Below are 480,700 nucleotides of genomic sequence, written 5' to 3' on the forward strand. Positions count from 1 at the left end.
AAATAAAAATAGTGTTTAGTGAGATAGATACCAAACTTTGCCAAGCAGCTTATTCCTTCACAATATTTTTGATGGAATATTGGAATATTCCATATATTGGAATATATTCTAAAAACAAAAGCATAGAGATCTTCCCCAAGGTAATCAAAAGCCTAATTGCTGCAAATGACCCTCATCCATAATCCCCCTCCCCCACTATCCTTCTAATGCAATCAGGTCCACATCTCTCATTTGGCCATCATTCATCTGAACCTCCTTCCACCCATTTGTCTGAAAAAGTTCCCTCCTCCTAGTCCTGGTGGGAGGCAGAGCTCTCTCCCACTCCCCAGGCTAAGCCTGTCAGTTTCTCACTTTCCCAGGCCAACCTTACAACTAGGGTGCCAGCACCTGCCCAAATCAGATACACCTGCTCCAGCAAGCAACCTATAGCAGCAAGGATGGTGGGAGGAAGGCTTGGTAGCTGTGGCAGCAAGAGCAGGTTCCCTGGCCGCAGCAGTATCAGCAGGGCTCTCTGCCAGCAGGGTCCAGGCTGGCAACCTGAGTGTAGCACCTAATGCTGCAGCAGTGGTGACAGGGGTCTCATGGACATGGAGCCTGAGCCAGGTCCTCCAGACTTCAGGTAATTCTCTCCATGACTCACCATTCTTTTAATAAATCTTCTTTCTGCTCAAGTCAGCTCTAAGACTCTTACTGATATATGCAGGTTTCATATTCTGATTATTGAAATAACTGTGAGAAGTAAAGGTGCAAATCTTGATCTATGCAATGACAACAAACACTATAGACAGGTATTATCTATACTAACACCATGGATAGGTAGATACTCCTTTTGTGCCTATAAATTTGTATTAGTTTTCATAGTATAAGCCTGTGTTTTTAGAATCCTATCTGCCCCCCCCCCCAAAAAAAAAACCCTGCTAATATTCTTGCAGATTTCAGGGACCAAACTCAAGGTTCTTGTTGGTTCCATTACAAGTTGGGACATATGAGCAAGCCAGCTAGCCTTCCCCATCATCGTAACTGCCTAGACCCATTCTTCAGAGACACCAGTGTGCTTAAGGACTTCCTCTGGCTCTATACACCTGCCTTCAAAATGCACAGTCAGGTAAGAGAGAGAGAGAGAGCTGGTAGGGGAGGAAGGGTGGAAGAGGGAGGGAGGGAGGGAGGGAGGGAGGGAGAGAGAACTCACGGAGATGGTTAACAGCTATAGAAATCATATTTGAGCATTCTTTTAATTAGGCAAAGCTAATGAATGCTGGTGCCTTTTTTTAAAAAGCAGTATCCAGGTGGTGCTTTTAGTATCATCACTATAAATAAAGGCAGTATAAGCCTCAGGGAATCAGAGGTAAGCTCCTAAGGGAATTTTATTTTCTACTCATGATTTAAATAAGTAACTCAAAAAGATGACACTGACAAGGGAAACTTCTTTTCAGTAATAAACATACAGCTATTTTATAGGAGAAAATCTTAACAAAATAGTGGGAATTAATACAATGCAAGAAATACTTCTGAGGATGATACCACATTTGGGTACCGGAGGCATCTAGAGACGAATAGGGCTCTGGTCCCACCCTTACCTCAAGCTGACAGTCTAAGAGTTAGTAAAAAAGTGGAAGAGGTATGTGAAAACAAGAAGATATGCAATGTGATAAGAGGCAGAATGTGCTAAGCCAAAGAGGTGTAGCAAAAGTCATAGTTTTCATTTGTTTTTCTAATATCTCTATTTTTAATTCCCAAACATTCCACCTTAAAGTTCCCCCACATACTGAGAATGAAGTGCTCACCATTTTCAGGGGGAGGGTGGGTCTGCCTAGAATAAAGAAGTCACAGCCACACTATGATTTTCTTTTCTTCCTTTTTTTAATTTAGAGAGTTCATTATAGACATGAAAACCCCTAGCTTTCAAATATAAGAGCTAGACACATGAAAGGCAAAGCATTTTCTTAGAAATATCAAAGATGGGCTTTAAAATACCAACTTGCCAAGCATAGAAGACTGGGCTGTCATTTGAACTGTAAACATGGAGTAGGGAAATGGTAGGGAAAGGGGCAGGGATCTGAGGAAAGCCCATCCTAAGGTTGGAGGAGAAAACTTAGGGAGGGAAGAGTCAAAGAGTTGAGATGCTTCTGTCTTGGGTACCTCTGGGGCTCAAAGCTTCGGTGGGAAGGGAGGATGCAGAAATAGGAGGATGATAATCCCAGGGTGCAGGTGGCTTGAGCATCACTCTCTGCAGGGACTCTTGGAGACCTCTTCACCCAGTGAATTGGGCCACCCTGGGCCCATAGAGTAGAATTAATAGCAAGTTGTATTTAGCCTGAGAGAGTCTGAGATAAACCTCCATCCTCTGCTCTAGCACAAAGTGAAAAACAACCCAGAAAATGGAGTCCTTTTAGAGGGGCATGGAAGGTATCTAAGAATGAAGAACCTTGGTGTGTGAAGAAAGGTCCTTGAGCCTACTTGAGAATGCTGTATCAGGGAGAGGGGGGGACCCTAAGCAGAGGCTGAAAGGCCAGGAGACTATGAATACAGCCACAACATAGGAGTTGAGAGAGAAGACAGTAGGAAGAGACTGACCATACCGAGAGCACAAATGACAAGCAACACACAACCAAAGAGACATCCAGAACAGACACAGTGAGACGTCACAGGAGACCAACCAGGTACACCTACCTCCCTCATGCTACGAGGCCCCTGAGCTTCCTTTCTGGAAGCTGGAAAGGAAAAGGGAGGTACTTATAAGAAAACACCAACTCTGGTAGGAAGCATGAAATTAAATTGACTGTATAAATCCTGATTGATTAGAGATTGAGTAAACTTGAAGTGGTAAAATCAAGTCTTCTCTACAACTGACTGGGGTGGATGATAAAGTTAGATTCATTTATAAGAAACCACTTATATTTTTACATAAGACAGTGTGGACATAGGGCCCACAACACAAAGGTACACACCAAGTACTGTGTGGAAACTGAAGGAAGGAGACATTGTATTACACTGAGGGACAGAGGAATATTGGGCCAGTATTTTTAACAGGATTTTTTTTAACTGTGCCTTACTGAATTTATGGGATTTTGAGAAGTATAAATGAGGTGGAGGCATTCCATATGGCAGAAAGAGGTTGATCAAAGCCTAGGAAATGGGAGGAGGTGGGAAATGTTCAGGAAAAAAATGATGGTCCAATTTGGCTGGAATCTAAGTTCCTCTTTGAAAATTCCACACATGCTCTGCCAGAGCCCTGTGCTTTGTACCTCAATGACAGGAAGAGTTTTGCAAATATCTACTGTATAAAATATATTGAGCTGAGTGATGCCTGGAAACACACCCATTCCTTAGAAGTGCTATTATCTCTGTATGCTTCCTGTCCCTTCCTGCAAATGTAGTAAACACACTTGCCACCAAATGATGCCTCTAGTGTGGAATACTCCTCTCGCTCTATGTGAAGCCTTAGCCTACAGAGAAAGGATCTTCCATCAATATTTTGTCCTTTTAGCAGATGTTAGGAAAATTTTTACCATTCTGCCTGCCCTTATTCCTTGGGAGGAGGCAGGACTAATACAAGAAAGGTTTTGGTTCACTAGGTGTGAGGTAAAGTCCAGGCATTTTTATTTTGACAAGTCTCCAAAGGTGATCTAGATATGGAACCTTGGCCTTCTTTGTTCCTATTACTTTCCTTGCCTCCCATTTCTTCATAGCAATTTAGAATATGATCTGGTACATATTTGGTGGCAATAGTTATTTTGAATGAATGAGTGAATATATACGCTGATCTATTTTTCAAACTTCGATATGCAGTGGAATCACCAGGAGGGCTTGTTAAAATACAGATTGCTGGGTTCCTGAAAAACCTCAAGAGCTTCCAACTCAGCAGGTCTGGGGCAGGAGCTGAGAATTTGTATTTGTAATAATCCTTAGCCCGCAGGTGATGCCAATGCTGTTGGTAGGGGTAGAGGAGTACACTTTGACAACAAAGGGGCCAGATCAATATGGAAATCCACTGAATAATTCAACCATAACCCAGAACTGATTGGTATCTTTGAATGTTTTACCTACCATTTTCTTAGAAGCTTTTAGAAAAAGATGTTTCCCTATGTTTACTTAACATAAGTTAGAAGAGCAACTTAATAGCATAAATTATAGATATTGAAACTTGTTTCTGGAAGCTATGGAATTTTTATGAAGAATTCCAGGAATCGGACTTCTGAATAAAACGTGAATTATCATTTTCTATTCAAGGGTTGACGTTTTAATGATGCAATAAGATTTTTTTGAAGCCATAAGACTTCTAATTTACCCTAAACTGGCCTCCTTTAATATAACAACAAATCAAAAAACAGGCCACCCATTCTGGAGTGATTGAGAATTGGATAAAGAAGAATATGTTTCTGTCTCTTATCTAGACAATAATCCATTTTAGAATCTGGGACTGTCCTATTCGCTTTTCACCCCTATAGAGAAAACAAAACAAAATAACACTGTTTTCACATTATGTTCAGTTCTCACAGAAGCCAGGTCTTTGCCTTGTTTTCCAAACTCTATAAAAAGTTCAGAATTGGTTCATTAAGAAAATCTGCAAAAATTTGAGGTTTTTACTTTTAAACACTAATGTTTAATATTCACAATGGGCCATAGCTTTCCTTGGAAAGATTATTCTTGAAATTCCCTCACCTGTATTTCCAATTCTATTAGTTATCTGTAGAGACAAAGACACTCAGATTTTGCTGGATCACTGTAAATAAAAAGGGTTTATTTTATAATGGTGCATATTCTGTTTACCATGTGGACTCTGACTACTCAAAATTTAAATCATCAAATGCCCTTATTCTGGCAAGCTCCACGAGAACCATTAATTCCAATTTTACCTAACTGAATATATATTATGGAATTCAGAAAAATAATATTTGAGTTACAAAAATATGCCTTTTTCTTTCTCAGAGCCAGAATGAACATGCAATTCCCAATAAAATGTCAGACATAGTCTGAACTACACAGATCCTCAAATTTACCAACTAGCCTGATTTGTATATAGTCCTCCAGTAGGCATAAAATGCTCATAAGGGCAGAAAATATCATTTAGTCTGCAGAAGTGTCCATCGATCTGGCCTTTATTTATTTATTTTTCACCAACCAAAGACTGATTCTTATTAAAGTTAACCTAGCCCCTTCCAGACACAAGACTGCACCTTCAGATTTATTTTCCTTGTTCTATTTTATAAGACATGAAAAATTAAATATATCTATATGCAATTATTATTATTTGTAATTGCAGGTTGTATTTTGCATGCTAATTGCTCCATGCCGTCCCAGTGTTCTAGGAGCTAATGTAATTTTATAATATACACTAATTACACATGAGAGAGTTTTCCATTTATCTTACAAGGGGCTCTTTTACCAAAATTCAGGCAAGCACCAATATTAAAGGTCTTTCACAGCAATAGCAAAAATAGAGTTTGATTAAAATATCTTTTAGGAAAGGAAAACTAACCCTTTTTTCACATGATGTGGTGGAAATTCATGACTTGGTCTCCTGAATGAATGGAGGCTAGCAGAGGTGGGTAGAGGTCAAGAAAAGAATAGATACAGAACTCAGACTTCAGAGTAGAGAGCACCAAAACAGATGAGTGTCAAGGCAGATAAGGAAGATGTTGGTAAACGAACAACAGGAGCAAATGGCAGAATAGGGATGCAAGTTTGGGAAGCAAGAGTATAGGACAAGTGGGAGGACCCGGGAAGTACAGGCACCAGGTGAGCATGCCAAAAAGGCATGTCAGACTTCTGGAGGGGTGAATTGGCGGATCTATACAGAGGGCATGTAAACAAAAGTTAGAGTCGTGGCTAAGGCTGTGACTGTAAAACTAATGGAGATGCTAGGGAGTGAAGATGGAAGCAAGACAGACGATCCATTTGGACTATCCTAATGAGCCTTAATTAACAGCTTTGGCTGGAAACCTCCCATGACACAACATGGCAGTCTCCAGAGCAGCTTGAAGAAACTGCCAGGATGCAGATTAGCTGTCAACCAAATACATAGCTTGAGTTTTCTTTAGTCAGTTGTTTTCCACTGTATGGGTGAGTGGTCAAAGATGTGAATCTGAATTCCCCAACAAGTGAACAGGATGGGGGGGGGCAGAAAAAAGAACTATTAAACCTATTTCTGTTACTAGTAGCAACCTTCCTTAGGGTTAAAATTAATATTTCAGGAGATCACATTGATAAATTTTTAGAACCATCTCAGGCATAAAATTTTAAATTCCTCAGGCAAGCAACCAGGCTAGATGTCGAAAAACCCACCAGACGGCCCTGTAAGTCACATCCACCTGCTGTCTTCAGAACTGAATGAATGTTGAATTCAACCTTCAAGTGAGAAGCCCTCACCCAAGCAGCATATTAGAATTATACAGGAAAATTCTGATTTAAATTCTGATTTGTACAGGAGCATGAGCATTAGTATTTCTTAAAAGCTCCTCATGTGACTGTAAGGGCTAAGAACTACTGCTACTCAAAAGAAAACTCGATGGAGGAAAATACAACCCTAAGTGATACAACATTAAAGAGTGTTCTAAGATGTAGCCAGGATTTCCCAGGACCTTGTGCAACTTTGCTCTTCTTCATACAATAGAAGGCATATGGTGACTTTGGCTAATATTAATAACATGGTTTACCTCCTGAGATCACTAGGACTCTTTTTCTTTCAAGAAAAAGAAACATGAGAACTTGTTGCTTAATTATACTTCAGAACGTACCTGATAAGTTTAAATTGCTTTGTGGCCTACTATTGATGGATGCTGTTCCTCCCCTATTCATTATGAGTTGTATAGCCTAATTTAGCCTTTCAGTTTATGTATCCAATGCTTTGTTGTGACAAAAAGGAGAGTAATGTCTATATTTCTAAGAGGTCTACAGCAGTGAGATGATTTAACCAAGACAATTGTTTAAAAGCAAAGGAATGGTTTCACACCCAAGAGAAATAGACATTATACCAAAATAATACTTTCCAAAAAGTAATATTGTGAAATGGAGATAAACACAAATTTTTACAGACTCAAGAAACACATTTTGATAGAGCAACAGTGTCTAATAAAAATTTAGAAATCGTTAATCATAAAACAAGATTATAAATAAATGTGACTAGAAACTCAACTGACTTTGAGGTCATGTGTGTACATTGATTGATGAACATTAGACATGACCTTAAATGTATTTAATTTTTTTAAATCTTTTTCATGTTTGTTTATTTTGAGACAGAGAGGGAGAGAAAGAATCCCAAACAGGCTCCGTGCTATCAGCACAGAGCCCAATCTAGAGTTCAATCTTATGAACCACAAGATCATGACCTGAGCAAGATGCTTAACCGACTGCACCACCCAGGCACCTCAACCTATAAATTTAAATGAAAATAAGAACCCTGCCAAGTGTTAGGTTTAAAAAAAAATCTTAAGTCCTGGGAAATATTATGGGTATATGAGGAAATTAGTAGCATAATATTAGCATGAATATTATTCATTTTGACTTCTGAGTTAAATTTTCCCAAGTCCCAACATCATACCACAGGAAAATAGTATACAAACTTTTCTAAGGTGTAAAACCCTCTTAATAATTAGTAATAATAATAATAATAATAATAATAATAATAATAATAATAAACCTTCCAAGGGAACATGATGAGTAAGAGTCTTGTCTGATTGAAATCAAGCTCTGGTCCCAGAGCTCCACATTCAGCTTGCTGTTGTCCCCTTCAAGCTGTAGCCCACCGACCTAAAACCAGACTTTTACCTCCATTTTTCCCTCTCATAGATTGAGTTATTTCCTATGAGTTTCATTGGTTTGATAAAGTAAAAATCCACCAAATCCTCCTAGAATCCTAGGGAAGAAATAATTTAATCTGGAGCCCCTGCTACCTGAGATATTAAAAGAATATATTAATTATAATTTGGCAACCAGATTGGGATACTACTTAAAAGGAAAAGTGCTGAACAGCAGGCAGCAAAAATCTAATTTCAAGTATCTCAGTAAGTAACTCTGTACTGAAATTTGAATGAACTCACTGTAAAAGGACTTCTACAGAAAATGAAAGAGGTAGTAAAAAAAAAAGAAGACCTATAACTCAGTGCCAGACACACTTAATCCTCATTGCAAGAGCAGTTATTAACTCCTTAATTAGGAAGAGAAAACTGATACACAGAGAAATTAAACCACTTGTCCAAGTTCCCACAACTGGTAGGTAGCAGAGCTGGAATTTGAATAGAGGAATATCTGATGCCCAATGTCTATGCCTTTCTCCATCACCACACTGGCAGACAGGATGCCTACTAGAATCCTATCATGAAATCTGTTTTGAATTTAATAGCTTACAGAATTCAATATGGTCTATCTACAAGGAAGAAAAAATATCAAATTATTAAACAAAACTCCTCTCCAGTCATCCTGCTTCCTGGAATTCATATGTTTAAAATATTTCATTCAATATTAAAGTAAATAAATGAGACAGAATATTAGAGTGGGGATCCAAATCTGCATATTTGGTGAAATTATCACATCTCTATTATCCATCCCAATTGTAACAATGAGGGGTGCTTAGGTGGCTCAGTTGTTTAAGCATCTGACCTTGGCTTAGGTCATGCTCACACGGTTCATGAGTTTGAGCCCCATGTCAGGGTCTGTGCTAAGAACTCAGCTCTGATCCTGTGTCTCCCTCTCTCACTGTCAGTCCCCTGCTTGTGCACACACGTTCTCTCTCTCTCTCAAAATACATAAATAAATAAATAAATAAATAAATAAATAAATAAATAAATAAATAAACATTTAAAAAAATTTAAATTTCACCAATAAAATGAGAATAGTGAAGGTATTATTATAGTATGTCATAAAACATTTTAGTTCTGGGACCAACGTGGTGGAGAAGTAGGGGGAATCCATACTTCCCATGTCTCTCAAACAAAAAAGTGTAGAAACCAAAGGACTTTGAACACCAGAGCCTGAGAGGAAAAGAGACTGAATCTACTAGGAAGAAAATGGGAAAGCTGGAAGAAAGATAGAGCTACTCCAAGGAACAAATCAAAGCACATCTGGTGGAGGGTCCAAAATATTACTATGAGTAGGGTAATAAAATAACCAAAGTCACAACAACAGAGAGCAAGTAACAATCACCGAAAAAACACCTCCTGAAGGGCCAGGCCCTGGACAGTATTTGACCCTCCTTTAATATAGCAGTGCTCACAGGTGAAGAGCATGCCACAAGCTTTTAAAACACATAAGGGACAGAAAACTAACCAAAATGATGGAACAGAGGAATTCTCCTCATAGAAATTCCAGGAAGTAGCAACAGCTAACAAATTGATCAAAACCAATTTAAGCAATATAACAGAACAAGAATTTAGAATAATAGTCATAAAATTAATCACTGGGCTTGAAAAATGTATACAGGACAGCAGAGAATCTACTGCTACAGAGATCAAGGGACTAAAAAATAGTCATGATGAATTTAAAAATGCTATAAATGAGGTGCAAAATAAAAAGGAGGTGGCTACAGCACAGATTGAAGAGGCAGGAGAGAGAAGAGGTAAATTAGAAGAGAAAATTATAGAAAAAGAGGAAGCTGAGAAAAAGAGAGATAAAAAAATCCAGGAGTACAAGGGGAGAATTAGAGAACTAAGTGATGCAATCAAATGGAATAATATCCGTATCATAGGAATTCCAGAAGAAGGAGAGAGAGAAAGGGGATGAAGGCGTACTTGAACAAATCAGAGCTGAGAACTTCCCTGATCTGGGGAGGGAAACAGACATTGAAATCTAAAAGGCACAGAGAACTCCAGACGTAACTTGAATAGATCTTCTGCAAGACATATCATAGTGAAACTGGAAAAATACAAGGATAAAGAGAAAATTCTGAAAGCAGCTAGGGATAAATGGGCCTTAACATACAAAGGTAGACAGATAAGGGTAGTAGGAGACCTATCTATTGAAACTTGGCAGGCCAGAAAGGAATGGCAGGAAATCTTCAATGTGATGAACAGGAAAAAATATGCAGCCAAGAATCCTTTATCCAGCAAGTCTGTCATTCAGAATAGGAGAAAGGTTTTCCCAAACAAAAACTGAAGGAATTCATCACCACTAAACCAGCCCTACAAGAGATCCTAAGGGGGACTCTGTGAGTGAAATATTGCAAGGACCACAAAGTACCAGAGACATCACTACAAGCATGAAACCTACAGACACAACAATGACTCTAAACCCATATCTTTCTATAATAACACTGAATGTAAATGGACTAAATGCTCCAACCAAAAGACATAGGGTATCAGAATGGATAAAAAACAAGACCCATCTATTTGCTGTCTACAAGAGACTCATTTTAGACCTGAGGACACCTGCAGATTGAAAGTGAGGGGATGGAGAACTATCTATCATGCTACTGGAAGTCAAAAGAAAGCTGGAGTAGCCATACTTATATCAGACAAACTAGACTTTAAATTCAAGACTGTAACAAGATATGAAGAAGGACATTACATAATAATTACAGGGTCTATCTATCAGGAAGAGCTAACAATTATAAATATCTATGCAACAAATTCAGAAGCACCCAAATATATAAAACAATTAATCATAAACATAAGCAACCTTATTGATAAGAATCTGGTAATTGCAGGGGACTTTAATACTCCACTTACAACAAGGCAAAGAACATCTAGACAGAGAATAAATAAATAAACAAGGGCTCTGAATGATATATTGGATCAGATGAACTTGACAGGTATATTTAGAACTCTGCATCCCAAAGCGACAGAATATACTTTCTTCTCGAGTGCACATGGAACATTCTCCAAGATAGATTACATACTGAGTCACAAAACAGCCCTTAATAAGTATAAAAGAATTGAGATCATACCATGCACACTTTCAGACCACAATGCTATGAAACTTCAAATCAACCACAGGAAAAAGTCTGGAAAACCTCCAAAAGCATGGAGGTCAAAGAACATCCTACTGAGGAATGAATGGGCCAACCAGGAAGTTAGAGAAGAAATTTAAAAATATATGGAAACAAATGAAAATGAAAATACAACAATCCAAACACTCTGGGATGCACTCTGGGATGCACTTCCAAAACTCAAGCAGGAAGAAATAGAAAATTTGAACAGACCCATAACTAGTGAAAAAATTAAATCAGTTATCAAAAATCTCCCAACAAATAAGAGTACAGGACCAGATGGGTTCCCTGGGGAGTTCTACCAGACGTTTAAAGCAGAGATAATACCTATCCTTCTCAAGCTGCTCCAAAAAATAGAAAGGGAAGGAAAACTTCCAGTATCATTCTATGAAGCCAGCATTACTTTGATTCCCAAACCAGAGACCCAGAAAAAAAAGAGAATTACAGGCCAATATCCCTGATGAATATGGATGCAAAACTTCTCAACAAGATACTCTCAAATCGAATTCAACATCATATAAAAAGAATTATTCACCATGATCAAGTGGGATTCATTCCTGGGCTGCAGAACTGGTTCAGTATTCACAAATCAATCAATGTGATACATCACATTAATATAAGAAAAGATAAGAACCATATGATCCTGTCAATCGATGCAGAAAAAGCATTTGACAAACTTCAGCATCCTTTCTTAATAAAAACCCTCAAGAAAGTCGGGATAGAAGGAACATACATAAAGATCATAAAAGCCATTTATTAAAAGCCCATAGCTAACATCATCCTCAATGGGAAAACTGAGAGCTTTCCCCCTGAGATCAGGAATGTGACAGGGATGTCCACTTTCACTGCTGTTGTTTAACATAGTGTTGAAAGTTCTAGCATCAGCAATCATACAACAAAAGGAAATCAAAGGCATCAAAATTGGCAAAGATGAAGTCAAACTTTTTCTTTTTGCAGATGACATGATACTATACATAGAAAACCCGATAGACTCCACCAAAAGTCTGCTAGAACTGATACGTGAATTCAGAAAAGTCTCAGGATACAAAATTAATGTACAAAAATCGGTTTCATTCTTATACACTAATAATGAGACAACAGAAAGACAAATAAAGAAACTGATCCCATTCACAATTGCACCAAGAATCATAAAATACCTAGGAATAAACCTAACCAAAGATATAAAAGATCTATATGCTGAAAACTATAGAAAACTTATGAAGAAAATTGAAGAAGATACAAAGAAATGGAAAAACATTCCATGCTCATGGATTGGAAGAATAAATATTGTTAAAATGTCAATAGTACCCAAAGCAATCTACACATTCAATGCAATCCCAATCAAAATTGCACCAGCATTCTTCTGAAAACTAGAACAAGCAATCCTAAAATTTGTATGGAACCACAAAAGACCTTGAATAGCCAAAGTAATATTGAAGAAGAAAACCAATGTGGGAGGCATCACAATCCCAGACTTTAGCCTCTACTGCAAAGCTGTAATCAGCATGGTATTGGCACAGAAACAGACACATAGATCAATGGAATAGAGACTCCAGAACTGGACCCACAAATGTATGGCCAACTAATCTTTGACAAAGCAGGAAAGAATATCCAATGGGAAAAAGTCTCTTTAACAAATGGTGCTGGGAGAACTGGACAGCAACATCAGAAGAATGAAACTAGACCACTTTCTTACACCATTCACAAAGATAAACTCAAAATGGATGAAGGACCTGAATGTGAGACAGGAAACCATCAAAACCCTAGAGGAGAAAGCAGGAAAAAACCTCTCTGACCTCAGCTGCAGCAATTTCTTACTTGACACATCTCCAAAGGCAAGGGAATTAAACACAAATATGAAGTATTGGGACCTCATGAAGATAAGAAGCTTCTGCACAGCAAAGGAAACCATCAACAAAACTAAAAGGCAACTGACAGAATGGGAAAAGATATTTGCAAATGACATATTGGATAAAGGGCTAGTATCCAAAATCTATAAAGAACCCACCAAACTCCACACCCGAAAAACAAATAATCCAGTGAAAAAATGGGCAGAAAACATGAATAGACACTTTTCTAAAGAAGACATCCAGATGGCCAACAGGCACATGAAAAGATGCGCAACCTCGCTCCTCATCAGGGAAATACAAATCAAAACCACACTGAGATACCACCTCACACTGGTCAGAGTGGCCAAAATGAACAAATCAGGAGACTATAGATGCTGGAGAGGATGTGGAGAAACGGGAACGTTCTTGCACTGTTGGTGGGAATGCAAATTGGTGCAGCCACTCTGGAAAACAGTGTGGAAGTTCCTCAAAAAATTAAAAATAGATCTACCCTATGACCCAGCAATAGCACTGCTAGGAATTTACTCAAGGGATATAGGAGTGCTGATGCATAGGGGCACTTGTACCCCAATGTTTATAGCGGCACTTTCAACAATAGCCAAATTATGGAAAGAACCTAAATGTCCATCAACTGACAAATGGATAAAGAAGATGTGGTTTATATATACAATGGAATACTACTTGGCAATGAGAAAGAATGAAATCTGGCCATTTGTAGCAATGTGGATGGAACTGGAGAGGGTTGTGCTAAGTGAAATAAGTCAGGGAGAAAAAGATACCATATGTTTTCACTCATGTGGATTCTGAAAAACTCAACAGAAAACTAGGGGGGAGGAAAGGGGGAAAAAAGTTACGGAGAGGGAAGGAGGCAAACTGTAAGAGACTCTTAAATACTGAGAACTGAGGGTTGATGGGGGGTGGGGGGGAGGGAAAGTGGGTGATGGGTATTGAGGAGGGCACCTGTTGGGATGAACACTGGGTGTTGTATGGAAACCAATTTGAGAACAAATTTCATAAAAATAAATAAATAGATAAAGTCTATTTTGTCCAAAAAAAAAATTAGCTCTGCATAAGCACACTTTCAGAAGACTAGTTATAGGATAGCTTTGAAGAAATCGCCAATAAATCTCTCCAATCTGACATATAATGGCCAAGGAAAAGCCCTAGCCAGTGAGTTCATATCACTAAACGTCTAAGAAATTTAGAATATCTCCCAGTATAATCTAAGGACATAGTTTGAAAAAGACAAAAAGGCCCACTATAGATTATCTGAAGTTCTGAGAAATATCATCTTTGTACAAAAAGTGAAGTCAAGACTCTGAGATGCCTATTAGATACCCAAGTAGACACGCTGAGGCAGTTATTTATATGATTCTGGAGTTAGAGGGAGATGTGTGGCCTAGAGACACGAATTTACAAATCACACATAGATAGTATTTAAATCCTTGGATGAAGGATCACCTAAGCAGAAAAAAAAAAATGAGGGCTAACCTTACATTACTACAATCTTTGTGGATTGGGGATAAGAGGTGGATTTAGACAAGAAACAGAACGAGTGGTGGGTATGGCAGAAAAAAAGCTAAGAGATGTTTCCCAAAGCCAAATGAAAATGTTTCAGTAAAAGAGTAAACATGTATGTCAATAGCTCAACTAATATGATTCATTCCCACTTTCCCTAAACTGGTTCCTTTGCTGAATAAATGGCATGAGCATTTATTCCAATAGATCAAAACCACCTGGAATTACTCTTGACTTCTCTTTCTTTCACCCTCCACATCCAATCCACAGCAAGTACTATTGACTTTAACTTCACAATACATGCCAAATTTGATTGCTTTTTATAACCTTCATTTCTGCCATCCTAGTTCAAGCCACACCTGTCTCTCCCCAGGACCACTGCAATAGCATCTAAAATGGTTATGCTACTTTGTCTCCCACTCCCTTATGGCTTACATTTATCACAAAGAAGCCAGAATGATAATTTTAAGATACCAAATAGGGTCACAACCTATAGACCAGATGAGCTGTTGCTAGAAGAAACAAAGGAATCAAACATCTCCTGCTCCTTACAGCTCCTGATGGTAATAAGGGCAAGAAATGAGCCTAGTATGTTGGTAATAGACTCTAAGGTAAAACACTGGCCAGAATGCCTCTTAATTGTAATAACAAACTGTTAAAGAGAAAATAGGAAGTTGTATTCTAAAAAGAGTGATAAACTTAAAGCAGGAAAACAATGTAAAAAATGATCTACTGATTGAGGGGCAAGAGATTAAAATGTAGAACAGGATATGAAGAGGAACAGTGGGAGCAGTGGGAGCAGGACATGTGAATTGGTGAATCAGATATGTCCTGATCCACCAAAACACCTCCTGTAGGAGTTATTCCCAGCCTTGGCCCCTGATAAAGGGACAGACCTGGGTGGCCATGCTTATTCCATGTGATTTCCCCAAGCAAGATGGTTGTTCCAGGGTTCATCATGGTGGGAGTGGGTGGGAGGTACTCATATTCTTCTTACAGAAATTTGCACTGGGATGCTGAGAACCTCAAACTGTTGCAAGACAAAAAGAAAGAAAAGCTACTGAGTGATGAAGTACTAGAAAGTCCATGAACTGATTGCTGAGCTCTCCAATGCTATCCCAGTGCCTGCTCATCCTAAGAATTTTCAGCATTTCCAAGACTTTCATGAGACTTCTCTATAGCCTAATCATCACAATTTTTTAAAGTGAGTTAATTTGATGGAGTGTCTTAATCTATCAAGGATGCTATAACAAAATGCCACAGGGTAGATGGTTTACAAACAACAGAAATTTACTTCTCACAGTTCTGGACCTGGAAGTCCCAGGTCAGGGTGCAGCATGATTGGGTGAGGGTCCTCTTCCCACTGTGTTTTCACTAACAGAAGAGAGAAGAGGCTACTAACCTCCATGGGGTCTCTTTCATAAGAGCACTAATCCCATTCATGAGGGCTCCACCCTCCTCACCTAATCACCCGTCAGAGGCCCCACTTCCTAAGACAATCATATTGGGCATTAAGATTTCAACATATCAATTTTGTGGGGAAACAAACATTCAGACTAAATAAAAATAGCTGTGACTGAAGTGGGCAAACTGGGTTTATTACAGAGATAGAACTGTAAGGCCTTTGGATTTTTTCCATGCTGTAAGCATTCAACTGATATGGGTTGGGATAAACATTTTCCTTTTTTCCTATTTTTTATTATTTTTTAAGTTTATTTTTGAGAGAGAGCATGGGGAGTGGTAGAGAGCGAGGAAGAGAAAGAGAGCATGTGAACAAGAGAGAGAGAGAAAATCCCAAGCAGACTCTACACTGTCAGCGCACAGAGCCCAATGCAGAGCTCAGTCCCACGAGCCATGAGATCATGACCTGAGGCAAAACCAAGAGTCAGATGCTTAACCAACTGAGCCACCAAGGCACCCCTTTTTTTCCTCTTTTATACCAAGAGAGGCAACATGGGTTTGCATGAATCCACTGCTTTGGAACTTCTTTCACCTTTGGTCAAGCAGGGCAAAGGTGAAGCCTTTGGTTGACTGTACTTTAAGCTGCTTAGGTTGGCTCTAATCCTGCTTTTGAATGAAAAAGACTAAAGGGAAAGTCTTTAGATATATGTCATCTAGTCTCCCTGAAGTGGGAGACCCAAAAGAAATCTGTAGAAAATATTTGCCTGGAGGCCTTTATACCTGGGAAATCCTACAATGATAAGTTATTTGCTTATCAAATGATACAAAATGTGTTCAAATGAGAAAGGTAGATCTTATCTCAATATTCAAGGCCAAGAGTATCTGAACATTAGGAGAAAGGACAAAGACTCGGCAAACTGAGTTCATTCAAAACATATTCAAATAATAATAAGCATAAGTTATAGCAGGAATTCTCAAGGAAAGGATTAGAATATTGTACTCTTCACAAAAATCCTGAAACACTTAACAAAAATAATTCAAATGGCAAGGTACAAATTGAAAGGCTTTAAGGCAAGTTAGTGACGAAAGGCAAAGAGACACCATCCCCTGGTGTACATGAAAAAATGAGGAAGAACAATACAAGATCAGCCTGCACAAGCGAAGGAAAGTCAAAGGTCAGAGAAATTAAAGAAGCACCCAAGTTTTATTTTGTTCTGGTTTCAGCATTGCAAGACAAACACTTCCTTGTTGGAGCATTTTTGAGGATGAAATCTTGATGTTTTTGTAAAGTCATTTGACATTCAAATGTCAGAGCTTTTATTTACATGGATATGCATGTGAGTATTTTATTTTTCTATTGTTGCTATAACAAATTACTACAAATTTAGTTGCTTAAAGCAACATAAATTTATTATCTTTCAGTTCTATTGGCGAGAAGTCTCGTCACATCTCATCAACTGAAATCAAGGTGTCAGCAGAGCTGTATTTCTTTCTGGAGGTTCTCAGGAACAATGTTTTGTTGACTCTTCTACCTTCTAGAGGCTGCAAGCATTCCTTAGCTCACAGTCTGTTCCTCTATTTTCAAAGCCAGTGACACCCCATCTCTCTGATCTATTTTTACTGACCACATCTCTAGGAAAGTTTCTCTGATCTAAAGGACTAATATAATTAGACTGGGCTCATCTCCCCAACCTTAATCACAGCAGCAAAAGCCCCTTTTGCTATGTAGCATAACATATTGACAGGTTCCAACAGTCAGGTATGGACGTCTTTGGGGGGCACTATTCCACCTACCCCGATAAAGAAAACTGGATCCTCCTCAGAATAACTTAAGCTCACATTTTCAAGTCTTCCAGATATCATTAGATACTAAAGCCTTCTTCTCCCCAAATTTATGAGGCATCTCTCATTCCCTTTGTGGGTTCATAAATTCTGATGTCCTTTAACCTGCGCTCTTTAATTTACTATAGGAGATGATGTCGTCTTCTTTCCACTGAATAAAAATTCACTCAGTTTATCACTTGAGATATTTGCTGTTCCTTGTACTCAATTAAAATATTGTAACTTCACTTGTTTTTGTATCTTTTATCTATACACACCACTACTCTGTCACATGCTTTCTCAGAGCAGAGTACTGTATACTTAACTCTCTTCAGATGATTTCTATACAGCACCATGGAGACTGTGCATTTTATTGATGCTTTTACCATTTAACAAGCATATGGCAAAACAAACTTATATTTTGTAGACAGAAAACAACAGATAACTGGTTATTTTAAGTCAAGCTATCAAAACATATCAAATTAGGTGAAACTGGAGAAAAGAACTTTCCAAAGCAGGTCACTAAAAATTTCCTTCAAAAACCTTTCTTTTGGCATGTTAAAAATTCAATTTTCTACACATTTTTTGGAACTCTTTTGCTACTTAAAATGAAGTTCCCCACTGATGATCTACTTTAATCCTCTTCTCAGGGTAGTCAGATCCTAGACAACACAGGAGATCAGAGCTGGAAAGAAACTTTGAAATCTACATTCTCCATTTAATAGACAAGGAAACTGAGGCTCAGTAAGATAAAAAGAAAGAAAGCATGAGAATCACATTGGTTTTATGGGTGAAAATAAAGGCTTGAGTTGCTAGTGAACAATTATTCAGAATTAGGACTAAAAGGGAAAGATTATCACACTCTCAGGCTTCCAACTAACAACATCCTTGTTCATAGCTTAACCTTGAGAGTGGTAATGGCCACGAGCCAGTGGAGCGGAAGGCCAGAGGAGAGAAGGATGTCACTCACGCTGATGGAGTGAGTGCCCTGCCAATAATAGGAACCTGCACAAGGTCCCTTAAGCGATGATAGTTCAGCATGGTTTCCCCCAAAGAGTCTGTTTTCATTAAACATTTTTCAGACACAGCTTGCTTGATTTTTAATAAATAGGCAAGTTGATAATCTTTCTTCTGAGAATTTTATATCTGGTGCTAAAACCAATTTAAATAGGCATGCCATGTAATTTTACATTTTCACCAGAGTATAAAAACATAGTAGCAAATAGCTAACCTCCCACAGTCTTTACCCAACACTTACCTCTTCCTTGCCCCTCTTCTCACACATGTAGGACACCTGGGAAGCCGGTAGGCAGTGTTTTGTCATAATTCATTTATGCCGTGTACCTTCAGTCTCTGAGGGAAATTTCTGTGCTCACACATTCTCCTGCGTCAGATACCCCACAGCTGAAGACAATGGAAAAATGAGAGAAAATATGTTAGAGGAACGTGATATCCCATCACATGCTGCGATGAAAATCTAATTCAGTTTTAATTCCAGGGACTTCCAAGCAAAAGTTTCACACAGAATGCACTCCCATCTTCTCTCTCTCCCACTGTCATCATCACAGGAAAGGGCTCCAGAAAATTTTTGTTTCTTTTTTTACAGCTTTATTGAGGTACAATTGAGAAATCAAATTGTGAGATATTTAAAGTATACAGTGTGATGACCTGATATACATACACATTGTGAAAAGATTCCTCTCATCCAGTTAATTAACATATCCATCACCTCATATAGTCACCCTCTTTTTTGTGAGTGAGAACATTTAAGTATTACTCTCTTACCAAATTTCAATTATTCAATACAGTGTTATCAATTACAGTCACCATGTTATACATTAGATCCTCAGACCTCATTCATCTTACACCTCATAGTTTGTACCCTTTAACCAACCTTTCCCTATTTCAGCCATCCCCAGCCCATGGTCACCACCTTTCAATTCTATGTTTCCATGAGTTTGACTTTTTTTTAATTTCACATATAAGTGATACCATGCAGTATTTTTCTTTCTCTGGCTTATTTCACTTAGAATAATGTGCTCCATGTGTTCACCATGTTTTTGCAAATTACAGGTTTTTCTTCATTTTAGAGGCTGAATGATATTCCTCTGTATGTATGTGACAGAGACAGAGATCTATTCATCCACTGATGGAAAATTAGGTTGTTTCCTTCCACATCTTGGCTGTTGTGAATAATGATACAATAAAAAATGGGAGTATAGATATCACTTCAAGATAACTGTTTTGTTTCCTTTGGATGTATCCAGAGAAGGGATTAGTGAATATATGGTAGATCTGTTTTTAATTTCTTAAGGAACCTCTGTACTGTTTTCCACAGTGGAAAAAAAAATTCCACCAATACTGTACAAGGGATCTCTTTCCTCTTTATCCTTGCCAGCACTATCTTTTCTTCCTTCATCCATTATTTTTATTTTTCCTAATTTTATATATTTTATTCAAGTATAATTAAGTGTTACATAAGCTTCAGGTGTACAATATAATGATTCAAAAATTCTATACATTTCTGTATTCATCAAGATATGTGAACTCTTAATTCCCTCTATTTCACCCAACCCTCCCACCCACCTCACCTCTAGCAACCACCAGTTTGTTCTCTGTATTTAAAAGTATGTTTTTTGTCTCTTTTTTTTTCTTTGTTGGTTTTGTTTCTTAAATTCCATATGTGAGTGAAATAAGTCAGAGAAAGACAAATACCCTATGATTTCACTCATATGAGTATTTCACTCATATGATAATAGCTATTCTAATAGGTGTGAGATGATATCTCCTTGTGGGTTTAATTTGCATTTCCTTGATGATAAGTGATGAACATCTTTTCATGTACCTGTTGGTCATTTGCATGTCGTCTTTGGAAAAATGTCTTTTCAGTTCCTTTGAGCATTTATAATTAGGTTTTTGTTTTCTGTTTTTGTATTGAGTTGTACACATTCTTATATATTTTGGATATCAACACCTTATCAGATATGTGGTTTGCAAATATTTTCTCCCATTTCATGGGTTTCTCCCATTCCATTTTGTTGACAATTTGTTTCCTTTGCTGGGAAGAAGCTCTTTAGCTTGATGTAGGCTCACTTGTTTCATTTTGCTTTTGTTGCCTGTGCTTTTGATGTTAAATGTAAAAACTCATTGCCAAAACCAGTGTTGAAGAGCTTACCCATTACGTTTTCTCCTAAGAGTTTTATGGTTTCAGATCTTACATTCAATTTTTAAATCCATTTTGGGGTGATTTTGTGTATGGAAATGTAGTATGCATTCAATAAATTCTTGATGCATGAAAAAACTAAGAAATAGCTTGTGTTCTAGGATTTTTTTTTAATTTCATCTAGGAAGGTCCAGGAGCCCAACAAAGGCAAAATAAAGATGTGTCAAAGAAAAAATGCTGGGAAGGGTATCTAAAAGTTCTGATCACTAGAAACAGAACTAGAAATAGAATGGATCATGTGATAGGCCCAGGTGAGAAATAGAAGGTCTGTGGCCCATACTCTGCTGTCTGACTGCTTATTAAGGCCACTCTGTATAACTTTCTCTTTTCTAGGCCCTTGGAATTAATTTATTATTCACTGATTTCATCCAGTCCAAAATCCCTCTTTCAACTCCACCGAGTTCTTCCCTCAGGCCCGTCAGAACCCTCCATGAACCTGCCTCCACATTGAAAGTACACTGAAATCATGAAAAGCAATAGGAGAGAGAAAGGAGCCGGGGGAAAGAAAAAGACAGCAAAGGAATAGTCCTAAAGAGAAGTGAGACAACGTACAATCATGCAAGAGATGTGTTGTAAGACGGTGAAGGGCAGACTTCTAAGAGGTGCAAGTGGTGAATAGCAAATACTTTGGAGTGTTAGATTTGAATCCAGCTCTGCTGTTTAACAACTGGGTTAACTTGGACAAATTACTTTCTCTCTCTGGGTTGTAGCTTCAGCAAATGAATAATACCACTTACCCTCATAGCAGCTTGTGGAGACTAAATACATTAATACATTTTAATACTATACACATAGTTTGTGCTCAGCTAAAGTTAGTTAATATCATGATAATATCACTCAGGTCCTTGACCTTTTATAAGTGTCTTAAATATATGTACAAGGTCCTAATATGTGCATCTATAAGTGCCATTATTTTCTCCAAGTAACAAAAGGAGTATTGTGTCTGGAGGAGAATATAAGAAAGGGGACTGTGTCAGCCCTTTCACTCAGAGTAACACATATTTCTCCCTGGAGGGAGTTTGACCAATTATGACATATAGTTGTTGTCAGCAGTGAAAAACAACCTTGTAGTAAATCAGTTTTTAATTTGTGTTTTTGAAAACTTGGGACTATGCTTCAAAATTCTTTGAAATTAGTCACTGATGAGAATAGGACTACAAGGACAGTGTGCATTCCCTTTTCTCAGTAGCAGCATCTCCCTGAAACAGAGCAAGCAGACCCATTCTCCATGTTGCAGATGTAGCCCCATTCTCCAATCCACAAGCTGGGAAAGCTTTCTCCCCTCAGTAGAGTCACTCTTGTCACAATCAAAGAGTCATAACTGTGGCTCCTCCCAACAGCAGCCTGTGCATTTTATCCTCTACTCAGTCCATGCCCCTGGATGATGACAATGAGAATAATTTGGTTTTGACAAGAATCTGGTGTAATGGATGGAGATGAATCAAACATAGTTTGGTTTTAGATTTTTCAAAGTAGATGCCAAAGTCTGTAACGAGAAAAGACCAGATGATGAGCACCTGGGAAAGGTGGTTCACAGAGCAGAGCACAGGAATCTCAAATGAGACCTGGAAGCCTCAGATGGGGAGAAGGTCAAGGAAAGGATTAATTCATGAAAGAAAATACAAAATCCTGTCAGAAAAGCCAGCCCACCAAAAGCACAAAGAAAGAATTGGTGATGGGGAACCTGGGTGGCTCAGTCAGTTAAGCACCCAACTCTTGATTTTGGTCAGGTCATGATCTCACAATTCATGAGTCCTGCATTGGGCTCTCTGCTGACAGTGCAGCATGGGCTCTGCTTGAGATTCTCTGCCTCCCCCTGCCCCTTTCCCCCCAACTCTCTCTCTGAAAGAAAGAAAGAAAGAAAGAAAGAAAGAAAGAAAGAAAGAAAGAAAGAAAGAAAGAAAGAAAGAAAGAAGAAAAGGAAAGACAAAGACAAAGAGGGCAAAGTCTCCAACACTCTAGTACAGCCTATGTGCCCAGAAAGTCTACTTCAGGGAAATGCCATTGGTAGATGAAAGAGACCTCTGGGGCCAGGTGGCTCAACAGTCTTAACCTGGAACCAAATAGGGAAGGGAGATTTTTTTGTCACAAAAGCAGAAGAGCTAAGAGAACAGTGCATGAGCTCTGGATAGACTGGATTGTTCTTGTCTACCCTTTATCCATCCCCACCTTCTTCCTTCCTAACAGAGTCTCAATTTCTTTCCATGAATTTTCTCTTCCTCTATACAGCCTCAGAGAAAGCTGACTCCATCCCCAGTTCTTAGGGTGCGTCTTAGCTGTCTAAAAGAAATCTTGTCCTCCTTTCCAGAGGTTGGTACATTGTCATGTGACCCAATGGGAGAACTTCCTGGGGCTTCTGCAAAAGCTCATCCTCTCCTTCTGGAAGACATTCTGGACATTCCTCAAAAATTGTTCTTTGTGATGTAGGGCCCTGAACTGCTGCCAACCTGGGCACGAATTCAGTACATTAGTAAAAGAAGAGCTAAAAAATACAAATACCAAAAGCAAGGGCCATGAGATTAAGTTACTTGGGAGCTGTCCTACCTAGGACTTCCAGTTTCACAAGCCAGTAAAAATCCTTATCATGATTGAAACCAGTTTGACTCTGATACTTTTGTCATATGTAGCTATAACACCATGTTAAAAAAAAAAAAAAAAGGAGGAGGAGGAGGAGGAGGAAAAGGTGGAAGAAGAGGAAGAGGATAACAAGGATGAGGATGAGGAGAAATCAAAATCTTCAATTACATGTAAGACTCAGAAAAATTATTACAAATTTCAGTAAATCAATACTCTAACTAATGTCTAGCTGACTTTGAAAGCCTATATTTTCCCACTATCATTTCATGTTGCTTCTCTTCAGTAAATAGTAGAAAAGAGCACACTCTTAATTTCCTGCCTGAGTGGGGTGTGCCCTGGATCTCCACACCAGCTGGTAAAATCATTTTTGCTTGAGAAACAAAGATCTGTATATAAGAGGAAAGGAAAGAATATTGCTCCTGGAACCCAGACTTGAAAGGAGAAACCCAAATCCTATGGAGGTGGTAGGGGCAGAAACTGTGGGCTTTGCTTTTGTTCTGTGGCTTCCCTGGGTTATGTTTCATCACAGTGCAAATTCCAGCAGTAATGGGAAGGAAACTGCTAGTAACACCTATTCTCAAGGGCTTAGCAGAAATAGTTGATGGAGAAAATAAAATGCTAGCAGTGGAGTTAAATACATACAGAAATTTTTAGAACACTTTTCTAAAAAGAGCAAGGAAAGTTATACCCCTTATTTTCACTTGCTTTTATTTTCCTACCCTGTAAAGCAAGTGAAATAAGGCATGTATTTTCCCCTTTAAGTCACAGAAATTCAAAATGAGCATGACGTTTTATATACAAAGTGCTTTTTCTTGGAAAATGTTTTATTAAATGCATAGATACTTTGATTATCAAAGAACACTTTGATAATCCAACAGAACACTCTCTTGTCAGAAATGTAGTTACCTAAGATGGAACTGGCCTAAGTATTATATTTCCCTAAGCAATAGTTAGAAAGAGGCATGAGTATCTTGAGTACTGATTCTCTCCCTGCACCATCTCAGAAACGCATCTCCTCCCCACAAGGTAAAAGCAGAGGAAGATTCTGAGCCCTCTGGCTCCTGACAGGGAAGAGAGGAGTGGGGAAGTAGAAGGAAGGGAGGATACTCCTGCCTCTGCCATGACAGATATCCTACCACTTCTCGGTAACAGAAGGTCTGCACGTCATCTCATGGCTCATGATTCTCCAAACAAAAGCTATAAGAAGGGGTAAGTGCAGTCACATGAGAAATATTATATTATCAGATACCGCAATTTCTGTGCCTCTCCTTCCTTGATACTCATCTGAAAACACCTACACCTTATTACACTGAACTATCCTTCTACTCTGCATTTGTACTTAAACAGTTGTCTGGTCTCGTTTTGAATTTGTGATCACAAATCTCCAGTGGACCTCAGCACTGCCTGGCAATCCTTCTCTATTTCTCCTATGCAATTCATTTTCTAATTCTCCCAATTAGAGCACCTTGAGCACCCCCGTGACTTTTCTTCCTTAAGTCTTCAACATTCCTTACCCTCCTTATTTCAACCAACGGCTTTGTTGCTTCTTATTTTAAGATATGGAAGAGAATTCCATATCTTTTCATTATCAAACTTACCAATTTTTATATACATTATCATTCTTGTTCTTATCTAGTCAATCCCTCCCTATCTACACTGGATCTCCCCCCTCATCTGCTCTTAATTATGAAGGAGCCTCAAGGGTTTGGTGAGACTCTTGGAAATACATGCAAAATGTCCTGTACATAAGTATTTTTTTCTGAAGAAACATCTATAGTTGTCACAAAAATCTCAGAGGGAACCAAAACATTTAGCCCCACTATTCTATGAGCTAATACTAACAGCTAACACGTATTAAGTCTTTAATAAGCCTGGTACTAACATGAAAGAGCTAAATTCTCAATGCAATCTTACAATAAAAGTACTATTGAGATGCTTGTACTTCAGATGGGCAAACTGATGCCCACATGCTTAGTGAATTTAGATAACAAACTCAAGTTTCTACAGCCAGAATTGAAGGGCTCCAATTTGATCCCAGACAGATGCTCAAGATGATCACACTAATATTACCTCTATGTTGTCTGGGAGGACGGGCCACCAGGGGATAAAAAATTTATAACTATTTTTTCCTTTTCCTCATCTTATATCTGGAAAACTAACACAAAAAATATACAAATTCTCTAAAGGAAATGCTATTTTACAATCAAAATTATTCTAATAAACCATGAGGCACGGGAGGTAAATGCCTTTACTTTGTAAGTAATTTAAATGATATATTGCTTTCTACATTGTGCGTCATTTTTTAATAAACTATTATGAGATATTATGCAAATTTAAAGTTATCAGCCTTCTGTAAATAACAAAAATAACTTTAAATATTTAATCAGTGATTTATAACTGCTTAAGTGATCGAAGAAGGTAATTTAGCCTGTTCCTTGCACTCTATATATTTGGACACTTAAAAAATTGCTTGGCTTATGTTCCAAAATGCCAAAATATGTCACTGTGTAACAGTCTCAATTGTTATACCTTGACTGCTATGTCACCCTCACTTCTTTATGTCTGCAGATCAAGAAACAGGTGCTCAAACACTCAAATGCCCCACCTTGAACCTCAAAAGAAAACCAAACATTCTTCTGAAAATAAAACTGCCAAGATGTAGCCACCTATCCATCATTTCATACTGCCTGGTATTCATTTCTTTATTTGCAAAAATCACGAGGAACATGTCTAACTACTTGGAATAGATAGAAGCATTCACTAGAGTTTCTACAGTCTGTCAGAATACATATACAAACTCTACAAGAATTCCCATCTTGTCGTGTAGTATGTTCCTGGCTATAAAATGATGAAAGAGGGATTTTCCCAGGAAAAGCATCCAACAAAAAATGTCATCTCTCACCCTGTGCCTCTTCTGCAGACAAGTTTATATATCCAGGAAATATATGACAGGAATCCTTAGGACAGACACTCTTCAGACTCTAGCCACCACTTATATTAACTCTTAGAAAGTGCCAAGTCTACCCCAAATTTCTTAAACCTTCCAATAAGTTCCCTTACTCCTTGTAGTCCATGATCCAGCTATACTGAGTTTTGCCATTTGCAAAATCATTTTCTGTTGACACTAGCCTTGTTGTCTCTGACTAGAACACCCATCCCTTCTTCCCTGTCCCCTTTATTTGCCCAATTCTTCATCTTTCAAATTTCACCATGACATGCTTTCCTTGAGCACCCCCATCCCAACTCTGGAACAGGTAGCATTCGTGGCTCTGTTAGTACCCTGTTTACTCTTAGCAACAAATTCTGTTGTTATGGACTACTGTCTGTCCCCCTTGCTAGACTCTACCATTCTTGAGATAAAAACTGTATCTGCTTTGTTAAAACTTCCATCTTTTATCATATCCCAGTGCCACAATTAGAACAGACGATAAGTAAAACTTATTTATCAAAGGAATAAATGACTTTCCCCATTTATCATGTCCCCTATTTAGAGCTACATGCTTGTATAGAAGTGAGTAATACAAAGACACAGAAAAAAAGAGAACAGACTTACCCTTCTCTACATGAAAAAACATACTCATTATAATAAAAACTGCCCCCAAGGATCATCATTTCCCTCTTCATCTTTATTTCCATTCCTCCTCCTATGCTACTACCTCACTGGTTTTTATGATATGCCCTCCTCTTTTCTTAGCATGTTATTTTTGCCGTAACCTCTATTGCCAACTCCTGATCATTCTCACAACTTGCCTTTTTCTCTACTGTCTTCTAATAACCACTTTCATCTGATTTGAACAGTTGTCTATTTGTATTTGGATGTCAAACAAAACGACATGGAAATAAATGTATAAATAAATGTGGTACACAATACATGCCATTCATTGAATTATGCCTTACAATACGTAATTGTTAACAAGGTAATGTTTTCTAGGTATGAGCAGTGTATCTCAACACACCACTACGTGTCAAAAGATCAGTGAAAGACTTCTTATGGCTAAGATGGAGGAAAGAGATTTATGATTGAACCTGAACCACAAAAAGCTACAGAAAATATATGAAATCACAGTTTTCAAGACAGTGGACATAGGCAATGAAGGCCAGTAATTCCTGAAAGATAGGGAACAAATGAGGTAATCCCTGTGAATGCCCAGTTTACAGCCTTGAGAAAATTTCCGGGCTATGGCACAGGGAAAAGGAACCTGGGTGGAGACCAGTAGACTCCTTGAATTTAAGAGACAGAGCTGGGAATCCAAGCAAACAAAGAAGGCTAGAGTTTGCATAATAAGAATACCAGAGAGGAGAGAGCTTCACAGAGAAGTCCAAAAAACCTCAAAGCCTAAGCATGGATCAGTTCATGCACTTGTGAAAGCTATCAGGAAAAAAAAAAAATCACTAGAAAAACAGTAAGAAATAGCATCTCAGTACTTACACAGTGCCAGGAATAGTGTCTATTCCCATCAGTTAAACCGGAAAACCTTGTAACTCACAAGGAATTGGTACTTAGAAGCATCTTGCCTCTGAGTACAAAATTAATAGTACTAAACTAAATACGACTCTGGTGCTGCCTAACAAGTATTAAAGGCAAGACCTGAAAGGATCACACTGTTACCAAGTAAATTAACTGCACATCCAGAACAAAGCTCAAAAATATCTGTAGGCTGGGGCACTTGGGTGGCTCAGTCGGTTGAGCATCTGACTTCGGCTCAGGTCATAATCTTGCAGTACATGGGTTCGAGCCCCGTGTCAGGCTCTGTGCTGACATCTCTGAGCCTGGAGCCCATTTCAGATTCTGTGTCTCCCTCTCTCTCTGTCCCTCCCCTGCTTGTGCTCTGTTTCTCTCTCTCTCAAAAATAAATAAATATTTAAATATATATTTACTAAAACAAAAATATTTAGCACCTAACAAAGGAAAATTCATCATGTATGGCATCAAATCAAAAATTACAAGGCATGAAAAGCAAAAGAAAAATATAATCCACAATGAGTACTGGATAAATCAAGCAAATGAAACTGACACAGAACTGACACAGATATTAGAACTAGCAGACAAGAATATTAAAACAATGCTTATAATAGCATTCCTTGTGTTTAAAGAGTTAAGTAGAGACATGGAAGATATAAAAGACCCTAATTAAACTTCTAGAGATAAAAAAAACAAAACATGACATATTGGTCTTCTGTTGCTAAGGAACAAATTATCCCAATTTTGGTAGCTTAAAACAACTAAATACAACACCTATTTATTAGTACACAGTTCTATAAGTCAGAAGTCCAGGACAGACAGGCTAGGGTAGATGATTATGGTCTCATATAGCTGAAATTATGCTATTGGCTGGTCTGGACTCTCATCTGGAGACTCTAAGGAAGAATTCAAACCCAAGACCACTCAGGTTGTTGGAAAAATCCAGTTTCTTGTGTATATGAGGCTGAGGTCCCCATTTTCTTGCTGTCAACCAGAGGTCACGGGAAGCATGGAAGCCACTCTCAGATCTTTTTTATATGGATCCCACTATCTTCAAGCCAGCAACAGAACATTCAATCCTTCATATCTCTCTGGCTTCTTCTGATACCACCCTGAAAACCTCACTCATTTTAAAGACTTATATAATTACATAGGCCCACCCAGATAGTCTCCCTTTTGACTAAAAGTCAACTGACTGGTAGCTTTGATGGCATTTGAAAAATTCCTTTTGTTATGTAGCATCACATAATTTGGAACATGATATCTCAGAATATTCACAGTTCTGGTGATTAGACAAAAACTCTCAGGGGGCCATTTTAGAATTCTGCCTATCACACATGAGATGAAAAATATGCTAGATAAAACTAAAGAAATATTAGACATTTTAGAAGAAAAGATTAGTGAATATGAAGACATAGTAATAGAAAGCATCCAAAATGAAACAAAGAGAAAAAGATATAATAATAATAAACCAAAATGAAGCATCAGTAAGCTCTGGCAACAACTTCAAAGGAGGTAGAAAATGTTTGAAGAAGTAATGGCTCAAAATTTTCCAAAATTAATGAAAACTATAAACCCACAGTCACAAGAAGATCAATGAATCCCAAGCACAAGAAACTTGAAAAAACTGCACCAAGCACATAACAATCAAATTGCCCACAATCAGTGATAAAGACAAAATCTTAAAAGCAGGCAAAGGAAAAATATACATTATTTACAGATAAAAAAGACAACAAAATTCTCTTTGGAAACGATGCAAATGTCAAGACAATATAGCAACATCTTTAAAACAGGGTGGAGAGTGGTATACAGTCAACCTAGAATGCTATACCCAAGAAAAATTATTATAAAAACTATGGCAATGGCACCCATATGAAGTAGTGAATAAGTTTAGGGCACAGAGTATGCTAGGCACAGTGATATTGGGATTGAAAAGTGGCTGTAGGAGCTGCTGAATTCAGAGCCGTGTGGTATCTACTCAGTCCACACCAGCAGCATAGATAGTCAGATACCGCTGCTTCTTTCCACACTTAAATCAATTCTGAATTATGGTCTCCTACATATGCATCTAATTGGCAGAATTTAAATTGCATCCAAAAGCTTAGCCTCAAGAGTTTAGAAAATCCTATTAGTCTTCCAGCATCTATAATCAAGAAAGGTACAAAGAAGTTGCAAAAAGATGTTGAAAAAACCCATCTACTGTATGTTCCATATGAATAAAAGTATATATTAGGAACTTCCTGAAGATATATCAGTGTGAATATCCCTATGTTGCCACTAGCACATTATTTACAACACTTGCAGGAGACTGGATTCTATTTTCATCCATTGGCATGGGAGCCTCCCCTGCCTAGAGGGAGAACCATTTCTTGTTCTTTGCACAGCTTGAAGAACCTCCTACAATGCCTATGATATAATAGCTATAAATATATATTAATATGAATATATACGTATATATAAAAATTAAACTACATTTGTTAATTAACTCATTTATTAAATAAATATTTATTGATCTCTGGTTCAAGATAGCAACTTAAAAGGATCCTGAACTCACCTTTTCCCACAGATACCTCATCTACGCAGGACAATTTCCTCTGAAAGAAACCTAAAAACTAGATGAATGACTCTCACACATCAAGCAGATGAGAAAAAAACCCACATTGAAATGAATAGGCGAGCCTGAGACACAATTTTGCCATAAGCTCCACTGCCAGCATGGCAATCCACAATCAGGAGGAGGGCCACAACAGCAAGGTTCTCTCTGAGAAATAGAAGATTTGAACCCCACATCTGGCATCCCAATTTTAAATAGACTTTTTTAAAATTTTTTTTTAATATTTTATTTTTATTTCTGAGAGAGAAAGAGAGAGAGACAGAGTGCAAGTGGAGGAGGAACAGAGAGAGAAGGAGACACAGAATCCAAAGCAGGCCCCAGGCTCCAAGTTGTCACCAAAAGCCTGACACAGGGCTCGAACTCACGAACTGCAAGATCATGACCTGAGCTGAAGTTGGACGCTTCACCAACTGAGCCACCCAGGTGGCCCTGGCATCCCAATTTTAAATGTACCTAAGAGACAAGCCCCCAAAACACCTAGTTTTGAAAGCCAATACAGCTTGTATCCTTGAGGTCCACTGAACTGAAATATAGTTCTTAAGGATTTGTGTGTACTTACAGCACCTAGCACAAAGGCAGTGGATTGAAACGCCCTGTCTTTCTGGGAAGAAGATCTATCTGCTTATCTTAAAGCATCAGCCTAAGGAGCAGGCATCTAATTTAACACACATCCAAGGGCCTAGTGAAATACTCTGCAGGGGTGTCTGAGTGGCCCAACTGGTTAAGCATTCAACTTTTGATTGCAGCTCAGGTCACAATCCCATGGTTCATGGGAACCTGCGCTGACAGTGCAGAGCTGCTTGGGATTCACTCTCTCCCTCACTCTCTGCCCCTCCCTCCCCTGTGCTCTATCAAAATAAATAAATAAACATTAAAAAAGAAAAAAAATTACTCTGCAAAGACTATAGAGGCTGGTAAACACCATCTTTGTACTCTCCTTCTGCCTCATTCCAGGTCACCAATATCTCCAGGAAAGTCACCGTGCACATGTAAAGAGCCCTGTTTTTTGTGGCTGCTGCCCAGGAGACATCACTTGATTGCCTAGCTCTGGTGGCCAATGGGGCTTACATTTGTGGGTTCCACAGGACTGTAATAAACAGAGAAAGAGCTTTTAACTAGCTATCCACCCTCCCCACCCCCACCTCCACCACAGTGCACAGCAGAGAGACAGTGGACTGAAACTCCCTGTTTTTCTGTGGAAAAGGCCCATTAGTTTACCTTCACAGCTGTAGTATGAAGGGCAGACTTCTAATTAAACACATATTTAGGGACATACTGCAATAATCTCCAGAGACCAGGGAGGCTGGCAGACACCACACTTATGCTCTACCCTGCACCAGGTCACCAGTATCTCCAAGAAAGGAACTTGTGCACATATCTGGTACCCCATCTTTTGTGGCTGCTGCCCAGAAGACAGATTCTTTGATAGCCTGGCTCTGGTGGCCAGTAGGACCTATGTTCATGGGTTGAATGGGACAGTAGCAAACAAAGAGATGTTTCTTAATTGACTATGACTCCAGGTCTCTGCATAAAGAGAACAGGCAGAAGTGTTCACCTCCCAGTTTTCCTCTAAAAGTAAATATTTCTATACTTTAAAAGCTGCTGCCTGAGGGTTCACCTTCCAATCAGCCAGAGTCTAGGTGCTGACTGAAGACCCAAAGGTCTTCCCCTTTGGGACATGGACAGGTTTTGGCACACTCTCAATGACTGGGACCTATTAAAAATAAAATAGGCTGCTTGGACAATCACAAAGATTTGAGAGGCAACAAAGAGCTAGGACAGGGTTGAACAACAAGATTCATCTCCTATATGAGAAAAATGCTTCAAGATGAGGAGAGGTGGTTTTTTCTAATGCATGGAAACCAACATAGAGAATTAAAAAATGAAGAAACAGAGAGAGAAGAAATGTGTTACAAAAGAAAGAACAAGATAAAATCTCAGAAAAAGACTTTAAATAAAATGCAAATAAGTGATTTACCTGATAAAGAGTTTAAACTAACAGCCATAAAGATGATTACTGAAGTCAGAGAAGCAATGCATGAATAAAGTGAGAATTTCAACAAAGAGAAAATATTTAAAAAGTACCAAACAGAAAGACAGAGCTGGATATTGCAATAGCTGAACTAAAAACTTTAACAGAAGAGTTCAATAGCAGACTAGATGAAAAAGAAAGGATGATCAAACTCAAACACAGGACAGTGGAGTTTATTCAGTTAGAGGGGGGAGGAAGGGGAGGAGGAGGGAAGACAAAAGAAGAAGAAGAATGAAGATAGCTTTAAGGGACTGATGAGACAACATCATGTGGACCAATATTTGCACTATAAGGATCTCAGAAGAAGAGAGAACAAAAGGGGAAGAATGACTTTTGAAATATTTTGAAAGAACGATTTTTGAAACAGCCAAAAATTTCCCTAATCTGAGGAAGAAGACAGATATCCAAATCTAGGAAGCCCATAATGTTCCAAGAAAGATAAACCTAAGGAGTCCACACCAACACATAGTATAATTAAACTGTCAAAGTTAAAGGAAAGACTCTTAAAAGCAGCAAGAGAAAAACAACTTGTCATGTATAAGAGCATCCCACTATCAGCAGATTTTTCAGTAGAAACTGCAAGCCAGAAGAGAGTGGCACAATATACTCAAAATATAAAGGAGTGGGGGATATGCCAAACAAGAAGATTCTACCCAAGCAAAACTATCCTTCAGAATTGAAGGAGACCTAAAGAGTCTTTCAGACAAGCAAAAGCTAAAGGAGTTCATAATTACTAGACAGGCCTTACAAGAAATGTTAAAGGGTCTTCTTTAAGCAGAAACAAAAGGGTACTAATTAGTAACAGGAAAACATATGAAAGTGTAAGTATTACTGGTAAAGGCAAATATATAGTAAGATTCAGAAAAATGTTATAAAGATGGTTGGTTAATCATTTATAAAGCTAGTATAAAGGTTAAAAGACCAAAATAATAACAATAAATATAACTTTGATAATTTGTTAATTGATAAACAAGTTAAAAAGATGAAAGTGTGACATCAAAAACACAAAACATGGTGAGAGTAAAAATACAGAGCTTTAGAATGTATTCAAACTTAAACTGTCATCAACTTAAAATAGACTGTTAAAAACATAAGTTTTTATATGTAAGCTTATAGTAACCACAAAGCAACACCTACAATAGGTACACAAAAGATAAAAAGAATCTAAGCACACTACTGCATAAAATCACCAAATCACAAATAATGAGAGCCAGAGAAGAAAGTAACAGAGGGGAGCTACAAAACAACCAGAAAAGAATTAACAAAATGGCAATAAATAATACCTATCTACGATTACTTTAAATGTAAACAGGCTAAATTCTCCAATCAAAAGACAGAGTGGCTGAATGGATAAAAATACAAAACCCATCCATATGTTGCCTACAAGAGACTCACTTCAGATATAAGGACATACACAGACTGAAAGTGAAGAAATGGAAAAAGATATTCCATGCAAATGGAAAACAAAAGAAAGCTTGGGTAGCTATGTTTATTTCAGATAAATAGATTTTAAGACACAGACAACAATAAGAAACAAAGATGATCATTACATAATTATAAAAGTTTCAAGCTAAAGAGAAGATTTAACACTTATAAATATTTATGCACTCAACATAGAAGCAGTTAAATATATAAAACAAATATTAACAAAATTAAGAAAAAAGTAGCAGTACAATAGTAGGGGACACTAATAACCCACTTTCCTCAATGGGTAGATTACCCAGACAGAAGAACAATAAGGAAACATTGGCCTTAAACAACATATTAGAGCAAATGGACTTAACAGACATTTACTGAACATTCCATAGAAAAGCAACCAAATACACATTATTCTCAAGGTCACATAGACATTCAAGGATATATCATACATTAGGCCATAAAACAAGTCTTAATAAATTTAGAAGATTGAAATCATATCAAGCATATTTTCTGGCCACAAATATATGAAACAAAAATTCAATTACAAGAAGAAAACTGGATAATCCATAAATACGTGGACATTAAACAACATTTGACTGAACAATCATTGAGTCAAAAAAGACTTTTGGGGTGCCTGGGTGACTCAGTTAAGGGTCCAACTTCAACTCAGGTTATGATCTCGCAGTTCGTGGGTTCGAGCCCCGCATCAGGCTCTGTGCTGATGGTTCAGAGCCTGGAGCCTGCTTCAGATTCTGTGTCTCCCTCTCTCTCTCTGCCCCTCCCCTCCTCACACTCTGTATCTCTCTCTTTCAAAAATAAATAAACATTAAAAAAATTTTTTGAAGAAATTTAAAAATATATATATATATCTTGAGACAAATGAAAATGAAATGCAATATACCAAAATTTATGAGATGCATCAAAAGCAGTACTAAGAGGGAAGCTAATAGTGATGAATGCCTACATTAAGAAACAAGAAATTTCTCAAACACACTAACTTTATACTTCAAACAACTAGGAAAAAAAATCCTAAAGTTAGTAGAAGGAAGGAAATAACAAAGATGAGAGTGAAAATAAATGAAATAGAGATTTAAAAGATAATAGAAAAGGTCAATAAAACTAAAAACTGTGTCATTTTGTTTTTTGAAGTTTATTTATTCTGAGAGAGAGAGAGCACATATGAGGAAGGGGCAGAGAGAGAGTGAGAGATAGAATCCCAGGCAGGCTTTGCACTGTCAGCACAGAGCTCAACATGGAGCTTGATCCCACAAATCATGAGATCATGACTTGAACCGAAAGCAAGAGTTAGACACTTAACCAACTGAGCCACCCAGGTGCCCTAAGAGTTTGGTTTTTGAAAAGATAAATAAAACAGACATAACTTTAGTTACACTCACTAAAAAAAGAGAGGACTCAAGTAACTAAAAAGAGAAATAAGAGATATTACAATTGATACCACAGAAATACAAAGAATCATATGAAACTATGTTCTGAACAATCATTGGCCCAAAAATTGGACAACTGAGAAAAATAGATAAATGCCTAGAAATATACAACCTACCAAGACTGATTCATGAAGAAACAGAAAATCTGAAACAATCATTTACTAGCAGGAAGATTGGATCAGTAATCAAAAGTCTCCCAACAAACAAAAGTCAAGGACCAGATGGCATCACTGGTGAATTCTACCAAACATTTAAACAATGAATGCCAATACTCAAAATCTTCCCAAAAATAGAAGAGAAGGGAACACTTCCAAATTCATTTTACAAAGCCAGCATACCCTGATACCAAAACAAGACAAGAACAGTTCAAAAGAAGAAAACTACAGGTCAATGTGCCTCATAAACATGGATGCAAAAATCCTCAACAAAGCATTAACAAACCAAATTAAAGACTACATTAAAAAAACATACAGCATGATCAAATCAGATTCATTCCAGGGATGCAAGGATGGCTCAACATCTACAAATGAATCAATGTAATACACCACATTAAAAGAGGAAGCATAAAATCATATGATCATCTCAATAGATGCAGAAAAAGCATTTGACAAAATTCAACACCCATATGTGATAAAAACTCTCAACAAAGTGGGTATAGAGGAAACATACTTCATCTTAATAAGGCCATACGTGTCAAGCCTACAGTTAACATCATATTCAGCAGTGAAGAGCTGAAAACTCTAAGATTTCCTCAAGATCAAGAATAAGACAAAAATGCTCACTCTTACCACATTCATTTAATATATTATTGGAAGTCCTAAGCAGAGCAATTAGGCATGAGAAAGAGATAAAATTCATCCAAAACAGAAAAAAAGAAGTAAAACTATCCATTTGCAGATGATATATATAAAAAATCTAAAGACTTGTATTAGTATAAACAAACTCAGCAAAGTTAAAGGATACAAAATCAACTGCACTTCTTTACACTAATATACTATCAGAAAAAAATTACTTTATATCCCATTTACAACTGCATAAAAAAAACCTAGGAATAAATTTAACCATGGAGGTGAAAGACTGCACTGAAAACCACACGACAATGATGAAAGAAATTGAAAAAGACACAGTTAAATGGAAGTATATTCCATGCTCATGGATTGGAAGAATATTGTTAAAATGCCCATACTATTGAAAACAATGTACAAGATTCAATGCAATCCCTATGAAAATACCAAAGGCATTTTTCAAAACAAAAAAAATACAACAGTTCTAAAATTCACATAAAACCACAAAAGACTCCAAATAGCTAAAGCAATCTTTAGAAAGAAGAACTAAGCTGAAGGCATCACATTTCCTGATTTAAAACTATATTAAAAAGCTGTAGTAATCAAAACAGAATGGTCTTGGCATAAAAACAGAGACATATATTAATAGAACAGAAAGCCCAGAAATAAGCCCATGCATATATGGACAATTAACTTATGACAAAGGACCCAAGAATATACAATGAGAAAAGGACCATCTCTTCAATAAAGGGTGCTGGGAAAACTGAACAGCCATAAGCAAAAGAATAAAATTGGACCACTGTCTTAAACCATACACAAAAATCAACTCTAAATGAATTAAAAACTTGAACAATACATTTGGAACCACAAAAATCCTAGAAGAAAACATAGGCATTAAGCTCCTTGACATCTGTCTTGGTGACGATTTTTTTTGGATAGGACACCAAGAGCAAAAGTAAAAGAAGCAAAATAAACAAGTGGGACTACATCAAACTAAAAAGCTTCTGCACAGAAAAGAAAATCACTAAATAAATGAAAAGACAATCTACCAAACGGGAGAAAATATTTCCAAATCATATATCAGATAAAAGGCTAATGTCCAAAATATATAAAGAATTCATATAACTGAATAGCAAAAACAAACAGTCTGATTAAAAAATGGGCAGTGGATCTGAATAAATATTTTTCTAAGACATACAGATAACCAACAGGTCCATGAAAAGATGCTTCACATCACTAATCATCAGGAGAATGCAAATCAAAATCATGAGATACCTTCTCACACCTGTTAGAAGGGCTATTATCAAAAAAAAAAAAAAAAAAAAAACAAGGAATAACAAGTTTTGGAAAGGATGTGGAGAATAGGGAACACTGTGCATTGTTGGTGGGAATGTAAACTGGTGCTGCCACTATGGAAAACAATAAGAAAGTTTCTCAAAAAATTAAAGATAGAACTATCATATGATCCAGCAATTCTACTTCTGCATATTAATCCAAAGGAAACAAAAACACTGAAAAAAGATATATGCACCCCTCTGTTCACTACAGCATTATTTATAACAGCCAAGACATGGAAACAAACTGTATCCATCCACATATGAATGAACAAGGAAATTATGGAAAATATATGCATTGGAATATTATTCAGCCATAAAAAGGAATAAAATCCTGCTATTTGCAATAACATAGACAGACCTTGAGGGCATCATAAGTTAGATTAGCCATACAACACTGTATGATCTTACATGTGGAATCCAAAACCCAAGCAAAACAAAAACAGAACTCATAGATACAGAGAAGGGGGGCAAAAATGGGTGAAGGTGACCAACAGGTACAAACTTGCAGTTACAAAATAAGTCCTGGAAATGTAATGAATAGTATGGTGACCATAGTTAACAATATTACACCGTAGGGGTGCCTGGGTGGCTCAGTCGGTTAAGAATCCGACACTTGATTTTGTCTTAGGTCGTGATCTCACAGTTCATGAGTTTGAGCTGTGTGTGGGGCTCTGCACTATATCAGCACAGAGCCAGCTTAGAATTCTCTCCCCCTCTCTGCCCCTACCCCTACCCCACCCATGCTCTCGCTTTCGCTTTCTCATTCTCCCTTTCTCGCTCTCCCTCTAAATAAAGAAATAAACTAAAAAAAAAAAAAAAAAAAAAAACCAAAAAACAATATTCTACTGTATATTTGAGAATTGCTAAGTTAAATCTTAAGTTTTCAACACAAGAAAAAAATTGTTACTCTGTGGGCTGATGGATATTAACTACACTTATTAGAGTGATCTTTTGCAGTATAACATATATCAAATCATTATGTTGTAAACCGAAACGAATATAGCGTGTCAATTATATTGCTGTATAAACAAACACAACTAATTTCCATTTTACCTCCTCTGCATTTTTAACAGAGTCTTGAAATAATTGGGCAACCACTGGATTTAAAACTCCAGGTTTTTTTCTGCTGGATCCTTCCTGCAGCCTAGTTCTCGCCCATGACTCTGGCAAGATCCGGGGACACAATGGCGGCTGCAGCCTCCCAGCCCACCCCGAGCCTGCCCAGCTGTACCTGATTCAAGCGGAGCTAGAGCTGCGCCCAGCCCCGTAGGCCCGAGATTCAGCAGAGACCATTCATTGGCAAGCCCCAGGGTACACTGTAGTCAAGTGCCCCAGCCAGGCTTCACAGACAAGGACCATGGGGAAATTCCAAAAAAAGTCAAAATGAAACAAACAAAACGCCAGAAAGAGGCAAAGTTTAACTTTCAAGCCACAAATCCCAGGCAGTGGTATCCTTTCTACTACCACCCAAACTAAAAAAAAACTTAAAAATAAATATAAAATGCTAATAAGTAAATATGTATTAAGCTTCTACAATATCTATGTGCTAGGAACTGTTCTACATGCTTGAAGTATAGCAGTGAACAAATTAGGCAAATTTTCTTGGCCTCCTCAATTTTACATTCTTAGTGGTGAGAAAGAAGGGAAAAAAACCCCACAAACCAGTAGTTGTACTATAATATTAATGCTTTCTTTAAGAAAACTGAAGAGGGAAATGGGCTAGAGCAAGATGATGAGGACTGATGGCCTATTTTAGATAGGATGGCCAGAAAAAGTCTCTTAGAGGTGACATTAAGCAAAGCACTACATCTGAATGTAGTGAGGGGATGTTATGTAGCTACTGCAATGAAGAGTAGTAAGTGCAGAAGCCTTGAGTCATGAATATCCATGACAAGCTTGAGGAGCAACAAGGAAGTCAACATGGTAAATCAGAGGGAGCAAAGGGGAGAGGAGTGGGCAATAGGTTGGAGGCGTAGCCAGAAAGGACTCTCAATCATTTCTGTGCCTTTGAAACATCTGGAGAGTGTTTAAAATTCACAAGCCCTGGGGCGCCTGGGTGGCTCAGTCGGTTGAGTGTCTGACTTTGGCTCAGGTCACAATCTCATGGTCTGGGAGTTCCAGCCCCTCATCCGGCTCACTGCTGTCAGTGCAGAGCCCGCTTGGGATCCTCTGTCCCTCTCTCTCTGCCCCTCCCCCACTGGTGCTATCTCAAAAATAAATGAACATTTGAAAAAAATTCACAGGCCCTAACCCCAGAGAGAACTGATCTCAGTTGTTTGGAGATGATACCCAGGCAAAGGTAATTTACAAAATTCCGCAGGTGATTCTAATGTGCAGACATGTTAAGAACTGATATGGGGCCTTGCACCAAATGTGATGGGAAGGTGTGGTAAGTTTGAGCAGGGGAGTGAACCGATCTGATTTACATGTTTAAAGGATCACTTTAGCTGCTAGGTGTCACAAGAAAGCCAGTAAGGGGGCAAGAGGAGAAATAGGGAATATCAATTAGGAGGCTATTGCAATAGTCTTGGTGAAAAAGAAAATGGTGACTAGGGTGAGGGAGACAGAAGTGGTGAGAAATGGCCAAATTTGTGATATATAGTGAATGCAATGCCAACAGGATTTGCTGGATGTAGGATGTGAAAGATAGAAAATTCAATAAGACTCAAAAAAGTTTTGGGTCTGAGGAACCAAATTTATGGTATGAGTAAGACAAGAGTCCTTTGGTGGGGGAATGGGAACAGAGGAATAACTTGCGGTGGAGGGGGTGAATCAGGAGTTGATGTAAAAAGAGTGTTAACACTTTTCTACATATTTGCCTTCTTCCTTTTTTACTTAACTTTCATTTGGCCATAGCCTGACTCCCACCCTGTCGAAACCACAAACTGAATCTCATCTCTCTTGCAAATCCAAAGCTCAAAACATTTCCCTGCAGTGATATTATATCACTGTAAAATAATGTACCTTTACAGATATTCTAAAGACCTGAGGAAAGACACACTTAGCTACGCCTACAATTCCTGGAAAAGACATCACAAGCATACCCACAAGGAAAGTTTTAGCTCTCATTAATGTACTCCTGCATGCAAATTGGCAGTTAAAATTTGGTTCAGCCAAATTCCTGAGAAGGAGTGGGCCCTGAAGCTTTTAAGAGTCAGACCAACTGAATTTCAAGAAGTACCCAATCTTCTCCATTAACATTCTTGCATATAAATGATTGCATGACTTAGATTCTGCAAAAATCAGATACATTTCTTTATTTATATATTATAAGCAAGGCTCATCAAATGTTCCTTTCATTTAAAAAAATTTTTTAATATCTCCATTTTTTAAGAGAACCATTGAACTCCTGACCTCTCTTCTCAATTTAACTCAAGGTTTTATCAGATTTCTAAAAAGCAGTATTGAGTGTTTAAATTTTTCTAGTGGCTGATTTCCATCCTGGAATCAGTCTGGCCTATTTGCAAATACTCTTCTCTCTGCAAAACATGCTAGAATAGTTTTCTTTTTTTAACTCCAAGATGGCACTGGATTACAACTGCTTTAGCAATAATCATTTCTGTAAAAAAGAATTCTGTTACTTAAATGAAGATAAAATATTTATATCTTTCTCAAATTTTCTTTATCAAAGACACAACATAATTTAAAGCTGTCAAATGAAGACTTTAAAAGACATCTTTAAAATAATAAAATATAAAAACTACATGAATATTAAAATCATTTGACAGACATTTACCGGGACAGTTAGCTATAAATATGTTTTTATGTTCTAAAGATGGTACCAACCAAGCCTTCTTAAACAAAAGTTAAAGATATCACAACCAACGTATTAGACTAAATCATTTCAGAATAAAGGTAGAGACCAGCCACCTGGGTTTTTAACTTAATGGGAGAATCTGGAGGAGGAAGTAAACAAAATGTCATAACAATGCTATCGGTAAGAGTTTGCTTACACGCACTAAAATGTTGATGAAATGCAGGAAGCTCTTCATGTATCCAAAAAAGATTACACGTGTGTAAAAATGAAAAAAAAAAAGTGTGCCTCAGAGAAAAATGATTCAGATGTGAGGAAACTGGGGCTACAAACAAAGCTTCAAGAGAAGAGAATGCCAGAGAAGAACATACAAGCTTCTCTTGAATGAGGGAAGAAAACGATCAGAAATCTATTTTTCCTTTTAGGATAGTGAGTTTCTGAACAGTGTTTTGTTTGCCAGAAAATGTAAAAGCAAAGGAAAAGGCATTGCAAAGTGACAAAACTTTTCCAGCCATGTTATAGAGCAGACTGATCCCATGGAGAACAATATATTTTTGGAGACAAGGATTCATCTCATGCTCATAAATTTACTACTTTACTTGTCTGCTAATTTCTTTTGCCTTTGGCTGTTTCAATGCTGTTGAAGCATCATTCAATTACATAAGTTCTAAAATCAATTGTTAATGTGAAAAATTAATGATGTTTCTGAAACTACGTTGATGTACACTGAGATAAGATTTGTTTTTATAAAAATGTAATAGCTTACTAAACATTTCTTATCAATACGTTTATTCCAAACATGTAAAGGTCTAATTTATCTTAATGGTGTCAAGGCAACATTAACCTGATTGTGTACACAATGTTAACTTGAACAGAATTTTTTTCTATTTCAATCTTTTAATTTTTAGATTATTTTTCCAGTTTTATTGTGATATAATTGGCATATAACACTGCATTAGGTTAGGTGTATGACATAATGTTTCTATATCTGTATATATTGTGAAATGATCACAATAAATTAACATCTATTACCTTGTAGTTACGAGATTTTTTTCTTGTGATGAGAACTTTGAATGTGTGCCCCCCCAAATTCATATGTTGAAATCATAATTCTTGATGTAATTGCATTAGGAGGTGGAGCCTTGGGGAATTGATTAGTTCACAAGTATGAATTCCTCATGAATGGGGTTAGTGGCCATAGAAAAGAGACACCAGAGGAGGTAATATATAACATAGTGAATATAGTTACCAATACTGTGTTATATATTTAAAAGTTGCTAAGATAGAAAATCTTAAAAGTTCTCAGAACTTTTAGACAGAAGTGAGAGATTTCTAGAATAGAGAAGTCCAGGGAAGAATCCAGAATGACAACCTAGTTTCTGAGAAATTGGTTCTGGACACTTAATTAGGGTAAAATAGTTTCTGGTGAGAAGCTGAAGTGTATAGTTTTGGAATTTTCTAATTTACCTATTGTACATCTGACTGGCAGCCTGAAACACGGGTCTCAAGTTTAGCAGAGAACTAAACTGGCAGAGAATTGGATACATATCAGAGAAGTCTTCACCAAACAGTAATATTTAAAAATAGCAAGTATAGTAAAAATTACCCAGAAAAAAATATGGAGAAAAGGCTAAAGACACAGCCCTTGAAGATCACACACAGAAGGGCAATTAGATGAGGGAACTATAAAAAGGTATTGGAATCATCAAGAAGCAGGAGGCCCAAAAACAGTGATTTGAAACCCTGGAACCCAATGAAAGAACAATTTCAACCTAGAGGGGAAGGATGGTGTGACGGTTAGTTTTATGTGTCAACTTGAACAGGCTGAGGGATGCCCAGATAATTGGTAAAACATCATTGCTGGATATGTCTGTGAGGATGTTTCTGGAAGAGATTAGCATTTGAGTTAGTAGACCCAGTAAAGAAGATTGTGCTCTCCAACTTGGGTGTGCATCAGGAAACCATTGAGGCCTGAATAGAGCAAAACAGAGGAAGAAGGGGGAGTTTGCTCTCTTTGCCTGAGCTGGGACATCCATCTCCTTGACCATCAGACGGGGGGGAGGGGGGGGGGGGTTGCTGGCCGAATTACACTGTGGAATTTTCTAGTCCTCCAACTTGCAGTCAGCAGATCATGAGATGCCTCCGCTTCTGTGATGCCTGAACCTCCTCCTGTAATAAATCTCCATATATATATATATATATATATATATATATATATATATATATCGCTGGTTTTGTTTCCCTGCAGAACCCTGACCAGTACAGGGGACCTTCTGAGAGGTGCAAACTGGGGGTTTGCTGGAACAGTTTGTGAATCTCTCCAGATCCTTTCATAAAACAGCATAATATAACAGAAAGGGGTGGAGAGAGGCAGAGAGAGAAAGAACATCTATGAAAAGGAATCCTCAAAAAATGAGTGGGGGTGAGGGGCAGGTCTCTCTCATCTCCCATGTAGCCCCTCACCCACCCGGGCCCCCCTGCAGCCTGAACCTGCAGGATAAATAGTGTTAGGAAAGCAGCAGAGGACATCTGACTGAGCTGGGAAAGAGGAAACAGCCCACCAAGGGATCACACCCAGAGGGAGGAAATGTACTCCCTGTGGGATCCTGGGACACCACACTAGCCTGCAGGGACTGCGCACACTCTCACCAGGAGTGTGTGCAGAGAGCCTCCAGAGACCCAGAGGGGTTGTGGGAAGACAGAAGATGGGGCAGGAAAGGAGTGATCTGAGCAATCACAATCAAGGCTCTCAGAACCTTCAACAAATGAACAAAACCACACTCAGAGATAAACCGCTGAGAATACAATCCAAGAGCAGAACGGGCATCCTAGGGATGGAGACAGAGACAGACAATTATTCATGAAGGAGGGAATCAGAGGTAGCTCCAGAAGAATGCCATATTATTTAAATGTCTGGCAACATTCACGAGGCTGGGAAAGCTCTCCTGTGTACCTCCTACAAAGAACTCCTAAACATGCAGGAAAAGTCATCACATTGGCCATGGGTAACTGAAGAGGACTGAGATGGAGCCCCATGCAAATAAAAGGGGAAATCTTCCAAGTCATGTACAAGTGACCCTTGAACAACAGAGGGGATATGGGCACCAACCCCCCCACACACATTCGAAAATCCCCATATAACTTTTGCCACCCCCCACTCCAAATGTTACTAATAGCTTACTGTTGACTGAAAGCCTTACCAATAACAGAAATAGTTGGTCAACACAAAGTTTGTACGTTATATATATTATATACTATATTATTACAGTAAAGTAAGCTAGAGAAAAGAAAATTATTTAAAAAATCATAAGGAAAATACATTTCCAGTACTGTACTGGATCGAAAAAAATCCACATACAAGTGGACCTGTGCAGTTGAAACCCATGTCATTCAAGAGTCAACTATACTGGGACAATTACTTCATACTGGGAGAAAACAATAGATGACCACAAAGCAACGGACGACTGTAATGGAGGATTTCAAAATGAGATAAAATAAATTTTCACAATAAGAGAAGCTATGAAAGAATAGCAGAGCACTCACAAATGGTACATCTAGAACATAGGAAACCATAAAGACAGAGCTGACAGAGCACACAGGCTGCCAAGCAGAAGGAAAAGGGGCATAGAAATGGCAGATAGGGACACTGCAGACAAATGCCACAGACAGCACCGTTTACAACCTGGTTCTCACGTGGAGAACAAATAAGAGCTAAGTTCTCTAGCGAATTAAGCCTCTGGAGGTCTGTCTTTGGATTTGCCCCTACTTACCTTTGTTTGTCCCCACTACAGCATTTTGTACCCTCTTCTGCATCATCCCTCAGGTTTTCCCTCTTAGTCTCATGTACTTTTCCTAACACTCTCTGGCCCATTCTCCAGGAATGTGTCTAATGTTACTTCTTGTACCTGCAGGGCCCGTGGCATTCACACTCCACAAGGAATGAAAAGTCGGAACCCTGACATCCTTGTTGTTCCCTCAAAACCCTCCCTCTCACCCCAAGCAATACAGAAGTCACACTTCGACTACAGAAGTGACACTTGGCAACTGGTGACAGTTTCTCTTGGCACACAGTCATCCGATAAAGAGTAAATGAGATCTGGATTGTGTCAGTTTCCTAGCAGATGATGTGGTTTTTCAAATGGGGATGGAAAAAACCCCTCTCGTATATGTTGAACTGATCTTAAGTAAACAATAATTAGAATAATTGAAGTCCAAATAGTGTATGTAACATATTTAGCTGTGTGTGCTGTTATGTTAATGTCACTCAGAGAGTGGTAGCATTATGAAGCTCCAAGCACACCAGTGATACCAGAAGGAAGCCCTTTTCCCTGAGATTTCTTCTTTCTGTTTTGCTGTACGGCCTCCCAACAGCCTGGCTTTCAAAAGGCAGAATACTCCATGGTCAAAACTGTAGTACTACACTAAAAGGGCCAAGAGAAGTCACTGGGGGGAAAAAAAAAACATATTTCAACAAGCAAGGAATAATGCCATTATCCTTTTAAAGTAAGAAACATCTTTGGTTTTGTAAATAAGATTGTAGAAATCTTAATTCCCCTGCCCCTTTCTGCTCGATCCTTTAAAGTTTCATTCTGAATTTTTCTCCTAGTTAGGAATATTAAAACCACCTTGACACTTGGAAAGCTATAGTGATTTAGTAAGCACATAAATCTGAGCTTTATATCTAAACCAAGAGTTTCTAAAGACTTACGGATTTTATTCCAAAGATGACAGCATGTCCTCACAAAAGCCTCCCTGCCGCCATGCAGATGAGAGCCTGACCTCCGAGAATAAAAGTTGGTGATGACGAGCTTCCAACTTTGCTCATAAAAATCTAAGTAAAGTTCGGGTAATATGATCCAACACTGAGAAAATCAGATGGCATTTCTAATCACATCGCTGTAGCTGAACACGATGCTCAAGGTATTCTGTACGCAGGTTGTAATAGAACATGCTGCGGATGTAATGTAGAAGCAAGGAGAAACCTACTGATTTTAATTTAGTGGAATAAATAATTGTGAGAATGGCATCAAAATCCAAACCCAGACCATGGCTCAGTTAGTTGAGGAGGGGACCAGTGCCATCAGGATGGTTTATATAGCTCATTTTCCATATAAACAAATTTTGATGTGTGAGAATGTCAGTGCTGGCAGACTGTTTCTATAGTAATAGCCTAATAGCTTGGAGACCTCCTGGGGAAATTATTTCTCTCTATGCTCTATCTGGTGGTATGTGAAACCAATCACACCCAAAATAAAACACTGAGAACAGCACAAAATGTAAGCGTGGAGAGAAGAAATGTGTTATATGGCTACCTCCTGATCCTAAGGAAGAACTAGAAAATTGAGCCTGTTTTTTGCAGCCACTTTTGTCCACTGATTCAATCAGAAGATGGGGTAGAGATACTCCTTCCTTATTTCTATTGTTATTGAATTGGAGAAAAGGACAAATACTCCCAATAACAGAAAACAGAGGATGGTGATAGGTGAATGATTACCAAGGCACTTCTCCTCTCTTTGCCTCCCCTTCTAGGTTATAGACAGAGGTGTTTTTATTTGTTCAGAAGCTCTTTTTATAAAGTTCAATAATTATTTTAAGGAGAATAGCTTCTAAATCTAATATAAATTAACACAAACATTATTAATATATATAACATTCCCCATTGTCACTTAAATTAACTGAATTCTACTTTAGGTCATCCCATTTAATTAAATCAGAGCACTGCTAGCAACAAAGCTTTTCCCAAATAAGTATGGGTGAGGGCAATTACTCTGTTTACTGTAATTGTTGCAGGTGAAAAGCAAGGGGAAGGCCCCGCTACCAAAAGACTGTTTATTTTGTGTTTAAATTTAATTAAAGCCAATTTCTGTTTCTGACTGCCCTGAGATACCCAGGATTTCCAGAATAATCTTACTATTTTGTGCTAAACTCAAAAGAGAGCCTAGAGATAGTGCAGGGTTGGGGGTAGAGGTGATGCATTGTTTTCTTTTAAATAAAAATTAGGTGAGGTTTCCTGCCTTTCCAATAACCTAGTGAATGCGAAGATACCTAGTTCAGACTGTCTCATGCTAAGGTTACAGCAGGAACACTTGAGTCTTTGATATAAACGATTTAGTCAATAGTAGTTAGAATGCAAGCCCTGCATCCAATGGTATGACTGTAAGCTAAAAGCAATATAGAAAACAATGCAAAAGAAGCCATTGCAAATTATGTTGAAAATGCAAACATGGTCTTTATCAAAGGCAGGAAAGACTTAGCTCTGCCTGGGAGAGACAAGAGGAGAAAGAAATGAAGGGGCCACTTCACCAACACTGCACATTTTTTTGTCCTACACATGAACACATGAACAGCATGGGAGTAAGCTAGCAATGTCATTATCCACAGGAGTGTAGAAAGTGTGTGAAAACTATTCAAGTCACTCAGGAGATTCAGGTTAGTACAAGATTACAAACAGCTCTTCCTTCCCCCAATATGCAGAGCGTGAGCATCTTTGCACTAATTATCAAGGCATAGAAACACAATCCTGGTATCAAGTACAGCCAATAAATATGGAGTCAAAATACGATTCAAAGGAACAAGTTTAGCCTGTCAGCATATAGAAAACCTGGCTAGTACCAACTTGCACTTAAGCTATGAAACGAGAAAATCAAACCAAATAGATTTCATAAAATCCCTAAATTAAAACCTAGATCCCTTTCTTTGGGAAAGGCAAAGAAATTGACTTTTTTTTTTTAAATCCCTAACTTAACCAGCATCCAGAATGCAGTACAATGCAGGATATTTATCCTCTACCCTTTGCATAAAATCAATTAATCTCAGGGTTAGAAGGGGACTTGGAGGTCATGAAGCCCAATCTTCTACCAAATTACTCCCACAGTCAGAAGATTAACCAGCCTGTGTTCAAAAATCTCCAATTGGGGAGCTTACCACTGTTTAAGGCAGCATCCCCTCTACTGAGGAAGAGCAGTAGTTTTTAGAATGTTCTAATATTGAGCTGAAATCTGCCTTCTGGTATTTCTACCCACTGGTCCTAGTTTTATCCTCTGAAGCATATCAGGGTCTAACCCATCATCACCATGACAACTCTTCAAATACTTGAAGGCGATGAGAGCTTACTTCAGCCATGTTGTACTTTCCAGTTTCCACACCTCTTCATTTAGAGATAGACCCTTCATTCCCCCAAGATGCTATCCTTGAAACTATATGCTACTTGGTCAATGTCTATGTTAAAATACACTGATTAGAATCTGATACAGTAACACATTTGGGTCTGGGTGCAAAGACATCTGCCTCTTTCCAGGAAAACACATTTTTCTACATAAAAATAAGTTTTCTGGGGCTCCTGAGTGGCTCAGTTGAGCATCCCACTCTTGATTTCGGCTCAGGTCATGATCTCATGATCATGAGATCTAGCCCCTACTTCAGCTCCATGCAGGGAGTGCAGCATGCTTGAGATTCTCTCTCTCCCTTTCTCTCTGTCCCTCTCCCATGCACATGCATGCATGCACTTGCTCTCCCTCTCTCTCTCAAAAAAAAATTAAAAATTTTAAAAATAGAATAAAAGTTTTGTTCAATCACCCTCCCTAGTTATGCCTGCTGCCAGAAACATAGGTGGTAGTATTCAACCTTGACATTCCCAAAATAGAAGTTTTTCATAGAAAACATTATAAGATTCACTTCAGTTCAATAAAAGGTTTTAAGCACTATGACAAAGAAGGCTTTATGTAGGTGATATAGAAGATACAAGCTGTTTAAATCTAGTAGGAAAAATTAGACAAATACACAAATAAAGTATAAAAAATATAGGAAAAGATAAATATTCTAAAAAATACACAAAAGAATATTAGATATGGAGGAAGGGGAAATCATTTCTTTGGAGAAGTCTGGGAAGGCTGCATGGAGAACATAGGAAGAGACAGGAGTTGAAGGGTCTTGAAAGGTAGGTTAGATTTTTAATAAGCAGAGAAACATGTTGGGAGAGTGGTTTTCAAGATAGAATAGACAACTGAAAAGAAAGGACTAAAGAAAAGGGTATGGGTCTACCAGGAAAATAACAGCACAGAGAGTAGTCTGTAAGGCCAGAAAGGAAGGAATGGGATATAAAGCTTCAAACTCTATTTGAAGAAGCTGGATTTTGTTTAAATGCTTACTAATTACGCTAAATATTTAAATTTGGCAAATCACCTAGGCATGGCTGACAACTTGTTTACCCAGTATAGGAATCCCTGAGATATTCATTTCTATACTCTTACTATATTCAAATGGAATTTGGCCACACAAAAACAAGAGATACATGCCCATTAGAATGACCACCATCAGGGACATCGGGGTGGCTCAGTTGGTTGAGTCCAACTTCAGCTCAGGTTATGATCTCGTGGTTCATGAGTTCAATCCCCACATCAGGCTCTGTGCTGATAGCTCAGAGCTTGGAGCCTGCTTCAGATTCTGTGCCTCCCTCTCACTCTGCCCCTCCCACTCATGCTCTTGCTCTCTCTCTCTCTCAAAAATAAATAAACATTAAAAATTTTTTTAAAAAAGAGAATGACCACCATCAAAAAGATGAGATAACAAATGCTGATGAGGATGCAGAAAAAAGGTAACTCTGGGGCACTGTTGATGGGAATGTTAATTAGTACAGACACTATGGAAAACAGTATGGAGGTTCCTCAAAATATTAAAAATAGAACTGCCATATGATCCAGTAATTCCATTTCTGGGAATATATCCAAAAGAAATGAATGGTTTATATCTATCTATTTATCTTCCAGTATTCTTATCCTATTCTGGATACTGATTAAGGGGCTCATTTAGCCTGCTGAATCTCAGGAACTCTGAGTCTAACTCAAAAAGATATCTGCACCTCCATGTTCATAGAGCATTATTTACAACAGCCAAGACACAAGAGAAATCTAAGTGCCCATCAATGGATGAATGGATCAATGGACACACACACACACATTGGAATACTGGTTAGGCATTAAAAAAAAAAAAGGAAATCCTGCCATTTGCAACAACAGGGATGGAACTTGAGGGTATTATGCGAAGTAAAATAAGTGAGAGAAAGATATTTGATTTCAAAGTATGATTTCATTTAAGTGTGGAATCTAAAAACAAAAACAAAAGCAAAAAATATTTAAACAATAAAACTCAGGAAAAGAGCTGAGATTTCTGGTTATGTGAGGCAGAGGGCTGAAGGGAGGGGGAATTGGAAAAAGGTAGCCAAAAGGTACAAACTTCCAGTGATAAAATAAATACGGTGACTACAGCTAACACTGCTGTAGGATACACAGGAAAGTTGTTGAGAGAGGAAATCCTAAGAGTTCTCATCGTAAGGAGAAATTTTTTTCTTTTTTTTTTCTGTCTGCTTTTATTGTATCTGTGTGTGAGGATAGATGCTAACTCAACTTATTGAAGTAATCATTTTACAATTTATGTAAGTCAAACTACTATGCTGTATACCTTAAACCTAAACAGTGATATATGTCAATTATATCTCAAGAAAACTGGGAAAAAACAGAACTGTATTACATGCAAATATTACACACAATAACACCCAACATATTTATGTTGTACTATTTGCATGCCAGGCATTGTATACTAAATCCTTTACACAAATGAACTTATTGAACACTTAGAATGTCCATATGAAGTAGGAACTATTATTTCCTCCTTCTCTATAAGAAGAAATTGAGGCACAGAGAGGTTAAGAGACTAGTCCAAGATCAAACAGCTAGCGAGTGGGAGAGTTAAGATTTGAACCAAGAAAGTCTGGCTCCAGGGCTAATTTGTGACCATGGTGCCTCTCACATTAAGTATGTGGTTACTTATTCTAACGACCTGCTTGTAACCTTCTGATTCAGGCTTTTTAAAAAGCTGCTTTTAGTCCGTAGAGTGAGTTAAAGCAACTTTTTGGTTTATATCTATCTGTTCATCTTCCAGTACTCTTATCCTATTCTGGATACTGAATAAGGGGCTCATTTAGCCTGCTGAATCCCAGGAACTCTGAATCATCATAGAAAACAAGTTATTCCTGCATGGCTAACTGAAGGGAAACTTGCCTGTGGTAAAAATACATCTACAGATCATACACAGTTCCTCTCATATCTCCCGCTTTAGAGCAGATTCCATAATTAAGGGTAAGCTAATCCCTCCTGGCTGCCACTCCCTCTTCACTTCCAGGAGGGTTCACAGCTGAACAACTCTGACAGATAAAAATGTAACCTGCTGTTAAAATCCCCAGGAAAGAAAATTCCACAGCCACCCCCAAGGTAACAAATCCCCCTGCCTGACCACTTGGAGCCATGCCTATTCATCAAATGAGAAAGTTTATTTACATACTTCCAATGACACTGCTTTCTCTTGATTTCCTCGGGGGCCATCAGGTCCCTGAAAACTTGCTTTGTTCTGTGGCAGCTGGCGCTGTTTCAGATTCTAGGATCACTTAATTGGGTCATGACTTGTTTTCTAGTCCTGACTCCTCTGCCACCAAGGAAACTTGCTGAAGTTAGCAGACTGAGCAGAAGAGACGCAAGGGAAATCTCGACTAGAGGGAGGTGTTCTTCTCATTGACCAACGAGCTGGGTAGATATGCAGATCCAACATGCACCAACCCAGGGAGGTTTGCCCTCTCTCAGTAAATCCTATCCCTCCTCTCCACATCAGCTGAGCTTTCTGTTCTGATTGAGCCCCCATCATCTGGGGCAGGGTGGGGGGGTCACTTACTTTTCAAATCCTCAGAAACTTTCAGGGGTAGGCCACATTGGGTAGGAGAGTTCCAAAATCTAAATTTTTAAGAAGCTTTAATACTCTTGAATAACTAGGAATAAATTCAGCCAGTGAGGTGAAAGATCTATACTCTGAAAAGGTAAGACACTGATGAAAGAAAGTGATGACAATACAAATAAATGAAAAGATATTCTGTGCTCATGGATTGGAAGAACTAATATTGTTAAAATGTCCATACTACCCAAAGTGATCTATAGATTCATGCAATCTCTACTCAAATACTAGTGGCATTTTTCACAGAACTAGAACAAATATTCCCCAAATTTGTATGGAACCACAAAAGAGCCCTGAATAGCCAAAGCAATCTTGACAAACAATAACAAAGCTGGAGGTATCACACTCCCTGATTTCAAACTACACTGTAAAGCTATAGTAATCAAAACAGCATAGTACTGGCACAAAAACAGACACATAGCTCAGTAGAAGAGAGAGCCCAGAAATAAACCCACACTCATATGGTCAATCAGTCTATGACAAAGGAGACAAGAATCTGCAATGAGAAAGACAGTCTCTTCAACAAATGGTGCTGGGAAAACTGGATAGCTACATGTAAAAGAATGAAACGGGACCACTTTCTTACACTGTACACAAAATAAACTCAAAATAGATTAAAGACTTAAGTGTGAGACCCAAAACTTTAAAAACCCTAGAAGAAAAAATAGGCAGGAAGCTCTTTGACTATAGTCATAAATACTATTTTGGATAGATCTCCTCAGGCAAGGGCAACAACAGCAAAAATAAACAAATGGAACTATGCCAAATTAAAAAGCTTTTGCCTAGCAAAGGAAACATTAAGAAAATGAAAAGGCAACATACTAAATGAGAGAAGATATTTGCAGATGATATATCCAATATGGGGTTGATATCCAAAATATGATAAGAACCCATACAACTCAATAACAACAACAAAAACAACCCAATTAAAAAACGAACAGAGAGGCTGAATAATTTTCTTTTTAATTTTTAAAAAGACCTACAGATGGCCAACAGGCACATAAAAAGATGGTCAATATCACTAATCAGGGAGCTGCAAACCAAAACCACATGAGAGAGAATGGGGGAAGATGGCAGCGTAGGAGGATGCTGGGCTCACTGCGTCCTGCTGATCACTTAGATTCCACCTACACCTGCCTAAATAACCCAGAAAACTGCCAGAAGACTAGCAGAACGGAGTCTCCGGAGCCAAGCACAGACGAGAGGCCCACGGAAGAGGGTAGAAAGGGCAGAGAGGTGGTGTGTGATACACGGACTGGCGGGAGGGAGCCGGGGCGGAGGGGTGGCCCGACGGCCAAGCAGAGACCCCAAGTCTGGCTGGCAGAAGCGGAGGGGCCGGACGGAGTATGTTCTGACAGCAAGCGAGACTTAACATCTGGAAGGTTATAAGCTAACAGCTCTGCTCAGAGAACGGGAGGGCTGGAGGACAACAGGAGGGAGAGTTATTGAGCCCCGGATGACAGAGTGTAGATTGGTGGGGGACAAAGGCGCTCGACAGTGCCATCTCCCTCCTCCATCCCACAGCCAAAATCCCAAAGGGAACCAGTTCCTGCCAGGGAACTTGCTTGCACCACGCAAACACCCAACGATGTGCTTCTGTGGATCCATCCCTCCGGTGGGTCTGACTCCCTCCCGGTGCCACAGGACCCCTCCCGAAGCGGATCTCCGAAGGAAAAGCAAGCTGAGCCTGCCCCTCCCACCCTTGGGCACCTTGCCAATCCACCCCAGCTAATATGGCAGATCCCCAGCACCACAAGCCTGGCAGTGTGCAAGTAGCCCAGACGGGCCGCCACTCCACAGTGAATCCCGCCCCTAGGAGAGGAAAGAGAAGGCACACACCAGTCTGACTGTGGCCCCAGTGGTAGGCTGGGGGCAGATATCAGGTCTGACTGCGGCTCCACCCACCAACACAAGTTATTCAAGACAACACAGGCGAACCGCCCTGCAGTTCGCACCACTCCCGGGACTATCCAAAATGACGCAACAAAAGAATTCCCCTTAAAAAAAGGTCCAGGAAATAACAACAGCTAACGAACTGATCAAAAACGATTTAGACAATATAATAGAAAGTGAATTTAGAACAATAGTCATAAAATTAATCGCTGGGCTTGAAAACAGTATAAAGGACAGCAGAGAATCTATTGCTACAGAGATCAAGGGACTAAGGAACAGCCAGGAGGAACTAAAAAATGCTATTAATGAGCTGCAAAATAAAATGGAGACAACCATGGCTCGGATTGAAGAGGCAGAGGAGAGAATAGGTGAACTAGAAGATAAAATTATGGAAAAAGAAGAAGCTGAGAAAAAGAGAAATAAAAAAATCCAGGAGTATGAGGGGAAAATTTGAGAACTAAGTGATGCACTAAAGAGAAATAATATACGCATAATTGGTATTCCAGAGGAGGAAGAGAGAGGGAAAGGTGCTGAAGGTGTACTTGAAGAAATAATAGCTGAGAACTTCCCAGATCTGGGGTAGGAAAAAAGCATTGAAATCCAAGAGGCACAGAGAACTCCCTTCAGACATAACTTGAATCGATCTTCTGCACAACATATCATAGTGAAACTGGCAAAACACAAAGATAAAGAGAAAATTCTGAAAGCAGCAAGGGATAAACGTGCCCTCACATATAAAGGGAGACCTATAAGTCTCATGACCGATCTCTCTACTGAAACTTGGAAGTCCAGAAAGGAATGGCAGGAGATCTTCAATGTGATGAACAGAAAAAATATGCAGCCGAGAGTCCTTTATCCAGCAAGTCTATCATTTAGAATAGAAGGAGAGATAAAGGTCTTCCCAAACAAACAAAAACTGAAGGAATTTGTCACCACTAAACCAGCCCTACAAGAGATCCTAAGGGGGATCCTGTGAGACAAAGTACCAGAGACATCGCTACAAGCATGAAACCTATGGACATCACAATGACTCTAAACCCATATCTTTCTATAGTAACACTGAATGTAAATGGACTAAATGCGCCAACCAAAAGACATAGGGTATCAGGATGGATAAAAAAACAAGACCCATCTATTTGCTGTCTAAAAGAGACTCATTTTAGACCTGAGGACAACTTCAGATTGAGAGTGAGGGGATGGAGAACTATTTATCATGCCACTGGAAGTCAAAAGAAAGCTGGAGTAGCCATACTTATATCAGACAAACTAGACTTTAAATTAAAGGCTGTAACAAGAGATGAAGAAGGGCATTATATAATAATCACAGGGTCTATCCATCAGGAAGAGCTAACAATTATAAATGTCTATGCGCCGAATACAGGAGCCCCCAAATATATAAAACAATTACTCACAAACATAAGCAATCTTATTGATAAGAATGTGGTAATTGCAGGGGACTTTAACACTCCACTTACAACAATGGATAGATCACCTAGACACAGGATCAATAAAGAAACAAGGGCCCTGAATGATACATTGGATCAGATGGACTTGACAGATATATTTAGAACTCTGCATCCCAAAGCAACAGGATATACTTTCTTCTCGAGCGCACATGGAACTTTCTCCAAGATAGATCACATACTGGGTCACAAAACAGCCCTTCTTAAGTATACAAGAATTGAAATCATACCATGCATACTTTCAGACCACAATGCTATGAAGCTTGAAATCAACCACAGGAAAAAGTCTGGAAAACCTCCAAAAGTATGGAGGTTAAAGAACACCCTACTAAAGAATGAATGGGTCAACCAGACAATTAGAGAAGAAATTAAAAAATATATGGAAACAAATGAAAATGAAAATACAACAATCCAAACGCTTTGGGATGCAGCAAAGGCAGTCCTGAGAGGAAAATACATTGCAATCCAGGCCTATCTCAAGAAACAAGAAAAATCCCAAATACAAAATCTAACAGCACACCTAAAGGAAATAGAAGCAGAACAGCAAAGACACCCTAAACCAAGCAGAAGAAGAGAAATAATAAAGATCAGAGCAGAACTAAACAATATAGAATCTAAAAAAAACTGTAGAGCAGATCAATGAAACCAAGAGTTGGTTTTTGGAAACAATAAACAAAATTGATAAACCTCTAGCCAGGCTTCTCAAAAAGAAAAGGGAGATGACCCAAATAGATAAAATCATGAATGAAAAAGGAATTATTACAACCAATCCTCAGAGATACAAACAATTATCAGGGAATACTATGAAAAATTATATGCCAACAAATTGGACAACCTGGAAGAAATGGACAAATTCCTAAACACCCACACTCTTCCAAAACTCAATCAGGAGGAAATAGAAAGCTTGAACAGACCCATAACCAGTGAAGAAATTGAATCAGTCATCAAAAATCTCCCAACAAATAAGAGTCCAGGACCAGATGGCTTCCCAGCGGAGTTCTACCAGACATTTAAAGCAGAGATAATACCTATCCTTCTCAAGCTATTCCAAAAAATAGAAAGGGAAGGAAAACTTCCAGACTCATTCTATGAAGCCAGTATTACTTTGATTCCTAAACCAGACAGAGACCCAGTAAAAAAAAGAGAACTACAGGCCAATATCCCTGATGAATATGAATGCAAAAATTCTCAATAAGATACTAGCAAATCGAATTCAACAGCATATAAAAAGAATTATTCACCATGATCAAGTGGGATTCATTCCTGGGATGCAGGGCTGGTTCAACATTCGCAAATCAATCAACATGATACATCACAGTAATAAAAGAAAAGAACCATATGATCCTGTCAATCAATGCAGAAAAGGCATTTGACAAAATTCAGCAACGTTTCTTAATAAAAACCCTCAAGAAAGTCGGGATAGAAGGAACATACTTAAAGATCATAAAAGCCATTTATGAAAAGCCCACAGCTAACATCATCCTCAGTGGGGAAAAACTGAGAGCTTTTCCCCTGAGATCAGGAACACAACAGGGATGTCCACTCTCACCGCTGTTGTTTAACATAGTGTTGGAAGTTCTAGCATCAGCAATCAGACAACAAAAGGAAATCAAAGGCATCAAAATTGGCAAAGATGAAGTTAAGCTTTCACTTTTTGCAGATGACATATTATACATAGAAAACCCCATAGACTCCACCAAAAGTCTGCTAGAACTGATACGTGAATTTAGCAAAGTTGCAGGATACAAAATCAATGTACAGAAATCAGTTGCATTCTTATACACTAATAATGAAGCAACAGAAAGACAAATAAAGAAACTGATCCCATTCACAATTGCACCAAGAAGCATAAAATACCTAGGAATAAATCTAACTAAAGATGTAAAAGATCTGTATGCCGAAAACTATAGAAAGCTTATGAAGGAAATTGAAGAAGATACAAAGAAATGGAAAAACATTCCATGCTCATGGATTGGAAGAATAAATATTGTCAAAATGTCAATACTACCCAAAGCAATCTACACATTCAATGCAGTCCCAATCAAAATTGCACCAGCATTCTTCTGAAAACTAGAACAAGCAATCCTAAAATTCATATGGAACCACAAAAGGCCCTGAATAGCCAAAGTAATTTTGAAGAAGAAGACCAAAGCAGGAGGCATCACAATCCCAGACTTTAGCCTCTACTACAAAGCTGTCATCATCAAGACAGCATGGTATTGGCACAAAAACAGACACATAGACCAATGGAATAGAATAGAAACCCCAGAACTAGACCCACAAACGTATGGCCAACTAATCTTTGACAAAGCAGGAAAGAACATCCAATGGAAAAAAGACAGTCTCTTTAACAAATGGCGCTGAGAGAACTGGCAGCAACATGCAGAAGATTGAAACTAGACCACTTTCTCACACCATTCACAAAAATAAACTCAAAATGGATGAAGGACCTGAATGTGAGACAGGAAACCATCAAAACCCTAGAGGAGAATCAGGAAAAGACCTCTCTGACCTCAGCCGTAGCAATTTCTTACTTGACACATCCCCAAAGGCAAGGGAATTAAAAGCAAAAATGAACTACTTGGACCTTATGAAGACAAAAAGCTTCTTCACAGCAAAGGAAACAACCAACAAAGCTAAAAGGCAACCAACGGAATGGGAAAAGATATTTGCAAATGACATCGGACAAAGGGCTAGTATCCAAAATCTATAAAGAGCTCACCAAACTTCACACCCGAAAAACAAATAATCCAGTGAAGAAGTGGGCAGAAAACATGAATAGACACTTCTCTAAAGAAGACATCCGGATGGCCAACAGGCACATGAAAAGATGCTCAAGGTCACTCCTCGTCAGGGAAATACAAATCAAAACCACACTCAGATATTACCTCACGCCAGTCAGAGTGGCCAAAATGAACAAATCAGGAGACTATAGATGCTGGAGAGGATGTGGAGAAACGGGAACCCTCTTGCACTGTTGGTGGGAAAGCAAATTGGTGCAGCCACTCTGGAAAACAGTGTGGAGGTTCCTCAAAAAATTAAAAATAGACCTACCCTATGACCCAGCAGTAGCACTGCTAGGAATTTACCCAAGGGATACAGGAGTCCTGATGCATAGGGGCACTTGTACCTCAATGTTTATAGCAGCACTCTCAACAACAGCCAAATTATGGAAAGAACCTAAATGTCCATCAACTGATGAATGGATAAAGAAATTGTGGTTTATATACACAATGGAGTACTATGTGGCAATGAGAAAGAATGAAATATGGCCCTTTGTAGCAACATGGATGGAACTGGAGAGTGTGATGCTAAGTGAAATAAGCCATACAGAGAAAGACAGATACCATATGGTTTCACTCTTATGTGGATCCTGAGAAACTTAACAGAAACCCATGGGGGAGGGGAAGGAAAAAAAGAGGTTAGAGTGAGAGAGAGCCAAAGCATAAGAGACTGTTAAAAACTGAGAACAAACTGAGGGTTGGGGGGGGCGGGAGGATGGGGAGGGTGGGTGATGGGTATTGAGGAGGGCACCTTTTGGGATGAGCACTGGGTGTTGTATGGAAACCAATTTGACAATAAATTTCATATATTGAAAAAAACAAAACGAAACAAAACAAAAAAAAAACAAAACCACATGAGATTCCACCTTATACCTGAAAAATGACTATTATCAAAAATATGAGAAATAATAAATGTTAGTGAAAAAAAGGAACTTTTGTTCACTCATTGTGGGAATGTAAAGTTGTATAGCCACTGTGGAAAGCAGTATGGAAGTTCCTCAAAAACTTAAAAGTAGAACTACCATGTGATTCAGAATGGCCACTTCTGGGTATGTATCCAAAGAAAATGAAAACACTAATTCAAAAAGATATATTGATTGCAGACTATTTACAACAGCCAATATATGGAAGCAACCCAAGGAACCATTGATAGATGAATGGATAAAGAAGAAGTGATATACCATTATAGTGGAATGTTACTTGGCCATAAAAAAAAAGAATGAAATCTTGCCATTTGCAACCACATGGATAAGACCCAGTGTGCTAAGTGAAATAAGACAGAGAAAGACAAATACTGTATGATTTCCCTTATATGTGGTGTCTAAAAACAAAACAAATGAACAAACAAAACAGAAATAGACTCGTAGATACAAAGAACAAATTGGTGGTTGTGAAACAGGTGAAGCAGATTAAGAGGTACAAACTTCCAAGTATAAAATAAATAAGTCACAGGAATGTGATGTGTCACGTAAGAAATACAGTTAATAGTATTGTAATAACTTTGTGTAGTGATAGATGGTAAATAGATTTATCAAGGTGATCATTTCATGATATATACAAATATTGAATCAACATGTTATACACCTGAAACTAACATATTATATGTCAATTATAACTCAATAATGAAATAAAAAGAAAACATCTCTGGCTATGAAGAAAATACTCTTATAATGAACACTCTTGCACAGATCCTCAGGGCAATTACTAAGCCTTCCCCCTCCTCCTCCTCTGCATAAGACACAGTCACCCTCTGTTCATACCATACTTTTATACACATATCTCCTGGGATTGCTAAGTCTGGGATGCAATTATCCCAACATTAATGGGATAACTCTCACTTAGAACATGAGAGTCTCAAACCATCAGCCTCTCCTGACTCCAAGCGGCCCCTGGATGCTTGTCAATTCATGAAGTAGAAGGCTGCTTTCACTTCCCTGCTCTTCATTTACTTATTCAACCAACATGTTTTGAACATCTTCCAAGTTGCCCCAAATACTGCACTAAGTGCTTGAGAGAACAAAAGCAAGCAAGTCACTGCCCGTACCTTCCAGGTGCTTATAGTCTGGTGGGATAGACTGATTATAAACCCAATTAATGAGTTAGAGGGTTTTAAGTCCTCTATGTGTGGTACTGTGTTTATATGCTATGGTAACATACAGGAAGAAGTAATTAAGTGCATGGAGAAGTTGGAAGGTGCAAAATTTGAGCTGAACCTTAAGAATAAATATGAATGTGCCTGGAAGAAAAAAGGAATAGAATGTTCTTGTCAAAGAAAGTGCCTTGAACAAGACACTAATATATAAAAAAATGTATATATCATATTCAAAGTCAAGAAGGTGGGTCTACGGTGGTAAGTTGGCCAAGGGCAGGAGGAGAGGGCCAGCAAGAGTAACCTGAAAGATAGGTTGTCATCAAATTGTGAAAGCCTTACCAAGGAATTTGGTTTCATTCAGTGGGCCACAGGTTTCCAGAAGGGCCAGGAGTTTTCTTTTTGTTTTAGAAAACTTAGAAATGGACAAAGGTACAAAAGACATGAGTACTGGAGATAGAATAGTTAGGGGATCATCATAACAATCCAAATGCCTTTCCTGTGTTCTCCTTATTACAAATGGGGAGGAGACTGTGGGAGAACATGACAGCTGCTGTCATAGATTGGAAGGCATATCCTCGGGAAGAGGGCTCAGTGTACTTCTCCAAAGTCCCTGAGGGTAGCATGAAACTCCATGGAAGAGTTATATTTCACTCTGATAGAAGGGACCACAGGTAAGGTTTGGTACTGAAGACGGAAAGTGCTTACAAATGGTGCCATGGTATACAGAATGATAAGGGGTGGGTGCTCGATTTCGTGTTCCTCTTACCTCCATGTAGAACCACATATTATGATGGGGACATACAAAAAGATTCCCAAAGGACTGTCCACTATTATTCTACCGCTATGTATGAGAAATATATTTTTAATTTTTTTGCCCAAGGAATAACATGGAGATTTGTGGCTAATATAAAATATTGCTGAATGTTACTCAAGAAGGAGCCAGCAAAGCAAATATTTACTAAACCCCTTTTGTATGCTGGGACCAAAGCCACAGCTTTTCTTTTGAAGGCTCTATTTCTAGCATGCCAGAATAGCTACCTTTATTGATCACCTGCTCAGCACCAGACTTTATACTAGCTGCCTTCTTATATAACCTGAATCCACACAAACACCATATGAAGTAGATATCACGGTTCCTATTTTGCAAGTACTGAAATGGAAGCACGTCGGGGAGAAACTTACCTAAAGTAGCCATGCTGAGGGTGACAAGATGGGATTGGATCTCAAAGCCATTCATCTCCCAAATCCTACTTGTTGCCCTGAGTTGCCTTGGGGAGGGTGGGCCAGCTCTGTGAAGGCCTCTCACCTGGAACACAGAGGCTGGTGATGGAGCTAGGAACGACATCAGATGTGGATCATCCCTTGGGGCAGTAGTATTTGTTTTATACAATTCTCCTACCTGAAGCCACTTTCAGCACTTTTCCAACTATTTTTTAGGATAGAAAGAAGAATGGGTCACAGACCCTACGAGACCAAAATGACTCAGCCTCTAGCTCTTCCTCTAGAGGTCTTTCTTTGAGGAAATAACCTAGGTCAGCATCCCCCAACATGTGTTTGGATAAACTTGAGGCTCCTGAAAAGCAGTGTTTTAAAGTAACAAACCTGGTTAGTTTTGTGTAACAAAACAGTTCAAAACCACACTTTACCACAGATCCTTTTTTTCCATACAACATCCAGCACCTTGCAGAATCAATGGTTCAGAGAACACACGGTGCCACAGGCTAAGGACTCCTCTCACCCACCCCTCATCCCCTCCCAATATTGGGGTGTGGATTAGCCTTACAGGTAATGAATCAACCAGAGCCTTCTGCAGGCAGTGTGGGTGTGAGGAAATAGAAAGGTACCAAGTACTGCTGACTGATTGGGTGAGTCATTAACTCCTTTGAGCCTCAGTTTCCTCATCTATGAAATGGAGGAAGCATAACGTTTTCTTGGGGACTGATGAAATAATGTACCGAACACATTTAATATAACTGCCTGACACATGAGACGACACAGGGAATGTTAGCTATTACTTCTTAAAATCATATTACATGCTGGAGGTGAAGTTACATAAAACTTGTGAAAATACTTTATAAATTCAATAATACTATATAAATGTCAACTCTTAGTTGTTATTACGAGACACTTCCTAGTTTCTGTAAAGTGCTGCAGTTAAGTCCTCTCTGTGCACAGAAACACTCAGTTGCTGAAGATTGATTACTCAGCTTGTTAAGGCTTCATTACTCATGTGGCCCTGACCTGCAATGGAAAAGAACAAAAATCCTTCCCCCACCCCATAAATGGAAATTGCTTTTCTTTTTTTTTTTTTTTTTTTTTTTTAATTTTTTTTTTCAACGTTTTTTATTTATTTTTGGGACAGAGAGACATAGCATGAACGGGGGAGGGGCGGAGAGAGAGGGAGACACAGAATCGGAAACAGGCTCCAGGCTCCGAGCCATCAGCCCAGAGCCTGACGCGGGGCTCGAACTCACGGACCGCGAGATCGTGACCTGGCTGAAGTCGGATGCTTAACCGACTGCGCCATCCAGGCGCCCCGGAAATTGCTTTTCAAGAGGCCGCTTCCTTTTGGCATGAGAAGTGAATCAGAGAAAGCACTTGGGGAAGGGGGTCTTTGTAATCAATAAAGTGTAAAGAAAGCAAAGAACATTTAAGCAGATAAGTTTCAATACAGCAATCTGCAAGGATCTTTAGAGTTTTCTGTTCGAGTGGTCAATTTCTAGCCAACTGACCACACTGGAATTTCAAATAGCGTGGAGAAACTACAGGCACTGGAAAATAATCCATTGAGAGAATATTCCAAAGTGTGCCAGGCAAGGAGCTTCTAGGTGCAGCTGGTGAGCCCTTGCCTGCTTCTACATTGGCCTCTGATGAACAGGTTTCTTATGCAAGCAGCTTTGTGAATGTTTCCTTTTCCACATGTCTTGTTTATTCATCTGGACTCTCAAAGGAAGTAGGTGACACTCTTAGCTTAAATCGGGCAGTTGGGGCCCAGCAGGATGGAATCCAGACACCTGGAGGAGTTCAGTATCCTTCCCCAAAAGGCTAATTGCCCACAAAGGTGCCTAGAATATGCTGGAAGAAATTGTCCTAACATACTGTAGATGTGTCTACACACCTGAGTGTGGGCACCTGATATGTGAGCATCACCCAGCTCACAGACACTCTATCCCCTCGTCCTCCCTCAGCTGTGTGGGAGTGTATGAACACAGAGACTAGAGCTCTAGTCCTGCAGCTCCTAGAGCCCTCCCTTCTCATCTTCTGTCCTCTCTACCCCCTCCACTTTCCTCACTCTCTGCCTTTTCTCCCTTTCCCCAAAAGAAATGCCTTACCTATGACAACGGTTTCCAGTTTACAAGGTAACTTTACAATTGCCCCTGACGTGTGGGCTTGAGAGTCCAGAGAAATGAGTCTGCGTTTGAATCCATCTCAGGCACTCAATGACTAAGTGGCCTTGAGCAAACCTGGCTAACTTCTTCAAGAACAGTTAGATAAGAATACCTAACCTCAAAGAATTGTTGGGAAGATAAAATGATCTAATATAGTAGAGCATTTTCCACTGCAACTAGCATGGAGAAAGTACTCGTTGAGTAGCAGCTATTTGTATTAGGTCCCTCTGAATTAGGGACTAAAGGCACCACCTTACAGAAAAGGAAACTAAGGCATAGAGGGGGGATGGCATTGCCAAGGTCATCCAAGAAATAAGAAACAGAATTAGTCTTTGAATCCAGGCACTCAACTCCATGGGCAATTTTCACCAACCCAAGAAATGTATTTCTTAGTAACACACAGAATGATTCTATGAAATTTGCTCTATTTTCTGGCTCCGGCGGCCAAGAACTTATATCATAGGATTCCCACCATGCTGCAGTGGCCAGGAAGCTATGGTTTGACTTGGACAATTCATAGCTTTACACATGAATATATGTACATATGTATATATACATACATGTATGTGTATATACATATAGTAAAATATAAATGTTCTGTCTAAAAATACTGTAGATAGGTTAGGTATGGAAAATATGCAGTGACATTCAGGGGACATTCAAGAACAAAGCAGAGGCCATTCAATGATGCGAGAGGAGAAAACACATTCAGCTTCCAACTTTGCTGCAGCATTGCTGATTCAGTGTTTTCATTTCTTCAAAGAAATATTTGCAGTAGCTCTTATATTTAACAAGCTGGCTTGTGCTTAGTGTTTTATAAATACAAAAACAAGAATACAATTTTTTAAAGAGAAGAACACACAATAATACTGAATAGTGCTGAGAAAGCATCATAATTTGGTACAATATATTTGATGTATATTTCCGGGTATAGTTTGGATCGCTATTATCTTAGAACTTGAGAAAATACACATTAACTACTAAGACATTATTGAATATAATCATGTTGAGAAGTTAGAAAACTTTACTAGATCATAAGTAAACACTTATAAACAAAATCTACTTTTTATTACAAATTAGATGGGCAATTTCTTTCAGGTTAAAATCAGTAGCTCTTTAAAATGCATTTTATTAGTATTGGACCCATTGGAAAACCCTCAAAATGGAGAATCTTGGGTGATGGGTTGCAAGTAATTTCCTTGATCCTCTGGAATAACTCCATGAGTTCTTGAATCTGGGTGTCGTTATACTCTGACTTCCTAAAGTTGTCCTGGTCTCAGTGGCTTATTATTGTAAGGATAGGATAACCCAGGAAATGCAAAGGCATCTTCATGGAATCACTATAAAAATGAGTTGTTTCACCCAAAGTAGAATTTTATTGCCTGTAATAAATATACTTGCAGTATTTAGTATTAAATATACTTCTCTTTAAAAAAATTAAGACTTTATTCCTTTAGAGCTGTTTTAGGTTTGCAGCAATATTAAAGGGAAGATATAGAGATTTTCCCATATACCCTCTACTCCCATGCATGCATAGCTTCCCCATTATCAACAGCCCCCAACCCAGAATGGTATATTTGTTACAATCGATGAAACTGCGCTGACACATCATAATCACCTAAAGTCCACAGCTTACATTAAAATTCACTCTGGGTTTGGACAAATGTATAATGATACATACCCACCATTAAAAGTATCATATACAGGATTTTCACTGCCCTAAAAGTCCCCTGTGCTGTACCTATTGATGCTGCCCCCACCCCCTCCCCAACCCTTAGCAACCACTGATAGTTTTATGGTCTTCATAATCTACCCTTTTCCAGAATGTCATATAGTTGGAATCATAACAGTATGTACCCTTTTCAGAATTATTTTTTACTAATTAATATGCATTTAAGATTCTTCCATATATTTTCATGAGTTGCTAGTCTATTTCTTTTTAGTGCCAAACAGTATTCCATTGTCTAGATAGACCACATTTATCCACTACTTACTGAATGCTAACAATATTTTAATCACAAACAGTGCAAATAATATGGAAGTAGGATACAATGTATAAACTCTCAGAGTTTTAGGGTCTAAGACCCAAATCATGTTGTAGAAGAAAGCTACGAGGAGATGGGCTTAAAGCTTGGCTCTACCACTTATGGAGTCATGTGCTTTTGCACAAAACATTTAACCTTCATGAACATTTGTTTCCTCAAAAATAATATAGGGATAATAACACCTCAAATGGGCTTTGGGGAATGGGCAAGATAACATGCATAAAAACTCCCAGCATGGGGCTAGACATACAAAAGGAGTTCTGCAAATGTTGGTTGGGGATGAATATGAATTGAACTTGAAGCTAGACATCCCCAGTCCTTGAAGGCAAATATATGTGGCTTCCAATTCTCTTGTGGTCCCCACCCCAGCCCAAATCCCTGAAGAAGAACTCAGAGAATAGTGAGTTTTCAATCCATCTGTCTGATCTTTCCTTCAGAAAATCTCAAAATTCTTAAACATCACTTGGTCCTCAGAAAGTAAAAAACCATACATTTCTTTGAAAGTGCCAGTTTCCAAACATGAGGAGGTTTTATTTGTTTGTTTATTTTACTTTGTTTTAAGGAGGACAATCTTTATTAAACTGAAATGTTATGTTGAAGCACACAATCTCTATAAAATCAGTAGAATTTGTGAATATGCGATGGTGAGCCTATGTAAGTTTGGAACAGGGTAGAATCTGGCCTTTAGCCAGCTGACCTCTCCAACAACGAACCTCCTCCACATCCCCCCGGGACCCCCAGATAATTCCCATAAATCCCTGGGACGGTCTGAAAATTTCTGTTCCACAGAGGCAAATAAGCCTTCTCATTCTAAGGTAGGAAATCTGCCAGGAATATTCTGCCATAGCACTCATGACTGTGATCCTGTTCTTCCATCAGCCAAGTGAAAATGTATGTAATCCTGGGAAAATCACAATGTTAACTACCAATAGGGGCACCATCTATTAATAAGTCACAAGTAAACAGAGATCTACCTCCTTATTTCATTTCAAATTCTTATGATCTTTAAAACTACCTTGGGTCAGTTAATCATTAAAAGCTCAAGGTGGGATTCATTTTAACCTAATTTATTAATCCATCCTTAGTATTAGTCTGGTAATAAGTGAAATAAATGGAAGTCACACAGGGTATTTCTGATTTGGGCACAAGAGAGCAAAACTGCAAGATGCAATATTCTGCAGGTTTAATATCATCTAATGTTAGCACCAGTTGCAGACATCCTCCAAAAAAATAAAAAATAGATAAAGATAAGGAGAATCCATCTGGGTCTAAATTGAGCAAAGAAGGCATAGTGATATGAGAGTATTATAGACAAGGCCTTGCCCTGGTGTAGAGTTTACTTTCATCTCCCAAGCAGAAGGAATAAAGAAAGTACTGTGCTTTAATTTGGGGGCTATTTATACACCTTAGTAATTACAGATGTGAAAACAATGTCTTTGTAAGAAAGTTCTGGCTAAAACCATAGTTTTAAAGATCTGGATAATAGCTTTCCAGTAGCTATTTGTATTTCTCTCCAGATTGACAATCATTGGTATCTTTACTTACAGAAATGTGTTCCACACAGTTAAATCTAAGATTATTATATTTCAAAAAAGAGAATGACTCTCTTTATTTGGTTGGAAACGGACAGAAGTGTATCTGTATTAATTCCCTGAAGCCCCAAACATTTTCCCCAGCACCACACATAAGAGTTAAACCATTTTAACTATTGAATGGAAGTGACTCCATGGCATTTTGCAAGGTAAGGTCTTCTCTTAAATAATACATATTACGATTATCACTCATAAATTCATTTCATGCAAACCCTATTTATAAAAGGCAAGTGTTATTTCCCTACAGAGAGCGGTATCTGTTAATATAGCTTGCTCCAATCTCTTGGAGGAAAATGGGCCTTTTCAAACCAGTGAGTGAGTGGCTTCTGATCTAGTAAATTCAATCTGAATTTATTGCAGTCTGATCTTTTTTGGCCCTTTTGTATCTTAAAGTTTCAAAAAAAATATTTAATGTTTATTTTTGAGAGAGAGATTGAGAGCGTGAGCACAGGAGAGGCAAAAAGAGAGGGGGACACAATTCAAAGCAGGCTCCAGGCTATGAGCTATCAGCACAGAGCCCGATGTAGGGCTCAAACTCACAAACTTGAGATCATGACTTGAGCTGAAGTCAGACGCTTAACCAACAGAGCCACCCAGGTGCCCCTCTACCTTAAAAGTTTAAACTAAAGAGGTTTACTTAGTCCTAGACTTTGTGTTTGCTCTTGGAGCGATGCAAGAAAATTTTTCTGAAAGAATCATGTTTTCCTAGTTGTGAACCATAGGAAAACAGAATGTGTGGGGCTGTGACACACTGAGGAGGCTAGCTTGGAAAGAGAACCTGCTGCTCAGCCTTATGGCTGAAGATCGGTAAGTGCCAATATTCTAGTCTGAACGGGTGGCTGAGTTTCATCCATGCTGTTGTGTGAGTCGCCACAAAAGGGAGAAACTGTGAGTCATTGAAACTCAAGCAAATTAAAACAAACAAACAAAAACCCAGAAAAAACAAAACTGTGATTCAGTGCAATATTTAGGGATAAAATGCTGTGTCATTGCCAATGGTCATGGATCTCACCCCAATGCTAGCTGGGAAGTTTAGTATTTCCTAAGGCAGGATGCAGATTCAAGATGGAACACCAAGCACATGGATCATGTATCCTTCCTCCTCTTGTGTCCTATTGAAATGGTAGAAAAGTGATCAGTTTTTTTTTCAGTGAACCTATCACAAAGCCGGCAAGAAAGGAATCAAGTGGAAGAACAGAAAGTCCAAAGGAACCAGGAAGAGAGAAAGCAAATACGATGAACAAAGGAAACAGGGTGGGAAAACAGCATTTCAAAACTATAGTGCTCAATGAAACCTCAAGATGTAAGTCAACTGATACAAAAAGCAGGAATGGAACCTGGGGCACTCATTAAAGTGATTAGTAAAGAGCTAAATGCCAGTTGAGCCAAATAGCCCCTTCCAATTTCTGGGGTTATAAGGACTAACATTTGTTGAGGACTTACAAAAGCCAGGTACACAGTGAATCTTCATAACAATTCTCTGAAGTAGGTTTTATTATTATCCTTATTTGTTAAATGAAGAAACTGAGGTACAGAGAAGTTAAGCATCTCAATTACAGTCACTTGGCTAGTAAGTGATAGCATCCAAACCCAGGAACAGTTTGGCTCCAGAAAAGATGTTTCTAATAGCCATCTATATTATACTGCCATAGAAGGGCAGCTAAAAACTGCTCCTTTATGAAATTGGAGACCTTCAAATTCAGGATGGCAGACTGAGCACCAGCTGTAGCCTTACCTTCCTGGACCATCCCCAGAAATAATAGCAACAAAAAAATTTTAGCATTCATTTCTACAGTGAAAAGCAAAAAACATTTTCATAGGACCAGAAATTTTGAGGACTCATGAAAAACAGAAGTCAAAAGGGATCAAAGAAAAAAATGGCAAACCAAAACACTTACAAAAAAGGACTAATGAGAAAAGAGGATGGAGGCCTAGGGTGCTTGAAGCCCAGACTTGGCAGTTACTGTGGAGAGAAGTAGGCCTTGGGGCAGCTGAGACCAGTGCCCACCTGCCCTTGGCCTGTGCTGTTGAGTAACAGAAATGCTGGCCCCTGAGAACTATGACCTGAGGCACTTGGGTCCTGGACATGGAACAAAACCCTGGGTAAAAGGAGGAGAAAATGGTACCCACTCTCCTCTGGAGACATAAGCATGTCTGCCTCTCCTTCACTCCCTGGCCCTCTCCCAAAGACAGGTTTCACGGACAGGCTAACAGGGAAGCTCCATTCTGAAGAAGAATGCAAAACCATGAGGCACTAATATTTGATGTAGAACATCACCAAACATAACAAGTGGAAGCAATTTGCACCCTGAGGAATTAGAACAAATAGAATAAACCTCTAGCATAGGAAAAAATAATGTCCTCAAATACATGAAAGTGAATATGACATCTATAAAGTAATTCAAGTGTAGGTCTTAAAAACTAGAAATTTGATCATTTAAATCAAAAAATAAACTCAGTACATAAGCTAAGTAGCAAAATGGACAATTAAAAGCAAATTATTGAGCTAGATGATCAGAATGAGGAATTCTTCTATGACATAACTCAAGAGATTGAATGTATAACAAAACAAGAGGCTCAGAGGTTAGACCCAGATGTTTCAACACTTATCTAATTATCATCCCAGAAAGGAGAATATATAGTATGGAAGGGAAGAAATATTCAAGGCGATATCCAGAAAGGAGAATATATAGTATGGAAGGGAAGAAATATTCAAGGCGATAATGGAAGACAATTTTCAACAAGACGGTAGGACCCACTAAGTGCCAAACAGGATGAATAAAAAAGACACATTATAGTGTATACTCAGAACTCCAAAGACAGAAGCAAAAATCTCAATTGCTTCATAGAGGGAAAATATCCTGATTCCAAATAAAGAAACAAGTATCAGACTGACATAGGCCTTCCCATCATCCATAGTACATGCAAAAATGTCTTCTTGGGGCCATTTCTTAAAATCTCATATGGAAAAATTAATCTAGAATTCTATGTCCAGCCAATTGTCATTCAAGAGTGAATCAAAATAAAGACATTTTTGAACATACAAGGAATCAGAACTTTTTGAACCAATAAATTCTCTCTCAATGAATGGCTCAGTTTTATTTCAGCAAAAAAAAAATAAAAGACAAAGAAAAGCAAACAAAAAATGAGTCTAAGAGTTCGATCCAGAAAAGCAATGATAAGCAAAGATAATAATATAAATAATAATAGTATATATACTGTATCATATGTATCATAGCATATGTAATAAATATAATTATAATATATAAATATATAATATCTATTATATAAATAGTATATAACATATAGTATACTATATAACATATTCAAACATAATGATATAAATAAAATAATATATGTCAAGTATACAAATATTTCTAATAATTGGGAACTAAAATCTCAGATAATCTCAACATGAGAAATAGACGGGGAGTAGTGAGGAGGAAATATAAGCATTCTAATGTTCTTATCTTTTTTTGCGAAATTATATAGATATTGACAAATATATTCATAGAAAAATGTTCAGTGCTATTCAATTTTTAAGACCAATCACCAGATTAGAAATATAATGTAAAGATTGTAAAATTCCAAACCTTAGGATGGAGGTAGAAATGGAACAGAAAAATGATCTTTTTAAGAAAGAGCAAACAGAGGGAAAAAAGTTTTTAAATGAATGGAAACTAGAAAACAAAATAAGATAGCACATAGATTCAAGCATATCACTAATCATAATAAATACGAATGAGTTTTAAAATCTTTAAAATCAAAGACATTAATGAAGATAAAAAGAACAGGCAGAAAGATTATTTCAACAAAATTTGGGGATCTGGAAACAGAAAGGTAAATGGTTACTGACTTAGGGTACCTGAACTAAACACAATCTCTTGACTGGAGGAAATGAGATACAGCAGAGGGAAGGGTTACCATATGAAAAACAGAGGAGTAAGTGAAAGTCTAGGTATATACAGAATCTTGAGACCCAGTGCCTATTCTCACCTATCTCAAAATGCTTTCAGTGGTGCATTTATCCTTCAGACAGAACACCAGGAGATTCTTCTTTGAGAAATCAGAACAACCTAAAAGAACAGACCAAAGGATCAGAAATTCCCCAATTACCTGGTCAATATCCCTGCTGGGTCAATAGCCCCAGCTATGATCACAAAGTTTCCCATCAGTTTTCTAGTGTCCATTCTTAAATGAACATAGAACCAAGGACCAATATATATCTGAAGAAAGCACCATAAGAAAGATCAAAGCTATACTAGAATAAAGAAAGTTGGAGGAAATTGTTTTAAAGAAAACTTTGAAAAATACTATCTTTAATATTCTCGGAGAAATAAAAGAAAATATTATATCCATAAAATAAGATTAGAATGCTTTTAATAAGAAGCATGCAGTGCAAAAACATCTCTGAAAATTAGATATATGATGGATAAATATTAGAACACTGGGAACAAAGAGAAAATCCTAAAACTTTCAGAGGCTAAAATTAGGTGGTGTGCACATTAAAAAAAAAAAAAGAATTGAAATTATATCATACTTCTTAATGTCAACACTGGAAACTTGAAGAAAATAGAACAATGCCTCCAAAAATTCTGAGGGAAATGGATTCCAACACAGAATTTATTTTAAATCCAGTTAATCATCAGTCAAATAGAAGGGTAGAATAAAGATGTTTTCAGAAATGTAAGATGTCAAAACTTACATCCCACACACTGTTTCCCAGAAAGCTGTTGGGAGAGGCATTCCTCCAAAATGAGCAAGTCAAACAAGAAATAACATGTGAGATCCTGGAGCAGGGAATTCAACCCAAATGCAATGAGGAAATTCCCCCAAATAATGGTGAAAGTGGTCCCCAGGTGATAGCTATGCAAACAGCTGGGGAAAAAAACAGTCCGAACTAGAGAAATTCAGACATTTCCAGAGAGAATTCTCCAAAAAGACAAAATTGATGGCATACCCCATGTGCTCAAACATATAGCAAAAGAATATTTAAGAATTAGCAGAAATTTTGGGTATAAATCAATGACAAATATATTTTTTTAATAAAAATAAAAAACTGAATCATTCCAGTGAGAGCAAAAAGATGTGCAAGATGTCTTTGAATAAGTTTACATGGTCATAATCACAAAAATGTAATGTTGATTTAATCAAAATTATATATACACTCATCAGAAAGATGGGTGGAATGGAAGACTGCTTGGGGGAATTGATAAAGGAATCATAAATCTTCAATTTCTACTATAGAAGATCAATAGATAACGCCCAAACTTAAAAAAAAAAACCCAGAAGTAACAGAAATACATGTTTTTAATAAGCTTTTTAGAGCTATTTGACTCAATCTGAAAATAGCAACAACAACTTAGAGAGAATCATGAACTACTTTGCTAAAAAAAAAAAAAAAAAAGACTCCCTCCAGCCTACAAAGAAATGAGAACTTAAACTGTCAACAGGCTTCTCATAACCAACACTGCATACCAGATACCAGATTGCAACACCTTCAAAGGTCCGAAGAAAAATAATTTTCAAGCTGGAATTCTGATACCTATCTGAATTATCAAATATTATAAGAATAAAAGAATATAATTTCAGCCCTGTATGGATTTGAAAACTTTTCATTTATGCATCCTATATTTCTCTAGAAAAACCTTAAGTAACACAAAAAAGGAATGCAAGAAACAATGAAATGAGATACAAGGTGCCATGGCAACTGAGTATTACCTAAAAGACAAGAAAACCAAAGAGGCAAATCCATGTTCTTTGGCAATTGGGATATTTTTTCCAATAGGTAGAGTTCAGAGACACAGTGTCTTAGTTCTTTATTTTTTTAGAGCAAAACCAAAACCTGACTTGGCAATGAAGAACATTTTAATACTGTGTTGTTTTTATTTGGGTTTAAATTTTTAGAAACGATCTATGGATAAATCAGGGAATGCTGATCACAGGGAATTCAAGATCATACAATAAATGTTATAGACACTGGCCATAAAAAATAAGAACAAAAGTTGTTTAAAAGCAGGAAATTGAAGGGACTGTGGTTAAGGAACTATATATACAAAGTTTCTCATCTTCCACAGTTAAGAATTAAAAGGTGTCATCCAAATTGTGAATTATGAATCATAAATATTTTAAATTATAAACGAAAGCCCCAAAAGAAATACAACAGAAGCAGTTAAAAGTACTAGTACTCCCTTTGAGAAATGGAATTAGGGGTAGGGAGAGATGACAACCATTATTTTTCATCTTATGTATTTTTTTTCCTTTTTGTCTGAATACTTTTACTATGCTGCTATGGTCTGAATATTTGTGTCCCCCCAAATTTCTATGTTGAAATTCTAACCTCTAAAGGTGATGGTAATAGGTGGGACCTTTGGGAGGTGAATAGTCATCAGGGTAGAACCCTCATGGGTGGGATCAGTGCTTTTATAAAAGAGACCCCCCCCCAGAGCTCCTGAATCCCTTCTACAATGTGAGGATGCAGTGAGAAGCCTCCAGCCTGAAGAGGGCCCTCACCTGATCATACAAGCACCCTGACCACGGACTTCCAACCCTCCGAACTCTGACGAATAATGTCTGTTTTTGTAGGTTACCCAGTCTGTGGTATTTTGCCATCGCAGCCTGACATATGGTTAGATACAACTTTAATTTTTTAAAAAGACTAGCTTAAAATGAGAAAAATAAAATTCAGGTGTGCCTTCATCACTAGGAAATTGGTGGTACATCCTCCAATAGATGGTGAGGTATCCATGCAGGGAATCCTGGTGGATACAGAATGGAAGGATGGATGCTGGAAAAACAGAAGGGAAGCTTGAGGCCCTCACAGAAGGATGTCCACAGGTGTTAGTAAAAATGTTTTTCATCCACTTATTTGGTTAATATTAATCAAAGGACTATTATGGGCCTAGAACTGTGTTAAGCACTAGGCATACATTAGAGAACTCACAATCTGGCAGGGAAGATAAACAATAAATAAATAAACATAGAAATAAGTGTATAGCTACATTAGGACTTCCATACAGAGACCGAGTCCCAAGAAAAGGCCTTTATGTTGCAGCAAACAAATATGTAACATGGCCAGTTTTGTGTTAAAAGGGTATATAAAAACAAAAGTATGCATTATGGATGTTGGTTTAAACATACATAGAAAGGGGACTGAAAAGTTGTACAACAAAAGGTCGGCCTTAGGAGCAGTAAGTGGAGGAAATGAAAGATTTCCATTTTTTACTTCCTACATTTGCTTCAGACTAGTATTTATTTTGCAATTTTATAATTTAAAAATTAAAAATAACACAAATTTATAGTAAAAGTAATGAAAACTAGTCAAGAGAGTGGACAACTGGACAATACGCTATTCATCATTTCTGGAAGAAAAAAATTAAGACAGTTTCCCCATGGATAGTTGTTAACATTATATTACTAGAAAAAGGAAGAATGCTATTATTATAATTTATTAATTATATTTATTATTAACAAATGTATTAGCAAGCACTTAGCCAATGGTAATTTCTAGAGTGTTAATTTATGGTCCTTTAAAAAATATTGAATTACCCAGGCATTAATTCCTACTTCTGTATCATAAGCCTCTTATGCCTTAATTAAGATAATTTTTGTGGGGAGAGCTCAGTATTTTGCAAGTTGTTAAAATGTAATAATTCAATTCACTTACATTCAACAAACTTTTTGACAAGAGTCTGTGTGAGAGGACCTTTGCCAGGACCTGAAGGACACGAATGTGAGTAAGACAGAAAAGCAGCTCACAGGAAATTCACAGGGGAGTCTCAGTGTCCATACAAGGATCTCGCCATTCCTCGAAAGCCACGGGAATCTTTCATAGCCAGCCTGTGGGGCTCATCTTCTCATTTCTGTATCAAGTTATTAGGTTATTTTTCAAGGTAACCAGGAGTCATGTGGCCCTTTTGGTTAAAATAGGTTTGAATCGTGACCCTGAGGCATTAAACATAGGTTCGATATTTGATACTGTGCTCTTTTCTTGGAGTGTTTTCAACAACCAAAATTAGGGTTGTGCTGTGCCCAGAAGTGGAATGTAACCACATTTGTGTGCACCAATGATATAGCTTTAGTGTCACATTTCCAGCTGGGTTTGTAGATGCACCAACTCTGTGTGGGTGGAATATTGGCTCTACCTCCTCAAGGCTTCATTTGGCATTGATTTGAATTCAGCTGCAGGTCTGTATCTGGTGACTATGAGCAGGTTTAATTGCTCTTTCATGATTTACTATTGCCAGAGACCAAAAATATCCAGCACCCCAGTGTTTGTACCTTTTTAATGACACTTTTTACCATTTGTTCATTTATATGTTTACAAGTGTTATCTTCCCCCTTGAGAATGCGAGTTCTATGAGGACAAGGGAACTGTCTTATTGTTTGGTGCCTCCCAGTTGGGTGCAAAATGTCTAGAAACAAAATTTTGATTAGCGTTTAGTGAATTTTTTAAAATATTACTTAGCTGGGCACCTGGGTGGCTCAGTCGGTTGAGCGTCTGACTCTTGATTTTGGCTCATGTCATGATCTCACGATCGGGAGATTGAGCCCCACATTGGGGTCTGTTCTAGGCATGGAGCCTGCTTAAGTTTCTCTCTCTCTCTCTCTCTCTCTCTCTCTCTCTCTCTGTCTCTCTCTCTCTCTCCCCCTCTCCTTCTGCCCCTCCCCAACTCGTGTGTGAACTCACGTGCTCTCTCTCTCAAATAAATGAATAAATAAACAAACAAACAAACATTTAAAATATTACTTACTGGACAGTCTACCCTGCAGTTATATATTTATTGCTTCCATTCACATTCATCCCCGTTTCCCTAAAGATACTGAATCTTTGACTCAGTATTTGAAGAGCATTTATGAGAACTGGGCTCTAATCACAGTAACAACATGTACTGATTCTTTTTTATGTTCTGGACTATGTACTAAGCATGTGTGTGTGTATTTATTTACATGTTGTATTATTTTATCTTTACAACAATCTTTTAGTCAGGAACTATTTTATCACTACTGCACACACGGAGAATCAAGGCATAGAAGTAATGTGCCCCACAAGACACAGCTAATAAAGGGTAGATACAGGATTTGAGCCTACACCCTTCTGTCTTTTGAGCTTAAATAGTTAACCACTGCATTATACTAAAGGTGACATTCCCAAGACTATGAGAGAAAATGGTAAAGACATATATTAATCTCATGAGTGGTAGAGGCAGGAAGGGCAGTTTAGAAAGGCATGGCTATGACTGGAATGTTAATCTTTGGGTTAGGGAGAAGTTAATTCCAGTAACATGGAATTCCTTTGCTTTAATAAGAATAATGTACTTGACAAGTCATTTCCTTATGTTTTTCAGGAAGCATGTAGTCACTTGTCATTTATTTACAACATGAGATTAATTACAACTCATTTTGTAATTTGTACAAATATGCATAATGAACTATTTACAATATTTAGACCCATGATTAGGGCATATAATTATAGCACAATGGCTTGTGGTTTTTTTCACAAGGGTTAATAAAATTAATCTCTTTTTTTCCCAAAATTCCTTTTTAAAAATCCCAATGCTTAACTAGTATCCTTTCTTTCTAACCTTTTTAGTAAACCGTTCTCCCCTTCACATAGGAGTGTTTCTAAAGCTTTGAAATCAGAAAGGCCTGGGTGTACATCTTGGTCTGCCACTCTCTAGTTGTGTGACATAGCACATGTCACTTCATCTCCCTAAGCTTCAGATATCCACATGTGTAGTAGGAAAATGGAATCCTAACTTGCCAAGTTCTTTGAGAAGAAAGTAGATGAAGCTCATAACACAGGATTTGGACCCTAGTAACCATAATGATGATGATGATGACAACGACAACGATGACAACAGCAACCTTTACTGAGTGCCCATTATTTGCCAGGCACTTTTCTGAGTGCATTATATGGACAAACTTATTTACTCCATGAAAAGGAACAAGCAGTAGTCACTGGAATAGCAGTGCTCAGTTTGAGGACTGTATGCCCATGCCACTATTTCTCTACTGGAATCACAGTGATGGAAAGTTTTAAAACTCACTGTAGCTCCTTGGTATTTACCCAGGTGAGTTAAAAACTTAGGTTGATGCAAAAACCTGCACACGAATGTTTAAAATAGTCTTGTTCATAATTGCCAAAACTTACAAGCAACCAAGAAGTTCAATTAAGTGGTTAGATAAACAGATTGTGGTACCTCCATACAATGAGTATTTTTCATTAATAAAAAGAAACGAATGATCAAGCCACAAAAAGATTGAGGAACCAGAAAAGCACCCTCCTAAGGTGATATGAATATGAAAAGTCATATAGTTGGAATATGACTCCAACTATAAGACATTCTGGAAAATGTAAAACTATAGAGATAGTGAAAACTATGGAGATGAGTGGTTGCCAAAGGTTCAGGAGGGAAGGAGGGAGGAACTGTTGAAGCACAAGGGATTTTTAAATCAGTGAAACTATTCTATGTGATACTGTAATGGTAGGTACATGTCATTATATATTTATCAAAACCCATAGAATGTGCAAAGAGTGAACCCTAAAGAAAACTTTTGGAGTTAATAATAAGGTACCAATATTAAGATTGAATCATCAATTGTAAAAAAAATGTACCACACTAATGCAAGATGTTAATAGGAGAAACTATGTGTTTGGGTGTGGAGAGAGTAGCATATGGGAACTCTGTACTTACTGCTCAATTTTTCTTTAAACCTCAAATTGCTCTAAAAAATAAAGTCTGTTAATTTGTAAAAACATACCAGATTGTACACTTAAAAATAGAGAATTCTTTCAGAGAGTTAATAAAAATATTTTTCAGGGCACCCGAGTAGCTGTCGGTTAAGCATTCAACTCCTGATTTCGGCACAGGTCATGATCTCATGGTCATGAGATCAAGCCTCCCATCAGGCTCCTTGCTGGGTGTGGAGCCTACTTAAGATTCTCATTCTCCCAAATGCGGAGGGGCCAACATGGTAGAGAAGCAGCCAAAGGACTTTGAACCCCAAGAGTCTGGGAGGAAAAGAAACTGAGTCTACCAGGGAGAAACCTGGACAACCTGCATAGGCAAGGAGGGGAGGGATCCCTTTCTGTGGAGAGACAAAGGGAAGAGAAAGAGTGGATGGGGAAGCGTAAGACTGTATCTGACCAAGAGAAAAAAAACCTCAGACCAGGACGGAGAGGGATCCCATCTCTAACTGCAGGGCTTTCTTTGGACAGGGATTGGCTGTCCTATTCATGCACCTGGGGGGGAGGGGAGTCACCTCCGGGTTTGATGGTAGGTCAGGGGTGCAGTCTGCAGTAGGAGAAACCCATCCCCTCCCCTGAAGGGCTGAGGCACAGGACAAAATCAGCCAGGACCACATATCGGTCAGCATTGACAGGTGCTTCCCCAGTACCAGGGCACATGGAGTGGGAATTTAAATCCGAGCCAACCGCCAGGGCACAGGAGTCTCGTCTGCACCTGCGGCACAGTGAGTTTGGCTCCAAAGGAGTGTTTTGGGACACTAAGTCATGGAGAAGAGACTGGGGGGTCTCCATCTTTCTCCCCACCACCACCAAACTGGGGCCTCAGGGATCCCACCTCTAGGCCACAGGGGAGGTGGGACCAGCCTTCACCAAACCATGCCCCTCCATGCCTGGTAATGGGTAACTGCATATCTACTGGAGTGGGAGAGAAGCTATGGAACCAGACGGACCCCTCCTCCACCCCAGAGCTACTACCCTGCCTGGATTAATTCTAGGTCAATTCTGGATAGATATATTCTCCCTTCCATTTCTCCTTCTTATCTCTTCCCTCCACTAGGCTGGTTATTGGTTTGTTTAAACAGACATATTTAATCCATTCTCTTGATACATGTTCTACACCTCCTTCTCTTCTTTCTCTCTCTCTGGAATAATCAAGCCATATAGTTTCTCTGTTTGGGTAACTTTATCTTCGTTTCTTTTCCCCAACCTCCTTCTTTATTTTCCTTTCTCTCTCTCTGGGTTAAGCCTTTTAGTCTCTGCCTGGTCAATGTTTATTTTTTTTTCCCCCGCCCCCGTCATTTCTCTCTTTGTATGTGCTCTTCCATCAGCACTGCCTCCACCCTGTTCTTTACTTGTAGCTGGTGTTTCTGGTGTTTTGCTTTTAGATTGTTTTCAGCTTTTGTTTTGTTTATTTGTTTGTTTGTTTTATTTGTTTGTGTGTTTGCCTGTTTTTGTTTCCTATTTGTCTGTTTGTTTTCCTTTCCAGGGCTACTTCAAGGAACAAATCAAACCACATCTGGTGGTGGAGGGTCCAAAACATCACTACAAGTAGGGAAATAAAATAACCAAAGTCCCAACAAAGAGAGCAAGTAACTGTCTCCAAAAAAACACTTCCTGAAGGGCCAGGCCCTGGACAGTGTATGACCCCCCTTTAATATAGCAGTGATCACAGGTGCAGAGCACATAACAAGCTTTTAAAACTCATAAGGGAAAGAAAACTAGGCAAAATGATGAAACGGAAGAATTCTCCTCAAAAGAAATTCCAGGAAGAAGTGACAGCTAAAGAAATTGATCAAAACAGATATAAGCAACATAACTGAACAAGAATTTAGACTAATAGTCATAAAATTAATCACTGGGCTTGAAAAAAGCATAGAATACAGCAGAGAATCTATTGCTGCAGAGATCAAGGGACTAAAAAATAGTCATGATGAATTAAAAAATGAGCTGCAAAATAAAATGGAGGCGGCCACAGTGTGGACTGAAGAGGCAGAAGAGAAAATAGGTGAATTAGAAGATAAAATTATGGGAAAAGAGGAAGCTGAGAAAAAGAGAGATAAAAAAAATCCAGGATCATGAGGGGAGAATTAGAGAACTAAGTGATTCAATCAAATGGAACAATATCCATATCATAGGAATTCCAGAAGAAGAAGAAGAAGAAGAAGAAGAAGAAGAAGAAGAAGAGAGAAAAAGGCTGAAGGTGTACTTGAACAAATCATAGCTGAGAACTTCCCTGATCTGGGGAGGGAAACAGACATTGAAATCCAAGAGGCATAGAGAACTCCCTTCAGACGTAACTTGAATCGATCTTCTGCAAGACATATCATAGTGAAACTGGCAAAATACAAGGATAAAGAGAGAATTCTGAAAGCAGCTAGGGATAAATGGGCCTTAACATACAAAGGTAGACACATAAGGGTAGTAGGAGACCTATCTATTGAAACTTGGCAGACCAGAAAGGAATGGCAGGAAATCTTCAATGTGATGATCGGGACAAATATGCAGCCAAGAATCCTTTATCCAGCAAGGCTTTCATTCAGAATAGGAGAAATAAAGGTTTTCCCAAACAAACAAAAACTGAAAGAATTCATTGTCATTAAACCAGCCCTACAAGAGATCCTAAGGGGGACTCTGTGAGTGAAATGTTGCAAGGACCACAAAGTACCAGAGAAACCACTACAAGCATAAAACCTACAGATAACACAATGACTCTAAACCCATATCTTTCAGTAGTAACACTGAATGTAAATGGACTAAATGCTCCAATCAAAAGACATAGGGTATCAGAATGGATAAAAAAAAAAAAAAAAAAGACCCATCTATTTGCTGTCTACAAGAGACTCATTTTAGACCGGGGAACACCTTCAGATTGAAAGTGAGGGGATGGAGAACTATTTAGCATGCTAGTAAGCTGGAGTTGGAGTTGGAGTAGCCATATTTATATCAGACAAACTAGACTTTAAATTAAAGGCTGTAACAAGAGATGAAGAAGCGCATTATATAATAATTACAGGGTCTATCCATCAGGAAGAGCTAACAATTATAAATGTCTATGCTCCGAATTCAGAAGAACACAAATATATAAAACAATTAATCACAAACATAAGCAATATTATTGATAAGAATGTGGTAATTTCAGGGGACTTTAATAGTTGACTTACAACAATGGACAGATTATCTAGACACAGAATGAGTAATGAAACAATGGCCCTGAATGATACATTGGACCCGATGGACTTGACAGATATATTTAGAACACTACATCCCTAAGTAGCAGAATATACTTTCTTCTCACATGCACATGGAACATTCTCCAAGATAGATCACATACTGGGCCACAAAACAGCCTTCAATAAATATAAAGAATTGAGATCATACCATGCACTTTCATATCACGATGCTAGGAAACTTGAAATCAACCACAGGAAAAAGTCTGGAAAATGTCCAAAAGCATGGAGGTTAAAGAACATCCTACTAAAGAATGAATGGGTCAACCAGGCAATTAGGGAAGAAATTTAAAAATATGTGGAAACAAGTGAAAAGGAATATACAACAATCCAAACCCTTTGGATTGCAGTGAAGGCAGTCCCGAGAGGAAAATACATTGCAATCCAGGCGTATCTCAAGAAACAAGAAAAATCCCAAATACAAAATCTAACAGCACGCCTATAGGAACTATAAGCAGAACAGCAAAGATACCCTAAACCCAGCAGAAGATGAGAAATAATAAAGATCAGAGCAGAAATAAACTATATAGGGGCGCCTGGGTGGCTCAGTCGGTTAAGCGGCTGACTTCGGCTCAGGTCATGATCTTGTGGTCCGTGAGTTCGAGCCCCACGTCGGGCTCTGTGCTGACAGCTCAGAGCCTGAAGCCTGTTTCAGATTCTGTGTCTCCCTCTCTCTGACCCTCCCCCATTCATGCTCTGTCTCTCTCTGTCTCAAAAATAAATAAACGTTAAGAAATAAACTATATAGAATCAAAAAAAAAGTAGAACAGATCAATAAAACCAAGAGTTGTTTTTTTGAAAAAATAAACAAAATTGATAAACCTCTAGCCAGGCTTCCCAAAAAGAGAGAGGACCCAAATAAATAAAATCATGAATGAAAATGGAATTATTACAACCAATCCCTCAGAAATACAAGCAATTATCAGGGAATACTATGAAAAATTATATGCCAACAAACTGGACAACCTGGAAGAAATGGACAAATTCCTAAACACCCATGTACTACCAAAACTCAAACGGGAAGAAAAGAAAATTTGAACAGACCCATAACCAGTGAAGAAATTGAATCAGTTATCAAAAATCTCCCAACAAATAAGAATCTAGAACAGATGGCTTCCTTGGGGAATTCTACCAGACATTTAAAGCAGAGATAATACCTATCCTTCTCAAGCTGTTCCAAAAAATAGAAAGGAAGGAAAACTTCCAGACTCATTCTATGAAGCCAGCATTACTTTGAATCCCAAACCAGACAGACCCAGCAAAAAAAGAGAACTACAGCCAATATCCCTAATGAATATGGATGCAAAACTTCTCAACAAGATACTCACAAATCGAATTCAACAGCATGTAAAAAGAATTATTCACCATGATCAAGTGGGATTCATTCCTGGGCTGCAGAGCTGGTTCAGTATTCACAAATCAATGTGATACATCACATTAAGAAAAGAAAAGATAAGAACCATATGATCCTGTCAATTGATGCAGAAAAAGCATTTGACAAAATACGGCATCCTTTCTTAATAAAAACCCTCAAGAAAGTCGGGATAGAAGGAACATACTTAAACATCATAAAAGCCATTTATGAAAAGCCCGCAGCTAATATCATCAATGGGGAAAAACTGAGAGATTTCCCCCTGGTATCAGGAACACAACAGGGATGTCCACTGTCACCACTGTTGTTCAATATAGTGTTGGAAGTCCTAGCCTCAGCAATCAGACAACAAAATGAAATCAAAGGCATCCAAATTGGCAAAGAAGTCAAACTCACTTTTCACAGATGACATAATACTCTACATGGAAAACCTGACAGACTCCACCAAAAGTCTGCTAGAACTGATACATGAATTCAGCAAAGTCACAGGGTACAAAATCAATGTACAGAAATAGGTTGCATTTTTATACACCAATAATGAAGCAACAGAAAGACAAAGAAACTGATCCCATTCACAATTGCACCAAGAATACCTTGGAATACCTAGGAATAAATGTAATCAAAGAGGTAAAAATTCTGTATGCTGAAAACTATAGAAAGTTTATGAAGGAAATTGAAGAAGACACAAAGAAATGGAAAAACATTCTGTGTTCATGGATTGAAAGAATAAATGTTGTTAAAATATCAATATTACCCAAAGCAATCTACACATTCAATGCAATCCCAATCAAAATTGCACCAGCTCCTTCTCAAAGTTAGAACAAACAATCCTAAAATTGTTATGGAACCACAAAAGACCCCGAATAGCCAAAGTAATATTGAAGAAGAAAACCAAAGCGGGAGGCACCACAATTCCAGACTTTAGCCTCTACTGTAAGGCTGTAATCATCAAGACAGTATGGTATTGGCACAAAAACAGACACATAGACCAATGGAATAGAATAGATAACCCAGAACTAGACCCACAAATGTATGGCCAACTAATCTCTGACAAAGCAGGAAAGAATATCCAATGGAAAAAAGTCTCTTTAACAAATGGTGCTGGGAGAACTGGACAGCAACATCAGAAGAATGAAACTAGACTACTTTCTTACACCATACACAAAAATAAACTCAAAATGGATGAAGGACCTGAATGTGAGACAGGAAACCATCAAAACCCTGGAGGAGAAAACAGGAAAAAACCTCTTTGACCTCAGCTGCAGCAATTTCTTCCTCAACACGTCGCCAAAGGCAAGGGAATTAAAAGCAAATATGAGCTGTTGGGACACCATCAAGATAAAAAGCTTCTGCACTGCAAAGGAAACAATCAACAAAACTAAAAGGCAACTGACAGAATGGAAAAAGATATTTGCAAATGACATATTGGATAAAGGGCTAGTATCCAAAATTTATAAAGAACTCACCAAACTTCACACCTGAAAAACAAATAATCCAGTGAAGAAATGGGCAGAAGACATGAATAGACACTTTTCCAAAGAAGACATCCAGATGGCCAACAGACACGTGAAAAGATGCTCAACGTCACTCCTCATCAGGGAAATACAAATCAAAACCACACTGGATACAACCTCACACTGGTCAGAGTGGCCAAAATGAACAAATCAGGAGACTATAGATGCTGGAGAGGATGTGGAGAAACGGGAACTCTCTTGCACTGTTGGTGGGAATGCAAACTGGTGCAGCCACTCTGGAAAACAGTGTGGAGGTTCCTCAGAAAATTAAAAACAGATCTACCCTATGACCCAGCAATAGCACTGCTAGGAATTTACCCAAGGGGTACAGGAGTACTGATGCATAGGGGCACATGCACCCCAATGTTTATAGCAGCACTTTCAACAATAGCCAAATTATGGAAACAGTCTACATGTCCATCAACTGACAAATGGGTAAAGAAGATGTGGTTTATATATACAATGGAATACTGCTTGGCAATGAGAAAGAATGAAATATGGCCATTTGCAGCAACATTCATGGAGCTGGAGGGTATTATGTTAAGTGAAATAAGTCAGAGAAAGACAGATACCATATGTTTTCACTCTTATGTGGATCTTGAGAAACTTAACAGAAGACCATGGGGGTGAGGAAGGGGGGAAAATGTTACAGAGAGGGAAGGAGGCAAACCATAAGAGACTCTTAAATACTGAGAACAAACTGTGGATTGATGGGGAGTAGGGGAGAGGGGAAAGTGGGTGATGGGCATTGAGGAGGGCACTTATTGGGATGAGCACTGGGTGTTATATGGAAACCAATTTGACAATAAATTATATTTTAAAAAAAAGATTCTCTCTCTCCCTCTCCCTCTGCCCCTCCCCCATGAGTGAGCACAGGTGCATGCATGCATATGCGCACGCACTCTCTCTCTCTTAAAAAGAAAATATCCCTGGGTGCCTGGGTGGCTCAGTCGGTTAACCGTCCAGCCTCAACTCAAATCATGATCTCGCGATTCCTGAGTTAGATCCCCGCATTGGGTTCTGTGCTGACACTCAGAGCCTGGAGCCTGCTTCAGATTCTGTGTCTCCCTCTCTTTCTGCCCCTGCCCCACTTGCACTCTGTCTCAAAAATAAACATTTAAAAAAATTAAAAAAGAAAATATCTCTGCCCATAAAAATGTTTTTTTTTCCCTAAAAAAGAAGTCACTATAAAAAACTAAAAGGTGAGAATGGTCTTACTTAAATAAGATTGGATGTATCTGAGTTCATTCCTATGTATTACTGCTTTTTCATACATACACAGAAAGAAAGGAAAGAAAGAGAAGTTTTCAGAGACTAAAGGGAACCCAGCTCCAGTGCCCACCTTTTCTATGCTGAACCATTTCAGACACAAAGGAATTACCAATTCAGTGATTCCTAAAGCATAGTCTGCACAGCAACATAAGCTTCATATGCAACATGCTAGAAAGACAGATTTTCAGTCTGCCCAGACGTGCTGAATTAAGGAGTCATGGGGGTGGCCAGCTATCTGTGTTTTATCCACCCCTCCAGGTGAGTCAGATGTTTGTTGAAGTTTCATAGCTACTGCTCTGCTCAAAGTCAGCAGATGTCTACTTTCCATTTTATTATTTTTATTTTTATTTAAGATTTTTTAAAATTTATTTATTTTGAGAGAGAGAGAGAGAGAGAGGGGCAGAGGCAGAGAGAGAGAGAGAATCCCTAGCAGGCTCTGCACTGTCAGCACAGAGGCTGACACGGGGCTCAATCTCACAAAATGTGCATGACCTGAGCCAAAATCAAGAGTCAGTACGTTGGGGCGCCTGGGTGGCGCAGTCGGTTGAGCGTCCGACTTTAGCCAGGTCACGATCTCGCGGTCCGTGAGTTCGAGCCCCGCGTCAGGCTCTGGGCTGATGGCTCGGAGCCTGGAGCCTGTTTCCGATTCTGTGTCTCCCTCTCTCTCTGCCCCTCCCCCGTTCATGCTCTGTCTCTCTCTGTCCCAAAAATAAATAAAAAAACGTTGAAAAAAAAAAAAAATTAAAAAAAAAAAAAAAAGAGTCAGTACGTTAACCAACTGAGCTACCCAGGCACCCCAAGATTTTATTTTTAAGTAATATCCACACCCAACATGGGAACTAGAACTCACAACCACAAGATTAAGAGTCACGCACGCTACCCACTGAGCCAGCCAGGCTCCCCTCCACTTTCCATTTGTTAGCAGACACATAAATTCACAAGCAATAGATTCCCATGTTTGAAGACAGAGCCCCAGCATGAGATAGGCACTAAGGCAAAGCCAGTGGGGTGCCAAAACATGCAGAAATCAAGAGAATAGTATTTCAATAAAGTGCTTTAAAAATCAGAATTAATGCAAGAAAAATCCATGATGAACAAAATACCGTAATTTTCAACACAGAATCAGTGTGACTGATATTCCATTTTACCCCAGGCTGCAACACAGATCCACAGGGCACTGCTTCACCATGGGGTTCAGGGCAAGGGGCAAAGGGCTGAGATCACTGAGGCCAGCTTCATTCCTTTCTCCTGACTGAAGTACTCGCCCTGTGTCACACCATCCTCCTTCAGTCACTGCCTCCTCACTGCCCGTTTTGGCCTCCCTTCACTACCCCCTTAAACAATGATACTAATTGAGCTGGAAATAAAAGAATTTTCTAAAGAGATTTCTAAAAGAAATAAAAGAATTATTGTTCTCAAGACTTACCCCTTTCGTGGGAAGACTGAGTTCACACACAGAAATAGACAGAGGAAAACATGGGAAATATCGCTACATGCAAGCCATAATAGTGCTAAGTGTTTAAGTTCTGAGGAATCACCAAGTAGAAGAGAGCTGAGTGACATGAGGTTCTTTTGGTAACTTCATACAAATGCTTTGTGGCTTGCACATCACTACAGGAATGGTAGTCATGTTAGAGGTAGCCTCCTGGGAGACAGTGGCTTAAGGCCATGTTTGGAAGGTCTGTAGAGTTGGCAGAGGGGAGTACAGAAGAAGCAAAATCTGCCACAGCCAGAAGAAGAAACAAAAAAAACCTGGGGAGTGTGGGAAATGCAACAGAGTTTTGCTTAGCTCCTATAGGAATAAGGAAAACTGAGGGAAAGAGGCACGTAGGTGTGAGAGGGAAAGGGCAACATGGGAGAAAGAGTGTGGGGGAGGGGGGTCTAGCTTGTGACAGCCAGAACCTTATCTGGATTCTGGAAGCTTGAGAAACTGGAGGTCCTGAATCAAGTTAGAAGCAGCAAACAATTGGGGTGCCTGGGTGGCGCAGTCGGTTAAGCTTCCGACTTCAGCCAGGTCACGATCTCGCAGTCCGTGAGTTCGAGCCCCGCGTCAGGCTCTGGGCTGATGGCTCGGAGCCTGGAGCCTGTTTCCGATTCTGTGTCTCCCTCTCTCTCTGACCCTCCCCCGTTCATGCTCTGTCTCTCTCTGTCCCAAAAATAAAATTAAAAAATTAAAAAAAAAAAAAAAAGAAGCAGCAAACAATTAAGAGGAGCAAATGACACTAAAACTGAATTAAATGGTCGTCTTTAAAATTTCAAGTGAAGGAACCTGTGACAGACTTCCCATGTTTCAAGTCTCACCCTCTGAAGTGGGGAGTGGAGGAGTTCACATCAATTACCTTTTTAAAAAAAAAAAAAAAAAAGAGTGCTCAGTCTGGGAGCACTGACCAATTTCTGGACACCTGAGTCATTCTGAATGGAGACACTAAACAACGCTGTGGGAATCTGCCACCCCGGTGATTTTGGCAGGGCTGGACATTGCAAACTGTTTTCTTTTGGAGAAACATATTTGTCTTTCTCGGTAATTGTTACTGAGGACCTGCAGCTGAGACCTGGCTGTGGCTGCAGGAGCCAGAGCAGGACAAGGCTCAGCAGGTTATAGAAATAAGGGCTCCAGCTGAAGCTGAGAAAGCAGATAAAGAGAAAACTGCACTAGGTAAAGCTCATCCTTAACCTGTGGCTGAGAAGTAAATTGCCAGCAGACAGTACGGTCAAGTAAAAATGGAATGGCACTGTCATTGCTTTTTGGAACAGAAGGAAAGGAGCTCCTCGGGGTTATCGGTATAACCAGTAAGAACTAGAATTATTTAAGATCTATTTCACAGGGACTGCCGTTAGGCCATCCATGGAGAGGTGGATCGCATTTGAAAAGAACCTAGAAGACTGTATTTATCAGGATCAAGGCCTATCACCTCTGTTTCACAAATTATCAAACTAGAGCCATCACTCAGACCAGAAGTAGGAAAGTATGAGGAAGCTCCTAGAAAGCACAGACTTTGCACAACAGGCAAGTGCGATGGACTTGTTCTCACAACTGGTGCTCACTGTCCCACTCCGCCTCATGCTAGTGAGATGTAGGCTGTCCTTGTCAGAATATTCTCCATACAGGAGGTCAACACAAGCCGACTGGGTCCAGGAGAGGAATCCACTGGCCAGAGCTAAAGTGTAGCCCGGCTCTGGATCTAAGGAGATGTTGACCCTAGGACTATGACCAGGGAGAAAAAATAAAAGCAAGTTCTGAGAGGGATAGAGAATTCTACCAGCCTAGAGTCTATGCCAATTTCAGAGCTGAAATGAAAAAAAAAGAAGAAATTCAAGGCTCAGATTGTGCAAAGTGTATCAATAGATTACATAATTTTCCTAAAATTAAAAAAAAATTGTTTACATATATATTTGTTTTTTTCTCTTTTAGAGTTGGGTACTCATCTCCTTTGAAAATACTAACTTGTCTTTGATAAATTGGAACTAAATGATTTTTGTCATTACTTGAAAATAAAGACAAGGCCAAGAAGATCTTTGTATTATAGAGCAGAGTTTTTGAAGCTTCTTGAGTTACCTGGTGACGTGATGAAATCAGTCTTCAAGGAGAAAGATATGAGCAACAGTGTATGGGATGAATTAGAAGAGAAGATTGAAGACAGAAAGTCTAGTATTTTATGCTGTTGAAATGATTTAAAACCTAAAATAACAATTGCTAGGACTTGAGGGTAATAGTAGAAAGGGACAAATCTAAGAAAGAATTGTTCAGAGTTGCATGGTGGGAGAAAAATGAAGGAGATCTGGCTCCATGTCTTTTGAAGGGTGGGCACTAGAAGAATGTGGGAGCTCTTGATGGCAATGAGAAAAGTAAGCTGAGGTGACTAAGGGGGGCAGATAATCTCATGTCAATGTGAGATTTTAGGATAAGTAGAACATCCATGTTTTGTGGGCAACTAGAGATATGGTAATGGAGAGAGAGTAAGAGGTCAAATAAAATTTAGGAAAGAAAACACCCAGGTTGAAACTCTGCACAATAGTAGAGAAAAGAACCAAAGTTACAATAAGAACAATAACAACAGTAATCACAACTGCTACTTCTTGAATGGCTACTGTGTTCTAGCCATTGGACCAGCAGTATCACCTGTCTCAGCCCTAGACACCATGAGATAGATTTGATTGTTCCCATTACAGAGAGGAAATTGATTCTTCTCAAGGTTAAGGGACTTGCCTCAGTCCAACTAGTGAAGGACCAGGACACTAGATTTCTAGTCTGTTGACTCCCAATTCAGTCTCTTTCTATAGGCAATTCCTTTCATGTATGTAACTGGCCAGTCTCCTATCACATAACACTGGAGGTGGAATTATGAAAATATGGCTATCATGGAGATGTCATTGGAGTAACTTTAAATGAAAGAGAGTAAGAGAAATCAGGGTGTAAACACTGGTTGGACCCAAGAGAGGCACGGGTCTGGCATAGAAAGAAGCCAAGAAGTTTGTAATGTCCTCCTACAAATCAGTAAAGAAAGCATTTCCCCCCTTATCCTAAACCTGACACAACACAAAGATAGTACTTCAAAACTTAATTTGATTTTATAATTAAAATTACAAAATTTATAAAATTTATAAAATATATAAAATTTATAATTTATAAAATTATAAAATCCCACGATACAGAGGGAAAGACAAGATCCAGACAACAGCTTTCAAGAGAAGCAGAAGTTTCAGTAGGGAGCTGAGCAGAGAGAACTGAGATGCTTTATAGCTTCATTGAATTCCCAGAACACTATACATATCCACATTCAGCTGTTAAGTTCCCCACGTCCTTCTCTCCTCCCTCTGGCTCCCTACATTCCAAAAGTGAATGTAAGCAACTTATATTCTATTTTCCTAGGATTGACTAAAATAATTATATGTATGTAACTTTTGAGGTCAAATGATAAGATCCTAAAAATCAGTGCCATTTAACAAGCATTTACTAATGAGTGAATGTGTTCTAATCTTGGTAGATGCCAGAATATGTAAGACATTTCCTGCCTTCCAGAAACTCACCATCTTTACATAGGCAACCATAAATCATAGTATATAATGAAGTCTATAAGTATGAAATGATGATTCTGGGCATTAAAAAAAAAAAGTGAAAATCCCGGCCTAGAATGTCCAGAGAGAATCTCATCAGGAGATAATATTTGTTCTGGGCCTTAAAAGGTGAGTAAAATTTTCCCAAGGGGCTTAAAGACAAGAAAGATAGAGTATTTTAATTGGGACAGAAATGGAGGCTGGAGTAATTGACCAGACTACAAATGGCCCCAGGGAAATAGCCCACAACCTAATGGACAATGTGTTAAGGAGCCTAAAGGATGTGTACCCTCTTCCAGTCCTGACATTGACCAAAATCCTATCAATTTGGGGATCAGCAACAGGAGCCCAGGCAGCAGGCAGTATCTGATGTCTGCGGGTCAGCAGAACCATGGTTCCAGGTCTCTCTCTCTGGCTCTGAGAACCAGAGCCTGGGAGAGACTTTGGCAAAGGATCAGCCATGGGCTCAAGACAGAGTACAATCCCTCTTAGTGTTTGAGTACTTAAAGAAATTGAGGTCCATAAAGAATGGTCCTGGCCATTCCCCTGATGAGCAGACTGTCAATGCCTAGACTTCAGTCTAGAAACATCACACACCAGGTCTGGGATAATAAGATTAATCTGAGACCCCACCCAGCCAGCATGAGCTAGTTTAAAATATTTTTAATACTTCCCCAAATTACTACTACCGTGATTTACAGCAGAGAAGTATTCAATATATATTTTCTGAACAACTACCTGAATATGTTTTTATGCTACATTAAACTTGTTTTGCTTCCATTTCCTGCAGGACTACAATCTACATTATCATTGTCATCAATCATCATTACAATCATCTTACTAGCTTCCAATTATGGTGGGTTTACATGTGCCAGATGCAATGCTGGGTGCTGAGGATCACTAATCCTCATAACACTTCTACAAGGCAGATACTATTAGCCACACTTTACAGATAGAGAAAATCAACTTCAGAGAAATTGCAGGTCTTGCCCAAACTCACATGTAGCTAACAAGTGGCAAAAAAGTGGGACATCCACAGCATATTCTATCCAGTATGAAAACAACTCACCTCAATTGTAAAATTGTAAAAAATTGTAAATTTTTTTAATTTGGTCAATTAAAATGGTGCAAAAGTTACTCTGTTCAGTTGGTTTTGTGAGAATGTAACAGTTAAGTGATTTTTTCAAAGGTTTTATTAACCTTATACATACAGAAAAGTATATAATTTGATGAATTTTCACCAGCGACAAAACTGATTTTTCACATTTTGTTCAGGTCTATTAGAGTTCCATGCATATAGCACAAAATCACATTGTCTTCATCCATTATAGCCATCTTACAAATAAGAGGGGAGATACCAATTTCCAATTTACAGACATGTACGGCTATTCTAAAATTTACAAACAGCATTCTGGCACCATATCTCAAACATCGTGTCTACCAGTCTACTCTTCACCTGTTAACAATTCTGATTAGTCAATGTATGCAATCAACTCTGTCACCAAGAATTTCTAGACTGACTTGAAGATATTTTTACTGTAGTATTTTTACTGCAGGTTATCCTTCCCAAAGAAATATCTCAATTCTCCCCACTATCTCCTAAAGAAACTCAACTCCTCTGAACTCAGTTCTGAGTGCTTCAGAAGTTAGAGATCTGGCGGGACCTGAGCAGCCCCATTTATGCTCATCACACAAGCCTGCAAAACATAGCAAGGAAATTACATCAGACTAGCAAAGAACCTTGCAACATTCCTTTTCAAAAGTGTTCCTGTCTGTCAGGGCATATGAATTATTATGCTACACCCCCGATTGCTAAATCTGCCCCCTCTCATGGAGGTGCCAGCTGCTGTCTGTTCACCAGCAACAGTTCTGTCACTTTTACTTTGCGTCCTAATTAAGAAGACACCAAGAGACACGTGGAAGTACAAGAACCAGAAGGATTGTGCTATCTGTCATACTGTCCTCCAGATGTTCTAATGATGCCTTTGAATTTGGATGGAGGAGACACACAGAAAGAACTCTGGTGCCATGAAACCTTCCCGTGACTACTTGTTGAAGAAAGACAATTAACGAACCAACAGCTGCTAATGGGAACCTTTAGCTGGAAAATTTGTTAGGAAGAGCATTTACCAGCTCTCCGAGGAATTCATACTGATAAACACCTTAGTTATGCTCATATTTTTGTTCTAAAATGCACAATTCATCCTTTCTAAATCAGTTTCCTTAAATTACTAAGAGAGCTCATTAAGATAAGAAAGATTTATCACCAGTTTAAAAAAAAAAACATTTTGTGAGCTCATTAAAGCCTATAACAGGAATCATTTTCCTGAAATGTTTTTAAAACGTCCCAAGTATTTGGCTGGTAGCTTCTGGTATTGTACTACAGGGGAATGGCAAAGATACAGTTTTGAATATTGAAGTCAGATATTAGGTACTTCTCTGTTAGACATATCACTAAATTACTTTTTAAAAGATATTGTGCTTAGAATACTGTGACATACCTCCACACCACTATCCAGAGGCAATAAATACAAGTTCTTGCTTTGGATACATGTGACTTGTGGGGGTGGCGGGGAAGAGAAGAAGAGAAATTCTTAAATTATCATTTTGGCAGTGGGCCTTGACTTTGAGGTGACCAGACTTTATTATAACTATAGTGCATAATTGTTCTTGGTTGCTCCAAAGTGTGGGGTGAAATCGACAGGTAAGCTTCTCTGAAGGAAAGTGATCTTGAGCAAATTTCAGTCAGTGTTGATCTCATTCCCTGAAAGGAGAGAAAGACTAATTAATAACATGGTCTTTTAAATAGAAACTCTGACAACTGTCCAATTTCATTATTCTAACAACCTCTTTCTCCACCTCCAAAGAACAATGAACAACTCTTATTAATTTTCATAAATACTGTACTATGCAATCAGGAAATAATTAATTTGGAGCTCTTCATCAGTAATGGGGGTGAAGTTCCTTAATGAACAGCCTCCCTTGAACTCAATGATGAGACCACTATTCCTGAAATATTTATTGGTATAAAACTACATCAGGGACAGAAAAAAGAAGCAATTTTTTAAAAACCAGGTCAAATCTTGAATAAGGTATGCCTGGTTGCTTGTCCTTTTTGGCACTGAAGGAATAAAATTCTAAAGAGTACTAGAACTTTAAAAAATACACCTAAATATTATTTTTGTTAAAAATCGTAGTTGCATTTTTATGCATCTTCTCTGTTATAGCATATTAAATTACACAGTTATACACGTATATAAAAAGACTTCCCTCAAGAAAACCAGCATCTAAGTCCTATTTACTCAACAGCAGCTCTATCAACATTTTGAGCTGTATAATTTTTTGTTGTGAAGGCTGTCCTATGCTTTGTGGAATGTTTAATGGCATCCCTGGCTCTCTACTCAACCTAAAAGCACCACCTCTTGCCCCAGTTATAACAGCCAAAAAAGTTTCAGACATTCAGGACGTACAGACAAATGTCTCCTGGAAATAAAATCACCTCTCGTTGAGAACTAATTGGATCTAAAACTCAAAAACCTTTAAGTACATAGTTTTCATAAGAAGGATACAATGATAGATTGAATAATAGCTAAGCATCAAGAGAGGTATCTAAATAGCTAGACAACTGGATGATCTAGTGGTTATGAGTCAGTTGGTTTAGGTTTATATCCTGGCTCTACCTTTTACTAACATGGGCAAGCTACCTGTCTCTTCTAAGTCTCAGTCTCTCCTCTACAAAATAGGGATAATAATAGAATTTACACATAGGGTTGTCTTGAAGATTGGACAAAATAAAGCACAGAAAGATCTGGAATGATGTGGATCAACTACCATTACCACAGGTGGCCCTCAAACTTTTGTTGGATAGACTAGACCTATAAACATGTACCTACCATTCATATAGATAGACATTAACAAGTGCAAAAATTTTTTTTTTTTTAATTTTTTTTTTCAACGTTTTTTATTTATTTTTGGGACAGAGAGAGACAGAGCATGAACGGGGGAGGGTCAGAGAGAGAGGGAGACACAGAATCGGAAACAGGCTCCAGGCTCCGAGCCATCAGCCCAGAGCCTGACGCGGGGCTCGAACTCACAGACCGCGAGATCGTGACCTGGCTGAAGTCGGACGCTTAACCGACTGCGCCACCCAGGCGCCCCAGTGCAAAATTTTTTAACGTTTTATTATTGAGAGACAGAGAGAGACAGAGCATGATCATGGGAGGGGCAGAGAGAGGGGGAGACACAGAATCTGAAGCAGTCTCCAGGCCTTGAGCTGCCAGCACAGAGCCCAACGCAGGGTTTAACTCACAAACCTCGAGATCATGACCTGAGCCAAAGTCAGATGTCCAACCTACTTAGCTAGCCAGGTGCCCCAATTTGACTGAGTATTTTAGTGCTAATGGAAATGTAGGCTTTGATTATGCATTGGTAGAATGCTGTTTACATTTTAAATAATATGTTTTATAACAAATACAACATGCTTAATCTCATGAGTTTTTCCTTTAGAGGAAAAGGACATACACTGACCCAGGAAAAATTCATCCAGAATGATCAAAATGGAGACATATCCTAGAAAAGTCATTGAATTTCCAAAATAAGTACAAAATTTTGGAAACAGACAGGCAAAAATATCAAGCAATAGATATGATGGGAGAAAAAAAAATAAGACTGATCTAGATTTATCCATAGAATCCAATGCCAAAACCCAGCAAATCAATACCTATAACATTACCAAGAAAGAATTGTGAGCTGTGGAATTTATATGCAGTCAATCTATCTTTCATATTCTATAAAAGCTTCAGTCAAACCACTTAAAATATGTAAAAATTCAGGTAATATTGCCATGATTCTTCCTTAAGAAAACCATTAGATGACAAGTTTCATCCAACCAAAATACAGCTTGGGAAAGTAAGCGAGAGAATGATGATGAACAATTAATATATTTCATTATAAATCAAAGAAAGAATATTTTAACATGATACAACTATTTAAAATTGTGACAGGATTGTGAAAAAAAGGGGTAAGTTTTTTGATGGCCTCATCTTTAATACCTGGAAATCAAAGGATCTCAAAGGTAACAGAGTCAAATAATACAAACTTAAACATACTTAGCTACTCAAAGGGAGACACTAAAAAAGCTAGCAGTATTGATTGGAATAAGTTAATAAAGTAAAAGAAGAGAAGGGGAAGAGGGAACACACAAATTTCAGTATTGTATATAGTAGAAAACTACTAAGTACAGTCTAAAAACATGGAGGAACTAAAGATACTATATAAAACTATAATTAAAAGGTAACTAGAACAAATATGCAAACTTCTTAGTATCAAAAAAACTACACAGAGGCAAATTGAATGAAAACAGGCTACAAAGTAAAAGTCTCTTCAAAGTAGAAAAGATAGCATGAACTAAATTGACAGAACCCAGACCAAATATACAGGTCATATCGATAAAACTAAATGGCCTGCACTAATTGATGAAAGACAAAACCTGAGTCACAAATCAAAACCCAATTCTATATAGATGAAAACTTAAAGTGATTCAGAAAGTAAAAATGAAGAGATAGCATTAAAAATTTTTTTTAATGTTTTTATTTCATTTTTGAGAGAGAAAGAAACAGAGCATGAGCAGGGGAGGGACAGAAAGAGAGGGAGACACAGAATCCAAAGCAGGCTCCAGGCTCTAAGCTGTCAGCACAGAGCCTGACGTGGGGCTTGAACTCACATATGGATATCATGACCTGAGCCAAAGTGGGATGCTTAACCGACTGAGCCACCCAGGCGCCCCAAGATAGACCACATTTAACAAGCAAAAGCAAATAAAAAGAGAGCAGGGCTTAGAATTTTAACTGTCAGAATGGAATCCAGAGCAAAAAGCATTAAACAAGACAAATAAATCTACTTGTAATGACACTATGTAAAGGAAATACAACTGCTACAAATATTTCTGTACCAAATAACAGCAGCATCAGAAATAGAGAAGAAATTATAGGAGATTCAAAGAAAAATACCAAGAAACACATTAGTAGTGAGAGATTTGAAGTTCTCTCTCTTTGTTGACAAGTTGTGTAGAGGAAAAATAAGTAGAGTTATAGAAGAATAAAATAAAGATTAACAACAGAGATCTAACTGATAAAGTTCTGCACCCTGGAAAACTGAGACTATATCTTCATTTTACATAAACATAAACATTCACAAAAATTTAACAACATATTAGACCCCAAAGATAACATTGTAAGTTGGGAAATGTAGAAATCACAATTCCATCTAGAAATAGTAAAACTCTCCCTTAAACCATTCTTGAGTAAAATAGTAACTAAAGGGGATCCTGGGTGGCTCAGTCAGTTGATTGTCCAACTCTTGATTTTGACTCAGGTCATGATCCCAGGGCCGTGGGATCAAGCCCCACATCGGGCTCTGTGTGGAGACTGCTTAAGATTCTCTCTCTCCCCCTCTGCCTCCCTCCTGTCCGTGCTCTCTCTCTCTCTCTCTCTTAAAAAAAAAAAAGAAAGAAAAAAAAAGTAACTAAAAAGCACAATTACAAATTTCTGGAAAACAATGTTTTAGGATGCTGCAACATATCAGAATGAGCGGTGCTGAGAGAAAAACTGATAGCCTTAAATGCCTATTTGAATAATAATAAAGGCAAAAGGCACAAGCATCCAACATTAAAAGTTATATAGAGATCAGCAAAATTGACAGAAGAAAAACATATAAAAGGAATTAATGAAGACTATATAATAGTAATTAATAAGTTAGAAACATACAGTAGAACTTATAAATAGATACAAAAACTCTTTTTATGAAGGAAGAGGAAGGGTGAATAATTAAGTAACATCAAGAAACAAAACAAAGAAGAAAAATTGTATAAACAAAAAAGATGATAAAATGGAAATGCAAACAGAAGAATTTAAAGAATCACGAGATTCATTTTATTTTATTTTATTTTTTTATTTGTTTGAATTTACATCCAAATTAGTTAACATATTGTGCAATAATGATTTCAGTAGAATCCAGTGGTTCATCCCCTACATATAACACCCAGGGCTCATCCCTACAAGTGTCTCCTTAATGCCCTTTACCCATTTAATCCATTTCCCCTCCAGCAACCCTCAGTTTGTTCTCTATCCTTAGGAGTCTCTTAAGGTTTGTCCCCCTCCCTCTTATTATATTATTTTTGCTTCCTTTCCTTTATGTCCATCTGTTTTGTATCTTAAATTCCACCAATGAGTGAAGTTCTATGACATTTGTCTTTCTCTGACTGACTGATTTCACTTAGCATAATATACTCTAGTTCCATCCATGTTGTTGCAAATGGCAAGATTCCATTCTTTTTGATTGCTGAGTAATACTCCATTGTGTGTGTGTGTGTGTGTGTGTGTGTGTGTGTGTGTGTACCACATCTTTATCCGTTCACCTGTCAATGGACATTTGGGCTCTTTCCATACTTTGGCTAACTTTGACTATTGTCAATAGTGCTGCTATAAACACTGGGTGCATGTGCTCCTTCAAAACAGCATACCTGCATCCTTTGGATAAATACCTAGTAGTGCAATTGCTGGGTCATAGGGTAGTTCTATTTTTAATTTTTTGAGGAACCTCCATACTGTTTTCCAGAGTGACTGCACCAGTTTGCATTCCTACCAGCAGTGCAGAGGGTTCCTCTTTCTCTGCATCCTTGCCAACATCTGTCCTTGCCTGAGTTAATTTTAGACATTCTGAATGGGGTGAGGTGGTAACAAGATTCATCTTCATAGAATGTGGTGAATTCTATGGAAATCAATTTAAAAGCCTGTATGAAATAGATAACTTTCTAGAAAAGGCCGTTTACCAAAACTGACAAAGGAAATGGAAAATCTAAAGTAAACTAATTTCATTTAAAAAAAGAGAGAAATTGGGGCACCTGGGTGGCTCAGTCAGTTAAGTGTCCAACTGCAGCTCAGGTCATGATTGCCTGGTTTGCAAGTTCGAGTCCCATGTGGGCTCTCTGCTGACCACTCAGAGCCTGGAACCTGCTTCAGATTGTCTCCCTCTCTCTCTGCCCTTCCCCCTGCTCATGCTCTGTCTTGCTCGCTCTTAAAAATAAATAACATAAAAAATAAAATAAAAATTAAGAAATAAAATAAAATATGCAAAACACAAATTTCCACATGGCAAAGGCAAAACACAAGGGGGAAAAAGGTAAAAAAGAAAAACACACAACATATTTACACACATATCCCAATCGCTAATATTGCTAAATTAAAAGGAGCCTCTACAACTTGACATGTGAAAGACCAACAACTGAGGTTTAAAAGGCTATGAACAGTTCGCAGAGGAGAGAGTCAAAATGGCTCCTGGACATATGAAAAGAAGTTACTAAACCTCAATGCTAGGGCTCCTGGGTGGCTTAGTCAGTTAAGTGTCCAACTTCAGCTCAGGTCATGATCTCACAGTTGGTGAGTTGGAGCCACACATCGGGCTCTCAGCTTAGAGCTGAAGCCTGCTTTAGATTCTGTGTCTCCCTCCCTCTCTGCCCCTCCCCCACCCACGCTCTGTCTCTGTCTCTCTCTCTCTCTCTAAAATAAACGTTAAAAAAATTCATTAAAAAAATGCTAAATAAAACAACGAGATGATATTTTTCACTTGTACTGGCAAAGATCAAAAAGTGAGATAGCTCACTGGGCTGAGAGGGGGAGGGAAAAGGCATTCTCATGCATTGCTGCTGGGAGGCCACATTCATTCAACCACCATGGAGGACTATTTAACAATAGCATAATTACAACAGTCCTTATCCTCCAACTCAGCAACTTCACTTCCAGAAATATATCCTACAGATAGATATATTACTGGCATCTCTGATGTGGTACTTACACAAAGGTACTTATAGTCACACAAAACTTAGCAAACATTTGCAAACAACCAAAATGGACATTAACAGGGAAATTATTAAACAAATTTTGGTAAATGCATACAATAAAATCAGAAAGAACAATAATATACTAAAATGGAATGAGCTCCAAGATATAATGGTAAGAAAGGAAAGGAAGGTAAGAAGGGAGAGAGGGAGGGAGGAAGGAAGAAAGAAAAAAGTGGCATAGAACAGTGGTATAAAGTCAGGGTTCAATATTTGGGAATGGATGCACATATTTGTTTATATACACAGGCACACAAACTGTCTCTGGTGGATACATAAGAAACTGATTAGTTTCTCAGTTGGGGACAATGGTGGAAAAGAGATTTGCCTTTCCCTATACAACCAAAAAATGCCTTTTGAACTTTTTATAAATCTATTTTTGAGTCTATAGGTTGGATTTGGTCTGTAGATTGCTAGTTTGAAATATCTTCATAATTGTTAAACTGAAAGTGATCATTTTTTTGTCATAAAATTACTTTGTCTAAATTTATCTAAATGCATTATAATAGTGGGATCAAGCAATTGGACTTTATCCCAATATGACAATTATTGCAATATAAGTACCATAACTCCTATGCCCCAAATTCCAAGTTTATTATAAAAATAAAGTATTTCACTATGTCTGAGATGGGATTACTCTATTACAGACTATATCATACAGGGCTTTGCTTGACAACCTTTCTATCTCTGACATGATAACTCTATAGTAAAGGTTGATTCATTTTGACTGAAAAAAAAATTAATCTGTCTTGTTAGAAGTTCAAGGAAGAAAAAAAGGAGAAAGAATAGGAGTCTGTTTTGCTCTGTTCATTTCTCAAGAGAAACATAAGCTACATTTGCTCATATTTGGGGATAAGTTTAAAAACATAAAGGCTAATAAACAGAAAGTAATCATATAAAAAGAGAAATAAACTCACCATATCTGACAGTACAATCTCAGAAGAAAATTTTTCTTTTTTTATCAGAAGGGTTAAGAAACAAAATCACCCTGAGTTAACTCCAAAGTACTCTATAGATTCAAATCTCTTTTGTCAGTCCCTGAATGGTCCGAATTTCTCAGATTTGAAGACTTTTGGAAATTTTTGTAATGTTTATAGTCAGCCCATAATTTCTTGCACACATCTGACTCCCAATTAAATCTGTAATGGATTCTGACCAAACTGATACTTCCTATTTTGAGTAATATTTAGTGCCGGGTCTAAAGAACCTACTGCAAATGATATCTACACATTGGTCGCATTTTCAAGTTTTTCTTCCCAAAAGACTACTTCAGCCTCTCACCATATAAACTGAAATTACCCACAGTCTTTATTGGACTGTTTATCCATGCACTCAGGGCTATTATTTCATATAAAAGGTTTTTGGTGAAACAAGAAGTATGTTCTCTTGAACCTTGCCCTTTAATTAGTGTAAGCTCCTTGGGGACTGATGCTCTGGCTTCATAGCAGGTAATAGAATGGGTCTAGAAAACAGTGCTAAAATTAAACATTCCTGCCAAATGTTTCAGGCAATCCTAAACCGTGAAATGCCTGCCAGCCCCCTGAGAAGATCAATAGAGCAACCACTGGACATATAAAGCAGAACCGCCCACTGCAAAGTCCACTTAATGAAAATCCACAATGGGCGATAGGTCTGCAATATAAGCACATTCTTACAGAATAGATTCCCTTTGTCTGTGCTTCTTCTGACTCCAGTGGATGGTCCAATGAGCAATTAGGCCTACAAAAACTAACACCTACCAGACCCAAACTGATTAGATGGCCTCACATAAATAAGATTAGATTATTTTTAACTTCTTACCTTTAGGAATCACTAGAGTACTGATATTAAACACAAGTATTCTGGGGTCATCTTGAGCAATAAGGCTTTTTCATTAAGAAATTCAACTCCAATCAGCAAACATTTAGATTGGCTACTGTAGAAAAAGCACTTTGTCTTTTATCAACCAGCAAATTGATCCATGTCTTTTGGTTTGCTTCATTAAATTTAACGCACACGTATCGTACATTATTTTTAAGAGGGAAGACATGCTCAAGTGTCACCGGCTCTTCCTAATAAATCCATCAATACAGTGGGGTATGCTGTATCTACTTTGCAATTCTATACTACATTAGAATCTCTCTTTCAATAGCAAGTTATTTATCTTCCTAACAATCTATCAAAATAAATATCTCCTAAGGTACAGTATTATTAAATATTTTTCACAGCTGAAATTCCCCAACCCCCTTAGGCAGAATTAATAGCTTTTGTTCATACATATATCATGATGCTTCTCACATTTTTAACGGGTGCTGTTGTTGATGGATCTTTTATTACTACCAGATTGGGACCCCCCCTGCAGGTGGACAACAGGTCTTATTCATCTCTGAATAAGTCCCAATAACTTGCACAGAGCCTCCCACAGTATGATGAATAAACAATGAAATCTTATAGCCAGAGTTTTTCAGTCCTGCTGGCTAATCCCCATAGCAATGCCGGGGTGGGGGTGGCAGGGCAGAGAGGGTGCAGGGTGTTGAAGCACTCTAAGACTATTTCCCCTGAGTTCTTCTCAACTCCATAGCCCTCATTCTCCTTCTCTCTTCAATTCCATTGCTATTGTGACTACTAGATTCACAATATAAGTCTCTTCTGAGTGTGTCAGTTGCTGCACAGAATGGCAATTTAGACCCATAACAGTTCAATGTAGGGACAGACAGCCTATGGCACTGAAATGACAACACAGCGCCTAAAGTCCCTGGTGGTGACACATTGTCACACTGCCCATTGCATAGCCCTCTTTCATGTCTCTCCCTCAAAGTCTCTCTCTCTCTCAGTTTCTTCTCTGCTGCTCTCTTCTCTTCCCCGCTCCATTATTCCCATTTCCCTGCTTGTGCCCAGGATAGCCTATGGGCTAAAAATATCGCTGGGTACAGATGGAAAATGGCCAGCAGAGTGTTACCATTCATCTTTCATATGCCCAGGACAAAACTCATTAGTTGATTCTTAAGACTCTTCCCTGCAATCTCAAAATTCTGATACAGGGCTAGAGACAGCCATCAGCAATTAATATGAGTCTATTAATCTCTAGGGAATTTTCACCTTTATGACAGTAGAAAGTATTAATTTATATAAACCTTAGTACTGACCTGACAAAAATATATATATTCCTTTTCTTTAACCCCCACACCCAACCCCATTCTGATTGACTGGTAGTGGTTCTTCCAGAGCACTGGGTTTAAAATGATCAAGAAGTAGGCCCAAGAAGAAAAGGTATTATAAAGCATTAGCCACATCTTGCTAAGTGATCAAGAATCAAGAGCAGTGAGATACATACTAGTTATTTCCCCCATTTGCCTAACTCTCTCATCTGGTAAATTACTATTCCAATATTCTTGATGTAATCACCAGGGCTTGCAAAGTTTGTTTGATTCATTCAACAATTAACTGAATTTGAGTGGGACGTAATTAGAATTGAGTATGAGCCGGCACTATGCTAGACACTGGACACATAAAGATAACTAAACACAGTCCTTAATCTCAGGCAACAGAGTCTAGCTTCTCACAAACTGGGTTTGGTTTCAGCAAAACCAGCCAGTAGACAGGGTTGTCCATGTTCTTGCAGTTTAGGAAATGGCTTGCATCAAACCAGCCTTTTAATTGAACAAAGAAATCCTAACCTTGGATTCCCAAAAACCTCAACCACCAGAGGGGAGAGAAGGTGGAAATAGGTGAAATTGGTAAAGGGGATTAAGAGGTACAAACTTCCAGTTATTGAATAAATAAATCTTGAGGATGAAAGTGCAGCTTAGGGAATATAGTCAATAATACTTTAATAACTTTGTATGGTAGCATGGTAATTACAGTTATAGTGAGCATCTAGTAATGTGTATACTTGTCGAATCACTATGTTGTACACCCAGAACTATTATAATATTGTATGTCCACTAATCTTCAATTAAAAATAAAATAAACAAACTGTAACTGGAAGAAAAACCCCATTTACAATAAACTTCCACAATGTAAAGCAGGTGAAAAGAAGTCCAGTATATAGACCTATATAAAAAATAAAATACCAAAAAGAAAATGAAATTTTTTAAAAGCCCAAGCCAGTCAAAAGTATTCCAGTGGGTCTCCCCAGATTTTCTAGTTACATTTGAAAGGGGCTGTGGGTACTTGTGTGGCTCAGTTGGTTGAGCGTCCAACTTCAGCTCGGGTCATGATCTCACAGTTTATGGGTTTGAGCCCCTCATCGGGCTCTGTGCTGACAGCACGGAGCCTGGAGACTGCTTTGGATTCTGTGTCTTCCTCTCTCTCTACCTCTCCTTCACTCGTGGTATGTCTGTCTCTCTCTCTCAAAAATAAATAAACATTAAAAAAATTTTTTCATGTTTATTTATTTTTGAGACAGAGACAGACCATGAGCAGGGGAGGGGCAGAAACAGAGAGGAGACACAGAACTGAAACAGGCTCCAGGCTCTGAGCTGTCAGCACAGAGCCCGACGCGGGGCTCAAAGCCACTAACTGTGAGAACATGACCTGAGCTGAAGTCAGATGCTTAACCGACTGAGCCACCCAGGCGCCCCAACATTAAAAAAAATTTTTAAAGAAAGGTGCTTAGGGCCCATGATGAACGTTCAAAAACAAAATATTGAGTGTTGTCACTCCAAAGAATTTGAGAATCTGTAGATTCTTACTTAGACAGTACACGATACTGGTAACAACAGCTGAAATGAGGACAAACCTAGAGAAGTAACAGACTGAAGCAATATGGTTCTGTACGGACATGAGTATAGGCCATGCAAGCAACTGACTGATTTTCCATAATAACCAGTTCAGGGTTAGGTATGAAAAACGTAGAAACTGTAACACTGACCCATCCATGCTGGGAGTCCCAACTAGTTGTCTGTGCTACAAAGGGCTGTTTCCTTGCAAGACAAGGACAGGACAGCAGCAGGGCAAAGAGGACAGGACAGAATGGAATATGGACAGTCTGGGCCCTCTGAGTTGAATACATACAGACCCTGTCCTCAGGGTCTCCTCTCCTCTCTAGCAAGCCTCACGGTACCTTCAAATTCAGAATCCTTCCCAGCATTAGGATGCTGCTGTTTTCTAGATCTCAAAACCTTGTTTGTGATAAGACAGCCTTAGACATCTATTATATCAGCAATTTGGGGTTTTCTTTCTTTACTTGCTTGGGTTAGATTTGTACATAGGCTTAAGAAAAGTCTCCTAGCTTTTTTTTAACCGGATATATGCAATATGTGAAATAAATAATTTTTACCTAGATACATTCCAACAAGAATTGGGGGGTGGTGTGTTTTCCCCCACATCAGCGAAAAGACATCCAAGAATTAGTTTACTTGTAGCTGTGGGTCTGTACTCAAAGGCGAGACAGGCATCCTCCCTCCCCTTCTCCTTTGTTAAAATGAACCAGATCCACCTGACAAAGCTATTTCTCAAGGTGCAGTCCTAGACCACCCACCACAAAATCTACCTAGGAAATGCAGATTTCTGGGCTCCACATGGGAACTGTTAAGGGCGCAAAAATCTGCATTTTAACAAATTCACCAGATGATTCATAAAAGGACTGAAGTATAAGGATCCCTACGATTTTGGGGGTAACTGCTCAGTGGAAAAGGACCTTTCCCCTCTAGTCCTTCAAGGCACTTAAAATACATTAGCGAACATAGTCACATCGGTGCAGTAGCATTAGGATAATTCAAAGTTCAGATCACTGGAAAGTTCCCCAAAGTTGGCACGAGGCCACCACCTTCAGGCGGATGGGCTTAGAATTATCCTGTTCCCTCAGTGCGCAAGGCGAAGGAAGGAAGGCCGCGATGTCTGTGATGCAGAGACGCTAGGGCTATTTACAGACTTGGGGACAGATCTTCAGCCCTCAGAGGGCCCCTGGCAGCCGGATCCCCACCCTTCGTGGGATGGGCCGAAGCTGATGTGGCTCCTCGGAGGCGTCTCTGACCCCCCGCCTTGCTATTTATTGACGGATATTCCTGGCTCCGGAAGGGCAGCTCCCACAGTGAGTCACGGAGGGATTTTTGCCTGCATCTCTGGCCGGTGCTGCTCCCAGCCGAGCACCCATAAATCTTCCTGCCCCCATTGATCAATAGCAGACACAACAAAACACAAGTTTAAAGTTCAACGTGGCCGCTGAGGGAAAGCACACTGTTCGCTGATTCCCCCGGTTCTTTTCAAGAAGGAAGAGCTGAGATAAATATCGAAAATCATTCCCCTGCTATTTTCAAATATCTAACCTTTCACTCTGTTTAACTTCAATAATTGCCTGAGTTGTGACTACTTTTAAAACCAGGTCCAAGTTAAATACTAAGTTACCTACTTGACTTTTTTCAGTATAGATTTCCTTCTCCACCTCAAAAGAGCAGTATTTTGATTCAGACACACTATGTCACATCATACGTATTGGCATGCGCAGAAAACCCCCAGCTAATGCTAACATAGAACAGAAATATTTGAATTTGTTCATTTCCAAAATATTTGTAAGCCTCTTGGTACTTGTATCACGTGTCTAGCAAATATCCTTCTACCCATCGAAATCAGTACATGATTTTGTACAGGATCACACATACATGAAAGATCTATAGCCAATGAAATAATTTAAGAGTTAGAGACAAAATGACTAGAATCTAGTCTACCACCCTCATCTTGCAATTAAAGAAACTGGATCCTGTAGGGTAAGCTCAAAATTTCCTTCCAGCACTGAAACTGTGACTTCGTAATATGGCAGAGGCAATTAGTGTCCTCCCTTACCCCTTCATCAGTCAAGGTTCCCACACTTGCCCACTGCTTCCCACAGCAAGCACCTGTGCCTCTCCACCTGCCAGAGGGAGAGCTCAGCCTATGCACCGGGTGGAGGAAGGTGCTGGGAGATAACGCCTCCAGACCAGCTCTGTCAATAACACGAAGAGGTTAGATTATCAGCCAGCTTTGTGTCCCCAAGTGGGACAGCTCTAAGGCGTGCAGTACACCATGTCCCAAATGTGGGAACCTGCCTGCCAACACACCCTGTGTTGGCTTCCCTGTCCTGCTTGGCACTCCAGTCTTGTCTCAGCATGTGCTTCTGGGGCTTACACCCAAGTCCTACAACTATGGCAGTTTGGTTTTGATCGTAAAAGGACAAATATATTGGATTATGTCATGGGAACCTAGAGGAAGAAGTAAACAGTTCTGTCTCAAACAGCGTGAGAGGTGTTCATCTGGCTGTTACAAGGGCCAAGTGTTCAGAATCTTTGTCTCAATTTACACTAGGGAGTTAATAAGAATTGAATAAGAATACATATCGGGGCACCTGGGTGGCTCAGTCGGTTAAGCGTCCGACTTCGGCTCAGGTCATGATCTCGCGGTCCGTGAGTTCGAGCCCCGCGTCGGGCTCTGTGCTGACCGCTCAGAGCCTGGAGCCTGTTTAAGATTCTGTGTCTCTCTCTCTCTCTGACCCTCCCCCGTTCACGCTCTGTCTCTCTCTGTCTCAAAACTAAATAAACGTTAAAAAATTAAAAAAAAAAAAAAGAATACATATCAGGTTCAAAACTGATCTAACAAGCAATTTTGAGGTAAAACTAAAAAAGTAACCATATTTCCTCAAAAAACTAAAAGTAGCATTTGGGATATTTGATGTATGAGAGCAAAGCATAAGAATTCTGCAGGTCTCTTATTCGGTCCAAATAAACCTGGTCTAAATAAGCTCTTATTCAGTCTAATAAGCTACACTGGGTCACCGTATTTCGGCTTTACTTTAACCAAGACCCTTTTATGCCTACATTTCATTTAATTTATATTGAAGTAACCCTAGAAATACTTGCTGTAAAACTTTGTTTTTTACTTTTTGTTCTTACTAAACTGCTATCTGATAACACTTTAGTTTCTATAACAATGCACAGTTTTTGATAAATAGGTTTTGCTGAGAATTTACAGGTTTTCAAAACAAAGGCTTTTCTCTCTCCCTTTCTTATATTGATGGATATGTAAAGACATGAAACGATGACTTAAAATTTGAGCCTTCACTCCACTGAGTCTGAGGTCACTAAAAAGATGAATTTAGGATGAAAAATGTGGTAATATGGTGTACTGGTACAGCTTTCTGCCAAGGGAAGATAGTACATATCTTAAAAATAGTTATTCCTACAGCCACACTGACAGAAAAAAAAAAATCACTGTTTTCCAGGACAAACCAAGACAATAAGATTGCATGTGAGCAAGTGAATCACCTGAGATCACTCAGTAAGCCAAAGGTATGAGCGGGAATGGGCTGCAGGACCCTAATTCTAGATCATGCTGTCCAAATAATCTTACTGCCAGGCTGAGGTAGATTTACCCTAAATCCCATGAAGCCTTAATACATATGCATACAATATTTCCAGAGCCCTGGGTGGCCCTCTCACATGATCTCACATGGTCTTATGGTTTTGTGAAATTTGCAAAAACACAATTATTTTAACTGTAATTAATTAAAATCTATCCCCGAAAGAGGACCTCTCCAAATGTTATAAGCTTCAGATTCTACAAAATCTGAAGCCTTTCTTTTGCAGGGTCTGCATGAACATTCCCTGTGTTTCTCAACCAAACGCTTACCCTTACAACTCAAAAACCCACCAAGTGTTCTCTTCCCAGGGAGACTTTGTATTCAACATTAGCTCGGGCCTCACAGCACCTCTCTAAGTAACAACTTCATTAACCCATGGACTTCCAGAAAATATTTCACAAGGACTCTGAACCTTTGTGAGAAACCTAGGAAGCTTTAGTGCATCAGTGAGCAGTTAACATCTGCAGGTTCCTACTGAGATCTAACGTGTCAATTAGTGGTAACAAGGATTCTTTTTTTTTTTTTTTCTAACCAGGATCCTTTGCAGTGGGCTTTCATAGAAAACAAGCATATGCTGATGTTTTGAATTAAAAATATAGACATGAAGAATGTCCACACAGCATTCTCTTTCTTTGGTCCAAATAATTCCTACAACATTTTGCCTCCAAAAGTGATTATGGGACTCATGGCAACACTGAATCCCTAAAGATAATATTTCTTTATAAGAAACCACAACTTCTTGAATGCCATTATATTCTGGACTCCTAGTCATGTTACTCTTTTTATTTGGGGTTTTTGTGAGCTCCTGAAGCTCATTCTTCATTCTTTACCACCAAACCCCAGCCAAAATACTAGCTAAAAAGAGATGAACCTTAACATAATGGCAGGACACCCTAGTGTTACCATCCTTCTAGGCTGTAGAATAGACCTAGAGAGGAGCTGGCAATTCTCCCTTCTCTCCCACTCTTATTATTGTAACTGATGTTACTAAGTGTGCCTGAACTGGTTTCATTAACAATAATAATAGGTAACATTATTGAGGTCAGACTATATGCCAGACACTCCACTGAGCACTTTACATGCATTATCTCATTTAAGCAACCCAATCACTATAAAAGGTAGATATTCTTTAATGTCCACATTTTACAGATAAGGAAACTGAAACACAGCGAGGTTAAGTAATTCTCTGCTCAGAGTTCACAAGGCTAAAATCAAGGTGTTGGCCAGGCTGAGGTCTCCTCTTGAGGGTCTGGGAAATAAATCCACTTCTAGAATCATTCTTGTAGTTGGCAGAATTCAACTCCTTGCCATTATAGGTCCAAGGTCCCTGTTCCTTGCTGGCTGTTAGCTTTGGGCCTCTCTTAGATTCTAGAGGCTAAGAACATTCCTTGCCACATGGCCTTCTTCATCTTCAAGTTGGCAATGGTGTGTTTAATACCTCTTATACTTCAGATCTCTGACATCACCATCTCTGAGCCCAAGACCCAGATTTAAAGGGTGTGTGTGAATAGATCAGGCCCACCTAGATGGTCTCCCTTATCTTAACATCAACTGATTTGGGGACCTGAGTTATATCTGTAAAAGCAACATCTAAACAAGTGCTTTCACACACATCTAAACAAGTGCTTTACAGAATAACTGTAAAAGGATATTTCATACAATAAGGGCTAGAAATTTTCAGAACCATCTTAAAATTCTACCTACCACAGGCATACAGCTAAGGTTAGGCCAGTCAGAGTTCTCTAAACAAGGAAGCATCTCTTTTCTCAGGCCTCACTAACTGTATATACAACATATGCCTAGAGCTGCAAAATGGAGAGAGTGTACCTACAAATGAAGCCAAAGTAGAGGAAAGAAAAAGCTGAAAGGGAGAGGTCGCTGATAACATTATTTGAATATCTGGAAACAGATATCTGCTAACTTGTATTACCATCTGTTACTTGCAACCAAAGACTTCTGACCAACACAACTAAGTCTTTCTTACTCCAAAGCCCAAGCTCTTAACTATGAAATTTTATATTTTTTATGTTAATAGAGGCACAATATAAAAAGATGTAAACTGTGACATCAATAACAAAGTGTGTGTCAGGGGGAGAAGTAAAAGTGTAGAGTTTTTGTATGTGGTTGAGATTAGGTTTTCATTAGTTTAAAACAGACTATTAAAACTATAAGATGTTTTATGGAAGCCTCATGGTAATCACAAAGAAAATACCTATAGAAGTCACACAAAAGATAAAGGAATCAAATAACATCACTACAAAAATTAACAAAACACAAAGGAAGACAGAAAGAGAGGAAAAGAGAAACAAAAGAACTGTAAGACAGAAAGAAAGTGGCAATTTTAATTCCTTCCCTATCAATATTTACTTTAAACATAAACTGATTAAACTCCCCACGGAAAAGATATAGAATAGCTGAATGGATAAAATATAAGACCCAACTATATGCTAAATAAAAGACTCATTTTAGGGGTACCTGGTTGGCTCAGTCCATTAAGCTTCCTACTCTTGATTTTGGCTCAGGTCATGATCTCATGGTTTGTGGGATCAAGCCCCCCACCAGGCTCTGCACTGAGAGTGTGGTGCCTGCTTGGGATTCTCTTATACTCTCTCTCTCCGCCCACCCCCATCCCACGGAGTATGCATTCTCTCTCTCCCTTTTTTGAGAGAGAGAGAGAGAGAGAGAGAGAGAGAGAGAGAGACTCACTTTAGATTTAAAGACACATAGGCTGAAGATAAAGGGATAGAAAAAGCTCTTCCATACAAATGGTAAACAAAAGAGAGCAGACATGGCTATATTTATAGCAGACAAAATATACTTTAAGTCAAAAATGGTCACAAGAGATAAAGAAGGACATTATATAATGACAAAAGGATCAATTTACCAGGAAGATATAATAATTACATACATACCCAACATCAGAGCATTCAAATATATAAAGCAAACAATAATAGAACTGAAGAGAGAAACAGTGATACCATAATAGTAGGAGACTATAATACCCCACTTTCAGCAGGGTATAAAACATTCAGAAAGGAAATCAGTAGGGAAATAGTCTTGAGCAACACTATACACCTAATGGACCTAATAGACATATACAGACTATTCTACCCAATGGCAGAAGAATACACATTTTTCTCAAGCACACACAGAACACTCTTCAGGATAGATCCCAGATTAGGCTACAAAACAAGACTAAACAAATTCAAGGTTGAAATCATACCATATATCTTTTCTGGCCATGACGGTATGAAGCTAAAGTCGGGAGGATAATTGGCAAATTCAGAAATATTGGAAATTACACATATCCTGGAAAAAGAGGGATGGATACAAGAAGAAATCAAAGGGAAAATCAGAAAGTATCTTGAAACAAATAAAAATGAAAACCCCACACACAGAAGGTATTCCAACTTTCTACCCAGTTTCAACTAAGCCTCCTCCCCACTGCTTCATTAATAACCAACAAACCTCATTCTTCTGATGCCCCCTTCCACAAGCAACCCTCAGGTCTTGTTCAAGGCAAAGTGCCATGTTTATTGTCATATTTATGTATTTCTTACCCATTCAACATGTATAGAATTGTGCTACCATCTTTGTTGAATGTCTATCCTTTTAAAAAAAAATGTCACTGATGGGAGGGGAAAAAAATGAAAACCCAGCATATCAAAATTTATAGGATACAGCAAAAGCAGTACCAAAAGGAAAGTTTATAGCAATAAATGTTTATACTTAAAAAAGAGAAAAATTTCAAATAAACAACCTAACTTTATACCTCAAGGAGCTAGAAAAAGGAAAACAAACTAATCCCAAAGTTAGCAGGAGGAAGTAAATAATAGAGATTAGAGTAGACATTAAATAGAGACTAGAAAAATAATAGAAAAAAATCAGTAAAATTAAGAGCTGGTGTCCTCAAAAGGTGAACAAGATTAACAAACCTTTAGCTAAACTAAAGAAAAAAAAAGACTCAAATAAATAAAATCAGAAACGAATAAGGAGTCATTATTACTAATGCCAGAGACATACAAAGGATCAAAAAAAAAACTGGTAAGAATAATTACATGCCAACAAAATGGGTAATCTAGAAGAAGGGGATAAATTTCTAGAAACATCTGACTTACCAAGACTGAATCATGAAGAAATAGAAAATCTGAACAGGCAATCACTAGTAAAGAGATGGAATCAATAATCAAATATTTCCAACAAGAAAAGCCCAAGACGACATAGCTACACAGGTAAATCTACCAAACATTTAAAGAATAATTAACACCAACCATTTTCAAACCCTTCCAAAATATTAAAGAATAAGGAATATTCTAAACTCTCTTTACAAGGCCAGCATTATCCAGATACCAAAGCCATACCAGGATGTCGCAGGCAAAGAAAATTACAGTGCAATATCCCTGATGAACATATATGCAAAAATCCCCAATAAAATGCTAGTAAAACAAATTCAATAACATATTAAATGGGCCATTCACAACAACCAAGTGAGATTTATGCTTGGGGTGCAAGGATAGTTCAAATATGCAGAGAAATAAATGTGATATACCACAGTAACAAAATGAAGGATAAAAAGTATATTATTATCTCAAAAGGTACAGAAAGAGCATCCAACTAAATTCAGTATCTATTCATGATCAAAACTCAACAAATTAAGTATAGAGGGAATGTACTTCAACATAATAAAGACCATATATGACCAAGCTCACAGCCAACATTGTACTTACCAGTAAAAATCTGAAAACTATTCATCTAAGATCAGGAACAATATAAGGATGCCCTCTCTTTCCAATTATAGTATTGGAAGTCCTAGCCAGAGAAATTATTTAAGAAAAACAGGTAAAAGTTATCCAAAATGGAAAGGAAAAAGTAAAATTATCTTTGTTTGTAGATGATATGATCTTATATCCAGAAGACCTGAAAGTTTCCAACACACACACACACAAATTCTTAGAACTAAGAGACAAATTCAGTAAAGTTGCAGGTTACAAATCAACATACAAAAATCAGTTGTGTTTCTATATACTAACAACAAACTACCTGAAAAGGAAATTGTAAAGCAATCCCATTTACAATCACATCAAAAAGACTAAAATACTTAGAAATGAACTTAACCAAGATTATGAAAGACTTGTACACTAAAACCAACAAAACACTGATGAAAGAAATTAAAGAAGACACAAATATATGAAAATATATCTGTGTTCATATAAGACTTAATATTGTAAAATTTCCATATTACCCAAGGAAATCTACATTTTCAATGCTATCTGCATCAAAATCCCAAAGATATTTTTTAAGTTTTTATTTAAGTTCCAGTTAGTTAACCTACAGTGTAATATTAGTTTCAGTTGTACAATATAGTGATTCAACACTTATATACAACACCTGGGCTCATCACAAGGGCACTTCTTATTCCCTATCACCTATTTAACCCATCCCCTTACCCATATCCATTCTGGTAACCATCAGTTGGTTCTCTATAGTTAAGAGTCTCTTTCTTGGTTTGCCTTTCTCTCTCTCTCTCTTTGCCTTTGCTCATTTTTTTTCTTAAATGCCACATGAGTGAAATCATATGGTATTTGTCTTTCTCCTGCTGACCAAAGGTGCTTCTCAAGGAAAAAAAAAATAGGAAATTTATTCCAAACCATAAAAGTCATATAAAATAGCCAAAGTCATCTTGAGAAAGAGAAATAAAACAAGGGCATCACACAGGCATCAGATATCCTGATTTTAAAATATATTATAAACCTACAGTACTTAAAACAGTATAGTATAAAGGCAGACATATAGACCAGAGGAACAGAATAGAAAATTCAGAAATAAACCCATGCATAAATGGTCTACTGATTTCTGATAAGACTACCAAGAATACACAATGGAGAAAGGATAGTCTCCCTTCCTTGGTGTTGCGAAAACTAGATACACACATGCAAAAGAATGAAATGAGATTCTTAACTTACACCATACATACATAAAGACGAACTCAAAAAGGATTAAAGACAAACATAACACCTGAAACCGTAAAACTTCTAGAAGAACACGCAGGAGAAAAACTTCTTGACATTGGTCTTTGCAATGACATTTTGGTTATGACACCAAATTCACAGGCAACAAAGACAAAAATAGACAAAAAAATCACAGACAACAAAGACAAAAAGTGGCACTACATCAAACTGAAAATCTTCTGCACAGAAAAGGAAACAGCAGAGTGAAAAAATCAATCCACAGAATGGGGAAAAAATTTGCAAATCATATATCTGATAAGGTGTTAATATCAAAATATATAACATATATTGAGTTATATATATATATATATATATATATATATATATATATATGTATATAATATACATTGAGTTGTAGGCACAACTCAATACCAAAATCACAAATAACCTGCTTTTAAAATGGGTAGTAGGTCTGAACAGACATTTCTCCAAAGAAGGCATACAAATGGCCAACAGATAAGTTAAAAGATGCCCAGCATACTAATCATTAGGTAACGTAAATCAAAACCACAATGAACTATCCCTCATACCTGTTAGGGTCAAAGAGACAGGAGATAATAATTATTGGTAATGATATGGAGAAATTAGAACCCTTGTGTATTATTGGTGGGAATGTAAAATGGTGCAGCTTCTATGGAAAATAGTATGGAGGTTCCTCCAAAATTTAATAATAGAACTATTATATCATCCAGCAGTACACTTTTGGGTATAACCCAACAGATTTGAAATCAGGATCTCAAAGAGATATCTGCACTCACGTGTTTATTTCAGCATTATTCACAATACCCAAGATAAGGAAACAACTCAAATATCCATTAATAGATGAGTGGATTAAGAAAAAATGTGCCTAAATACAATGAGATATTATTCAACCTTTAAGAAGAAGGAAATCCTGCCATATGCGACAACATGACTGAAACCAGAGGACACTGTTAAAATTAAATACAAAATGGAGAGGGGACTTGAAAATTCCCTGAGCAGAAAAAACATTTAAGCTATATAAATGAAATTTAATTTAGCTTATTCTGCAAAACAAGCTGAAATTTACCATGGGTTGATTCTTACAAATGCCTCTAATAAAAGAAACAAGTCATTTTCCTAAAAATTGTGTAAGATAATCACTTGTAACCCATTCCCTGCCTTCTAGAAACCCTCAATGCAATAACAAATCATTGTAAAGGTTAAACAACTTCTTCATTTTCACTTTATAAACTGTCATGTAATGTCATGCCCCTGAGCTTCACATCAGTCTTTGAATTTAAAGGCTTCCAGTTCAAGAACTGTTCTTATATCTACAATAAACTCTTACTAAGTACCACTTATTGATTCAGTGGTTTTAATATTGCTATTTCTGGATTGTTGACAACATTATGCTAAGTGAAATAAGCCAATCACAGAAGGACAAATACTGCATGATTCCACTTATATGAGATATCTAAAATAGCTAAAATAATAGCAGAGAATAGATTGGTTGCCAGAGGCTGGGAGCTGGGGGATATGAGGAGTGTCGTTTAATGGCATAAAGTTTCAGTTATGCAAGATCAATAAGTTCTAGAAATCTCCCGTAAAACAATGCCAATAGTTAACAATATTATATTGTATACCTAAAAAGGTGTCAAGGTCAATCCCATGTTTTTGTCACACAGACGCACACAAAAAAGTGTTCCTACCACAAAAAAAGGGAGGACACAAGGGAATTTTTGGAGGTGATGGATATGCCTATTACCTTGACTGTGTAATGGTTTCATGGGTGTATGTAGTATGTCCAAACTCCAAATTGTAATTATTAAACATGTATGGTTTTTAAATATCAATTATACTTCAATAAAGGTGTTTTTTAAAAAAATTGCTTATGGAGTATTTTCCCCACCGACTTCCATAATAAATCCTGAGGTACATCTATGAATATAAATGCAGTAGAAAAGGGTGACACTGACAGAGATTAAAGAATGTTTATTCTTCTTAAGCAGTGTCCTATCTTCAGAGATTCTGATTTCATTGCTCTGCAGTGTAGTCCAAGCATCAGGATTTTTAGAAACTCCCAGGTGATTGCAAAGTGAAGCCAGGTTGAAATCATCCGATGCACAATAGTGCTTTTCCAACATAAATAAATATATACATCCCCTGGGGATCTTGTTAAAATGCAGATTCTGATTCAGGAGGTTCAAGGTGGAGCCCAGGAGTATATATTTCTAAAATGCTTCAAGGGATGATGGAGATGCTGGTCTGTGCCTCACTCTTGGACCAACAAGTCTGTCGTATGTAGCAATGTTTAAGGGTGGCATTAATTGAATCAGAAAAACAAAAAGGGCAATTTGGATACAAAAAACATGGCACCTATACAAAACATAAAGAGTGCTTCTTCAGCTTTGGCTACTGTGGGGTCACCTTGCAGGGAAATCCTTGAGTGGGACTCCATCTTCCTTGTTCTGTTTCCATAAACTCATCAGGTAACCAGAATATCATTGATCTATTGTAGTGATCCAAACCAATCATTGTTGAGATGGGGAGAGAACAGTTTCCCTTTATGAGTAGAGACAATCTGGAGTGGGAAAGATGCATTCATCTTTTTTCTGTATTGCCCCAGTCTGTGACAAGCTGTAAACAACAGGGGAACTCATTCGGCATATTTTCCCTGCAGCCATTTGTCAGGTGTCATAATTCTATGAAAAAAAAGCCCTTGGGAAATTATAATAAATGTATTCCTTACTATTGAATTTCTATTTATGCTGATATTTCTTAAGAGTCTCAGATTTTATCTGTATGGCAACATTATTTTAATAGTAATATCATTAAACTTTATGGAGAATTCTTCTTTGATACACAAACACAAAGTATTTTTGGTAAAATAAAACAAGTACAATATTTCAGGATTTCCATCTCCCATAAATATTTGTACCTAGAAATAACCAGAAAAGACATATTTTTCACAGTTACAACACTATTAAAGTTTTTTACTTCTATTTGTTCACATCATAGAAATATGAGTGCTGGTTTTCATTTCCATATTAGTAAATAGAAGATGCATAAAAGAAAAGACTTAAATGTGACCTCAGGGTTTTTTCTTTTTCCTAGACCATGGTTCCCAAACTTTTTTGTTCCAGGACTCCTTTCATCCTTAAAAATTATTGAGTATACCAATTGCTTTTGTTTGTGTCCATCCTATTGATATTTACTCATTTAGAAACTAAAACTGAGAAAATTTTTATATGTTTAACTCATTTTAAAATAATAATAATAGTATATGTATTACATTTCACTATAAATAATGTATCTTTAGGAAAAGTAAGTAAATTTTCCAAAATAAAAAATATGTGTAAAAAAGAATATCATTTTTTTTTTACATTTTAAAAAATCTCTTTGAGTCTGTCTTCCTCGAAGACAGAGAGATTCCCATATCTGCTTCAGCATTCAATTTATTTTGATATAAAGAAAATATAGCATCTCAAGATCTATAATCTGTAAAGGAAAGGGAATTTTAATGTTCAGATAATTGTGGATATCCTTCTTTGATACTACACCAACACTCAACAAGTGGTCATTTCTGAAAGGTTAATTACAATATGGAATCAGAAGACATATCGATAAACTTTTATTCTGTGTTACATTAAAATCTACTTGTCTAGCTTGCTCTTTCAATGGATCTTTTACCCATGCATGATCTTATGACATTTGGAGCATGTTGATTCACTGCATTATGGAGATCTTCCAAATGTTGACATATTTCATTATACCATATCAAAAAATACATCAATTGGGGCCCCTGGGTGGTGCAGTCGGTTGAGCGTCCGACTTCAGCTCAGGTCACGATCTCGTGGTCCGTGAGTTCAAGCCCCGCATCAGGCTCTGGGCTGATGGCTCAGAGCCTGGAGCCTGCTTCCGATTCTGTGTCTCCTTCTCTCTCTGCCCCTCCCCCCTTCATGCTCTGTCTCTCTCTGTCTCAAAAATAAATAAACGTCAAAAAAAATTAAAAAAAATATATATCCATTAATATCATCGCCAATTTGATCAGCAAGGTTTTCACATACTGGAAAGCAATCAAGCATAGTAGCTGATTCAAAATTCAATTTTCTCTTGAAAACTCAAACTTTATCATTAAAAACAAATGCTGTCAGTTGTTTTCCTTGTAGTGACAGAAATAAATCATACACTTTTTAAAAAGATGTCAGCTACTTTCTGCCCATGGACACCACTGAGTAAGCATCATGAAAGTCTCCCTCCCACCGTGGTCATGTCTAAGTCAGAGTCTCCCAAAGAGCCTGAACAGCTGCGGAAGCTTTTCATCGGAGGTTTGAGCTTTGAAACAACCAATGAGAGTCTGAGGAGCCGTTTAGAGCAATGGGGAATGCTTACGGACTGTGTGGTAATGAGAGACCCAAACACCAAGCGCTCCAGAGGCTTTGGGTTTGTCACCTATGTCACTGAGGAAGAGGTGGATGCAGCCATGAATGCAAGGCCACACAAGGTGGATGGAAGAGTTGTAGAACCAAAGAGGGCTGTCTCGAGAGAAGATTCTCAAAGACCTGGTGCCCACTTAACTGTGAAAAAGATTTTTGTCAGTGGCATTAAAGAAGACACTGAAGAACATCATCTAAGAGATTATTTTGAACAGTATGGGAAAATTGAAGTGATTGAAATCATGACAGACCGAGGCAATGGCAAAAAGAGAGGTTTTGCCTTTGTAACATTTGATGACCATGACTCTGCAGACAAGATTGTCATTCAAAAATACCATACTGTGAATGGCCACAACTGTGAAGTAGGGAAGCTTTATCTAAGCAAGAGATGGCTAGTGCCTCTTCCAGCCAAAGAGGTCAAAGTGGTCCTTGGAACTTCAGTGATGGTCCCGGAGGTGGTTTTGGTGGGAATGACAACTTTGGCCATGAAGGAAACTTCAGTGGATGAGGTGGCCTTGGTGGCAGTCAAGGTGGTGATGGGTATAGTGGCAGTGGGGATGGTTATAAAGGATTTGGTAATGATGGAGGCAATTCTGGAGGTGGTGGAAGCTGTAATGATTTTGGCAATTACAACAGTCAGTCTTCAAATTTTGGACCCATGAAAAGGAGGAAATTTTGGAGGCAGAAGCTCTGGCCCCTATGGTGGTGGAGGTCAATATTTTGCCAAACCACGAAACCAAGGTGGCTATGGCAGTTCCAGCAGCAGCAGTAGCTATGGCAGTGGCAGAAGATTTTAATTACTGCCAGGAAACAAAGATTAGTAGGAAAGAAGAGCCAGAGAAGTGACAGGGAAGCTACAGGTTACAACAGATGTGTGAACTCAGCCAAGCACAGTGGTGGCAGGGCCTAGCTGCTACAAAGAAGACATGTTTTAGACAATACTCATGTGTATGGGCAAAAAACTCGAGGACTGTATTTGTGACTAATTGTATAACAGGTTATTTTAGTTTTTGTTCTGAGGAAAATGTAAAGCACTCCAACAAAAGGTTTTAATTTAGATTTTTTTTTTGCACCCATGCTGTTGATTGCTAAATGTAATAGTCTGATCATGACACTGAATAAATGTGTCTTTTTTTAAATGTGCTGTGTAAAGTTAGTCTCCTCTGAAGCCATCTTAGTAAACTACCCCAACAGTGTGAAGTTAGATCCTTCAGGGTGATGCCAGGTTCCATTTGAAATTTATGTGCAACCTGCTTGGGCACAGAAGCCATTGTCTCCATAAACATTGGTGTGGTTGAACTGACAGTTAATGTGTTGTGACCTGGAGGTCACCATTAAAAGGGTCACCCAAGCAAAGTCCTCGAATTTATTTGGTTATTAATATGATTGTTGGCAAATCCTATGCAATATATCTAAATTGAATTATGGTATCAGATAAAATTATAGATGGGATTAAAGCTTGTGTATCATCCATTATCATGTGTAATCAATAGATGATTTAATATTCTCTTGAAAAAAAAAAGATGCCAGCTAAATATTCATGTCTCAATACAAATTGTCAGTCATTCTTTCAAGTGAAAAGGAAACTTTTCCTGGTATTCCAAGAAAAACATGGCTTGTTTACCTACAACTCAAACAAATCTAGAAATACTTTTCTTCAAGATAACCATCCTACTTCACATGCAGTAGAAATGTTTTGTGCACAATTGCCATTTATCTACCTAGATTACTAAAAATAATGTGCTCAATAGCCAAGACTTAATAACTTTAATAATTTTTACTGCTCCATTGAGGACATTACTAAGTAAAACTAGCTTTTGTTTGTCTGCTTTTAGGGGTTTGTTTGTTTAATTTTTTATCTGAGTATAGTTGACACATAATGTTACATTAGTTTCAGCCATACAACTTAGTGATTTGACAAGTTTAGACATCATGGTATGCTCACCACAGTATAGGTACCATGTGTCCCATTACATCACTATTACAATATCATTGACTGTATTTCCTATATGGTGCTTTTTATTCCCATGACTTATTCATTTCATAGAAAGTCTATATCTCCATCTCCCCCTCCCCCCCCCCCATTTTGTCCAATCTTCAACTCCCTCCCCTCTGGGAACCATCAGTTTGTTCTCTGTATTTATAGGCCTAATTCTGCTTTCAGTTTATTTATTCTTTTTTTTTTTTAATTTTTTTAATGTTTTTATTTATTTTTGAGACAGAGAGAGACAGAGCATGAGCAGGGGAGGGGCAGAGAGAGAGGGAGACACAGAATCTGAAACAGGCTCCAGGCTGTCAGCACAGAGCCTGATGCGGGGCTCGAACCCATGAATCGCGAGGTCATGACCTGAGCCAAAGTCAGACGCCCAACCGACTGAGCCACCCAGGCGCCCCTATTCATTTTTTTTAGATTCCACTTATGAGTAGAATCATATGGTATTTGTCGTTCTCAGTCTGACTTATTTCACTTAGCATAATACATAGTACTGAAAGTCCTAGCCACAGTAATCAGACAAGAAAAGGAAATAAGAGGCATCCATATTGGTAAAGAAGTTAAACTGTCACTATATGCAGATAATATGATACTATATACAGAAAATCCTAAAGACTCTACCAAAAACTACTAGAAGTAATGATGAATTCAGTAAAATGGCAGGATACAAATTAATACCCAGAAATCAGTAGCATTTCGATACTCTAATAATGAAGTAGCAGAAAGAGAAATTTAAAAAAACCACATCATTTACAATTGTACCAAAAAGAATAAAATATCTAGGAATAAACTGAGCCAAAAAGGTGAAAGACCTGTACTACAAAAATGATAAAACACTGATGAAAGAATTTGAAGATGACAGAAACCAACTGGAAAGATATCCCATGCTCATGTATTAGAAGAGTTAATATTGTTAAAACGTCCTTATAACAATATAAGCAACAAACGTTGCTTATAAAGCAACCTACAGATTCAATGCAATCCTATACTATACTATACTAACAGTATTTTTCAGACAATTAGAAAAAATAATCCTAAAATTTGTATGGAACCACGAAAGACCCTGAATAACCAAAGCAATCCTGAAAAGAACAAAGCAGGATATATCACAATCACAGATTTCAAGATATACTACAAAGCTGTGGTAATCAAAACGGTAGGGTATTTGCACAAAAATAGACACATAGATCAATAGGATAGACTAGAGATCCCAGAAATAAACCCATGATTATATAGTCAATTGATCTACGACAAAGAAGGCAAAAATATACAATGGGGAAAAGACAGTTTTTTTAACAAATGGTTTTGGGAAAATGGGACAGCTACATGTAAAAGAGTGAAACTGGACCACTTTCTAACACCATACACAAAAACAGACTCAAAATGGATTAAGGACCTAAACATGAGACCTGAAACCATAAAAATCCTAGAAATTACAGGCAGTCATTTCCTTGACATCAGCCATAGCAACATTTTTCTAGATATGTCTCCTTTAACAAGGGAAACAAAAGCAAAAATAAACTCTTGGGACTACGTCAAACTAAAAACCTTCTTTGCAACAAAAGAAACCATTAATAATAATAAAAAAAGACAACCTACTGAATGTGGTAAGATATTTGCAAATGATATATCCAAAAAAGGGTTACTATCCAAAATAGATAAATAACTTCTAACTCAATACAAAAAACAACAACAACAACTCCTATTAGATAATGGGCAGAAGATCTGAACAGACATTTTTCCAAAAAAGGCATCCAGATGGCCAACAGACACATGAAAAAATGCTCAACATCGTTCATCATTAGGGAAATGCAAATCAAAATTACAATGAGGTATCAGGGGTTTTTTTATTTGTTTTTACTGAAAGTGTGTGGCAGTGAAGAATACAATGATGACTAGTACACTTCGGAGCCACTCTCCTGATTTGTGCTAAGGCACCAGCAATTGTACCCACCATTGATTTTGTACTGTCATTACTTGACCACAGGAAGTATTTATTTAATTCTTGAAACTAAAACTGTCTTCTGCAATAGTGTTTTGTGGAACACATTTATAAAAAGTTGTGTTAAATGCCTCTTTAGTCCTTTCCTACTTCTAGACCTATGAAAGAGTTATATTATCCTTCAAATTGACATATATTTAGGGGGTAGAAAAATTTTACCAATTTTCATTAGGCTTCAGTGTTCTTTCCTATAATTTACTAATCAAGTTTTGACTTCTATCTGTAATACCTAACACAATTACTGAAGCAGAGTATGTGTTTTGAAAATGTATGTTTCTTTATGCTTTATTATTTTTAAAAGAGGGTTTGAGGCTTACAAAACACATACATGACAAATGTATTTTTAAAAATCTGATCAAAGAAAAAAGTGCAGCATAAACAATTATTAAAAGTGGGTTGAAAATTTGATTCAGAGTGAGATAAAATCTCACTCAGTTAGAAAAGCCACATTATGAACTTAGGTTTCATAAGAATTGGGCAGAAGAGGGGCACCTGGGTGGCTCATTTAAGCATCAGATTCTTAGCTTCAGCTCAGGTCATGATCTCAATATAGGAAATCAAGTCCCATGTGCTGACAGCATGGAGCCTGCTTTGGATTCTCTCTCTCTCTCCCTCTCTCTCTGCCACTCCCCTGATCATGCACATGTGCTCTCTCTCATTCTCAAAATAAATAAATAAACTTAAAAAAAAAAAGAATTGGGCAGGAGAGAATTCAGGGACATAGAAAGTGATCCCCATCACACTGAGAGGTGGGTTGAGATAGTTTAATAAATAACAGATGTAGATTTAATTTTTGGCTAGTAAAATATTACTTCTCTATAATTTTATTATTTCACATATAATTTTAATAAAATCCACTTTCTTAACTTTTTAGTTTTTTAATTTTTATTTATTGTTGAGAGAGAGAGAGACAGAGATAGTGAGCAGGAGAGGAGCAGAGAGAGAGGGAGACACAGAATCTGAAGCAGCTTCCAAGCTCCAAGCTGTCAGCAAAGAGCTCAACGCGGGGCTTGAACTCACAAACCATGAGATCATGACTTGAGCTGAAGTCAGGTGCTTAACCAACTAAGTCACCCAGGTGCCCCTAAAATCTACTTTAAAAAAAAATCTACTTCAGATTATAGCTGAGAGAATTCAAGTTGTTCAAGAAGTATCCAAAGAATTATCTGTCTCATTTATTGAGCAAATTAAAAATCCCCTCACCATAAAAACTCCAGAATCACAACAGCAGCACATGCCAATCACTCTGAAAGGATTAAAGCCTGTAAAGAGCCTAAATGTATTTATTAATCTATTCATTTATTCAGAAAATATGTATTCAGTATCCTGTATGTGTAAAACCACTGTGTATAAGGTATAAGCACCTAGATAAGACCTTCATATTTCCTTGGAGTCAGGTATCCAGTTGATATAACTCACACAGATAATTTTTTTCTAAGAACATAAATAATAATACTTAAGAAGTAGCTAAAGGCAGTCAACTTTGCACCATTCTGGCATCATCTTTGACCATTGTTTACAGGGCCTGGATCAGAGCTTATATTAAGTGGATGTGCCAATTTAGGTTTGTGTCTACACAGCACAAGGTGAAGTGGAGACTTAAAACATAAATGAATTTGAACTGGATTTGGGGGATAAATGAGTTATATGTGGTGGGAAAGAAGAAGAATATTATATGCTACAGCAAAAACATTATTACTGATGTAATCTTTATTGGAACTTTCAAAACTTTTTCTCCTGATTATTTCATTACATCAAGTAATTATTCTCATGTCTTTGGAAATTCAGATTTACTCTATCTAATCACAGTGACTCAATTCAAGCTGCTCTCCACCAAAATATAGATGAAAGATAGATGATAGATGATAGATCGATAGATAGATGGTACAGAGATATTTTTTCCATTCTTTTCCTTTCACTCTAAATTCTATCTGTTCTGCAAAGTACAGTTCAAATCTCATGTTATACATGAAACATTGTCCAACATTCTACATCACCTGGTATTCTTATACCTCTCAATTCTTAAAGTATATGTAATATGTACATGATTGATTGAAAAAAATTATTCATGAGCTTTTGTTCTCAACTATTTTGTCATTCTATGATGTCAGATAAATGCACACTGATAATGTGCCTCAAAATGCCAAATTCTAGCTACTCAGTCCCTGACATAATACTAGATATCAACGTGATAGGGGCCCAATACATACTTGTAGAATGTAATGGAATTTCACTGATCTGTGAAAAAAAAAAACACACCATTTAGCAATGATGAGACATTTCTGTTAATATCAAGAGTTAGCAGTCACCAAAGTGATCCTTAGAACCTCTGATCATTGAAACTCTTCTCCCAGCAGACTCTATGGGAATCCTTAAAAGGATGGCTTTCTCAAAATATTCTATGTGGACCTTCATAGTTTTTACTTTGTATTTTTATTAAGCAGACCCACTAGGCTTTCTTGTCCCATGAATGTCCTGTGTTTCATTTTGCACAGTGTGGCATAATTGGGCAGATGATTGTGAGTAAAAAATGATTTTATTTCCTGTTATTTGGTTTGGGTAGCTAAGGAGCTCATACAAGAACATTATTATCATCCTTACTTACATAGCTCTTTCCAGTTTATAGTTTCAGAAGTAAATAAATGAAGATATGCCATTATTGTTATAGCATGTTTGGCAAGTTTTGTTTCCATGGATCTTAACATGATTTTGAGTTGCTTCTTTTATAACTAAAAGAATAACAATGTATATAGTGCCAGAAAACCAGTTATTTTATTAAGTCAATGAAGGATCCAGTTCATGTCATGAAAATCAGTACAGCATCTTGCTCACACAGGCAGGTGTCCAGATGGATTTAGTTTGGCCATGGAAAATCTGTTAGGTAGGTGCACATCATCAGAGTGACCAAAATCATCATGCTTTAACTGTGCCAGCCTATTGCTTCTTTCTTTTTCCTTTTCAAATTTTTATTTAAATTCTAATCAGTGTAATATGGTAACAGACAGTATAATATTGTTTCGAGAGTAGAACTCAGTGATTCATCACTTACGCACAATAATCACAAGTGCACTCCTTAATACACATCACCCTTCTAGACCACCCCCACCCACCTTTCTACATCAATCCTCCATTTGTTCTCTGTCTTTAAGAGTCTTCCATGGTTTGTTTCTCTCTCTCTCTTTTTCCCTATCCCATATGTTCATCTGTATTGTTTCTTAAATTCCACATACGAGTGAATCATATGTTATTTGTCTTTCTATGACTGACTTATTTTGCTTAGCATAATATACTGTAGCTCCAACCACATCACTGCAAATGCCAAGATTTCATTCTTTTTGACAGCTGAGTAATATTCCATTATATATATATATATTAGTTCTATTCTAATTCTTCCTTAAGTTTTTATCTTAAAGGATAAAAGGGAAGAAATTTCTTTAAAGAACAAATGCATAGGCTTCATTTGGTATCCCATATGTCAATAGTCCCTTAGAACAATATATTTCAGCTAGCTTTTCCAAACAACCATCATTCAAAAGATTAACTTGGGTTAGACATTAGATAAATAATAGACCTGAAGATCCGGGAAGTGACATTTTCTCAAGCTTGAAACAATTTGAACAACAGGAATTGAATACCCCCTTTATAATAACCTTGAGAGTAACTGATCTAATTAAATCCTTCATATGGGGCGCCTGCGTGGCTCAGTCAGTTAAGCATCCAGCTCTTGATTTCAACTCAAGTCATGATCTCATGGTTCATAGCTTCAAGCCCTATGTAGGGCTCTGCACTGACAGCACTGGAGTCTGCTTGGGATTCTCTCTCCTTTTCTCTCTGCTCCTCCTTCATTTGTTCATGTATGTGTGTGCTCTCTCTCTCTCTTAAAAATAAACATTTTTTTAAAAATCCTTCATATTAAGCATCCATATTGCATTTTTATGGTTAACACCTAAATTGTAATGGTTTCTTCATCATCATTGACATAGGATCAAACTGAAACCTAGGAGAAGTGCTGAATTAAAAAAAAAAATCTCCAACTCCATCAATTAACTGACCAAGGAGGATTTACAATAAAGAACCCTTAAGAATGTTCTTGCTTGTCCTGAGTAGCATTTTGAAAACTGGAAGGAATTACATATCCCCAAAATCCACCCAGAATACTTCAGGAATTACATTTTTTTTTATCACAAATGGGCCTCCAAAAAACACTGATGACAGAAGACTTGTAACATGGTATTTTGTGATTTGTATTGAACAATCTATTTAAACAGAGATTTAAATTTAGATATAATTAGAATTACTGGAATTCTACAACAATTTTAGAAATGCCACTACCACTTATGATATGATGTGTTCCAGACACTGAGCATATCCCCATAACTGCAAATCAGTGAAGTTAAATAATTTGCAGCAGTCATACAGACAACAGAGCAGTAATGTGAGAGTTATCAAGTTTCCTAGCACTAAGTTCTAAGGATATGTCATTGTGTCCATGGTTAGAGATGGGGCATTGAACACAATTTCTTCCATGCACAGCTTTATAAAAGACGTACAAATATTCTTTGTGTGACCATTACTAAGATCAGTACTCAAAAAATGTTGAGAATATAATGTTAAATTACTATCCTATGAAGGAATTTCTATGGTACATAATTTTTTAGTGATCTAGTATAATAAAAGTATAAATCTTGGAGTATATAGAAGTATTTGCTTGAAATGTCTCTTAGATGGACCATTCACACTGACTTTGAAATATTAACTGTTATAAGAATTTCCATCCTGCCATAAGCACCTAGAAATCCAGATAAAATATGGGAAATGACTATTTTCATCCAATGGACATCAAGCAGTGTAGAACTATGATCCAGACAAATGAAGGGGGCCCTATAATCACGCCAGCTTACTGGCTGAAGGGTTTTCAGGGTGTAGTATAAAGAGAAGAACCCAAATACAGCCTACTAGTCATACTAATGGTACCAGAAGTCCTAGCCAGTGCTGCGAGTTGAAAAAAAAATAATAAAAAAGAAAAAGGCACATGTAGATTGGAAAGGAAGAAATTCAGTTGTCTTTATTCACAGATGACATGTTTATCCATGTAGAAAATCCTAAGGAATCTACCTAAAAGTTCCTAAAGCTAACCAGTAAGTTCAGCAAGTTCACAGGTTACAAAGTCAATATATTTTTAAAAAAATCATATTTCTATAACTTACAATGAATGGTTGATAGTATAATTTTAAAGACAATTAAATAGCATAAAAATCATGAAATGCTTAGAGATAAATTTAACAAAATATGGTCAAGACCCATACACTAAAAACTACAAAACATTTCTGAGAAAAAGAGACTGTTTTCGTGGATTGAAAGACCCAATGTTAGTATCAATTTTGCCCAAACTGATCTCTAAATTCAATGCCATTCCAAATAATAATAATAATAATAATAATAATAATAATACAACCAGTTTTTTTATTATAGTAGAAACTGACACGTCAATTCTTAAATTTATATGGAAAGGCAAAGGATCTAGAACAGTTAAACAATTTTTGAAAAAGAAGAAAATGTTAGAGGACTTACAATAATGGATTTCAAGACTTACTCTAAAGCTAGTTATTAAGATAGTGTGATATTGATGTAAGGAACTGATTATAGAGACCAGAAATAGACCCATATGTATACAGTCAATTGATTTTTTTCTCTGTAGGTGCAAAGGTAATTCAGCAGAGAAAATATAGTCATCTCAACAAACAGTGCTGAAACAATTCAATATCAATATGGAAAAAAGATGAATCTCAAACTTTACTTCATGGTATATACGAAAGTTAAATTGAAATGGATTATAGTCCTAAATATTAAAGCTACAACTAAAAATCTTCCAAAAGAAAACATGGTAGTAAAATTTTATGAGCTTTCAGTAAGTGAAGATTTCTTACATAGGACACAAAAAGCATGAACCATAAAAGAAAAACTTAATTAACTTCCTTTAGCTCTACCTTATAGAGCAAATCTATTAGTAATCAAATTCTTTGGCTTATATTTATCTCAGAATATCTTAATTTTCCTTCATTGCTGAAGGATAATTTTGCCAGTATAGAATTTTTGGTTGACAATTTTTTTCTTTTAGTACTTATAATATGTCATCCATTACCTTCAGCCCTCTATGGTTTCTTTTTTTTTTTTTTTTTAATTTTTTTTAATGTTTCTTTATTTGTTGAATTTTTTTAACATTTATTTATTTTTGAGACAGAGAGAGAGAGAGCATGAACAGGGGAGGGTCAGAGAAAGAAGGAGACACAGAATCTGAAACAGGCTCCAGGCTGAGCTGTCAGCACAGAGCCTGACGCGGGGCTCGAACCCACGGACCGCGAGATCATGACCTGAGCTGAAGTCGGACGCTTAACCAACTGAGCCACCCAGGCGCCCCTGTTTCTTTATTTTTTGAAAGAGAGACAGAGTGTGAGCAGGGGAGGGGCAGAGAGAGAGAGGGAGACACAGAATCCAAAGCATACTCCAGGCTCTGAGCTGTCAGCACAGAGCCCAACACAGGCCTCAAACTCAGGAACTGTGAGATCATGACCTCAGCCAAAGTCGGACACTCAACCTACTGAGCCACACAGGCACCCCTGTCCTCTATGGCTTTTGATGAGCAATGAGCTGTTAATGTTATTGTGGATCCCCTATATGTAATGAGTCACTTCTCTCTTGCTACTTTGAAAATTCTTTGTCTTTGTTTTTTACAATTTTATTATAATATGTGGATTATCCATTGACTTCAGCAACACAGACGGTATTTTTTACCTTCACAAAAGGTATTTTGGTGGACTGTTGAGGGAATAAATTAGACTGTAATCATTTTGAAAGGAGTTAAGAATGAAATAATGATTGTAGACAATTCTTCAAGAAATTGAGTTCTGAACGGGGAGAGAAGAAATGGAATAGAAACTTATGTGGATATCTGAGATTCATGAATTTATTTTACTTCGGAGAAACTTCAGCAAGTATAAATGTGCATAAAAGTGATCCATATTCTTGGTAGGGGTGAAGACTTTGATCCAGATGCCAAAATTATCAACAAATGAAAGAGGCAGAGGGACTACCAGATTACATGAGCCAAGAGAAAGATGAAGTGATATAGCTGAATATTATGGGTTTCAAAGGAAAAGACTTTGAAAGAGAGTAAGAGAATACTAAGTTGGAAGAAGCAAAGTGAATACCAATTCCATCTCCAACCACATGGTATGGAAGGTGAGTAGTAAAAGAATAGCCCCACTTTGAATAGCTACAAGGGATGCCCTGACCTCAAGGAAGAGCCTGATTTCAGTTAAAGCAAGAGGGTCTTGGGAAAACTGACAAGAGTGTAGGATATAAGGGCATCTGTCTGTTAGACTTAGAGATCTAGGGTCTCTAGACTATGAGAAACTTGAGATCAAGGATTATGTCTGTACTGACAAGATAGTTTAGAGTCATGCTTCTCAAACTTCAGTGTGCATCAGAATCACCTGGAAGGTTTATTAAAATAGACACCTATGTCCCATCCTCAGAGTTTCTAATTTAGAAAATATCAGGTAAGCCCAAGGATGTGCATTTCTAATAAGTTCCTAGGTCTGCTGATGCTGCCAGTCTGTATACCACGCTTAATAAACCACTGGGATAATCTATATTGTGATGAGAAACAAACCTTGAAATCCCAACAGGTTCATAAAACAAAAGTTTATTTTCATTTATTCAAAATCTAACTGGGTAGGGTCGCTCTCCAGGGCATTCTTTTCTAAAGTCACATGGCAAGGGGAGAGAGACCTGGAGAGTCATGTGGTATGTTTTCAGGGGTCAGGTCTGGAAGTGGTTCATCTCTGCTCAGATCTCATTGGTCAGAACTTAGTCACATTGTCTAAAAATAACAGCAAGAGGATCTGGGAAATGTGAAGGAGAACATGGGTATTTTATGAGCATTAACAGCCTCTGTCAGAGTAAGTCTTCTGTGTCCAACCCCAGCAGAGAGAACAATGCCAATCAAGATAAGGAGCTCAACATATGTTGGCTGGTTCAATAAATTGAACAAAGTTTAATAGTTATTGACTGAAACCTGGGTTTTAGTTTTCCTTTAGACAAGCAAAGCATCCCTTACAAGTAACTGTTGTTATTCAAATATATCCTCCAACACTCACACACAAATCATTGCCTTCTCTGAGTGACATTTTCTGACCTTGCCAGGTTCGACTTTACATTGCTACCCTTGGGATGTTCACAGATTGAAGTGATATGAACATGCTGAAATGGAAAAGAAAATTATACAGATAAAAAAATACAAGGCTGTATCACATTCACTCCCCTTTGCCATGAATTCAGACATTTGAGGTAAAGTATTTAGTTCAACACACAGCCTCATTTTTGAGAAGGTTGTGCCCTTGGGATGTTCCACTTCCCATATTACCTTCAAGGCTTTTATTATATTTGAGGTCTGGTGATGGCTGAGTGACAGGAGAGCTGACAGTTCTATTAGCTCTAGAAGCAGGACAGGTCAATCAAGACTTCTCACATCTCTAGGTAACAAGCGGAGTTTCCGAAGCAACCCAGATTCCAGCAGGATGAACGGCAGAGCCTTGTTGTAAGATGAAACGGGCTCTTGAAGACTGCTTCTACCTCTAGGATCCTTGGTCCACTTGAAATGGAAAGCATTAGTTTTGTTCCAAACTTGCTTCCTGCCAGCCCTTGGTAGCACTCGTGCAAGAGTGCAGAAATACCAACTGAGAGGGAGAGAGCAATTTTCTGGGCGCTGAGGTGTCAGGAGCACAAGCTTCATCCTTGACCATTTGTGGTCTTTCAGGAAGGAAAAGACCCTATCGTGGGTACTGGAGTTAAGCAGACCTTTTGGTTCCAATCTATGAAGATAAAAGAGGTCTTATTTGAATAATTTGGATCTTCTTCTTATCTCCCTTTGAAGCACAAGTCTCATGATACTGAAGAATTTAACTTCAGTTAAAGCACACATATTCAGGGGAAAATGAGAAAGCCTTGTGAAAAACATAATGAGGGAAATTCCAATGAGGAGTAAAGAATATATTATTCAGTGTCTCAATGTGATTGGTGTAATGGGATTTTTCCACTTAAAAAGTAGTTAGAGTGGCATTTTATTGGATTTTTTTACAGCATTTCATAGACAGACAATATATTAGAACATGTAGTATCCAGCTGCTACTCTGAATCTTTGCACAGTACAAATTTTACTTATCTTCAAGCTCTCATGATAGTGACCAAAGGAACAGCAAGTCAGTTTCTTAATTATTGACCTTGGTGAGATACCTTGGAAAATGAAGCTGAGACATTTGTAGCAACTGTCATGGAGTTCACTTTTTTAAAACACACAAAAAAACATACACTGAGGTTTGTATAAACATGATCTACATTCAGACCCCAACACAACTCAGGAAATGATTAGCTGAATGATATCATATTTATAAAATGCCAGGTGGCCTAAAAGCTATTCCACAGGGAGGAGTTGTTGTTTCAGGAAGGAAATCTTTTTTTTTATATATATATATATTCTGCTGTAGAGATCTGGGAACCAGAACTGTCCGAGTCTCTGGCAACATACAACCCTCCACAGGTCAGTGTATATTAAGGTGCTATTGTCCTTTAAAAGCACAAAAATGAGATTGCTCTGGAATCAGTTTTGCACTCAGTTAATACATATTTGTTAGGGCCTATTATGACCACGAAAAATAATTGTACATAATTCTACGCAATTTTTGCTGAGTATAAACAAAAGTGAAAGCATGAGCCTAGGAATCAGGGTTCATGTTTCAGTACGTGGACAGTGAGAGCAATTCGAAGAAATAAGTATATTTAAACTGCACTGTAACTTGTTCAGGGACCATATGATATAATGAAAAGTGTTTCATGAATTTTTTTTCAGCAAGACTTAGGTTTTTCCATTACCCCTTATTTTCAGTCTGTGGGGTCATAGGGAAGTTACTTAAGGCTCAGTGAGCTTCAGTTTCCCACCCAGAAACTGGGTTTCCCACCCAGAAACTTCTAACTTGTAGAATTGCCATGAGATTAAATGAGATATATATGAAAACCGAGGATATAGTAGATGCTCAATGAATGGTAGCCATAACTGAATTATAATTGTTATTATTCACCCTTCTGTGAATAGGTGACTGTACAAAATATTGTTTATCAAAAAGAATTTGATTTCTAAATAAAAAGTGCTTCAGACTGAACATTCGTATTTCCCAAAAATTCATGTTAAAACCTAATCCCCAATGAGATGGTAATTTGGAGGATGTAGATCGTAGAAGGAAACCCCTCATGAATAGGATTAGCACCCATATATATATGAAGCCCTCATATATGTAAATGAGACTCCAGAGAACTCCTCACCCCTTCCAACATATGAAGACACAGTAAGAAGATAGCATCTATGAATGAGGAAGTGGACCCTCAACCAGATATGAACTCTACCAATTCCTTGATCTTGGACTTGGATTAGGACACTGGGAAATAAATTTCTGTTGTTTATGAGCTAGCCTATAGGATTCTGTTATAGCAGCCTGAATGGATAAAGACAAAAAGCTTTCTGTGTAAAAAATTTTATAAAGGATCTCAATTCATGATAATATTTTTGTATATCTACTAACATGAAATATACATGATCTTATAAATGCCCATTAACCTAAGAAGCTGGTTTACATTTCAAAATAAATGAGGATGAAAAATAAGAGGAAATGAATTCTGACTTCCTATTTGGTTATGCTTTCTATTGTGTATTTGGATTTTTTAAATTTCCATTGACCTTTAAATTAAACTGTTTATGTGTCACAGAGTATATTTTGAACATTCTTTTAGACACATCCCTCAACAATTTAAAAGAACCAGGCTAATGGTGGATATTAACTACAGCATACACATTGTAGTTTATTGAACACCTTATGAGAGAAGGATGATTCCTGAGTCAGAGTCCCAAGAAGTGCAAAAGTGGAAAGTTACTTAAAAATCTGCTCATTTTTAATTAGTTCCTATAATATCATTTATCATAAACTGTGAAAGACTTGTTCATAAATATTAGAATTTGAAAGTCACATTTATAGATGATATACGTGCTAGGTTTTCTCTACATGTCCAATTGTCCAGAAGTAGGTCGTTTTTCACATGGACTAGACACACATTTTTATAGTTCTCAAAAAAACTCTTTTCTCAGAGTTTGTCGTCACAGTTCCCAAAAGAAAAACTTCAAAAGATATATATTGTAAAGAAATTAATATGTCTTTTTGCCAATATGAAGTTCCTGGATTTCATCTTCCACACTATTTGACAGATTTAAATGTCAGAAATCACTAACAAAGCCTAAAAGTTCCATGCCATCTCTGAAAAGAGTGTAAATTAAAAGGCTCTCAAGCTATTTAGTTTCAAAAATGAAGGTAGACTTCCTGTAGTCACATTTTTCCACCACTGATGACTCTGACCATATCCAGAGAGGATATGAACTAACAAAACCGAGACAGGCAAAGAAGGACAAAAGGAAGTGAGAAGCATAAGATAGGAAAGAAAAATAGAGAAAGACCAGCTTTTAAGCCAAGAATAGAAATCATCAAGTTATTTTTCCAACTGCTTCAAATACAAAGAAAATTCAAGAAAACTGAAAATATTTTCTCAGAAAGATGTGGTAAATAAACGGAAAAAGGTACCCCTTCAGAATTAAGTGGTTTTAACTTAGATGCAATTATGGTTGTGTGGCAAGAGGCCAATGTTTTCAAATTGCATTCTACATACAGATTACATTTCATATTTCAGTTTTAGGAGTGGCTGTACAAGTCTGCCATACATTTGGCTCTCCTATCAGATCCAATCAGGTGACATCTCTGATGAATTGATTTGAGGGTGAAAGCAGGATTTGGGAAACTAATTAGATTTCTTATCTAATTTTTCCTTTTTGAAATAAATAAGATTCATTTCTTTCACAGAAATACATTCTAGAACTAGGAGTCATATATGCTAATTTCTATACGGATATATGATTGTGTTCTTTCCTTTAATCACATTATATCTGTATAATGTATAAAAATACTAAAAAATGAACAACTACATGAAAGCTTAGTGTTAATATGTTCAGATCAGAAATTTTTATGGAAGCCAAAGATGAATAGATAAAGGTATTTATATTGGTTGGTACAATAGGATACCATTGAAACAGATGAATTTAGACGTACTGTTGTACGTTGTAAAAATATACCTAAATACCATTTCGCACTGAAAGGAACCATGGCTCCTTCGTAAAATGGTGAATTACAGGGCTGGAACAAGGAAAATATAAGATGAGCCTAGAACATCTTGTGCCAGAAAATGCTCACAGAATGAGGGAGACATTTCAAAAGAACCAAGAAACCCTCTTGAAGGTGCTCCCACAGGGCAAATTTGAGACAATTAAATCATCAAAATAAATACAACACAAATGAACAACACAAATTTGAACTGTGTGTCCACTTATGCACACATTTTTTAATAAATATAATACATTACTGTAAATGTATTTTCTCTTCCTTATGATTTTCTTTTTTTTAAGTATGTTTATTTATTTTGAGACAGAGAGTGCATACAAGAGCAGGGCAGGGGCAGAGAGAGAGAGGAAGAAAAATCCCAAGCAGGCTCTGGGCTGTCAGTCTATCACAGGGCTTAATTTCACTAACAGTGAGTTCATGCACTGAGCCAAAATCAACCGTCAGAGGCAGCCATCTTCCTTACGATTTTCCTAATACCATTTTATTTTTCTCTAGCTTACTTTATTGTAAGAATACAATACATACAACATACAAAATATGTGTTAATTGACTATGCTATTGATGAGGTTTCCAGTTAACAATAAGCTATTAGTAGCTAAGTTTGGGGGGAGTCAAAAGTTATATGTGGATTTTGACTGCATAGGCGGTCAGTGCCACTAACCTCCATGTTGGTCAAGGGTCAACTGTATATCCATAATTTTGTGGAAGAACTGTGATAGAGTGATCAGTTAAAAAGCGTCCACCAGGAAGTATATTATAGTATTATGACTTTTGAAGCAAGACTGAAATGGAAATCTAGCTTCAATTGGATACTAGAATAATGTAAAATTTCTGGCTATTAACAACAATGCTAGCCTTAAATAGGTAATGCTGTAACATCTTGATTCCATACTAGAAACTAATCCATACATTTAAAATGAATTTTAAAAAATTTATTTTTAAATCAAATCAGAAGTCATGCACTCTTTCGTATAGTTATATGTTCTTTTGAAAACTTCAACTGTTTACTTCTATTATTGTAGGCGTTATCCTTGAAATTTTACATGAATACTTAGCACAGCACAGTCCATCATTAACAGCTTAATCTTCTCTCACATGATACAATTTTTTTAAACATTTATTTATTTATTTATTTTAAGAGGGAGAGAGAGCACATGAGCAGAGGAGGGGCACAGAGACACGAAGAGAAAGAGAATCCCAAGCAGGCTCCACAGTGTCAGTGCAGTGCCCGACATGGGACTCACAAACAGTGAGATCATGACCTGACCTGAAATCAAGAGCCAGTTGCTTAACTGACTGAGTCACTCAGGCGTTCCTAAAAAATTTTGAAACACTAATTTTAATCACTCCTCTAAACTTATATTAGTTGTCAAGTATGTTCATTCTGACCTTTGTTTTAACTCTCACAAATTACATATTATTTTGTACAAATAATGTTTGTTTAGGCTTATAAATGTATCAATTTCTTTGTTCACCACTCCTTCTTGCTTCTCAGACCTTCCTCCTAGAATAATGGTTCTTCTTTCTTAAGTACTTCCTTTTGGAGTTCCTAAGTATAGATTTGTTGATAAATTCTGTTTTCAATTGTCTGAAAAAACCTTTATTTTGCACTAATTCTTAAAAGGTGGCTATTTTTTCAGCACTTAAAAGATTTTAGTGCAATGTCTTCTGCTTCTATTGTTCCCGGTGAAGTCACTATTGAAGTCAGTTTAATTGTCTTTCTTCTCTAGCTAATTCAGAATTTCTTTTGGGGTCTTTGTGTTCTACAGTTTTATTACAATTTTCCTAGGTGTAAATTTCTTTTGATTTATCCTTCTTGGTATAGATGGATTCATATCTTCCATCATTTCTGGAAAAGGTATAATCATCATCTCTTCAAATATTGCCTCTTCTTCATTCTCTTCATTTTCTCTCTCTCCGGGATTCTGATTATACATTTGTTCCCCTAGTGCTTCTTCAAACATTGGGTGCCATATGAATCATGTGGGGATTTATTGACTAGTGGAGATTCTGATTCAAGAGGTCAGCGGTGAGGTGGGGTCTGAATTTCTAACCATCTCTCAGGTGAGGCTTTCACTACTGTTCCATGCATCATGCTTCATGTAACATGGTAATAGATCTTCTCTTTCCATTCTCCACTGCTCTTAACATTTCTTTCTTATTTTACACCTTCTTCTTTCGTTGTGTTTCCTTGTATTCCAGTTTACATCTTCGCGCCTATCTCCCAGTTAGCTTATTTCTCTCTTCCCTTGTATTGAATCTGGTCTTTATCTGTTCATTTGTTAACAACTACATTTTTCCTTTCTAAAAATTGTGTTTTGTGCTTTTTCATGTAGGTCCAGATATTTTGTTTCTTTGTTTTTAATTTAAATATAATTCACATACAGTGCTATATTATTTTCCGGTGTACAATATAATGATTCAACAATTCTATACACTTCTCAGGGCTCACCATGATAAGTGTACTCTTAATCCTCTTCACGTTTTTCATCCATCTCCTCGCCTACCTTCCCTCTGGCAACCATCTGTTTATTCTCTATACTTAAGAGACTTTTTTTGTCTCTTTTTTTCTTTGTTCATTTGTTTTCTTTCTTATATTAACATATTACTGAAATTATATAGTATTTGTCTTTATCTGACTTATTTCACTTAGCATTATACCCTCTAGATCCATCTATGTTGTTGCAAATGGCAAGATTTCACTCTTTTTGTGGCTGAATAATATTCCACTGTATATATGTATCCCACATCTTCTTTATCCCTTCACCCATTGATGGACACTTGGGTTGCTTCTATATCTTGGCTACAGTAAATAATGCTGAAATAAACATTGGGGTGCATAGATGTAGCCACACACTGAAGAAAATGTTCTCAGACACTTAGACTGAGTGCATGTGCAGGGCTGCCTCTGCCAGAAAAACAGTAGTAGCCAGTTTCTACATAGTCTTTATTTCATGGTCACCGGGTATAAACATCAAGGAATGTCAAAGCATGAGAGGAAAACACAAAAAGTCTCCAGACATAAACAGACACACATCTGCTGTTTACATGAAAGCATGCAGGGAAGATGTGTGATTTCAAGGTGCCAGGTGATTACAGTGGGTCTGTTCCCTAACTGGCTCCTGGGGGATCATGGGGTTCTGAGTCTCACGGTGCTATTGCATTCAACAGCCTTGAGACCAGAACATTGCTGATGTTTCAGCAATTACCCCATTCACTTTCCCAGGACTTACAATACACTCTATAAAAATAACTCCACACATGTATCATTTTGAATTACTGTTTTTGTACTCTTTGGGTAAATACCCAGTAGTGGAATTACTAGATCAAATGATAATTCTATTTTTAATTTTTTGATAAAGTTGCATACTGTTTTCCATAGTGGCTACCCCAGCTTGCATTCCCATCAATAGTGCACAAGGGTCCCTTTTTCTCCACATCCTTGCCAACACTTGTTGTTTCTTGTGTTTTTTATTTTAGTCATTCTGACAGAAATAAGGTAATATCTTATTGTGGCTTTGATTTCCTTGATGATAAGTTATGTTGAGCATCTTTTCATGTCTGATGGCCATCTGTATATCTTCTTTGGAAAAATGTCTACTCATGTCCTCTGCCTATTTTTTAATTGGACTATTTAGTTTTTTTCTTCATATATTTTGCATATTAACTACTTTTCAAATGCATCGATGCAATATCTTTTTCCATTCTGTAGGTTGTCTTTTTTTGTTTTGTTTTGTTGATGGTTTCCTTCAGTATGCAAAACTTTTCTTTTGGTATAGTTCCAATAGTTTATTTTTTGCTTTTGTTTCCCTTGCCAAAGGAGACATATCTAGAAAAATGTTTCTATGGCTGATGTCAAAGAGATTATTGCCTATGTTTCCTTCAAGCAGTTTTAGGGTTCATGTCTCACATTTAGGTCACTAATCCATTTTGAGTTGAAGAGACTGTCTTTTTCCCATTGCATATTCTTGCTTCTTTTGTCATGAATTAATTGGCCATATCATCATGGGTTTCTTTCTGGGCTCTCCATTGTGTTCTATTGATCGATGTGTCTATTTTGGGGCCACTACCATACCATTTTGATTGCTACAGCTTTATTCTGTATCTTGAAATCTGGGATTGGATACCTTCAGTTTTGTTCTCCTTTTTTCAAGTTGTGTTGGCTATTTAGGGTCTTTTGTGGTCTTATACAAATTTTAGGATTATTTGTTTTAGTTATGTGAAAAATACTGATGGAATTTTTTTATGTTTATTTATTTATTTTGAGAGTGACAGTTTGAGCAGAGGAGAGTCAGAGAAAGAGGGAGAGAGAGAGAATCCCAAGCAGGTTTTGTACAGTCAGGACTTGAACTCACAAACTGGTGAGATCATGACCTGAGCCAAATTCAAGAATTGGACACTTAACTGACTGAGCCACACAGGTTCCCCAATACTGATGGTATTTTTATAGAGATTTCATTAAATTTGTAGATTGATTTGGGTAATATGGACATTTTAACAATATTGGTTGTTCAAATCCATGAACATGGAATAGCTTCCCATTTGTTTGTGTCATCTTCAATTCTTTCATCAACAATTTTATAGTTTTCAGGTCTTTTACCTCCTTGATTAAGTTTATTCCTAGGTACTTTATTCTTTTCTGTATGATTATAAGTGGGATTGTTTTCTTAAATTCTCTTTCAGCTTCTTCATTATTAGTGTGTAAAAACACAACAGATACCTGGGTATTAATTTTGTATCCTGTGACTTTACTGAATTTACTTACCAGTTTCTGTAGTTTTTTTGGTGGAGTCTTCAGGGTTTTTTATATAGTATCATATCTTCTGCAAATAGTAAATGTTTTACTTCTTCCTTACCAATGTGGATGCCTTTTTTTTCTTGTCTGATTGCTGTGGCTAGGACTTCCAGTGCTATATTGAATAAAAGTGGTGAAAATGAAAAAGATGAAATCTTCATCTTGTTCCTGATCTTAGAAGAAAAGTTCTCAGTGTTTTACCATTGAATATGATGTTAACTGTGGGTTTTTTATATATGGCCTTTATTAGGTTGAAGTATGTTCACTTTAAACCTACTTTGTTGGTAGTTTTTATCATGAATGGATGTTGTACTTTGTCAAATGCTTTTTCTGCATCTATTGAAATGATTATATCGTTTTGATCATTTATCTTACTGGTGTGATGTATCACATTGATTGATTTGCAATATTGAACCACCTTGTATCCCAAGAATACATCCTATATGACCACTGTGAATAGTTTTTTCAATGTATTGCTGGATTTGCTCTACTAATATTTTGTTGAAGAATTTTGCATCTATGTTCATCAGAAATTGCAATCAATTTCTCTTTTTTTGTAGTTTCCATTTCTACTTTCTATTTCTTCCATTTCTATTTTTTTGGAACAGTTTGAGAAGAATAGGTATTAACTCTTCTTCACAGAATTCACCTGTGAAACCATCTGGTCCTGGACTTTTGTTTGTTGGAAGTTTTTTGATTACTGATTCAATTTCATTGCTAGTAATTGGTCTGTTCAAGTTTTTTACGTCTTCCTGATTCAGTTTTAGGAGATTATATATTTCTAGGACTTCACCCATTTCTTCTAGGTTGTTTAATGTGTTGCCATATGATTTTTCATAATATTCTTTCATAATCCCTTGTGTTTCTGTGGTGTTGGTTATAATTTCTCCTCTATCATTTTATATTTTATTTTTTGAGTCCCTCTCTCCCTCACTCTCTTAACTTAGTCTGGCTAAAGGTTTATATTTTGTTGATATTTTCAAAGAAACAGCTCCCGGTTTCATTGGTCTGTTCTATTGGCTTTTTGGTCTCTATTGCATTTATTTCCTTCCTTCTTCTGGCTTTGGATATACCTAGAGATTTTAAACAGTAGCTTGAATATTTTGGTCATTCCATCTTCTATTTCTTAACTGTATCATAAAATGTCATTTTATGTTCCACATCTTATGGAGCTATATTTTAGGATTATTGTGTTCAAAGACTTTTAGGGTCTAGGTCTGTTGTAGGTTACTTATTATAACTAATTTCATTTATTTAGTTCCTTTGTGTGTTTGGTAATCTTTGATTGTGGGCTTGTATTTTGTTGAGCTGAAGCAGTGGAAAACCTGAGACTATAAAATGAAGATACTTTTAGCAAAGAAGATTTGGTTTCCCTCACCCATGACCCAGGATAAGCTATCAACCTATGACCACTTCAGGCACCTTCAAGTTTTCTAGGTTCAATCTGGGACACTAAGGTTTAGCAATTTCTCTCTCCCACCTTGTCACCAGGCCAGGCCACAGTGAAAATTTGGTTTCTGATTTTGGATGAATCCCTCCTTTCATATGTGTTTGTTGTTTGCTGACTCTTAGCAACTTTTCCTCCCCCAACCACCTGGCCTTTTTGAGAGTTTTTCTTTCTCTTTTTTTTTTCCTTTCTTTTTTTTTTTGTTTTAAATTTACTGTCAAGTTAGCTAACATACAGTGGAGACTTGGCTTCAGGAGTAGATTCCCATGATTCATCACTTACATACAACACCCAGTGCTCATCACAAGTGCCCTCCTCAATACTCATCACCCATTTCCCCATCCCTCCAACCCTCCACCCCCATCAACCCTCAGTTTGTTCTTGGTATTTAAGAATCTCTTATGGTTTGCCTCCCTCTCTGTTTGTATCTTATTTTAGCTTTCCTTCCCCTATGGTTTTCTGTTAAGTTTCTCAAATTCCACATATGAGTGAAACCATATGATGTCTGTCTTTCTCTGGCTTACTGTTCCACTTACATAATACCTTCCAGTTCCATCCACAGTGTTTCAAATGGCAAGATTTCATTCTTTTTCATCACTGGGTAGTCTTTCATTGTGTGTGTGTGTGTGTGTGTGTGTGTGTATAGACATTTGGGCTCTTTCCATGATTTGGCTATTGTTGATAGTGCTGCCATAAACATTGGGGTACATGTGCCCCTATGAATCAGCATTTCTATGTCCTTTGAATAAATTCCTAGTATTGCAGTTGCTGGGTTGTAGGGTAGTTATGTTTTAATTTTTTGAGCAACCACCATACTGTTTTCCAGAGTGGTTGCAGCAGTTCACATCCATTGTGCAAGAGGATTCCCCTTTCTCCACATCCCTGCCAACATCTGTTATTTCCTGAGTAGCTAATTTTAGCCACTCTGACTGGTGTGAGGTGGTATCTCAATATGGTTTTGATTTGTATTTCCCTGATGATGAGAGATGTTGAGCATTTTTTCATGTGTCTGTTTGCCATCTGGATGTCTTCTTTAGAAAAGTGTCTATTCATGTCTTCTTCCCATTTTTTCACTGGATTATTTGTTTTTCAGGTGTTGAGTTTGGTAAGTTCTTTATAGATTTTGGATACTAACCCTTTATCTGATATGTCATTCGCAAATGCCTTTTCCCACTCTGTTGGTTACTTTTAAGTTTTGTTGACTATTTCCCTTGCAATGCAGAAGATTTTTATCTTGATGAGGTCCCAATAGTCCATTTTTGCTTTTATTTCTCTTGCTTTTGGAGACATGTCAAGTAAGAAGTTGCTGCGGCTGAGGTCAGAGAGGTTGCTGCCTGTTTTCTCCTCTGCCACTCCCCTGCTCACACCCTCTCTCTCTCAAAAATAGACATTAAAACAATTTTTTTTAGAGATATAGATTTAGTGTCATTGTGTTACCTGTAGGTTTCATGCTTGTGGTGACGCCTCTGGTTCTTTGTAATCTTTGCTGCTTTCCACTCACAGAGTCCCCCGTAAGGTCTCCTGCAGGGCTGGTTTAGTGTTCACGAACTCCTTTAGTTTTTGTCTGGGAAAGCCTTTATCTCTCCTTCTATTCTAAATGACAGCCTTGCTAGATAAAGGATTCTTGGCTGCATGTTTTTCCTATTCAGCACACTGAATATTTCCTGCCACTCACTTCTGGACTGCCAAGTTTCAGTGGACAGGTCTGCTACTACCCTTATGTATCTACCTTTGTAGACTTACAAAGGCCTGTTGTTCCTAGCAACTTTAAGAGTTCTCCTTATCTTTGTATTTTTCCAGTTTCACTATGATATGTTGCGGTGTTGACCCATTTTTGTTGATTTTGAAGGGAGTTCTCTGTGCCTCTTGAAATTGGATGTCTGTTTCCTTCCCCAGATTAGGGAAGTTCTCAGCCATGATTTGTTCAAATAAACCTTCTGTCCCTTTCTCTCTCTCTTCTTTTGTAACTCCTTCTTTTGTAACTTCTTTTATAACTGTAATATGGGTATTACTTTGTTTCATTAAATCACTTAGGTCTCTAATTCTCCCCTCATGGTCTAGTACTTTCCTTTACCACCTTTTTTCAGCTTCATCATTTTCCATCATTTTATCTTCTATTTCACCTGTGTCTCCTCTGCTTCTTCCATCCTTGCTGTCACTGAATCTAGTTTATTTTGTATCTCATTTAAAGCATTTCTTAATTCATCATGACTATTTCTTACATCTTTGATCACTGCAGGAATAGATTCTTTCCTGTCTTCTATGCTTTTTTCAAGCCCAGCTATTAGTGTTATGACTATTATCTTAAATTCTTGTTCAGATATATTGTTTACATCTGTTTTGAGCAGTTCTCTGGCTGGAATTTCTTTTGAGAAGAATTCTTCCATTCCATCATTTTGGCTAGGTTTATGTCTTTTATGTGTTTCAATAGCTTGTTATGTGTCCTGCACCTGCAAATATTACTATATTAAAAAGGGACCATACACTGTCCAGGGCCTGGCACTTCAGGAAGTGTTTTTGGAGTGTGTTGTGTGCTCTCTGTTGTTACGTCTTTGGCTGCTCTATCTGACTGGTCATAGTGGTAGGTTTTTTGGAACTTCCACCAGGTGTGCTTTGATTTGTTCACTGAAGTAACCCTGGAAAAAAGGAAAAGTGGGGGGGGGGAACCTTATCCCATACAAAGAGATAAATGAAAGGTTGGCGGGGGCAGGGGGGGAAGACCACACAGAGACTCAAAGAAACTATAAGGCTAAATCCAGAAATAGAGAGAGGAAAATAAAGAAGGAGGAGATCACAGAAAATGTGTAAAAAGAAGAGAGAAAAAAATGCCTGATTAAACAAACAAACAACCAGAACAGAAGAAAGAAAGAAAGAAAGAAAGAGGATATAGATAGATAGATAGACACATAGATATGTAAAAGATAGATGTAAAAGATATATATGTATATATAAAGGATAGATATATATGTATATGTATATCTATATGTAAAAAGTAGATATATATGTATATATGTGTATATATATATACACATATATATACACACACACACACATATATATATAAGAATTGACCATAAATCAAATCAGAAACTATGAGCCTGATTCCAAAGGGAAAAAAAGAAAAGAAAAAAGGAGAGTAGTGAGAAAAGGGAAAAAAGAAGAAAAATTAGAAATTTAAAAACACAGACTAACATACAAAACCACAGGACAGTTGTCTGTTGGTGCCTGGGACCAGTGGCTGTGCTGGTCTGGAGGAAAGGCCTTCTGGTTGGGTCAGTGTCAGTCTCATTCTGGTAGATAAGAAGTCACCAGGCATGGAGGGGTGGGATTTGATGTAAGCAGGTTCTGCCTCAACTGGGGGTCACTGTCCTGTTCCAGGAAGCCCCACAGTGTTGATGTTGGAGAGAAAAACGGCGACATCCCAATCTCTCCTCCCCTGACTGGGTGTCTCAAACCACGCTGTTCAGGCAGCCCTCAATGAGTAGCCCAGGCAGGTGGCCTGCCCTGCTCCACAGTCTCCCGCATCTCCTAGGCACTCAGTTGAGATTTAAAGCCCAATGTCTTAGAGGATACTGCACCTCAAGGACCTAGTTATGGGGTAACGCCACTCTCCCCAGCTGACAAAGGGCCTCTGGCTGGTGCCTATAGGGTCTTTTGTCCTTGGCGGGTCAATAAACCCTCTTCCCACAGTACTTGAGGGAGGGAACTGCTCTTTCCCAGTGCACCCCAAGATTGCTACTGCTCCCTGGGCTGGCTCCCCTCCCCACCAGGCACGTGCACAGGCAGCAGCTCTGGTCCAGAGAAAGTCACACACTCCTGAAAACTCCAATCTTCAGCTCATAAGGCTGTTTACAAAGCAGAAACTGGCACTCTGCTTATTTCTTGTTCCCTAGTCTGTGGTCCAGAGAGATTTTTCTCGTCCAAATACAATACCACACTTCTGCAGCCTCTGTTTCTCTTCTTTTGTCTCTCTACAGGAGGGGTCCCCTCCCCTCCATGCCTACACTGTGCTTTATGTCCCAATTTGCAAACAAGCACCTCTGTCCCACCAATCTGTCTCTGAACACCTGTGGAGATTTTTCCATCACTCTGCAGACTTTATTCCTGGGTATTCCAAGTGTTTTGACCTCAATACAGCTGAGTTTGGGAGATGAGAGAAATCCTGGTCCCCCTACTTCTCTGCCATCTTGACTCCCTTTTTGAGATTTTTCCTTTTTTTTCTTGTTTATTTATTTATCTTGAGAGAGACAGAGACAGAGCAAGTGGGGGAGGGGGAAGAGAGGGAGAGAGAGAATCCCAAGCAGGCTTCATGCTGCAGGTGCAGAGCCTAATGTGGGGCTTGAACTCAAGAAACTGCAAAATCATGACTTGAGCTGAAAACAAGAGTTGGAGGCTTAACTGACTGAGCCATCTAGGTGCCCCGATATTTTTCTTATTCTTCTAACCAAGATACAGAAAGTTATGTCTCATGAAGTATTTGGATTTTTCCCCCAATAAGAAGACACCTCCCTCAAAAGATACATGCACATGCACACAAATTCATTATATTCCCAGAGCTATAAGCTGTGAAGAGAATTTTCACCCGCAAGTCTCCTTCACAATTATCTATGTATGACCCTCAGCCCATTACATGGTTATTTCCCTAGGTCCTGGACATAATGTTTGAATATATTTCACTAGCTGGAAAAATACTCACATTAGATTTCCAACTCATGTAGTAAGAGCTATAGAAAAATAGGTTCATGTGGAGCCTGTGTATCTCTCTTTTTGTACATATTAGTAAATCAAGAGCAATACCATGCCCCTAGGAGAAGAACAGAGATTACTGCTACCATTGAAAGCTGGAAAATGCAGGGTAGTAATTCCAATGTCCCCAGTTTAATTCTTTAGTTTAGCTAATGTAAAATATCATTGATTCTCAGAAAGTAATAATGAGTTTTCATAATTTGAGTTAGTTGATGATGCCAACAAAAGCTGCTGTACCAGATGTAATCTTTTTAATGGACTAAATTAGTATAGCCAATGGCATCTAGTAACCGGCTATTGATCCAGTGACTATTTTTTCAATCTCAACAGTTAGAAAATAACAGAAACCATTAAATCCCCCTGCAAGAGAGAATAGTACATCTTTGTTATCCTGCCTCAGGATATATCAACTCCCCAGTTTCATAACACAACTTAGTTCTCAGGGAACTTGACTATTTCCCAGTCAACAACATATCTCACCGGTTTACCACATTGAGGATAACAACAATATGACCTGAAGAGCAGAAAGTAGCAGGTTTCTTAGAGGCCCACATTAAATACAGATTCATCAGAAGATGGGAAGTATTCTCTCCATAGAGGGATCTGATTGCCCAGTGAAGTTTTTGGCAGACCAGTAGACTGGCACAACACAGGATATTCTCCCTCCAAATTAAAAATAAGTTGCAGTACCTTGTACCTACAATTCTTGGTAGGATCTTTGCATTTTGGAAACTATAAATACTATATTTATAAGGCAATTTATTTATTTGGTGACTCTACCTGAAATTCTATCTAATTTAAACAAGGCCCATCTTCTCCAAGCCACAGTGCAAACAGCTTTGCTCTTCGATCCCCATGACAGCCAATTCAATTGTATGGCAGATTAAATATCTTGGGCAGATTAAGATAAAGTATTAAGCCTGTGTAAAATCCCAGTAGAAAAATCACAGCAAAAACTCCTAAGAATATGGAAGAAAGCCACGTCCTCTTTGACAGGTAACTATTATTTTTGTGGGAAACAACAGTTTGCTTGCCACCAAGTCCTGCTAACCATGAGACATCTGTTGATCAGAAACCTCAGTTGACCATCATAAACTTGGAGTTTTCAGATCTACCTAGCCATAAAACTGGCTGTAAGCAATGCATTCAAACATCAAGGAGAAGTTGGTATATTAGAGACCAACCAGCTTTAGGAAAATCCTCAAGGCAAAAATTGAAAAAGAACATTGTCCACACATAGTAGGGTTATGTCTCTCATGCTGCCATTTCTCCCTCACCTTACTTAATGTCCTCACACTGCTTCATGAAAAGTTCCCTATGACTGGGTGATGTGGAAGAGAAATCTGTGGCTGACAATAGACAAAGGTATATCACCATGATAGAGCCCACTTCAGGGTGTCCCTGAAGAGAAGTAAAATGGAGAGAGAAATCTTCCCAGGAGGCAGATTCAAGTACATTTTTTGGTCCATATTGTTCAAAAGAAAGTCTTGATTGGTTAGATTGAATGTGTTCTTAAGCCCTTAGAAGAAACAGAATCGGAGGATTGGCAACAAGGAGAATATCTGTGTCTCACACTGACACTAATTTTAATGGCTTCCCTACAGAGAATACAATTACAGAGCCTGAACCCTTCAATATGGTAGAATACCTAATTGGACCAGGAAGCCATCTTTTGGCAGATGAAGCTGAATCCTGGTAAATCCCCTGGAACAAACATTTATTCTAGATTTGGATATTCCTTCCATGTTGGATGGTCTTTTCAAGTAACACTAACCATAAACTTACTCTATGGTTTTTTCATCTTCATGGAATGCTACACAATATTGCTTCTGGACAAGAAAGTCCTTTCACTATAAAAAGAAATAAGTCAATGAAAAAAATTCACTGGTCATATCTGTTTTCCCATTACCCACATGTAGTAGGAATTGCCTATTAAATACTCAGTTACCATGTCAAACCAGTACATAACATTTTGCAAGTGTGAAATGCTATCCTACAGGATATGATAAATGCTCTGAAGAGGATTCAATATATGACTAGAAGACATAAAGACATAAGACCAAGGAGTGAGTGGGGTTGGCACCTATTATAGTTCTACCCAATGACTCATTCACAAAATATTTTCTCCCAATCTCCATGACTTTTTACCCTGCTGACTTGGAGTTTCCAATATCCAAAGAGAAATGCTTCCATAAAAGGATTTAATAATAATTCCACTAAATTAGAGGTGGCAACTGTCATCTGCCCATTTGGTCCTCCTGGGGACAACAAATATAAAAGCAAAAAAACAAAAAAGTAATGTTTGGTCCTGGATCCCTAGGGGAAATAGAGTGGCTGCAGCAAAATGGGAGCATAAAGGAGTCTGGCTAAAACCTAGTTCATCCCAAGATGCCTCTATTAAGTCAAGAGGTAAAGGTTAATGGAAGAGTCCTGCAATCAAAAACAAACTGGACATCAAGAGCTCAGATTCCTCAGGAATGAAGGTTTCAGTGAGAAATCCAACAACCTGAGGTATTTGCAGAAGGCCATATCAACCAGGGCTCATGCCTGTTGTATATTTTTTTCTTGATGTTTTATGTATTTATTCATATACCTACAAAATGCCCTTCTCTTTTCTCTCCTTTTCCCTCAGATAGTTAACTTTGCTGTACTATACTTGTATTCCAGAATTTGAGATGATAATCTGATTGAAATCTTAAATAAACTTTAATTCCCCCCTTTGAGAGTTTCTGATAATCCAAAAGGTGACTGAACAACATTAAGCATTGTTTTGGAAGTTTAAGTATGGGATTAGACTTTTATTTGTGGATACATAGCATGTAACACAATACATAAGATAAATTATGTACTTGAATAAATGTTTATTGAATGAATATATGGAAAGGAAGGATTAGGAAGGACTAACAAATACGTGGATGGATGAATGGATGGGTGTGTGGTAATAGCAAAGAAGAAATGTATGTGATCTTTTTTTTTAAGGGTAATTCTAAACTATTTCTTCCTTTTGGAACTTGTGCTAGACATATTTAGAACAATTAGTCTATTGTTTATGTCTATCTCTAGCTCATATCATCTATAATTGTATCTGAGTTACATCAAAATTGTTTTTTCACATCTATCTTCCAGTTCATTATTTCACATTCAACAGTGTCTAATATTCTATCTAATATAATCACTGAGTTTTTATTTAAATTATTAAAGTTCTAGAGATTCTGTTTGTTTCTTTGATACTGTCCATGTCACCTTCTTTTTTTTTTTAATGTTTATTTTTGAGAGAGAGAGACAGACAGACAGAGTGTGAGCAGAGAAGGGGCAGAGAGAGAGGGAGACACACTCTGAAGCAGGCTCCGGGCTCTGAGCTGTCAGCACAGAGCCTGACATGGGGCTCAAACCCACAAACTGTGAGACCATGACCTGAGCCAGTCAGATGCTTAACCAACTGACCCACCCAGGTGCCTCTCCATGTCATGTTTTTCTATACTCCTTTTAATCATTTTAATATACCCATTAAAAGTCTAATAGATAAATGTAACATCTGAATTTCTTCAGGTCATGAACCTGCTGTTTGTGTACTGTCTTTGCTGATTCTAGTTCAGGGCAAATAATTTCCTTAAATATTTTGTAATTTTAGATTGTGAGCTCATCTTCAGCATGTCTATTGCTCTGGGAAAATTATGTGGCCTAGGCTGGGTGTTTTACCCATGGTTTCACTGACCTATACCTAGTTTTCATGTTTATTCTCAGCTTGTGAATTCATGAATCATCAGAATAGTATATATTTGAATCACAAACCCATGAGATGAGATGCCTATGATTATGAAATTCTCTAGGGAAGATTTTGTCCCCCTGAAGCCAGACTTAGCTTTACAGCTTTTACATGGTCTCTTTGTGTGGGTGAGCAAATTTATTTTCTAGTCACTTTTATGGAGGATCTTGCCCTTCACAAGTCCCACCTTTAGACATAGGTCTTAGTTCCAGCTCCTTCCTCTTATAGGTCCCAAGCCTTGTCATCCATCCCTCTATGGTGTTACAATCTAAATCCCTGGATCCTGGGGCGCCTGGGTGGCACAGTCGGTTAGGCGTCTGACTTCAGCCAGGTCACGATCTCGCGGTCCGTGAGTTCGAGCCCCGCGTCGGGCTCTGGGCTGATGGCTCGGAGCCTGGAGCCTGTTTCCGATTCTGTGTATCCCTCTCTCTCTGCCCCTCCCCCGTTCATGCTCTGTCTCTCTCTGTCCCAAAAATAAAATAAATAAATAAATAAATAAATAAATAAATAAATAAATCAATCCCTGGATCCCTAGGTTATCATGACTACTGGCGCCCATCCTCCTACACACACACACACACACACACACACACACACGCATGCACACACACACATGCATGCACGCACACATACACACACACACACACACACACACACACGCACACAGAGCAATAGAAGTAGGTGCTACAGTGCCAGATATAGCTTTTCATTCACTTGCTAAAGATTATGCTTTGCGAACTCATTTATGCATTTAAAGGGGAGGTTTAAAAAAAGTTCATTCATAATTTCTAGATGTTTTGTCATGAGACAATTTGCTTGTTATTTAATATAAAATATTGTCTGGAAAGAAAGTCTCAAGTAGTAAGAAATTGGAAAGATCTGTTGGACAATGAATCTTAGGGGAGAGTTTAATTTGCTGAGAAAGGGAAAGAGAAACGTGCATGCAAGGAAGGAGGGGGACAAAAGGCACCCCAGGCCGGAGAGCAGCACTTGTGAAGAATCCACAGTAGGAAAGGTAAAGTAGTCCGTTTCCATGACTGAAGAGAAAATCACTGGCCCGGCCTGGAATGACTATTAGATAAAGGGCCACAGAAGGAATGGAATGTTCTGGATTTTATGTTTTCTGGTAAGTGACTAGAGTTTTATATCAAAGATATATGAGATCACTATAAAAAGAAGTAAAGAGTACATGTGGCTTTAAGAAGAAGCTTACCTTCCCAGTTCCCTGGGGAAAGAGACATAAGAGAAAACCCTGACAGTTTTAAAATGAAAGTTCATTTGACCAAAGGAGATATAATGGAACTAGTAAGTGATTGTTGAAGTCCAAAAGGAGACTGAACCCTCTGATACAATTTGACACTGAACAAGTTTTGACAGATTAGCATCCACAAGCATTTCTGACAAGACATAGTTCCCTTAGGCTGTGGACAAACCTGGAAGTGGGCAAGTGACAGCCTGCGATACACATACCACTTTATGCCACCTTGACCGCATTTTATGATTACGAATCAGTTTTCTCTGACGTGCCCCATTTTTCACTGCAGCGTCTTTGTCTCAGTGCCTTTATCAGTTATAACTTCATCAGAGCATCTGAGTGCACCATTTACAAAATTGCTTTCTTGCTGAAAGTGAGAGAGTACAAAGCAGTGCAATTCTGCAGAACAAAAGAAAAGAAGAAAGTACTACCTAGAGACTCTAGCACAGATGGCCTTCATTTTTCTTACAAAACACCCCTGTGAGGTGTTTTGCCAATAAATATCTTTATGTTTTACAGTTAGATGAAATTACCGTTGAGTTGATAATGCATTCAGGTTTTCTCTATAGGTGGATAAGAGAATAAAGTAAAGGTCTTCAATGTAATGCATGTATGGTGAAGCATTTGAGTATGCAGATTATCCACATGCAAGCTTCTCTCTCAAGTCCTCTAGCTCATAATAACATCAGTTATTCCTGTTGCAAAGGAGAAATCAGCTCTGTTTACAGGCAGCTCTATTTTATGCCCTTCCCTGTCTCTGCTCCCAGGCTTCCCTAATAGACTGCCAGGCCTACAGTAAAGAACTGGAAAATCCTCTAATTTCTAGAAGCTGTCTGCACTGTCAGCTCAGTTTTGGCTTCCTCTTCTACTAATAAGGTTTGCTTGTATTGATTCTCTTTTCCCATGCATCAGTGTAATATGAATCATCACAGCAAGATCAGCTCCAATGGTTTCATTCACAATTATGACCCACAAATAGTCTCTAACCCATGAATAAATAACCTGGTAAATAGTATTTATGAAAGCAACATCATCATACCCTTAAAATCACAGATTTCTCCCAGTATCAATAATGGCAAACAGGGATTGGCATTTGCAACACAGCTTCTGCTATGCCTCAAAGGCCAGATCCCTGGGACCAGATCAGCTTCTCTGTGCTCTAATCCTACCCATGCCACTAAGCCACTAGTCCAGAGCAGGTAATTTACCATTTCTGCCTTAGTTTTTCAGTCAGCAGAGTGAGAGCAGGCAACTATTTGCAACTGGGCTAACAGAGTTCAGTAAATGTCATTGAGCCATGGCTATAAATGTTCTTGAAATATGCCTGCAAAACTACCAGGTGTTATTGTCCTAATAACTAATTACTTCAAATTGTAAATATTTGATTTAAAAGTTGAACCGAGGCCATTTTTATATTCAGGGCCACTTCATATAACAAATTATCCTAGCTTAACACAAAAGAAGCACCTGTCACACTTGGGTATCTACCAAATCCTACAAACACGAGCCACATAATTTACTTAGCAAAAAACCAAGCAAAAACAAAAACGAAGCAAACAACAACAAAATGACCAAAAAAAAAAAAACAAACCAAAAACCAAAAAACAACAACAACAAAAAAAACACAAACGTCAGCAGCCCTCATGGAAAGTTACTGTCTGGATGAGTGTTAACTCCCAAGAGTCTTAGATTAGGTGGGTGGCTAACCCTTTCCTGAATCTGTTTTGCATCCAGTCCAGTGAACAGGAAACAGCTAATGATTATCAAATTCCTACAGCCCTGCAGTGACCAGAAACAGCAAGGTGCCCATCTCTGCCTAGGGGGGAGGGGGTGGTCAACTGATTCACAAATGAGACTGCTGTAGTTCTACACTTGTGCTTTTTCTCCTTGTCTTTCCTTTTTTGGGCAGTTTCAGCAGATGGATCAGTCAAAGCCCCAGTGCTTTTGTGCCCCTGAAAGGAGAGCCCTGTCAAACCCGATGGGTGAATGAATCTTTCCTCCACCAATGCTCATTTTTCACTAGCAAACAATACTTGTTGAGCAGGATGGCTGTTAAGTCAACCCTTCTCTGTCTTTAACACATGAGAATGTCTGAATAAGCTATGACTTATTCCAACTTCAAGTTGTTTCTTCTTTTCTTCTTCATCTTTCTTCACCTTCACATATGATGTTAACATTTTTATGGAAGAGTACACAGGAAATATCTCATGGCTGGCCCTGCTTAATGGTTCTCTCTCATCACTTACACTTTATTCCCAGCAACTTTCTCATCACAGATGCAGCTTGGGGTAGGGTGGGGTTGGGATGAGGATCTATGGCTTTCATACACCTGCATGTCTGGGTGATCTGGCAACTAAATCTTTGTCCAGTTATAAAGAGAAAAATGTGGCACCTTTTGAAGAGTCAAAACTCTCACGTGTTATATATAAACTACATGCTTTACTCTTATGATATACTCTGGAATTTCTCCTAAGGTAACTTCTTTTTCCCACTGCACCGGCTGGATCTCATGCATTACGTCCTTTGTATTTTCAGACATTTATGTTTGAAGCACAAGCTATGTAAAAATCTAGAAAACTTCTTTTAGGTAAACGAGTACCCATCAGCTCAAAAAATATCATTATGAAGAAGTTTGCTCTATTATCGTGGGCCTTTCCATCATTCTTCTAAATGCCACTTAGAAAGCAGCCAAAGGTTTGTGTTGCTGTCCTCATAGGTTTTGTGGCAATGATGGAGTCTGGTGCATTTACGGCTGTTCCCTTTCAGCCTGGTTCACATTAACCCATACAGCATCAGAGGTGCATTTACAATGTCCATCCAATCCCTGGCCCAGACTGTCCCCCAAAGTTTTCAGCCACAAGGCCAGTTCCTCCCACTCCAGGGGCAGCACCATATCCCTGGTGTCCCTCCTCAGGAGCCAGCAAAAACTTCCCCGCCTCCTCCAGGTCATACAAGGTGCCAGGATTTCTCACAGGAACCCAACTCAGACCCTTCCTTCTGTCTGCAGGGACTTCCATCAAATGTACCTCTGTGGTCAAGTCTACTAGGCCTTAATACAATTAACAATCATTAAAAGAATCAGAAAATTCCTGTCTTAAAAAGCCTCGCTTTTAAATGTGCCCTCTTGCAAAATTCTAATTCAGATTTCAGAAGCTAATTTAAAACCTTCTCGCTTTACTTTTTTGCTTTTCTTTTTATCTTGTTCTCCCTGACTCCAACCCCACCTCCAATAGCCCCATCCCCACTGAAACTCAATATATCCTACATCCCTCCTCCCCCTTTGTGTTCCTATTATAATGGTCTTCAGCCTCTCCAAGGCAAAGAATGATCTCCAGAATATTGTAGGGGAAATGCAAAGGAGAAAGCGTATATATAGCTTCAAAAATTATACCCCTCACAAGAACCCATCCTATCTGCGATTCAGTTGAGCTGACATCAACAGCTCACTGCTTTGTTTCCCTGGAGCCTTTTAATGGGTGGAGCCATATCCTCTGTACTCCCTCCTCCTGAAACCCTTCCTGGCACCATCTTCATTTTCCTTCTTTTCTTCTTTAAATCATTCTTCTCTTTTCTCTGCCCTTCACATACTCTGGGATTGAAATTTTCATTGTCGCCTGAACTTTTTCTTCTCCTCTTCCTGACTATACCCAAACTTTTCACTTCTCCTTTAATTTTTGCCATATGACTTAAATTTCATCATCTCCATCCACTCTGCCTCCCATCTCTATAAAAGCTTCTGCAGCTGAGAATATACATTGTAATTTTTAAAGTCTTCTGATTTATTTCTTCTTCCAAGTGCTTCTGGAACACAGTGGGGATATTTAATGCTGTGATTCAGAGAGTCTTAGAACCTATGCAGTGGACATCCATTCTTAATCTAAGGCCAAAGGAGGAAAAGTCCCTTAGCAAGAAACCCCAGCCATCAAAATTGAGGACCCAGGACTGGAGAAAGCACCCAACTAAAGAAGAATTTGCAGGGTTAGAGAGGGAGCTACAACAGGGTCTAACAATGGCAAGAGGCAATTTTTAAGTTACAGTTTTTCAGTAAGGCAGGCAGCTGGCATTTTATAGAGCAGAGTGAAGGAAAAACTTCTATAAAGACTGCACTTAAAGTGAACAGTTATATTTGCATATTCATTGACTGGAGGCAATTTGCAACTAATAATAAGAACCCTGAAAGGAGAGAAAAAACAAACCTCATCACTATATACTGAGTGTTTACCATGTGTTGGGCAGAATGCAAAGTATTTTATAGCATTATCTTAATTAATTTTCACGCCAACTCTGTGAAACTGAACTATTATTTAAGCAATCTCACAGAGGGGGGAAAGACGTTCAAAAAGGTTAAACAAATTGTCCCAAATCACACAGTATATGTGTGACAGAATCCAGGTGGCCTTAACAAAAAGCTTATACTCTTGGTCCAGAATCATGTGAGATAAGAAGCAGACATAGGACATAAGAAGGATTTGGACAATACAGGAGGGGAGCAATCCAAAACAGACTCCTCTCTTGAATACCCATATAAGAATGATAATCTAATATTTAATGAAAAAGAACATGATTTTTGACATCTGAACCCCACTCAGTATGTATCATCAATGTATATATTTAACCTTTAAAAAATATATAATAAAATAATGGCATCCTCTTTATAGAAGGTGGACTCAGACATTCTGAATGAATTATCTTTATATCTTCGTGAAATTATATGTTAAAGGACCCCTCTAACTATTGTCAATAATAGGTACATAAATATTTCAGTCAATACACTGATCGAAAGAATGGAAAACCATACAAATAGTCCCCTTGTTACAGAATTATACTTTAACGAGGGGCACTGGGTGGCTCAGTTGGTTAAGCATCTGACTTCAGCTTAGGTCATGATCTCGTGGTTCATGGATTCAAGCCCCACGTGGGGCTCTGTGCTGATGGCAATGGCATGGAGCCTGCTTGGGATTCTGTGTCTCCCTCTCTCTGTGCCCCTTCCCCACTGGTGTTCAGTCTCTCTCTCCCTCTCAAAAATAAATAAACGTTTAAAAAATAAAAAATAAAAGAACTATACCTTAAATAGTGTTTTAACTTGGCGTGCAATTAATACTCCAGCTCACATTGTGTTACATAACAAGATTCTATATTATCTTGAAAAGAAACAAGAAGTTCTCACTTTTAATCATTTTAAATCATATATTAACATTTTCCCTTGTTTAAACAAGAGGATTTTTATCCTCTATGTATTTGCAAAGTATTCTAGTGCCTAAGAAATTATTTCAGTTATTGCCAAAGCGTGATAAGAAAGAGCAATCACTTTATGTTATATTTCATAACTACAGTTCTTTTTAGTTCATAATCCTATTAATTCTTTTGGTCTACTTCCTTTTTGGTAAATGTTTATGCTCCAAAGTATTAGCATACATACTTAAATAAATACCTTTCAATTCTCCCTCTTGCAATCTGGTTAGAAAATGTGATAGCACCATTACACTGTAAACTCCTTGAGTTTACACAACTTATTAATGGTGTCAGCAGAGTGTTGGGTGTGATAAAAGGTACTCAGTAAATATTTGTTTACATACTTAATACCAATAACACCAATAATAATCGTAGTAGTAGTAGTAATAATTAACCTTTCCTGAGGGAAAGTAACAATTTACTATGTGTCTGATATTGTGCCAGATTTTAAATTACTTTTCTCATGTGAGCCTCGTAAGAACACATTATTTCTATTTTACAAATAAGGAAATTAAAATCTGTGGCGGTGAGACCCCTTCCCAAGATCACACGTCCAATAAGTGAGAGTGCCAGATTCTGTCCCAGGTGTATCTGATTCCAAAGCCCACCACTGAAATTCTATACTATACTCTCTTCTCCCTGCCCTGTCAACTTTCTTAAAAAGCTGCTGAAGAACATTTTAACCTCACCATTTCCTTTGACATTTCCTTGCCAAAAAGATATATTTACTAATTTCATTCCCCACACCCCTCCAATTCACATCCATGCTCCTGCAAGGAAATGTCAGATTTTACCTTGTAGGCTCATTACTTACAGTTCTTCCCAGTGCTGCATGGATATACACTTAACAATCCATGCTGTGGATGGGAGTTTCAAAAAGAGCCCTGATTTGTAGCGTTTGTCTGAATTCCATGCTCTAAATTCTGCTACCGTGGATGATTTCAAGCCATCAAGATGATGTCACTGAACACAGAGTTGGAAAGAGATGTATCAAATGACTTTCTGTATCTGGTGCCAGATACCACCGACCTTTCCTCATACTGAGTAGTGTAAAGCTGTAAAAAAAAAAAAAAAAAAATTTCAAAAAAATCCACCATTAGGATTAGCTTTGGATGAATACCCAGTAGACACATCTGTTTTAAACACTCACATACTGTTTGATGAATTAAAGCGATTTTTTTGCTCTTCTAGACCAGGGGTTCCCAAAGTGTGCTCTCAAGTAAACCCAGGGTAAATCCAGGGGTGATCTACCTTCTGAGAACTACTGGCCCTACCTACAGGCTCTATATTCTCTCCCACTCTGGAAAGTGCCCTTGATTTGCTAAGGAGCTATTGGATTTTAGCCAAAGGCTGGACTGACGGAGTGGTAGGTTAAGAGATGTGTACAGTAGAGCCAGCAACAGCAAAGCTTTCATTTCGGTAAGGCCATCACTGCGAAACAGAAACACAGTTTAATCAGAGCCATAATTGGTACGTTGCATAAGGATTTTCATTTACTCTGCTGCATCTCATTTTGCTCTGAAGAGGCATTTACTGCAGACAGTTTTTAAAGGAAAATTTTTATAATTAGAGAATATAAGTGTAATCAATTTTGGCTTATGGCAAGACTTTTCTAGAAATCAAAATGCATACTGGCATCAACACACAAATATTCCAGAAACAAACATTATGCAATTTACAAGATATTCATTAACATTCCAATATACTATTTCCAGCCTCTCATTTCAGGAACCAGCTGATACATTCTCTGTAAAGACTCAGTGTTCCTATTACTGAAATGACCCAAAGGCAGTGAAGGAGTCAGTACAGTCTGTCTTCATCATTCTGCTCCTAACCACATAAATAACCAAATAGTTTTCATTAAGTCTGCAGATGGCATCAAGCTATACGAGATATTACCCCCAAGGGGAGAGAAAATTTTAAGTGTAGTATGACTTTGATAATTTGGAGTGAAGAAGAGAAAATATAACAAATATTATCTGAGCAAGGTACACTACTGAAGGAGAAAATCCGAACTGCAAGATAAAAGGGTCAATGTACATACAAGTTTGCCATTTATTAATTTATTTAAGCAATTAACTATTAAACATATACTATGTGCTAGGCTCTGGGGATAGAGTAGTAAGCAAACCAGACATTGTCCCTCACTCATGGAGTTCACAGACAAGAGAGAATAGAGGCCTTAAACAAGTAAATAAACAAACAAACATGTAATTTCCAATCATGGTCAGTGCTTTGAAGGCAAAGAGCAGAGTGATATGAAAAAGAACAGCTTGGTGTGTGAGGAAGGACTATTTAGGTAGAGCGGCTGGTTAGGGAAGTTTCTCTGAGGAGGGAACATGAGCCAGAACATGAAAGATGAGATGCGGTCAGCTCTGAAAGGAAAACTGGTCCAGGCCAAGCCAATATCCTGTAGCAATTCCCTCAGCAGGAAAGGTCTTGGTGCTGACCTTTCCTAGGAACTGGAAGACCAGTGTGGCTTTAGCACAGTGAACAAGAGAGAGAGGGCAGACAGACAAGAGGTGGGAGAGAAGACATCCAGGTAAACATGATCAGCAGCATAATAACAGTTTTTTACTAGTTTTTTAGGGAAAGAAAGACAGACAGACAGACAGCAAGTGGAGGAGGGCCAGAGGGAGAGATAGAGAGACTCTCAAGTAGACTTCATGATCAGCATGGAGGCTGACTCAGAGCTGGATCCCACAACTGTGAAATCATGACCTGAGCTGAAATCAAGAGCCAGATGCTTAACTGACTGAGCCACCTAGGTGCCCCTGCATAATAACATTTTAAAGCAGGGGGTTAGCAAACTTTTCCTGTAAATGGCCAGACAGTAAATCACATAGGCTTTTATGGGCCACAAGGTCTTTGTCACAAGTACACAACCGTCCGATTATACCAAGACAGCAAGCCTTCAACGAAACTTAAAATGAATACTTATTTGTGGCTAGGTTCTAATAAAACTTTATTTACAAAAACAGGCAGTAGGTGGACTTAGCCTACAGGCAAATTCTTTCTTTCAACCCCTGGAAGCATGAAGGCAGGCATGAGACTGTACTAGAAAACATAAGTAGGAACAGGAAATTAATCTTCTAAATGAATCAGAATAGTTCATTAGTCAGGCCATCACTCCATGAAATGTCTTCCTCAGGCTCCACACTTAAGTGAGATATAATTAAACATGCATGGGTTCTAAAATAGTGATGATTACAGTTTTGGAAAACCCTGACCAAATGCATGGTTTACATGAGTTGATTTATTCAACTTAAACAACAGAGAAAAATAATACAACAGTTTTCATGTGTCCAAAGTGCTATTTTGCTGAAGATGTATCTGACTGTTTTCAGTGTTCACTGAGTAGAAAGACACCGGAATCAGAGGGAAGGGAGAGGTGAAAAGGAGCAGGGCTGGAGCTGGCTGACTACAATGTCCCGACAAGGTAAAGACTTGTAAACAGTGGTCTTTGCTGCTCTCCTCTCTGTTCCTGTCCTCCCTGTCCTGTGGCAGACAAATCTCCTTAGGAGTAGAGGAATATTTTAATCAGTGTGTCTTAGGTAGACTGTTTAAAGGAACACCCTATTGTACACTCTTGTCAAGTGACTGGTTGACCCATAATTTATCCTTTTTTTAAACACTGCATTTTCCGGGGCGCCTGGGTGGCTCAGTCAATTAAGCAGTCTGTAAAACAGCCAACTCTTGCTCTCAGCTCAGGTCACGATCTCACAGTTTGCGAGTTCGAGCCCCACATCAGGCTCTGCATGGATGGCTCAGAGCCTGCTTGGGATTCTGCCTTTCCTCTCTGCCCCGCCCCTGCTTGTGCTCTCTCTCTCTCTTTCTCAAAACTAAGAAATAAACTTATAAAAACATAATAATAAATGAACATTGCATTTTCCTATTTAAAAAGAAGCCAGTCTGTACTGATCAATGACCACACGCCAGGTGTGCTAAGCACCTTACATTCATTGTGCCTTTTGCTCCTTGGGAAGTCAATACAATTCTCACCCTCATTTTACTAACAGCTGCTATTATTATCCTCATTACCCAGAAAACTTAGACTTAAAGATATCAAATAATTTTCCCAAGGCCAAATAGCTAATAAATGGTAGACCCAATTTATTTTAAGTTTAAAATAAGGCAGATTAAAGTGAGGCACAACTGTATTTAGATTTTCAAAAACTAGCACTGAGTAATATAAATCATAAAATTTCTACTTTTTTTGTTTGAATGGTCAAAGTCAGAATGTACTTTTGACTATAGCCAACTTAACTCACCATAGCTCTATAAACATTTCCAGAAGATCAATGATTTCTCTTTATTGTCTATGTGCATGCGAGTATTATGTGAAGAGGCTCAAGTCTTGGAATATTCTAAGGTGTCAATATGCTTTTCTAAGCTTTCCTAATATTCTTTGTAGTAACTGGGGTTTTAGATTTCCTTAAGCAAGGGAAGAATGTTGTTTTATCTAAAACAACTGATATTTCTATTGTCTGAAGTATTTATTTGTGGGTCTGGGTCTGGTTCCTATTCTTGTGTATCATTTCCTTATGTGATTAGACAGCTTTTACTATAAGATGCTCATTTCCTTCAGAAAACCATTTGTGAGAATTCTTTGAGGTCTATGATAAAGGTGCATTCCTCCAGAGGGGATTGGAATTTACTTCTTCCAAATGTTTGCACACACTACTGACTTAAGGCTACCTTAAACAAAATTCACAGCCTGGGTTTCACTGGACTGCAAATCCGGGCATTCAGCCTGCAAATCTTGGTTGGCATTAATGTGCAGTTGCATCTCGCGTTTCCCTCCTTCCATCACTGCTTGGTGCCAAGGTAAACATCTTTGCATTCTCTCAGACGAGGGTGTGAGGTGAATATTTCTGATTTACCCTTTCACTTCAAGTTTCCAGGATGATGGGCAGAAGGGTCTGCTGTTTCCAGTTCTCATCTTGGGCTTTGTCCGGTTCCCCACACTGTTAAGGTCAGCTTGACAAATGAACCGGACATACAATTGTCCTCAAGGCAGGCATGGCTTCAAAGATAGCTTGCCTCTCTGGGTCCAACCTTCACTTAATTTTGGCGTAATAATTCTGTTGTCAGTGCTTTGATGTGATTAAAAAGAAGGCTTTTAACTATTTTGTAGCATCTTAGTTTGTTGTATAGTAAAGAATTAACCTTAGTCAAAGAAAGGTCTGGCCTTTGCTCTTGGCTCTGGGGTGGTGATCTCTAAGCCCTTGGAATGTACGGCCTGATAAGAATGCCTTGGTTTACCTAAGGGTCTTGGGTCACATCAGTAGTCTAACGATGTGATTTAGGTGGGGACCCTGAGTTACTCAGTGTTAGCTCTGGAGGGGTGAGCCACACAGGCTATCGACCATGTGTAAGAAACTGAGCCCCAATAAAAACTCTGCCCCACAAGGCTCAGGTGAGCTTCCCTTTTTGGCAATACTCCATGCATATTGTCACACATCATTCTGGGAGAAGTTTGCTCTATCCATGACTAAACTTGGAGAGAGTAAGGAAGCTTCATATATGAAACTTTCCTAGACTCTTCTCTTCTCTGCCCTTGGTAGATTTCAATCTGTATCTTTTTATTAATAAACTATAACCATGGATATAATGGCTTTCAGTGAATCTTGTAAGTACTTGTAACAAATTATCAAACCTATGGGTATCTTGGGGAGCCCCAAACTTGAAATTAGTATCAGAAGGATGGTCTTGGGGACTTCCCCAACTCTGCAGTTACTTTCAATGGAAAGTTGCTGCTTTCAGTGGAAAGATGGTCTTATTATCTAGCCAGCCATATGATTAGAAATGGAAGAGTCTGTAATAACCAGGAAATGTAACACTATCCTGCCCTTAGTCCATGTTTACAGACAGAACTATTTACTTTAGTTAAGCAGCATGACTGAACTAATTTTAATCAAAATATCAGAACCATCTTTTATGACGTGGGTTTAGTCAAACCCTGACTGGATGGTTTTCGACAAAGCAAATACCATCATGTGTGTGAATATACATAAATGTAATATATATATGTATGCCTATATTTGTATAAATATACCTAAGAAATTAGCACTGGATTAGTAATTAAGAGACATGGGTTATACTTAGTCAACTTTGGTGATTCACTTATCTTCTTTGAGTCTACTCCTTCATAAACCAAGTGACCTAGTTCAGGGATTCTTACTGGGGAAATTTTGCCTACCAGGAGTCATTCTGGGAAATTGTTAGGGCTACTTTTGGTTGTCCTAACATTGGGGAGTGCAACTGGCATGTGGGGGGAGCCAGAGATTTAAATACTCCATGACAGAACTGCCCAAAAAAGAATTGTTCTGCATCCTGCACAACTTTTGGGTGTTTGATCAGACGTGTGTTTATTAACTGTCTGAGCCTAGAATCTAACTCAATTTCATACATAAAAACAATTTATGTTTTTGCATGACTTTAATATGCATGGAATTTTCCAAATTTATAACTACTAGGTAAATTAAGGGAAGATTGTACATTGTCTGGTTTGGCACTTTCTCAGCAATGCCACTTATATGTTTGAGTCACTAGGACCACCCACCTGCATGAGGCTGCATGTGCAGCTCTTATACTCAGGGCCCCCACTGTAGTTCTAAACTGAGCATTTATATATTGAAATGGGTTATAATATCACTTTCTTGCATTTCTTGTCTGCATTTCAATCAGTGGAATACACACACACACACACACACACACACACACACACACATACATACATATTTTACATTGTGTGTGTATGTAGGTTATAATACCTATGGATTTTATTTCTGTGTGGGGTCGTGGTCTGCCTGTCACATTTGCCCTATACCAAGTAGAGAATGATTTGGGATCTCCCTTTTTTCTGGAAAGATATTCCATATTAAGAATATACTGGGGTGCCTGGGTGGCTTAGTTGGTTAAGCATCCGACTTCAGCTCAGGTCATGATCTCGTGGTCCATGAGTTCGAGCCCCACAGCAGGTTCTGTGCTGACAGCTCAGAGCCTGGAGCCTGCTTCAGATTATGTGTCTCCCTCTCTCTCTCTGTCCCTCCCCTGCTCACACTCTGTCTCTCTCTCTCTCTCAAAAATAAATAAACACATTGGGGAGCCTGGGTGGCTCAGTTGGTTAGGCATCTGACTTCAGCTCAGGTCATGTTCTCATGGTTCGTGGTTTGAGCCCCACATTGGGCTCTGTGCTGACAGCTCAGAGCCTGGACCCTGCTTTGGATTCTGTGTCTTCCTCTCTCTCTGCCCCCCCAACCCCCATCTTGCGTGCTCTCTCTCTCTCTCAAAAATAAACATTAAAATTTTTTTACAAAATAAACATTAAAAAAATTAAAAAAAGAAGAATATACCAAGGGGCACCTGTGTGGCTCAGTTAAATGTCAGACTCTTGATATTGAGTGACTCTGCTCAGAACCACATGAGTATGTCTTCATTTCAGTGAACTTACTACTAAGGAATAAAATCACACTGATGAGTAAGACAATGCTTATCATCCCAGAGGGCTTATAATGTAACTGAGGAGAAAGTCTTAAACCCAAAAGGCTATGCCATAATTTAGGGAATGGAAGAATCTGAAGTGTGAAGTGTAAGCAAATTGCTATGGGGGAGCTTGTATGCAGAGTAACTAATTTGACTTGGGAGAATGAGGAAAGGTTTTAAGAAGTGGAATGGGGTGTTTCAGGCAAGAGGCACTCCATTAACAAGGAGTGGAGTAGAAGATAGAAAGTGGAAGGCAGGCCATGGGCCTGGTCAGTGATCTCAGAAAGTTAATATCAGTAAGGAGTCTTAGAGAAGGTAGGGCTGGAAAGGTATGTTGGGACCTAATCATGGAGGGCCTTGAAAGCCAGGCTGAGGAGTCTAGGACAGAATTCTGCAGGCAAAGGCACTTGGTGGCTCAGTTGGTTGAACACCCGACTCTTGATTTGGGCACAGGTCAAGATCCCAGGGTCATGGGATTGAGCCCCACACCAGGCTCTGCACTGAGCATGGATCCTGCTTGCGATTCTCTCTCTCTCTCTCTCTCTCTCTCTCTCTCTCTCTCTCTCTCTCTCCCTCAGCCCCTCTCCCCCATTTGCACTCCCTCTCTCAAAAATTAAAAGAATTAAGAATTAAAAGAATTCTTCAGGCATTTCCACAGAAAGCCATGAATTTTGAGGAGAGTGATATGATTGGAGCACCGGTTTCTGAAAATGTTCTAATTGGTCTCTGTAAAATGGATTGGGGGCCAGGAGAAGATAGAAAAAAAGGAATTTTTGTTAGTTAGCATTTGTACTAGTTCTGGTGAGGCTAGCAAGGTGGGAAAAAGAGTAGTTGGACTGGAACTGGAGGGTGGAAGGAGAGATTCATGGGGGAGAGGGATTGGGGGGAAGGGGTACACCTTGACTGCAAAGGCTCCTGCCTGGCTGCATGAGTTCCTGATGATGATGCTGTAACCCTGATACTGCCAACCACCAGGGGAGGGTTGCCCAGGAAGATGGAGGTGAAAATGAGCTCTGCCTTTAGGTGAGTTGGATTTAAAGGGTGGCTACTGTACTCATGTGGAGATGTCCAACAAACTATCAGAAAAAGACGGTGAGTGCTCTACAACTTCCAGATTATCTGGCACTTCTCTACTGCTTTCTCCTCTTCTGAAAAAGGCTCTCTTCTCTGTTAAAGTTGAAAGGTTACAGATACCACTGTCAGGAGCACAGTTAGGAGCTCATGTTCTGGACCCAACTGACTTCTTAAAGCCAAATACTAGCTTTGCCACTCTCAGGCTGTATGAGCTCAGCTGAGATCACTAAGTCCTTGGTTTCCTCACCTATGAAATGGTGATAACCAAAGTATTTTTGCATAATGTTGTTTCCACAACTGAGTTAGTATCTGGCATATTGTAATAAGTACCTAAAAATGTTGCCTGTTATTAAACCTGATGACTTACCATTCCCCAAGCATACCCTGAACTTTCCTACCTCCAGTCACTGCTGCTATTTACAGCTTAGAATGCCCTCCCACCCTGACCCCAACCCATTCACCAATGGAATTCATTCCTACATTTCACCTGCTCCCTACTCAAGATCCTGAAATCCTACTTATTCTTGACTCTTGGAGCCAGGGTTAGAATTTGGAATTATCCACATGATTGGAAGGGTTTGCACATTCACTGTTCTGATGACACAAACTCTTGGCTGGCTCAGAAGGGGAAATCCAGAATTTATTCCATTATAGAAAATACTCTGGTTCTGTGAGGTTTCCTAATATTTTTTTATAGAAGGATCATATAGGAAATCATTTGCCAACATACAGGCTTTATCCAGTATTGAAAGCAGAAGAACAAGAACCTGGGAAGCCCAAACAAATCTGGACATGTCTCATGTTTGCTATCTTTTTTTTTTTTTTTTCTTCCCATGGACAGTTGAGCACCTTCTCCTCAGTGCTTCTATTTTGATTCCTTTTTGGCAGCCTTTTCCCAGGTGAAAAGTGTTACCAGTCAGTTCTTTCCTGCTACCTTCCACCCACGCTTTGTTTTGGCAAATGTAACTTGCCTGGGAGCAGCAGAAATGCTACTTTGCACAGCCCTGATGCCAAATTGGAAGAAACATTGTTCTCTGTGAAATTAAGATAAGAGTTCAGATGGGCCAATCTGCTTCAAAGTATGATTTTAACAATTTTTTTAAGTTAACTGAAACAGTAGCTCAATGTCATTCTTTGGGTTTCTACTTATTACAGTATCTTTCTTTTGTTTTAGAGCAGTTCCTATAGCAATATAATGAAAGTAACCTTTACTTTTTTTTTCAGCGGCAAAGACAGAACTATAAATTATTCCTCACCCCGGTTTGCTTTCAGCACATACAAAAGCCAGTGCTTGCTCTGCCCCAATAAATCAAAGCTTCAAAAAGGGCAAGGCAGCTAATCAGAGAATGCAGCTTTCACTAACTAGACAATGAAATCCTGTGTCTGTCATCTTTGGAATTAGTAAGAGATAAAATGGCACTTTACACAAAGTTTCCAAACCAGGTCAGGAAAGAGTCAAGACCCAGAATGGATTTGTAAACGTGGTCATTACATTCATCTAACGCCACACCATCCAATAAAGACTGAATTTTCATCAGGATTTTACAGCCATGGGTAAATGTCTTCAAGGTATTTCTAATAGGACCAAAGACTTAATCATTTTACTTTTGAAAAATATATTTTCAAAAATGAAATAAGTATTTTTGAGCTGGGACTGATAAAGAAAATGTTTCTGAGAGGAAGCAATATTGGAAAGAAACATTGCAGGATGTAAGAACTTCTAACAGTCACAAAGATGCATAAACATTTTGTAAGAATGGAATGACTCAAACCAATCCTGCCCTATAGATCCCACTTCACTAGTTTTCAAATATTAATGTCCTCAGTAATTAATGAAGCCAATATTTATTGAATACATTCTCTACCATGTAGAGATGCTTAGTATCATTGCTAAGCATGGGATTAAGAAGATGAATAAAACATTGGGCCTGCCCTCAAGGAGCTCTCACTCTTCGAAAAGTTCAACTATTGCTTCATTTTATTACATAATATAAAACACAAGAATCATTATAAATTGATCCTGAAGTTCATTTGGAAGGTCTACATGAAAGTTTTGCTTCATAGCAATTTTCTCTGTAAAATGAAATCAAATGAGTTAAGATACAAAGAAGACAGCTTTTCTGGGGCAGAATGTAGTTGCAAAAATCAACTGAGTCCTACAAATGTTCACCATAACCATAGCCACAAACTTAGTAATTCTATAAAACTGATTGAAAACTAAAACAGAAAAAAAAATGGTTAATGCTTATGTTATGGCAATTTTTTAAGGGCAGAATAGTAAAAAAATATAAATGGATTTGGAGTCTCAGCTAGAACCCAAACAGAGCTAATATCTAGGATTTATGGCCTGAGTCTGTTTTTATGAGGGACTAAGAGATCCATTGGGAGAAACTCATTTCAAAAAAAGAGAATTCTGCACATGGGAGTGGTTAAAAATATGGTGTATTCGTGTGTATTAGTCAAAACTGGTCTTTAAGTCTGGCTGCTGGGCTGGGCTGGGGACTTCAAATTTAAAGAATTGATAAAGCAAGTTTTACTAAAAATGTTCTAACTATAGACACTGGGGTTTGGCATAATACTGCTTTAGGGTCCATGTCACAAAGCACAGCACAAAATGGAGAGAGTCTACATTCTCCCTACCTCTGTATACTACACAGCTGAACTTTGGCTTATTGAAGTTTCCAAGACAATTGCATTATTTTCTCCATTGGCACATCCAGGAAGGGGAGGTGCCACACTTCACACAGGACAGGCCCCCTGTGGACACATTAGCAGTGGAGATCACCAGCACCAAATGATACTGATTAAGAAGAAAAGAAGAACATGGCAGATGCCTTGAGGTAGATGATAGGTGGCAGACGATATATATGGGTACTGTAGATAGAATTTGAGCCTAGGTGCCTCAGCCGGTTAAGTGTCTGACTTCGGCTCAGGTCATGATCTCAGAGTTCATGAGTTAGAACCCTGCTGACAGCTCAGAGCCTACAGCCTGCTTTGGATTCTGTGTTCTCCCTCTCTCTCTGCCCCAACCCCACTTGTGCTCTCTTTCTCTCTCTCTCTCAAAAAGGAATAAACATTAAACAAAATTAAAAATAAATAATTTGAGTATTTTGTAGTGAGTTGCAGGACTTTCAATAGTAGGTAGATATAAGAACCAGAGAAATATGGTTTATTCCTGCTCATCTGACCCCGTTTGTCTACTTCTCTGAGCTAGATTGGACTACACATACTACATAAATGTAGGTTACTCAAACATTAGGTCCTAATTCATTTCAAGAACATGCTGAATGATTCTCTGAGAAAAGTACCTATTTAGCTGAGATTTAGTAATATATTCAATAACTTCTTTCCATCTATGATATTTCTAGTCAAGCACTCAGATTTTACACTGTTGTCACCATAGCATAATTCGGAACATAAATTGGGGGAACAAACACACAAGAAATTAAAAACACAAGGGAATAGGGTTTGTACACCATGAAGACTCTGCCTTGTTCTCCTGAGAACCAGTGACACTGAGCAACAAAAAAAGGATTCCTGGTACTTTTGGAAATTACATAAAAAATAAATTGAACTTTAGTCCTGAGGGCATAACTGTAGGATATCTGGTCAGAAAGTTCTGGGCTGGATTCCCTTCCTCATTTAAAGATTTTTGCAAAAGGTTTTCTGCTTACAAGAGAAGACTCTGACAAAGAACGCATTTTAAAAGGTTTATGTGAAAATGCTTGAAATGGGTTATCCTGCACTGTTAGACCTATGCTGACCGCAAATGGAAAAGTATGTATCCTATTGTACTTATAATGGCCTTCAAAAATAATTAAAAACAGAGTAGGAAAAAGCACTGACAAAGTTATTTGGTGAAGACTTTCTGTGATAGTTTTTTTGGAATTGGAAAGCCTCTTGTTTTGCAACAATGGCTCTTCCTTTCTTCTCATCTACCTCATGCTCTGCTACCAGATTAATTTTCCTAAGGCATCGCCTTCATCATGTCATTCTCCTGCTTAAAGCCTCAAAAATAAATTTCGTAGGCAATGGGAAGGAGGAGTGGCAGAGAAGAGCAAATTCATAGAGTATCAACTACAGCTAAAATGTATTGTGCCAAGCACTGTTCTAAACACTATGCATGCAGAGACCCACGTAAAACTCAAAGACTCATATGAAGGAGAGGCTTATTTTTTACACCAATTTAAAGATGAGACTAAGGAACTAACCCAAGATTATACAGACAACATTTCAACCCTGGTAGTCTGATGCTAAACCTCTCAGTCTTAACCATAGCATTTAAATCTGAGAGCTCAAGTGGCCCTCAGGGGCAGACACACACACACACACACACACACACACACACACACACACACACACACACACAGTGTTCCCTGTTCTTGTTGTGCTTGATCCCTGAGAATTTAGGAAAAGCATTCAGTGCCTTCCACAATCCAAGAACTCTTTCCTATTTTATCATTCATTGTCTCCTCTTAATTCCTTCAATCTAGCCAGATGTTCTTGCTGTTTTGAATGCTGCTCTTCCTGAAGATGTCTGTCTTCCTGTCTTTCCAAATCTTAACTGTCACTCAAATCCCACAACAAATCCTGCCTCATTTGAACAAAAACACCCTCTCTGCCACAGTAATTGAGGGGGACCTCTTTGGGACCCCACAGTCATATGGGTTCTTTTCCCATATGGTTTTTCTCACCTCCACTCTCAGCTTTAACCTCATCAAAACTGGATCTAAAGACAGTACACATTTCAGAAACACTTTATTGATTGTGTAAGAGATACAACCACCAAATGTTCCACAGACAGCAGCCTTTATTTAGAGGATATCCCTGGCTTGATAGAATAAAGCAGAGAAACAAATAAACACAAGTTTTGAAATGAGCTCTTCTAAAATTGTCTTGAACAATTATCACAGGGTTGGACAGATATACAGGACATGTGTTTTATTGATCAAGTCCTCTTTGTTTCCTGTAGTGATTTCTAACACATATATTTCCAATTTACTGGTGGTTTCTTTAAAAAAAAGTTTTTAAAATACATGTCAACTTATTTTTCTCTTAATAGCAACACTAAAACGACTTCTTTTGTCTGTGCTTGATGAGAGAATATCTTGGCTGCTTTTTCCTTTTCTTCTTGACATCATTTCTCAGATTTTATTGAGTTAAAATGAGGAAATTTATTTAAAAGCTTTTGTTACCTTATGAACCTTTCAAGGATCTTTCTTAACATTTGGACTAAGCTTTATGATCACAGGGACAATTGAGAGAATTTATAGTGCCTTTTGTTGACCTTACTATGCAGGATATTTGGAAGAGAGGGAAGGGCTGTAATTATTTTTTTTTTTTTTTCAGAAAGTGTAAGTGAATGTACTTTCTAAGTCCAATATGTACTATTATGGAACATAAAACTAATGATGACTATACTCAAATTTAAAAAAAAGACTTCAACATGGAAAAAAACCTGATAATGACTAATTTCAATACTGTCACAATTCTATGAGGAGAAAATTTTATAGGAACCAAAGGCAGTTGGCCCCAGATATGGGCCACTCTGACATGAAGATTATTTTCAGCTGAAGATGAATGAGACCCTATGGGCTCAAGAGAAACTTTTGCCCTTCCTGTAACTACATAGAAGAACCTAAATTGGAGGGTCTTTCCCAGAATAAGGGTTATTACCAGAGATATAATTTATCTGAGTGACCCAACTGTGTGGTAGGGCAAATATCTAATTATCACACATCTGCTCTACTTATTGCCCAGTGAAGTACATTCTTCCCTCTGAAGCCCAGACTTCAGCCCTCTTCTCCTTAGTTCAGGATGACTTATAGTCGTCATTTTGCCTGTCTTTTGAATCTCCACGTCTGTGTGGATTCCTCATATGTACACCATTAAATTTGATTTTCTCCTGTTAATCTGTCTTATGTCGATTTGATTTTTAATCCAGCTAGAAGGCCCTTTGAGGGGACAAGAATCCTTGTTCTCCAACAGTTTCAAATGAGGAGGCCATAACCCTTCAGTCTTGATTCTGGAAGGGAGTACAAGAGTAACCGAGGTTGGCACTTCAGGCTCATTTTCCTAGAAATGGTATTGGTTAGGGAGGGGCAGGGAGAGTGGTTGGAAATGCAGGGGTGGGACAGGTCAGAGAGTTCTGTTCCTGTTCCCAAGCACTGGTTTCTTAAGACTCAGTGAAGAAATAGCTTTCACTATTTTATAAGCACATATAAAGTGCTTTGTTTCTATAATACCTTTTCTAGCATAAGTCTACAAAAAGCCTGCCATGCTCTGCTCAGGCCTGGAAGGTTCTGGGAAAAGAAATAATGAACCCTAAAAAAAAAAAAAAAAAAAAAAAAAAAAAAAAGAAATAATGAACCCTATTTCTCTTGAGTTTAGAAAAGATTCACCAGAAACTCCAAATAGGCAACCAACTGCTGTGACTGTTTTAAACTAAGTTACCCACTTATGGTGGTGGTGTTGTTTTAAGTTTATTCATTTATTTTGAGAGAGAGAGAGAGAGAGAGAGAGAGAGAGAGATAGGTAGAGAGCAAGGGAGAGAGAGAGAATCCCAAGCAGGCTCTGCACTGTCAGCACTGAGCCCAGAGTCCAACGCAGGGCTCAAACTCACAAACCGTGAGATCATGACCTGAGCCAAAACCAAAAGTCGGGCACTTAACTGACTGAGCCACCCAGGCACCACCAGTGTTCTTGGTTTGGGACTTTTGGTAGATGTATTGAAATTTGTAACCAGTACGCTAACAGAATTTGTATAAACAAGTTATAGCAATAAAAATGCTCTTTTTCCTTTCCAAAGCATAATAAAATAAAAGGAAAAAGTCTTTAACCCATGAAATGTCAAAAGAGATCAAATTAAAATGTTAAAAGATTTACAGAAAGAAGCCAATTAGGTGGGAAGAAAGATGAATAATGAAATGGAGTAATGTCAGTAATTCCCGTTCTGACCAGAAAGGCTGTGGAAGGTCACAGGTGGGGGGTCTGGGCAAACCCTACCCTCTTACTGTAACTGTAGCCAAAGGGCCCTAGCATAAATGCGGGGCCCTGAAAATGGGTTTCTTAATTTATCTGTAGCAGGTTTGAGGACAAACTGGTTTACTCCATTCCTAGTCAAAAATGGAACCATATTTTAAAAAGAATAGTAGTATAGTTTTGATGCTTTCTAAAATGTTCTTTTAAGCAAAACTTACTTGTTTTAAAACTAGAGAACTTACCTGTTAAAAGAACTTATTTCCGTGTAACTCCTGCCCACTTTTTCCCCCAGACTGAGGAATGATGATGAGTTCTGGTTCATTAACTAATAGCTTGAAGCATCTCAAGAGGCAAACAAAGAGAAATTGTTACATTAAGTCACACTGAATGCTCTGGAGTATTTAAGAAGATGTAGGACTCTTAGATAAGTAATTAGTGGGAACCATCCCTCTGATGTAGAAGATAAATGTTAATGCTTTTCTAACTACAGACTAAGATATACTAGTCATCCTTACATTCCTGAATTATAATGAAATGTGGGTCCTAATTCATCTTTGTTATACATTAAAAGCAAAAACAAATGTTCCAGGGACAACAACTAGGCTAGCTTTATCTATCATACAAAACCATTTAACCTTGTCAACATATTTTACTACAGGGGCGACTGATCAGGTTTAATTACCAAGGTGGTTAGTGCAAGGCCAATTACACTGAGTGCCTGGTTCAAGTCAAAATTTTTTGTGATCAATGGAATCAAACAAGCCTTGCTAATATCGGTGTATCCTTGTTTAGTAAGCTACTTTTGGCAAAATGATGTAAGGTTGTGTTTCTGCTCAATCTTTGGCATTTAATGATGTATCTCCATAGTCGCTCTAACTGGGAGTTCAAATATCGTGACATATATGGCCCTAATGGTATACATACACCTAAAGCTCAACCAAAACTTCCGTCTGAAATAGCACCCCATCGTACACTCTCCCTTTACCCAGCTTTCTTTTTCTTATTGTACTTATTTTCAGAAATTAATTTACTTTATAACAGTATTTTATAATAAAATATAGTAAAATATAGTGTTTCTTTTTTGTCTGCTCCCTCATGGGAATGTAAGCTCCATGAGGGCAGGGCCTTGGTTTGATGGATCCTATCTGCAGTCCCCGTAACTATGCGTGGCATGTAGTAGGCTTTCAATGAGCACACATTAAATGAACAGACTCAGTGACTGGTTTGCCAAAAATGGGTGGCCAACAGAAGTTTTCAACAGGGTCTATCCATTGTTGTTATACAGGGTAAGAATGAGATCCACTCATTTATAAATGAGAACCACTCATTTATCACAGTTTTTAGATATCAAAAATGGATTGGAAATTTGGTGTTTTAATATGGTTCTGGTCCTTGCCAACCTCCTCTTCCTTTTCTTTTTTTTAATATTTTTAAAAATGTTTTATTTATTTTTTGAGAAAGAGACCACAAGCAGGGGAGGAGCAGAGAAAGAGCAGAGAAAGAGGTGGGGACAGAGGATGCAAAGCGGGCTCTGTGCTGACAGCAGAGAGCAGGTACGGGGCTCAAACTCACAAAACCATGAGATCATGGCCCGAGCTGAAGTCAGACGCTCAACTGACTGAGCCACCCAGGCACCTTTAACAGACTATGCTAATTCTATCACTGATATCCAAGAGGTCCGGTGGAACAATGCTTATATGCCTGTGCTCAAAATGTAACTCTACTGTGTGATTGAAATATTTACCTAGCCTCTGGCTCCTCAGTATCCTCATATAAAAAAAGGAAAAGTAAGAATTCCCTCACAGGATTATTTTGAGGATTAAAAGAGAGATGATACATGAAAGCATACAGAGCAAGGCCTGAGATTTGGCTAACAAGAAATAGTAACTCTGTTATTATTATTTTGACTGTCATTTGGGTTTTTGCTATTTCTGGGGTTTCTAATTTGTTTTACTTTTCCTATTTCTTTTATTAAAAATTTTTTTCTTAATGTTTATTTATTTTTTAGAGAGAGAGAGAGAGAGTTTGAGTGGGGCAGGGGCAGAGAGAGGGAGATACAGAATCTGAAGCAGGTTCCAGGCTATGAGCTGTCAGCACAGAGCCTGACATCGGGCTGAAACTCACAAATTGTGAAGTCATGACCTGAACCAAAGTTGCATGCTTAATCCACTGGGCTACCCAGGCACCCCTACTTTTCGTTAACTTCAATCATTTTCAAACACTACATGATGTTTTTCTTGCCCTGTTTCTTGTCTTATTCCCAATTATTTTAAAACCCTGCTTCATTATGTATTTATTCTGTTTGGTCTTCTTGGCACCCAGAGACTTCTTGCCTCAGGGTTCTCTGACCATCTAGGGAAATTGCACAAATGGCTCTTGTCTTGCTTTTACCCTGTTATCTGTACAATGGGAACATACTAGCACCTGTGTCACAGAGCCGTGGAGAGAACTGCATGAGGTAATTTATGTTAAAGACCATCAATAGTGTCATGGATAGAATTACTCAGTTGATGATAGTGAACATTTTTTTTTTGACCCACAATGTCCCTTCCTCTCTTTTTGCTGGCTAACCCCTGGTAGGTTTTTTTTTGAACCTCTTAATAGTATATTAAAATTCTGTGGTTCCATTTAGGACTGCTCTTGAATAGATTCTGGAATTATACTCGAATGACACATGAGGCTAGTGTGGAATGACTTCCCAGGACCAATATGGAGATTGTACAGCCTGCTTCAATTCTCTCTAGCCCTCCTTATGTGGTTTAACTAAATCTCTTCATTGTTGGATATTTCTCTTTCTCAGAGAAAGAGAAGCAATTAAAAAAAATTATTTAGACAAAGACAAAGGATAAGTAGAATGGCTCCCTTCCCCTCCTTTCCCCACTTCCTGTGGCCCCAAAGAAGAAGACTCTTATAGGTTAACACGTTACCCTCAGACCTACCCAGTGCTTAGACGTTAACAGCTCAGCTCAACTGTGCTGGCCCTTCCCTCCCAGCCCTAGAACCAGTGGAGACATGTTGAGCTTGAGAACCTCACTGTGGCAAGATTTTTATTTTTTATTAAAAAATATATTTTTTTACATTTATTTATTTTTGAGAGACAGAGTGCGGCAGAGCACAAGTGGGGGAGGGGCAGAGAGAGAAGGAGACACAGAATCTGAAGCAAGCTCCAGGCTCAGAGCAAGCATTCAGCACACAGCCCAATGCAGGACTCAAACCCACAAACCATGAGATCGTGACCTGAGCTGAAGTTGGTCACTTAACTGACTGAGCCACCCAGGCGCCCCTGTGGCAAGGTCTTAAGTAGCATGACAGATGCAACTTCACACAGTAACCACAGTATAAACAGAAATCCTGTGTGTGTGTGTGTGTGTGTGTGTGTGTGTGTGTGTGTGCGCGCGCGCGCACATGAGAGAGAGAGAGAGAGAGAGAGGAGAGAAGACAGAGATGGACAGACAGACCTCTTACTCCTGCCCCTTCCTCAGAGCTTCTCAAAGCCACTCTACTTCCATCCTCCACTGGTGCCATTAAGAAGACGGTGGGCTTAGCTCTCTCTGGCTTGGTTCCTCATAAGACCCAGAGAGAGGTGAAGAGGTCTAACTACGCTTGATTTTTTTTTTTTTTTTTTTTAGTGTTTATTTATTTTTGAGAGACAGAAAGACAGAGCACGAGCCAGGGAGAAGCAGAGAGAGAGGGAGACACAGAATCTGAAGCAGGCTCCAGGCTCCGAGCTGTCAGCACACAGCCCAACGCGGGGCTTAAACTCGTGAGCCATGAGATCATGACCTGAGCCGAAGTCGGACACTTAACCGACTGAGCTACCCAGGAGCCCGTAACTACACTTGACTTTAACTTGATTTTACTTACACAAGGTTAGGAAATTGGAATCCTCTTCTATCTGGGTTTGGTTGAGTGGTAGAGTTGTCTTGAATCCTGAGTACCTTCACCATCTAAACCGTAAACAAACACAGTAACAGCTGCTTTCTTCTCCAGAGGAAGAAATACTATCTCAGAAGAAATTTCTATTTTATGCACAGACTGAACTCTGCTTCAATGAGTTTATTCTGGTCTCCAACAATATAAACTGAACTCTTAAGAAATAGTCACACATAAAAGCATTCATCATGAATGTATTCATTTGTGAAACCAATAGTACACTAAGGCCAGGCCCCATGCCACAAAAGACCTAGATTTTGTAATGACTGTGTCAGTGACAACACACAACTATATAAAGTCACAGATCTTGTTTCTTAGGCTATGTCCTCTAAGGCCGTGGTTCTCAACTGGGGTCAATTTTGGACACCAGGGCAATGTCTGCTGATGTTTTTAGTTGTCACAACTGGGGTTGGAGGGCTACCAGAATCTGGTGGGTGGAGGCCAGGGATGTTGCTAAACATCCTTCATTGTACAGAAGGGTACCAGAATTATGTCACCACAAAATATGCCACTTTGGCATAAGGATTATTTTGAGCTGAAGACAACTGAAAGCCAGCAGAGGCAGAAAAAGCTCTTTACCTCCGTGTAACTACCTAAAAATAAAGTATAAATTTCCTCTTTTGTAAATGAAATTTACATTTATAAGGGAAATTTCCATTTGTAAAGATGTCTCTGTACCAGGAAGAGCGGGAGACAACTCTTATCATCAAAGAAACTCTTATCTGCATAACAAGACAACCCTATTACCATACATTTCCTTCCCTCACCTTCCTATAATTTGCCTCCCCTGCCAAAAAGCCCAAAACCTCTTTTTTCTTTGTTTAGCCCAATATGGTATATAAACCTCAATCGTCTGACCACCTCCTTGAGTCTCCTCCCTTTGTGAAACTCTCGTGTGGATGTATGCAATTAAATTGTTTTTCTTATTCACCTATCTTTTATCAGTTTGATTTGCAAACTGCAGCCCCAGAATTTAGAGGGAAAAAGAGTTCCTCCCCCAGCAGAGGACAATCTCTCACAACAAACTGTCATCTGGCCCCAAACCTACATGGTGCCGAGGTAGAGAAACCCTGCTCTATACTGACAGCTAGAAATCGAAAGCATGGAAAACCAGCTTGGTATTTGGGAGCTTAGTAGCTTAAGAGAAGCCAAAGGAATTCTCATCTGTGGCTGTGTGTCTTGGACAGATCACTGAGATCTTTGCTGTTTCAAACTGTGCTTAATAAAGTGACGCTGCAGGGCCAAACAGATGGGTTTTGGTCCTGTGTCAGTCTGCCCGTTACACATTAGGAGTGCCGCAGCATGGCTGTGCTGGCAGGACAAGGGTCTGGGTGAAACAGAAAGTTCGCTAAAGCACAAGGCCAAGTGACACCCACGTTTTGGGTGTTAGGAAATCCGGGGACGTAAAACCCAGCGTTTTGGGGGCACAGAGGTATAAGGCAGCCTGTAGGCTAGGATGAACACCACAAGGTTGGGCGAGCAGCAGGTACGGGTGCAGATCCAGACTGTCCTGGTGACAGACAGGGGATCTGCCTGGCTCTCGGAGCAGCTCTGCCCGGAGCTGGGGGACTGTGGGCGAGGATCCAACCGTCTCTGTGAAATCAGCAGCTTGCCGTGATGCTCTGTAGCAATCTCCCTAGCTCCATCATGCTCGCTCCACAGCTTCCTCTCCACAGGCTCTGGCACACAAGGATTAAGACCAGTCTATACTGGGACGCCAGTGAGGTGTATCTGTTGATCAGCAACAGTATTTGGTAAAGGAAATAAAGAAAAGGAACCCATGCAGGCCTGCATAAGCAGGAAAACCTTTAATGTGATAACCATTCAACAAACATTTATTCACTGAGCATCTCTTCTGAATAAAGCATACAAATTCCTATTATTTTTCTTTCTAAACATTTGTTTTCAACAAACCAAATGGGAAGCTTATGTAAGTTTATTTGCTTGGATGTACGGCAGTTAACATTCAGATCCACCAGTGAAGCCCCTCACTGCGTTCCACAAAGGACAGATGGGACTCCACCAGCTAATCTCCTTCCAGGTGGTGCTGACGCGGCACATATTGGAATATTCCTCTCTGTGGGAAATAGAGACGTAACTTCTACACTTTCCTCAACCTGCTATGACAACGTTCTTCACAGTCTTGGTTCTTCAAAGATTTGAAGTGAACTCCTCTCATGGAGAGTATATGCGAACCAGTAAACTCACAACTTTGACGCGATGCTCTTATTCAGTAGCTATGGTTCTTGTCTCTGTAATGGCTGCCTACTGTGCAGAATGCTGGCCTCTGGGGTGCTCTGTGCGGGAGAGCTGGCTTCCAGGGACAGGAATGCCTCGGCTCCAACAGTTACATCTTCAAAAAGGCCACCTGGAGAAGGAAGAAAGACCCACAATGCTTCACTTATATAACATGATGAAATGGTTCAATGCACATCAAATCAGAATCAGGGAAATCTGGTCGATAGAGACGCATGCTGATCTACAAAAGAAAAATAACTCCTGAGTCCGGGCAGACACTGCCATTTTACAGCGGGAGCCAATTACTCCTTTTTAAATGAACCATGTAGTAATTAACATGATTCGCATGCACTTTAAAGAAAAAAATAAATAAGTTTTAATTGACACTGAAGCTGTACGGCCGTGAAGTAATCCAGTCCTCCTTCCCATTGTTTCAGACTGCCTTTTTTTGGACTTTCCGTGAGCAGAAGTTTGAGTCCAGAAGATTCCCGCCAAGTCCAGCTCCTCACTGCCAGCCTCTCCCCAGGTCGTGTGAATGCTTTTAATCACATTCAGTTATATTTATTGTGCTTGTCGGTAGCAACTGATCTTAAAACTTAGTGTTTAAAAAAATTCAGACAGGTCTACGTACAAAATCGTTTCAGATTATTTAATGAGGCCCAGATCAAATGCATCTATTTCCCCCAGGAGTTTTAAACAACAGAGAAACAAACACTAAAGTTGATCATAAAAGTTGAGTTCAGAAGTGATAAATAAATTGGGAACTGTCCCAGTATCAGGAAGAGCGCAGACTGCAGGTTAGAGACAAAGATGGGGAAGTGTGGGAGGACTGACAAAGTCATGCTTGGCCTTTTTTTGGGGAAAGAGTGAGCAACAGAACTAAAAAACATTCTACTCCCGGACAGTTGGTTCTTAAGTCCCCAAATGCAGTCAAAGGAGGCATGTATTTAATGATCCCTGTTAAGGGGAAAGGAAAAAGGAAGAGTCATGCAGGGCAGAAAGCATCGGCTTTCTGTTGAGTAATTCAGAAGGCTGTTACTCTTCATACAGAGCTGGTGAGAAAGGCCCCTGCTGCGTTTCCATATCAACTTCCTGCTGAGTTTTCTATATCAAGTTTTGCAATGAGAACACCAAAGTTGAAGGAGCAGGCAAAGAAGAAAGGTTAAGATTCCTAAACAAAATGTAAACACAGACAATTGATACAAATCTCAAGGGCTTACTGTGAGGATTAGATGAGATAATGGTTATGAAAATACATGTGTTCCTCTCCCTTGCCTTTCAGCTGATAACAGATATCAATCAGGAGCCCATGAATACACCAGAGGAGATGGGGCTGTTCAAGAGAGAACAGTGGGGTCCCTTAGGGGATGACCATGGAATTACAGGGGAAAGGTTATCAGTCTGGCTTCTGGATCACTGTAGATAGTGTCTCTGTCAGGTGATACTCTGCTTCTGTAAGAACAGTTTATGGGGAAGACCTTCCAAAGAAGACAATGCCACTGTTAATATTGAGAAATAGGAAAACCAGTTGTCTCCTTTTTAATTCAGAAAATTGCTATGTCGTGGAGTATTCCAACCAGAAACCACTCAGAATAATACCACTGATAAACATCACCATAAAAATGGTTAATAACTTTACCCCTGGAATCACACAGACAGACCAGCGGTTCTCAACTTGGGGTGATTTTACCCACCAGGGGACATTTGGCAGTGTCTGCAGACTTTTCGGTTATCATAAATTGGGGGACGCTATTGGCATCTAGAGAGTAGAGGCCAGGGGTATTGTTAAACGTGTTATAATGCACAGGACAGCCCTCCACAAGAAAGAATTATCAGCCCTAATATGTCAATAGTGCTGATGCTGAAAAATACCAACATTATAGACATAAGCGCTTAAAGCTAGATCTCTATTCACCAGCTGTGTGACCTTCAACAATCTTGTTAGCAGCCTCCCTCAGCCTTTCCTCATCTGCAAAACGGGAATTATAACTGGACCTATCTGAAACTTGTACAACACTTCATAGTTTACGAAGCCTATTTGGACTGCTTTCATCCTGAGTATAACCTGTGATTTACATAAAGCAAATGAAGAAACAGAAGCTCAGAAAAATTAAGTAACTTGCTCAGGATACAAAGCTATTAAGTGGCAATAATGGGCTCAGGAAGAAGTTTTGATTCCTAACCCGTGCTTTTCCCACTAGAAGTTTTCAGACGAATGAGGTAAACTGCAGAGGTTTGGGGACTTTTAATCTTCATGATTGCCTCAAATATCAAAGATTTATTTTCTTTTGCATGCCTGTGAATATGAACTACAGGATGGAACTATTACACAAGAGACTGAGCTGATTAAATAATGCAAAGTGGAGCCCCCTCCCCCCGCACCAAGAAGGGAAAACTTTAGAATTTGACCCAGTATGTCTTTTTTTTCATGTCTAGTTTTCATAATTCTGCCTGCCAAGTACATAATGTATTTTGCAGTTCTTAATAACAAAAAACTGCAATCATCCTTGGGAACAGGTACTGTACAATGCATTTTAGCTTCTTTTTATTTAAAACACTGCGAGTTAATATATTTCAGCATTTCTAACGCTGATTTTGTGTTCTCTAGCTTTTATCGATGACAGCAAAAACTGTTCGCCCTAACTGCCATTTATTCTGAGGATAATTTTGTTTCATTACACTAAGAAAACTCTGTATTTCATCTTTTTAGTTTGATTCTCAAAAGTAAAAGCTTTAAGGCTTTTCAGAGTACATGAGCACAGCCACAGCTTGAGGCTCCATTGATACATTTCTGGAACATATAGTTACAAAAGTATATATTATTATTTAAAAACAACAGAAATGGGACTCTTTCCTATTGGCTGTAAGGTTTGAGTCTCCCTCTTCTGTGCACTTGAATTTGGAAAGTTGGGAATAGGAAGAGGGCGAGGAGGTAAAGATGTCTAAAAATAATGTCTCTGCTTTGAGTCATGACCTAAAAACAATCTTCTTAAACCACAACAAACAGGGCTAGGCTGATGTGATAGCTGACCAAATTTCAGTTTAAAATGCTTTAATACATTTACAGAATATGTTAAACACTTTTTAATGTTCTTTTATCTTAGTTAACAAATTTATATTATTAAATTCAATTCCTCAGCATAGATTTGAAATTTCAATCAATAAAAAAATATGCTGTCAAGGCAGGCTGCACAAGATTAACATTAAAAGAAAAGGCTATCTAAGTGCTTTGGGGTTGCTAAACAAGACAGATACAACAGTAAAATACTGGAAAATGTGAATTTCATAGCAACTGCAAGCTTTAGAAGAAACTCTTTAGAATAAGCATAGCCACACACAAATGTTCTTTAAAGAGTATTGTAGATATTAAATATATAAAACCATGCCTTAAATATGTATTTTTGTCTAGGTATGGCTCATGTTCAAAGTTATGTTCTGAAATAGAATGTTTTATGACACGGAAAAGAGTTTATACTTTATATTATAAAACAGTTTCGAAAATCAAATTTCATTTACAAAACAAAAAATATAAATGTAAATATAAAAATAATTTCAGAAAAATATCAGAAGAGTTTATACTTTATACTATACAACTGTTTCAAAAGTCAAATTTCATTTACAAAACAAAAAATATAAATATAAATATAAAAATAATTTCAGAAAATGACTCAAGCATTTATCAAATACATTTAACATCTTAAATAATATTAAGTGGGGCGCCTGGGTGGCCCGGTCAGTTAAGTGGCTGACTTCAGCTCAGATCATGATCTCACAGCTTGTGGGTTCGAGCCTGCATCGGGCTTTGCGCTGACAGCTCAGAGCCTGGAGCCTGTCTTCAGATTCTGTGTCTCCCTCTCCCTCTGTCCCTTCCCTGCTTATGCTGTCTTTCTCTCTCTCAAAAATAGATAAAACATAAAAAAAAGTTTAAAGAAAAAAATAAAAAATAAATAAACATTAAAAAAATAACAGTAAGTAATTTTTACTAACTCACTAATTCAACATTGATCAGGCCCATGTTGATAATACCTGGACTCATCTTTTTGAGTTGGATAAATAGTATAAGATTTCTCTCTCTGGGGTGGCAGCCTGGCTTCATTCATTCAATTCATTTAATCATTAGGTACTGTCTACACGCCAGTGACTGGCCCAGTCAGACCACACTGAGAAGGCATTCTCCCCCGGTGCTAAGAGGCTGGTGGGGGAGACAGCCACGGAATGAGATGATTCTAATAATGTGGGATAAATTTTGAGATGGATGCCTAACACCCGCTGGGAGAAAAATACCATTCTTGGGTTATGAAAGGAAGTAAGATTTCTGAGGCAGACCCGGAGAGAGGTCTTTATTACCCTAATTATGAATACTGTGTTGACAGGGGGAGGCAAAACCTGGCATGGCACAGAGTGGCAAACACTTCTTCCTGCTTAAGGATGGTGGCTTGCTAAATGAATGACTAGCAAACTGTAAGGATGCAACAAAAGACCAAAGAAACAATACAATAAGGAAGAAGATCCTCTCCCTCTAAAATTACAACAATTATGTGTATACTCAACTGCAGACCGAGACTCCAGACTAAGGGAACATCCATGCAGCCTTCCAACTCCTGACTTTCTGCATAAAATCCATAAGAGCTTGTAGAAAATAGGAAAGAAAGAGTAAGATGGATGTCTGTAACTTAATTTAAACCTTGGCCTTGTATTTTCTTTAAGCCATGGATGCACTATGATAATTTAAATATAAATAAAAAGCCTGGGGCGCCTGGGTGGCTCAGTCGGTTAAGCCTCCGACTTCGGCTCAGGTCACAATCTCGCAGTCCGCGGGTTCGAGCCCCGCGTCGGGCTCTGGGCTGATGGCTCAGAGCCTGGAGCCTGCTTCCGATTCTGTGTTTCCCTCTCTCTCTGCCCCTCCCCCGTTCATGCTGTGTCTCTCTCTGTCTGAAAAATAAATAAACGTTAAAAAAAATTAAAAATAAATAAATAAATAAATAAATAAATAAAAAGCCTGCTGATTTTCATCTATGCGGGAACCAGTTAAGCTAAGATTGGCTGTTTCCCAGTGGACATCTAGGTGCAAAGCCAGCAGTATGTCTCGTATCAGAAGAGAGAGATGTGTGGGGGAGAAACCAGGACTGATGTCCCTTCATCTGTACATAGAGCCAAAAACATGGACAAATTCAACGGTTACTAGATCTTGATCCTATTCACCAAAGCAAGTAAGTTCTAGACATAAAATTCTCCTCACTTCTTTTGGAACAAGGGGATGGTGGAGAATATTGTTGGCATTGGATGGTGCTACTGCAACACTATAGTGAACTAGTGGTTCTGATGCAATCACTGAAGCCTCCAGTTATATAAAGCAAATGAATAACTGTGCCAATGACAGCAAACCCATGGGGTGAACGTTTCTATGGCAGTAGTCTTTAGATGTTACATAAAAAATACTGCCTCAAGCACAAGACACATTTGTTAAAATCAATAATTCTGGGTGGGTGTTCAAATGCACAATATAAAAAAAACAGTGCTACCACAATAAACACACCATCACTCATATATCAAAAGGTCTTTTTAACTTCTCAATCCTATGGAATATCTACAGGAGATAACTTGGCAGAAGAGAACCAGCGATACAACCACAGCCTTGGATGTGGTGTTGTGACAATCCCACTGCATTGTCCTGTTGGCGACAGGCCTCTTACCAAACAAGTTTATTCAGAAACAGTTGTCAGAGCTCAGAAACAAAGGAGTATTTTTCTCCAGTATCAATGAATTCAAATATTTAGTAGCAAAACTACTTTAATAAGTAATCTTTCAAGGCAGCTATGTTCATTCTTATCTATCTCTCTTAACATTGACATGAATGAGTGTTGAAGAAGATGACATACTTGGGATATCAGTACAATTAGAAATCCCAGGCAGGGACATGAACACACATGGGAAACAAAATACCCTTCTATAGCAGATGACTGGTTTCTGCCATCTAAACAGACTTATTTCAGTGATGTTTTTAAATTCCTATTTTACTTGTAAATATTAATTCTTCTAAGAGAGATACGACTAAGGCAGAAAGCTGCCTGATAAAACACTTTCTGACCCATTGTCAAGGATGGAGGAGAGGTTAGCTTGTGAGGTTAGCAGTGTGGATCCCACTGGCTAACAGTTGGAAAAGTGCCTACATTAAGTAGGCAGTGATGTGATGCTGTAATGAGTGGTCCTGGGGCCAGACCTATTCAGATGCAGGTGCGTGAGTGCAGAATTCTATCAAGTAGGAAGAAGGCACAAGGGTGATTTACCACACTTTTTTCAGGGAAAAGGCTAAGGAGGTTCACCACTGCCTTTGCAAATGGTCCTAGACAATAGTATATCATACCTGAACAGCTTACTGTTGTTGGTTAGTATTCAATAAGTTCTCTACTGTAATTCTTAAAACTTAGAGCAATCGAGAGTTGTATTGCTCAGTTTTTTTTAATAACTGATTAATGATTATATGAATTACAGACAAAATTAGGAAAATAAAATTTTTGTAACTCCACTATCAGCTATAACTACTAACACTTTAGATATAGCTCTCTAGACTTCTATTATCTATGTGTAACTGGACATTTTTATATATGCTGCTTTGTAATATATAGGTCCTTTTTAGCCTAATAATCTATTGTGGTGATCTTCCCATAACAATGATTATTTTTCTATGATATTTTTTTAATGGCTGCATTAAATTCCACTATATATCTGTATCACTTTAAGAAAAAAAAGATAAATACAAAACATTTTACAAGGAAGCAAATTTGAGAGGTTTCTTTGGGGGCTAAGGGATGGTATTGACTATTGGACCCAGAGGGTATTTTAGCATAATCTAGTCCAGTGATTCCCTAGGTGTTGTCTCTGGACAAGCTTGATCTGCATCACCAGGAAATTATTAGGCTAATTCTTGTGCTCTATTCTACATCTGCTGAATCAGAAACTCTAGGGATGGAGCCCAGCAATTGGTGTCTTAATAGTCCTCCAGGTGACTCTACTGTATGTTAGAGTCTGAGAGCCACTGGTCTAATCCATTCATTTTATGCAGCCGAGCAAACTTAGAAAGGGACTTATTTATAGTGGCACAGCTAATAAGAAGAGGGACTCAAACACAAGTCAAATCCTAATCCAGCATCTTCATTTCCAGACCAGTGCAAAAGGAAGACACTGGTCTAGGGGGTCCAAAAATCCTTATAAAACACATTTTTTCGGGGCGCCTGGGTGGCTCAGTCGGTTACACATCCAACTTTTTGGCTCAGGTCATGGTCTAGAGTTTGTGGGTGTGAGCTCCGTGTCGGGGTCTGTGCTGACAGATCAGAGCCTGGAGCCTGCTTCAGGTTCTGTGTCTCCCTCTCTCTCTGCCCCTCCCCCACTCGTGCTCTGTCTCTCTCTCTCTCTCTCAAAAAAAACGCTAAAGAAAAAAAATACAAATAAACATAAAAAAATAAACATTAAAAAATTTTTTAAAATATTTTTTCTTCTAGAAGACAGTAAGACTGTCAAACAAGGGAGAAAGAAACAATGTCCAGTCCTATTTCCTGATATTGATAAAGGATATTGGGCCCAACATCTACAAAAGGAGAGCTGAGTCCTTTTTGTTAATTATCTAGAGATTGAAGGGGCCAAATATCTCAAACTGATCTACTGTGTAAAATTAGGCTGTTAAGAGTTAAGTAAATGATTTTGGGGTGAGGAGGGGCTGGAAAAGATAGCTTCTGATATGCCTTAATGTGGTTTTCTTTTCTAAATCTAGTTACCCCACATGGGTCTCTACCAAAATTATTTGGTTAGTTCAGGTAAACAAAATTGTCCCAAATTTTCATTAAAAATAAAGACTATCATGACAGCACCAAAAAGCTGGCAAAGAAACAAAATCTTCCATATACTGCTTGGGAGGTGGTGGATATAAAATGGTATGGGCATTCTAGAAAATGGTTTAGCAATTTCTTTGAAAAGCAAACATGTATTTACTATATGATCCAGCAACTGCTGTCTTAGACATTTAACCCAGAGAAATGCAAACTTTGTGTTCACACAAAAAGCTGGACACAAATATTTATGGGAGCATTATTTTAATAGCCCCAAACTGGAATCAGACCAGGTGTATAGTTAAACCCACTGTGGTATATCAATATTGTAGAATACTACTCAGCAATAACAAGTAGCAAATTACACATACATGCAACTTGGAAGAATCTCCAGGGAATTATGCTGAGTTAAAAAAAGCCGACCTCAAAATGTATGAGAGTGAAATTATACGGTATTTGTCTTTCTCTGACTTATTTCATGTAGCATTATACTCTCCAGTTCCATCCATGTCATTACAAATGGCAAAATTTCATTCTTTTCTATGGCTGAATAATATTCCATTGTATATATACCACTTCTTCTTTATCCATTCATCAGTTGATGGACATTGGACTCTGTCCACAGTTTGGCTACTGTAAATAAGGCTGCTATAAAGACATGGGTGTATCCCTTTGAATTAATGTTCTTGTAATCTTTGGGTAAATACCCAGTAGTGTGATTGCTGGATCATAAGACTGATTATAAAAAGTTCATAACTTTTTGAGGAGTCCCTATACTGTTTTCCACAGTGGCTGCACTAGTTTGCATTACCATGAACAGTACAAGAGGGTTCCCCTTTCTCCACACCCTTGCTAACACCTGTTGTTTCTTGTGTTGTTCATTTTAGCCAATCTGACAGGTGTGAGGTAATATCTCCTTGTAGTTTTGATTTGCATTTCTCTGATGAGAAGCGATGCTGATTGGATGGATGTCTTTTTTTTAATTAAAAAAAGTTTTAATATTTATTTAATTCTGAGAGAGAGAAAGACAGAGTGTGAGAAGGGGAGGGGCAGAGAGAGAGGAAGACACAGAATCTGAAGCAGGTTCCAGGCTCTGAGCTGTCAGCACAGAGCCCGACACACAGCTCAAACCCATGAACTGTGATATCATGACCTGAGCTGAAGTCTGACACTTAACCAACTGAGCCATCCAGATGCCACTGGATGGATGTCTTCTTTGGAGAGATGTCTGTTCATGTCTCCTGCCCATTTCTTAACTGAATTATTTGTTTTGGGTGTTGAGTTTTATAAGCCCTTTATACATTTTGGAAACTAACCCTTTATCATATGTCATTTGTTAATATCTTGTATTCCACAGGCTGCCTTTTAGTTTTGTTGTTTGTTTCCTTGACTGTGCAGAAGCTTTTTATTTTGATGTAGTCCCAGTAGTTTATTCCTGCTTTTGTTTCCCTTGCCTCAGGAGACATATGTCGAAAGAAGTTGCTACAGCTGATGTCAAAGAAGTTACTGCCTGTGTTCTCTTCTACGATTTTTATGGCTTCAGGTATCACATGTAGACCTTTAATCCATTTTGAATTTATTTTTGTGTTTGGTGTAAAAGAGTGGTCCAGTTTCATTCTTTTGCATGTTGTTGTCCAGTTTTAACAACATCATTTGTTGAAGAGACTTTTTCCCATTAGATATTCTTTCCTGCTTTGTCAAAGATTACTTGAACATATAATTGTGGGTTTATTTCTGGATTTTCTATTCTGATCCATTGTATATAACATTTGGAAATGAGAAATTTTTACAAAGAGAGGACAGAGTAGTGGTTGGCAGGGGTTAGGGGTAGTGGGAGGGGAGAGATGGTGTGATTATAACAGGGCAACAGGATGGATCCTGGTTTAACTGCCAACGCAACTGCTCAGTGTCTTGACAATGGTGTTGGAAACAAACATACAGCGATAAAATTGTGTGGTACTTCATACATGTGCACACACATACACAGAGGAATAAAATAAAACCAGGGAAATTTGAGTAAGATGGGAGGAACCATACCATGTCAATACCCTGGTTGTGACAATATACTACAGTTCTGAACAATGTTTCCTTTGGGGAACCTGGGTAAAGGACACAAGTAATCTTTTACATTATTTCTGATAACTACAAGTGAATGTACAACTATTTAAATAAAAATTTCAATGAAAAATAATGCTACAATTCTTTTTTCTATTTTTTTAATGTTTATTTATTTTTGAGAGAGAGAGTGAGAAGAGAGAGAGAGAGAGAGAGAGAGAGGAAGCACGAGTCAGGGAGGGGCAGAGAGTGAGAGGGCAACACAGAATCCAAAGTAGGCTCCAGGCTCCAAGCTGTCTGCACAAGCCTGATGCGGGGCTTGAACTCACAAACCTCAAGATCATTACCTGAGCTGAAGTCAGACGCTTAACCCACTGAGCCATCCAGGTGCCCCAATAATGCTACAATTCTTCGCAAATGATCTTGTCTAGCTTACTTCAATCCAGTTACCTCTACATGTAGCTTGAGATACATTATTTAAAATCTTGCCCACATTGATGTTCTGGTCAATATATCACTGATATTTCATTTCCTCAGTGGAATGACCTGAGTAAGTTAGTAAGATAATTTTGGAACGAGTCCTGAAGCAGATGGCTACAGTGAGACAGAACACCATTATATTTAATGTGGTTGGGCTGACAGCCTGGCATTAAATGCTTAGGTTACACACAATAGCACCTTAAATCTTAGGTTGTATATGAAACACTTATTCTAAATAGTCCACTAAGCACATTCTTTTTTTGCTTTTTTATTGCCCTGGAGTAAATAATGAAGAAAGTATTCTGGCATTTTTTAAAATTCAAAATGTCATAGCAAAATTTCCAGGTACATAATAGGCACTCAATAAATATTTTTTTCACACTGAATACATTAGACTTAAGTTCTAATTTTACTTTTTTAAAACAATTTTTTAATGTTTATTTATTTTTGAGAGAGGGAGAGAGAGACAGAGCATGGGTGGGGGAGGGGCAGAGAGAGAGAGAGAGAGACAGAATCCAAAGCAGGCTCCAGGCTCTGAGCTGTCAGTACAGAGCCCGATGTGGGGCTCAAACCCACAAATCGCGAGATCGTGACCTGAGCCCAAGTCAGACACTTAAGCGACTGAGCCAGGCAGGCACCCCTCTAACTTTACTCTTAAAAGTAATATTACCTTAGAAAACATATGGAGAAAAAGGAAAAAAAATGTACTATAAAATCTAACATAATTATCACTTGGGCCTATTTCTATATAGTTTTAAGATACATTTTTATATAGATTATCATATGTGCATAATTTTTGATATCATCAACAGTTTTATATGTTGCTCAGTAAGTCTTTATTCATATTTTAATAGCTGTAAAATAGTCCATCTTAATTTAATCCATTACAAACTTAAGTTGTTCCCAGGTTTATTAAGATCATAAGCATCAATCATTTTCATGTTTATAGATTTTTTTCCATATTTTAGAATATTCCCTTAGGATTGAGTCTCAGGAATGGGATTACTAGATTTAAAGGTATAAATATTATTATAATTTGATGCATATTTTTTCCAGTGAGCTGTACCAACTGGCAATGCCATTAGCATTTGGTCTTTGTTTTTTAATCAGCACAAACTTAATTAAAAAAATTAACAATGCTTTTTGAATTCATTTACTTGCTTTGAGTTTAAACATTCTCCCAAATGTTTGTTTAATAATTTGTTTTTCTTGTAAATTGGTTAATTGTGAAATAAAAAACGGTATAACTGAGCTGCAATCTTGAAAGGATGCTGCGGCAGCAAGGATGGATGAGGCAGAACAGAGAATCAGCGATATAGAGGACAAACTTATAGAGAACAACAAAGCAGAAAAAAAGAGGGAGATTAAGGCAAAAGAGCATGATTTAAGAATTAGAGAAATCAGTGACTCATTAAAAAGGAACAACATCAGAATAATTAGGGGTCCCAGAAGAGGAAGAGAAAGAAATAGAGGTAGAAGGGTTATGTGAGCAAATCATAGTGGAAAACTTTCCTAACCTGGGGAAAGACACAGACATCAAAATCCAGGAAGCACAGACAACCCCCATTAGATTCAACAAAAACCGAACATCAACAAGGCATATCACAGTCAAATTCACAAAATACTCAGGCAAGGAAAGAATCATGAAAGCAGGAAGGGAAAAAAAGTCCCTAACCTACAAGGGAAGGCAGATCAGGTTTGCAGCAGACCTATCCACAGAAACTTGGCAGGCCAGAAAGGAGTGGCGGGATATGTTCAGTGTGCTGAATCAGAAAAATATGCAGCCAAGAATTCTTTATCCAGCAAGGCTGTCATTCAAAATAGAAGGAGGGATAAAAAGTTTCCCAAACAAACACAAATTAAAGGAGTTTGTGACCACTAAACCAGCCCTGCAAGAAATTTTAAGGGAGACTTTTTAAGGGAGAAAAGATGAAAATATATAAATAAAAATAAATAAATACCAAAAGCAACAAAAGATTAAGAAGGACCAGAAACGCCAACTCTACAAGCATCATAATGGCAATAAATGCGTATCTTTCAGTACTCGCTCTAAACGTCAATGGACTCAATGTTCCAATCAAAAGACACAGGGCAACAATGGATAAGAAAACAAGATTCATTTATATGCTGTTTACAAGAGACACACTTTAGACCTAAAGACAGCTTTACACTGAAAGTAAGGGGATGGAGAACCGCTATCATGCTAATGGTCAACAAAAGAAAGTTGGAGTAGCCATACTTATATCAGACAATCTAGACTTTAAAGATTGTATCAAGAGATGCAGACAGGCATTATATCATTACCAAGGGGTCTATCTACCAAGAAAACCTAACAATTGTAAACATTTATGCACCAAATGTGAGAGTACCCAAATATATAAATCAATTAGTCACAAACAAAGAAACTCATCAATAGTAATACCATAATAGTAGGAGACTTCAACACCCCACTCACAGCAATGGACAGATCATCTAATCAAAAAATCAACAAGGAAACAATGGCTTTGAATGACACACTGGACCAGATGGACTTAACAGATATATTCAGAACATTTTACCCTAAAGCAGCAAAATATACATTCTTCTCCAGTGCACATGGAACGTTCTCCAGAATAGACCATATACTGGGACACAAATCAGCCCTAAGTAAGTACAAAAAGATCAAGATCATACCACGCATATTTTCAGACCACAACACTATGAAACTCGAAATCAACAAGAACAAATTTGGAAAGGTAACATATACTTGGAGACTGAAGAACATCCTACTAAAGAATGAATGGGCTAACCAAGAAGTTAAAGAGGAAATTAAAAAGTTCATGGAAGCCAATGAAATTGATAACACCACAACCCAAAACCTTTGGGATGCAGCAAAGGCAGTCATAAGAGGAAAGTATATAGCAATCCAGGCCTACCTAAAGAAGGAAGAAAGATCTCAGATACACAACCTAACCTTATGCCTTAAGGAGCTGGAAAACGAACAGCAAATAAAACCCAAAACCAGCAGAAGACAGGAAATAATAAAGATTAGAGCAGAAATTAATGCTATTGAAACCAAAAAAAAAAAAAAAAAAACCAGTAGAACAGATCAATGAGACGAGAATCTGGTTCTTTGAAAGAAATAACAAAATTGATAAACCACTAGCCAGTTTGATCAAGAAGAAAAAGAACTCAAATAAATAAAATCAAGAATGAAAGAGGAGAGATCATAACCAACACAACCGAAATAAAAACAATAATAAGAGAATATTATGAGCAATTATATGCCAATAAAATGGGTAATCTGGAAGAAATGGACAAATTCCTAGAAACATATACACTACCAAAACTGAAACAGTAAGAAATAGAAAATTTCAAAAGACCCATAACCAGTAAGGAAATTAAATTAGTAATCAAAAATCTCCCAAAAACCAAGAGTCCAGGGCCAGATGGCTTTCCAGGGGAATTCTACCAAACATTTAAGGAAGAGTTAACACCTATTGTCTTGAAACTGTTCCAAACAATAGAAATGGAAGGAAAGCATCCAAACTTTTTCTATGAAGCCAGCATTACCTTGATTCCAAAACCAGACAAAGACTCCACTAAAAGGAGAACTACAGACCAATTTCCCTGATGAACATGAATGCAAAAATCCTCAACAAGATATTAGCCAACCGGATCCAAAAATACATTAAAAAATTATTCACCACAAGCAAGTGGGATTTACACCTGGGATGCAGGGCTGGTTCAATATCTGCAAAACAATTAACATGATTCATCAAATCAATAAAAGAAAGGACAAAAACCGTATGATCCTCTCAATAGATGCAGAGAAAGCATTTGACAAAATACAGCATCTTTTCTTGATAAAAACCCTGAAGAAAGTAGGGATAGAAGGAGCAAACTCGAGATCATAAAAGCCATACATGAACGACTCAATGCTAATATCATCCTCAATGAGAAAAAACTGAGAGCTTTCCCCCTAAGTTCAGGAACAAGACAGGGATGTCCACTCTCACCACTGTTATTCAACATAGTATTAGAAGTCTTAGCCTCTGCAATCAGACAACACAAAGAAATAAAAGGCATCCAAATTGGCCAAGAGGAGGTCAAACTTTCACTCTTTGCAGATGACATGATACTCTATATGGAAAACCCAAAAGATTCCACCAAAAAACTGCTAGAATTGATTCATGAATTCAGCAAAGTTGCAGGATATAAAATCAATGCACAGAAATCGGTTGCATTCCTATACACCAACGATGAAGCGAAAGAAAGAGAAATCAAGGAATCGATCCCATTTACAGTTGCACCAAAAACCATAAAATACCTAGGAATAAATCTAACCAAAGAGGTGAAAAATCTATACACTGAAAACTATAGACAGCTGATGAAAGAAACTGAAGAAGACACCAAAAGATGGAAAAAGATTCCATGCTCCTGGTTAGGAAGAACAAATATTGTTAAAATGTCGATACTACCCAAAGCAATCTATATATTCAATGCAATCCCTATCAAAGTAACACCAGAATTCTTCAGAGTTAAAAAATCGTAAAATTTGTATGGAACCAGAAAAGACCCCAAATAGCCAAAGTGATCTTGAAAAAGAAAACCAAATCAGGAGGCATCACAATCCCAGACTTCAAGCTATACTACAAAGCTGTAATCATCAAGACAGTATGGTACTGGCACAAGAACAGACACTCAGATCAATGGAACAGAATAGAGAACCCAGAAATGGACCCACAAACACATGGCAAACTAATCTTTGACAAAGCAGGAAAGAATATCCAATGGAATAAAGACAGTCTCCTCAGCAAGTGGTGCTGGGAAAACTGGACAGCGACATGCAGAAGAATGAACCTGGACCACTTTCTTACACCATACACAAAAATAAATTCAAAATGGATGAAAGACCTCAATGTAAGACAGGAAGCCATCAAAATCCTCGAGGAGAAAGCAGGCAAAAACCTCTTTGACCTTGTCCACAGCAACTTCTTACTCAACATGTCTCCAGAGGCAAGGGAAACAAAAGCAAAAATGAACTACTGGGACCTCATCGAAATAAAAAGCTTCTGCACAGCAAAGGAAACAATCAGCAAAACTACAAGGCAACCGACAGAATGGCAGAAGATGTTTGCAAATGACATATCAGATAAAGGATTAGTATCCAAAATCTATAAAGAACTTATCAAGCTCAATGCCCAAAAAACAAACAATCCAGTGAAGCAATGGGCAAAAGACATGAACTGTCTCTTTTCCAAGGAAGACATCCAGATGGCCAACCGACACATGAAAGAATGCTCCACATCACTCATCATCAGGGAAATACAAATCAAAACCACAATGAGATACCACCTTACACCTGTCAAAATGGGTAACATTAACAACTCAGGCAACAACAGATGCTGGCGAGGATGCGGAGAAAGAGGATCTCTTTTGCATTGTTGGTGGCAATGCAAGCTGGTGTAGTCACTCTGGAAAACAGTATGGAGGTTCAAAAAACTAAAAATAGAACTACCCTATGACCCAGCAATTGCACTACTAGGCATTTATCCATGGGATACAGGTGTGCTGTTTCAAAGGGACACATGCACTCGCATGTTTATAGCAGCACTATCAACAATAGCCAAAGGATGGAAAGAGCCCAAATGTCCATCAATGGATGAATGGATAAAGATGTGGTGTATATATATACAATGGAGTATTACTCAGCAATCAAAAAGAATGAAATCTTGCCATTTGCAACTATGTGGATGGAACTAGAGGGTATTATGCTAAATGAAATTAGTCAGAGAAAGACAAAAATCATATGACTTCACTAATATGAGGACTTTAAGAGACAAAACAGATGAACATAAGGGAAGGGAAACAAAAATAATACAAAAACAGGGAGGGGGACAAAACAGAAGACACTCATATGTGGAGAACAAACTGAGGGTTACTAATAGGGTTGTGGGAGGGGGGATGGGCTAAATGGGTAAGGGGCATTAAGGAATCTACTCCTGAAATCATTGTTCCACTATATGCTAATTTGGATGTAAATTTAAAAAATAAAATAAATAAAATAAATAACAATGCTTTTTGAATTTATTTACTTGCTATGAGTTTAAACATTCTCCCAAATGTTTGTTTAATAATTTGTTTTTCTTGTAAATTGGTTAATTGTGAATTCATGTCCTTTTTCTTTACCTACCCATAGGGGGTTTAATTTTTTTAATATTTTATAAAAGTTCTTTAGTAAATGTTAATATGTTTTTGATGCAGTGAAGAAATTAAGTGCAAGGCACAGTCTCATCTCGCTAAATCCTTAAAAAAAAAACTTGAATTAAATATCTAATTTAATTGCCCCCAAATTATAAAAGAGGAACCAAGATTCCGAGAAGGTAAGCAAATTCTGCTCACTACTATAAGCCAGGAATAACACCGGGTTTGCAACCAGGTCTCTGTTTCTGAGCCTAGTATTCACTCCATCATAAAAGCTCCCTTCTACCTAATTATGGCGAGAGATAATTGCTATAGTAACTTTAGTTGAAAAAAGAATCCATAATATTCCAATTTTAAACCAGATTTAGTAGCAGTTAAAATGATGCAGGTACTCTATTTTTTGAGAAGAAAGTAGATTACTTTTTTTGGATTAGATGTAAACAAGAGAAAGAAAAGGCAGGATGCAAAATAAAGCCCTTCTTGTATAGAGAAAATAATTCTTTGATTAGAAGGGAACGTGTCTGGCAAATGAGGAGAGCCAACGGGATGGATGAGAAATTGGCATAAAATCTCGGAAAGGAATTTTTGTCTGTAAGTTTAAAAAGTAGGATGAATAATACTGGCATAGTTTAGGCAGTTCAGTAAAAAGGATTATAACTTGGAATAATCAAGTAACAGTTAAGGACTGGCAAGTAAGAGGATCAAATTATAACCAGATGTTTATTTTCTTTAGCCATTTACTACTTAGGCATTACTTTGAAAATATAATATTTAAAGGCACATAAATCTTTAAAAAGGAAAACATAGTAACATATCCATTTTTAAATAAACATCATTTATTTCTTAAGCCTGTTATTTGGAGTTGCTAGGAATAAACAGGGATCATAAAACTGGTAATCTATTTATTTTAAAGAACGGGTGGAGAATGGCTTATGAGGATTTTAGAATTATAAAATGAAACGAAAGTAAACTCTGGTACTGACACAGGGGAACACTGAGGAGGACAATGCTATGTGATGTTTCACCACAAGCTTCACCTTTTTTCACTTTAGGTCACATGCAAAACAAAGAGGGGCTCTTTTACACGGGACTGCTCATGGAGCTTCTCCAAGTCAACAACAGCTTAGGGTCTGGTGCTAGGAAAGGGTAGGTAGAGATCAAGGTTCAGAGTGGTAAGTTTTGTACCCATCATCTAAGCTCCAGGAGAAGCCAGAACAATCAGAGAGGTACTTGAAGGTACTAAAGGGTGAACTCTAAGTGATATGGAAAGACTGCACAAAGCCAGAGACAGAGTATATGAAACAGAGAAATGAAAAAACAGATTAGCGTGAGAAGGCAGCACTCTGTACACAGCTAGAAGCTGTAGGAGACCAGAGATCCAGACTCTGGACTGAGGGAAAGAGGAGACTAAACCTGCCCCTTCTCCCTTCCTGCCTTCTGAGCTGAATGACCACTCAGAGCCTCAGCTCCCTCTGGGTCTGCCCACTGATGGCTGTAGGAATTAGTGATAAGGTAAATAGCCTGGCAGGCACTGGAACAGATGAGTCCCTCAATAAATGAATACAGATAATTATTATTACTCAACCTAAATGTTTTACGTATTTTACTATTAAAAAATGTTTATTTAGTTATTTTGAGAAAGAACGAGCAGGGAAGGGGCAGAGAGAGAAGGAGAGAAAGAATTCCAAGCAGACTCCATACTGTCAGCAGGAAGACTGGCATGGGGCTCGAACTCACAAACTGTGAGATCATGACTTGAGCCATAACCAACTGAGCCACCCAGGTGTCCCTTATAAGGTATTTTAAATATTGCTACAGATGCATTTTTTCTGTCTGCTATTCATGAATGAATCTATGTTTCTTTAATTATTTTGAAAGAGTACAAATGGCTGATTATATATATAAAATAGCCAAGGTTTAAGTGAGGTTTTTTTTTTTTTTTGGCTTATACTACCTTAAGTAACAATGACAGTTACCAGTGACCAGTGACAGTTACCAAAATTGCAGATATTAAAGAAAACACTGCCACCCTATAGTGTTTGCAAATAAAGAAGGTAGATGTAAGATGTAAAGAATGTAGCGCAAAATATCACCTGCTACTTAAAAAATAACTCCAAGCCCAGGTGCCACTGATAGTATTGCGTAGGGGTTCTCTGAAGGTGTGTAATGGGTAGGATTCCTAGGGGTTCAGACCAGCACATCCTTTGTTACTAACATAATCTACTCATTAAAAACTCAGCTCTGAATCCAGGATGACTGACTACATTGTGAGTCTTTACTACATGAAATTATTTGGCTGAATTTATAATAATCAGGCCCCTACCAAATACAGTAAAACCTTGGTTTGTGAGCATAATTCATTGTGGAAATATGCTCATAATCCAAAGCACTTGTATATCAAAGTGAATTTCAAGAACCATTGTCTCAGTTGTGATCTTGTGATATTTGGTGTCATGTACTACTCGTATTACAAGGCATTGCTTGTTTATCAAGTTAAAATTTATTAGAAATGTTTGCTCGTTTCGCCCAATACTCACAGAACAAGTTACTCGCAATCCAAGGTTTTACTCTATATCCAAATTATATCATAACATTAACTAGAAAGAAGAGTCTGATTATTCAAGACATTCTAGAAAACAACGGGAATGAATGGGTGGCTATAAATGCAACCCCAAACCACTCAATCATTAGTGTATTACAATGTGAACTGGACTTTTCTGGCTATTGGGGCATCAAATACTCAGAAATGACCAAAGTTCAGTGATATTTTGTTGGGACATACCATCATTCTTTAAAATCAGCTAACTGCCATAAAATGCTAAGATCTGGATCTTGCCATTTCTCCACAAAAATGCAGGTTGTAGGAGCTGGCATCACCGATTAACTGAGGAATTTGCATATTTCAGTGAAAGTCAGGGCTGGCACAACATGTACCTGAAAGAGGTAGCCAGGTTTAGGAGAAAGAACACGTGTATTTTCCAGAGAAAACGTGGTCAGGTTGCTCGGTCTTCATGCCTTAGTTGGGGCTGTGAGATGGGCTTCCCTCTTCCTCTGCTGGTCAAGGATTACACCAGACAGGACAGTGTTTGTGACTGGCCCCAAACAGGCAATCTCTTCCCTACACTTGTGCCTGGAAAAGTTTTCTTAGCCAAAAGCCTTCCTCTATGCCTAAAAGGGGTCTGAAATTCATGACTGGTAACCTACAAAATTAAATATCAAGTATCTAGGGGTACTTCATAGTAAAAGGAGAAAAAAAACTTTCAGGATTAGAGAAGTTTTAAGAGGAGACACAGAAACGTTAAGTTTTGATCTGATGAGAGTAAAGACTGTATTAGTTGTCCAAGTCATAAAACCATGAGAAAAAAATACATTATGATTTGATGGGGAGGGAAGAAACTTTTGAAACTCACATATTGTTTTGGGTATCTTTAACACACCGCAATTGCTAACAGGCTGCGAGCATAAACAATATTCCACTGGGTGTGCTGTGCTCTCAGAACTATTCCACCTGATATAGGCTTTAAACACTTTTGACAAATGTTTTCTATTTTCCATTGATTTAGGGGTAAAGAATTTCTTTGAAAAGGAACAACGTTTCTTAAAAATTTCCCTGAAGTTTCTTTCCCTGAAAGGTCTTCATCTTTCTAAACTGGGAGAAATAAGTGGGCCCAGATGGCAGTCCCCCAGTCAGGATATTTGGGCAACCAAGACCCAGTGTGAGGTTAAGTGTGTACAGTCCTATTCCTTTTCTACGGAACCCTAGGTTCGTAACATTAGTATGGTGCTAATAGCCTGGTTCCTTTAGGGGGATGGTATTTAGAGATCACAACTACAGATGGCACTCTGTACATGTGACCTCATGTATACACGTATACATAAGCCACTCTCCTTCTGGGATGCAGCATGTTTCCTTTTCAAAGTGCAGTGAGAAAATACCAAGCTTCAAGTGCTCTTGTTTCCAGTTCAGAAACCAAGTCCTAAACGACTCAGAGTTGAATCCTTTTGTCTGGTCAGCCAGAGGACAGGTCAAAAAAATACCACATTAGTAACAAATTATTTTGGTGGACAGAAACCCAAGACAAAGAAAGCTAATGAGTCCCTTCCTTTTCCACTGGAATTAAAAGGAAATTGCTAAGTTCCATTATGAGAACTTAGATGGAAAAAGGAATCTTTCTGGATAGAGAATGTAATTTTTTTTTAACTAGGTAAAGACATTTCCATATGAGTAAAAGAAAAATGCTTCCAGAAAAAGACTCACCAAGAATCTCCTTTGGACATGGAATTAACAAAAGTGACTCACTTCCTTGTGTGGGGACAGGTCCCTACTGGTAATTTGTTTGTCAAAGCTGTGGAAGGATGACATAGGGCTGATCACTGTATGAGGCTGTGGGCATTCAAAGGTTATCTATCGCAAAGAAAATAAAATTAGTTTCGTGTACTTGTCTGGCTAGTTAGGAGGAGTATTTCTGACTTCACTAAAGGAAAATACTTTCTAAACCCCAAACTTCTGTTTGGAAATAGAGATGAGAACAAAAAATAGAAGGGTATGTTTCACAGTTTTATAATTTGACCAAATTTATTCACAAGGCGAAAGGGTTTTCAGTCCCTGAGGAATAGAAGCAGGTTCCTATAAGGCTACTATGTGGAGGATAAGGGGTAATGGGGACTCCCACAAATTAACCATAATGTGACTTAAAAAGGCACTTTAAAAAAGAAGATAAATGACCAAAAAGCATCTGAAAAGGTGCTCAACATCCCTGGTCAACAGAGAAATGCAAACAAAAGTCATAATGAGATATCCACCAGAAGAGCTAAAATAAAAAAGACTGACAACTCAAAATGATGTTGCTGTTGATGACAACATAGAACAGCTCTAACACTCCTAGAAAGCCGCTGGGCAAGCAAAATGGCATAACCACTTGCAGAAGTGTTTGGCAGTTTATTAAAAGTTAAATGTACACCTACCCTATAACCCAGAAATTCCACTCCTAGATATTTACTGAGAGAAATGGAAATATGTCTACAAAAAGACATCCACAGAATATTTGTCTTAGCCTTATTCAAAATAACCCCAAATCAGAAACAACCCAAGTATCCATCAACAGCAGAATGTATTAACAAATTGTGGCATATTCATATAATGGGTCACTATTCTGCAGTAAGAAAGAATAAACCACTGGTAAATGCAGTAACACAGATAAATCACACACACACACACACACACACACACACACACACACACACACACAAAACATGTTAAGTTTAAGACAGCAGACAAAAAAAAGAGTATATAGTGTATGATTCAGTTTATACAAAGTTTAAATACAGGTAAAATGAGCTTAAGATGATAAAAATTAGATGCTGTGGTTTTGGGGGGAGGGTGGATTAATCAAAGAGCCCAAAGAGAACGTTCTGGAGGAATGGATATGACTTATATCTTCTTTTCTGAATGGTAGTTACACAGCTGTATGTCAGTGGTTCTAGACCAGGGTGATTTTGCATCCTAGGGGACATTTGGCAAGGCTTGGAGACACTTTTAATTGTCATGACTAGGGGGATGCTACTGGAGTCTAGTGGCAAAAGGCCAGGGATGAACAGGACAGTTTCCTTATAACAAAGAATTATCTAGTCGAAAACAAGGGTCCAAGAAACCTAGTGTATATACAATTGTCAAAACTCATCAAACAGAAAAGTTAAGATCTGCACATTTTATTAAATGTTAATTATTACAAAAAGAAAAAGAGAAAGAAAGAAAGAGACAGTGGGAGGGAGGGAGGAAGGAAGGAAGGAAGGGAGAAAGAACTCAACAAACCCCCTCAAAGTGTATTGGTGAAGATACACTTTTTAAATGTATTTTTTTTTAATTTACTTCTAGGACTGAGAATTAATTATAACTCACAAATTAGATTATCAGCTGTTTATTTTTTTCTTTTAAGGATATCCATCACACAGCTTAAGTTTATTTATTTATTTTTGAGAGAGAGATTGAGAGAGAGCAAGCAGGAGCAGAGAGAGAGGAAGAGAGAGAATCCCAAGCAGACCCTGCACTGTCAGTGCAGAGCCTGATGCAGGGCTCAAACTCATGAACCATGAGATTATGACCTGAGCTGAAATCAAGAGTCAGACACATAACCGACTAAGCCACCCAGGTGCCCCCAAAATCTCATATTTTAAACCTATGAGAGTTCAGCTGCTCAATAAATGCATTTCATATCCAAACTGTACTCAATTAACGTTTACTGAAACAAAAAAACATTGAAGGAACTTCCAAGTTTCTGGTTCTACATGTAAGAAGCTTAGAAATTGTCATTCCATAACAAACAAGTAAAAAGTGTGAACAGACTGAAAGGTCAAAAACTCTTCTTGGATCAGTAAGAGAGAGGAGGACACGGGGCAAACCATTGCCTCCAAGACTGGAGAGGTAAGAGAATACAGGGAGTCATGGCTTACTGGAGCAGAGATTTAAGAGCGGCGACTGCTGTGGGCACCAGTGCCAGGACAGGAAAACCTGAACCGATAATTGATGAAGTGCTGGAGACTCAGTGTGGAAAAATCTGAGAGCTAAAAACTCCAGGGAGGTCCGTCATAGTGAGCTCGCGCAATTTTGTGAGATTCACCTCCTGGGGCTCTACCAAGTTCTCACAAGTAAATATCAGGGAAAAAAAATTTCCTCATGCTTCCAGCAGGGGGAGGGAAAAAAAGAGTTCTATTTTGAAATATACCAGAGCAAGTATTCTCTTCTTAACAAGGTCTATCTTCTGGGGAAACCAGTTAACCACAGCCTAACTTGCCAGGCTATTATCAGAGCCTAATGTACCTGAGTAAAGGGAAATACCCAACTCCAGTCAGCTCTAGCAATCCTGTACCACCTAAGGGGAGAAAAAAAACCCTGAGAAACAGTTATGTAGTTCACAGTCCAGAGGCATAGACTCAATAAAGGACTGAGATCCAATTATAGGACTACAGAACACTTAACCCTCTTTATATACCTCACCACCATACTCTTAAAGGCCTGTTTACAGCAGTTCCTTTTACCTACTGCATCATGTCCGGCTATCAAGAAAAAAATTACAAGGCATATGAAAAGTTAAAAACCAAATTTGAAGAGACAGAGCAAGAATCAGAACCAGACATGGCATGTTGAAATGATCATACTGAGAATTTAAAACAACTATAATTAACTTGCTAAGAACTCTAATAGGTAAAACAGAGCATGTAAGAACAGATATATAATGTAAGCACAGAGATGGGAGTCCTAAGTAAGAATCAAAAAGAAATGATGGAGATCAAAAACACTGTAACACAAATGAAGAATGCCTTCTATGGGTTAAATAGTAGACTGGACACAGCTGAGAAAATAACCACTGAACCTGAGGCTGTATTAACAGAATCACTGAAAACCAAAAAGCAAAGAGAAAAAAAAAACACTGAAGAAAAAAAACCCCAGAATATTCAAGGAATGTTAGAAAACTACGAAACATGCAACACATGTGTAATGAGAATACAAGAAAGGAACAGAAGAAGTACCTGAAAAAAAAAAGTGACTGAGAATTTCTGCCAAATTAATGTCAGATACCAAACCACAGATCCAGAAAGCTCAAAGACCATGCAGCAGGATAAATGCCCCCCAAAAACCCCACTACACTTAGCCACATCATTTTCAAGTACAGAAAATCAAAGATAAAGAAAAGATCCTGAAAGAAGCCATAGGGGAAAAACACCTTACCAACAGAGGAACAAATATGAGAATCAGAACCAATTTCTCCTCAGAAACCATCTAAACAAGAAAGTAATATGAAATATTTCAAGTATTAAGAGAAAAAGAAAAACCCACCAGCCCAGATTCTGTACCCTGGAAAATCAACCTTCAAAAGTGAAGGAGAAATAGAAACTTTCTCAGAAAAACAAAAGTTGAGGGAATTTGTTGCCAGTAGACTTGCCTTGGGAGAAATGTTAAAAGAAGTTCTTTAGAAGAAACATGATATAGGTCAGAAACTCAGAACTACATAAAGAAAGGAAGAACATGGAAGAAGGAATAAGGGAAAGTAAAATACAACCTTCTTAAAAATTGTTCTAACAGATAACAGTTCGTTCAAAAAATAATAACAACAATGTATTTGATTATGTATGCTTAGATATACATATATCTTGTGTGTGTGTGTGTGTGTGTGTGTGTGTGTGTAGTATATATAAATGAAATGAATGACAGCAATGATACAAGGGACAGGAGGGAGGAAATAGGATTGTTTCATTATTATAAAGTACACTATCTGTGACGTGGTATAGTTTTATGTGAAAGTGGATTTGGATTGTTGTAAGTGTATATTGCAAACTCCAGGGCACCTACTAAAAGTATAACTATGATGCAAAAAAAGGAGAGAAAATGCAATCCTATAAAATGCTCAGTTAAAACCATAAAAGACAGAAAAGGAGAGGAAGACAAAAACAGGAACAAAGAATAAGGCAACAAATAGAAAACAGCAACGAATATGGTATATATTAACCCACTTATTATGAATCATCACTTTGAACATCAATGGTCTAGATGCACCAATTAAAAGACCAAGATTGTCAGAGTGAATCAAAAATAAGACCATCCAGATGGCAAACAGACAAATGAAAAGATGCTCAACATCGCTCATCATCAGGGAAATACAAATAAAAACCATAATGAGATACTACCTCACACTGGTCAGAGTGGCTAAAACTAACAACTCAGAAAACAACAGATGCTGGGAAGGATGTGGAGAAACGGGAACCCTCTTGCACTGTTGGTGGGAATGCAAACTGGTGCAGCTGCTCTGGAAAAGTGTAGAGGTTCCTCAAAAAATTAAAATAGAATTACCCTACAACCCAGAAACTGCACTACTAGGAACTTATCCAAAGGATACAAAAATGATTATTAGAAGGGGTACATGCACCCCAATGTTTATATCAGTACTATTAACGATAGCCAAATTATGGAAAGAGCCCAAATGTCCATCAACTGATGAATGAATTAAGATGTGGTATATATAGACACACACACACACACACACACACACACACACACACTCTCACTCACTCACACTAGAATACTCAGTGATGAAAAAGAATGAAATCTTGCCATCTGAAACAAATGGATGAAACTGGAGGGTATTATGCTAAGTGAAATAAGTCAGTCAGAGAAAGATATCATATGATTTCAATCATATGTGGAATTTGAGAAACTTAACAGATGACTATAGGGGAAGGGATGGAAAAATAAGATAAAAACAGAGGAAGGCAAACCATAAGAGACTCTTAAATTCAGAGAACAAATTGAGGGTTGACAGGGGTGGGGAAAATGGGTGATGGGCTTTAAGGAGGAAACTTCTTGGGATGAGCACTGGGTGTTAGATGTAAGTGATGAATCACTGGATTCTACTCCTGAAGCCAAGACTACATTGTCTGTTAACTCACTTGAGAATAAAAAATAAGGCAAACCCAATGTTGTCTACAAGAAACTCACTTTAAATATAAAGAGACATACAGATTAAAAGTAAATGGGGGGAAGATACCATGCTAACACTAATCACAGAAAGTAGAAGTAACTATTATTTTCAGACAAAGCAGACCTCTAAGTTATCAGGGACAAAGAAAGGCATTAACATCATGATAAAGGGGTCAATTCTCTAAGAAGACCTAACAATCCTTAAACTGTATGCATACAACAACAATGCATCAAGTTACATGGGGCAGAAACTAAGAGAACTGCAAGAAAGAGATGAATTTACTGTCATAGTCGGGAGACTTCAACACCCTCTATCAGAAATGGACAGACCCAGCAGGCAGAAGATCAGTAAGGACAAAGTAAAATGTATAAAGAACTACAAATCATTAAGAAAAAGACAGGAAACTCCATTTAAAAAATGGACAAAAAGACTTGAGCAGACACTTCACAAAAAAGGGTATCTATGTGGCCCACAGACAGATAAGGTGCTCAACTTCATTAGTCATTAGGGCAAACAAATGAAAAGCACAATGAACTATCACCACATTTACCAGAAGGGCCAAAATGAGAAAGACAGAAAATACTCAGTGTTGTAGAGGATTTAGAGGAAACTAGAATTCATACGCTCTGGTGGGAGTTTAAATTAGTACAAATACTTTGGAAAACTGCCAAATATCTCCTAAAGCTGAACATCTATAATTTTCCTCCTAGGTAAATATCCACCAGAAAAGAACACACAAACACCAAAGACTATATAGGGCTGTTCATAGTAGTCCAGTTTGCAATAGCTACAAACTGTAAACAACCCAAGCATCTGTCCATAGAAGGATGGATAAAGTGTGTAGTTTCCGTTCATAAACTAATATTCTACAGCAGTGAGAACCACTGACCGACCACCCCAGGCAATCATAATGTTGAAAGAAGGCAGACACAAAGGGGGAAATAGTATATAATTCAGCTTACAGGCTATTTTGGAATAGGCCATATTCATCAACTATGACAGAAGTCAGGGTGGAGGTTGCCCTTTGGAGGGCAGGATTCACACCCTATTTATTATTTCTTGATCTACATGCTAAATAGGTGGACCCACTTTTTTTTTAAGTTTATTTATTTATTTTGAGAGAGAGAGAGAAAGAGAGCAGGAGAGGGGCAGAGAGAGAATCCCAAGCAGGCTCTGTGCTATCAGCACAGAACCTGACACAGGGCTCGATCCCATGAACCATGTGATCATGACCTGAGCCGAAACCAAGAGTTGGATGCTCAACTGACTGAGCCACCCAGGCACCCCAAGTGGACCCACTTCTTAAAAATTCACTGATGAACATTGGTGTGCTTTCCTGCATGTTATACTTCAATAAAAACTTGACTTATAAAATATCAAAAAAGAGGGATGGGGTCTGGGGAGTCATTTTAGCAACCCTTTTTTCAAACATGCTCTTCCTATTTTCCCTTCGTCCACTTGTATAACTTATACCTGGCACTCTACTTAAAAATTCCTGAAGGAATTAAATTTTGGCCTCAGGGAAATGTTTAGACAGTCCATGCACAGATAGTCCTGTGGCGAGAAAGCAGCATGGGACTGGAGTAGGGCCCAGTGCAGGCTGCAGGTGAGTCAGGCCAGATTTCCTAGTAAGCCCCACATTCCTTCACCCAACAACCCTGGAATGCCATACTCTTGCTGGGCCCATTTGCTCTGTGCTCAACTAAGGCATGGGGTCTGAGGCAGCCACAGTGAGCAGCAGGCACAGAGCAGGGTGAGGGTTTCCAAAGGGACGTCCTTTTGTCCCACAGGTCACAGTAACAAGCTGGCAACTGATTTGTGTGGTCCTATCTGAATCTCAGAGGAATTTCTAGCATAAAGTAAAAAGATGCTCTTAAAGTGGAAAGAAAAATGGATCTGAAAATGTAATGCTGTGAACTAGTTTATAGTACAGGTAATATTAACTCTGATGTTTGCAGAAAACAAGTAGCTCATGACTTGGGTTACTAAAGTTGAATTTCATAAACATTTTTTTTCCTTGGGGGAATCTGAACTGTATAATATTAGCCTTCCTGCCAGTGATTTTTCAGGCCTTCTCTAATGCTTACAGTGGTACTCAGAATACATTCTCTGCTAAGCCTGGAGGCAGCCCTGAGTCAGCTTTTCCCATTACCTGTATACCTAAGCCATTGAAGAGATATTATTCAGAAATGCCTCTGGAGGAGATGCTGCGGAACTCCTTCAATATTCTGGCCTTCTCCCCTGCCAAGAACTTTTTCTTTAAGTTTAAATTAACTGACTTTTAACGTAAGCATTCACATCTGCTTTCTTTCCCTTTAGGTTGGAGCTGCTGTTTCATCCTTTGGGTGGGGCAAACTAGGACTGCTAAGTTAAAAAAATTATCCACAAAAACTTCATCACTCACTCACTCTCGGAAGCTTGATGTTCTATGCTTGTCTCTAACCTTCATGTTGATTCTCCAGGATTCGAGGTCTATGAGCAATGAAGCCCATTAGCTAAATTCTTTTGGAAACCTGACAACCTCACACTGTGCAGTTGTTCCTGTGGGCACATCTGCTGCACAGTAGGGGAATGAAATTGGATGCAATCCTTTCCCCACCTCCTAACTTTACTGTTTAAAATGGCACTGAGTTTTAGAAGTGATAGGCGGTGGACAAGAAAGGCATCCTTATACTTTGGTCACTATCCTTGACATAGTCAAATGCTCCAGCTTTATGTTCATTTCTGAGTAAACACTTAAGCTTCTGAATTCAGAGAGCTACTTCTTAGAGTGGAACTCAAAAGACAAAGCACTAGTGATTTTTAACTCCCAAACCTAGCATGTGACATAGCTCCCTGGTACGTCCAGCAGCCCTGGCTCATGCACATAAACACTGATGGGGGGACCCCATATTTCTTCTTGCTGACACTTGGTGTTTTCGTTTTCCCAGCAAAAACCATTCTTATTCCCCCTCTGCACCCCAAAAATCAACCTTGCATGTGGAATGGTGATGTGTTGCCTATATCTCTATATAACCTTCCATAGGTCTGGCACACAGGAAGCTTTCAATAAATATTTTTTGGCTGGAAGGAATAAATGACTGAATTAATGAATTATGTAACTAGAATCTAGGCTTAGTAGATTTCTATAGGGGTATCAAAGAAAATACTGTTTTACAGGGTGGAGCTAAAAAGAGATTGGGAATTTTGGTACTTTCAACCACAGTACTCCAATACTTGCATGTTACCAGGCAATGCACCCTGGCCAGAAAATGACTTTGTTTGGAGCTATGCCCAATCCTGCTTCACAGGCCTCAAAGTTGGGACCAAGGGGAGGAGACCCTCACTGCTCTTCTTAGCTCCATGAAGAGGTAACTATCACAGTGGGGTCCTGAGAATCCTGAGGATTCTCTTTCTTATAAAAGCTATTTATTGGGGGGGGGGGGCTCTTGGGTGGCTCAATGGGTTGAGCATATGACTTCGGCTGAGGTCATGATCTCAGTTTGTGAGTTTGAACCCCACATTGGGCTGGCTGCTGTCAGCACAGAGTCTGCTTCCCATCTTCTGTGCCCCCGTCTCTGCCCCTCCCCCCCACCCCTCCCCTGCCTGTGTGCTCTCTCACAAAAATAAATAAACATTTAAAAAAAAGTTATTTGTTGGGATAATACTGTAAGATTCGAAGAATTAGGATCAGGGGATAACAGTCTTCATGCTGAAAACACAAACTTAAACATGATCTCCATCATCAAGTGGCTTAAAATATAGGAATTAGGCAGGTGGTAACATGGACAATGTGAAGATTGTTCCCAGTGTTATTCTGAACACTGATGCATAGTTTGGTTCTCAACAATGACGACGGCTCACCAATTTCTCAAGTGTTTGCTTTCCATGCATATTTTGTGTCATTCTAGTCTGTTTAACTCAAAAGATTTAATCCCACAAGATCACCTATAATTAGAGAGTGATGATGCATTCTTAGAAGACAAATATAGACACCACAGAGGTGATGCATCAGCAGTCTGAAAATAATTAATGCTTATCCTCACAAGGCCACCTACACCAAGACACTTGGGAATAGTTCACTACTGCCATAATGTCATAGAAGGATGGCAAAATCATTTTTCTTATCTGCAGAAGTAGGTCACAGCAGGAACATTTGGCAAAACACACACACACACACACACACACACACACACACACACCAAAACAGAGTGGACAAGAATGGGTTTTGTGACACAATCTTTTAATTTTTCAACTCAGTGTAAGACTTGATCATTGGTTCGCTCTGTAGTCTCTAATCATCTCCCTACATGCTAACAGGACCAGAACGAGGCTTTGAAATGCAGTATTTGCAAACATAGCAAAAGGCCCCATTTACCAGAAAGCTGCTTCTACACTGACAAGAGCTCAAGGATTTGAGACAGCCACTGATTTTGTTGTTGTTTTATTTCCAGTGACATGAAAATAAAACCTATCATCATAAATTAGCACATTTATCAGGAGTCTGAGCTAGGCAATATGTAGTCATGGTGGCTAGAGGTTACAGCATTTCCAGCAACCTTTTAAACTCAGCATATGGCACATGTGGGGCAGCATTTTCTGTCGAGATGTCTATTTAAACTCAAAAGACAGACCCTGCAAAGCTGATTTGAGTTGTGTGCATTGCACCAGTGCTGTTGCTTTCTAAATAATGAATCCCTTTCCTAGTGACAATGAAGATGGCAGTAAAAAGGGGTGGACAGTAGTGGGAAGGGGGACCATGACATTCACATGGATGATTTTATAATCTCAGGAAAGTCATCAGAGAGGCTTGAAACCCACACTGCCTCAGGCTTTGTCTTGTTATTGGTCAGAAAGACATGCAACATGATTCCTACACCGGCAGCTTTTTTTGGTCACTGCTGAGGCCCCGGACAATCAGGCACTTGGGTTCACAGACTGGCTGACACCGGACTTTCTTCTTGGGGAACAGATAAATCATCTCCAGGAAACCAGGCTCCTCTCCTAACTATGTGCTCTTATTGACCTATATTTTTAAAGAAATTTGTTCTGAAGTTGTGGTAAGGGCTAGAACCCATTCTTTGGCTCCAATTCAGAGACACTCATTTGGTGCAGTACTTCCTTCCTCTCTTCCCCCCAAATGTACTAAAAAGCTCTCCTCTGTCCTCTTTTTTTTTTCTTTCCTTACTTTCTTCCTGCTCAGAGCAATCCTATTTCATTTTTCACGGAACATGATTTTCTGTGTTCCCTTTATCATTTTTACTCCTTAGTGTCACTAATGACCTTCGAGCTTAGTTATTCTCTGCTTTCTCCTTCTACATTTATCCTTATTCCCCTCCCCCCCAACTTTAGCCCTGAAGGACAGCTGTACAATGAGTAAATTGTAAAGTTGTGTCACAGTTCCCCTAGGGACAATCTTCTTCTGTGAGCTATTAAATTAGAAAATGGTTTTTTTTTAAAAAAAACAACAACCAAGGCTTTGTACAGAGCACGCACAATCTTTACAATGTAAAATTAGTCCTTTTCCCAACAAAAGTGATGTAATACTTTACTTGTAACTGCACAAAAGGATTTAGGAAATAAAATATACAAAAAACCTATCAAGAGCTTTAAGGAGTTAGGTGCAAAGTTATATGATATTTTGCTCTTACAAGGTAGGTAATAAAGCCATGCTGGTGTGGAATGCTGTAATTTTGCTTTCTGGATTCACTATCACAAAATCAGTTCATTTAAACATTGAAAAATGACTTGGTTTTTATTCATGCACACATCCAGTTACTCATCTGTTCAACATATTCATTGGGTTCTTCCAATGTGCCAGACAGAATAATAAAATCAAATCAAAATTAAAGAAACAACAAAAAATGATCTTTTTTTGTCTGATGGTTATCTTCTATTTTGGACATACCGCTCAGTTCAAAGATTATCTCATAAATTGCATTTACCTGCAGAAAATGAGGAGGAACGGTAATAAACCTATCTGCAGGCAGATTCACTAAGGCAGATGTGGTTTCAGAACACTCTGTAAAACCCATGACTGTTTCACTAGTTATTAACTGGTAGCCCAGTGGGCATGTACCACAGTGTTGGGTGGGGGGGAGGATTCTGGGCTTGGATTCTTGCTCTGTGGTTTGCTGCTTGTGTGCCTTTTCTTAGTCCCTCTGAGCCTCGGCTTCCTTCTGTGCAGAAGAGAACTAGCTGCATCAGTCCCAAAGGGTGGATATAATGATTAAATGAAATAAAATCCACAAAGCTTCTATTATTGTGCCCGTCTCAAAGTTGATGCTCAATATATTATAATTTTAGCAGTATCATTATCATGGCTGGGGTTTACAGGCTCAGAGAAATGATTGCCTCAAACCAAGGAACACTTTTTTTCTCTCAGAAGTGGAATGATAAAGTTGATTTCAAGGAGACACAGATTGAAAATTAGTGTATCCCATGTACTAGCCCTGCCCATTTTCTCTTGAGTTCTGCTAGTTCCCTCACTGAAGCACCCACTTATTATCTCCATAAATGCCCCCTCCACCAAGTACCCCATTCACTGACCTTACCTGTCACCATTATCTTTTTCTCTTTCTAGCTCAAACTTGTTTAGAGATAGCTTAACACAGGAAAGTAGTTAGTCCCTTTACATGAGTCAAAGAAAGGGAAGATAAATCAATTTTCTTTTTGCTTAGGGATAGAAATGATGAAAATGTGAAGAAGAGAATAGTAAGGACATAGGGATAATGGACCCCCCAAAAAAGAGGGACTTAATGATCCAAGCCTAATAACAGAAACTGATGCTTGGTTGTAGAGAGGACTACTGATTCCGTGTGTTCACCTCAATTTAGTTCACAGAATTATACAACGCTAGAGCTGGAAGAGATGCCAAAAATAGTCCAAGCCCATCTTTTTAGAGATAGAGAAACTGAGGCCCAGAGAAGTCTCAGAATTCTTGCTGAAGGCAACCCAGCTAATCGCTGAAGAACTAGGACTAGAATCTAGCTTTTTCACATTTTCATTCCAAGAGAAATTTAAATTGACTAGGGTACAGAGCGTTTAGGTGGTTGATGTTACTTTGTCTTTGTTTGCTATTGTGTTTTTGTCTACAGTGAAAGAGATTCAGTCCGACTTTTAAAAGAGGTCTGGACCTATGGGGATTTACATCATGTGCCTGGTGGTGGTGGTGGTGGAACCGTCCATAAATGCCCTGAAATGGCATGTAAAATTTTAAGTGGATGTCCATTTTTCTAGGAATAAAGTCCAAAGCTTTAACACAGTCTCATAAGTATCAGTGAGCAAAACAAAGTTAATTGCAGTGGGTTGGGTTGAGACAAGAGTAATAAGACCAGTGATTTCCAAGCCACTGCAGGCTGGGATGCTTCCAATGCAGACATGGAGGATGTGGTGTAGGGTGAAGCTAGCTGGCAGAGTGGACTCTGTGGTCCTACCTTGCCTTCCAGAAGGGAGGTTCTATTTTCTACATGCTTTCCACATTAGTGTTCCACTCAGTTTGCTAAAGGGAAGACTTCTGCTGCTTGCAGTAGTGGGGGATGAAAGCCACTGTTTACCATATTCTATAAAATTTTAAGAAAGGTGTGGTCCTCTGCCCATCTAAGAAAAATAATTTTCAGCATTCTACCCAGAGCCCCTTCTCCTGACTATATCTGTTGTTCTATATTTCTGTGTTTAAAATCAAGGTATCTCTTGTCTTCCCGTCATCTTCATGAATGCCTGCTGGTGGCAAGAAAATAAGGACCAGAAATTGAAAGTGGTTAGAAAAAAGAACCTGAATCCATCCTGTCTTATTCCGTGAGGAAGTCAGAAAAGAAAAAAGAAATCACTTTTTTTCTTTCCTGGCGTCTCACAGGATGATCTTCATCCCAAAGGCCTAGGTGCTGCCATACCTCATATTAGAAACCCTGAGTGGACTGTCCACCTTTTTCTTTTTTTATAACCTGAGAAAAATTCTCCCCTCCATTTTTCTCAGATAATAAAGAGTTGAGGGCATATATTTAGAAGCAAGTAGTTTTAAGTTTTATAGAATGTTCGATAACTTGGGATGGGGAAAAATGAGAACTAGCAAAAAGCAATAAAGCTTAGAAAGCAATATATTTGGTCATTTTCACCCCAAATTAGAACTTCATGCCCCTAAGACACAAGCCTAAATAATGTTGTTTGTGTTGCATTAACCTTAAGCTATAATATGGCAAAAGTAGATTACAGGAAATCACAAAAAACAGTTATAACATTAGCAGAAGCTCGCAGGAGTATTTTGGCAAGCAATCACTCTTACAGATTCAGTTATAAACAACAGGATCACGGCCTGGGCCTGTGTGAGTTTAGACACAATTCTCATATAAATATATGACTTCAAAAATAAGTACCATAATGAAAAATGACTACCCCATATTTTATTTGAGGTTTGCTATTTCTCTTTTGTTTTTCACCCTTCACTTAACATATTTATGAAGGACGGGAGAGCCCTGGGGTTTGAGGGGTGGTGAGAGATCAGTTGGTTCAACTCTACCTCTCCTCTCTCCACAGCTGTAACCATCTCTACTTGTCAGCATGGGCCTACTTGTCACTGAATAGCTGGGCCTATACCCAACAATTTTCTGGGTACTATATATTATTATAAAAGTATAAGATCATGTTCCTGTCTTCAAGAAATTTATCATCTCACTGGAAACCCTGGACATACATTTAAGCAGCTGTCAGTCATACTAAGTGGTGGCAGCCAGAGCAAGGAGTGATGAAAACACACATGTTAATCTTATTGCCTTCTTGTCATCCTTTACAGTTCCCAACATGAGGTGTATAACAGAGCTTGTTGAACTAGAGTAGCATAGATAATACAGTACTGGGCTGGGACATAAGGGGCCACATCTCTCATAGCAATAGAAGTAGATGTTTAAAATTAGAAATAGAAGGAATAGTCACAGGGATAAAAGTAACAACCATTTGGGGGGCCTGGTTGGCTCAACTGGTTGAGCATCCAACTGTTGGGTTTCAGCTTAGGTCATGATCTCACAGTTTGTGGGTTCGAGCCCCATGTCTGGCTCTGTGCTGGTAGGTGCTTGGGATTCTCTCTCTCTCTGCCCCTCCCCTGCTTGCACTGTCTCTGTCTCTCTCAAAATAAGTAAAAAAATTTTCTAAAAAAAAAAAAAAAAGGTAACAACTATTTATTTAGCATTTATTATATTCCAAGTACTCCTTAATATATCAACATCCATAAGGTAAACAATATAATTAATAGACAGATCAACAAACAGAGGCTCAGAGACATGTTTTGCCTGAGGTCCTAGAACCAGCACATGGAGTGGCTGAGCTTTCACATAGCATCTGTCTGATTTCTAAGACCATGCTGTGATCCTGATTCCTCAGTCCTTTTATTTCTGAGATTCCATAAATGTGTTAACACACCTATGATGATGCCTTCTTCAATTATGAAATATAGAAAGCTCATAAAGTATGTAGTTATTTCTGCAGAAATTTTACTGACATCTAAGTATGTAATACTTTTCTACTTTTCATATTAATAGATCTTATAATGAGAGAGAGAACCATAGCATACACCTTATTATTAGTTTCCAGAGATTCATATCAAAGGATGGTACATTCAGAATAGATTCATAACTGGTAAATTGTTTAGCTATTTTATTTAGCTCTGATGAATGGAACATTGAGTTGAACTCAAGATATTTAAGCATTGGGATGGATGAATTCAGTGTTGGTGGGTGAAAGCAGATACAAATCCAATATATTTAATGATCCGTTATAAGAAAATGACTATAAACTAGTAACATCTACACACATTTCAAGTATAACTTTTAAATAGGAACAAATACAGTTGACTCAGCCTTCAGTTTGAGGAAAGTGCACCTATTAAGGTCCCATCTGCTGCTTGAAGAAAGTTAGCTGAAGGTGCATTCACTTCTGGATGCGGCAACAAATTAATGCAATGCCTGGGTGTGTTCAGCCAGACCCCATAATGCCAACTTTACTTACTTTTAGATTATTACATTATAGACGGAACCTTCCACTTTATCTATCCAGCCTCTGGGACTTGCAGCATCCCATAAGAGGTCAGACACTACAGTTATTAAAAGCTGGTTTTGGGGTGCCTACATGGCTCAGTCAGTGAAGCGTCCGATGCTTGATTTCAGCTCAGGTCATGATCTTGTGGTTCGTGAAATCGAGCCCCAGGTCAGGCTCTGTACTGACAGAGTGCTCTCTTGTGCACTCTCTCTCTCAAAATAAATAAATAAACATTACTTTTTTAAAAAAATGCTGGTTTCTGGGGTGCCTGGGTAGCTCAGTCGCTTAAGCATCTCACTTCTTGCAGTCTGTGAGTTTGAGCCCCGTATCAGGCTCTGTGCTAATAGCTCAGAGCCTGGAGCCTGCTTCAGATTCTGTGTCTCCCTCTCTCTCTGCCCCTCCCCTGCTCACGCTCTCTCTTTCTCAAAAATGAATAAACTTAAAAAAAAAATAAAAAATAAAAAAGCTGGTTTCTACAGATTGAATGTGAAAATTAAGGCTGACTGTAGAGAAGGGATACATGGGGCCACTTAGAGAACAAGGGAAAGGCTAAGGTTCTGCCTCAAAAATCCTGCATTAGCTTCCTTTTCTAAAGGATATCAAAGAAAATGACATTTCAAATGGAGAACTCTTTTCCAATTCTTATAAGGAAAAGAATTTCCACTTTCTCCTGAGAGATGACAGAAGCTCAACTGGGAAGAAAGGAGAAAGCAGAGGGCAATACTGGAGCAAACAGAGCAGCAGCAAAGGCAGGAGGAAAGGAAGTTAGCTTCCTTGCTTTGGCAACCGTTTTGTGTTTGTCTTTCAGACGTCCTTTAATTTCTGAAAATGCAATGCTCAGTGGCCCTTCTCCTAGGGAAGTAAAAGGAAAGAGCAAGCAAATGACCTTTATTTCCTGAGCTTACTGTCACAGGAACCCTTCACAAATCTGAGCTTTCTATGCTATATATATGCACAATTTATGGTAAAGGTACAAGGTTTATAAAGTCATTTGACAAATGAGAAAGTGATGGTAGCAGGTACCAAGAAACATACATGAGCTGATTCAATGAAAAAGTTGAAAAGAAGACCAAAGCATTTTCCAGAACACATTCCTAGTTTAGCTTAGATAATTACAGTCTTGTGGGAACATATGGTTCGGTGTAAACAGGATGACTTAACGAGACATAAACTAGTGTATTTTCGTTGCTGCTAAGGATTCCTTTCCAAATAGGTTATAAGAGTGTTCACTCTTGTGTAAGAAAGGCAGAAAGACTCCAGTGAGTTTGAATACTGGCCTCCCTTACCTTTCTTTGAGGCTAGAGCTTTCAGAGGCAAGGAAGAGGGCCACCCACAAGGATATAGCTGACTTCCTGAGACGCAACTCAGGGGAGGGGGTGGGTTGCTAAGTTCCAGAGTGGTGGCTCTTTTTTTAGTGCCAGGCCTTAGAAGTAGCAGATCAGGAGGGCAGATGATTATTAGGATGAGAGGGGAGACCCGGAGCACAGGTCTCCATTACTAGCCTGGCATAGAGGGAGTCAAAATATCAGGGAAACTGCCCACTTTTGAATTGGCAAAGCGTTTTCCCAGATATCTTTTTCCTGATTTTCCTGGACTAATGGAGACTGGTTACTTTAGGGGAATGAAAACTTGGTTGAGAAAAACACACAGACATTGTTGTTTCAGTATTTATCCCCAAACTGGCAAACAGGAAACAGTGTCGCACACGCAAAAGAAGGTTCACTAAAAACACCACTACCTGAGAAAACAGTACCTCAAATGCCACCACATGAAATTACTGTACTAAGAAAGTCACATTTTCCAAGTCTGATTCATAATATTAATGTTCAACTGGAAAAATATATGTAAATTTCCAAGAAACACTTCCATAGAGGGAAGTATACGTTAACACTATAACTGAATACCACACAGTTGGCTGAAGTTGAGAGAGAAGCGTTTTGGGATGAATTATGGAACAAAAGATATCCATGTCTAGCAATTAATCTCTGAAGTCCTTGGACAAAGTTTCTCTTCTCATCTAAGCTGACAAATGTGTTTTGGGATTTGATAGCCAGAAAAATCCTTGGGAGGTCTTTTAAGAGTAATTTTTCTTAGAGGAGGCAAAGTAGTAAAGAAGGCAAGGTGAATTGCCTTTAGTATATCTTTGACATGCTTATCTTTTTAATGAGGTAACACCACATTGATCTGCAACAATACAATTTAAATGGAAATTTAAGACATATTACACATTTTGCTGTCTTTCAAAATGCAATGCACCAAGCCTAAAAATATTTCATCAAGCATAATTTAACCTTTTCTTGATGACCCAAGGTCAGTATTATAAATTACCTATTAGTTGTGTGATCTTGGGCAAATCACCTGAACTTTCTATGCTTCAGTGTCCTCATCTTTACTATGAGAATTATAGAACACATCTATCATACAGAATAGTGGTGTTGGATTAAATGAGATGATTCCTGCAAAAGCACTTAGCATAGAGCCCTTTATGCCATTAAGAGACCCAAAATGGTAGTTACCGCTTCTTTTTAATATATTTCTCTGCTCATGATTGTGACCTAGAAAACTAAGTTGACCCATGAGTTTAACTTCTGAAGTTACCACTTAAAATTTCAAACTTATATTTCTCTTTTAGAAAAAAAAAAAAAGATCTAACTCCCATTTCAATATGGTAGACTTGATGTCAGCAGCAGCCCTCAGTATGAAAGACTAAAAATGCTGAATAAATATTCTTAAAATCTTTAAGTACATAGTTGAATTGTCAGGAGAATAACCAAATCTTATGAAGTAGGAAAGAATTCTGAAATCCCTTGGTAAGCCAGGTCTGAAGAGAGGGTTTTCCCAGAGGATTCTGCTCATCCTTGAAGGTCTGGACTAGAGCATGAGCTTTTTAACCTGTGGAATGCTAGGGGTCTGAGGACACGCCTGTGGCCCTGTAAAATAAAAGCTTGGATCAGAAGCCTTTGGGATCCCTGCCCTTCCTTCTCTGCCGTTCCCCCACAGTAAATGAATTGGAAAAACAATCTGTCTTCCAGGGGCAGGAGGGTGGGGGGGAAAGACACCCCTGAGAATTCCTTGTCACAAGCCTACTCTTAGGAACGTCTGAGGATGGAATTCATACTACTTATGGGACCCCACAAACAATCCTCTCTGCAGGAATATACTTTCAACCTAGGCCTCAAAGAGCTCCCAGAGATAAATACCAAGGAGGAGCTCACAGTCACTACCACTTACCCACTTCGTGAGCACAACTTTCAAAATATTTCTGTGACTCAGTTTCCTCATGTAACAAATGCAAATGATAATAGTAATTATAAAAAAAAAAAGTTATAAAAAAACAAAACCACAAAAAAGCCAAATTTATTAATGCAATTTAAAAAATCTGAAAATTGGTCATTAGGGCTATGTCTAACTTTTTAAAGTGTGGTAATGGTATTATGGTTATTTTTATTTTTATTTTTTAAATTTTTTTTTAACATTTATTTATTTTTGAGACAGGGAGAGAGAGAGAGAGAGAGAGAGAGAGAGAGAGAGAGAGCGCGCATGAACAGGGAGGGTCAGAGAAAGAGGGAGACACAGAATCCGAAACAGGCTCTAGGCTCTGAGCTGTCAGCACAGAGCCCGACGCGGGGCTTGAACCCATGGACCTCGAAATCATGACCTGAGCTGAAGTCGGATGCTTAACTGACTGAGCCACCCAGGCGCCCCTATGGTTATTTTTAAACTGAGCTTTTAGATATACATATAAAATATTTATAGATGAAAAATAGTACTTATAATGGGGACTCTTGAAAAGATTACAAGAATTACTATGTATAAAAGGGCTCAGAAGAGTGACTACCACAGAGTAAATATTCAATAAATATTAGCTATTATTAACTGATATGGGAAACAAATGAAGAGAGTAGGATTTGACTTTATAAACAACCTGATTCCGCTTTTGTAAATACAACTGCTCTCTTTCTCTCTTCAACTACCCTCCTCCCGCCCAAGCATGCCTGCAAAGAAAACACTGGAAGGAAACACACCAAAATGCTAACACTGGAGGAGGGGAAATTTATTTTCCTTTTTAGACTTTTAAGTTTTAAAATTCCCAACCATCATTATATATTTGTTTTAAAATTAGAAAGAAATACTTTAGGAAAAAAAAAGACTCCTGTTTCTTCTAGTTGAATCCTGGTACCCCCCCCCCCCCCAATGCTAGAGTGCTCATTTTCTTCACAGAGATCCAGTTTAGCCACATTTCCAGGTTAGTAGGTAAGATAAGAGAAAGATGTCTAAAGGAAAAAAAAAAATATCAGAGGGAAAATTAGCAGGTTCCCACGTCATGGAGGAGACAAATAGTTTCAATATTTCTGTGCAGAAAAACAGACTGGCTAGGTGGCATTCACAGTAAAAGCCAACAGAAGCTTGGGGGTAAGGAAGAGGAGGTTTTTATTCCCTAAGGTTTAACTTGCTTAGCATAACTTGCTTAGCTTCTGTGGTTACGGCCCACAAAGTCAAGATGCCCTATATGTATAAAGACAAATATTTGAATGATAAGGACAAGCGACACAGTTAAGTCTGAAAACAAAGTCTACTTTAAAAATAAAATATATGATATGAAGAAGGAATAATAAGTCAAAGTCACCTTTCTTGTAATTTAGATATATTTTAGTCTTTATGAATCAATCTACTGTAACAAAACTGTCCCTGGAGTGCTGTCATATTTTCTGCTTGCCCAGCACCTTCTGAACACCCTTGAAATGTTTGAGGAATTTCTTTCTTTATTGGTCCTACTCTCCTAGGTCAGAGGCAGAAAACTGGTTTCCCCCACCTTCCATGAAGCCAGGGCAGCATTGTGGGACCAGACTCCAAACGGATGCCCTGCTCAGCACTTAGCTTTCAAAGTAAGTAACTTGGAAGATGAAATATGGAGAATCCTGCGGTGACCATGGAGGGAAGTGTCAGACTTTCTGAGGGCAGCAGGGTAGGGTCACCTGGAAAAGTGACATAGTGACATTTTCCCCAAAACAACCTAGGTGGCACACTGTGCTCTTCCTGGCTGCACATGTAACTAACTACCAGATAAATTCTGCTTTGCTCAAACCAGCCAGGGTGGAGTCTATTGTTTCAAAGAAACAACCAAAAATTAGGAATGGTGACAAATGCAACCTCTAAAATATAAGGAATAACAGTAGATGCCCCACAGAATTACAAAAACATTAGATAACTAGTACTTGACTGGTAGGTCCTTTTTTCCTACTAAGTAGAGACTAAATTCCCATTACAAGTGGGGGAAACTTTTCCCAGATCACACACAACTTGTAAGTACATGGTACAACTGATGTCCAAATCTACATATTTCTGGCTCCAGAGTGTGAAATCTTAAAACTGACATGGACTTCTCCCCTGACACAACCCAACAGGGGATATAAAACAAAGATCTAATGACACTGCAAAAACACTTCCTGAAGAAGAAAATCCCAGTTGCTTTTACCCAAGCCCTTTTTCAGGATGATTTTCAGTTCACTTTACTGTGGCTTCTAAACTGAAACACAGAAATGGAATGGAATCCACGTGAAAAGTGAGTAAGAATGCAAAATTTGGTCAGATGTTAAAAACGGATCCTGGGAATCACACATAGGAATGACTTTCTTTTTAAAGTCAATTCCTATCATTCACTAAAAACAAAACAAGACTACAAACCTCTCAGGGACATCTGAGAACATTATTAATGATGTTACATGTATCATAAAAAGCAGAGGAACAGGAAATAATATGAATTTTTAAAAATACGGTTCAACTATATCCTGATTTCTGTAATCAGCTCTATATTGCAAATTGCCACTTCATCATGATAAATTTGCAAATGTATTGGGAAGCTTAAAAAGATCTTTCAACACCTGTTTTAGGGAGACCAACCACCTTATATTAGCCCCTCTACACATTTAGAAAACAAGATTCATTTACCAAGTCTGCTTAAATCTTAAAACATGAATGCATTCAGTGATAATTTTATTTTGCAGAGTAGAAAAAAGCACAAGGGAGCTTCTAAATGTTGGCTCTCATTATACTTCCAATTATTTCAATTATTTCAGATTATGCATAAGGCAATTTCCCCTTTGACAAAATGCTGGATAAAGATATCCAAGGGAATCTAAATAGCAGCAGTCTTTGTACATATGGTAAATTATGTTCTTGGGGGGAACAAAAAGCTGTAAGTTAGGTGATGTAATATGAACTTGCTTTTCTTATGGAAACACTATTGCAACAAAGCCTTGCATATTTAAACCTAGTCCAAATTTTATATATAATGACTATAAACATCTCATTTAATCAACTGTTCTGCATTATTTCAAACATAATTCCAAAAAACCAAAATGGCAACCAAAATAATAAAACTATGTCTACTATGGTTCCTGCTTGATTTTATGATAAAATCAGAGGAAAGGGGAGCCTTTATGATAAAATCAGAGGAAAGGGGAGTGGCTCAGTCAGTTAAGTGTCTGACTTTGGCTCAGGTCATGATCCCACGGTTCATGGGTTCGAGCCCGGCATCAGGCTCTGTGCTGACAGCTCAGAGCCTGGAGCCTGTTTCAGATTCTGTCTCCCTCTCTCTCTGCCCCTCCCCTGCTCATGCTCGCTCTCTCTCTCTCTCTCTCTCTCTCTGAAAAATAAAATAAAAACATAAAAATCAGAGTATGAAGAAATGGCATAATCAGAACCACAGAAATAACAAATCTTTCTTTAGGTAAATATAAGATGTCCATTTAGCCTACAAAGGATTTCTTACTTCATAGGAATGAGTGGCTTTTCAATAGCCATGTTTGTCCTGCATGACCTTGGGCCCTATTCACATCTGATAGAGATAAACTCTCATAAAATGGAACTGTCTGTCTCATTATGGAACTAAGACTTTTGGGAAAAAAGGGTCACTTAACTGCTTTTTGAGAAAATATCATTTTTACTAAGCTCTTTTATAATTAAAGACTTAGATACGGGCTTTCTAAAACAGAATATTTCCAATTTTCTTTAAATTTTTTTTTTTTTAGTTCTAAATGTTTATTTATTTTGAGAGGGAGACAGAGAACATGAGCAAGGGAAGGTCAAAGACAGAGAGAGATAAAGAGAGACAGAGAGTGGGGCGCCTGGGTGGCGCAGTCGGTTAAGCGTCCGACTTCAGCCAGGTCACGATCTCGCGGTCCGTGAGTTCGAGCCCCGCATGGGGCTCTGGGCTGATGGCTCGGAGCCTGGAGCCTGTTTCCGATTCTGTGTCTCCCTCTCTCTCTGCCCCTCCCCCGTTCATGCTCTGTCTCTCTCTGTCCCAAAAAAAAAAAAAAGTTGAAAAAAAAAATTAATAAAAAAAAAAAAAAGAGAGACAGAGAGAGAATGAATCCCAAGAAGACTCCGTGCAGAGCTGGACATGGGGCTGGATCCCATGAACCATGAGATCATGACCTGAGTCGCAATGAAGAGTCGATGCTTAACCAACTAAGCCACTCAGGCGCCCCACCAATCTTCTTAAGATTCCAGCTCCTCAACACCACTAACTAGTCTTTGAACACTGACAGTATCTCAAGTGTTTCAACACTAGAATCTTTAAAAAGATGAAGATAACAACATTTACTTCTTCAGAATTTTCCATCCATCCTTCCAACCCTCAGAATGTGAATTCACACCACCAACAAGCCTCAAGGCTTTGAAATAAATGGTAGCCAAACTGAAAGACAATTAATTATGGTGTATATATGAAAAGTTTCCAACTCTATGTCAAGTCTTACATGTTATCTTACATATTATGGTAATAAAGTAAACTACACTCAGTCTGATGCCTTCTTGATTTGTATCCAGCTCCCTCCTGGCCCCAACTGTCAAATGGAGTCCGGCCATCCTCTAACACCTCTCTTCTCTAATTGGCACCCAGTATGTTCCCTTTTTTAAGGCTCTAAGGATAAGCTTTGGTCTAGTCTCCCATCTTGTGTAGAACATGTTTATTTTATTTTTTTGGTTTGCCATGTAATATTTTTAAACTATTTTATTTTGAAATAATTTTAGAGAAAAGTTGTCCCCAAAAAGTACAGAGCATACCCATGTGCACCTTACCCAGATTCTCCTAATATTAACATCTTATATAACCACAGAAAAATCATCAAAACCAGGAAATTAATAGTCGTGCAATATGATTAAGTAAACTACAGATCTTATTCAAATTTCACCAGTTTTCACTATCATTTTTCATTTGTTATATTTACATCCTGAATCAGTTTGGGGTTTATTGTTATGTACAGTGTGACATACGGATCTTTTTCCAAATAGCTACCTGATTGTTCACAGCAGCATTATTCAGAAAAGTCAAAAAATAGAAACAACCAAATATCCATTAACTGATAAATGGATAAATAAAATCTGATATATCCATATAATGGATTATTATCCAGCAACAAAGAAGAATGAAGCACTGACAGATGTTACAACGTGGATAAACCATGAAAACTATGCTAATTCAAGCCAGTTATAAAAGACCAGTCATCATTTTTTAAAAACTCTGTAATTTCAATTTGTATGTCCCCTTTCACCTAGGAGTTGTTTAGTAAGAGAATTTAATTAATATCTAGGTATAAAGGTGTTTCCCTTTATTGTTTTTGTTGGTAAACTCTGGCTTTTAGCATTAAGGAGTGTCCTTGGTCATGTTTAATGCTCTGTGGCTTAAATCCTATGTTGCCTGATACCAGAATCACTAACGTTCCTTTTTGTTTCCATTTATACAATACAAACTTTTGTCCATCCTTTGTTTTTAGAATATGTGAATCACTGTTTTAGCTAGGTATCTGATATAGAATATATACTTGGGTTTTACATTATAAGCCAAATTGTAAATATTTTTCTTTTAATAGGTAAATTAAACCCATTCACATTTATCGTTAGGACTGATATGTCAAGCCACACATCTAATATGGTATTTTATAACTGAGAATTTACAAAAAATAATCCTGTTTCTTCCCCTACCAGAGGCATATATTGATTTTTAGAAGAGTTTCTTACTTTTCTTCTAGTGGCCCCTTTATGCACTTTTAAATGTCCCTTAACTATTCACCATTTGGCTTATTAGGTTTTTCTTTGGCTGATGGTATTCTTTATCACTCGCTTATTGTTTATACACTGTGATTTTTTTCCCCCAATTTTCATCTTTCTCTATCTCTTCCCCTCCCAGTTTTTAGTTACATTATTTCAACTTCATCACAGTATACAACATTTGTGTATTCGTCTTATGCCATCATGCCCATCCCTGTTCTGGTCTTCCATGAACACCTATGTACATGTAAAGGCCACAACTGATGTTAGTCCTATGCTGATGTTTTCTCAGTCATTATTTGGGAATCTTGGGGTTGGGGGTCAACACACATTTTATGTAAAAAATCAGAAAGTAAATACTTAGGTTTTGTAGGCCTTATTGCAATTACTCAACTCTGTCACAGTGTAGCAGAAAAGCAGTCACAGATGATATGTAAACAAGTAACTGTGGCTATGTTACAGTAAAACTTTACTTACAAAACAGATGGCAGGCCATGGTTTGCTGACGCCTGCTCTAGTACATCCTTTAAGAAAGACTGGTAAATGCAGGATTCCCTAAATTTTTGTATGGCCAAAACTGGTTCAGTTTTGCTTTGATATTTAAAAGACAGCTTAGCTGGATATAAAATCCTTGATTCACACTTTCTTTCCTTGAGAGTTTTTGGGGGTTTTTTTGAATATGTAAATCACTGTTTCAGCTAGGTATCTGATACAGAATATATATACTTGGGTTTTACATTATAAGCCAAATTGTAAATATTTTTCTTTTAATAGGTAAATTAAGCCCATTCACATTTATTGTTAGCATTGATATGTTTAGTCACACATCTATCATGGTATTTTATAACCAAGAATTTACAAAACATAATCCTGTTTCTTTCCCTACAAGAGGCATATATTGATATTTACATATCAATCACTGTTGTCTTGATTTGTAGGTTTTTAAGTCTCATGCTAGTCTAATTATTTTGCCTTTCTAAATTATTTGATATTTTGGCTTAGAGCACTTGAGTATTTTATCTTTATCTCTGAAATCTACGAGTTTTAGTCAGATATGTTTTAGACTTGGTCAGTCTGCATTAATTTTCCCAAGTACCCAACGAACTCCCTCAATGTGTAGATTCAGGTCTTTTCTATTTCTTTATTTTTATTTATTTAAAAAAATTTTTTTAAGATGCTTATTTATTTTTGAGAGAGAGAGAGAGAGAGAGAGAGAGAGAGAGGGAGAGAAAGAAAGTGAGCATGAGTGGGGTGGGGGCAGAAAGAGAGGGAGCCTGAAGCAGGCTCCAGGCTCTGAGCTGTCAGCACAGAGTCCAATGCAGGGCTCAAACCCATGAACTGCGAGATCATGACCTGAGCTGAAGTCGAACGCTCAACCCACTGAGCCACCCAGGCATCCCTATAATTTATTTTTAAAGTATAGTTTTAAATATTATCTCAGTATCATTATTTTGTTTCCCTTTTTTTCCCTTAGGGACTCTGAAAACAAATTTTTAAGTGATCCTTTCTTTACTTAACTTTCATTCCCATTCCTCTTAGACCTGAAGGGTTGCAGAATAAGAAACTCCAAAATAGGCTACTTTAACATAAAGATTATTTTGAGTTAAAGTACTTGAAAAACAGCAATCACACACACAAGAAAAACACATTGACTTCCTTCTTTTTTCTTAAACGCAGGATATGAAATTCCCATATGCAAATTGTCCTTCCTAAACCAGAAGGAAAACAGCATTCCAAGGACCATAAGTTGAGACAAAAAGTTTTTACACAAACAGACTTTGTTAAAATAATTCTTACCTTCCTTTTGCCTCCTCACATAGCTTGCCTTTCCCCAATTGCTTCTCTGTGCAACCTATTAATTATATAAAATCTTTGATTCACAGTTTCTTTCCAAGCTAATGGGTTTTGCCATTTCTTTGGTCCTTCACTCCTATGAGGGCTTCTGTGTCATACAAAACTTACATAAATTTGTAGGCCTTTCTCCTGTTAATCTGTCTTATGTTAGTTTCTCAGAGCCTGCCAAAAAAAAACCTAAGAGGGCAGAGGTAAAAATCTGCCTCCCTTTCAGACCCTTCTTTCTTTCTTCCTTTATGTCATTTTCATTTTCCTGGTTATTTTCTATCTTCAAACACTTTATTAAATTTTCATTAGTGTCTATTTTCAATTGGGCAATTTAAAACTTATTCTTCATTCCTGAGACCATCTTCTCTTCCTTACATTTCCTGAGTTCAATCAACTCCTTTTCTATTTATCCTGGTTCTTGTCCATTTTGCATTTCTGACTCAGAGTGGTTTTTCATATCTCAAATGCTTGATGTCCTTAATTCTGTCTAGAGTGTGAACTTAAACACTTTTCTTTTGCTTCATGGTCATTTTGCAGGGAAGGTCTTTCCTGAATTGATGGTTAAGACTGTGTTTCATGATTTTTTGCAAAATTTCTCTATTTTTTTTTTCATTTTTATGATATTGGAGTATTTCTTTTTTTAATCCCTATTTTTAAAAAAGTCTGGGATTTTTCCGTCAGCCTAGCAAAGCCCAGGTACTTGAGTGGGTTTTTTCTGTCAGTGTGTTTCTTTTGGTGGTGGGAAAGGACTTGTCAGACCTCTGATTATGTGATTTTCTTTGTCTTACAGAACCCTAAATCCCCCCTACCTTCAACCCGATTTTCTTCTTTTCTCCATCTAATTGCTAAAAAGCCCTTTCTTTTTCTTTGCCTTTTTTCCTCTCCTCCAGAGGAAAGACTGCCCCAGTAAGTAATGCTTACCCTTTTAAATTGTGCTTGTGCCTTGTGGGGTGCCTGGATGGCTCTGCTGCTTAGGATTCTCTCTCTCCCCCTCTCTCTGTCCCTCCCCCCCTTCCCCTTTCTCTGCTGGAGACCGCAAACGCTCTCACGCTCTCTCTTGCTCTCTCAAAATAAATAACGATAAAAAATAAAATAAAATAAATTATGCTTGCCCCCTATACACTGTGTCTGTCTTTTCAAATGTTATACCTTGTCCTATATGTCACCTGGCCCTTTCAATCACATATACTTTAAAATCTCTTCCCTATAATCCAAGCTCTGATCTGCTTACACATTTTTCCAGCATTTATTTTAGGCTGGATTTAACTTTTCTAGTGGCCATTCAAAATCACCCTCAGGCACCTTTGCTAGCCTCTCTCTTCTGTCTTCTTTGCAGTTTTTCTTGTTCTGCTTTTGCTCACAAAAACCCTTATGACAGAGTGGAGGTGGGAAGAAAGTATAAGGAATTAGACTTGTTGATGTTTTTTTCTATTTACTCACAGTTAGTTTGCACTTTTGGCCTTGTCTCTCTCCAAGTATGTGCGCAGAACTTTTATAATTGGGAAATTGTTTCGTATTGTTTTCAGTTTTTGAGCCTGATTATTATATAGCTACCGCCATTTTGTGCTATCTGGAAATGCGTATGGAACGTTTTTTTGACTCTCCAGAGGAAGAACAAAGAGTGAGATACAAGTTTTTCAATTTAAAAAAATATCCTGTTTAAGGAGAAAAGCAGGGGTCCAGCCGACTTTTGCCAAGAATGTGGCAACAGAAGAAGAAAATGTTTAGTTCTGTGTATCCAGAGTCAAACTCAGACTGTGATTTCTCTTACTGATTCTCAACACCGTTTTTGGAGGTTTTTTTTTTGGGGGGGGGGGGGCGGGGTGCACAGGACAGAGAAGGATGATACAAAGTGGTTTATAAAACTGATAAAAAGCATCATCTCCACAGTGAGACTCTCCAAGCCTTTGATGTTATGAAATGAAAGTAATAATCAACTGAAAGACATAATGTAATAAACCCTCTGTTTATATCCAGAGCAAGTTTAGTTTAAATGGATTTTTAAAAGCACCTAAACACTATACAGCAAGGTACACTCGAGACACCATTATCGGGTTGAAAAGAAACAATAGAGTCAAGAAAAACTGAAAACGCAGTGAATGGTTGAGCTAGCTCTACTGTCATTAAACACAATTTCCTTTCTATTTCACACAACTCTAAAAGTAAAAACAAAGCCACAATCCATTTGCTTCTAGAAACTACTCTGCAATTTGTGCCCTGAACTGCTGACATTTAGCAGACAACTAAAAATCTGGGGATGTATAATTCTATTATGACCTAATGCATTTCCTTTTCTCATCATGCCACCTACCCATCCTCAACAAATTTGACTTCAAAGATAGAGAGCAGTGGTAAAATGTGATACCACTTACATTAATTATAAAAATGGCCACACCTTGCCTTTATTATTTACAAAGTCCTTCCAGACAGTAAAGGTAGGTATTATTCCCCTTCTACAGGTATGAAAACTAAGGTTAAGTCCTAGAAAGCCAAAGATGACACTAAAATTCTAAAACACATGAGAAATTGAACCCTAAATCATACTGCTACAAAATTAACAACTAGAAGATTAAGCAGCTGCACACAAAATTAAAAAAACAGAACAAATGAAAAAAGACTTAAAAGCATGCTGATTTCAAATTCTCATAAAGGTGTTTTTTTTTTAATGTTTATTTTCCAGAGACAGAGCATGAGTGAGGGAGGGGCAGAGAGAGAGGGAGACACAGAATCCAAAGCAGGCTCCAGGCTCTGAGTTGTCAGCACAGAGCCGTCGCGGGACTTGAACCCACAAACCATGAGCCCATGGCCCATGGGCCCATGAGCCCATGACCTGAGCTGAAGTCAGACACTGAACCAACTGAGCCACCCACGTGTCCCCCCTTTTTTTCTCAGAAAGGTTTTTGAAACTTTGTATCTCGGAAATAAAAAATATATATCCATTGAAAAAAACCTCAATAATGGGGATAAACACCAGAATGGGTGAAATGGAAAACAGTACTGAGGGCTTTATCTTGAATTCAGGTATATATATGAAAGAACATTTAAGCGTCAAAGGAGAAAAGCTTAAAAGATTCTAATATATGTCTCATAGGAGGTAAATAGAAGGAAATGGGAGGGGAGGGATAATGGAGATTTACTACATAATAGTTAACAACGTTCCAGAACCAATTAAAGACAGGAGTCCTCAGATAAAGTGGTCTCAGAGTATTAAGTAGAAAAAATTGTTTTAAATCCACACCTGGACATCACTATACAACTACAGTACACCAAGCACAAAGATAAAATCTTACAGACTGGTAGGGAAAAAAGCATGGGTTATCTTCAGAGTAATACCAAATAATCTTACAACAGCTGTCTTATCAACAGAAATAGATGGCAGAAAGCAATAAGTGATAGATCTTTACTGAAAAGGAGTACAGAATTCTATACCTAGCTTAGTCATCATTCAAGACTGTGAACAAAATAGAGACATTTTAGACCTAGACTAAGAGAGTGTGCTATTCATAGACTTAATGAAAGGAATACTAAAGGATATGGGATGCAGGAGAAAAACAAAAAGCATGCCAACTGTTATGTAGGTATGTAATGAATATTAAAATATTTAAAATTAGTAATTTATTTGTTTTTAAGTGAAACACATAAAAACAGTAGAGAATAAATGGGGAAGATGTGGGGTCAGGGGAAAATGTGCTAAATAGAGAGTTAAGGAACTTGATGGGGAAAACACAGAGTAGAAGGATCCTGAGCTCACCTCATCCCATGGATGCACTGAGGTAAGTACATCTATTATAACTAATTCTGCAAACAAAGACTGGCAGAAAAGACTTTCCACAGCTAGTCACAGAGAGAAGGCCACAGAGAAAAGGGTATCAGGGGCAGAGACACAGTTGGGAACCAATTCCCCGGATGACTACCCAAAATCTGGAGGGATATCACAAGCATGGAGAGGTGGGGATCAGACCCCACATTGGGCACTCCTGCCCTGGGGATCTGCACCAGTAAGATAAGTCCCCATAATATCTGGCTTTGAAAACTAGTGGGACTTAACTCCAGAAGGTGGCATGAAATCCAGTCCCCACCCTTAAAAAGCCCATGCTAAATAACTCGGCCTGTGACATAGCACAGAGGTAGCAGTCTGAAAAGTACCTGGGGTATAGGTGAATGAGATTTATTGACTAATCTTACATCTGTGCAGGAGGGGCAGGGATCTGTAGGAGATTTCTTCAGGAACAAAAGTGCTGGGAGGAGCCATTTTCTTGCACTCCCCCAGCCTACATAGCCAGATGTTTGCAGAAGCCAGTTCTAACTCTCCATCTACCGTGCTAGCACCAAATGCCCCACCTGGCATTCCTCAGCAGACCCACCTCCAAAGTGACTCCTGCAGCAGGGGAGATAACCTCACACACCATCATGCCCACAGTTCCAGCAGCTGGGCCTTCGAGCTGGCTATGCAAGGAGTAAGTCCTGCCTTCTATATACCTGCCGCTGTGGCAGAGAGGTTAATTGCAGATAGCCAGGATGAGTACTGGACCCACCCACCAACAAGCCCTTGCTGTTGCAGCCACACTTCTCAGCAGTGCAGGGAATAAACCATGCCTAGTGTGCCCACAACAGATGTATTAGTTCATTGCAGCCGGCTGGGCTGAAGGCAACTGCAGCTATGCTACAACAGGTGGGCATACACACCCCACAAAGGGAAGCATTAGAGCATTTGGTTCTGATGACCAGCAGGGACTACGCTACAGGACCTCCTCTACACAAGGCCGCTACTTTCAAAATCAGGAGATGTAACTTACTTACCTAGACTACAGAAACAAATGCAGAGAGTGAGACAAAATAAGGAGACAGAGGAATATATTCCAGTGAAAGAGTAAGACAAAAATCACAGAAAACGAGCTAAGTGAAATGGAGATAAACAATATGCCTGATAAAGAGTTCAAAGTAATGATCATAAAGATACCAGAATTAAGAAAAGAATGGATGAACTCAGTAAGAACAACAAAGAGATAAAAATATATATATATATATACACATATATATATGTATATATGTGTATATATATATATATATATATATGTAAAAAAAGAAACAGAGCTGAAGAATACAATACCTGAAGTGGAAAATACTCTAGCACAAATCAACAGCAGATTACAGGATGAAGAAAAATGGATCAATGACCCAGAAGACAGGGTAATGGAAAGCAACCAAGCTGCACAGTAAAAAGAAAAAATAATAATAAAAATTAAGGAGAGGTTAGGGGAACTCTGTGATGTCATCAAGTATAATAAAATTCACAATATAAAGAAGAAGGAAGAAAGTAATAAAGATCAGAATGGCAATATATAAAGTAGAGATGAAAAAAAAAAAAAACAATAGAAATGATTGATTAAACCAAAAGCTGGTTCTTTGAAAAGATAAACAAAATTGATTAACCTTTATCAGACTCATCAAGAAAAAATGAGACAAGTCAAATAAATAAAATCAGAAATCAAGGGGTAAAAATAACAATTGAAACCACAAAAATACAAAGAATTACAAGAGAATACAGTGAAAAATTATATGCCAAAAAACTGGACAACCTAGAAAATTTGTATAAACCTAGAAATATACAATCTTTCAAAACTGAATCAAGAAGAAATAGAAAATGTGGACACACTAATTACTAACAAAATTGAATTGGTAATCAAAAAACTCGCACCAAACAGAGGTCTAAGACAGATAGGTTATAGGTAAATTCTACCAAAAATCTGAATAAGAATTAATAGCTATTCTCAATTTATTCCAAAAAATACAAGAGGTAGGAAATTTTCCAAATTCATTCTACAAAGCGAACATTACCCTGATACCAAAACCAGACAAACACATTACAGAAAAAGAAAACTACAGGCCAACATCCCTAATGAATATACATTCAAAAACCCTCAACAAAATATTAGCAAACCAAATTCAACATATATTAAAAGGATCATTCGCCCAACCAAGTGGGATTTATTCCAGGGATGCAAGCATTATTCAATATTCATAAATCAATCAATATGATACATCACATTAACAAGAGAAAAAACAAAAATCTTATGATTACCTTAACAGATGCAGAAGAGCATCTGACAAAATATAATGTCCTTTTGTGATAAAAACTCTCAACAAAGTAGGTTTAAAGGGAATATACTTCAACATAATAAAGGCCATATATGAAACCCCCACAGGTAACATCATACTCAATGCCTATAAGATCAGGAAGAAGACAAAGATATCTACTCTTACCACTTTTATTTAACATAGTACTGGAAGTCACAGTCACAGCAATCAGACCATATTGGTAAGGAAGAAGTAAAACTTTTACCATTTGTAGAAGATATGATACAATACATAGAAAACCCTAAAGACTCCCACCAAAAAACTACTAGAACTGATAAGTGAGTTCAGTAAGGTCACAGGATACAAAATCAAAGTACAGAAATCCATTAAATTTCTATACACTAATAATGAAGCAGCAGAGGAAAAATTAAGAAAACAATAATACCATTTGCAGTTGCACCAAAGAGATTAAAATACTCAGGAATAAATTTTACAAAGAAGGTGAAAGATCCAATCTTTGAAAGCTATAAGGCAATATGAAAAAAAACCTGAAAATGGCACAAATGGAAAGATATTCCATGCTCATGGACTAAAAGAATTAATATTGTTAAAATGTCCACACTACAATCTAAAGCTTCAAACTAATCTAAAGATTCAATGCAACCCCTATCAAAATACCCATTGCATTTTTCACAGAACTAAAATAAATAATCCTAAAATTTGTATAGAACCACAAAAGACTGCAAATAGTCAAAGCTATCTTGAGAAAGAACAAAGCTGGAGGTGACACAACCCCAGATTTCAAGATATGCTACAAAGCTATAGTAATCAAAACAGTATGGTACTGGCACCAAAATAGACTCATGGATCAGTGAACCGGGATAGAAAGCCCAGATATAAACCCATGTGTAAATCGTCAATTAATCTATGGCAAAGGCAAAAGCATACAATGAAGAAAAGACAGGCTTTTCAATAAATGGAGTTGGAAAAACTGGACAGCTACATGCAAAAGAATGAAACTGGCCTACTTTTGTACATTTAAAACACAAACTCAAAATTTATTAAGACCTAAATGTGAGACCCGAACCCACAAAACTCCTAAAAGAACACATAGGTGGTAATCTCTTGGCAGTGGATAAGTCTCTCCAGGCAAGAGAAACAAAAGCAAAAATAAACTACTGGGACTACATCAAAATCAAAAGCTTTTGCACAGCAAAGAAAACTATCAACAAAACTGAAATGCAATCTACTGAATGGGAGAAGGTATTTGCAAACATATATCCAATAAAGAGTTAATATCCATAATATATAAAGAACTTAAAGAACTCAAAAACCCAGACAATCCATTTAAAAAATGTGCAGAGGACCTGAATAGATATTTTTCTGAAGACATACAGAGTCCAATAGACACATGCTCAACATCACTAATCATCAAAAAAATGGAAATCAAAACCACAGAGAGACATTACTTCACACCAGTCAGAACAGTTAATATCAAAAAGACAAGAAATAAAAAGAATTGGCAAGGATGTAGAGAAAAGGGAACCCTTGTGCACTGCTGGTGGGAATGTAAATTGGTGCAACCCCTGTGAAAAACAGTATGGAGGTTCTTCAAAAAATTAAAAATAGAAATACCATATGATCCAATAATTCCAATACTAGGTATTTACTGAAAGAAAAGAATACATTTATTTGAAAAGATATATGTACCCCTATATTTACTGTCATATTACAATAGCCAAGTTATGAAAGCAACCCAAGTGACCAATAGATGAGTGGATAAAGGAGATATGGTATACATGTACAATGGAATATTACTCAGCCAGAAAAAATGAGATCTATTTGCGACAACATGGATGGAATAGAGGGGACTATGTTAAGCAAAATAAGTCAGAGAAAGACAAAATACTGCCTGATTTCACCTATATGTGGAATCCCAAAAACAAAACAAAAATGGATTCTTAAAAGTCAGAAAACAAACTTGTGGTTGCCAGAGGGCAGATGGTTGTGGGGAGGAATGGGTGAAATAGGTGAAGGTGATTAAGAGGGACAAACTTCCGGTTACAAAACAAATGTTATAGGGATAAAAAGTACAGCATAAGGAACATAGTCAATAACAGTATAACACTGTATGGTGCCTACACTTAATCATAATGAGTGCTGAGTAATGTACAGAATTGCTGAATCACTACACTGTATACCTGAAACCAATATAACATTGTATGTCACCTATACTTCAATAATAAAAACATAGATAAAATACTGATAAAGTTCTTGCCTGTTTGAAAAACGTAAAGATACTGATTTCGTTTTTGCTAGAAAACTTTCTACTCTATGTATTTAAAAATTTTAAGAGCACTCATTAAAAAAAAACCCTTCATGCTACTGCTTCTAAGACAGCAGAGAATTTTCTTTAAAAGGATGAAAAAAATCAAGAAAACAGAGATTAAAAAATAAGAAAAAAGGAAGAAAAGTGTAACTACCAAAAAATACACACCCCTCTCATCACACTCACCTATACAAAGATGGTATACATAATTCCAACTATATTAGAAATCACAATCATGTAAGTAGATTTAACACACCTATTTAAAATACCGAGAACCATGTCTTCTGTTTGTAACGCTGATTTTTGCTAAAAACATTAGTATATTAGCAAGACCTGCTGAAAAGCAGCTGACAGTCCAAATGGACAATGTCTCAAATGTTTATTGCCTTTACACATGACATCCAAACTGAAGTTAAAAGATAAGGAAATAATAATTTAAGATCAGAAGCAAGAGAGTCAAAGACATTGGAAGTATGGACAAAGGTAGTTGTTTATAAAGAACTACACACGAGGGTGCCGGGTGGCTCAGTGGGTTAAGCATCCGACTCTTGATTTCAGCTCAGGTCATGATGTCATGGCTCATGGGATTAAATCCTCATAGGATTCTTTCTACCCCTCTCTCTCCACCCCTCCACGGCTTGTGCATGTGTGCACTCTCTCTCTGTCTCAAAATAAATAAATAAACATTAAAAAAACCTACATATGTACAACTCTAAAAAGAGAAGAAAAGGCACCAGTACCTAAACAATACTCAGCTAATTCTTTACTCTGGTTTAGTCTATGTTCCTTTATTATAGCTTCAGACAATGCACTAGACAGCCTTCTGTATACAACAGATAAATCCAACTGACCTCAATTGTTGAAAGCTAACAGATATTAACTGCATGAAGCCCAGGTTGAGGGTACAGACATCCCTTCCCTGCCATCCCAACATAATCATTCCTTTGCAACTATCATTCCCAACTTCTAAGCTAGTAAGAAGCAAACATGCTGATCTTTATCTTTAAGGGGAAGCCAGCCTTAAATTGGATGTCAGTCTTTCCTCTTCAGGTGAACTTAATTCAGAAGCTTTCACACTACTGTGAGTCCTTCAACTACTGAAATTTAGAATCAGTGGATTTTTGAGCTGGAAGAATGAGAAACCTGAGATCTAGGCAGGTAGGTGATTCATACCCCATCACACTGGTGCAGGTAGAGCAGCTGAGCAAAATGCAAACCCATCTCTTGCCTCCATGCCAGGGCTTTTCCCTACCATGTCACTTAGCAGGTCTAGAAGAGCAAAGATGGGGGGGCACCTGGGTGGCTCAGTAGGTTAAGCATCTGACTTTGGCTCAGGTCATATCTCATGGTTCGGGGGTTCAAGCCCCACATTGGGCTCTGTGATGACAGCTCAGAGCCCGGAGCCTGCTTTGGATTCTGTGTCTCCCTCTCTCTCTGCCCCTCCCCCACTCATGCTCGCGCTCTCTCTCTCTCTCTCTCTCTCAAAAATAAATAAACATTAACAAAAATTAAAAAATAGAAGAGCAAGGATGGAAAGGACAATAAAATAACTTCATTTTGTTTCTCACCATTCTTTTGGCCTAGTGCCCTAACACCTTTCCTGTTCTAAATCGTTTCACTTTGGTTAAGCTATTCGTCGTTTCTAGGAGGGCTCACGAGAGGTTCTCAATGGAGACTTAGAGCAGTTCCACCTTGCAATCCATCATTCCCTTAAAGGTTGGCATCATTCCCAGGCTGCTGTTTCCCCCTCCAGCTAGCAAAGCTCCTGTGAACAACACAGTAGCTTCCTCTATGGGATAAGCATGTTCAGTCATTTCCATCTTGATGCTACTTTATTTCTAAAAGCAGACATATTTCTTTAGCCTCCTTTCCAAGGAAGGAAGACCCACCACCAGGAAGCCACTTGACTGAACACAGTCGTGCTAAATGTGTGAGAAAGAGCCAAGTCCTCTTGTTACTACAGCTCCAGGCAAGAGGAAAGGCCCACATTTTCAAAAAGTTTCTTGGAATAAGCAATCATTTATAATTTATTTATTTACAAATAAATGCAAATGTAAAACCACTGGAAAATTCCTAAGTCACAAATGTTTCAATGTGGACCAGGATCCAGAGTTGGAAACAAGAGGCAAACTTGAAAGTACTAGAAGCCTGAGGGAGAGTAGAGAAGGAAAAGGAAAGCAGAGAAGTCAAGCTTGGGCTGTCCAGAGAATATCCCAACTTTCTTCCTCTTCCTTTTCTCTAACGGTCCATCTGCCAGGGTCTTCTCATGAAGGAGTGATCTGGGTCTCTCAGGCTGGAAGAGCCGAGGGCCACACAGCTCTCTACTCCCATCATTCCTGACCCTTCTTTGTAGCTACTAGGAAGGTCTTGTGATATGGATTCCATTCTCTTGGAGAGAAAAAGATAAAAACACATAATGTGGCTTCATCTATACTTTTCTTCAGTTACACACTTTCAAGATGTTCAGGAGAAATAAGAACCTAGTCCCTTTAAGGAACAAAGTTATACTATTCAGCCTTGGTGGATAAATTATGAATAGCTGGGAGCAGACAAAATGATTCTGTGTGCACGTACTTTAAAGAAACTTTATAATCTAACCCAATCCCCTCAATGTACAGATAAAGAAACTGGGACCCGTACATGTTACCTAACTAGACCAGGTTCACAAGTCCAGTTGGTGGCAGATCTAAGACTACGCTACACCTTGAGTGTCCTACCAGACTAGACTTGCCTTGAGAAGGAGAGAGGAGTCAAGAGGTTGCACATCCCCGAAGGAAGGAAGAAACTCAGAGACTGTGAGATACTGGGATGTTAGGTGTGCATAACTGAGTGGCAGCAAGATGACTTGGAGAGGTAACTAACACCTGGATTTTACAAAGCACCTGACTGTAAAAGGGAGGGGTCATGGTAGAAGAAAACAAGTAAAAGAAAAAATATAAACACCATGACAATGCTTCAGGTTACTTCAAAAGTCAGGGATTGTGTTAAGTGCAGGTGAATAATGAAAAGTGATGAGGAAAATAATTAACCTGAGTTCATGAACCAGGTGTTCATTATAATTAAAAGATTTTTTTCCCTTTACATTTATTGGGAGTATATTCTGTTATCATACAAGTGTTTCATACCTTGGTCCTGGAACAGCTTTATTAGAAACACTTTGGCTTTTTGTTACAATGCAGATTCCTGGGCTCTCCTCCAGAGTTACTGACCAGAGACCTGAATTTCAAACAAGCTTCCCATGGATCCTGACATGTAAGAATCAATACAGCCATAATCCCATCATTGCAGAATTAGACAGACCCTGTTTGTCTTCCAGTCTTCCTCACTAGGATTTCAGAGTTAGAAATGCAGAGAGAGTGAGTGCCCTCAAATCACAAAGGTTGCTGAGAGCCTACCAGGCTGTGCCATCAGGCCTTCTATCCCCACCATGTCTAGAAGGACAGATGGGCTGAAATGGACTAGGATGTAGTTGGTTTAATTATAAGATTCTATCTTTTTAGGCTAAAAGTGCAAATACGTATCATTTTCTAATGAAAACCACATTTGCTGCCATGAGTATGCACTTCCTTTAGAGTCGGGGCAGGGGGTGGGGAAGTTAATATATTAAAACAGCAAACAAAACAAGAGACATAATTATTATTTTTTATTTCTTTTTAATGTTTATTTTTGGGGGGGGGGAGAGACAGAGCCTGAGTGGGGGAGGGGCAGAGAGCGAGGGAGACACAGAATCCAAAGTAGGCTCATGAACTCATGAACCATGAGATCATGACCTGAGCCAAAGTCAGACGCTTAACCAACTGAGCCGCCCAGGCACCCCAAGAGACATAATTATTGACTTTCTGGGCTATACCCCATTCCTGCTTCTCTCAATAAGGACAAAGCCAGCCCAGTCAAGCTCTCCTACCAAGTAGCAGCTCCTCAGAGTACAGGCCAGTGCCATGCACAGCCTGGGAACTATCCTGCTCTGTCTACAACCCTAATTCCTAGGTAGGGATAGAAATTCCTGAGAAGAGGGATGTGTGGCGGGGAACATGCGCGGGGTGAGTGGCTTCTAGCTGGCTCTCCGCCTGGCCGCATCCTCCAAGCTCTCTCTAGAGTAGGGCAGAATGACAGTTGGATGTGAAAGGAGGCAGAGGAAGCGAGAATCCATACTAGAGAACCGTATTAAACTAAGGATACCTACTCATTTTCCCAAACCAAGAACGCCCTGCAGGGCAAAAAGGGATGAAGAAGGCAACATCCTTTTCACACCCAAATTGCTGAAGCCAACGCTCAGAAATCTGTTTAGAGGAGAGACTGAAAATGGAGCAGTAATCACTACTTCTGAGACTGGATTCCCTAAATATAATGAGTAGCACTCAACTCCTGATTATCTCTGCCCACCAAGGACAAAGGAATTAGCAGGAAAAAAACAAAAAGGCTGACACTTCTCAGGAGTTGAGTGTGCCAACACTACTCTCTTAATTCTCTGGAATGCACACAAGGATTACCATGAGAGCTGAGCACAAATTCTGGCAAGTGTCTGCCCATCTTGATGCAGGTCTATCTGCCTCCTGTTACATCTGCAGCAACCCTTGGACATCTGCCGTGGCTCACAGCCTCCCACCTTATCCATGCTCACCTAATAACAGGACTTTTTATACAAAAGTCCCCCAAGGTCCTTTCACAGTCTCCAGGAAGACTGTCTTCATGCCAGAAGATTAAGCAAAGGAAAGAGAATACTGCCAGAATCTCATTCTCCATTCCAATGAGGCCAGTTTTATACTAAAATATATTTGTACTTGTGTATGTATGTGTGCACATGCGTTCTCAAAGCATACATAAAAAACACTAACAAGAATTACTCTGCAATGCCAATATTGGTTATTCCTAGTGATTTTAATTTTCCTTGTACTTTTCTGTTTTTTATCATGAAAGTGGTAATTTTTATCATGAAAGTGATGATCTTTTAATAATCATTTTGTAAAATGTTACTTTAAAAGGCAGAGATGAACATGGCATGTAATAGATAAGGCCATCTATGTTGTGTGCTGCCTAAAAGTAGATGAAAAAAAGAAACTTCACTTTCTCTTCTCTGTAGCCCTTTGTTGCTAATCATCTGTAAAGTTCTCAGGCCTTTGCCTAACGATTTCTTAGATCCCCTATAGATTACATACTACTGTACCATAAGTGCTTTTTACCTGAGATGCCAACAAATGGCCAAATGATTAAACCAAATTTTCACATGTTATTTTCCTTTCTTCTTCTCTCATGACAGAGATATTAGCAGGTGGTGGGAAAGTGGCTGGATGGGAGAATTATTTGTAAAATTATTAATTTCTGAACAATTGAGAAGTTGAATATATGGTTTTTATATCATGGAAATGATGAAATTCAACTATCAGTGGATTTCTTAAAAATCAAGTAACATAAATGAGAATTTCCTGCTCTAAACAGTATAGAGGGCCCTTATTCGAGATGCTTCATCTAGTTTACCCTTCCCCAGTGAATACTGTATGATTTCAAATCCTTCTAGAGCTGAGAAAATATCCCTGACCAACCCTAACTATCAGATGGTAATAGATAAGGCCTATAAAGCTTTTCTGTTTCTTCCTCTCTACATATTTTCACTATGTAATTCAACCACACAACATACACATAAAACTCTAATCTGATGAGGCTCAACTTTTTTGCCAGGACCCATAATGCTTGAGAATGTTACACTGCTCCCACATTTGAAGGCTGTGGTTCTCTAAAGGATGATATTAATAATAATAATAATAATAATAAAAAGGATAATGTCTGTGAAAACATTTACAGTAACTGTAGAACACAGCTATCAACCTGTGGGAAACAAAAAAGCTTTAATTTGGGTGCTCTATGCCCTTAGAAATGCCATCTGCACAGCTGGGAAGGCCTGGAGTAGCTGATGGAGCTGGAGTTAATGAGGTAAGGTATGGGAAAGAACAAAAAAGGTTTCCTCAGCTCAGGGCTCAAGGCAGTGGATCACTCCTTATCTCTCAGCTGAGTATAAGTTTCCAAGGAAGACTCATCTTGAGAATTCTCAGTGGGAGGGAGTCAAGCCAGAAGTTAAGGGAGAGAGATAGTTTAGCCAGATGGCTCAGTCTATTAACGGAGCCCTCCGCCATGTTACTACTTAGTTACTCCATGTCTCTAAACGTGGAAATGGAAGCATGTGTAAGTTGGGAAAACAATGCTCAGCTGGGGGCCTTTGGGGCCTCTGGCCTGATTAAGTATACAACAAGAACACCAAAGTCAGATCTGGTTTCTGATACAATGTTTGGATTTTATTCTCATTGCAAGAGGAAGGTCACAGAAGAATTTCATTCCCAGCTTAAAATTCTTCTAAGTCCATTCTTCTTCTTGGGGCACAACAACTATCGTATGCGCTTAGCAATCCATCAGTGATTCTCAACCAAATCCTGCATTCTGTTTGCTTATAATCACGCTATGGATATTAAGATATGCTGGTAACACAGAAGTTAAAATTATAACAAAACCACCAAAAGATATCCCTATTGGCTACACTGTAATTTAAGAAGTTAGAATTTCATATATGTAAATAGCTCTAATTAATAAGATAAACCTTTCCTTTTGGGATTTGGCAGTGATAACAGCTCAAGCAGGAGTGCCATTTGAATCCTTGGAAAACCTAAAATAACATTTTTACAAAAAAAGTAGCAGTGCTCACAGTTAACTAACTTGGCCTAGAAGGTAAGAGAATTGGAAATGTAAAGGTGGTGTCTTAACAAGTGTCATTCTACTATTTTATAGCTCTTGCCAGTACAGCACTTTAAAAGATGTGTGTTACAGTGAATTTCCAACTGAAAGAGTAAATCCCAAATATGGGCAAAATTAGCAGCCCTGTTCCTTGCCATTGTAATAAATGATTAAGTAGGTGTTACAAAGATGAAAAAGCAGAGCATCTCTTTCTAATCCTGACAGACATCCTCCCCTTCTTCACTGATCCTTTATCTTGCAGTGAAGACCTGCATGAGGAAGTCGATTCCTGGTATGTTCCTGATAAGAATGCATATTTCCAGGGGTAGCAGCAGGGACTACATCGCTTTAGCAGACATTGTTCGTGAACTTGTGCCAAGTTTCTCTGAACCTTGGAAACTGGGAAAGTGTCTGTGTTCCTGATTAATAATATTCAGCAAACAGACTGAAAGCAGAGGAAGTATAATCACTAGTAGAGAGGGATATACAGTAACAGAGCTCCTGTGGTTAAGCTGCTATGAGGAGGCACTCACACCATGAGAGCAAGCATGGCTTTCATGCCCATGTGTCTACCTGAGCCTGAGTTAAGATCCCTGAAGGGATTAAGACCTCCTCTGTCCTCATGGAGAATACAGATTGGGCCTCCTCTCAATTTTCCCATAGCCAGTTTAAATTATTCTTTTACCTTCAGTCTCTTTAAGGCTTGAGTTAAGGCTACTTTGTAATAAAATTATCCCCAATTTATATCACACATGGATGATTGTTCTCTCTCCCCCAAAGGCTGTAAAACCCTCAAAGTTAGAAGTCATCTCTCTTGATCCCCACTCACCCATCATATAAACATTTCAAACAGTACATGAGAAAGTGAAATAAATAGTAACTGTCTTCTAACCTCGCTTCCCAAAGATAACCACTATTCAGTTTCTTGTATCTTCCTCCATAAATGTTTGTGGGCAAACACAAACTTTTATATTATTCAATGTTCGATCCAATGAGCAAAACTTGAAAGAAATACTGTAAACTAAGGTGCCTCCATCTATAAATCACACACATTCCACATCCCAGGACCTCAGCAAGTTCTGCATTTAGGTGCAGGCGGAGTTACTGGGGCACAAGCCTGGTGAGTCCAGCTCTGTCTCTAACATGGTAGGATTTCCCTGGCCAACTCACTCCATCTTCCTGAATCTCAGTTCCCTCTCCTACAGAAGAAGATGTTCTCAAAGGTCAGTTCAGGGTTGAGGCTGAATCAAGTACTGATTAATAAAACAGGTACACCAAGGCCAAAATATGAATTGGTATTGAAGAAAATCAAACATAACAGATTACAAGGAGAATATGGTTGTGAATTAGAATGGAGCAGTTATTTAAAAAATACTTTTAATTCAGGTTTAATTGACATGTAACATTATATTAGTTTCAGGTGTAAAACATGATTTCGTATTTATATACATTGCAAAATGATCATCACAATAAGTCTAGTTAACATCCATCACCATCCCAGTTACAAAAAATTTTTTTTCTTGTGATGAGAACTTTTAAGATCTAATCTGTTAGCATCTTTCAAATATGCAATATAGTATTATTAACTATAGTCACTACACTGTATACTATATCCCCAGGACTTACCTATTTTATACCTGGAACTTTGTACCTTTTGATCACCTCCACCCAGTTTGCCCTCTCTGTACCCATGAGGTTGGTTATCTTTGGTTTGGGTTTTGTCTTTTATAATCCACATATAAATGAAATCATATGGTATTTGTCTATCTCTATCTCACTTAGCATAATCCCCTCTAGGTCCATCCGTGTTGTCACAAACAATAGAGTTATATTCTTTTTTAATGGTTGAATTGCATATATACCCCACAACTTCTTTATCCATTCATCCACAGATGGACCCTTAGTTTGTTTCCATATCTTGTCTATTGTAAATAATGCTGCAATGAACATGGGGATGCATATATCTTTTTGAGTTAATGTTTTCATTGTCTTTGGATCAACACCCCGTAGTGGAATTGCTGGATCATATGGTAGTTCTGTTTTTAAATTTTCAGCCAACAGGTTTCCGTTTTCCACAGTGGCTACACCAATATACAATTCCACCAACAGTGCATAAGGGTTCCCTTTTCTCCACATCCTTGCCAACACTTGGTTCTTTCTTATATTTTTGATGATAGCCATCCTAACAGGTGTGAGATGATAGCTCATTGTAGTTTCAATTTGCATTTCTCTGAAGACTTTTGAAGTTATTTTTTTATTTTAATTTTAATTTATTTTTATTTTTTTAATATGAAATTTATTGAAGACTTTTGATGCTGAGCATCTTTTCATGTACCTGTTGGCCATCCATATGACTTCTGTGGAAACATGTCTGTTCAGACTTTTTGCCCATTTCTTAATTAGAGTGGGTTTTTTTGCTACTGAGCTGTATGAATTATTTATATATTTTGGATATTAACCAGATCTATGATTTGCAAATATTTTCTCCCATTTAGTTAGGTTACCTTTTCATTTTGTTGATGGTTTCCTTTACAGTGCAGAAGCATTTCAGTTTAATGTAGATCCCCTTGTTTATTTTTGCTTTTGGTGTCAGATGAAAAAATCATCACTGGGGTGCCTGGGTGGCTCAGTCAGTTGGGCATCTGACTCCTGATTTCAGATCAGGTCATGATCTCATGGTTGTGAGATTCAGTCCTGTGTCCATGCTGGGTGTTGAACCTGGTTAAGATTCTCTCTATCCCTCTCCCTCTGCCCCTCCTCTGCTCACATTCACTCTCTCTCAAAAAAAAAAAAAAAAAGACAAACCATCCATCACAAAGACCAATGTCAAGGAACTTACTGGCTATGTTTTCTTCTAGGAGTTTTATGGTTTCAGGCCTTACATTCAAGTGTTTAATCCATTTTGAGTTTTGAGATGGTCCAGTTTCATTCTTTTGCTGTGGCTGTCCAGTTCTCCCAACATTCACTCAAGAGACTGTCCCCATATTACATTTCATTCATTGAAGAGACTTTCCCATTGTATATTTTTGGCTTCTCTGTCATAAATTAATTGATCATATATACATGGGTTATTGCTGGACTCTCTCTCCTGTTCCACTGATCTATGTGTCTGTTTTGATTACTATAACTTTGTAATATAGTTTAAAATCAGAAGTATAATACTTCTAGCTTTGTTCTTATTTGTCAAGATTACTTTGGCTATTCAGGGTCCTTTGTGATTCCACACAAATTTAAGAATTCTTTGCCTAGTTCTGTGAAAAATGTCGTTGGAATTTTGACAGGGGTTGTATTGAATGTGTAGGTTGCACTGGGTGGTATGGATATTTTAACAATATCAATTCTTCCCATTCATGAGCACAAAATATCTGCTCATTTATTTCTTTTTCAATTACTTTCATTAATGTCTTAGAGCTTTCAGTGTATAGGTTGTTTACCTTGACCAAATTTATTCCTAGGTATTTTATTCTTTTTGATGCAATTGGAAATGGGATTGTTTTCTTAATTTCTCTTTCTGATAGTTTGTTATCAGTATATAGATACACAACAGATTTTTGTATAGTGATTTTGTATCCCGCAACTAATTCTTCCAGTTTTTGGTAGACTCTTTAGGATTTTCTCTATGTGATATATCTTCTGCAAATAGTTTTACTTCTTTCCCTTTCTAATTTGGATCCTTCTTATTTCTTTCTCTTGCCTAACTGCTTTGGCTAGGACTTCCAATTCTATGTTGAACATAGTGGGTGGGTGTGGAGGGGACAGTGAGCATCGCTATCTTATTTCTGATCTTATCATTGAGTATAATGTTAGCTGTGCGCTTGCCATATTATGGCCTTTATTATCTTGAGATATGTTCCCTCTATACACACTTTATTGAGAGTTTTTATCATAAATGGATGTTGAATTTTGTCAAATGCTTTTTCTAAATCTATTGAATGATCATATAATTTTTATCCTTCATTTTGTTAATGTGGTGTATTAACACTGATTTGCAGATGCTGAACCATCCTTGCAACCCTGGAAGAAATGCCATCTGGTCATGTGTATGATCCTTTTAATGTATGTTGAATTTGGTTTGCTAATATTTTGTTGAGGACTTCTGAATCTATGTTCATCAGGATTATTGACCGATAATTTTCTTTTCTAGTGGTATTCTTGTCTGGTTTTAGTATCAGGGGGATGCTGGCCTTGTAAAATGAGTTTGGAAGCATTCCCTTGGAGCAATTTTTACAATTTCCTGAGGTATACTTCATAGGAAAATCCACATCTTGTTTTACCAGAGGTATATCAAGCAATATACACTGATCCTGAAGTTATCTTAGGATACAGCCACAATACTTCAGAGGTAGAGCCAACCCATGTTTACTCATTTCTCAGCAATGCACGTGGCCGTCTCACAAGCCTCAGAGAGCTTATGAGTATTTTTCCATTGTCAAGAGTCATAGATAAGTTCAATGTTACATTCAGTAGCTACAGGATAACTTAAGCAACTAGTTAACACCTTAACTCTCATTTGCCACCTCATTGACAATTAGCTGCCTACTAGGAAGGAGGTCTTCCTGTTGATCAGACCACATATGCTGTTCTGTCCTGTTTGTCTTACTGTGACCATGTCCTGATAAAAATCCAGAGGAGGGTCAAAGTGATGAGGGAAGAACCTGGCAGAGAGGGAAAAGGTGCCAGAAGTGGGTAGAACACCATCAGCTTAACTTAAACATCTATTTGGCGATTTGGTTGCAAGCTAAGAGTAGCAAAGCTACTCATAATGGTTGAAAATCTTTGTTCTAGGGCAAAGCTAGGAAAAGGAAAACGCATTCACAGTGTCTTTGTCAGATGTTTTTGCCATTTTTCTTAGAGGCAGGAGAGGTGGAGGTTAAGAGAACAAACTCTGGGGTTAGACAGATATGGGTTCTGCCACTATTGGACGATTACCTAATCAGTTCTGAGCTTATTGTGCTTATTATTATTATCATCTGGAACTCTGGGTTCTGTGAGCTATCTCCTATGAAACACAAGATCCTCAAAAAACAATTCACAAGTGGAACTGAAAAATCATACCAGGGTAAAGGAGCTGTTCCTACCTGAAAGGAATTCATATAGCGAAGCGATGGAGGTAGCGTGGCGTTGTTCCTGGATAATATCAGCAGCAGCTCTAAGCAGGTTGCAGAGGGCAGGGTTAGAGTGTGGATGCTGATGTCACTTTCCCATGCACTGGAAAGCCTGAAACACATTGATACGTATAATTTCACAATTCCATCTGGTCATAATTATTTCAAAAACCTGATGGAAAGAAGACGACTTTCAAACGTGGAAGAAGATGCAATGCACAAAAAAACAGACACACACACACAAACAGAAATAAAATGGCTATAGTAAATATTCACAAAGTAAATGTCCAAGACATTTTTATAGTGTTTTTGATACAAAACAGATGGGTTAGGCAATTTTTTCAAGTCAACATTTCATACTCAAAGAGTACAAATAAGACATGAAATGCAGTCTTATTTGTAAGGGGTGGGGAACGGATAATAGCTAACATATCGAATTTTTCCTATATTCTGTGCCCTCTTCTCCATGTAACATCTTGTTCAACCCTCTGATACCTATGAAATAGAACTGTTGCTATCCTCCTTCTACAGATGTGCAAATTGTTTCTGAGCTGGATATGCCCTATGAAGTTTCTAGTTAGCTGATTTTCAAACCTTTAAAAAGTGATGTAATACTTTTATCAAAAAATCTTGTAAAAGCTCCATTTATAATATAAATAAAAGCAAAGCTGCTCTCTTGGAGGGGGTAAGGTTGGCAGGAGGCTCCCTTCATCTTCCAAAGTAGCCTATGAAACATCTCTGCTACATCCTGTTGAACCTACTAGAAAATTCTTTCATTCAAGAAATGAGGAAAGTGAAGGCTGGAAAAGTAAAGAGACTTCTCTGGGATGAGATACATGTTTAGAAGATGATATGGCTATGTCTAGAATCCTGGTTTCCTGTCTTCCCATATAGTACTTAAAATGGAAAATCAGATAATCATTATAGGAAAACAATGTAATAAGAATAGGATGTGTCTTATGCTGTCAAATCTTTTATTTACTTGAGTATTTCCTGTCTGTGCCCCTATCAACATGTCTCTTAACACTGTCCTAATTTTTTAAAAAGAAATATATATGTGTGTGTGTATATGTATGTATGTGTATATATATACATATATATGTGTATATATATATATATATGTGTGTATACACACATACACACACACACACACATATATATATATATATATATGTATGTATATATATATATATATTCTATTTATATAAACTTCTTTCTATAAAGCTACCTTTAACCCAGTCAGGGGTGAATTCTAGAATGTCGAAGAGCATCAGTGGTTGAGGGCATAATGGATTTTAACATTTATATGATGAATCATAGCAGATAGTTTAGCTGCGTCATCAATCAGGTTACCTGTGCTAACACATTTCTGATGTGGGTTGGGAAATTAACTCTCTGAAGCATTTGCCTACTAGTCAGACTGGAATAGGACACTGCCCACTTTCCCTCAAAATAGTCCCTTTTCAGCAAGGCCACATATGATTGTCTTCTCTGTGTTTTAAAAACACTTCTCCATTATTTTATATTGATCGGTTATGTTATTCTTTCTCCTTTCATTAATTATACAACATTTTCAACATTTCTCTGGCGTGGAAACAAAAATCTTGCTGTCTTTGGTAAAAGCCAAATGTAGGACCAGTGCAGTGGCTCTAAACTCATTCTCTCTACCACCTTTCTTATGCCCTCCACAAACCATTTCCGTTCCCTGAACTGCATACACTAACCACACCATGCTCATGCAGTTTTCTGGGCCGGGAAGGCTGCAGGCTACCTGGTGAACTTCTGTTCATCCTGCAAAACCCACTTAAGTATCATTTCCTTAGAGACATCCTCTTGCTTCCTTTACAAGAACTACATGCCTAATACCATTATTTGTATCCTACTACCATACCACCACCCTACCTGTATTCTTATTTGGGCTGTGTCTGCATCTCTGATTCATTCTAGGTCAGTCATAAGCAAGCATACCCTGTGGATTCCTCTAACTTTTGTTACCCAGTATGGAAGATTAGATTAGTTGTTTTTCCTCAGACACTCCCACCTTTTACTGGTTGTAATAAAATACACCTCACTTACATTTGTATGTTCAATAATTTAATTTATTTTCCAAATGTTATTCTTATAAAAGGAAACCAATTAATGTCATGATGTTGATGTGATTTCTGGTACAGAGAAAGGAATGCTTAACTTCTGCTCAAAGGTGTCAACATGCTGCTATGTGGCTATGGTGTAGTTGATGAAAAATGGCACTCAAATAGAAATTAAAATACACTAGCACTGCCTTGTCACTGAGCAGTGAGTGATCTGGGACACGTACTCCTGGACAAGTCCAGTTTCCTCATGAGATCCTGGAGTTCACACACAACCTATACTATGTATCAAACCACCAAAATTTACACAAAAGGACATTCATCACATTAATGATATCCACAGTTACACAAAAAAAGATACAGTTATAAACGTTAATTATTCATGTCTCTATGTAATTACAAATATTTGCATGGCATGTGAATCCAACATTGGCATTTTTAATCTAATCCTTTAAGTATTCTGTGATTTAACAATTTTTCTCCTTATTAAAGCTCATGAAGGTACAAAGTATTATCTGGATCACATGATAAGTGATGGAAAAGATCAAGCATGATCCTCTCCAACTAAATTGCATTCTCTTTTATACCTAGAAGTACTAGGTATTTCTGAACAAATTCTATCAAAAAACAAATTGAAAAGCCCAAGGGTAAATGATGGAGCAAATTTTAGCTTTCTTAGAATACCTCATTTCTTAATAATTAGAACCACCTTATTTTTGAAAATTAGATAACACAGCTGGACCTAGGATGGCTCAAATTCCTAAAATTTATCCTTTTGTTTATCCTAAACATTTATCTATTTATGCTTTCTTTTCCCACAGCATATATTCATTAGCCCCAGGATTTACCTTTTTATTGTTAAGATTTATAAATGTTCTCTATAATCTTAACTACATATTAATCACACAAAATAACCATATATGTGGACAAAGACAGAAAGTAATACGTGAAAAATGATTACAGTTGTTTTGGAAAGTTAGAACTATGGGTAACTTTCCCCCAAAACTTCAGCTAATGTTTTTATATTGTTTTTGGTTTGGTTTGTTTTTGATTTAGGAAGAAAGAAATAAAGAGAGCAGGAAGGAAAGATGGAGAAATGGTCTCGGAATACTTAAAATTCAGTTTATCTTAAAACAATCACTAAACTCGTTATGAAAATTAAAGGCATGTATTAATTAGGCCAAAAGTGATACTTGATACTATTTACCAAAGGCTCAAATATCAGTAGAAAGTTCTGTTAACGATATAAACATTTTAAGAAACACAAGATTATAATAATCCAGAATTTGGATTATTTCCTGCAAAAACACCCTGGACTATTAGACCTAAATCAGTAAACTTCCACTATAAAACCAACAAAAAAGATAATTCAAAGAGAACAACAAACTTAACATTACTTAAAACCTATTTTGGTATTTTTAAAGTGGTGAGAGAGGAGAAGCTTTCCTAAGACACCAGAGCTGTCAACTAGGCGACCCGAGTCGAAGAGACCAAAATGCAGGCAGAGGACACACCATCCTTATTTCTCAATCTTTGCCTTGACAAAATCCCCTAGAGAAGCAACGATGGCCTATCTATTTTTAAAGAGGCAATGCAAAGGGGGGAAAAGTCACTCTCCATTACTTCTAACAAAAATAGTGAAATTGAGAATGAATCAAACACCAATCGATACCAAGAAAAGAACTTGGGAGAACAGAAAGGTGATACAGTTTACTAAAAATCAGAGGTTGTTTTAATGTAATACATGAAAATGACAAATAGACAGGATTAAACAACTCTACCAAAATTTAAGACATTTCAAATGAGTCCAACATACTGCATAGAGAAGAAAAAAATAAGAGCGTATAAGAGAGCTCAAGAAGAAAATATTTAACTTAAATTTCATTTTTCTCATATTTTAGTAGTTGATTTGGACTCTTCAGTCCTAGAAGGACCTATCAGGAAAGCAAAGAGCCTATTAATGATGTTAAAATATAACACTGTTTATATCTGTGTATTTTTAAAATTCAATTCCAAAGCTACAACAAATGACAAGCTCATCAATTCAAACTCTCGAAATACCAAAACAAGCAAAGGACCACAACTTAGTGCTAGAATCATTATAAACATACAGCTACTTAATACATGATTTGGACAGGGAATCAAAATTTTATAAATTCTTATACTGTCAAGAACACACAATTCAGAAACAACTAAATGTACTGTTTATGTATGATAGCAAACCATATTAATTCCAGTATATTTAAATATTTTAAAAGAACTAATTCATAAAAATAGAACCTGAAAAGTTCTACTGCTTATAAATTTCAAAGTAAGGTTCAGTAAGTCATGAGCAGCACTTCTTTGAAATTACAGTATCTTCTTTGAAAACTACAGGAAAAAATCGAGTTTTTAAAGTCACAAGTGTTCAAACTGTTTTTCAATTCTCTTTAAACTAATGGGCTCCTGGAGCACCTGAGTGGCTCAGTTAAGTATCCAACTCTTGGTTTCCACTCAGGTCATGATCTCATGGTTCCTGAAATCAAGCCCTGTGCATCAGGGTCTATATGGATAGTGCCTTCTCGGGATTCTTTCTGTCCCTCTCTGTCCTTCCCCTGGGGGGGCTCTCGCTCTCTTTCTCTCTCTCTCTCTCAAAATAAATAAATAAAAACTTTAAAAAAATAAAATTAAAAATATTTCTCAGACCACCCGATTCCCTAAGCCCAATCATGTCCTCCTTTCATATTAATGGAATCATACATTATGTGACCTTTTTTTCTGACTTCTTTTACTTAGCATGTTTTCAAGATACATGGATCTCAGAGAAAGAACTCTTGATTTTAGATTATTTTTTTAATGTTTATTTATTTTTTAGAGAGAGAGAAAGAGATAGCACGAGCAGGGGAGGGGCGGAGAGAGGGAGATACTGAATCTGAAGCCACCTCCAGGCTCTGAGCTGTCAGCACAGAGCCCAAAGTGGGGCTCGAACATGCATAGCAAGATCATGACCTGAGCCGAAATCGGATGCTTAACCGACTGAGCCACCCAGGTGCTCCTAGACCTCTTGCTTTTAAAGTCTGATTTCTAATTTACCACTTTTTATAAAATATTAAAAGCAGTTCCATCTTAAACTATGTATCATAATATTTATGTTAGCATATTAATAAACATAACCATTTACGAAAAGTTTTCAAAGAGTTTTTGAAGAGGTCTCCTGGCTTACATTTTTACCCCATTCCATTACCAGAGAATGTCAATTGAAAGTGAGGCTGAGCAATGCACTTCCAATCCTTTAATTACTTTACTGAGTAACTGGAAGTCAACATATGAGGGTTGGGATGTAATAAATTAGGTCCACTCTAATAACATTCTCATAAGTAAACCTCACACTGGCAACCACTAGGTTCCCTGTCCCATCAGGGGGCCAACTCAGCCAACACTTACATTAATCAACACTGCCCAGTCTGTCCCACAGTTTAAGTCCTTTGCCAATGTGGATGGAAAAGTGTTTGTGACGCATAAAGTATAAAGCAAAAATGTAAGACTTCTTTTATTATTTCCTAGGCCTAATAAAACATAGAGGTTTTCTTCATTTTTCAATTCAAAAGGATTGGCAGGGACTGTGTTGACATGTATGGTGAAACCATGTTTGGTCTCAACAGAAATGAGAGAGATGATCTACTGGAGCTCTATCAGCCCGTGGCTTCAGAAAGGGATGTATCCTGGTGGTTTGCACCATATCCAACCCTACTCTCCCCTGCTTTTATGGACACTGTCATCTTCAGTGTCCCTGGCTTCTGTCTACACCTCTTCCTAAGTCCACTCTCAGATGGTCTTCTCCTGGAAATCCTTACGCTGCACAGAAGGGCAATTGGCAATGGTGTAACAGTTCAGGTGAATTAGGCCTGGCCAATCTTGGTATCTTAGCAATTACGATATGCTAAACTGCATAACCCGAAGTCACAATTAGCTCTGTCTGATCCATTAAAAGACAAATCCCGATGACTAAAATTGTGTCCCTCCATGAGGAGCGATGAGAACTCAATGCCAAGATCACTAACCTGCTACTCATGTTCTCTATGCAAGCGTCCTAGATTTGAGAAAATGTCCTCATGTTTAAGACTTCAGACCTTTTGTGAAATCACATGTCAACATAACTCTGGTAGAGTGAGAGCATAAAACTGGCCACACCCATTTGAGGGAAGGTAAGAAAATCAATTTGCAAGTAATCTTGCATAGAGAAAATTCATTTCTATCAACTTAAATTCAATTTCCCTGTAACAATCTGATTCTTCCATACCTTAATAATATAAACAAAAAAATCTACCAGGTCAGGCCAGAAAGTCTCCTAAATTTAATGTCTATTATTTATCCACTAGCCCTAAAAAGATAGGATTTCAGAAACTGGTAAGTATGCTCCAAAGTTTTATTCAAAAGTTTTGTGAGTTAAGATGTATTCCCTAGAAAGTGTCTTAAGTCAAAGAGGGAAATATTTGACTAATTTTTCCAAGGCAGAATCAAATATTATTAAATGGAAGCTTTTGGAACCTAAGAGGAATTTCATTGAAACCTCCAAAGGCCATGATTTTTTTTAAAGTATTAAATACATAATATTCTCTTTCCTTGCCATCACACACTTGAAATGAGCTCTCTCTGGTAGCTGGCTTCGCTATGGCTTCTCAATGTTTGAAACCAAGGTATAAAAAAACTTCACACTTCAAATGTGTCTAATCCTCCCTATATAGTGTATGTGTGTATAAATGGAGTAGGAAGGAGGGGAAATGTTAAATATGGGATACTCAAGAAATTAGTATTCTACAAAAATTTTGAAGTTGTTCTCAGAAACTGGTTAAAGGTAGTTAAGCACCCAAATTTACCAGTGCTAGAAGAGCTAGAAAAGCTAACCTGTCCCATTTTTTTCAACAGCAATACATCATAGTGTGAATATAAAAAATATTTTCATCTTCTGAACCAATTCATAATAATGAGAAATTATTTATGAATGCTAAAGTGAGGAAAGTTGTATTTTTTAGCCTAGAAAATAGGAAAAAGCAAAGCAGTGTTTCTTAACTAAAAAAAAAAAGCTTATTTAATTTTTCATTTTATTTATTTTAAATGTTTATTTATTTATTTTGAGAGAGAGAGAACAAGCAGGGGAGGAGCAGAGACAGAGGGAGAGAGATGATGTGGAGCAGGATCTGTGCTGATAGCAGAGTCTGATGTGGGGCCGAACTCACCAATAGAGAGATCATGACCCGAGCTGAAGTCAGTCACCCAACCGACTGAGCCCCCCAGGTGCCCCAATTTTTGTTTTAAAATAACAAAATACTTGGGGCGCCTGGGGGGCTCAGTCGGTTAAGCGTCCGACTTCGGCTCAGGACATGATCTCGCGGTTCATGTGTTCAAGCTCTGCATTGGGCTCTGTGCTGACAGCTCAGAACCTGGAGCCTGCTTCAGATTCTGTCTCCCTCTCTCTCTGCCCCTCCCCACTCACGCTCTCTCCCTCCCTCTCTCTCAAAAATACACAAACATTAAAAAAGTAAAAAAACCAAAAAACAAAAAACAAAATACTTCATTTATAACCAAAACATTTTTATTTAGTTGTTAATATAAACATTCAAAACATATACATTTGCTTTAGTTAGAAAAATAAACACATATATTTTTCAGTGAAAGCAGCAAAATTATACCTTCCATAGTTGAGTTCATCTCTTATAACACCTAAGAATTACCTTCAATTCTGCTTTCCGATTTACTTACAACATTGAGTTTTAGAAACTAGCAACAGTAAGTCACTGCTTCAAAGTATGACACCCCTCCCCCCAATCAAGACTTTAATTGTAGATCTATACTGACATGGAAAGATAGTCACACAATTTTGATAAGTTTTTTTAATGTTTATTTATTTTTGAGAGAGAGAGAGAGAGAGAGAGAGAAACAGTGCGAGTGGGGGAGGAGCAGAGACAGAGAGGGAAACACAGAATCGGAAGCAGGCTCCAGGCTCCGAGCTGTCAGCACAGAGCCTGATGCAGGGCTTGAACCCAAGAATCGTGAGATCATGACCTAAGCTGAAGTTGGATGCTTAACTGACTGAGCCACCCAGGTGCCCTGATAAGATTTTTTTAGAAAAATAAAATAAACCCTGATGTTTATAGCAGCATTATCAACAATAGCCAAATTATGGAAAGAGCCCAAATGTACAGTGATTGAGGAAAGGATAAAGAAGATGTGAGATATATATACAATGGAATATTACTCAGCCATAAAAAAGAATGAATTCTTGCCATTTGCAACAATGTGGATGGAGCTAGAGACTATTATGCTAAGCAAAATAAATCCATTAGAGAAAGACAAATACCATATGATTTCACCATATGAAGAATTTAAGAAACAAATGAACCTAAGACACAGAGGCAAACCACAAAACAGACTTGTAACTAAGAGTACACACGGAGGGTTGCTGGAGGGAAAGTGGGTGGGGGGCAGGCTAAATGGGTGATGGGGATTAAGCAGGGCACTTGCTGTGATGAGCACTGTGTACTGTATGTAAGCGACTAATCACTAAACTCTACACCTGAAACTATCATTACACTGTATGTTAACTGGAATTTAAATAAAAATTTGAAACTAAAAACAAAAAAAGCAAAATAAAAAACACATACAGCTAAAATTAATTTATGTAAAATTAAATTTCCTATCTGTATCTTTATGTAGATGTACATGAGATGTATGCAAGGAAGAATGCCAAAATGTTAACAGCAGTTTTCTGTGAAGACTGAGAGTATAAGGGTTCTGCTTGTTCTCTTTCACCATATTTTCCTATATTGTTTTAAATGTTTACAGTGAATATGACTATATTTGTGATTATATAAAAAGCAAAGCTATTTTCATTTTGAAAATAGAGAAAATGAAATCTATTTTGGAATGTTTAAAATATGTATTTATATCAAATAAAATTCGTCTTTCAAGCAAGAAATAATCAAATCACCTCAACGAGTATTTTAAATCTTTCATTTACCTGAAACTAACCTAACAGGGAGTCTTTTCCATGAAAAAAGGTGCTTGAGACGGTACATTTGGAATTCAAGATTTTTATCATTGTGAGCATCACTCACAGTTCTTCTAGATATTAAAAATGCATTGCCCACAAGTTGACAAATTTGGTGGTTACTATGAACAGGATTCTTAGACCACAAAGAATAGGAAATAAACAATACAAGTGACTGACTACTTGAAGTGAGTTGAACAGGCATATTATCTGTTATTAAGAGACTAAATAAAGAGATGTTAATAGCACTAGGGAGCTTTCTTTGTTGTTGTTGTTGTTGTTGTTGTTTTTAATGCTAGGAAAAAAGTTAGCATCCAAAGACTATGAGGCATAATTATTTCAGATAATTTCCATGAACCTGAAACAAGGTAAAAGACCACATTATTTGCCTTACCACTTTGCCAAAACAAACCAGGGAATGTGACATCTTTGGAGAGTCCTGTCCAACCTAGCATTCAACCTAGCATCTATTCATATTTTTGTTATGTCCAATAAAATCATAATAATAGCCAATCTGCCTGGTGCTATGATCCCATTAGGTCTTGCAACCTCAGCAGAGCCAGCTTAAGTCTACTAATCAGACCAAACAGCTGTTTTAACAGTTGGGTTTCTCCAAAATTAAGATATTCTATTCCTGACTGTGCCTAGCAACTCAACTGTTGAAACAGCTGCTCCAGCTGAAGAGGTAAAACCAAGTGTACATACAGTCTTCTTCCATTTGCAATGGCTATGAGATTCTTTCAGAATAGAAATTCCTAAACTTAAGTTCATGTTGACATTTCCTATCTGTTTAAAGTTTTATACTGGTATTGCCTCTATCTCTGACCTTCAGCCAATATTTCTGCCATCATCATCTCTCTTGGTGTTTGCCCTTTGTCTCCTTCATACTCTAAACCATAATTACCCGCTGGTGGTTCTGTACTTCCCTCCTTAGAAATCTCATCTGTGTGCTTTACACTCTTACTCTTCTCTCTATTGTCTCAGAAGAAGTATTTTTACTTCCTATGAAACAGAGATGGTAACTGAGGAGTCCTTAGACTCCACTAAGTGATATATTATTTCCAGTGACTTAATTAACTGTTGAAGTAAGGATCGTTGAAAAATTTTTTTAAGTGCTCTCTGGCTAAATTTTTGGTCACTTTATAAATGTCTTCAAAATTCTGGACTTGTCACCACGATCTCATTCAGATATGTCTGTTCAATTGTTTAATACTCTCTAGCAGAGAAACCTTTTCACCAATAATTTATATTATCAATAATGCAATAATGAGTATATACTTTGTCCATCTCTCTACTCAACCTTTCTATCCAGGCATTCATCCATTTTTCTACCACTTTCTTATCTTAAAATTTCTGCCAGCTGGCCTGGACATACCCAGACTAAATGGACTCTGATAAACAAAGTCTGCGAAAGATTTGACCCTGATTTTGTAACATTTGCTCGCTGTCCCCTCATAATGTCCTCACTCCTTTAAATTATACTGCATTACAGATAATTTAAAATCCTGGCTCCCAGGGTCTAAGAACAGATTTACTGCAGGACCCGGACTCATCAAACCAGAACAAACCTACAAAGACGCTGAACATGTTTCAAAATTACAAATTTTTTCCTGCAGCAGCTCCAGCTCTTCCGCTAGGTTACGTACAGAGTGATTCTGGCACATTAATCTTAGAAACAACCTCTGCTCCATGCCCCGCTTCTCAGCGGGGGAGGGTGGAAGTCAAAGATACACTACAGCAAGTGCAGATACCATAAATGAAAAGGTGCTCACAGACCTTGTGCCAGGCAACACTGTCCTGGGGCAACTCGACTCCAAGGGAGACACTGGAGTGCTCTGAGAAACAGGGCTTCCGGGATGGAAGTCATTTTTATATGTCATGTCAAACCTTAAATTACCAGCATGGTAAAGCTGATTTTTTTTAATTAAAGGAGACTTTGAAATACTGGCTCTGCTCTCACTATCCCATTACCATAAAGCCAGTGCCACACTAGCCCCAAAGTTTCCTAACTTTGTTTTTGAGTCAGTCTGCACAACAGTATCCATTCTTCCAGCTTACAGTATTGTTAAGATCAGTTTTGCTTTACAGGGCTAAACATAGAAAAGTTTTCATTTTTAATAAGAGCTTAGATAAATAACCTTAAATCCCAAAGGACCTCGTTAAAGCAGCCTCATAAAAGTTTTACACTTGCATATGAGTTTGAAAAAAGAAAATGTCTACCTAGCAGTTTGAGCTCCTGCTGACTTCTCTAGCCTTGGGGAAGTTATTGTTGAAATTCATATGTCTTGCTATTTCTGATGATTTAAAGCAGTCTATTATGATAAATCACCATGAAGTACACCAAATGAAAGACACTGTTCAAACAAAAATCTCAATTTTAAATACACAAAATACACACAATGCACTCATCCGTATGTTTAAATAGCATTAAGGTTCTTATATATTACTCATCTAACCACATATTTTATCCTCAGAGCCTAGGATGCAAAAACGTATTTTGTACCAGGTGATCTATTTTCCCTTTCTTTTTTTAGGAGGTCATTTCAACACATCTTGACTCTACTCTGGAGAATTAAAGTCCATGCAGGAAAGTTCCAACAAAATTGGAAACTAAATCAGTTGGAATAACAAGAACATAAGTAGTGGGCAATGTTAACATTTCATCATATTCCTCACAGGACCTGGGAAGATCAAGACGGACACAGTATATTTAAAAGGTGAGAGGATGATTGAAAACAGAACAGAATCTTAAATGTTCAAACAATAAAACACTAGAGATGGCTCTTTAAAACTGTCTCAGTACACAGCACATCATCTTGCAATATAGTAAGTGCCTAATTAATATTTGCTAAGTGAACTTAAATCAGCTTATAGATCATTTTCTGCCATTTTATCCCATTAAAGGACAATCATCATTAGTGCTTTGCAGGCCTTGGCATCACTGATGAGGAGTCTTTACCCAACTCTGAAAATTTGGTAGATTTCAATGATAGAACTTTAGAGCAATAATGGACTTGAGAGGAATTAAGCCCCTCTGCAATATTACTAACATGTGATTATATGGTCTTTGTTGAAAAACTCAAGTAACAGGGAGACTCATTGCAAAGCAGTACTTTAAATGGGTGTGAAATCTACTCTTCAGAATCTGAGCCTTTCAGAAAATATCTGACAACATCGAACACTTTCTCCTGATTTTTCTTTAAGCTAAACATTCCCCATTTCCTCTAACAGGAAATATTCCCCATTTCCTAAACATTCCATTTTTATGACCATTTATTTAAAAAGCCCTACCATAATCTTCATTGGTGTATAGGATCTTATATGTTATGAACTTTTTACATGTATCAGTTCATTCAGTCTTCACAAGAACAGTGTAAAATGGGGTTTCATTAGATCCATTTTACAGAGAAGCAAACTTAAGTTCAAGAGGTTAAATAACATGCAGATGGTGTCACTAAAGAACCAAGACTCAGATCAGTACCTCTGATTCCAAGTGCTTTCCATTATACTCTTTAACCTCAGTCTTTTTAGCTGTAAAACGGGGGTAATGATATTTGCCCTTTGAGCCTCAAATGTTTCTTGGGAATATCAAATGAGAATATATGAACAAAACCATAAAAAGCAGGTTTTTATTGCTAATATCATTCATATGCAGATAATCTGTGCTCTTTCAAGTATTTAATTGATGAATAGAAGTCCAAATCACAATAATGAGAATGTCACTGTTCTTTGCTTCCAGAATTCAAAGCATATGGCAACTAAATGATCCAGGAGTATAACAAGACTAACCCCTAAAAAGACATGGGAAAGTCACTCATCCTTTGGAGTTCAAAATTCAATTAAGAAAGGACTTTCCTAGAAAAAATTATTTAATTTTTGCCTGTTATAAATGCTTAGTAATCTGCCAGCTTTGTAAATTTTATTACACTATGTTATGGATTTTTGTGGATTAGCTTGGAAATTTATTTGACATTTGTAACACAATTCTATGAGGAACATTGTTCTAGTTCCAGGAAAGAAACTTTAGAACATACCCATTTGTAGGGCGAGAAGAGCCTTTTTTCCCTTTGCAAAGGCCTATTAATGGTTTTCCAAGGCATAACAGGATATTTTTAAATAATTATTTTAGTCTTATTTTTCAAGGGGAATAAAGTAGTAGTGTATATTCTAGATCTAGGTAATGGAGAACTGACTTTCAATTCATCTTATCAGGTATTGCTGCAAAAACACCACAATAAGATGAAGATTTCCTTCATTTAATTGTTTTATAGAAGGATGGACTGATAAGCAAAGAAGCAGAAACCTATAATAAACTACCTGTTTCTCAATGAAAATCATTTAACATAAATTTTAAAAAGTGTTTTGTCAAAAATTTGAAAGATACACAAAAGTAGAGAGAACAGCATAATAAACACCCATATCCCCATCACCCAATTTCAATAGTATCAACTCATGGCTAATCTTGCTTCAGCTGTATTCCCCACCAAGTACCCTCAACCCCTGAATTAAAAAAAAAAAAATTTTTTTTAACGTTTATTTATTTTTGAGACAAAGAGAGACAGAGCATGAATGGGGGAGGGGCAGAGAGACAGGGAGACACAGAATCGGAAACAGGCTCCAGGCTCTGAGCCATCAGCCCAGAGCCCGACGCGGGGCTCGAACTTACGGACCGCGAGATCGTGACCTGAGCCGAAGTCGGACGCTTAACCGACTGAGCCACCCAGGTGCCCCAACCCCTGAATTTTTAAAAAAGCAAATTCTACAAATACTATCATGTTATCTGTAAATATTTCAATTGTACTCTGAATTTTTAAAAAAAAATATCCACAATCATACTACCAAAAAAAAAAATTAACAGTAACTCTTCAATACCATCAAATATTCACATGTCCTCAACTATTTTAAAAATTTTTTTTTCAGTTTGTTTAAATTGAGATCCATTTAAGTTCCATAGATTCTCCTTCTGTTTTTTTCCCCCCCTTTGCTAATTTTTCATTGGAAACCAGGTTGTTTGTCTTGTAGTGTTTCTCAGTCTGAATTTTGCTAATTACAAGGTGATGGCATAATGTAATATGCTCCTCTCTTCTGAATTTCCTGCAAGCTGAGAGCTGGATCTAGAGACATGATCAGATTTGATACATTGGGGAAGATTACTTCATAGATAAGGTTATATACTTCTGTCAAGAGACATATAATCAACCCCACTCTCTTTGTCTTTCTTATTGTGATGTTTCCAAGTTCTATGATTTCATGATGGGTCAGGAAATGGTGATATCCCAATTCTAGGATTTCTTTTGGATTGATCAGCTGGAATGTTTCTATAAAAAGAAACTTCCCTTCATCACCATCTATTACTTTGAGGTATGGTTTAAAGAAGAAAGGCAGGATAAATGCTCGATTTTCCCCCTTTATCATCTAGTTTTCAAAATAATGAGATGGCTCACTAGCATCTTTAAATGGTAATAACAAATGAAATTTCTTTGATTTTTTTTAATAGTTTAAGAACTTAGGGATCTAAACATATTTATTATTTTATTATTAAGTTATTTCCTTACCGATACTCAAATCAATCCATCCTTACCTAGCGGGGGGCGTGGGGGGGTAAGTATTCAAGTTGTGTCCTGAGTCTTTTTGATACGAATGATAATATTTGACAACTTATTCTTGGTTAGAACAAGATATTACAAGTTCTTCTTGTACTCTGCTTGTACAGACCTGCAATCACCCACTTCTGGATGGAATCCTTCTTGCTGTTAGTGGGAAATGGCATTTAGAAACCAAACAATTGGTTTGGGTTTGCAGACCACTGGGTGGTCAAATGCGTTGTCACTGGGTTAGTCAAATGTTTTTAGGCCTTTTTCAGTGAAGAAAGCTAAAAACTATTCTTTTTTTAAGATTAAAATAAATCATGTTTTGTTTTAATATTCTATTTCAAACCCAGGACTACAGTTTTACTTAACCTCAACAATCTTGCAATCCTTTTCCCATCCTCAAACTCCTAGTTTTCATTGTTTGATTCATCCTAAGATGCTCATACAATAGTCTCAGTGTGTCATTACCACATTATGACCAATAGTATGATTACTGAAGAGATTTTAAGATTTTTTTAAAGTTTTTTTTTTTTTGTTTTTGGTGTTTGTTTGTTTGTTTTGATCATTAGGATTTATCCCAAGAAAGATGTACAGCCCAATTACTATGTTTTAGTCTCCTGGAGCACTTTCTCTTTATGCATTTATACTACCAACTATATATGCACTTACATTCCTTCTTTCTTTTTAAATGTTTCTTTATTTATTTAGAGAGAGAGGGAGAGAGAGGGAGGGAGGGAGAGAGGGAGGGCACAGCAGGGGAGGAGCAGAGAGAGCGAATCTCAAGCAGGCTCTGCATTGTCAGCACAGAAGCCCAATGCGGGGCTCAAACCCACAACAAACTGTGAGATTCTGACCTAAACTGAAACCAAGAGTCGGATGCTTAACCAACTGAACCACCCAGGTGCCCCTTGCATTCTTTTTAAATTTCCTTTAGATTTTTAGGGATGGCTTTTAAAAATTGTATTCTGCCTTATAACTAAGTAAAATATATACCTGTCCCAAAGACAGATTGATAAAATCAGGTAAATTTTTAAAAGTCTAATTTCTATTTTTGTTCTGCTCATCTCTACTTTTCCTCTTTTTATATGCCATTTAAATTTTATGTTTTATCCTTTGGTTTTTTAAATACAAGCAAATACATTCATATTCTAACCATTCTTGAATAAACAATTACACACTATATACATTTCTTAATTTTTTTTTTAATGTTTACTTATTTTTGACAAAGAGAGAGACAGAGAGAGGGAGGGAGAGAAAGAGAGAGAATGAGCAGGGAAGGGGCAGAGACAGACAGAGACACAGAATCCAAAGCAGGCTCCAGGCTCTAAGCAGTCAGCACAAAGCCTGATGCGGGGCTTGAACTCACGAGCCATGAGATTATGACCTGAGCTGAAGTCAGATGCTTAACCAACTGAGCCACCCAGGCGCCCCACACTATATACATTTCTTCATCAAAAATTTTTCTCACTTTCTTGACATATTTTTCTTAACTTTGCCACAATATTGTCAATAATTTTTTTTTGGAAATTTTTTTAAAGTTTATTTATTTTGAGAGAGAGAGTGAGCAGGGAAGGGGCAGAGAGAGAGGGAGACTCTCAATCAGGCTCCGCACTGTGAGCAGAGTCTGACACAGGGCGTGATATCACAAAACTGTTAAGATCATGACCTGAGCCGAAATCAAGAGTCAGACACTTAACTGAGGGAGTTACCCAGGCGCCCCAGTACTTGTCATTACTTTCTACAATTGTATGGATCTTAATTGCAAGAATGCCTCAAAATTTAACTAGTCCCCACTGATGGACATTTGGGTTGTTTCTTTGTTTCATTCATTCATTCACTCATGTTACTGACCATGCAAATACCTGTACTACTAAACTGAACAGTCTTGTGTGTGTTCGTCCTTTCATTTTTGGCCAATGTGCCTTTGAAATAAATTCCAGAAGTGAGACAGCTTCATCAAAAGGTAAGTGCACTTGTAATTTTGCCACATTCCCTTCTAGAAGGATTGTATCATTTTGTGTTTCCAGTATTGTACCAGACTTCCCATTTCTGCACAGTTTCATCAGAAGAGTATGTCGTCAATCTTCTGGATTTTTGTCAATAAAATCTAATACAGTGTTTTATTTTGCACTTCTTTTATTAACAGTGAGATTGTACATCTTTTCCTGTATTTAAGAGTTCTCTGAATTTCTTTTCCTATGAAATATCTGTGCATTATCTGTAGTCCATTTTTCTACAGGGTTGTTAGCTTTTTTCCTCTGTAGATTTTCATACATGAGGTTTATCAGGCTTTGTCTGTGATTGAATTTACAGAGTTTTCATAGTTATTCTTGTTTTTTTGTTGAACAAAAGTATTTTATTTTTATGTACTCAAATTCATCACTCTCTCCTTACTGCTTTTAGACTTTGAGACATAGAAAAATTTTTCTCACTCTAAGGTGATGAAAGAATTCACCCCTATTTTCTTTTTATACTTATGTGGTTCCCTTTTTTAAAACCTCTGATCCACTTAGAATGTGTTCTAGTGTGTTATGGGAAGATTGAAATCTTAGTTTTTCCTTGTGTGTGTATCCTATTATCCCAACACTATTATAAAGTCTACATTTCCACACTAACTTGTGAGACCACCTTTATTATACATTCTATTTCTACATGAGATCAGGTCTATTTCTACTGAATTCCAATGGTCTGTCTATTGAAATTGAAAATAACGTAAATGTCCACTGAAAGGTTAATCAATAAATAAGTTGTGGTATATTCTGATAAAGGAATATTTACAGCAATTAAAATAAATGAATGAACTACAAGTATCAACATGAAAAAAACCTTTAAAAAAACCTCAAGTGAAAAAAGCAAGTTGAGAAAGAGTAAATACAACATGATACCATCTACATGGTATTTAAAAACATGTAAATTCATAGCATATAATCTTAATATTTATATTTAGCAAATGTATAAAAATACACATAGTAAAAGTATGCATGGCAATGAAAAACACCAAATTTCAAACACCATGTTTCTTCTCGGGAAGGACAAAAGGGGATGGATTCAGTGGATAGAAGCTTCAACTATTTTAATGTCTTACTTTTTAAAATTATCTACCTATCTATGTATGTATCTATCAATCTATCACAAATATGGTAATACGGTAATATGGTAAGGTTTATTAAAGACAGGGAAGAAAATGGGGATTTATTATTCTCTAACTTTTCTATAAATTCAAAACAGTTCATAAAAAAGGTGATTATGTAGATTAGACTGATTAGATTATAAATTTGATCAGAACTCTTAGGAAATTAGCTAAAGTGCTTTGAGAGACTGGCCCCCTCACTGAAGTATGAGATGTGAGAAAACAAATACTTTCACTGACATAACCAGCAATATAGACAGAACTGTTCAACAATGAGCCTTGAATACAGATACATGACTAGGTCAATTGTTCTTCCCTGCTGAGGACATTAGCCAGTGTTCACAAGAGGTCTACAGGAGTGTATACTGGATACAGGGCTTAAGGAGGGGCACCTGGGCAGACACAGCCAGCAGAAATAAGACGAAATGATTGCATAAAAACCCTGAATCATCTACTATGTGTCATTTCCTTTCTTGACAGTTTCTAAACTAGATATTCATAAAGATTGAGAAATGTCTTCTATATTTAAAGATAAACACTTAGCACACTGGAACCAAAAGTATAAAGCAAAACCAGCTGTTGCCAGGAAACTAACTGCAAGAAAACAAAATGGAAGACCAGAAGTTCCAGGATTAAGAATACTAAAGCGAATATCACTTTTATCTGGAAGGATCAATTCATAACTCTTAGTGGCAAGAGAGTTCACAACACTACACAAAATAGAATTCAAAAGGAAACACCCAAATCTCACCCTCAAGCACCTTATTTCAAAATAACGTATGTACCATTTATAGATCAGGTTTATGAAATCTTTGGGTAGAAAAGTAACATATCAAGTCATCTGGACAAATACAGAGGAAGAAGCAAGAGCTCCTTTAGAGTAAGAAATTACACAGGCCTCTCCCACTTATGCCCTTTATGGCTAAAGAGCCTTGTTAGCAGTTCAAGGCGCTGGTGTGTTCACCTCTGATCCAGCATCATTAACCCATGCCCTCTGTTCTACAAATCTCATTTCTCCAGGAGACTGCCCAGATAGCCACTTCTTCCTCAGACCTGGACAGTAATTACTCCTATGGGGCTTGAAGAGTCAATGTTAATGTATTACTTACCTGTAAGACAGGCTGATGTAGTACATTCACTCATCAGTTAGAAACATGCATTTTAGCTACCACTTTATGGAACAAGAACACCAACCTCATTTCAGTATTGAAAAGTAAAGGTCAGCAAACTTCTTCAGAAAGGGTCAGACAATAAGTATTTTAGGCTTGTTGGACATCTGTCACAACTACTCAACTCTGCTGCTGTAGGGCAAAAGCAGCCATAAACAATGTTTATACAAATGGGCGTGGCTGTTTCAATAAAGTTTTATTTACAAAAGCAAAGGAGTTGGGTGAGGAGTGCATCTGGACTTGTCCTGCTGGCTATAGTTTGCCCACCCCTGATCTAAAGCAATCAAGCACACTTTGGAAAGAGAACTGTCTCACATGACCATGTTAGTTGTTTTCACTTTTTAAAGCTCCATTCATCACCTCACGCCAGTCAGAGTGGCCAAAATGAACAAATCAGGAGACTATAGATGCTGGAGAGGATGTGGAGAAACGGGAACCCTCTTGCACTGTTGGTGGGAATGCAAATTGGTGCAGCCGCTCTGGAAAGCAGTGTGGAGGTTCCTCAGAAAATTAAAAATAGACCTACCCTATGACCCAGCAATAGCACTGCTAGGAATTTACCCAAGGGATACAGAAGTGCTGATGCACAGGGGCACTTGTACCCCAATGTTTATAGCAGCACTCTCAACAATAGCCAAATTATGGAAAGAGCCTAAATGTCCATCAACTGATGAATGGATAAAGAAATTGTGGTTTATATACACAATGGAATACTACGTGGCAATGAGAAAGAATGAAATATGGCCTTTTGTAGCAACATGGATGGAACTGGAGAGTGTGATGCTAAGTGAAATAAGCCATACAGAGAAAGACAGATACCATATGGTTTCACTCTTATGTGGATCCTGAGAAACTTAACAGAAACCCATGGGGGAGGGGAAGAAAAAAAAAAAAAAAAAAGAGGTTAGAGTGGGAGAGAGCCAAAGCATAAGAGACTGTTAAAAACTGAGAACAAACTGAGGGTTGATGGGGGGTGGGAGGGAGGGGTGGGTGGGTGATGGGTAGTGAGGAGGGCACCTTTTGGGATGAACACTGGGTGTTGTATGGAAACCAATTTGACAATAAACTTCATATATTGAAAAAAAAACTTAAAAAAGGAAAAAAAATTAAAAAAAAAAAATAAAGCTCCATTCATTCCAGTCTTCATCAGCAAATACACATCAATTTCTTACATATAAGAGATGTTTCCCACAATGAAACCTTTCTACTTCTCTGGCCCTCACTGCTCCATTTCCTCTGAATAAAAACAGATTTGTAGCCTTTCAGAGATTAAGAGCTCTGTTTAGAAGCTAATGCAAGCTTTGAATACTTGCCACAAAAATGCACATACACCACACATAATTTTTTATGCAATTTCATGGGATTCACAGACACCCTGAAATGTGCTGGAAGTGAGGGCAAAATGTCTAAGAACTCCAGGTTTCTGTCTTATCTCTTTGAGTTAGTTATCTACTGCTACTAATAACTACCCCCAAATTGGGCAGCTTAAAACAACAATCATCTGACAATTTCTGTGGGACAGGAATCTAGAAACAACTTAGCAAGGTGTCTCTGGTTCAGGCTCTCTCATGGGGCTGTAATCAAGATGTCAGCAGGGGCTGCAGTCATCTGAAGGCTGGGCTGGGGCCCCAGTATCCGCATACTGACAGCTGGATCCCCTGAGAGTGAGTGAGACACACAACCAAAAGGAATCCACTGTGCCTTTTATGACCTACTCTCAGAACTTACACTTTGTCACATCCACTTTGTTCTATACATTAGAAGTGTTTCACTAGGTCCAGCCCACACCCAAGAGCCAGGGGAATTAAGCTCTACCTCTTAAAGGGAGGAAGAAAGAATTTGTGGGCATATTTTAAAACCATCACACATCTCCATGTAACCCAGTGATACCAAGAAGGTAGGATTCTATTTAATCTGCCGGTAATACCTCAGTGTTCCTAGCTTATCAAATAAATACCTGGCACTGATTCATTAATACACTGAGTTAGGCAGGGATCAGGTAGTTTTTCATAATAATCCTGTGAATTTGGTAGCATACCACTTTTAGAAGTATCTAAATAGAATCTTTATTTAGCTTTCACAAATGAATTAAACTATAAAATGAAGAATGGATGGTGATTCCTGAGCTATGCTGCCATGGCTTAAGCAAATCTTCTTCCCCCCAAAATTTTGGTTTAGGGAGATTTATATAAGAAGGTAAAAAGGACAAATTTTGTTGATAAGAAAGAGCTATCACTTTGAAAATTAAAAAAAAAAAAAAAGAACAGCATAGCAATCCCTAGCTAATTAAGATTTACCTTCCAAACTGGCTAAACAAAAACTATCATCCTCCTGAGCACTTCCTGAATTCCCAACTTTTGGAATTTTCCCTTCAGGTTTTTCACCAAGGCTTTGATTATCTATAAACCTGCCAAGCACATAGCCCCAGGAGGTAGAGCTGCCAGGCATAATCAATATGGTCGGAGAGAGGTAGATGTACATGTCACATTAGCATTAATTAGTGTCACCTGCAAAAGTCCCAAGTGCATCAATAAAAAATTAAGATCTTCATGTAAAAAAAAAAAAAGCCCTAGGTTAAAAATTTTCCATTAATTTTTCTTCACTTTCAATTGATTTCAGTGCAAATATGCACAGAGTTTATATAAATATTCCAAGATGTCAAATAAGCCCTCCAACATTTATAGGTCATGTCTCCAAGGTACAGAAATGGGATCTGTAGTTAGTCTGTGTCTGTAAAAACATCTGCATTCTTTAAGGGAAGGCAAAGTAGGAGAAACCGAATTTTCCAATGGAAGTATGAAACTGGAAGCAGGAAGATAGCTTTGGGACAGTTGGTTACCTCTACACCTTTTCTCCTCCTTACCAGACATGGGCACTATGGTGAATTAACACTCGATGATACATGTATACTTGCGTAACAGCTCCAGTAGTTGTAATTCCTCATAGGCCAGCTTACTCCTAGTTACAATCCAGGAAGCCTAGCACATGGACAGAGTCCAATATGAGTGGCTGATGTATATATTGATGCTTTTGGACATATTTTATATTATGAACCATTCTAGAGATTTGAGTCCTTTAGTAAAAACTAACTTTGCCTTTTGGGTATTTTCCGTGCAGTCACCAGAACATACAATACATATACTAGATTAATACCACATATACATTAATCCCATTCCTAGATATATGTTCTACAAAAGCAAGAGATTCATTGTTTTCATTCACTAATGTGTACCTATCACCTGACACATCAGTTGAATGCATGAACAAACACATAAATAAACAAATCTTCTATCTTACCTGTATGTACAGTAGGGCAAGGCTGTCATGAATATGTTAGCAAAATACAATTCATTCTTTAAGTGGTTTAAAACATATTAAATTTAAAATTGTAAATAAATATAAATTCTTTTATGAATTCCCTTCCCTTGGTATATAAACACTCTTGGAAATCATCAACATGTGACTCTCTTTTTTCAGTCTATTCCCCTTGCTGGATGTAACCAAGCTATACTTGACATACACTGACACCTACTGGCCGATGGAAAATGTGTTCTGTGTGCATATATACATTCTACAATCTTTCTTTCTTAAATTCTTATTTTCCAACTTCAATTCATGTAATATCAGAAAGTCTCTCTACATTCACTTTGCTCCATTGATATACAGGATTCTGTGCAATTTTTCAAAGGTATATTCTTTGGACTTGGTGTTCCCATGAAAAAGGGTTCCATGATCACCTAAGATTCCTAAGTGCTAAGTGCTATGTTTTCCTCTTAACAATTCACATTGAACTTTGGACTATTAAGGTGCTGAGCAGCATAGCAGTAAAGATGCTTATATAAAATTTCACTGAGCCCACTGAGTCACAAATTTGTTTAATAACAAAAATGATAACAATAATAAGCAACCATTATTGCATAGTAAGAATCTCAGTATTATTTGACTATGGCATCCTTTTTTGCTCCCACAAAAACCTATTAATATCTTTATTAATACATTTTGGGAAATGCATCCTGCAATTTCCTATCTTTTCTCAGGATGTCTCTTTTTCAACCTCCTGTCCCCATTATCTTCCCCTCCCTTAATTCTCAGATCAAATGCTACCTTCTCTATGAAATTTTTCTTAATTAGAATTAATGAGAAAGCCATTTGTTTATGTCTGTCATAGGACAGAGCATGCATACCTTCTAGAGCTTTTATGTAACTTGTTAGTTTCCAAGATTAAACACTGAAACTCTGGAAGTAAAAATTCTGTCTCATCTATATTTTTATCTTCTGTATCTCTAAGCAGAAAGTTTTACACACAGGAAGCCTAAGTGAACGTCTGTTGAACTGAATCAGAGGCTAAGTACTGCATGCATTAAATACTTGCAGCAAGAGAAAACTAACCTTCGGTTTATAAGACAAACTAAACACAACAGAGCTTGTGATCACACTGTTTAAAATGCTTATAAATGTTCCATTCAGTTAAGTATACTTACCCCAAAAGATGAGGAAATTAAGGCCCAGATTGGAGGTTATCACTTGACCTGGCAATGTAGCTAGTCAATGGAAAATCTGGAACGAGATTCCATGTCTAACTCTAATCCCATACTCTTCCCATTTTAAAATGTCAAATGTACTCCTACAACTTCTAAGTGCCCCAAATGTTTCAGGTCATCTCAATATCAAATGCCCTAACAATCACCCCCAATTACAAATAGGGGAATCACTTCTGTGACTGACTTACTTCAGAGTGAAGTCCTATACCAGATATGATTATTAAATTTAAGAAATACATTTCCACAAATGAATCATGAAGCCCTATGCCCAATTTCTTCAATTAGAAGATAACACAGTCACTTTAATCTTTCTAGGTTCACACTACTCTTACAGAACACATTTGCTGAATTATATGTAAAGTGCACTAATAATTTGCATGTATCTATAAGTATGTGAAGAACTGTTTGGGTAGGAATTTTGCTAAGGACAAGGTATTTCCAGATAATCTCCTACCCTAAAGTTCTGTTTTCACCGCAGTTGTTTTTTTAAACACAGACCAAGAGTTTCATCAAAGAGGTAAAAAGTGGCTGGTAAGCCAACGTGGATCTGGAGGTTTTACAATGACTAAGCCTGTAACCCTGCACTGGGAAAAGAATAGGGTGAATATACAAGTAGCTATTGGAATTAGGTCCAAAGAAGCCCAGGGAAAGCAAATCGGGTAGGAGACCTAAATGAAAACTCAACGTGGAGAAGGCTGAAAAAACCAAGTATCTGCAAAGGAGCTGAGCATGTGAGTCAAATGTGGAAAAGAGAAGGAAGGAGGTCAGCCCAAGATGCGTTAACATGGGTAGGAGCCATTTGTGAGTGCATGGTGTAAAAATAGATTAAGATGGGCTTGGGAGCAGCCAATTAAGACTGGTGTTTGCAACCAGCAGGGAAAAAGAGAAGACACTGAAATTAGGTTTAGAGGCAGAAGCCGAGTTTAGGCTTCATTAGGTAGGTAAAAAGAGTGGATTAGTTAATCTTACTTGGGGGCTAACAGGAAAGAGGTTTGATGGTATCAATCTGAAGAGTCCAAAAGCAGCACTTAGTAAATAAATAAATCCATTTACGTGAGTGTGTGTGTGTGTGTGTGTGTGTGTGTGTGTGTGTGTGTGTTTGGCTTTTACAGGCAGTGTTTTTTGATGGTACTGTGAGTACTGACATAAGGACATAGCTAAAGGTTTTGAAGACAGACCTGTTTTTGAATCCTAAATCTATTATATCTTAGCTGTGCCTCATTGGGCAAGTAACCTCAATTTCTAGGACTTGTTCTAACCACAGCACTTTGACACATGTTATAAGGATTCAGTGGTACAATGTATTAAAAAGCTTAGAACAAGTCTGATACATAGTAAAGTCTTGAAAATAGTTAATATTTTGTTAGATCATTAAAACCACTATACTTATCCTTGTATCTTTAAAGACATAAAGAGAAGGGGATTTATAGGAAGCTTACAAAAAAGAATAGACAGATGCGCAGAAAACAACAACAACAAAAAAATTACTCCCAAGGAGAAGAAAAGTAGAATGACAATCTATAGTCTCTATATAAACCTTATTTGAACCCAGACACTTCTATTCAGAAAACTCAACTATGCCTGAATAACTTTTCAGAGTTAACTTGAACAACCTAGCACATAAAATGTCAGCTGTGCCTCCCAACCTCCCCCTTTTGGCCTTATTGATTTAGAAACAAACTCCGTGATAAAATTAGCAAGGTTAAGTCACTTCACCAGTAAAGATATCATTATTTTATGTAGCTAAAAGGAGAAAAATTATGGAAATAAGAGGTACTAAGAAAATAAGAGTTAAAAAAAATCTAGAAACCCACAGGGCTTAGAATAAATTTTTATATATTTATCTTTATATAATTCCTTAGGATGTAAGGAATAGTTTATTAGCCATGCACAATAGGAGAAAAAAAATTATAGGTCTCTAATGAAGACCTTACACATGTAAGAATACTTATAAACAAAAAGATCAATTTCCATATCAATCCTTCTCTTACAGAAATACCACAAAAATAATATGGACATTGGTTGAAATAGAAAGCTTAGAGTCCTGTGGGTAATTATAAACTCTTAAACACAATGAACTATGTATGACATGCACAGATGAATGATTTGAGAAGCTGGAGAATGCCATTCTGATTGGACATGACAGAGGACGTGGCAGGCATAGGACAAAGCAGGACTAATGAGGTTAAAACAGAGCCAGGCTGTAGAAGACCTCACGTACTAATCCAAGGAGATAAAGACTTTGGATAGGCAGAAGGAAGCAGAGGAGTGATACGACTGGGGATGGCCAGGCTGGCTGCAGAAGGTAAACTGGATTAGAGAGTTCTGACAGGCTGAAGAGACACACATAACCTCCATACAAAGAACAGTAATACCTGAACTAGGTTGGTAACAATGCTGAAGAGAACAAAAATAATACACATGAAGAAGATTTTGAAAGAACACTGGACATGACCTCCTAACTGGTTGCAAGTAGGGGAATTAGGAGACAATTAATGGCCAACTTCAGTATTTGAGCCTGGGTGACTGGGAAAATCAAGATACCACTGATAGATACAAATGGAAGGAAAACATACGCTCTCCAGGAACGTTAATGAATTTCTTCTACGTCACACATATTGAATATAAGAAGCCAGTGGGACATCTGGCAGAGACAACCTAGAGACAAAACAGAGATGTAGGCAAAGAACTTAAGTGAAAGGCAGGTCTGAAAATGTAGACTTGCACGTTTTTACTCAACAGAAATTAGAGTTTCTACAATGAGAGCAGATGGGCTTTAGCAAAAGGGAAAACGAAGTCAGGGACATGGTTTCAGGCTACAGGAAAAAGAAATGGCAAAGGAGGAAGAGAAGAGGTCAAAACAAAGGAAAGGAAAGAGACCAAAGAAGCCAGAAGAAAACCAAAAGAAGGCCAAGACAAATGCTTTGAAGAATAAATGGTGAATAAAAATGAATGCTAAGGATTGAGAAAAAGCACATGATTTCGCTTACCAGATGACCCACTTGAGATCTGTGGATCATTAGCTTCAATAAATAATTGAAGTAAAAACATAAGTGGACATGTTAGAAAGAAGACCTCTTTAAACATGATCCAAAAGTAAAAGGCCGCCAATTCCAATTTTAATTTTGATACGATTAGATTATGACAGGGTCATAATAATATGAACAGGCTATTCCCAAAAGAGAAAATTCAAATGGATGGTAAACATAAATACAGATGTTCAACCAAAGTAAGGAAAACACATATTTAAAAAAGATGCAGTTGTATCAGATTGACCAAAATTAATAAACCTGATGGTATCAAACACTGGAATAGGTATGAGGAGAAGGGTAAAAGGGCTGACTAGAATAGCCCCTAGGAGAACAACAATACCTATTAAAATTTCAAATACCAGTAGTAAGGACCACTCCCACTCTCCAATAAAAAGAATCAGAGCTCCTTGTTATGGCAGATTCTAGAGATGGAGCAGTGAAAATATGAATCTGGAGCATTTTACAGCATCAGAAAGGAAAAGGGTGATCAAAATTTAAAAATATGGAGGCATGTCAAAGGGATCCAGGAGCCATCCTAAAAGAGCTCTCAATGGCCAAAACTAGAAAAATTTGAGCAAAAAAAATAAATCAATAAGCATGTAAATAACAAAATATATAACATAGTATTGGATTATAACCCAAGGTATAAAATAAATATACATAAGTCCATCAGATAAAAATAATCGAATAAAGGGGTGCCTGGGTGGCTAAGTTGGTTGAGCGACTAACTTCGGCTCAGGTCACGATCTCACGGTTTGTGAGTTCAAGCCCCGCGTCGGGCTCTGTGCTGACAGCTCAGAGCCTGGAGCCTGCTTTGGATTCTGTGTCTCCCTCTCTCTCTGCCCCTCCCCCACTCATGCTCTGCCTCTCTCTGTCTCAGAAATAAACATTAAAAAAAAATAATTGAATAAGTAAATAAAAGAAACAAATCTTCCTCATGTAAAAATTCCAAATAATATATATAGATAGCACTATAATATATACAGACAGCACTATATATAATATATATAGATAGCACCTCTTTTTCAGGAGATGAGGCTAACCTTTCCCCCTCCTCTTTGGGTGTCGGCTGGACTCAGTGACTTAATTCCAAAGAACAGAATGTGGAAAAGGAAAAACAGTCACTTCACAGTGAAAAAACTGGCCAACATCACCTAGCCAAGTGGTCATGGTGAATATCACCAGTGATGGCTGTGGATACTCTGTACCTCCTGATATAACATGAGGATATTCTTTCCCAAACCCATCATCTCAGTCCAATCAAATGTATCAACTAAACCCAAAGTAAAAGACAGTTAAGAAAATATTTAACCAGTCCTTCTGAAAAATATGAAATTGTTCAAGACCAGAAGAGACAAAGGATACAAAATGAATTAATGCAATGCAGTATCACAGACTGGATCCTGGAATAAAAAAAGAACGTTACGGATTTCAAGCTGTACTACAAAGCTGTAATCATCAAGGCAGTATGGTACTAGCATAAAAACAGATGCTCAGATCAATGGAACAGAATAGAGAACCCAGAAATGGACCCCCAAACATATGGCCAACTAATCTTTGACAAAGCAGGAAAGAATATCCAATGGAATAAAGACAGTCTCTTTAGCAAGTGGTGCTGGGAAAACTGGACAGTGACATGCAGAAAAATGAACCTGGACCACTTTCTTACACCATACACAAAAATAAACTCAAAATGGATGAAAGACCTCAATGTAAGACAGGAAGTCATCAAAATCCTTGAGGAGAAAGCAGGCAAAAACCTCTTTGACCTTGGCCACAGCAACTTCTTACTCAACACATCTCCAGAGGCAAGGGAAACAAAAGCAAAAATGAACTACTGGGACCTCATCAAAATAAAAAGCACAGCAAAGGAAATAATCAGCAAAAGTAAAAGGCAACTGATGGAATGGGAGAAGATATTTGCCAAATGACATATCAGATAAAGGGTTAGTATCCAAAATCTATAAAGAACTTATCACACTCAACACCCAAAAAACAATCCAGTGAAGAAATGGGCAAAAGACATGAATAGACACTTCTCCAGAGAGAAGTTGCCAACTGACACATGAAAAAATGTTCAACATCACTCATCATCAGGGAAATATAAATCAAAAGCTTAATGAGATACCACCTCACACCTGTCAGAATGGCTAACATTAACAACTCAGGCAACAACAGATGTTGGCGAGGATGCGGAGAAAGAAGATCTCTTTTGCACTGCTGGTGGGAATGCAAACTGGTGCAGCCACTCTGGAAAATAGTCTGGAGGTTCCTTAAAAAATTAAAAATAGAACTACCCTATGACCCAGCAACTGCACTACCATGTATTTATCCAAGGGATACAGGTATGCTGTTTCGAAGGGACATACGCACCCCAATGTTTATAGCAGTACTATCAACAATAGCCAAAGTATAGAAAGAGCCCAAGTGTCCATCAATGGATGCATGGATAAAGAAGATGTGGTATATATATGTGTATATGTATATATGTATATATATATGTGTATATATATATATATATATATATATAGTGTGTATGTGTGTATATATATGTATGTGTATATATATATACACACATACATATATATATGAAAGTATTACTCGGCAATCAAAAAGAATGAAATCTTGCCATTTGCAACTACATGGATGGAACTAGAGGGTATTATGCCAAGCAAAATTAGTCAGAGAAAGACAAATATCATATGACTTCCCTCATATGAGGACTTCAAGACCCAGAACAGATGAACAGAAGGGAAGGGAAGCAAAAATAATACAAAAACAGGGAGGGGGACAAAACATAAGAGACTCATACATATGGAGAACAAACAGAGGGTTACTGCAGGGGTTGTGGGAGGGGGGATGGGCTAAATGGGTAAGGGGCATTAAGGAATCTACTCCTGAAGTCATTGTTGCACTATATGCTAGCTAACTTGCATGTAAATTAAAAAAAAAAATTAAAAAAAAAAAAAGAACGTTAGTAGAAGACTTGGTGAAATCCAAATAAATCTGGGAATTTAGTTAATATTAATGCACCAATGTTGGTTTTTCAGTTTTGAAAAAGGTGTCATGGTGATGTAAGATAACATTAGGCAAAACTGGAACTGGGTCAAGGGTATGTATACAGGAACCATCTATACTATCTTTGCAACTTTTCTATAAATCTAAAACTACTCCCAAAATAAAAAGTTTATTTAAAAAAATGTAAATTAACTCTATTCCAGGAGCAGCAACTCCACTTCTTCCCATCCACTTTAAACAAGTCCTTGCAGAATTGCACAAGGAGGTGTGTACAAGGGTCTTCACTGCAGAACTGTTACTATCAAAGAAAAAAAAAATAAAATAATTGCAACAGAATGACTAAAGAAACCATGAAATATCTATATTATGGAATATTATAAAGCACTTAAAAATGAAATATCTACATGTAATGGGAAGATACAATGCTGAGTGAAAAAATAGACTGTGGAAGGGTACTATGAGATATGGTAAGAAAAATGAAAAGATAACACACAAAACCTTTCTATATATACTCCTGGGGCATTTATAAACACGTCTATGTTGAGATAAAGAGTGTTCACAGTGGCGACTTATATAAGGGAAACTAGAATTCAAGATGGTGGCCAAGGGGATTTGAGTTTTATTCCAAGATGTTGAATTTATTGTACAAGAAGAATGCCTACATTATTTACCTGGGGAATTACAAGTGATTAATTTTTTTAAGGTAGGGAGAAAATTTTCCTCTAACATTAGAGAGCAAATGGCAGGGTAAGGTTCTGGCAGTTGCTATGGTGCAATAATGCAGAGGGCATCCCATGGAGACCAGCAGTATTACTGGAGGCCCTTGGCCGGAAGCCCAGCCTAGGTCCCTGAGACAAGCACGTACTCTCGTGGTAGATGTTACAACAGCAGCTGGCCTTAACACTGGAGAGGCCAATAATGTCATGTTCAATGTATTTTGTTTCCAATAGAGGTGCAAGCATCTCAATGCCTTGAGGGCTCGTGCAGCCACCTGGATTAAAAAAAAAAATCCCCATGTGCTACTGAAAGAAACGGACTTCTTCCCTCTACTCCAGCTGACCTTAGAATCCAAGGTTTATTTTACACTCACTGTCAAGAATAAAAGCAGAGCCAATCAGGACTACTGCCGTTGTTTTAGATGACAAATGTCAAACTATTCTGGCAGATATGGAAGATACTGTCCTTTTCTTTTATACTCATTATCCTACATTAAGCCACATTGAACTTCCTTATAAGATAGGACTACAAAAACACATGGAATAGGTTGGAGAAAATTTAACTCAGAGCATATATTTAAGTAAGTGCTTAAAGCTCCATTTAAAATACTACAGTTTTCCTTAATATGTTTTAAAGAGATCATTCCCCACCAGTAATCAGATATTTTTAAAATAACATTTGAGAAGCTTTAGCTATACAATTAAAAGTAAGTTTCTCCTCTACCATAGCTAAATACATTTCAGATGATGAGAAGCCAAGGCCCCCTTCCAACTCTCAGTCTTCATTCAAACAGGTCACAGAGATTCTGTAGTTCATCATTTTAATAGCACAAAATTAACACAATACTCTTTGCACTGAGACAATAAAACTTGAACCCTGCTGAACCCAATTGCGCTTTCTCTGTGCTTACACTTAGGTAAATGATATGCTGGAAAAAGTCACACTATAAATTCACAATTGCAACCCTCAATAGGCAATGAACACCACCAACCACTCCCACACATCTCTAGTTATCTCACTCACCTCCTCTCCAAATGACCATTTTGAATCTTATCCATTCTCCTCAAACCTCCAACCGTCCACCACACCATCCCTTTCCCTCTTATGCCTCTCCCTACACCACTCCTATTTTATAGATAAAATAGATGCCATAGAGGACCAAGTCCCTTATCTTCCCAAAACCTAGTATGCAAACCTGTTCCATCTACTCCAATTGTGACCTTCCCTCCTGTAACAGAAAGGAAATTATCCCTACTCCCAAGGCTAGTTTGAGATACCAGCCCCTCCTATCCTGTCAAAATCAATCACCACTTCTTTCTCATGTGTAATCAACCTCTTCCTCTTAACAGGATCCTTTCTATTGGCTTTTAAATAGGCTCAAGAGGATCTAACCCCACCTGCCTGGCTTCACCAGCTTCCCATCCCTTCAGATCTCTCCTTCCCTTCAAAGCCAAACTTCTCAAAACAGTTGTCCATACGTGTCTCTGTCACATCAGCTGCCACTCACTGCTCCCCCATTCCAATATAGCTCCCAGCTCTGTCACCTGACAAAACAATTCCTGCTAAGGTCATGATGACTTTTTCAATCTAAATCCAACACATGTTTTATATCCAACATCTTATCTGACTCTCAGCAGGATCTGACGACTTATTTCTTCTTAAAGTACTTTCTTCTTCCCTCAGCCTCTATGAAAATTTCCTCCTAGCCCTCTGGTTGCTCCTCCATCTCCTCTCCAGGCTCACCCTCCTTTATTCGGCCCATAAATGTGGTAGTTCTTCACAGCTCAGTCCTTCCACCTGTCTTCCTAAACAATCCCACCCCTGCCCTTGGCTTCAATTATGACCAATATGCAGATGACTCACAAATTTAAAAACCCAGCCCAAACCCTGCATCAGAACTCCAGGTCTGCATATTAACTTTGTTTGCTATTTTCTCTTGAATGACTAAAATGTAACTCAAACTCAATACATATAAAACTGATCCTCATGATCTCCCAAACTTGATCTTCTTCCAACATTATCTATCCCAATAAATAATGGTTTGGTTCCAAATTCAATCAATCACAAACACTGCAATATTACTATCTCTCAAATCTATCTCAGCTACTGTCACCCACTCTAGTCATTTCTCTTGGGCTTTTGCAACAGCCTCCTATGGGATCTACCATAACCATCTGTTCCCTGGTTGGTGGCCAGAATACACTTTTGGAAGCATAAACTCACCCTTCTCTTTAGACAAAACATTTAATAGATTCTTATTGTTCTTAGGATAAACACACAGACAAAGCTCTTTAAAAATGCATTTAAGATCCTGAGTTGGCCTGCCTCCTCCCTACCCTTTTCCTGTTCCTCACTCTATTCCGGAGTAGCCACCTGGGTCTTCTTCCCAGCTCTTGTCTTCACTGTGCTCGTTCTCACCACTGGCCTTTTATATAGCTTTCTCCCTTGCCCAGAGACTCTTCACACAGTCTCCTGCTTCTCATCTTTCAGACAGCAGTTAAGCATAAGTTCTTCCTGGAATCCCATCCCGACTTGGTTGGTCTCCCTAGGATTTGCTCTCTTAACACTATCTAGCTCTTTTGCATAATACTGATTGTATTGCAATTTTGCATTTATTTGTCTTTCCCAGTAGACTCCACTAAGGTCTACAATGCAAGGAATCAGATCTCTTTTAGCTCAATTTTGTATTTCTAGTATCTAGCACAGTAGTATGCTTTTAATAACTATCTGCTGAATCAACAAATGAATGACCATCTACAACATTTGAGGTTGAAAACTTTTCTGCTAAATGTCCAAATTCAATGGGTTCTTGAAATCAAGTCACTTTTGTTTGGGACCACCGTAAATACCTTCTTCCCTTTATATATAAATTACTTAAAATAGCCCTGGAAAATGAATCCCTAGCTCCAGCTTGCTTTTCTCTGATTCACCCTATGTAAAGCTGATAGGATGCTGGGGCAACATCTTCTTATGGGCAGTCAAGATGGTAATAGAAAAGGGGACCAAGTGGGGAAAAAAAGACTGCAAAAGGAAAGGGAAGCTTCAAACCATTCATTTGAGGCTGGTAAGAAAAACTCTAGGACCAAATGTTAGATTATCTTAATATGTGAAGAGATGTTATATTCAAGAATCAACAGATTAATTTTTGGTAGCTCTGGATGAAAGCTTCTGGGAGACAGAGCTCAGCTCGATAAGAGGAAGACCATTCAGTCAATTAGAACTATCTCAGTGTGGTCACTCTTTTTAAAGCATTAACTGTGTCATGACCCAGTGAATTCAAACCTTGTCTGGTGAAAGGCATAGCACAGAGAATGGTGGTTCTCAAGCATTTTTGTATCAGCTGTGGAAATCTTTCTTCAAACAAAAGTTTATGCCAGACCGATACATGGGAGCATCTCTGTGGGCAGATGACTGCCACCTCCCCACTGCCCACCCAACCCCTCTCTGCCACTGCAACAGGAGCAGCCTACTGGCAGTTTCTACATAGAAACATGCATGCTTCCCCTGCCCAGTCCTTCTCAGCTTTTACTGAGGTGGGGGTGGAGTGGAGGACAGTACTTCTCTTTTTTCCATTTTCTTTGATCAGCTAATGAATATGATTTTTCCATGAAAATCCTTTCCTCAACATAAATGTAGATTTTGTTCTTTTCAAAGAATTTTTCTGTGTACGTTTACCATGTTGCCTTAACTTTACTGTAAATTCCCTTATGGCACTAATCTTTGGTCTCCTGCTTTGGAATCACATATAATACCAAGTATAGTAGGAGGTAATAAAAAAAGAGGAAAGAAAAACCCAAACCCTTCTGATGTGAAAAGTGAAGGTAATTACTCCAGGTCTGATTCATAAAAATACCTAACACATGAATAGAAAACACAGGAAAGTGAAGAAACAATTTCATATACACATTCTCCATGTTTTAGCCAATCCCAGTCCCCTCTCCCTTTTTACCCCCACAGATCACGATTATACTTGTCTCACATTCTTTCCTCAGAAGAAGGAAAGCAGATTCTTTCCAGAAAGCAGTTCCAAGAGATGGAATGCTTTTCATAGGAAAACCTGCTTTGACTGGTATCTCTAGGGAAAAAGCTCACTCTTATTATATGTCCTGGTCTTATTTCCTGTATCTTCTTTAATGATTATAATTCATGAATAAGAATTCCAAATAAAAAAGTTTGAATTTAGACCACTGTACTTACACTGTCCACTCACAGGAGGGATTTTTCCAATTACAAATTAAAGAAGCTTGTGCTCCACTTGCTTCATAATGTAGAACAGTTTCTAGGTGAGTAAGTCTAGGTGATAATAGCAGTGGTGATGGTAGTAGAGGCAAATGTGTGAAAAGTACTTTCCAAAGAAGCATTTATATTTTCCCAGAGGTATTTGATAACTTTTATGTATTTTTAGGTTAATTTCCTTTTAATGGATTCCTGTTCTAAGAAGCTAAGGCAATGGACTTCTGAAAAAAATCACATTTGTATCCTTCAATTCTGATTTAGAAGATCAGATATGAACATGGTATAAATCAGAAGTTTCCACTGCTGATGTTATGTATTAAGATGCATAAATATTTACTGAATATAGTATAGTAAGCAGTATATTTTGGGGAGTAATCAAAATGCTGACACATTCTAAACTATCAAAGGAATTGTTCTTGAGGAAGAACATACATTTATAGTGACATTTTCAAATCTCCTAAAATTTTATGGTGAGAGACTCTACATGATATAATGAAAAATAACTGAATTTGGCATCAGGACAACCTGGCTCAAATTCTGGCTCTATCACCAACTAATAAAGTGACTAATTATTTCTCTTACTGCACCTCAGTTTCCTCATTTATAAAATATAAGACTTGGACATTCACATCTGAAGTTTAAATTCATCCTACTCTACAAAAGGAATGCCCCTAATTAGAGTGCACTGACAATATCACCTTGTGATTTCTATGTGGAGACATAGAAGACATAGAAATGGTTTAATAAAGTGCTTTTTAGGAGTTGGTGACACACTTATCAATTCATTCACTTACTTGCTCATTCACTCATTTTAGCATCATATTCACACACTATCCAAATAAATTCATGTCAAGTGTTCTAGTAGGTTATGTAATTTTTAAGTAACAGGTCTTACATATTCTGCTAGATATAAAATTAGCATAAATTAACATTTGGTTTATGTTTTCATCAATCAAAAAGGACAAAGGCCTCTAAATCTCCTAAAAATCACCTAATTTTATCTCAGGCAATGATAGTCTCTGACACATCAGGTATGAGCACCTCAATTAACCATACTTTAGCAATGATTTTATGAAAGTGATACAGAAAACACAGGGAACAAAGTAAAACTAAATGGAATTACATTAAACTTAAAAACTTTTGTGCATCAAAAGACACAATCAATAGATGCAATAAAAAAAGTGACCTTGGGGCGCCTGGATGCCTTGGTCAGTTAAGCATCTGACTCAGGTCATGATCTTGCAGTTGTGAGATCAAGCCCCATGTCGTGCTCTGTGCTGAGCGTGGAGCCTATTTAGGATTCTCTCTGTCCCTCTCTCTCTGCACCCGCCCCCCCCCCCAAATCTCAAAATAAATAAGTAAACTTAAAAAATGCAATCTATGGAATGAGAAAAAATATTTGCAGGCCACATGTCAAATAAAGAGTTAATATCAGAATATATTAACTCCAACAATTCAACAACAAAAAAATCAAGTAACCTGATTAAAAAAATGGGTAAAGAACTTGAACAGACATTTCTCCAAAGATATAAAAATGGCCAACAAGTATATGAAAAGATGCTCAATATCACTAATCATCAGAGAAATGCCAATCAAAACCACAATAAGATACCACCTCACAGCCATGTGGACGGCTACTATTAAAAAACCAGAAAACAGGGGCACCTGGCTGGCTCAGTCGGTGGAGCATGCAATTCTTGATCTCGGGGTTGTGAGTTCAAGCCCTGTGTTGTGTGTAAATATTACTTAAAAACAAAATCTTAAAAAAAACAAACAAAAAACCAGAAGCAGAAAATAATGTGTTGGTAAGAATGCGGAGAAATCAGAACCACTGCTAGTGGGAATGTAAAATGCTGCAACTACCATGGAAAACATTATGGAGGTTCCTCAAAAAATTAAAAACAGAACTACCATTCAATCCAGCAGTCCCATCTCTGGGTATATATCCAAAAGAATTGAAAGCAGGGTCTCCAAGAGATATTTGCACACCAAGGTCACCGGCGCACTGTTCAAAATGCAGAAGAAGCAATCCAAATGTCCACTGAGCGATGAACGGATAATCAAAAAGCGTTCAATGGAATAATACTCCACTTCAAAAAGAAAGGCAATCTTGTTACATGCTACAACATAGATGAACCACCTTAACGACGTTATGGTAAGTGAAATAAACTAGTCACAAAAAGACAATACTCCATGATTCCACATGTATGAAGTATCTAAAGTGGTCAGTATTATGCACTGAATTGTGTTCTCCACAAATTCACATGTTGAATATGAACAGTTAGGGCTCTAACCCCCAATGGGACTGTATTTGGAGACAGGGCCTTTCAAGAAGTACTTAAGTTGACTGAGGTCATTAAGAATGGGGCTCTAATCAGATAGAACTGCTGTCCTTATCAGAAGAGGAAGAGAAGCAAGAACTTCTTCCATCTCCACCCCCTCTCATCTTTCTCTTTGTTCTCACAAACAGAAGGGGTCATGCGTGGTAGACACAGTGAGAAGGAGGTTGTCTACAAGCCCATGTGAGAGGTCTTACCAGAAACCATCCTGACGGCACCTTGATCCTGGACTTCTAGTCACCAGAGCCTTTGAGAAAATAAGTTTCTGGTTTTTAAGTCATCCAGTCTTTGGCACTTTGTTATGACAGGCGTAGCAGACTAACACACTCTATTTTATTTTATTTTTAATTTTTTTTAAATTTATTTTTTAAAATTATTTTTATTTATTTATTTTATTTTATTTACTTTATTTTCTACTTTATTTTAATACATAAAATAGAATAGTGGTTACCAGGGGCTGGGGGATAGAGGGAGAAAGAATTGTCTAATGGGTATAGAGTTTTCAGCTGCAAAATAAAAAAGCTCTGGCGATCTCATTTTGGAAAATGTGGGAAAATGTGGGAAGATCCACTACCAATAATAGGACTCATGACTTAAAACAATGAAGAGAATTCAATTTAGCTTTTAAAAAAAGCCCACTTCTTTGCACTTAGTGATTACATTCCCTAAATTCTTTTCTCTTATAGACATAAGAACAAAGGACTTAAAACCTATAAAATTCTTCATCATTGTTAATTAAAAATAAATCTATTTTTCACATGTCCCTAAAGAAAATGAGCGAAGTATAACAATAAACATTTATGTTAGGTTTGTACTTATCCTTTTTACTCTAACTAACTTAACGTGTGGGATTATAGAGGTTTGGGCTCATGCTGCAGTAAAATTTCTCTTATTTGCTGGCCTAAAAAAAATTTCCAGAAACTAGTGGGCTGTGCCACCCAGAGGGAAAAGGTAGACATAGCTGGGTTTCAGGAGATCATCCACAACAGGGTTTTTCAACGTTGGCACTACTAGCATTTGGGGCTGGATCATTCTTTGTTGTTGAGGCTCTCTGAGGCATTGTAGGATGTTTAAGAGCATCCTAGGCTTTACCTACTAGATTCTAGTAGCCCCTCAAGTTGTGACAACCAAAAATGTCCCAGACATTGCCAAATATCCCCTCAGGGGCAAAATGACTCCCATTCTAGAAAATAGCAGCCATGGATGAATTGATGATTTAGCACAAACTGCAGGAGTAGTTAAGATAGGGTGGTCCAAAGCTAAAAAGTTAATATTTATGATCTAAATTCTGATATACAAACTAAACAATATAAGTTGTAAGATAATTGTGGGCAAGGGGTACGGGGATAAAAAACAATAGACTTCAAAATGTCAAGAGACATGTGTGTCTATTGCTAGAAAGAAAGAACATTCTAAATATGTTACTTGCCACTTTTTGTGTGTGTCCTCAAGGAACTAAAACCATAGTTACATTTGCTATTTTCCTCTTTTAGACTGCCATCTGGCAATCCACACTTCCACTAAAAAAAAAAAAAATTGCAACCAATTGGACTAAAATAGTTAATGCACCACCCCACATGCCAAAAATATGCCAGGGAATCTACGGTTTGCTCAGTAATGCCCCCAAAGAAAGAAACTAATGTCTCCTAAAAGACAACGTCCTTGAAAGACAAAAGCAAGTAACTAGCAGAATGCTTACCCAACTTGTGAAGTTCCCCTCCTACCTTTGGGGGATAAAGAATCAAACAGTAGTAGAAGAAGAAAACAAAAGCAGTTATACACAACAGGCAAACTGAAGTCATCAAACTCATTTATTATATCCCTAAGACATGACATACAAAGTTAAAAAAGGAAAAAAAAAGTCACTAATCAAATACAGAACACAACTGACTATAGTCATTGTATTTCCAGTGTCATGGTAATTTGTTAGGAATGAGCGAAATAATGAGACAGTGCATCGAATCTCTGTCACACAACTCAAAACAGGCAGTGTAAAGATTCTTCACAATAATGAATATAAGGTTCATCACAGTAACTTAGTCTACCACCGCTTCCTTTTTCTTAGCACCCAAAAGTTGTCAAAAGACAAACTGTCACAACCAAACTGGTATATCCTTAGAGTTCTCTTTCACAAATCCATAAAGGCAGTTACCAACAGAGGAACAGCAATTATCAAATATAAAAATAAGCAGAAAACGAGGTACCATTCATTTGACAAATGCTTTGTTAAATGTGACCATAAATTTTATATACTGAGAACTTCTACAAGAACTCACCTAGATGTAGTAAGGAGCAAGACGCACAAGGTCCTGGTTCACAAGGAGTATACATCCTAGCACATGAATTCTAGTGGAATTATCAAACATTTGCAGAAAGTAACACCGTAAAGCAAAGTTAGAAACACAAGGAACGTTTTCAAAGAGAGGAGAGTTAACACCCCAAGAAAAGAGTTAACAGAGAGAACAGAAGACTTGAAGTATCATTATTGGTATCACAGATACTGAGAAAACAATTCATTTGTAAGACAGAACAGATTGTGACATAAGAGAACATTTTGAATAAACACATTTAGATACATCTGTGTGAAATCTTAGAAAAACAATGATAAAGAGAAATCCTATAGGTTTTCAGAGAGATAACATATAAGAGATTTTCAGATACTCAAGGATTGACTACAGTCCAACTTTAACAGTACATAAAAGAGCGGATTTCATCAAATCAATGAAACAAAGACTAGTAAGTGAAAAACCAAACTGTAAAAAGATACATACTATACAGTACTATTTATAAATATTTTTAAAACATCAAATATTTTTATGAAAATGGACTTATACAATAAAAATATAAAACCCTTATGGCCATGATACGTTAAGAGGGAAGCAAGGGGAGCCTGGGCGGCTCAGTTGGTTAGGCATCCAACTCTTGATTTCAGCTCAGGTCATGATCTTGCAGTTTTGTGAGTTCAGGCTCTGTGTCAGGCTCTGTGCTGACAGTGAGGAGCCTGTTTGGGATTGTCTCTCTTTCTCCCTCTCTCTCTACCCCTCCCCTCTGTCTCTCTCAAAATAAATAAAGTTTAAAAATATATTACAAAAAAAAAAAGAAGGAAGCAAATAGGTCAGGTCAGGGCAGTGGCTTGATACTTCCCTAAGAAGAAACTGCCACCATCACCAGAATCATACATGATCTCAACATAGAGGACAGAGTTCAGGAGACAGGGAGAAAAGAAGAAATGCAAAACCTTATTAAGGAAAAGTCTTTTCTCTTACTGCAGGTAAGAAGGGACTACTATATAACAAATTAGCAATTAAAAAAAAAAAGGAAAGTAAATATAACAATATTAACATCAGGCAAATTGGAATTAAGCGGAAATAGCATCACATAGAAGGACAGCAAAAATCTCTCCTGGATAAAATATGCAATTAGTCAAGTTGTCATGGCACAAACATTTATGTACCTAATAACATACCTTCAAAATATACAATGCAAAAACTGATATCAAAATCAGAAGAAAATAACTTATTCATAATCATAGTATGATTTAACACATCCTTCTCAAAAGTCCACATTTCAAATAAATAAAAAACATAAAAGATTTTAACAGCTTCACCACATAAATCCACATAAATCTATAAAGGCACACACAAACACACACAGAAGTAAATGTAGAACACAAGCAACAAAGAGCTTAAAAGGTAACTATGTATTAGGCCATACACGTGCACACATACATACACACACCAAAGTGCCCAAAACATCAAAGCATAAGCCAGAGTCTCTGATCATACCTCAAAACAACAAAAGGATCTATATCTGACCTGTTTCATTTAGACTGGCATCAGATGGACAAAAATCTAAATGGCAGCTTGGGTGACGTTACAGAAAAATGGGCATTTATAGAAACTTCAGGTAGGAATATAAATTTGCAATGCCTTTTTACAAAGTAACTAGTATTATCTATCAAAATTTTAAATGTTGTACCATTGCTTCAGCAATTCTACTTCTAGAAATCCCTCATAAAAAAAAGCACACATAATTACAAACCAAATTTGTATAACGACACACAATGAAATGCTACTTATAGCAGCAAAATTGTAATAACCCAAGTATCTATCAACAGAAAAACAGTTAAATTATTTATAGTACACCCATTACATAAAAATGCAAAGCACTGACTTGTAAAGAATCTCCCAAGACACAGTGTTGCTTTCTTTTTAAGTGTAAAAAATACACATGTATCTTCCAAATTATGTTAAGATGAAAAATAAACAGAAAAAGGAATTGAAGAATATACAACATACTTTTTACTTCCAGAAAGGGGCATGATGGAGAACTTTCACATTTTACTTTATGTATGTCTCAACTGTTTAAATATTTCATGATTGGTACTGCTTATATAATCCAAAAAAAAAAAAAAAAAAAGATGAGCAATTTTTCAAAATTTCGTATTTACTTCCTAGAAAACAACTGGCATCTTTCTGTTCTTAGTACAAATTTGATCAAACCCATTGGAGAGTACAGGACAAGTATAAACTTCAATCTGTTCTCTCTGCCAGGAACACTGCTCTCTCAGATAAAGCTCACTCCTTTACTTCAAGTTTTCCACTTAAATATCGTCTTAGGAAACATCCTTGACTTTTCAACATAAAATGACAACCTCCTACACCCATCCTACTCCTCCCCAACTACTTTACCTTGCTTTGTATTTCAGGAGAGTAATCTAACACCTGTGTTTTGTGATAATAGTACCTACCCCACAGGGTTGTTGTTAGGCTTAAATGAGCTAGAAGCCCTCAGATGAGTGCCTGACTCTTTAGCAGGAGCCACGAGTCACATGGCCACATTGGTCCACGGTTTTATGCCTCTTCTGTTTATGGTCTGCCTTCTCCCCATGAGAATGACAATCCCAGGAAGAAAGGACTAGGTTTTTTTCACTATTGCCTCCCCAATGCCTGGAAAGTGCTTCTCAGTAAATATTCATAGCTGTTGATGCCTGATTAAGTACTACAGCCATATGCATAGACAGCTGAGATTACAAGAAAAAGACCAATTATTTTCAGTAAAAGCAAGCTTTGTACACATTAGCATGAATCATCTGTAATAATTCAATCTACTTGAAAGCATAACATTTAGCAGTACAACTCCTAGAAGCTTCAAATAGGGAAGTGGCATAGTACCATTTAATTCATTAATTTCTCAACACCAAATGGCAAAAGAAACTAAACAACGTGGAATGAGAAAACAAACACACAACTTACTTTTCATTCCTGCTTTTGACACATGGCTGGTAGAGGACCTTGACAGCATTCCAGGCAGAACTGGAATCTGCCTTTAAGATGTCTTCCAACAGGGGGAATTTTGTGATACCTCTGGAACTTCCCAAAGATTCAATCACCAAACTGTCTGAGTTTAAAAGCCATAGCTAAAGATACGGAGAGAAAAGTCCAAGTATAAGGATATCATTATCACTCATTATCATATTTCATACCATCACTAAAAAACAAAACACAAATAAAACGTAAAATACCAGAAAAAATACAGGAGAATCATGTATATAATTTTTAAGCATGGTAAGTCTTTCAAAGTATAACATCTGGTAGAGTCACTGAGATTATAAAAGTTAAAAAAAAAAGAGAGAGAGACAACCAACGAGGAGAAACTATTTAATAGCATATAACAAAGGTATTATCTATAAGATATACAGCTCCCAGGAAACAATAAGGGGGCAAAAACAGCCCAACAGAAATAAAGGCAAAGAATATAATCAGAATTAACAGAAGAAATAAGTGATAAACATATAAAAATGTTAATATAACTAGTAATAAGGAAATGTGAAAATCATCTGCCACCCTTTTCCACTTATCAGATTTGCAAGTACAACAAGATGGCACCATCCAGTTCAGAAGAGAGGTCTGGACTGCTGGCAGAAGAGTGTTTTGGGATTTGGATGCCTGCTGTTCATTGAGGAGCTCAGCAGGGGTCTGGCTTCAGCCTTACCCCATGGGGAGCTCTGAAGCAAGAATCCCACCCACAAAATCTGTCCCACCTTCAGACAGGAGGCCCCTTCTTTTTGCACAACAGGGTCAAATCAATGTCAGTAGGCAGACCAGAGCAGGGGTGGGAAGAGGTAACTTTCTGAACAAGGTGACAACTGTCACATAAGGGCAAGTCTCTGGAGAAGAGGCAGCTGAGTGCCATTAGCAGTCCACACCTCTCAGCAGCTGGGAAATGGGTGTATCAGCCTGAGTAAAGGGGATCTGGGTGGGGCACCAAGAATGCCTCACTATACGGGATAAATTAATACAGCTTTTCTGTAGGATGATAATTATCAATTTAAAATACACAAATTCTAAAACCGTATTAGATTAAAAAGGTCTGTTTCTAAAGAAGTGCTAAAATACACATGCGAAGATCACTTTCATTGCCTCACTGTCTTTAACAGCCACACACTGGAATTCTAGACCTTAAAGACGCTGATCTACATTTACACTAACAAGAAACAATCCTTATGATACACTGCTGTGTGAAGTAAACATATTGAAGAAAAATGCTCTTCTGGTATGTTTTACAAACAGAAAAGCAGAATGTGAGTGTATGAACATGTAGTCATATATGGATGGGGGGAAATGTTGGAAATACACATACCAAATTAATAATTTTTACCTTCAAATACTATGATATAGCAAGACAGGAGAGAAGACAAGGTGGAGGACTACCACTGCCACTACATTCTTCACACTGTCTGTTTCAAGAATGTATCACTTTTATAACACAGAAATTTTTTTGAATTTAAATATTATATTAGTAGTAGATTTTATAAGTTCCTATTCCTGAGTTTTAACTTGAAAACCTTACAGTAAAAGAAAATTAAAACTAATTTCAGACTATGGCTATCAGGCATAGTCAGTATTAAGTTCAGTCAAAAAGTATTTTAGTTTTGGTAGAAATTATCTGAGTCAGAGAAGCATGGGGTCCCCATAATGGATGGCCAGCTACGAAGCCACCTAACAACAACCTAACCCCCTGCCTCCTTCTAGCTACCATGTTTCCCTATTAGCTTGTGAGTTCCTTAATGGCAATTTTTGCTCTACCCTGAACACCTAGAACAGTGCCTTTAGAATAAGAAATGTTCAATATATGTTCACTGGTTGAAAAAACAGATATGGAGGCAGAAAAGAGACTTGGGCCTTAAGATTCTCATATATATAAGTGGTCCAAATTCTTTTCTGCAGACCATTATTTCTAACAGCAACAGTATAACAGTAGATGCTTGTGGTACATGAAGGAAAGGATTCCGTTAACTGCAGGGCCTCTTATCCCAAACTTGCCACTCCTTCTCAAACATCAATGTGTTAACATCAGGATCTCAAAGACGTATCTGCACCCCTGTGTTCACTGCAGCACCATTTACAGTAGCCAAGATGCAGAAACAATCTAAATGTGCATCAACAGATGAATGGATAAAACAAATGTGCTGCATACATACAATGGGTTGCTCAGCCTTAAAAAAGAAGGAAACCTTGTAATATCCAACAACACAGATGAACTTTGAGGATAGTATGCCAAGTAAAATAAGCCAGACACCGAAGGACAGTACTGCCGGATTCCACTTACATGAGGAATCTAAAACAGTCCAACAGATAGAAGCAGAGAGTAGAATGATGGCTGCCAAAGGCTGGAAGGAGGGAGAAATGGAGAGTTGCTAATGAAAAGAGTATAAAGTTAAAGTTAGGCAAGACGAATAAGTACTAGAGATCTGCCTATTATATTGTGCCTATAATTAACAACACTGTTAGCATGCACTTAAAAATCTATGAAGAGGGTAGATCTCACATGAAGTGTTCTTACCACATACACACATATATATAAAAACAGGAGCAACAGAATATATTTTGAACATAAGAGTATCAAAAAGGAAAAACGGAAAAATCAATAGGGGGAAAAAAGTGACAGAGACAGAACTGTGTTATACTGACCAAGAAAAGTCATTAACAACTTAGAGTGAAAAACTTTATTTTGTGGTGTGAGCAGGTTTCAGGTTTTATTTTTCTCTATATCCCCAGTACCTAGCACATAGAGCCACTTGCTCTTTTGTTATTGAGTTTGGTTTGGGAATTCAATGGATATTACAAATTCAGTATTTGATCATTTATTTTCTAGACCTGAGAATTAAGAAAAGAGAATGGCAAGACTAAAGAATTTCTGAGACCCTGGATTACCAGGCTACAGAAAGATGGGAGAAATAACATCTTACCAAGATGTACACTTTGCCGTCATGACCTTGAATAGTGAATCTAAAAGTGCTTCTTGCAGTGGAGAGTTCCACCAGACACTGGGCGATAACACTCTGTACAAACTGGGACCTGTTTGAACAGAAATCAATTTTCACAATGTGCCTCTCATAATAACTCTCACTGGCAAGAGGAGCCAAAAATACCCACAGGGTACCTAAAAGGCAGAGGCGTGTGCAGCCAGACTTTTCTATATGCTGCTCATTCCTTCACAGACTGTGCTAATGTGGATTTTAATATATTTTAATGTATTTGTGTTTGCTCCAGTCTTCTTATAACCTATTCTCCAATCCTTAATACATTTCCCACCCTGAACCTAACTATTCCCTGACTGAATAAAAAAAATACTGTATTAGACATGTTAATATTCCACTTGTGCTATAGCACATCAAAAAATGAGTTAAAAAAGAAGGCGAGATGTTTCCTCCCAAACATTAGACAGTCATCTACAATGATTTCCATTTGGACCCCCTCAAAAAGTCAGAGCTGAGGTACAGAATCAAAGTATTTACAGGAGGATAAATTTTAAGGTTAAAATCAGATTGCCATAATTTTCAGATATCCATAAATGAATTGAAAGATATGCTATAATTAACTTCTGTTTGCAAACTAAAAAGATTCCAAGAAAGAAAACACTAGTGGATTTAGTGGCTAAGTAACATTTTTAAAAAAAACACAGGAGTTGTTTGAAAACTGACCCATGTTTCACATTTTAAATAAGTCAAATTAAAACAGAAATAATTATTCAAAACCTATTGGTGATTAGGTTGTAAGAACTTGGATATCTGGCAAATAGAAAGAAGCACAAAAAGCTTTCAGAATTTGAAGTGTTAATATAAGCACATTTGTTTATGCCAATTTGTAAGCAAGCCATAAATGAATCCTCAAATCTTGTATATGTGTGGTTTGCTTCAACTGTCTAAAAGCCTTTCTCAAGGGTTTTTATTTTTTCCCCCAATAAGGAGGTATAAATAAAAATGAATTCCCAAATAATCAATTGTACCTATCATTCTCCACATTTAAAATTACAGAATAAACTTAATTTGCTATTTGTACCTTGGTATGATGGGAAAATTTCTTTCAGATGGCTGAATAATTATCTCTGTCTTATAAAACTTGGTGGTTTCTAGAAACAAAAAATAAGAAAATTAAAAATCTTCCCATTGCACGAACATTTTTATTGTGGACATGTTGGTCCCTAATTATGACATACCAAATTGAATATTCAGTATTTATACTGATAAAATTAACATTCAGTAAAACTTTTCCCCAAATGACTTAGTAATTAAGATGAGAAAGCATTGATGACTACAAGGAGAGAGTCCTGAGACTTGAGAGGGCTCGATGTTGTTTCAGCAGGTCATGGCCCAAGTGAACCTGGTGCAAGGACACTCTGTTTACACACACAGAAGGTAGAAAAATCAGTCACATCACAGTCATAGCCCACTTATGTAGAAAGTAGTCATCTAGTTTCCTCGTTTCTATGGAGTAGTCACAAATCTAGGAGTCATTGAAAAAGGCTTTTTCATCATGGTGTCCCAAAGCCCATGCAAAAATGCTGGGAACCTCACATGAGTATTTCCCAGAATCTCACTGAGTCTACTAATGTATAATTTCCAACAAATCTGGTTATCTGATTAGTTTACAGAAAAATTTAAACAGTAAACTAAATATCTTACAGAAATGAATATAAACATAACCATTCTGAATTTTTTACAAAATCCACGAAAAAAATGTTTATTTTTACCAATAATGAAGGAATACAAATTAAAAGGAGATATTCTTTAGCATCAAATAAATATTTTTAAATGATAAAATGCAGCAATGAGGAAAATATGGAGAAGTGGGTGCACTTATTCACATATTGCTGTCGGAATTGCAAACGATAGATTTCTGGAAAGCCACTTGACAAAGACCTTAAATATATTTTGATACCATCATTAAACATCTGAGAACTTATCTCAAAGAAATATTCATATCTATAAAAATTTATCTGTAAACAAGCTCATTAATTAAACTGAAAATAAGTTGTTTAAAAATTGAAACTGGTTGGGCTAAACAATTATACATTTAAGGAAGAGAATGCTATGCAGGCATTAAAAATGGTGTGCCAAACAATTTTTAATTGTTTTAATAAGATGGAAAAGCATTCTCAGTACATTGTCTGAAAATGTTTTCAATTTTTCAATGTAATACACAAAAAAAGGCAAGAAAATCAATAGATAGTTTAACATATTATTATATAGCTAGAGCCATCATGATGCATTTATCTATTTCTTCTTTAAGTTCAATTTTCACTTTACTATTTTGAAGTCATGTTATTGGATGCAAAAATGAACCTTTTAACATTATGAAGTGAGCCCTTTCATCCCAGCCGCTGTTAAAATATAATTTAATTCTACAATTTTAATCCTACAAGGTATTATTATTATTGCCTTATGCAGTTAGCATCCACTTAATGTCTCCCACATATTTACCACTTTTCTTTACCAAACCTTGAACTTACACCTTCTATCTGGGATCATTTTCTTTTACCTTCTACAGGTAGAATTCTATTCTTCTACAAGTAGAATTTCTTTTAATAAAAAACAAACCAGTAGAAATGAATTATTATAGTGTTTGTCAGAAAATATATTTATCTTTGTCTTCATTCTTTCCTATCAAGACATTTTCATCACGTAAAATCCTAGGTTAACAGTTTTTAACCTTTGTACATATTGACATCCATTCCATTGTCTTCCATCTTCCATTACTATTGTTCCTTTGAGAGTGATCTGTCACTTTTCTTTGTTTTTAAGATGTTCTGGTTTTTGTTTAGTTGTTTGCAGTATCACTCAGATATGTCCAGCTATAGGCTTCTTTTTATTTATCTTACTTGGGCCCCATTTAATTAGAATTCATTGGACCTCCTCAATTTGTAGACTATTTTCATCACTTTTGTAAAATTCTTAGCAATTATCTCTTCAAATATTGTCCATGCTCCATTCTATTTCTTTCCCTTCCAGAAGTCTGATTAAACATACGCTGTTAAGAGTATGGAGATTCCTCAAAAAGTTAAAAACAGAACTACCCTATGATTCAGCAATTGGACCACTAGGTATTTACTCAAAGAATACAAAAATACTAACTCAAAGGGGCACATGCAACCCAACGTTTATAGCAGCATTATCAACAAAAGCCAAATTATGGAAAGAGCCCCCAAATCAATTGACTGGTGAATGATTACACACACACACACACACACACACACACACACACACACACACACACACTGGAATATTACTCAGCCATAAAAAAGAATGAAATCTTGTCATTTGCAAGGATGTGGATGGAGCTAGAGAGTATTGTGCTAAGCAAAGTCAGTTAGAGAAAGACAAATACCATATGATTTGACTCGTGAATTTAAGAAACAAAACAAATGATCCTAAGGGAAAAAAAGAAAGGAAAACCAAGAAACAGACTCTTAATTATAGAGAACAAACTGATGGTTACCAGAGGAGAGGGGGATGGGCTAAATGAGTGATGGGGATTAAGGAGTGTACCTGCTGTGATGAGCACCAGATATTGTATGTAAGTGCTGAATCATTTAATTGTACACCTGAAAATAGTATTACACTATATGTTAACTGGAATTAAAATAAAAAATAACCAAACAAAACATATGTTAGATCTTCTCAGTGTATGTTTTATGTCTTACTTTCTCCCATATTTTTTGCCTTGTCTCTCTGTGCTGGCTTCCAGATTTTTCTTCTCAATTGTCTATTCATTAATTCTTTCTCTAAGTTGTACCTAATCTGCCATTAAAACCTCCACCAAATTCTAAATTTCAGTTATATATTTTTTAGAAATTCCATTATAGATCTTTACCAAATATGCTTGCTGTTGTCTCCTTTTCCTTTGGATACCTTCAAACCTCTCTTATAAATATAGAAAGCATGAATTGTTCCAGTTTATGTCTGCGAATTCCAGTAACAGAAGTCTGTTTCTCTTGTTCGCTATTTTTGTTAGTTCTTGTTGATGAAAGTCTAGTCTACTTGTATGTTTATTTATCTTTGGTTGTATGGTGAACACTGTACTTGACAAATTATTTGTGGTATTCTGAGTTTTACAATGAAGGTATTTTCCTCCGGACGTGATATGCATTTGATTTTTGGCAGGCACAAGGTGTTATGGCTAGCCCACAGCAGACTAACCAAGTTCAAGACTTGAAATTCCCTAAAGTGCCAAAGGACTGATAGGACCTGTCTGTAATTCCACAGGGCTGTTCCACTTCTGATTCACCTCCACAGTAAGGGTATGGGTCTTTAGGGCCTCCAATTTTTGTGCAGAGAGTACTCTACTAGGTTCCCTTTTTGTGTAGTCTTTAATTTATACCTTTACTTCTCAAAGCAATCAAAATAAAAGTTCTAATTTTAGAGAATTGGCACAATGTATTGAAAAGGTGACTTCAATTTTGTGCTCACTTTTGAGTTTACTTTTGTGGTAATTTATCCACATATTTTCTATTTATCTTGCTCTTCATTTCTTCCTGTGGATTCCAATTACCTTTGCTATCTTTTACTTCAGCTTGAAGAACTTTATCATTTTTTGTAGAAAAGGTCTGCAAGTAATGCATAACTTCCATCTATTTATATGAAAATGCCCTTATTTTGCCTTCATTTTTTGAAGGACAGTTTTCTTGATATAGAATTGTTAGTTGACAGTTGTTGTTTTTTTTTAATGTTTTTCTCCCCACCCCCAGCATTTGAATATCTCATTTTAGTGTCTCCTAGCTGCATATTTCTGTAAAAAGTCAGCCTTAATTGTATCATGAAATCCTTGTAAGAGATGTTTTGTACTTTCAAGATTCTCTCTTCATCTTTGGCTTCTATTAGTTTGACTACCATGTGGCTGGGCGAGGTGGCCTTTGTGTTTACCCTACTTTTCATTGCAATTCTTGGATCTAAAAGTTAATATTTTTCACCAAAGTTGCCAAGATTTCAGCCATTTTTTTCCACAATTTTTTTTCTCCTGACTTATTCTTTTCCTTCTCACCCCGAGACTACATTTACACATCTACCGAAGCACTTCATTTGTCCCACAAATATCTGAGGTCCTGATCATTTTGATTCAGAACTTTTTCTCTCTGTTCTTTGGATAGGTGAATTTCTATTAATATACCTTCAAGTTCAATGAATATATTTTTTCATCTGCCATCTAAAATATGTAGTACAGCTAACCTAGTAAATTTTTTACTTACTGTACTTTTGAGCTCTGTAATTACCAATGATTTTCTCTTTGAAGTTTTCAATTTGTTGAGATTTGCTATTAGTTCACTCAAGAGGTTTTTTTTTTAATTCTTTGCCATATTTATAACAGCTACTTCAACATCTTTGTCTACTAAGTCGAATATTTGTGCTTACTCATCACCTGTTTATTGAGTCCTGTTTTTCCTTTGAGTATCAATCACTCTTTTCTGCTTCTTTGCAGGTCTAGTAATTTCTAAATGGAAGTAGGACATTGTATGTAATATACCCGTCACTATCCTGGATTTTGTTTTGTTCTTTCAAGGATTGTTGGCTGATAAGTATAATAGTCAATTAACTAACCTGGGCTCAGACTATGAAATATGTCTCCCCACAGTGTGCAGCCACTAATGTTTCTGCTCAGTTTTATTTTATGTAGCCTGGCTCCCTAGGAAGTATCCACTATACCTTCATAGTTCAGCTGTCAGCAGATCTGGGGAGATGTTTTGCTTAAATACTTCAAGCCATTAAGGTTTTTACCTTCTGCTGCCCAATTGTGTTATCGACTGAGAAATGAAATTAAAGGCATGGGAAAATGTGCACATCTCCCCAGGCTTTCAATTCTTATTAGATGCTCTGGCATCTATTATGTGCATTTAGCAGTCAGCCAGAACTGTGTGAAAAGCTTATCATCTCAGCCTGTCTTTAGCCTTTTGCTTCCAAAATCTCCCTCTTAAATTTCTAGTTTCTCCTTTGCCTATTGAACTTCATGTTATTATGGCTATAATACCATGGAAATGTTTCCTTTCTTGTTCAACCTTCTGCTTTCCTGTAGTGCATAACTTCTTTTTCATTGGATTAGTTTTCCAAGAACCTTTAGCTAATTCTTCCCGTATGATAGAATGGCTTATCTCAAGATGTTACATGTGGTCATATACATCAAAGAATGTATCAGTTTCATTTTGTAACTGAAAACATGTTTATTGCAATCTTCTCTCCTTTTGTTTCAATCCGGGCTGTTACTCTCTAGGCCTGCTGTGTGTCCCTCACTCTGAGACTCCCTTATCTGTGTTAGATAATGTTTCCCAAAACCAATGTCTTCTCTCTTGAGGTTAAATCCTTAGTTTTGGTGAGATATATCCTATATCACATTCCTAAGGAAAATGTACATTTGAGGTCTATGTGTTATCTTCATACTTGATTGATAGTTTGTGACAGAATTATGGATTAAAAATATTTTTTCCTTCTAAATTATGAAGGCATTGCTTCATTGTCTTCTAGCCTTCAACAATGCTGTTAAGAGTTCAATGCCATTCTTGGGGCACCTGGATGGCTCAGTCAGTTGAGTGTCTGACTCTTGATTTAGGCTCAGGTCATGATCTCATGGTTCATGGGATCGAGTCCCATGTCAGCTCTGCTGACAGCACGGAACCTGCTTGGGATTCTCTCTTTGCCTCTGTCTCTCTGCCCCTCCCCTGCGCACATGCTCTTTCTCTCTCTCAAAATAAATAAACTAAAAAAAAGAGTTCAATGCCATTCTAATTCCTAATCCTTTGTTCACTACTTGTTTTTTTTTTCCTTTGGAAACTTCTTCCTTGGTATTCAGAAATTACTCAATGATGCAGCTTTGGGTAGCTGCCCTCCCATCCCATTCATCATACTGGACATGTAGTGGGCCCCTTCAGTTGAGAAACTAAAGCCCCAGCTCTGGAAAATAGCCTTGTAATGTGTTTTTAGTATTTCTGTTCTTTGATAATTTCCTAAACTCTGTTGTCTATATTCTTTCTTTCTGGAATTTCTATTAGCTAGATGTTGAATATCCTAAAAGTCTCCATTCATTCATTCATTCATTCAATAAATATTTATTGGGTACCCACTATGTGCCAGATATTGTTTTAATGCTGAGGTTATAGTGATAAATGAGATAGACAATATCTCTATCCTCAGGAAACTTACATGATGGTTTTTTCCTACAATTCCTTTCCAATCTTCAATATCTGACTTTTGGTTCTGATTTAGGAGATAAGATAGTTCCTTAATTTTATCTTTTAGTCCTTTCATTACTTTTTTTAAGCAGTCACATCTTTAATTCTATATTCTCTGAATTATGGAGACAATATTATTTCATTTCTCTAAGAACATTGTTTTTGTTCAAGATTTTCTTCTGTTTTATACATTAATTTGTTTTTCTTGGTGCTTTATTCTGTTTACTTGATTATTTACTTTAGTCTCTTAGTTGGAGGTTTGCTCTAATATTTTTTGATTCTCAGCAATCCATTCATATTTAAGTATAAATAAAAAAATACTGACAGGAAACTCTTACATGTAGGTACAAGGCTTGCTGACTGTAGGATGGCTAGATCTAGGCTCATTTTACTGTTGAATGACCCCTAAAAGAGTATCTGCAAATCTCTTCTCTGATTGGTATTCTTTCATTTTCCAAGAAAAGAGTCCTCTAATCTCCTACCTTGAGAGTATAAGCAAGTTGCAAATACAGGAATCTTAGGAGTTTTACAGCTCCATATAAAAATTTTGAATTAACCATCCTTCCTCCAGCCCCTTGTCTCAGACTGCTTTCCCTGTTACCTGTTGCCTCCAAATTCTGACCAGCTCTGAGGCTCTACCGCAAGTACTGGCTCACTCCTCACTCAGATGATCTGCAGACACTGAGACTGCAGCTTCCTCCACACTGCCAAGTGTGTTCCCACACCTCTCAGCTTTACAGTTTCCAAAAATGTCTGCTTATATCTCTTGTTTACATTACTGTCACTTCCTCTCAATTTCTCATGGTCTCTGTGGATATACATATTTTTTATTCCTTAACTGGCATTTTAACTGGGCTTCAGGGACAAGAGAAAAGAATAAAAAATTTAAAAATCGGGGCGCCTGGGTGGCTCAGTTCGTTGAGGGCCAACTTCGACTCAGGTCATGATCTCACACTCCTTGAGTTCGAGCCCCGCATCAGGATCTCTCCTGACAGCTCAGAGCCGGGAGCCTACTTCAGATTCTGTGTCTCTTTCTCTCTCTGCCCCTCCTCTGCTCATATTCTGTCTCTCTCTTCTTTCTCTAAGATAAATAAAAATAAAAATTATAAAAAAGATCAATTTGCCTAATTTGACTGGAAGCCTTAAAACTTTCTAAGTTGTTGCTTAAAGGGCTTGCTTTCATTCTCCAAAGTGACATTGGGGATGGCATCCTTTACCACTGCTCATTCTTTCTTTTCTGTTCACTCTGAGCAAGTCAACTACTTACAAGATTCTGATGATTTTTAAGAAACAAACAACACTACCATCTGCCTTCTTTAGGTGCACTAGCTTTACTTACATTTCTAATTAATTGTATTAAAAACAATTATTTGTCATCCATAAAGCTAATGCAGCATGTTGTAGCTCTCCAGACATTTTCAAATCCTGGAGCCTGCTTCAGATTCTGTGTCTCCCTCTCTCTCTCTGCTCCCCCCCTGCTCACACTTTGTCTCTCTTTCAAAAATGAATAAACATTAAAAAAAAATAGTAATGCAATTTAATTATCATGATTTTATTATATTTGAAAGTGATTTAACATAGACTTTATATAAATATAATTATCGGGAAGAGAATAGGAACAGAGCACAAAACTCAGAATATGTTTTCTTCCATTTCAAAAGTTCTCTTTCAACCCCCAGCCCAAAATACAGCCCTAAGGCAGATGGCAGCCAAGAAAACTTCTTCGTCATCTCTAGCAACCAACAATTCTGACTGAGGACTTGTACTGAGAAAAAAGCCCTGATATTCTTTAAGAAAGACCCAAGGACAAACTTCATACTGTAGTTTTATATCCACTAAGAGGATATGAAATATTGAAAATGACCCAACCTAAGTTTAAAACTCAATACTATGTACTTATAAAGGTCAAAATACACAAACTTCTTGGCATATTTGATGATATGTCACTTGATTTCTATTTTAAAAATCATCAATTTTACAACATATATTAGTTATCTATCTTTCACATAGATTTCCTATAAAATCTCCTTCTACTCATTTTTAATAAGGCGGCAATCATTTTGGCTTTTTTATTATGAAATTCTTACCTGATGACATGGTCTCTCCCAACATTACCTTGCAACGCTTACAAATTACTTTGGTATTTGCCTTTGGTTTCTGTAGAACAGAAAAATGTCATTTAAATGTCATTCAGCTTTTCTTAAAAGGAATATATAATTTTAACATAGTCTCTAGAGTATACTTTGAACTTTACATTTTATTTTGCCCTCTACTAAATACTGAGAACACATTTAGCTTGTATGCATAATTCACATGCACAGAGATTTTTTTTTCAGATCTAAAGACAGAATAATGAACACACTGATTTTTCCAAACCTAACCACTTCTTGATAATCTGTTGTAAATAATTTGAAAAAGAAGCACTTTACATTTCTAAAATGTACTTCCAAATACACATTATCATTTAGAATGAGTAGATGGCAGGCAACAAAGGCAGAGAGAGTAGGTGACTTGTTCTAATTCATGTGTCTGCAAACAGGAGAATCAAAAATTAGAGCCATTATTTTGATTTCTAGTCCAGTGTAACTTATGTAAAAGTAATCTATAATTCATAGGCCCTCACCAGAAGTCAAAAATATATAACCAGGGTAACTGGGTGGCTCAGTCAGTTAAGCAGCTGCCTTTGGCTCAGGTCATGATCTCAAGGACAGTGAGTTTGAGACCCTCATGGGGCTTGGGGCTGACACACAGAGCCTGCTTGGCATCCTCTCTCTCCTCTCTCTCTCTCTGCCTCTACCCTGCTTGTGCTCTCTCTCTCAAAATAAGTAAATAAACTTAAAATTAAAAAAAATTTTTTAACACATTTGGGGTGCCTGGGTGGCTCAGTCGTGTCCGACTTTGGCTCAGGTCATGATCTAATGGTTCATGGGTTCGAGCCCCATGTCAGGCTCTGTGCTGACAGCTTAGAGCCTGGAGGCTGCTTCGGATTCTGTCTTCATTTCTCTCAGTGCTCTCTCTCTCTCTCTCAAAAATAAATAAAAACATTAAAAATTTTTTTAAAAATAAATAAATTTAACACATTCATATAACACATTTTTCTACTTAAGATATTCATTATAATTGGAAAAACTGGATAGTGCTCTCAGAGAAATTCCTGAAGCATTCTTAAACTGTAAAACTCCAAATTCATCATTTGGGATGCAGATTAAAATTGCTAGCATCCATCAAATTCTATAATATATACATTCTATGTACAATGTACAATATGCACAATTCTACAACATATACATATATGGAATTATATACCTAAAAGTAATATAATGTTATATGTCAATTATACCTCAATTTTTTTTAAAAAAACTGATTTTTAGTTTTTTATATGAGATTATGTTAGAAGCGGTAGCATGGTGGTTAAGAGCCCTGAGTCTGGGGCCAGACTTCCCAGGTTTACATCCCAGTCCTGCTATTTATTACACACATAACCTTGAGCAAGTTAATTAACCTGTTTTGGTTTCCTCACCCATTTAAGGTAGTAAGTAGTAGTGTTCTACTCATTAGTGTTGTTTATTAGTATTTAAAAGGGAGTGTTATAAAGCGCTGTCCCAGGCTCATGTTGACGGCCAGGTGGATGTTACATAAACAAAACATAGTTTGGGCACATGTCATTCAAGGAACAGGCTGAAAACCCATATCCTCCCACAAAGAGACCAACTTTTTGCCTTTTACTGGACAACAACTGCATATTAAGAATCTACCAAAAAATATGCTTTTTTCACATCCATAGCAATACCTTTGTTAAAACCATGTAACATTCCTCTCACATAGACACACTGCAACATGGCAGACGTCACGTAAAAGTGGGCGGGGAGAAGGAATTTCTGCAACTCTGGCCACCTAGGTCATCTCTCCTAGGAAAGGGCAGACTAAATTGCTGGTCTAAGAAAGGAAGAGTGTCTTCCTGATGTGGGATATATGTATTGATCTGAGGAATCTTAACTGATTAGGGTAAGTTTGAGTACAATTATATTTTCCTTAGCATAAATAAATATTTTCTGAAAAACTGTATAAGAAGCACATTTAAACTGAGTTCCATGGATGTGCTAATAACTGATAGAGCAGATATTTTAATCTAGACCCCTTAGATGCTAAAACTTATGCTTCTAAGCACTATGCCAAGTGTTTTCCAAACTAATTCACAGAATCACTTCAATGCGTTATGGCCTGCATTTTTTTTTTAAACAAAATGAAATAGGGGCACCTAACTGGCTCAGTCGGTTAAGGTCATGATCTCGCAGTCCATGAATTCAAGCCCTGCATCGGGCTCTGTGCTGACAGCCCAGAGCCTGAAGCCTGCTTTGGACTCTGTGTCTCCTTCTCTGCTCCTCCTCTGCTCATGCTGCCTCTTTCTCTCAAAAATAAAAATTAAAAAAAAAAAAAATTCTTTTTAAAGGATACAGGAAGCTCAGAAAGCAGATATGCTCAACTGAAACTTTGACATTTGGGCAGTTTCATGCTTTCTTACAATAAAATCTATCTGTATGGCTCCAAATTGGTCTTAAAGACACTTTTTCAAAGATCCTATTTTGTACCAGTTAAATCAAACCATCCTCATTAAATCTTACCAAAAACTAAAGGCTTTACTAAAAACTAATATGGGGTATTGGAGTAGCAATGCTTGAGAAGATCTGCTATTCAAAGCAAAAAAAATTTTCATCAGGTGCTCCATTATGTATTTCATTTATAATTGCTCTTACGGCACGTTTTGCTTTGTCTTTCAATGAAGCGAAACAATTTTTTTTGTTGGTTTGTTCACCAAAAAAAGAAGTCTACCTTTTCAAGACACTGGTAATTGGGATTTTAAAATATGATCAATAAAAAGCAAATTATTTCAAACAACCAAATGTGTGTATTTTGATTCAAACAAATAGAAAATACCTTTAATATAAATGGTAAAATCTGTATGTGTATGGCCTAGGATTTTATCACCAAGTAATGATTGTTCATTTTTGTCAAATGTGAAATGACACTGTGGTTACGTAAAAAAGAAAAATCCATATGGGATGAAATGACATAATGTCTGGGATTTGCTTTAAAGCCCTCCTGTGGTGGTGGGGGGCAGGGGTGGAGGTTAAAGGGCGAGATGAAGCATACTTTATGAGTCAAGATGACTGGTATTCTGAAGTTCCCAAGTCTATCCTTTTTACATTTGTGCATGTTTACAAAATTCAACACATTATTCTGAGAAAATAAGAAATACACCCTTATGGACTTAACAAATTACCAAATCAATAAATTATTGCCAAGCACCCCAGGAAAGGAAAAAAGGTAAAGCTGTTAGTTGTACCTGCCAGCTGTAATATAATCAAAGTTCAGCTTGTTCCTGTGTGACCACACTCTCTAAGTCTAGAATAATATTATGTATCTTACAAACGGCTGAGGTGCCACCTTTGTCATCTCTATCATCCTATTACAAGATGTGAAATTTTTATTACGTTGGTAGACAAAAAAAAAAAAAAAAAATAGCATGAGACAATGAGTAAATGCAAGAATAAGGAAATCTTCGGGAGGTTACCGTGTGAAAACAAAAGTTATATACTGCCACATTTTCAGGGACAAATACTGTACAGTGTTAAGGGGGGTACTGCAGGAAAGAATTAAGTGCTGGATTTTATTTTTAAATTCAGGTCTTTTTAATTAAAATATTTTAACAGTCTAAATTTTATTTAAAGAGAAGCTCCGCTTTGTAATGCATTTCTCTGGACCAACGCTTAAAGGAAATAATACAGCAAGTTGTGCGATGAAGCAGCCTAACTGTGGGAACTCTGCAGAGCAAACATCAAAGAAAGACCGTGTTGTGAACTAATTAAATCAATATATCTGAGAGACGGCACCACTGCACAGAGATGTGGATTAGCCTCCTGTCTTCATTTTTATTTCCCTTTGTGTTGTTTCAATTTCTAAGGACCCTTGATATTGTCTCGCCAAAAAAATGTTTCCCAAGAGATACCATTAGGATGCTGTGTTACCATGTGACATTTCAAAACCCTGCTAGATGGCTAGACTTGGTGATATGAGAAATAGGTTTTCAATAGCACAGAGCAGCCTTGTTCCCACAGGAGCCTTGAGAGCACTGTTTAAGCAGTCCCTCCAAATTTATGTTACTATTTTGGTCACAGGCATACTCTTTCAACTGCTGCAATATGCAATTAAAGAGAAACTTCCACCTTGGCTAACTTAGAAACAATCTTGTCAATAGCAACTTGTGATACGAGTTTCCCACAGTCTCAACGATACTAAACACCATTAGGTCTGACTATGAAGGGTCTTCCTTTAACACATACAATGACTGTTCACAATGAAGAAACATTCTTGGAAATGGCATCATATAACAGATAAAGACATAAATGAGAAGAATGTATTTCCATACAGTTCATCTAAAAAGGGAAACTTGTGGTTTCTCTTTTAATTTTTCTCCTCTCCTCTTCCATTCAAGTATTTTAAAGATATTTCCTTGCAAATATTTTAAAAATTTATAGTTTATCACAAGAATGAAAGTTAAAGTACATAAACAGTAAAGTATTAGTATACAAATTTAGATTAAAATACAATTTTAATATAACCATATTAAACATATAACAGATTTATATTAACTTACCATTTATCTTTGAAAACTATAAAAGGATAAAGTACTATAATTTTAAATGAACCATATTTAGGTAAAAGGATCTGTGCTTATGGTGAGAGATAAGGCACTTAACTAATTCTGATAACGTTGATATTTGATAAACCTCCTTAATCTGTCCTTAAAACAGAAAATAGTTCTGTAAGCTAACTTACAATCTAAGAGCTGCTCAACTATTGCATATTTCCTAAAGTGGTTCAGTTTTTGTTACAAAAATTAAATGAAATTTAACATACAATGCTTTCGTTCCTACCAATAATCAGATGTGAAAATGAAGATTCTCTGGCAATGATTTCCTTTACTTTTTAAATCACATCTGTATTGATTTGCCACCAGGAGAATGATTTCTCACAAGGGCCAAGTCAATGCCATTGATTTTCTTTTAAAGTAAGGTAAACCATTTGTTCTCTGCAGTGAGAGGAAATTGCCTTCTCCCTAAAGCAACTTCTACAGCAAGAGACACTTGACCTCAGTGTCAACCACCAACTTGGAGCCTGCAGCACAAGCTTCCTTTCCACACTTGGACTCCTCCATTTCCTCTTTTTCCTTGATGGCATCTACTCTCATGACATCAGTGGACACAGGGAAATACCCAGGCCTAACTCTGTACTACATATCCTGGAACAAAGAACACTTTAATCTAAATCAGACGATACAGATTATAGAATACTGTCCTGAAAAGAAGAAAGTAGGGCAATTTCGTTTGTAAAATGGCAACATTCCCAATTCTATGCACGAAAAAGTCCTCTTTCCTTCTTCCTCCAGACCCTGTAAGCTGTTTTGGTCTAAGGCCATATGCTCTTCCTATATCAATAGAGCAGAGCTGGAGAATAGAGGAACTTGAAAATAATGGATTTTGGTCCTTAGAACAGTCTGTGTAGCGTGCTTTAATTAAGAAAAGATTGGAGAAACCAGTTTCTAAGCCAACCTCTAAATTAGCATTTATTTTGAAAAGATATTTTACCAATTTAAAATGGTTCTCAGAAGAAAGACAGTGTGTCTCCACTGGGGCTAGTTCAGGTCTTGGCTGCCATAAATCACTTCTTAAATTCACCAAGAAGAAAGAGTCTCCAATAAAACAGTCATTCTCTTGTGGATGAAGTGGCTTATTAGCAAAGGGGTCAGGATGACAACACCATTCTCCAACTAGAGCTCCCCAGTTCTCACTTGGCAATGGGAGCAGCCTGAGGAGCTTCCTAGTGGAAAGAGGAGAAACAATTTTTTACAGAACAAAATGGAAATCTAGCATTTTTAAATTAAACCAGCATGAAAGATGAAAGAAACTCATTAATCACATTGTCTGTAATGAAAAATTTTCCCCTCAATTACAAAAGTAACATATACTCACTATAGACAGTTTGAAAATGTGTAAAGGTATAAAGAAAATGAAAATCATCCTTTCCTTCCCAGCCAAAGACAAGTAACTACTTTGCAAATGACAGGATATTTCCTTGCAATCCTCTCAAGAAACCACTGCAGTACACATGTACACAGCCCAGGATCAGAAGATATACACAAACTGTATCTTGCTTTTATTTTTACTCTCTCTCTCTTTTTTTTTTTTTTTTTTTAGTTATATGATGACTCTTAATGCCTCCATTCTATTCTATAAGTATGCCAAAACTTTTAGATCATTTCCCCCACTGGTATAGATATTTAGGTTTCAAGCTTTTCAGTATCACATCCTTGTGATGAACATTCTCATTAGAAAATGTGTATAATATATGATTATTTCCTTGGGGAAAAAAATCTTACAAGTGTGATTACAATCACAAATTATATACATATTTTAAAACCCAATACATATCAGCAAACTGCTTTTCAGAAAGGCTGTATCAATCTATAATTCTTCTACTTACCTTCTTCAGCATTGAATACTATCACTTTTCCATGTAATGGGTGAAAATGTTCTCAATACTGTTCTCAATTAGCAACTCTAAATTGCTAGTGAGATTGAACTGGCTGTCATATTTATTGACCAGTGTGTTTCTTCTGTGATTTGTGATCAATGGCTATTTTCCAATGAGGTATTAGTATGTTTCTACTAATTTTTAAAAGTATATTCTATCTTGGGGTGCCTGGGTAGTTCAGTCCATTAAGTGTCAGTCACTTGATTTCAGCTCGGGTCCTGATCTCAAAGTTCTTGAGTTCAAGCCTCACCTCAGACTCTGCACTGATAGTGTGAAGCCTGCTTGGGATCCTGTCTCTCCCTCTCTCCCTGGCCCTCCCCTGCTGGCACTCTCTCTCTCTCTCTCTCAAAATAAACATTTAAAAATTTTTATAAAAAAGGTAAGAGTATATTCTATTTTAAGAATATTAGCCTTTTATCTATCATCTGTGACAAATTATTTTTTCAGTGTTATTGCCTTTTTTTTAAAGTTTATTTATTTTGAGAGAGAGCAAGCACATACACTCATACAAGTGGGAGGGGCACAGTTAAAGGGAGAGGGAGAGGGAGAGGGAGAGGGAGAGGGAGAGGGAGAGGGAGATGGAGAGAGGGAGGGAGGGAGGGAGGGAGGGAGGGGGAGAGGGAGAGAGGGAGAGGGAGAGAGAGAGAGAGAGAGAGAGAGAGAGAGAGAGAATACCAAGCAGGTTCCAAGCTGTCAGCACAGAGCCCAACAAAAGGCTCAGTCTCATGAACCATGAGATCATGACCTGAGCTATAATCAAGAGTCGGTCGCTCAAACTGACTGAGCCACCCAGGTGTCCCAGTGTTACTGCCTTTTAATTTGGTTTATTTGTCTTAGATTTCAAATCACCTAACCCTTTCTTTTGTGATTTCTCCCATTACTATTTTTTAATAAACTTATTTGGGAGTAAATTTAAACTTACAGAAAAGTTACAAAAACAGTACCAATAGTACTCACATACACTCCACCCAGCTTTCTCTAAGGTTAACATCTTTTATAACCGTGGAAGATTTGTCAAAACTACAGACTTTATCTGGATTCCCCAAGATTTTCCACTAATATCCTTTTTCCCTTTGTTCTAGGATCCAATTGAAGATAACACACTGCACTTAATCATCATGTTTCCCCAGTCTTGTTTAGTCTGTTACATTTTCTTACTCTTTCCTTATTTTTCAGGACCTTGACATTTTTGAAGAGCACTGGTCTGGTGTTCTACAGATTATCTCTCAATTTAAGTTTGTCTGATATTTTCTCAAAATTAGGCTGGGGTTATGGATTTGGGGAAGAATACCACAGAAGTGAGGTGCGTCTCTCAGTACATCTTACCAGAGGGTACACTCTATCAATATGACTTATCACTGGTGCTGTTCAACTTGAACACTTGGCCAGTGTGGTATCTACTAGGTTTCTCCAGTAAAAAGGCTATGTTTCTCCCTTTGCATACTCTATTCCTTGGAAGTGAGTCACTAGGTCTAGACCACACTCAAAGGGAGAGAAATTGAGTTCCACATTGCTACTATTTTTTATGCTTAAAACATCCTTATGCTTAATTAGGCCCTTATATTTGCTACCGCTTTTTTTCTTTTTTGATAGTTTTGTTTTTCTCCTGGACAACAATAGATACGTCAGAAGTTACCAGAAGAAAAGCCAAACATGGTTTACTTCTATTCTAAGTTAGGAAGATCAGTGGTCTAAGAGGACAAGGAATGTGGGTGGGATGATGAAGAAACTTCCAAATAAGTAATCCTGAGAAAAACAGAACAGAAACATGCTTGCGGTCTTCTTAATGCCCACAAGCAGTGCAAATGCTTAAGCAGTCTCAATACTTGCACACCTCTGCTTCTATCAGCAGAAACACATGCTCATTAAGAATTAATTGTATTTGATCACAGACCTATTTATGATACTTATATGTTGTTTTAGTTATCTAATTTAATTAAATAGTATATAAACCAAGGAAATACGAATTGCTATTCCTCTGAAAACAAAAAATTTCAGACTAAATGAAAGCTGGTTGTAAAAACACACACACACACACACACACACACACACACACACACACACACACAAAAAACAAAACAAACAAAACCCCAATAAGTGGTGAGAAGATATAACTATAGAACATTGGAGAGAGAGAGAAAGAATAAAATTCTAGAAAAATTCTATAATCCCAAGGTTTTAAAAGTGTCAAATGACTCATTCTACTCTAAAGAAACATAAACTGGAGGGGCGCCTGGGTGGCTCAATTGCTTAAGCGTCCAACTTCGGCTCAGGTCACTATTTCACGGCTCATGAGTTCGAGCCCCACAATGGGCTCTGTGCTGACAGCTCAAAGCCTGGAGCCTGCTTCAGATTCTGTGTCTCCCTCTCTGTCTGTGCCCCTGCCCCACTCATGCTCTCTTTCTCTCTCAAAAATAAATAAAGTTTAAAAAAAATTTTAAGAAACAAACTGAAAATTGTAGATGATGAATCTTCGATAACGTGTTAACAGTGAAAAAAGCTAGACAATAGTGGAGTCATGTTTAACAAAAATATATTGGTTCCATAGTAAAATATTAATAAATTAATGTATATTTGCATGTTTTAAGTTAAAATATTTAAGACACAAATGTGTTATTTTTTAATGATTTCCCCCATGTAACCCTTTTTCTTTGATCTCCTCAAATGAGTCTCATAAAAAGACTTTTAACTACAGAACAAACTGATGGTTATTACCAGAAGTGGGGGGAGGTTAAAGAAGTGATGGGGGTTAAGGAGTGCACTTGTCGTGATGAGCACCAGATGTTATACGGAAGTGCTAAACCACTAAGTGGTACCCTTGCAACTAATATTACATTGTATTTTAAGACCCACCAGTAAGAAAATGATAGGTGAACACATCACTTTCTCCCACTGGAGTCTGTCGAAAGTGAATTGTAGACACAGGCCGCTGGGCAGCAGCTCTATCACCACCTTACCCGGCTTCTCAAGTACCAGCACAAAGCTAAGATCCACAAAGGTTGACAGCTGCTCCACTGCTCCAATCCACCACGGGACTCTGCCCAGTAGTTGTGGATCCACCAGCAACAACAAACTGCAGGGAACCCTCAAACATTCAACCTGGAATACCACCAGCAAGTGGAATCATGGACTGGTCTGTTATTTGATCAGTGATGGGGGGAGGGGAGCTTGTAAGTATAAAAGTGGTTCACTCTATTACTGTTTAATAATCATTCTTCTCAATCTCTTCCTTACTGCTTTTGTACCAATATAAAATTAAAGTATATTAAAATGTGTCAATCTTTTTAAAAAAAGGTAATTACAATATGGAAGAGGGTAGATGTTTAATGTAGATGTCTAGAGGACAAAGCTAGGAACAAGAAAGGTTGATTTTACTTTAACATAAGGAAGAACTTTCCTTTTCAAATTAGGAAATGTACATTAGGAGCATCACTCAAGCTGCTGAGTCTATTAAGGTTAATAAGCAATTTTTTCAACATATGTTTTTTAAAAGCCTTCTATGAAGCAAGCATTCTGTTGACACAAAATATTCATATGCACAGTTCCTTCTCTCAGGGTACTTATGGGCTAGTAGGAGATACAGACTATAAACAAATGATAATAAAGCTTTATAAAATATGATTAATGCTTATATAAAAGTAATGGTTCTAAATTCTAAACGGGGTTGGGAGAGAGTACAGTTTAGACTCCTCTGAAAATTTAACGAAAGCTTTTGTCCTTTCTTCAAACTCATATTCCCACATGCACACAAAATCTGCATATTACTTTAGGGGATTCGTGGATTCATAAAACCAACCCACAAATTCAGGACAATAAATACAAAGTCCTAGGGTAGTAAAGTGTATATGGATTTCAGAGAGGAGATGATATCTGAGCTGACCTTTGAAGGATAAGTAGTTCTTCAGACAATTAAAGGAATTAAGCGCATCATCACAGGTGGAGTTAACAATATAAAGATGAGCACCGTATCTCCTTAACTTCTGTCTTCCTAGTGTCTGGCACAGTGCCCGACTCATAGCAGAAGTTCTTAAATACTTGTTAAAGGAATGAACAAGCATATTTTGATAACTATAACACGGGAGGCCCCTGGTTGGGTCTGTTGCATATTGGGACAAAAGGGTTAACAAACCTTTTCCCTTGCTACTTGAGAATCTAATGTTTAGTTTAACCACCTAGCTCTGCTACCCTGGAAACTAGGTAGATGGTAGGCATCAATTATATTGCTAGGCAACACTGCTTGTGGTAAAAATGACCCCTGACTGGTAAATCGCATCTGGACTGAAAGGAAGTATGAATGAGCTGTAAATGTCTGATGCGGGTGCCATGCTTTGGACTTCCCTGAATGCAGTCCTTTGCAAGAAACTCTAGAAATTATGCAAAAAGCATTACAAGATATATTGGCTGCTTAGGTCATGAGGCTTCTTCTCAGGGTAGCTCCTGCATCTGCTTGATTGTGGACCTTGAGCTTTGTACCTGGAACTGTGTCACATGGGGAGACAAGAGTCTCCAGATGGGTATGTGAGCCGTCACTTCCTGCAACTACTGTAGGACCCCTGCTGAGAGGAACTCCTCCCGAGGCTGCCCTGCTGGCAAGCTGGCAAGAAATGTGGCCTGTGGTAGTATTGTGGGTCTGTATATTTAACTGAATTTCAGAAGACCTCTGGTGGGCACTGCACACACCTTATTCTACTTAATGCTTACTACAACTTTGTGAGGTGACAATTTCCATTCTCCTGTTACAGAGGAGGAAAGATAGGCTCAGAAACATTAAATAATCTGTTTAAGTTCACAGAGCCAGACGTGATGAATGAAGGCAGGATCTTAACTCAGGTCTTCCTGGCTCCAAAACTGAACTCTTCCCCTTGGAATATAATCCCTCCCCTGACAATGTAGAACATCAGTAAAGGAGACGGGGGAGATGGGATGGTGGCAAACTGTGCTGGGTGTTACATGCCAATCTAAGGGGTAGGGATTTGTTTCTACAGATAGGTGGGAATCATTACAGCATTTTAAGTGGAAAGGTGATAGGTCAGATTTTAATTTTTACAAAGAAGAGGCAAATAAGAGTACCTGTTTAGAGTGGGAAGCAGGCCTAAATAGGCTCCTAAATCTTCACCATCACTAAGATTCATTGTCTCTTGACATTTTGCATGTAGTGCCAATAAGCAGATCCCCAGTATAGTGCAAAAGACAGCAACGTAAAAATCTCATGCGTGATCACAGAAATGACACTGCACCAACATTTATAGAGAACTGGGAGACCTGATGCACATTAGCATAAAATGTGATATTTCAAACTTAACTTGACCCCATATAACAGTGAATAAGAGCTATAATATATCCTGTAACTATCTACCTAAGGCATCAGGAGCAAGAAAGTGCCTAATTCACAAGTCATTACAAAGATAAAAGTATTTTTACAATGGAAATAATTTTTTTGATGTTTTGGAAAACATAAAACCTTTAAGAACAAAACATGTATTATAATCACAGCTCTACTGAAACCATATCTACCGAAAACCCTGAAACTTTGATATGATCTATTTCCCAAGAGAACTTTCAAAATAAAATACCATTTTTTTTTTTTCAAAGCACTGTTTAGGTAAAAATGTGATGAAGCTCAGAAAAAGAGTGAAATAATTTCTTGATTTTTCTCTCAGCTTAAAATAACATGAACAGCAACACATGTTTATAATGAATTAAAATTTGCTAGTTATTTTTAATGCATCTTACCCACAAGCTTTAGGGCAAAATAAAATACACAATTTTAATCAATGCTACTGATTGATGTTTATTTAAAACTTAAACATGTAGAAAAAAAAACTTAAACATGTAGACAAGAAAATGCAATGCCCTTTAACATAAAAAAACCTTTTTTTTTAATGTTTATTTTTAAGAGCGAGAGAATGAGCAGGGGAGGGGCAGAGAGAGGGAGACAGAGGATCGGGAGAGGACTCTGTGCTGACAGCAGAGAGCCCAATGCAGGGCTCAAACCCACAAACTGAGATCATGACCTGAGGTGAAGCAGGACACTTAACGGACTGAGCCACCCAGGTGCCCCAATACCCTTTAACTTTAAAATCAATCATTAATCAGTGATAATAACAATGGTAACAACATAGAGCTTTTACAGACTGGATTATAACCAAGTAGACATTAGGAATTTTAAGAATATCAAGTGGGGCGTCTGGGTGGCTCAGTTGGGTTAAGCGTTGAACTTCTGCTCAGGTCATGATGTCACAGTTTGTAAGTTCGAACCCCGCATCCGGCTTGGTGCTGACAGCTCGGAGCCTGGAGCCTGCTTCAGATTCTGTGTTTCCCTCTCTCTCTGCCCCTCCCCCACTTGCACTCTGTCTCTCTCTCTCTCTCTCTCTCTCAAAAATAAACATTTTAAAAAACTAAAAAATTATTAAATAATAAAGAACAATATCATGTATCTAAAGCTCAAAACATGGCTGCCAGAACCTAGAAAAATTCAGCTGGTATTATCCAACTGGTAGATGACAAATCCTATGAGCCAAACTTAGCATTTGATCACCATTATGGACTTGGTATAACTAGACCCATAAAAGTACAACCATTTTTTCCCATAAATGTGTATAGTGTTACCAACAATCCAATTTGTACCTGTACACTTTTTTCACCTCTTTGTTCTCTTTCATAGAAAAGTGACTGTACTCAGAGTAGTTATTTTCAGAATACAATTATAGCTGGTCTGTCAAGCGGACCTGGTTGGATATTATGACATCTCTTATGTTTCCATAAAGTCCATTCTACTTGTTTCTTCTAGTTTCCATGGCCTCCCTGGCTGCCAGCTGACATCCAGCTCTGCTGGTGCAGGTGAAATGAGGAGGGCCTGTCCAGAGACCTTAGAAGACCTCTCAAATGGACTGAAAATCAAAAGGCTTTTGTTTGAAAGTCTAACTGATTTAACTCAAGTCTGGCATGAATTTATTTCTAGGAGACACAACAAATCCCAAACACAATAACCACTTAGCTGTTTCTGACACTACTCACAAAAAAGTAAATTTTGTTATTATTGTTACTTGATATTAGGGCCTATTGGTCTCAAGAGTGTAATCATAAACTGTATATGTTCAATTTTTCTTTTTAACTTTTTTAAATGTTTATTTATTTTTGAGAGTGAGAGAGAGAGTATGAATGGGGGAGTGGCAGAGAGAGAGGGAGACACAGAATCTGAAGCAGGCTCCAGGCTCTGAGCTGTCAGCACAGAGCCCACCACGGGGCTCGAACTCACAAACTGTGAGATCATAACCTGAGCTGAAGTCGGACGTTTAACCAACTATGCCACCCATGCACCCCTGTTTAGACAATTTTATACAAAAACTCTGAACTGGTAAAAAATGTATACTGGTGAATTTTATGGTAAAAAAAATAGGCATTATTTGTTTTCAAATAACCAAAACAAATGGTTAAGATCATGTATTCCTAAACTAAGAAAAAGGACTGCTATCATTAGCAGATTTCATGCATCTTGGTGCTATTAAGTTTTAAAAGCCATTAATGAGTGTGAATAGATTAAACAGTCCTTTGCATCTTATTTCTATAATTTGCTTAACAAGAACCTTTTTCATTAAAAACAAACAAACAAGCCAAAAAAAGAAACAAACAAAAAAGGAACAAGGATTAGTCTTGCATTACCCAAATAATCATCAATCACAGAACCCAAGGTATAACTTTATGAGGTTTACTAATCACAGAATTTTCTGCTGGTAGGGCTCCTACAGATGTATCTAATTCAACTTCCTATTTTACAGGTGAGAAAACTGAGGCCTAGAAAACTAAAGGGTCTTATTCCCATATAATAAGGCTAGCCAGTAAGCAGATCCTCTCATTAGAGGATTTCCCAGTACAGATAAATCAACCCATCCCAAGGTTGATTATCCTTGCCCTATCCAACCTATCCAAGCCCTCCTGAAAAGATGCTTACAATTAGTTGACTTTGATTATGGAACATACAAGCCTTTTTTGAAATACACTTCATTTTGTTTTCTATTTAACAAGCACAAAAGATGTCCTTACTACCTGCATGAAACAGGAAACTGAGGGAGAAATGAAAAGACCACTGGGTTTAATGTAAAAAGTCAACATGAAATCCTTGTGCTGATACTGGATGATACTTTTTTTCCAACAGACAGTCATGGGGCATGCTGCCTAAGAGTGAAATGTAAGCAAAGCCTTGAATCACCTACTAATGAGTTCTCTGCATTGTTCCAGAGGCACACACACGCCAGGCGCACAGGTGAGATAGGAAAAGACTTTCAGGTAAGTCCATGTTTATCTTCTCAGAAAGAAAAAGGGAGAAAGGAGGGTCATTTCCCTGGCACATCTAAAAAACACAGTCCTGAATCAAAAGGATTTGAAACACTAAACTAGATAACTTGCTAGTTTTCTAATAAGACCAATATGGAAAGGGGGTGGTGGTGGAAGGAGTCTGTAAAAACAATAAAAAGAGCTTGTCGAGCTTTTACTATTATATACATTTCAGCCTTTAACTCTTCTGACAAGTTCAGAAAATAGGCCTTATAATGTCTACTTAAAAAGAAACAGAAATGGGTAGGAAGCATTACAGAATTCTAAGCAGGGAAGTGACAGGTCAGATTTGAATTTTTACAAAGAGGAAGAAGGCAAATAAGAGTGCCCATTTAGAGTGGGAATTAGGCCCAAACAAGCTCCTAAATCTTCTCTGTCACTAAGATTCTGTCTCTTGACATAGCTATTTAAGAAAACTCATTATGTCTACTCAAGAAGAAGCTGAGGTGATGTGGACAAGGTTTCCCAGCTACTAAGTGGTGAAGCTGGAGTTCAAACCCAAGGTCCCATCTCCTACTTCTGCTTTACATCACATGGCCTTCCAGACAGTCAGCATTAGGGAGAGTGAAACTGTCCCTCTGTGTTCACCTGGAAGCCCTTCTAGTTCTCAATTCCATGATTATAAAAAGAATTGACACAAAACAGAAGATACAGCTCCTGAATAGGAAAAATTGCTACAGGTTAACAGTTTTTTATATCATCCTTTTCCAATGAAACACAAATATCAGCCAATAACGAATGAGCATATCTTTTATGGTGAGTGGTACCAGGAAATAGTGTTACACTGAATTTAACCTGCTCCTCCTGTAACTTCTAGGTCACCTCAATGTTGGATAGCCAGGCCCGTTTCAGAAACTTTATGTGAGAATTAAACCAAAGCCTGAAACAGACTGAGAGAAGGAAAAGTTTCGAGGTTCAACTACAACATAAACTGGAATGCTCTGGACATGTCAGGCTACAGTGGGTCTGTCACGGAGTACACATTCGGCAGCAACTTCAGCCTGCAGGACATCTGAGCAAGGACATTCTCCTCTCTTCTGCAGATTTAGTCACTTCATTTCTTACCCAAGATAATCATTCAGAGGTGCTCCATTCACAATCCCCCCACTTGTATTAGGGTAACTTTCCATGATCTCATCTACCTGGGACACTGCCAGGAATCAGAAAGTAAGCAAGAGAGGCTGGTGGAAAGCCAAAATAAACACCCCACTGTTTATTCAATTCAACCCAGGAAGAATTTATTGAGAGTGCACTATTTTTCAGGCACTGTGGCCTGATCCTGGGGCTGATGCTGATGATGCTAGGGATGATGATAAGAATAATGATTACAGCAGTAACCATCATATACTGAGTGCCTACCATGTGCCAAGGCACTGCTATAAACACTTAAATTTATTTGATGCTCCCAACAACCCTATGAGGTAGCTCCTATTATCATTTATATTTTTGTAATAAGGAACTTGAGGCACGGAGTGGTTAAGTAACTTGCCCAGAGTCACAGCTGATAAATAGTGGATGCAAACCAGATAGTCTGGCTTCTGACTCTATACCACTAGACACTAACCTTAGCAGAGCACATAAACTTTAGACGAGCACATAAACCAACCCAGGGTTCAGGGAGGGCTCCCGGCAATTGAGCCCTGTCGGATGAATTTAGGTAGGCACTAACCAGAGGGACAGAGGGCTGTGTGGAGCATTCCAGGGGAGAGAGTAGCTCTGTGCAGGTGGAGGTCTGGCATTCACTGAGGCAAGGAACACTGAAAGAGGAGCAGGTTTCAGATGCAGACAAGGAGCCATTCACATCTAAGTCTCAGGCACCTGTCTCACGGGAAACACATCTAACAAAGAAATCTAACTTCTTTCTTTAAATATTGTTAAAAATATTAACAGTTTTATCTGTCTTTCCAACCAATGAATGATTAGAAGCTGAAAATTCAGGGGAAATGGTTTGTGCCAAGGTAACAAGAAAGTTGACAAAAGAACAGGAGAAGATGGGAAAAAATAAGGAAAAGAGACACCTTGGGAATAGAAAGAATATAGCAAAGAGCCCTTCCCACCTCAATGGAGTAACCACAGCACACTGCAAGAAGAGGTTACAAGATTAACTTAATCATCAAGAAAAGGTTACTTTGTGCTCCATAAGCTCTGTTTTAATAAATGGGGAAATAGGACATGGAGTTTAGAAAGGCACTAATAGAAATAGCTCAAATAAAAAGCTGTGTTGCACGAGCTTCTGTGATTTAGAAAATTCACTTAATGTGGAGAAAACCTCATTCACCAACATGATGGATAAAACTTGCAAGAGAGTCCATGTCTCTTTTCAGAAGAGACACGCTTCAGTGATCTACACAGGCTTCCACCAAGATAAGCCTTCCTCCGTCAAAGCCAGCATGCCATGTTCCCCTTTGTCCCCTTTTAGAAGACCTAACTGCTCTATGATTGCTGGAGAGCTTAATGGTTGATTTTGTTCAAAGTGACATTAAGCTGGCTCTCATTTTAAGGCCATATACTTCTCCCCTGGCAATTACTTCAAAAATTCTGATAGAAGAAAAAGAAAACCATTGCCAGGCACAGAATTAATCAGTGTTAAATAAATTCCTTACCTGTCCCTTATTATGACTTCACCGCAGGACTGGCAATAAAATGTACAGCATTCTCGGGCTTGTGAGTTTTGATTAAACATGGAAATCAGTTCTAAAAAAAAAAAAAAAAAATCAATGAAATAGCAAATCTTAGAGGTTTGGGACAAATATATTAACATACTTAAAGAGTTTAACAGCCACAATAAATTACGATCAATAAACACTGTTTACGATCTACCCAGAAGTACACATTTAATTAGCATTATCTGATGACTCAACCAGAAGCAAATATTGTGAAGCGTTCTCAAAAACAAGATTTTGCTGGGGCACCTGGGGGCTCAGTCGGTTAAGCATCCGATTCTTGATTTCGGTTCAGGTCATGATCACGGTTTGTAAGTTCAAGCCCTGCATACAGCTCTGTGCTCAAAGTGTGAAGCCTGCTTGGAGTTTTCTCTTTCCTCCACTCTCTCTGCCCCTACCCCCTCATGTTCTCTCTCTCTCTCCTCTCTCCCTCTAAATAAATAAATAAATCTTTAAAAAATTTTTTAAAAATACCACAAGATTTTGCCAAGTGTCTCAGAGCTAGGTATCTCCCTAGATGATCCATGTAACATACCATTGAGTTATCTCACTCATTCCATAAATACCGACACTAAGGATGAGAGAAAAGTAGCAATTTCTTTCACATCAAACTAACTACAAGGAGCTTCACCATCCTCAGCTTTCCTCTGCTGTTTTAGGTATAGTTTTTCATCACCATGACTGCTGGCTCTATCTCTCAAATTTAAGTTTAATTTGATTTAAACAAGGTCTGTGTCAACTCTGGCCTATTACCAATGCATACAAAAAGAATCTTGAAACTGGTCTCTATTGGACAGGTTCCTGGGAATAGAATGGCTCCTAAGAAGAACTCAATCTTTCAAGAGCAAAACTCAATTCCTGGTTAAAGCTGTGGAAAAATGTACATTTCCCATATTATGTAAAGCACAGCATTCCCTTGGCTTCCATTCTTTAACTCATGAAGAAAGGAAACTTTCATTTCCAAAAACAAAAACCAAAAACCCACACACAAAAATACTTGTCTATAAAAAAAATTTTTTTAATGAAATGAGGTCATACACATTAAAATCAAGCAATGTAAACTTGGTTTATGTTACTTTGTAGGTATGTTAAGATTTTAAAAACTGATGCAAGAAAGTTTAAGCCTTGACAATTAAAAAGTCATCCTTTGAATTTCTAGGGGTGTCCACCAATCCCTGTAGCAGTAAAGTGAAGTAAACAGTATTCTTTAATTTTGAGCAGATAATAAGTAGACCTGGGTAAGTCATTCAAAACATTCTTTCAAAATATTCTTTTCAGAACGAATAAACAAATTTTCAGTGAAACACTCCCCCCTGCTGGTCACCCAGCAGGATCCACTGGCTCAGGTTCAAGTCAGAACTTCCTGACAGAGTGGCATCCTGGGAGAGCACTGCCACCTGGGGATGAATTTAATGCTTGTGCTGTATCAGATTTTACTGTAGCCAGTTCCCTGTCAAAGGTCATGATCTGACTTATGTTCCAGTCAGAATACCATAATGTGTTTACTATAGTCCTTAAAAGAACGTTTATAGTTGAAAAGTCAACTTTTTAAGAACCTCAAAACACAACTAAATGCTAAAAATGTCAAAAGTCACTTCCTACACTACATTTTGACTCAAATTAACATCAGTATGTATCTATCTGATATTTATTCATCCAGCAAATATTTATTCACCACCTATTATGTGGAAAGCACCAAAGCTATTAAGTACTGAGATCTATTTTGCATACCCTTTTATACGCTACCGAACAGGTCTTTGAAAGTCTTCCTTTTCAGATATTTGAGTAAAATGTTTTAAAAATGTAAAGGAACAGGAGACCAATGGAATGCAAACAATATGCAAACCAACATACAGCAATTTCTTCTGTTCTACAGCTAAAATGAAACAACAATGCTTGCTGATTCAAATTTTTTCTATTAATTCAAGTTTTGCTATTTATCAACTATTACAGAAGGTGGGTAGGCAACAAACCAACCCCATCTCCAGAAGGCCTCCCTACCTCCCCAGTGTGGGATCTAAAATCACAAATCCAGGGGCGCCTGGGTGGCGCAGTCGGTTAAGCGTCCGACTTCAGCCAGGTCACGATCTCGCGGTCCGTGAGTTCGAGCCCCGCGTCAGGCTCTGGGCTGATGGCTCGGAGCCTGGAGCCTGTTTCCGATTCTGTGTCTCCCTCTCTCTCTGCCCCTCCCCCGTTCATGCTCTGTCTCTCTCTGTCCCCAAAAAAATAAATAAATAAAACGTTGAAAAAAAATAAAACAAAATCACAAATCCAGAAAACTAGCAGAAGATCTGAAAATACCCCAGTGTGGCTTTCATGCCTGCCTTTCCCCAGTTTCCATTATTAGTCTATTTCCCATCTTGGTGACCCCATTCTTCTTTCCATGGTTATTACAACAGTCATTTTTAGCATTTGGATATGTCACTTGAGCTCCATGACATTTCATTTTCCAACCCCGTATTCCTAAAACCAACTCTGCCCAACTCAGACTAGTTATTCACTAATCTAGGACTTGAGCAAAAATGACTCTCCAATGAAAGAGCAGCACAAGACTCAGGGGAATGCTCCACATCACCTACATGGCTCTTCAAAACAATCCTGCTGACCCCACCTCTAGCGTCCATGTCGCTCAAATGAAAGGCTGAGCACAGATGAAGCAGAACAAAGTCCCAGGGTGCAATTGAAACAGTTATGATCCTTCCCTGATAATGAGCATCTCATAGGTCTGTTACAGCCTGTTTCCCCTTTTTACATCATTTTTTTTTTAAGTTTATTTATTTATTTTGAGAGAGAAGGAGAGCGTGTGCGCACGCATGAGTGAGCAGGCAAGGAGCAGAGAGAGAGGGAGAGAGAATCCCTAGCAGGTTCCACACTGTCAGCACAGAGCCTGATGCCAGGCTTGAACTCACACTGAACTGTGAGATCATGATCTGAGCTGACATCAAGAGTCAGACACTTAATGGACTGAGCCACCCGGGTGCCCCTCCCCCTTTTACATCATTTTTAATCCTTTAAAGCATCTTACTTCCATGGTAAGAGATTTAATGAACCAATATTTTATTCAATAAGTTACTCTGAGAAACATTTCTACCAATCTGACTGAATGTGGCGGTAACAAAATATCAGAAACATAACAGGCATAGCAATAATCAAAATCAAATTATACATCAAACTCAATTTCAGAATCTTTATACGTGTTGCTCTATCTGGAAATGTCTCTACGTGGATGAGACCACTTTCATCATTCCATCCCCTGGTCGAGCGTCACCTCCTTGGAGTGGTCTTCCCTGGGCACCTTTCACCCTAGTCACTCCCCATCCCATTATTCTGCTCTACTTTGACCACAGCACTTTTCTCTGTGCCCAAGTAACTTATTTGTTCATTATCTGTTCCCACCCATGAGAATGTAAGCTCCCAAAGAGCAGAGACCTTCTGAGCGTGGTCACTTCTGTATCCCAGCACCTAGATCAAAGCCTAGCACACAGCGTAAGACAATGTTTGTTGGGTGGATGAATACTGATGCTTGAAAATCAACCAGGTGTTGCACAATTGCCCTCTCATTTAATTTTCAGTGAGGTAGGTAATCAACTCGCCAAGGTAGGTAATTTTACAATTAAAGAAAGAAGGCAGGGGTTACATAGGAAATCTCTGTACCTTCTGCTAATTTTGCTGTGAACCTAAAACTACTCTAAAAAATAAAATCTGTTAAATGGAGGACAAAAAACCCACTAACCCCCGCAACCCCCTCCCAAACAAAACTTCGGAAAGGTTAAGGGGCATGTTGAACTGCCCACCTAATAACTGGCAGAGCTGACAAAGAAACCTTCTGACCATCAGCTCTTTCCATGTTGCTGCAGAACAGCCTTTTCCACCTGGGAAAAGGTCAAATTTTCAAAGGGAGAATCAGCTTTGATTTACAATGAAGAACTAAATGCTAAAACAGGAGTGCTGGTATCACTTACTGGCGTTGGATTCTGCCCACACCTGCAGCCGCAGGTGCAGCCCATCTCCAGCCACGTACTGCAGCCCTCGGCAAGAGGAAGGTACAAGCCTGACCTCTGCTGGAAGCCGGAGCTCTGTGCAGTCTGCAGGGGTCTTCACCTGGAGTGATGATGGTGTTATAGAAATATCCATGGGCGTACCTCCTTCTTTAGGCTCCCTGGTAATTAAAAATAAGACACACAAAAAATTGCTTCTCAATGATGAAAACCACACGATACACAAGACAAAATGGCCGAGGATCTCTCTGTTCCTTTTCAATAAATGCTTTAAAGTCACTGGCCTCCCAAAATAGCAGTGAACAGATCATAAAGGAAAACATCATATACTAGAGTTACACGAGGTCAGACTACTTTTCACAGTCACAGTAACATGAAAGTTCTGGAACATATTTTTATTCTTGCTTTTTTTTTTTTTTAATTTTTTTTAACGTTTATTTATTTTTGGGACAGAGAGAGACAGAGCATGAACGGGGGAGGGGCAGAGAGAGAGGGAGACACAGAATCGGAAGCAGGGTCCAGGTTCCAAGCCATCAGCCCAGAGCCTGACGTGGGGCTCGAACTCACGGACCGTGAGATCGTGACCTGAGCTGAAGTCGGATGCTTAACCGACTGAGCCACCCAGGCGCCCCTATTCTTGCTTTTTTTATGGCAATAATGATGCATTTTTAAATGTGCACTTTTCCCCATTGCTAATAAAGATTCTGAGCCCCAATTCTCCTCTATTCTAATGCTTTCTGCAGCTACTCCACCTAGACCTTCGTGGTGCAGGGATATTTAAATTTTAAGTTTTTAGCCGCGAGATTGAGTTCTAATGCCAGTTCGTGGGGTTGCTCCCAGGGCCATCCTGCACACACAGTCCACCTTCCACCTCCTAGTAGCCCTTATTTCCTCCCACCAGTTTCCCCAAATGCAGGTTCTCTGAACTAGCACGATCTAATGCTGGCCTGTCCTACATTATGCACTTGTTCTTCAAAGTATTTCTGGTAAGAAAACTTAAGGCAGCACATTCATCTACGGCTTATTCACCTATGCATCCCTTGGCCCTATCATGGTTTATACATTCATTTACTTTTTCACTCATTCATTCAATACACCTATTTTGAGTTCTATTATGTGCCAGGTACCAGAAATACAACAATTAACAAGATATTTTCTCTGCTCCTCACCCCCCCTACTCCAAGTAGGACACAGGTAAGTGAACAGGAACGATCAAGGGAGTGTTAAAACACGTGGCGAGGCCAGGATGATGAGTCGCACCGGGAGGGAGTTGGGGGACAGCCTGCCAACTTCGGGACATGTTCCTCATGATCTGGTGCCACAAGACAATCATCTTCACTGACGCCAAGGAGTTGAACCACGGTCAAGCTGAAGCGCATCACTGAGCGCATCCTCAAGCAGCCGCCCATGCAGCTGTACACGGCTGACCAGCTTCTGGATGATGGCAAGACACCGGGAGTGTGGCTTCACCAGTCCGGCAGCACGGCTGCAGGCCCCACCCACTGTGGGCCTGGCCTTCTGGGCAGCTCCACCCACTCCCCTGTGCACCAGATGAAGCCTTTAAGGGCCTGTGCACCAAGCCCTTCTCCAGCCTGCCTGGGCTGCCTGCTGTGATGAAGCCACAGGACTCAGGAAGCAGCACCAACGAACAAGTGGCCTAGTGAGTGAGAGGGCCCTGAACCCAACCCCACCTTGTGCCCCACCCCCACTCATAAAAGACATTTGGGTGTCAAAAAAAAAAGCAACTATGTTGCATTGCACTTATTCATGGTAAATACTGAGTACTATGGAAGCACCGAGGAGGGCTGCAGTAACTGTCAGAGGTCAAGCACTGTTACTTGAATAATGAATGGGCTAGTGAGTGAAATATTCTTCTGAGACTAGAATTACAATGATGCTGTATTTTACTTACAATAAAGTATTGTCATTTGATATACAGGATTTTGATAAGACCAGGATTACATGAAATGAAAGATACAGAAGAAAACACTTAAGAAAACAATCTAGTGATGTATGAATACCAGATATGAAAGGATTTGCTAATCCAATTCACTACAAGCACAAATCACTTGGAGTAGCCAACCAAGAGTAAAACAGAGTACATTCCCTGTCCACCAGGCACCAAAAGCATGGCAGGGGATGAAGACATATTGAAATTATCCTTATATGAAGCTAAAATATGCTTAGCAGTGTTAACAGAGGTGTCAAGCATTCTGACTCCCTCTTAAGTGCAGACAGCAGGGGCAGGCCATCAACTTGGTATAACCTAAGTACAAAAGGTAGGCCATCTACTTGAGTGTTATCTAAGAACAGAGATCAAACCCTGTGTTGAGGTATGAATCTTGATCAGGCCTCTTTCTTAGAAAACCTTAAGATTACTTTCTGGCTAGTTTCTCTTCAAAGCATATGAATCTGCACCTAACTGGCAATACAGAATATTAAGACCCTGAGTCTTTTCCAGGGAATACATTCCCAAACTCTTGAGTCAAAAGTCTAATTTTGAGAAGGCACCTGGCTGGCTCCAGGTGTCATACCTCGTTGGTTAAGTGTACGACATGGGCTCAGGTCATGATATAGCCCTGCACTGGGCTCTGTGCTGACAGCTTGGAGCCTGCTTCGGATTCTGTCTCCCTCTCTCTCTGCCCGTCCCCTGCTCACACTCTGTCTCTCTCCCTCTCAAAGATAGACAAACGTTCAAAAAAAAAATTTTTTTTAAGTCTAGTTTTAAGAACCGATGCTCAAGAAATAAACTTCAAAGGGTGCCTGGGCGGCTCAGTGGGTTGAGCATCCAACTCTTGATTTTGGCTCAGGTCTTGATCTCACGGTTCATGGAATCAAGCTCCTCATTAGCCTCAGCATGGAGCATGAAGCCTGCTTAAGATTCTCTGTCCCTCTCCCTCTGACTCTTTCCCCCACTCCCGCTAGTGCTCACTCTAAATAAATAATTAAAAGAAAATAATAATAATAATCCTCTACAGCAGAGGTTAGAAGGGCCAGATGGTATTTCAGGTTTTGCGGGCCATATATGGCCTCTGTTGCATATTATACTTTGTATTTTTAAAAAATTTTTTTAAGTGTTTATTTATTTTTGAGAGAGACAGAGTGTGAGTGGGGGCGGGCAGAGAGAGGGAGACACAGAATCCAAAGCGGGCTCCAGGCTCTGAGCTGTCAGCACAGAGACGGATGCAGGGTTGAAACTCACAAACCGTGAGTTCATGACCTAAGCTGAAGTCAGACGCTTAACTGACTGAGCCACCCAGGCGCCCCCGTATTTTATTTTTAACAATGCTTTAAACAATATAAAATCCACTCTTAGCTCATAAGCTGTACCAAAACAGGCCATGGGTTAGATTTGACCCATGGGCCATAGTTTGTTGACCACTGCTCTAAAGATGTACAATTTGTCCATTTTGCTACTTCAGCGATTTTTAAGCTGGACTGTGCAGTTGGCACTTAGAAGTGCCTCAAGGCATATCATGGGGTTTCTAGGCCTCACCCCCATCCCATCTCTGGCTTACCACTCTTCTTCCCCTTCCTGAAAAATTCAGCCAATTACAGAGGGCTAAGTAAGGTAGGAGGCATCTATGTAAGTGTCAGAGAACCAGAGTGGCCTGGGATGGATGTGAGAAACCCAGCAGAGGAAGGAAGGAGGGCATCCACCAGGACAGCCACTACATAGGGATGTCAGATCTCAAGAGGGATGAGGAGAACTCTAAGGATGAGGGGTGAGGGTGGCTGTTACAGGGTATAGGGCTTCAGAGCCTGCCTTAGACTGTTCGTGTTGCTATAATTAAATACCATAGGCTGGGTAGCTTAAACAACACACATTTCTTACAGTTCTGATGGCTAGGAAGTAAAAGATCAAGGTACCAGCAGATTTGGTTCTTCCTGCAGGCCCTCTACCTGGCTTGTAGATGGCCGCCTCCTCATTATATCCTCACATGGCATGGAGCATCTTCTGTGTGTCTTCTTATAAGGGCACTAATCCCATCATGGTGGCTCCATTCTCATGCCCTCATCTAAACCTAATTACCTCCCAAAGGTTCTATATCCTAATACCATCATATTGGGCATTAGGGTTTCAACACATGAATTTTGAGGGGACACACAAATTCATTCCATAGCAGAGCCCAAGCAGATACCAGGAAGGTGTCAACACTGAGTGGGGAGGGGGGGGGGATGGGAAGCAGCAAAGGATGTCTGCAGAAGATAAGTTACATAAAAGGGAATTAACCAAATAGATGTATGTCATGAGAATAATGGAAGCCAGTATTCTCGCTGTGGGAGAATACAGTTACAAAGAGGGAAAGGGAAAACACCAGAATGGATCCTACCACCATAGACTAGAATTAGAAATACTAGTGTGGAGTCATGGTATATAATGTGGAATCAATGTATATAAGTAGATACAGTAATACAGATGTATATGTGTGTAGATGTATGTATAATATACAAACACACAAGCATACACATACAGCCATTCATACATAAACATCACATATATGTCACATACACACTACTTTTGTCCACTAAGACCTGGGAAGAGTGACATGTCAATAGTAATGAGAATACTTTGTGCTCAGATTTTGGTTTCGAAAGGTCATTTCCCACTTTAAAACAAATGAACAAACGCAAAACAAAATAGCATTCCCTGAAAAAATAACTATATCCAGGGCTGGAACAGGAAAAGAATGAGATGAGCCTGGAACATGTTGCTGTGCAAAGAAAAAAGTCAAGGAATAATAGGAGCACATTAAAAAAGACAGAAATCCACTTGAAGGGACTCCCCCTGGCCACATCCGGTATAACCGGAGCAAAAAAAAGTAACCCAATGAATAAGACCATAGGTCTATACTGATGTAAATGAATGAATGAATAAAATGAAAGTCTGATGAGGAACAAGAGCATTTACAGATAGTCTCAAAGGACCTCTACAAGTAATATTTATTGATTATAAAGAGACAGAGTCTTGCCAGACTGAATCAGCAAGAGCAGGGAGTCAGAACTGGCTACTGCACTCAGCAAGTCTGAGAGAACAGAAGCATGAAGATTTCTCCTATCCCTTGTCAACCATACATTATTCTTCCTGAACACTGAAGCTCTTTCCAGTACATATCAAAACTCCCCAGGGGTATGGCAATGCAAAAGGTTTGAGATTCCCGTACATGTGACAAAAGGTTTTGGTTTTTTTTGTTTTTTTACTCCATTTCAGATTTGTCCTTCTTCATTCCTATAAAAGCAGTAACCCAGTCAGACAACTTCACCTAGGCCCCTGTTCTGGTGTGCATTTACTGTGAGTTTTTGTCTGCCTATGCTACTTGCACTCATAAAGCTAAAGCACTCAGCCTTCTGCCTTCTGGAAGATAAAGAAGTAGTTTCATCCCTGTGATATCCTTGTTCTGTAGTTACTCTGATGATAGCCAGTGAGGTTGTTAAAGTTTGCAGTATTCTTCTCTTCTTTGAATGGTTGAGGAAGGGGAAGGGGAAGAACATCCTCTTTCTTTTATGATAGTGCAGATATGCTAGCTTAAAGTGTATGTTTGCATTTCCTTATAATTAAAATACTGTTCAATTTGTTTTTTATAGACAGGGAAAAATATTTTACATAAATTGACTTCACGATTGAAAACCAGATGCTTTAGGCTGAACCATCATAGCTTCAGACTCAATGTTTTCCTAAATAAAAATGTTAAAGCCTCAAAAAAAAAAAAAAAAAGGAGTAACTTTATGGTGAAGGTAGATATCATCTTATCTACATGCTCAAAGTTAGATGAACTTTAATGGAATAAGTCAAAATCATGTGCTACCTGATAGGATGCAATGAGAACACAGCATCACTTCTGTGATATTCCTGCCAAAGATGTACAACCTGACCCTAATCTTGAGGAAACACGAAATAAACCCAAATAGAAGTATATTCCACAAAACAAATAGGCTGTCATCTTTAAGTGTCAAGATTGTGAAGGTCGAGAAAAACTGTGGAAAGTTTCCAATTTTAAGAGACTAAGGAAGGGCGCCTGGGTGGCTCATTAGGTTGAGCGCCTGACTTCAGCCCAGGTCATGATCACAGGGCTCACGGGTTTGAGCCCTGCCTTGGGCTTTGCACGGGTGGAGAGGAGCCTAATTCAAATTCTCTGCCCCCCTCCCTACCTCCTCTCTCTGCCCCTCCTACACGCTCTCTCTCAAACATAAATAGACATTAAAAAAAAAAGACTAAGGAAACATGACAATGAAATGCAATGCATGATTCTGACCTGGGTTCTTTTGCTATTATAGATAATATGCGGACATGTGGCAAAACTTGAGCGAGGTCTGAGTGTTAAGACGGCAGTAATGTGTTTTCCAGTTTTGAAGGTTGTGCAGTGGTTATGTATGGGAATGTTCTTGCTTATAGGAAATATACAGTAATATAGTCAGGAGTGACAGTAACTTACTCTCAAGTTTGAGACTGCAAAAACAAAGCGTTTGAGAACTGATTTTCCACCGGTTTGAGACCTGATTTTATATACTTGAGGCTTTCTTCACCGTGCACTTAGATTCTTTCAGGTGTCACACCCTGCTTGAATCTATCCAATGACTGTCATCTCATTCTGAGTACAAGCTAAAATCCTTTCAACGGCCCATTGAGACCCAGTGCTATACTAGAGAAGGTTGCTGAAATTCCAGGCATTTTGCAAACCAGCTGAAGTCACTTTGGTAGACATCATTCACAGTGAAAGTATCTACATCATAACAATCAGTAAATGCTACAAATCAGGAAGATTTTTTTGTGTTTGATTGGTTCCCCTGGAAAGCAGGTTTTTAAACATTTACTAACATACCCCTGTAAAACCATTTGCTACGTGCTCCACCAGTCCGCCCACCTCTCTCTGAACTAGGCACCCCTCATATTTTCTGTTCTCTCAGAGCGAAATGGTCTTCCAGCAGGTATATAGTTCCAAACTTCTGCCCTTTCAGTTTATTACTCAAGTGCTGCTTTCTCACTTGGATGTAATCTTTTCTCCCTAACCCTTCATGTTTTATTTTTTTCTACATACTTATCTCCATTTAATATATGATTTGGGGGCTCCTGGGTGGCTCAGTTGGTTAAGCGTCTGACTTTGGCTCACGTCATGATCTCACAGTTCATGGGTTCGAGCCCCGCATTGGACTCTGTGCTGACAGCTCAGAGCCTGGAGCCTACTTTGGATTCTGTGTTTCCTTTTCTCTCTGCCCCTCCCCTGCTTGAGCTCTGTTTCTCTCTCTCAAAAGTAAATAAACATCTGTGTGTGTGTGTGTGTGTGTTATTTGTTTTGTGTAATTTCTACTCACCTCTCACCCGCTGCCACCATTAGACCGTAAGCTCAATGATAGCCAAGATATTTTTGCTTTTGCTATTGTCACTGTTCACAGCTGTATACCCAGCACTTAGAACTCGAATTTTTGGCACTAGAATAGGAACTCAGTAAACATCTGTGGACTGATAAATGAATGGCCAAGATTTATCTCAGGAATGCTAAAATAGCTTAATATAAATAGATTTTTCTTATGCAATTCACAGACGTAAAGATGAAAGGAAAACATATGACTATCACAATACATGCAAAAATCATTACAGAAAAAATAGTATCTTCATGATTAAAACCCATAGTAAACTAGGAATACAAAGGAACTATGCAATCTATCACACAGATTTGCCAAAAATTTCATCATACTTAATGATAAAATGCTAGAAACACTTATTTATTTATTATTTTTAAGTAGGTTTCCCACCCAGTGTGGAGCCCAATTGGGGGCTTGAACTCACAATCCTAATATCAATACCTGAGCTGAGACTAAGAGTTGGCTGCTTAACTAACTGAGCCACCCACACGCCTAGAAACACTTAAGATTAGGAACAGGATGGGTGCCTGGCTGGCTCAGTTGGAGGCGCATGCAACTCTTGATCTCAGGGTTGTGAGTTTGAGCCCCATTCTGGGTGCAGAGACTCTGTAAATAAATAAAACTTAAAAAAAAATTAGGGGTGCTTCGGTGGCTCAGTTGGTTAAGTATCTGACTTTGGCTTAGGTCATGATCTCACAGGTCCTGAGTTCGAGTTTTGCATAGGGTAAGCTCGAGCCCCACTTCAGGTGAACTTGAGCCTTGAAGCTTGAGAGCTTCTCTCTCTGTCCCTCATGAGATTCTCTCTCTCCTCATGCCTCTTGCTCACTTGCAACTCTCTCCAAAATAAGAAAAAAAAAGATTAGGAGTAAGAATAAAACTCAATCATATCATTTACATTAACTGAAATAGGTTAAAAAATTTCATTAAAACGCAAATTATCAGAACGTATTCAGAAAAACTCCACCCAGCATATGTTTAAAAAAATTTATATATAGGGGTGCCTGGGTGGCTCAGTAGGTTGAGCGTCTGACTCTTGATTTTGGCTTAGGTCATGATCTCACGGTTCATGAGATCAAGCCCGGTGTCAGGCTCTGTGCTGACAGGGTGGAGCCTGCTTGGAATTCTCTCTCTCCCTCTCTGCCCCTCCCCTGCTCTCTCTCTCTCTCTCTCTCTCAAAATAAATTAATAACCATTTAAAAAATTTATATGGAAAGACATAGATTAATAGTGAAAGGATAGAAAGATACATGATGGCAAACAGTACAAATGTTTTCTGACAAAGACATTGAGTAATTTCACTGGGAGAAATGGCAGTCTTTTAAACTAATGATGATAGAAAAACTGGACATCCTTACAGGGAAAAAAAAAAAGGAAATTTGATTCCTATCTTACTCCAAACACAAAAATGAATTCCACCTGTCAAAGCTAAAACTATGTAACTCCTAGAAAATAAACTAAGAGGAAAACTTTACCATCTTGAGGTAGGCAAAGATTTCTTAAGACACAAACAAAACTAATCATTAAAGAAAAAAATGCAACAAACTAAACTTCATTGTAATTAAAATTTTCTGTTCCTGAAAAGACACTATTAAGGAAATGAAAAGGTAAGTTACTGATTGGGAACACGCGTTCACATATTCACAAGGGCATAAATGAGAAAGGTCTTATTTCCAGACTATAAAAAGAACTCTTTAAATTTAACAAAGAGACAAACAATCTGATTGTTTTCTAATGACAAAAAATTAGAAGACACTTTCCAAAGGAACATGTGTGAATGACCAAAAGGCAAATGAAAAGGTGCTCAATACTATTAATCAGGAAAATGCAAATTAAAATGACAATGAGATAGCATTTTGTACCATTACAGAATTAGGTCATTTCCTAAGAGAAATGAAAATGTCAACCCACTAAAAGACTTATACAACAATGCTATAGCAACTTTATTCACAATAATCAAGTTCTAGAAAAACACAAAATATCCAGAAATAGAATGGATAAATTGTATATCGATACAATAGAAAACTACTCAGTGAGAAAAAAGAATAGGCGACATGTGCAACGGCATAAATCTCAAAACCACTGTTAAAGGAAAGCCAGAAACGAAAAAAGCACATACTGTATGAATCCATTTATATCCAACCATGGCAAAACTAATCCCTGTTAAAGAAAATCAGAAGAGGGGCGCCTGGGTGGCTCAGTCGGTTAAGCGTCCAACTTCGGCTCAGGTCATGATCTCTCAGTCTGTGAGTTCGAGCCCCGCATCGGGCTCTGTGCTGACAGCTCAGAGCCTGGAGCCTGTTTCAGATTCTGTGTCTCCCTCTCTCTGACCCTCCCCCGTTCATGCTCTGTCTCTCTCTGTCTCAAAATAAATAAATAAATAAATAAGCGTTAAAAAAAAAATTTTTTTTAAAGAAAATCAGAAGAGTGGTTGCTTTTGCTTTTACCAGGGGCAAGGTGGTGATAAAGTTCAACAGCCAAAGACTATCAGGGACAAACTAGCAAAGTCAGGTTTCTTCACTTGCTTAAACAAGAGAGAGTAGTAACCCAAGGGAACACTGAAGGGCCTCTTTGATGAGAGGAAGCAGGGAGGTTGTCTATTGTTTTTGTTTTATGTAAGTTTGCGGCTGCTAATAACCCTACAAAGTGGACTGGAATTGGAGAGACTCGTCTGAACTTATGATTTAAGAGGTAGCGGGAGAAACAGAAGAAAAAGAGAAGGGTAATAAATATCATCCCCATTTGACAAGGGGAAAAGTTCAGATTAAGCAATTCTGCCCTTGTGAAGAAGCTAGAATTTGAATTCAATTCTCATGCCAAATCCCAAACTGCCACACCTATACTTGGCAAATATAAGGAAAAGAAAGATGGGCATCAATCTACTTCAGAGTGGCTCTGTGTAGTAAAAGTTTCAGGATTTTAACATCTAATTTACTCTACTTGAAACAGCAGTCACAAGGGAACAATCGAGGGGACCACATACTACCAAACAAGCAAAAAAAGAGGACATTTCTCCTAAAAGTTTGTTATAGTGAATAACGAAGTCAAACGTTTGCTGACTTCTCACTGGAACGCAGAATATGAATGAGCTCCAATAAGAAGCCTGCAACCTTTGTTAGTCGTTCAATGAACGTCTCAGTTTTTCTGCAGAGAACGCTGTGGACAAAAAACAAAAAACAAAAAACAAAACAAAAAAAATCTCGAGTTTATTTACAAAATAAGAAGCTCTCACATTGGAACTTATCCTCTAGTGAGGATCCCAAAAAGAAACAGGCACGGCATTTTTTGCACTGCTTGTGGAAAGGCCGGATACTGTTATATCAGCGATCCTCAAACTTCAGTGTGTATTCTGACTCCTGGAAAGCGTGTTAAAACACAAGTTCTGATTCAGCAGGTCTGGTGTGGGGCTGAGACTGCATTTCTGAAAAGCTCCTGGTGATACCGAGATTACCAGTGAAGGGGTGGGGGGGACTAAAAGCACAAGGGATGGGAAGAGAAGCTCCACTTTGAGTAATGGGACAGGCTCTAAGCAACTGGCAAGAACTCCAAACCCCGTGCTTTTGAGGCAGGCGGAGGCTCCCGGGCCAGCAGAAACGCAGGCTACGCACGGCACGTCGGAGCCCCACACGCCCAGCGCCGGCCTTACCCCAGGATCAGCAGCGCGCTCCGCAGCTGTGTCCGCACCTCCAGGAACACGGGCGTCCCCGCGGCAGTCGTCGCCATGGCCGCCGCCCGGCCGCAGCTTCTGGCGAAGCGGAGCCACCACGGCCAGCAGCGGCTGCACGTGCGGCGGTGGCGGCCGCACGGGCCTCCCAGACCGGATCGCTGGGCGGACGGACACAGCCCGCCAGCCCACAGCGCCGCCTGCCGGGTGGAGAGCGCGCTACCGCGAGGACTAGACCCGGCAACGTGAGCGTTTTCAATTGTGGGCCTCGGGTCTGAGTGGTCACAAAGGTGGGCAGGGAGAACCAAACGGTTCTCCCACTCTTCTCCGTGTGGGCGTGGCCAGGTGCGTTAGTCTCCCAGGACAGGACCTTAAAAATCGGAGCCGAGTACACTCCTTTGACTAGCTAGGGTAGAAATAAGGCTGGAAGAAAGGGAGATGACCGAGGGAGGTGGTATAGAACTGGCACTGACCCCTGGAGGCCTGAGAGCAGATTTCTCCACCCCAAACATACAATCTGGTTTCGTTTTTTAATAAAGTACAGTATCTTTTTTTATGAACTGTGGTCTGTCCTTTGCTAGCTCTCCTCTAAGGCAACAAACGTCCGAGATTGATTTGGCATTGCTTCTCGATTTAGGCACAGTTGCTCCAAGATGCAAACAGTTGCAAAAATGTAAGAAGTTTTCTGTTACCGATGCAGAAAGGAGTGTGGTTAAATCAAGTGTCATGAATCATAGCATTAACCATTCCTATAACCTTTGAAAACAGGAAGATGAGAATGATCCGCATGTACATTTCCACTCCCCATATTTTGTATAAATAAAAACTTATTCACAGAAGTCATAATCTTATTACAACTAGAAGATAATTTTGGAAAGTTTGACATAGTAAAGAAAACGATCTACTATAATGTAAATACTTAAAATGGGGAAATATTAAAATGTAAAGCTATAGTGGTGGACTTACAATGAGAATTTTAATGTTTATTTCTGAGGGAGAGAGAATATGAGTGGGGAAGGGGCAGAGAGAGAGGGGGGGAGACACAGAATTGGAAGAAGATTCCAGACTCTGAGCTGTCAGCACAGAACCGGAAGCCGGGCTCAAACTCACAAACGGTGATATCATGACCCTGAGAACATGACCTGAGCCCAAGTCTGAAGCTCAACCTACTGAGCCACCCAGGAGCCCCAATAAGAATTTTAAAAGCAAGAGGCTGGGGGCACCTGGCCGACTTGGTGGATGGAACATGCCACTTTTGATCTCAGGGTTGTAAATTGGAGCACCACATTGGGTGTAGAGATAACTTACAAATAAAATCTTACAAAAAAAAAAAAAAAGCAGAAGCTTTTAGTTCTTAAAAACAGAAACAATGATGTATTTCCGAATATAAATTAAGAAAATCGTGCTTACTGATTGCTTCTTAATTTGAAGATTTTCCAAATAAATAATAAATCCACTTTAGAGATACTATTTTAAGACAGTTTTCTAAAGTTAAGTATTTGCTGTTTCAAAGCTTATTGTGTTGCTTCACAAATTCCTGTTTTCATCACAATAATTCAAAATCATGGATGGAGGTAACAATGCAGTTAAACAATTGTATTTACTACTATTCCACCTCAAATAATGGTGATCATGGGTGTTGATTTTAACTCCTAATATCTTCCACCTTTAGTTCTCAAGGCTATTGAGTCTTAAATACAGACACATTATATTGAAATATTTAAGTCTTAGCACAGCATGTGCTTCATACTTGGCGTTTGGTTCTTTTTAAAGATTGCTATATTTCATATATATTCACACATTTATAAAACATAAAATCAGTCTTTTTTTTCTGTGATCCTACGGTTTAGGCAAAACTGCAACTTCCTTGTAGTAACTACATGATTTAGAGAGACATAAACTCAAAATGGTTCCAAATCTGATAACAACTATTTATCTCCTAACTTCACCAGTCTCTAACTTCTTCTGGGCCTCAAGTTCCTCATATGAAATATTGAAGAATAGTTTAAATAGCACTTAAGTGATTGTTTAAATAATATTTAAAAGCTGTTCTCAATTCCTAGCATTCCTGCCAACTCCTCATTAAGATGCCCCTGGTGCTGGAAAGTTGAAAACACCTGCTATTCACTTTCCAGGCCCATCCATCCCCATAGTTGGTGGCCCAACAGTCCGCTCGAGGGCGCTGTGGCGACAGCTAGAGCCGAGAGGCGAAGCACGGACCGGGGGCGGGGATCCAGGGGCCGTCGACGTCGACGCCGGCGTGGGCGCGGGCGCGGTGCACGCTGGGAGCTGTCACTAGGCCCTTCGGCTCCCGGCCTCCGCGTCGTTGCCGCGGTTGCCAGGAGAGCGGCGCCGGCGGGGAGCGGCCGAGCCCACGGCAGGTAACAGCGTCCCCGCCCCCAGCGCGGTCGCGAGGCCGGCTGCCGGCCCTGAGCGGTCTCCTCGGCCTGGCCTGTTCCGGAGCTGCGGGGACGCCCCGCCGGGCAGGCTCTGTGGCGTCGGGGGTGTTGCCGCCTCGGCCCCGCCTGGAGCTTGGAAGCCGGCCGGTCGCCCTCCGGTTTCCGGAGAGGCGCGAGCTGCGCGGGGATCGGCGGGCCGGGGCTGGGCGGAGGCTCGAGGGCGGCCCCAAGGCAGTGGGGCCTCCTGCGCGGGGGCCCAGCGGTGCGCAAGGTTGGGGGTGGAGGTCGCACCTGTGCGATAAAGGCGCACGGACTAACCTCTTTGTTGGTGGAATCCAGGCTTCGTGCCTTCTCATTCATCTGGTGGGTTCTTTTAAGATTGAGGAGACACGAATGCCAGCTATAGTTAAGGTTCCATGTGGGGGTTGGAAAGGAGTGCAGAAGTTTTTTAGAGGAAGTCAGGTTAGTCATAAGGAAGTTGTTAACTATTATCACCTTTGATTCTCAAGCCTTTTAAAGTTGCAGCATAACAATAGTTACTTGTTCAGTCTCTTCCATTCTTCACTCCTACCCGGAGGGGGGAGTGGCACACAACGATACTTATTTAAAGCTGGAAGAATTGTGTTTCTGAACACTATAATGTATAGTTCTAAGGAGTTTGAGAACTATATTGTGATAATCTGATTTGGAGACCATAGTTAAAGCAATGAAAACATTTTTTTGATAATTACAAAAAAGATAGGAAACTAAGTGTTTGCCTGACAGATAAGCTCAGAATTGTTCAAAGACAGAAATCTCTCAATTTTGATGTTCTTGGCTCCCTTCTACACAGACAGAAGATCTAGTATGTTATCATGGATAGCATATGTTGACATTATATGCTAAGAAATTCACCATCTCATAACATAGTGATTTAGTTGCGCTAGGTTATAACAAGAGTAAACTAAAACCAGTTGTACAAATGCTTTATTTTAGTGATCACTTTAAGCTGCTACTCCAAATGAAATCATTCCCCATTAGTACCAAACAATAGTAAATTTCCAGGTGGGCCTAGTTATTAAGGAAACCAGGTCTTGAAGGAAAAATTAAAAATGCCTAAGTGAGTACACAAATCAGAAAATGTGACACCATAGCCAGAATGTTAAACGTAAATTAAATGTTTGACTATATAGAGTTTAAAGAGTCTTATTTTGTACTTAAAGTAGTGGAAAGAGCGATGGCCTAGGAAGTAAAGATTTTGTTCAAATCCTTTGTTCTCCTAAAGAAATGTTATCTCTCTAATCAGTTTTGTCATCTGTAAGGTAATTTCATAAGATCAAAATTTTCCAAATTGATGTCTCCCTTTGAACACTCTTCTCAATCCATCAATAGCCTTACTGCCCCAAAACAGTGTTCCATGGCAAATGATTTAGGGGTGCATTGGTTAAATCAGTTTTAACTTCTGATTTGCTTTTAACTGCAGGATTTCTCAAAACCTTTACTACTATGCTCATATGCATATAAATCTTCGGGGGAAGGTTATCAAAGCATTTTCTAAACTTACCTGGCCAGAAAGCCTATTTTCTCTCTCTTTTTTTTTAATTGTCACATTGGCTTCCGTACAACACCCAGTGCTCATCCCAACAAGTGCCCTCTTCAGTGCCCATCACCCACTTTCCTCTCTCCCCCACTCCCCCATCAACCCTCAGTTTGTTCTCTGTATTTAAAGAGTCTCTTGTGGTTTGGCCAACCTGTTAACATTAGAAATATAATCACATAGAATACCAATTTGAAAATTACTATACAGATCTTCCTCAACTTATAGGGTTGTGTCCCTGTAAACGCATCATAAATTGAAAATATCATAATTTGAAAATGCGTTTAATACATTTAACGTATGTTAAAAATGCTCAGTGTACAAGGGACACCTGGGTGTCTCAGTCAGTTAGGCCTCTTTGGCTCAGGTCATGATCTCACAGTTCGTGGGTTTGAGCCCCCATCAGGTTCTGTGCTGATAGCATGGGAGCCTAGAGCCTGCTTCAGATTGTGTCTCCCTCTCTCCCTGCCCCTCCCCAGTTGCCCTCTGTCTCTCTCTCTATCAGTATGCTTACATTGACCTACAGTTGGGCAAAATTAACACAAAGCACATTTTATTATAAAAGTTTTGAATACCTCATGTAATTTATTGACTACTGTGCTAAATGAAAACGAGAATAATTGCGTGGATAAAGAATGGTTGTAAGTATATCAGTGGTTTGCCATCATGATTGTGTGACTGGGAGCTGTGACTTGCTGCCACTGTGAAAAATTATAAATCAGACTCTAATAGGACGGGACTGCCTATATCTGAGCTGCGTCTTCTTTCAACTCTAAAATTCCCTACGTTGTGCTTTTTATTTAGCTTTCAGTTTAAGCTTTCTGGGGCATGGAGATCTAGTGACAACTCATTGGTATAACAAAAGGCTTATATTTTCCTTAATAAAATATTAAAGATGCACATAAGTTTCTATGTACTTTAATGCTTTAATTTATGGCAGAAGATTATCTTTTTCTGGTCTCTTGATGCTTTTCTTGAATCATAATTCATGTTTTGAATTTAATTTTATGGTTAAGTCATTGATTTTATTAAGAATGGCATTATAAAGTTCCAACAAGACTTGTTGATAATGGCAGTTTTTTTTTACTATGATTGAGTTCCCTCGCTAGTCGTGAGTTCTTAAACTATGAAATGTAATAAAAGCCATTGGAAATGTTCTTAATCATTACTGATTTTAAGAGCTTAGATCATTAGAAGGGGTTCAAGGTTAAAACATAAATTCTAAGGTAGTCTTTTCTGAGTTGCTTACAAACAGGATGTAAGTGTTGAATGCAGTCTTAAATTATTTTGCTAAATTCTGTCAGGTGTCACTAGCACACAGTGTGGCTACTTTAACTGATACTTTGTTAGGAATGATTGCTATTAATGTGCTCCTTTGTTTGAGGGGGTCAGGAGGTAAGCCTTAATTCAGGTAAATTTTCTCTATGAAATGCAACTGTCAAGAAGTAAATAGCTGCAGTTTTTGTTTAATGGCTTACCGGTTTGCTGCTGTTGTTGTTGTTATTTTGTGGTTTTGGTTTGGTGTGTGTGGGTGTGTGTTTTGGGTTTTTTTTTTGTTTCTCTTTTTACAATTTTTTTTTAAGCTGTCTCCACATCAGTGTGGGGCTCGAACTCACAACCCTGAGATGAAGAGTCGCAAACTCTACCTACTGAGTCAGCCAGGTGCACCATAGTTTACAGTTTTTATTGAAAATTTATGATATGAAAGTAAGTTCTTTTGATTCCCTTGTCTTTAAATGGTGATGTCCATTTTCTCTGTATTGTCTTTACCTATTTACCTCTCCTTCTCCAAGCTATTCCAAGCCTAAAATATCAATGATTTTTTTTTTTTTTTTATTGCACAGGTCAAAGACATTGTATCAAATTTAAGAAAAATTTTACATATAACGTGCATTCATTTTGTGTGTACATTGTATACACACCCAGGTAACCAGCACAATCAAGATTTGGAACAGGCCACCACTTAGGCCTGTATTGTTAGGTTTTTGCTTCCTCCAAACACATGCTGCCCCTGTCTTGGCATGTCTACATCATACTACCCTCGCTCCAATGCCACCTTGTCTGTGGATCTTTTTTTTTGATTACCTCATTTTGAAGTAATTCTCTTCTGACTTTCCTGTTAGCATTTATCATTCTTGTCTATCCTTAATGGCGAAACCAATGGCACGTTCATAGTAGGCACCTGTATTTATTTGTTGACCAAATGGTGAGTGTAGTATTTCTCGAACTTCAGTCATTTTTCTATCTTCAGAACTTTGGCCATATCTGCATACTTCCTGTATACTTATTTGTAGTTATTAACATAATTTTAAAGAAAACTTGAAATAACCACCATAAATAGAAAGTAGGGGTGTGTCTGGGTGACTCAGTTAATCATCCGACTTCGGCTCAGGTCATGATCTCACAGTTTGTGAGTTCAAGCCCCGCATCAGGCTCTGTGCAGAGCCTGCTTTGAGTTCTGTGTCTCCCTCCCTCTCTGCCCCTGGCTCACCCCTGCTCACCCTCTGTCTCTCTCAAAAATAAATAAACATTTAAAAATTCTTAAAAGTAGGTATCGCTTGCCATAAACAGAAGATAGACATAAAGATGAAAATAATGGAAACAAAAGTGTTGTTAAATTCTAGAAAGTATTGGCCATTGAACACTGTTCTTTGTTTAAAGGAGAGATAAGCAAGAATTAGAGGTGTTGATAACATTCTGCCATCAATCTGAGAACTTCCTGATGCAGTCAGGAACTGCAAGAGAATGAAGACGGAATAAATCCCTCACTGATTCAGTGTCACTTAGCGCATTACTTGGACCCCATAAAATCATCTCACATCTGATTGGTGGCCAAAATTTGGGGAGATAGTGGATTCATCAGGGCCTGAATTCTTTAGAATTTCATCTGTGGAAGAATTTGGAAATATAGCCTCAATTGCAAATTAAAAGGTGTACTAGAGTTTGAGTTAACTTCAAAAAATAATTTAAACTTTATGATCATTACTGAATTAGGTAAGTTTCTATTTTTTTTCCAAAAAAATGTCTTTAATGTTACTAATGTTACTTTTATAGATAAAACATCCACCTTTTTAAACTAGTACCTTAGCTGTAAGATAAACCTTCGAATATAAAGAAATAAATCTAAATCTAAAAGTCAGTGAGAGCCTTTAAATGACAAAGTGATGAGTGTTGATTCAGGAGTGATGAAATGTTGATACTATGTTTATCTGGCAATAGCTCCTATAAGCATGGATGAGGTAATAAACTTAATATAATACCTTCTTCTTCCTCTCTTCGCTTTTTAAGTTTGAGCTATATTTTAGTATTTCCATCCTACAGAAGACATTTCTAGACTTTTTTTTCTTCTGAGGCAATGAAAAATTCTCCTCTCTTATGGAAAGAGTGTAATGTGAACAGACAGAAAATAAATTCCCTACTCTTGTTCTGTAAAATACATCCTGTATTTCAACTTGCTGTGGTTATTTTTAGGCTTACATCGGTATTATGAGCTTCATGTTTAAATTACCATTATTTTGTGTTCACAAACCAAGAGTTTGGGTAAATAAATCATTTAGTTTGGTGTTACTGATTTCCAAAAGCCAATTTACCTAAATGGTAACACTTAGTTTATCAGTATACACAATAATTTGCTACTCAACCAGAGGTCACATTGCTGTTAATCTCAGGTTCTGGGATACAACCTCCATTTGGAAGAAAAGAGCCCTTTGGATGAATAGTCTTTATTTCATAAAAGATTTCACCCAAACAAGTAGTTTATTTCCTATGTCTCTACTAGAAAATCAGCATAGAAGCAATGCATATAAACTCTTAGCACTTGAAAGTAATACTGACTATAATCAGAAGAACTATAAAAGCACAGCAGTCCTTTAAATTATACAGGTAAATAACCTTACGTTTCCATTTGCTTTTGTTTGTGCTGTATCAGCTACTTGAAACACTTAGGATATGTTATGATCAATCAAATTTTCCAAATAACTGGAACTCTTGTTTATTATATACCACAAATGCCATCCCAGTCTGCTATGATACTTTCTGCTTGTCTTCAGCATGATGCACTTTGCCCAGTGGCTTTTCGTATCCACTTAACACATGTCTTACAATATCTTGATTTTAAAATTTCCTGGACAGTTTTTCTCCTGAGGAAAAATATAGAATGTAGTACTTGCTTTAAAGTTAGTGTCTGTCATTTTGGAAGAAAAATAAATATTAAGCGACTTCTATTTTGTATACCAGCAATTCCATAAATGTTACCACCAGTTGATCAGGAGTCTACTGTTAAGCCTGAGTGAGGGGTTCTGGCAACACGATTATTTTTTTCTTTTGTTTTATTTATTTTTTGAGAGAGAGTTAACACGTGTGCAAGTTGGGAGGGGCAGAAAGCAAGGGGGACAGAGGATATGAAGCAGGCTCTGCACTGACAGCAGGGAGCCCAGTGTGGGGCTCAAACTCACGAACCATGAAATCATGACCTGAGCTGAAGTCAGGCACTTAACAGACTGAGCAACCCCGGTGCCCCCAAGATGATTATTTTTATGGCACCTATCATTTTATTAGAAGGTGTCCCAAGCGTCCCTGATGTTAGTGATTTGAGGTTGCGTGTTAGTTTTATGTGATGCGGTAACTACTGTTTTTATTACGTGTTTTAAGTTATAGAGCATGGATTGTTGATGGATTCCTTCACTTTGCCAAAAGTTTTTATTTTGATGTAGTCCCAGTATTTTCTTTCCATTGCCAGTAGAAACACATCTAGAAAAACGTTGCTGTGTCCAGTGTCAGAAATTACTACCTGTGTTCTCTTCTAGGATTTTTATGGTTTTAGGTCTTTAGTGCATTTTATTTTTGTGTATGGTATTAGAAAGTGGTCCAGTTTCATTCTCTTACATATAGTTATCACGTTTTCCCAGCACCATTTATTGAAGAAACCTTCCCTCATTGTCTATTCGTGCCTGTTTTGTTACAGATTAACCATATAAACATGGGTTTAATTCTGGCCTCTCTGTTCTGTTTCATTGATCTATGTGTCTGTTTTTATGCCAGTACTGTACTGTTTTTATTACTAGAGCTTTGTAGTACATCTTGAAATTTAGAATTGTGATACCTCCAACTTTATATCAGTAAGGGGTTAATATCCAAAATATATAAAGAATTATACAACTCAACACCAAAAAAACCCCATACAATCCCATGAAAAAACGGTCAGAAGATCTGAATAGATTGTTGTTCAAAGAAGATGTACAGATGGGCAACAGACACATGAAAAGATGCTCAACATCAATAATCATCAGGGAAACACAAATCAAAACCACAATGAGATATCACCTTATACCTGCCAGAATGGCTAAAATAAAAAAGACAAATAATCACTGTTGGTGAGGATGTGGAGAAAAAGGAATCCCTGTGTACTATTGGTGGGAATGCATATGGGTATAACCACTGTGGAAAACAGTGTGGAGGTCTCTCAAAAATTAAAAACACAAATACCATATGATCTAGTAATTACACTACTGTGTATTTACCAAACAAATGAAAACACTAACTTGAAAAGATATATGCACCCTATGTTTATTGCAGCATTTTTTATAACAGTCAAGATATGGAAGCACCCTAAGTGTCCACTGATAATTGGATAAGGAAGATGTGGTGCATAATACACACACGATGGAAAATTATTTGGACTTTGTCTTTTTGCAACAACATGGATAGACCAATAAAGGGTATTATGCTAAGTGAAATAAGTCAGGCTGAAAAAGATAAATATCCTATGATTTCACTCATGTGGAATCAAAAGAAACAAATGAACGAACAAACAAAAACCAGAATCAGACCTACAGAGAACTGATGGTTGCAGGAGGGGTGGGGTGGGAGAATGGTAAAATAGGTAAAGGGGAGTGGAGATGTAGGCTTCCAGTTGTGGAATGAACAAATCACTGGAATAAAAGGCACACCATGAGGAATATAGTCAATGATATTGTAGCAGTGTTGTGTGATGACAGGTGGTGGCTACATTTGTGGTCAGCACACCGTAATGTGTAAACTTGTCAAATACCTGAAACTAATGTAACATTGCGTGTCAGCTGTACTTAAATTGTTTTGGGGTGCCTGGGTGGCTCGGTAGGTTAGGCGACAGACCTCAGCTCAGGTCATACCTTGCAGTCTGTGGGTTCAGGCCCTGCATTGGGCTCTGTGCTGACAGTTCAGATCCTGGAAGCTGCTTCAGATTCTGTGTCTCCCCGTCTCTCTGCCCCTTCCTCACTCACACTGTCTCTCTCAAAAAGAAATAAACATTAAAAAAATTTTTAATTGTTTGGAATAAAAGAGGAAAATATTTTGAGAATAAACTTTTTAGTCATCTATGGCTGCACAGATTATCCCAAAACATAGTGACTTAAAACAATAAAACCTCTCAGAGTTTCATTCAGAAGGATTTGAGGGAGCAGTTTGGCTATGAGGTTCTGACTTCAGTTTTGTGAGGTTGCAGTCAGATGTTGGCCTGAACTGCTGTCATCTTTAGGTTTGATTGGGGTTGGAGAAACCCTTTCCAAAGTGGGTCACTCACATACTAGCAAGTTGTTGCAGGCTGTTGAAGGGAGGCCTGAGTTTCTCTCTGGAGGGCAACTTGAAGTGTCCTTATCACATAAGGCTAGGTTGCCCCAGAATGAGTGATCCAAGAGATATCACATAGACCAGCAGTGATTTTGTGTAAGAGGTGTGACTATATAACAGTATGAATATCAGGAGTTGAGGATCATTGGAGGTCATCCTGGAGGCTAGTTACCACACGAATGTGTAAAGAATTACAGCTCAGCAACAAAAAGACAACCAATTAAACGAGGAAAGACTTAAATAGACATTTCTCCAAAGATTATATACAAATGGCCAAAGCATATGAAAAGGTTTTCAGCATCATTGATTATTAGAGAAATGTAAGTCAAAGCTGTGTTGAGATACCACCTCACTCCCATTTGAATGGCTACTATCAAAAAACTGAAGCGTGTTGGCAAGGATGTGGAGAAATTAGAAGCCTTCTGCAATGTTGGTGGAAATGTAAAATGGGCAATCCCTATCAAAATAACACCAACATTCTTCACAGAGCTAGAACAAACAATCCTAACATTTGTATGGAACCAGAAAGACCCCAAATAGCTAATGCAATCCTCCAAAAGAAAACCAAAGCTGAAGGCATCCCAATTCTGGGACTTCAAGCTGTATTACAAAGCTCTAATCATCAACACAGTATGGTACTGGCACAAAAACAGATACATAGACCAATGGAATAGAGAACCCAGAAATGGACCCACAGATGCATGGCCAACTAATCTTTGACAAAGCAAGAAAGAGTATCTGATGGAAAAAAGACAGTCTCTTTATTAAATGGTGCTGGGAGAACTGGACAGCAACATGTGAAGAATGAACCTGGGCCATTGTCTTACACCGTACACAAAAATAAACTCAAAACAGGTGAAAGACCTAAATGTAAGATAGCCATCAAGATCCTAGAGGAGAAAGCAGGCAACAACCTCTCTGACCTTGGCTACAGCAACTTCTTACTTGACATGTCTCTGGAGGCAAGAGAAATAAAAGCAAAAATGAACTATTGGGACCTCATCAAGATAAAAAGCTCCTGCGCAGCAAAGGAAACCATCAACAAAACTAAAAGGCAACTGACAGAAAGGGAGAAGATATTTGCAAATGACATTTCAGATAAAGGGTTAGTATCCAAAATCTATAAAGAACTTATCAACCTCAACACCCAAAAAACAAATAATCCAGTAAAGAAATTGGCAAAAGACACTAATAGACACTTTTCTAAAGAAGATATCCAGATGGCTAAACATGGAAAAATGTTCAACATCACTCATCATCAGGGAAATACAAATCAAAACCACAATGAGATACCACCTTACTCCGTCAGAATGGCTAACATTAACAACTCAGGCAACAACAGATGTTGGCGAGGATGCAGAGAAAGAGGAACCCTTTTGCACTGCTGGTGGGAATACAAACTGGTGCGGCCACTCTGGAGAACAGTATGGAGGTTCCTCAAGAAATTAAAAATAGAACTACCCTTCAACCCAGCATTTGCACTACTAGACATTTTATCCAAAGGATACAGGAGTGCTCATTCGAAGGGGCATATGCACACCAGTGTTTACAGCAGCACTATCGGCAATAGCCAAAGTATGGAAAGAGTCCAAGTGTCCGTCGACTGGTGAATGGATAAAGATGTGGTGTGTATGTGTGTGTGTATATATACAAATATACATAATGGGATATTACTCGGCAATCAAAAAGAATGAAGTCTTGCCATTTGCAGAACATGGATGGAACTAGAGTGTATTATGCTAAGCGAAGTAAGTCAGAGAAACAAGTATCACATGATTTCACTCATGTGGAATTTAAGATACAATACAGATGAACATAAGGAAAGGGAAGCAAAAGTAATATAAAAACAGAGAGGGAGACAAACTGTAAGAGACTCAAAAACAATAAACTGAGGATTGCTAGCAGGGTGTTGGGTGGGGGCATGAGCTAAATGGCGAGGGGCATTAAGGAGTACACTTGGGATGAGCACTGGGTGTTATATGTAAGTGATGAATCACTAAATTCTATTTGTGAAATTATTATTACACTATATGTTAACTAACTTGGATTTAAGTTTAAAAATGAGTAAAATACAATGACTTTGAAGGAAAAAAATGTAAAGTGGTACAGCTGCTATGGAAAACAGTATGGTGGTTCCTCTTAAAAACAGAACTGCCATATGGTCCAGCATTCCCACTTCTGAGTATGTATTCAAAAGAATTGAAAACAGGATCCTGAAGAGATATTTGCACACTCAAGGTCACAGCAGCACTACTCACAATAGCATAGAGGTAGAAACAAGGTAAATGTCTCTGAACAGGTGAATAGATAAATATATATCTACATGGAATATTATTTAACAAAAAGGAAGGAAATCCTCTCACATGCTACAACATGGATGAACCTTAAGGATGTTATGTTAGGTGAAATAAACCAGTCACAAAAAAGACAAAATACTTTATGGTTCCCCTTACATGAAGTATCTGAAGTAGTCAGATTAGTTAGAAGTAGAAAGTAAAATGGTGGTTGCCAGAAGCTGGGGAAGAGGGAAAAGAAGAGTTGATTTTTAATGTGTATAAAGTTTCAGTTTTGCAGAACGAAAATATTCTGGAAGTAAATTGCACAATGTGAATACACTTAACACTATACACTTAAAAATGGTTAATTTTGTATGTTTTTACTGCAACTGAAAAAAGATAAATGACATGAAACTTTTAGAAACATGAAGCATATATGCATTTTAAAATGCTAGGGGATCCTGGGTGGTCAGTCATTTAAGTGTCCAGCTCTTGATTTTGGCTTAGGTCATGATCTCAGGGTTGTAAGATCAAGCCTTGTGCTGTTGGCGCAGAGCCTGCTTGAGATTCTGTCTCTCCCTCTCTCTCTGCCCCTCCCCTGCTTGTGTGCTCTCTCTCTCAAGATAGATAAAATAGACATTTTTTTTTTAAATGCTATTCTGTAATGAAAGCCATGTTTCTAAATATTGGAGAAGGGGCTGATTAAAGAATGAGCCTAAAGGGGTTGAATCAGAAGATGTACTCGCTCAGTTGGTAGAATATGCAACTGTTGATTTTACGGTCATGAGTTCAAGCCCCAGCTTGGGCATAAAGCTTACTTTAAAAAAAAAAAAAAAAAAAGATATCATACAGAGTCATAGCATTTTGAATATAGTTTGATAGGAAAATTTGAAATGATGAAAGAGAGAATGGGGCATACCTGGAAAAGAAAGAGCACATACAAAGGCCCTGAGGTAGGAGGTGGCAGCAAGTTTTGTACAGTTGGCTAGTGTTAAAAAAAACAAAATATATATATATATATATAATATATATATATATATATTATATATATATATATGTTATATATATATATATGCAATGATGCTTGTTAAAGATGGTAAGGCCAACTTCATTAAGGATCATCATGATAGATATAGGGACCACTGCAATGGGGTTTGGCAGTGGAGGAGAGAAATTGGTCTCTACTCTGAATACAGCATGGGCAAGTGTTGGTTTGTAACCTCCTCAGAACCTATATCTAAAATCTGAAACCCAACCCTCTCTATAGAGGGAAGGGAGAGACAGAACAAAGAGGGCAACCATTCCAGATTTGTAAGTGGCAAGTTTAATAAGTGAGGGAATTTACATATAGGGCTTGTCTTGGGTGGCCTTAAAACAAGTAGATCTCCACACTCACTCACCTGCCAGAATCTTAAAAATTTATATAGAGACCTTAACTGGGTTCGGTCACGTACCCAGTTCAGGTAGCCCCCACACCATATTTCTATCTCAAGGCTGTATGCTTAGATGAGCTTCTGGAAGCAGGAAAGGCAAACAGAACACACATCCTAAGGACAGGAGAGGAAGTGGGTGCTTTATAAAAAAAATTTCTAATTTAGAACATGCCCCTAATCCAACATGGATCTTCACATCAGTCTTGGGCTTCCTTAATTTAAGGACAACCTCACCTATAATTCTATTTGGAGATGTACAACCCATCCTGCAATACCTTTCCAGGATTAATCCCACTTGAGACTATATTTTTACTTTTTTTGAAATTGTTTTCTCAGGGGAGTAGATTGTGTTCCTGTACATACTGAATAGAATGCCCCTTTCACTGTGGTCATTTATTGAAATAGAATCACTGTTTTACATATAACCAGACAAAACCCTTTAATATTAGAATTTATAGTTATTTTGCCTTATACTTCAACCTACACACTTTCAGTATTGAGCAGTGACATAGGTTTGGGGTATTCAGTGTTCAGCTCTGGTCCTTGTCCTTAAGCCAACATCTAGAAGGAACGACAGAAATGTATGTACTTACATTATTATGGTGTTTTTATATATTTTGAGAGAGGGCACGCAAAGTGAGGGAAGAAGCAGAGAGAGAGGGAAGAGAGAATTCTGTGCCATCAGCACAGAGCCCAATGTAGGGCTCGATCCCATGAACCATGAGATCGTGACCTGAGCTGAAATGAAGAGTTGGATGCTTAACCAGCTGAGCCACCCAGGTGCTGCTATTATGATGTAAGAAAATAAGTGGAATAGGAAAAGAAAGAACAGGGTCTAAAAACTGGATAAAGAGTCAAGAGAAGCTATATAATTTGAACAGGTTTTTGAAAAATTGGGTAAGAGAGGAGAGGTAGGATAGGTCAGGCAGAAGAATTAAGAGTTGTGGGGAAAAGTTCAAAAAGATAATGATTATGAACCAGGCCCAGTGGTCAGCCTGCCAGAGTTCTTCCCAGTTCCTCCTCTTAACTCTGTGTGAAATATCAAACACCAGAATGTTCATATGTACATGGCTGTGTGAGCAAACCTGAAGATTACATGAGATAATTTGTGTAAAAGGCTTAGCATGGTACCTACCACAGAGTGATTACGAAGTCAGTGTGAGCTGCTGTCAGATCATCATCATCATCTTGAATAATGTATGGGCAGTGTTTACTTGGCTGCTATGCTTTGGGAGCAGGATGTTATCTTTAACTCAAGGGCATATGTTTAGTTTCATTATTATAGCTATTAACTATTTGATCCTTAAGAAAGAATCCTAGCTACCTATTAACGGATTATTTTAGGTTGTAATATGTGCTCACACTGTTCTATTTTCTAAATTACTTTTCTTCATGATGCTTATGTGTCACACAAAATCAGCGATTAAAGCTAGAAGGAATCTTTAGTTATAATTTTTATAGAATTCAAATTGTTTCTAACAGATGGATAATTTTTTATATGTTGATTAATTTTACTCTCTTTTTTCCAAGTAAATAAAATTTGCTGTTTGTCATCTTGGCAGAATTATGAGATTTTTGATTTTTCATATCTTGGGTTTTATTTTTATGATTTTCATTGAGATTAAAAGTGAAAATATAAATATATAACTGTCAGAATTTTCTCCAACTAGAGATTTGCATCTAATTAATTTTAAAAGATTTGACCTCTAGGAGTATCATATTTAATGGATTTCCTTTTCAGTCCTAGAAAAGGACATTCTAGAGTGACATTGTCCACAAAGTAGTTACACTAAATAAGGATGCTAAAACTGAGCTAATATTTTAAAATGTAACTAGATAGAGCACATTTTTAATAGGTGTTTTTGTGAGAATCTTCCAATTTTTTAAAGTACTATTAAGTACTTTAATATGACCGTATGAATATAGTCTGTTTGAAGGGAGTGAGGTCAAGTGTGACTGTAGTGTTTAAAAAATAGAACTGTAGCTTTGCTCTTTTCTCCAGATTTCTTAGGAAAGAAAAAAAGCAAATGGTTTGTGAGCAGTGTTTACATTTATAGATTCATTTATTCAAAACCTATTTGAGGGCCTACTTGTATGGGGCTGCTCATACAAGTCCAATAAGGCTTCTAACTTCATGGCATTTGCATTGCAATAAGGGAATGTAGATTTAAAAAACAAGCAAATAATAGGAAATTTCAGTCCGAAATAGTGCTAGGAAGGAAATAATATGATATTCTAGAATAGATGTTCAGATTGTGGGCTTGGCGTAGGCCACTTGAGATCGACTGTTCAAAAAAGGCTTTTCTGAGGGTTTGATATTACTTGGAGGATGGGAAGGAATTTGCCACACAGAGTTGACCTTTGAGCTTTTGGGTGCAGAGAATAGCAAATACAGAACGCCCTACAGTGCAAAAAATGTTGGTGTATTTAGTGTGGATATTCCCATAATGACTTAATATGATTTTAAAAGATCTGTAGCTTCTCTGTGGAGGACAGATTATAAGGGTTTAAGAATAGAAGCAGACCTTAACCAGGATAATAGAAAATGAAAAGTGACGTTTTGTATATGTTTAGGATATGTTTGTTGACAAATGCTGTTTGAAACTATAGGACTAGAGGAGATAACTCTAGAGAAGAGGTGAGAGTTCCTGATTGAGCCTGGAAGTAGTTCAACATTTACAAAATAATAATAAAGTGAAATTTGAATAGGGGCGCCTGGGTGGCTCAGTTGGTTAAGTGTCCAACTTCGGCTTATGTCATGATCTCAGGGTTTATGGGCTGGAGCCTGCTTCCGATTCTGTGTCCCCTGACTCTCTGCTCCTTCCCTACTCACACTCTCTCTTTCTCAAAAATAAACATTAAAAAAAATTTTTTTAATAAAATTTGAATAGAGAAGAGGTGCTGACACAGATTGGAGAAGACTGGTTAGAGAAGTCAGAACATCCCTTGAAAATGAAGAGTCCTGGTCGCCAAAAACTAGGTATTGAATACTGAGGAGAAATTAAGATGAGGGGCTGGAGAAATGACCATTGACTTTGTCTAAAGCAGTTTACTGGTGACTCTTACACGGGTGGTTTCCCTGCAGATCAGTGTCATAAGACATTTTTGAGTAGGCCAAAGAGTGAAGAGATAAGGAAATGATGAGTATAGGAAAATCTTTCAGAAAGTTTTGTAACGAGGGAGGACAGAGAAATGGGTTGATAGCCAAAAAGTCTGTGAGAGTCAAGAGGAAGCTATGGCTTTTAGTTTCTCACTGTGGGAGATTCCAGGCCTTTGTCTATAGGCTGATGGAGAATGATCCTGCACAGGAGGAGAAATTGGTGCTGAAGAAGAGTAAACCAATAAGGCACTTAAGGGAAATTCTTGAGAGGTAACAGGAGATGGGATCCAGAGCAAAAGAGTGGGTCTTTGATGGAGGAGGGTCCTTTGTTCCTCAGAACAGGAGGGAAAGTAGAGAGTATGGATATAAGTGGAGATAGATTTGCAGATTTGTTGAAGGGACTATAAGCATTCTTTTTGCTTCTGTTTTCTTAGTTAAACTGGAAGTTGGGTCTTTAGCAACAATGGAGGGATGTGGTATTAGATTTTTGAAAAGAATAGAAGGTATGAATAATTGTGTCAGGCAAGTAAATTTACTAAGGAAACAGTGGATTAGAACAGTGTTGAACTCCTGTTTGAGGTTTGTTTCTCAATTTAAAATGCAATCAGTCAGCCTATGGTCGTACGATTTTTCTTCAGCAGTGTTCAATTGTTTGGGCTTTCGCATGGAAAAAGTAGATAATAGAGTTCACCTAAGATTGGGATTTTGCCAGGTAAGTTTGAAGGGAGTAAGGAAACTTTACTCCCTGGCCCTGAAGTCAGATGGATATAAAAGAGGAATGAAGAGTAGTGGTTAAGAGTTAGAACTCTAAAGCTAGACTGTTTATGTCTAAATCTCTGACTCTATCATTTTTACTAAACACATCGTATCACATAATAATTCTATGCCTCAGTCTCTTTATCTGTAAGTGTGGACCATAATAATGTTTACTTCGTAGGATTAAGTTAACATATGCAAAACATTTGAGTTGTGCCAGGCACATAGTAAGTCACAATATAAGGTTAGCTAAGGTGTTCCTACCTCTGCTGCATCAGAGGAGGTCTTATCCTGAGAAGGTAGTTAGGACCAGAAGGCAGCCAGACATGCAAAGAAAAGCTGAAGATCTGTTGATCACATATTTGGGGTTTCTTAGAGTGTGTACCATTTGAAGGTTTGAGATTGGGTCAGATGAGGGAACATACAGATCATTAGGGTTCTTGTGGGTACTTAAACCGATTAATGAAATACCTGGTAGGTGTTTTCTTCCTCCCAGGAAGTTTCTAATTTTCTGGAATAACTAGCTTTATGAGTTGATTAAATAAACTATTCACTAAAGAGTGTTAGTGTGTCAGTATTGAAACCCAGAACTTTTGACCAAAATGAGATAAATTTGTTAATAATTGTCTTATTTGTTAGATTGTAATAGTTACCGAATAATTTTTAATTTAGGCAAAACAGTTTGGAAAAAATGTCTACTATATATCTATATAGCAGTTTTTAAAGTACTTTTTCATTCATAATCAACAAGTAAAGTTTTTCCCCCTGAATTACATGACACTTTCAGAATGTATTCATTTACGTACCTGGAATGTGATAAAACTCTTGGACAATCCCCAGATATATCTGTAGAATTGGCTAATACTGAATAGTTCTTTGTCTCTTCAGCCCTCCCCCAAACTTTTCATGGCAAAGGAGAGGGGGAAGCCAGGAGCTCAGCTAGTAATAAGCAAATCAGCCAAAGTATCCTTGTGTGGTTATTTTGTGAAATTAGGTCTACTCATTTTTTATAACGATTTAAACAAAATTTTTTAAGATTCAGATGGTCTGTTGGAATGTTTTGTTTCTTGAATACAGCCTTATCACCCTGTAATGTGTGAAAACATAAATATATATACTTCCCTGATAATTTTCATAAGCCTTAATTTGCCTAGAGAATCTGCCTTCTTTTTTAAACAGCTATTTTGTTTCATTTTTATATTTGAATGAGACAAAAACACTGCACTAAATCATGCTTTATGACAGTTCAGGTCCAGTTTATATGAGTTGTAAGTTTGAAAGAATAGCTGAATTGTCAGGTGATACGATTACAGATTAAGGTCAAAAACCTACTTGTTAGCAGCTCCTGAAGGAAAAGAGAAATTTTATTAAGTGTAACCTTATTTTTTCAGTGTTATATTAGTTACAGGTGTACAATATAGTGATTCAGCAATTCCATATTGAAAGAAAAATTATAAATGCCATTCTGACTTTACCTGTATCACTTTAAGAACAAACCACAGTTTTTATTTTTATTTAGTGATTTTTACTTTTTCAAGTTTCCTAGTTATATTAAATAGTTATTGTACTAGCGGGAATAGGTTTTGGGCTTTGTTTTTTGGTTTTTGTTTTTAATTTCAAACAAAAAACCACCTCATTTGATAGAGGTAGTAGAATTGGTAGGTTTCTTGTTTAGGGTGATATAAATGTTCTCTATGTTAGAGAACATTTCTCTGGTGAGAAATCTTGATTGTGGTGATGGTTTTATGGGTGTGTACATTAGTCAGAACTTAGAAGGTATGTTAAATATGTGCAGTTCAATAAAAATAGTAAAAAAAAAAAATTCCACACATTTGGCAATGACACATTTTTTTTAAGTATTTATTTTTGAGAGAGTGTAAGCAGGGGAGATGCAGGGAGAGAGGAGGACAGAGGATCTGAAGTGGGTTCCCTGCTGATAACAGAGTTCAAACCCAATACCTTGAGATCATGACCTGAGCTGAAATCAAGAGTCTGATGCTTAACCAACTGAGCCACCCAGGCACCCTGGCAATGACACATTTTAATTTGCATTCATGAGACAACTGGATATAATTTAGTCAGAGTCTTCAGTTTTCCATTTTACTACCAATAAGTTCAGAGCCATATCTGGCTCTTAAATTACAATTTACTAGTCCTTATAATTTGCATACTTGCTTCCTAGTACTTTTTTATTTTTATTGGTGATAATGGTAGCAATAAGTTTTTAGAGCATTTTCTATGTGCCAGGCACTCTGATAAGTTTAATATGTTCTTTATCTGATCTTGGCAACCATTGAGTTGGGTATTATCATCTTGGTTTATAAATGAGGAAACTGAAGTTTGGCATTTTGCCCAAGGTCATACAGCTAAGTGTTAAGTAGGATTTGAATTCTCAGCTGTCTTGACTTTAATTCCTGTGTTTGGAGACTCTGCCGCCTATTGCCTATCGCCTATCTTTTTGTGGGCTGGAGGGTTCTACAAAACACTGTTTTGTTGTTAAATATATGCATTTCTTATGAAGTGAAACTACATTTCTGAAGAAGAGGCAGTGTCTAAAGTTTCCTTGATCCAATATGAGAAAAGATGTATTCGCATTATGATCTAAGTCATTGGTGTTCAAAGTGTGATTTGTGAGCCATTCACAAATTCTTTGTTAAGAAAACTTGAAATAAGCACAGATGAAAGTAAGCATTTAGACATTTTTATAGCAATTTTATATTCCTACAACAACTATGTACATGATTTATATCAGTCACCAGTGGATTAGGGTAAAACTGGTTCTTTGAAAAGAACTTTGGAAAGTACTGATCTAAGCCACTTTGAAATAAAATATGGAAAAAAAATACTTGAGAGCTGGAATTTGCATTTATCATATGTTGGATTAAAAATTCAAAAGTGATACATCCCTAGAGTTCTTCTGATATGCCGTAAGTGATTTTATTTTCATTAAAAATAATTGAAGAAGCAGAACCTAATTTCTAGTCCCAGGATCTGGCAATCTTTTCACACAAAAATACCATAACTCCCTGCTGATGAAACTTCTACAAAATGTCCTGTCTCATTTCTCAGCTGTTTGCGTAACATTTTGTTTTTCATGTTCTACCTAGTGTTATATGTGTCTATACTGTGTGAACTCTTTTTAGTTTTATTTAAGTGTTTAGACAACTTTTAGCAAAATAAAAAAGAAAAAATCAAATTTCTTACCTGACTGAACTTTTTTTTAGCTGCAAACACATTAAAGAGTTCTAAGCTCCACAAACTTAGCTGGTCATTACTGGTTAGTTTTTTTATACTGAATTAAAAAAAGTATGTCTGCAGAATATGCCAATTGAGGTAATATTGCTTCACAATTACATCATTACTCTGATTACAGTTAATATGCTGGGAGTTCAAGGAAGAGATCTGGCAAGAGATAGAAATTTGGGAGTTGTCAGAAGATAGAAGGAGTATTAATTAGGTTCCTAGAAGGAAGCAGGATTTACTTAGATGCTTGAAATGAAGAGATTTTGATAGAGACCACTCATAAGCTTGCAGGCAGAGTTTAGGGAGAAAACAGCCTGTTGTCACACACTCACACTCTCACACACACACACACACACACACACACACACACACACACACACACACAGTGGTTTTTGAGTTCTAGGAGAGAAGTTAGTTACCAGAAACAAGTGAGAAAGGTTAATATGTGCCAAACACAGTACTAACTGATGCATATGCTCATTTGATTTTTTCTGTATGGTAATAATTATTATGGTCACATAACCTTCCCTCGTAGAACTGCTGCCTTTTGCTGCATCCCAGAGATTTTGGACTGTTGTGTTTTCATGTTCATTTGTCCCCATGTATTTTTTTATTTTCTCATAGATTTCTTGGTCGACCCAATCATTGTTTAGTATCATGTTGTTTAGCATCAATATATTCATGTGGTTTCCAGATTTTTTCTTGTAATTGACTTCTAGTTTCATACCATTGTGGTCAGAAAAGATGGTTGGTATGATTTGAGTCTTTTAAAATTATTGAGACTTGTTGTTATTGAGACGTGGCCTAATGTGATGTATCCTGGAGAATGTTTGATGTGCACTTGAAAAGAGTTTGTATAGTGCTCTTTTTGGACAGAATGTTCTGTATACATTGGGACTATCTGGTCTAATGTGTCATTCAAAGCCACTGTTTCCTTGTTGATATTCTGTGGATGATCGTGCCATTGATGTAAGTAGGGTGTTAAAGTCCGCTACTATTATCATATTACTGTCAATTTCTTCTTTTTTGTCTGCTAACATTTGCTTTATTTAAGAGAGAAGGGAGCAGAAAACCTATCAGAAGAACAAATAGCTAAAAACTTTCCTAATCTAAGGAGAGAAACAGACATGCAGATCCAGAAACGCAGAGAGCCCTTAAGATTAATCCGAGGAGGTCCCCACCAAAACACATAATTAAAATGACAAAAAGTAAAGATTAGAAAATTTTTAAAGGAGCAAGAGAAAACAGTTACAAACAAGGGAAACCCCATAAGGCTATTAGCTGATTTTTTGGCAGAACCTTTGAAGGCCAGAAGGGAGTGGCATGATATGTTTAAAGTTCTGAAAGGAGAAAATGTACAACTAAGAATACTCAGTAAGGTTATCATTTGGAATAGAAGGAAAGGTAAGGGATTTCCCAGAGAAAAGTTAAAGAAATTTATCACCACTAAGCCAGTCTTATCAGAAAATGTTAAAGGGAATTCTTTAACTCGAACGAAAAGACCATAACTATTAGAAAATTATGAGAGGAAAAAAATTCACAGGTAAAAGCAAACATGTAGTAAATGTAGTAAATCATTTATAAAGCCAGTATGAGGTGAAAACACCAAAGTAGAAAAATCAGCCAAGGTATACACAAAATGAAAAGATGTTAAATATGACATATACATAAATGTGGACAAAGGAGTAAAAATTTAGTGCTTTTAGAATGTGTTCAAACTTAAGCAACCATCAATTTAATAGAGACTGCTTATATATAAGATGACATATATGAATCTAATAATAACCACAAATCAAAACCTACAGTAGATACACAAAAAAGAGAAAGGAATCCCAGTATAACACTAAAGAAAGCCATCAAACAACAGGGAAGAGAGCAAGAGAAGAAAAGAACAGGGAAAAACTACAAAACAGGGAAAAACTACCACCTCAGACCTAAAGACACAGACTAAAAATGACGGATTGCAGAAAACATATACTGTGCAAGTGGAAGTGAAAAAAACCAGGGTAGCAATACTTGTATCAGACAAAATAGACTTTAAATCTTTAAAAAAAGATTGTCTTTTGTCCCTGAAGCATACATTGCTGTGTGTGTTTATGGTTAAATCTAGTTTAAAAGATTTTTATTAACCATAGGTTAATGATAAAACAGCTTGCAGAATTGTTAATTCATTCCCAGTCTCAACTATTATACTTACATCACTGTGTATGAATCCAACTTGAGCTTAACTATTTGTTCCAAGTTATGTGCTGTGCCACATACAAATAAGTAGGAAATAGAGTTCCTGCTTTCAAAGACTTCTTCCCAATTAGGGGAATTGTGTATTGAATCTGTGAAACAAAATCAATGTTGAAAGGGAAGACAGTTAAGATTAGTTTTGGTTCATTTAAGTTCATTTTGGATTTCTGGCAATACTTCAAAATACTGCTTTGTTTTGTTGCTGTTAAAGTCCAGGGTATAAAGATATAATAACAATGTAAGTTTTTTTCCTGCATAAATTTTACATTATTTAAATTTTTTTTTTTAACATTTATTTATTTTTGAGACAGAGACAGAGCGTGAACAGGGGAGGGTCAGAGAAAGAGGGAGACACCGAATCTGAAACAGGCTCCAGGCTCTGAGCTGTCAGCACAGAGCCCGACGCGGGGCTCGAACCCACAGACCACGAGATCATGACCTGACCCGAAGTCGGACGCCTAACCGACTGAGCCACCCAGGCGCCCCAGACATTATTTTAAAGCACAAGGGCCTGCCCCTCCCAATTGGGAATGAAAGTATCATGCATTACGTCAGGGTTATTCTCTTTATTCTGCACCTAGACATAGTGCTTGGCACTTTGTGTACTGAAGTAAGTCAAGTGTTTAAGATAATTATTGTCTGTAAAAATAGGATTTGAGGATTTGTCTGTTTTTATTTTTATGGATAAAAGAATTAAGGTAGAGAACTGGGTGGTTTGTATCATTCTGTCACAACCTTAACCAAAAATTTTTTTTGATTTAATAAATTCATAGATTCTTATCCTTTTTTCAGTGCCAACAGGTATTACTAATATAGGTTATATTCTCTAGAGTAGGGACTGTTAACCTTTTTGAGGATTTTGTTAAAAACCATTTTTGAGAATGTTATAAAATCAGTAGACTCTCTCCCCAATAAAATATAAGAGGTAAATTTTGCATGTAATTTGAGGTAATTCACAGGTCCCTAAGGCCTCATTATATAAAAATGTAGATGTACTGGTATGCACACATATATATATACTTACCTTCATTGAGATAAAATTCACCTACCATACAATTCACCTATTTAAAGTGTATGATTTAGCAGTTTTCAGTACAGAGTTGTATGACCATCTTTACAGTCATTTTTATTTATTGAAGTATAGTTAAGATACAGTGTTATATTAGTTTCAGGTGTACAGTAATAATTCAACAGTTCTGTACTTTACTCAGTGCTTATCAAGATAAGTGTAGTTTTAATCCCCTTTATTTCATACATACTCCAACTGACCTCCCTTATTGCAACTACTGTTTGTTCTCCATATTTAAGAGTTTGGGTTGTTTTTTTTAATCTATTTTTCTCTTTGTTCATTTGTTTCTTAAATTCCACATATGAGTGAAATCATGATATTTGTCTTTCTCTGTCTGACTTTTTAAAATGCATTATACCCTCTAGTTACACCCCTGTTGTTGCAAATGGCACTATCTCATTTTTTTATGGCGCAGTAATATTCCATTGTGTCTACATATACCACATCTTTTTTATCCATTCATCTATCAGTGGACACTTGGGTTGCTTCCATGTCTTGGCTATTATAAATAATAATAAATAAACATAGGAGTGCATATGTCTTTTCATTTTATTTGAGTAAATTCCCACTACTGGATCATATGGTAATTCTATTTTTAATTTTTTGAGGAACCTCCATACTGTCTTCTGCAGTGGCTACACCAATTTGCATTCCCACCAGCGGTGCATTGGGGTCCTTTATTCTCCACATCCTTGCTAACAACTTGTTATTTTTTGTTTTTTTGATTCTAGCTATTCTGATAGGTATAAGGTGAGATCTCATTGTGGTTTATCTTTGGATTTCCCTGAAGATTATTAGTGTTGAGCATCTTTTTCATGGGTCTCTTGGCCATTTGTAGGTCTTCTTTGGAAAACATCTATTCAGGTCCTCTGCCCATTTTTTAATTGGATTTTTTTGGTATTCAGTTTTATAAGCTCTTTATGTATTTTGAAAATGAAACCCTTATGGCATATATCATTTACAAATATTTTCTTCTATTTGGTAGGTTACCTGTTTGTTTCATTGGTGGTTTTGTTCACTGAGCAAAAGCTTTTTGTTTTGGTATGGTCCCAATAGTTTAATTTTGGTTTTGTTTCTCTTGCCACAGGAGACATATCTAGAAAATTGTTACTATGGCTGTTGTCAAATTACTACTTTTGGTTTCTTCCAGGAGTTTTATGGTTTCAGGTCTCACATTTAGATCTTTATTCCCTTTTGAATTTCTTTTTGTGTATGATGTAAGAAAGTGGTCCAGTTTGATTCTTTTGCATGTTGCTGTTTAGTTTTTCCAGCACCATTCATTGAAGACTGTCTTTTCTCTATTGTATATTATTGCCTCATTTATTATAGATTAATTGACCATATAAGCATGGGTTTATTTGAGCTCTGTATTCTGTTTTACTGATTTATATGTCTGTTTTTGTGCCAGTACCATACTGTTTTGTTTTCTACAGCTTTGTGATATATCTTGAAATCTAAGATTGTGATAACTTCCAGCTTTGTTCTTTCAGGATTGCTTTGGCTATTCAGGGTCCTTTGTGGCTCTATATATAAATTTTAGGACTGTTTTTTCTAGATCAGTGAAAAGTGCTGTTGGTATTTTGATAGGAATTTGCATTAAATCTTTACATCTAGATTGCTTTGGGGAGTATGGATCTCTTAATAATATTGGATCTTACATCCATGAGCATGGAATATCTTTCCATTTGTGTCATCTTCAATTTCTTTCATTAGTGTTTTACAGTTTTCAGAGTACCAGTCTTTTACCTCCTTGGTTAAATTTATTCCAATATATTTTATTCTTTTTGGTGCAAATAGAAGTGAGATTGTAGCCTTAATTTCTCTTTCTGCTATCTCATTATTAGTGTAGAGAAATACAACAGGTTTCTGTATTTTATGTATTCTGTGCTTTACTGATTTCATTTATCAGTTCTGATAGTTTTTTGGTGGAGTCGTTAAGTTTTTCTATATATAGTATCATGTCATCATGTAAGTAGTGAAAGTTTTACTTCTTCCTTATCAGATGCCTTTTATTTGTTGTCTGATTGCCACAGCTAGGACTTCCAGTACTGTGTTGAATAAAAGTAGTGAGAGTGGACATCCCTGTCTTGTTCTTGATCTTAGAGGAAAAGCTTTCACCTTTCCACCATTGAGTATAATATTAGCTGTGGGTTTTTCATATATGGCCTTTATTTTGTTGAGGTATGTTCTCTAAATCTACTTTCATGAGAATTCTTATGAATCGATGTACTTTGTCAGATGCTTTTTCTGCATCTATTTTGATGATCTATGGTGTTTTTCCTTCCTCTCGTTAATGTGATATAAACCACCCATGCAAATATTGAGCCACCCATGCATCCCTGCAATAAATTTCACTTGATCATGGTTAATAAATTTTTAAGTATATTATTGGATTCATTTGTGAATATTTTGTTGATAATTTTTGCATCTGTGTTCATCAGAGATACTGACCTGTAATTCTCTTTTTTTGTAGTGTCTTTATCTGGTTTTGGCATCAGAATAATGCTGGCCTAATAGAATGAATTAGAAGCTTTTCTTTATTTTTTTGGAATAGTTTGAGAAGAATAGGTACTTAACTCTTTTTCCAAATGTTTGGTAGAATTCACTTGTGAAGCTGTCTGGTCCTTGACGTTTGTTTGTTAGAAATTTTCTGATTAGTAATTCAGTTTCATTACTTCTGAGAAGTCTATTCACATTTTTCTCTTTGTTCCTGATTCAGTTTTGGGAGGTTACATGATTTTAGGTTGTCCAATTTGTTGACATGTAATTTTTTCATAATATCTCCAATAATCCCTTGTAATTCTGTAGTGTCAATTGTTACTTCTCTTCTTTCATTTCTGATTTTGTTTGAGGTCCTTTTTTTTTTTTTTTTTTTTTTTTTTAAATGAGTCTAGCTAAAGTTTTGTTGATTTCATCGATCTTTTCAAAAACCAGTTCCTGGTTTCACTGATCTGTTCTTTTTTTTTTTTTTTTAATTTTTTTTCTTTTTAAATTTATTTATGAGAGACAGAGACCGAGCACAAGTGGGGGAGGGACAGAGAGAATGAGACACAGAATCTGAAGCAGGCTCCAGGCTCTGAGCTGTCAGCACAGCGCCTGACACGGGGCTCACACTCACAAACTGTGAGATCATGACCTGAGTGGAAGTCGGATGCTTAACTGACTGAGGCATCCAGGCGCCCCTCATTGATCTGTTCTATTGTTTGTTTGTTTGTTTTTTAGTTTTTATTTCTTTTCTGTTCTAATGTTTGTTTTCTTCTACTGGTTTTGGGTTTTGGTTTTCTTTTTCTGGCTCCTTTAGATGTAAGTTTAGGTTGTTTGAGATTTTTATTATTTCTTCAGGTAAGTCTGTATTGCTATAAACTTCCTCTTAGAACTACTTTTGTTGCTTCCCAAAGATTTTGGACTGTTGTGTTTTCATTTTCATTTGTCTCCATGTGTTTTGTTTATTTTTCTCTTTGATTTCTTGGTGGTTCCATTCATTTTTTTTTCCATTCATTTTTTAGTAACATGTTATTTAACCTCCATGTGTTTGTGTTCTTTCCAGATTTTTTCTTGTGAATTGATTTCTAGTTTAATAGCATTCTTCTCAGAAAGGATGCATGGTATAACTTCAGTGTTTTTGAATTTATTGAGACTTGTTTTGTGCCCTAATATGTGATCTCTTTTGGAGAATGTTCCATGTATACTTGAAAAGAATGTGTATTCTGGTGTTTTAGGGTGGAATGTTCTGAATATATCCATTAGACCCATCTTCTTCAGTGTGTCCTTTGAAACCACTGTTTTCATGTTTCTTTTGCTTTTGGGTGATCTATCCATTGATGTAGTTGGGGTGTTAAAGTTCCCTGCTTTATGTATTTGGGTACTTTCATGTTGGGTGCATAATATTTGTAATTGTTATATTTTCTTGTTGGATTTTTCCTTTTATTAATGTATATAATTAATGCTTCCTTCTCTTTGTCTCTTATTACAGTCTTTGCTTAAAGGCTGTTTTATCCAGGGGTACATGGGTGACTGAGTTGTTTAAGTATTCAACTCTTGGTTTCAGCTCAGGCCATGATCTCATGTGAGTTCAAGTCCCCACATCAGGCTCCACACTGACAGTACAGAGCCTGCTTCGGATTCTCCCCTTCTCTCTGCCCTTCCCCTGCTCATACACGCACTCTTTTTCAAAATAAATAAAGATAAAAACTTTAAAGGACATTTTGCTTGATGTAAGTATTTCTACTTGCTTTTTGTTTCCATTTGCATGATAAGTGCTTTTCCATTCTGTCACTTTCAATCTGCATGTGTCTTTAGGTCTGAAATGAATCTCTTGTAGCCAGTCTATAAATGGTTCTTGCTTTTTTATCCATTCTGTCACCCTTTTATTGGAGCATTTAGTCTATTTACATTCAAAGTAATTAATGATAGATATGTACTTATTGCTCTTCTGTTACTTGTTTTATACTTTTTTTTGTAGTTCTTCTCTGTTTCTTCCTATTGCTCTCTTATCTGATGGTTTGTTGGCTCACTCTGTGATATACTTGGATTCCTTTCTGTTTATTTTTTGCATATTTATTACAAATTTTTGCTTTGTGGTTACCATTAGGTTTGTATATAACATACATATAGCAGTCTATATTGATGATGGCTTAAGTTTAAACCCATTCTTTACTCCTCTCCCCCTCATATTTTACGTATATGGTATCTTACTTTATATGCTTTTATTTTGTGAATCCCTTGACTGATTTTTGTTGACATACTTATTTTTACTGCTTTTTTCTTTCCTACTTATTCCCTCTTATGGTCTTTCCTTTCCACTCAAAGTGTCCCCTGTAATATTTCTTACAGGACTGGTTTAGTGGTTATGAATTCCTTTAACTTCTGTTTGGGAAACTCTTTATCCCTCTTTCTATTCTAAATTATGGCCTTGCTAGAGTATTCTTGGCTGCAGTTTTCTTCTTTCAACACTTTGAGTATGTCATGCTCATCACCTTCTGGTCTGCAAAATTTCTGCTGAAAAATCCAGTGATAGCCTTATGGGGTTTCCCTTGTATGTAACTGTTTTCTCTTGCTGCTTTTAAAATTCCTTCTTTATCACTACTTTTTGCCATTTTAATTACTGTGTGTGTATTTAATTCTTGGTGTGGACCTCCTTCAGTTGATTTGTCAGAGGTTCTCTGTGCCTCTGGATCTCGATTTCTGTTTCCTTCCCCAGATTCGGGAAATTTTCAGCTCTTATTTCTTCAAATATGGTTTCTGTCCCCTTTTCTGTCTCTCCTCCTTCTGGGATCCTTATAATGCAAATGTTATTACACTTCATGATATGGCTAAATTTACCTAAGCCTATTTTCATTTCTTGTTATGTCTTTTCTTCTGTCTTGCTCAACTTGAGTGCTTTCCATTATTCTGTCCTCTAAATTACTAATCCGTTCTTCTGCTTCCTCTAGTCTACTATTTATTCCACCTAGTGTATTGTTAAAAATTTTTTAGTTTACTTATTTATTTTAAGAGAGACAGAGCCAGCATGAGTGGGGGAAGGGCAGAAGGAGAGGGAGAGAGAGAATCCCAAGCAGGCTCCATGCTGTCAGTGCAGAACCTGACATGGGGCTCCATCACACGACCGTGAGATCATGACCTGAGTTGAAATCAAGAGTCAGATGCTTAACCAGCTGAGCCACCCAGGCACCCTCTATGTAGTGTATTTTTAATTTCAGTAATTCAGTTCTTCATTATTAATTGGTTATGTTCTCTCTTTGTTAAGAGTCTCACTGAGGTCCTTCACTCTTTTCTTAAAAGTCCAGTGAGTATCTCTATGACCATTACTTTAAAGTCTTTATCAGTTGTATTACTTATTTCTGTATTGTTTAGCTCTCACTGTGATTTTTGTCCTGTTTCATTTGGGATATATTCTCTGTCTCTTCCATTTGTTTAACTGTGTCTGTTTCCATATGTTTGGAAAGTCAGCTATGTCTCCTGCTCTGGAAAGTAGTGGCCTATTAAGAGGGCATGTAGGGCCCTGTAGTGCTTTGTCCCCTGCTGACCAGTACCTGGAACTTCAGGGGTATCTCCTATGTGCGTTGTCTGTGCCCTGCTGTTGTAGCTGAGCAGCTTTTGCCTTCTGTCCATTTGTCTACAATGGCTCTCTTTGCTTGTTGTGGGCAGGATTTGGTCCTTGTGTTGCTAATCAGCCAGCCTGGGGCCACCTTGGACTTAACTTGAACATTTGCCAGAGATGTAGTAGCACAGAGGTGTAGGAGAATGTGAGGACAGGGCATCTGGTGCCAGCAAGGTTGTCAGCCACAGGAGGGTTCCTGCAGCTGCTGGGGACTAAGGCACGTGGGTTGGAAGAGGCTGATATACAGAAGTGTATGGGGGCAGGTCTGGTAGTGTTAGCAAGGTTTGTCCAGGTCTGCTATGGGTGATGATCTGGAGTAGAGTTCTGGCTGTTTGGGGCATGTTTGCAAGAGAACAAGTGGGTGGGGGCACTATGAACAAGTTAGGTAGCAAGTGTTGGTGCCCTGGCTGGTTGCTGCAGGTGTCCATGTGTTTATGCTGCGGAGTGAGGGAGAGAAAGCTCATTTGTTCCTGGAGAAGTCTCCCAAAGATCCCTGCCCCTGTGGCACATGCTCTGAGATTAGTAAGCAAATCTCCCTCCTGGATGCCCGACGCTCTTTACAGATTGCTGCTGCTTTGCTGTATCTTGGGTGGAGCTATTTGTTGTGTTGTCTCTTTAAGGCTGGGACTCAGTTTCCTCTCGCCCTCCTTGCTCTCTCATAAACCTCCTGATTTTTAAAGTTCCAGGTGTGTGTGTGTGTGTTTTTTTTACATTTATTTATTTTAGACAGAGCACAAGTTGGGGAGGGGCAGAGAGAGAAGGAGACACAGAATCCGAAGCAGGCTTCAGGCTCTGAGTGTCAGTACAGAGCCCAAGGTGGGGCTCAAACTCACAAACTGAGATCATGACCTGAGCCTAAGTCAGTCGCTTAACCAACTGACCACCCAGGTGCCCCCTAAAGTTCCAGGTTTTTAAGTCCTGCCTGCGATTGTAAGAACTCACACAATTTGACCCCTCTGGTTTTGAAAGCCAAATATTTGGGGATTCATCTTCTCTGTGCAGTCTCCCTGGTGTGAAAATTTGTTTCTTTCCTCTCTTGTGCCTGGGGTGTTCCTCCTTCCCTCCTGTGGAAAGTCCCTTGGGTCTATTTAGCTCCTAATCTGTCACCACCCTCCTACTCTCTTTGATATGGCCTCTTCCTTACATTTAGCTGTGGAGAGTTTGTTCTTCCAGTCTCTGGGTCTTTTTTTTTTAGTTACTTACACTAATGTGTTTATCATCTGGCTGTATCCATGGGACAAGGTGAGCTTAGTGTCATCCTACTCTGCTATCTTCCCTGGAAGTCCTCTTCTCTTTTCATTTTGTGACCATATCCTTTAAAGCAGAAAGGTTTTTCATTTTGATGAAGTCCAATTTATTTTGTTGTTGCTTGTGATGTTCTTATGTTATTTCTAAGAAGACTGCCTAGCCCTAGGCCACAAAAACTTACTCCTGTACTTTATTCTAAGACTTTTATAACTGTTACATTTAGAGCTATCATCCATTTTGAGTTGATTTTTGTGTAGATATGAGGAAGGAGTCAACTTCATTACTTTACATGTGGATATCCAGTTACCCCAAAACCATTTGTTGGAAAGACTCTTTTTACCTTTCATTTAATCATGTTGAGATGCTCTGAGTCCCATTCTTAGACCCTCCTCCACATCCATGAATCCAGCTCTAAAGAAAGGTACAGAGTTAGTTAAAAGTCTGACAGGATAACACAAATAGTGGAGGAGAGGCCACATTGGGCCAAATTTAGTTGAGCCTCATTTAAATCCTTACTACTACTCTGTTAGTTATCTAGTGCTATATAACAAATTACCCCCCAAGTCAGGGGCCTAAATCAGCAAGATTATTATAAGTCATGAATTTGAGAGACTTTGGTTATGTAGCTCTGTGTCAGGACCTCTCATGAAGTTACAGTCAGTATGTTGGTTGGTACTGCAGTCAAATGAAGGTTTGCTTGGAAATGGGAGATCTGCTTCCAAAATGACTCACTCACATGACTGTTGGCAGAAAGCTGCAGTTCTTTACCACTGGAACCTCCCCATAGGGCTCGTGTAAGTGTTCTCACAAGGTGGCAACTGGCTTTCCCCAGACCTAATGATCTTAGTTTAGAGAAGATAAGGGGGAGGAAGCTAAAGTTCTTTTATAGCCTAGTTTTAGCCATGACACATTATCACTTCTGCCTTGCTATTTTTGTCAGAATTGAGTCACAAAATCCAGCCCAAGGGGCTAGAGGATTTGGAACCACATTTTTAAAATCAGTATCAAAGAATGTATGAACATGTTTTAAATTACCATGTGTATTTGTCAGTTTTATCAAAAGTAAGGTCAAATTCCGAATAGTTGATGTTCCTTTATACTATAAATGCTCATTTATTGTCTAATAAAATGAGATGACCTCCAAATCTTTTTTTTTTTTAACCTTTATTTAAGACTCTCTACACCCAACGTGGGGCTCAAACTCAAAACCCCGAGATCAAGAATCACATATTCTTCAACTGTGCCAGCCAGGTGCCCTCCAAGTCATTCTTTTTTTTTTTTTTTTTTTTTTTTTTTTTTCATTTTTTTTTTTTTCGCTGCATGTCCTTGATATATCAAATCCAAACCAATCTTAATGTATTTATGTATCAAAACAAAGCAAAAGAGTATGTCTATCACAAATATTGTATCAGAAAATAGGAGATAAATAACATGATTTCTAAGCTGAAATAAGTACCAGAATATTTCCTATTCTTTTATATCCCTTTGTTCTCACAGCCATTTTCCAGTTTGTGGGAAGGAACACATGAATTCTTCATGACTCTGTGTACTAGTTGACCAGTTTTGACCACTTCTCACTCAAGAAACATTTTTAAGTTAGCCAATAGTTTTATAGCAAGAGCATATGAACTCATTTTAATACTTTACTTTGTAACTTTGGTTCCTTCTGCAAACTTTTTATAGGTGATGATTTTACATGACTTTGGAACTGGTCTCTAGTGGAACGCTGTGGGAGGATGAACACAGAAGAGCTGGAGTTACTGAGTGACTCCAAATACAGAAACTATGTAGCCGCAATTGACAAAGCACTAAAGAATTTTGAATATTCCAGTGAATGGGCAGATTTGATATCGGCACTTGGAAAACTTAATAAGGTATGTCCAGAAATTCAGAAATCTGAATTTCTACTTACTGGATTTCTCTAAAGCTTGAAGTAAAGAATTGTAAAAACATAACTAAAGCTTAGGATTACTTTTGGTACTGCTATTTTACTTCGTGAATTGCATGCCTGAACAACCAGGCATATTTTGAGGCCAAAACAACATTACCATTAAAAACATGAGACTAGGAAGCAAACATGCTAATAACTCTGAGGGCTAACAAGTTTCTCTAATTGAGCAAAGATACGGTTCTGGAGTTCCTGACGACAAAATCAGAAACTGGTGTAGAAAGTGGTAACTTGCAATGTGCTTTACAAATGTTATGTAGCAGTAAGGAAAATTTTGTATCCAGGCAATTCTTAGATATATTCAGTACTTTTTTTTACAAAAGTGATAAGTAGTCACGTAGGCCTTGGGGGTTGGCCTTGAATGTTTCCTCTTAACATGTCTGGTTTTAATCCACTATTATGATGGCATTACAGATCAATTCATAGCTTTACATTTTTACACTGTTTTTTGTTTGTTTTCTTAGATCAAACTTTGCTCACCTCGTACTTATAGTTTTGATTTTGGGAATTTTGGGAGGGTTTTTTTTGTTTTTTTTGTTTTTTTTGTTTTTAGCAGTTGTTACTGAATTGGAATGTTTTTAAATATTAAATGCAGTAGGGAAGATGATAAGAAATGAGAGCTCTCCCCGTAACTTTTAACATCAAATAGCTTAACATACAATTATTAGGAAAGAAATTATCCTAAAATACATTCCAAGTACACTATTGCTTGACCTCATACATACTATAGATAATTAATGTCTTCCAGAAAAGCTTTCCTTTTTTATGTGCCAAGGATTTATCTTAAAATTAGATGCACAAACTTCTGTTTGACATGTTAACTTGTAACATTTATCATTTAGGGTTTGATAAATTCTCAGATTTTTTTTATAATATCCTCAAGAAATTGCATCCAAAATTATGAGTATGCTTAAAGGTAGTTAGGTTCTTTCTTGCTCTGAAGAGTCTCTTTCTTTCTTTCTTTCTTTCTTTCTTTCTTTCTTTCTATGTTTATTTTTAAGAGAGAGAGAGAGAGAGAGACAGAGCGTGAGCAGGGGAGGGGCAGAAAAAGAGGGAGACACAGAATCCAAGGCAGGCTCTGAGCTTTTGGCGCAGAGCCCTATGCGGGGCTTGAAATCATGAAGTGTGAGATCATGACCTGAGCTGAAGTCCAACGCTTAACCAACTGAGCCACCCAGTCTCCTTCTGAAGAATCTCTTTCTGAAGACTTACTAGGAGTTATATTTAAAAACAGTTTATTTTTTTTTAATTTTTAAAAGATTTTATTTTATTATTACTTTTTAATATTTACTTTTGAGAGAGAGTAGGGGAGGGGCAGAGAGAGAGGGAGACACAGAATCTGAAGCAAGCTCCAGGCTCCGAGCTGTCAGCACAGAACCTGACGTGGGGCTTGAACTCACGAAGCACGAAATCATGACCTGAAGTCTGACGCTCAAGCAACTGAGGCACCCAGGTGCCCCTAAAGATTTTAAGTAATCTCTACACCCAACATGAGGCCCAAACTCACTCAGATCAAGCTGAGCCAGCCAAGCACTCCTATAAGCAATTTATTAAATGTGGAAATTAATAGACCTAATTAAGTACATAAGTAGTTTTTATACTTAATATTTATGAAAACATGTTATTGTATCCAGATAACACAGAGGAGGATATGTAAGTCATTGGGAAAACTTAAGCTGTGAACAGGCAAGGATTGTATTTAGTATAAATTTGTTGAAAATAGTCTAAATACATGTTTTAATATAAAATGTTATTTATTAATATACTACATTTTCACCTCATTATACACTTTTTTCAATTCAAAATTGCTTTTAAAAAGAACGTTTTCCAATTCAGAAATCCTTTTAGATAATGGTGCTATAAAAAAATCATGCTATATTTTACTTTTCTTTTAAAATTTTATTTCATATTAACACAGTTTTTTTATTAAAGCATTTTATGTTATAGATTGTTAAATTTCCTTCTGCAGAAGTAATTATACCTTTCCTTAAAATATATGTGAATATTGGGGTGTCTGGCTGACCCAGCTGGAAAAACATATTTCATTTCAGGGCCTTGAGTTTGAGCCCCATGTTGCGTGTGAAGATTACTAAAAATAAATAAATTTAAAATATGTAAATACTGACTCTTGGCTACTGTGTTTAAAATTGAGATTAAAACTTTGGACACACGGAAGCAGCTAGTTGAAAAATGTTTTTCATAGCTGTGTTCTTGCCAGTGTTTTGCCCTTAATTTGCTTTTCATTTCTAGATTTAACTTTATTTGCCTTCATTGCATCTAGTTTAAAACTAAATTAAAAACTTGTAGTGGGAAGAATTTTGAAAATGTTTTATGTAGGGGCACGGGGGTAGCCCAGTCGGTTAAGCGTCCAACTCTTGATTTCAGCTCAGGTTGTGATCGCATGGTCTCGTGAGTTTGAGCCCCACATGGGCTCCACATTGGCTGTGTGGAGCCTGCTTGAGATTCTCCCTCTTCCTGTGCTCTCTCCTGTTTGCACTCTCTCTGTCTTTCTCAAAATAAATAAACTTAAAAAAAAAAAATGAATGAAGAAAATGTTATATTTAAGTGGACCTCAGAGCCTTCACTTTTGTTAAAAACCTGGAGATCTTGTCCTGAGTTTTCTACTGTACTGCCTTTGACAGATCATTTTATGTATTTTAATTTCAGTTCTTTATTTTGTAAGATAAAGGACTTTTTTTTAATATTTCTTCTAAATCAAATTCTAGCATATTATCCTGTTTTCATTGTGCATTTATTCTGTAATGTTCTATCAGCACTGTACTATAATACTTTGAAGAATTAATTAATAAGTTCTTTTTTGTTACTTAAATAACTAATCTCCTTTGGGTGGTTTATAAAATAGGATCTTCTGTAAATTCCACCCTGACCATTATCTCTAAATAAATGTTATGTTTGAATAAACACAGTTGTGATTGGTCCACTTGGGAAATTAGTAAAAACAAATGGGCAGTTATAATCTTTTGTAGATTCTTGTAAGCATTAGAACTCCTTGCTGACATATGATATCCTGAAGCAGTGGTTCTCCCTCTTTCAACGACATATTTATGTTGAGGTCCAGTTTCCTTCATATCTTTGAAATAGTGTATCAAAAATAGATTGACATTAAAGATTTGCAAAAATCAAAATCATTGCCTCTCTTCTGAATAAATTTGTTGGCAAAATATTGTGTTTTTTTTTTAATTTTCTTTTTTAATGTTTGTTTATTTTTGAGAGAGGCAGAGACAGAATGTGAGTGGATTAGGGGCAGAGAGGGAGGGAGACACAGAATCCGAAGCAGGCTCCAGGCTCCGAGGTGTCAGCACAGAGCCACACGCGGGGTTCAAACTCACGAGCTGTGGGATCATGACCTGAGCCAAAGTTGGTCGCTCAACCTACTGAGCCACCCAGGCGCCCAAAATATTTTGATTTTTTAAAATAAAAATGGTATTTCTGTTAACGTGGAGTGGTTTGGTTTTTTTTAACAAAATAATTTTTTTGCATCCTCAGTTTTAATTTTAAATGTGTATATTGATAGATGTAACTAAGACAGGAGTTCTTTGGCATCTTTTATAACTTTTTAGAATGTAAAGAAGTCCTGTAAGGATTTTTGAAAATTCTGTGCTAGGAAATGGAAATAAAAGATATAATGTTTTTGTTTTTCTCAGCTGAATTAAAATGTTTTCTTCAAGGTTTTACAAAATAATGCAAAGTACCAGGTAGTACCCAAAAAGCTGACTATAGGCAAACGCCTAGCTCAATGCCTACATCCAGCATTACCAGGTGGAGTTCATCGAAAGGCACTTGAAACATATGAAATTATCTTTAAAATCATTGGACCCAAGAGACTTGCCAAAGATCTTTTTTTATACAGGTAAGAATAATTTTTTATGTATAAATAAAATATATTTTTAACTATGTTATGCTTTGTGCAGTAAAAGCTAAAGTACTGAAAACTCCTTAATGAAGTTTTTAGGTATCAATGTCAAATATTTTGATAGTTAAGTGCTTCAGAAAAATTTAGGATGTTCCTTAATGTTAAATTTTTTTCTTTTTCTATGTCATTTATGATTTTTACTTAAAATTGTTGAGACTACAGTACTTTCTGCCTTTTTAAACTTAAGGACTACCCTGAGAAAAAAATAAGATACCTTTATCTCTCAGCAGCTTTCAATGTAGTTGACCATTCTTTACCTGGAATAGCCTTTTTCTGTTGGTTTACATTCTCCGGTTTACTTTCTCAATCTTGATATGGACATATGGAGTTTTTGTTTTTTTTTTTAAGTTTTATTTACTTTGAGAGGAGAGCGAGCAGGTGGGGAGGGGTAGAGAGATAGGGAGAGAGAGAATCCCAAGCAGACTCTGTGCTGTGATAGCACAGAGCCCATGCAAGGCTCAAATTCACAAACCATGAGATCATGACCTGAGCCAAAATCAAGGTCAGACACCTGACTGAGCCACTTAGGCATCCCTGGACATACAGAATTTCTTAAAGTTTGCTTAGTCTTATGTTTTCACTTTATATTCTTTTGTTGGGTGGGCATATTCACACCCATGATTTATCTTTTAAGTGCTGACTCCCAACTTGGGATCACCAGTGTTGGCTCCTGCTTTAAACTTCTGGATTACTTGCCATCTCTTTGTGGTTCTTTAAAAGCAGCTGAAGCTCACCCTCTTCCAAACTAAATTCATTTTCTATAAACCCAGCCTTTTGCAGTGCACTAAAGTTCAGTAAATGGCACCATTGTCCATCCATTTACATGAGCCTGAAATCCAAGGGTTACACTTAATAACTTGTTTTCTTTGCCCATATTCTTCTTCCCATGTACATTCTCTCACTAGGAGATGTGTTTCATTGGTGAAGCACAGGAGCAGAGGAATCAAAATAGTTTGTCTTTACCACTAACCAGCTCTGTGATCTTGGATCATTTTCTTTATCTCTCTGTGTGTATTCTCATTTGCAAAATGAGAATAAGATTACCAGTTTCACAGGATTGTTAATAGAATTAAAAATGTAAATATATATAAAGTGTTTAGAACAATGTGCAGCATATAGGAAGTACTCAATAATTGTTACCTATTGTTCCGATAGATGTTCCAATACATCTACTTATTTCCACCCTCACTGGCAGCGTCTATTCTAAGTAAGCTTTATCTCTAGCTTGGTCTTTGTCACTGGCCTTCTAACATTCACATAATATCTTGTTCTTACCCTTTTATACCCTTTTCTCCATACAGTACCAGAGTAAACTTTTTAACACATTAAATAGATGTCATTCCCCTGCTAAAAACCTCCATTGACTTCTTCCTGTTACTTAAAGTCAAAATCAAAGCCCTTACTATGTTTCTAAAGTTTTATATATTTTGGCCCTGCCCCTGTCAATTACCTCCAGCTCCTGCCACTTTCTACCCAATTTACTCCATTCTGTAACACAGGTCTCTTTGTTTATTGTTCCTCATTTTTTTCTTTTTCCCCCTCACTCTGTAACGCTCTAATCCAAATCACTGATTAAATACCAAATCCCCAGAGAAGACTTGCCTAGTTATCCTATCTATAAGAGACTTTCTTCATCATTAGTACTCAGTGGTTTTACTGTGATGTATTTAGAGGGAGGTATCTGTATTTATCCCAGTTGGGACTCATTGGGATTTTTAAATATATGAATCAGTGACTTTTATCAATTCTGAAACTCTTAAAATTGCCTTGATTCCATCTATTCTGTCTCCCCTTTTTGGAACTATGAGTAAGCATGTGTTAGATCTTCTCACTCTGACTTTCCCATTTCTGATCCTCTCTTCCTTGTTTTTAAACATCTTATCTGTGCTGCATTCAGGGTACTTTCCTCTTACCTAGCTTCGAGGTCACTAGTTCGTTCTCTCTCTCTCTCTCTCTCTCTCTCTCTTTTCATATAGATGTAAAATTTTTTCTTAACCTTATTGACATATAATTGACTACAACACTAAGTCTAAGGTATACAACATATTATTTGATATATGTATATACTGTGAAATGATTACCATAAGTTTAGTTAACACATCCATCATAACCTCAGTTGTGATTTTTTTTCTTATGACGAGAACTTTTAAGGTCTATTCTCTTTTAGCGACTTTCAAATACAGTATTGTTAACCCTAGTCACCATCTGTACATTACATCCCTGTAACTTATTTATAACTAGAAGCTTGTACCTTTGACCACCTTCACTCATTTCTCCTCCCCCCACCTGCTAGGCAACCACCATTCTCTTCTCTGTTTTTATGAGTTTGATTTTCTTAGATTCCACATTTAAGTGAGACCATACAGCATTTGTCTTTCTCTGTATGACTTATTTCACTTAGCATAATGCCCTAGAGATCCATCCATATTGTCAAAAATGGCAAGATTTCTTTTTTTCCATGATTAATTATACTCCAGAGAGAGAGAGAGAGAGAGAGAAAGAGAATGTGCGTGTGTGTGTACATGAGCGTGTGCACGTGCATAATCATGTGTGACACTTTATCCATTCATCTGTCAGTGGACACAAGTTTCCATGTCTTGCTATTGGAAATAATGCTGCAGTGAACATGGGAATGCAGATATCTCTTCAAGATCCTGATTTCATTTCCTTCAGACATATAGCCAGAAGTGGGATTTCCAGATCATATTGTAGTTCTATTTTCAATTTTTTGAAGGACCTCCGTATTATTGTCCATAATTGCTATACCAGTTTACATTCCCTCCCACAGTGTACAATGATTCTATTTTCTCCACTTCTTCTCCAGCATTTATTTCTTGTCTTTTGATAATAGTCTAACAGTTGTAAGATGGTACCCCATTGTGGTTTTGACTTGTATTTCCCTGATGATTAATGATCTTGAGCACATTTTCATGTGCCTATTGGCCATTCCAGTATCTTCTTTAGAAAAATGTTCAGGTCCTTTGCCCATTTTTTAATTCGATTATTGGAGGTGTTTTTGCTATCCAGTTATGTGAGTCCCTTATATTAATTTTGGATATTAATTCTTTATTAGATATGTGGTTTACAAATATTTTCTCTCATTCGATGGATTGACTTTTTGGTTTATTGATCATCTTTTACTGTGCAGTAGCTTTTTCATTTGATGTAGTCCTGGTTGTTTATTTTTGCTTTTTTTGCTTGTGCTTTAGGTTTCATATCCAAAATATCATTTCTAAGACCAATATCAAGGAGCTTTCCCCCTATGTTTCCTTCTAAGAATTTTATAGTTTCTGGCCTTATATTTAAGTCCCTAATTCAAGTTAACTTTTGTGTGTGGCATAGGATAGGGGTCTAGTTTCATTCTTTTGCATGTATATATCTAGTTTTCCTCTTTCAGTCTTGACATTGGTAACTCAGACCTCATTTCTTTTTTTTTTTTTTTACTTTGGTCAGTCTTGTCATGGGTTTATCACTTCAGTTTTTTTTTTTAATGCAAACTTTTAGCTTTGCTGATTTGCCTTACTGTGCATATATGTTTTATCTTTAAATTCTGCATGGATGTCTTAAAATACCATCTGAAGTCAGTAACAGGTTTTTAATAGTAATAAATACTACATTCCAAAGAGAAAGCACTTAAAAAGAAAAGCTGAGAATTGCTGAATCAATGTGTGTAATTCTCTATTAACTGATAGATTTTCCTTTCTTTTCTTTTTTTTTTAAATTTTTAAATTTTTAATTTTTTTAAATGTTTTTATTTATTTTTGAGACAGAGAGAGACAGAGCATGAGCAGGGGAGGGGCAGAGAGAGAGGGAGACACAGAATCTGAAGCAGGCTCCAGGCTCCAAGCTGTTGCACAGAGCCCGACACAGGGCTCGAACTCACGGACTGTGAGACATGACCTGAGCTGAAGTCGGACGCTTAACCAACTGAGCCACCCAGGCGACCCTGGATTTTCCTTCCTTAATGCAATATTTTTCTTTTATAATTCATGCCTGCTACTTTTTCAACTTTAAAATAACACAAATTTTACCTTAAGAAACATAGCTATTTTACAAAATTGCAGTATATCTGGAGCATCTGGGTGACTCAGTCGGTTGAGTGTCTGACTTCAGCTCAGGTCATTATCTCACAGACAGTGGGTTCGAACCCTGCGTCAGAGTCTGTTCTGACAGCTGAGAGCCTGGAGCCTGCTTCAAATCTGTGTCTCCCTCTCTCTCTGCCTCTTCCCTGCTCATCCTCTGGTGTCTCTCTCTCTCTCTCAAAAATAAGCATTAAAAAAAATAAAAAATAAATTACAGTATATCTCATTTTGTCACTGGTATGTTAACGTAAAAATAGTAAATTATCTCTAGAATACCACTTCTAGAAAACCATTTCTAAATATGGCAGACATTCTCACATACACATTTTGGAGTAAAATTATATTGCTATTCTATAGTTGTTAAAAGCATACCTAATTTAAAAACTAAAGTTTATATTAATGTTGGACTTTTTATTTTTCATTAAGTAATTTCTTTAATCTCGAGGTTTATGGTTTAGCATAATTACATACAAAGACTTTGTAAACTTGTATAAACTATATTTTGATAAAATATCATCTTGCCTCTTTGGGCTTATTTTTTTAAACATGATACAGTATATGGTTGTGTTACTAAGAAGGCTAGATGTGCAGTTTGAGTACCACAAAGTCTTAAATGTGTATGTAAGATTTTGGTAAAACAAATTTGAACCTCAGGCTGGAGAGAGATTTTAGAGCGGTGATCATTTAGGTGGCAGTTGAAGCCATGAGAATAATTGAGATCACCCAGGTACATTGTGAATAAGAAGGAAGGAAAAGGAAGACCATTCTGTGAATATTTAGTCAGTGAAGGGGAACAAGAGTCAGAGATAGAAAATGTAGCAGGAAATAGCTAACGTGGAAGCCAAAAGGGAAGAGAGTTTCAACGGAAAGTTGTGGGTGACAGTATCAAATATTACAGGCAAAGCAAATAGTAAAAGGGCTGAAAATAGAGCATAGGATCTGGCAGTTAATAGACGTTGCTGATGATAATGAGAATAGTTTTATTAGAGGGCATAGAAGTATCCTGATCGAAGATCAGATGACAGGTGATAAATAGGGGAAAATGCATACTTTTTTTTTTTTTTAATTGAAATGGGAAGATAGGTTCAAGCCAGAATGCAGTGAAGATAAAGGATTTGGGATTTTGTTCTTGTAATTTATTCTCTTTTTAGACTCACAGATAACCACAATTGTGTTGAAAGGCAAAGATGTAAGTGGAAGAAGATAGATAGAAGTTATCAGAAAGGGGGCACCTGGTTAGCTCATAGTATGCAACTCTTGATCTCTGGGTTGTCAGTTTGAGTGCCGTGTTGGGTGTAGAGATTACTTAAAAAATAAAATATTTTAAAAAAGAGAAAGAAATTAAAAGTGTGAAAAGGAAAATGGATGAAGCAGGATTCTGGCAAAGGTCGGCATTGGACGCTGCAGTTTATGGAGGAAGGTAGCTTTGAGGAGGCTTCAACTATAAATTTAAATCAGACTGCCTAAAATTAGAGGCAGGAATGTGGGAAACTCAGGGAGTTCTCTCTTGATGACCTCTATTTACTGTACAAACTAAGAGCAAGAGATTCTTAATTCATTTGTTAAGCAGTCACTAAGTGCAAGAGGACTTGGTGCTAGGGACTTAGGATACAGAAACAGAAAGATAGGCCTGGTACCTTGCTTTCTGATATTTACGGAATTACTTATTAGAATTAATAAAAACAGAATTACTTACTAGAATAAATAAGTATTGGGTACTATGGGAATATAAAATAGGGAGCCTAACCTAGTCTAATTAAGAGACATTCTCCTCCAGGGAATGGCTTAGGCTAATTCCTGAAAGTCTAGGAGTCAACAAAAAGGACAGAAGTAAGGGAGCAGTAATTGAACCTGTCAGAACAGCTTGTGGAAAGGCCTGGACGCTAAAAAGAGCATGGAAGGATTTAAAACAAACCTGAAAGGAATTCTTCAGTATAGCTGGAGCAGAGGGTGCAGGAGTAAAATGGGTGAGTTTATGTGAGCTGTACAGAGATATGGAGTAGCAAAATGTTAAAACTGTGTTAAACTAGACTGTATCCTAAAGGCAACAGGAAGCCAATGAAAAGTTTTACTGAGGACAGCTGCTTCAGGGCAATACTGAAGCAGTATGTGGTAAGTCATGATGACTGAGCTGTATATAATGGTGGTGTCTTCTAAGAAAAAGTGTGGTAGAGATGGAGATAATTTACAGTATTTAAAAAATATCTAGAAGAGTGACTTGGAGAGAAAACTTGGTGATTGATTATAAGTTAGAGAAGATTTTTTTTAAAGGGTAAAGGATCACTTTTAAATTTATAGCTTTTTGGTCACCCAGACAGATGGTGATGCCATATTTTAAAATTGTGACATTTGAAGACTGTGAAATAGCTAGCTAGCTAGCCACTGGCTTTTGAGTCTGAAACTTAGGTGAGAAATCTGGGTTTAATGGAAGTAGAAGTCATCAATATGCAGGATATCATTTTGAGCCAATCGGTATAACTTATTATTTCATCAAAATATAAATTAAGGTTTATATACATACGTAGGTGATGAAATTTTGGGATGATGGTGGCGTGGTCCAGAGCCAGTAGCCAAGAAAGAATTCTTAAAGACATCTTTGGTGCAAAAAGGCGATTTTATTAAAGCATGGGGACGGGACCCATGGGCAGCAAGAGCTGCACTGGGGTCATGATGGGTAACTGATTATATACCTTCAGGTTGGGAGGGAGTCAGGGATAGAGTAAGTCTCGAAGGTACTTTGGATGCAAGGTCTCCAGGACCTTGAGAGTCTAGCTTTTGCTAGGGAAATGCCATTTATTACCATTTAATAAAATGTCAGTCATGAGACCCTTCAGATGGATATCAGGAGGCCATAAGCTTGGAGTATGATTGCCAGCACATATCTTGGGGCAGTTGAGATAAAGGAAGTTTCCAAAGGAATTTTTTTTTAATTTTTTAATGTTTATTTCTTTTTGAGAGAGAGAGAGAGAGAGTGAGCAGGGGAGGAACAGAAAGAGAGGGAGACACAGAATCCAAAGCAGGCTCCAGGCTCTGAGCTGTCAGCACAGAGCCCGACGTGGGGCCCGAACTCATGAACTTTATGAGATCATGACCTGAGCCAAAGTGGGACACTTAACCAACTGAGCCACCCAGGTGCTCCTGAGGGATTTTTATATGTTAAAGTAGGCTTACAGGATCCTCGAGGTTGGGTTAATGTTAAGCTAAGATTCTCTTTTGCCCCTAGCAAAGCAAAGGCAACTGAGCTCCTAGAGGGAAGTCACACTGCCTGTTTCATGGATTTGTCAATGGGCTGTAGGCAATAAGGGGATTTAATGTTTCATTAGCCTTAGTTTCCCACATCACCATGGCAAGCACCCTTTCCTTTGTTCTTGGGTAGCCAGGAGTGTTCACACATATTATCTACACATATTCTACCTGGGGGAAAGGGTCTGCCAGCCTGTATTTTGCCCTCAGCTTGCCCCACACTCCCTCATCATATGTGCATATGAATTAATATTTTGTAGTTAATGTGCTTCTCCTTACCCCCATTTATTTCTATGTTTTTAAACAGTTCTGGATTATTTCCTCTACTTGCAAATGCTGCCATGTCTGTGAAACCAACATTGCTAAGTTTGTATGAGATATATTACCTGCCTTTGGGTAAAACGCTGAAGCCTGGTCTACAAGGATTGCTAACTGGTATTCTGCCTGGCTTAGAAGAAGGATCGGAGTACTACGAGAGGTGAAATGGTGCTACTGTTGTTGCCACTAAGTGATCAAAGGCCTGGATTTGTCACCAAGTATCCTTGGATCGATAATGTTTTAACATCACAAAAATTAATTATTCTAGACCCTTGAATATATCACGTGAAGATTTCTGTAGCAAAAAATAATTATTGTAATATATCTAGTTTGTGTATTGCACTGAAAATATAGCTAAGAGCACAGACTTGGGAGATAGATGACTGGGTTCAAATCCTAGCTAAAAAGAAAGTTTTTTTAACATGTCTGAAGTTTTTTAAGTTTCCTCATCTATAAAACACACATAATACTTATTTCATTCTGTTGTTATAATAATGAAATCAGTCCAGTTCCTAGCACATGTAAGTCGCTCAAAAAATTGTGACCCATAATTTAAAATAATACAATATATAAGAATTTAGATTAATAAAAGAATGGGAAATTGAACCATGTGCCAACAGTTTTTAAATTCTTAGTGGTAGAAAAGAGCCTAACACCAAGTACAGTGATGTTTTACTGGCTGTTGACATGATGCTCTTGATATTTTAATTTTTCAAAGAATATGAATTAATGCATCTTGGAGCCTATTATTTCTTAGGAAGTTTATAGTTGTAGACAGCACATGATGGTGTTAACTATCTTTAATAGCTTGTTACTGATATTCTCACCAAAAATGAAATTATGAGTTGAGGTAGCAAACATAAAAAAGGCCAAACTTAATTTTATGAGTACACTTAATGACTTAAATTTAATTTATTCTAGAGCACTCACCAGTTACTCTATTTTATGGTGGTTTATATGTTTCTGTAATATAGTCAGACTCTAACCCTGAAAATACTAGATTACGCTCCTGAGCTACTTTGAGAAAATATAATTTTGGTCCTCAAAATTTATCATTTTCTTTTGTTAACTTTTTTACTTACTTGCTTACAGTTTTAGAAACATATGTTTTATTTCATTTAGTGTATAAGTCCATTTTATTTTAAATTTTAAATTGTTGTATTCTAAGGGAAGCACTTAAGTTTGCTAGTTGCAATTAAAAATATAACAGTGAATAATGATTTTTAGGGCTATAGTCTGTGTTTTGTCTTGTTAATGTGTCTTAGTCAGTTTGAGCTGCTGTAACAAAATGAACAGCTAATGAACAGCAAATTTATTTGTCCGAGTTGTAAAAGCTAGAAGTCATTATCTGAGTACTAGCATGGTCATATTCTGGTGAGGGCCCTCTCCCTGGTTCGTAGCTGGTGTCCTCACATAGTGGAAGGGGCTACAGAGTTCTGTGGGATTTCTTTCATAAGAACTCATGACTTACACATCTCCCAAAAGCTCCACTTCTCCTGATGCCATCATTTTGGGAGGATAGGGTTTTAATATGACCTTTTGAGGAGACATTCAGACCATAGCATTATGTTTTAGTAGCTTTTCAACACAAAGTATAATAAAGGGATTGATAAATGTGTTCTTTTAATCTATAGATATATTAAGGCCAGAAGGGAGTACAGTGTTAGGTTAAGTCACAGAGCAAGTAAACAGTAGAACGCATCATCAGATTCTTTTGATTCTGACTCTACTACAGTGTAATAAGTTTTTATGTATTACATTATATTTGAAACTAATCATAAGTAATTAATTTTTGAATGCAGTCCTTAATAAAGCAATAATATATCTTTGATTTTGTTATAGGTGTAATTCATTAAAGTTTTGTAAATTATAAGATGTGAGGGCGATCTGGCTGTGATATCTGTCCCCCCATTGATTTGATCGCCAGGGTTGATTTAGCTGACCTGGCTCGCTAAGCAGGTGTCTCCCTCTTCCCTCACCACTCCATGTGTGCCCCTCCCAAAGCTGTGTGCTTAGTTGAAAGGGATGATCTTCCCTGATAGAGGAGTACTGTTCTTTGGTCAAGGATATATGAGTAGCTACATTCCCCTGCTAGAATCCCCAAGACACTCTCAAAGTTATTGTGAGTTGCATAATATGATTTCAAAGAAAAGGAAACATTTGGAAAATGTCCTTTAAGAATTTCATAGAAATCCAAGAGAAAATATTTTCTGCTACAGGATTACTGTTAACTAAAATGTATATGGTGGTCTGGGACGCCTGGGTGGCTCAGTCTGAGCATCTGACTCTTGATTTTGGCTCAGGTCATGATCCCACCCAAGGTCATGGGATCGAGCACCATGTCAGGCTCTGTACTAAGCATGGAGCCTGCTTAAGATTCTCTCTTTCTCTCTCTCTCAAATAAGATAAAATGAAATAAAATTAAATTAAAAGTAAATAAAAATTAAACATAAATAAAAATTAAAAATAAATATGAATGTATATGGTGTTTAACAACTCACTAACGTAGATAGGACTTGGGGTGTTCTTTTTGTTGTCATTGTCTTCATTTTACAGATCGGGAAACTGAAGAAAGATTAACTGATTTCTCCAACTTACAGCTAGTAAATGGGGGAGCCAGGACTTAAATCCAGTCCTCTAAAGTATGTGCTTCTCCCAGTCTATCACATTTGTCTCCAGGGCACGGCATGTAAACTATACTGTGAATGCTTTCATACATTCCAGAAAAGAAGAATTTATTTTTAACACTGTGAAACTAAATGCTTCTCTCTTTTTTTTTAATGTTTATTTCTGGGAGAAAGGGAGAGAACACAAGTTGGGGAGGAGCAGAGAGAGAGAGGGAGAGAAAGAATCCCAAGTTGCTCTGCACTATCAGGGCAAAGCCCGGCATGGGACTGGATCTCACAAACCATGAGATCATGACCTGAGCCGAAGTCAAGAGTTCGATGCTTAACCAGCTGAGCCACCCAGGTGCCCCCTAAATGCTTCTCTTGTTAAGCCACTCTGTTTTGTACCTCAGAACAAACACTTTGCTGGAGAAGGTTGCTGCTGCAGTGGACCAGTCCGCATTCTACAGTGCCCTCTGGGGGAGTCTTCTCACCAGTCCTGCTGTGCGTTTACCAGGAATCACATATGTTCTCGCCCATTTGAACAGAAAGCTTTCCATGGAAGATCAACTTTATATAATTGGCAGTGATATTGAGCTAATGGTAGGTCTATATGTGGTTGCTCATTTAACATACTTCTCAAGAGCCAGGCACACTATTACAGACAGACATTGAGAATCGTGCCACAAAGTTCCTATTTTCACGGAGCTTACACTTTTCATCAAGGAAACTTAAAGACAAAATTAGTCACTAATTATTCTTTTTAAAATCTTCAAAAATTTCTTTTCATGGAAAAAGAATTGTAGGTTATATGTTATCTCCAACTGTTATTCAAGCAAATAAATGGTCCTTATTACCATCTTGCTAACTGATCAGACCACTGTTAATATAGCCACATTAATTATACCCAAGCGAACCTTCTCTTCAAGCATAGCTTTCATTATGGGAAAGATGGGTTTTAGATTCTATATGGGAATTTTGCAAGAAGATCTCTAGTACCAAAGTAGATGGTGAAAAATTGTACCAAAAAAATCACATTGATTAAACTTTTTAATTTCTAGATGAAGAACAAAAGGAAACCTTTTATCTCTGTAGTGCTATCTCTGAAAACTAGCAAAGGAGTAAACAACAAACCCTCAAAGGCACTTTGAAAAGTTTTTTTAAAAATTGTGATTAACCATCCCATACTTTTCTCCCATCTGATTATGAGATTTTTATGCAGATTTTGGTTACATTTATTAAACTGTAATAAACATACACTGAAAATAACATCTTGTGTGTACAGTTGTATGAATTTTGACAAATGCCTATAGTCAGGTAATCAATACACTAATCAAGATAAAGAACATTTATATCACCCCACAAAGTTCTTCTGTGCTCCTTTGTGGTTACTTCTCTTACCCTGTGTTCCCAGGCCCTTGCAAACACTGGTCTGGTTTCTGTTTCTATAGTTGTGCTTTTTCTAGAACATTACATAGATGGAATCATACAATATCAGCCATTAAGTCTGGTTTCTTTCACTTTGTATAACATTTGAGATTCATCCATGTGTTTGTATATATCAGTAGTTAGTTCCTTTACATTGCTGTGTAGTATTGTATTGTATGAATGTACCACAGTTTGTTTATTCATTCACCAGTTAACGTTTGTTTCTGGTTTGGGCAGTAATGAATAAAGCTGCTATAAACAGTTGCGTACAGTTGTTTGTGTAGAAATATGTTTTTATTTCCTGGGAAAGTATTTAGGAATAGGATTCCTAAATGGTTCATATTGTAAAGGTATGTTAACTTTTTTAAGTAACAGCTTTATTAAATAATTCACATACCGTAAAATTTATCCTTTTGAATTGTACAATTCAACTTTTTCCACAAAGTTATGCAATTATCACTTATCTAATTCTGAAAACCTTTTTATCACCTCAAAAAGAAACCCCATAGTCGTTAATCTCACTACATTTTTCCCTTGCTCCTGCCACTAGTAACCATTAATCTTCCTGTTTCTATAGATTTGCCTATTCTAGACATTTCATACTAATGCACTTATACAATATAGAGCCCTTTATAAATTACCACAATGTTTTCAATATTCACCTATGTTGAAGCATGTATCAGTACTTCATTTCTTTTTATAGGTTGAATAATACTACTTTGTATGGAGAATACCACATTTTATTTAGCTGTCCATCAGCTGATGGACATTTGAGTTACTTCTTTTCTGGCTATTATAAATAATGGTCTGAACATTTATGTTCAGAACATGCTGAACACCTATGTTTTTGTGTCAGCATAGGTTTTCATTTGATTTAGTAGTGGAATTACTGGGTCATATGGTACCTGTGTTTAACTTTGAGGAACTGGCAAACTTTTCCAAAGTGACTACACCAGTTTATTTTTCCACCAGCAATACATGAGGGTTCCCATTTGTCACATCGTTTTCAAACGTTGTTATTGTCTGTCTTTTTATATAGGACACCTTAGCAGGTGTGAAGTGTTATTTCGTTACGGTTTTGATTTGCATTTCCCTAATGTCTAATGACATTGAACATATTTTCCTGTGGTTATTGGCCATTTTTATATCTTCTTTGGAGAAGTGTCTCTTCAAATTCTTTTCCCATTATTGTGTTATTTCCTTTTTGTTGTTGAACTGTAGGAGTTCTTTATATATTCTGGATGTTAAACCCTTGTGTCTGTGATTTATAAATATATTCTCTCATTTTGTGGACTTGTCTTCTCATTTTCTTGATACTGTCCTTGGAAGCACAAAAATTTTAACTCTGATCAAGTCCAGTTAATCTGTTTTGTTTTTTGTCATTTGTGCTTTTAGTGTTAGATACAAGAAATTGTGTCTAATTTAAGATCACAAACATTTCCTCCTGTGTTTTCTTCTAGTGTATGTTTAAGTTTATAAAACACTGCCAATTTTCCAAAATGACTATACCATTTTGATGCAGATTTTTAAATGTATTGTTAACATTTCCTTTTAATGAGTTAATGGAAATTTTAAACAAGTCACTTTATTTCTTTAAAAAATAAATGTCATAATTGAAAAACTATTTGTAACATATCACAAAGGACTAACTTCATTGTTATTCAAGGAGCTACTATAAATAAATAAGCAACTATTAACAATCAAGTGGAAAAATGGGTTTGAACAGATAATTTACCTAATAGAAATACAAATAAACATATGAAAAGATGCTCTATTACTTATAATAGAAATAAAAATTTACACCAGGATACCAATTGTCATACATCAGATTGGCAAAAATTAAAAAAAAAAAAAAAAACGTGAGTAAACATGAAAAAACAAATTGTCACACATAGCTGGTGAGAATATAAATGTACATAACCTTAATGGGAAGCATTCTATTCATGTTGCAAATGCATATCCCCAAGACCCAGAGATTCTACTTTAAGGGATTTATCCTATAATGTACATCTGTATATTATATGTTGCAGCATTATTTAGTAAATATTTACCAACAGTACTAGTGTCTATTATTAGGAACCTATTAAAAAATTAGGATTCATCTATGAAATAGAGTATCTCTTTGACCATGAAAAAATAATGAAGCTCTTTATGTAGTGTTAAGAAAAGATCTCCAAAATATATTGTTAAAAGAGAAAAGCAAAGTTTGGGATATATGCATGTATGTTTTTATTTACTTACATTTCAGAAAATAGTCACCAATAATACTGGTTGCATTGTAGAAAAGAAGTCGGTTGGGAGATAGATATGGGAGAGAACTTTTTGCTGTATACTCTTTTGTGTGCCTTAATTTTTTTTAAGCCCTCATAATATATTTACCTATTTATTCAAAATAATATAAATACATTTTAATTAGTGATAAGAAACTGAGAAGCAAACTTTTATTTATTGGAAAAAATGAAACATTCCATTTGCACAGTAAATATTTCCCAATGTAACAGACAAGAGATGTTAAAGGCTCTTTTATTTCAGGTAGAAGCAGTAAGTACTTCCGTGCAGGACTCAAGTGTACTTGTACAGAGAAGCACACTGGACCTCATACTCTTCTGTTTTCCCTTCCACATGAGTCAGGTAACAACATTAATAATGATATTAACATAAGGAATTCTTTGGAAAATCCTAGATTCCTCATGTAGTTATTTTTTTTAATAGAATTTAGGTTGAATTCTTTTGTTTTATAAATTTGTAAGTATAATACATAAAAAGCAAATTTTTCAAGGAGTGGAATTTTTGGGAATTTGGGGGAAAAAAAGGTTTATTGATTTGGATAAGAACATGGAAATTGAAATTTTAAAATTTCATACCTTTTAAAAAAGTTGTAACCTATGAAAACCAAAAGATAATCATTGCTAACTCTGAGTGAGGCAGGTCTCTGAGACCTAGGTTCACCTAGCTGTTATCTCTGTCATGATGTTACCTTTTCTTGGTTTGGTGATTTGGTGATGTATGTTAGAACTTTAGCAGTGTTGGCTGTTGGAAAGCCAGATATTCAGTCACTGTGACATTCTCTAGTACTTTTATTACAAATGAGAGCAGTTAACAAATCATGAGTGAAGTGTTTCACTGGTAGAACTTAACTGAATCAATGTTCTCATTTTTAAAGAAATGGTCTAAATTCTTTCGAGTTCTAAACTTTGAAAAGTTATGAGCACCAATATGTGAACATTCAGAATGGTACAACAAAAGTAATAAGATATGAAGAATTTCTGCCTTGGAAAACTTTATTTCTAAAAAGTCATTAGCAGAAAAGACTATTGTTTGGGAGTTTTGTCAGAGCTGTGGTTAGTAGATAAACTGGTGGATTTTCATTATGATTTGTCATACTCAGCTTTTTCTTTATTACTTTATTCGGTTTGAAATTGAGTTGTTAATAATTGGAGAATTTTATACTTCATTGTCTATATTGCCCCTAATTGGGACACAAACTATACTCAGTTTCAATTTTTTTAAATGTTCCATCCTTAAACCAGAAGCCTTTATTCTGTCTCTGACTTTTCACAGAAACACCTGCTGGGACATCAGTGTAGTCTGAACTTACCAGTATAGGGGTGGGCATACAGCTCACAAGGTAATAATGAGTTTGATTTGAATATGCTAAAATAACGTATATGGCTCAAAAGCTTAAAATGTCTATTATCTGGATCTTTATTGAAAAAAAATGTATTGACCTTTACTCTTAAACCTTCCCCGTCTTTCTTCCCTTCCAGGCATTCAACATTTTTTACTCCTTCAGTGTACGATAGGTGACTCAATAAAATGTGAGGGATTAAGTCATGGTAGACTTAAACTGGGAAGAACTTAATTTGTAATCTCATTAGACCAGTGTTTCTCAACCTTTTGTTTAGCTGAGTTTCCTTCAGTACTTTCTTACTCTACCTCTGTATCCCTCCCAGCCAAGAAGATTTTCTCAAGCCTTGCCTTCTGTAATTTGTATTATAAAAACAATAGCTATGTTTAAAGTTTTTTTTAAGTATGTACCCTACCCAGAGCCAATATTTTCCACCTATTACCATACCATGTTTTTAGATTACCTGAGAGTATGGGTGAAGTTGTCATCTTTGTTCTCCATTTTCCTCTTTCCATATCTTGCATATAATTTTAAGCAAATACTGATTGTAATTGTAACTTAACAGAGCCTTTATTACCTTGTCCCATAAGTGATTACTATTAAGAGCTTCAGCAGTTGACAGGTTATTAGACTCTTTTTACTTATTTCATGGAAAGTTGACCCTAATCTCTAACATTTGTACCTTTAAGTGAGAATTGTTTTCCATATTAGAAATATGTGGTGGTGTCAACAGTAAGCAAGAAGTGACTTCCGGGGCACTTCGGTGGCTCAGTTTGTTGAGTGTCCACCTCTTGGTTTGAGCTCCAGTCATGATCTCACCGTTCCTGAGATCGAGCCCCATATTGAGCTCTGTGCTGTCAGTGCAGAGCCCGCTTGGGATTCTCTCTCTTTTTCTCTCTCCCTCCCTCCCTCCCTCCCTCCCTCTCTCTTTCTCTCTCTTTCTCTCTCTTTCTCTCTCTTTCTCTCTCTTTCTCCCTCTGTCTCTGTCTCCCTGCCTCCAGCCCCGCACATATGCACGCTTTCTTTCTTTCAAATAAATAAATTAAAAAAAAAAAAAAGAAGAAGAAGAAGTAGTAGTGACTTCTTTCTTAAGAATAGTTTTTTTTTTTTCGGGGCGCCTGGGTGGCTTGGTCGGTTAAGTGTCCGACTTCGGCTCAGGTCATGATCTTATGGTCCGTGAGTTCGAGCCCCACGTCGGGCTCTGTGCTGAGAGCTCGGACCCTGGAGCGTGTTTCAGATTCTGTGTCTCCCTCTCTCTCTGCCCCTCCCCTGTTCATGCTCTGTCTCTCTCTGTCTCAAAAATAAATAAACGTTAAAAAAAAATTAAAAAAAAAAAAAGAATATTTTTTTTTCTCAAAATAAGATTGGGAAACACTAGTACTTTTCAAGATTTTGTGGCAGTATCTGTAATCTTCATATCTGATGTTAGATCAGCAGTTCTCAAATGCTTTGGTTTTAGGACCCTGTTATACTCTCTAAAAATATTGAGGATCCTAAAAAAAAAAAATCTTTTGTTTATGGAGGTTAGATTTATCTATATCATACTAGAAATTAAAACTGACAGATTTTTAAATATTTACTAATTTACTTAAAGCTAACAGTAACAGAGTTATCATGTTAGTATAGATAACATTTTATGAAAGTAACTCTTCCAACACATTGAAATAATTAGTGAATAGAGTAGAAATTTTCCACAGATTTCTTTTTTTTATTATTTTTTATTTTTTTATTTTTTTTTTTAATTTTTTTTTTTCAACGTTTTTAATTTATTTTTGGGACAGAGAGAGACAGAGCATGAACGGGGGAGGGGCAGAGAGAGAGGGAGACACAGAATCGGAAACAGGCTCCAGGCTCCGAGCCATCAGCCCAGAGCCTGACGCGGGGCTCCAACTCACGGACCGCGAGATCGTGACCTGGCTGAAGTCGGACGCTTAACCGACTGCGCCACCCAGGCGCCCCCCACAGATTTCTTTAATGTATGCTCTAGTATGGAACAAAATGTTCATATCTGCTTTTGCATCCAATTTGTTGTGATTTTTTTCTTTCATTTGAAGTATATGAAAAAAAATCTGATCTCACACTGATACGTAATTGGAATAGGGAGGAGTGTTTCAGCAGTCTTTTTGTTGTTGTTAAAACAGCATATTCTTCTTTGATACTACACCATAACTCAATAAGTAGTGGTTTTTAAAAATGTTTATATATTTTGAGAGAGACAGAGAGCGTGTACACATGAGTGGGAGAGGTAGAGAAAATCTCAAGCAGGCTCTGTGCTGTCAGCGTGGGGCCCAACGTGGGACTTGAACCCATGAAATCATGAGAGATCATGACCTGAGCTGAAATCAAGTTTCAGATGCTTAATCAACAGAGCCACCCAGGCACCTTTCAATAAGCTGCAGTTTTTAAAAAATTAGTTGCACTATGGAATCTGAGACCAGATCAATAAACTTTTCATGTTCTGTTTCATGAAAACCTGCTGGTCTTTCTTACCCTTGAATGGATGTTTTACCCAAATATGCTTTTGTAACATCATGGTTGGTTATTTGGAAAATGTTAGTTGCCGAATTATGCAGATCTTTCAAAGGTTAACATAGTAACAACTATCACATTTCTTACTGTCCCCACTGATCTCATCAGTAGATTTTTTTAGGTATTGGGAAGCTTTCAAGCCAATTTAATTCAGTACATACAGTTTCAAGCCAAATAACAGATTTTATCGGGGTGTCTGGTGGGATCAGTCCGTAGAGCATGTGAGTCTTGACCTCAGTGGTGGGGCGGGGGGCCGGGGGAGGCAGGAATGAAGTTTGAGCACCAAGTTGGGTGTAGAGACTACTAAAAAATAAAATCTTTAGGGTGCCTGGGTGGCTGAGTCAGTTAAGCATCCACCTCTTGATTTCAGCTCAGGTCATGATTTCATGGTCGTGAAATCAAGCCCTATGTTGGGTTCTGTGCTGGGAGTGGAGCCTGCTTAAGATTCTCTCTCTCTCCTGCTCCTCCCCTGCTCCTGTCCTCTCTTTCTGAAAAAATAAAACAAAAAATCTTAAAACAAAAATTCAGATTTTCTCGTAGAAGCTCTAAATTTATTATTTGTAATGATGAATATGAATTGTTTTTGTTGCAGTGACACTTTATTTTTGAGAAAATATGTGCCAAGTGTTCAAGCCTGATAATCATAGTTTGTATCAATCACTCTTTCAGGCAAAAGTGGTATTTGATGAAAAAAAAAGCCGATAGTACAGCTCACAATGCAAACAGTCACACAAGTGTTTTTCCTCAAGACATCCATCATTTTTTTTTTTTTTTTTGAGAGAGAGAGCGTGAGTGGGGGAGGGGCAGAGAGGGAGACACAAAATCTGAAGCAGGCTCCAGGCACCGAGCTGTCAGCACAGAGCCTGACAAGGGGCTCGAACTCAGGGACCACGAGATCATGACCTGGGCCGAAGTCGGATGCTCAACTGACTGAGCCACCCATGTGCCCCTAGTCATCCATCATATATACTTCAGTATATGTCAGAAATGTTTTGTGTATACTCCCCATTTCATTACACAGGATATTAAAAGACGTGTGTTCAGGGACTAATATTTAATAAAACAAACTTCTGCTTCATCAATAACGTTCTTGAGTGAAACTGGCTTTTCTTTTTCTTTGTTTTTAATTTTACTAGAAGTATATGGCAGTAAAGAATACCATGACCACAAGTACAGTAGATGCCACTGCTGTACTGCTTCTTTTCATGCTAAGATGCTGGCAGTTTTACTCAGCATTGCATAATCAGAGCAAATGCCACACATCAAAAAAGGCAGATAACATTTTGGAATTGTCATGAATATAGTTTTTACCTCGTGGACCCCCTGAAAGAGTCTTAGAGATCCTCAGGAGTTCAGGGGCCACACTTTGCGAATTGTTTAGATTAATAAAGACCTCTGTGTTCAGATGAATGACCATAATTTTTTGGCTATTGATGATCTGTGTTCTGTAACATCTCAGTTATTTCTCGAAGATTCCTTTAAAACATGTAAGCTGCTTAATACTGTCAAGCATGGCGTAGGAAAAAGTTGAGAAGTCTATGATAAAGAAGTCAGTTCTCAAAAATAAAGTTAATTTTTTTGTAAAGTCCATTCTCTGTCTAGGTGAGGCAATAACCAGACATTTGAATTTGGCTAAGTACTTAGGCCCTTTTTATTCTAGAGTGATTGTTAGACTAATTGATTTCCACGTTACCTTCTAATGCTCAGGGTCCAAGATTCTCTTTTAAAGTGATTATCTAGAAATAGTCTTAAAATTAATAGCAATTTAACTAGCTGCCTTCCTGTTATCTTTTAACTTCACCTCTTTTAGTGAAAACCAGATCTTCTTTAGTATATTTTTTAAATATCTAATTAAGGCTATTAGGAAGGATGCAAAGAAAAATTATTTTCTCTTTAGAAGATCTTGAGTAACATGAAAAAAAAAGATTTGTTAAAGCTGGATATGGGCACAAAAAGCATTCATTATATTTTTTATATTTTTCTGTATGTTTGAAATACTACAAGATAAAAATTTTTAAGAGATCAGGAAATGAAAGGCTTGAAATTGATGAAGATCATGAACATCTAAAGTAATTACCACCAGTTGACACAGCTATGAATGTAAAAGACTAAAGACATGATTTTCTTGAGTTGGTTCCATCTTACTCCATTTTTTGTTTTGTGTCAGAGCTTGCTAATTCTGGATAGGATAACGAATTTTAAAATGGAGATTAAAATAATTGAGGTATAGTTTCACGTATGCAACTAAACAGCTGCGTTACCTTTTCTTATTGTTCCCTAATCTGTAAAATGGCAATAACCATTCCTGTGTTTGAAGAGTCAGATGAGTCTTCTATGAAACTACCTCATAAGCCCTAAAGTTCTGAGCGTATTGCAAGGTGGTATGTTTTTTAAAGAGGAAAAAAAAGAATGTGTTTTTGTATGTGATGAAATACAACTACATCTTTAACTTTTTCAGGCCACTCGACCAGATATGATCAGGATCTTGTCAGCAGCTCTTCATGTAGTACTGAGGAGGGATATGTCCCTGAACCGAAGACTTTATGCATGGCTTCTTGGTAGGTGTTTGATGTGTATGGTCTTAGCTTGGGAAAGATACAGGGAAATTTGCCATACATAAGTATTATCAAGTTTCATGTGTGTCCTAAATGAAGAAATTAATAGTTTGCTTAAATAGACAATAAAAATGTAAATAGGATTAATTGTGTATTATATGAAGAAATTTCAAAATCTTCTTAACATTAGAGGCTATTTTAACCCATTCCTGTTTCCTTTGACAAGATTTTTTTCCTCCTATAAATTGAGGCTGTTATACTGTGAGTATGTAGACAAAAAAGGATAAATAATCAAAATAATAACATAATTTCCAAAACTTTGAAGTCATCAAAGGAATCAGAACTATTACTGCTGACCCACACATGGTACCTTACCAGTCTTGCACTCAAGCAGTAAGTTCTTTGTTTTTCCATACTTTGAGTGTTTGGCCCATCCACAACTCCTTACTGCTTAGAGTGAAAAGATAAAATATAACTTATCTTGGATTTTCTGAATCTTCAGTTATTTCACTATTTGTTAGATTGAAAAGAAAAATATTGGATAATGCTGGAAGAATACTATGATACTCGCTTATGTATTGAATTGGTTTCCCTTTATTAAATTATCTAAAATGATCTCTCTTGCTGACATTGATTGGGCTACTAATTGGTAAGTGTTTGGTGTTGTTTTTGAGATATTTGGTGTTTTGGTATTTAATGAACAACAGTTTTGAGAATTCCAGTATAATTTATTTTGCCATTTGTTTCCATGGAGGTTTTGATAACAACGGTGCTATCATAGGACCCAGAAGCACAAGACACAGTAATCCTGAAGAACATGCTACTTACTATTTCACTACCTTTTCAAAAGAATTGTTGGTCCAGGTAATGAATGCTTTCATTTTATTTTTTGGTTACTCCCTGATCACTAGAGTTAACAAGTGTAAGACAAGGTCCTGCCTTAATTGAATTAATTCATCACTGACGGGTGGAGACAAGACTCACAAACTTCCTAAGAATGATTATAACAAGCAAATGATTACAATACAATGAGTAAGTAATCTTAAGATAGACTCATTTCTGTGTCAGTCCAGAGATTGCTTAATTTGATCTCATAACTTTATTAATACATAGTTACAGCTTCTTACCTGTCTGCCCTGTGAATTGGAGCTCTTCCAAAAATGGGCTAGGACCTCTGTTATATCCTCTGAAGCCTTGGGAAAATTTGGGTTGCATGAGGAATCTAAATGTGGTAAAACTGCTATTGTAATGGAAAAGTTAAAATGAGCCATACTTTTATATTATTTTTACTTTATATTCAAGATAAAGAGATTTGTTGGTATCCGAAGCATTTTTAAATGAGTGAAGTTATAAGAATATAGTTTTGAACTACCAATGGGAAGACAATTGTATAATAGCAGATGCTGTCATGATACTGTGCCATAGTTTGGAGCATCGATGATGATGTTAAATAGAAACACTTTTTTCTTTTAGGCAAAAATTCAAATAACCATGAATTTATTTTTCTAGATTTTCTTTAACTTTTCCACTTTTTTTCTAGAGCAAATGTAAGCACTCTTTTTTTCTCTCAAGATGGATGAATAAAACCTTTTTTTCCCCCTTAGCAGAGGAAAAAAGCTAACTTCAGTGAAAGAGTTTCAGAAAAGCAATAGATGTAAATCTCCATTACATATGGTCGTATTTAAATTTTTTTCTTAAGAAAAGTGTCTTTGAATCTGTTTATTTAAATGAGTAATGTACTTTTTCTTTTTTAAAGGCAATGGTGGGCATCTTACAAGTGAATGGATTTGGAGAAGAGAGCACTTTAATGCAGGATCTAAAACCTTTTCGTATTTTAATCAGTTTACTTGACAAACCTGAGCTAGGTAATGTATACTGTCATAGGACTTAAGATCACATGTGGTTGTTTTGTACTGTCTCATAATAAAAATAAGATAAAAGTCATTATGTAGAAAAATTGCTATATTTTGAGGTGGACTTCAAATACAGGTTCTCAACAATTTCTTACCTAAAATTTACTCCAGAACATTAAGAAGATACGTATGTATACATCCAACACATATGTTCTCATATTTTACCCTATACTATATATGTAGTGGATAAGTCATTTTAAAGATAATGTCTGAGCTCTTCCTAATCCTGATTAAGTTACTGAAACATTTGTGATCTCTCATGACTGTCCTAGTTCACAAAACTCAAGGACTTGAGCAAAAATATTTGGGTTCTATCCCTCAGCTTGATTCCCTACATCCCCTTTGTTTTGTGTGTTTTCCCTTTCTTCATTGTGTATTTCTTTTATAGTAGATTTATTGGGAAGTTAGTTATGGCACCTGAGACAGAAATTAAGAAAAACCAAAAGTAAGGGTGCCTGGGTTGCTCAGTTGGTTAAGTGTCCAACTTCAGCTCAGGTCATGATCTCACAGCTTGTGAATTAGAGCCCTATGTCAGGCTTTGTGCTGACAGCTCAGAGCCTGGAACCTACTTCAGATTCTGTCTTCATCTTTCTGCCCCTCCTCTGCTCACTCTCTGTCTCTGTCTCCATCTCTCCTTCTCAGATATAAAAAATGAAACGAAACAAAAAGAAACCCAAAAGTAGCAAATATATATGTCTTCTCACCAACTCTTAAAATAAAAATGAAAAATTTTAAATATAAAAATAACTTGAGCTGTATCAATGGCTTTGAGAATGTGTTTTAGCTATTGTATAATAATAAATAAAGCTCTTCAAAATTTTTTTAAAGAGATGAGTATCTATTGTAGCAATACTTTGTACAAAAACTTTGTGGGTTTTTGTATCATTTAAAAAAACAATAGTAGTAATATAGATAGTATTTCTTGAATCCTCATTATATTCTGGGAACTACGCTACCCACCTTGTAAATATTTTTTCCTAACCCTTGTAACAGCCCTGTAAGTCTGGTATTATTATCCTCATTCTAGATGAGGACACTAAAACTCAAAGACATTAAATAACTTTCCAAGGTTATTGCTGTTAACTGTCAAACACACTTCCTTTGTTCTGTAATTTTTATTATGTCAACCTATAGTTAAATAACCATTTATTCGGATCAAAATGTTAAGCTCAGTTTAGCATCCAGAAAAATATTTTTCAAATACTTGTTTTAAAGTATCGTTTGATCAGGCTAATTTGTAAATAATCATGATTTGTCAGTGCTCATTAATTATTGTCTTTAATATGTATATTAATTTTAGGACCTGTAATTCTGGAAGATGTCCTAATTGAAGTATTTAGAACATTATATTCGCAATGCAAAGCAGAATTGGATCTTCAAATGGAACCACCCTTCAGCAAGGATCATGCTCAGTTAAGCAGGTGGATTACCAAAAAATTAAGCATGATATGAAGGTGTCCTCATTCATCATATGACATTTGTGTTCTGAATGATAAATTTGATTTAAAATATTACCATATTTTGGTAATATGAACTCTCATTACTAACTGCACCGATTTTTTAGGCATTTACAGCCTGACTATATAGTAGAACCAGCACCAGGGTTGGTTCTAACCAGTTAATGTGAAGATACAGATTTCAGGGAATTTATTCACACTGTTCAAACTCACGAGAGATTAATTGCCACATGTCAGTTAATAATGGAAGTTGTACCTTCTTGCGAACTAGGCCTGGTGGTTTGCGTGCGGTTGTGCCTCTTGGTTACTCGACACTCTCAGGAGACCAAATCATAATTCAGAAAAAGACTTAAATGTAGAGTTAAATGAATCACAGGGCACCAAGTGCTCCTTAAACAATTTCTTTTCAAGTTATCATTATTTCTTCTTTCAGTTTTATATATATCTTTTTTTTTTTTTTTTTTTTTTAATGCCTGGGACAAGTCCTGTAATATTAGTATATCCTCTTCTCTAAGTCAGTGGTAGATTCATTCATGTCAACAAGGTCTTACTTTTTCATTTCTTGTCTACTTTTAGCAGCTTACGTGTTTTCCAGTCTCATCTAACATGACAAAGTCACAAGACTACAGTTTCTTTTACATAATCTGAATTCCATTTGTCTCTCCTTGGTGAAGCTTTGGATATAACGTGGGCTTTCCTAAAACACAGTTTTGTATATTTTAATGCAGTTAAAATTTTAACATTTTAACACAGTTTTTGATTTCTATTAAGTATCCGTGGAATCTTTATTTGAGAAGTTAATATTGACTATCCTGGTACTCGATTTCATTCTGTACTCTGCCTGATAATTTATATTACCCCATTGAATATTCAGTTAGTCATTTGTGCTATGACATGCTAGCTGTATTGATGGTACCACAATATATATAAAAACAACTGTTTTCATTATTAGGAGGGGTGGCAGGAGATAGTAGGTAGGTGGGTTGTTAATAGGCCAGAGGGCTCCCACTAGAAATAAGGTATTATTCCTGATGGAGTTTCAGTAATAATGGCAATTTACAGTATTATTTTGTTGTTTTTCAGCTAAGAACAATAATTTGTTTGAAACTCACCAGAATAAACGTAACCTTTCTTAAGCAAATTCTGAATAGCACAGGAAAGCAGACAAAATTCTTTCAAAATCACGGCTGTCAAAATCAAATCACTACTTGGTTTACATGTGCTGGGGAAACAAAAGAATGTAATGCCAGGTTAACAGGCATTCAAAATTCAAAAATAACTTGGTGTTCTTTTGCTGAAGCAGAGCTATTTTTTTCTCATGGAAGGCTGATTTCTGATCATGATCATACATTTGAGTTATGATAACCTGAATTTGGAAAATACACGTAAAGTCATAGAGTGGCAGTAGATAAAAATGATTTGTTGCAGTTTTCTCGCTAGCAAGTGTTCTAGCAACTACCTAGGAATATGTAAGTAACATTTGCACTCAAATATAATTTTGAAAAAATAAATGTTAACAATTCTTAGTTTTGGTTTGTTTCTTTTTCCTTTTTAGTAAATTAAGGGAAAATAAGAAAACAGCAGAGCTGATTAAAACTGCCAACCTTCTCTTTAATTCCTTTGAGCCTTATTATATGTGGGATTACGTTGCACGTTGGTTTGAAGAATGTTGTAGGTATGTAAAACTGTTTCATTCATTTTATTTTAATAGCATCCAAAGCCAAACTTTTTTTTTTAACTTCCTGAGTCTAATGAAAAGAATATTCTTTTATATATTTTACTACTTTTGACAACTATTAATTATTTAGTAGCCATAATCTGACTATGTCCTATCACCCTAGAATATAGAATCCCTGATCATATAAGCTTAGAATTGAAAAGGAGTTTAGAAAACGAGTTATTTAGTCACCAGCATAGATGAAAGATTTTCCCTCTTCAATCTATAGTAATCCAATTTTTCTTTGTTGTAGAGAAAATACCAAATTTGTGGCTTCTGATTCAGCACACTTCACCAAAATGGTTCCCACTTTTAATAACAAAAACTTCCTTTGTCATTCTTGTGTTTTTTTAAAATCATAGAACCAGCCCATATTGTCACTGGTGAGTGATAAAAACCCTCTACCTCTTACGACATAAAGATTGAAAACCCTAAAATACTGGTGAACCTGAGTAGAATCTCTGTATTCTACACCAGATCCTCTCAGAACCAGATAAACCCCTCAAGCCTTGGGAGCATATAGTCAGAAAGTAAGCAGGGCACCTGGGTGGCTCAGTTGGTTGAGCGTCTAACTTCAACTCAGGTCATGATCTCGCAGTTCATGAGTTCGAACCCTGCATCGGCTTCTGTGCTGACAGCTGAGAGCCTGGAGCCTGCTTTTGATTCTGTGTCTTCCTCTCTCTCTGCCCCTCCCTGGCTCACACTCTGTTTTTTCTCTGTCTCTCAAAAATAAATAAAGGTTTAAAAAAAATTTAACAGAATGGGAGAAGATATTTGAAAATGACGTATCAGATAAAGGGTTAGTATCCAAAATCTATAAAGAACTTAGCAGACTCAATACCCAAAAAACAAATAATCCACTGAAGAAATAGGCAAAAGACATGAATAGACACTTCTCCAAGGACATGTGAAAAATGAAAAAATTCTCAACATCACTCAACATTACTCATCATCAGGGAAATACAAATCAAAACCACCATGAGATACCACCTTACACCTGTCAGAATGGCTAATTCTAACTCAGGCAACAGATGTTGGTGAGGATGCAGTGAAAGAGGATCTCTTTTGCACTGTTGGTGGGAATGCAAGCTGGTGCAGCCACTCTGGAAAACAGTATGGAGGTTCCTCAAAAAACTAAAAACAGAACTACCCTACAACCTGGCAATTGCACTACTAGGCATTTATCCACAGGTACAGGTGTGCTGTTTCGAAGGGACACATGCACCCCAATGTTTACAGCAGCACTATCAACAATAGCCAAAGTATGGAAAGAGCCCAAATGTCCATCGATGGATGAATGGATAAAGAAGATGTGGTATATATATACAATGGAGTATTCCTCAGCAATCAAAAAGAATGAAATCTTGTCATTTGCAATGACGTGGATGGAACTGGAGGGTATTATGCTAAGTGAAATTAGTCAGTCAGAGAAAAACAAAAATCCTATGACTTCACTCATATGAGGACTTTAAGAGACAAAACAGATGAAAATAAGGGAAGGGAAACAAAAATAATACAAAAACAGAAGGGGACAAAACAGAAAAGACTCATAAATATGGAGAACAAACTGAGGGTTACTAGAGGGGTTGTGGGAGGGGGGATGGGCTAAATGGGTAAGGGGCATTAAGGAATCTACTCCTGAAATCATTGTTTCACTATATGCTAACTAATTTGGATGTAAATTTTTAAAAATATAAAAAGAATTAAAAATTTTTTAAAAAGTAAGGCTATATGATCTCAGATTTAGAAGTCTTAAAAATATAAAACATTAATCCCTTTAATGATTTAGAAAATTGTTTGCTTACTTATTCAATAGATAATGAGCACCTAGGTATATAGACAGTCCCTGTCTTCAAAGACCTTATAGCGGGAACAAGTAAAACACGGACATATTATTTCTAGTATTAAAGTTACAGATACCTTCATAGATTACAATATGGTAGGGTGTTGAGGAATTACGAATGTGTTTTTGCTACATAGCCCTGACCTGAGTTTCCACCTTCATTCACACTCATCCACCCTTCTTTACCCATCTGTACTATTCCCTGAACACATATTGACTGAGCCTTTACTCATGCTGCTGAGCCTTCACTTGTGCTATTTCTTTGAAAATATTCTTCCCCCTAGCCCATCTGGGAAGTCCTATAGAGAGGTGACCCCACCTTTCTGAAGCCTTCCATGACTCCTTCAAATCTCCCATCAGAATCAGTTTATCCTACACTGTTACACTTATTTGTCTGTATGCTTATATTTCTTGCTGGTTAGGGACTCTGTCATATTCTTTGTCTTTAGAGTGTAGGGCAACGTATGATTGTATAGAACTAATATTTAAACTGAATGTTAGAGGAATGATCTTTAGAACTTAGATCAGAAGAGGCTTCCTAGAGGAGGTAACATTTGATCTCAAACCTTGAAGGATACATGCATTCTGGATTTGGGAGACTGGGGTTGAGGGAGGACGGCACATCAGGAGTAAAAGTTGGTATAAAAAGAGACCCTGAGGTTATAAATCAAATCACAAATAATCCACTTTAACTAGGAGATATTATGTGTAGAGGGAGCAGTGGGAAATAAGTCCAAAAATGATCCACCCAGAACACTTGGAAGTGCAGGATGGGAGTTCCAGGGAGAGTGTAAGCCTAGGAATCTTGCTTTGGAAAATTTTCACTTAGAGGTACAGTAGTGTCCTGTGGGAAAGGAATGTTCACAGGAACATCACTGTGTGTATGCCCCAGTGTTGACTCTCATTAAAAAAGTAAGTGAGGTATGTATGATATGAATATTCATATCACCTAATAGTATACTTGATAAAGTGAATTTTGTCCTTTTAGGAGGACACTGCATGCCAGACTTCAGATTGGGCCTGGAGATAGTAGTGAGTCATCTGAGTTACAGCTGACCAATTTCTGCTTACTGGTGGATTTTTTGTTGGATATAGTTTCTTTGGTAAGACGACCTTGGTAAAAAAAAAAGTATTGAGGAATGTAATAACATAGTTCAAATATTTTCATGTTGGAGACTTCATCCTTAAATAAATTTCATCTTTAAAGTTAAATTGATTACTTTTCCTTTTGGCATAGCTTTTTTTTTTCCTTAAACTTTTCCAAATGTTTTTCCTCAGACATATATAATACATATATAAGCTTTATGTGATATGTGGAGTATACTTCATAATTGCTTGTAATTGTAGTCTTAAATGTTTAGTGTATAGTGGTCTAATACTGCATTTGTGCTCACTGAAGACTGTTGGAAACCTTTTCTCCTTTTCTCTCCTCAAATCTTTGCTTTCTCATTTTGAAGCCTACTAGAAGTATGAGGGTGTTGTGTCAGGTATGACATTCAGCCTATTTTGTCTTTAACTGATTGCATTCACATTTTTTATATTATTATTTTGGTAAATTAGATAAAACTGGGATTATTTTATAGTATATACCTTGAGGTACATAAATTGAGAATTTGGGAATAGAAATTTTGTAAATCAGTAATAAAATGACCATACCATATTAATTAAGTGCATGATACCTGTATAATATTACAGATGAGTAAAATTATTTGTGTTGTATAGATTAAAAATAAATAGGGTTATACATTATATAAATTTTTGTCATTTTGCTTTCATCTTCAGGAGACTTATATTGAAATCCAGACTGAACACTTGCCCCAGTTGCTCCTCAGGATGATTTCTGCCCTGACAAGCCATCTCCAGACATTACACTTGTCTGAACTCACAGATTCACTCAGGCTCTGCTCAAAGATCCTTAGCAAGGTGCAACCTCCACTCTTGTCTGCCAGCACTGGAGGTGTGTTGCAGTTTTCAAGTGGGCAGAACAACTCAGTCAAAGAATGGGAAGACAAAAAGGTAATGTTTGCTATTATTTTTGTTACTAGACCAATTACATTTCTTCAGAGCAGAATAGTTTATACATACTCATTTAAATATTAGCGAATGATGGGGCGCCAGGGTGGCTCAGTCTGTTAAGCGCCCAATGCTTGGTTTCAGCTCAGGTCATGATCACATCGTTCGTGACTTTGAGCCCTACATCGGACTCTGTGCTAACAACACGGAGCCTGCTTGGGATTCTCTCTCTCCCCCTCTCTCTGCCCCTCCTCTGCACTCTCTGTCTCTCAAAATAAATAAAATTTAAAAAAAAATTTTTTTTAAATATTAGTGAATATTTTCTAGACCTAAATGTTGTGGCAGTAGACAGTCTTGTAGGCTTTTGGCAATTTTAACAGTCTTTATCAGCTCTCCACTGGAAATATAATGCAAGTAGCATATGTAATTTTTAATTTTCCAGTAGCCACATTAAAAAATAGAAACAGGTGAAAATATTTTAATTATATTTTATTTAGCCCAATATAGCTAATAATCATTTTAACCCTATAACCAACACAAAATTGATGTAATATTTAAAAGATGAGATATTTTACATTCTTTTTTGTACTAAGTCTTCAAAATTCCAGTGTGTAATTTATACTTAACAGCATTGAAAGTTAAAATTTTTATCAGAAATACTTGATGTATATTTTTTATAAAGTTTATATTTGAAAAATTAGATTTACATATCCAAATTGTCCTAAACATATTTAAAAGTTTTATCATAACTAAATTAGGTATTACTTTCTGAATTTCAATTTAAATTAATTGAAAAAATTTAGTTCATCTGTTCAGATCAGCCATAATACAAGAGCTCAGTAGCCACATGTGACTAGTAGCTACCATACTGGACAGCAGGTTTATAATCTAAACTTTAGTGGTCCTTTTCATATATACACTAATTTGATGTGCTCTTCTTGAAATCCAGAATCTTTTTTACTCTCCTCAGTCTTCCAGATTTTTAATGCTTTATGATGTTGAATAAAATTACAGTAATTTTAGTGTCTGGCCAAGTAGCATACTTAAAATACCTGTGATACACTTATGGAAAAAAACACCTATATAATTCCATTGAATTTAGCCATTGTGGTACTATGTTAAAACAAGGATTTAAAATTTTTCTAGTATTTTGAGTTCATTACCTAAATCCTGGGTTTGTATTGTTGCCCTTACTTTTTTTTTCTAGTTGCTTTTCTTTCCCCCCCAGCCAGGCAAATCGTTTTATCATCAGGATAGTCTAATACAACCTTTCCCATCAAGTATTAATCCTAAAACGTTTTTGTTGGACTTTTTAAAAAAATTTTTTTAATGTTTATTTATTTTTGAGACAGAGAGAGACAGAGCACGAACGGGGGAGGGTCAGAGAGAGAGGGAGACACAGAATCTGAAATAGGCTCCAGGCTCTGAGCTGTCAGCACAGAGCCCGACGTGGGGCTCAAACTCACAGACCGTGAGATCATGACCTGAGCCGAAGTCGGACGCTTAACCGACCAAGCCACCCAGGAGCCCCTGTTGGACTTTTTAAATATTTTGCTCTTCATATATGAAATGAATGTGACTGACCCATGATCAGTTTAAATATATCCCAGGATTATCAGGCATAAACTAAAACCAATCTCTTATTTTCCTTCCTATCTGCTGTTATTTATATGTGATATATATTGATTCTGTGGTAGGAAAATTCATTTTGTTCTAGTTTTCTTTAATATATACTTCTAGGATCTTCTTAGAAATTAAACTAAAATAGTTACTAATTGCTTTTTTGTTGTTGAGTGAAATTCATTCAAGTAAAGGAGGACCTTAGCATTCTCTTGATAGCATATTCAAATATGTGAATATTAACTATGTCGAAAACAAGTGGAGGCACTTATTGATGGTTACAGGTTAAGGTAAATAGGAATATCCATTCATATTAAATAAAGGACAAATAATATACTTTTATTTTTGTTTTTGTTTTGTTTTGAGAGAGAGAGAGGGCACAAGTGAGCAAGGGGCACAGAGGGGGGGAGAGAGAAGCAGAGCTCACCCAGGGCTCGTACTTTTTTTTTTTTTTTTTTTTTTTTTACGTAATGGTATGTTAACCTGGGAGTATGCTTTTCCCTCTCTCTTTGGTTCTCTTCTATATTCTCGGGCCATATATGTTCTTTCCTATTTTTTACGGAAGCACAATGGTTATCATCTTCACTGAAGTGTCTAAAATTTATATTTGAAAGCTGAGAGTATTTTCTTTATTTCTTTTTATTTAAAGTGTAAGTGAAACAATAATTCATTAAAAATGAATCAATTTTTCTCTCCGTGCACTTAGTACATTTTTGTAAGATCAGTGTATTGGATCTCTATACCCCTGTGTCCAAAATATGTCATGTCTTTCTCTCTTCAGAAAGACATTTTACTATAAAATAACCTGAAACATAGTTATATGATATAGACCACGCAACTAAATATTATAAATGTATATAAGTTTAACTGAATTTGTAGCTTAAATTCTATTAATAAATGTCCGTTGTTTTACGATCCTTATATGAAAAAGATCAATACAGAAATAGCAATAAGCTAATGACAATTTTATCATTTAAATAGGACTTCTTTTTAAAAATGTATTAGTACAAGGTTTTAGATGGCTGTTAACCTTAATGGTTGACAGTTCAGTTCTGATACCTGCCTGTAAACTTTGTCATTATAATATGAAAAGTTCTCATAATAGTGATAGGCTATGATAAAAACATCATGAAGTTTAGAATCACCTAAGCTAAGCTTTTCTAATAACTTTTAACCTTATTTGCTGTATAACCTTGGGCAAGTTTTGTTTTTAACTTCCCTGAGCCCTCAGTGTTCTTAGCTTTGAAATAGAGAAAACAGCCTCTCTTTATCCAGCATGCACTCTGTATAGCCAGTGATCCAGTGGTGAAGTAGGCACAGTCCCTGCCTTCCTGACCCGTTTTTGCTAGTTGGGAGACACATATTAAACAAATAATTGCACACTTAATTACAGTCATGATAAATAAATGAAGGAGAATATAGAGTGGTAGGAATGTGGAAAATGCAGTGATGTGACCTAGACTGTGGGCCTAAAAGGCTTTCTTGAGGAAGGGTTGTTTGAGTAAAGCCCTAGAGAAAGTAGGGTGGAATGAGGTAGAAAGGAGAGAGCGCTTGGGAGAGGAAGAAACATTCCCCAAGGCTCTTGGGCAGAAAGGAACACTGCACACAGTGAGGGAGAGGTAAGTCTTCAGGTAGGCAGGGACCAGGTAATGCAGAGCCTTTTCACTCTAGCGGGGCTTTTATTCTTTATCTTAGGAGCAGTGGGAAGACACTGAAGGGTAGAAGCAAGCAACATAATAAGACTTCTATAAGAGATAAATTACTTTGCAGTATGGAGCATGGATCTCAGAAACAAAGTGGATGTGGGGAGACCTGCAGTAGTGCAGGTGAGAGGTGGTGGTAATGTGCTGACAAGATGCGGGAGTGAACACACAGGAATGGATAGATTAGCCAGACATTTAAGAGAAAAATTCAGGGTGCCTGGGTGGCTCAGTCGGTTAAGCAGTTAAGCATCCTACTCTTGATTTCGGCTCAGGTCATGGTCTCACAGTTCGTGAGATCAAGCCCCACATCAGGCTCCTCACTAGGCTTGGAAACTGCTTAAGATTCTTTCTCCGTCCCTCCCTGCTCACTTGTGTGCATGTGCGCTCCCTTTCTCTCTCTCTCAAAATAAATTAAAAAAAAAAAATCAGACCTAGTAATAGTTTGGTAAGGGTAATAAGTGATCACAAACATTTTTTGAATGTTTATTTACAAACTGGCAGGTACTAGGGGCGCCTGGGTGGCTCAGTCGGTTGAGCGGCCGACTTCGGCTCGGGTCATGATCTCGCGGTCTGTGAGTTCGAGCCCCGCGTCGGGCTCTGTGCTGACAGCTCAGAGCCTGGAGCCTGTTTCAGATTCTGTGTCTCCCTCTCTCTGACCCTCCCCCGTTCATGCTCTGTCTCTCTCCGTCTCAAAAATAAGTAAACGTTAAAAAAAAAAAAAAATCAAACTGGCAGGTACTAAACCACGTGCTTTAGATATACTGTTTTACTTAATTCTCATAGCAACTGTAAAATGTAGGAACTATTGTTATCTCCATTATACTTATCAGGAAACTGAGATTTTAGAGAGGTTAAATAACTTGCCAGGCTAGTAAGTGGCTGAACCTTAGCTGACTCATGGCCAGTACTCTTAACCACTATTCTGAAGTGGATATAGGGGAAGTGCCAAGGAAAGATGGAGAAGATCCCAGGGATCACCCCTAGATTTCCGTCTTCTGATTTGATGAATGGTGATGTCATTTACTGAAGCAAGGAACAGTGGGTGAGGCCCAGCTTTGTAGCAGCAGAACAATTAGTTTGTATCTTCTGTAATCTTCAATAATACCCCTTTTTAGTCACTAAAAAGTAATCTCATTCAAGTTCACATTATGCTCTGGCAAAGTCCCCAAGCAATTCATGATATGTACAACTTTTGTTTCCTTAAACTAAATCCAAAAATATGTCTGATGATTGTACTTATCCAGTCTTTGTAGAAGGGGACGATTAATTCATTCCAGCTCTATTCCAGTACCTGGTCCATTTTTGTTTATATTATAACTTATGGTCTTCTCCCTTAGATTACAAAGTATCTTTTTGTTCCTGGTACACAATACAGTGTCTGCCATGTAACATAGGTTCAGTAACTGTTAAAAGAATGTAAGATTAATGGTAACCATTTAAGTAGCATTTTACACATTTCACATAGAAATTTCACATTCATGATTATTGAACAGATGACCTATTAGAATTTATTTCTAGTTTTTAAAATGTCTCATTCCTTGCCTCATTTAGACATTAGGAAAGTGATTTCGTGAAGCAGATTGAATAAATTGTCAGTTGTTTGAAAATAGGGATATAGATGTTAGAGATTTGTGCTATATGCATATTTTGCCTTCAAAAACCAAATCTTTGCATACAGCAAATAATTCTTAATGAATGAGTTTATTTATTTTTAATGTTTTAATTTTATTTTTGAGAGAGAGAGCACCAGCTGGGGAGGGTTAGAGAGAGAGGGAGACAGAGGATCTGAAGCAGGCTCTGCACTGTCAGCACAGATGAGGGGCCCAAACTCATGAACCATGAGATAGTGACCTCAGCTGAAGTCAGATGCTTAACTGAGCCACCCTGGTGCCCCGAGTTTATTTTAATATATTCATTAGAACTGTACCAGTATTCCCTATTATCATAGAAATATGAATCAGTTGTAGAAACTGCTCTAAGATTCAGCCGAACGTGTAGATTAAGTTTTGAACCATGTAATCTAAACTGACTTCTCTCAATGTGGCCATTTCTAATTTTTAATTTCTAATATATGCATTTAATCACTTAGCCTTTGCTCTTTTTAATCACTACCAGGTATCATCAGTGTCTCTTGAAAATCCTACTGAAGTATTTGAAGATGGAGAAAACCCACCAAGCAGTCGATCATCAGAGAGTGGATTTACTGAGTTTATACAGTATCAAGCAGACCGAAGTGATGATATCGACAGAGACCTGAGTGAGGGGCAGGGGACAGCTGCCATTCCCATCGGTAGCACATCCTCTGAGACCGAAACGGCCTCCACTGTAGGATCTGAAGAAACCATCATCCAGGCCCCTTCCATAGTCACCCAGGGCACAGCACCCCGAAGTGGGAAGACAGCCCAAAAAACTGCAATGCAGTGTTGCTTGGAGTATGTCCAGCAGTTTCTCACTAGACTTATCAACCTCTACATCATTCAGGGCAACTCTTTTTCTCAGGCTTTGGCTACAGAGCATTCAGGGGATCTCAGTAGAGAGCAAGAAGAGACTTCAAAATGGGATAGGGATTCCCATGGAGATGTAAAGGAGAGAAACATAAGTAAACAGAAAACTTCAAAAGAATACCTTTCTGCCTTCCTTTCTGCCTGCCAGCTCTTCCTGGAGTGCTCCAGTTTCCCAGTTTACATTGCTGAGGGCAACCATACTTCAGACCTACATTCTGAGAAGTCTGAGACTGGTAAGGTCATCTTGGTTTTATTTATATTTGAATCTTTTTTATAGCATGCTTTTTATTTACTTTTTTTTTAAAGCACTCAGAATTAAAACTAAGATTTTTTTTAGCCAGTTAATTTTTTAAAGTGTTATTTTAATTTGTAGATTTTTTAAAATTATTTATTATTTTGAGAGAGCACAAAAGTAGGGGAGGGACAGAGAGAGAGAGAGAATCCCAGGCAGGCTCTACATGATAGGTGCACTGCCCAATGCAGGGCTTGGACTCACGAACTCTGAGATCATGACCTAAGCTGAATTCAGATGCTTGACTGACTGTACCACCCCTAATTTTTTTAGGCACCCCTAGTATTTTTAATGAAATATTGTCTTTATGGGGAGATAATACATGTTGGCATATTGGAAAATTGTGTGATTTTGATGTCTTTCACAGTGTACTTACAAGTGAGTCGAAGGTAAGAAGGAAATTAACTTCTTTCTCTGGAGAAAAGTAACATATCATTTAGATCCATTGGTTTCCTTTATTAAGACTAATATCATAAGAGTTTACCATTATTTAAATTTTTATATATGCATACAGAGTGCAGTGAGTGAGTACTACATAATATCTGTTGGTTAATATACTGTTTTTTAGGACAGGGGAATACATTATATGATGTGGCATAAGAAAATTACATACTAAAAAAGTGTATGGGATTCTTGTTGCTGCTTTATTTTCTTAAAGCTCCAGTCTAGGTGAGAAACCTTGGTTTTACTAACAGATCAAGGCCTAAAGGTGTTGAGAAGAGGTGCTTTGTTTTGAAATGTACCTGGACGTTGGTGTATGTGTGAAAGGTTTAGTGTGATGAACTCCATCTTCCATCTTTTGTTTCAGACTGGGAGCACGTGCAGCCTCCGCTGTGGCTCCAGACCCTGATGAACGCTTGCAGCCAAGCAAGTGATTTCAGTGTGCAGAGTGTTGCTATTTCATTAGTCATGGACCTGGTGGGACTGACTCAGTCTGTGGCCATGGTCACTGGGGAGAACATCAACAGTGTGGAGCCTGCACAGCCCTTAAGTCCAAACCAGGGAAGAGTGGCGGTAGTTATTAGACCTCCCCTCACTCCAGGCAATCTGAGATACATTGCTGAGAAGACTGAATTTTTCAAGGTAAATTCTGAGGAATACATGCATGACTAAGGTGGTACTTGACTTAGATTGCTTACCAGAGATCTGAAAGATGATAATCAGGCTTCGTTGAATACCTGTTAATATTACAATGTCTAGAAAAAGATACCACACTTCATCTGTACTGCTTTGCCAATCTTGTCCCCAGTTTTGCTAGAGGGAAAAAGGATGAGAGGAGATGAGGATGAGGTTAGGGAAGGCAAGTATTAAGCCTCCAAAGCCACAGAAGGAGTAATTTCAGCTAAAAAAGAGGTTAAGTCCATTTATACAATAAAACTTACTTCGACATGACGTGCTTATGACACTTTTGCTTTTCGTAGAGTATAACCTCAGCTCTCCAAAACTCCCAGGAAAAATTTTTCTGACTCTGTATTGTTTGATTATTATCTGTGGTATATGATGCCATTCAGAAAAAAAAAAAAAAAGTACAGTTTTTGATTTTTATCACAGCAGTATAGATGATACCCTCTACATAGAAAGAACATTAAGTATATTGGATTGTATTACATATTAGGCAGGTAGATGCTTTATACATAAAAAAAATTGTTTTAATTTTATCTCAGTTCAAGTTATTGTGCCCCACCAGATAGTCCTTGCTGCTAAAGTTGGTTTCTGTAACAACGGTACAACAGTAAACCCTGAAGATGGTTACGTTTTTATTAATGCTGTCATAGATCATCAAGTGCTTTGTTAACACGTGTAGCTCTAAAATACATACAACCTGTTTTATATAAGCTTCAGTAATTTGGATATTTGAACTGTAAATTATATTTTACTTTGTAACCTATAACCATAAATATTGTATTCAATGTGAGATTTGTATCCTCTTAAGGATAATGTATTCTAGCAGCACTTTACTAAATGTCACTAAAATAGTGAAGTGGGGTCTTCTCTGGGCCCTGCAGAAAGTTCTTCCATGTTTGATTTTTAAAATAAGTATCATTAGGGAGGGATCTTAAAAGAATAAAAATAATCATTAAAGGTCTATCTTAAGAGGTTCTAACAACCTCGATGACCAAAAAGTGAGCACATGGAAAGCTATACTTTTAAATCTCATCCTTGTAGCATAATGAACATTGAAGACCTTGAATGGCATTCAGAGGCTTGTTTGTACCTAACAGGAAATGCTTACTAAATAAGTTTTAATGTGTGGTTTGGTAACACTGTCACTTTGACAATCTTTTTCTGTAGCATGTAGCTTTAACATTGTGGGATCAGCTGGGAGATAGGACACCTCAGCACCATCAGAAAAGTGTGGAACTGTTTTATCAACTACATAACTTGGTTCCTTCTTCTAGCATCTGTGAGGATGTTATAAGTCAGCAGTTAACCCATAAAGATAAGGTAAATTCTTTTTTCATCTTGACCCACCCCCACCTACCTGACTCCCATTATACCAAAAGGTAAATTAAAGAAACTGTAAGAAAATTATTGTAGCTAGTATCTGATTAGAGATTGTGTAAATTCATTCAGAGTGATCTTCATATGTTTAAAACAAATTTGTTCTGTCCTTTTTAATTTTATTTAATTTAATTTAATTTTATCTTATCTTACTTCATTTTATTTTATTTTTTTGAGAGAGAGTGCACACACCCAAGTGGGGTGGGACAGAGGGAGAGAGAGAATCTTAAGCAGGCTCCATGCCCAGTATAGAGCCCAGTGTGGGGCTCAGTCCCACAACCCTGAGTCATTACCTGAGCAGAAATCACTAGTTACATGCTCATCCTACTGAGCCACACAGGCACTCCATTTTGTCCTTTAGAAGAAAGTTCTTTGCAAAAGCATCAGTAATATGAAAAATCTAGTAACCCAAAATCAAATACTAGGTTTATTTCTTGGTTCAGGACACCATTTGTAGGCAGTGATGATTAAAGTTGTTGCTGGTCCAAGTTCTTAGACCATTTAAAGAGGAAGCAGTAGCCTTGGTTATGGAACTATGCATACATTAACTGATGTATGTGAAATGATGTATGTGTGAAGTTACATTTATAAGCCATAGAATGCTAATATATGAGATTATATTATTTGTATTATAGTATCCAAAATAAGGATTTTGTATCCCAATGTACATGAAATGGTCAATAAGTCAGTGAGAGTAAAGGTGATAGAGTCATTGGTACACCTGACAAGCTGGAACTTTCAATCTGGTTGATCTCTTTGGGGCAGTTTAATGAAGTGTGTGATCGTCCCATGCCTTGTCTGTAACATAAATCAAAGATTTTATTGAACAGCTTTTAGAGGTGTATCACCCTAATTTTTAAGAACTCTAAATGCAAGTGAGTTTGAGTCATTCAGAAAGGCATAGGGTTAAGTAAATGAAGCTTTTGTCCAGGAAGGAAGTGGCAAATGAAGCAGAATATGAGAGGCATGAAAGTTTATTGCAAGAAAAATGTTAAAATTCTATTTCTGCTTCAACACATTTTCTCAAAAATTTTTAGGAATAAAATGTTTAATAAAGATTTGGCATTTAATTTGTTTACATTAAGTGTAAATCTAGGACAAATTATATACCTGTTTACTTGTGTAACATTTCTAAAGAAATACTAACTTCTGAATAAAGGTATTATACATCCATGAAAAAAAAATTAAGATACTGTTATTACTTTTTAATATGTTGATGTATAAACATGGGCTTCATAGGAAAAGCATGTATTAGACCCATAGAAAAAAAGGAAGTACCCCTCAAATTAATCACAAACAATTGAGACCATTACAGTCCCTGATTTTGGAGGGCTTTTACTTGAAGAATTCCACAGATGCTACAGGAACACTATGAAAAGCTTGATAACTTCACAGTTTCTACCTGATTTATATTCATTTATGTTCATTATCTAACACCAAGTGCTGGTCTTTCTAAATCATTTATTTTTCCATTATTCTGTCCATTGTTACCATAACACTTAACATTTTCCAAATAATCTCAAAATGATGTTTTTCTTATAGAAATAATTTTTTAGGTGTCTAAATTTTTGAATCTAATAAGCCAGCTTTATAAGTAGTGATCAATTCATTTGAGATAATATATAATTTCTGGGAGCAAAAATAAATTGTAGGGTATAATAAAATAAATTTTGACTACTAAGTATTTTTGTTAAAATAAGGGAAAAATGCTTCCAATACTGAAGATATTATAACATGCACTTTATTAGCTTTTTCCATCCCCTGTTACATAATAATCTAGAAAACTGGTTACCTAGTCTAAACTAAATAATAACAATTTCTGAGGTAGTGTGAGATGACTTTTTAGGTTTAATATTTCTAAGTTTTTTTGTTTTTTTTTTTTTACATTTCTACTTTCATAAAAATAGTTTTATTGTGTGGTGTAGTGAGTACTGTGAACATCGAACCTAATACTGTCTCTTAAATTGCTATTTTGATAAAATCGCTTAATATCTTTAAGGGAGAAAAAAATAATTTAATCTCCCATATTCCTCCTCAGAAAATAAGGATGGAAGCACATGCCAAGTTTGCAGTTCTTTGGCATCTGACAAGGGATCTCCATATAAATAAGTCGTCATCTTTTGCACGTTCTTTTGACAGGTTGGTTACATTTGATACTCAGATTTTACAGTCAGGTATTTCAGTGTCTCTTTTCTTGAATCCTCTGCCTAATTTGGCAGGGGTGCAAGATAGCAATCTACAGATATTATAAAGAGAGCTTATAAATTATTTTTTAAAAAATCTAAGCTATATTAAAATGCATGGCTTTGAAGCACCCAGATCCCCTTTCTTTTACTGGATGACTATTCAACAAGACCCCTGCTATGTGCCAGGCAGCATTCTAGGTGTCAGGGATACAGCAATGGGTCTGTATTCACAGAGAAATTTCAACATAAACAGTAGATGATGTAACTGTTTCTCTAACAGTTATTTTCAGTCTTCTGCCTGAACTGGACATCATAAGTCTAAAGCTAAAATATACACCCCTTCCATGGATTCAGAGAACCTGCAGCTGCCTGAGAGTAGTTTTGCTACTTGTCTACACCACTCGAGATGACTCATCCCCCAAATATGAGGTTTGCCTTAACTTCCAAGGAGATGCTATGTATAGGTAGACTGAGATACTGGCCCAGGATAGCAGTCTCACCACCATAGAGGAGGCCACAGATGTGACTGCTTAAAGCCCAGCCCAGGATCAGATATGTGCTTTACTGGACATTATTCAGACATTACTTTTTCAACATCACCATTTTTAAGTGATTTGGTATTGAACTAGTACAATGAACTATGCCTTTGGCCTAGGTACTTTACAAATACCATCTCTCATTTGGTGACTGCCTTTTCTCATCATCCAAGTGAGGCACTGAAGGACCAGAGAAATAAGTGTCTTGCCCAAGACCACACATGATGTAGAGCTGGTAGCCCAGATTTGAATCTCGGGTTTTCAGATTCCAAGCCACACCTCCATAACTTTCACAGAAGTTCTTTCTTTGAGTTAAGCACACAGGTTTGCCTCATAAAGAGATTGGGCACAGCAGAGCATGGAAGTAGTGTTAACTTGCACAGAGTTCAGTATTTGGTGATATGAGCAGGAGTACATTGGTGAAACAAAACTAAGTTTTTTTTTCTCCCTTGTTCATTAGTACTTATCTTATAAAAGTAATGTATGCTTGGGAAATTAAAACACAAGTATATAAGAAAAGGGAAAAGACGATTTTCTCCTTTTTCATATCTACTGAGACTGTAGGGATTAAGATTATTAAAATGATGTGGTCAAAAGTTTTTCTGAAGTATGACTACTTTTAAAAAGTTAATTAAAAATAAAACTTACAGTAATATTGGTTTAAGAAAAACTAGAGTGTGACAATTAAAGTAGATGTTTTGTTCTTTGTTTTAATTATTGGTGTTTATTGTAGGTCACTGTTCATCATGTTAGATAGCCTTAACAGTCTCGATGGTTCCACCAGCTCTGTGGGACAAGCCTGGCTGAACCAAGTGCTACAAAGACATGATATTGCAAGAGTTTTGGAACCATTGCTATTGCTCCTGCTTCATCCCAAAACTCAGAGGGTTTCAGTGCAGCGTGTACAAGCAGAACGCTATTGGAATAAGGCTCCCTATTATCCCGGAGAAGAGAGTGACAAGCATTTCATGCAAAATTTTGCCTGCAGCAATGGTGAATATCACATGGAAGTAGAACAGCTTTATTTAGAATTAAGTTATTAAAATGAAATGAGAAGTGAACACAATAGTGATTGGCAACAGTGAGGTTTTCTCCATGGACTTATTTTCTCCCGTCCATGTGTACTGGCAGTGCTCACGTGGGCCCATGCCAGAATGTACTTCATCAATGGTCATCTTAGAGGACTTGGATTTCTCTTATCAGTTGACTCTTTCAAGGAAGGAGTCAGCACAGCTTTCAGAGACAGTCTTCAATTTTGATGGAATACCTTTAGAGTTTAATGAGCAATTTTGGTTTTGCGAGGCTCTAGAGATACTTCACTGGGAATAAAAAAAAAAGCTTGTAATGCCCATTTGTATTTCATGAGTCATTTTCCTCATCTGTGAAATGGGAATAGTAGTACCCACCTTTCCAGGCTTCATTGTGAACATAACACATAGTCCTGTTTGTGACTGCAAACAAATGTCTACAAATGTTTAGTGCAGACTGGCCTATCATAAGTGTTAGTTAGGTGTTCACTATTATTACTTGGAAGTCTACATTTTACAAATTGTCGAGTGAAGACATCTACCATACAGTGATAATGGGTCCTTAGATTAACTTATTATACTTTAGGGACAAAAGATTCTCACAAAACTCATTCACATCTTGACTAATAATCCTGGGAGGTCAGTAATAAAAAGTTCATTTTACCGAGCAGGTAGAGATGCTTAGCGGGCCAGGGCTTTCTCAAAGTCCCATGGCTGCTGTGTGATGAAGCTGCAGCTACACCGTCATGCCCCCATTTCATCTTTAATGTGTTTCTACAGAGTATGGACAGAGCCCTCTATAGAGCCCGACTTTCCACTGCTTCCCCTGAGTCTTCTCAGAGCATGTTCTACCCTTCCTATTGCCTGAACTTCTTTCTGCTAGCCCTTTACCTGCTGCCATTCCTGCCTGTCTGCTGAATTCTCACCTTTCCTCCGAGATTGATCTCCTTACCTGTAGGGTCATGATGCTTTCCCTGAATTCTATAACATTTGCTTTGTAATACACATATGGAACTAAGCCTTTTGCTCTTTCTTAAAAGAATGCCATCAGCACTGTATGCTCTCCAAAAAGTACAGAAATGGATGAATATATTTGTGATCCCCTACCAAGTTCAAACTCTAGAGAGAGCAATGATGTCTTTTCCTTCTCTCACCCTCATTGTCTCTTGATTTAGGGCCCTACTTATAATTCATAAATGTTGAATATTGATAATGTTGATAATTTGTAAATATTGAATTTTATTGAAATCAAGCTTATATATGTGTGTGTGTGTGTATATATATACATATACGTATGTGTGTATATATATATACATATCAACTACTGAAGTATTTGAATTCTTAGAAATAAAATAATTAAGGGAAATATTACAAAGGGAGGAAAAAACAAAATTTTGAACTGCAGTAAAAAAAAAAAAAAAAAGATACCTTATTTGGGAGTAAGGGCAAATTTTGATATTGTAGCTGTTTTTAATGTGTTGTTTTATTTAATTCAATTAAATAATACTCCTTCTATTGTTGAGTTGTCTTTACTAAATTCTAGTTAATAGTCATCTACATAATTTTCTAACTTAAAGGGTCTAAAATAGTAACAAAATGTAATTTTCGTAGGAAGGTATAAGGTGATGAAGCTAATGATTAAGAATCTTGAGTTCAGTCTACATTTCAATCATTTTAATGTATTTTATCTTTTTCCTTCTTTACTATTTTTCTCATATGCCAGTAAGCCAAGTACAATTCATTGCATCTAAAGGAAGTGGTGAAAAGCCACTCACTATGGACGAAATAGAGAACTTTAGTCTCACTGTTAATCCATTGAGTGACAGACTTTCCCTTCTAAGTACCAGCAGTGAGACAATTCCAATGGTTGTATCTGATTTTGATCTTCCAGACCAGCAGATAGAAGTACTTCAGAGTTCCGACTCTGGATGCTCACAGTCCTCTGCTGGGGACAACTTGAGTTACGAAGTAGATCCTGAAAATGTGAACGCCCAAGAAGATTCTCAAGTGCCAGGTGCAAGCTCCCCAGATGATGATGTTCAGCAGGTAGTGTTTGACCTGATATGTAAAGTCGTAAGTGGCCTCGAAGCAGAATCTGCATCATTGACTTCTCAGTTAGAAATGGAAGCTGTGCCCCCAGAGTACAGTGATGTAGGTCCAGGTGAGGAGGCTCTTAAAACTGACGAGCAGTCTGCTCCACAGGGTCAGAGTGCTTTGCTGAGTAACGACAGTTCTCAGTTGCTGGCTGTGTCTGCAGAGGGAGGCCGTGAGTGTGTGGCAAATGGAATCTCCAGAAATAGTTCCTCACCTTGTATTTCAGGAACCACACAGATTCTCCAGGACTCTAATGCTGCTTCCATAGAAACTAAATCCAGGCAGAGGAGTCACAGCAGTATTCAGTTCAGCTTCAAAGAAAAATTATCAGAAAAAGTCTCCGAGAAAGAGACCATTGTTAAGGAGTCAGGTAAACAACCGGGAGCAAAACCTAAAGTAAAACTTGCCAGAAAAAAGGATGACGACAAGAAAAAAGCTTCAAATGAAAAACTCAAACAAACCAGTGTATTCTTCAGCGATGGTCTGGATTTAGAGAACTGGTACAGCTGTGGAGAAGGAGAGATTTCTGAAATTGAGAGTGATATGGGTTCTCCAGGATCACGGAAATCTCCCCATTTCAACATCCACCCACTCTATCAGCATGTGCTTCTGTATCTCCAGTTGTATGATTCATCAAGGACTCTGTATGCTTTTTCTGCCATCAAAGCCATCCTGAAAACTAACCCTATTACTTTTGTAAATGCCATTTCAACCACTAGTGTAAATAATGCATATACCCCTCAGTTGTCTCTGCTTCAGAATCTCTTGGCCAGACACCGGATTTCTGTTATGGGCAAAGACTTTTATAGTCACATTCCAGTAGACTCTAATCATAACTTCCGGAGTTCTATGTACATAGAAATTCTTATTTCCCTCTGCTTATATTACATGAGAAGCCATTACCCAACTCACGTCAAGGTCACTGCACAAGATTTAATAGGCAATCGAAACATGCAGATGATGAGCATAGAAATTTTGACACTTCTCTTTACTGAGCTGGCAAAAGTAATAGAAAGCTCAGCAAAGGGTTTCCCTAGTTTTATCTCTGACATGTTATCTAAGTGCAAAGTTCAGAAAGTGATTCTTCACTGTTTGCTGTCATCTATCTTTAGTGCACAGAAATGGCATAGTGAGAAAATGGCAGGTAAAAACATGATTGCCGTGGAAGAAGGTTTCTCAGAAGACAGCCTTATCAATTTCTCAGAGGATGAATTTGACAATGGCAGCACACTCCAGTCACAGCTTCTTAAAGTGCTTCAGAGGCTCATTGTTCTAGAACACCGGGTAATGACTATCCCCGAAGAGAATGAAACGGGTTTCGATTTCGTTGTATCTGACCTGGAACACATCAATCCCCATCAGCCCATGACTTCTCTTCAGTATTTGCATGCTCAGCCAATTACATGTCAAGGCATGTTCCTCTGTGCAGTAATACGAGCTTTGCATCAACACTGTGCTTGTAAGATGCACCCACAGTGGATTGGTTTAATCACATCTACTCTGCCTTACATGGGAAAAGTTCTACAGAGAGTGGTTGTTTCTGTGACACTACAGCTTTGCAGAAATTTAGATAATCTAATTCAGCAGTACAAATACGAAACAGGATTATCTGATAGTAGGTAAGCATTGATTTTTAACTTTATCATGGACATTTTTCACATTAGGACTACTTAATCATCCAGAAAGTCCGTTATAATTTGAGTACATAAATTAATGGTATCAGTAGGTTACAAATAGTATATTATTTTCACGAAGAAGGAAACTCACCCTGAGGAAGAGTGTCAATAAAAGAATTAAGTATGGGAAGGAGGAGGAAGATTTAAAGAGGCCTTTTTTCTCCTAAGGGAAGAAACATTAATTTAGATGTTCTTGAACGAGCAGGCGAAACTAATACAAAGCCCAGCAAAGGGTTTCCCTAGTTTTAAATGATAAATTATCTAAGTAGAAATTAATTGCACACTAAAATTAATTTTAAATTAAAAATAATTGCTTTCCTGTCTGATTTTATTTCTTGTTTCTGATCTTCATGGTTTAGTGGTGAATTCCACCTGTATCCCCGTGTTCAATTAGTCTGTCAGAAATTAGTCAAATGTTTCATCGACTAGTATTTAATCTCCTATATAACCTTAGCTATTACATGTAAAATATAAGAAAATTGCCTTTATCAGTTAATATTGATATGCCTGCTGTTACACAGTTGCTAGAGATTTACTAGCTATATTTGTTTACTTCGTATTGAATTTGTTTAGCCAAAGAACTCTAGTACAACTCACTCACTTCATAGATTGGGATGTAAAAGCTTCTAATTTATGCTCTTAGTCATTTATTTATGTATTTTTTATTGAGTACCTACTCTGTGCCTAGCACATGCTGGACATTTACCATTGATTAAAACATGAATTTGTCTTTCACAGAACTTGTGTTCAACTGAGTACATTTTATTTCAGGCCTCTGTGGATGGCATCAATCATTCCACCAGATATGATTCTTACTCTTTTAGAAGGGATCACAGCCATTATTCATTACTGTTTGTTGGATCCTACTACTCAGTATCACCAAGTAAGACTGCAGAAATATTTGATTCCTTTTTCAAGACTGAGGTCTAGTAAGTAGCCACTTATAAACTTCAGTAAGTGATATGTATTTTTCCCCTGACTTTAATAGCTTTTGGTCAACGTAGACCAAAAACACTTGTTTGAAGCCCGCAGTGGAATCCTCTCCATCCTTCACATGATCATGTCCTCTGTGACTTTGCTCTGGAGCATCCTGCATCAGGCTGATTCCTCAGAAAAGATGGCTGTTGCTGCCTCTGCGTCTGTCACCACTATTAATCTTGGAGCCACAAAGGTTAGACAATTCACACTTCATCTGTGGAGCTCAAGAGAACATTCAAGGACTTTCCTAAAGATTGTATTCACCATCTCGTGAAAAGATTGTATGCAGCATGCTGCATAAATTAATTAATTCTCAAATAATTTTAACTATTTCATTGAGAAATATATCACAAATTTCACCCATTTTAAGTGTATACAGTACAATGATTTTTTTTCTTAGTACATGGACAGTTTTCTAGTACATTGTCACCACAATTTTTGAACATGTTCATCACCACAAAAAGATTCCAGGGCCCATTTGCAGTCACTCCCTATTTTCATCACCAACTCCAACCAACCATTAACCTGTTTACTCTACATATAAGTTTGGTTTTTTTGGACATTTTTTATAAATGAAATCACATGTTATTTAGTCTTTTGTATCTGGCTTCTTTTATGTGACAAAATGTTTTTGAGGTTCGTTCATACATATTATAATTTTGTTCCCTTTATTGAGGATTTTTAAAGTTGACATTTTAATATGCAAAGTCCTCCTGGAAAACAGTTTAGCAACATGTACAGAGAACTTAAAAAATTTGGTAGTCTGACCTAGTAAGCTACTTTAGTAATCAGTTCTAAGGCAATCAAAATTAGGCAAAGATATATTATAGATAGATGGATAGATAGATATCTTTATATATCTTTATAGCCTTATTTAGTGACACAAAGATCCTAAACAGTAAATAAGGAAAAGGTTAAATTAACTCTTTTAGTGTTATATTATGTAGCTACTAATAATTGCACTTTTTTTTTTAAGTTTTTTTTTTTATATATTTACTTATTTTTTGAGAGAGAGCACAAGTCAGGGAGGGGCAGAGAGAGGAAACACAGAATCTGAAGCAGGCTCCAGGCCCTGAGCTTTCAGCACAGAGCCCGATGCGGGGCTCGAACTCAAGAGCTGTGAGATCATGACCTGAGCTGAAGTCGGACGCTCAACTGACTGAGCCACCCAGGGGCCCCTAATAATTGCAGTTTTGAAAAAATCTAAGTGGATGGAGAATGTATAAAACTACTGACACTATCATGTTACATAATTGAACAAATCTTATATTTATAATTACATGAAAAATTATATGCAGTATAATGTAGTATAGTAGTAATAGTAATATATTAATGTAGTAATAGTGATTATCTCAGGATGATGTGATTAATGGTTGAGTTTAAAATTTTTTTTTCTCATACTCAGGCATTTTCCAAATTTTCTACTTTATATTTAGAGGAAAATTATATTTCAAGGCATATTATTCAATTATTCAATTGAATAATAATATGTCGAATTTGACAACTTTTGTCAAGTTACCTGTTCTTACTCCTTGACCTGACTCCCTAGATCTGGGAATAATGGGAGCACAACTGAAATTGAGGGAAGGAGAAGAGTGGAAACTTTTCCACCATTAGAAAGTTTTATCTAAGTACTTAGGTTTAGATTAAACTTTGTTTTTCTTTTGTATAACTTTACTTTAAAAAAAAAACCCTTTTCTTTTTTAAAGAAATCGACATCAAATGTAATTGAACTTCATATATAGTGTTTTCCTATTATTTCTAGAGACTGTTGCATTTGGCTGATTGGCAGTTGTCATTATATAGTGTCATTATATAGTGTCAAATATAGAAATTTTCTTTTCCAATTAAAATGACCATGATTGCATCTCTTAACACTATTAAAATTTCCTCTACTGTTATTTAGGTAGCAAAACATGAAAGTATTATATATTATTTTTAAAAAAACAACTAAAATCCACTTGTCATTTGTTTAAATTGTTTTAGAACTTGAGACAACAGATCCTTGAATTATTGGGCCCCATTTCAATGAATCATGGTGTTCATTTTATGGCTGCTATTGCATTTGTGTGGAATGAAAGAAGACAAAACAAAACGACCACGAGGACCAAGGTATGTGTTCAGCCATTTGATATTTTTATTTTCGTTTGATAAGCATTTGGTGAGTACATGCCAATTTTCAAGTCTCCATTAATGGCAGTGGGGCTGGGGTGGGATGAGGAGTGGAAACAATAGTTTTTCTATAGGTTTAGATAATGATGTATTGCCTAAATGCCTGGAGTATAAAAATAATCATTTTATGTAAAAAAAAGAAATTAGTATGATATTAACTATATTTTAGAGGGAAAAGTTAACATAGTACAGTGTATTTTTTAAATGTTTATCATTTAGGAATGATATGGAGAGTTTTCATCTTGACTAGTTTTTCATTAAGACATGATAGCTTAAGGAGTTTGTTTCTAAATGTAATTAGTATATTGGTTTAACTGGATTGTATATGTGAAATTGTTGCTTTGTGAGTTTGAAAGCTCAAAAGTGTTCTTTGTTGGAAATACATAGTGGCTCATTAGAATATTAGGCTATTAAATAATTAACATTCACATAAGATATATGATTTGTCTAGTTTAAGGTTTCTGATCTGTTATTTTTGTGCTGATTTCACATTACATATATGTTGAAGTTTCAAAAGGAATAAAAGTAAATGAACATTGCTACTTAGGACACTTTTTTGCATGTGAGGATCCAGTAGCAGATACTACATTAGAACAGAAATCCTGGACTATTTAAAATCAGCCAAGGACCTGTGGTTTAACAAGGCATATCAAACACATGCATTTTTCTCTGCTCTTCTTTCAAAAATGAGAGTAAAAGAATTTAGAAAGACATAAACCCACAATGACAGAACTTGAGGGAGTTGACCACAGAAAAATAAGAAGTATCAACAAAATTTTCCAAGATGAAAAACAACAGATCTGTGTGGTAACAGATTTAGTAGAGAAAATTGATAGTCTACATTGCTGTAAAAAAGGAACCACTTGCCCCTGTAAAACTACAGATGGTCTCTGGAAGTAGAAATCTTACGCACTTTTTTTTTTTAATGTTTTTATTTATTTTGGGGAGACAGATCATGAGCAAAGTAGGGGCAGAGAGAGAGGGACACACAGAATCAGGAGCATGCTCTGACAGCACAGAGCCTGACACGGGGCTCGAACTCTTGAAACTGTGAGATCATGACCTGAGCTGAAGTCAGACACTTAACTGACTGAGCTACCCAGGTGCCTCAGAAATGTCATGTACTTCTGAAGACAAAGTGTTGGGATGGGGTGAAATCTGGAGGATTAATGAAAATTTATATAAGGAACAACTAGACCACTTCTAGATCCCTTTTCCCCAACCCAAGCCACCACCCACTCTCTTACCCTACCCAAGCAAGAGACTGGAGCCAAGTTTGCTGTGTGAAGACTTTGGTCAAGAAAGGCTCTGAACCTGAGAGCACAAGATTCACAGGGATAGACATTAGACTTCATGATGAAAACAGGGGCATTTGCAACAAGTTTACATACTGAAAAATGGGCATCAGCCTCACCCCAGTGAGGTGGCAGGAAGCAGTACTGCCCTTAGGTAGGAATTTTGAGAATTCACCTCTAGGAAAATGACCTGACCAAGAAAAAAAGACCTATAGTTGCTGAAGTTTTTGAGTCTACTAACAAAACACCAGGCTCAGGCTGCACATTAATTTTGTATCCTGCGACTTTGCTGAATTCATGTATCAGTTCTAGCAGACTTTTGGTGGAGTCTGTCGGGTTTTCTATGTATAATACCATGTCATCTGCAAAAAGTGAAAGCTTGACTCCGTCTTTGCCAATTTTGATGCCTTTGATTTCCTTTTATTGTCTGATCGAAATCAGTTGCATTCTTATACACTAATAGTGAAGCAAAAGAAAGACAAAGAAACTGATCCCATTCACAATTGCACCAAGAATCATAAAATACCTAGGAATAAACCTAACCAAAGATGTAAAAGATCTGTATGCTGAAAGCTATAGAAAGCTTATGAAGGAAATTGAAGAAGATACTAAGAAATGGAAAAACATTCCATGCTCATGGATTGGAAGAATAAATATTGTTAAAATGTCAACACTACCCAAAGCAATGTACACATTCAACGCAATCCCAATCAAAATTGCACCAGCATTCTTCTCGAAGCTAGAACAAACAATCCTAAAATTTGTATGGAACCGCAAAAGACCCCAAATAGCCAAAGTAATTTTGAAGAAGAAGACCAAAGCAGGAGGCATCACAATCCCAGACTTTAGCCTCTACTACAAAGCTGTAATCATCAAGACAGTGTGGTATTGGCACAAAAACAGACACATAGACCAATGGAATAGAATAGACACTCCAGAATTGGATCCACAAAAGTATGGCAAACTAATCTTTGACAAAGTGGGAAAGAATATCCAATGGAAAAAAGACAGTCTCTTTAACAAATGGTTCTGGGAGAACTGGACAGCAACATGCAGAAGAATGAAACTAGACCACTTTCTTACACCATTCACAAAAATAAACTCAAAATGTATGAAGGACCCAAATGTGAGACAGGAAACCATCAAAACCCTAGAGGAGAAAGCAGGAAAAAACCTCTGTGACCTCAGCCACAGCAATTTCTTATTTGACACATCCCCAAAGGCAAGGGAATTAAAAGCAAAAATGAACTATTGGGACCTCATGAAGATAAAAAGCTTCTGCACTGCAAAGGAAACCATCAACAAAACTAAAAGGCAACCAATGGAATGGGAAAAGATATTTGCAATTGACATATCAGACAAAGGGCTAATATCCAAAATCTATAAAGAACTCACCAAACTCCACACCCGAAAAACAAATAATCCAGTGAAGAAATGAATAGACACTTCTCTAAAGAAGACATCCAGATGGCTAACAGGCACATGAAAAGATGCTCAATGTCACTCCTCATCAGGGAAATATAAATCAAAACCACACTGAGATATCACCTTATGCCAGTCAGAGTGGTTAAAATGAACAAATCAGGAGACTATAGATGCTGGAGAGGATGTGGAGAAACGGGAACCCTCTTGCACTGTTGGTGGGAATGCAAACTGGTGCAGCCACTCTGGAAAACTGTGGAGGTTCCTCCAAAAATTAAAAATAGATCTACCCTATGACCCAGCAATAGCACTGCTAAGAATTTACCCCAGGGATACAGGAGTGCTCATGCATAGGGGCACTTGTACCCCAATGTTAATAGCAGCACTTTCAATAATAGCCAAATTATGGGAAGAGCCTAAATGTCCATCAACTGATCAATGGATAAAGAAGTTGTGGTTTATATATACAATGGAATACTACTTGGCAATGAGAAAAAATGAATTCTGGCCATGTGTAGCAATGTGGATGGAACTGGAGAGTGTTATGCTAAGTGAAATAAGTCATACAGAGAAAGACAGATACCATATGTTTTCACTCTTATGTGGATCGTGAGAAACTTAACAGAAGACTATGGGGGGAGGGGAGGGCAAAAAAAAGAGAGGGATGGAGCCAAACCATAAGAGACTCTTAAAAACTGAGAATAAACTGAGGGTTGATGGGGGGGGTGGGTGATGGGTATTGAGGAGGGCACATTTTGGGATGACTGCTGGGTGTTGTATGGAAACCAATTTGACAATAAATTTTATATTAAAAAATAAAAATGAATAACAAAGCAAAAAACAAAAACACTAGGCTGTAGTCACCACACAGGGAAGCCTCCCTACCCATCAGTCTTGCACATAAATGCTTGAATTCCCATCACTTTTTAATTCCTTTTTCAAAGGCAATAATAGTGTAGTTGTTAACAGCACAGACTTTGAAACCAGATCCATGCAGTTCAAATCCTTACTTTAATCCCTAACTATATGACCCTGGAGAAGAAGTATACTACTTCATGAGGTTGTGAGAATTGGAAGAATATTTATGTGGCACTTAGAGCAATGCCTGGCACTTAATAAGCACTCGGTAAATATTAGCTTTATTACTATTCCTCACATTTAAATATGAATAAAGAGCCAAGGATTACTGGTCACATAAAGAAAGTCTCTAATATGATAGACAATGAGAAAAACAACTAGATAAAGTCAAAAGAAACAATGCAAGTTACAGAATAACATTCAAGTAATAACAACAGTGCCTTTCTAAGAGGGGAAGCTATGTTACATCCATGAAATAAGATTATAAGAAAGAGATTTGCAAAAATTAAAATTGTTCATGAATATAAAACTTTTTTAAAAATTTTTTAATGTTGGGGCTCCTGGGTGGCTTAGTTGGTTGAGCGTCCGACTTCGACTCAGGTCAAGACCTCACAGCTCGTGAGTTTGAGCCCCGCGTCGGGCTCTTGTGCTGACAGCTCGGAGCCTGGGTCCTGCTTCGGATTCTGTCTCCCTCTCTTTCCACCCCTAACCTACTCGCATTCTGTCTCTGTCTCTCTCTTTTGAGAAAGAGACAGAGTGTGAGCTCTGTCAGCACAGAGCCCAATGTGAGGCTCAAAACCCACAAGCTGTGAGATCATGACCTGAGCCAAAGTCAGACGCTTAACTGACTGAGCCACCCAGGCGCCCCATCATGAATATAAAACAAAGCAGATAAATACTAGAAATAAAATATAAATTTAGAGATAGGGAAGTAGGGTAAAGGAGATCACAAAATTAGGAGAATGATACTGGAGGCTCAATATCTTTTTGCAGAAACAAAGAACAAAAAAATGACGGGGAAAAATTTAACGAAATAGTAAAAGGAAATTTTCCAGAAATGAAAGAAATGAGTTTGCACAGACATTGTGAAAAAAAGAGATTTACTCAAAGATCAGCATGTAATGTCAGAACATTGGAGATAAAAGATCTGAAAATCTTCTTCGGAGAAAATACTGTTCCTATTCAGTGGAAAAATGATAAAACTTGTTAAGAGCAGCACTGGAAATTATGGGAAAATCAGTTTCAAGTTATAACGCTAAACCCAAACTGTTACTCAAAGCGTTTTGAACCATGCAATATCTATTTTTTTAAAAAAGTCATTACCATCAGTTCCCCCTCTCTCAGCACCTGGAAGATCCTCTCCATTAGAGGAGGAATAAACCAAGAAATAGGGGGATCCAAGCAATAGGGGTTCTGACACAGAAGGCTGACGGTCACAGAAAAGTTATCAAGATGTTACTATGCAAACCTACAGAGTACCAACCCAGAAAGAGAGCAGAAAGACCTCAAGTAGATATCTCAAGGGAAAAAAAAAAAAAGGGGGGGCTACCTGGGTGGCTCGGTCAGTTAAGTGTCCGACTCTTGATTTCAGCTCAGCTCGTGATCTCACGGTTACTGAAGTCAAGCCCTACATGAGGCTCTGTGCTGACAGCACGGATGTTGCTTGGGATTCTTTCTCTCCCTTTCTCTCTGCCTCTCCCTGGTTTGTACGGGTGCACGCTTTCTATCTCTCCCTCTTGAAATAAACTTTAAAAAAAAAAAAAAAAAAGGAAAAGGAAGAGGTAGAAGATTAATAATTACCTAATGTATTTTAATATGTAATGAGAGATTTACAGTTGTTGGAGCATTTGAGGATGAATTTGTGATCAAGATGGAGAAAACCAAACAAAAATAGAGCAGTTTATTAGCTCTAGGAAAAACAAAAAGTGAAAGAAATGTAAGGGCAGTATAATACATAGTACAACCATAAATAGTCATATGAATATTGGATATTTATTTAAATAAAATTACAACATAACTATGTTGGGAGGATAGGGAGAAAAATGTAAGGGAGCTAAGTTTTTGTCTTCTGAGGTAGGAAGTCAGTAGGAAATCGGAAAAAAAAAAAAAAAGACACAAAACAGTTAAAAATAGCCGTGTGTATTACTCAAAAAGAAAAGAGCTAAGAGTTGAGCATGGTTGATCTAGGGTGTGAAATATAGGATAGGACATAGCTTACTGTCCTATTTGATTTTTTGAAATGATGTATACATTGTATTGATAAAAAGTACATATATTTTACCTAATCAAAAGACCTGTAAAGTCCTTTATATTAAAAAGAGTCCATGAAATATTCTCTTAATTCTGTGATTTCTCTTAAAAGGCCTGTGTGCCCACGTACGTGCATAACCGCAGTGATGTGTTTATCCAGGTCATCCCTGCAGCCAGTGAAGAGCAGCTCTTACTAGTAGAACTGGTTCGCTCCATCAGTGTCATGAGAGCAGAAACCGTTATGCAGACCGTGAAAGAAGTTTTAAAGCAGCCCCCAGCCATAGCCAAGGACAAGGTAAGAAGAGCTTTTCTGAGCTGTTTACAATTCTATTTCAGAAATAATGCTGGAGATAAGATATTTTTTGTTCAGTGACGTCCTTTTAATGCTTACAGATTGCAGAGAGGAATGCATGTTGCCCTCACACTCCTGTAATAGAAACATGTATCAACTTCTGCAGTGACTGCTATTGTGATCATTCCTGTAGCTGGTGAAGAGCCCTTAATGGCTTAGATCTCTTATATGAACCTTCTAAGGCAGTTACAGAGTTTATGACCAAAATCTTAGGGGGTGGGGGGGAGGTTCTGGTCATTTAAAGGGAGAGCATGTAAACCAGTGCTCAAGGTCTGCTTACCTCAACTGTTGCTTTTTTTTTTTTTTTTAGCTTCTTTATTCCTTTCTCTTTGGACAAATGTCTAGCATTTTGCTGTAACGTTAGCTCTACTCCATGTCATTTATTGACAAAACTGTGCTTTGCAGGAGCTACAGAAAATGAGTAACATAGTCTGTGCTCACAGTTTATTGTCTCTAATTAGGCAGATACAAAGTCTGCAAATTAGTAAAATTATGGACTTCTCTACTTCTGCTCTTTGTTCTAGCAATATTGAGAGGTCATATTTGCTAAGAAAATATTTACCACCTGCAAATGTTGGACTTTAAGCCAAGCCAAATAAACCTAATCATATCCTTCACAGAATTATCACACATATCTGCTTTATTAAATATAAATGTTAATTTTTTTTGTTTTATCTTTTTTGTTGAATTGCCCGTGGGAAGAGGATACTTCTGTGTGCAGAATAGCTGGTATCCATATTAACTTTTAATAATTTGCTTACTGTTGTAACATCACCTCTGGAGCATTCGCCATAGGATTTTAAATTTGCACGTCCAAGCTCAGTTCAGCATCGTATTTTGAGCATCTGCTTGTGTCAGACATTGGACTAAGCATGAAAGACCCTGGAAGCAAATAATAGCAGCTTCCACCACCCTCCAGTGGCTGCCTCTTGCTCTCGATCTGGGTTCTGAATCCGTTAGGCACTTGATTTTTGTGTGATAAAGGGGAACCTTCAAGGGGATAGTTGGTACTGCAAAGGAACAAACTGATAAATGTCAGTGGACATCAGTATCATTTTCTTGCCTATTACTAATTTCTGTTACTCTAGGCACTGTCCTTTAACTTCATGTTAGGGGTTAGTCTCAGATTTGAACTAACTACACTAATTTAACAGAAACTTGTAGTAAAATAGATTTAAATTCAAATTTCATGAAAATCTTCAACCTAATTCTGATAGCACCAACCAAGTGTAAGGTGATTAAAATAAAACATATTGATGCTTATAGAGTAAATGGATCATTTGAAAGTAATGGCTGGAGTATCAACTTTTGATGTGTACAGGGGGTGGCGATTGAGACTCTTTATTTCTTCTATCCATTTTCAACTTTTTAAATAGCTCTTAGGTTAAGTTTGTTTCTACTAAATGAAAGACTTGAGTGGCATTTTTAATGGCAAACTAGTGTTTCTGTTTTCTTTCAATGTTTTGACAGTAAAGTACAGAGTAGCTGCAATAATGAAAAAGCAAAGGCAGCATTTTTCTTCACTGTAAAATTGGTTTCTTTTGTTTATAGAAGCACCTTTCTTTGGAAGTCTGCATGCTTCAGTTTTTCTATGCTTATATTCAAAGGTAAGATAACTGATGTAGATCTCTCCTTACTACGTTAACAATGTATAAAAGTTTGGAATATAGGAGAAAGGCAGCTGAGTTCGTTCAAGAAATTGCTAATTTTTCCTTTTGTGGATATATGTATATAAGTCAGTGGGTATGTTAATGACCCACAGCCATGTAGGTCCTGCAAACCTAAAGACCTGCGGGTATTGAAGACATGGTATTGAAACAATGAATTGTAAGAAAATCATTTAAATATAAAAGAGAAATTACAACTCTTGAAGCTATGCTTGTCGCCACTGAGTCCATTATTATTTTGATATAGGTGAATATGTGGTAATCTAATCTGATTCTTTTTTTTTTTAATATTAGGAATGATGAAAAGAAAATATCTTCCCATTCTAGTATTCCAGTTTTGTGTTTAGCTGACCCCTAAACAGAAGTCAGTTGATTTCAATTTTGATAAACTTATGGGACAACCTGAATCTTAATGCCCTCCTGTAGAGGGCAAATGCATTTTAATTACCAAACTGGCATCAGTTTATGATCTATGACTAACATTTATAAAGTCAGGTTATCTAGTATATTTAAACTGATTGTGATTTAGAGCAAAGAGTACCTATAGTTTGAACTTAGATACATATAGGTGTTAGGGTTAAGGCCAGACTGAAACAAAGATAATCTGAATATCTTTAGAGGTGAGAGACTGATGTTCAGGATAGATTGGTAACTCTCCCTTAGATGAACTAAAGACTCCTAGGTGAAGGAAAAAGAACTAAAATAAGAGATAAGTGGAGAGAATAGGGCCAAGAGCAGGTGACTATGATGTCAGTAATCCAACTGAGACTTAATCCAGTTGTATTTTACTTTTGAGAGTCCGTGTGATTAAAAACTGGGATTTCTATAGCACAATTAAAATTTCTATACTAATTAAGCTACACTGGATATTTTAAATATGTTGGTTTTCTTTTTATATAACAATAGTAGAAAATAAAGAGCTTTTAAGAATTTTGTCCTATCATAGTCTATAAAAATTTAGGGAATGTTTCAGAGAAACTAGTAGGAAAATGTGGTAAAGGCTGTGGGAAAATATAAAGAAAATAAAAGTTAACTGTGGCTCTCTCTATATATACAAAACTGTATTTATCTTGCAGAATTCCAGTGCCCAATTTAGTGGATAGCTGGGCATCATTGTTGATACTTCTGAAAGACTCCATACAACTGAGTCTTCCAGCCCCAGGGCAGTTTCTTATACTTGGGTAAGCAATTTCACTTAAAAATATTATTTTGAAAAAAATAATGTTCATTGTCCTAATTGCTGAATAGCAGATGTTTTGAGTGAGCACATGTTCTCTCTGTCTTCTCTTGGAATTTTCAAGATATAGAACTAGATGTGTGATTTGAGGCCTGTAAAAAAAGGGTGTAGGGAGAAAACTGTGTGTTTATGTGTATACAAAATGTAAATGCACTAACAAACCTTACTATAGTAGTTTCTTCAAGGATGAGTAGGATGCCTGATGGGGAACTTCATACAGGAGTCATTTGCCTTCAGGACCCTGAACATGAACAGTCTTGGAAAGTCATTTTCTCTGTTTTGGAGTTTCCTTATCTATGTTGCTAATTTAGTGGATTATTTGATAAATTCCAGTCACTCTTACTTAACTGCAAGCACCATGATGTCATGGACAGTGTCGGTTTTTTCGCTTACCATTGTTCATAATATGTCTCCAGTAAATACTGGTCAGTGAATGGAGTTGGCAGGAGCAGCAAGCCTTTGTGGAGACAGGAATGGGAGGGGCATGTTGGGGCACGGTGCGTTGTCTGGTTTGGTTCTTAGAGTAGAGCACTGGCAACAGAATGGTGGGGAGATGGAAAGGGAGATGGGAGCTGGATAGGGAAGGATTCACATTTTAGCTTAAGAAATTTGGTCTTGGGGGGGGCCACCTGGGTGGCTCAAGTCGGTCAACCATCCGACTTCAGATCAGGTCACGATCTCATGGTTCGTGGGTCAAGCTCTGTGTTGGGCTCTGTGTTGGCACAGCCCAGAGCCTGGAGTCTGCTTTGGATTCTGTGTCTCCTCCTCTCTCTGCCCCTCCCTTGCTCGCACTCTCTCTGTCTCTCTCTGTCTCTCTCAAATAAACATTAAAAAAAAAGAGAAATTTGGTCTTGGGCAGGGGTGAGAGTGAATGGCAGGTCTTGAGGAGGGACGTGAGTGGCAGGTTAGTAGTAGAATGGATTAGAGGGTAAGGAGGCTAGGCCAGGAATGCTGTTTCAAGTAGGAGGTAGGGACTATGAACTACTAAGGATGGAATTGCAGGACCAAGACAAAGAATAAAGGAAAAGGGACTAGCAAAGGAGATAGAAAGGGAAATAGAAGAAAATTAGAAGAAAACCGGCTATATTCCGTGTTCTAGAAGCAAACGTAAGTTAAGAGGGCACAAGGAACTCTTCCAAAGAGATGAAGGAAGATGGGGAATAAGAGCCTGTATTGATGATTTGGAGAGGACTGGTGATTTAAGAGAGAGGAGTTTGGTGAGGTAGTGAGCACAGACGTTAACAGCCAAGGGTTAGAGTGAGAAAGTATGAAGTATTCTTTGAAGATGTTTGATCATGAAAAGAAAATGATAGTATAAAGTAGCAGGAGGAAATGTGATTTGGAAGTCATCATTAGTAGTAAAGATCTGGGGCGCCTGGCTGGCTCAGTCGGTGGAGTGTGCGACTCTTGATCTTGGGGTTGTGAGTTGGAGCCCCACATTGGGTGTAGAGATTACTTAAAAAATAAAATCTTTTTAAAAAAAGATAGCAAAGAAGATCTGAGGATGTTGAATAGTTAAAAGCAAAGACTTTGTAGTCTGCCAGCGTTCAGATCCAGCTGCTTTACTTCTTAAGCCGCGTGGCCTTGGGCAGGTTATTTAACCTCTCCATCTGTGAGATGATATTATCATCCCCATCAGGGATGATAATAATGCCAACTCACAAAGTTGTTATGATAATTAAGTTAGTTAATATTTGTTACATTCTTAGAACAGTGCCTGGCCAATCATAGGTGTTATGTAAGTGGAGAGTGATAGAAAATTCTAGAGAGAAGAGGGCTCACTGATAGCATCACATTCCAGAGACAGCTGGGAAGAGGTGGAGAAAAGGAAATGAACAGGTATTAGAGTGAGAAAGAAGGATACATTTTCCTCTAAGATGTTGCTACTCAAAGGTTGATCTTCAACCAGCAGCATTGGAATCACCAGGGAGCTTATTAAAAATGTAGAATCTAAGGTTCCACCCAGAACACCCCAATTAGAATCTGCTTTTTTAGCAAGATTCCCAAGTGATTTGAGTGAGTACACACTGAAGTTTGAAAAGGACTGCTTAAGATATAAGGAGAAGAAGGAAAAAACAGAGTAAGCTTTTCCCCAATTTTTTTACATTGCATCAGGCAGTCCAATGATATCGTTAATAGCCAGCGACAGTCAACATGTTCTCGTACTGAATGGACATAAATTCAACCAAGTGCAAAGAATTTTGAGCTTTTAGCCATCTTCTGTAGTTCTGAAGGGGATTTTATATGTGTAAATGTGTGAATCTGTATACACAGACTTCGCTTTTGCCCTCCGTGTCCTTATGGAAACTAGCAATTCTGTTTTGGCATCTAGTGGTCTAGAAGAGTTTCAAGTGAAGAAGAGAGAAGGTGAGAATTCTTCAGTGAGATGGCCTCAAGTTTTCTGGTAAATGTGGGAATGTAGTCTTCTGCCAGGAGGTGGAGGAACCGTGATGGAGAGCTGGTCAGCCTAAGGTAGTTGAGTAACATGGAGGGCCCAGCCCAGCCAAAGTGAGTCACAGACCCTGCTCAAGAATTTCAGGGATTATGATGATCCCCAGACCCTCATACTATCTATTTTGAAAGTTATCTAAATCAAAAAGCCGAAGGAGTTTTAGACAATGGAGATGTAATGAAAAGAGCAGTGGGCTCAACGTCTGCCCTTCCTGGATCAAAGGTTAATATAACTAGTGTGTATGAGTTTTAGTGATGAGAAAGAAATGTAAATACTAGAAATCAAACTACATACTCATGAAGATTTCTGATTCTTCTTATTTCTAGTTCCAGCCCTCATCTCTGTGATCTTGGGTACCTCAGTAAACCTCTCCAAGGCTGTTTTCCCATCTGTCAAGCAAAGATAGTGGTGCCTGGCCTACCTACCTGAGTTGTCTTAAGGCTCAAAGAGGAAATATATGTACAGTTCTTTGAGTTATCAGCAAATAACCCTGCTGCCTAATTTCATCAAAAATTAAAGCTATTTATTGTGACTTGTAGCTTCCCTACAGGATTTTACTGTTTCTTCACCTGCCTTTTCTTCCTTTCTCATTTCTCAGAAAATGAAGATCCTACCTCCTTCTCCGGGGTGTATACTCTGATTATTTAAGCAAAAAAGTTGGACACTGTCAGTTAGACTAGACACTTAATTCCCTTTTTAAATTTGATTGTGTGTTTGTTTAATACCAACCATTCCACTGATCCTCTAAAAATTCCTAATTACAAAATAGAAATTAAGATGAAGATTGCTTTTCAGTATCATTTCACATTTAGTTTGGAAATGATCATGCATATAATTTATCTTAACCAAGTCAGAGTAAATATTGAGTGGAAGTTTAGCAAATAAAAAAAGTTGATTTTTTTTTTCATTTATAAAGTATTTTTAATCTATTATATATAGACACACAGGATAAGAAACCATTTCTGTATTACAATTTAAGATTGGTGGGGTTTGAGTTTTGGGGGTTTTTTTTGTTTAATATATAAAATGTAAACAGGAAAATATACAAATAATTAGTATACAACTCCACAAGTTATTACAGAGTGAACATATCAATTATATAATCACAAGACTAAATTAAGAAATAAAACGCCATATGTCTCTTCAGGTCCCCTCCCAATTACTGTCCTTTCCCTCTCCCCAAAGATAACCATTATTTGGACTTCTAATACCACAGATAAATTTTGCCCTTTTTTAAAAACTGTATGTAAATATTTTATTCTGTGTCTGCTTCTTTCACACAACATATGTGTATAAGATTCCTCCATGTAATTTCATGTAGCTGTAATTTATTGAGTTCCATTGCTGTTCCATATTTCATTGTAAGAATATGCTACGATTTCTTCTCTTGCTGGACTTTTGGGTTCTTTCCACTTTGGTGCTTTTACAAATAATGTTGTTATGAACATCTTTGTACATGTGTTTTCCTGCATATGTTTATTCCTTTTAAAGTCATAGGATATTCATATATACATTCATGAAACACATAAAATAGAAGTTGAGGCTACAGAGCCACTTGGTCACTGTGAGAAATCAGATTGCATCATTTCCTTTACACTGATGTTTCCTGTTCGTTTTTCTCTTCTGCCCTTTTAGGGTTCTGAATGAGTTCATTATGAAAAACCCTACTTTGGAAAATAAGAAAGACCAAAGAGACCTTCAGGTAAGGCATTCTGAATTGAGAGCTGTTGCCAAAACTCTGCATCTCTCACTGCCTTTAACTTTAAAAGGATAAGGTCAGGTAAGATCCATCTACGAAGTTGCACAAGCACGCGTATTTGGGTATGTGTATACGCACATATATGTAGAGTGGTTTTTCTTTGTTTCTTTAGGATGTGACTCATAAAATAGTGGATGCAATTGGTGCCATTGCTGGTTCTTCTTTAGAACAGACAACATGGCTGCGACGAAATCTTGAAGTTAAGCCTTCTCCCAAAATAATGGTGGATGGGACCAATTTGGAATCTGATGTTGAAGGTATTGATCTCAAAGATTGAGGTTTATGTTTATAGGCACCTGTTTACTAAGAAATCATTGCAACTAGCACTGTAAGCACTAGAAAATCATCCTTTTCCTCATGTTAGCAGGTAGCTTTCTTTAGTGGGAAAAGACCTAACTGTATCTTTACTTTACCTGTCTTTTCTCTTATTTAGATATGTTATCACCTGCAATGGAAACCTCAAACATAACTCCTTCTGTATATAGTGTCCATGCACTGACATTACTTTCTGAGGTAAATATCAAGTTTTTTCACATGAACTTTCAAGTAAACAATGTCAAAATTCAAGATTAGCAAGTAATCCTTACAGAGGAGTTTTTAATTTGAAAAACCATTTTGCACTTCTAGAGATCACTATAATAAATAAAGTTGTGACTTTGTATTTGGACCAGTTTGTTAAATATTAGTGATAACTTTAGATATTGTTTCCTTCCCCGGGCACTATTTTTTTAAGCATGATTTTTAAAAAGAAAAGTGCTTTTGTATGACAGTATAATCAGAAGGTGGTATAATGATGCTTGCCATGATGAAATATTTTACCAAAGATTTTTAGATTCATCCTCTGACATGCTCTTTTTTTATACCCTGCTATATAGCCTTGTAGGTCATTTTTATTTCCCTTTTCAGATGTGGATACCATGCCTCCCAAAGATTAGAACAATATGACTAAGGCTAAATAGCTGTTAATTGATAGAGCTGGGACTTAAACAGTTGAGTTTATTTCTAAGCTCTCTTTTAACTGAATCGGAGAAAGAGAATAGAGTGTCTAGTCTTTGATTCACTCTTTAGTCACTGTCACATTAGAAGGTTCTTGACCTCTCTTAGAACCTTCTATAAGAAGGTTCTGTACTTCCCTCTCACAGTTGAAAATAGCAAAATTTGCTCGTACTTATATCCTATATTTGTAATGGACAGAAAAATTTTTAAAAGTTGCAGAAACCATTCATTTAAAATGGATTAGTGAGGGGGTGCCTGGGTGGCTCAGTCGGTTGAGAAGATCTGACTTTCGCCTTAGGTCATGATTTCACGATGAGTGATTTTGAGCCCTGCATCAGGCTCTCTGCTGTAGAGGCTGCTTCATATGCTCTGTCACCTCTGTCTCTCTGCACATCCCCCACTCATGCTTTCTCTCTCTCTCTCAAAACTAAATAAACATTAAAGTTTTTTAAATGACTTAGATCTGATTTCAGATTTTTCAAATTTTAAAGTATTCTAGGTATTCTTACAGACTGAAACCCATGTCTGAATGCTGTCACTTTCAGCTGTTAGATTATACTCCATTTCACTTCTTATGTTTTTTAGGTTTTGGCTCATCTTTTGGATATGGTTTTCTATAGTGATGAGAAGGAACGGGTTATTCCTTTACTTGTAAATATTATGCATTATGTTGTACCCTACCTCCGAAATCACAGGTACTGTCATTAAAGTAGATTTCGTAATTCAAAGCCTGTTAGAAACAAATTGTGTTCCTTTAATGCCATTTTTGGAATTACCACAAAATGGCATTATTTTTGCCTTGAATTGTAATGATTAAAGAAAACACATTATTTCTGTTATGGTGCCTTCTGTTTCATATTGTTTTAGGGGAATGTGAGTACTTATGAATAACATGGTGGTTCAAGTTATAACGCATAGGTTAAAGTGGTTCTGGTCCTCCTTCCTCCTAGTGCACATAATGCTCCTAGTTATCGAGCCTGCGTCCAGCTGCTTAGTAGTCTTAGTGGGTATCAGTACACACGGAGAGCTTGGAAAAAAGAAGCCTTTGACCTCTTTATGGATCCCAGTTTCTTTCAGATGGATGCCTCTTGTGTTAATCAGTAAGTCGTCTTGCTTTTATTCAGTGTGATGATGCATCTCGCTGAAATCAACCACTGTCCTGCAAAGTAGAACACTGTTTTTTTTCCCGGTAACAACAGGAAAATCCTAATTACATATCATAATCCTTGTTTCTTTCAGTTGGAGAGCAATAATGGACAATCTGATGACACATGATAAAACAACATTTAGAGACTTGATGAGTGAGTATTATGGGATGAAACCTAAGTGATGTATGTCCTTATCAGGACCCATTCTTATTGTTTGCCTTGTCCTTCTCTAGAAACTTCAGAATTAGCTCTTTGTCAAGTTGTACGTATATCCTATAGGGATGGAATGTTAAAGTTTAAAGAGGACAGCATGGTGATAAATAATAAGTAGAGCTATTTGGCCATGTCTAATTTGTCTCTAAATTTTTTGCACAGCACACAGCATGGAACCTGGCACATAGTAAGCACTCAATAAGTAATTATTAAATGAATGAAAGGCTGGCAATTGGATTCAACCTATCAGACATGTCACTCTAAATCCGGGGGCTCTGTTTATCTCTTTTGAAGGAAGAAAGAGAAGGACCAAGAAGATTAGAATCACTCTCCACTCTGTTTCTACTGTCTTGATTGGTTTTATATATTAGGATTCCTGTAGTATTTCATCTGAAAACGTGTTTTCTTGTGTTTTTTTTTTAAATTATATTTAAGTAATCTCTACACCCAACGTGGAGCTTGCACTCACAACCCTGAGATCAAGAGTCGTATGCTCTTCCAACTGAGCCAGCCAGATGCCCCAGTTTTGTTTTGTTTTTTAAGTTTAAATTCCTAAACTAATGACCTTAAATAGCAGTAAAGCTGGATGAGTCTGTATGATTTTGTGTAAGCACAAGCTGTTGTTTCCCTGTCTGTAAAAGGGGCAGCATATTGTCTCTCCTCTGATCATCACAGGGTTGTTTTAAGGTAATGAATTTTGACAAATTCACCTGTTCAACAAATATTTATTATAAGACAAACATGGGGCAGGCCATTATGTTAACCTTAACCAAATAAATAAGATTATTTCAGGGAGTAGGGGTGCCTGGGCGGCTCAGTCGGTTAAGCATCCAACTCTTGATTTTGGCTCTGGTCATGATCTCACAGTTCATGAATTTGAGCCCCACCTTGGAGTGTGCTTGAGATTCTCTGTCTCCTCCTTTCTCTCTCAAAATAAATAAATGAACTTAAAAAAAAAAATTACTTCAGGGAATAAGAAGTTGTGAAGAAGGTAGGGTGATACGATAGATTTTAAGTAACACCTGAAGAGCTCACAGTTGGAACTAAAGAAGCCAACCTTGGGAAGGTCTAGGGACAAAGTGTTCCACGCATAGGGAACAAAAATTACAAAGATCTTCTGTGGGGAACAGCAAGAACACAGTGTGGCTACAGAAGAGTGAGCTGGAAGTGAGTGACAAGACTTAAGAATGGAGAGCTAGGTGGGCCAGGCCAGAAATTATTTTTAAAGCAATGAGGAATTAGGCAGATGGCATGGAATATTAAAGGGTATTATAAAATGGCATTGTTGGTGTTCTCGATTTTCTAAATTTTCCTCTCTTTCCACATTCACAATTCCTATCCTTTGGTCTTCTGGCTTGTACACGCTGGGTCTGTTTGCCAGCCCTTCTACCCCAGAGAGGAGCCATGAATCCTCTACCCTAAGCTCCTCCCACTCTTGGAAGCCATAAGGTGTCTAGCCATTTTTACAAACAAATAATAGAATAATCTTTTTTCAAATGACCGCACGTACATTCTTTTTTTCAGCTCGTGTAGCTGTGGCTCAGAGCAGTTCACTTAATCTCTTTGCAAACCGTGATGTGGAGCTAGAGCAAAGAGCCATGCTTCTCAAAAGATTAGCATTTGCTATTTTTAGCAGTGAAATTGACCAGTACCAGAAATATCTTCCAGATATACAAGGTAAATCACGTAAAACTGTTTTCTCTGTCTTCCAAACTGTGTTCTTTATTGTTGTTGTTCTTTAGTAAATACTTTTCCTTAAACTGTTAAGTTGGGGTAAAATATACCAAGTGTAAGTAGATGGGAGAACACTGTAGAATTAGAAGTTTGTTCTGACACAAAAATTACCATCATCGGCATGTAAAAAGAAATCAAACAGTGAGTTTGTAGGACTTGCCTAAATATGGTCTCTATTTTATTGTTTGGTTCTAGTTTCCTAAGAATTCATGTTTAAGGTTGAGGCATATGACTATTTTGCTGCAGGCAGGTTAGTGTTTTTTTGTTTTTTTTTTTTTACTGTGGATAAGGGGTTCTATAGTTTCAAGGAGGACTAAAATATAGGCAGAGCCAGGAATTGGGGGCTAGAAGTAACATTTGGAGATCTGTAGTGGGGGGAGGGGGGGAGTTGTGTAAGGTTTTTGATAACCTTTACCAAATGGGTTTAGTGGCCCTGTGTGTCCTGAAGGGTACCAGTGCACTCATCATCGCTCTGCCACCAGATAGCTTCCCCGTCCTGGGGCAGAATTGTTCATACTGAGTCATTGTGCTGATGCAGCCACCAGCTTCAACTGCCTGGCGACTGGGCTGGGAATGACAGTTGTCATCTCTTTAGTGAGATCATTTCTCTAGGAAGAGAAGTGACTCCTTTCCTTAGCCTTTATACCTAATGTCAGATATACAACATACACACTATTTGTCTTGTGATTTTTTTTTTTTTTTTTTAAGTTGACCAGATCACTGCTACTCAAAGTGTGGTCCATGGACTAGTACCAGTCTATTATCCCATCCGTGATAAGTACAGAAATTTAGAGTAAGCATTTTAAACTTTTATAGCAATTTGACAGAATCTGTCACATCTAACAATAAGAAAATGGCATTTGTATTTTATATCTTCTTTAGATTTTTTTTCTAGCAATTCATTTTTATTATATTTTATGGGGAATTTTTTTTTTCATTAGTCCACCAGAAAGTTTGAGAAGTAGTAGGCTAGCTTATATGGAAAAGTTCACATGAAGATGATTTTAATTATTAACCTACTGAAAATACACTGCATTTCTTTCAGAGAGATTGGTTGAGAGTCTCCGTTTGCCCCAGGTGCCAACTCTTCACTCTCAAGTGTTCCTGTTTTTCAGAGTATTACTTTTAAGAATGTCTCCACAACATCTTACCTCACTCTGGCCTACCATGATTACAGAACTTGTGAGTTAATTCTAATCATCAGGTCATAAATCTAAACTGTAAAACAATGGGATTAGCATCAGCATGCTTACTGGATATAAACTAATCTTGGAAGAGAACTGAACTCTAGTTAAACTTGTTACTGATAGTTTTTACAGTTGAAAAGGGTAAAACAAGTCAGAGTCCATCTCCATATAGCTTAAGCTTCCAAATATGTTAACATTCCCAATATTAGCTCCTTGTGAATCATTACTTAATCTGATCTGGTTTCATTTATTCTCTTGTACACCAAATGGGTAACTCTATCATGGCTTCCAGGCCTGGTTCCAGCCTATAGCAGAACCTCTGGGGTGCTGAGAGCTGGTTTAGTTGGATTCCAGTGGACTGACATAAGGCATGTCCTCACTCTTGAAGTGTAGCACTTACCCTAGTTAAGCTTCCTTGAGAGAGACTTTCACAAAGATTTTGTTATCTCCCAAACAGTAAAACCTTCCTCAATCCCACTATACCAATCCGTTCTCTCCAGATCTTACCATCTTCCTCATCTAAATCATGTGGGGACCTGGGGATAAAGGAACATGAGTAAAGGAAGAGAAGTGAATCTGTAACTCTGAAAACCCAAGCATTTATAATCTCACAAAGAAATTGGCTTTAATATTTTTTTTTAATAACTGTATCTCTTCCATCCTTGACAAATAAAAAAAGGTATGGCTTCATCCCAGCTGTGTCAAGTTATTAGGAAGGCTGTGTGCTTGATTTGCAGTTTAACTTCCACAAACTCAGTATAATTTAATTTGATTGTATCCTAAAATTTATTTTTGGATTAATGAAAACAGAGTCTAAAGATAGATTGAAAGAAAAGTTAAATATTAAGTTTAAATAAACATTTAACATGACTTTCACGGTCTTCAGGTACAGGTATTTTTACTGATGGAGCAGGAACTCACCGCTGATGAAGATATTTCACGGTAATATGTAATATATTTCCATATTTTCTTGTCAGTGTCCATTATCCTAAAATCATCCAGAATGTTACTTTACAACTAGGAGAGTATATAGTTTTATATGAATACTTTATATATTAGTCTGTTACTACATAATCAATTATATTTGGAAATAATATAGCTTCATTTATTCCTTAATCATAGTAGACTAAACTGTCAACACCCAGGGCCTTTGTCCTCTAGACAAATTTAGTTTGAAGCAATATGTCTTAGTTACATGAGCCATGTTGGTTTTGGTAGGTCAGATCTTATCCGTGAAACATGCAGCAAAACCTTTCATGGCAGGTAAGCTGTAACTAAGGTATCCATGTGTCCCAATCTTCCAGAATGATCTCAATGTACTGTAAGTGTATTCTTTTTAGTAAAGGCAGTTTATTAATATGACTATAATTTTTTATGTAGGAATTTTTGTACCATTTTGTGTAAATTGAAAAGTTTCCTGTAACACCATGTGTCTTGGATATATATTATTCTTCAATGCCAGGTTTATTTAAAAGGTTCCCCTGTCCTAATAACTTTATTTTTATAGAAAGACACCCCCACCCGCAATTTTCACAGAATATCAAGTAGTAGGGAGGTCTCTGGGTTTCACAGCTAGTATTTTTACATTTCTTGAGTGTAACACAAGTTTCTGTGCAATTTTTACATTCTCAAAATTTAAAGAGTAAAAGTGAACTTTTTATTTGAAGACAGCGAAATTAATTTAGTTGTGACCTTGCTCAGCAGTTACTGGTAAACTTAGCAGAAGGAAAATACTAGCTGGCACCTTGGGAATTATTAGGAAATGGGTTCAGCTGCTGACACACTGTCTCCTGCTTACAGGACTTCAGGCCCCTCTGTGGCTGGTCTGGAGACAACCTACACAGGAGGTAACGGCTTTTCTACTTCATATAACAGCCAGCGATGGTTAAACCTCTATTTATCTGCTTGCAAATTTTTGGATTTGGCTCTGGCGTTGCCCTCCGAAAATCTTCCTCAGTTTCAGATGTAAGTATAAAAGCAAAGATATTAAATGGATATTTTTGAAAGTATGTTTGCTTTGGTCAGTGACCTCTAAGACTAACTTAAATTTTTTTTTTGTGTAAGTGAAATGTTCTTAATTTTTACTAACGTGGTGGGGGGCTCAACACAGTTATTGGAAGTAAGTGGTTGCTGTGGATAAATTAGAGCATTTAGTTTAATAAGTTGAATACCTACCATATGTGAGACAGTGGGATACACGGCTCACTAGCTTCCAGTTCATTGTACAGTTGAACACATGATGGGTGTTCTGTTAGCTGACACGCAGGAACTGTTGAGGTCACAGAACAAAGACCCCCACCTAGCTTTAAGCCATGAGAGCAGATTTATATTGAGGTGGTGAGTGGGGAGGCACATGCGGAGTCTGGGAGGTTAGAATGGACCTGGCTTGTCTGAAATGCTGAGATCGATATTGCCGGAGCAGAATATTGTGAGAAGAGGCTGGAAAGGGGCTGAATTATGTAAGGCCTTATAAACTGTATTAGATAATTTGGACTTTCACCTAGGGACACTGAATCATACTAAGGAATGCAGTGATGTTATCAGGCTTGCATTTTAGAAACTACCTTGGCTGCAGTTTGGACAGAAGACTAGAGATGGGCAAGACTGGAATCAAAGTTTTTATTTCAGATGATAGGGAACTGAGAACAGAGGGGAATAGGGAGAAACTGAATAGAAATAAATTCTCATAAGTGCCTTTGTTCAAAAATACTGATTTATGGTTTTTCATATTTAAATTTTTAAATAGGCAAACTATGTAAGATTAATCAAACATAGCTAACTTAAGAATTTATCCATATGATCAAATATGTATTTATATATAACGTATTATATTATTCTTCTGGAATGGAGTATTAATAAGCTAAAGAGTAAGACATCAGAATCTGTTTTCTATATTGGACATGCTTAAATTCCCCAAAATTGCTGTTTCACAAGTTTACTTTTAGTTAAATTTAACGGTAAGAACTAGAAATTCTTTTTAGATTAAGTCCAGTTCCTTTTTTTTCTCCATTTGGAAACCATATACACCTACTTCTTGATAAAGAAGAAATTCAGGAAGGAATCCCATGCAGAACTGTAGCAAAGTGGCCAGAATTAATTGGGATGCTTATCATCAAAAAAGTGATAGAAGCTAGTCTCCAGTGCTCTAGGAAGAACCATTAAGTAGTATGTTCATCGTATTGACTTGTTAGCTTCCATGATCAGAACCAAAATTAGTTCATCCTGTTAGGACAGAGTTACTAAAAAAAAGGATGGAAAAGGCTGTAGAACTATAATTTTTAAAAAACTACTATTTTTAAAAAAATCTATGAAGTAGTAGATGATGACCTGGAGAATTTAATCTTGAAAGATTAGTATCTTTCTAAACATGATATATATTTCAGAAGTTAAAGATCTTTGATAATTTAACCACAAAAAAATGTTGAGTCTCTGTGTGACAAAAAAAAATACCATGAAGTGGAAAAAGTAGAAGGTTGGGGAAAGATATTTACGGTGTTTATGACAAAAGTCTAACTTGCTTAATATGTACAAATCAGTAACCCAGCAGGAAAATGGGTCAGTGAGAGAATAAAGAGTTCACAGAAAAGGGCCTATAAATGGTGGAAAAGCCATTACTCCTAAGAGAACTTCCAATTATAAATAGTGATCATAATGGTAACGATCTAAAAGTGTATTTCTTTTTAACCTTAACAGAAGCATTCTTACTCCAGTTGGAGGTGTACATTGATATCGTCTAGTTGTTCTCCAGAGTTGTAGTTACCAAAACTCAAAATACACATTCTCTTTAAGCCAATAATTCTGCTATTACAAGTTTTTATCCTACCACTGTACAGTCAGATACGCAAAAAGTCAGTACTGTAAGTGTATCCATCGAGGTGCTACTTGTAATAACGAGACGATCTAGGAGGCTGGTTAAGTCAGTACATTCCAACACTGGAGTACTGTGTAGCTATTAAAGAGAGTGGGGTTTTACATGTTATCTAAATCAGCACAATTAAATCTAATTAAATCATCACAAGCAGCAGTCGTGGTTTTTTAAGTTTACTGAAGAGGAGGTTGGCTCTGTGCTTGTGTGCTCTATTCATGAATTCTGGATGCCAACACAAGAAACTGGCTATGTTGATGGACCCTGTGGTGGGAGGGAGACACTACCGTTCTCTGGTATGTCCTTTTATACTGTTCAAAATTTTCCCATAGTCAGATACTAATTTTATTTATTAAAGACAAAAATACAAGGGTCATGAGAAAGAAGTCCTACTTCATGTTTTATTTCATTTCTTTGCCCCCTGTGTGGAGGGCATCTGGCCAAGTATACGGTGGGGATTTTGCCAATTAACAAATGAGGACGGAATCATTTAAGTTACTGGCTTTGTGCTCATGAAGAACAATGATGAGACTTTCCATATGTATTTACTCTTTACAACTCTAGGAGATGGTTAATAGTATCTTTATTTGCTGGTGAAGAAAAGGGTCAGGTTGAGAGTCCTGTCCTAGGTGACGGGGCTGCACCTGGCACAGCTGGCACTGGAATCTGTAGAGGCAGTGGGTCACGTTCTTTCCACTACATTTAACATGGCCTTGTCTCAAATGGCACATCTTGTCTTACCAGTGTCGATATCATTCTTCTGTACATAGGTACCGATGGGCCTTTATCCCAGAAGCCTCCGATGATTCGGGTTTGGAAGTCCGAAGGCAGGGCATACATCAACGAGAATTTAAACCTTATGTAGTTCGACTAGCAAAACTTCTTCGGAAAAGGGCAAAGGTACCACATTCTTCTTTTTAAGTGTAAGAAGACAGAATTGGTAAAATGTATTTATATCATGGATTATGTATTTTGTATCTTTCGGTATGCCTCAGGCTAATTAGAGATCTTCACCCAAGAAAATAATAATGAGTTTGGCATGCTCACCAGTGAGCCTTTATTTCAAATCTTTTGTCTTTTTTGCATTAAAGCTTTTTCAGGGGCAACTGGCTGGTTCAGTCAGTGGAGCATCTGACTCTTGATCTCAGGGTTGTTGAGTTCAAGCCCCATGTCGAATGTAGAGATTACTTACAAAAAAATAAAGCATCACAAAATTAAAAAAAACAATTTTTGTTACAAAATGTACAGTGTGGGGATGACCCAGGTATTTTGGAGTCTTAATTTGCAGTATGTGCTTTGAGTGCTCAGAAATTTTCCAGTCTTTTGGGGTCCCCTAATCAGGCAGCAGCCCCTAAACTAAACCACACTGCACAAACTATAGAAATGGAATAGAGAAGGAGTTTAGCTTCAAGGTTAATTACTTTTTTTTCTGGCCATAGAGAACTGGAGGATTAAAGAGGAGGTTGTGCTTGAAGGATCTGAGGAACTTGATTTAAAATCAAGTCTTTAAGGAAGTAAAAGGGCAGACATGAAAGTTGGGTCCAGAGTTTAGGTACTTTTCCCTTTAATATCATAGGGGTTTGAAAAACTAATCATGACAACAAACCCAGAAGCTGTGTGATGATTATGACCCCAGGCACATGCACTTTCTGTCATCCCTGCATCTCATTAGTAATGACAATTTTTGTAAGACTCCTCTCTGTATCTATGGGATAAACAAGACAGCCTTTTGCCTAAAATGTGTCCCATAGAATAAGATAACAATTTTGATTAGCATTTTCCACACTTTAAACAAGGTCTTCATGGCCAAACATACTTTTCATTGGAACAAAGGCTATGAGTTCTCCTCTTTCCTTCCACAGGACAAGGAGGAGGACTTTAAGACAGTGATTTTGGAGGGATTGGAGATGGCCAAGCATCAGGTGAGGGTGGCTTTTTGATGCTTGTGATGTGGCAGCAAAAGTTGCCACATCTGGACCAAATATTGAGACACAAACCCAGGTGTGGATTTCAACAAGTACAAGAGAGGTAAACAGGAAGGAAGTCTGTCTTCAAGTGTAGACTGGTGAAGTTAAAGGAGAAATCGTTTTTATGGGAACATGTCTGGCTTTTATTTTTGAGGAGGTGGTATAGTTGTGATGAAGAGGAGCAGAACACCAAAACAGGTGCGCTCTTTATTGGTCACAAGCTTAGTAAAAGCCCCTCTCTTAAAGGTACCTCTTGGGGGCACCTGGGAGGCTCAGCTGACTTCAGCTCATGTCATGACCTCACGGTTCATGGGTTCGAGCCCTGCATCGGGCTCTGTGCAGACACACTCAATGTCTGGAGCCTGCTTCTGATTCTGTGTCATCTTCTCTCTCTGCCCTCCCCTGCTCATGCTCTCTCTCAAAAATAAAACATTTTAAAAATTAAAAAAATGTACATCTTGGCAGGAATATAAACAAAAGGTTACCTTAGTTCTCTCTCAAAGATATTATGCATTTTCCTTCAGGGTAAATTCATCTCTGCTTATCCTTTAATCACTATTGAATTGCAGCTTGATTCAGGGGACTAATAGGTGATGTGGTCAGCCACTTAACAGCAGCCAGTGATGTGAAAGTCAGTCTCCCAGGATGGTCATTAAAACCAGCATTCAAGTTAAATGGAAGGAAGAGGTTTTCTATATCCTATAGTTTAGCTTTGAGGTTAATTACTTTTTTCTTTTTTTCTGGCCACAGAGAACTGGAGGATTTGTTTGCTCCTTTTTAATTTAAATCTATTTTCCATTCTTGGGATTTCATTTTTAAATAAGCAGACAAACCTTGTAATCGCATATGAGAAAATAAGCTGTATTTTGCATCTGCTATCTCCTCTAGGAAACTAGTGATATTAAATATTAGGTAAACAATGAAAGTTTCTCAGCAACAGGCAAACTCCTCAGTATGACAGTTCTGCTTTCTAAGTCCCACCTGCTGATTTTTCCCCCATTTTCTATCCAATTCACGTCTGTTTTCATTCTAAGTGTGTTTTTATATCTGTGATTCCCCCCAAACTCAAAACATCTCCAGTTCTCTCCTAACTTTTCCTAGACAGACTGACATCGACAACTTCATATAATCCAGCTGGCTTCCTAAACTAGTCTCTTGGTTAGTTTTAATGAATGATTTTAACTGCATTTATATTTAGTTGACAGTTTTCACCTGCACTCTCATTTGACTTCTTTGCCAGAAGACAGATTATATTTCCCCATCTTTTTAAATGAGGAATTTTCTGTATCCTGCCCAAGGATGTCCCACACTAAATTGCAAAGCCCAGACACTAACCCAGTTATTTTGACTCTAGGTGCAGCTCTCCTCCCCATGTTGTTTACACAACACAAAAACAGATGGCAGTGTCTCTCCTGAGTGCTCTTTTCCTTTCTCTCGTACAGAAAATAATTACTCCCTCCAAACCATGCTACCATCTTGTGGTAATAAGTTTAAGCCATTTGGCTGAAAAGGAATTAACTGATTACTAATGGTGAAACGTAGAAGACTTTTTTGTCTCTTCCTAACCCTCTTCTGCAGTCACTTTATGATTTATTTAGTCCTTGGTTACATTAGTGGGAATCCAGAAATCTGGGAGCTTTTTGAGTATATGCAAAGCACAACATAAATTTTTAATATTTGACTCTATCTAAAACCGACTCTGCTAACCTTACCTGTGCACTCCAGTTGGAAAATATTACTACAGTGTTGGACACCTCTATCTGTACTTAATAACTGGCACTAAAATGCTTCAGTCAGAAGCACGATTTTAATCAAGTCTGGAATGGAGCCTTGATGTCATCATTTGTATTTGTTAACTGTTGCTGATGTTTACACCCTTTTAAATGTTCTCAGGTACTGTATCTCTGTTAATAACAATTCCCTTTGTGTTTCTACAGAAAAACCCAGAGGAAGACAACTCAGGGAGAACGTTGGGTTGGGAGCCGGGGCACTTGCTGCTTACCATCTGCACCGTGCGCAGTATTGAGCAGCTGCTGCCATTCTTCAACGTACTCAGCCAAGTCTTCAACAGCAAAGTCACCAGCCGATGTGTAGGACACTCAGGGAGCCCCATCCTCTACTCAAACACCTTCCCGAATAAGGACATGAAACTGGAAAACCACAAACCCTTTTCCAGCAAAGCCAGGCAAAAAATAGAAGAGATGGTAGAAAAAGATTTTCTGGAAGGGGTCATAAAAACTTGAAGCACCACAAGTGGTTCCATTTAGTTAAATGTAATTATTTAAGACAAACATTGCTCTGAGTTGTATAGGTTTTTTTCTTTTTTGTATGTAACAAAACACATTTCAGGTTGTATTTAATTTAAATATTTGTAAATAAGAGCAAATGTCTGAATGTGGCCTGAATCAAGTTTAAATATTGTTGGCTCATATTGATTATGGTGCCTAAGAGAGATCTATATATACATATATAGTCCATTGTTTTATTGTCCTGAGTTGTCTTAAACCTGCAAAATACACACTGCACATTTTTTGCTGTTGGTTTCAGGCTTTGTTTAATTTAGACTCGTTGGGATCTTCTTTCCATTATTAACCACATTCCAGTATCAGAATGGTGGCGCTTCTCTGGCAGAGGCTTGGTGTCAAGTGTGACAGTTAGTGTTCTCCCACATACCTGCACTAAGAGGAATAAAGAGTAACTGAAGCCTGGGCTATGCATCCTCCTAAATGTAGCACGAGCATCTCAACCTGAGTACAGAGTAGAGATGCACAACCTCCATGTCACACTCTGAGCTCCTGGTGATGTTACGTGACGAGGTAAGTCACTGAAGAATCATTCTAAATTCTGCTGTGGAAAAATTGGTTGTGTCAAGTCTTCTCCCCCCTCCCCCTCCGTATCAACAATGGTGAATCCTGCAAAATAACGATCACGGTTAGGTAACGGCAATGGAAAAGACATTCCAAGGAGTTGGTAGTAAGGTTTAATTTTCCAGCAGCCCTCATGAATTTGTCCCCGAATGTACTATAAAGGTAATGATTAAGCCCCGAGCACTTTACATTAGTGAGACTGAAATTTGGTTCAAGTTTCACTTTAACAGGTAAAAGGTTTCCCTATTTCTAAATAACAGTTGTGGTAGTGTTTAAGAAAAACAATCAGATCTAGAAACAATCTAGTAAGGTGCATCGTAAACATGATTATAAATGTGTCTGAACCTGTCACATTAGTGGCAGTACCATTATTTTGTAAAAAGTTCTTAAAAATCCAGTTTGTCATGAATATAAAAATTATCTTCAGAAACCTGGTTAGGGTGTTTCTCCAACTCCTCCAGCCAGCTGAAATACTGCCAAGCTGACTGCATGTGCAAGGCTATCCGCATTTTCCTGAAAATGACACAAAAGGAGATTAGAGGAGAAAGACAGCATCTGTCAGGTAACTTACAACTCTGAGGGAAGGGAAGAGAACTTTTTGTCTCACTAGCATACTCAAATGAAAATTTTTCTTGTTTTTTCACCTTTCAGTAACAAATTCCAAGATTCTTAAATAAATGGAAAACTCAAATTCTTCCAAGTCCGGTGAGTTCTTGGTTAATCAAATCAAATTGTAAAATTAGTTATTCCAAAATTCTGAATAAATTCAATAAAACCTAGTCCTTAAAAGTACGGCCACAATTGGCCTAAGTGTAAATAACCATTTAAGTCCCAGATGGCCTCTCCCCATCCACCAGCAATTTCTATTCACTATATTCTGGGATGGCCTAAGCTTCTGCCAAAAAGCTGCCAGCTCCCTTATAAGGGCCTCCTTCTGAGTGCCTATTCAACCCACTCTAGACTGCCTTAGCTGTGCAAACACTGATCAAGGGTTTAAGAGTAAAAGAGTGTGTGAAGAGGGCAAAGTTTAAAAAATCGAGACCGTGAAGTCTTGACCCTGTTAGGAAAAGAGCAGAGGCACAGAGCAAGGCTGTTTAAAGGAAATTATTTTGAAAAACAAATCAAAAGTCCAGAGACAAAGATGAATTTCCATCAACCTGGATGATGGTACCAGTTAGACATGTACCTCAAAGCCTGTTGTTTTCATAAAGCAACAGGATTATGTTTTTAAAGGAGTTTTTAAAAAAAGGATCATCCACTTCAGGCCACAGAAGACTAACGCGTGGCAAAGTATCTACTGATTATTCATACCATGGTTAGAAATAGGAAGTCTGGAATAAAAAGAAAAATATTTGGGGAAATAAACTAAGTTGGTCTAATTTTGTTCAATGACTGATGAAAGTACTCTTACAGTCTTAATATGAACCTAAAAATCTCCATAAACAATTATCACAGTGAGACTGCAACACTATTGAAATGGTTTTCTTTTCTCTCCTACTACGACCCCCACTACCCATGGTATCAGACTCTCACCGCACATTTTTTCAATAGAACCATCCCAGCTTACCTGCGAGTCTGCTTCTGCATATACTCGGACTACATCTTCCGTACCAGAAGGCCGGACAAAAGCTCGGGAAAGCTTGTATTTCTTCACCAGGTCATTGATTGCCTCCTGTAGTCCGGGAGGTGTAACTACTTGTCTTTCAGCATCAGTGGTGCTAATAACTTGCCTGTCTGCAACCTATGCACAAGCATTTCATATCTGTTACTATATAAGCCTAACCTGTTCAACAGAATTCCCACCAAAAGACTGTGGCCATTTCAACAGTAACAGACCTACATTTCAGCTTATTGTACCACAGAGTGCAACTACATTAAAATTTTATAATTTTTATTTCTGCCAAAATCAGGATTATTAATTTCAGTTGTAGCTTTAAAGATTGCCTTTAGCAAAAACAGGCAACATTTCCACAGTCTTACAGTTACCACTACAATAGTGGCCAGGAAGGACTGTATGACTTAAGTCCCTGATCAAATAACTATTTCTATAAACTGTTGACAAAGCAGCAACCTATTATGTAAGAGGGTCATGATAAAAATCTCCTAAATATGCCAATCAGTAGCCACTTCTGTGACCTCGGGCTTTACTACCTCTAATTGTCTTTCACAAATCCTGTTGGTGAGTATGTACACTGGTATAAAGCTGTACAGAAATCATTGAGCATTATATGAACTGCCTTTAAAAAATTTCTCTCCATTTAAGCCCAAAGATCCTACTTCTCAGCATCTAGCTAGCCCCAGGAAGTTCTGCGTGACCCAAGAATAATTCAAAGGAAATATTTTCACTTGCAATAATAGGCTAGCTGGATTGCTTCAAAATAACATGGGGGCTATGGAGAATGGGGAAGGACAATAGCTGAAATCTGTAGAAACTGAGAACACAGCGGTTTAATTTTTTTGTTCTCTCCACATTTATATTTGTTTTAAATTTTCCACAATAAAATCTTTATTATAAAGAATATGTATCACTTTTTTCTTTTCAAGTCGGTAAACTAAATACTTCTCAAACAACTGGTTAAGATTAAGATGTGGGAAAACAGGATATAAGGCATTTTCTATAATATCTACATGTACACGATGAAACATGACACGGAATATTTTTCATATAGAGATTGGAGATAATACATTTTAGTTAATTTTCAGAAAAGAAGTAATTTTAAAATATTGCTCAGACCTTAACTTTGAGCTGTCTGTTTGGAAGATCCACATAAAGAGCATCCCACTGTTGTATAGTCAAGTCCTTCAGCGTCAAGATTGCCTCAATCACCAGCATATCAGAAATAGCATCACCAGCTGCCTACAAGACACAATGAAAGAAAGTGTACCCTTGGATATGAATGCTCTTAGAAAACAAATCACAGTATTCCTGTGCTTCCTCCCCACCCTCACACAGATTATTAAACTAGTGTGGAGAAATAAAAGGAAAGACCACAAAGAGTTCTACAAAGAATACTGAAACTAGCTCTTGAGAAACTTGCCTTTACTCTTCCTCCTTATCTATAAAATTAAGACTGAATAACTAGCTCCAAGCCCTGTGTTTCTTCATTTACGAAATGGGAATTATAACAACCCCTCTCCCTGGGTTACTGCAAGGATTACACTGAGGTATGTTAAGTGCCTTACTATGTGCAAGATATTCAAATACTAGTTCTGTCACTTTTTCCGGTCCTACTCTTTGCTTCCTCTGCCATACTGTATAGACTCCAATCTCACTGATTTGACACATATACATAGACTCAGTAGCAGAGTTTTGAATCTAGATGCGAGCTACTCATTATACTTACAAGTTTTCATCATAAAATACAGGGGTAAGGAAGCACATCAGCGTTCTGTCACTGCATTTCAGTGTCCATCTCAACTGTATATACCACTGTGGCAAGGAAGCTGCCAGGACTTTTCCACTTTTTTATGCAACACACTATTCTGTCTACCTTATGAACAATGGTAAAGTAACCAAGAGCCCACCACCCTCCAGCTCTGACCTGGTTGAACAAGTCAATAACGTTTTCAAGCATCTTAGCAGCAGCTTTCCTTTTCTCATCTTCTAATTCTTTTGTGAGTTGTCTTATCTTTGTTTCGGCAGCTTTACTAAACAGTACCTGCAAGGAAAGCATAAACACACAGTCGTAAAACATTCTCTTCGTGCCCAGTCATCCAAGTTAAACCACTTTTGAAACTCTGAATGAATCTGGAAAAACTGAAGGGAAAAATAATGGTAGCCTTAGAATGTATGAAATTGACAAGATCACATCAGAACCCAAAAGATAATAGTTGGGGAAAAAAAATACTTCATGAATTAAAGAACTGGTTATCAAAATACAAAGAGCTGATTACAAAGAAAATACCACTCTGACAGAGGCAAATGTACATGATGAGTATATTATGTTTGCCCCTCTGCCAGCTCAATTAGTTCTGTGCAACCAGTTCTTTAAGCCTATCTGCATCCATTTTACTTGAAAGAATACAGAATTCAACACAACTAACAGAGTTTTCTTGTCGTAAAAATTTAAAGGATATAAGCTAGATAAAAGAAGAGTTCATTGTACTTACTATGGCAAATAGTACCATGTATATGATATACATCATGTTCCTCAAGATTCCTGTCATTTTAAAATGTTTTGCCCATGAGTTTAGTTACGTCAGAGTGGCTCAATACTATAGTCAGCACTTGATGAAATGACATGTTTGCTGGTAAACTAGACTACACTCTGGTCACTATTTCTGCTGGAACACAGCCATACACATTCCCTTATCCTACACCAGCAGAGCTGACAGGTGCAACAGAGACCTTACGAGCCAAAAGTCTAAAATACTATCTGCCCTTTAAAATTATTTATCAACCTCTGCCTTAGATCACTGAAGTTATATTTTAACTGCATTTCCTGAGAAATTATTATTTTTCTTATGATCAAGGCCTCTAGAAGCCAGTTCAGAATTAATGAAAATCTGACCTAGGTAACATTTTCTGTTGGTTACCTCCAATCTATTTACGAAATGAGGTGTGGCATAAAAACGTTTAAACAAAAGTCGGAACCTTATGAATACACTAAAAACCACTTAGTACACTTCAAAATGGTGAATTTTAAGGTATGTGAACTATATCTCAAAAAATTCTTTAAATATTCTGCCTACAAAAAGCACCATAAAAATTTTACATGCTTATTGCTACTTACACTCATTTCTAGTCGCTCATAACTTAATTCTCAAGCATTCCAACACTTTTCAGTTTACCACAGCTACTGAACTTTCACTACCTATGGCCAGTTCAAAGAAAAGATTTTAAATGATAAACAATCCGCTTGTAAGAAAATTAAGAACTGCTTTCTCTTTTTTTTTTTTTTTAAGAAACTAAAAATGGGTGCCTGGGTGGCTCAGTTAAGCATCCAACTCCTGATATTGGCTCAGATCATGATCTCACAGTGCCCCACTTTGTACTTCACGCTGAGCGTGGAGCCTGCTTGGGATTCTCTCTCTCCCTCTACCCCTGCCCTGCTCGTGCTCTCAAAAACAAAAAAACAAAACCTGTAGGAACAAATTGTATTATCTGTTCACACTCAAAGATCATAAACAACCTAAAAGAAAACCAGTTTCTTTTTTTTTTTTAATGTTTTTTTTTTTTTTAACGTTTATTTTTGAGACAGAGAGAGACACAGCATGAACGGGGGAGGGTCAGAGGGAGGGAGACACAGAATCTGAAACAGGCTCCAGGCTCTGAGCTGTCAGCACAGAGCCTGACGCGGGGCTCGAACTCACGGACTGCGAGATCATGACCTGAGCCGAAGTTGGCCGCTTAACCGACTGAGCCACCCAGGCGCCCCAGAAAACCAGTTTCAACACACATAAGAATATATTAAGTAAACCCAATCTTACTCTACTGTCATACTGATCATTTCAACAAAGTGGGAATCGATTATAAGGTATTACTACTCAGAAAATTCCCATCATTAAAAAGAAAGTCCAGCTAAAGCTGGTTGTAACTAAGGAGAACTTACTGTGCCATGCCCATTTGCTTCAAAATAAACTCCAATGTCAAACTCTTGAGCCTTGTGATGTAAATGTTTTACACCAGTTTTAGTACAATAGACAGGTACCTATGACACATATTTAAAGAAACACAATAGCAGTTATTCAATGGGCAAATACATATTATATACCTACTCTCCGAAGACTACAACAGGGAACAAACCGGGAGCCATCTAGTGAGGAAGACACGCAATTAAAATACCAAGTGGTAAGTGTTAGTATGGGAGAGAGAAGGCAACTATAGAAATACACAACCAAGGGAAAAAGCAAGGCGAGAAAGAGGAGCATCCCCGGATAAAATATTGAAAGATTATAAGTGGGGGAGTGACATGATCTAATTGTGTAGAAAGCTCCATTAGCTACAATGTGGAGAATGGTTTACAGAGGTCTGCAAGCTTTACTATAAAAGGACATATAATAAATATTTCAAAGTTTACAGCCGTATTTCTTTCACGACTGCTCACTTCTGCCACCAGTGTGAAAGCAATCACAGAAAATAACAGAAACAAATAAGCATGGTTGTGTTCCAATAAAACTATTCATAAACACGTGGCAGGTCAGTTTCTTAACCCGTGGCTTAGAAGGTTAAAAGACATTGGTTAGGAGGTTTCTAGGACTAATCCCATTAAGAAATTACGATGGTTGAACTAGCAACACTGGGCAGCCTAAGCCTTGGATGGATCTGAGAGAGAAGAGTGGCTAATAAGTCTGATAGTGGCAAATCTCAAAAGAGATCAAGATAAAATAAGATTGGCCATTGATTGCATTTAGAAGACCTCGAGAAAGGTTAGAGCTAAAAATATTTAATTCATCCATAGGAGAATGGGTTGATGAGTAACAGTTTCTGATGTATTTGTTTCTTAAACAGGGTATATATTACCTATAAAAATGTTAACACAGAAAAGAAATACTAAAACGATAACCCAAATACTGAGAATCCCTGATAAATGGTGGGCAACTGGGCACCAATGGAGTTCCTTGAGTGTGTTTACTGCAACTTTATATTTAAATCATGTCGCAAACTAGCAGCTTCCAGATGTGTTTTATTTTGCCTACCTATTTCTTTTAAATTTTTAATCAGCTGTCAAGACTTAAAAAGTAGTAGGAAGGAGAGTCACATAAAAACTTAGATTTTCAGCTTTTCTTGAAGAATCCTACTAAATGTGACAGCAGCTGGCCTGTCTGGGCACACTCTTCCTAGTCCTTATGCACCTGCTGTACTTTTTGTCTTCACTTATCCAGATTCTACAAGAATTGGACTTTGCTACCCCTGCTTTAAAAAGAGTGGAAAAGCAACAAAAACTAGTAAAATGCAGGAATTTGAAAAGGAATGCACAAAAGTTGGAAAATACACTAGCTAGTGAGAAAGAGTAAAGGCAAACAGACATAATTTTGGCCATGGACCCTCCAACTCTTAGAGCAGGTGATGGGGTACAGAGGATGGTCAGTTATCTGGGGGATGTTGGGGGAAAAAAATCAGATACAAAACCTCCTCTAACAACCCAGAAAACTTGCCTATAGAAGAGTAAGAAAACAGTTTTGATTACTGAACACACCTCAAGCTAGACTGTGATGCACACCACAGGAAATCTGTTAAGAACTACAGACAGCAATCTCACCCTTTTATAATACAGCTGAAGGTAACTAGTAACAGATTCTATCCCTGAACAAACTTTTCCTGTGATCCCAAAGAGGTCCTATCCTTGCATGTCTGGAAGAGTCCAGTCTCAGCAAGAATCTCCTACCCTCCATAACTGATCGAAGTCCTCACCCCATACCATACCCCAGGTAGTATCTAACCACCCCGGCCTGTCTTCAACAGGAGTCCTGTAAGGTATGTTCAGTCGGAATCCTGACTCCTGAAGATTCCTTAGTAATGTTCCATCCACCAACCCCCTCTCCCACTTTTCCTTGTTGGATTAAGTCTCCACTTTTCCTTGTTGTATTAAGAGTAGCCGAGTCTCTCTCCCCGCCTGTGAAATCCCAAAGCAATAGTCCCTATGTCTACTGAATAGGCCTGCTTCTCAAGAAGACTTTACAGGACCACTTATTTTAAATTTACCTGATAATTGTGGTGGCAATCGGTGTTTAGTCCTTACCAAAAGAATAGTAAATCTTCTCATATCTCGGTAACAAGTAAATATATGTGGCTGATTCCAAGCTGTAACTAACTTAAAACTCTCAGGAGCCTGGGAGACAGGATGCTATTTTCCCCGGAAGTTTACATTTCAATGAGGGGATTCTAGACCCTTAGGGAAAACATTCCTGAACTATAAAATTTGCTTAGCCTTTTAAAACATTTACATTCATAAGAAAAGGGGTGGGGGGTGGGGGAGTCTCTTTCCCTTTTTGCACCAGGGACAATTTTTTCCCCGTATCTTAATATCTTAGCCTTAAATGGACAACAGCTCAGCTTCATGTACTGCGAGCTGTTCACTTGTATGACCACACTGTTTTCCTCACAGAAATATCTTAAGATAGAATTATTAAGAAGCTACCAGAAAATGGAAATGGTTCAGTACCTTCATAACTTCTTCAAGATACCGTGTTGAACTTCCATTTGCATACGCAGTTTGTACAACACCAATATTCAAACTTTCTCCAATCTAGATAAAAACAATGATAATTGCCTTGCCATCAAAAGTAAAAACACTAACTACAAAAGCAAACATATAATGAGAGTTCTAAAGGATGCCAAAATTACCAGTTTATGCAATAAATGCCTAAAATGAAAATTTACATGTATGCCAGAAAAAAAAGCTAAAATACTTTTAAGCATTATTTTTTTCCAATATATGAAATTTATTGTCAAATTGGTTTCCATACAACACCCAGTGCTCATCCCAAAAGGTGCCCTCCTCAATACCCATCCCCCAAGCATTATTTAAATTCTACAAGGATTCCTTCCAAAAGAAGCTTGTGATTTCCTGACCTCTCTAGTATTTTAAATAAAAGTAGTTATTGAACTCTTTTAAAGTATAGCTTTTTCCACATTATAATAACTACTTCCCATTACATGCTATACTAAAAGCTGGCCTAAGGTTTCCAAAAGAGCAAAGGAGAATAAACCTCTCTCGCATTACTAACCACATTATAACATAGTAAATACATCTCTCAGAGGATGCAATCTTCTGTTTAAAGCTTTGGGAGTGATGATGGAACGCTCACTAAAGCGTCAGTTGTGAAGACACCAAAATCTTCATAAAGCTTCGAATCATAAAACTCTGCCAGTATAAGGAAGAAAAGAGCACTACTTTCAGGTTCGAAAACCCATGCCCCATGGTGAAATGACTAAAATTACCATGTGTCGTCTTGTATTTTCTGGCCACAGATGTAAGGAACTTTGTATAAATTGTGCCTTTGAGACATGTTAGTCACCAGTGAGTCTTGTTTTAAAAAGCAGTCAGTCAATCATCCCACCATACCTCCAACAAGAGCTCTTTAAGGAAACTGCTAATCAGTGTTGCTATCTTGTCTCCATCTATGAGATGAAAGTGACCATCTACATCGAGGTAGTGATAAACGATTCTGTCTGCATCTCCATCAAAGGAACAGCATCTTTCATTAGACTTCATTTCCATTCCTAGCACACAGAATTTTAAAATGCATTTCAGTCACAGAAATAGGGATAAAACTCAATATAAAAAGTTTTTTCTCTTACATTAATTACAAGGGAAAAATATTTCACTAAAGTATGATCACAACTGGCCTTATGTGTTCCACATATCACTTTTCAAGAGGTACTTAAAATTATCCTTCCAAATAAAAACCAATGTCTTAATTTTTATTTTTTTTTTTTATTTTTTTTTTTGTTTGACGTTTATTTATTTTTGAGACAGAGAGAGACAGAGCATGAACAGGGGAGGAGCAGAGAGAGAGGGAGACACAGAATTTGAAACAGGCTCCAGGCTCTGAGCTGTCAGCACAGAGCCCGACGCGGGGCTTGAACTCACGGACCGTGAGATCATGACCTGAGCCGAAGTCGGACGCTTAACCGACCAAGCCACCCAGGCGCCCCAATTAATTTTTAAATAGTATACAGGTTTACTGGCAGTTTTTACAGGGTAAATTCTTTCATAGCTAACTGGAAAAGGAGAATTCTATGCTGAAACTTGATATAATATTAAAATAAAATTCCAGAGGTACCTGGGTGGCTCAGTCAGTTAAGCGTCTGACTTCAGCTCAGGCCAAGATCTCACAGTGTGTGAGTTCGAGCCCCGCCTCAGGCACTGTGCTGACAGCTCAGAGCCTGGATTCTATTTGAATTCTGTTATCTCCCTCTCTCTACCCCTCCCCTGCTTGCACTCTCGCTCTCAAAAATAAAGATTTAAAAAATATAAAATAAAGTAAAATTCCGTTTTATAAACCAGTTGGTTTGGTAAGGAAAGTTCCCATAGTTTGGTGAAAGCTACAGACTATTTGTGAATGCAATTTACCTAGAACTGTGATGCCCTTTAGATATAAAAAATAATCAACAGATGAGTTATGTGCTTCAACTCTGGTAGAAGTGATTTTTATTTGTTCACACCATCAGTAACAAGAAACATTGGTAAGTTAGAGGGAAGAATTGTAACCTGTGAGAGATACATGGCCAGTGTAATTTGCATAGGGTTATTAAAACCTCAGCAACTGTAACATCAAACTTAGAAGATTTTGCTGTTCCTTAGCCATGAGAGCAGCAGGTGGACAAATCCAACATGAGGCTTTCATGAGGAATATGAATATAAGGTTGACTACAAGGCATAACACACGCTTCAGGAAAAGTGAGGGCCTATGGTTTTGTTCTTTCTGTAGCCCCGTGGTGCAGGGCCGCCAAGCACAACAGTCAAGAAAGAATTCTTAAGGCATTTTACGGTGCGAAAAGGTGATTTTCTTATAGCAGGGGACAGGACCCACAGGCAGAAAGAGCTGCGCTCGGACTGTGAGAAGTGACTGATTATATACTTTTAAGGTTGGCGGGGGATAGAGATAACATAAGTTTCTAAGGCATTTCTATATGCTAAAAGCGAGGTTGACAGAGATCTGGCTATTGTCAAGATAAGGTTGCTTTTAGTCTCTAATAAAACATCAACATTAAGGCAGCCATAAGTCCCTTGAGGTATGTCACACTCTGCACGTCTGAGGTTTTTATCAGTGCGCTGCAAGCTGTAAGATTTACTTTCAGCTACATTTCTCTTGCCTTTGTTCTCACCACCCGTGCTTAGAGCAAGGGAGAGAAGAGCTCAGTATTTAGATGGATGGACAGATGCAGGATCTAGAACCAAACTGTCAATTCAACAAAAACAAGCAATTCAACAAAAAGGAGTTCAAACTAGCTGACGAACTAAAAATGTAAATGTGTACTACAGTGAGGCAGAATAACGTAAAGGAGAGAGGCAACTGGATGAGGTCTGTGGAGTTCTGAAGAATGCATGTCCTGTCTGAAGTTGGCAGGAGCCCCTCTATGGCAGCCAATTATTGCCACATGAAAATGGACATTTTCTGACATCGGTAAAGAGAAGCCAGCATTCCTAATATTTAAGTAAAATCATGAAATGTTTAAATGGCGACAAGTAATGCAATACACACCACACAGGAGACCAAACAAAATACATCCGTAAGCCAAGTTTGGCCCACCCACTAACAATTCAGGATTTACAACGCAGCTAAACATAGACCACCTCTTAGTACAACTACAGTCTTCCTCCTAATATACCAACTGGAGAAAACAGATTTTGCAGACAGTTATAATTAAGCCAAGTTGCATTCCCTTTCCATAGTGTGTCTAACTCAGGTAAGGTGAAAAATGCTAGTCACTATTGCTATCCTTTAGATCAAGGATTCTCAAAGTGTGGTCCCCAGACCAGCAACATTAACAAAGGCTGGGTGCTTGACAGAAAGACAAATTTTTTTCCTATCCTAATTCTACCCAAACCTATAGAATCAGAAACTCTAGAGTAGAGCCCAGGAATCTGTGCGCTAACAAGCCCTTCAGATGATTCTCACGCATACTGAAGTTTGAGAACTACTGCTTTAAAACACCAATTCCTGATTTTGATTCCCCCCCGCCCTTCCCCCAGACATTGCCTACACACTGTAGGAGTCGTGTAACTCATAGGCAAAGGGCATAGACCATGTTTCGAATGGCACGGACAGTAAGAAAAGTGTCCAGATGTCTAAAGCGGTGAGCCAGGACGAGCAGCATGACTCAACTCACTTGGCCACCTCTGTCTCTTAAGTAAGATTGGTTTCAAAGAACTCTAAAAACACATTTTCTACATACCCTGTGGAGGTTTCTGATGACTTTTCACAAAGTCAGCCCCACATAAATGATTGAGTTTCCCTTTGGTGCCGTCATTGAAGAGCTGAACTGACAGCCCCTGGGAAACGTAGTGTTCCATTTCTTTCAGCTTCAGGGCCCCTATGCCATTTGCACAGTCAACCTTAAGTGATCTATATTCATCTTCGCTGCACAAAGTCTTAAAAGGAAAAGACATATGGAAGAAAAATTTCAAGTTACAAAAAAGCGAAACATATAGCACATATAGGTATATGTAAACATCTTCTATTATTTCAGTTAACTCATCTATTTTACCCTGGGAAACAAAAGGGTATACATATTCCGATGAAAATTGCAGAAAACCAAAGTGAAATTTAAAGGCCTTTAAAACTTTTTGGAAACTGACACTAGAACAGTTTCATTGACTGAATACCTTATGGAAATGGAGCTTTACTAGAATTTAGCCTCAATTAAGCAGGGACCCTTCAAAATAATACTACAGCCTATATTACATGACAGGCATTCAAATGTGGGAATGAGTATACAGATGGATGAGCAGAATGATGCCTGCCATTCCCTTCACAGCACATAACACCACTGGGCATGTATGGGTTTTTTTGTCAGTCTCCTCTCTGGCCCACCCTCACTTCAGAATAAAAATTCTTTAAGAACAAGGGCTCTGTTTTGGTTAACATACATTCAATATTTGTTGATCAAATTACACCCCGCAAACCCCATCAAGGTTTAAGCAGCTAATCTACACAGGAGAAAAATCTTTTTCAACAGCAGACACCTCAAGTATGATGCCAACAGCATCTAACATTAACCTTAAGAGCAAATTCATCTGAATAAATACTTCTGTAACCTTAAGAACCCCACCAGGTTTTCCCCCACCGTGATCTCAGAATGTACTACGTGTACTACGTGCCTCGCCAAGTAAATGCCAATAGACAGCAGGACACAAGGGCCAAGCCTTGTGGAGCCCTAGAAAAGAAAAGGAAATACACTGCATTTTTGGAAAAAGGAGGAGTGATGAGCTATCTACTTAAGATAAATTGTTGAACTGATCTTATTTTATTCATTTGCTTAAACTCTAACCATGTTCATGAGATTTTTACCTGTTTGGTAAGTTCCATAAAGGCCTTAGAGAGTTTCTGGTAGTAACCTTCTAGGGTTGCCTCTCCATATTGGCCACTGGTATTTCGACAGTATACCATGTAGTGCAGCTGGGGCGTTGTTACCAAGCCGTAATCTGTCATAGAAATACAAAAAATTCACCACATTTCTTAATAAAGAAAAAAAATGTTTAAATGGATTCATACCATATGAATTTGAGAGCAACAAATCTTCAAAATAAAAACATCTCAGAGGACACAAAAACACTTTCAAACTATCCAGAAATATGCATAAATATATCCACTGAAGTTATTACAACTGCCTGTCACATTATGATACTGTGATTTATAAGAAACAGGGGTGCCTGGGTGGCTCAGATCGTTGAGCACCCGACTCTTGATTTCAGCTCAGGTCATGATCTCATGGTTTCTGGGATCGAGTGGGGCTCCACACCAACAGCCAGAGCCTGGTTGAGAAGCTGTCTCTCCCTTTCTCTCTCTGGCCCTCCCCACACACCACCCTCCCTCTAAACACACACACACACACACACACACACGTGTGTGTGTGTGTGTGTGTGTGTGTGTGTGTGTGTGTGTGTGCGTGCGTGCGGGCTCTCTCTGTCTCAAAAATAAATAAACTTAAAAAAAAATTGGAGATTTGGTCTTTGTCTCCATTCTAAGAAGGGCTTCTAAACCCATGAACTTCCTAAGTGAAGAGAGTAGAAATTGTCTTTTGTTATGCTAATGAGACAAGGAAGGCTCCAAGGGAACCCAAAGCTGGGGCTGGTTGCCAGGGGAACCAACCATGTGATTAGAGAGCTGGAACTTTCAGACCTCTCCCATATTCCTGGTCCCCCTTGCCAATCCAGGCAGAGCAGAAAAGAGGGGCTAGATTGCATTCAAATATCAACAGTCAATCCCTTAACTGATTGTACCCATGTAATGAAGCCTCCATTAAAAACCCAAAAGGACAAGCTTTTGGGTTGGTGAAACATGTGGAGACTGGGGAGAGTGGTTGGCCAGAGCATGGAAGTTCCGTGACCCTTCCCACATACCTTGCCGTATCTCATCCATCTGGCTGTTCCTGAGTTATACCCTTTATAAGAAACCAGTAATCTGGTAAGTAAAATTTTTCTCTTGAGTTCTGTGAGCACTCTAGCAAATTAATAAAACAAAGAAGGGGGTTGTCAAAAGCCCAGGTGACTGGCATCTAAAGAGGGGGCATGCGGAGTCCTGTGGCACTGTACCCTTAACCTGTGGGATCTGACCCTACTTCTAAGTAGATAATGTCAGAGAATTAAATTGGTTGTTTGGTAATGTTGGGGGGGGGGGGGGGAACCCCACACAGTGGGCACATACTCAATTCTAAAAGAAATATGAATGACTACTATTAATAAAAAAATCATTTAATATGGACAGGTAACAAAAATAGAATATAGAAAAATAATAATTGAGTTCTAGTTCGAATAATACTGCAAACTATGTAACTCAGATGAACCCTCCCAAAAACCACCAAAAATGCCAGATAAAAGAAAAATCTCCTTTTAAAAAGCATTGCTGTGCCAATGAGTTAAAGCGGAAATTAGGCCAAAATCTCTATGAAGGGAAGAACTCCAAGATTTCAACTATGGGAAGTCAGTTTTGCTTTAAGGTCATTCCTCTAAACCAGAAATTAACTTACTGCTTCCAGTACAAACAAGTCCATGTTGACCTAAGATAAGAAGGACACTGGGTGCCTGGGTGGCTCAGTTGACTGAACGTCAGACTTCGGCTCAGGTCATGATCTCACGGTTTGTGAGTTCGAGCCCCACATCGGGCTCTGTGCTGACAGCTCAGAGCCTGGAGCCTGCTTTGGATTCTGTGTCTCCTCCTCTCTCTGCCCCTCCCCTGCTCATGCTCTGTCTCTCTGTCTCTCTCTGTCTCTCAATAATAAAGGTTTAAAAAAAAAAAAAAGGAAGGACACCCAATAGAAGGCCAGGCCCTCATGAAGTTGAAGCCTCAAAGGACTACTCTTCAGAACAAGGGTGAGTCCGAAGTGAATCAGCCCCAAGTACCCACTCCCAGAAGAGTGGTCTTGACACCAAGCAGAGCAGGAAATATCCCATCCCTGAAGAGCTGTCACCAGAAGCACAGGCCTCCCACAGGTTTCCAGCCCCAATTCACGTAACCACAGAGGTCCAGAAGAACTCTGTCATCAAAGAACCTTGTCATCCACCAGCCAAGTCGCACCCCCAGGCACCCAGCAAAGGCAATAACTAAACTCTGCCAGAGAAATATGCCTTACCATACACCTCAAAAATGTCCCACAGATAATTTTCCAAGAAAAACAAACAGCTTATAGTCAAAAATAGCTAAACACACAAGAAAAGTACCAAGAACAAGAAACAGAAAAAATAACAGAGATGGACTAGTATCCAGTGAATATTCTGTAACTAAATCCAACATAGATCTTCAAAGTCAAGCACAAAGTTTAGACTAGAGGCAAAAGATCATTTAAAAGTTACTGAACCCTGCAGTTCTACAATGGAAATGGTATTTCATGAAGGCACCCATGGCTCTAACGTAAGGATCAGGTGGAAAGAGGTGTAGGAGCTCAAAAAAGTGGATCAGCGCTTAACCTAGCTTAACAGAGGGGTATAAGGAGAGGAAAACGATTATTTCAAAAGACTTACCAAAAGATGGAACAAAAGGATTTCGTGACCAATATCAAAACGACCAAATAAACATTTAACAAATGACTATTATATACAGTTAATCAAGAAACAATGACTCTTATGTAGTTACTCTTCTAGTCTACTGATCAACCCAGAAACCTACAAGCCATTCTTCACAGCTCTAGCTCATTATGTATCATAAAATCTTTGAAGTTAATACTAACTTCAAATTTCTCCACTTCTCTCACAATCATCCCTCTTACATGAACTATAGTAGTCTCTTTTTCTTTCTTACAACCTTCCTGTCTCTCTGTACATAAAAGCCAGAGTGACTGACTTAAAATGGAAACGTGATCATATTCCTACGCACAAAATCCTTCAATGGAGTTCCAGTGCATTTGGAATAAAACCCAAATCTTTACCGCAACCTACACGGCTTGAAAGGACAGGGCCCCTGCTTCCCTCCTCAACCTTATCTTCTACCAGCTTCCCCCATTCTCTCTAAGCAGCAGCTACATTAACCTTTCACTAAGCTGAAGACAGAAATGAGGGAAAGGTAAAAAAAAAATTTTTTTTTTAATTACTCTCAAATTTTTCTATACTAAAACATTAGAAAAGTATTATACAGCTAGAATGACAGTGCTGAAAAAGTGAACCATTCTGAGAATGGTACAAACAATAGTTTCAGGCAGGATGAATCTGGGGTAAGGGCAGACCACTGCAGACCTGAGACTGTCAGGGCTCATGGAACCCACTTAGTGAGATACAACCAACATTTTTGTGTTTTTTTTAAATAACACAGGTGAATGCATGTCGTGCAGTATAGGTATTATTTATTGATGCTTTTGTGTCACTTATACACACAAGTACGTATGCACACATCGTGATGCAAAATGGGGTTCTGACAATAAGCTGTGATTGGCATCAAACAGACTACTGGAGAATTGTACATAGCACACAATCAAAAATGTTTGAACTAACAAGTGAAGAATTAAGCTTCACACAGCTGGAGCTATGGCAGTAAAGATGATCATTCAGCAAGCAGAACGAAAGAAATATGCAATGCCCAAATTGAGAGAAAGGGCCCAAATGGAAGACCAATAAGGGACAGTGGCCAAGGAAGTAGAATCTTAAAGAAAGAAAGGAGGAGGTCACAGTGTGGAGAGCTATCAAGACAGCAACTAAAATAAAAACTTCAAAATATAAATTCTGGAAATAATTTTTAGGTCACAGATCCCTTTGAGCATCTATCTGACAAAAGCAAAGAATCCTCTACCTAAAAGAGTGCACATACAGGTAACACTCTGCACACTAGCAAGAACACTCTGTCACCAGATCCCTGCAGCTTAACCAAACACTTCCCAGGAAACCCTGGGCCCCAGGCTAAGAATCCCCACTTTATAAATTTTTTTTTTAATATTTATTTTTGAGAGAGAGAGAAAGAGAGAGCGAGCGAGTGGGGGAGGGGCAGAGGGACAGGGAGACACAGAATCCGAAGCAGGCTCCAGGGTCTGAGCTGCCAGCACAGAGGCCGACGAGGGGCTCAAAACCACGAACCGCAAGATCATCTGAACCAAAGTCACATGCCCAACCGACTGAGCCACCCAGGCATCCCAAGAATTCCCACTTTTTAACAGCCACTGAATCTGGCAATTAGAATTCAGATGAGTGTTGAGAGAGACATTTCACTGAAGGGGCCAGGATGGAGACTTTCCCTGCAGTGGGATAAGTAATGACTAGAAAAGCAGAGAAGTAAGCCAAGGCAAGCTCTTGGAATTACTCTGAAGAAACGAGCACACAGGGGCTGGAAAGGAGGTTGAAAAGGTCAAGAGAAGATATTTTTAAATAAGAAAGTAGGGAGACACTAGGGAAATTCACCTCCAAGCACAATGGAGTCCCTGCATTCACAAGGGGCATGCATGGTAGATGATGTGAGAAGAGGATTCAAGCCTCCATTGTACTGCATGTAACTCTATAGGAAAAACTACCTGTCAAAACTTAAATCATGATAAGTAGGCCAAAGCGACTTTGCATCATGATTTGATATGTAACGGCTGATTCCACATGTGATCGGCTATTAGGGAATACTGACAGAAGCTCCCCAGAATGAACATCTTTAAGTAACTTCAAAGGTTTTCATACCAGAAAATTTACTAAAGTAAAGGAAGTTAAGATCAGTATTTCTTACATATAATCTCCTATAGGTAAACCAAAATATGCACACCAAGAAAAAAAATTATTGAATTTTCTAAATTTAAAAAACTAGTATTTAATACCTAGGAGTTCATTTTTCAAAACCTTTTTTTATCCACGTTTTCAAACTTTTCTAAAATGTTACTACTTTTACAACTTTTTAAAACTTTTTTTCTAAGATTAACTTAATTCACAGCTCAAGATAGCTACATACCATGAAATTGACCTTCTAAAACAGTTACACCATCTATTACAGACTGTGAGAGTTTCTCACTGGTGGACCTAGAAAAGAAAAGGAAGAAAATAACACATCCCATCCTGAAACCAAGAGTTGCTAAATTCTGAAAGCAAATACAGAAATTATGTGCTACATATTTCAGAATAATAAGAAACCTGTCAAGTCTGAAAACACTGGAAAGAGGATATAGGCAAAGTATAAGCATTTTCCAGCAGCCTTTCACAATACATTTCTCAGAAGAGTTTGGTTTTTAAACAAATTTAGAAAACAGATATAAAAATACACTGATTACACCATCCCCAAATACGTGGTCAAGTTTGACTGTAACAACATGTACATTACCTAGGAACAGTAGCAATAAATACTGAATGCAAACAGTGTGCTTTATGCAGTACAGGGGAGTAAACCACCAAGGATATGCAACCTTTTTTTCATTTGGAAAAGTCGGAACAAATTATCAATCTGAAAATAATTATATAACTGCCTTGTAAAAAAATAATGTTATACATCATGTAAACTAGTTAATTGGTAAGAGGCAATTACATGGGGGAAGGCTTTCCTGGGGGATAATTATTTGTTTCAGAACATAAATCACTAGGCTATTTCTGATACCTATAAATCCACAATCAATGGTATTTGGAAGTCTCGCTGGTAACACATTAAGGATAAAACACCAGTCTAAGCCATGAGGACACTGACTGGAAATTTCCTTTAGAAAGAATCTCTGGCAAAACAAGATCTTATATAAAAGAGAATGCTTCTGTTTCAAAGTACACTTTTAATCTAATATTTTACAAAAATATGTTTTTGTAAAGGACAGCAAAAGCTGCCAATTATGACAAATAGTCCCCTCTTGTCCATGGTTTCGCTTGCCATGGTTTCAGTTATCTGGGGTCAACTGCAGTCCAGAAGCAGATGACCCTCCTTCTAACTTATCATCAGGTCAACAGTAGCCTAACACTATGTCACAGGGCCTACATGATTCACCTCACATCCTCTCTCACATGGGCATTTTATCATCACATAGCATCACAAGAAAGAAAAGAGTACAGTACACTAACATATTTTGAGAGTCAGAAAGACTACATCCACATAACTTTTATTACAGTATGTTGCTGTAACTGTTCTACTTTATTATTCATTTTGATCTCCTACTGCGTTTAACTTATAAATTCATCTTTATCATAATTATGGATGTACAGGGAAAAACATGGTATATATGGAATTTGGTACTATCCATGGTTTCAGGCATCCACTGGAGGTCCTGGAATGTATCCCTCGCAGATGGGGGACTGGGGGATACTGTATGTAGAAATAAATTGTTAATGTTTCCAGTGAACTCCAGCATGCAAAAACGATATAAATATATGAACCAACAATTATGTAGATTATAAGGTAAATCTCTAAAAATATTATAATGTGTTCTTACTCTACAGGAGAAAATAAACCTATAGAAATAAAGGGGGGGGAGGCATTTGTTAAGTACTTCTCTCGTGTCAGGAAATAGGTATTTTGTATACATTATGTCATGTAATTCTCACAAAAATCCTGTGTTAGGCTTTATCATCAACATTTTATAGACGGGCACATGGAAGCTCTAAAAGGTTAAATAACCTATTCAATTATATAGTGTCAGAGTTGGGGTTCAGACTCCAAAACCCAAGATGCACAGAGAGACTTAGCTCCTACATCCTACTAAAAAAAGGCCAGGTAGGTGGAGGAGCCTCTTAGGGCAGTTCCACTTTACTTCCTTCTTTCAGTTTATCATGGGCACTAACAGTAATGTAATCACTTATGTGGAGTCCCCAAAGCTGCTTTCACCAGTAACTCTGATGGTCACCTGGTATCTCTACCAATCACTATGAAGGCATCTTGTTGCAGATTCACAGCTGCTTTCACACTGATGTCCATCAACACTCTCGGCATATCTTGTTCCTCAGCATTTGCCAAACAGGTAGCATGTTCCTCCCAGGATGGTGCCAACATTTCACCCAAAGGATCAACCAATTTTACCCCATTGTCTTCCTTAAAAGAAAAACAAACAATAAGCCATCTACGAGCATTCACAAGGGTGAGTTAAGGAAGTAAACTCAAGCTGTTTTCCCCTAAAAAAGACACTGATGGCTGAACGACTTCACCAGTGACCAGTACAGAATACCAGGCACTGGACTAAGTATTTTATAATACTTATAATAATAATAATCCTATTATTATTCCAGTCTTACTTTGAGAAAATGGATTCAAATCAAGAAATCTGCTTATGTTCATATAGCTAATAAGTGTCAGTGCTGCTATTAAAATACCAAGTCCATATTAGTTTTAAGCCCACAGCCACTATGCTACACTAGCTTTTTTAAAAGGCTGTCATCTGTGCATTCACCATCAATTACATGACCATGGTGCAAATGGAGCAGAATGAGGGCAGTGAGAGCTCCTCCCCACTATGACTCTGTACTCTAAGAACATACTGGCCAATATGTCAACCGGTGGGTAACAGAAGCTGAAAACAGACTCCCCATTCCGTTCTGCTCAAATTTCTGGGAAGAAATAAACTGTAGTTCAGAATGATTGTCAACTGAAGGAGACAACTCAGTATTAAGAAGTACTTCTGGAAGTAGCAATAAATATAGGCTTCAGCCCGTAAGTCAATCAATTATGGTGATTTAGACATTCAGACATGCATTTCTAGTGATCCACGTTTACAAGTTGGACAAGCAGTGTCCTCTTGTGTGGAGGGAAGAGGAGGTTATAATCCTTCACAGACCTACTTAAACTTGGTGCAAATTTATCTACAAAGGCAAAAATCTCAGGCCCTTGCCACCAAACAGAAGCATATTATTCAAACCATGTATTAGTGGGCTATGGGCAATACAGAAGAGTTAGACTATGTCAAAAGGAGTACTTTGAGAAAAAAATTTAATTGTCGTAACCCTACAACCATTAGACCTCATCAATAACCTGCCCAAAGCTCACTTTTGTATCTGGAGCCACCAGTTTGGCTGTTCATTCAGAACAGGAAGCTATTCCCTAACTACAGAAAACCAGTCTTAAATACATTCAAGACATTCTGAATGAATCTTTTCAAATGTTTGCCCTTCCCCATCTTGCCTCCAATCTCTCTACTCTCTACTACATTAACAGAAGTAACACTTTTTGTTACTGATACTGTCTCAATACAACTAACTTGGAAGAACATTCTGTTATTTCTCTAATATGAACACAGTCCAAGAAATGAGTCTCATTTAATTCTCTCTACACCCTCTATGGAGTCATGAGCTAAATGACCACTCATTAAGAAAAAGCCATTTCAAACCCAAAGGCACATAAGGAGCACAAACATTCCTAGAATTAATTTGTACTTTTGGTCAAACTGCTCAGACACTAAGATGTGTTCTTGTAAACAAAGATTTGCTTTATCGGAGCACGAAAAGCATTACCTCAGGATTATGTGATGCTGTTACCATGACCCCTATTGTAGATTTTGTCTGTTTTGACCTCAGGACAGCTAATAATCCCATGCGAAACATGACATGATCGAGATGTTCTGCTTTCGTTCGAAAGCCAGCAGTCCCATATTGAAGAATGAGTCCACTGGGCTTGGGATGTAATGCGGAGTATTCTGTAATAGCATCTAAATCCATGTCTACAAAATTAAGGAATATTTTTCAGGCATGAGAAATGTTACAAGGACCATTTGCTTTAAAAGCTGCCACCATAAACTAAGGGGTCTGCCTCATTCTGAATGCCCACAAAGAAGGTTTGAGAAAGAATGGCAGAATAAGTCCTGGTGATAGGCATTACCTAGAAGATCCTCCCCAAATTGTATCGTCCACTCGAGGGCAGATAGCAGCAGACTGTCCCTCCAACTCCTCTCTCGTTTTGTCGCCAGGACTATTCCTGGACCCAGGGAAAATTTTAAATGGTCCACTCTCAACTAAAATGAAGATTCCACACATAGATTCGTAGAATTCTACAAGTTCAAAGACTATCTCATTTCATAAACGGAGAAACTTAAGTCTGGGCCTCAGTTAAATAACATAAACAGACAAGGGTAGCTGGTGACAGACTGAGACCTAAGGTCACAATGTCAAATGGACTGGGACTACGTATCCAAAATATCTGGAAAATCTGTGTGGTTCTTTTGTTATTCCTCCCACACCAGAGACATACTCCCAAAGGAAAAGCAAAGGGCAACAGCTTCCTCTCCAAGACTGCCCAGACCTCCTAATAAACCTTGCAGTAGATTTTTCTATTTTCATTAACAGAGGACCAGGACACCCTTCTAAATTAAGCTCTGACAGTAGCAACATCTTCTTTCTCCCTTTAATTTTAAACAGTGGCCCTGAGCCCACTAGCACTTCCTTCTCTGGGATACTACAGTTTTAAGTGCAACTTCGGGTTTCCAACCTCAGGTGTATATACTATTCACTTCCCCAGTCAGTCCCATTTCCAATTAGCCCAGAGATGAACAGCAGTCCTGTCTCATTTGCTTTACTGTCCTTCGATGCTTCAATGAACAAAAGTTAAAGGAAATGGTAGAAAATTTTTGCTTTTGTCCAACTGGAACAAGCTGGTATTCAGCAAGCTAATTTAGTTTGGTCCAAAGTGATCAAATCTCTTGCACAGGCAAGAATATATTTTGTTAAAAACTGACCATTCGGTAGTATATCATGATTATTCATAAGGGCGTAAACCAGTCCTGTTAAATCCAGAAAGTCTTTTAAAAAGAAAAAAGATCAAATGCTTCCACCCTTCAATGCGTTTTCGGTCCTAAAACTACGTTCAACGAGGGTGCGAACGCTTTTTTTTTTTTTCAATATATGAAATTTATTGCCAAATTGGTTTCCATACAACACCCAGTGCTCATCCCAAAAGGTGCCCTCCTCAGTACCCACCACCCACCCTCCCCTCCTTCCCACCCTCCATCAACCCTCAGTTTGTTCTCAGCTTTTAAGAGTCTCTTATGCTTTGGCTCTCTTCCACTCTAAACTCTTTTTTTTGAAAGTACTTACAGGTCCAAACGGCGACCACTCTAAAAAAGTTGAGTGCATCCCCCTTCCCTTCATTCAATTACCAACCCCTGGTTTGTTCCGCTTTCCTCCCAGCCCCCAAGTCGCCGCACTTTTTCCGGCTCTCAACCCCTAGTTTCACCCTCTCCCCCCCCACCCCCCCCTCCCGCCACGCCGCACCGCCCCCCAGGCCTCTGGACCAGAATGCCCAGGGGCACGAGACCCTCCGGGCGCTCTGGAGGCGCCTGGGCGGGTGTGTCCGGCGCACGGTCCGCGGGTCAACCCGCTAGCTGGCCCACTACACCGTCGGCAGGCCGAGCCCCTACGGACTGGGAAGTCCCCTTCTCGCCGCCAAGCCTAAGGGCCCCCGCTCACCTCCGCCTGGAGACTCCCCCTCACTTCCACCTAACCGAGCCGCTCCCCCGCCGCGGCGCCTCCAACCTAACTGAAGCTCTCGGAACCCGCAGACGTGGCCCTGCGTGACTTCCGTCCCACCGCCACGCCCCCCAGCCAATCACGGCGGGGGAGGGGCCGCTGGACCCGCCTCTCCTCCTCGCTGGTAGTGCGCAGCTCGCGCCTGCGGAACTGCGGATCCCGGTTCTGAGAGGGCTTGGGTCTGTTTCCATTGAATGACCGGGAAGGGTGAGGCCCCCGCGGTGGCCCGGGGGTTGGGGCCGAGGGTCGTAGACCACCAGAGTACTGCGACAGTCCCCGCCTCCAAATTTGGGTTTCGGGGTGGCATTCCTGCGTCCCTGGGAAGCCAGGGTCCCTAGTGGTCCCAGATGGGGGTACCAACCCCGATTGGGGGCCTCTGACAAGGTGGCCTCGGCCATAAACCCTTTTCCCGCATCCCCTCCTCGATTCTCGGGGTTCATCTCCCCAGCCTTTGACTCTGGGAGCCTTCTCGAGTCGCTCCCCCCACCACCCCCGCCACCATCTACCCGCACCAGCTCGCACTAAACACCATCTTATGTATGTACCTGTAAGACTCTCCCTAAGCCTAGGCCCCTCGGGGCAGAGGCCAGGTGGGTCCAAATCGTCCGGAGCGATCTGGGCCGCCCGGGGCTGGTGTGGCTCCCCGAAGAGCCGTAAAGGCCCGCTAGGGAGGGGTTCTTGGCGCTGGGGCCGAGGGGCGGCACCTAGCGTTTGGGGGCCGCGGGGCCCCCAAGACCTCGGAGCCAAGGGAGTTGACCACAGCCCCGCCAGCACTGCGGGCCTCCCTGGCCACACCGCCCAGCTCCGCCTGAGCCTGAGACCTGGGTGGGATTCGGAAACTGGGCTCCTTGCCTTAACCAGAATTCAGGCTTGCAGAGCATCTGCAGGTGTTGTTTGCCAACCACCTGCAACGGAATAATTTGGAACACTTGTTGAAAGTCCAGATTCCCGGATCTGGGTCGGAAGCGGGGGTGGGCGTGGGTGGGTGACGGACTGGGAATCTGAATTTTAACGAAGTCTCTGGAGGGATGTCGTGCATACTAGATTTGGGGGTCGGGAGATAAAGCGAAGAAAGAGTGTAAGTGTCCCGGTTTGTGCCCCTAGCTGTCGGTGCACAACGTTCCTGCAAAACCGCTTCCAGGGAAAGCCTTCCGGAAATTTCTTTGGACGCTGCTGAAATTAAGAAACCTAGTGCCCCTGGGCTTTTCCGGTTTTCCTGGCAGGTGGATTTGGAGGCAGCATGTCCGCTTCAATGAAAGAATGCCTGCAGCTTCAGCTGCTAGAGATGGAAATGCTGTTCTCTATGTTTCCTAACCAAGGAGAAGTAAAACTCGAAGATGTAAATGTCCTGACGAATATAAAGAGATATTTGGAAGGAAAAAGGGAGGCACTGCCACCCAAAATCGAATTTGTGATTACACTCCAGATTGAGGAGCCCAAGGTAGGTACCCTGCGCTGCTTTTATTGTTGCTGGGTGCCCAGCTTTTATTGCAAACACTTGGAAGGAGAGCTTTCTGTCCAAGAAACAAATAGAGAATATTCCAGATTCTTATTTCCTTTACTTGTTTGAAAGTGAAATACGGAAAATATGGGATGCACTGTAAATTGTCTTCAATAAATATCTTGGATTTTACATAAATGCGCACACTTTTTAACAAATATATCTAGTGTTTTTATTAAAAACATCTGCAGTCTCATACTACCATCATTATTTTGTTCACTCGACCAGTTTTTTACCAACCCAACTATCGTAGTATGTACTGTCTTGTATACATATCGTGATTTTGATAAATCTAAATCTTACCTTTGGCAAATCTGGCTTGTAAGGAGTGGATGAATGTTTATTTGGTGACATCATAGCACAGAAAGCAAATACCAGATAGGAAATCTAAATACTAAAAATGAGTTTACCTTCATCTTCTGATCCATTGTCTCCAGTAACATTAGCATAGCATAGATAACAAGTGGACTAGGCTTTTAAGAACCCCTTTTCTGGCGATTTTCTGTACATCCTTCAGCTCTCATTTCCTCAGACAAGATCTCCTGGTTCCTCAGACTGAATTCTGTCTCCCTGGTTACACATTTCAGCAGATCCTGCACTTTTCCATGCTTCACATTACCATTGGAATTAAATACTTGTTCTGTGTACTTACTAGTTTAATGTCTGTCTCTTTCACTAGGCTCTACTTTTCACAAAGAGCAGAAGTTGTGTCTAGCTCCTTTGCTTCTTTATCCTAGCATAGGGTCCCTGACACATGGCGAGTGTTCAGTAAATACTGGAATGAATGGATGCTTACATGGAAGGAATAGTGTATATAAAGTACTCGGTAGAGTCTCTGGCACATAGCTGACATTTAACAGTAGCAATAACTATTACATTTATCAAAATCATGCAGTTGCCACTGATAAACCAGCTTAGGTGATTTTACGGTACTTAAATCTATTTGATTTTCATTTTAAGGTGAAAATTGATTTGCAAGTAACCATGCCTCACAGCTACCCCTATGTAGCATTGCAGCTGTTTGGACGGTCTCCTGAGCTTGACAGACAACAGCAACTACTTCTCAACAAAGGTCTCACTTCTTACATAGGGACTTTTGATCCAGGTGAGCTCTGTGTATGTGCAGCAATCCAGTGGTTACAGGACAACAGTGCCTCCTATTTTCTGAACAGAAAGCTCGTTTATGAACCGTCTACACAAGCAAAGCCAGTCAAGAACACATTCCTCCGGATGTGGATCTACAGTCACCACATATATCAGCAGGACCTAAGAAAAAAGATTTTGGATGTTGGGAAAAGGTTAGATGTGACTGGGTTTTGCATGACAGGAAAGCCAGGTATAATCTGTGTGGAGGGCTTCAAGGAGCACTGTGAGGAATTCTGGCACACAATTAGGTATCCCAACTGGAAACACATTTCTTGTAAGCATGCTGAAAGTGTGGAAACGGAAGGAAATGGAGAGGATCTGCGCCTTTTCCATTCTTTTGAAGAATTACTCCTTGAGGCCCATGGTGACTATGGATTAAGGAATGACTATCACATGAATCTGGGCCAATTCTTAGAATTTCTGAAAAAACACAAAAGTGAGCATGTTTTCCAGATACTATTTGGTATTGAAAGTAAAAGTTCAGACTCCTAGGACGCCATTAAGTGGCCTATGTGTGTAATTTCATCACTTTAAGTCAGTATTTTCTGTTAATAAGACCAAAATAAAAGGGCCAGTGGCTGTTTAGTATCATCTGTGAGACACCTAGCTCCAGACTTTTTACCTGGTAATGAAACACAAAGGCCTTTTACCTTTTCACAGTGCAAATGTGATGTTATCTCTATGTTCTTATGTTAACTGAAAACTATTTAATTGCAAGTTAATAAAAACACTTTAACTAATGAAGCTGATGATTAAAGAGGAGTCCAAAGCCCATAATTAGTATCACTAGTCATGTTACAGCTCTGAACCCATAAATAACATTTTTGTTTTTCATGATACCACCACACGATGACATACCACATTTTCTTTTCTTATTGGAAGAGTGAATTCTAAGGTTCAAAGCGAGAACAAAGGGCACATGTTTACTACATTTCTTACTTTAAGTTAAACTGCCTATTTATAGTTTTTTCTTTTAGCAGAACTAGGTCCTAAATGTAATGGCAGAGGAATCAGAGAAGTGAGGTCTCAAGGGAAATGAAGATGACACATGATGCTATGTATTCTTTGGCTGTTTTCACCAGCTGATTTATGATACTAAGGAAAAGGATACCAACATTCTTAGTTCTTCCCGACAAAAAAGATACGGTTTCTTGGCCAGAAAAATGTTCCACAACCAATGGGTACTGGCACCCTTTGCCTGTGTGCCAGTATACACTGCTTTGTAGGGCAGGAGTGTTGGGGAGGAGTCATACAGATGGCTCTGTACTGTCACCTTGGGGGAAAGATCCAAGCTCCGCATTTTGGTGAGAAGTCACTGCCATCTCATCTGAAAATTCCCAGCTTCACCAGCCTTTGTCAAAATGTGACTTTTTTAATGACAGTAACCCCTATTTATGCAGCACTTGCCACGCTGTTTCACTGCAAAGTATTTACCCTCCCCAAGAATTTCTGGGAGTCTCACCTGTGTCAAGAGATGTCCTGAGCTGAGACTCTGCAAATTTCTTTGGCTTCCATGGTCTCTCTTTAGCTACTACTGCCCTTTCTCAGGGACCATTTCATTCTCCGGCTGGTCTCAGGCACCCCACTGATGTCCTGGCCCCTCAGGATGCTAAAGGTGGGGTGCCGAGATTTAGTAACGTGGAGGGGAATGAATGCCTCACTCCCGTTTTGTGATACATTCTCTTAGATGCCAAACATAGCTGCATGTGCCAGGGAGCTTACAAAATTTTTGATGGAATAGTACATTCTGGTTTTACTTTCTGTGTCTAGCATGCAGACACATGTCCTTGAACTGGGGCAAGGATATAATGGAACAGCAGACCCTGCACTAAGCTGACTCCCTTGACCTTGAGGCCTTGAAACTGGGCCCACTCTGCCCTGCCTACACTCTTAGCTCAGAATGAGTTTCTTTTCAGGGCACAACTCAGACCTTCAAACCAAGGCTCTCGTCTGTCTTTGCCAGATGATCCAGCTTGCCCATTCATGTTTTAAACCTAGCCTTGGATGTGGGTGGGACCCAAGCAAGAGCCTCACACTTTACCTATATACAAAGGGAAAAAATAGGACTTATATTCCCAAAGGCTCATTTCTCAATCTTTATCAGGACTGAAACCAACATGTATCCCATATAATCTCCCCAAGACCGTCAATAAAGTATAATTAGTATTTAGAAGTTCTTAGGCCCTAAGCGGATGTGACTCTATTAACGTTTTTTCCCCACATTAGGTGCCTTCCACCTAATCTATGCCGAAACCTCTCATCAATGGTTTTTTTCTATGATTACATTAGAAATAGTGATGGAAAGATAAAGAAGCTTAAAGAACTACAGTATGGAGCAAAAAATAGATTATTCATATAATTCAATAAACAAAAGGAGTAACTTTTATGAACTCTTTACTGCTTCTGGAGCTATTTCTGGTGATAATTTTTTCAGAACCTATTTTTACATGCTCAGTATTAGCATGTAGCAATACTTTTTCCTATCAGGAACACTAACAATAGACATTAATTACAGAAAAAGTGTGTTTTATAAAAATATATGTATATATATATAAGATAATTCAAAGCTCAGTTTCATATGTATAGTAGACTGCTAGTTTTCTTTGCTCAACGTGATAGAAACACAGACCACCCTCCTCCCCCAGCACCTCTCCCACATACAGCCCCCCTCCCACATACAGCCCCCACTCCCCAGCACACATACAACACTTACTCCGAGGAACTGCCCTTTCTCTGTATGTTTTGGGAGAAGTGACTGGACTCAAGTCACCCTCTGGCAGCCTTCCAGAGAGATGGTTTTGAGCTCTTGCTGCTTAAATCCATAGTGCCACCTTCATTTCTGGCCTACCGAATGCTCAGTTGTTCAACATCTGCCTTTTTTTTCCTTGCAAGTCACATAATCAGTCTCTATTGCTTGGAATTTAAGAATCCTGATACTATATACATTATATTTTTTTAACGGTTATCTGAAAAGAATGGTCTTTCTAAATATTGCAGTGTCTTTTTAAAACTTACTGGATTAAATCAGCCTTTCTTCAAGTATGTTCTCTGCTTCTCATTCCTTATTGGTCTATTATGTGTTGGGCTAAGGGCTGAGGACACTTGCCTAGTGGATTGAGGAGTGGGCCAGATGAGTTGATGGGCATAATACAGTATCTCTAAACCATCCCTATATTAAATCAGATGTACATTGCCTGTGAATTTGAGTTTCCATATATGACTGTTAAATGCCAACCATCCATTCAGAGAACTTGTGAAGGCCTGAGGGAGTCTATCTGAGGTCTTCACAGAATCCTTGTTCAGGACAATTTTCCTTCATTTGCTTTTATCTCATGTAGCCCAGTAGTAAGTTGAAAGAATAGGTATTTTCAGAAGATGGCACAGTTTGCTAAAAAATCCTTATTTTATACAGAATCCTGACTTGCCTCAAAACTCTGAGCCCATTGCGTCTCCCTCATAAGGTCTACATGGTAAAACTACTTTCACTGCAGCCTGGACCAGCTAAAGCAGCCTTTTTCTGAGCCTAGTTAAAGCCAGAAGCATCTGGATCAACTCATAAATGGGTTTGAGCAGTGGACAGAAAATTCAAAGAAGCCCCGCAAACACAGAGGGACCTCTTAGTCACAGGTGGAGCAAGGCACACAATTAGTTAATCATTATGGAAGTAACATCCTAACATGCATCAGACATTGGACCTCCACAAACTTGGTTAAGGCGGCAGGCTCTTGTGCTTTCATGAGGTCTTGCAGCTATTCAGGAAATCCAATGATGCCCATGCTCCAGGTCCTATGAACATACCATCATGAAGGTGTTAGACCAATGTGATGCCCTGTATAATGGTGAGATGATCAAGGTCAAGAGTTATATTCTGGCACAGAGTCAGAGAGTAATGTTGTTTATTGGTAGCACAAACTGCTTCAAGGGCCCTCTACTTACTAGAATATAGGAAAAACAAAAAAGCATTGGCCTGATCAGTAGCTACTCACTGATCTGCTCCAAGAAAGAGAACTTGTCTGTCAGCTGCAGTTGGAATCACCATCTGATTAAGTTAGGGTGATCCAAAGATCATAGTCAAGATGTGATAAGAATCACATCTTTTAAAGCTTTTAAAGCTTCTTTTAAAGCTTTTGATGGTGGGACTTACCTCTGCAAATCAATGGGTACTTCCTGCCAGAATAACCCTTTTTTGTGTGTTATCAAGGATCCAATGTGGTGATAGATGATGAAGAAATCAATTCTAGCTCTTCATTAAGAAAATGACTAGAGGGTGGATTTGTTCCTAACATACACTTAGTCCTAAGCGTACACTTAGGACTTATAGACCGCAATAATTCTGAGACCCTAGAAATTTGTATTCGTTCGGAGTTCTGTTGCCAGGTGATTTCCAGAAGGCCTAGTAGTCTCCTTTCTGCAATGAATTGTTATTCTAGTAAATGGAAACTCAAAGAAAGATTCTGGATATTACAGAGTTCATCACCTTAGGATCTTTCATCCATATCTATGCATGACAATTTCATGAACGCCTTGACACTCTATATTGGTGGCTCTAGTCAAGTTTTTCATACTGTTGCTGTTACACATTCCAAGTAGGGCCTACATTGAGTTGCCCATATATTTGGTCCTAAGTCCAGCTAATATTTAGCTGCTGTACACTGGTGTGGTTATATCAGTTGTATTATACACTGGCACTCATTTTTCTTGGTCAGCATCTGTGCTGTCCTAATTAGATTTTTCAACATCATTTCAGGCTATGAGGCCCAATGATTTACCAGCCACCACCAAAGATTTTGGTAGGCCAAACTACGATGATTACAGTGAACCAGCTTCCTATTATGATACTGTTTCCATTGTGTCTCTAGTTGTTAATTGCTGCAAAGTGCTGCTGTCCAGCCTCTATCAACCCCAAGATTCTGATGTCTCCATTAAAATAGGGAGCCCATTTTTAACCACAGAATTTCCCACAAGTCTTCCCAGTTTACAGAGAATAGTCATTAAAATTCCTCAGTAAAATGCTGAATCCAATAATACATTAAAAGGATCATACACCACGAACAAGTGGGATTTATTCAAGGGATGCAAGGATGGTTCAAAATCAGCAAATCAGTCAATGTGACATACCACATTAACAAAATGAAGGACAAAAATCATATGATCATCTCAGCAGATGCAGCACTTGACAAAATTCAACATCCGTTTATAATAAAAACTCTCAACAAAGTGTGTATAGAGGTAATGTACCACACAACATAAAAACCACATATGACAAGCCCATAGCTAATATTATACTCAATGGCGAAAAGCTGAAAACTCTTCCTCTAAATGAGGAACAAGGCAAAAATGCCCATTCTCCCCACTTTTAGTCAACATAGTATTGGAAGTCCTAGCCAGAGCAATTAGGCAATCAATCAATCAGTCAATAATAAATAAAAGGCTTCCATGTTGGAAAGAAAGAAGTAAAACTGTCTCTATTTTAGATGACATGTTACTATATAGAGAAAACCCTAACTACCAATATTCTGTTAGAACTAATAAATGAATTCAGTAAAGCTGTAGGATACAAAATCAATATACAAAAATCTGTTGCATTTTTATACACTAATAAACCATCAGAAAGAAAAATTAACAATTCCATTTACACCAAATAAACAACCTAGAAATAAATTTAACCAAGAAAGTGAAAGAACTCTACACTGAAAACTATAAGATGCTAATGAAAGAAACTGAAGACAACAAAAATAAGTGGAAAGATATCCCATGCTCATGCACTGGAAGAATTAATATTGTTAAAATGTCCATACCACCCAAAGCAACCTACAGACTCAATGCAATCCTTATAAAAAATTCCAATGGCATTTTTCACAGAAATGGAGCAAACAATCCTAAAATTTGCATAGAACCACAAAAGAATCTAAATAGTCAAAGCAGTCTTGAGAAAGGAGAACAAAGCTGGAAGAATCACACTCCCTGATTTCAAACTATATCACAAAGCCATAATGATCAAAATAGCATGGCACTGACATAAAAAGACACATAGATCAATGGAACACAATAGCCCAGAAGTAAACCCATGCATATATAGTCAATTAATTTACAACAAAAGTACCAAGAATATACAATAGGGAAAGAACAGTCTTTCAATATCAATGTTGGAAAAACTGGAAAGCTACATGCAAAAGAATGAAACTCAGTGCCTATCTTATACCATTCACAAAAACCAACTCAAAATGGATTAAAGATGTGAATGAAAAACCTGAAACCATAAAATTTGTAAGAGAAAGTATAGGCGGTAAGCATCTTGATGTCCGTTTCAGTGATGAAATTTTGTATATGATACCAGAAGCAAAGGCAAAAAAAGTAAAAATAAGCAACTGAGACTACATCAAAACTGAAAAGCTTCTACACAAAGAAAGAAACCAACAAAATGAGAAGCAACTTGGGGTGCCTGGGTGGCTCAGTTGGTTAAGCATCAGACTTCGGCTCAGGTCATGATCTCACAGTTCATGGGTTTGAGCCCCATCTCGGGCTGTGTGCTGACAGCCCAGAGCCTGCAGCCTGCTTCAAATTCTGTCTCCCTCTCTCTATGCCCCTCCCCCACTCTCTGTCTCTCAGAAATAAGTAAACATTAAAAAAAAATTTTTTTTAAGAAAAAGCAACCTACTGAATGGGAGGAAATATTTGCAAATCATATATTTGATAAGAGGTTAATATCCAAAATATATAAAGAACTCATAAAACTCAATAGAAAAAAATCCAACTAAAACACAGGCAGAAGATCCGAATAGGCATTTTTACAAAGACATACAGATGGCAAACAGACACATGAAAAGATGTTCATCATTAATCATCAAGGAAACGCAAATGAAAACCACTGTGAGATATTACATCATGCCTGATAGAATGGCTGTTATCAAAAAGAAATAAGAAATAAGTGAAATAAGAAATAAGTGTTGATGAGAATGTGGAGAAAAGGGAACACTTCGGGACTCTTGATAGGAAGGTAAATTGGTAAAACTACTATGGAAAACTGTATGGAGATTCCTCAAAAAATTAAAAATATAAATATCATATGATCCAGTAATTTCAGTTTTGGGTATTTACCCAAAAAAAATGAAAATGCTGATTTGAAAAGATATCTGCACACCATGTTTGTTGCAACATTGTTTTCAATAGCCAAGACATGGAAATAAGCTAAGTGTCCAATAGCAGGTGAATGGATAAAAAAGAAAATGTAATATGTGTGTATATACATAGTCCAGTCATAAAAAAAATAAAAGCTTGCCATTTGTGACAACATGGATGGACCTTGTGAGCATTATGCTAAGTGAAATAAGTCAGAGAAAAACAAATACTGTGTGATCTCTCTTATATGCGGAGTCTACATAAAAGGGGATGTTATGTACAGCATGGTGACTATACTTAATAATACTCTATTGCATACTTGGAAGTTGCTGAGAGTAAATTTTAAAAGTTCTCATCACAAGAACAAAATTTGGTGATGGATGTTAGACTTATTGTGATTATTTCCAAATGTATGTAAATATCTAATCATGCTGTATATGTGAAGCTAATATAATGTTAATTACACCCCAACTTAAAAAAAATGCTTTTCATGATACTGCTATTCCCATCACCAATGTATTTCTCAAGGTTTTAGTGAAAGGGGGGTCAGTAACAAGGTCTTCTTGGGAGACTCAGGAGATCACTAGGATAAAGATGGTCTGGTTGCACATGACAAATCCACTCCAACATTCCTATCATTGAAATCTTTGAATTCCTTTATATTATTTCAGGAAATATTTGCATTCTCAGTTTCATTTAATTTCATCATTAAGTCCATATTTCAGTCAACTAACTGAACCAAGTAGAATGACTTTCAGCTGCTCAAGGCAGCACACCAAATCCAAAATCTGTGGCAGGTACATCCCTATCAGTCAATTCTATCCAATCCAAAAGCGCACTTCTCCTTTCTCAGTACATTTTCAGAATCCCATATTTTCTCTTGGGGTTTTGCCAATATAAATAAGCAAAGTCAAGAATTCTTTTGGTGGGAATCTTCTCCTGGGTTTCCCTTTCTACTGTATCCAACACAGCTCCTCTCTGGAATCTGATATTAAGAATGTGCAGGTCATGAGAAGTAATGTGGGAAGAGCAGAAGGTAAACTGAGGCGATCACAAAATCTTCAAGCAAGGCATTAATAACCTCGTTAGACAGGAAGAGCTCCCACGTTGATTAGCAAGGGAGGACAAGTCAATTCTTACAGTTTGCCTAGGGGTTGAGGGGTTTCCTGGGACACAGAACTTACAGTATTCAAACCTGGGTTATTGTTCACAGTAGCTTAGGGTATCACATGTCTTCCAAATCCCCCTACCCATAGATCCCCATTCCAAATCAAGGTTGTACTGTTTCTGATCAATACTCTTAAGTACAAGGTCTGGTGAAGCTGTGAGTGCAACTCCTCGTATAAGCTGGCAACGAGTAGGATTAAGTATGACCTTGTTTTCAGTTATTTCAGCCTTAAAGCTAGTAACACAGAAAAGATTCTTTTGGCAACAACCTAAGCATTGCCTTGAGCTGAAAATTTAATCCTTTGAGCCTCAATGATCTCTTTCTTTATGAACCCATCTCTGTAGAAGCAACCATCATATCCCACAGTTCCTGGATTTCTTCGCCCTTTACAGTGTTTTATGGCAGGAGCCATTTGTCAGCCCAAACCTCCCCATCCTTAGATAATGCGTTCCATCCATTTTTTACCTCCTGTTTGGGTTCTTGAGGTCCCAAAGATACTTTGCTATATTAATTTTTATTGACATTATATTTTTACAATTTATATTTAGGTCTTTAAGCCATCTAAGCTCCCCTTTTTTAAATGATGTAAGGTAGGATTCTAGTTTTAATTTTCTCCACATAGTAGGTCAGCTTTCCCAATCCTCTTACTAAACACCTTATTCTTTTTATCTGTTGATTTTTGTGCTATCTTTGTAATTCATATATTCAGGGGGTCTGTGCGCTTCCATGACTTGGATGCATATGAAAATATCTAGATTTTGGAGGTTAGTATAAGATAAAGCGTTTCATTAATATTTTTATATGGATTACATATTGAAACGATAATCTGGAGATGTCAGTTTAAATAAAATTAACATGGATTCCACCTATATTTTCTTTTTATGAGGCCACTAGAAATTACATAGATTGCTCACTTCCTTTGTCTATTGTACGGTGGTATTCTAGACTGCACTCTAGCAAAAAGAGAGCAGACTATGAAGCAAGATAAACACGGATTTAGAGCCCACCTCCTTGACTTATTAGCTCTGTGGACTTGGTAAGCCACTTAGAATACCTACTTCATAGGAACTTGTGAGGACTACATTAATTAATCTATACAGAATA

At 37.8% G+C, this 480,700-nt stretch overlaps 4 protein-coding genes, 1 long non-coding RNA gene and 2 pseudogenes across 26 annotated transcripts; 5 read left to right on the forward strand and 2 right to left on the reverse strand.

Annotated features, from left to right (window-relative positions):
• Positions 1-92,969: 92,969 nt before the first annotated feature.
• Positions 92,970-334,655, reverse strand: UBE3D (ubiquitin protein ligase E3D). 13 transcript variants are annotated; one of them, XM_042939253.1, is made up of 12 exons: positions 334,076-334,655; positions 320,300-320,496; positions 316,278-316,368; positions 304,395-304,626; positions 298,836-298,905; positions 290,595-290,664; positions 289,502-289,610; positions 286,506-286,669; positions 244,334-244,472; positions 174,907-174,989; positions 156,314-156,554; positions 93,071-93,146 (listed from the first exon to the last, which is right to left on the reverse strand). In XM_042939253.1, exons 1-11 carry the CDS (start codon positions 334,111-334,113, stop codon positions 156,449-156,451), a joined length of 1,299 nt encoding a protein of 432 aa, XP_042795187.1. In that variant the 5' UTR covers positions 334,114-334,655; the 3' UTR covers positions 93,071-93,146; positions 156,314-156,448. The 13 variants fall into 13 exon arrangements, with proteins under 13 accessions (XP_042795185.1, XP_042795187.1, XP_042795189.1 ...); XM_042939255.1 differs by lacking the exon at positions 334,076-334,655 and adding an exon at positions 333,476-333,568; XM_042939249.1 differs by lacking the exon at positions 334,076-334,655 and adding an exon at positions 331,341-331,570.
• On the forward strand, positions 117,826-118,788 carry LOC122220135 (annotated as a pseudogene).
• Positions 321,634-321,996, forward strand: LOC122219259 (annotated as a pseudogene).
• DOP1A (DOP1 leucine zipper like protein A) lies at positions 333,632-444,841 on the forward strand. 7 transcript variants are annotated; one of them, XM_042939240.1, is made up of 38 exons: positions 333,632-333,739; positions 365,086-365,276; positions 369,040-369,221; positions 376,917-377,087; positions 379,947-380,136; positions 383,494-383,592; positions 389,577-389,676; positions 390,428-390,537; positions 391,430-391,538; positions 392,887-393,007; positions 394,599-394,718; positions 397,592-397,706; positions 398,386-398,619; positions 404,055-404,676; positions 405,544-405,818; positions 407,028-407,180; positions 409,276-409,376; positions 410,693-410,952; positions 412,711-414,700; positions 415,529-415,640; positions 415,746-415,928; positions 417,722-417,847; positions 423,845-424,027; positions 425,636-425,691; positions 426,828-426,932; positions 431,076-431,142; positions 431,312-431,456; positions 431,633-431,712; positions 432,781-432,890; positions 433,146-433,295; positions 433,435-433,496; positions 435,081-435,233; positions 436,336-436,472; positions 437,364-437,419; positions 438,278-438,442; positions 441,113-441,242; positions 442,205-442,264; positions 444,247-444,841. In XM_042939240.1, exons 2-38 carry the CDS (start codon positions 365,139-365,141, stop codon positions 444,550-444,552), a joined length of 7,476 nt encoding a protein of 2,491 aa, XP_042795174.1. In that variant the 5' UTR covers positions 333,632-333,739; positions 365,086-365,138; the 3' UTR covers positions 444,553-444,841. The 7 variants fall into 7 exon arrangements, with proteins under 7 accessions (XP_042795174.1, XP_042795175.1, XP_042795179.1 ...); XM_042939241.1 differs by having other exon boundaries at positions 423,893-424,027; XM_042939245.1 differs by having other exon boundaries at positions 412,879-414,700.
• Positions 444,842-445,272: 431 nt separating this feature from the next.
• Positions 445,273-468,337, reverse strand: PGM3 (phosphoglucomutase 3). The gene is made up of 13 exons (XM_042939247.1): positions 468,231-468,337; positions 466,656-466,861; positions 465,059-465,243; positions 463,195-463,262; positions 458,137-458,270; positions 457,022-457,217; positions 454,185-454,342; positions 453,282-453,365; positions 450,729-450,827; positions 448,719-448,835; positions 447,911-448,033; positions 446,744-446,917; positions 445,273-445,689 (listed from the first exon to the last, which is right to left on the reverse strand). Exons 2-13 carry the CDS (start codon positions 466,857-466,859, stop codon positions 445,612-445,614), a joined length of 1,620 nt encoding a protein of 539 aa, XP_042795181.1. The 5' UTR covers positions 466,860-466,861; positions 468,231-468,337; the 3' UTR covers positions 445,273-445,611.
• LOC122220137 lies at positions 445,665-446,783 on the forward strand. The gene is made up of 3 exons (XR_006202692.1): positions 445,665-445,738; positions 445,828-445,881; positions 446,702-446,783. It is a non-coding gene; the product is annotated as an uncharacterized LOC122220137 (long non-coding RNA).
• On the forward strand, positions 458,981-474,348 carry RWDD2A (RWD domain containing 2A). Of its 4 annotated transcripts, none has more exons than XM_042939266.1 (3): positions 458,981-459,252; positions 469,767-470,103; positions 471,124-474,348. In XM_042939266.1, exons 2-3 carry the CDS (start codon positions 469,903-469,905, stop codon positions 471,799-471,801), a joined length of 879 nt encoding a protein of 292 aa, XP_042795200.1. In that variant the 5' UTR covers positions 458,981-459,252; positions 469,767-469,902; the 3' UTR covers positions 471,802-474,348. The 4 variants fall into 4 exon arrangements, with proteins under 4 accessions (XP_042795200.1, XP_042795201.1, XP_042795198.1 ...); XM_042939264.1 differs by lacking the exon at positions 458,981-459,252 and adding an exon at positions 468,455-468,869; XM_042939265.1 differs by lacking the exon at positions 458,981-459,252 and adding an exon at positions 468,455-468,841.
• Positions 474,349-480,700: the final 6,352 nt, after the last annotated feature.

Source organism: Panthera leo, chromosome B2, assembly GCF_018350215.1.
Source record: "Panthera leo isolate Ple1 chromosome B2, P.leo_Ple1_pat1.1, whole genome shotgun sequence".
Classification (NCBI taxonomy): Eukaryota; Metazoa; Chordata; class Mammalia; order Carnivora; family Felidae; genus Panthera; species Panthera leo.

Excerpts from the sequence above, each read along its gene's own strand:
- UBE3D (XM_042939249.1), bottom strand. The coding sequence starts at position 331,417 with ATGGCGACGACTGCCGCGGGGACGCCCGTGTTCCTGGAGGTGCGGACA. Across the intron at positions 290,665-298,835 it reads GGGAGAGACCATGTCATCAG|AAACCACCAAGTTTTATAAG; the intron begins GTAAGAATTTCA and ends TTTTGTTTCTAG. Across the intron at positions 286,670-289,501 it reads ACGGCAAAGTGTACATCTTG|CTATGGCTTTTAAACTCAGA; the intron begins GTAAGATGTTAT and ends CCGTATCTTTAG.
- DOP1A (XM_042939240.1), top strand. The coding sequence starts at position 365,139 with ATGAACACAGAAGAGCTGGAGTTACTGAGTGACTCCAAATACAGAAAC. Across the intron at positions 380,137-383,493 it reads GCAGTGATATTGAGCTAATG|GTAGAAGCAGTAAGTACTTC; the intron begins GTAGGTCTATAT and ends CTTTTATTTCAG. Across the intron at positions 442,265-444,246 it reads TGGAGATGGCCAAGCATCAG|AAAAACCCAGAGGAAGACAA; the intron begins GTGAGGGTGGCT and ends GTGTTTCTACAG.
- PGM3 (XM_042939247.1), bottom strand. The coding sequence starts at position 466,859 with ATGGATTTAGATGCTATTACAGAATACTCCGCATTACATCCCAAGCCC. Across the intron at positions 458,271-463,194 it reads TTTAGAAGGTCAATTTCATG|ATTACGGCTTGGTAACAACG; the intron begins GTATGTAGCTAT and ends TTTCTATGACAG. Across the intron at positions 450,828-453,281 it reads ATCTTGAAGAAGTTATGAAG|GTACCTGTCTATTGTACTAA; the intron begins GTACTGAACCAT and ends TATGTGTCATAG.
- RWDD2A (XM_042939266.1), top strand. The coding sequence starts at position 469,903 with ATGTCCGCTTCAATGAAAGAATGCCTGCAGCTTCAGCTGCTAGAGATG. Across the intron at positions 470,104-471,123 it reads TCCAGATTGAGGAGCCCAAG|GTGAAAATTGATTTGCAAGT; the intron begins GTAGGTACCCTG and ends TTTCATTTTAAG.